The sequence below is a fragment of the Panthera tigris genome, chromosome B4 (assembly GCF_018350195.1).
Source record: "Panthera tigris isolate Pti1 chromosome B4, P.tigris_Pti1_mat1.1, whole genome shotgun sequence".
Lineage (NCBI taxonomy): Eukaryota > Metazoa > Chordata > Mammalia > Carnivora > Felidae > Panthera > Panthera tigris.
The window spans coordinates 67,958,398-68,535,113 of NC_056666.1; the positions used below are offsets into that span (position 1 = coordinate 67,958,398).

Sequence of the window (576,716 nt, forward strand, 5' to 3'; positions counted from 1 at the left end):
TATTACTTGTTAAGTAACAGTTAAATGTTTGAACGGTTCTACAAAAAATATACACACAAATGTAAAGACACACACAAACACACACACAAGCTTGCATGTACACACACAGGCATTATTACATTGAAATAAGATCATCTAGTAAAAAACTTCAATTTTGTGGATTCCCATGAATCTAATGCTAGACACTAAAGCAAACTGCTAAAAGCTAAAAAAAGAAAAAAAAGGCTATTCAACCCTGAATGAACAGAAATTCTAATAGAGGAATTTGCATAAAAGCATGTCTCTAAAGACAGGAGTCTGGTACAGGTAAAGTTTCTCTGAATCCTGATTTAGACTAAGCCCAAAGTTCTGAATCCCAGGGCTCCCTGTGTTCTGCCTGACAATCTTCTGTGTTCTGATTGTGATTTCTCATTGGCATTCCGACCTCCCTTCCTGTTTCATGAAACTTGCTTCCACACTGGATCCTGGTTTCCCTTTCGGACCCCTGCCTCTGTTTCTTGACCCTAAGTATTAGATTACTTCCCTTCTAATATTTTGCTTTTGGTATTTGACCTTGGATTGACCCTAGCTCTAATTCCCCAGACTTTGGGAGATGAAAGCTTTTTTCCATGAGAGTGTTTCCCATGTTAGTGGTTCTCAGACCTGGTTGCCCCTTAGGATCAGCTGGAGAATTTGAAAAAAATAAAATAGTCTCTGGGCCCCAGTCCAGACTTACCAAATCAGAATTTGGAAAGTGAGGGATACGAAGCTATATCTTTTTAGGTTGTTCAAGAGTGTCTTCATAGGGAGCCAGATTTGAGAATCAAAGCTTTTTATGATTACTACAAACTAGATTAACTGATATTTTTGACTGTATATGTAATTTAAGTACCTCTTAAGGAAAAAATCCATTTTCTTGGCTTGTCTAAAATGCTAAAATACTGATGACCGTTCTTACATTTTAGTTACATATCTTAAGTGTCAAAATGCTTGTTGTCTAATTAAAATATCCCAACTTGTTTGTTTCTAAAATCCAAGCAGCAGACACAAATGTACTTCAGAAGATTTTTTCTCTAAAGGAATGTGGATTTCTTTTACCCTTTTCTTTCTTTTTTTATGTGACTTAGTAACTTAATTAAACTTTAATACTTAATTTCCTGAGTCTATAATCTTCTGAAGGTTGTTAATAAAAAGATTGATGAAAGGTGTCCGCTCCTTAACTTGAACTTTTTTTTTTTTTCCAGAATAGAAACACAGTGGTTTTGGATGAGTTGACTTTAAAATTAGTTGATGGGAGGCCAGGATTAGGTTTCTAACATTTCTATAATAACTTAAAAACAGGTTTCACTTTTTAGTTTCTAGTAATAAATTTGATAGTTGGGGTAATATATAACAGTGCATATGATGCTATTACTAATTTGGCTGTAAAATTCAATCAAGCTCAGCCTAAGGCAAATTGTGAGGTGAAGGAACTTGGTCTTCGCCTATCATATGTCCTCAGGCCACTTTGCTTTGGTTGAAAATAGTGCTGAATACCTCATTAGTTCAGTTATTTTAGTTTCCTAGGGCTATCATAACAAATGACCGCGAACTGAACGGCATCAAACAATAGAAATCTATTTTCTCACAGTTCTGGAAGCTATAACTCTGAAATCAAGGTGCCAGCAAGGTTAGTTCTGAGGGAGAATCTGTTCCGTGACTCTCTCCTAGTTTCTTGTGGCTGTGGGCAATCCTTGGCATTCCGTGGCTTCCAGCTGTATCCCTCCATCTCTGCTTCCATTTTCAACTGACATTCTCCTTGTGGGTCTTTGCATCCAGATTTCTCTCTTCTTATAAAGATGCCAACCATTGGATTAGGGCCCACCCTAATCCAGTATGGCCTTGATGACCTCTGCAAAGTCCCTATTTCCAAATAAGATCAGAGTCACAGATTCCAGGTAGATAGAAATCTTAGGAGAACATTCAACCCCGTGTTCTTCCCCTTTCCTCATTTTAAAACGTGCATATGCTCCACTCACACTAATGAAGATGTGATTGAAACACTGCTGTAAGCATGCTTTCAGAAATTTATGTTGATAACATACAACAATGTAGATGAATATCAAATGCATTGTGTTCAGTGAAAAGAAGCCAGATTCAAAAGGCTGTGTGATTCCATTTATATGACATTCTGGAAAAAGTGAAACTCTGGAGGCAGGGAACAGGTCAATAGTGACCAGGCATTAAGGATAGAGAGTCTGACTACATAGGAACAGCATGAGTAACCCTTAGAGATGTTGGAACTAATAGCAGTGACCCAAATCTAGCCATTTGTCAAAACTCAGAGAACCGTACAGCAAATGAGTAGGTTTTACTGCGTGGACATTTTTTAAACTGGGCATTGGATCATGGATGTTGGATAGACCTGCGATCATATTCTAACTTGATCTGTTATTACTTGTGAGGCCTTGGACAAGCAATGCAGCATTTTGAGGACAAATTTCCTCCTCCATAAAATGAGGAAAACACTCCTCAGGATTCTTTCAAGTGTAAGTGATAGACACTCAACTCAAACTGAAGGGGGAAAAAAGGAATTTATTGGCTCAGATAATGGGATCTACAAGATGGACTTGATATAAGGCCATAAATAATGTTCTCAGGGAACACTCTCTCTCCATCTGTTGATTCTGCTTCTGTCTGTGCATAGGCTTCATTCTCAGGCAGTCTAATCTCCTTGTGGCAGGAATCATAGGTGCTGACAGTTTACGTCCTCCAGGTCAGTGGTCCAAAAGGCATAGAGACTCTTTCTGATGCATACCAAATCTCATTAACGATTCAGATTATCCCCAGGAGTTTGGTGTATTTTATTCAGCCATCTTGGGCCTCCTGTCTACCCTCTGGATAACTAGAAGGTGGCAAATACACTCTGATAAAAATGGAGGACAAGGACCACATGCAGTCACAAAGGACTATCAAATGCTACTAGCAGGAGAGCGTTGGACTGGCAAAAAGCATTCTCCACTCCACTTCTTCCTGGAGTTCTATACAATTTACACAAATTTAAGAAGATGATAGAGTTATAAATCCCAAACCAATCTTAAGTCTCCCTTCCTACCATTAATTTTCAATAGATAAGTGCAGTTTTGCATTTAGGGCTCCTAAAACTCCTAGTTCAGGGGATGGCACAGCTCTCTGTTGATACTTAGCGCAGAGCTTAGCATCCACAGTCAACCCAAAGTCAGTTCCTCCTTGATCAGGTAGAGCTGACTTAGCTAACTGAAAGCAATATCAGAACGTAAAAGAAGAGGAGAAAAATCCTGTCATCACTGAAATCTTCCTTTTACTACACTTTGAATGTACACCCTTCCCAGTGATGAGTGAAGGGACACCATTGTCAAGCAGTCTCACCTGCACTTTTTTTCATTATTTCTAAGAAACAATGATGTGTGTATCTAGGGGTGGTACAAATTTCCAAGGGATTTCAGAACTTAGTTGGACAAGTTTATCTACTAGGCAATTCCAATTAATCAATGGAAAGGAGCATGCCATAATAAAGTATTAAAGACTCACACAGCCTTTTAAGTGAACCATATTAGTGATTTATTGCCATAATAGTGCTGCAGAAATACAACCACAACACTTCAGTGGCAGATGGCAATAAATATTAATTGCTCACACATCTGGGTCAGCAGTGGGTCAGGTATGGGGCTTTGCTAATATGAACTGGGCTTTCTCATGTGCCTGAGAGCCAGCTATCAGCTGTTACACACTGTCAGTGTGCCCTTTAGGACAACTTGGCTCTGCCCTACTTTTCCCTCATCCTTCAGTAGTCTGGCGTGAGGGTGACTAGTCAGCAAGGGAACAGTAGAAAAAATCCAGGGGAGGAAGGGTGGTGGCCTGAAATCCTCTTGTGGTGGAGAAAAATGAAGAAAGTGAACAGACTTTAAGGGTATTTAATAGACCAAATTAAGAGAACTCATGATTTGACTGGGTATGGTGAATAGACGAAATGAAAACAAGCATCATTTGCTGGTTTTAAGTCTAGCTATTTTTCTTAGAAATTAACCAAAGCTTTCAAATGGCTTCACAAATGGTTTTGAGTGATTTTAGATATTTGGACTGTTTTTCATAACAACAGCATTTATACTGTGCTTAAATTGTTCATACCTATGACTAGAAAGAGTAATAAAATATCTCGAGGAGGGCAGCCAAATGCATGATAGTCTGTTGAAGGTAAAAGTCTGAGATATCTTCATAAGACTACAATGATTTGCTAAAGAAAACAGAAATACATAAGATTGTTAAAAAGTTTCTCTAGTTTTTTTGTGGTTTATAAATGAGGAGACTTCAGACCCCTTTTGAGAACATGGTAATATATTTTTTTGATAAGATAAATTAACATTCCCCTCCTCACTTAATCCGCTGTGCTCAAAAATACTGACAAATTTAACTGCTTATAAGTTTGCCATTTCCAGAGTCAAATACTGGGAAGACAACTGCTTGTACCAAGTGAGCTGAGAGTTGCCAGAAGGACCATCTGTCAGACAGATTTTAGATTTTTATATTATTATCTCTCTTGGCCTTGTGTCCCTTAAACTCGAGGAAAGCACAGCTGAAACCAAATAAATCAACCAAAAAATCACAGGCAATCCAGGTTGACTATAATATTATTATTAAAATGTTACCTAAATATTTTCCAACATAAAATTAATTATAAATTTCTTGTCCTTATAACTCATACCAAAGCAAGCTTAAAAATTAGACAAAGCTACAAACCTAGCACTGTTGAAATTAATTGATTTCATGTGATCATGGATGTTGTTTTGCTGAAATTAACTTGCTGCTTGCAGCCCTGTACCAGATGACTGAACTCTCCTATCGTTTCCCAATCCTAATTACTATGAAACCTTTTGGTAAATGGTGCTGACATCTGGACATCACTTAGTGCATACTCATCATTTACCATTAAGTGCATGTCTGTTTGTTTCTTCTTAGCCAGAGACAAGAAAATAGGGCTATTTGGCACCAATGCAATTGCACATACAAACTCCAGGACTAAAATGATAGGAAATATGAAGGTCTTCAGTGGTCACTCAGAAGATCAGAATGTGCTTACATTATTTTTTAAAGACATCATCCAAAGATAATCATCAAATGATCAAAAATTTTAAATTGTCCTTGAGAATTCTCAGAATATGTAAAATGCAGGTTCTTTGAACAGACTCGGATTGAGAAATAGTGGATTAAGAGTGGAGAGGCAAGGGGCACCTGGGTGGCTCTGTCAGCTGAGTGTCTGACTCTTGATCTCAGGTCTTGATCTCAGGGTCATGAGTTCAAGCCCTGCATTGTGCTCTGCACTGGGGATGAAACCTACAAAAAAAAAAAAAAAAAGTCTTGAGAGAGTTAAACACAAATATTATGCTATACACTACATGTTTTTACACCCTAATTTAAAGTAATTTGAGAAGTTAACAGCTTTGAAGAAATGTAAAAACCATCCTTTTTGGCTGGAGTTAAGAGGTTAGTTAGGAAATGGTCATACTTAAAGCATTTGTAGTGATAGGAAGTCTTTGAAAGGTAGTAGAAGGCACTAGGTAACAGTCCAAACTCCGTCATACAGAAGAAATAATAAAATGATTAAAAGAGATTTAATGAAGCATGTAAAGCACAACTTGAATACTTCAAAATTTTGTTTGTGACATTCATAAATATTATAGAGGTAGTTATATTCTATTCAATTCAGCTATACTACTGTGGAATTAAAGTCCTAAGGACAGGAAAGAGGCATATTTCTAATATAAACAGTTTCAGTTTCCAGAGAGATTGTTTACACTGCTAACTGAGGCAAACCAGCTCTCAAAAAAGATTTACTGATTGGCATTTTTGGCATATGAGGCACTATCGATCCTGCATATACATGACTTTCTCTGATTTCAGTGGAAATGCCTATTTTTTCTTTAAATAATTCTATTATGGAATGTATATTTTAGAAATGGCTAATCTGGTATGTAATGGAATATTCTAAGCAATCCAGTTTGGGGAAGATTTTACTATTTGAAAAGCCTTGGGAAATACAGTAGCTCTTTGAAAAAAACAATTTACTAGGAGTCTTAAACCATAAATTTGAGTGTCAGATCTAGTGATGTTGAGTTAGCTACATGATTCCTATGGGTTTAAGTTTTGTTCACTGTAATAGAAACACATATCATGTAAAGAGTATTTCCATCTCACCCTAAATATGTTTTTGGTTCTAACAGTTGTGTGCTAAGTCCTAATTGACAAACAAGCTAATTCTGTGCTTCAACTGCAGCGTGGAAGAAAAATACACCATATTTTTATAATACTGTTTTTATTATCCCAGTCTTCGGAAAAAAAAAAAATCATTCTGGTCTTTCTTATTGCCACCCCCAGGAAAAGAACTATCCCCAGGACTTTACAATGAATTTATTGTTCTGTTTGTTTAGCATAATCAAGCACTCCCTAGCCAGGGAAATGGTCCCTCAAGGCTCCTGCAGAACTGTACCAAAATCTTAGTTGGTTAATGATCAAATAAAGAATGTGACCTTTCCAAGTCCCTTAAATATTTTCTTACTAAGAACCTGTGTGCTTTTCTTGTTTTGCATTTTTTATTCCTTTCTCTTTTTTTACTTCCTTTTTTTAAAAACTTCTAATTAATCTAACAATATTTGTACCAGGGATGACTCTTCAAGACAAGCAAAACCAGCTCGGTTTGATCTCCTTTTCTTCCCATGACATGGTCTGCTGTCTGGCATTCAGAAAAGCTCAGTTTGTGTGGCCATGCTAAAGAGGCATATAATGCCATGTGGGTGAACAAATCCAAACTCAAAGAGTTGCTTCAGACTTCTCTCCCCAGGATAGCAACAAGAAGCTCTCACATCTCCAGCCTGTCCCATCTGCTTCTACATCAGATTCTCAGATTGGGGTCCTGAGCAGCTAATCCTTTTTTGCTCATTCTTTAGAATCCACTATGGAATATGTCATCTTGTCAATCATTCCTCAGATTGCTTTCACTTATTCACCAGAGTCTCCTGATAATACTTCTAAAGAATTTAGGGTTCTGGAAAGTTCCTACAGGGGATGTCTATAATTGCAAATATGTTATTTAAGTATACAGCCACTTAAAAAAAAAAAAAACTAAACTGCAGAAAATCCTTCAATTGCTATTTATGCAGGAAATTTTAAAAGATGTAAGATTCAACTATTCTGACTTATGAAGAAGGAGACCCATAAAATCAGAGGAAGGTAGGGAGGTAAGTAATGAAAACCATATACTGTACTTTTTTTTTTAATTTATTTATTTAAATTCAAGTTAGTTAACAATGTGGCACTGGTTTCAGGAGTAGAACCCAGTGATTCAGCACTTACACATAACACCTAGTGCTCATTTCAACAAGAGCCCTCCTTAATGCCGTATCATCCATTTAGCCCATCCCTCCACCCATCTCCCCTCCAGCAACCCTCAGTTTGTTACCTGTATTTGAGAGTCTCTTACAGTTTGCCTCCCTTTCTGTTTTCATCTTATTTTTCCTTCCCTTCTCCTATGTCCATCTGTTGTGTTTCTCAAATTCCACATATGAGTGAAATTATATACTTGTCTTTCTCTGACTTATTTCACTTAGCATATTATACTCTAGTTCCATCCACATTGTTACAAATGGCAAGATTTCATTTTTGATCACTGAATAGTATTCCACTGTGTATATATATATATATATATGGCCACATCTTCTTTATCCATTCATCAGTCAGTGGCCATTTGGGCTGTTTCCATAATTTGGCTATTGTTGATAGCACTGCTATAAACATTGGGGTGTATGTTCCCCTCTGAACCAGCATTTTTGTATCCTTTGGATAAATACATAGTAGTGCAATTGCTGGGTAGTTCTAGTTTTAATTTTTTTAGGAACCTCCATACTGATTCCCAGAGTGGCTGTACCAGTTTTCTTTCCCACCAATAGTGTAAAATGTTCCCCTTTCTCCACATCCATGCCAATATCTGTTGGAAAACCATATACTTCTCATGAGCTAAAGGCACCTGGTGATATACTTGAATATTGTAATTTAGACCCTTTTAAAATCATTAAATTATATATTTTTTCATTAATTGTTTAAAGAGTCTACCAGATTTGGTTTGATAGGATTGGAATTTTAGTCATTATCTCTGAGAAGTTGATTTAAAAGCTTTAGAACAGATATTGAAAGCTATAGACCTCTTTGGGCTTACAGGGTGAATTTCTGTTTATCTTCTTCCACAACTAGTAGTATGCAGGAAATGAACATATACTACAGTAGACCCCATATACTACAGTAGCTCATTAGATAACTTCCAATGCATCATCTCTTAGGTGGTAAAATCGATATTGCTTGAGAGAATAATGTCATTCCCTTTGATAACTATATTGGCTTCCTGTGTCTGCTATAACAAATTACCACAAGCCTAGGGGCTTAAAAGACTAGAAATTTATTCTCTCACAGTTCTGGAGGCCAGAAGTTTAGTATCACTGACCTGAAACCATGGTGCTGCCGGGGCTATCCACTCTCTGGCAGCTCTAAGAAACTTGTTCCTTGCCTTTCTGGTTTTTGGTAGCTGATAGCGTCCCTTGGCTTTTAAGCATGCTTTTATCTTTACTTTTTATTGCCTTACCCAAGCCCAAGGTTGGCCTGCATGTAATGTTTGTTTGGCCTGCATTGTTTCATTTTAACTAATTGTCAATTAATTTCGTGTAAAATATTGGATGTAAGCCGTTTCTTGAAGATGTGATCGATCTGGAAACAAGGGTCATATGGCTGCATGGAAACAGTCAGCTGGAATTGAAAACAGCCTCCCTTTCTGAAGGAGATGAGCACTGTGCAGGTAATAGGGTTGCTATCACCGCATATTCTTAACTACTAATCAGTTTTCTGCCCCTGGAAGCATTTGTTGATACTGCCCCTGTCATACACACGTCCCCCAGGCTACCCATTACTTTATACCTATACTAAGGAAAGCCACTACGTAAAGATCTTGACTTACTATAAGCAACCTTAAACACTAAAGCTGGTTATAATTTAGTCTTAATATATCAAAAATTGCTTAATCTTTTACTTTTACTAAAACGTATTCAGATTGTTTCCAAATTTTTATTATATATAATCTTGTATGTGCTTTTATATAATATATATATTCTATACTTTATATATCCTGTTATATAACACACACACGTGCACACACATGCAAGCACACACATGCAGAATAGTTACGTCATATGGTGTGTCAATAAATTCAATTAGATAACCCAAGTAGGGCACTTAGAAGAGTGCCTGAGTGTATAGTAAATGCTAAATAAAAGAAAACCTGAATGATAGGGTTTCATAGTATAGAAACTATGACATCGCTAGATATCTATAGAGGAATAATCATATTTAATCATTTCTAAGTTGTACATTTTTCATAACGTAACATCTCTAAAATGGAGTATCACAATCCTGGTTGGACAGAGGTATTGTTAAAGTAGATGACCTTGTCTGAGCATGTGAGAATTTGGCTGTGATGTTAATATTATCCTCACTACGGTTAAATAATGAGCAAGGTTAGCACCACATATGTTTGGTTTAATCACATTTAAAATATCTTGATTATACATTAACTGGTGTATTTAAAATTTATTGTGTATGCAAAAAGACATAAAAGCAGCAGTGCATAAATTTTATATTAGTGCAGTTAATATTCATTGTTGAAGAACTCATGGTAAGCACCAAAATTTGCTGAATGGGTATCAGCAGCATGGAAGAAAATATCTGAGACTAAAAAGTGCTCCATCAGTTACCCTCTTTATAGCCTGAGACTCAAGAACACTGAGAACTCGGAATCAAAGTGATTTACAAGAGGATTCTGAGTCAAAGAGGTTCATAAAATACAGATGATTTAAGCCCATTTGTTCCACTTTCTTTTTCTTTTTAAGTGCAAGAGTGAAATAAGACAACAAATATATTTGTAAGTACATGTAAAGGAGCTCATTTACTAAATGTAAGTAGAAAGAAAGTGATAGCTGTGTAAATGGTGCCTTTTAAAAAGTGATACATTTAGTAATGTTGTATCTTGCATGTATGGCATTTTAGAAAGATGAAATCTAGAAATGGACAATTTAGTTAGTTTTTAGGTCCTGAGATTCAGATTCCAAGAAGAGCACTGAGTAGCCTTATTTAAGTCACATGCTAATTCTTTGCCTTTGAAGAGAATGAGTACTTTGGTAGTTTCAACAAGATTTATTCCAATAAAGATGGGGTAGATTCCCAAAGGAATATCAGCAATTTATTTATATTACTTATTATTTATATTTAATAATATGCATTACTAATATTTATAACTAAGATACTGACAAGATGTTTAAGAGAACTGAAGCAATATAAATTAACCAACAGTTCCTAGACTCGTCATCAACCCTTGATGTTACCAAACTTTTCTCGATCTGATGAAATCAAAAAGATATTTAACACTTGTTTTAATTTGCATTCTCCTGCTTCACAGTTAAGGTAAGCGTCCTTTACATGTTGTTGGTTATTTGTACGTTCTCTTTGCAGATGGCCTACTAAAATTTTTCTGTTGTGTTTTTGTCATTTTGTTATAGACATGATGGAATAGTCTGGTTATTTGTTTTCTGTTTTCTGTTGTCACATATATATTTTAGTGTATTATTTTATTTTTAACTTGGTTTATATGGTGCTTTTTCATACAGATAATTGCAATTTTGTTATTAACCAGCATATAGATCTCCCAACCTGTAAAGGAAAGGCAGTTAAGCGCAGCAGAATAAGTTCTTCTGAAAGCAGCCAGTATAATTAGGTTTAGTGCATCTAGAGAAATGGAGGCAGATACTGCAATATGCGGAGGAGATAATTAGCTGGGCTAAGGGTCAGAGATCTCACCTAAGACTTCAACAGAGGAGCAGTTCCCTTCTAAGACTCTCCGTCTTCAGCTCCTTCCTCCCTTATTCCTTTTTGGAGGTAACAATTCACAGAAGGCATCCTCCACCAGGTCACTCTTGTTCCTTGGGGACCCCAAAATTTCAAAAACATGTGAATCCCATCAAGCCTCCAGTATTAGGTTAAACAATCCATATGTATTTGCAAACACCCTTGTCTAACACTGACTTCATTCAAGAGTTCCATGACATCTTTGGAAAAAGAGGATCTTGAATATGTAAGATATTGGCTTTTAAGAAATCTCATTTTTTTTCTTTCTGTACTAAATTTCTACCTTAGCAATAAACTGATAATTATATAAATGTAATATGTATCCCAAGTACTATTTATTAAATATTCAAAAATACTAACAGAGATCGAAAATGTGTACATAAAACTGCAATTTAGAAAATAAGAACAATAATCATCCAATCAAATATTTTGACCCAATAATTGAAAATGTTAATTTTTAATTATACCCTGGTTTTATTTTTTGTATTTTTTAATTGGTTTGTTTAATCTATAAACAACATTAAGATAGAGAAAAAACTTCTTAACTTCAGAAATATGACTTAGCTTTATTCCCATTTATGCAACATGAAACTTTGTCTTTATCCTTCATGCCTCAAGACGAGGGTCTGTTTGCAAGCACGTATTCTAAAACTTGGAAAAGTTATGGAACCAAATACTTGATATGATGCAGAAGACAGGGAATCACTCTGAACCAAAATTTATACAGCAGAGCCACTTGCAATATCAGTCCCGTCACAAGGTCATGGAATGTTTGCAGCAAACAATTCAAGTTCACACAGTAATCCATTTTAAGGGCTGTTGAATACGATTTGTGTGTGGTACTGGAAACCACAAATAGTATTATTCTTGAAAAGCAATTAATATAAATCAGTGGTATTAAATGGGTGTCAACAGAGTAACTCATTAATATAAATGCTTTTCCCCACTGATGGAGAGAGGTGTTGATTATTCTTAGGCAGGGGAAATCAAGTTAAGTAAACTCTAATATCTAGAGCCTTGACATTTTGCTTAGTAAGCAAGAGATATTTTAAACTAATCCACAAGGTTGGTTGGCTCAATTCCATTATTAGCTCAGATCCTAGGTTGCTGAAGGGAAAAGTTTGTCCTAAGAAAACTTGGTACTATAGATGCAGTTGATGAAGGTACCATTTAAATTCCCAGAAATAGAAACATTAAGCCAATATATCTAAGAATGAATTTCCCAGATGTCCAATACGTATTTTTGAAAGTTTCATAAACTGTCTCATAAACAAATCTAAGTAATAAAAACGGTTTTGCATTTATGCCGAATTGGAACTTACATGATTCTTTGTTGTTAGACTATAAATTAAATCTATGGCCAATACTTGTTTATTCAAAGATGAAGATTTTGAAGATTACTCCACTCTTGTTAGATAGAGTCCAGAGCTCTGTCTACAATGACATCATTATTTGCAAATTGACTTTAACTCCTACTCAGAATAAGTTATTTTTTATATTTGTTCTACATTCTTAAATTAGCTAAATCACTGGATAATGCATAATTCATCTTGCTTTTTTCGAAATGGTGATTTTAAAAAGTGACCTAAAGACTTAAAGATAGATAATAAAACTGTTTTGTAGAAGCAACTAAAAAAAAACTTTCTTCATGGAATACCATTAGCTTTAGACTAGCACTGTCCTCTAGAACACTCTGAGGCAATGGAAATGTTCTACATCTGCACTGTACAAGAGGGTACCCACCAGTCATTGAGTCATTTAAGACTTGAAATGTGACCAGCGCAAGGAGAAACTGAATTTTAAGTTGTTTTAATTTCTTTCCTTTCCTTTCTTTTTCTTTTTTCTTTTTCTTTTTCTTTTCTTTTCTTTTTTTTTTTTTTTTTTTTTTTTTTTGAGAGATGGAGAAAAAGCGCAAGCTGGGGAGAAGGGCAAAGGGAGGGAGAAGGAGAACCTTAAGCAGGCTCCAAGCTCAGCATGGAGACTGACATGGAGCTCGATCCCATGACTCTGGGCTCAAGACCATGACTATGGGATCATGACCTGAGCCAAAATCAAGACTGGTGCTCAACTAACTGAGCCACTCAAGTGCCCCAAGTTTTATTTAACTTTAATAAATTTATATTTAATTAGCCTTATGTGACTAAGGGCTACTGTGTTAGACACCATTGCCCTAAGCTGTAGACCACATATTAAAATAGTCAAAGGGCCACTAATTATTTGGTAATTATAAAAAAGGGGAAACAATGAAACTAACTGAAGCAACTCCACTCCTCTAAGTCAGAATGAATAAAGACACTGCATTAAATTATCCCAAAATGGACTAGCTGGTCATTTTATGTCCGAGCTGTGAATGTTTTTTGGTGTCAAACATTCTGCTTATGAATAATCCAGTCTCATTATTTAACTAGATAAACTACTAGTCTATAAAACTGATTATATTTACTTCTTATATTCTCAAACAAAATAATATGTTAATCATCTTAGAGGTGTTTATAGCATTACCACCATTGACCATGGTGAGTATAGGCATGCCTAGTCATGAGTCAGCTTGGGAAAGGAGTTTCCCAGAGGTACTTTCAGACATTTGCTTACTATTATGCAATTTTTTGTTAATGTAAAATAAATAGAAAACACTTACAAAATTTGTATTTTGTTACCCTTAAATATAGTAACTGACATATATTTATTTGATCATAAAATTTGCATGTTTAAGAATATCCAAGCCATTCAGCATTAGAAAACCTTTAGGGGCTCCTGGGTGGCTCAGTTGGTTAAGTGCCCAACTTCAGCTCAGGTCACGATCTCACAGCTCATGAGTTTGAGCCCTGCATCAGGCTCTGTGCTGACAGCATGGAGCCTGGAACCTACTTGGGATTCTGGGTCTCCCTCTCTCTCTGCCTCTCCCCTGTTCTCTCTCTCTCTCTCTCTCTCTCTCTCTCTCTCAAAAATAACTAAATATTAAAAAAAATAAGTTTAAAAGAACTGTTTCATTACGTAGAAATAATTATTATTAAATTTCGGTGACCTTAATTCCAGACATTTCTTGATTCATACATAAGCATGGCAGTATAGACATCTCAGTTGAGACCAAAATAATAATATTAATATGGAGCTGTACTTGCTTCTATTTTTTTCAGAATTATTACATGCTGTTTTATTTGAACTTTTTTAAAAGCTGTATTGAAAAAAACAAAATAAAAGAGAGAAACTAAATGGATTGTTGAAGCTTTGGTAATTGTTTCTTCGTCAAAAGAGATACCATGACCTAAAATATCTTTCTAAACAAGATTTTAAATGGTCATGAAAACTTAACAGGTATTCTATCATTTTTATTTGTTTATATTTTTTAATGTTTATTTATTTATTTTTGAAAGAAGGAGAGAGAGAGAGAGGATGCTTAACTGACTGAACCACCCAGACCTCAAGTGAGTGCTTATTTAATGAGGAAATGGGGCACCCGGGTGGCTCATTTGGTTAAAGGTCTGACTCTCGATTTCGGCTTAGGTCATGATCTCACAGTTCGTCGGTTGGAGCCACAAATTGGGCTCTGCACTGATGGTGGGGAGCCTGCTTGGGTTCTCCCTCTCCCTCTCTCTCTGCCTCTCCCCTGCTCACTCTCTCTCTCTCTCAAAAATAAACTTAAAAAAATTTTTTTAAAAGATGAGGAAGTGAAATTTCTTCTACCACCGACCCCCTGTTTTTCCACATACTAAACATGTTATATATTTGTGTGTTTTGTTTGTTTTTGTTTTTATCATGTTATGAAGATTTATATCATTTATGCTCTATTCTGCATTTCAATTCCTAATAACGTCCCAAACTCCATACTCACAACACCCAATTCTCCAGAAACTGAAAACCTGCTCCTCCCACTGTCTTGTGCATCTTGGTTGAGGGCAACTCTAGAATTACAGTTGCTCAGCCCATGAAACTTGGGTGCTTTCTGAGCCCTCTCTTTCTCCCTCAGCCCACATCCAGGCTACAAACAAATCGTGTGGGCTCTACCTTCTGAACGTATCCACAACCTGCCCACCTTCACCACCATCACTCTCAAGCAATGTCATCATCAGCCTCAACTCACCTGGACTCTTGCAATAATGGCCTCTCAACGGTCTCCCAGTTTTTCCCCTGTGCCCCTCAGGTACCTCTCAACCCAGCAGCAGGAATGATCCTTTTATAGAAACAACACAGTCCTGTCAACTCTTTGAAGGAAACTCTTAAAAGTTTTAACAGTGGCCTTCAAGGTCCTGCACAGTCTCACCCTGTCACTCACTTCACCTCCTTTCTTACTTCACTGCAGCCAAAGTGGCCTCCTCCCATTGGCCGGACACCCACATCATGGCTCTTCTCAGATGTTTCCTCCGTCTACCATCACTTTGCTTAAGATCCCTGCATGGCTCATGCCCTCTCATTATGCAGGCTTTCCTTCAATGCCACATTCTCAAGGCAGCCTTTCCTGCCACCCTATCCCAACTTTAACCCTCCCTCCAAACATTCTCTCTAACATCTCTGGGTTATTCTCCACAGCACTTATCACCAATAACATATTACAGGTTTCCTTTATTTTGTTTATGGTCGTCTTTCCCCTTCCTCAGAAGAATGTAAACTCCTCAAGGAGAGGGAAATTTGCCTGCTTTTTTACTGTTGTTATTAATACATACCTAGAACAGTACCTGTCACATAGGTGCTTGATATTTGTTTAAAGAAAAAAAAATCAGTGAATAATTGCTATTAATTTCTTTGTGTTTTTGTCAATGGCCATTTACACAATTTCTCTTTATACAAATCCATTGCTCAACCCCAACACTCTTGCTTCTACTTTCATGAGCTCTTTATTGTGAATTGTTTAATGTCTGGTTAGATTTTGTATTTGTTTTCTATCACTGTGTAACAAATTACCTCAAACTTAGCTGCTTAGCACAAGCAACTCATTTCTTGAGTCTGGCACAAAAGCCTGGGTTCTGTGCCCAGGGTGTCACAAGGCTGAAATAAAGATGTCAGACAGGTTGAGGCCTCATCTGAAGGCTCTGAACCTTTCTCCGAGCCATTCTGATTGTCGACTGGATTCATATACGTATAGTTGTTGGACGTAGGTCCCTGTTTACTTGCTCAACACCAGCTGGACACCGCTACAGCAACTAGAGGCCGCTTTCTTTCCTTGCCACATGGCCCCTCCCTCTTCAAGCCAGCAACGTGGCACCAAATTCTTTTCTGCTACAAATCTCTGGCTTTTTTATTCTGCAATCTGTTTGAGAAAATACTCTGTTTTTAGAGGTTCATGTGATTAGGTATGGCCTACTTGGATAACTTCCCCATTTTAAGATCAACTGATTTGGAAACTTAATTATGTCTGCCAAAGCTCTTCACAGCAGTACCCACTCTGCTGTTTAATTGAATAACCAGGAGCAGGTGTGTGCATAGCACAGGCTGGGGGCCTTGGGAGCCATCTTAGAACCCTGCCTACTGCAGGTTTCAATAATAAGTAAGATTCTTTTCTTCTCACAAGAAGGATTTGGAAGACGTGTATTCCGGAACTGCTGCAAGCTTGAGAAGCTTGTCTCATACCTGGGTAAACAATTACTGATTTACAATATTTTTTTACCAGAAAGCTGTAGACATCTCCCTTCTGTTTCCTGTTTTTAGGTATAACACTGCTTTTTGCTACCAGTTCCCCAATCATCTTCTCATCTGCTAGATTTAATCTTTCAGTATTGTGTTTTCTTTCAAGAAGGAATGGATCATGAATGCTGGATTCCTTGAGGTTTTAAATTGTTTTTAAGTTTATTTATTGATTTTGAGAGAGAGAGAGAGAGAGCACAAGTGGTAGAGAGGCAGAAGGAGAGAGAGAGGGAGAATCCCTGATATGGGGCTTGAATTCATGAAACCATGAGATCATGACCTGAGCAGAAAACAAGAGTTAGAAGGTTAAAGCACTGAGACACCCAAGCACCCCATCCTTGAGATTTTAAAACCTCCTTCCTCATTGAATGGAAAAATTGCTGGATATATTATTCTTTCCTTCAAGACTTGGTAAACATTGTTATCTTCTGATATGACTACCACTGGAGAGCAGCTTGGTCTCTCCTTTTTGATGGTGACTTGGTTTTTCCACTTTCAAGCCAGAAAAATTATTTATCTTTGAGGTTCAAACTTAGACACATCTTGATATTTCCATCTTTTGTATAAAATTTTAATAAAAGAATTCAGCTCTTACATCAAATAATTTTTTATATCTTCAACTATATTTTATTTTAGAGATTTTCTACTTAAAAAAAAAAAACAACCACAATTACCATTCAGAAGCCTATTTGTCTACTTTTGTTTTCAAGATCTTAAGTTTTTCCTTAGGTCATTAATTGGATTTTTTCCGTTTTCCTTTTCTCAAATACAGAATGAAGCCCTAGGAATGCTGAGCCCAGGTGACATTTCTGTTTCTTCTAGTACATGGCAACGGTAAGTATGAGTTTCTGCACCTCAGTGTTTTTCATTGGTTTTCCTCTAGGCTGCCTACTTTCCTCCTGACTCCACTTCTCTTCAAATTGTAGAGTATAAAGAAAAATTCTCAATTTTCTGAGACTTCTGACAGAACACTTGAGGGGTGGTGATGTAAGTTGAGAAACTGTACTAAGTCATGGGAGAGCATTTTGTTTCTTTTTATTACACTTTGAAAAGTGATAGTAAATTGTATCCTTCTACTGGGGAGGAATTTTTCTAATTTTTATGTTTTGTTTGTTGATTTGTTTGCATTTTTTTGCTTTTTGTTTTTTTATCTTTATTATAACGTATAAGGCATGAAGAACAATTGAAATAGCATTGTTTAAGTCATTAATTCATTACCATGTGAATAATTCCCCCCAAAACAGATGATTTTCAGTAACCAGAAGTACCCTTCCTCCTTGTTTTGATTACTACTCCTTGCTCCTGGGAAAGGATGACCAGTATCTTGACTCCTAACATAATAGTTCATCCTGGCCTGCTTTCAAACATTAGATGAATAAAATAATAGTGTATGTACTTCTCTGATTTCTTTCAGACAACGTAACATTTCATAGCAACATAAAGCAACATAACATTTGTGAAATTCACCTTCTTGCTGTAGGTATGTTTTATTTTACTATATAGAGCATTCTATAGTATGTGTTTGAGGGGACCATCATTTAGCCATGCTACTATTTGTAAAGAATGAAATAGTTTCCAGTTTTGGTACACTATAAATACACTTGTAGATATTATTGGATATGGCCCTTTGTACATGTTTTCACATTTTTTGTGTGTGAAAACTCATTCCGCTTAGGAGTAGAGCAAGTCATATGATATGCATATGCTCAACTTCATAAACAATGCCAAATGGTTTTCCAAAGTGGTTATACCAACTTACACTTCCGCCTACAATGTATGGAAATTGCTGTTATTCCACATACTTGCCAACACATAGAATTGCAAGTCTTTTCATATCTAGCCATCTGGTGTGTCGTGAACCTATTTGCAGATTTAATTTTTATTTTCCTGATTTGGAGGGAATGATGTTGGACATTGTTCTAAATTATCTGTTGTCAATGAGGCATCACTAGCAAGATATTATTATCTGCATCCCAGAGAAGCCAGAGGTTACATTTCCAAGAATTTTCTGTCTGTTTGGTTCTGGATTTAAGTCTGACACTGAGAGGCAGTTCTAAGAAGGGAAGGAGAGGACATATTCTCTAGAGGAGGTTGTAGCCAACCTGACAGACAGATATGTATTGTCAGCAGTCTCTTCCTTGGTTCTCAGGAACCACTTGCTTTACCAATGCAGCCCAAGAGAAACATGGTGGGAGCTTCTCTGAGCTTTACTCCCCAGATGTTTACATGTTTGTAGAAGTTTCTTATTCTCTATACTAAAGCCCTTCATACCTAAAATACATAATGTGACTTCTGTTTTCTTATGCAGAGACTTGATGGTTGCCAATGACCTTTCACATGTTTATTGATCTTTGAGATTCTTTTGTGAAGTATTTGTTCAAACCCCTTGAACATGCTGGGCTGTGTCTCTTCTTATTATTAATTGACAGGAGACATATATATATATATATATATGTTTATATATATATATATATATATATATATATATATATACATATGTTTATTTATTTTGAGAGCGAGAGAGAAATCACGTGTTGGTAAGGGGCAGAGAGAGAGGGAGAGAGAGAGAATCCCAAGCAGGCTCCGCACTGTCAGCACTAAGCCCAATGCAGGGCTTGAACCCATGAATCATGAGATCATGACATGAGCCAAAGTCAGGTGCTTAACCAACTCAGCCACCCAGGTGTGCTTTATTATTTTTAGATGATGTTATAGTTGGTGTAAATACTTCTCCTACTCCATAGCTTACTTTTTCACTCTCTCACATGGTGTTTTTTGATAAAAAGTACTGAACTTAATTTTGGAGTAGTTTAACAAATTTAGGATTAATGCTATTAAGTTTTATTTAAAAAAATTTTTTTCTATCAAATTATGAAGATATTCTCCTATGTTATCTTTTCCTTTGTTTTTCCTTTCGCATTTATGTCTAAACTCTAAAAAAAAAATCTACCTGGAAATAATTGGTTTTAATAAGGCATGATGAAGAAGTCACTACCCACCCACCCCCATCCCTGCCATACAGCTATGCAGCTGATTCAAAACTCTTCATCAAAAAGACCATTCTTGGGGCCTTAGGTGGCTCAATTGGTTAAGCTTCTGACTTATGACTTCAGCTCAGGTCACGATCTCGCAGTTTGTGGGATCGAGTCCTGCATTGGACTCTGAGCTAATAGCTGGGCTTAGGATTCTCCCTCTCCCTCTCTCTCTCTGCCCTCCTCTGCTCTCTCTCTCTCTCTCTCTCTCTCTCTCAAAAACAAATAAAACATTTTTTAAAAGAACATTCTTTCTCTAAAGTGCTAACTTTTGCATAAATCAAGTGTCTATATTATGTGGGTCTCTTTCTGAATTGTCTTATTCTACTGTTTGATCTATTTGTCTATTCTCCAGTCATGTTTTTCTGGAAGCCTTTCCTGAGTCCCTCAAGCAGGGCTAAGGACTCTTTCCTTTGGGCTATAAATATTGTGTGAAACTTCTATAATTACTTACTCTATGGCCTTAAAATTATTTAGACATTATTCCTATCTCCCTAATAAGAGGACAGAGATCCATATCAATCACCATAAATAACAAACACTTGGGGCAAATGCCTCTTTTGTATGCTTATTTTTAGAAAGAGGAAGTTGACATTTTACTCTGGTATAATATTAGTTTGCACTATTTTTCTCTAAGTCATTTCTATAGACTTCTTTTGATTATTATAAAGAACTCAAGGACACATTTTAGGGCAGCATTAAAAATAGATTGGGGATTCTATAGAGAAACAGCTCTTCCCTGATGACCTGGTGATCTTATGTGACTTCACATATGCTCTGTGGCCAACCTTGACCGTAGTCTAATCCACGTCTTGCTAGAGGGTCCTGTGGCTCCTTTTGGAGCAAGGAGAGGTAAGTTTTGTTAGAAGCTGGCGTGAGGCAGTTTCTTATCCCAATCTTGTGGAAGACTACCAGAAATCTGATTCCCATCCATCATCCTAGTTTCAGTTGAGCACAGGACTTTCCAACTCCCCTCATCCCTTGGAGTACAACTTCAGGCTTCCATGTAAGTAATTGTGGTTTAGAGGCTGCTCCCTAATAGCAAGGTGACCCTTTACCTACGTCATCTGTCATATGACACTTCTGGTTTAGGCATGTAATATGGGGAGGTAGCACCATGCTGATCTTACTTTGCTTTTGCATAACTTGTAAACTGAATCTGTTTGAGATCGTTGACTCCTTACTGGTCAAATCTATGGAAAGGTGGCAGGACAACCTAGCGACTGCAGTACTCATACTTGTGGTCCTGTTACCACCGTGCTGCTGTTTGGGGATTGTTTGACCACTTGACAGATTCTTAAAATGTCAGCTGGTTAGCAAACTCTGCTGCAAACTCTGTCTACTGCCAACAAAAATACTTAAAAATATGTGGTTACAGATTGAAAATTCATCAATAACATTAAAAAGAAAAAAAAAACCCTACAATCTGTCAGTTGAAATAGAAGCCACAAAATTAAACAATAGAAAGGATGGGCACCAATGTGCATCAGGTTCACTTAGAGGGAAAGCCATGGTTCATATCTCCTTCACTGCACAGTTTCTGTTCCACACACATGAGATCTGTGCCAGGTTCTTTTCTATCAGGACATTGGCAGGCTGTGTTTCCTCTTTCTGCTCACCAACTTGCCTTCCCCTGGCAATCACGTATATATTCGTCACACGTTTAATTCCCTTTCACTCTTCCGTCCTCAGTTTAAATGTTATTTACCCAGAGAATAATCCTCTGAACTACTATCTATGTAATACTCAATTTCCTGAAGGTACTTCATATCTTCCCTTCATCATATTTACCACAACTTATCTTTAACGAGAAAGCCAGAGAAATAGAAAAATGAATGTTGATTATTCACGTTTATCTCCCTAGACTGTGAGGTTCATGAATACAAAGATCATAGATTTATTTATTTGTTTGTTTGGTCTTTGTTACCACTATATATCCACTCTCTAGCTCTATCTCTGGCATATAGAGGAACTTAATAAATATCTGTTGAAAAAAAAAATGATGGAGTGATAAACCAGAAAATGAGCCACAACCTTTGTTTTCTTGAGCACTATTATTAAGTGCTGTATTTCTCCCTTCCTTTCAACTTTCCCTTTTCTTCCTATATCTAGTCAGGGATTTAACATCCCAAAAGTATTTGACAAAAAAGCATGTGGTGGGGTGGAATGGTGGAGTGCAGTGGTGGGGTCCGAGTTGAAGGTTTGGTGGAGAAAAGTGATGTCACTGAAGGGAGACAGGTTGAAGGAAGGATATTGGTGATGTCACATGCAACTTTGGAAATGGAATCCTCAAAAGTAAATTATGCAGGTTAGAGTACACATCAGAAAAATGTGAAATATTTGAAATGATTGGGTGTTTTTTTTAAATGTATTTTTCTTTAGTTTCAAGTCAAGGTAATAGGATAAGGAATTACAAGATGTTCGTATGTCAGTCTCTCAGATCTGAATTAGATACTGGTTTTGGGGGTTGGAACTGTATGCATCAAGTAGCAATACATCTGAGAAGTTGTGATCATCACCTAAGGGGTAAAAGAGTCCACATCGACCGAACGAACGAGCAAATCGCCAACTGTAGTTGTTTGCCTGTATTATGTTCTTTATTTTTTCTTTATTTTTTTATTTTTTGCTTTTGAATTTCAAGTTCTTATTTGTTTGTTTGTTTGTTTGTTTGTAATTTATCTTTTTAATTTACATCGAAGTTAGTTAGCATATAGTGCAACAATGATTTCAGGAGTAGATTCCTTCATGCCCCTTACCCATTTAGCCCATTCCTCCCTCTCACAACCCCTCCAGTAACCATCAGTTTGTTCTCCATATTTATTAATCTCTTCTGTTTTGTCCCCCTCCATGTTTTTATATTATTTTTGTTTCCCTTCCCTTATGTTCATCTGTTTTGTCTCTTAAAGTCTTCATATGAGTGAAGTCATATGAATTTTGTCTTTCTCGGACTGCTAATTTCACTTAGCATAATATCCTCCAATTCCATCCATGTAGTTGCAAATGGCAAGATTTCATTCTTTTTGATTGCTGAGTAATACTCCATTGTATGTATATATACCACATCTTCTTTATCCATTCATCCATCAATGGACATTTGGGCTCTTTCCATACTTTGGTATTGTTGATAGTGCTGCTATAAACATTGGGGTGCATGTGTCCCTTCAAAACAACACACCTGTATCCCTTGGATAAATATCTGGTAGTGCAATTACAGACCATACTTTGAATAGCAAGATTCTAAGGAGTCTTAAAGGTTGTATAATCAAACACATACTCCCAAGGGAAACTGAATCCCAGGAAGAGCAGCTGTCTTTGACTAGGTCAGAGTGAGGTACTTAGTAGGGCTAAGACCAGAAGTCAAATCTGACTTGAATAGTGGGTAGTCTCCACTGCCCAATGTGGACATACATTAGTGAGACAACATGCTGGGGGAGGAAGATAGAGAAATCAAGGGGGACAGCACCCTGGATCTTCTCCAGGTAGCCCAGTCCCTCCCTACTCCTATTTTTAAGTTGGGGGTGGGGTGGCCTTCTTTTCTCCATCCTTTTTTTGTCTCCTCCTCTAAAAGCTTGGTGTAGATGGGAATGCAAACTGGTGCAGCCACCCTGGAAAGCAGTATGGAGGTTCCTCAAAAAATTAAAATGAACTATATCATGTTCTTTAATGATCTCTATGAAGTCAAACAGGAGTTAAAAAAAAAAAAAAAGAGCAGACACATAATGACCTTGCAATATTGGAGCACAAGTAAAAAGGACCAGTATCCTAAAGAATCAGAGTAATACCAGTGCTGTTTTTAAAGTTTTTTTTTTAAATATTTATTTATTTTTGAGAAGAAAGAGTGATAGAGCATGAGCAGGGGAGGGGCAGAGAGAGAGGGAGACACAGAATCTGAAGCAATCTCCAGGCTCTGAGCTGTCAGCACAGAGCCCGAAGCAGAACTCGAACTGGTAAACCACAAAATCATGACCTGAGCAAAGTCTGGATGCTTAACCGACTGATCCATCCAGGTGCTCTCAGAGTAATACCCAGTGTTTTTAAGCCAGATGAAAATTTTAGGAAGTTGATATCCGAATCTGAGAAAAAAAGACCCTGACCAAGGAGAAGAAACTATTATAAAAGTGGGTATAGGTGTAAAGGTTACCAATAAAAGAATATAGATTGATAGATGTAACTGGGGTGAAGGAAAATTTATAAACAAAACAATTAACTAGAAAACTAAGTAATAATGAAAATAAGTGGCTCTCGGGTGGCAGAAGAAAAACATAGATGAAAGTACTAAGATACTGTAGAAAGGAGAGATAATGGTGAGTGAACTCAAGTACTATAGTTATTCCTGAGGAAGCTACAAGAACTATTAGAAAAGAATCCAAAATCTACCTTGTAACATTTCTAAAGGCAACCTGCCTTCAGAAAAGGTAATATAAGTCATTCAAAGGAAAAAAGTTATCTTGAGATACACGGTTGGAAGGAAAAGAATTTGTGGCATATATGCTTCACCATAAAAAATTACTATTATTTTTGGGGTGCCTGGGTGGCTCACTCAGTTAAGCAACCGATTCTTGATTTCAACTCAGGTCATGATCTCACAGTTCATGGGTTCAAGCCCCTTGTCAGTCTCTGGGCTGACAGCATGGAGCCTGCTTGGGATTCTCTCTTTCCCCATCTCTCTGCCCCTCCCCCTCTCATACATGTGCTTTCTCTCTCTCTCCCTCTCAAAATAAATAAATAAACAAACATTTTATTTATTATTTTTTAAGACTGCATTGTATTGTACTTTATTTATTTTTTTTCAATATATGAAATTTATTGTCAGAATGGTTTCCATACAACACCCAGTGCTCATCCCAAAAGGTGCCCTCCTCAATACCCATCACCCACCCTCCCCTCCCTCCCACCCCCCATCAACCCTCAGAACAAACAAACATTTTAAAAATAAATTATTTTTATTAAGGCACGAAGACAGAGAAGAATAGACTCATGTAGGGGATACCAGAGGGTCCAAAGGAAAAAAAAATAATAATAACATTGTGGACCTAACTCAGGTGGCAACATCTCACACCAGGAGAATTTACTAATATGTGGGTTTCAAACATGCCTTTTTGGAAAACACACTCTACTTTTGATCATCTACCTATAAAACTTATATTGACGTTCTCTCCCCTTACCTATAAAAAAGCCATTTTGTGAACATGCTAAAAAATGTGTTTTAAATACTCCAGATGTGATTTGGCATAATTAAGGAAATCAGTCCAGAGTAAGAAAAATAGAGTTAAGGACAGAAAATGGGAAAATCATCTTATAAGAAGTTATAGAAACATTGTGGATCGTCTGTGTGTATCTTTAAAGAAACATAATTTTAAACTGCATTCTGAACGCTTTCAAAGGAGATTTTCTAAGAATTAATTTGATAAACCTCTCTTTAATTTAAGAAATGAATTATTGGCATTTTGCATAAGAGTTTAAGTAAATAAATCATAGAAAACAATTAAAGGATAAAGGGATAAAGACAGCTGTTCTGCAACTTAACCCACCAAATTGCAATAATGTGCCCAACTTAATCTATTTAATAACATAGATTCATTTTATTATGTTTTAAAGGTAAGTCATGTCAGTTCATTGACCATAAATCTTGAGATAGTTTTCCTGGACACAAAAGTTGGAAATTAGAGAATGACATGATCTCACCACCCATGGAACAACTACAATTATTTAGTTATAATCCCATCTAAGAATTTTTCATACATTACTTCACTTGTTTGCAATCATTGTGCACATGTAATTTTATGTTTTGACATTTTATATTGAACATCATATACTGAGCTTCATGTTGTAACATAGTCTTCCTAATTATTTTGTTACATAATATCCCATTGAATAGATGTGTCATAATTTTCTCATCCATTTTTCTTCATTTTAACATTCCAGTTGCTTCCTACATAGAACACAAATCATGTACGTCATTTTTATTTTGTGTATTATCTCTTAAAATGGTTTTCATGCACATTATCATCATATCAAAATATATTAAATATCAGTCCTGATCTATATTGCCCAATAAAGCTAAAGCATGGTTTTGCCCCTATGGTTGTAGAACAGTACAGGCTTTACACTTATTACCAAATTTTTAAGATGTTTCTAATTTAAAAGATAATATTTCATGGTTTTAAGAAATATGTTTGATAACTAAAAAAATGAAAATTTGCCATATATGTATTTATTGCTTTTATTACATGATAACATTTGCTTATATTTATTTAAAATTTGATAGCTAGGAGTTAGAATGCAACCAATTATACTACCTAAAGGTAGCACTGACTTAACAGAGGGGGCAAGGACCTAGATATTGGAGTTTGGAAACCTGGTTTCTCTTGTTAAGAAATGGCAAAGTATTTGGTCAGAGTCTTGCCTACTGTACTCTGGAAGGTGTATCAAGTGCCAGCCAAGACTATAGCTTTAGGTAAATAAGTTGGGAAAAAAATCAGAATGTGGCTGTGTGCTGGCTACTCCCTGACACTTGCAGTAAACAATTTTGTCAAAAAAATTTCTATAGTCAACTCACATTGAAGTACACTAGTTTGGAAGCAGAAAGAAAAGGTAACACAGCTTGGTTGAGAAAGGTATTGCCTGGGGCATGCAATTGACTGAGAATCCGGGAATCTGAAATCTTGTTGCATAAAAAAGTCAATTACATCTCTGCCCACAGCGAAGCCTTTAGGCACCAGAACCCCACCTTCCAAATTGTGAGACTGCTGCTAAAGACAGGATTCAGGGCTTACCTAGTACTTCCATGAATTATATCAGAGTTGGTGGAGTATGGGGAAGAGAAGAGGGCTCAGTAACCAAAATACTATGGTCTTTGTCTAAATAAGAAGTTTGGCATGGTTACCCCCATTTTAGTTCAGACTCCTATAGCAAGTGCTATAAACTGGGAGGGTTATAAACAACAGAAACCTATTTGTCACCGTTCTGGAAGCTGGCAATCCAAGATCAGGACGGCCCACCCTCTTCCGGGTTGCAGACTGCCGGCTTCTCATTGTATCCTCCTATGGCGAGAGCAGAAAAAGGATACAAGGTCTTGCAAGACCCTTACAAGGCACTAATCCCACTCATGAGGGCTCTACCTTTCTCCTCCAATTCTAAATTCCTACTTCTCCAAGGCCATGCCCTGTAATACCACCACATTGGAAGGTAAGGTTTCCACATATGATTCTTGGGGAGACACAGACATTTAGTCTATAACATTCTGCCCCAGGATCCCAAACTCAAGTACTTCTCACATGCAAATACATTCCATCCCACCAACCCCAAAAGTTTTAAGTCATTCCAGCAACAACTCTAAAGTCTGAAGTTCAAAATCTCATGTAAATTAGACAAAGATGAAACTCAAGGCACATTCATCCTGACGCAAAATTCCCCTCCAGCTGTGAACCGTTGAAACAAACCGGTTGTTTTTCCAAAAACAATGGTGAAACGGGCATAGGAGAAATATTCTTATTCCAAAGAGAAGAAACAGGAAAGCAGGAAGGGGTGACAGTTCCCAAGCAAGCACAAAACATACCAAGGCAAACTACATTAGATTGTTAGTCTCACCTTGGGCTCAATGCTGTGCCTTCCACACCCACTGGAGTGGCTGTCCAGTCCTGGGAGCTCTGCGCCCCCAGGGCTCTGTAAGGTGGCCCTGCCCCCAAGGCTTATTGACAGCAAAGCAATAGTTTCCCTATTTTGAAACCAAGGAGGCAGCCCTGATGGTCTCTGAATTGCCTTCAGAGTCATTCTTTCATTGTTTTGAGGAATAGGGCAAGTTCTGAGGCAGATAGCTCTATGAACTTGTCCTGTGAAATCCAAGAAGTCCTTCATACACTCCTGTCTCCTCCTTCTTTAGTTGAAACCAACAGTTTCCTGCTAGAGTGGCTGATGAAGTCCGTTGTCCCCATACATACTCATCTCTTATCAAATAGATGCTTGGCCACTCCTTTAGTGTTCTTTTCTGAACATGCTTTCTCATTTTTGGCAATTTGCGTAGGCTGAGAATTACCCAGATCTTTTAGTTCTGCTTTCTGTTTGCTTAACAATCCCATCTGTAAGCCATATCTCTCTTCTCACATTTTATGATAAGTAGTCAGAAGCCAAACTGCACCTGCAACAGTTTTAGAAATTTCTTCATCCAAATATCATCGCGCGCAAGTGCTACCCTCCAGAAAACACTGGAACGTGACCACAAATTCAGCCAGGTTATTCACCACTTTATGAAAAGGATCATCCTTCCTCCAGTTTCCAATAACATATTCCTCATGTCTGTCTAAGACCTCATGATCATGGCCTTAACTGTCCATATATCTGCCAATATTCTGTTCAGATTACTTGGAGATTCTCTAAGAAGGATGTGTTCTCTTCAGCTCTCTTCTCTTTCTGAGTCTTCTACAGAATCTCCCTTACAGCTTTGTTCATGGCAATGTAGGCTTTTTCTAGCACACACCTCAAAAACCTTCCAAACTCTGCCCATCAGTCAGTTCCAAAGCCGCTCCCGTATATTTAGGTATTTATTACAACATCATCCCCACTTGTCGGTACTGATTTCTGTCTTAGTTCAGGCTGCTATAACAAAGCGCCATAGACTGAATGGCTCTAAGCAACAGACATGTACTTCTGACAGTTCAGGAGGCTGGGAGTCTCAGCTCAGGGTGCCCATATGCTCACGTCCTGGTGAGCACTAAGGCCCTACCTCTTAATACCATCACAAGAGGGGTGGAACTTCAACATGAATTTTGGGGGACACATTCTTCCTGTAATACCCTCCCACACGCAACTGATCAGAATGTGTTCTAAATTTCTTTCAATAGCATACACTATGCTACCTTGTCCATGCCTACCTTATCCCTGGCATCAGTCCCTGCTCTTTCTCCATTCTCCACTCCTCCGCAGAAGCATGAGATACCTATTTCTCAGTGTGTGTAGCTTTTATGACAGTCCATTTGGTTTTAGAGAGAGTTCACTGGGACTGTTGCTCCCCTTCTCCTCTGCCCTGATTGAATTTCTACTCATCTCAGTGTCCATAGGAGCATCTCCCACAGTGTCATAAAGAGAGAAATAAAAGTGTTATAAGATTGAATTCAGACAAACCGTCAGAGAAACATGCCTCCTTCTGATGGTTCATGATGATAGAGAGGGCACTTTTGTCTAACTGGGACTGGTTCATGATATTTTCCCTACTCAGTTAGGACCGAATACATATTTTTATTTGGGTGTTGTATATCCAGCCATGGAAATAGTAAGAACAAAGGAAAAGCCTCCCTCTCTCTGTGTCTCTCTCTGTCTCTCTCTGTCTCTTTCTGTCTCTCTCTGTCTCTTTCTGTATCTCTCTGTCTCTGTATCTCTCTGTCTCTGTCTCTGTCTCTCTCTCTCTCTCTCTCTCACACACACACACACACACACAGTGCTTTATACCCATTATTACATGAAATGTGTTAGCTGAATGTAAACATGCCCCAAATTCCACTACCAAAAAATTATTGAAAAATCACTTGAACTAAAACCTGGCTAATAACTAGCTTATTGTTCTGCTTGCCCGTGCATCCAATGTTTCTTTTTTTTCCCATATTTTTGCTATTCAAGGTGTTGCCAAAACAGCATGTGTGAACCTTAGAAAGGCCCCTTGCCTCAGAGTAACCCCACAGCCATCAGGAAATGTTCTTGTAAGCAAATGAATAACACAGCATAAAAGGCTCAGAATTACAGATTTTATATCATTGCAGGTATAGATCCATTCTGTCTTAAAATGACATTGTGCCTTTCACAGAACGGCCAGCCAAATGTGGTCATATTCACGAAGCAAACTACTGAAGAGCATGTGGAATGCTGAACAAATAATAAACAAAAATGTAAATGAAACTGGGCATTCTGCCTAGAAAACAAAATCTGTGTGCAAACAACACAGATTCAGGCCAAATTTTAGACCCTTTGAGAGGCCATTCCACTGTGTTTCTCTCTAAGCATAGAGCCAATGAGGAAATAGGTGAATTTTCTATCAGTACACAGAGGGAAGGTATAAGGTGTAAAGATCATAAATCTGCTTTAGGAAAGACTGAACAAAAGGAAGAAGATCCAACCAAGCTTCCCTGCTTTGACAGGTTGACATGTCAACATAGGAATAACTACCAACCTCTCACAGCAAGTCTGAGGAATCATTTCCTGGTTGAGCTCCATATTTTATAGTTTCTTTTGGTTCACCAAAGGTCACTTTTTTTTATCATTGTGAGACCTCAAAGGCTCAAATTGGTATTAAATGACTTGTATCTTATTTCAGAGCATGTAATTGGACAAATCACATTTTTCTGGTCCCATCTGTATTTATTTTTATTTTTTAAATTTAAGTCTAGTCCCATGTTTAAACCAAAATCAACCATTTCACAAAGTCACAAGTATGAAATACTCTGTCAATATCGGGTGCTGTTGTTATACCTACCAAGGAAGAGGAAATGCATTTCAGACAGCTTAAGTCTCCATCAGGCTGCAGACCTAAAGTGTAGCAGTAGGGAGTAGCCAGGTCAGAGATGAGAAACAAGTAATACATTTCTCTGGCTGGTCCAATAAACTTTGCAGGTCTTTTTAATGTTTCCACTAGTCTGTAACTATTATTTCAGAATAACCATCACTTCCTTTGATGGCTTCTCAAACTGGATTTATCCACAGGCAGCTAATCCCTTGCTATAATTAGTATCTGAAAATTAGGGGAAACAATCTTCTGCATGATTTAAGGTCCCATGGCCTCACTTTCTCTCCATTCTGATCCCCCATGTCAAAATCTGTCAGTTTCCATGTATCGGCTGAAAATTCTACAAAAATTCATTACGAGAAGAATGTCCATATCCTTTATTATTTAGCCCCACTCAAACAATCTAAACTTATGTTCCATTAAATTCTAGTCTGGGCAATCTCTTCCATTTCTGGAGAACATACTCAACCAGGTCTACCTCTCCTCCAAGCTCAGTCTCTCTCTTCATGAAATTTCTTTCTTCTCTTCTTCCTCTTTATCCTTTTTGCCCTCTCATTAAGAGCATGACTTCTTAAAGTCTCTGCCAACTTTTGCAGCCTGTTGAACCCTGTGAATCCATTTAGCTCTTTCCAATTGTATCATGCCACTTAACTCTCAATTATATTTTGTCACGTATGTTTTATATTTCAAGATGGCCCAATTAGATTATAATTGGGCACAGGGACTTTTGTTTTCCCCAAGCATCATGGATGCCTCAGAATGTGACCTGACTGAAGTATTAACTGATTGGAAGTGAATGTGCAAAGTGATCCAGAGTCTGAAAACACAACAGAGCCACTTCTATTGAATATTCAAAGTCACAGACGTTCCCAGTATCTCCCTTGACAAAAGCCTATGAGACCTAGGATCATACCTCCAAAACTACAATGACTATCAATGGAAATAAAGAAACTTTACTTGAGTCAAATTTGTAGGCTTAAGCCACCACAGTAAAGGAAATAATGCTTATTTAGCGTAACAAATTGTCCTTTCTGAATTTTATGGTGAGGCTCAATAAGTTTCTTTTGAGGGTTAAGATATGATTTAAATATTTTAGTGATCCATAGATCAAGTATATTAGTGATCCATGGCTCTAAACTCAGAAGTGTGGCTTCCTGAAATTCAAACCATCCATCTGTTTCAGTAAACTATATGGTATGTGCACAGTATGCATTATTTATATTTAGGATTTAGATTTTTCAGAACTGAAAACAAGTCATACCATACGTGGAAAGGGTGTGAACATACAACACAACACCTCTGGAAAGGTCTGTGTCTCAACAATATTTTTGATCAAAAGTTGTTTCTATAGTTACAATACTATTACCCTTATCATGCACAGTGGAATAGGCCACTATAGTTTTGGTTACTTGGTTACTGAAATATGAAATTCATATAAAGCCAGATGATACCTTTAAGAAGAAAGCAGCCATATCGACTCTGCTGTTTCTGTTAATGAGAAAGACTTGTTGCTTTAAAGTTTCACATAATCTATTCTTTTGGAAAGGGTATGGCTGGATCTATACTCAGAAATTATCCCTTGTAAAGAGCTTGATTTGAGGGATTGTGTTTATTGTTCATATTTTATTTTGCCTGTTAAGTAAAATAATAATGTGTTTCCAAAAAATGAATTCATTCTGCAATTATACGGAATACTATTTGTGACACTGTCTGCCATCTCTTTCAAAAACAAATGTAGGCCTGGTTTCTATGGGAAGATCTAGACAGGAGATGAAGAATAGGGGCACTGACAGGAGTGTCACATGGTTCCTTCTGACAGTTTCCAGTTTTACAACCCTAATTTGATCTATTTTTAAAGGGCCATGGCATGAAGTCAGATGAAAAAGATTTAGAAGGAAACTGAAATGTTGCATGCCTTGTGTCTTTAAACTGGGGGAATTATTTTCTCAGATAAAATTATCTGAGCAGCAGTCTGGACCGGCACATCAGCATGGACTTCAGCACAGGACTTCAGCACAGCACAAAGGTTTGCAAAAACTAGGCTTCGGGGCACCTGGGTGACTCAGTCAGTTAAGCGTCTGACTCTTGATTTCGGCTCAGGTCATCTCACAGTTGGTGAGTTTGAATGCTACATTGGGCTCTGCACTGACAGCATGGAGACTGCTTGGGATTCTCTGTCTTTCTCTGCCCATCCCCTGCTCATGCTCTCTCTCTCTCTCTCTCTCTCTCTCTCTCTCAAAAAAAAAAAAAAAAAAAAAGCTAAGTTCAAAGTATTGGGTGAAGGAAAAGACAAGATGGCGAAGGAGAGGGAGGAGGACATCAGAGGGTGCGGTCTCCCTGCAGCACCCCATTTCCTGGCAAGAAGCTCCACTAGGGAAGCCGGAAGCTTAATCAAGAGCTGAAGTAAATGGAAGAGTGAACAGTCTACAGGATTGGAGTTTCCTCAGTTGTTGCCTCCTACAAAGAACTTTTCTCACCATTTGAGAAACAGAAGCACATTTATATCCATCAACTTCCATTACTCAAACCTCCCTGCATTGTATCTATTAACTACACACGTACAGATTGAACATGATGGGTGTGAATATGAGCAAGCGGCTGCAAAGCTTAATTAACAGCACTGGAATAACATAAGTTAACACTAACTTGATCTGATCCACCTGTCCGTGCCAAGAACTCCAAAATAAGTACCATTTTACAGTCCCTGCACCTGGATTCTGTATTAAATTTCAGGTGGACGTTTAAACAAATTTCACTTTAATCAAATACCAGAACTGTGAAATGAAGACTTCCTGAATGCACTGTGTGGACTCAGGCAAGTTAGAGGCTTTGATATCATAGTTACAGTTATATATTATCACAAGAAGCTTAGAGCTATTATCTTCCCATGTTTACTCTCCAGTTAGTCATTATAAAATTTAGTGTTCACATAACTTTCCCAAAGGAATCAATTTCTCTGCGTGGCATTGTGATAGTCATGGCACCATTAAAAAAGTAATGGTAGTTGTAGCTGTGATTTATGGATCTGGGTGAGCCATATGATATATATGGCATTAATTGAGCTGGAAGGAATCCAGAATAGTCAAATTCTCATCTTTCCATCTCTACTCAAAAGTTCTGAATTTGGACCTGCCAGAAACATTATTTATTAGCACATTAGATACTTCATGTTCTGAAATGCTCAAAAGTCTGTCAGCACTTTCTGCTGAAACCATTGAATGTTCCTATCAATTTTTCTTCTGTCCTTTTATGCTGTTTCTCTGTGTCTCTCTTTCGGTCCCTCTCACACACAGCACACAGGGCTGATATTTCTTGTCTCGGCTTGCAATACCTTTGTTTTTATAAATTTGAATGTTCAAGAAAGTTCGGGACCTGTGATCATGTTTACTTTTTGTTGTTAAAAAAAAAAGTTGGAAGAAAGTTTTCTTCAACAGTTTATCTTCCCTACTGGACTCAATTTCCCTTTCTCAGTTTCTTTTAACTTGAAGGGGATTTAGCCTTCCCTAGGCTTAGCCAGTCCCTACTATGTGGTGGGCACCGTCCCTACTTAGCCAGTCCCTACTATGTGGTGGGCACCGTCTTCGGTACTTTTATATACCTGTCTCATGCAATCCACATAACAGCTCAGAAAGTGTACTCACTTTAGTCCTTTCAAACATCACCCTGTCAAGTAAACCTTCTAGATCAAGTCCTTCTTTACATAAACCAGTCTAAATAGGAATTGCTCCTGTCATCCCAGTCCCCTTTTTCTATTTTTCTTCTTGGCACTTATTATCACCAATGATATCATATTGATTTTTATTATTTTGTGTCCCCCTGCTATCACACAAGCATCATGAGAATAATCATTTTCTTGTTTTTTGTTTTTTTTTTCCTAGCTATGTCTTATTTCTTAGGAGAGTAGCTGACACATAATAGATGCAAATAAATATCTATAAAATGGATGATTAGATAACTGATTAACCTCGGAGTAAAGAGTAGAGACTGTAGTCTTAATGTCTGGGCTCACATCCCAGGAAGACAATGTAAGGTAGGTGTCACGTGTGTGGCCTGGGAATCAGGCAGTTTGGGTTGGACCCCAGCTTTCCCATTCATTGGTTATGTGACCTTGGTCACATTGCCAGGGCCTCCAGATTTCTCATCTGAAAGCTGGGAATAATAACAACCAACTCATACAGTTGTGTGAGAGTTGAACTAATAAGTGCTACATGCTTAGGAAAGTACCTAGCATTCCATGTTAAAGATTATCGTCAACCTCAGTTCACAGATGAAGAAACTGAGGTTCAGAGAAGTCATACAGCATATTGATGGGAAGATAAGACTTCCAACAGAGCTTCCTTTGATGCCACAGATGATTTTTTAGTAGATAATTCTTTTCCCTCAACCGCACTTCTTATCCTCTTGTTCATTTTCTTTATAATTTTAATAACAGGATTATTAAAAATAATAATTGGATGTGGAGTATTGCTTAGGTGTGAACATTATAGGTTGTAAATAAAGTGTACTTCTCTCTTTAAAGAAACCATCATGGGAAAAGATAGGGTGTAGAAAAATACACTTGGATATATAAAAGGAATAATAGTTTGTAATCCCATTTTCCCCTAAAATCATTGAATACTGAATTTTCTACCTACAGAGATAGCTTTGAATTGCTTATTTAAAAAAATGCTTGACCATGAAATGTTATGCTCTAAGAGTATCACCAGTATAGATTCTTTGATTGCTAGTTTTACAAATTTCATCTTCATCCTGCTTTTAGCTTTGTAGGTTGTTTCAATGTGTGGTAGGATCTACCTTTTAATCGAATCTGTCATTTCTCTGACTCCTAGAGCAGTTTTTTTACCCACGTTTTCTTTTTCCCTCTCTTTTGTTCAGACAATGTCCTTTCTTCAGAAATGTACTGGAAAGTTCAATATAGAAAATACCTAAGTGGCATTACTCTGGCTGAAGTAAGATTGAGAATTGCAGAGTCCTGCTTCCCCAGCCTGCCTCTACCCCTCCGCCCGCCCCCACCAACAAGCCTCTCAAACTCGGCGAAGACTCTGGGTAAGATTTTCATTTCAAAAGAAATATAGTGAAGGCTAGTTTCTTATATAGTAACTTCTACTTAAAGGGGATTTTATTTTTTTTTATTTTTTATTTTTTTTTAATTTTGTTTTTTAACGTTTATTTATTTTTGAGACAGAGAGAGAGCACGAACGGGAGAGGGGCAGAGAGAGAGGGGGAGACACAGAATCGGAAGCAGGCTCCAGGCTCTGAGCCATCAGCCCAGAGCCCAACGTGGGGCTCAAACTCACGACTGTGAGATCGTGACCTGAGCCGAAGTCGGACGCTTAACCGACTGAGCCACCCAGGCGCCCCTTAAAGGGGATTTTAAAAAGCGAAGCAGCATTTAAACTGACGGCTTTAGACACTTCAGATGCACTTCATATCAGAATTAATTTTCTTTTCGTGCCTCCACTCAAAGCTTGATTTATTACCATCATTTGCCTTTTAAAAGAAATACTCAGTGATTTGTAATTTATTCCAATTATTACAGCCATATCTCAAAACTCATTGCTGTCTTCTCACTTACCTTTAAAATGTGACCAGCCTTCAGGTGGATGTGGTAATGTGGGTTGATTCTCACTGTACTGTCCATCCATCTCTTTCCTCCCACACTTTGGTGTCCCCTGTCCCTGTCCAAATTTCAAGCACAAGCATGTGGCCAGGCTTTGTAAGATGCCCTGGGAGGAAGATGCGGGAGCTGAGAGCAGATGCACTCTGAAGCTATTCTGGTCTCAGGGCACCAAAGAAGTTAGGACAGGAGATCTGCCAACCCCAGTCACACACACACACACACACAAACACACACACACACACGAGAGAGACAGTCTGGGAGCAGCTTCCATGGACAAGGAGAGAGGAGGTCTTGGGGCAAAGTGATTTCCAGAGCCTTAGGGTACCAAGTGATGCACTAAGGGCCCCCAGCCAGGCCAGTCCTCAGCATTGACTACTGAATGACAGAGTCACCTCGGATTGGGAATTCTGCCCCCTTGGAAAATGACTACATGTGAGAGTGTATGTAGTGAAAAATTCATTCCCTGACAGAAAAGGCACAAAAACCTTAGCCGTTGCCTCTAATCATGAGTCAACATCCATTTTGCAGGGTCAATGACATGGAAGTTTATTTCAAGCAGGTCAGAAAATTGAATTTTGTTTCTTTCTCTCTTTTCTTCTCTCTCTCTTTCTTTTTCCACACCATTTGCCCTCTAAGATGTATCTCTGCTACAAATATTTGAAAAGTACTTCTGGTAAGCATAGGAAAATGTATAAAGTTGTGGAATCACTATGCTGTACACCCAAAACTAATGTAACATCGGGTGCCAAATATACTTCAGTAAAAATAAATAACTAAATAAAAATAAAAGTATTTCTTTTCATTTGGGTTTTTTCTGATAATCTTTAAATGTACAAATATTATTTCGTGTGTTTTGGGTGTACAATGGTGTGTTTTGTTTTGTTTTCTAAAAGTCGGATATTAACTTGATGTGTTTGTCTAATAGTATTTTCAAGTATAACAGAGAGTCCTCAAAGACTGATATTGATGATGGTGATGGGGTTGATTGGCCCTGACTACACACCATATATAAGCAAATATTTTAAATTTCCTTTGGTGAATAGAGTCTCTGAAATTTGTCCAATTTCCAACCTGACATTTGATTTATAGTATTAATTTGTTAGCAAATACTTTTTTTAAAAGTAAAATGCTGGGGCACCTGGGTGACTCAGTTGGTTGAGCATCCAACTTTGGCTGGGGCCATGATCTCACAGTTCGTGAGTTCGAGCCCCGCATCGGGCTCCATGCTGACAGCTCAGAGCCTGGAACCTGCTTCAGATTCTGTGTCTTCCTCTTTCTCTGCCCCATCCCCACTCATACTGTCTCTCTCTGTCTTAGAAATAAATAAAACATTAAAATTCTTTTTAATTAAAACATCAAAAAATGTTTTTTTAACTAAAAAAAATTAAAAAAAGAGTAAAATGCTGAGGTTTGTTACAAACCAGTCCAGCTACAATCATAAGATAAATTGCTACAAATTATATGGAAGTTTTGTTTTATTTACATTGCTGAGATTTGAACACTACAAAAGGCATTGTTTAGCAGTGATAGCAACAATTTTAATTTTATAAAACAGAAATGAGAAAAGACATACACAATGGAATGTCTCCATATCTTTTTGGAGGTGTTTAATTTTTTTTCCATAATATCTTATGCTTTAATAAAGGACACAATCCTCTCCATAGCCTCCAGATAGAGGCTTAATGACTGGTTTTTGTGGATGAGGGGGTGATAATACAGAATTGGGGGAACATAACTTAATAAATAATTTGTATACTTTGTGCTTAAAAGAATTAAGCCAACTGTGATCACTAGCTCTGTGGGAAGTTGTACTACAAAGCTCATTAGGTGACCAGTAGCGACAATGCTCTCCCGTACAGATCTCCCTTAGATTTGGATTAGAGCTGATTAATAGCTTTTTACTCTTTTTAACAAAACCAGTTTCATTTGCTGCTTGGTTTCACTTCGGGTCCTTTGGCGGCCGCCTCATCCATCATAAAGCCTGGGTTTCTTGTGGGATAGCAGTTTCCCAAAGCGTTGTAATATGGTACACCATGTGAAGCTTCCTTCTCTATGTTCTTAAGGAACGTCTTTGGTCCATTTCCCTTATTTAGAGTTGCTGTATACCAACTGTACCCTATTGACTATTTTCTTAATACATACAATGTTTTTAAAATTAAAACAGTGCCTGGCAGATGTTGGATGCTTAATATACCCAACATAGTGCTCAGCATCTTAGGCTCCCTAACTTATTCCTATTTTACAGATGTTGAAACAGAGAGAGATAAGGTCATTTTTCCATAGTTAATATTAGCTAATCCATGTCAAAAGTGGGATTCAAATATAGACCTGGTTCTTTTTAAAAAATTATTTATTTGCTTTGAGAGAGAGAGAGAGAGAGAGAGAGAGAGAGAGAGAGAGAGCACGAGCAGGGTAGGGACAGAGAGAGAGGGAGAGAGAGACTCTCAAGCAGACTCTGCTGTCAATGCAGAGCCCAATGCAGGGCTCAATCCCAGGAAACGTGAGTAGATCTGGTCCTAAAGCCTATTCTTCTATGTCTTGACAATATGTTGCCTCTGTATACCCAGGCTGCATCATTGTATTAAGTTCATTTATTCCTTGGTTTAACAAAATTATGAAGTATCTAAAGTAAAGGGTTGGAATACAAAATTGCACAGAACAGAGTGCCTAGCCCTCTTGGGCCTTTCCATATAGTGAGAGAGAGAGGGAAAATATGTTAAATGGGTAGGGAGGAAAACACAATTCAATTCTTTTGAAATACCCAAAGATAAATTTCTCAAACGAAGGTGATGTTGGAATTGATTCCTGAAGGATGAAGAGGTATTGGGATAAAAAAAAAAAAAGCATATTGGCTTTGAAGAAGAACATCAAAGTTAGACCACAAAGGTGGCAAAGCTTGAGAGGTAGGCAAAGTCATACCTCACTTAGCATTCTAGTAAGAATGAATTATATTCCAGATGTAGATATAGGGTAAGCATAGGAATATTTTAAGCAGAGAATTTCCATAAGCTTGAATTTTTATAAAGGTTACTATAAAGTATGTCAGAGAATACTTCTCCTTGAAGCCTAGCCAAATTCTGGATCTCAATTTTGGTAATCCCCTTTGCTTTTAGAAAAGAAATAACAATTAAAAAATAATTCTCATTAAAAAAATACTCTGGCATTTGTGTTTCCTTTGATCATATTTTTTCTTGTAGAGTTGGGTAGAAAGTTAAAGGAGACTGAAAAAGCAGCAAGCCTCTGAATGGAAAGGCATTAGTAGAATATTCATAAGTGAGTTCTAAGAAGTACTGGGACTGCAATTAGAAAAACTAGGTTTAGATTCTGCTTCTACTCATGAAGAGAGTTCTTTATGCTTTGTAAAAATTGGGATATTTTTCTTTACATATCCCACAGGAATAACATAAGCTTTAAATGATAATATCTGTGAAAGCACTTTGTGAATTATGAAAGAGTGTGCAGGCTCAGGTGTGAGCCTGAGTCTCCAGTGTGTGCAGAAATTTGAGGTGGAGGTCTCCTATTTGCCCCAATGGGAGAGCCTTGAGGTTTTAGTGTGGTTCAAAGTATGGCGATTGTCATGCTTCACCCTGACCAGAAACTAGGGCAGGTAAGAATCACTACTCTTGTGAGTGTCACGATCAGGGAAATATCTTCCTTAGTGATGGTGAAAAAAGTTACTGAGATAAGATAGAACTCACAAAGTAGTGTGGCAAGGGACATTCTACCAGCTTTCCTCCACCCCCGTTATATATGGCTGTAAGTCTTCTGACAGTTGGCCAAGGGCCTCCAGTTGATATTGGGATATCGATATGCTCCAAAAGATTTTCCAATATAAAGCTTTACCTTTGAAATGTCCTTCCCTTTTGAATATGGCAGAGTACAGCCATATTTATAATTAATAGGTAATTTCTATACTACATCATTTCAATTTATATGGAGCTATGAATTTCATCCTCTGTGTTAATGACTGAATTGTGTAGCCACAATTTACATATTGAAGCCCTAAGCCCCAACGTGACTATACTTGGAAAAAAGGTCTTTAAAGGAGTAATTGAAGTTAAATTGGGTCATAAAGATGTAGCCCTAATCTGGGTGAACTTTTATTTTTATAACAACAGGAAGAGATACCAGAGTTCTTTCTCTCTTTGTCTGCATGTGCCTAGAGAAAGACTATGTGACGACACAAGAAGCCAGCTGTTTTTGTACCCAGAATCTCATATCCCATTTCCCATCCCTCCCTGCAGAGACTATTTTTTCCTCAGATTTATTAATCAATCTACTTGTATATCTTTCAAGGGTTTTACACTCTTTGCATTTACTTGTCATTTCCTAGAATACCTTTACCATCATATTTGTTTAGCCAAATGCTAGCCATCCTTCAAACCTTAATGTGTATATCTGTGTCTTCAGGAGTCTTCTCTTCATCTACCTATCTAATTGAGTCAACTCTCCACTGTGCATCTATTACACCTAAAATATACTCTATCGAAGCCTGATTATGTTTTGCTATCGTTGAGAATAATCTTACTCATTTCTAGTAAGCTCTGTACAAGGAGTAAAGGGTAAGCTCTCCAAGAATTCTCATTTCAGCAGTTAGCACCTAGCCTTTTACTAGGTGCTCAGTAAATGTTTTTTGATCCACAAAGTGGGTTACAAGAAAGAGATATAAGGAATTAAAGTTAAAAAGAAATGAAAGAAAAGCATATGAAAAGGAAAAATGATAGCCTCAGTTGAGAATAGCTTAAGCACAAAAGCACTAATTATGGAAAATTAGAAGAGTGGAAATTTGAAAGTGTGAATATGGTGAACCCTTTGCAGCGATTAAGTAATCACACATAAAACTTTTTATGGGCACAAAATATACAAAAGGATATACCACTTGGCACCCAGAAAGAGCTCAATATGTATTGATGTAAAAAAAAAGAATGAATAAATATTTACCAGGTAATTAGATAAAAAGTGACAGGATAGGCAGCAGAGTACAGGGTACAGGTTAGAAAATACTGAGGATAAATTAAAGAGCAAATAGATAAAGCAATAATGATAGAATGTTGCTGATACTCCATACGATGAATTTTCAAATGACAACTCCCAATGATGGATTTCTTAGACATTATAAGATTAGCATTCGATCCTCTGAGTAATCATCTATTTCACTCATCTTTAATAATAATGATAAATTTTGAGTAGATTTCTAATTTGAAAACGGCATTCATATGCATAATTCTATTTAATTGTACAATAATTATGTGAGACCCTTAAGGCGGTTAATGCTTCCATTTTACAAATGAGGAAGCAGGGGATAGACTAAATCGTTTGCTCACTAGTACTTTCCAGTCCACATTGGAGCTAGAGTAGATACCCAGATCATGACAGCTAAATAAAACAGCTTCAGGTATATACCTTGACTAGTTCTAAGTTAAAGGCGTGCTAGCTAGATTTACCCAGCTCATATCTTCCAGCCAAGTGCATTTCTAACTAACCCAAACTGTTTCTTTAATATTGACTCTATCATGTGCATTTATTTTTTATATCATGTGCTTTTAAAATGTCAGAATTTTTAATTTATCTTTGTGTTGCATTTTTAGATTGGTAATATTGCATTTCATAACCTTGTCCCAGGGAAGTTTTATTTGCAAAAACTCTGACTGACAAGGTTTTGTGAAGATTGCTTATTTAAGAAAGTGAGGCGATCCTGTCTTTTCCTAGTTCCCTAGTTGAATCAAGACAATGGGGAAGAATTTGTAAATAAAATAAAATACGTCATGTGTTATTCACAGGTTCGATCCCTGCACTGGGCTCTGAGCTGACAGCTGGGAGCTGGAGCCCACTTCAGATTCTGTGTGTCCCTTGCTCTCTGCCCCTCCTCCACCTGTGCTTGTGTGCGCGCACGCTCTCTCTTTCTCTCTCTCTGTCTCTCTCTCTCTCAAATACATAGGTAAACAAAAAATATATCATATGTCATTTCTCACTGGCATAGCTTCAATTTTGAGGCTCTTTCATGTGGCTACCAGTATCTTTTTAAGGAGGAGATTCAGGGAAAGAAATCAATATGCTCACCTGGTCACATACCACACATTTGTGCCTCCACCAATTCCAATCCCATCCAGGTACCCACATAAATCTCAGATTAAGATTTCTTCTGCTCATTAGCTGCCACTATTTTCTCTTTAAATATCAGAAGAAACTCCTTGCTGATTATTCAAAATGCCCCAAACCTGCCTACATGTAACAGAGGAGATAATTCTACATCTCACATCTTATTTTATTAAAAGTTTTATCTTATGGATATTTCATTCAAAAAAAATCACTATAGAAAATGGAAGCAGTGTTCTTCAAGTTTGGGAGAAAATGTAGACTTTCTTGATGGTGGAGAAACAAGAAAGAAATTTGAAAACATACCTCAAAGGGCTTTTATGAAAGTTAACGAGCTAGTGTTTATAAAACATAATGGGAATCAGTCTTGAAAGGAACATTGCAAGCAAAATGTTTTAATATTATCACATATTCTCATATTACAAAGATTTAAAATTACAGGTTGAAAGGTGTGCAGTGGAAAGTCTACTGCTCAGCTTAAAGAGTTCTCAATTAATACTCCACCACCACTTGGGGGACTACACTCAAGGTGCCTAGCATAATTCAGACAGCACGCTGTTAGACCAGTAAGAGAGAACAAGTTTCCACTTCTACTTTGCTTATTTTTGTCTTTTGGACCAAATAATCTCTAAATATTTTAGAGGAAACAAACTATTTTAATGTTTGGCCACCTACCTGCGTCATCAAAGCAGAAATATTTGTAAATGTTGACACCATGACTCCCGTGAGAAGAAATTGCATTTATTAAACTTGACTCCTTTGGCTCCTACAACTTAATTTCTGTTTGCCCGATGCTAGATGATAATGCACCACAGAAATTTATCATGCTGTATAACTTTCTAACTGTAATCACTGTAAAGTTTCAGCTAGGATTGCACTTAGCAAAGCTTTGCCAAAGACAGATGAAGAATTAAAATGATCTCTAATTAAAATGCAGTTTGACTCAAATAATCAAGAGAAAATTTGGAAAGTAGATAGAGGGAAGAAAGGAGGGGGGAGAGAGAAGAATGGTTGACATTTTCTTCCTGCTTAATATACATTTTCCTTTCCAAGTCCTTTTCTCACAGACAAGGCAATTTATTAAGTGGCGGATGCTATGCTTTTGTCTACCTTTATCCCCTTCTTCAGGGAACTGTCTTTTCTGTCTCCCATGTGTTCCTGGTGGGACTGTCAATCATGATGGTCCACCCATTCCTAGAGATGTATATAAGACTACCATTCACCTGCAGTTTGCTGCTCTGTAGGATATAGTGATGAGTATAAGGGCAGGCATGTGACTTAGAGTCTTTCTAAAAACTAAGAGGGAAGATCTCAACTCCCTTTGGGTTATGAGATATAAGAATACAAGTTGGAGGCTACAGCATGCCTCTTTCTGTCCACATAGAAAAAGCCTGCCTGAGATTTAAGCCCACAGAAAAACCTATGCAAAATTGCTTGAGTCTGTTTCTAACACTGCTTGGACCTCCAAGTTACATGAGTCACAATGTTTTCTTTTTCTTTTTAATTGGGCTGATTTTTGTTGAGTTTCTTGCAACCCAAAAGATTTGGCTAATACAATCTTTAGATGAATTTTTCTCCATCCTCTCAAAAACCTCATTTTACCGAGGAAAGGCTTAGGGAGGTTGAGCAAATTACCCCAATTCACATCTAGGAAGTGTCACAGCCAGATTCAAGACCACATAGTCTGTCTAGGGTTCCCATAAAACACAGTGTCAAAACCATTAAAAGACTGGACCATGTGCACCTGGTGTTCATGAAGATCACCCGCTTTTTCCTTTTTCTTTGATTTTTCTTTTTTATATGTTCAATTATTCAATTCACATATCATTCTTTTTATTCTAATATATCTTTCATTAAAGTTCAAATGGTTCAGTTTGTCCTTTGTCAGTAGCAAAAACTCACCCTAAGCAGCTGTTGCATATATAGCACTGTTACGTGTATAATTTGATAATTTAGAACTATTTCCACTGAAAAGAATACATAAAACAATGACTAATAATTTCCAATTCATATTACTGATTTCATGTACTTTTTATAAACTGATCACATTTCTGTTTTTTGGGGTTTTTTTTTGCTCAGATGTTTTGGGGAGATGTTAAAAGAAGATTGCTAGGCAGCAAGATTGTCATGTCCCCAGTATGCCCCTTTCTTCCTTCAATAAAGCTAGCTTATTCTTTCTCTCTTCAGCTCATGTAGTCTCTGTTCCAATGTCATGCTCCCCAAATCTTTCATCCCTAAATCAAAAACTTCCTTTTTCTCACCCTCTTTTATATTTCCTCTTCGGCTCTACTGTTCCTTTCACTGCTACCAAACTTGTGTGGAATTTAATTTTCTGCCTGCATACTTGTTCTGCCACATGTGAAGAAATGGTACTAACTAGTACCTTCCACACTGCACAGCCATGGATATGCAAAAATTATGACATGACCTATAGCCTTAAAGAGCAATATGTTTAGTTGGAAAGACAGGCATGTTAACAAAATTCTGTAGTGAAGCCATTAGTCTTATGATATAGGTATAGACAACTTACAAAGGGGGGGGCAGATATATGAGCAAATAACACGAATAAGATCCAGTGAGAATGTTAGAAATCAGCCATCAAGGATAGACAAGGGCTGTAGAGACATAGCTGAAGAGGAAGCAGTGGTGTCAAACAGAGACAAGCCAGACAGATAAAACAATAGGCACAGGGGCACCTGGGTGGCTCAGTTGGTTAAGCTTTCAACTTTTGATTTTGGCTAAGGTCATGATCTCATAGTCTGATCATGGGATCAAGCCCTGTGAAGGGCTCCAAGCTGAGTATGGAGCCTGCTTAAGATTCTCTTTCCTTTTCTCTCCTTCTCTCTCTGACCTTCCCCCTCTTTTGCTCACGTGCTCTGTCTCTAATAAAACAAAAGCAAAAACAAACAAAAAATAGGCACAAAGACATGAGGCATGAAGGAATTTAGCTTGGGTCACAAAGATAATTTTGAAGTGCCTACCCAGTTCATAATGAGCCCTTTAATACTATCTCCCTCCCTTGATAGTTCTATACATAGGAGCTGGTCCCCCAGAAGCCATATTTTTGCAATATGTCTACAAGTGCACTTCTAATTACAGGTCACTAGACCGGAGTGCTTACCTGATTCATGTTGAATGAATAAACATCCCATCTCCTAATCTAGAATTTGACTTAAAAGAGAAAGAGAGAAATAGAACAAGAGACTTCTTGCCATTGAATCTATACCTGGGAGTTTCTCTAGTGCACCTGCTATGAGGAAGAAAGAAGTAAAGAAAGCCATGAAGGGAACAATGGATCAGACTGAACAGAGGGAGTCCTGATCCATTCATTGAAATATCAAACTGCATCACAGAATTACAACATGGGAGGCATTGTGAAGGTTCAGAGAGCTCAAGGGTAAGAAATAAAACTGCAGGCTGATTTCAGGAAACCAACATCCTAATGCAAAGGATAGATAACAAAAACAAGAAGCCATCAAATAGTGATTAGGCTATAGTACAATAAATCAAAAGGATGTAGTAAAGAATGTCTTGGGGACTAATTTGGATTGGCGGTTTAGAGAAGGCCTCTATAAAGAAATAATAGCTAAGCTAAGATCTTAGTGACAAGAAAAACTGGTGAAGATATAGGGAGGAAACTTTCAAGCTGAACTTGAAGGAAGAAATAAATTTAGCACGTCAAAGACACAGAAAGGTCAAAGTGATTGGAGCTTAATGAGAGAAGGAAAGAATATTAAGAGGCGACATAGAGAAGGATGCAGGGGCCAGGTGAAGTAGGGCCTTTATGCCAGGTTATTTCATTTTAAATTAACTCATAAGCCACTAAAGTTTATTAAATTATCCAGTGATATTCTCTGATTTAAGTATTGAAGAATCAGTTTCACTTGCCAAATAGATTGTAGTGAGAAAACAGAGAAGCAAGGAAACTAGGTCATAGATAACCTGAAATAGCTCAAAGTAGAGAAGACAGAAACTTTTCCTGCCAGGATGGTAATAATGTTGATGCAAGAAATGAAACATTTGGAGATAGAGAAAAGCCTTGCTAGTAGATTGGAGAGAGATGAGGGAGAAAAAAGAGAAGGCAAGAATGATTTCTAGGTTTCAGGCTTAAGCAATTGAGTAGATGAGTAGATGAGTAGATTGAGTAGATGAAGATACATTCTTCTGAGATGAGACTGTTAGAAGAACAAGTGTGGGGCTCAGTGGGGAGAATTCAGGGTTCTGTTTTGACTGTTCTGAGCTTGAGATGCCTATTGGACATCCAGGTGGGTATGTCAAGTGGGTAGTTAAATATTTGAGTCTGCAGTCCAGGAGAGCAATGTGGAGTGAAGATATAAATCATTGTGTCGATAGTACTAAGTCCTGAGCTGCAAGATATTACCTAGACAGAAACATAGATAGAAATACATGTCCTGAGCCGTGCCCTGAGCCATTGGAGATTAGGACAAGGAGAAAAAAAAGTCAGAAAAAAAAAACTGAGAAAGAGTGACAGTATGGTAGAAGGAAAACACTAGAATGTGACATTTCAGAAGCCAAGAGAAGAAAAGGTTTCAAGATGGAGGGATTGTTTAACAGAGTTGAATAGTTTGGGAAGTTGAGCCAGATAAGGACACATGTATAAACACTGGTTTGGAAATGAGGGAGACTTTTATACATTGGTGATAGAAACAGAAACCCTATTGTAGCAAGTTCAGACAAAAATAAGACATGATTTGGTGGAGGAATTAGATTGGTGCAGCCTTTTCAAGATTCTGTTGTTAAGAAGACCAACAATAAGCTGGAAGAGCTTCACGAGCAAATTCCTACAATGCATGCACCGATGAGAATGAAAAAGTGAACCAGTAGAGACAGTGAAAGGGACAATGCAGGAGAGAGGGGAGACAGTCGTAGGAGTGACGTTCTTGAGACAGTGCTAGACAGCAGTGGGGACGGGAGGAGGGAAGGAGTGACCCTGCATTGACTGGGGGCGCTTCACGTATGGTAGCAGGACAAATAGCACAGAGCGTTGCTATGGATGCCAGGAGAGTGGTAGGTTTGGGGGTATGAAGTTGTGGGAGTTACTGCCTAATTCTATTTTCTCCTTGGGGATTTAAGCCAAGAATAAGGAAGGAAGGTAGATTGTTGGAGCTCTAGGAAAGGGAGGTAGTTTGAAATCATTGTTGCAGAGAATAGGAGAGCAAACATTATAGGGTAGTATATAGGGTTCCTGGCCAAAGCGGAGTCCTTGCTTGAGTATTGCAGTAATGAATATAAGGTGAGACCAGTTAGTATTGTTGTGTTTATTCCAGCAACATTTATTTGCTCAAGTATCGGTAGGGAAAGAGCTGGGATTTACCAGAATTGGAGCCTTCCTGAGCAGGAATTGAAGGAAGGAGGAAGATGCCTAATAGTTAAGGCATTTTTCTTTTTAGAAAGTGATTTTAGTTACAGGCTGTGAAATCTAAGCTATGTAACCATAGCAATGACAATGAGAGGGATACGTAGTTGTACAAAAAAGAAAACAGTAAAGAGTTAGAGGTCTCAATGAGGGCAAAGAATTGCTAGAGTAGGACACCTAGAATAAATAAGCTAACTGGGTGGGAAGTGGTAGTTAGAGTCTGAAGATTGATATAGAGATCCTGGCAGCATATGAATTTTTGATGGTTATAAATGTCAAAGGTCAGACCAGGGGTGTCAGTAAACAAGAAGAGAAAGAAAAAAAATGTGAGGCCAAAGAATTAAGAAGCCAAGGTATTAGAGAGCACAACCCAATAGATATTGAGCCAGCAAGAACTGTCCCAGAATCAATGCGGTGATGAAAAAGGGAGCAGCTACTAAAGTCATAAATGGAAGGGGAGTGGCCAGGTTGGCACAGGACACCAGGAGGAAGGGTAGCAATTGATAAGGTTGGTTGGCATAAACTCTGAAAGGGCCTGGCATATTTAAATGAGAAGTAGGGAGACAGTCTGGAAGCAGCACTAGAGGGCAAGAAAGACATGCTCCTTCCCCTTTGCTGATCCCTGAGGTCAGTGGAGGGAAGACAAACACTTTCCACTCCTGAGCTTTGCCTGGTGTTCAGCGGCAGCACGAAATGGCCAGCTTTCCTTTAGGACAAAAAAGGAGACGGAATCATGAGGAGAAAAGTTAGTGAACAAGAGGTGTTGGCTACTGACCTACTACCTGTTCCAAAGGGCACACTGGAAGAGATTTAGAGGGTGGAGATGAGTGACAGATCAAGGATCACAGCCTCTGCAGCATTAGACTGTGGGTCGTGTAAGGAATGTATTTTCCATCAAAGACCCAGCACACACACAGAGCATGCACATATGTAAATGAGAGGCAGGGTGTCTCAGAACAATGCTCTCTCACTTAGTACCTGGGATGTACTCTGACCAGTCGTAATCTACTTAGATACAAAGAAAATGCTATTTTGGATCCACTAAATCAGTTTCACAAGTGTTTGGATTGGATTCTTGTAAACGACCCAGTGTTTGAACAAACTGGATTGGCTCCCACTTTTTCTCTGGGTGTCTCAGAGGTTTCCCTGTTGTCTTCTAAAGTGGCTCAGTTATTCTCTTCTTTCCTTATTCATTTGCTTTGTGATACTTATAACCTGTTATTCTCCTACTCTCTGTCCAGTTATTATTGTCCACCACCTCTCAAAAATGTAAGCTTTGTGGATGCAGTGGCCTGTGTGTATTGTCTGTCTTTTTACCACCGGTATTATACCTAGTGCCTAATACTCTCTATGTAAATAGTGAATGGGTGGATTATTGAGAATACCGGTTTACTTTTTTTTTCTTTTAAAAAAAAAATGTTTATTTATTTATTTATTTATTTATTTTTGAGAGAGAGAAAGAGAGAGAGGCAGAGAGAGATGAAGAGACAGAATCCCAAGCAGGCTCCATACTGACAGCACAGAGCCCAATGTGGGGCTTGAACTCACAAACCGTGAGATCATGACCTAAGCCAAAACCAGGAGTTGGACACTTAACCGACTGAGCCACCCAAGTGTCTCAAGAATACCAATTTTAGATGTTATAGGCCTGAAAATATCTGAGTTGTCTCTGGCACTGAGTTGTAGACCTTTACTATATTCACTAAATAAATGCCCTCTAGCTGGTGCCCAGCCAAGTATTTCTTTATCTTTTGCTTCATCAATATGTCAAACAATAAAATGAAGAATAAAACCCTGCTAGAAATTTGCCATTTGCCCCTCCAGATTCACTTTCCTCCCCTTTCCAACCTGTTATGTGACCCTTTGTTGATCATCCTCTGACTTCCACTTGGGTCTGGCCCAGAAAGGCACCCACAGGAGATCCAGAACTAGGAAGAATAGGAGGCCAGGTGTTTATTCACCTGACTTTCTGACTCTGTTTCTCCACAGGCACTAGTTGAAGTGGCCGTGCTCCTCCCTGGAAAGCTTCCTGGAGTTTCTGTGATTGTTCCTTCCCTTTGTACCTTGAGTTCTAGAGGTGGAACCAATCCTGTCCCCACCTCCAGCCACAATACCTTGTTTCATTCTCCAAATGCTATCCACAAGTCTCTAAATACTGTCTTCAGGAAACTCTCCCAATCACCTCATGCAAGCGTACCATTGGTCTCCTGCCTGGACCCTGACTGTAATAGCAATGTTTCTTATTTAAGTATTACAGTACCTAGGCGCCTCTGGGTTTAAAAGTCATGCCAAGGGCATTTCTGAACAAGTCTATAGATGCCTTAAAAGATAGATTCTCCACTCCCCACCTCTACTCTAAACCCACAGAATGAAGAGGGTGTTTTGTGGCTGCAGGCAAACATTCCATTATCACCATGTCAGGGTCATTCCCTCCACTGAAAAACATTCGCCAACCACCTACTATGTGCCAGACTGTGTTCAGCACTAGGACACAGTCAAATAGGTCACAGTGTCTGCTGTCAAGACATTCTCGTAAAAATCCTTACCCATACATGGCATTTAAAGCAAACTAAGGGTTGAGGACCATATTTTTAAATTCAAAGATATCCAGTGTGAAAGTTCTGGAAAGAGCAACCAAATATATCAATGTTAAAATGTCTCAATTTGATATGTAGAAGATATTTAGTGTTTTGACAGATAAGAAGCAAAAATGCTAGTTGTTTTTGACTCATACACTTTGCAGTCATTTGATACAAAATTAAAAAATCAGAAAGAATATATGCACAAATATATATGTTTTTTCCTTTGAGGTTCCAAAGAGTAAAATACAGATATGAAGCTGAAAGCAATTACTTAGGCAATCTGGGACAAAATATTCTTGGATTAGTTAAGAGACTATCTTCAGTGTAACATTGTCTCCAGTGTAAAAGTGTAATATCAGCTATGGGCACTCCCACTTCTAATTTAAGATCTTTCGTATAGTGTAAATGGTTGGTATGTGTTGTGGGTGAATTGCATAGCCTCAAAAGATATATTGAAATCCTGACGTGAGGCCCCTGTGAATGAGACCTTATTTGGAAATAGAGGGTGTTTACAGATGTAATCAAGTTAAGATTGGGTCATCCTGTGTCAGGCTGACTCCTAAATCCAATGACTGGTTACTTTGTAAGGAAAGAGAAATTAAGGGATACCTGGGTGGCACAGTCAGTTAAGCATCCAACTCTTGATTTCAGCTCAGGTCATGATCTCACAGTTTGTGAGCTTAAGCCCAGTGTTGGGCTCTGCACTGAGATCATGGAACCTGCTTGGGATTCTCTCTGTCCCTCTCTCTCTCTCTGCCCCTCCCCTGCTCACCCTCTCTTTCTCTCATTCTCAAAAATGAGAGGGCGCCTGGGTAGCTTAGTCAGTTAAGTGTCTCACTTTGGCTCAGATCATGACCTCATGGTTAGTGAGTTTGGGCCCCACGCGGGGTTCTGTGCTAACAGCTTGGAGCCTGGAGCCTTCTTCAGATTCTGTGTCTCCCTCTCTCTCTCTGCCCCTCCCCTGCTTGCACTCTGTCTGTCTCAGAAAATAAACATCAAAAAAATTATTTTTAAATAATTTTTAAAAAAAAGAAAAAAAAAAAGAGAAATTTGGACACAGACACACAGATACATGGTGAAAAGGTCATGTATTGACTGTGGAGGGAGAAAACAGAGTGACAGCTACAAGCCACAGCACTCCAAGGGTGGCCCCAGCTACCAAAAGCTAGGAAGGAGTGAGGCAGAATTCTTTGCTAGAGCCTTCAGTGGGTGCACAGTCCTGATGACAGAACCTCTGGCCTCCAAATCTCAGAGAATAAATTTCAGTGTTTAAAGCCATACACTTTGTGGTACTTTGTTATAGCAGCTGTAGGAAACTCATACAGTATATAAGGTTTTCACAGATGACCAGATCTTTCTCATTCATGGATAAAGAAGGCCAAATGCATGAATTCAGTTAAAAGAGACAAAGAAAAGACATTTAATTATAAGCAAAGCATAAATGGTATCATGAGACCCTCCACAGAAGCATCTAGAGTAGCTACACTAAAGGCTTCTACAAATTCCAGGACAAAACATTGATTTTACATTCAGCAGTGATTTCATGCTAGCTCTGAAATCATAAGAAACATTTATATCTTAAAATTGTCTTATTTTGATTTATGTTAAAAAGAGAGGAACTAACATTTATAGTTTCTATGGAATGCAGGCCTAATGAAAGTCACTTTATTTTTAGCGTGTAATCGAACCCTTGCAATGACTCTGAAACAGAGATGTAGCATGTTCATTTTCCAAATAAGAAGATTATAAAGAAGTTGCCTAAGTTATAAACTGAGCTACCTGAGATCACATAGTAGCAAGTAGCAGGGCAGAATTTGAACCTATATCTAAGGGCAGATCTAAGTTTGGTGGGGCCTATGGTCTATACGACGTGTACGGATAGGTGTTATTTAAGCAACGGGAAACAAAATTATCAAACAAAATGTCTGCTTCAGGCAAGTAAGGGGCCCTAAAACTTAAGCAATGTTTGGTCAGTTTCTGTCTGGGTGCCTCCGATTTCCGGGCATTTTCTTCCAGGCATTTGATAAGTAATAAAAGTTCGTTATAAAAAATTAGAAAATACAATTAATTATTTTTTAAACGACTCAAAATTCCACCACCCAGAGTTGGCTACTGTTAGCTGCATAGTTTTATATATCCTCGCAGAGATCTTTCTGTACATATGCTTTTATGGTCTGATTTTTTTCTGCTTAATATATTACTGACGTTTAAAATGTAAACCAGACATAAAATCACAATGCGCCCCCCCCCAGTTCATAACCATCTAATGGTTTCCATATTCATTGGTATTACATTCATTTGTATCAAAATAACATAAGTTCTTCATTAAAAAATGAAATACAGCTAGAAAACTTATAATTAATAACAGGAACCCCCTGTCACAGCATTATCAAATCCCATACCCTAAATAGAATACCCTATTTAGCTTTTAAATTCTTTAGATCTTTCTTCTTGCATTTCCTCTGAAGTTTAAATAAGATATTTATATAAACTCCCTCTCAGTTATTATCTACTGACCTTATAAGGAATAGATGAGTTTTGTATTTTTATATTCCCCTTCCCCAATTTTCTCTCCTTTCCCTCTCCTAACTTTTTACATCACTGGATATACAGGATTTAACTTACTAAAATCATGTTCATGTTATTTACTGTGGAGCCAGGAGACACATGTTTCCTCTTTTGTGCACCAGCACCTTTTCTTCCAGAGTTAATAATTGTCTTAGGTTATTTTTGTTATTCTCTTCTTATCAATTCAGAAATTCTCAAAAGAACTCTCAACCCTCTAAACACTATATTCTACATGGTCGCACATTACATAACCTTCCAACCCCAGTATGTTGTTATTGTTGTTGTTGTTGTTGTTGTTTTGAATAAAGATATTCCTTCTAGAGTTCCACATACACCACTGCCCTGTCGGCCTGCAGCCCAGCGGCTGCCCTGGGACCTCCCTGGTCTTCTCTCCCAGGCCCATGGCTCTGGCTCCTTTATCAACCTGCCACATCCAAGTGGTTCTCTGTTCACTCCCTGACCTTGGTGGGACACATCCCATAGCAGCTTCTGAAGAATGTGTACATGGAAGACAAATTGTCTGAGAACATCAATAGTCCAAAAATTCTTCATCCTACCTCCATATTCATGTATAGAATTCCAGCTGAGAAATCATTTTCCCCCAGAATTTTGAAAGCATTATTCTATGATCTTTAAGCTCCTAGTATTGTGGGGAGTCCAATGGTATGCTAATTCACAAGCCAGTCTAGGTTACCAGTTTTTACTCCCTCTCTGGAAGCTTTTAGAGTCACTGTTTTTTTTTTTCCCCTAGTTTTGTGAACTTCCTAATAGGTATGCCTGATGTCATTGTTCAGTGTTTTACATTGTTTTTCACTCATTGTACTTTCATAGATGTCTCCTGGCTCACATTTGCCCATCCTAGGAAATTTTCTTATATTCTTTCTTTCATAGAAATTTCTCTTCTCTGTTTCCTCTTTCTGGAGCTTATATTATTTTATTTTATTTTATTTTATTTTATTTTATTTTTTATTTTTATTTTTTAAATTTCCTTTAATGTTTTTATTTATTTTTGAGACAGAGAGAGACAGAGCATGAGCAGGGGAGGGGCAGAGAGAGAGAGGGAGACACAGAATCCAAATCAGGCTCCAGGCTCTGAGCTGTCAGCACAGAGCCCAACACGGGGCTCAAACTCATGGACTGTGAGATCATGACCTGAGCTGAAGTCAGATGCCTAACCGACTGAGCCATCCAGGCACCCCTATTTTATTTTATTTATTATTTTGTGTTTGTTTATTTGAGAAAAACAGAGAGAGAGTGAAAGAGAGAGAGAGAGAGTACATGCACATGAGAGCAGGAAAGTGGGAGAGGCAATCCCAAGCAGGCTCCACACCCAGCACTGGGTTGTGGGCGTCAGATCATGACTGTGAGATCATGACCTTAGCGCATTGAGCCACCCAGATGCCCCTTTTTTTAATTTTTATTAAAGCTGTGCAACTTCCTGATTTAATATCTGATTGTCTTCTTCTTTCCAACCATTTTTCCACATCTGTCTTTCCATGTCTGTCCCATTTTTTGTTCTTTCTGATTTTATCTGCTTTATTTTCTAACACTTTTACTGACATTTTATTTCTGATATCCTATTTTTAACAAAGACCTTGCTTGTTTCTGCATGTTCCCTTCTCCCTTCAACATCCCTTTTTAGGCATTATGCTATTGTTTCAAGTATACAAATTATTCTCTTATTTTCCTGGAGATATTATCTAGAGTAGGTGGGTTTTTTTTTTTTTCTGCTACCTAATTGTTTTGTTTCCTCTAACATTCTCTTTTTCTCCTTGTTTTGTTTCCTACATTTAATATGAAAATATCTTCACAAATGTCTAGAAATCCTTCTCTATTCAACATTTAAGTGGTGGGCACTAAAAAGTTAGTTGAAGATTCTGTGTGTATGGAAATAAAACCAACCAATGGATAGATTTTTCGGGAAGTGACTGGGTTGTGAGCTGGCTCTTACCACCATGTTGGGAGAGTCAGGAGGTAAACAGGTATAGTGGTGTGTGTGTTGAACTGCACACTCCTCAAAACTTCACCATTGTTGTTCAACTTTTACTCAATTCGTTTCAGTACAAGATTTGAACTTCCCAAATAAATACTGTATATGGATGTCATATGTGCCATGAGATAATGATTTTCTAGGCCCTTGAAATGGCCAGATGAAGCCTGAGTAGAGCCATGGTGGAATAACCATAATTTCCAGTAGGCCCAACAGTCTTGGTTTACGCCAGCTGCTCCAGTGTAATTAAGCAGTACCCCTTTTTTCTTTTAAATGTGTCCTGATTTGGATGATAAATTATATGATCACCAGCCTGTCACTTATAAGAGGGGCAAGGAACCTTGCTCAGGGCCTCGCAAGGGTGGGCTGTGTTCCCTACAATATCCAGTGGCAGGCATGATGAGCAAATCCAGTATTAGCAGATTTATTGGGTTGCATCTCATACCTCTGAGGTATCCTCCAGCAGCCAGCTTCAGGATATCCCCCTGACCATCAGAGACAAGAATCCCATGGAGCTGATAAAGGAGTTTGTATTCTGGTAAAGACTAGGGAATAGGGATGCTAGGCAAGAGCCCAGAATGTAGCCTGACATTTTATTTCCATTTATTGAATTCTTTATTTGCCATTTACTTACTTGTATATATGTAATCATGTACTATGCTTTTGTAGTTCTTTCAAACTAGCTACGGAGAGACTGCTCTAGCAACGTATACATGTTCTAGAAGTTAGAGCTTCATCATTTTCTGGAAACAATTTGCATGACAAAGCTAAGTTAGAAGTCAACTTTGTTCAAAATATTATATGTAACTTTCAACATTTCATTTTAGAACAAATTTAGCAAGAGGAATGAGTGATGCTTGGCTGCTTGCAGCAGTATTATGGCCAAACAAACCCATGATATCCTAAGCTCTTTTCAACTTTGAAGAGCTGCTCTATTCTGACAAATCAGTTTAGTCTTCCCTCACACTATCTCATGGTATGAAAGACCACTATCAGAACCTGCACTGTTAGCTTACGTGATGCTAAACAGCCACTTTACTGTTATTCACATTTAGCATTCAACTTTACTTTTTAATAGAAGAAAAAATAATTCTAATTTTTTTGAATTTTTTCTCTGTTATGATACATCAAAATAATCAGCAAAGCAGTATTTGCGAATGTCATTTTTTAAGAGAATATGATTGCTATGGGTGCTTTCAGAATGTTCTAGATAACATGCAAACTCTCGCTTTTTTTTCACTATCTAAATTTTCCAAAGATTGATGATGCTTTCCATCCAACAGATATCTTTGTTTCCTTTTCTCAAATGGTACCAATGACTTACTTCTTGCTAACCCAATGTCATTTCCTATCCGACTCAGGCTGTCCTGATATGGGATTCACTACTACTTAGTGTCTACTATTCTTAGTGTCTAAGATGAATAATTTGCTTGCATTTCTCAATCATTTTACTTTACACATGACTCCATCTTTGGTTCTTTGTTTCTGCCTCTAAATCCAGTTCAAGTTTCCACATGTCCATCATTTCAGCTGCCATTTGAGTGCTAATGTCTGCAAAATGCATGACATTCTATATCACATTTCAATGCATTAAACTTCTGAGTTCTTAACAATTGGCTGGATATACAGTTGCCTTTTTATGTGCCTTTTCAGCTACACGTATATGTAAATCAGTTTGTGCAGACAAGAGGGGTCACTGAAAGGCCTTCCATTTGCACATCCTCTGAACGTTTACCTTCTTGGCAATATTCTTTTCTTTTTTTTTAATGTTTATTTTTGAGAGAGAGAGAGAGAGAGAGAGAGTGAGAGAAAGAGAAGGAGGGAAGAGCAGAGAGAGAGGGAGACACAGAATGTGGAGTAGGCTCCAGGCTGTGGGCTGTCAGCACAGAGCCCGACACAGGGCTCAAACTCATCAACCATGAGATCATGACCTGAGCTGAAGTCGGATGCTTAACCGACTGAGCCACCCAGGCACCCCATATTTTCTGATCATTCCAAATCACGTAGTTATTATCCTCAGATTTCCTATAGCATTTCATTGTTAGCCATTAAGTCTCTGCTTTTTTGTGTTAAATCTGCTCATTTTCTTTACCCAATCATATTGTAAATTCAAGGGTAGCAAAAATGGTATCCTCTACCATTATATCCCCTCAAGTGCCCTTCACTGGGCACTGGGTAGGTACTCATTAAATACTCATTGAAAACTTTTTAATCATATTGGTGGGATTTTCCCCATACTTTGGATTCAATTCAAACATCATTTAATACATATCCTTTCTTAGAAAAAAAAATTACAAAGTAAGACTTTTTAATCTGGTTACAGGCCTTTAATTATGCTAACTGCCACTATTAAGTTGCATGACTGAGCCAAGGAAAATACTGACTGTTGGTTATTTTCTGACTTTTGATTGATGAAATGTTATTAAGTAATGTTAGGTCATATTCTTTGTCAGAATGTGACTTGGTCTTTGGCAGCTACACCATCAATTAGCAATACTGCTGATAATCTCTATTTTATATAGCAAGCAATTTGTTTTTCCATACAAGCTGGGAGAAGGAGAGAAGGAAATGATAGTCACTCATTGCCACAAGTCATCTGTAGTAAGGATACTAGATTTAAAGAAATTCTTTAAAGCTTTTAAAAAGAAATCTTTAAAATATCTATGTGGCTAGCTACATTTTTAGACATGCGCACGTGGCCATCTTGGTAGGGTTTCTGATCTATCATTAACTACTAATTTATTCTTATTGCCAACTTTTAATCTAGCTATTGGATGCTTCATTTCTTCCCTAAAACTTCTGGATTGGAGTCAGATATCCATGTCTCCATACCAGGGTTCCAGGAGCATTCACATTGCCAAACCAGAGTTGCTAACTTAGCTTCTTTACCCCCTTTTCTGAAATACACTCTACTGAAGTAAATTCAGACCTCAATGCTTTTATCCCAAGTCCTAAAAAAGGGAAATAAGTATTTATTTAATGTCTACTATGTGCCAAGTAATGTGGTGGGCACTTCTCATAAGTTAATAAATGAAAAACATAGGCCCTGAACAACTCAAACCAAAATAGTGTGCAACTCATCAGATGCCAATCTGGCTTTTAATCTTCAGTCTTTTTCCTTCTCAGCTTTAATTTCCAACTGTTGCCCTACTGCTAATACATAGTTTTCCCTCTATACATGATTAGAATCAAAATTGATGTCACTGGGGCATATGTTCAATAATAACTTTTATGAGCATGCATTAGTAAAAGGCCATACTCTTTAATGTTGATTAATACTACACTGGCATAGAGAAACTCAAAAAGTCTAAGAGGGAAAACTATTTGGAGTGTTCCAAGTAACTTATAATTACCATGCAATCAAGAAGAAGAATCATCAAGTTTGAAATTAGACTGTCAAAATCATCTGCATTAGTGGCAAAAGTTCAGTTCTGTTTTTCCTCTAAAAATAAGAATTTTAGAGATTTCCCATTTACCCAACATCTTTTTAAATATTTTCCCAAACTGTCAGTTTGTGTGGGGAAATATAAATGCAATATGGATTTCTGGAGTAGAAAGAACATATCCCAAGTTTTAAAAATAAACATACATATAGAAATATGCAGGAAGAGGAAAGAGCTTTTTTTGATGGAAACTGAAGCATATTGGATAAATAGTAAATCCCAAAAATTCTTATCTAAAGAGTTACTGTTATTAAAATTCCAAAACTAACTGATAAGAAAATAGAGGATTAAGGCTTAAAGTCAGATTTATTACATCTGAGATGCTGCTATCATTGATTTAATGCTTTCTATATGCGTTAACACATTTTACAGATACATTATTATCATTAACCTTTACCTCTTAATACACAAATGGCCAAGTAATAAATATTAACCAATAATTCTAAGACTCACCTCTATCAGTAGCCCCCTTTTGCCATGCGTATAGGGGCATGTGCATTTTTATTGGTAATCCAGGCATAGATCCGGTGCATAGTCATACTATTTACAAAATATAATGCTGCCCATAAGAAGTAAAGAGTATAAAGTGCAACAAAAACCAAGGCGTTCCATGTAATTTGTTTTAAAAAGTGCATTTTTTGCCAAAGCATAAGAGACTGTTAAAAACTGAGAACAAACTGAGGGTTGATGGGGGTGGGAGGGAGGGGAGGGTGGGTGATGGGTATTGAGGAGGGCACCTTTTGGGATGAGCACTGGGTGTTGTATGGAAACCAATTTGACAATAAATTTCATATATTGAAAAAAAATAAATAGTGCATTTTTCTCAATTACATCTATATTCAAATTCTAAATTAAAGTTGAACTACTTTAAACAACTATTTGAGAGCTACAGTGGAAAAAACAGATCCAGGCAGTAACATTTAAGAATGATATGGACACATTGTTATGCATTTATTTCCAAATAAGTCCTTTATACAAGAACACCTATCCTTGCTTAATAGTTTTAATTTGTTCCTGAAAATTTTTCTGCTAGGTGAAAATTTATTAAATGAAAAAACATCCTTGTTAATTCTAATGGGAAACATGAGCAGATATCCCATCCCACACAAGATACCCAAGCAGTTTTTATACACAGTATAATGTATCAAGTGAATGAAAACAAATTTACGTAAGTTATAAAAATTTTGAAGGTAAATAATACACTTGGTGCATAAAAGTTAAGGTAGTTGAGGTTTATTTTATTCACCAAAGAATTCTTGGCAGTGGTTTAAGGTTGGTGGAATTCATGGAAGAAGATTGCAAAGGAGTTATTCTTCGGAAGATGATAGAAACTCAAGTAGCTGACTTCTAGGCAGGTCTTCAATGTCAGTCCCATGTACTTGATGATAACCTCAGGCTAAGCATGAGGGCTTTCTGAAATATATGGAAATAGGATGCAAACAGACTAACAAGTTGTAGAAGATGGTGTTTCTTCATCTCTCTTGCTGGTGTACATCTGCAAAGCAAAACATTTTAGGTTCATCCAAATATGACATACAATCCAAATTTGCTCCAAATGACAGTCGTTGTTTCATATTAAATGGTGACCATAATACATTGCAACATATTTAGTATATGTTTGAGAGAAAAAGAAAAGTATATAAGGAATCATTATCCAAAAGGTGTTAGAACTTTTCAAGAGCCATCAAGTGGGAAAAAAAATGATGAACTTAACAGCCCTTATGTGAAATAAGTTTATATAATTTTACTATAATCCGAAGAAGCATGCTGCAATTCAGATGAGAGGTTATGGGGCTCAAATCACACTGTAACTATGGCAATAATGAGAAATGGCTGATTTTAAAAATGTTTTATGTTATATACAGCAGGATGTCTGGAGAATTTTACATGGAAAGAGAGAGAGAGAGAGAGAGAGAGAGAGATCAAGACTATATGGTTTTTAGGGATGCCTGGGTGGCTCCGTTGATTAAGTGTCTGACTCTTGAGTTCAGCTCAGGTCAAGATATCATGGTTCATGACTTCAAGCCTTGTATCAGGCTCCATGCTGACAGTGCAGATTCTCTCTCTCTCTCCCTCTCTCTCTGCCCATCTTCAACTTGCTCCCTCTCTCTCTCTCAAAAATAAGTGAATAATCTTTAAAAAAAAAAAGACTGTATGGTTTTAGCCTGAACAACTTGAAAGAGGACATTGAAGGTTGTGAGTAGAGCAGATTTAGGAGAGAAAACAAGGAACTCAGTTCTGATATGAGTTTGAAATATCCATTAGATATCCAACTGGAGATGTTGGAGATTGAGGGAGAAACAGCTTGGAGATGTAAAGGTGGTAATCTTTGGCAGCTTCACAGACCTGGGGCACTCCACCACTGAAATCAGGAAGACAAGAAGGAACCAACATAGGAGATTGAGAGGGTGACTATCACAGAAGAAGGATTAGTGGGTTAGTATATACTCCTGGAAGCCAAGAAAGAAATAAACAAAAGGGGAAAATGATCCACTGAGTCAAATGCTGCTGATAGGCCAAAAAAGGATGAGGAATGAGAATTGATCTTTGGATTTACCAACATGGAGGTCTTTGATGACTTTTGAAAGAACAGTTCCTATGGATATTAACAAAGTCTTATTAATTTATCTTCTTGGTAATTGAGTTGTGGTAAGTTCAGTCTGTTCTTCTGGAGTATGATGAGTTAGCCTAATTATTTAAAAATAGAATAAGCAAGATTATTTAAGTAATTTGAGATTTCAAATTTTACTGCTTTAGCACCAATACTTGTTTTTAAATTTTTTTAATGTTTATTTATTTTTGGAGAGAGAGACAGAACGTGAGCAGGAGAGGAACAGAGAGAGAGGGAGACACAGAATCCTAAGCAGACTCCAGGCCCTGAGCTGTCAGCACAGAGCCCGAGGTAGGGCTCAAACTCACGAGCAGTGAGATCATGACCTGAGTCAAAGTTGGACGCTCAACCAACTGAGACACTCAGGCACCCCCTAGCACTAATACTTAAATACAAGATTGTCTCTATTTCAATTAATCATTGTGCATCTCCTGTATCCATTGTTTACTTTTTAATATATAAAATTAAAAGAGGTACATGGTATCTTACCCTCAGAAGTTTTATAACAGAATGAGATATTTCATAATAATGAACAGTATAGAAGCAGACAGGTTTTGTTTCAAATCCCAGACTCAACCCTCTTCAAGAATTCATGTTATATTGCCAATATGTGAATGTAAAATACTGGTGGTTCATGTGACCTAATTGTCAATTTTCTCATCTGGAATAAGTGAAAAAATGTATATTAAAATATTTATCACAATGCTAGCATCTAACGAATGAAAAATGTTAGTATCATAACCTCCCGACAGCCTTTTAGTAACCAGTAATGATAATAATATATTCCATTATAAGATAGTTTTTAAAATAATAAAATACCATTAAAAATAAAATTCAGATTTTTTCTTGCATTGACATTAGCATAATGAACTCTTAGCATAGTTATAGAAACATGTAATATTAGATCATTAATTTACCAAAGTATTTTACCTAGTTTTTTCTCATGATTAATACTTTACATATTCAAAGTTATCTGTATTTGCAGAGCCTGAGTGGCTCAGTCGGTTGGGCATCCGACTCTTGATTTCTGCTCAGGTTATGATCTCATGGTTCATGATATTGAGCCTCATGTCAGGCTCCACAGTGAGCATGGAGTCTGCTTGGGATTATCTCCCTCCCTCTTTCTCTGCCTCCCCCTCAAAATAAATAAATAAACATTAAAAAAAACAGTTATAGCTATTTAATTTTACTCCAAAAACATTTTTAAATTATTTATGAAATAAATGAAAACTCTTATTTATAAGGGTCGCTTTCCCATTGTGTAATTTCTTCAACTAGACTGAAACGCATATTCTTCAAAACTTTTCTTCACTCTGCTATTTTATATCTGATGGACATTCAAAATTTTATTTTCTGCCATATGACATATCATGGGCACCATGATGATTTTCTGGTTTTAAGAAACACTGTTGCCTCCTTTAACAAATTTTACAATTTTTTATCGTACCCTGTTTTTTGTTTTTTTTTTAGTAAGCTGTGCTGCTGACAGAAATAGTAAAAGTTGATCTATAAAGTATCAGCAGGTTATACAGATTTGAACATGGAAAGAATCTTCAATTCTGACAGGAGTGATGACGTATGTGGTAGTCCTATTATAATTATACAGTGCACTAGAGGATTTTCTGTAAAGGGCCTATAGATAGTAAACAGTTTAGGCCTTGTGGTCCAGACAGTCTCTGTTGTCATTGCGAAAATAGCCATAGATAACATATAAACAAATGAGCAGAGTTTTATTCCAATAAAACTTTATTTATAGAATTGGTGGCCAGTCAGAGAGGGCATTAGGTCATAATTTGCCGACTCCTCTCTAGAGAACCAGATATTTAGCTATGCTATGACCTTCACATTAGACTGGGCTACTTTAGTGCCACATACTCTTTTAACATTAATAGGTTCAGAACTGGAAGAAGAACACAGAAGTTCATTCACTCATACCCTCAAAGTTCATGCTATAGATGACCTCATGAGTGTGGAACTGTCTTATTAAAAGGTATTTTGGATTCTTTAGAAACTAATTTGGATATAATTCAAGAACTGTTTGTACATAAAAAATCTGTAGAGAGCAATATTTAAAGTTGTGCTTCGCAGATAATTTTTGGTTCACATCCTTATAAATCAGTATCTTTTATTTTCAAGTTTATTTTAAACAGAAAATACCCGTGATTTTTTTTTTATCAATTCAAGATGTATGTGGGGAAGGAAAGGTGACTTGCAAAATTTTTAAATTGCTGTGATGTGATTTATTTAAGGATGTTTGCAAGGTGATAAAAAACATAATTTTAAAATGGAATTTCAGAAATGGACAAAATAATGACTGTTTAAAAATAAATTAGTCTATTAAAACATAGGAAACAATGACTCCTTTTATTTTTTATTTTTATTTTTTTTACTTCTAAGCAAAAAAATTTATTATTTACTTATTTAATTTATTTTTTAGTATAGTTTATTGTCAAATTGGCTAACACAGAGTGTGTAAAGTTGCTCTTAGTTTTGGGGGTAGATTCTCATGGTTCATCACTTACATACAACACCCAGTGCTCATCCCGACAAGTGCCCTCTTCAATGCCCATCACCCATTTCCTCTCTCTCCCACCAATCCATCCACCCTCAGTTTGTTCTCTGTATTTAAGAGTCTCTTATGGTTTGCCTCCCTCCCTCTCTGTTTGTAACTACTTTTTCCCCTTCCCTTCTACTATGGTCTTCTGTTAAGTTTCACAAGATCCCCATATAAGTGAAAACATGATATCTGTCCTTCTCTGACTGACTGACTTCACTCAGCTTAATACCTTCCAGTCCCATCCACGTTGTTGCAAATGGCATTGACTCCTTTTAAAAAGTAAAGGGAATCAGTGTGGTCAGATATAGCAGGGGGAAAAGGTACAAAACCCATAGATCATGGGCAGAGAAAAGAAGTTTCATACTGGATATGGAGAATAAAGCAAAGGAATGTAATTTCAAATAGATAATGACATTGATATTTTGTTTTTATTATCATCAGTTATAGAAATTTAAGTGCATTTTAATGCAAACTCCTAAGGTTATTGATTAGTGTTCACATCAGAATAATCCATTTGAGAAAAAGGAGGTAGTAAGATCTCCCTTTGAAAGGTTCTTTATTGTAAATCTACTTCAGACAGTGTTTTTAGATTGGGCTCTAAACTCAGACTGAACACTGTCAACCATAATAAATGCAGAACAATTAAATTTGGGAAATTTTATGAGCCAATGGGCAAAAAAAAAAAAAAAAAGCCTATACTATTAAAACCACTCTAGTGGATTATTTTTCTAAATGCTAAGATATGTGAAATATGTTTATCCAAAAAGGCATAAAATGCATTTTTTAATTTTTTTTTTAATTTTGAAACAGAGACAGAGAGAGTGAGCAGGGGATGAACAGAGAGAATGGGAGAGAGAAAATCCCAAGCAAGCCCCATGCTATCAGCATGGAGCCCCAAAAGGGGCTTGAACCCACAAACCATGAGATCATGACCTGAGCCAAAAACTAAGAGTAGGACACTTAACCAACTGAGCCACACAGGGAATGAAGCCATGAACTGTGAGATCATGATTTGAGCCAAAACCATGAGTCGGACATAACCAACTGAGCCACCCAGGTACCCCAAAAATACATATTTTCATGTGACTATTTAGCCAATTTCTTTCTTTGATAAGTTTCCATAATCCATTTATATATTGAAAAAACTATGGAAACATTTGGGGAAGTGCATATATACAATTTATCAGTTGAATAAGACCTATGGAGACTTAGACATCAAAGTTCATCAGAGAGCAGGCTTTACATATAAACGAGAACAGAATTTTTCAGAAAACCAAGAGTTAATTGTCCTTTGATAATTTGCTGCATATAATTAAATAAAGTGGGATTACTCCTAGGTAGCAAGGAATGTTGACATCAAGTTTAGTCATAAATATTTTGTAGTAATTGTTGTTTTATTACACATTATTTTTCATTTTCAAATTATATGGCAGTTTAAAATTTAGATAATGTCCTTGCAACTTTCTCAAGACTGCTGCTAACTTTATTAGCATCTGTTCTAGAGATATGTGCCTATCAGGGATACAACTGGCTATCTGAGGTAATACAGTAAGTGTGGAGTCAAAGACGTACCAATGGTAGCATTTATTGGGTTAATGGAGGACAATTAAAACTGGAGGTGGAGAAAGACATAAATGGAAGTTAAATAAAAGATGAAAGACTATGGAAAAGATAGGATTCCATCCAAGACTGCTTCATTGTCTTTAACCCTTTGTTCCTATTTGCCTACATCAGTGAGTATGCAGACAGTAGGATTACACCAAATAAGTACAGGCATTAGAGTTGAAGGTTAAGGTCAAGAAGAAAAGAAGGAATCAATTTTATAAGCTATACTGGAGACCCAAATCCTACCTACATAACCCTGGTATTTAAAAGTAGATGGAAAACGAATCCCTCTACTAAAATGTTGCTTATGAATTTCTTTTATTCATTCAACAAATATTTGTAGAGCATCTACCACATGCCAGATATTTTGGGCATCAGAGTTACAATAGTGAACAAAACTAGACAGAAATCTCCACTTTCATGCAGGCTCTTGTAAAGTGAGTTAAATTAAGAAAATGTACACTTTGTGTAACAAAAGATTTTTTGAAGGTCAAGATTCTCATAGACCAAAACACAAATATTTTATTCAATAGAAATCTATGCCCTTTATTTACTTTCTAAATGAAGCTGAATTTCTACAGGAAGAGTAAGAATGGCTGGCAGGAGAATTGCAGGCAACTTGTTTCAGAGTTCCTCAATCTTGGAGGTCCAGTTTGTTTCCTCACTGAAATTTTCTGTCATATTGAAATGGCAATTTTTCTACAAGCACTGATATTAGAGAGAGATCTGGCTGTTTCTGTTCAAACATGCCTGAGGTTTTTAAAAAATATTTATGGTGGAGTAAAAAAAAAAGTTTTAATCATCCAGTTGACATTTATGTAGGGTCCACGAGTGTTATAAAGTTGATTGAAAATATAGTTATTTTGTGTTTAATCTCAAATTTGAAAAGATATTTAAGAAGCAAAAGGCAATGATTCTTAGGCTAACCTTTTCAAAACTAAGAAGAAAAGCTGGATAGTTTAAATGTAGAAAAAAAAAAACAGTAATCCTCAAATTAGTTACCAAGGTTCATATTCTAGCCTGCAACTTGAGACAATGTCTGAGACTCAGTTTTTTCATCTGTACAGTGGTGATAAAAATGCCTGTTCTTCCCCCAGGAGTTGATGTGAGAGGAGATCAAAGGCATAAAGGATGTGAATGTGTTTTATAAACACTGAAGTCCCAGAGAAATAAGAGGTATCATTGTTTTCAATGTATAAAATACTATTGAGTATAATGTAATGAGAGCAATTTATTCATTTCGAGTCAGGTATTAAATGTATTTCTTTTCTAAGCTTTTTTCACTTGCTCATTTCTTATTTCTTTTTTTTTCTTTTTATTTAAAAAGATGTTTTTTACATTTATTTATTTTTTGAGAGACATAGAGAAACAGAGCACAAGTTGGGGAGGGTCAGAGAGAGGAGACACAGAATCTGAAGCAGGTTCCAGGCTCCGAGCTGTCAGCACAGAGCCCGACATGGGGCTCAAACTCACAAACCGTGAGATCATGACCTGAGACGAAGTCGGAGCTTAACCGAATGAGCCACCCAGGCACCCCAACTCATTTCTTATTTCTAATGTGACCCCTGTGTGGACAGAAGGAAAAAAAAATAATAGCAAAATGATGTCAAATTAATGTTTGTTGTTCAGGCATATTTATTTATTTTTAACTGCCTTTTCTAATTGACTTTTAAGAAGACCTGGGGGACCATTTTCCCTGACTTTCAGGAAGACATCTTGTGCCAATGTCAAGCAGTAACACTTATCAAAATTCTCTTCACAGATCCTTTAGGATGTTTGGCTTAGCTTTGGGGTGAGCCAACTGCATTTTAATGGAATGATATTTAAACTTCATTTCAAAGTCCTAGTTCTGAGAATTAAAGTAAATACTCTGGAAATCCTCTCATGTACTTTCTTCTTTTTTTTTCTCCCTCATTTTTCTTTCTTTGTGTTTATAGCTGGTTTCCCCTTAATACTTCACACTTCACTTTTCCCTCCTGTGAATGACATTAGATGAACAGTAAGGACCTTTCTTTTATTCTTACAGATAAAATTTTTCACAATTAATTACAATTAAATAGATTCCCTGGAATGTATGAAAACCAATAGTTTACAACAGAAAGCTACTAAACAAAAATCCTCTTGTGGTTGAATAGTTTTCTGTGGACACTTGAGGAATCTCTGACAATCCACAGCTTAAACAAATTGACCATTTACATTGAAATTTCACTTTAAGAAAATGTACTTTACTGGTTAACAATAATGGTGGCTTCAGTATGTAATTGCTCAAAACTTTGTTTTTGTTAGCAATTTAATGTCTTGGAAACAGTATGCGATCCATAAGTTAGTTGAGGAAAATCCTTAAGTCTTGCTTCATTTTCTATTTTCTGTACCTTTTTTTTTTTAATGACAAGCTTTTATTTTTCTGAAATGTGTTGTTAGCTCAACAAAATTATGAGGTAAAGTTACTCTTCAGCGAAGCCCAAAGGAACTCTCCAAAAGGAACCTCAGCCCCTCCTTGTGGTGTCTGTTCCATTTTGTTCAGAGAATCTGATTTGGTTAAGCCAACTCCCTGAGTATGAATCCCACTCTGTGCCAGTGAAGTAATCTTATCCATCTGTAATATGGAATTGATAATAAAACCTACCTGTTACAATTGCCATAAAGATTAAATGATTTGATAAGTGTAAAGCACTTAGGAAAAGCCTGGCACAGGGTAAGTGTCACCATCCATTATCATAAGTAAGTGTTGGTACCAGGGCCTTCAAACTGAGGCAACCAGAACTCCCTCTTCATGGCTTTCCAGCTGGCCTGTGCTACCCAGAGGCACCCACTCTCCACTCTTCTAAGGTCCCTGCCCTCTGTTTTATTCTGCCAGAGACCTGATAGGCAATGACTAACATGATAAAGTGATTGCCCAGTGATAAAAATGATTGATGAAAGCCAGCTGGGAAAGAGTGAGCGCTCTGGAGCCTAAGAACCCTGGGTTCAAATCCCAGGTTGCCACTTAAGAGCGGTATGATTTGAGGTCAGTTATCCTCTTTTAAGTATAATTCCTTCAACTGAAAAATTAAGATAAGAAAAGGATTGTTATCACATACTGGGCATCCTATGGATTCCATCACAGAAGCTGAACCATCTTAAGGAACATAACACATTTATTATGGTGATTAGACCTTGTATGATTGGTCGGGCAGTCTGTTCAAGTGTGTTGCTCCTATATCTGGAGTTGTGCCTAAAGTGGGCAAGGCCAGCAGCAAAGTGAAGATGGATGTGAAGTGTGGGGACCAAGGACAAATTGCAGCCTACAGAGATGAGCTGGAATCCATGAGGCCACACTGGGCCCTACTTCTGTCTTTCTCTAGCACTTGTATCCATGTATCAGGATCTCTAAGCCTCCAACTTTGAAGATGCTGAGCAGTCGCTGTCATGCAGCTGTACATGAAACCAGCCCAGAACTGGAGATGCCAGTGGAGGCTCCAGTGAGAGCTGCCGGAGCTGTTGACCTTGAGCTGTTGTTGTGAACAAGCTGAGCCGGCAGAATTAGGACACCATGTGATCAGCATCTGAGCCTACATGAAACTTCCCAGCGTAAATATGGCTGCCTTCCAAAGTTTGCACAAGTTACACTCGTGATCTGTCCTAATCCAAACCCATGCAGGGAAAAGAATTCTCAAAACATTAATCCAGCTTAGCTAAACTGACACCCTATAAAGCTACCACACTGGTGTGACAGTGTCAAAGTCATATACACTCCATCTTAGAGGTGCATAAGATTATAGCTCCTCCATGTTCTACATCAGACCTCTTCTTGCTCCTGAGCCTGGATCCCACCATGCTAAAAGGAGGAAGGACATAAGCTTATCAATTAAAAGTACTTTCCTTTGGTTTAGACTGCTTTGTTTTGGGTTTTTTTTTTTTTTTTTTTTTTTGGAGGTGGGGGGTTCATAAAATCAATGTCTTTTACGTAAATGCTTAGCATTTAAGAGCTTCTTCATCACCCCATCCCCACCTAGAACTTGTTCCCTTCACTCTTCCTTTTAAGATGGCACCTCCATATATAGAGGTCAAGTTTATAAGGCCAAGTGAAAATAGAGCAGGGTGTAGGCCTCAGATTCATAGGTATCCACTGGGTACCTGCTGGTACCTGTCACTGAAATATGAGTCTGTAGAACTTATGGCCAAATTTTAGCACAGTTAAGGCCTTGTAGGGAAAGTAACTCATTCTGTTTTGTTGTTGTTGTTGTTGTTGTTTTGTTTTGTTTTGTTCTGTTTTGTTTTCCCTGGGTTGTCCCAGTTTTAAAACTGAAAGCACTCAGTCCCCGTCTGATTGGTCACCCTCAGCTTGATGTTCCTCCCTCTTGTTCAGCTCTTTTAAGTACTACAAATAGTCAGAACTATTCCTTCTTGGTCCCACTCACCCCATGTTTGGGCTGCCTGCCCTATAGTCTCTGTTTCAGGGTCACCTATCCCTCCTCCATGGCAACCGTTATTATCTCTCTGCTCATCTAACTTTCTGTAACCTCCTACTCAGAGCACCTGACAACTTCTAAATCTATTTCATATACAGCATAGGTGCAGAGGAAAAATAGGGAGGCGATGTTGCTGTTTTAAGCCCTGAGCATTTCCAAGGAAGTTTGAAATTTTTCCCACTCAGTTTTTTCCTTAGATGACAAGTTTTCCTCAGATGATAAACCACGTGGTAGGGCTTACATGATGAAAGTCATATTTAGATTGGGACAAAATTACTTAATGTTTGTAAATATGCTTCTTTAGAAATATGACTTCTTGCTCCTCTTTTTCTCTCCTTTGGACATTTACTGGAGAGTTCTGTTGTTGCTCTGATAACAACAAAAACAACAAAGATAAATATATAGTAATCCTTGGAGTACCTGTTTGATAAGGAACACTTTTTGATAAGGGAGGCCTTTATAATAGTTCTTTTTAAATTACAATACATGCAAAACTGCACACTTTGCTAATGTATGACCACACCTCTTTGAGAATGATTTACTGTGGTCAAGCCCAGAGTTGGAGTGTCAGCAGAGATAATGTAAAAGGGCCACATAAACTATTGTAAAAGAGAGGAAATTATATTTTAGTAATAGCTTGCCTTTCTATGTGATTTTTCCCATTGTAAATGTGTCCACATTTCTTATCACGACTTAGTAATAACTAATATTTACATAAAAAGAACAATTAACCAAACACTTTGCATATATACTACCTCATCTGATATCCCTCTCATAAACCTCTTTGTTACATATGAACAAACTAAGGCATGTGGAAGTGAAATGACATGCTGAAGGACACACTTAAGGAGATGGCTGAACCGTGATTTAAAAATAGATGGCATAGGGGCTGAATGGTGGCTTGCAAAAAATACATAGCCACATCCTAACACTCAGAACTTATGAATATAACCTTGCTTGAAAAAAGAGTTTTTGTAGAGGTACTGAAGTTAAAGATCTTGAGATGAGGGGAGGTAGATGGGGGAATAGGCCAAATGGATGATGGGTATTAAGGAGGGCACTTGTGATGAGGACTGGGTGATGTATGTAAGTGATTAATCACTGGATTTTACTCCTGAAATTAATATTACATTATATGTTAACTAACTAGAATTTAAATAAAAACTTTATTTTTTTTAATGTTTAATGTTTATTTATTTTTGAGACAGCAAGAGCGAGAGACAGAGTGTGAGCGAGGGAGGGGCAGAGAGAGAGAGAGAGGGAGACACAGAATCTGAATCAGGCTCTAGGCTCCGAGCTGTCAGCACAGAGCCCGATGCGGGGCTTGAACTCACAAACCATGAGATCATGACCTGAGCCAAAGTCGGATGCTTAACCAACTGAGCCACCCAGGAGCCCCTAAATAAAAACTTTAAACATAAAAAATACATTAAAATAAAGAACCAACTCTGATAGACAACATAACATTGAAAAAATAATACAAATAATAACACAACCCATATAAATGATATTGATCAATGCTTTGAAAACCGTAATTATGTTCTGTACTACAATATTTGAGTTTGTTCAATTTTTTATTATTAAAAAATGAAAAATTCTCTAGAAGTTAGGTCCAAAGTTATTTACTCCATAGAGAACTAAGTATTTGAAATATGTCCACCATTCTGATCATTTCTAAATGTTCCACTTTACTTTGCTCATGTATTTCAAATAAATGATTTTCATAACACCACAAAAAAAACAAACGATCTTGAGATGAGATTATGTGGATTATCCAGGAGGACCCTAACTCCAATGACAAGTGTTCATATATGAGGCACACAGAGCAGAGAAAGATAAGAGGAAGAGGCAATATGACCACGGAGACAGAGGTTGGAGTGATGCAGGCATAGCCCAGGATTGGCTGTAGTCACCTGATGCAGGAAGAGACAAAGAAGAAATCTTCCTTAGAGGTTTCAGGGGGAGATGGTCCTGCCCACACTTCGATTTGAACTTCTGGGCTCCAGAACTGTGAGAGAATAAAATTATTTTGTAAATCATCCAGTTTATGGTAATTTCCTGGGACAGTCCTAGGACACCAATGTAGGTGGTCTGGCTCTACAGTCTGTGTTCTCACTCCCTGAGCTATACTTAATTTGAACACCCACCACACTTGCCCAGGATATTTGCTTCTCCATTGTCCACAATACTATTGCAAACATTCTCCTTTCTCCTCAAACTGGTATATACCTGCACCCTTCCTTGTCCTTACTCTCATTAGATTACATTGCTGAATATTTTATTTAGAAAACATGCAATTAGAGGCAACTGGGTGGCTCAGTATGTTAAGCATCGAACTGTTGATTTTGGCTCAGGTCAATCTCAAGATTTAGTTGGTGAGATCAAGCCCTGAATAGTATGGAGCTTATTTGGAATTTTCTCTCTTCTCTCTCTCTGCCCCTTCCCTGCTTGCACACAGTGTCTCTCTCCCAAAATAAATAAATAAGTTTTTTTTTTAAAGAAAACAAACAATGAAATAGGAGCCCCTTTATTGTTCCATTTCCAAATTTACCAATTTGTGTAGTATCACATTTTCGAAAATTTTCCTTTGTTATTCTAATAGCTCTCTGCTTCTATCCAAGCACTTGCACTCTTGATGTTCTCTTGAAGGTCCTCACTTACCTTCCCAAATTCTTTACTATTGTATTAGTTATCTATTGCTATGTAACAAATCACTCCCAAACCTGACAGCTTAACAGCATACATTTATTATCTCACAGTTTCTATGCATTGGATATCCAGGCATGTGCCAACTGGGTCTCTGCTTCAGGGTTTTTCCCAAAGCTGTAATCTAGGTGTTACCCAGAATTGAGGGCTCATCTGAAGACTCAAATGGGAAAGGATGTGTTTCCAAGGTCACTTTTTCCAAGATCCTGCTATAGGCAGAAATGAGTTCCTTTAGGGCTGTCAGACTACAAGACTCAGTTCCTTGCTGACTCTTGGACAGAATCCATCTTCAGACCCCCGCCACGTGGATCTCCCCAATATGGCAATTGCTCTATCAAAGCCAGAGAGAGAGAGAGAGTCTGCTAGCAAAACAGAAGTCACGATGTTATGTAACATAATCATGTAAATGACAACCCATCACCTTGATCTCATTCTGTTGCTTAGAAGCAACTCTCTAGGACAGCCAGCAGTCAAGGGCATGAATACACACTCCTTTGGTGCTTTCTCTTTCCTACGTTATCACATTCTCTGTCTCTAAAGGATCATACTAATTGATATGCAAACATGCTTTAGATTTTATAATGTTTGAGGGGCACCTGGGTGGCTCAGTTGGTTAAGCTCCCAACTCTTGATTTCAGCTCTGGGCATGATCTCATGAACTGTGTGATCAAGCCCTGCATTGGGCTTTGTGTTGAGCATGGAGCCTGCTTGGGATTCTGTCTCTCCCTCTCTCTGCCCCTCCACCATTCACTCACACTCTCTTTCTCCCTCTCTTTCTTTCAAAATAAATAAACAAACATTAAAAAAAAAAAGGTTATCTAATTTTGAAGCCAAACCTATGAATCCACATACCCTTCCAGTGACCACCCAATTTATCATTTAAAAATTTTATACTTATCACTTTTTATATCTTGTTTAACAAATTTTAGCCTATTCCAATATAATGAGATGTTCTGTTTTTTCCTAAGATCTTTATTGTTTTATCTTTTATATGTAAAATACCTATTTTTTTTACCTTTTGAACACTTTCACACTTGAAACATTGTGTATTGTATGAGATACGGATCATGATATTGTTCCATATTCCTAACAAACAGACCCAGAATGATCTAATAAGAAAGACACTCTTTCACATTGTACGGTAGTGTAAACTTTGTGATAAATCATGTGACTATATATGTCTAGGTTGATTAGATTCTTTCTTATTGTATAAGATAAATACATAAAATTTTGAATAAAAAATAAACTTATAAAATAATTCTTACATTCTCAAAGGTAATGTTTTTCCACAATAGGGAATATGAAATCCACTAATGAACACACCGACGTAGTAGAGAGAGAGACCTTCACACATACAAATACACACAGGTATCTAGACATCTATACTCTCGATCACAAATTAACCTTTGTTAATTATTAGGTAAATACTGTTCCTTGTTGCTCATTTATTTAGCATGTCTTTGACTCAATGAAATTAACCTGTTGTTTGTTTATTCCTTAATTGTTTCTTGTCTCTCCTGTAAATGCTCTTTGCTCATTTCTTTGTTGGGATTTTAATATTTGTCCTACAGATATAAACTGCACACTTAATACTTACTTTTGCTTTTATTTTATCATTAATATACAAAAGTCTTAAAAGTAACGTAGCCAAACCTACTGTAATTTTCCTCTAGTTTCTTCAGATTGGTTTCCAGAAATTTCAATATTTAATCATTTAATATATGTGGGACTTAACCAAGCAAAAGGAGATTGGTCAAAATTGAGATGGATTTTGCTCCAAATATGTAAGTGATTTTCCTAACATCACTTCCTGAACACACACATACCTTGGAGCTATTGAGGATTTGGTTCCAGACCACTACAATCAAGTGAATATCACAATAAAGCCAGTCAAATAATTTTTTTGGTTTTCCGGTGCATATAAAAGTTATGTTTACAACATTCTGCAGTCTATTAAGTGTGCAATAGCATTGTGCCTAAAAAATGTGCATTCTTTAATTAAAATACTTCATTGCAAAAAATATTAATCATCATCTGAGCTTTCAGTGAGTCATAATCGCTGATCACAGATCACCATAACAAATATAATAATAATTAAAAAGTTTGAAATATGGGAGAATTATCAAAATGTGACACAGAGTCATGAAGTGAGTACATGCCGTTGGAAAAAGGCACCAATAAACTTTCTCAATGCAGGATTGCCACAAACCTGCAATTAATAGAAAACATACTATCTGTGAAGCACAATTAAATCAGGTATGACAATAATCTACTTCTTTCCCAATATCTGTACTGGACACTAGGGCTAGATAACTTAGGAAGCCTTGGGGCAGGGTGAACTCTTACAGTATTTGTGTGGAAGCCAATTCTCCACCTTGTCTATCCTCTCTCCTTTTACTCTTCCCCCCCACCCCAAATTCCCCAGGTTCTGCCCTGGAGCTTGGAAGCTTAGGGCATCTCCACAGCCCACAGTGATGTTCTGTATATCTGTGTTCTGTCTTTCTCTCTCAGCTTCTCTTAACGTTTTATGTATGCCTTTTATTTAGCTATACTACCCATAGTAGAAAAGTCAACAGAGAGAAATGATTTATATAATTTTTGTGCACCACTGCAAGTATGCACACATGAACACACTCTACTTTTATTATTTAGGAACTCTCTCTGGCTATGAAAAATAGGACTGATAGATAGCTGTAGAAACTATCCTCTTATAGCAAATGTTCAGCTGACTTAATAGAGGACAAAGCCAGGTAAAGAGCTTTGCTTTTCTTGGTTTTAATTTAAGTATGGATTAAATCAATCAATTTAATACCTAAATGTCTCTACAGTCATTGTATGAATCTACTGGAAGTAGGTATAATTAATGCAGTCATCTTTGGGAAATATGCTTTGGTGATATGTAGGCATGCAAATTGAATTAGAACTACTATGAAAAGATTAAAAGAGAAGTTGTTAAATGGATACGCATGAAGTAAGGCCTCCCTGTGTTTTTATCTTTTCTTTTTCCTCCCGTCCCATCTCCCCTCCCCTCCCTTCCCTTCTATTCCCCTTCCTTTAATTACTTCTCTCTCATACTTCTGTTTTCATTGGAAACAGAGATTTGAATTAATCATAAACCTGGATTCATGATACACCATCATCATTAATCTATGCAATTTTGGGTTTTTTTTTTCTCCTCCTCCTTGTTTTTGTTTCTGTTGTTTTCATTCCCATTCCCCACTATCATTTCTTTCCTTCCTTAGTCACCTGCTCTAATGCATTTAATACGTGTTTTTGGATATATAGGTATCCTTGAAAAATGTGCGTAGTTATTTTATGAATGTATCTGGTTTTAATTTATAAAAAATGGTATTCTGCTATAGTTTTTTTTTTAGCATTTATTTATTTTTGAGAGACAGAGTGCAAGTGGAGGAGGGGCAGAGAGAGAGGGAAACAGAATCAGAGGCAGGCTCCAGCCTCTGAGCTGTCAGCACAGAGCCTGATGTGGGACTCCAACCCAGGAACTGTGAGGCCATGACCTGAGCTGAAGTCAGAAGCTTAACCCACTGAGACACCCAGGTGCCCCTCTTATGGTTAGTTTTTTAACTCAATATGTGACTTTGCACTCAGCTGTATGCTATAGGTATATGTAGATAATTGCTTTTGGTCACTGCATAGCCCATAGGCTATTTCTTCTTCTTCTTTTTTTTTTTTCTTAATGTTTATTTATTTATTTAGAGAGAACAGGGGGCAGGGAGAGAGAGAGAGAGAGAGAGAGAGTCCCAAGCAGATTCTGAACTCTCAGAGTGGAACCCAACGTGGGGCTCGAACCCAGGAACCACGAAATCATGCCCTGAGCTGAAACCAAGAGTCAGAGGCTTAAGTGCCTGAGCTACCCAGGCGCCCCAGCCCATAAGCTATTTCTACCCCACTTTTTCATCTCTCTCCTAGAGATGATTACCTATGTTTCCCATAACTCCCTGGTCCCCAGACAAAGCTGCACTATACCCACAGTATCAACTCGTGGAAGAGGCTCCCAGGAGAGGTTTGCCAGGGCATAAGCGCTGCCAGATTGTTCTCCAGATTTGTTGGCTTGTATTTCTTAGTATTTTGGCAAGATGCACATTAATTTGAAAATCTTATAATGTGCCAAAATTCAGGGGCAGGTTAAATTATATAAGTGAGAAAAGTCAAAAAGAAATCTAATGTTTAAGTCACTTCTAAAAACAACACTCTTTTAGGCTAACTGAAAAACATCATTTTTGAGAAATGGTGCATGAAGCATATAGTTTTATCCACATCTATTGATTTGGGTCAGATTTTGGGAAAAACATTTTGCATGAATTATATTTCATAGCGTTTTAACAGGGATTATAAATGATATAATATGATTTATAGAATAACCAAAAATTTATGACTGTTACATTTTACATTTACAAATGTCCCAACATAAATTAAGTTTCCCCAGAGAAAATTACAAGAGCTGCCATTTATTAAATACCTCCTCTGTGTCAGAGGAGTAAGCACTATTTTATTACTCTTCACATAATCATTGTGTAATAGTCAGTATTTTGCTCATTTTAGAGGTACAGAAATTAATATTCAGAAAGGTTAAGTCATTTCCCACAAGACTGCATAGCTGGTATATATAAAGGAGCTAGGATTCAGGTCAAGGACTACATTAACTACAAAGTCTTAATCCTCACCAGGGACTTAAAAAAAAAGTGGTGTAGTGAAGACCATAAAGACAGTTTGGTTTAGTGGTTTAGAACAGAGTCTGTAAGGGACACCTGGGTGGCTCGTTTGGTTAAGCATCTGACTCTTGGTTTTGGCTCAGGTTATGATCTCCTGGTTCCTGGGTTAGAGCCCTCTGTTGGGCTCCGCACTGACAGTGAGGAGTCTGCTTGGGATTGTTTCTTCCCCTCTCTCTCTGCCCCTCCCCTGCTTGCACTTGCACAGTCTCTCTCACCCTCTCTCTCTCTCTCTCTCTCTCAAAATAAATAAAAGTTTTCTCTCAAAAACTAAAAAAAAAAAAAAAAAAAAAAAAAAGAACAGAGTCTCTAAAGCCTGATGTCCAAGTATAAGTCCCAGTGTTTCCACTTAAGAACTCCATAACCTAGAGAAGTCACTCAAACTCTCTAGGTCTCAGTTTCCTTATCCGTAAAACAAAGAGGATGAGAATAACAATACCTACCCCCTAGAGTTGTTCTGACTTGTAAATGACTAAGATACCTTTAAAGCTTAGGACAGCTTCTGGAACATAGTAAACAGTCAGTTAATTATAATCTGTTCTTTTTCCAAAGAGGACTGTACTTTTGTTCAGATATTTATGTCAGAACCCTCTTCACCCAGGGGAGGCTGACACATCCCCTGCTCCAGGTATGGGTCCTCGCTAGTCTGAGTCAACCAGCGTAATGATATGACCTTTTCTGGTGACTGGTTCTGTAATGCTCAATCGGGCAATTATGGACAACGAGAGTCAAGAATTTGCGGGGGACGGTGGGGAGATGGATTCTGGAGAAGTTCTATGCTTGCTTTTCTGGGAAAAACTACCTCCTTGACCACTCAGCATGTATGAGGAAGCACAGAATACTGAAAGTTACTGGCAACCATCCTTCAGCCATGAGGAGAACCAGCCCTAAAGGCCAGCGAGGGTCATAAAAGGGCACAACCTGAGTCACTGAGGGCATCCTGAAGCCACTGGATGAACCAAAACCTAACCCAGCTCTAAACTCCAACTTACTTCTTATAAAATTTTTAAAATATTTATTTATTTATTTTTGAGAGAATGAGAAACGCAGTGGTAGAAGGGCAGAGAGATAGAGAGAGAGAAGGACAGAGAATCCCAAGCAGTCTCTGCAGCTGTCAGTGCAGAGCCTGACGTGGGGCTAGAACTCACCAACTGTGAGATCATGACCTATAGATTCCAACCTATTGTTTAGATCAGCATGAGTTGAATTTTTGGTGAGGTGGGCTGTTGATAATTATAGTCATGTGTCTGTAAGCAGACCATGAATAAATGTCATCCCTTTTTCTAGCTCTGAGATTTTAATGAATGGGTGAATGAACTACTTTGTTTTTTTCTGAGTTTCTTGAGGGAGAATTTAGTTGCCACAGGAAAATCAGGTTTAGTTGGAATGATAGACGCTAAAATGTTTTCCTAGGAAAGTTTGAATGTATGAGAAAGATTCCTGGAAACAGAAGAGGATTACACAGGAGTGCACTGTGAGAGCAGCTGAAAACAGGGTTAAAAAGATAAGCAAGTATGATCAAAATTTTTTTAAAAAAGAAACGAACTGAGTCAGAAAAGATTGAGGGAAAATAGTGAATCCAAAGGGCTTATAACTTGGATGGTGATTATGGATCTGATGGGAGCAAGCAACATGGAGCTAGGAGGGGGGCAAGAAGTACATGAGTGGAATTAATCAACCTCTCTATTACAATCAGAAACTTGGTGTGCAGTCGTGGGACGACTCCGCAAATGAATACTTTAATTATAACCTTAACTATGAACCAAAATTGCACATAATTTAAACTATCATATTTATTTAACATTAAAGAAACATTTGCTGAATACTACATGGTGAATACAACATTGTGTAGAAAATTGTTCTTCCTAAAAAGTACGGTTTTAGCAGAACACATATCACATAAAGGCAAATGATATCACAAAACCGGTGAGCAAGATTTGCAGCATAGATAAAAGTTTGCTCTTGGGGGTTTCAATAATCCAGATAGAAAACTCCAGAAGGAAGAAAGTGGTTTCCTTAGCTCATGTTCAAAGTTGCTTTCAGTGGTACACTCTCCTCTCTAGGCACATAACAAGAAATACATATTTATTTAATAGATGTGGTAGAATATATACAAAACAAAGACTCATTTGCGCTCTTCTCAAAACAAGATAGTGACAACTGATAACCTCTTACAAAGAAAAATATATGTTCTTCTTTCCTCAGCTTTCAAAGATAGATGATCATAAACAGAACTTAACAATGTTATACAGGCTGATAAAAAATAGAATTCTTAATATATATAGACTCATATGTTACAAAAAAGCTCAAGTATTATGATAAAAATGTGAAGAATAATCCCAGGAAGAAATACATGTGGTCAATTAACATTCAATTCCACTGGCAAACAAAGAAGTGCAAATTAAAATAACATGGTGAGATCTTTTTTTTTTTTCTTTTTTTTGGAGGGAGAACATTCAGTGTGGTGGGGCATGTACTCACACGCTGCTCTCTGTGTAATTCGATAAAATAGTTCTGGAGTGCAATAATGAGGGCAAAAACATATATAATACTAACTATGCTTCAAGGTTCTATGTTACATTTATTAACCCAATCTCACAACAATCCAATGAGGTAGGAGTAATTATTATTCTCCTTATTGTTATTATTTGCTTAGAATTTAAACTTGCTTCATATATTATGCTGTAGTATATGATCATATTTATTGTACTATAATTATAAATGGTTACTAAAACATTCAAAACATACTACAGATATTTTGACCGGTAATGTGTTGGCTTTCACTAAGCCACAAGTTGATTTAATGAACTCACTGTGTTCAAAATTTTGTTTAAATCTCTGGAATTTTTGAGAAACATCCAGAAGACAGTAAAATATTCATTGAAGTAAACACAAAATAAGGTTTCAACAAAAATGCATTGTGATTGATATATTAAGCCAGGACTCAAGGAATTGAGGTAATTAGTCTATCATAGAGAAAACTCTCAGTTATTTGAGATCATTTATATAGACAAAATAATCTAAAAATACAACCCCATTGGCATTTCAAGGAACAATCTATAGGGTCAATATTCTCATTCATATCAATTATTCAAAGACTTCTAATAAATATGATGCTAGAATTTTCCTCCTTGGAGAAAGGCAGAAAAGCGGTGGTAGCCTTTAAACAATGGAAATCAAACAGATGTAATTTATAGCTTCCATTCACATATCAGTTTTGATAGTACTTTTTATCCTAAAATGATTCTGTAGTAGATAGGGGGAAAACAAATTCTTACAGTACAGTATTTAACAGTGAGAGCTCTTTAAAGAGGCAGATTTTGGTTTCATCCCAGGTTCTGTCACTTTCAATTTGTGTAAACTTGGGCAAATTGTGGGGATAATAAGAGTATCTACCCAAAATGACCACTGGAGAGTTGAATGAAATTGCACATGCGACGAGCATACTGCTGTGTCTATCACAGAGTGAAGAGTTATTACATAACAGCTATTATAGTTGTTCTTGATACCTTCCTTCTTTGTTAGTGACTGTGATCCACAAAAATATAGCACAAAATCAAGCTTAATTAGATACAGGATTTAATATGCCTTCCTGTACAAAGCATCTCTCACAACAGACCTCTCACACAGGATAATGTTACCCTCAGTAATGTCTCAGGGACTTTAGAAAACCAGTCCATAGTTGATTTGGAAGTTGCCATAATTTTTAACTTTATATCTCGCTTTAACTTGGTTTTCTTCAAAGTCTTCCTTGTGCTTTGTCTGACAATTCATTCCTACAGAGACTGTAAAATTACTGTATTTGGGGGGTACATAACAGTTTCACTCGTATTTTTCTTAAAAATGACATTTGGTACTGTCATGATAAACCTTCTAAGTCTTCATTTTGCCCAAAGATCATTAAAAAGCAAAATAATAGCAAATAACTCCTAATGGATTACATGTCAACAAACAGGGGTTATTAAGGATGGACATTGCTTTATGTTTTCTGGGTTTAACTGTGTATTTTCCCAATAGTAAAACTCATAACCAAAAGGGTTCTTCTCTGGCTTAATGTTATCAGTTTACCTTTAAAAATCTTGTTTCAATAAGCTTTCAAATATACTTGACCCTTGAATAACATGGGTTTGAATTGCATGGGTCCACTTATATGTGCAGGACTGTAAATGTATTTTCTATTCCTTATGATTTTCTTAATAACATTTTCTTTTCTCTAGCTTACTTATTACAAGAACACCATATATGAAATCTGTGTTAATTAACTGTTTATTTTACTGGTAAAGCTTCCTGTCAACAGTAGGCTATTAGTTAAGTTATTTGGAGTCAGGGGCACTTGGGTGGCTCAGTCGGTTGGGTGTCCAACTTTGGCTCAGGTCATGGATCTCACAGTTGGTGGGTTTGAGCCCCGCATAGGGCTCTGTGCTGACAGCTCAGAACCTGGAGCCTGCTTCAAATTCTGTGTCTCCTCCTCTCTCTGCCCCTCCCATGCTCATGCTCTGTCTCTGTCAGTCTCTCAATAATAAATAAACTTTAAAAAATTAAAAAAAAATTGATTTGGAGTCAAAAGTTACATATGGCTTTTCAACTGTATGGGGGTTGGAGCCCCTAACTCCTATGTTGTTTAAGGGTCACCTTAGCATCTTTTATGTTTTTTATCAATTTCAGAGATTTTAGGGGGTGCCTGAGTGGCTCAATCGGTTAAGCATCTGACTTTGGCTAAGGTCATGATTTCACAGTTCATAGGTTTGAGCTCCATGTGGGGCTCTGTGCTGACAGCTCAGAGCCTGGAGCCTGCTTCTGCTTCTGTGTCTCTCTCTCTTTCTGCCCCTCCCCTGCTCATGCTCTGTCTTGCTCTCTCTGAAAAATAAATAAAAACATTACTGCTTTTTAATTTCAGAATATTTAAATACTGGCAAGTTGATCTTATTATCTCATGCTTTATGAACACATTTATTTATGCTACTGCTTTCAGTTCTGATCCTACATTATGACACAAAAAAATATCATGATAAGAACAAAAATAAATGTTAACTTCGGTAACACAGATAAATGTATTCCACTGACACTATTTTGACCTGAATTAGCTGGGTATTTTTGCTTCTTCTACCAGAGTAATCTTATTTCACCTCAGCTTAAATTTAGGTCACTTTGGAAAAATGCATAGGATTAAGATTATCATACGAATTCATGAAAAATGACCAGGATTCAGGGAAAATGATATATAAATGATGAGATTTCAAGTTCTAATAATAGAAGATTTAAAAATTATTCTCATGTTAAAAGCCCCAATTTATGCTATATGAACATGTATGAAATAATAAATGATGCACAAATTTCTTTGGATTTCTTCAGAATTTCTCCAAATTTCTTCCTGATTTTATGATTCTTCATCAAAGACATGAGACAACATGAATAAATTATGAATGAGTTTCTATAAAGTATTATCTATGGATGGGGTGGGAAAAAATGATCTCTTTCTCCTTTTTCACCTCCCTAATTACAATTTCTGAGTCTTAGAATATAGTATTTCAATATTAGATCTGTTAGCATTTGATAGTCAGTAGCTCTAAGATTCTCTATTCATCTTGGAAGTAGGGATGACTCACAGGTAGGTTGGAACCTTGCCTCCTCTCACTGGAAACACCCAGAGGTATATTCTAGTTTCCTTATTGCTAGGAATTGGCCCAAGGAATATAGCAAGTTAATTTTTTATCTGTTTTCATGAATACATAACAGTGGATTGAAGCAAAAACTTGTTCCTACATTGAAAATATCAAGTACTGACTACTTGTAGATATTTTGAGTTATGCCATGGTCGTTGGCTTGAAGATGAACTAAGATTATTAACTGTCCTTCTCTTGTCTCTTGGTTGGCATGTATTCTCAGGTCCAGTTTGAATCAAAGGTGACAGGCCTGGTCTTGGCCCCAACTTTCAGGACAGCTAGAAGTTGGCCTTGCCCAACAAGAAAGAAGACAGTGGTCTGCCTTTCAGCTCTTCCTCATGTTGCTGTTCAGCCTGCAACTTTCACTAACCAGAGATTCTTAAAAGGAGCTATCATCAGTGAAAACAAGGATATGCCCTAGTTAATGATACAAGGTGTTAATTTGTCTCATCTGCCAAAAGACATTTAAATGTTACTCGATCTGTTTTTGCTGAAATATTTGGGCATATTTCAAACTTATTCCGAATGCTTTTTTGCTTATCTAAGCTAATTACCTCAATCCATGTACCTAGCTATCACAATTTTCCAAGATACCACAGTTTTTCTAATATATAGAATACCCTTTTATAGTCTGGGAATTGAAATCATACTGTTTGGCTCAAGCGATATCATAAATTTATCATGCACATACATTTTCAGATGGGGAGAGTCCACGAGGTTCACTTGGGTGTGACAATTCCCTTAGTGTTTGACTCCTGTAATGTTTTTCCTGGTACTTCGCTATTTTGGAAGTGCTGAAGCTTGCATTTTCTCCTGTGAAAGATTTTCCTAAGCTCCCTTCTGGCCTACTTCATTACTTGGCCTCACTTCGCATGTTCTAATTTTTAAACTTGTTATTCTCTGTGGACAGGGTTTTTGACATCCATCTTCTCTTTAACAATCAAAATGTTATACATTCTGGAATTACTCATACCATACTCTGCTCATGTTCCTTACTTTTGCTACAAGAGTTGCATGGGTGGACCAAGGACATCATATAACTATTGCTTTATTTTAGTCTTTTCAAGTAACTGCAAGTGTCATTTTCCTAATACCTCAATAAAATATTTTTGGATTCCATCTTTTTACCCTCTGTAAAAAGTTCTCACTGCCATTATGTTTATTGTGAAACAATCAATGTCAAGGCCTAGCTATAAAATCATAGCTAAAAGTCATAGCTTTTACAATAACTAAAAAAAAAAAAAGATGAAACCGATTCCTCCTGCCCAGAATTATTTGAATAAATTCTGCAACATTCTGCTTTACATGGTCTCTACAATTTACAAAAATATGTTTACGGTGTTAATGTTAAATTATTTCTTTTTTCTTCAGGAATTTATTGTTTGCTTATTTACCTGGCAAAAGATTGGCCACAGGGGAGGTGGAAATTTGGAGCATTGTGGCAAATGCTATTATATCTGTATGTATAAAATGTGAAACACAGCCTCTTATTTTCTAAACACGTTTAAAAGCCTATCAAATATCTGGCAAGCCACTCCAGGATCCCCACTCATTATTGAACTGCTCTAATAAAATCTCATCTTTCAACCAGAAAGAAGGCTCAGAAGGTTCTCAGTAGCCTGTACAATTAGCCTTTTGCTAATTCTTCAGTGAGCGCCAAGGATTTAAAGCACAAAACCTGGAGCCTTTTTCATGTGTTTCAATGGATGCCTTTAGTGCTATACAAAAGTACACAGCTTTCAGGAAACAACACTCAGCTGGCAGTGAGGAATCATCAATGATTAATTTAGAAAGCCCATCCCTAGCACGTGGAAGTAGCTTCAGGATAATGGCAATAAGTGGTGTGTATCCAGGGGATGGGGTTGCTTTGCAGACCTAAGGTTCAGAAGGTGGTGAAAGAAGGTGAGTAAGGAGGGCTTGGGGGATCCCCTTACTGTACGTTTTTAGGAGGGCCTGGCATGCTACATACTTTGATCTTTTGCTGCCTAGTTTTGATCTAAACTGTGTACTCAGGATAAATAAGATATGATTTGTTATTTCACGGCTTTCCTTCATAATCCTTTCCTTTAATCCTCCTTTCCAGGTGCCCAGATGATCACATTCCCATTCCCACTGGTCAAATACCTGTGGAATTAGAAGATGGATGGCGTGGTGATTGAATCTGGAGTCAGGCTGCTTAGTAACAGAATCCTGGCCTCCTCACACGGTAGGAGGCCTTGAATGGCCCTGCAAGTTCTAGGAGGGAGGTGTCTTAGGGCGAGCACCTGGCCTTTTCCCCATCTTGGCTGTCAGTCATCATCCCGCCTCGCTACACTCACCTTATTTCTGGATCCTGATTTGAGAAGCCTGGCTCTTGTAGACACCTCAGAGTGACTTCCTAAGGTCGCAGCCACTTATCTGGTGATTTTGTAGTTGGCTGATATGAAAGAACAGAAGTGCATGTATTTGAAACACATTTATTGAAGATCCACTGGATGCGGGGCGATGAGAATTCCGCGGAAAACCGACGGACAAAAATCCCGCTCCCCCGAGAGTTCACATTCTGGTGGAATTAAAAGTTGCTTCGCAACATCTGCGCTGTGCTCATTATCAGCTCTGCCTGAGGACTGCTTGAAGTTCACTGTTCAGGCAAAGGAAACACAGCTTTCCCAAGGGCCATTGTAAGCTGGCCTCAGCTCTCTGCGGACAAAATTTGAAAGAATATAAATTGCAGAGCCGCGAACGAGGCGGGGGTGGGGGTGGGGGTGGGGGGGTCACTGAAGTGGCGTCTATTAGCGTCAATACGGCGGAGTCAGGGGACCCTGCCAGAGCCTGAAAACTTCAAGCCAAACAAACTCAGGGATCACAACCCCCCACCCTTCTCCTCTTGCCCTCCGACTAGCCGTGGCCCCTGCCGCGGGAAAGCCGTCCCAGGGGTAGGCCGGAGGAGACCGGGGGCTTGGAGAAAGTGGACTCCGATTCGTTCCCCCTTCTCCCCCTCCCGATCATGGGCTTTGCCCTGGAGCGCTTCGCCGAAGCGGTGGACCCGGATTTCGAGTGCAAGCTGTGCGGCCAGGTGCTGGAGGAGCCCCTGTGCACGCCGTGCGGACACGTCTTCTGCGCCAGCTGCCTGCTGCCCTGGGTGGCGCGGCGGCGCCGGTGCCCGCTGCAGTGCCAGCCCCTGGCGCCGGGCAAGCTGTGCCGGGTGCTGCCTCTGCGCAGCCTCATCCAGAAGCTGCGCATCCAGTGCGACTACCGCGCCCGCGGCTGCGGCCGCTCGGTCCCGCTGCACGAGCTGGCGGCGCACGTGGAGCGCTGCGACTTCAGCCCTGCCCGCCGCCGCCGGCGCGACTGCGCCTCGGGGCCCGGCGTCCGCGGCGGCGGGGACGTGCCCGCGCGGGGGGGCTGCGCCACGGCGCCTGGGCCCGGCCGGGGCGGGGGCGCGCGCGGGGGGCCGCCGGGCGTCCGCGGCGGCAGCGGGCGGGGGCCCCGGCCGCGAGTCCTCGCCTGGAGGCGGCGCGAGAAGGCGCTGCTGGCGCAGCTCTGGGCGCTGCAGGGCGAGGTGCAGCTCTCGGCCCGCAGGTACCAGGAGAAGTTCGCCCAGTACATGGCTCACGTCCGCAACTTCGCCAGAGACCTGGGCGGCGGCCACGGCCCGGTAAGCGCAGAGGGGTCGGGCACCTGGGGCACGGTTGGGGTGGAAAGAGGACCGCTTCTTTCTGGTACTTGGGGATTCCTTTAGAAGGTGACATCCGTCCTTACCATGCAGTGGGAAGCATCCACCAGCCCTGACCCTACTCCACTGTCAGCACCTTTCGGATGGGTTTGTGTTGCATTTGAGAAGGATTTCTCCCTTCCACTTCTATTAGGATTGGAACGAGTTAAACAGATTTCAATTCCAACTTTTCGATGGAGGAGGAATTAGGAAAACTCATTTTGCCACCCCGACCCCTCGCTCCCTATCTTTCACTTTCCTGCCCTATCCTCTCTGCTGTTTGGGGGGCGGGGGGGCACCTCTGGCTTGTTCCTAAAGCCAATCAGAAAAGGAAAGCCAGGAAATGAGGACTTCTCCGACCCTGCCTCCCCTCTCCCGCTGCCCCAGCATCCCTGCGGCCTTGTCAGTCGCACACCTTTAGCTCTGAATGACTTAGTTTCCCTGCCAAACTGCTCGCATCGCTTCTATTCAGTGCAGAGACTATCAGGGATGTGAGAAACCAGGATAACCTCGAGTTGGGAGAGGGAGCAATGGGATTTCTTAGACCTGCAGAGTTTTCATTAGCCCGACCTTCCCTAAAGAATCCTTCCCTTCCTAAGTATTTCATCATTGGTGGAGTGAGAGTGTGTGTGTGTGTGTGTGTGTGTGTGTGTGTGTGTGTGGCTTAGGGGGACCAAATCTGACAGCAGCCACATCCATCTGCGGTCATACTAGCCCTGTGAGCCCGTGGGCAGCGGCTGTTTCCCTTCTTTGTCGAAGCTGCTGGCCCCGAACCGTGCTGGTGGACTGCCCGCTTTCAGACTGAATAAACAAGCCTGTTTGCAGCACCCCGTGTGAAGAGGCTTGTTTATAAAGCTGTTACTTCTCTTCTGGAGGACTTCTGCACAGTGTTTGACATTGTTGGTCGCTGCCATGGTGAGCAGGGATTTAGCAGGACTTGCACTCCATTCAAGGAGCTGTTTCCATTCTTCACTGTCCCAGGGAGGAGCAATACGGGATGACTCCCATTTGGGACCGCCTTGCGCCGCCTCCAATCCAGGCATGGAGTGGAGAAGCTTCTGCCCTTGAACCTAGAAAAGATAACTGAAGTGTGAGCGGCTAAAATGTTGCTGCTCTGACAAAGGGAGGCACACTGCTTCTTAAGAGACTGGATGCTATCCCTGATTCTTTCTGTATCCTATTTATATCTAGGTAAATTTACAGAGGGAGAAGATCCAGAGAGAGGCCCAGGAATGGGCTGTGTTACCAGGCCATGTTTCAAGGTTGTAGGGAAGCAATGGCCGATGGAACAACAGCTAGAATCATATGACAGAAAAGTCCAAGCAACAAGTCGAGCTGTGATTCTGAGAAGTGAGGAAAAACTGCCCATGATTTGCAGACTATCAGAAGGCTTCTCTAGGAGCCTCAGAGATGTTTTCCCACTGCCAGTAGGGGCTGCTGTGTGCACTCCCTGGGAACCGCTCCTGGGACTAGGTGATGATGGTGCTTATGGAATTTTACCATTCGGAAGTAATTACCAAATATGTAATTTCGCAGGACAGTTAATAATACCCATAGCTATGAATAAACCTTACCTAATCTGGCACTATCTCACCTTGTATTTAAATTGGTCTGTATTAATGAACAGGTTGTAGATATAATTCCTATTCGTTTTACTATTATTTGGCTGCCAGGAAAAGAAATACATACTGTTTTACCTAATACAAATTCTCTCTTTTTAAAGTTCTGCAGGAGTTATGCAAAACCAAGTAAGAATGCTATTTAAAATTAGGATTACTGTAATTAGATCCTGCATTACAGTAACAATCCAAATATCGCTATTGAAAGAATTTTATCAATAGCTCACTACTACTTAAATCCCTCAAGACTTTCCAATGTGAGATTTTTACATGAAATAATTCTGAGGTTCTTTATTATACTCTAACAAAATGAGGATACTTGTAGGGTCACCAGAAATCTGTTTTAAATTACAATGAAGTCAGAATTAGATGCTGCATTTGGATAAAAGATAGATTGATGTGTGAAAAGACAAAGTCTTCAGACATTTTTGAAAATAGCGACTTTTCTCACAAGCACGTTTCTTTTAAATACATAGTTTCAAAGTACATTTAGGAAGAAATGTCCCAAATTCAACCATCCTTAATTTTAAGATTTTCTTCTTCTCAAATGTTCACTTATTTACATTTTTTTCAAAAGGCTTGTTGTAGCATTTATTTAATTATTTATTTATTTACCTAGTTATTTTATCCCTTTTCTTCTAGGATGAAGAACATAAACCACTCACCATTGTGTTAGAAAGAGAAAATGACACGTTGGGGTTCAATATTATAGGAGGTCGACCAAATCAGGTAACCTACCTTGTTAATGCATAACTCACTCTTTGATTATAAAATAATAGAAGACAGCTTTCACTTGTGGATTTTGAATGAGGAAAACAAGTGATTTAATCTTTAAAATCATTGTGATCAAATATCAGATTCCTTAATGCAAATATTCCAGTACATAATTACATTTTTTGAGAGTACAAAACAAACCAAAAAACCCAACAGCTAACAAACTTGTCCCTCTTTGCTACTTTTAATAAAACCACAGTAGGTTTCTCATTTTATTTACATTGTATAGCCCCATTGGTAAACTTCTTAAGCCTATTTCATAATAATGTGTATAGGCAATTTATATTTGAAAATACTAGGCAACTGGATAGCCTGATTATACCTTCTATTTATTAAGTCAGTTTGCTCAATTTTCACATGCTAACACAGACCAGGCAGTTTATTATGCATGTTGAATGAATAAACAGTTAAAATAAGTTGAAATAAGGGATCATTGTTTTCATAGGTATATAAGCAATACCATGCTAAAGAAAGATGGTTGATTAGAGATATTTTTGGCTCCCCAGATTCAAATCCTTTATTTAATTGAACGAATAATATTTTCTACATTGATGCCAATTGTTTTCAAAGTACATGACTTACAAACTTAAACCAGACACTGTAGATGCAGAGTTCTTTTATATCCTCCAAATACATCAACTCAATTTTCACTGTAACTAGAAAAAGGTGGTGAACTTTAAAAAGATGCATGTTCTTTAATTTTCTTAATAAAATGCCATGAAATTTTTGAATCTTGCATTACAGATGTTGTCTAAGGAAACTATCTTTTAGTTGTTGGCCATATGCTATGTTTAGGTCAGGATGGCAATGACATTTTTTTTTCTTATTGTTTAGTATTTCAAAAACCTAGTAACAAATGACTGCTGTGCTTCTGTTTCTAGAACAGTCCCCATTTATTATGAAAAGAAGTCTTTCATCATAGCATTTTTGTTTTCTTTGCCCCTAAGGAATATTTTTTATAAAATGCAAGTTAGGTGTTTGACATTTAAATGACATTGGCCTTTTTTAAGAGGCTCTTCAAATTCATGTTAAGGAAGGCTAAGTAAGGAGAAATAATTTTATTTAACCTGCCATGAAGTAAATTGACATTTAAAATGATTATTACAGTATGTCAGGCATCTTACCTAGATAAGTTCTGCAATATAATTGTTTTTCCATGACTGGCTAAAATGTCCTGTTTGTATTATACTGGTTATATGGTTGAGATTTAACTAATCATTAGGCTCATTGCACCTGGAAATGTGTAACGATTAGCCTTGAATGGGTTCTCTTGCAGTTAGAGTTGATCTTTTGGGATTTTACACTTGAGCGAGCTCCTAGTCTGCCCTGTGAATAGATACAGTGCGAGCTGTATTTCCAAATCTGTCACATCATGAGGCTAAATTATATTTTCAAAGCTGTGACCACATCTCAAACCAGTTATACAGTGAGACTGGATATGCTTTTTGTTTTCCTGTAGCCCTTTTTAATTGCTATATCTGTCTAGAAGAAAGATGTTTTATAAATAATACTTAGGAGCCAGTCAATATCACCTTGTACATACCCTTTCCTCATGGCTTTTTATGTATACCCCAAAACATGAAGTAAATGGATAATCTTGTCAGAGATGCTGGACTCATTCATTAAAGCTGCCATCTTGATTAATGACTATTTGGTATTAAGTAAGTTAAAATTCAGTGCCAAATCCCCAGCTAAGGGAGAGAGTTGAATGTTTAGTGAGGATTGCCAATGTTACATTTACTAAATTGACTTTATCCAACTTAAGATTGTATTGGTATCTTTCTCACTGCTAACAGTTATATTTTTTATAGAATAATAAGGAAGAAACATCAAAGGAAGGAATTTACGTTTCAAAAATTTTGGAAAATGGACCTGCCGACAGAGCAGATGGCCTGGAGATTCATGACAAAATCATTGAGGTAAGACAATAATAAAATACCAATAAGAGACATGGAAGAAATATTTAGACGTTTTAAATTTCCAAACTTACTGTTTTACCTTGATGTGGTACTTATTAGAGTATATATCTATCTAGAGTTTATATCTAATCTATATCAATTGTTAGATATTGAGATAAAAGAATAAATCACCTGAAGTTTCCAAATGTGTTAATGCGTGTCTCTGCTTTAATAAGTTGCTGTTCCTGTGAACTGTGAAGAAAGTTGTGTGATTATTAAGGGATTAATTTTGTATGACCTTTCAAAAAATGATAAATCTCTACTCAAGAACATTTTTGATGAGGAAATATTAACTGTCTTTGAGCTTATGATTAGTATGTTACAGGGAGAGTTTGGAATTGTTTATACAATACCTTTTACCATTTCTTAGTTTCACATAGTTATCTTGTTCATGTAGTTTTCAATGGGGAAATTTTTTTTTTTCCTGTTGCAAAAACCTGGTGGGAACTCTTTACTTTCTCAAATGTGTGTTGTAGCGCTATTGTAATATTTGGGGTTGAGAAAGTAAATTATAGAAGTTAGTAAAATTTGGGCTGGGATAGTGGAATTTTAGGTCCTTGCCATTTACCACCAAAGTGCTTTTGAAGTTTTAACTGATTGAGATAGTAATATTTGGTATTACCCAAAATGGTTAGCTTACCTTTTATCAGTGGAATCATTTCCAAGGTATTAGTAAAGGCATACATAGAAATTTGGAAGGTTTATTTAACTCCACTACTTTGGAAATATTCTGTTTATTCTAGGTTATATCATCACTAGTGCTGTCTTTCTGAATGTCTATATAAACTCTCTGGATGGAGTTGGTTCTTTTTCTCTATTAAACTTTGGATAAACTTTTAGATATTCACTCATCCTTGGTGCATTAAAAAGATTGAATTTTGAGTAATTTGACTTTGGATAAGAGTAAAGAATGAAGAAGATCCAATAATTTTTCTGTGTCAGGAAAGAACTCACAACATCTAGAAATGAGCTGGCTAGGTATTTTGGGGAAGAGAAAGGCGATGTCTTTGGCTGAAAAGCTGGGTTTTATCTGAAGAGCTCTTTTGTATTAAAATTCTCGTCTTCCAGTTTTGTAGCCAAGATAGTACAGACCTGCTTTCACTGATGGCTGTCCAGTTTGTCTTGAAAATTTGCCTAGTGGAAATATTTACATGCTGCAATTTGTAACGTTAGAAACTTTTTATTTCTATTCAGGTTTGTGCAATATGATTTAAAGGGCAACATAATTTAAACAACAAAAAAATTGCCCTTGTTACTTTCTGCCTTATCTATAAAGCATTTTGATTTTTCCAATTAGATGGAAATGAATGCCTATTTGATACTCTTAGAAGGGCTAATGGAGCTGAATACATATATTCAATTAGCACACATACTCACATATATACACAGCAGAAACGTAATGGGGATTTAAAAAACATTTTTTTCCAGCTAGGTAACAATGTTAGGTGTGCTTCATTAACGTTGCATTAAAAAGGAGAAGAATTTCTTTTTTAAATTGTGATATAGCACTTCTGTTAAAAATACATTTGTTTAAACATGAAGAAGTAATTTTATAAAAACTGTGGTTGATAAATCAAGTGCATGTAGATATCTAATACTGCTAATGTATCTCAAAATAACCTTATTCAAATCATATAAAGAGCAAAGAGATCAACCATGTTAGTCTAAATTATAATTTATAACTAGCTGCAGTATTATTATTATTTCACCTTGATGAGCTTAAAATTTGCCTCAATGACAGAAATTTATCAGTGCCTCTTTTATGCCAGGGTACATTGTAATAGTCTTATTTTTGTTATAGTTCTATAATTGATTCATATGAACACATTGACAGTTAAAAAATGAGTTGGATGATATACATATATTTGGAATGTTGTCTATTAAATAGTGTGAAATATTTTAAAAGGAATACTATTGGAAATATATCTCATATTTAGTTTTTTAGTGATGCCATTGGCTTTTAAAGTGAATAGATATTTGTGACTTTATTTTGTGTGTGTGTATGCACACACACAAGTAGCACGCTTTTACACATTTATGTGTAAAAGATCTTATAACAATTAAGTTTAGACACATTTGATTCCTGTCAATTATTTTAGCTCATCTTCCGTTATGGTATCAGTCAAGTTTACACATTTTATAGTAACAGGAAACTAATATGAAATATAGGATTAATTTAAAGAGTACAGAGACAGAAAACATTTTAAAATCGAGTAATTTATTTTCCATTTTTTGTGCTCAGTGATTTATGTATTGAACTAATCTGATGCAATGGTTTTTTTCAGTTTTTGAATTTGAAATGGTTATGCTGGTTGATACCTGGTGCAACAAATAAATTTGTTAGCAGTAGAATACACAGTAGTTCAGATATTATGAAGCTACTCATATGAGCTAACTTCCACAATCACATGACTAAATGTTTTGAATTTAGTGATGTGACTGAAATAAATAGAAACCGTTAGACTTTTTTTTTTTTTTTTTTTTTTTTTACTTATAGTCATGCTATACTAAAAATGTTTTGTCTAGCTAATTGGTTAAAGCACACATTACAATAGGTTTATGTACTCTTACAAAATAACAAAAATTTTCTTAAAATTGTTTATTTGGAGGAAAAAGTAGATATGTTAAAGGTCTGGTTGTATTGATGCATAAAGAGATTTTAGAAATTCTAATAAAAATATTAGGTATAACAATTTACCAAAGTTTCTCAAAAGCCAACAACTCTAAAAGTATTATTTTTAAATATTCTCCATTCCACTGAAGCTGATCAAATTCAAGGATCATAAAAGAAAAAAAAATAGTCATAAAGTAAATCCATGTCATAGCTTTCACATAGTGCAAGGAAAATTCTTTTGGAGTCAGTCTCCTTGAACAATTATGTTTAGTAGTTTCTAGATGTTTACACATCCATATTTGTTAAAATATGTATGGTGTAGATTCAAAATAGAAATCTGTTGTGATGTTGGAGTTACAGTATTGGGTGTCAGAGTATCCCCGGAGACTGAAAAGGAAGACCTTGTTAAAGGCATTTTGAAACATGGCGGAAGTTCACATAGACCAGGAATTCACCAGAGGATACTTCCAATAAAAGCATCATTTGCATGCTGTTTTACACCCTTTCGAGACTCAAAGGAGCCACAGAAAACTCTTGATACTATCAGAGGCTTGGGCACAATTCTGTAAGAGGACAGTACTGTTACCATGATTATCATCATGTTAGGATGCCTGCAGGGTGTGTGGGAGTTGAGAATCAAAGTTCACTGCTGCTGTCAGCAATTATTCCTCTGTTATTATTTCTGTGTCACTGATAGCAGGCAGTACAACCTTAACCCCAGAGTGGGAAAGTGAATAGAAGGGTGGAGGGTCATTCATGGCTCTTTGTTCCCACTTTCTTCTCCCCACCCCTCCCCCCCCCAGCTCCTAGCCAATGCTGGGTGACTGGAAAGTCCACCCTTCTCTTAGCTTCTGGAGACCAGAGAGTAGGGGCGGAGTAGACTGTGAAGTCTATGGGAAGAACAGTGTGGAGCAGAAAGAGTTTTCTGTAGTGTATAAAGTCTTCTATTTATTTAGTCTGAAATAAATAGTGAAATGCAGCACCCAAGGCATTTTCATATACTTTAGAAACAGTTCTCACATTGAACAGTGTCATTATAGCACTTTCTAGAAAGTGATGAGTGTAGTACTGGCAGAAAGAACTTTACAAATGCAATGTCTCCACAAGGACTTAACTATTCCAGACTGCCAACTCCACCGTCTTTTATTTCTGTAACGGTGTATCTTTTGCATTCTCCAGCACCGTGCTGCTAGAGTAAAAATCTTTGATGATTATTGTGTTTGTGTAAGTCTCTGCACAGTTCACTTATAGGTGCTAACACAGGAGATGTAAATGCAGATGAGAGCTAAACATTCAGGAATGCTGTTGTCTCAGACTTGCAGGGTGCTCCCTCTGTGGGTGCCTGATGGCACAGTGCACCTTCCTGCCTTATAAGGCAGCCATGCTAATTTGTGTATGCTTCGGAAGCATTTACAAGTTTTGTAGGTCACTTGTAAATCTGGTGGGCAATTAGTTTTTTTTGATAAATTATTATTTAATTTGAACACATCACTGAACTCTTTCATAACCTATCATCCCACATTTTTTAAACTGTTTTTTAATTGTTCAAATAACATTGTCTGAAAGAAGAAAGAACTGAAAGCAATCGTGTTAGTGCAGGTAAAGAATTCCATTGTATGAGATTTGTAATCCTGATTGAATGCTACTTAAATTGACTGCTGTTTTACCATGATATAGTTATCATTATATAATTGTATATTTTAACATATGGTGAAAAGTACTGTGTTGCAGTGGGAAAAGCATGAATCCTGGAGTCAAGGAGTTCTGGCTGGAATTCCTGTCCTGCCTCTTTAAACGTGTATGACCTCGAGCAAGCCAGTTGTACTCAGTTTCTATGCCATTCATGGTTACCATGTATACAAATTGCCCAGCACAAGGCAGGTTCTTAGAACCCACTATTATGAGCCTGATGTGTCCCTAGCTTATGCAAGTAGTTTGTTCCACAGAACACAGAGACAGTGGGTGCGGAGATATTTTCCTTTCTTGGAGAATCCAGGGCACTGTCTCCCCAATTTTTCGTCATCCCCATTTCTGTAGACACCACGGTTTGGATGAGTAAGTGTAGGAAGTTGTAACTCATACATTTTCATATATTCGTATGGACACTCAGATACAAGAGGGGCTGTGGGGAAAACTTTGTAACTATGCACTTATAATTTAATTCAGCCGTTCAACAAGTATTAATTGCCTATATGTTCCAGGCAGCATCTCTGTACTATGGAAATAAAGAGCAATAAGAACCGTTCTCTGTCCTCAAGAAGCTTGTGGTAAGGCGGTCCCATTTGCTGCCTGTACAAGGCAAAGCAGGCCTTCATGGGAAGTTGCTCCTTCAATCATTATGACCTTAAATGGACATCACCATGTGATCTTAGCAGAATGACACTGAAACGAGGATAAGCCTTGTTTTCCTGTTCTCCCAGGAGTAGTTCAATTCATTTTAAGAAAGCACAACATAGGGTTAGTAAAGTAATAGAATCTGAGAATGTAAGACAGCATTGTAGTTTCAGGAAGGGGCATGGACTTTGAACTGGGGTCTTGGCCTTGAATTTATACTGGATTGCCTTGCAGAGATTTTCAATCTTTCTTATTCTCCATTTCTTTCCCATAACTATGAGGGTAAAAATAACTAGTAACTCATATCTTCTATCTATATAATTACAGTGTTTTGCCATTCTACTGAATTTCCATTATTAATTAAGTATTGTTTTGGGGTGACTGGCTGGCTCAGTCAATGAAGCATCCAACTCGATTTTGGCTCGGGTCATGATCTCACAGTTCTTGAAATTGAGCCCCGCATCAAGCTTTGTGCTGACAGTCCAGGCCTGCTGGGGATTCTCTCTCTCCCTCTCTCCTGCTTACCCTCTCTTTCTCAAAATAAATAAACTTAAAAAAATAAGTATAGTTTTATTTTAACTTACAAGGAAAAGGCTGGAAATGTCTTTTTTACTCTGTCAAGCTTTAGTGTGTTAAGCACTATTTATTTTAAATTTATAGGGTATGAACTAGAGTTTGATTCTTTTTAAATGCTAAACTTCTGTGTATGGAAACAGGCCCACCACACATGACTGTGCTGTTTGCACACTGTGTATTTGCACACGGTGAAAAGAAAGTCAAAAGGTCTGTGGTTCCCATTCTCCTCATCGTTCTGCACTACAAAAAACTCATCAGAGCACCTATGACCTGATTTTCTTTACGGAGGTATAATCACATACATACAATGTTGTATTAGTTTCAGGTGTGCAACATGATTCAGTATTTGTGTATATTGCAAAAATCAACCCAACAAGTCTTGTTGACATTGTCACCATACATGGTTAGTTACAAAATTTTCTTTCTCTTATGATGAGAACTTCTATTCTCTTAACAACTTTCAAGTATATAATATAGTAGTATTATCTATAGTCACCATGCAGTTCATTACATCCCCACTTCTTATTTATTTTATAGTTGGAATTTTGTACCTTTTGACTCCTTTCAACCATTTTGCCCACCCCTTACCCCCCACCTCTGGCAAACACAAATCTGTTCCCTGTATCTATGAGCTTGTTTTATTTGTTTTTGAGAATTACACAGTATTTGTCTTGTTCTGTCTCACTCATTTCACTTGGCATAATGCCCTCAAAGTCAATCCATATCCTTGTGAATGGCAGTATTTCATTTTTCATGGATGAATAATATTCTATTGTTGGTGTGCATGTGATATATATGCAATGTCTTTATCCGTTCATCCACTGAGGGACTTGGGTTATTTCTATATCTTGGCTATTGTAAAATAATGGTGCAGTGAACTTGGAGATGCAGATATGTTATTGAGTTAGTGTTTTCATTTTCTTCAGATAAATACCCAGAAGTGGAATTGATGGATCATATAGTAGTTCTATTTTTAATTTTTTGAGGAACCTCTGTATGGTTTTCTACAGTAGCTGCAGCAGCAATTTACATTCCCATCAACAGTGCACAAAGTCTCCCCTTTCTCTACCATGTCGCCACCATGTGGTATCTCTTGTCTTTTTGATAATAGCCATTCTGAGGGGTGTGAGGTGAGATCTCATTGTGGTTTTAATTTGCACTTCCCTGATGATGAGTGATATCGAGCATCTTTTCATGTACTTTTTGGCCATTTGTATGCCTTCTTTGGAAAATCTGAAAGGTCTAATTCAGATCTCCTGCTCATTTTTAGTCAGATTGTTTGTTTTGTTGTTATTGAGTTCTAGGAGTTCTTAGCGTATTTTGGATATTAAGTCCTTACAGATGTACGATTTGCAAATATTTTCTCCCATTCCTTGGGTTGCCTTTCCGTTTTGCTGATGGGTTCCTCTGCCATGCAGAAGCTTTTTGGTTTGCTTTAGTCCCACTTCCTCATTTTGCTTTTGTTGTTATTTTGCTGTCATGTCCAAAAAATTATTGTCAAGACTAATGTCATGGAAATTACCACCTATGTTTTCTTCTAGGAGTATTATGGTTTCAGGTCTTATGTTCCAGCTTTTAATGCACTCTCAGTTTGCCAGGTCTCATGGGCACAAACCCCATTTGTCTTCAAAGCCAAATGTTTGCAGAGTTGTCTCTCAGTGTTAAAAATTGGAGTGTCCAGTATAGGGTGCAAACGTCTCACTCCTCAGGAAGAAGCTTTGGGTTTTGCGTTTTCTCCTGATTCTAGGTCAGTGCACCAGCATGGGAGGTAAAGATTATGGAGAGACTGTTTGTCAGCATTTCCTATTTGCTTCCATGTCATTTTCCTCTCCTTTGTTCAATGTGAAGGGGTCACTGCCAATTTTAGTTTTTTTCACAGGAAATTATTCCATATGTATCTGTAGATTCAGTGTGTCCATGAGTTCAGGATCTTTCTACATTGCCATCCTGAATCAGAACTTCCCTATAACATTAAAATAAGATCTATACTTGATGTGAAGTAAAATTTCAAAGTAGGCCATATCTCACTGACTTTTGCCCTACTTTTTCCCTCCATCATCCTGGTCCTCTGGCATCTTCTTTCTCATGGTCTTATTTCTTTGCAGCATTTGTCTTTTGCAAAGAAAATATGTTTTTGTTGTTGTTTGTTTTTTGTTTTTGTTTTGTTTTTTTAGAGAGTAAGAGAGAGTAAGTGCGCTTGTGGGGAAGAGATAAGAGAGAGAAGGGGGAGGGAGGGAGAGAGACAGAAAGAGAGAGAGAGAGAGAAAGAGAGAGAGAGAAAATATCTTAAGCAGGCTCCACACTGAGCATGGCCTGATGCCACAACTGTGGGATCATGACCTGAGCTGAAATCAAGAGTTGACTTCCAACCGACTCTGCAACCCAGGCACCCCTCGAAAGAATGACTGTAAATTCATTTATACCAATAGAAATTTGAATGATAAAAATTGGCCCCACTCAGGGTATGTGAACTTTACCTGGAAGTAATGCCTTAATGATTCTCATAATTTTTCCATTTTCACCTTAATGATTCTCATGCTTTTTCCATTTTCACCTTGAGCACAGTAGCTTCTTGAGTGAACTTCCCCTGGCCCAGTCTCTACCATTTGCAGTCAGTTTGCCTACTCCTGTCAGGATGGCCATTGTTTTACTCCTTTGTTTAAGGTCCTTGATTAATATTCTGTTGATAGTAGGATAAAATCCACATTTATTAGTGAAGCAAAATGGACTTTGAAAACCTTTACTTTTTAGTTTTTGCTTTTAGACCATCTACTGTTGTAGTCATATGAAACTCCTCCTCTTTCTTATTCCTTCCTTTGACCTGGTGTTCTTGCTCCTCTCCTACATCTTCTGTAGCTGGCAAGTTTCTGATATCCTCCCCTTCCTAAAGCCCTTCATAGTCCACCTGTGGACTTCCCTGTTACCAGTATGTTTCTATACCTCTTAGTTTCATAACATTTTTCATGTGCTCTCTATGTATTCATTCTTTCTCGTTCTCTTCTGACAAATGTATGGGTTTCTTTAAAAAGCTGTTTAGGATTTGGGGGAACCTGGGTGGCTCAGTCAGTTGAGCCTGAGTCCGACTTCGGCTCAGGTCATGAACTTATGTTAGTGGGTTCAAGCCCCACATCCGGCTTTGCATTGAAAATGTGGAGCCTGCTTCAGATTTTCTTTCTCCCTCGCTCTCTGCCCCTCCCCACACATACTCGCTGGCTCGCTCTCTCTCTCTCTCAAGAAGAAGCATTAAAAAATAATAAATAAAATTTAAAAAAGGAAAAAGCAGTTTAGGATTTTATTGAACTTAATAACTCCAGCATCTTTCCTGCTCTCAGCATTGTGCCTGGAAGACTGTGGGAATTCTGTTAATTTTCTTTGAATAGTAGAAGAAATGAATGGATGGATCTTGAGCTCAAAATTTCAGGCTTTATGGTCTACATGCAAAGGTTTTTCAGATGCCAGGTGGGCAGACCCTGGAGGCTATCCCTGTTACATCCTATTCCTTCTCTTTGTGTCTGTATCATAAGGTCAATCAGAAGTTGAAAGACCTACTGTTTAGGTTTAAAAATTTCTAAGAACCAGTGATAACGGACTGAAACAATTATCTTTCTCTAGACTCTTCTATCCTATAAATAAGAAAGAACCCAAGTCTCCAACAAAATGTTTCCAATTCAGTTTATATAAATGCTTGAATTGGATCTGAGGATGTATGTTTGCCTTCACCCTAACACAGATTTTTCGTTATTGAACTTGAAGAACACAGTAAAGCTGACCGTATTCACATGCTTGCCTGCAAAGCAGATTTGCAGAAAATGGCACTGGACTAAACATGGAATTACACAAAAACATGACTAACCACAGAGGAACTGAAAAGATGAAAGATGTTTTCAATGTTTCCAAGCCTTGTAAATGGTTTGGTGAAAAGATAGAAGCTTCCTAGAGCACTGGAGAGTGGCTGGGGAGACTCTTTGAAGTTCTCATGGTGAGAGCTGCTTGGAATAATTAACAGTGACCCCAGCTGTGAGGCATTCTGTGGAAGCTTAAGGAACCACTCGCTAAGCTTGTGCTTGGAACTTTTAGAGGCAAGTTTTGAAAGGTTGTGCTTTCATAGAATACATGCTGTTAGGTTTCTAGTAGATTCTTTTTTTTTATTTTTTACAGACATGAATAAAAATTTCTCCATTCTTTTCTAAAATGTTGTTCTTTCCACTGCCTTGAGAAAGGATCACCACCTGGGTGGCTGTCTGTATAAGTGGCCGACTCTTGATTTGGGCTCAGGTCATGATATCACTGTTGTGAGATGGAGCCCTGCTTTGGGCTCTGCACTGGGTGTGGAGCCTGCTTGAGTCTCTCTTTCTCTCTCCCCCTCTCCCCCTCTTTCCCTCTCCCTCTTTCCCTTTCCCTCTTTCCCTCTCCCTCTCCCTCTCCCTCCCTCCCTCTCCCTCCCTCCCTCCCTCCCTCTCCCTCTCCCTCCCTCCCTCTCCCTCTCCCTCCCTCCCTCTCCCTCTCCCTCCCTCTCCCTTTCCCTCCCTCTCCCTTTCCCTCTCTCTCCCTTTCCCTCTCTCTCCCTTTCCCTCTCCCTTCCTTTCCCTCTCCCTTTCCCTCTCCCTTTCCCTCTCCCTCTCCCTCTGCCCTGTCCGTGTTTGCACTCAGTCTTTTTCTAAAAAAGATAAAAAGCATCACAAAGAAGAAAAGTGCAACTGACATGTGTTGGATGGATGTGGTACCTGGTCCTTTTAATCCTGTGAATTATTGTGGCCACGTCCCACTCCAAAGGCTTTATGGATAGTATGTTTAATCTTCTTCCCTATTCTTAAGCAGTTAACAGTGTTATTAAGAAAAAGCTTATCACTCTTTTGATAATCAGCATCTCATAGGCAATATATTGTTATCTTCAAATAAAAAAAATGACCCAAGAATAGATATCATTCAATATATGTTTAAAACAATTTTAATGTTTATTTATTTTTCAGAGGGAGGGGGAAGGACAGAGAGAGGAAGACAGAGAATCCCAAATGTGTTCCACACTGTCAGTGCAGAGCCTAATGCAGGGCTTGAACCCCCGAACCTAAGATCATGACCTGAGCCAAAAATCAAGAGCCCAAAGCTCAACCAACTGAGCCAACCATGCGCCGCCCCTATGTTAAAAATATCATAAAGAATTCTTTTGCTTAAAAGGTATAGGAATAAAACTTTAACTCCTAAAATTAGATGAGCACCTGGCCATGCTGCTCACTCTAGGGAAACTATTTTTTCATAATATAGACTAGGATAAAATTTAGCACCGAGTAAGCTGGAAAAATATGTAATGTTAAACTATATTTTTAAAGTATTTTTATATAAAATTAGGTAATTTGATGTTTTGCTCACATAATCCATCACAACAAAGTAAAAGAAACAATAAATATACCTTATGAAATCACATGTAGAAATTACTTGCTAATAAAAATGTGTTCCTCATATCAAAAATAATCCATTTTCTACTCTGTCTCTGTGTGCTGTTTCTTTTTTTTTAAGATTCCATATATAAGTGACACCATGCTATATTTGTCTCAGTCTATTTCACTTAGCATAATGTCTGTGAGGTTCATCCACGTTCTGGCAAATGGCAGGATTTCTTACTTTCTCATGGCTGAATAAGTATTCCATTGTATTATATGCCACATCTTCTTATCCAGTCATCTGTCGGTGGACACATAAATTGTTTCTGTATCTTAGCTATTGTGAACAATGCTGCCGTGAACATGGAGTGTAGATATCGCTTCAATATCCTGCTTTAGTCTGTTGGAGGGTGCATATATACCCAGAAGCGACATTGTTGGATCATATGGTAACTTTTTAGGAACTTCCGTGTTGTTTTCAGTGGCTACGCCAGTTAGCATTCCCACCAGCAGTACACAGGAATCCACACCAGCACTTGCTATCTTCACCTTAGGAGTACACAGCTATTCTGACACGTAGTAGGTGATATCTCACTGTGGTTTTGATTTCTCTTTTCCTGATGATTAGTGATATTGAACACATGTACCTATTGGCCATTTGGATATTTTCTTTGAAAAAAATGTCTATTTAGTCCCTGTGTCCATTTTTATGTCAGATTGTTTGTTTATTTATTTATTGCTATTGAGTTGTCTAAGTTCTTTCTATATTTTGGATATTAATCTTTTCCATATATATGATACGTCAATATTTTCTACCATGCCATAGGTTGCCTTTCATTTTGTTGATGATTTTCTTTGTGCAGAAGCTCTTCAGTTCAATAGAATCCTACTTACTGATTTTTGCTTTTGTTTTCTTTGCTTTCGATATCAAATAAAAAAAAATCACTGCCAAGACTGATGTCAAGGAGCTTATCCCCCATGTTTTCTTTCTAGGAGTTTTAGGATTCCAGGTATTACATTCAAGTCTTTGATTCATTTTAAGTTGATCTTTGTGAGTGGTTTAAGATAGAAGTCCGGTTTCACTCTCTTGAATGTGGGTGCCCAGTTTTCCCAGCATTATTTTGAAAAGACTGTCATTTTTCCATCATGCACCCCTGGGTCCTTTGTCATAAGTCAATTGATCATATGTACATGGGTTTATCTCTGGGGTCTTCTTTTATTGATCTGTGTATCTGTTTTTATGCCAATATCATACTGTTTTATTACTATAGCTTTGTAATGTAATAGTTTGAAATCAGGAAGTGTGATGCCTCTAGATTGGTTCTTCTTTCTCAGGATTGTTTTGGCTATTCAGAGATCTTTTATGGCTCTATACAAATTTTAGAATTGATTTTTGAATTTCTGTGAAGAATGCCATTAGAATTTAGATAGGGATTGCATTCAAGCTGTACGTTTCTTTGGGTAGTATGGCCATTTTAACAATATTTATTATTCTAAGCCATAAAAGCACAAATTACCTTTCCATTTGTTTATGTCTTCTTCAATTTCTTTTATCAGTGTCTTACAGTTTTCGTTGTACATATCTTTCACCTGCTTTAAATTTATTCCTAAGGATTTTATAATCTTTTTATTATTTTATTATTTTTGATGCAATTATAAATAGGATTGTTTTATTTTAATGTTTATTTATTTTTGAGACAGAGACAGAGACAGAGCATGAGTGGAGGAGGGACAGAGAGAGAGGAAGTCACAGAATTTGAAGCAGTCTCCAGGCCCTGAGCTGTCAGCCCAGAGCCTGACATGGGGCTTGAACCCACAAACCATGAGATCATGACTTGAGCCTAAGTCAGATGCTCAACCAACTAAGCCACCCAGGGACCTCAGTAGGATTGTTTTATCTTTCTGATAGTTCACTGTGTGTAGATATGAAACTTATATTTGTATAGTGATTTGAGGTGGTGGAAATTGGGAGAGGTTCATAAAAGGATACAAACTTCCATCTATAAGATGATTAAGGTATGATTAAGTGAGGTGATGGATGTGGTAAGTGAGTAGGTGATAGGACTTCTTTCACAATGTATATGTATGTGATGTCACCACAGCGTATACTTGAAATATCTTACAATTTTATTTGTGACTTATACTTCAGTAAAGCTGGAAAAAAAAGAGTGTCAGTTTACCACCCACACAATTTACTTGAGTAAACAAATACACAGTTGAATGACAATAGGCTTTTGTTGCTGGAGGTAGAAAGACCTTTTAGTGATTATATATGCCTCAGCTAATTGAATAATCAAGACAGGCGATAGGTGTGCATTAAACAAAACAAAATAAAACCCATGATGCATGACTGGTGCAGGGGTTTCACCAAAAAGACTTCCCTGTATTATGATGGCCTTTGGCTTTAAGAATGAAATGATACTCAAAAGGGCCTTTAAAGGAAAGATGAGAGATAGATTCAAAGAGAAGTGTGGATGGAATAAGGGCTTTCCATGTTTAGGAGGAATGCCATGAGCCAAGTGGCAAGGCAGGACTGACTGTGTCTTGCCTGGCAGCCATTTTTGCTAATTATGTAATGACAAATTAATAGCCAATACATATCAGGTTAAATACTGTTTAGATGCCTACAGGTATTAACTCAATGCATCCCCACAAACCTCTCGTGAGTTTGGTAATATAGGTACTAGTAGTATCCCCATTTTACTGATTAGAAAACTGAGGCACAGGGATATCTAGTAATTTGCCCATGTCGCAGAATGAGAGTTCCTGGTCTGTGCTCTTGAACATCTCCTGATACTACCTACCGTTAAGAGTTACATAGGTGATTCAAGGTAGATAACATGTAAGTCAGTTGAAGTCAGATGTTGATCCTGTTAACTGAAGGCATTGTATGTTTGGCTAAGGGGTTTAATTTTTATAGTAGAAGGGAGTGAGTAGTCAGTGATCATGTCTGAGCAAGGGAATGACATAGGTAAAGCAATGATTAAAAGATTAATCAAGAAAATAGATTTCACTGGAATGTGCAAATAAATTAAAAAGTCAAGGTACTTGAGACAGGAACACTAGCAGGTGATTACCACAATTCTTCGTACATCAGGTAATGAAGGCCTGTAGCAAATAAAGTAGAAAACTGCCAGAAGGTGGTGACAACCTAGTTACTTTTCCCTTTGTCTTCACTTGCCCACAATATGTTCATCTTAAATCAAGAATGGTGCTCAGTGCTTAATTTTAAATAAATTTTTATAGGAGAGTCACAAATCACAGGTGCCTAGAGTAACGAATGATCAGAGTGAAGTCATCTATGCAGCCAACAACCACATGGAGAAACAGATCATTACAAGCACCCCAGGAGTCTCCAGTATTCTCCTGTTCCACCATTACTTCCCTCCAAGTTTTGCCTAGTTTTGAATTTTGTATAAATATAATCATGCAGTAGGTCTTCTTTAGAATATGGCTTCTTTTATGTAACATTGTGTTGGTATAACTCACTGATACTGTTGCAACTACTTGTACTTTGTTCATTCTCACAGCTGTGCGGATTTCACCTTTTGAAAGTACCATAATTTAGTTGTCACTTTTACTATCAGTGGAACTGCTAATTCTGGGTTATTACAATAACAGTCCTCTGAACATTATTGTATGCATCTTTTGGTGAACATATGCATGCATTTCTGATGCACACACACACACACACACCAGGAGTACATTTTGTACATTGCAGAATCATAGGATATGCACATGTTCAACTTTAGTAATTACTGCCAAACAGATCTGTTAAGATGGTTGCAGCAATTTACATTCTTACCAATGTAAGAATGACTCCACATACTTGCATGTTTCCAGTGACTCCACATACTTGCAAAGTATTGTGCATTGTCTTAAATTTAAGGTGTATAGTGAAGTGGTGTATGCACAATTCCTTGATGTCTAATGAAGTTACACAACTTTGTGTTTGTTGTCCATTTCAGTATCCTTTTCTGTTCACACCATGGTGAATGCAAAGATGCTACCTTTCTCTGTATCATCAACACCTAGCATGCCGCCTGATACACAGTGGGCATTCAGTTTGTTGAATGAATACACACATACAAGGCTAAAGGATAAAGAAAATCTGGCATCATATTAAAACCCTATGCTTCACATAGATGAAGTGTGCAATAAATATGTACTAAATGGATGTGAAAAGTTTCCCTAAATTTCCTTTACACATGTAGCTGTCACAAAGCAATTACACTTTTCCTGTCTTACCCAATTTTCTCTAGAGGAAACAGTAAGTAGTTTTCTGTTTCTTTTGACATTAACACACTTGATTATTTTGGCATACTCAAATTTAATGTTACTCTTGTTGTAGGGCCAGTGTCACCCGTGTACCTCTCTTCACAATGCTCTGCTATAGTGTTACAGAGATTAATAAGAGCCCTAACCAGGTACTCATGGCCTAGATACACTGTGTTACAAAGCCTTTCACCTTTCTGAATGTGTGGGTGATATTTTTTTAGAGGCATAATTCTTTCCAACAGATAAGAGTGATCAAAGAAAAAGTCTGCTTTTCTTCTTACTGAACTTTCAGTTACAGATTTCTTTTTATAACCCAGAACTTTTTAATGTGTTATCTCCTCTTCAAGAGATATAATTTTCCTTTGGATCCAAATTAGAAGTCTAGCAATATCAGATCCTACTGATTCAGAACTAGGTCACTGAAGCGTACTAAGGCAGCCCTAAGATGAAAGTAGATTCCCAGGCTATGCATGGTAAGAAAGAATCTTAGAGCTGAAAGAATTGGTTGGCTGAAAATTCTTATGCAAGTAAACAGTTGAAAAATGATTTTCATATAAAAGTAAAAACATTCTGAATAGTCTAGCAGTATTTTACATGATTAAATACTTCATAATGTGGAATCATGAGCTATCAAATAAATTATCGGACTGTAACTAATACATAACATGTCTGATACAGAGAGAAGTCATAAAATATATTTTAACACATCTATAAATCAGGTACCAAATGGCTGTTTATATTCATCTTAATAATGAGGGCAACAATGGTTATAAAGACCAATAATGGCTCTTATATTTATGGAGTCTACTGTATGCCAAACATTCTTCTAGGAGTTATTTATAATAAATATACTACTACAATTAAAGGATGTCAGTGAATAACAACCACTTAAACTTGATAAGGTTCAGCTTCATCATAATCAACTTTATCATGTCCAGTGAGAACATATGGGTCAATTTATTTGGAGTAATAGTAACCACGAACCAACATATAATGGAGACCTATGTAGTTAATGGTTGCAACAACTCTTTAAGCCAGAAAGTCAAGTTCAAATTAATTATAGTATTAATCAAGTTTCCTACTTAATAAAAAAAAAATAAGGAAATAAGGTGATCATTATGTCTTTTCTTGCAGCATGTAGAGTTTATAATAAATTCCATTGTTAAAAGATTCTGAAATGCTTAGTGGAACAGGTTACAGGTAGTTTTGCCTTTAGCTCTGAACTTCCTGTCTTTTGTCAGTTTTAAGCTTTCTGGGTCCACTTTCTCCTTTATTCTCAGGATGTAACTGGTAAATCCTAGGATTCATAATGTACCGGAAATGTCTAACCTGCTTAAACAAGGTCTTTAAGTGTAAGCTTTACTATAGAGACTCAAGGGAGAATTTTAAATCCCATTCCAGGAATAACTTGAAGAAGAAAGCTTTCTGCTTTGAGAGTATGATTACCAAAATTTTAATATTCCTGATGTCTTTCTGTATGCAACTTTTTCACTAAAGAAGTCTCCATCCCAGTTTATATAGTCTCCACCATTTTTTTCCCCTAAGACATTTGTACTATACATGTCAATAATATTTGTGTCATTTTAGGGATTTAGCTTTGATCTTTGTCACGTATTTAACCAGAAGCAGCTGATGGAACCTGATCTCTTAGGAAGATCACAACTTAATGTACTTGAATATCATCTTTACCATATTAAGATTAATTCTTGACATGGGGGTGGCTTTGTAATATAAAAAAACCAAAAAGGATATATATATATACATATATATATATATATATATACATATATATATATATATATATATGTGTATATATATATATATATATATATAATTTTTTGTTTCATAAAGTCTGAACCTCAGATCTGTAGGAAGCATGCTCTGTAGTCCTTTTTCCTCCTTGAAAAGAATTTGATAGTAATATGCTTATTCTTTATTCACTGGAGAAGAGGCCATATAGGAAAGAAAGTGAAGATGTTAATTTTTACAAATACTTTTTATTGTTCTTTATGGAGGTTATTTTTCTTTTGTTTTTTGTTTTTGTTTTAAGGATATTAGGGTGGGGGCACCTGGGTGGTTCAGTGGATTGAGCATCTGACTCTTGATTTGGGCTCAGGTCATGATCCCGGGGTTGTGGGTTCAAGCCCCACATCAGGCTCCATGCTGAGCATGTAGCCTGCTTGAGATTCTCTCCCTCTCCCTCCCTTCCTGTCTCTCTCTCTCTCTCTCTCTCTCACTCTTCCTCTCTCCACTGCCCTGATATCCCCCTCCCCCACTCTCATTCTCTCTTTCTCTCTCTCTCTCCTTCTTCACCTCTCCCTCTCTCTCTCTCTCTCTCTCTCTCTCTCTCTCTCTCTCAAATAAACTTAAAAAATAAAAGAATATTCAGGCAAAAAAAATATTTTCCATAAGGTTTATATGTACAAGATAATGAATTCTTCGCCTTCATTTATTCACATTCTAGGTGTCTGGGGGAGTGTGCAGGTTAAGTTATATGAGGTTAAGAAGGTGCATACAGGGGAGCCTGGATGGCTCAGTGGGTTAAGCATCTGACTTTGGCCCAGGTCATGATCTCATGGTCCGTGGGTTCAAGACCCGCTTCGGGCTCTCTGGTGACAGTTCAGAGCCTGGAGCCTGCTTGGGATTCTGTGTTTCCCTCTCTCTCTGCCCCTCCCCTGTTCATGCTCTGTCACTCTCTGTCTCAAAAATAAATGAACATTAAAAAAAATTTAAGAAGGTGCATACATCTTGTGAATTTCTCTAAGTATGAGCATGTATATTTGTGCATGCGTGTGTGTGTGTGTGTTTCCTCTCTTTGCCAAGTCTGAAAGTAATGTGTCAACATGTTGATATAAGGATCATTTTTTTTTAATATATGAAATTTATTGTCAAATTGGTTTCCATACAACACCCAGTGCTCATCCCAAAAGGTGCCCTCCTCAATACCCATCACCCACCCTCCCCTCCCTCCCACCCCCCATCAACCCTCAGTTTGTTCTCAGTTTTTAAGAGTCTCTTATGCTTTGGCTCTCTCCCAATCTAACCTCATTTTTTTATAAGGATAATTTTATCCTTATTTTGGAAAGAGCTCCTGGGATACAAATGAGTGGCTAGAGTTCATGAACCATAAAGAGTGGTTTATTTTTAATGGAAATGAACTAAAAAATAAAAATCAACATTTACTCTACTAGGCTTCTAAAGATTCATTTGGGTACAGAAGAAATCTTAAAATTAGATATCACTTTATCAACAAGCACAATATTACTAGTAAATTTTCTATTGAAGTATTTAGGAAACGATATGAGTATTGTACACAGTATTGTATATTTTAGAAGGGAAGTGTTAAAATATACTTAAAACTTTACAACATTCTTAAAAATGCAATGAAAGCATCATACTTGCTATCTATTTCTCATTTCCAGCAACTGGTGGATGTTTTTATAATATAAAAATATAAGAAATGTTTTAAATGATTTTGTGTACAGATGTTATCAAATGAAACTATTGTATAAAAATTGTCATTTAAAGTTGTTTTTTTCTTTTGAGAGATTATTCTTGGAAATTCTGAAAGCCAAGGATAGAGGTGAACTTGCACAGTGCTCAGAATGTAAGCTGTGGCTTACCTTGTTCTTTGTGTAGTTCCTGGTATTGATTGGTGCGTATGGATTTTGCCGGAGGTTTAAAGTCTCAGGATTGCTTAAATCGTTTCTAAGGCTTCTAATGCTTTTTTCAAAAGGAACTAAAGTCCAAAAATAGTTAACTCATTTTCATTCCAAAATGTTCAAACAGATTTCTATTTATTTATAGCTCTTTTTTCTGGGTCAAGCACTATTCAGATATAATCTCTAAAACGTTGTTAGTTTTATAGATAAATTACGTCTACATATTGTATGGGAATCTGTCCAGGAATACAAATAATTCATACACTTAAAAAGATCAAAATCTAATATCTTGTTCCCTCAGCAAAAACATGTAATTGGAGATATTACGTCATCGTTATTAGTCCCAGCTGCCAGAGTTATCATGCCAGGGCACTTTGCAATTGTCAGGGGGCACCTGGTGGTTCAGTTGGTTGAACACTTTGGCTCAGGTCCTGATGTCACAGTTTGTGAGTTCAAGTCCTGCTTCAGACTTGCTGCTATCAGCGTGGAACCCTCTCTGGATCCTCTGTCCCCACTTTGTGACCCTCCCCTGCTCAAACTCTCTGTCTTCCTCAAAAACAAACATAAAGAAAAAAAAAGGAGAGAATTGTCAAGTATCCCTTTTCTCCTTGAGGGGGGAAAAAAAACATAGAGTGTGGAAAGATTCCTGGATTCCAGATTAGGATTTTAGTCTTCAGAGCCAACCAGGTCCTGGGATCTTTCTTAGAAGATAATTTCAGATTCCATTGTTTAGGAGAAAATCTGCTATAAAATATAGGGGAAAGTTCTTCTCTCTTTTGTTTTGGCCTATTTCTATTTCTTTTTCTTACAAACCCTTTTGGATAGCTCTGTTTTCTCTAGTCTTGCCTACATTGTTGAATAACTTTTCTCAAAGGTGCTAATGTAATACTATTAGCATGAGAAGTGCTAATCACTTAAACAGAAAGATATAATCTTAATCAGAAAACCATTATCCTGGAACTGCAACCCTAACAAAATTAAGAGAGATGCAGGAGGACGGCCACCTGTAGACACTCTGTGCTGATTTGATAATTGGTGGCATAGGCAGCAGGCACAAAGGCCTGGATGTGCAAAAATACAGTTGAATTCAGTGAGCTGTCTGAAGATCAATTTAGGCAGAGTAAAAGCCACTTATGTCAGCCCAAATCAAAATAAAAACCTAGTTTCAGGGTTATAGTTTTTAATAAGATCAGAAACCCGTAACAATGACATTAGATATTCATTTACTTTGAGATGTTTTTCTGTCAGGTTTTTCTTTAAAAAAATTTTTTTAATGTTTAATTATTTATGAGACAGAGCAAACAGGGGAGGGACAGAGAGAGAGGGACAGAGGATCTGAAGTGGGCTCTGTGACGACAGCAGTGAGACTGAAGGGACTCAAACTCATGAACCGTGAGATCATCACCTGAGCCGAAGTCAGACACTTAACCCACTAAGCCACTCAGGTGCCCCAAGGTTTCTCTTTTTATTGGTACTTTTATATACCAGGTTCCTTCATATATGACTCCTAAATTGCATATATGTGTTTAAGCTAAAGAAACTTGATTTGTATTTTTTTCTATTTTCTGGCATATTTGCACTCTAGACTAGAATAAACCTTTAACTGGGCACTGTGCCAGTCAGCCTAATGGTGAGAGAAGCCCAATCTGGTGTTAATTCAGTCTTGCTTTATACTAGTACATGTTCCAAAATCTTTGTGGGCTATAACTAGATTATACAGTTGTTATGGAACATAAACTCCCGTAGAGATTTTTAAGCATGTGTTTTGCCCAGACTAAAATATTGTTATCATATAGACATTATTATATCGATACAGTATTTTTCTTCTACCTATTTTTAGTGATTTTGCTTTTTTTGTTTTGTTTTTGGTGACCTAGTAATTTCTTACTTACCTAGAAAGTTCTTGTCTAGGTGGGTAGATTTTTTTTCCTGGAATTCTTATTTATTTTATGTCATTCTAAGTATAGTATCTTTAAATATGGAAATATTGACATTTTTATTTTTGATGTATTTTATAAGAATAATTGTCTGAAATCAAAGCAATGCTTTATGCAACAGAGTACATATCCTCTAATCCTCTTTTTAAGAAATATTCATTTTCTCATTTATTCAATAACCATGAACTCCTGTAAGCCAGAACTGTGCTAGGTGCTAATTATACTACACCTAAGGAACTGTAATTATGGCAGAATGAGAGAGACAGAAATTAAGCAGAAAGAAAATTACAAATTGTGGCGAATGTATGAAAGAAAAGTTGTAGGTATTGTTTGAGGAAATGATGGGGGTGAGGTGAAGGTGGTTTTTATTTGGAAGATCTGGGAAGTCTTCTTTGAAGAGTGTGATTTATAGTATAACTTGAAACACGAATAGTCATTAGTTAGGCAAAGATGTGGGGACAGAGTTTGTTAAACAGATGGATATGTGCAAGAGCTCTCAGGTGGAAAAGGCTCCGTGTATTCTAGGCATTGAAGGAAAGCTGGATTGAAGAATCGTTCTCAGCAAGGTTTGGAATCTTTTGAAGGGACAATCTCACAAGCAGGGTGACCATATATCTGGGTTGCTGTGGGCAGCCTTGTTGATCTGACAAAATGATGAATAATGTCCCTACTATCAAAAGCGCTTCAGGCTGATATTCAATTATATAGTCACTCTGCTGATAAATTAAGAGTTTTTTTTTTCTTAGTAAAAATAGGAACGTATTAAAGTATTGAAGCAGTGAAGTGACAGGATCAAAGCATTTTGAGAAAATTATTTTGGCTGCAAAGTTGTGAGGTAGAGTTGAGGAATCGAGGTGCAGATAGGAGGCCAAGTAGTCAGCGGTGCGGTAGGTCAGATGCCAGGTGCCAGTGGTTTGAGTTAGCGATTTACTAGTGGAGACAAAATTCATCTACCCAACATATATTTCATGGGCACAGTCAGGAGGCCCATAAGCAATAGGTCTAGCCATACCACTACCTTTCTTCATTTCAGTAGAAATATAAAAAGGCATGCAATGCCCACATTAAAATTACATTGTAATTGACATCTTGATGACATTTAAAGGGTTCTCTTTTATCACTGTCCTGTCTCCTGATTAACCTGTAGCAAGCTTTTGGAAAGCATTTTTGCCAATAGTTGGCAAAATAGTTTGCCAATAGTTGATATAGGAAAATAGTACAGGGCATTGATTTGGAGCTGGCTGTGGAGTCAATTGGCCTGGGTTGGAATTTTAGCTCTGCCATCTACTGGTAGTAGTATGGGAGTGTCACTGACCATCTCTGGATTCTCGTTTCTCATATGATGAGCATAACAGTGCCCACCTCATAGAGTTGTTATCAAGATTAAATGAGCTAATATTTATAAAAAAGCTTGAAGAGTTTCCAGGCACATAGTTATCCTTGTATAAATTTTGTTAAATATTTAAAAATGGGTTGCTGTGTGATTGATAGTGCAGTTTGATCAGAGGGCTAGTGAGATAATTTTTGGTCTAAATATCTAATATGGCCTGATTTTGTTGTTGTATGTTTATAACTAATAAGTCCCTTAAATATAAATAATAAATGATTATCTAGATCTGAACTTGACTAAAATCATGGCAGGAATAAATAAGGAAAGATTAAAGAAACGGTTACATTTTCAAAAGAAAAATGTAGGGTTAATTTCTTCAGGCTATTTAGAGCATGGTTTTCCATCTTAGCCTAAAATTAGATCTATATTTACAGAATGTTCGAGTCGAAAGCTATTATAGATGACTTTAAAAACACATTCTTTTGTGGTAGAGATGTAGAAATTAGGGCTTAGAAAAATTAAGTTACTTGGCTTTTAAAAAAAATACTTTCAACTGTTTATTTTTTGAAAGAGAGTACACAAGCAAGCAGGGGAGGGGCAGAGAGGGAGATAGAGAATCCCAAGCAGGCTCTGCACTGTCAGTGCAGAACCTGATGCAAGGTTCAAATTCACAAACTATGAGATCATGACCTGAGCCGAAACCAAGAGTCAGACACTTAACCGACTGAGCCACCCAGGCACCCCAAGTTGGCTTTTGAGAGGGAAAAAAAAATATCTGAAAAGCTTTAAATGTTAAAGGCAGAGTTTTATAGCTAGTAAAACCTAACTCTCACTTTCTAGATGGTTCTGAGTACTTTAAAAAGCTGTGAGATGATTTGTGAAATTAAAGAGACTCATGGGAGATATATGTGCTCCTCCAGAATGGAAAAACATCCTTCAAATACAGCTAGTTAGAAACACAGTAGACTATCTTCTGTAATATGGGGAATTATGTCCCTGCTTCCCTGACCAAAATGTTTCCCTTCTTACCTATTACATGGCTTGAATTTCTACCATTAATGGTGCATTTCAAATCTTGAGGATTTCTTTTTGCTAAGTAATCTCTTAGTAAAATGAAAATTGTTTACCCTGCCATCTGAATCTTAGAGTATATTATCTAAGGATTTCTAGAAAGTGTTTCTTTATTTTTAATGTTAATTCACTTATTTTTGAGAGAGAGAGAGAGAGCGAGCGAGCTTGCACCTGCCTGATGTGGGGGGGGAGGGGGAGGGAGAGAGAATCCCAAACACGCTCTGTGCCACCAGCACGGAGCCCCACACAGGGCTCAAACTCGCAAATGGTGAGGCTATGACCTGAGCTGAAATCCAGAGTCGGACACCTAACTGACTGAGCCACCCAGGAGCCCCTCTAGGAAGGGTTTCTAAAATTATGGCATAGAAATCACTATGTTGGGTTCTTGAGGAACCCAATAAAAATGCAGATTCCAGAGCCCAGCCCCAGATCCACTGAAATCATCTCTGAGCTATAGACTTCTCAAATCTTTTCTTTTTCTCTATTTACCTATCTTTAGAAGCCCTAGATCTGTGTCATAAGCTCCTTAAGTTAGACTTCAGTATGCTAAAGTTTGAGAACCACTCATGCCAGTGGTCAATTCATGGAAATGAGTGATAGGATACCATTGAAAGAGCAAAGGATTACCCTTGCCTCCTTGATTATGCTGTTTGAATGCCATTTGAATATCACGTTTATTATCACCAGTGCTGTTTAGAAAGCTTGTAATAAACCACAACTGTACAATCCCATTTCTACTCTTGGAATATTACAGCAGGTTAAATCAATTCAGTTTTATTTGCACTCTGGCTGATAGTTCAAAGACTGTGTGTCTTTGAAGTCTCAACTGATTTATCTGCCATGATGGTAATATAAATACATTAGGGAATTGCTTTTGCAGATGCTTTCCTTAATCTGAAGTATAACTTGCAGATTTTTCACCTGAGGCAAAGACTATCTAGAGTTATCATTATGCCTCTCAGCCTAATTTCATTTTTTTCCTACCATTCTCCCATAATACAGTGCTTAGAGTCTGCAACTTACCTTCTTTGAGCCATCCTTGATTTTGAACAAACTTCGTAAACAGCCTCTTTTTTTTTTTTTTAAATCTCTCACTGAATTTAACACCCTGCTCTCTGAAATCTCATGCTGCTATGAGGATTTAGATAATTTACATGAAAACCTCTGTCAACTATAAAGTATTATATAAATGTAAACTACTGTTACTGGTTAGGGATCTGAAAATTCCTGTTACTCCTCCTGGTCCTATTGTAGTCCTCCTTCCCATCATTTCTCTCTCAGAACCGTGGTCTCAATTATCCTAGGTAACAAGAGTATCAGGGTGATGCTGGTCTCATGAAATGAGTTTGGAAGTGTTGCCGCTTTTTTTTTTTTTTTTTTTTTGGAAAAGTCTGAAAAGGATTGGTGTTAAAATTTCTTTGAGTGTTTGGTAGAATTCACCAGTGAAACCCTCCTGGACTTTTGTTTCTTGGGAGGTTTTGATTGTTGATTCAGTGTCTCTACAAGTAATAAGTCTGTTCATGTTCTATTTCTTCATAATTCGGTCTTGGAAGGTTGTATGTTTCTAGGAATTAACCCATATCTTCTAGGTTGTCAAATTGGCGCAACAAATTCAATTATTTTAAATGAAATTTTATCTCTGGTACTAATCAGTAAGATCCATTTCCATAAGGGCTAAATCCAGATTAATTAGGTACAACCAATAATTTTTAATCATCTAGATATATAAAGTTTTGTTCTGGATATTATAAGAGAAGCAATGAAACATTAAAATGTAGTTCATAAAATTGTTGTAGGGGTGCCTGGGTGCCTCAGTCCGTTAAGCATCTGACTTCGGCTCAGGTCATGATCTCGCGGTTTGTGAGTTCAAGCCCCATGTCGGGCTCTGTGCTGACAGCACAGAGCCTGGAGCCTGCTTTGGATTCTGTGTTTTCCTCTCTCTCTGCCCCTCCCCTGCTTGCACTCTTGTCTCTCTCTCTCAATAAAATAAATATTAAAAAAAAATTGTTGTAGTGATGGTCTAAGCGGAAACAAGAAGAAATACAAACAACCATAATGCAAGTTACTATATAATCAGTGCTAGTATTGAAATAGAAAGTGCTGGGTTGGGAAATTTCATGAAAAAAAGTAAAAGACATAGTTTAAAGGACTCACAGATGACTTCATAAGGACCTTGAAAGATGGCTGGGACTTCAGAAGCTTGTCTAAAAAAAGTTTGACTCGAATACAAGGGAGAAATCATTTCTTAAGTATAGTTTAGCTGCAAAATTTTGGGATTTGAAACCAGGAAAAACTTTGAGTATATTTTTCATTTGTCATTTTTTATTTAAAAAAATGCACGTCACTAGATCTAAAAGCTTGCTTATTCAGAATATTATATTTATGCTCTACCTTCCATTGGATTTTTCTATAGTAGGCAGTGATTGAGTAATTGTTCAGGACCTGTTCCTGTTGATCCCTTCTGCTCTATTTATAATTTATCTCACAGCACAGAACCAGGTATCTGTCATGTGTTCTTTTCTTTAGGAAATATGGCATCATCAAGCATTAATTTTTTACAAACATCACTGAGTCAACATGTTAAGTTTAATGCGCTTTTATTTTTAAAAATATTTTTATTTATTTATTTAGAGCGGTGGGAGAGACACAGAGAGAGAGGGGGAGAGAGACAGAATGCCAAGCAGGCTCCACACTGTCAGCTTGATGTGGGGTTCAATCCCATGAACCTCAGATCATGACCTGAGCTGAAGTCAGGTGCTTAACCAACTGAGCCACCCAGGCACCCCAATGCCCTTTTATTTTTAAAGGGAGTCACCTGCCTTACTAACATTCATAGTAAATGCTTTGCATAGAAGAGCCCTATTCGTATGGAAATCTATATTTGGCTCATTTGAGCTGAGGTCATGATCTCACAGTTCATGAGTTTGAGCCCCATGTCAGGCTTTGTGCTGACAGCTTGGAGCCCGGAGTCTGCTTTGGATTTTGTGTTTTCCTCTCTCTCTGGCCCTCCCCTGCTCTCACCCTGTCTCTCCGTCTCTCTCTCTCTCTCTCTCTCTCTCTCTCTCTCTCTCTCTCTCAAAAATAAACATATATTTTTAAAATGTTTCATTAAAAAAAATAAAGTCCACATAGAGGTCCAAAGCCTATCAGATGCGGCAGGCTTCATGAGGGTGAACCTGTGCACACAGGTCCTGGGCATAGAGGATCCTGTGCTTCTTTCGATGCTCTGCCATCACCATCTTGGGATTCTTGATAATTTTGGAACAAGGAGTGTCCTCTCGGCCCCATGTCATGTTGTGGATCCAGCAGATTATGTAGCTAGTCCTACTCTAAGACTTTCATCCCTTATTGTGGTGGCATCTCAAAATAGGAGGAAAGTACCAAACAATTGCTGTTATTTTCTTAAGTTTATTTATTTATTTTGAAAGAGGGAGAGAATCCCAAACAGGCTCCATGCTGTCAGCATCGAACACAACGTGGGGCTCGAACTCACGAGCCATGAGATCATGACCTAAGCCAAAATCAGGAGACAGACACTTAACTGGCTGAGCCACCCAGGCAGGTACCCCAGTGGTATCTTTTTTAACGTGAGGTGAAAAAAAAAAATAGCAGATTTTTGGAGATCTAATTAGTTGGAAAACCAAATTTCCCCTCGAATGTTGTAATTCAAATATAAGTTTACATTTGAAATAAGGAAGATACAGGTAGGTTTGGCTTTTAAAAATCAGTTCAGCAAGTACTTCTGGCAGCCTGAAGGAAAACTATTCTCTGTATAAAACAGACCGTTTTCTCAGCTTTACTCCAGGGTCCTTCCTCTCCTGTCAGCTTGCTTCTCTTCAATGGCACGCGCAAATGCCCCCATTCTTAGCCTGTGCTGCCAGTGATGTAGACAATGCTGTGTATTGAGACTGTTCCCCATTTGCTGAGTTCCTCTCCATGCCCCCAGGACCCTTCTAAATCCCATCCATAACTTCAGGGAAGAAATAATGAAGGGAGACCCCAAGTTTCTCATAAAAACTGCCCACAGACCACCTCATTCCCAGCCCAGATGGAAAAGGACTTGGAACAGTCAGATAGCAAAAGAGCTGAAACACTGTGAAGATGAATTCCTTCCCCAGATCAAAATGTTGGATAGAGGCAGTTTTGAGAAACTGCTATATCTTCCCACAATTTAGTTTGCCTCCCTCTGTCATAATGAACCTAATGAAAAGATTGTCAATTTTTGAAAAAAAATTCAGGGGGCGCCTGGGTGGCTCAGTCGGTTAAGCATCCGACTTTGACTCAGGTCATGATCTCGCAGTCCGTGAGTTCGAGCCCCGCATCGGGCTCTGGGCTGACAGCTTGGAGCCTGGAGCCTGCTTCAGATTCTGTGTCTCCCTCTCTCTCTCTGCGCCTCCCCCGTTCATGCTCTGTTTCTCTCTGTCTCAAAAATAAATAAACGTTAAAAAATAATTTAAAAAAAATTCAGAAAAAACTTTGTTGTGTCTGAATTGTAGGGATAATTAAAATGTGTTTTCTTTTTGTGTCTTTTGAGAGTGTGTGCCACTCTCCTCCCTCAATGCTTCATTTGATTTGCTGTTCAATGGACACTTTTCCCCTTAGCCTGGGGAGGGTAGGATAAAGTAGACAGGACACTTAGGGAAATATATTCTAAGACAATAACATGTCAGAGGCTGAAGAACAGGAGTATTATTTCAGAGCAGACCTTATCACTGATTTTGGAAATGTTAAGGGTGAAAACGTTTGTTCTGTATTCTAAATCTGCTACAGTTACAGGTGTGGCACCCACCGCTGATTCATGTTTGCATTCTGGCACATTTGTTTCGGCATATTTTTAAAGGGCTAGAAAACTGCTTACAGTATAAAATGTGATAATCTGTATGGAGCGTTATGTCCTTTCAGTAAGAGCAGTTGGAAGCAGGAAGTGACCCCTCAAGGGAGACTCTCAAATAATTTGGTTGCATCTGCTGAAATAAAATAACATAAAATAAATTCACTTTTATCGTGAACCAGGGCTCATTTCCAGCCAATATCTATCACTTATAAAGGTTGAATTATGTTCAAATATTTTCCATCCACTGCTTCCACATTTTAATTTAATTTCTACTCCTCTGTGGTGAGTTCAAATATTTGGCTAAAAGTAAATAAACATTAACTTAACTGTAGGAATATTTCTGAAACCTTCAGCAGGTATCTAGGAATGATAATATTCTGATGGGTAGACATAAGGGCTTCAGCATACATTTACAGAGGCTGCTGTGTGCAGAGACATAGCCCTTGTCTCTCAGGAGTTGAGGCTGAGTTGCAGCACTAGGTCCTAAATGCTGTGCTGGAACCTGAGAAAGGATGTAAACATGCCCTAGTTCTAGCTGGAGATGGTGGAAAGGAACTAGGAGAAGACTGAGGACAGTCACTGGAGCATGTGACCTCCAGCCTATATTTTGATGACTGAATAGGAGTTTGGTGACGAATAGAGATGGGGAGTGGCGAGGAGAAGAAAACCAGGCAGATCAAATTTAGTACACATATTATCTTTTTATAGATGTTTTACTATTCAAGTAGAGATCAAGGAGAAGAAGTAATGAAGTGATGAGCTCTGAAAGTTGAAAGTGGGCATTCTTAGCAGTGGGAGTAAGCACAACTTCTTCACCAACGAATTGTAGCTTTGACAATGTCCTTGATAATCTGAATTTTAAATGGTGAACATTCTTAAAAGAAATTGGGTTATACTTTAGGTGAGGTATTAAAGCTGCTAACTAACAAACCTGAACTTGCCTTGAGGAGCGACAAAGTTTACTGTTTATAAGGCTTACAGTAATTTTTCATGAGTATACTAGTCAAGAAGTGACCTTGACATGATAAGAAATTACCTCTAGATGTGTGCCTATTTTGCAGAAAATGGAATCTTTTTCTAAATGTTTTTTAATATGTATGTATTTTTGAGAGACACAGCATAAGCAGGGGAGGGGCAGAGAGAGAGGAGGAGACACAGAATCTGAAGCAGGCCCCAGGCTCTGAGCTGTCAACACGGAACCTGACGCGGGGCTGGAACTCACGGACTGCGAGATCATGACTTGAGCTGAAGTCAGACACTTAACCTACTGAGCCACCCAGGCACCCCTGGAATCTTTTTCTTTAAATGAATATTTTAGAACTGTGTCAGGCTTTCCAAAAATTGTAGTAGAAATTCCATATATTTCAGCACATTTTTAGTTACTGTGGCTTGCTACTAATATAACCTACAATATTGGCTGGGAAAATTTTAGAGATTCTGTGTCCATTTGGCTTAGACACCTATCTGGATTTGATCTCAAAGGGAGGATGAACTAGTGTGCTTGCTTTCCGTAAAGGCTGCAAATGCACAGTCGTCTCCTAGGGGTCAGTGGCAGAATGGTAATAAAGGAGAGTCAAGAGACCAAGCTCCAATAGTGCATGAGGGTGTTTATCTGTTGGCTTGTTTGCTTTGTTTTCCTATGTGAAATCTGTATTAGTTTGCTACGGCTGCCATAACAAAGTACCACAGACTGAGTGGCTTAAACAACAGATTTTCTTTTCTCACAGTTCTGGAGACTAGAGGTCCTTATCAAGATGTGGGCAAGGTTGGTTTTTTCTGAGGGTCTCTCCTTTTGGCTTGTAAATCGCCATCATCTTTCTGTGTCTTCATGTTGTCTTTCTTCTGGGTGTGTTTGTGTGCTGATCTCCCTAGAGGGACACCAATCATATTGAATAAGAGCCCACCTAATAACCTCATTTATCTATTTAAAGTCTCTATCTCTAAATACATTCATATTCTGAGATGCCGTGGCTCAGGATTTCAGCATATGAATTTGATGGGAACACATCAGCAAATAAAGAACCCTTAATGCTTAGAGCAAGTATGTGACCTATAGCAGCATTCAGTAAATGGATAAATGCTTGGAAGAACAAATAAATAGAATCTAATGTCAGAAACTGACTTGGATCGTGTGTACAACTATGGCCAGGAAGTACATGGTACCTTGGCAGTCAGTTCTGTAGTCCCCAGAGGTAAGAGAATGGAATATGGAGGAGGTCATTGAAGAGGTTTGGCTGTTCAGAAAGAAGTTGGGCATAAGTCAAGCAGGTCTATTCGTAGTAGTGATGTTTCAGTCTTACATTAAATGTGAGTATTTTCAACTACTAAAACCATAATGTGGAAGGAAACCAAACACTGTAGAGAAAAGCATCTACTTACCCAGAGGGCCCATCTTCCTACATACTCTGCCTGCAACCTAATTATAGCTGAGGTGATGTTGTGCATTTCCACATTGTTTTCTTTGTGGGCATACTGGAAGACCACATTTCTCCATTGCCCTGGCATATAGGTGGACTACACGGCTGAGTTCTAGCCAAGGAATTATAAATGGAAGTAATGCTACTTTGAGACCTGGCCATAAAACATCCATGCAGTTGTCCTTGTGTGCATGCTCACTGCCTGTCTGTCTATCTCTTCCTCTCACCTGCTTAAATTCCAGAATAGCAAAGTGGTGAGCCCCATACTGGAAGGAGATCAGATTCCAGAGTCACTGCTTAGAGAAGAGCAGGTGGGATTTGGGCCTAGTACACCACTTCAGACTTCACATGATCAAGAAACAAACCTTTATAACGTTACACCACTGAGATTTGAAGGTTGTTTCTTACAGCATTTATTCATCCTAATACAGAATTTTGTACTCTGAAATGATGTTCCCCTATAACATAAATATATTGCATTACTTTTGTGTTAAGGAGACATAGTATAAGGAAGCTGATCACCAAAGGTGAGAAATGGTCATTCCTAGTATTCAGAGGCAAAACACTGGGTGATACATTCATTTGGGAGGCAGAAAATATATCAGCCGTTCTAAGGAAAGAGGTTGAAAATCATAACTTTGATTAGTCTGTGTTGGTTCTTATTAGCTGTGTTTAGCAAAAATACCACAAGAAATATATGAGCTAGGGAAAGGATTTCTGGTTTGAGGCAAAAATGAAAAGGAATAAAGAAACTGTAGAAATTCAGGGCTGTACAGGTTTGGAAAGTCAGCTGATTCTAGATCTCAAGCAGTTAGAGATCAAATTAGTGTAACTTGGAGAAAAATCAGATTAAGAGTTTGTGTGCAGCTTTCCCACACACGTGTGATAGCCTTTCGTTGACTTCAAGTGAGATAAATTGTGAGAAAGTGGCACAGGGACAGAATGGAGAGAGAGTTGGGCCCCTAACTTTCCTTATATAACTGACTACACAGTCCCCAAAAGGGGATACTTATAAAGACCTACTTACCCTTTGGCAAAGGAAATACTGGACCAGGAGAGTCTCTCAGAGTTTGAAAGTAGGGTTGTGGAGAACAGAGAGGAAGAGAGTTTCTTCCAAAGAACAGAATCAACATCCTAAAACTAACCAACCAACCAAACAAACAAAAAACTTTCTGGATTTAGAGTGTACAACTGTAGAGAAAACATTATTTAACAAAATGAACTCTATCATTTATATCACTAAACACTAGTGGTGATGATGGAATTATGATTTTGATAGGAATGGGATAGCACTTCTAAGAGAAATGTGGTAAAAGGCAGTGGAGGCATCAGAGGCTCCCAAATGCCCCTTTAAATACCGATAGCTGTGATGGTGGGTTGACATCTCTGTGTGTGACTGAAGCTCAGTGAGTGCCGTGCTGCCCTTTCCCATGGAGCATGCAGTCTACCGTGTAGTCAGCCATAAGCCTCATGCATCCTGCATCATGGGCCACATGGTACTTTGTGCTAGAAATAGTCATTTCACCTGCCGGTCATTGCCTGCTAGTATTTTGTTCTTGTGCTTGTGCAAATATTAGGATGTCCTTTGGGCATTCTTCCTCCTCCACCTTGCTTACCTAGAATGCTTATGGCAGCCATGATGTGCAGTTTTAGAAAGAATGGGTTGCTTCTGTATTGTAGATCACACAGGGATGAGTCTTTATATTTGTTTATATTAAATTCCATCAGGTTTCGCTGATAGAATTTATCTGAAAAGTAATGGAATGTTTATAACTCTTACAGAAATATTGTGAACTGGATTTTTATAGTAAGTGGCTTCTTAGGTTATTTTTTTTTTAATTTTATTTTTTGAGAGAGAGAAAAAGAGAGCAGGCAAGCATGCACACAGGGGCTGGGGCAGGGATGGGCAGAGAGACAAGGAGACTGAGGATCTGAAGCAGGCTTTGTCCTGACAGCAGAAAGCATGGTGCAATGTGTGACTCAAACTCACTGAATTCTGATATCAAGACCTGACCATGACCTCAGCCAACTGAGCCACCCAGGCGCCTCTCTTGGATTGATTATAATATACCTCTACTGTATGTCTTTAGGTGTTTTTGCTTGTTTGTTTCTTAGTTTTGTTTTTATAGATTCCTAGCTTGGCTATAACTACTCAGCTTTCAGTAGCTTATTTTTTGTAACCAAGTTACAGTTTTGAGATTTCAGTTTTTCTCTATTATAAAGAATGGATAAGGCTTTCGCAATAAGTAGGTATTACAATGTTTATTCATATCTTCTCAAAGTCTTTACTAACCAATACCACGAAGAAACCTGTAGTACAGACTTGATGGGTTCATTTGTATCCGGGCTATTAGCATCAATATTTACACTGTAATAACAAAATTACTTATGTGATAGCTTATGTACATGTATGTGAAAGAAAAAAAATAGTGTTAAGAGTCAGGTTGTTTTTAATATTCCCAAAATAACTCCCTTCCCTTTCTTTTTCTATGTCTTTCTCTGCCTCTGTCTTAGTCTGTCTCTTTGCATGTGTGTGTTTAATACAACCAGTCATACAGGCAGGAGACACTGAGATGAATAACATTTACCTCTTCTTCTCTAAAAGCTCATCCTCTAGTCATAGAATATGGTACATTGACAGTACTTCCACTTATTTTTTTAAAAGTATAATTATTTTTTATTTCACATAGCAAGTTCCAAATCTAAGTCCTTTTTTGTTGCTAAAGTAAATGTTAAAAATAAAATAATATTGATGGTGCAAGTTGTTGAGCTATTAGATGTAGAGATGCTCAGTTAAGACAATGAGCAAAAATAATATTTAAGCCTTTATTCATTCACTGCAACAGGGCAAGCAAGAGGCAAAAAAGAGCTGCTTGCTCCCCAGTGTCCCATTTGTCCCCATGGAATGGCACCAGGAGTCAGATGGGCGCAGATGAGGAGAATTGCTCACTGTTTAGAAGCCCACATAAGATTCCTGTGTCTTATGAACATGTGGGTCCAGGGCCGGGAGAGGGGGAAGGCTACGAGTGGAAAGGTACTGAGTCAAAATGGAAAAAGTACCTCAGCCGAGCCTCTGAATGGAAGTTCCTGGGCTGAGAATGCAGATTTCCACACGAACTTGGCTGGCCCAGGAGGTGGTGAGAGGAAGATTGAGACCTTCAGAGCAACTCTCTCCAGAAAACTAGTAGTTCTGACATGGTTTCCCCCCAGGAGGCCTGACACGCAAAGCTTTGCAATTGCCTGTGGTTATAAGTGAAAGATGTGAAAGATGACACATAGGATTTTGGCTTAGAGCTGAGTCCTCAGGAGCTCACTATGTGCCCGACATTATGGCATTAAATTCCTAAAATAGCTAATTATTTACCCATTTTACAGATGGGTGACCTGATTTTCAGAAAAATTATGTTACTCACCCAGTACTCTACTATTCAATCTGTCACCTAGAACGTGCCAGGCCAGGTCAGGTCGGACTTCACCTACTTACATATTAATAATGTTAGTTTTTGTTACAGTCTTCAGGGTTCCTTGTATTAAATATCAATGTCAAGACTAACGGGTCACTTGTTTGCTGGTGTGTGGTGATGGGTGAACTCTTCCTGTGCATGGACACTTGATAAAATGACAGGTTCAAATGGTTTTAGGGAGGAAGTGGCCAAGTGAGCTAAGGAATAAAGGAAAGGAAATGTCAAGAGAAATTTCTGTTCCTAGAAGCACAGAAGTGTAGAATTTGTATGGTCATGGAGATCGTCCTAATTTTATACTGTGGGTGAAGAGAATTTAAGTTGGTTTCTGAGAGCGGTACATCTAATTAATAGCAGAGATGGGACAAGAAGGTAGAATTCCTATCTCGTTGGGTTCACATTTTATCGTCGAAAAACTGCGATTACAGTGGTTATTGTTGTTACTCCACTTGTACAGATGTGAGGAGTTAACTGACACTTGGAGACCAGAAACTTGATCAGAATTTGAACCTGGACAGACCATCTCTAGATCTCATGATTTCAACCACTCCACAGTAATACCCTAATGCTACTCCTACAGTATTGGAATAATGCAAACTGTGTTTTCTTAGCATAATTCAGGAGACTTGGTCTGAAAAACAACACTATAATACTGAAAGAAAACAAGAGGGACAGTGCTTGCTTATCTATGCAATCATTGTGACTGTTGATTGCTCCCTTTTCCAGTGTGTAAAAATGTTGTTACTGTTTTGAGGGAAAAATAATATAAATTGTGTGTATTCATTTTTTTATCGAGAAATAGTATCTTAATCTTTGACCTTACACAGTCAATCTGATGGATTTTCACTACCATAATTTGCAGAGGTATTTACCATCTAATGTTGGAAAGCTAAATAGGGATGGTTGTGATTTCAGTCTATAAACAGGAAGAATAACATCTTAGTGCTTTAAGCTCTGGGTCGTTGTGCAATAATTTAAGAGGAAGAAAGCTAAAAAATAAAAAAAATAAATAAAAAACCCTGAAAACAATGATGTGTATAGTATTTTGGGGTTCAGATTTGGAGCTATATAATTCATTTTGTATTGTGATTACTTTTCTGGCACTGTATACATTATGTTTAAGTAAAACATTTTTAATTAGGGAAAGTTATATTAAGTACTTTATATTCAAATGCTTTTGCAATACTTTTGCAGCTCAGCTAAAAGAACTGCAAATTTATAATTGTTTTTACTTTTATTTATTTATTTTGAGAGAGTGAAAGGGGGGGGGGTGGCGCAGAGAGGGAGGGAGCAAGCGAGAGAATCCCAAGCAGGCTCTGTACTGTCAGCACAGAACCTGATGCGGGGCTTGAACTCAAGAACTGTGAGACTATGACTTGAGCCAAAACCAAGAGTTGGACACTTAACTGAGCCACCCACGTGTCCCAAACCACAAATTTAAAAAATAACTGATTTCCCTGTCTCTTCTTTCTGGATCAACATGGATGATTCCTTGCTGTATGGTGTTGAGAGAAAACTGAGTATGGTGGCAAGAGAGACCTAGAAACTTCACCCCTTACCTCCCAGTCACAAGTCAGCACAAACCCTTGCCATTCCTCTCATCTTGTCAGCTTGTTATGTATATTAAGTAAAAGAGAAAGGTGTCCTAGGATTTGGCATCTCAGAATTTCACTTGCCTCATGCTTTCTCCTACCCTTCTGGGCTATAGCAGAGCCAGGCACCTATGGAGCAGATAACCCTTGTCAACAGCACACTCTTGCCTCCACTTGGGTTCTTTTCCTACTGCTTTAATTTCTCTGGGCATTCCTGTTGGTTCTCAGTTTACCTGTTCTGGGTCTCTTTCTTTTAGGACCAGGTTAAATGTGACCTTAAAATGCTTGAGCTGATCATTTGACATAATGGTTCTTAACATGAAGACTTTGAAATTTTTTGAAAAATGCTGTATGTTGTAAGCTGTTATATATGCATTATAACACAAATACCTTTCAGTGGCCCACTCACTCACCAACCTCATGGCTTTTCTCAAGGTCCTTGGTGAGCATGTGCCTGACTACCTCTTTGATTACATGTGTCTGCCCCAGGCACTCCCTGCCCCTTCTACCTACTGTTTCTCTCCATAGCTCTAGAACCTCCTATGGCACTGTATAGTGTTCTTAGCTGTTTCTTTTCCATTTTCTCCCTACAAGATCAAAAGTTCCTTGAGTGCATGTTTTTTGTTTGATTATTTTATTTTATTTTATTTTATTTTATTTGTCCACTGCTAAGAACTCTAGAACGTGGAATAGAGCCTGATACCTAGTAGCTGTTTGATAAATTTTATTGATTTATTGAAGTAGCTGTGAATTATGGGAGCACATGGCTTTCATTGTATCCCAAAAAGAACATTTTGTTCAGTTAAGTGGTAGTCAGAAGTAATTCTGATTTAGTCCAAGGTGTGTTCCGTTTGTCTCAGGTCAGAGCTAGGATCCCAAGTGATTCTGAATAACTCCATTGCTTTTTCTTGTTTTTCCAGGGCCAGTATGTAATTTGCAAATAACCTAGCCAGCTTCAGACTGGGATATCCAAGTCATCAGGATCTATAGTGTGAAAAAAAAATATATATATATATGATAGTTCTCTTATGTGCAAAGTATGATGATGAGAAAAAAGGTCCAGAAATAGAGATAGAAAGGAAAATCAAAAATCATGTCCTAAACAAACAAATTATGTCTTAAAACAAGCAAACAATCTGTACACACATACATATACATACAACATATCACAGTTGGTTCTATGATATACATTAAAAATAAAGATGCTTTCAGAGAAGATATTTACTAGTACTATTTTTTTACTAGTGTTATTTTGATGACTGATTAAACTATAGGAGAAAAGGTCTTTGATATTATCCATGATATAAATAAAATGAGGAAAGACAGTCCTCTAGATTGAACTAATTTGGAGCTAAAAAGACTGAACTCTATATCTACTTATTATCCAAAGCTATGAACAACCCTCTTCAGAATCTGCCAGACACCAATGAAGATATTTTCAAGTGTTTCTTTAATCAGATTAACAGGGGTAGCCATTCATCAGTACATCACCATTATGTCACCATAATTATCTTAAAGCACAGAAGGGAAGTACATAAGGGTTTCTTTAGGCTAAAGGTTAATGTTAATTAAGTATTGGGGCATAAGTCAGACTTACTGACTACAGAGTAATTTTTGTACTACTCTGAGAATTTGTGAGTATTCAGGAAAGTTCATAACAGCATTAGTGTTAGATGAATAGTCTGTTTAACTAGGATATAATAGGTCAAAAAAAAAAAAAAAAGCCAAAGACAACGTGACTCTAGTCTTGGATTTTGAAAGGCCTTTTGCCAGAAAAAGAGAATGTTCAATGGGTTAGAGTGTTAATTGGGGGGAAATCCCAGGAGAATTTTATCATCTTCCTAAATAAAAAGTCTACTTTTGTTCAGGATCTGTCACACTTGAGGGGCTATGACGCTCTGATTTTTATGAATCAGGTAACTGTAATGTCATTGACACTTATAAGCATGGGTTTTCTTAAAGAGAAAACAAAGCTGGTTGAGCTTTTTGTGAGAAGCATAGGGAAATGATGTCCCTAACATTTCATTGAACTATTTCTGTGAAAGCCAATATATAAAATGAGACAAGGTGATTTTTCTTAATATCTTTGTGTTTACATGTAGAGCAAATGAATATTTCCATGGAGATAGTTTCACAGAGTTTAAAAGTTAGAAGGAGCATTATGCTGGAATATCAGCCAGGGTGGGATTTAATACTCCAAACCTTAAAGAATTGTGAACAATTCAGTATGACATTCTTCTCTTCAGCAATAATATAAATTTCTCCCCTGAATTGGAAGTAAACCTGTTGCTTCAGCCAAATCCAACATCATGCAGTGCTTTCTAATTCCCCCCACGTGATCTCATCTAATGTTTATCCCAATAAACTGAGACAGATAATGTGCGGTACTGTGCCTGTTCAGTTCACTGAAGTGGAAATCTGAAGATTATCACTATAGTAGACACCCAGAAATTTACTCAAGGAAAGAATGAAAAGTTCATGATCACAACAGAAACAGAGTACCAAATAGGATTCTTCAAAAGTCATATAACCAAAAATGTTAGATTCAAGATCAGGGCCGGAATCCCTGATGCTTTATTATGTCTATTATATCTGCTTTCTTATTTCAGGGCGGATATTCTTTTCAAGTAAGTGTGAAGAACCTGTTCCAATTGTACACTACGTTGAAATTGCCAGAACTAGGATGCACTTAGACAGTGACCTTTTCCTTGTCTTATTCTCTATCTGCTCTATCAAAGCTCAGGAATAGATGCAGTTCTGGTATCCATTTTCATCTAGTTTCTCATTATTCTTTAAAAGAACCCATGTCCAGGGTGCCTGGGTGGCTCAGTTGGTTAAGTGTAGGACTTCAGCTCAGGTCATGATCTTGCGGTTCGTGGGTTTGTGCCCCGATTCGGGCTTTGTGCTGATAGCTCAGAGCCTGGAACCTGCTTTGGATTCTGTGTCTCCCTCTCTCTTTCTGCTCCTCCCCCACTCATTGATGTGAACGCTCTCACTCTCTTTCTGCCTCAAAAATAAATAAACATTAATTTTTTTTTTAAAAGAATCTATGTCCAGGAGCACCACTGTTGTCATGGGATTTTCATTTGTAAACCTCTTGTGCTGGGCTTCACAAGCTTTGGCAACAATCAGAGCTTGAGTCCTGACAGATTTCCCATGTTTTTTTAAGTTTGTTTATTTTGAGAGAGTGAGAGAGTGTGTGAGCATGTGAACAGGAGAAGGGCAGACAGAGATGAGGAGAGAGAGAATCTCAAGCAGGCTCCACACTGGCAGTGTAGAGCCTGATGTGGGACATGATCTCATGAACTGTGATATCATGACCTGAGCCAAATTCAAGAGTCAGATGCTTAATGGACTGAGCCACCCAGGTGCCCCCAGACTTCCCATTTTATTAATGACTTTTCCTCAGGGTCCTAGGTGAATGCAATGACATTCTCTGCATTTCTCACTAGGAAGATAACCTCTTTTCTCAGGCTAGAAGCTTGGGCATGATCCAACTTTACATATTTTAAAAGTATAATAATTTTGGTTATGCATAAAACTCGTGCACTTCATGATTTTAAACAAGTTCCCACAAGTGGTTTTTGGCAGAAATGGTTTGTGACCTGGTTTTTATTGCTGTGTCAGAGGTCCCCTACAGCTCTACAGTAATTGATTTTCAAAATCATCGCTGTGCCTCTAGGAGGCCAGAAACCACACACCTGATAATATTTTTGAACAGAGGAGACACTGCTGCCAGCAAGAGCACTGTGTCAGCACAGCTAAAGTGAGGACCCCTCTGCTTTAAGCTGACCAAGTGAAGTACACACTCTCTTCCAGTTCTGGGTAAGGGATAGCACACCCGATGTACAGGGCAGGAGCATTATGCCATGTTGTATTAGAGGATGCGTGCACCTATGATTTTACCTGTTGCAAACGTTTTATCTCTGCTTTCCATCTCAAAACCTCTCCTCGTCATTGCAATGTGTCCAGGCAATAGAACTATAATGAATATTAGTTAGCCTGAAGAGCACATATTGGGAAAGTACACCTTCTGCTAATCTAAAATTAAAATCATATAGTGTATTGCCAAGGTTTTTTTTTTTTTTTGCGATTTCTAGGTTAATACTTTACTAGATTATTTTTATTTGTGTTTTTATCCATTGGCATATAGCCAAAAAATTGACTGTATCATTGCTGATAAGTTATAAATGCAAGTAGCTGTTAAAAAAAAAGAAAAAGAAAAAGGATGGGGCGCCTGCGGGCTCAGTCAGTTAAGCATCCAACTTCAGCTCAGGTCATGATCTCATGGTTCGTGAGCTTGAGCCCTGCATCAGGCTCTGTGCTGACATCTCAGAGCCTAGAGCCTTCAGATTCTGTCTCCCTCTCTCTCTGCCCCTCCCCTGCTTACACTGTCTGTCTGTCTGTCTCTCTAAAATAAACATTAAAAACAACTTAAAAAAAGAAAGACACATTGTTATAACAGAGTGGAACAATGTCCTATTCCGCCACCCTTGGAAATGGTAGATTCCAAGTAAAAGGTATTTCATCTGTACCAGTGGGGTTGAAAATGCTTCATCTTTTTCAAATTTATTTAAATTGTTCTTATTATTTTAGACATTTTCAGAAAAGAAGATTTTTGCCTTTCATTTCCAACTTTTGTACCTGGTTTTATTCATCATAGTCAGTTGTGGTAGTTCTGTTATTTTCATACATAGCTAATCTTTTACCCAGGAGACAGGAAACTCTGTATTTCAGCCACATTAAAAAATAACAATATACTCTTTGTTTTGTCTTTGAGCTGTCTAATTCCTCCAGTGTAAGATTAATTTAAAGCAATTCCTGCCACCTCCCTTGTGGTTTAATGGAGTGTGTAGGTGCTTATGTATCGTATGTGTGTTTTCAAGAAGAAATATTGAGGAGACATAGAACAGAAATCCATTCATGGGCTCACATTGCTTCCATTAGTTGCACATTCATCTTAAATGAAAAAACACTGATTAGGGCTGAACAGATACAGAGTTAGGAGCTGATTTGGGTATGATAAGCCCTTGAGAAACCAGACTGCTGTATTATCATTAATGGGTTCTGTAAATTTCTCAATTGCTTTTTTCAGGGTTTTTATTAGGGAGAAATATATGGATGTTGAAATTGCTTTTGTGTTGTCAGCTTAAAAACTCATTTGTTGGCACTGACATTGCCTAATTTCCCAGTGACACTATTTGTTGCAGAAAGGATTGGACTTGCTCTGTTCTGACCTGAATATAACAGCCAAAAAAACTGCCAGATAAGATAGCTAACTTGCTGATCTATTTAATTTGACTCCCCTGATGCCAGAGTGATGGTAGCATGCAAATAGGTTTCCCTAGAGGTATAATTATTCCAGGGTGATGGTTTTTCCTGATCACGTACTGCAAGGTATGACATCTTTTTTTAGACTTTATAGGAATTTACTTAGTCACTTCTGTTCAAAAATTGTATTAATCTGGGTTTTTGGTTTGTTTATTTCTTTTTTTTTCTAAATAATATATGACAGAAAAGCCCGAAGCTATAATTGTAGGATCCCCAAGGCCAACTGTAGCTTTGTTGAGCAATTCTCGTACTTTCTGAGCTGTGATTTCCTTGTTTGTCAGTTGTAGCTGCTAGATAAGATCTTGAATTATGGTCAGTTCTGGTACCAAAAATTTATGATTCCGTGGAAAGCAAACCGAAAAGTCATAATGTTGTAGTGATGCTGAGAATTGCATAGACACGTTTTCAAAATATTGCTTATAATGAAGTTACAGAAGCTTACTACATTTAAAAATCAATGAATTACATTTGTTTTTAGTAGAGGATGTATTTGTATTATTTCTTTGTTTCTTAACATGGACATGAACATTCTATTTCTAAAAGGCTGTTTTTAAAACAATACAGAGGCGTGTTACGGAATGCCATCTGCGGCAACAAACCTGCTTGGATTACCAATCTGCCAGGGAACTCCGTGATAAGAAGCATGTGTTCAAATTGCATTCCTGGGTTTTGATGAAGTGCTATCTTCATATACTATTTCTGAATATTTACTTTCCAAAGAAAACAGATAGGAATTGGTGCCCATGTCACCTTACCTGCCCCCCTGCATAGGATGATGAAGAAGGGGAGTACGTTACTACACACCCCTTGATTTACTCTGCCCTGAATGTACAGTGTGAAAAAGACCCCCTTGTTATTTTCCTAGATATCATTTTTGAATAGGTAAGGGGATGTTCCTTAGCTGTGCTATCAAGGCCTAGAATTAAACAGGTCACCGTGCAGTTTATTTAGCTCCTATCCTTACATGTTTGGCACATGAGGGAGACGCATAGCAAAGAAATATGTTTCAAGATCAAGCAGAGAACCGTTCTCTGATTGGACTCCATTATACAGCAGTGTTGCTTCTTGGCTGATAGAAACCTCAAGAAGCCAAATGTTGAGCACCTTGGAAAAGTGTTTGCTTGATAATATATGTTGACATTTTCCTTTTAAAACTCTAGTTATAGGGATTTCTATAACTTCATAATAAAACAAATATTTTAAAGTATTTAAAACATTTAATATACTAATATGTAATATAATTGTTATATTGATGTAATAATTGTATGATTAGGGTGACTAATACCATCACCATATTTTACAAAATTATTTTGGCAATTATTGACACTTGTCATTTTCTTTGCTTTTCAAAGGTGTAGAAAGAGAGAGTAACTTCTCTGAATATGTACAGTTGATATTCTCAAGTAAATTATGAATATGAGAAGCCAGGATTAAGATAGAAATTCAAAATCTTTGGTCAGTAAGACCAACTTAGGAAAACTTAAGTATACCTTTCAGAGCTTGAAGACAGATAATTCCAGATCCTAGTCATAGGGTATGGGCAGATACCATTTATGAAGTAGAACTTTTGTAACCACAGTGTGGAAGAACTCTCATGGAAAATATTAAATTTCCTTTTTATTTGAAAAATGTAGATATCTTACAAGAACGAGAATTAAATGGTGGTTTCTGGATTTCTGGGATGAGGAATTTGTAGTCACATGTGAATACATAGGAAGCCTTTGAGGCTTACCTGCACATGTATCCATGTCTTGTATGAGATGGAATAATAACAGCCACAAAAATCTTAATGGACAGTGTTTTCTTTTGGGTTGCTCTTTAGTTGTTATATAAATGTGCCCTTTAAAAGTTGATTGGATCAGAGCTGTATTTTCTAGCTCACTGAGTCTCCTGAAATTGGAGATGGTTATTTAACCCTATGACAGATGGAGACAGCCTGTCTCAGCCTTCAAAGATGAAATGTGAATGAGCACAAGTGAGTAAATATGAGACCAATTGAAGTGGACCGACAGAGAGACTGAGGAAGGATGCATTCCTGGCAGTGTTCAGACTCCAGCTTTGAAGCCAGCCACCAGTCTGTGTAAGTGACCTCACTAACCTCTACCAGAAGGGGTTAGAAGGTTACCTAAACACACAGCCCTTTATAGGTCTATTAGAAACACCTTTAGGCATTACTATCCCTACATATGCCTGGTCTGTCTTATCAATTATAAAGTAAGAATTTAGGCATAGTCCTCTTTTAACATGTTCACTACAATTTTATATTGTTCAGAGATAAGCTTTTAGTGTAGTACAACCAAATATGAACACTTTGACTTGACAACAATTATGATAGTTCAAGCCCTACCACCTTCTGACCTTAAATATTAATATGCCATTTTGTTCCTTTTTCAACAATATTCACCTCCCGGGAAAATAAGTAAAGGCCAAATAATGAAATGAAGTTGAAAACCATGTAGGTTCAAGGTCCAGCTTTATAAATTAGAAAATTTCATAAAAGTATTAAGCCAATGAAGAAAAGAAACAATTGTGCTAACAAGGGCCACAAATTCAAACTGCCTAGAGGGGCCAGAAAGATTCCACACAGGGATTAAGTTCATTTGCATGAAGTTCACACTGTGCAAATGAATGGTGAGGGCTGTGGGAGACACATATGTTACTTTTGTTAAAAATAAAACTCAATTATTTCACCGGCAAAAATGAGTTTATTTGGAAATAACAGAATTATAATTCAGGACATGCAACCTACAGCAAAACCATAGGCAAGTCCAACAAAGGAGAGGCACATTATTTTATGGAGAAGAAGAGATTGTTTTGGATAAAAGTCCATTGGAGAAAAAGCGAGAGTTCCAGGTGATGACAGCTTCTCATTGGCAAAGTTGCAGGGACAGTCCATTTTTTTTGTAAGAGATACGGCTTACATCTTTTCCCTGTTGCCTGTAATTCACCGTTCTTTCCTGTTGGTGACTCTTCTGTTGGGGTCTGTAGTTGATAGTTCTTCCTGTAAGTGAGGTTGACTGGTATGCTCCCTCACCTAGCCTCCTGACCCCAATTTAATGAGGTTTCCTTTTACTGATTTCCACATTTTAGAAGTAGGTGGGCCCAGAAATGCCAGACTTTTGTTTTTGTTTTTCAATAAAGATAGAACTCTAAATTTGTATGTAAGACATATAACTTTTTAAGTGTTGGTTCAAAATTTTTGAAAACACTCTATGGGCCAAAACACACTGATCTATGGTTTCAAGGGCTATTTGGCCCTCCAGGCCGCCGGACTGTAAGTTCTGATCAAATGTGTAAATACACACAGACGTAAAGTTTTGTGTAGAGTAGGCACTCCAAAAAGTATTTACTTAACCAAGTTGAACGTAGTCAGGCATCAGTTTTGGGATTTCATTTTCAAGTGCATAACACTCATTTTTTCATTATTGAACTTTTAAAAGTCAAATTAAACTACATTAGAGGTGTATTCAGCTGCTTAGCCAAATTTCAGGAATGACATTAATCCTAATGAAAATAAACTATAAATTAATTTGAAACGTTTTTTTTTTTTTTCCACAGTCCAATCAACCCACATTTATTGAGTCTCCAGATAAAAAGACATTGAGGAGGTGATTAAAATACGGTTCCTAACCAAAGTAGTTTGCAATCCAGTAGATGAGAAAGACCAGCTTTAATGTAAGGCAGATAAAAGCAAATGTACAAATGTCATGAGAGAGAAAAAAATGATTTCCTTTGTGCCTTCATAGTACAAAGGAAGGGAAGATCGATTCTTTCAGAGATCAAAGATCAAGGAAAGCATCCTAAGGAAGTGGCATTTCAGATATGTTTGAGAGAGTGAGACATCGCAGAATTGGGGAGACGGGAGATGGTATCCAAATACTTGGCTGAGCAGTGGTAGATGGTCTGGCATTACTGGAGGACAGAGGGACCAGAGTGGAGGTGAGGTGGCAGGGCTAACATGGGACAGGGTTACAGAGAGCTTTGGGCATGATTTTGGCATGTTTTGTGATATTATTATGTAGACAGAAGAGATTGATGTAAGGAGTTTTAATAGGTACAGCCTCTGTTTTACAAGCTAATGCTGATGCATAGTGAAACATGCATTAGAGATGAAGGAAAAGTGAGAGCAAAAAGATCAGTTAGGAGGTGATTTCAATGGTGTAGACAACAGAAAATGAGGGCTTGAGCGGTGGGAACAGCGGGGCTTGAGAGATGATGGATTTGGGTTCATACTAGATGACAGTCCAGGGAGTGTTTTTTCTTTCTTACCAACACTGAGTGGAATAATTTGACCTAGATCTTAGTTTTTTTTATTCTCCATCAGCTAGTCATTCTCTCTGAATTCCAGCATAACCAACAGAATGGGAAGGAATAAGACGACAGTCAGTATTTGGATTTTCCTACATAGTCAAGAACAACTTTTATTTTCAGCTTCTGGGTTTGTTTTCTTTTATAAAGGGGATTAGTTGAGGAAGGGGGACAGAAAAGATAGAAAATGTTTTTTCTACTTTTATGATATGCTCTAAACGCAGAGAACTGATAGGATTTCAGATGTGTACACAGGTAAAAGTTACAATAAATGAGAACATAGATTATAAAAGCAGAGGTTAGGAGGATTAGAATTCCCAAACAAACTTGCATCATTGGAAAAATGAAACATGAAAATTAAAACGCAATTAGGCACCATCATCTTTTACTTATCATACCTTCTTGGTGGCAGTGCCCCCTTGTAGGCACTTAGGAAAATAGAAATCAAAAACTTTCAACTGAACAGAGTGTGCAATCCTGAGACAACTGATTAAAGAGTTATTCATGAAGCTTTCAAAAGAAATCTACTTCCTGTTGTTTCCTTATGAAATGGAAGTATAAAACATCTGGTAAAATTAAGATTACTAAAGATAGCCTATTTAGAGCAGATATCTTTATGGATCATATTCTCATTTGTTAATTACTATGGATGTTCAAATAAATGTCCCAACTAAAATGTTTCATAACTTTATTGCTAGTGTGTGTTGCTTTCTAACATGTGGCAAGATAATTTAATTTAATGCTTCAGGACACAAACCTGTCACCTGTTTTCTTTCTCAGTTTTGAAATAGTGTAATAGAGAAATTAGATACTTTATCTACTGTGTTCAATTCATGCATGAACAATTACTTGGACACCTTACTTTCTAGGTAAAAGGTGTCATATGCTAATGGGGTCAAAGAGATGACAAGAGAAACACAGAATAAGCCATTTATTTTTCAAGAATTTTGATTTTTTTAAGCGTTGGAGGGCCAGTTTATCTTCTTCTACAACTTTCTCTTTTCTGCTGATTCACTGGGCAGCATGTTTTCTGGGGGAGCTGGAGAAGTGAAAACAAAAGTTGCATAATTAGGATTTTGAAGACTACGAAGACATTTTTTTAAAAGTCTTAACAAAAACCATAAGGAAGGTTGAGCCTAAAAGTATCCAGAGGAAAAGATATCCAGTAGTGTTTTAAACCCCAATATATCCCATATTAGAGGAATCTTTTTTATTCCTTTTAAGGAATTCTAGTGTGTATATTTAGGAAAAGGCACATTCTGCACACTTGGGCAAAATGAACTAAATAACAGCTGGAAGTCCACAGCATTTCATACTGCTGAAAATGTGGCGAACTCTGTTACGCATTTCACATTATGGCTTTGCTCATTGCTTTGAAAATTTAACTCTGTAAGTATTGCTATTATAGTTGATTAATTGTAAGCATCTGACAAATTTCTAGCTTATAGTTGCCAGAAGTATTTTTGTGGGTGATCATTCCCAAGCATTTGTTTCTCATTTGCCCCATCAACAGCACATAAGAAACGCCATTCTCAAGTGTGCATCCAAAGACCACACAAGTCCTGTCGCAGAATGTAAGGGATATAATAACTGCAGTTGGTCAGTACCATACCAAAAAGTAAAAAGCTAATATCTAAATTTTGAAATGGGTTACCTGGAAGTAGTTGCAAAGCCAGCTTATTCACATGTTGATGGTATTTGCTTGGGCTGCCTGGTGGATATAGTTATAAAAGACAGTGAAAATACCAACAAAATGACTCAAACTTGCTGCCAAGTCAACAAATTGTTTGCTGATCTACTGACTCTGTATAGATTACGCAGTCCTAAAATGGACAAAATTCAGTGTCTAGACCATACTCTTTCTCCTCAGGGCTTCTTGCTTTCTTTTCTATTCCAGAGATGATATCAAGGATAGAGATTTAGAGTGGTCATAGACTCTGCTTGGCTCTCATGATCTGTTTTTATTCATACCACACCTGACACTAAATGTGTGGGTTTTTTCTCACACCAACCAATTCTCCAATTTTCTGGACACAAACTGGGCGTCCTACAATTCAGAACAGTTCTGACACTAACTACCTGGAGCTAGCCCAGAACTCACAGGTTAAAAGCTCAGTCGGACAACACTGCCTCCTTTTGAGATGCCAGTCAGAAGTCCAGGCCACCAGTATTTCTGACCAACTGTAAAGTCTTGGGGCACTCCCACAGTCCCTTCCTCAGATTCAGTAATTTGCTAGAGTTGCTCATAGCACTCAGAAGTGTTTTATTTACTACTACTGGTTCATTATACAAGATACAACTCAGTAACAGTCAAATAGAAGAGATATATTGGGCAAGGTATGAGGTTGGAGGGCAGGAGCAGTTTCCATCCCTTTTCTGGTCATGCCACTCTCCCAGTACCTTGATGTGTTTATCAGCCTTGAAATTGCCCATCATTTTCAGTGTATTACGATTCCGTTATGTAGGTATAGTTGATTAAACCATCAGCCTTTGGTGATTAACTCCATCTCTTGCCCCTTTCTCCTCCACAGATATCCTGGAGGGTGGGACTGAAAATTCCTTTGGCAACGAACTCCCATTCTAGTGCTGTCCCTCTCAAGAATCACCTTATTAGCATAAAGTCAGATGATTGAAAGGAGCTTACATGAATAACAAAATATGCTCCTTATTGTTCTCATCACTCAGGAAATTCCAAGAGTTCTAGAAACTCTGTCAGGAACCAGGAACAAAGAACAAATATATAAATTTCTTATTATTCTAGTTGTTGATTTTATTGTGCGTCTAGATTTTGGATTTATTTAAAGAGGTTAAACAAACTACTCCTAAAAATCATTAAAATTAAATCAATGCTCAATGGAAAGAATGGGCTTTTGTTAGCAGATAGGCTTGAATTAACACTTGATTCTACCACATACTAGTCCAGTAGTTATGGGTAAATTACTTATCTTCTCTGGGTTTCAGTTTCTTCCACAATAAAATGGGAATAATAACAACTACATTGCAATCTTGTTGTAAAGATTAAATGATATAGTAATAAAGCACTTAATATAGCTCGGGACATATAATAGGGGTTCCAGAAATTTTTTCTACTCTTCCCTTATAAAACATTGGTGATATGTCTTTATGTTTCTTAAGACAGGTGAAAAATGTGTTTATTAGCATTCATTCTTTGATTGTGGTCACTGTGAGCACTTAGTGGGACCATCCCGAGTTGATGGTAGTCTCAGCCACTCTTAAGATTTGGCAGTCCTCACTGCTTAGCTAAGCTAAGCTAAGCTGAAACTATGTCTCTCAGAACTCTTTACCTGTAGAGTTCTGGGCTACAATGAGCAACAAGAGAAAGTTCTGTAAAGCTTGGAAGACAGAAGTGAAGTAGCAGCCATGTTTTACTCTTGGAATTTCGGGGTATGGTCAGTTGCTGTTGCAGCACATGTACACAGTCACAGATGTGCTGGCGCATCTTGGTGTGAAGCAACACCTGGGCCCGGAGTTCTGGCAGCTCCAGACAGTAGCTCACCACAGCTCCTCTGGCTCCTGCCAGATCTTTTAGTATCTCCGACTTTCTGGTCAGGAGTGTGTTTAGCTCTGTGATTAAGATGCCAGATTCTTCCACAGATCACCTGCAGCATCAAAGTTGGAAGCTTGGAGGAAATCAGAAAACAATGCAGATTTAGTTCGTCCTTATGTGTTCCAGCTGGTCTTGGCAGGTTCCAGGCTGCCTTTCCCTTCCTCCTTCCGAGTCCATGTTGCCCTCCCTGACGCTTACCCTGTTGATGTTAGGTCCATCATCAGATAAAAGGGCCATACATAAATTGTTTAACCAGTGCCCACAAATGGCCTAAGGCCTAATCTCTATAATACACTCCAAATTCTTCATTATCCCCATTGTTAATGCTTTTTTGCCTAAATACCTATCAAATATGAACTCTCCATTTCTCAATATAAATACATGTATCTGTATCCTACAAACAGCGTGCATACACCAACCCCCCACACATGCACACACATATTATGTATTCATTAGACAGTAACAGACCATTATTCCTCAGAACCATCCAGACCTGGTCTCAAGCAAAGCATTTGGAGATTTGTCCAGTAAGCTATCTTGTTTTCTTATATTTCTCTCAAACTAACATAAAAGAAAACCTCAGCCCTCTTTTAGAAAGGGTTATAGATTCTTATTCTTTTCATCTCATTCATTCATTCAGTAAATATTTGTGGATGGTACTAACATCTCTCAATAAGTTTGAATTTTGCCATTGGAAGTGTGGTTGCTGCTTTGTCTACTGGCAGTGCCCATCCTTTGAACAGATCCAGGTTGACTGGGACCACAGAGACTGCTATTGGGATCACTCTCTGTCCTCAGAGCCAGCATAACCTCACACTTACTATGTATTTACTCATTTAGCAAGTGCTAATTAAGGGCTGGTTGAGTTAGACGGTAATATTTGGTCACTGCCATCTTGGAATTTGAAATCTCTAAGAAGATATATCTGTAGTGTCCTAAATATATCCACTCTCACAACACCACAGACAGGAATAAAAAAAAAAAAAACACAGATTTATCAGTGTCAGGTAATAGTATGTTTAATAGTATGTTTTAACACTCTTAAGAGTAACACTTAAACATAGGATAAAAATCACGTTAGGCATTCCCTCACTTTAACTTTTGTGTGGTAGTATAAAAATCATATATTTTTATCAAGATAAAAAAATAAAAACATGCACATGCTTTGTCCAAATATAAATGATCGCCTCCTAAATTTTAGTAAGACCATATAAAAATTATATGTACATAGACATAATTCTACATGTATGTAATGATTAAATATATATTTGTATCTTTTTCACCCACAGCAACACAGTATAAAGGAAAAAATAACACACACACACACACACACACACACACACACACAGAGTGTGTGAATGCAGTCTTTCCTCTCCCAAAGTAATATTCAGAAAGATCAATCATACCTGATGACATCCTAGAGTCAAGTAAATATGAGAGTACATTGCTCTTCCTAGGATGGGTAAGTCAGGACAGCAATCTGAAGCTTTGAACTTGGGGAAACTGAACTTCTGGGCAACTGGAAATGTTCTCCAAGGTGCAGGGATGAAAAACAATTTGTTTTGACAGCTCCAATTAGGAAAAGAAATGAAATTTACACAGATTGTAAATTACTACTTTAGTAGAATCTTATAAACTAAAGGAATTAGCCAGTTTCCCAAAGTCAGATTTTGCTAGTGTTTGCTCTGAAATGGGAATGTTGGTGTCAAAAGGTCAGTTTGTGAGTTCTGTTCAATTTTGTAATAGAGTTGAAAAGGTGGACTTATCAGTGTATGCAAAATCTGTCTTTATTGAAATCCAAATCAGTCGTGTGTGTGTATGTCTATCAGAACAGAAATAAAAGAGTCCCTGTTCTGAAAAGTTCTTATTAATTTTGCACTACAGTTTGGAATAACAAGATAGCTTCATGTTGATAATGAATAATTTCAGAGCTAGTCTGTCAGATATTTCCATCATGGATCATATAGTGATGAACAACTGTGGACAGTTGTGTAATTAGTGAAGTATTCTTAGCATCAAATCCAATATTTAACATAGAAGGATATACACATTAACTGGAAGTACTGAAATTCATTCTTTAGATGTTCAGATCATGAAATGATTAATTGGATAATCCTCTCTTTGTTCTAGGTATCACATTTGAAATTCCTTTCCCCTCCTTAAGAAGTTTCCTTTAGTTTCAGCCTGTCAGTCAACTGTTATGGAAAAAGAACTAGAAACTAGAAATCCATATGACATTTGTTTAAGTTTATTTATTTTGAGAGACAGAGAGAGTATGAGCAGAGGAGGGGCAGAGAGAAAGAAGGAGAGAGAGAATTCCAAGCAGGCTTCGCACTTTCAGCATGGAACCCAATGATGAAGGGCTCCATCTCACAAACTGTGAGATCATGACAGCCAAAATCAAGAGTCCAAGGCTTAACTGCCTAAGCCACACACATGCCCCCATATGACAGTTTTTCGGGGGAATCCTTAAAATCTTTATTTTTTTCTTAATGTTTGCTTATTTTTGAGAAAGAGGGAGAGAGTGCCAGTGGGGGAGGAGCAGAGAGAGAGAGGGAGACACAGAATCTGAAGCAGGCTCCAGGTTCTGAGCTGTCAGCACAGAGCCCAAGATGAGGCTTGAACTCATGAACCCTGGGCTCATAACCTGAGCCGAGGTCAGACGCTTAACTGACTAAGCCACCCAGGCGCCTCAAGATCTTTGTTATTTTTAAAGTTTCTTTTTATATGGTATCTTACAAAACCTTATATGAATCCTTAACATTGTTATTTAAAAATATTCTTTACTGAGTCTTTAATATTTTTTGTACTTTTCTTGCCTCGTCTAGAAAGTCTGTTAGATAAAATCTCTGCTGGAAAGCATGACTTTTCCCAAAATATCCTTGAGGACAGAGAGCATCTGTCACCTGGTCTCCACACCTAACTGATGTGGAGCAAATCCACTTGGCAAAGGAGTGCCCTGCCTTGCTGTGTCACACTCAATGTAGCCCTTGTCTGCAGGTAAATAGGATTGTCAACGTGTCTTCTTAATAGATTCCTGGCTCCTCATTTTCACCTAACTGCAGTGATTGCTCTAAATGTTATTTTGGTGGGGCGCCTGATGGCTCAGTGGGTTGGGCATCCAACTCTTAATCTCAGTTCAGGACTTGATCTCACGGTCGTGAGTTCAAGCCCCATTTTGGGCTCCATGCTGGGTATGGAGCCTACTTAGAGAGAGAGAGATTTAAATGTTTTTTTTGTCATATCTTATTCTATACAAGATTCTTTTCAGTATTTTCCTTTGGGTCTGTTCCTCCTGTTCCTTCTGCCTCATATATTTTTTAGTCAAAAGCTTTTTGAATGTGGAGGGAAGAGTCTTCCCTTACATCCTTTCATGTCTTTACCCTGCCTACAGAATGTTCTTCTTACCTTCAGCAGATTATACATGGAGTAAAAACCACAGTGAGAAATAGAGACATAGTTAAAGTCAGATTTTTATATGTAGAAATTTTAATTAAAAAATTAATTCCAACTTTAACCATTTGAACAGGTATTACTTCTTAGATTTGTTTTAATATGGTTTGGCTTGGCTTATTGTTATGGTACTATACTGAATAATAATGGTTTTAAAAATTAGTACAGTTTTTGGTAAAGCAAGGGAAAGATACAGATCTTATGATGTTTTAAGTTTATCACCATGTCTCATAAGTGTTGATAAAATAATTACAAAGCAACGAGTTGAAAAGTAAAAAAAAAAAAATCAAGTTATCTGACAATAGATGGGCAAATTAAAAATGTTTTGACTTAGTTCACTAAATAGATTTATTGAAGCTGCTGTGTATTTATAACTGCAATCAAAGTAAAATTGTCTCTCAGATTTTAATTTGGGGGGATTTTTCTTACTATGTCTTGTGAATGTAGTACTTTTAATTTTCTTTATGGGATAGCATTGCCTTATTTGGTTCAAAACAGTAGAATATATTTCTATTTATAATACAGTAAATAAAGGATTTATATATAGCCCTATAACTAAAAAAAAAAACAATGTATCTGAAGTTCCTATTTTTTAACCTTACCTAAAACATTACCCGTTCTCTTTTATTTTGTCTGTAAATGCACCCTGAGGCTCAATAATCTGACCTTTTGTATTTAATACCTAGTCTTACATCATCTCAGCCAGACTTAAGGCTGGAGGAGACTGAATGGCTCCTAACATTTTATGTGTGATTCTGACCTCTAACCTGACTCCATCTGCTTTCCCAGCATTTCCAGTTGGACATCTAATAGGCAAAAAAAAAAAAAAAAAAAAAAAATGTACCATGTCTCAAAACAAACTTTTGGTTTCCAACTCCTGGTCTCCAAAAATCCCAGTAAATGACAATTTTGTTCTTCTAGTTGCTGGGGTCAAACCCTTGGAGTCACCTTTGTCTTCTTTTTCCACATGTTACATGAAGTTCTGTCTCACTATCTGCACTAAGCCTCTGTATCTCTCTCCTAGAATATTGCAGTAGCCTTCTTACTGGTCTCTCTCCTTCCTCTTCTGTCTCACTATAGTGTGTTCTCTGTACTGCAGCCAGAGTGATCCTCCTGATGCCAGAGGACCATGATACTCCTCTGCTCCAAGTTCTTCAACAGTCCCATCTAATTCAGTAAATCTAATGTTCTTTCCATGGCCCTATGTAATCCTCACTCCATCGCCTCTCCAACCTACCCTTCTCTCCTCTGCTTACACTGCCCTTGCCAAACCTGCACCCTTCCTGTTCTGTCAGCATGTCAAACCAACTCTCATCTCAGAGGTTTGCTGTTTCCTCCCTTGAAAGACCTTTCCCCCAGATGTGTCTTTGACTTGACCCTCACTTCATACTGGCCTCTGGTCCAATGCCCTTTAACAAAGAAGTCTTCCTGGATCATCCTCTATAAAATCATATCCTTAGTTTCCACTTTGGGCACTTTCTAGCCTTATGGCAATATGTTACTATATTTCCTAGCATTCCCTAACACCTCACATGTTCTAAATTTATCAGACTATTACACCCCCACCAAACATTAGAGGAGATTTCTGAACACAGGAATTTTGCTTGCTTGTTCACTACTATCTCCAGGACCCAGAACAGGGCTGTCCCCTTAAGCATTTAATAAAACTTTGTGGAATCAATGAATGAACACATTGCATTATTTTGTCAACAAACACACATTGACCACATGCCCGGCACTATTTAAATTACTGGGGACTCAGATATGAGTAAATATAGGCTATGCCTTCATGTGGGAGCAATGGACATGTAAAAAATTACTTAGAATATGATGTAATGAGTGTTTGCTTTGACAGCACATATACTAAACATAGAATATGATGTGATGACAGCTGTGGTAGAACCTTAATAAAAATTCTGTGCACATTGAAATATGTATATGAAATATACATATGAAGTATGTATACCCTATAATGTATCTAGGATTCGCTTCAAAATAGCATGGGGGAAGGGTTTGATTTATATATGGAGCAATAGGTTAATAATTGATAAAGCTGGATGATGGATACATAGGGATTCATTTTACTCTCCTCCCTGTATTTAATAATGTTTTACATTTTCCATACAAATGTTTTATTATTAAAAATCTATTAAAGTTTTTTTTATATTTAATTTTTTTGAGAAAGAATGGTGCAGAGAGAGAATCCCAAGCAGGCTCCTTGCTGTCAGCACAAAGCCCAACGCAGGGCTCAATGTCATGAACCATGAGATCCTGACTTGAGCCAAGATCAAGAGTCAGACCCTTAACTGACTAAGTCACCCAGGTGCCCCAACAAAACATGTTTTAAAAATCTCTAGTAATACGTCGGTGAAGTAGTAACTTTTTGTGGACACAGAGGGTCTTTAAAGAGAAAATGAGATTTAGGTTGGCTCTAAAGTACATGAGGCAACAACTCATTGAAGTGGTGAACAATTTAGAGGGAGATGGGCCCCTGTGACGATCTGCCCGGCAGAATAATAGAATGCAAGGACTTGGTATCTCTAGATATGGCTCAAATCAAACCAGATGATAAAATGGATAAGGAAAATAGTCAATGACCTTGGAGAAAATAGTTACTGACCTTGTTTGCAATATGAAGGGGTATGAAGTTATTTTATGGGGAGTCAAAAGCCAGCTGAGATTTTAAAATGTCAAAATTTAGGTTGATAACTCTAGTAGTATGCACACTGTGCAGCGATTGGTAGCCAGAAGACTGCAGAGAGATTTCTCTAACCCATAGAATGTCTCCTTGACAATTTGCTTTGAGTGTTATTTGTGTGTTTCATCACAATACTTGATATGAGCTCTGTCTACAGATTTTTTTAATAGTAAATGTTTTGTCATCCTGTCCATGTTCCATGTCAAAGTTTTAAAAGAATTGTACAATTGATAGTGTATTTTTTTAAATATACTTTTAAAATATTTTTTAATGTTTATTTATTTTTGAGAGAGACAGAGCACAAGTGGGGGAGGAGCAGAGAGAGAGAGGGAGACACAGAATCTGAAGCAGGCTCCAGGCTCTGAGCTGTCAGCATAGAGCCCGATGAGGGACTTGAACCCTGGAACGACGAGATCATGACCTGAGCTGAAGTTGGATGCTTAACCTACTGAGCCACCCAGGCACCCCACAATTGATAGTGTATTTAAAAATTTACCCTAGATTGAAAAGCTGTGGTCACATGACAAATTACTGAAAAGAGGTTACATTGTATGGATAGATATAGTTGGATATTGATCTAAATCTGATACTCTTGAGGAAGTTGTTTCTATTCTTCGTGTTGTTGGGTTCTTTCATTTTTAAAGGAAGTTTTCATCCATGTGTTTGGGGCATGTTACCTTGCTACATTTTGTGATGTCATGACTCTATCTAAGCTTTTCAGTTGGCTTGTGTGTGGTTGTTTGGAGGGGCAGGTCAGGTAACAAGACGCAGGCATTTGATATACTCAGTGTCAAAGGCTTAGAATCACAAACAGTTCCACTCTAGCACTTTTTTCCATCCTCATTTTATTTAACTCTAAACCTTCTCATTTAGTGGGAGCTGTAAAGCAGCAAGTTGGACTTCAACCCTATTATTCTTAGTGCTTTGGTATCTTGGCATAATTGGTCCTTTTATGCCATTGAATGTGAAATATAGTGAAGATAGTGACCTCTAAGTTGCTTAAGAAGTTAAAAGCATTGCTCTATATAGAGATTCCACACAATTTTTTTTTCATTTTCACTCTGAAACCTAAGTTGAAAATTCTATATTGAGTCTTCAGCTAGATGTTTTGCCTCACTTTGTTTTTAGTCTTTCAGGAATTAATATGTTCTTCATCTATTCATTCCTAATGTTTTTAATTCAACAAACATATTATCCAATATATCTAATGTTCCGTGCAAAGTGCTATGAGGAATATAATGCTGATGAAACCCTAGCCTCAGAGAATTTAAAATTTAGTAAAAGGGTTAACATGTACCCAAATAATTATGGCCCAAGGTACGGTATGATAAGTAACAATGTTTTCAGAGTACAGAGAGATGATGTGTCAGGTCTGGTTGAGAGCTGCAGAAAGAAGATGCTAATCATGGCCTAGTACCTCATCTTCCAAGTGTAATATATGGGCTGGCAGAATCAGCATTCTATGAGAACTTGCTAGATGTACAGATTCCCAGGCCCCAACCAGATGCACTGAGTCAATCACAATCTTTGGAAGGTGCAGCCTCATGATCTGTTTTAACAAGCTGATTTTTACACATGCAAATTCATGCCGCTGACCATTGCAGTTACTCAATATCAGTAGATTGACTGTTGATATTTTGGGGGAAAGGGGTGAGCAAATGTCCTTCCTATGCAGTAGAGTTCACTGAGCACTGCCTTTTGCTTCACTGCTGCCTTGAACTTGGCTTTGATTATGACTAGCTTGGAAAATGATAAATCTCTAACCTACTGATAGTTAACATGTTTCTTGGTATCATAGGCTTGGATACAAGAAAGTAAATTGATGTAATAGAATTTTTTTAAAGTGTCAACTCATTTATCCTTTTAAAAACATCATATATTAAAAATATAAAATATTATATGCATATAAAGTGTTTTAAACGATTTTTTGATAATCTTTGTGCTCAACATAGGCAAGGTAGAATACTGGTATTTGTAAATTGTTTTTAAAAGATTTAGACTCAAACTAAGATTTTAGAAGATTCAAGTTTATATTAAAATGATGAGGACATTTGCACGGTCATCAGGCATTTCAGCTACAGAAAGCACTGGCAATAGGCCATGTGCTGGGAGAGTTTATAGATGTGAAATTTACTGGACTGTTGTTTTTGGCAGTCAGAGTGAAACAGGAAATGACCTGCACCCAGCAGGCTACAATGAAGTGAAATGATGCTAGTTCTTGTAGGTTTACTTCACTAACTCGTTATGATACTTTTAAAGCGATATTGCCCAGAGGGTTAGCAACTGTATTGGTGTTTGTTTCTTTTGCTTCAGCAAGTAATGGTTTGTGAAAATTATGGAAAGGCTTTGGAAGACATTTTGCTAAATACTTATAGAGTCAGCTGAGGCAGAATCCAAAGTGCTTGATAAATTTACAAGCCTAAATTATGCATTATCAAAGCTTTTTATAAGAGAATCAGAAAGTTTTGGCTAACTGAGATTTTGTCACCATGCAGATGTATCCTGGATTTTATCAATTGCATGTGATATGCTGAAAATAGGGACTTAATGCAAATGACAGAAAAAATAACATTTTAATTGCTTAGAAAGAAAAAATTTACTTAACATTCAATAGCTAAATCCAGTAAGTTAGTGTATAATAATAATAGCTGAGATTTTATCCTCCTGCTCAGGAAATCCAGTGTGAAATTGTGAGTTTAGAATGGCAGTGATTAATCATTATGGTTAACTGTCAAAAAAGAGTTCAGGTCATTTGTGTTAATGATTGCAGTATGCAGTTTTTGACACTTACTGTGAGCCCTAACGTATTTCATATATAACAATTAACCAAAAAATGCAAAACATCTGGAAAAGAGTCTGCCTAAAATCTTGGAAGAAGTGATATAAATTTAAATATATTTATATGTACACAACATCATTGGAAGTACCTTGGAATAAATAGTTTGATTATAAAACAGCATTTTAAAAATAAACAAACATAGATAATTTACTTAGTGTCATTAATTTCCCCCAGAGCAACGTATGTAAGGTCACTAGTAACCACAACCCAGATTACATTACATAGCAATATTTGTTTGGTGATAATCAGAAAACATTTAGATGCCATGGTTAGGATATGAATTATGTATGTATTGCACTTAGATTTGTGGGCATTACCAATTCTCCAAATACTTGTTTTAAATTGCTTTCAAGTAAAATTTCTTGGTTATTATGCAATAAAAATGACTGTGTAATCTAGGTTACACACACACACACAGAACACACACACACAGAACACACACACACATACACACACACACACAATCAATTCCAAAATAAGGGTAATTATTCCATAAGATTCAGTGCCTGAATATGCAGATTGGTCTGACAAAAGGTGTTGTATTACAAAAAGTACAATTACATTGTTAGTGTGGTAGATGCTAGACAGGCTTCATGAGGCAGTATTTTGTGACCCAGTAAAGAAACATTTCTGTGTTGAGGGCGACTTGTGAAGATTGTATATAACATGTCAAAATAAGTTTTTTGGGGGAAAATAAATTTGTACATGGGAACTTTCAGACCCCTTGAATGCCCCTGGCATAGGGCAGTATTCTTAAAGAATTGTGGGGATTTGGGATAAGAAGGGAGCTGAATGAATAGCTTTTAGGCTAGGGAGGTCAGTAGTAGGGTGACAGAAAAATAATTATGATACCCTGAACACATCCTTCCAAATTCAGGTTGCTTTCAGCCTTAATTATTTAGGGAGCATACCAATAGACTCATCATCATCCAAGAGGGCTTTGCAGTTAACTGGCCTAAGGTACTATGCAGCCTCCCTTGGCTTTTAATATTTCTCACTTTTTGACATGTTCTGTAGAGTTTGCCCAAAGCTAGGAATAGCATAAGAGTAGTGGGAGGTGAAGAAGAAGCAGAGATCATTCATAGGTACAGTGTTTGGATTTGGTAACTGAAGCCTTTTCTTTCTTATAAGAAAAGTGTGTGTGTGTGTGTGTGTGTGTGTGTGTGTGTGTGTGCGTTTAAATTTCCCTATCAAGTTTTAGGAGCCATTGATAAAATTTCCCTACAGTTTACCCCAGCAAGTAGAGTTGTAAGATGTGAATTTCACTTAAGGAGAATTTTATTTAGGCTGATTTCTTATAAAATTCATCCAGATGGTAGACATGACAGTAGAGAAACTGGGTAAGGTAACTTGTGTACTTCATTTATTTGATTATGACTTAGGTATTCAGGCAGATTATTATATGTACATTACAAAACAGCCTCTAACCATCCCAGACCCACAAAGCATTGTTTTGTTGTTGTTGTTGTTGTTGTTGTTGTTGTTTTTTAAGTAACTAGCCTCTACCTCTGGTTCATTTGATGTTCCAGCAAAGATGAATAGCTGGTGTTTAGAGAAACAGTTGTAGGGGATAGGAAAGACAATTGTTACTCAGATAGCCTTGGTCATTTGCTCACCTCCAAAAAAAATTTTTCAGGAAAACTGGAAGCCTTTATTTGAAATCCTGTGTTTAGAATATATAAGAAATTTCTTGATTGTTCTATTATCACCATGTTTTCTTTTTATATAAATGCTCTATAACAAATCACTTGGGGCCCCATCCCCCCTTTACCTGAGATGTTCATACCTACCTTCTGTAGTCAAATTACAATATAAACAAATCCTTAACCATAACGATAAAATTTAGGAAACTGTTATATTTAAAATAAGCCTTGAAGTTCAACTACTTTGGAAACTTACACAATGTCTTACAAAGTTATACATACTTGGGGCACCTGGGTGGCTCAGTTGGTTAAGCATCTGACGTCAGCTCAGGTCATGATCTCACAGTCCATGGGTATGATCCCCATGTCAGGCTCTGTACTGATAGCTCAGAGCCTGGAGCCTGCTTCAGATTCTGTGTCTCCCTCTCTCTGCTCATCCCCTGCTCACACTCTGTCTCTCTCTCAAAAATAAATAAACATTAAACAATTTAATAAAAATACACACTTATACATATTTATGACCAGTAATTCCACCCCTAGGTATTTACTAGAAAGAAATGAAAACACAAATATAGGAGCTCTTTTTATAATAGCAAAAATCTTGAGGTAACCCAAATTCCCCACCAGTAGGTGAATGGATGAACAAATTTTGATATATCCAAACAATGAACCTTTGACAATGAGCACTTAAACAAGCAAAACAAATGTATAATAATAGAAAGCAGCTTAGTGATTTCCTGTGGTTGGGTAAGGGGTAGGAGGGATTTACTGTGAAAGAATCTGAGAGAACTTTTTGGTCTGCTGGAAATGTTTTAGATCTTGATAATGGGAGTGGTTGCAGGAGTGTGTATACATTTAACAGACTCATCAAACTATATACTTAAAATGGGTGTATTTATTGTATGTAAATTTTATTTCAATAAAGTTGATTTTGAAAGAACAGAATATTCAGTGTGTAAGAACAAAGCAATGTTTGGTGAAAGTCATGCTGCCATTTTAAATGGTAGGAAGTAACACCCCCAGAAGAGCAAGACTTGAAAGTGTTTTGAATCAAGAGTATTGAGATAAAAACTGTAGCAGTCAGTATTTTCTTCTATACTGCCAGAAAGATCAGAAACAGAAAAAGTTTATTATTTAGTACAGTATAGACACTATGCTAAACACTTTATAAGCCTAGTATTATTTACTCCTCTCTAAACCTCCATGAGATAAGTTAGTTAAAAAAAAAAAAAGCTTAAGAAGACTAAATACATTATTGAAGATCACATGGCTAATGAGAGGCAGGGCTAGGATTGAATCAGACTGACTGAAAAATATAAATGCTTACTCATTGTACTAGAATAAGTCTTTCTGAATCATAATTTCTTGCATGATTCTGGAGATAATATTATTTAGGATTATTCAAATAAGGTATTAAAATACATGTTGCAACCTAGAGAGTAAACCATTGCACCCATGCGCATTAGTCCATAAATATTTGTCCACTCTGTGCCAGAAATTGTACCATGCACTGGGAATATGACTGATCATTTGCCCTCATGAGTTTCAAAATGTAGGTAAAAAACAAAGAAGTTGAAATGCAGTACAAGGAAGGGAATCACAGTGCTCAAAGACCACATTGCTTAGGCAACCACCCCATTGGAAGTGGTGATACCTGAGTGAGAGCTGATGTATTCATGAGTTTGCTCTCTGAGTGTGGGAAGGGGGGTGGAGTAATGCCCTAGAAGAGATTTATGGGAAAGTCCAGAGGAGAGAAAAGTTCAGTAAAGTTTAATGGGGCTGGTGTGCAGAATGAGGAAATGGCGAGGGATAGGTTGAAGGGATTAGCAGGGGCCGGATCAAGTGACCAACAGAGTGTCCATAATTTGTCATCAAAACCAGAATACTTGCGAGAGAAAGGAGCACTATTAATAATTATTCCAACAACAGATCTTAATTCATGCTGGCCATGACCAGCTGGTTGCTCCATAAGCCTTGAAAGGAAATTTGGAGTTTTTAGGGATGGTAGGCATAATTGGAGGGTTTTGAGTAGAGAAGTAAAATGACTAAATTCTACCTTGCATCATGTCTATCATTATGCTTTCAGGAGGGGGCTGAAGAGACCTTTAGTACACTTTAACTTCCTCAGGTATATGTGTGATGCCTTTTAAATCTTTACATTCTCAATGGAAATTAAGGCCACTCAAGGAATAGTTAAGGAAAAAAAACCACTGAATATTTAATATATCAACAGCCGAAAGTATAAAGATAATTTGAAAACTAAACTTATTTATGACTTAATTTTATTCCTAGTCAATTTTTATTAGCAAATATTCCAAATAAAGGTGCCTGGAAAATGAAATAGGAAATAATTTTTCCAAAATAACATTTTAAAATGGATAAAGATTTATTTCTTAAGCAATATCTAAGGCCCTGCTATCACAGAGCCAAATTTTGATAATGTTGTATAATATAAAGGAAAATGTTGAAGATTTGTTTCTTGATTTAAAAGATTTCTAAGAGAGGTGGTAAAAGAGAATACTTCAATACTTTTTATACTTTGTTTTCATTCATTTGAATATTCAACAAATAGGTATGCAATGCCTAAAATGGGTAATGAGAACCTATAGTGACATTGATCTCCTACGCATAAGGTGGATAAGAGCTGAATCTCACAGGGCTTTGTTGGCAATTCTAAGTTGTTATGCTTTTAGGAGCAAAGAGAAGTCTCAAAGGGTTTTAAGGAATCTATTATATCTACATTTTAAAAACATCACTTTGGCTGCAATTTGGAGAATGTTTTGTTTGGGATGCGGGGAAGAAGTGAATATAATTAGACTATAAGTGAATATATAAGTAGTCAAGTGAGTACCCTAGGCTGATTTGAGGTTGTGAAGAAAAGTGAGTAGTTTCCAGAAATATTTAGGAGGCAAAAGCTATGAAATATAGTAATAGAATAGGATAGGGAGGGGAATTGATTATAGATGACTGTATGGTTTATTTAACTGGCTGAATGGTTATGCCATTCCCTGACTTAGGCAGATGATAGAGTTTGTAGAAAACTTCAGAAGATTGTTATGGACTGTCAGGAAAGCCTTGAGACACCTAAGGAAATAATCAAGTAGAGAGTTGATACAAAAGTCTGGAGACAGTTACGGTCTAGCGATATAAATGTAAGTCAGATGCATACAGGAGAGGAGGTTACTAAAGCTTTGGGTGTGAATGACCTATGAGGGAATAGAACTAAGAATTCCTTGGAATAGACTTTAGAGGGAGGAGAGGCCTCAGGAAATGCAATATTTAATGACCAAGTGAGAGAGAAAGAATCTTTGGAGACAAAGAAGAACTGTCCAGAGAAGAAGGAGTAAAACCACAGAAGTGTAGTAATAGGTAATTTAGCTAGTGCTATGCCAAGAGATTGTTTTTCAATTATATTACATTTATATTTATTTTTAACTAATTTCACTATAATTGAAGTTGGAGACAGTATACTCAAATGGAAAGCAATTGTGATTCATTTGCCCCTTTCTCTTTCTCATTTTGTCTTCCTGTGAGTGGGACCAGGCTAGTACAAAAACTATAAATAGCTTAGTTTATAAGCATTGGTTTGTAAATTTAACAGTAATTTTAGAAGCTAACATTTATTTAGCACTTATTATGTGCCCATGCTAAGTATTTTAAATGCATGATGATATTTAATCCTTTCAACAAACTATGGGATAGATAATATTATTATCCTTTTTATAAATGCAGAGTAACAGAAGTTGAATAACTTGGGCATCACCATACGGCAAGTGACAGAGCCTGGATTCAGGCACAATGAGCTATATTCCCTAAGCAATAATTGCCAATGGAGGGTTATTCCAGCATTATGTGTCCTAATGTGAAACTGGCAGAGATTATACTAAACAGTTGGTATTTTCTAAAACCCAAGTTATTTATGTTGTAAATTATACTTGTCATCTTGCTATTCTTCCGATGGGAAACAGCTATTACCTGTTTAATTTTGGATAATAATATCTATAGTCTCACAGTTTTTATTCTGGTAAATAGAGTGAGGGAAGGAGAGAAAAAGAAAAAGTCAGTGTTTGAGGAGTAGGGAAGCCATATACTAGAAACGAAATGCCTTAATTTACACATAATTTAGAGTAGAGGTCGGGGACAATAGAAATCCTCTATGTATGCATAAGGAAGAAAAAAGATTCCTTTTATACAATCAGAAGATCACAACCCAAGATGGGGGAAAAAGGAGAAATTTTGCAATAAATATAATCTTTAAAACATAAAATGTTTGACAAATATACAAATTCTATTAAATAAGTAATAGCATTAATTAATATGAAACTACTTCATTCTGCATTTATTGAGTGTATACTATTTGCTTGGCCATTTTTCTATTACTAGGAATGTAACCAAATTATAGCCTTTAACATACAGCCACTGAACATTATAATTCCCCATTTTAATACAGGACAAGCATATCAAGAAATATTGGTACTGGAAATTATTAGTGTTGGATGACATCAGGCTGAGAGTTGCATCTGATAACAGAATTAAAGCAGGAAGTTAAACCTGGGCCAGACTCCTGTTTTGGTTCTCTGTTGGTCTTTTAAGTAGACATTAATTATACATGTAGACAAAAAACTCAAGTCATAACAGAGACAACTCTTAAAGTATTAGAATACAAATTAAAATAAAACCTTAAAAAATTAAATATATTGGCCCAATTGATTATTTTATGCTGTTTAATTATTTCACAAATGAATTAAGTCTAGAGGACTACGGCTTTGAGCTAATCAGCTTACTTTTAGCTCTTTTTTGATAGCTTTATCAGTAAGTAGTTCACTTACTAGGATTATACATTCTATTTATTTTCCAAGTAAATCTACAGAAATCGAAGTGTCAGTTATATATGTCTTTTTCATCTTTATTTCTGATAAGATTCGGAGAAAACTGACCTTGACGGAACAGCTTAACTTGTATTAGGTCACTTTCTACTTTATTTCAGAATACTGCCAGTGAACTGGTTTGTTCAGAATATCTGAAAATAATCTTTGAAATTTTTCTGTGTTTGATTAATGCATCAAATACATTTTCTATCAACAGTACTGAGAGCAATTTACATTTTAAATGTGAGATCCTCCAGAAAGCCTTTTTTTTTTTTTTTTTGCCAACTCTTTGGATAATGTTTGCAGAAAGATATGCTTATGGTGTTTTGTTTTGACTTATGTTTTAGAGGAGGAACAGTAGTATTGAACATATCAAGTTTTCTAGTAGAACTTTGGTATAACTTCCAGCATGACAACAGAGACAAGGAGTATGTGTTCATTTCAGTACAATTTATATGAAAAATCCAGTCTTGATTCCCTTTAAACAAAAACTGTAAGAAGTGTCATATTCTGGGTGGTCTCTAATTAAACAAGCGAGTGCTATTGAGTACAAGTGTGATAGTTTATTTTATTTTGAAAATAAAATAAATTCAAGTCTTAAGGAAATTCAAGATGTAGCAGATCAAAGTTATGACTCCAGTTATACACAAATTGATGTAAGATGGTGTTTTTTATATAAAAGCATTATGTAGCCAATGTTATCTTATGTAATTATTAGTAAACACGTTCCTTGACACTAAAAATTACTATCATACATTATCAACGTGTAGAAAGGAACAAATACATTAATTCCATCAGAATTTGAGAATGTGTTATATACACTATGAAGCTAGGCAAGATGATGCCATTATATTTTTTAAAAGTAAGCACAAAGAGTCTTACATGAAACTCTGTACAGTGGCCATAACTTGGTCTTCTGAGGTCTGCATTTCCTTTGTTTTGCCCACAGAAAAACATTAGTGTTTCTCACACTATTCCAGTGGAAATGCCTCTAATGACAAAAAATAATGAGCTTCTAACCCCGGGGTTCTGCCAATTTACTACAAAGTAACCACCTGCAATCAAGATATTTTTTTTAATCTTGTGGGTTTTTTTTTAATTAAACTCTTATGTATCTTTCCTTTTTAATTATAAAAGCAACATGTCTTTATTAATTAGGTAAAACTGATGATCCAGAAAGATACACAGTTTATTTTGTTGCTTCATGAATTCCATGGCATATTCCAGTTTGAAAAGACAAAGAATTCTCTCTCCTGTAAACTCATTAGAGATGTACCAAATGTGTAGGAGTTCAAGAAGTCCTTAGAATTCCTCATATGCATTTATGTCGATTTTTATCACCAATTTTTATTTTGAGAAGATGCCTTATGAGGACCGTAAAAGGCAGTACCAGTGAGGAACAGTTACAGCTTTCTTTAGAAAACACCTAAGGGCAAATGGGCAAATTTCATCCCATATGCTTTGTTAGAAATCTAATAACTTGCGCTAAATAAATTACGCCACATCAAAAGTCACAGGCTTAATCAAGATTTAGGAATTAAAGGAATCAGAGCCCATTTTTCTACAAAAGCAAAGTAGTGATATTTCCTTTGTTATTATTTTGGAATCTTCTCTATTTGACCAAACTCAACAATTTACAGTGAAGTATAATACGAGAAAGAGAAGAAAAGAAACACACTCTTGCATCGGCAGGTCTACAGCAGCAAATGTGAGAACGGGGAGTGGTGAGCAAGGGTAACAGGGCAGAGTGGTAGGGAAGGGGCAGACTTCGTTGCTGAAGATGGACCTAACGGCTGCTCATTGAACTCTGGGTATTAATCCTGTGATTTCAGTTTCTTCTTCCATCTTCATCTTCCCATCGTCTCATCCCATGATTCCACCTGCACTCCTTCAAACCTCCTAGAGGTTTGTCCAGTTCCCTAGATTTATGTCTTCTCCAACATCAGGACTTCTGTATTTCTTTTTCTACTTCCCAATGACTCTGATGACAATACTGTCAGATGTGACGATTATTACTGCTCTGCCAGCAGAAGGACCGTTGCCACACTCCATCCTGTGGCAGAGGCTTGAGATCACACTCACCTATGTGTGCACAACGCCAACTTGGGGGTTGCTTCCCTGGCATGTGCTAGATAATTTTAGTAATTAAAGTTCATCTTAGATTGATCCTAAGTGAACCTGTTAGGAGGTAAATGTAGGTCACTAAAGTAAGGTGTCTTTCGTTTTAGAATTAAATTAAGGCAAGTCTTAAAGATTAATAAAATCAAAATCAATGGAGTTGCTATTTTTAGCCTGATTTTTGAAGCAGGGATAAAAAAATGCAATGTATTTATTAAAATTATTAGCCACCCAGTGTATACCATTTAGGTAGAACATGTACAATATAGAAGATTAACTCATGCTACCAACAATAAATTACAAGAGACTATGGTTGGTTCTTTGTGGTAAAGAAAATCATGGAAGGGGCTAATCATTCAGTTTAATTACTCAAAATTATTGATTCCTATAGTGACTCCCCAAAGCAAAAGGAACATGTGTATGTTTTTATACGTGTGTGTTTACACACTATGTATATCAATGAGACATATAAAGTGAATTACACAGTCGTGCTATTAATTTTTTTTTACTTTTTTGGAATGTACTATATTGTCTTTATTGAATTATATTTTGTATTCATTTAACGAAAATGAAAATAGAGTACATCAGCTAGGTAAAAGAATGATGATGGGGAAGGAAAATTAGCAATCATATAAAGTTTTGTACTTATATTAAATTTAAACATTATTCAAATTATGCAAAAAAAATATTTACCATATATAAATCCAAACTTAAAATACACGGAGGAGACCCCTCCCCTCCTCCTGTATTGATAATAGGTTGAGTCAATCCATAAACATGCTATTACATGTATGACCAAGGTCTACCCCTGATGGCAGATTAAGCTGTGGCCAAAGAAACTAGCATCCCCATACATCCCACACCCTTGACCTAGTATCCTTTAAATTCTTTAAATTCTTTAAATCCTTTGAATTCTCAGAACTATTTAAAAATATATAATAATAGTTAAGAATATGTACATACTTATAAATATCCCCATGAAGAATAAGGGAAAATCTTATTTAAATTCTGTCAGTTTTCTGCTATATAACTACTCAAGGCTACAGGTACAATGAATACAGTAAGTTTTTTTGCATGAAAATAAAATAAGGATTTTATTGGCAAGACTGGTAATGATATCTAAGGGCAAAGAAGATCAAGTGACTGTGGCCTTTATAAAAATAAATCTCAAACTGAGTGTATACAGTATACAAGATGACTATATTAATTGGTTTTATAAGTATCAAAAGTAAAGTAGCATACCAACAGGAATTAAGACCAATCTTATATTAGTGATAGGTCTTGGAAATTTACTTACCACCACTAAAATACATTCTTTTTGCCATTTTCTTATGATCTATATAGTGGTTTGTAGTGGTTCAAAAAATCCATTAGAGGGCAATATAATATTGCTCTGCAGCTCAGAAAGGATGTGCAGAAGTACCCTGCCTCTGTGTGTGTGTGTGTGTTTTGAAAATGGGCTTCTAAATAACAAAATAAATTATTATCATTTTAGTCTTCCTTTGTTAGTGTTTTATTTTTCTGAAACACAAACCTTCAGCTGAATTTTAAGCCTTTTCAAAAGAATTTAGAGTTAGATCATATTCCAAATTTGGATTTCTGTCTGTATGTGTGTTTTTAATTTGATAGATACAAACAGGTAGTACAGAAAATGTCCTCAAGTTCTAAAAGATCTTTTTTCCTACAATATAATGTAAAAAAACTCCTTAGAAATGAGTAGAATATGTGTTTGTAATTTATGAATACACATATAGGAATATATATATATATATATATATATATATATATATCCCTATATCTCTCCCTGTATATGATATTCTGTGCTTCTTTTTAAAGAACCTTGATTATTTACATTAAACATTAAAGGACACATATTTTACATGTATAGTTTATAAAGAAACCTAAAACTTGTACTCAGTTATCAACCCAAGTTATATTTGTAAGTTTGAGAATACAGTCTTAACTCATGTAATGCACTACTTACCTAATTTAATGTATTTTTTAGTTTTACTGAGTTGAAATATACTGAGAATGAATATGGTTTTACTTTAAAAAAAAAAAACTGTTGTGTGATACCAGCGCACTGAAGGGACCTAGTTCAAATCTCATCTTAAATCCCAAGGATAAAAGTATGCCACAACAACAAAATTTAATGAAAACACTAAACACTAAACTGCATTAAGACTTCTGTTTTCTTCTGAAACTGTAATGAGTCAGTTCTGGATTGTTTCTCAGCACAGGGATAACTACTGACTGGGCCAAGGATGAGCTTCTGAATGACACAGTGAGACCTTTCACGAAAAGGCAGATGAGGGCCTGAACTTGGGTGAAGGGGAATGGTGATGAACTAATCACTTAGACTGACTCTTTTTGGAACTGGGACTAGACCCGTGCCCCCTCAAATTTTTAGCCATATCCATATACTGCTTATACTGTTGTTCACTTCACTGGATCACTTTTTAAACTTAAATCAAGTAAGTTACCATAAATTACCAGGAAAGAATAAAAATAGATACAAAGAAAATATGTTAATTAAAAAATGAAATTAAATAATAAAAATAAATCACAATGGATCTAATATAGAAATGCATAGCTGAAAAGAAATTATTCAATGCAAAACTTTTTTTATTATCAGTCTGTAATAAAGGGATTTGTTTGGGCCCAGTGCTACTTAGTTTGTGAAGTAAGATTAGATTTTTAAATCAATACGATAATTCCATTTTGTGTGTGTGTTGATGTTTACTGGAAGTGAGAATCCCATTTCACATGTGCACCTAGTTAGATATTGTGAGCCGGTTTGCAATTATGGATAGTGAGTGGTTCTTTGAGCAGTAGGAAGCAGATATGAAGCAGGAAGCTAGATCTCAGGCTACTGTTTGATCTAGGTGAGGTGCCTACCTCAGGAGAAGGTATTTTGGGAAGACTCTGAAATTGTACAGCTTCCCTTACACTCTCCCTATTGTCAGTACTCATTCTTGCCCAAAGTGGAAAAGCCCGTGAATTGGAAAGTGCCTGTGGCTTACCTAGAACCCCTTTGTTCTCTGCATGGTCCAATACACAAATCATAAAAATCTGCATGCTCCCATCACCTTGCTGTATGTGAATCCACCACAATTAAGGTCTAAGCTCCAAAGAGAGAAACGTTCCCTCCAGCCTCCTTAGCAATTTCAGCAGAAGGACAAATACTCATGTTTGCACCTTCAAAAGTTATTTTACTGGCGTACACATTCACATTTAGAAAACAGAACCAGAGGAGGGCACCTTTTGGGATGAGCACTGGGTGTTGTATGGAAACCAATTTGACAGTAAATTTCATATATTAAAAAAAAAAAAAAAAAAAAAAAAAAAAAAAAAGAAAACAGAACCAGAGACTATGGGGAGCATTAGAAAGTTGTGAGAGAAGAGTGCAAAGATCAGTACTGGTGAGAATAGAAGTATAAGTGGTCCATGGTCCCTGTGACATGTCCACTTTCTGTATCCAGTCCACTCACAGCCTTACCACTGGCCAGATCTTGTCATTAGCATTAGCTGGGTAAATATCCAGACGTTTGTTTGTCTATTGGCTGGAAAAGAGAAGCTTCTTGTTCAAAAACAGAAAAATCCTTTTTGGGAATATATCCAAATCTTGTTTCATTAATAAATGATGCTATCTTTCAATAATAATACATCGGTTAGTAGTTTAAGAGGAGTTTTTAACGTAATGCCACAAAGCAAAATTTCCTTTCCAATTTATTCACAACTTTTGTGTTAATATTTTTCCAGAATTCTATTAGTCTGTCCTTCCATACAGTGAGACAATCAGCCTGTCATTTCTGTGCATCAAAGCATTGTTTGTTCATAGAACTCTTCAGCTCAGGTGCCAGACAAGCTGTTAATTAAAAATAATTCAGTGCCAGCCTATGAACTCTCTGAGACAAGCCTATCCAGCCTTTGACTGTCACCTTATGTGGGTAATGTAAAAACTACTTATGACTTTCAGTGTATAATGAAGCAGAAATATAGCTGTAGTGGGGTTTGAATGGAGATGGCAAATACTTGGCACACATAATTTATTTGCCCCCTCCTGTGCCTATAGCAGACATTGCTAATTGATATTCCTACTGAACCTGATCAGCATCCATCTCTAGGCAGCCATTACCAACCAGTTGGAGCAGGCATGTTACTTGAAACCTCGATGCCATTCCTGTATTTGGAGGAAGGAAAAACAAAAAGGCAGAAGCAAGGATATGGAACAGAAGAAACAGAAGGGAGAATCAAGGTTTCCCCGTGAATCAGAAGTTAGAAATGTTCTTTCTTTGTGCTGGTAATAAAAATTAGAGTTGAAGCAAGGGGAAGGAAAAGGAATGAATGAGAAAGTTAATTCTGAAAATCCCTTTCACCATAGAAAAAGAATCCTCCACAAAGTGGCCAGTTTCCAGGGCTACTCTGGCTACCATGGTGACCCAGGGGAAAGATGAAAAGCTCTACTTTTGATCAACTTTATTAAATTAATTTCAACAGATATTTGTTAAGTGCCATTATCCATACTACATATAGGTTCCTACTATTCTAGGGTCTATGGTAGATTCAAAAGAAAAGTTTTTAAAAATTTACCTCCTATTGATGTGCAAGGCACCATGCCAAGTCATTAACATTTGTTATTTTATTTAAATCCCAGACGCCCTTGGGCCCAAACAGTGTCCTGTCAACTTCACAGATAGGTGACTTGAAAGACATTAAGCCAGTTGCCAAAAGTCAAAGAGTTACCAAGTGAGGCCAGATCTTGCACAAATATTCTTTTCACATTGTGTTGTCTCAGATGGCCAATAACTGGACTTGGTTTTTTTACATATCTCTGGATTCACTGAAACAGGAAAAGAGGAAGATGTCATGGTCTTGCCTTCTGTTCATACACGTCATTTCCTTGCCAAACCATACAAATTTCCAAAGGCTAAAGGTAAAGGAAAAAAAAAAATCACTTATCAGTGCTTGACTATCTCTTCTGGTCTCATTACTTGTAGTCTTTAATTATTTCCAGGTTCGAAACTTTTAACAGTATTGAAATGTTAATATTAGTTGTTAAAAAATACAATGTTAAAATGTTAATATTAATCATTAATATTAAAATATTTTAATGCTGTTAATATTATTTTAATGGAGCCACCTTCACTTGAAGAGATTGAGGTATTTTTAAAAATTCAAATTAAATTGGAGGAATGAACAAAAGAGCATTATAAATGAATCACTGAAGGATAAAATCATGGGAAACTGCATGATTCAAACCTAGGCATTCCACTTTGCACCCTGCCTTATAAATTATCAACTGGATAATACGATTCTGTATAGTCACCCTCAGTCATTAATTTTTCACTTAAAATGTATTGTCTGCTTCACCTAGCTGCTTGCCTTGAGCTTGGGGAGTGCAAACAAGGATATTTGGGTTTAGCCTAGAGCAACGGAAAAAGAAATGGAATAAAACCTTCTCCAGATCTCTTTGTAGTTAGGGACCTTCAGCAGAGTTGGGTTATAATGGTTCTAAAGCTAAGAACAGTATTGCTAGTGTCCATGAAAATGGAAAGCAACTATAAAAATGATTGACACATTCTATAAAGTGGACTTTCATTGTCAATCATCTAAATATGATTCATTAATCATACTCTAAGCATTTGACAGCTGACTGACAGTAACAAATTCTCCCCAGAGAAAGCTATAAAGAAACTTAAGAGCAGCTTATTAATGTTGATACTACTTAAGCTGGATGTTATGCATCCTACAGGAAGCAGATAGTTTCTTGCAGCCCAACATAATTGATTCCAGCAGAACTTTTATTACCAGAGAGTGCATTACACAGCTTCTGATGCATTTCCAATCACAGAAGACTGATTGGTTTTATGAGAATCTTTTTTACAAGAGAAGAAAACAAAAGAAGATAGAAAATACCTCGGATCTAAATTTTTCTAAAAAAATGTGTTTTCTATTTATTTCAACAATCAACAATTCAAGAGCCTTAATATTACAAAACAAATAATGTCAGGCTGGTGTCAGTCCCTCCATGTTGCATGACAGTATGCCAGAGTTCAGGGCTTCATTTGCTCCTGAATCAGTGACCCTCTGCATCAGACTGTTGTTTCCAGAGGATTCCAAAGAAAGATGTAAAGTCAAACTTTAAGGCACAAGGTAGAAAAAGTAAGTGTATAATAATAAAGAATTGTTATGCAAAAGCCCACGGGTTGTCTTTAAGGAAGACATCAGTCAACATTAAGTTATGAACTACAGTAGGCATTCTTTTTTTTAATATATGAAATTTATTGTGAAATTGGTTTACATACAACACCCAGTGCTCATCCCAAAAGATGCCCTCTTCAATACCCATCACCCACCCCTCCCACCCCTCATCAACCCTCAGTTTGTTCTCAGTTTTTAAGAGTCTCTTATGCTTTGGCTCTCTTCCACTCTAACCTCTTTTTTTTTTTTTTCCTTCCAGTAAGCATTCTGATACACACACACACACACACACACACACACACACACACACAAATGCACATACTCATACTACATTGCTATAGAATTTCTAGAAATTTAATTAAATGCCCAAAGAGGCATTTTTTTTCCTCCTCACTCTCCCTGTCATCCCAATTGTCTCTCTGATTTTTTGAATAACTTCAAATGGGGCATTGTTGCAGAATGGAAAGAGTTAGGGATTACAGAGATCTGGATTTGAATTCAGGTTTCACCCATTTAATAGCTATAGGTGAGTCAGTTGTTTATCTCTAAGTGGTGATATTTATTGCCCAATCCCCAAGATTGTCATAAATTAAAAGAGCTCATGGATGTAATGGTGCCTACTGCTCAATTACCGTTGCTATCACCCAGGTTAATTTTTGGATTGTAACTATTGTTTGTGCAAGCGTGTGCACGTTTAGAATTAGGTCTTCAACTCCTATAACCTGGCCATAATTTAAGAAGTTTATAAAATTTAGACTCAATAGATTTTGCAAACAGAAGGAGTTGTTAGAGATAATCCAATTCTAAAATAATTGTAAGGATAAATATGTCACAAAAGCAGGTAAATGACTTGCCTAACTAAAAGTTTGCAGCTTTATTTTTTTAAAGGAATTGTGTCCTAGAATTTTTACTTTCTTAAGATTGTTGCATGTTTTTAATGATGATACAAGAGTAGAAACTTTTCATTTGATCCCATCTTGTTATCCCTGCAGGTGAATAATTCATCATTTCAAACTAATTGATTAACCTTATAATTAATTTATTCATTCTTGTAGTAACTATTTCTTGATATTTTATACCCTAACGGGATAGAATAGAGATACATCCAGTTGGAAGGAGTGATACGGACCCCCAGAAAAACTCATTAATTCTGTCATTCATTTGTTCAGTGAGTCAGAAATCTGACAATATCATACTGAGAGTATAAAAACTCCATATATGCAGTGGGGAAGTAATATGTTGATTGAGACAGGCTCTTTTCTTAAGTATGTCTCATATCTATTTTTAGATTTAAGGGAATTTATATTTAAAAATAAGACAATATAGTAAAATTGATCATTAAAAGGTGAAAACCTTATTCATTATAGGTTAAGATTATCACTTTAGACATCTGAAATATAAAGTTTTATAGCATCACATGTTTTTGGGGATTATAAATAATTCTCAGAGACTTATCGAATTTGTTTTTATATTATTTTCCTCTTGTATTTTATATATAACTGATTTAACAAATTCACCTCCCTCCACCCCCCACCAACAAGCAGAAGGTAGACACAAGATACATCAAATATCTTCCAGTTTATTGTTTTTTTTTTCTTGAATAGCTGATTCTCATTATACTTAGCTTTTCTCCCTTAGGTACAAAAAAAATGGGTCAAGTCCTATTTTCATGGCCTTATTAAGTCACAACCACAGGTAGCATCTTTAGGTATCCATGGCATTGTTGTAAAGATAATTTTCACATAAATGTGTTTTTTTTAAATCACTCTTCTTTGTAGTTTTCATAATTGTTTTCTTCCCAAAGTCAGATTTTTTAGCCTATTCTGTTTTAAACATTTTGCATCTTGCCAATTAAAATGCTAGCCTCTTGGCCCTACCTTCCTTTCCCTTATTCCTAGCAAGCATCTGTTTTTGCACATTCTTCTATAGTTTAACCCAAAATGCCAATCAATGATGATTGATCACATTTTCAGACAACAGCCTGGACCCTGATTCTACACTCCACATGCATTTGCCATTTTGATTAATGAACATAAATCAGGGGTGACAATTCACATTTGCAAATGGATGGAAAGAATTATTAGAAATGCAGTATGTTAGTAAGCTAAAGCTTCCCTTCATTCTACAACAATTGCATTGAAAACAAATGTGTGCCCCTCAGAGAGCCTCGTGGTTATCATTAGGGAATATCTGAAATATAGAAATAAAACACATGCTGCCCAGGCCTGCTTTCATTATTTTGATCTCATAAAAGATCTTTCTATTTCAATACAGCCTAAGCACCAAATGATCTTGAAACATCATTTCAACGTCTATATAAGCCTCTGGTATACAGAAAGTCTCAACAAGGCAGCTTCTTTCTCTACCAAATAATGAGTGGGCATAATTATTTTGCTATGAAAGAGTGTTAAGCAGACATTTAAACTTGTTTTCTTAATTCACATGAACAATAAAAGTCAAAGATTTTTAAATGTTCACGCAATGAATTATGTGCTTCTTTTTTCCCCTACAGAGATAAACTTTAGAAACACAAAATTCAAAATAGATAACCTTTCTTAAAGCCAAAGTGCCAATGATATATGATGAATAAACATGAAGTTGTCTGTGGAAAGTAGTTTGTTTTCTTTGGCTATGACAATTTCTGACCTAATTGAAACTTGCATATCTGGATCCTCACATAAAATACTCCTAAGTGGCTTACATATAAAGTATAATTCACAGACCATATGTATTGATTCCAAGAGTGATCTGCTTGACGTATTAATTTTAAAGCATCATAATTATAATGGTCCATTCATTGTATTAAATGAGTATTAAATCTTTGCAACTACTTAAAACTGTTTTAAAGGGTCATAGTTCTAATCACCTCACAAGATATATGCCTACACTAACAGTTGTTCCCATCTTCTTGAAAGGCGAAAGTTGTATAATCTTAAGCAAGTGTAACCTACTCTTCTGGTAAAAACTGGATCTGTTTAAAGCACACGTAGCAGTTCTACCAGAAAAATTTTTACAAAGTTCATCACCCTTTGGAAAGTTATAAAAATATGTGCCATACTTGGATTAGGTTTCTATCTTAACATATTTACTTAGGAAATACTTTGTTTTCATTCTTCTCTGTGACAACCAAATTGTCCCTTGAAGGCATCTAGTGTGAACATGGGAATGAGAGAATAGCAAAATAAGGTACTGTTGAGTGTTAATCTGAATTTCCAGAAGTTACATTCAAGTCCTAATCAAAACATGTAGGAGGAAATTAACTTCTGCATCCAATGAGAATTATTGTCTTGGGAGTTCCTGAGAGCCTCCCTCTCTTGGATCTTGCTTAAACTTGTCTGGGCCTCATCCAGGAGTCTTTTCATGTTAAATTTGTAATAATTGGCATGGAAACTAACAAAGTGCTGAGTGTCCATTGGATTAATTTTATTCATGCAAAAACATTTTATGAGGCAATGTGCTAGGTACTGCAGATAGAAATATCAGAGAGACTGAATTTCTGCTTTCCAAGTATTCTTAATCTAGGGGGGAAATATTCATAGCAGGAAAATGAGTTATTAATCCAGTCGGTTAGTACAACAATGGAGATATGCGTAAGACAGGGTGCTAATGTGAGAAAGGAGGATCAAGCCTGATGGCAAGGTGTCATGAAACACATCACTAAACCCCGAAAATGCTGTTCCCTGACATGTAGAGAAGGAAGGGGTCTTATGAGAAGAAGGAATAATTGAATTTAGGATGGAAAAGAATGAAATAGTGTGGCATGATGGAAAACTGCAAGTAGTCTTAACTGCATGTTAAACCTAAGACATAAAGCAGAGATGGAGGTAATGACAAGGCATGAAGTTAATAAGGAGCTTTAGAGTTTAGATATTATTCTAAAAGTAATGCCGCAATGAATAAATGAAGTATTTCACTGAAGAAAACGTGTATTTAATGAGAAGTAGTAATTTTAGGAATTTTTGGGATACCAACAAAAAAGCAATATAAAACATAGTTTTGATAAAATATTTAGTCATTTCCATCAGCAAAAAGTATGGTTGATTTTAAGATGTGCCTTGTAGGAGAAAACCACCAAATACATGCAATTTATCATTAAATTTACCTTCACTGCAGCAGATGCAAAAGAACTAGTTCAGCAATTATGCCTTAATGTCATCCCATTATCATTTATCATTTTTCTTAATGCATCAAGACCTAAAGTGTAAGTCCGTGAAGGCAAGCTTGGTCAGCAACCATAGAAATATGGGGTTCATTTGCTTTCCTTCCTTTTGTCATAAAAGGGGTCTTGCCTTCTTATACGTGGGATGTGGCATTTAAGTTAAGTTCATATAACCTTTTAAGGGAGTACATTATTTCTTTTTTTCATTTTGAACTGGGATAACTACATCACTAGTAAGTGGTAGAATAAATTGTAACCACATGTCAAAAAGTAGGTCATCCTAATGAGTGTGGGTAAAGCTGGTATTTTCCTTCAGGAAATATCTGTTTTGTTTCTTCATAGAAAAGTAATATATTTTATTAATAACCGCTCTGTGTACTGTGTCATTAAAATTATTGACTTTATAACTTCTTCAATGCCAAATATTGTTTAAAATAATCAAGCTTTTAAAAATTAATTTGACATGGCATCAAGGTACAGTTGAAACTGAAATATGTAGATTTGATATTTGTGAATGGAATACTTTTAAGTGCTGAGTATTTAACGTTGTTTCTGTATTAGTGAGTACTTTCTAGTTGAAAATAGAAAGATTGCCCCGAGTTAGCAAAAGGTCTAGATTAGAGAATACAGCAGTCTCTCCTTTATCCGAGAGCATACATTCCAAGACCCAGTGGATGCCTGAAACAAGATAGTACCTAATCCTACACATGCTATGTTTTTTCCTATTCCTATATACCTATAATAAAATTTAATTTATAATTTAGGCACAGTAAGGTATTAACAATAAGACTGCTATTAAAATATAATAATTTTGACATGCTGTAATAAAAGTTATGTGAGTGGTCTCTCTCTCTCAAAATATTTTATTGTACTGTAATCCTCTTGTGATAATGTGAAATGATAAAATTCCCACATGATGAGATGAAGTGAGGTGAGTGAGATAGGAATTTTGATATAGTGTTAGGCCCCTATTGACCTAATAGTATGTCAGAAGGAGGATCATCTACTTCTAGACCCTGGTTGACAGGGGGTAGCTGCAACCATGGAAAACAAAACTATGGATAAGTGGAGACAACTGTACTTTGGAAGCAAGTAGGATACCATAGACTCTCAGGGGTATTAGAGGTCATATTCTAAACACCACCCCAAGTCTATGTGACATATATCATCTCTGTGACATATGTTTCACAGAAAACCGTTGGCTCCCTAGACCTCATTGAAGTACCTGAGTCAGTGGTGGAGTGCAGACCTCTCAAGGTACATTGCTTCTTCAGATGGCATCTTCTTCAGATTAGAAAATTCTTCCTTATATTATTCTAAATCTGTCTCCCTATAACCAGGATTCTCTGCTACAGTTCTGCCTACTGGGGCCATACAGTGTGAGCCCTTTAAATATCTGCAGACAGCTAAAGATGAGTCTCTTTCCCTTTTTACTAGATCATTGGAGACTGACTGGCAACCAGGGAAATGTGGTAGACAAAAATAATCTGAATTCAGTAAATATGAGCAAAGTCTCTCACTGAATTATCATAGAAAAGTGTTGGCTGACAGCACAGTTAATTCATAACTAGAGACTAATTAATGGGTGGCCAATGCCAGCCTAGAGAGTTTAAGTATCCATGTAGCTGGCATGCTGTCTGGTTCTGTCTTTAGACTACGATGCTCAACATCTGAATTCATGGCTTAGCTGAGGACATTGATAGACATAGCATCAAATTGTCTGTAGAGGCAGCTCTGAGAGGGGGAGTGGATGTGCTTAATGACACTTATACCAGAGAACTGTGTGGCTTATGTTCTCATTTTAAGACTTTCATAAAAAGTCCATATTTCAGATAAGCTCTAATAACTAGACAAATTAGCATTCTCCCCAGTCATAAGTATCTACCTGTTTATTTTCTCCATAATATTTATCATCACTCGGTATGTTGTATATTCATGTTTGCTGGAACTATTTCTCTCCTAGATTGTAAGTCCCAACTTTTTTTTAAGTTTAAATTGCCAAAAATTCAAACATTCAGTTCTTTTCCATTAAATGGTTGAATGGCCAAGTCATTGGCACAAGCTTTGCAGTAGATTGCATAGTAGGGTCTATGCTAAGTGGTTGGTATTATTTTATTTATCTCCTCTAAAATTTAATGAGGGTGTGTTCTAGACATTTAAACAAACAAAATCCGAGGGATTATTGTATTTTATATAAGGTGATAGATGTATAGTAGGTGAAGGAGATAGGATTCAAACTCAGGTATGGCTGGCTACAGGACTAGAAGAGAGATTTTTAATATCTGACTGTAAAGGTCACAGTGATATGTGTAAAGGGAATTTGTTGAAAGAAAAAATGGAGCACAACTGAGCCTAAGAAAATCATTTATGGAAAAGGTAAGACTTGATATGAAGAATGAAGGTGATTCGAGGGATGTGAGAATAGTGAAGATGCGAGAGAGCTTGTGAATTTCAGAGTTGGGTAAAGGTCACAGACACAGGGGAAGCTCCAGATTTATATATTTCTATCTTAGTAGATGTGGTTGACTAGCAGCAGTTTCATGTTATTAAGAAGAAGGATGAATGGTTTGATAAACCTAGAGTATTCTCAATGGGGATGAAGATGATTATCAGCCCCAAAGGGGAAAAATTGGTTCTTGGAAGACAATACCTTCTCTCAGATATTACAATGGTTCATGGCCCTCCAAAGGACCACAGTATATAAAAAGATGTGCATTATATCTATGGTGCTAAAATTTCATAGGGGATTGCAAAAGGGGGGGATTTTAATGAAAAAAAAAAACAAGCAGACTTTATTCAAGATTTTAATGAAAAAACAAACAAACACAGACTTTATTCAAGAGAGTAAGAGAGTAGAAACCCTAAGAGAAAATAATCCATACTAAGGAAAAGCCAACTGCCTGTTCTACAGTGTTTTAAGAACTCTCCTGTGTATATTATTGTGGCTTAAAGGAGTAGACTCTGTCCTTAGATAGATCCGGAGATTATTTTATGCTTACTGTATGCCATAGACACTTCTAAATGCTTCCTATGCATTCATCGATTAAAGCCTTACAGTAAATTTATGAGAGGGTCTTTGAATAAAATTTACCCGAGGTCAAATGTTACAGTGTCTGGGCCAGCATCATTATGAGCTTTATTTTCCTAATTGGTAAAATGGGGATAACAAGATAGTAATACCTATTTAGTAGGCTGCTGTGAGAATTACATGGGATAACTTGTGTAAAGCAGTTAGCACAGTGTCAAGCAGAAATGTTAGCTACTTGGATTACTCAAGTAACCAATTACGACGGATTGTGATCCATACCATACATTTGCTTGGATAACCAGAGGCAGCAGGATTTGCTGTTTTCAAAGATCCATTTCTACTTTAGTTTATAACAATGCATCAATATTGTTAGTGTGGCAAATGTACCACACTAATGTAAGATGTAAACAGTGGGGAAAACTGGACGTGGGTATATGGGAACTCTTCGTACTATGTCCACAACTTTTTTTTCTATTTCTGTTCTAAAACAAAACTTATTTTTAAAAAACTTCCTTTCTATCAATGAATTGAGTAAATTCTTTTTAAGTTCCAATTAAAAAAAATTCAACTTCATAAATCCCGCTGAACAATGGAAATGTCAACCCCTCCCTCCCAAAACGAAAAACCAATAACAAGAGTGCACAGGAATTTTAAACGTTCCATACATAAGCCAGCAGATGGCAGAGTACCCAAGCGTCTGAATTTGTACCTAAAACCCTGCTTCCCATCAAATGAAGTCTTTTCGTTTTTCATGGAGTTTTAGCTAATTCATAATGCTAAAAATATAAAATCCTGTTGCCTCTAAACACAGGGCTAGGGCTGAAAATTAAGTGGGCGTTGAATGTGGGGTGGGTGCTTCAGCTCAGAGACACTGCAGTGGTAAATCCCAGTTGAGGGTAAAGATAGCTTTGATTCTGAGTGTTGTGAACTCAAGTGCTTATTCACAGTCCAGGTATGGTGCCCACAAACAGATGGTGAGCCTTCTTGTCCCAGTCTCTTCTTCGCCTTCTGCTCACTATGGCGATTTCTCACCTGGTGCAGGTGGGTGGATAATCGACTCAGTAGACTAGAATAGCTGGGCTAATCAGTGATGTCCAGCTGTGCCAACACTAATCCAGAGTTACTGCTGGAACCCAAGTGTAGCCTCCAACTGAAATGGGGTGGGGGAATGGCTCTAGTTGCAATGACTGAGGAGACTGCTCTTTGGTGTATAGGAAAAGCAACGTTAGAGGAAATCAATTTCTCTTTGGTAGATTAGCAGCCCCGGATAGAATTCACACGGAGGTTTCGTATGGATAAAGATGATTTTTTTTTTCTGTATGTCTGGGAGAAAGGAAGATAATTTATGTGAGCAAACAAAGGTAATGTGGAATAAAAGGGATAGACATTTTAGTCCTCGGCAAAGAATTTAAGGCTAATGGCCTCCATCTGATCCAAAAGCCAATTATGCTAATGGCTGTCTTAGATGTAAAAGCTGTGGCCATAAGTCAGCACAGACCTTTGGCACTTAGTATGTTTGCATGGACACTTGGATGATTCTTTTCCTCTCTTTCCCTGGCTGTACTCAAAGTTAAAATCATTTTTACCCTTTGATATATGCATGACCTGTCAGGTAACAGGACTGAATGGAGTGGAGGCTTTTTATAAGGCCATGATTGGATATGTTCTCCAAGCTGAGTCTTATGGTACATTCAAAAGCCATAGAAGAAAAAAAAACAGACACAAGATGCAGTGAAAAGAAAAGTTGTTTTCCAGGATGATGTTTTTCACCAAATGCAAGAGGACTTTTTAATTTCTTTTGTGCAGAAGGTTAATCGTTGAGATGGGTTAATGTACAGGCATTAGTTAATCTTAGCAGTCTGTTAAATGAGCAGGTTTATTGACTTTACAAAAGGTTACTTTGTATAATGATTACATTGAAAGAGCAGAACTCAATAGACTGCAGTATAAAGCAGTATTTTTCCTTGTGCTGTCCCTAAAACCCTAAGGTGGGCCAGTTACATCCATGACTCTGACGAAATGTCAAAGCCATCTGTATCTTTAGTCACTTCTAATTACAAAACAGTCTTTTGATAATCAAAATTCCTCCCTTCGCTCAGAGTTAACCCTTCTCCAGTAGTTTCCTACGGCTGCTCTTACTCAGCTGGAAGTGAGGCGATGGTAAGAAGACACTGAACATCCTGCAGCTCCCACCAAAGAGATTCTGTCCCAAACCATCCCATTCCCTTACTCCTCTGATTTCTGAAGATCTTCAAAGTACAGACTGAATTAAGGCTCTCAGTATCTGTTTCCGGACATCATCTTTCCAAGTCCTGCCTGGTGATCTAGCAATCACTGAGGTTGTGGGGGTAATGACTCTTATCTCAGCCTTCAGGCCTTTAGCCAGAAATGGAGGAAGAGAAAACAAGTCCTATTTAAACATCCTGTCATATTGGTAACTCTGGAGGATTTCTACGACATTAAAAATAAGGCTGTGTAATGTGAAAATAGCAACGTGCTAGGATTCTCATTTAGTGAATCTCAAAGGGCAGTGGGAAGTCAGGGTCATAGGCAGGGCTTGGGTACACACTGTTTCTCAAGTGTTTAGGCTGATTAAGTCTGAGAACCACTTCTCTTGTCACACACTTTACGCAAGTCAGACATGTTGACATACATCATCTTATTTATAAAATAAGAATGATGAGCTAAGTGGGACTTTTAGGGTTCCCTGCAGCTCCACATTATTTAAGAGTGACAAATCAAACAATAAAAAAAATAAAATTGGCAAAATATTATGTCTAGTTATCATAGCTTTGATTGTATTCACACAAAGTAGGCAGCCATTAAAACCTGAAAAGCTAAAACACCTTTGCACAACTGATGAACCTAAATGAGAAGCAGCAAATCTTCTTTGTATAAAAAATGATGGCTGTGGTGGTTAAAGATAAGGGCTAATTCCCCAGTAAAAGGTAGGAGCAACTATTATTGAATTAATTAATTTCAATTTGGGTTTCTCTAGAGAAAGCTATATATATATATGTTTTTTTACTTAAATTTCTAGGTCCTCAGGTGAGCATATTAACTCAACCTGGGTCCAATCTGTGTGAAGTGTGGATTTTTAAAACAGAAAATGTGAAAATCACACATATTACCATTTACATGTGAACACTAATGCTTTTAATGGAGGAAAATAAGATTTGTTGAGACAAAGAAATAGAGTTGAAGATAATTATAATAGCATTCAGGATGGAATATAAAGAGACTATAGTGATTAATATTATAATGGTTAATAAAAGGGCACCTGCTAGGCACATACAAAGATTTTTTTTTTTAAATTTAAAGACTTCCTTCCTCCATCACTCTGCAGAGCTATTCTATTTTGTAGAAAACAGCAGTGTAAAATCTGACTTGGGTTGTAAGGTAGATACTAAATAAGCATGTTGAGACCTCAGAAAGTTCCCTTGCTCCTTCACAGGTAATGTTTTGTTTGGTGGGAGCTCTCTGCAGACTTCAGCAGTCATCAGAGAGTGTCCCCTCCACCACCTTACCCCCTACAGGGACTTCTCTCTCTCTCTCTCTCTCTCTCCCTCTCTCTCTCTCTCTCTCTCTCTCTCTCTCTCTCTCTCTCTCTCTCTCCCCCTCCCCCTCTCTCTCTCCCTCCCTCCCTCCCTCCCGCCCTCCCTCCCTCCCTCTGAAACTGGCCCAGCCCTGCCCAGGTGTGCATGATGAACGGGGCACAAATCAAAGGTCTGTGAAGTAGTGAATGTACAGTATCTGTTCCATAATCCCATTTCATTAAATGAAAGCAGGGTCTATTTAAATAAAGTTTCTGGTTCTCTCACTGCTCTGGGAGGCACAAGTGGCTGGATGTGTACATGGATGTGTCAACCCTAGGAAGAGTAAATACTCGGGTGTTCACTGCAAGTCTTTGTTCCGGGTGTTGCTGTTAGCAGAAGACCCACGGGGCAGTGAGGGGGTACTGTGGGAGCAGGGCTGTCTTAGCCCCAGTTGAAGAGTTCACGGTGGAGTACGAGCCCGAGAACATGCGAAGAGATCACCTGTACACACAATATGATGACCATTTATGTTTTAAATGTATGGCATCTTGTTCCATATTAATCATTTAGTGTCTTATACCTTCTTTTTGTAGTCTTTATGTTATTTAGGTTTGGAAGTGATGTCTTTTTTTTTTTTTTCGATCAGTAAATTTTCCTTACTTAGACATAAAAACACATCCCAGGTAACTGCCGTAGCCTTCCCATTGTAGCTGGCCTTTGCAGCATCTGCTGATGTTGTGATAGGCAGAAGTAGATAATTCTGTTCAAATATTATGTAAATAATTTTATACGTATAAAATAGTAGTTTAAACTCCAGGAAGGCCCCTTGGAATAATAGAAAAACTAAATTAGACAAACCTGCATTCTAACCATGGCTCTGCTAGAGGCATAACCCAGAGCAGTCACTTGACTTAAGAGCTCAGATTTCTGATTTGCAAAACGACATAGTTAAAACTGGTCAGCTCTAAGAGATTTTTCAGCTCAAAATTGTCTTAGCTCAAAATTGAATTCTTGACGCCTAAAAGAAACTTGCCATTATTAAAAGTATCGATTACACCAAATTAGCTTTTATTTATTACGTTTAAACTATTCCTTCATACATGGAATAAAAAAGGAAGTTACTAAATTTATTCACAAAGATCCAAATACCATTTGGCTATGCAGCCTGACTAATGGTGAAAATAACTTGAAAAATTGAAAACTGCCAAGGAAGTCTGAGTTAATGGAAAATCTCTAGTCTTCTTCAAGGACCTTCTTCTCAGAATGTTTTAGAATTAAGCACTTCACAATCTAAGGCAAGAAAATAAAGAGAAGGAAACCAAATAAAATAAACTCTAACAGGAACTGTCCTTCATAAATTAGACTTCCTGTTCTTTACTTGAGGACCTACATTTCCTACAGAAGCCTTACTATTTAGCATAGAACCCCCCCCCGCCCCCCCCACTGCACCCGGGGAGTGAATCTGGGCAAGAAAATTACAAATATCACTTGAGGTTTTCACCAAAGTTTCTCCCTTATGTAGCACTGACATTTCTGCAAATCCCTTCTAAATATTATGAGAGAAAGAAGTGGCTTTTTATTTGGAATGCTAGTTGTGACTTAGGATTATTGGTGAAGCCCCTTTGTTTGGGTTTTATTGAAGCATGTCAACAGCTGTCAGCAATAATACTTGCTCCGCCTGCTGTAGTGTGATATACTGATATGTATACAACAATATGTTATAAATTGAAATAAAATATGCATTTTTTCATAATTTATCAGGATTATGATGGCACAAAAAAGGCAGTCTTATGAATAATACAGAGCTCTTCAGCGGGCATTATGTACTGTAGGTAATAAACGAAGCCTCTCCCCTGGACTGCCAGGAGAGTTGTAAAGCAGAATGCATTAGTTCAGCCCTGCGATAATAAATCATTTTAGTATGTCAGTAGGCTCTGGCTAACTTTTACTCCTGAGGTCTGAAAGAATAGTGTGCCATACGGCTCTGGATGGTTTCTGAAGTGTTTAGACTGGCTCTGATTCTCCTGGGTAATGTTTTGAGTGAGCGATATGGTTAGATAACAAGTGGCAGTATTTCTCAGGTATCGATATCATGATGCCTCCTGTTGTTTTATTGCCTGGAGTGGCTGATTTTGTCCTAATTGGAACTGTAGTTCTTCTTTGTGTCTCTATTTGCAATATGGTGCTGTGCGTCTTTAAAAAATAAAAGTTGTTCTGCAAAACTATGCAGCTGCTCTAAGTGATATCACCCTGCCTCTCAGTTACCTTTGCATGGATAAGAAATCAATAAGTTCTTTCTGTTCTTATTTTTCCTCTTAAAAAATGTAGCTAGCCTTATAGGAACTGTTTTTCTTAGTGCTACAATGGCCGTTAGTTCATCATTACTTCGTGTGTTTCACAAGATGACAACACAGCTTGGTTGGTAGGTAGCTAGCAAACCTTAACTGATTGATTTAAAAAATCATCTTTATATAAACTTTGTTGGCACCTCAAGCCCTCTGTATGTATTGATTTTTCCTAGAGTAACAATGGGGGTAGTGGTTGTTGTATATGTAGAAAAGGTATAATTACAAATCATTCTTTTTGGTCTAGAATATGTATTTTTTTTTAAAAAAAGCATGTTACAGGTTTCTTATGTGGTAACAAATGTCTGAAATAATATGAGAAATACTAGATGGAAATCAACAGCTGTTTTGAAGGAGGTGAAATGTATATTGGATTTCATCATTGTTTTCTTATAACTGTGTAAACTCATTCTGAAAACTATGTTAGCTCTTTTTGATGTGTAAGATTGCTTACCAAGCCTCTGCTGCCTTGATTTAAGCATCCATACATTAAGTCCATGCTGCTCTGTGAACAATTAAGAAAACAGTGATTTGAAGCATCCACACAGTACCATTTACTACAGTGTAATAGCATGGTTTATAACTTAAGCCCATTTTGAACATTCAAACTAATTAGAGTCGTGAAACTCTAATACTCGTGTGTTTTAATCCTCTGGTATATTAACCACTGTGAGAAAGTCCATGCTTTTCATAGAAAAGATCCTGAACTAGTCCTGAAGAATATTTGGATTGAAACAGGTATGAAATAACAGTTCGGCCCCACTGCTCCTTCAAGTCCCTGAAATATAAATGCAGCGACTTTTAGCATCAGCACACCAGCTGAGCTGCATAAAGATGGCCAATTTCTAAAGAAACCAGAATTTATGTAATACAGGGCCTTTTAGAACACATCAACTCAATTTCATTTGAAAGCAAATATGTAACTGGTACAGCTCGCAAAGCACGGCATGGCTCTTTCGCATTTTAGATGGCTTGTGTGGCCTCTGTTCTGCACCAGCGGGTTCCCAAAGCTGGCTCCCACAGAAGATTGCTGCAGTCCAATATAGGGATTAGGAAAGCATGGAACACTGCGGTGACAGCAATTTTGAAGACAGATGTCTTCTATCTGTAACCAGATTGGAGATAGTGAAGAAAATGGCTGTGCAAGTTGTTTCCATGAACTTACCCCTTCCTTTTGCTTTGTGAGTATACCCTAGAGAAGAGGAATTCTGACTGCCTTGTGGAAGCTGGGTTTCCAGTGATTGTTATTAAATAGTTGGAAATTTTGACACCAAATAGGGCTGTGCCTTCAAATATTAAACCTGGAGTATCTACTTATTTGTGAAAAGCCACTGTGATGCATAAGTGCTGATGATGGGCCTTTCCTTTGGATCATGTATAGCTGGAGATTTATTTGATGTTTGAGATCCATTGTGCTTTGGAATAGAATCCTCTTAGCATCCCTACTGTAAGCTCAGATGAAAGATGATTTAAGTGCTGTGGTTGGCTAACATGTACTGCTTCTACTTAGGATGGACTTTTTTTTTAAATAAAAGATTTTCAAAGAAAAATCTTAAATATGCTTTAATAGGGTATTTAATATACCACTGAGTGGAGGCTTTTCTTAAAATGCTTTCATTCCAAGACATCTTTTGTTTGGAAAATAGAAATTCTGAAGTTGGTTGCTCTGTTTCATGATACTTTAGAATAAAAGTTAAAAGGTCACTGATTTATAACATTTTCTATGTAATTTCCTTTTTGCCATTTTATTTAGGAGAATGTAAAATAAACAGAAAATTCCTTCACATACATGTGAAAAAAATCACCCTTAGGAGAAAAAGCATACACTTCATACACATGTGTTCTGGAGTGTACACACATTTTGGCTTATATATGCAAGCATTTTAACTTAGGGAAAGATCTAGAAAAATACAAAAATCCAGTATTGGGATTCCTTAGTGAACTTTCATGGAATAATAATTCTGAAATAGATCATGACTAAGTCTATGTGGGATAATTTCATATATTTACCCTAATCCCAGGAAAATAGGCATTCATAATCTTTCAAATAAAAAATAACCAGTCATTCTTCATAGTCTTACCAGCAGTTCATTACTTTTCCTGGGTCTAGCAAGTATACTTCTGCTTATGCTTTCAGACTTTTCTCCTTCATTTCTAAAAAATTTTTAATTTTCTAATTCTAAATAATTTGATTCACTTCTTTAAGTATTTTTTGAATTCTGTGTTTCATTTTAAATGAGATAAAGCATAAATTTAAATGAGACAAGAAGACTTTTTTGTTTACAAATGGGTTATATCATGCTTGTTTACAAAGTTGCTTTTTTTAAACTTTGAGTGATGGAAATTCTGAGATCGAATTTACAAAATATTTCTAAGATACCCAAGGATGGTTAACATGGCATAGTAGTAGCAGTATGCTTGCCTCATCCCTCGATCACAGCTAGATAAATACCAAATCATTCTGAATAGCCAAGAAATCAATCTGAGGACTTCCAGAACAAACTATACATCTTAAGGGAGAGAAGGGGCCACATCATGGAAGGTAAGAGGGGCAGAGATGTAATTTGGGGCAAAAAAGAATTGTGCGTGCTGCAGAGAGGAGAGAACCCTGATCACAGAGGAGGGAGAGGGAGAGAGAGAGTGGTACACAGGGGATTGCAGAAGAAAACAACTTCCTCAAAATCATTGACTGGGAAAATAAGAGGGGCCGATTATGGTGAATTTTTACAACCAGCAGAGCTCAAAGACAGAAGTCCTTACCATGGCCAGTATGAAGCCTGGAAGGCACAGCAGTGCTCCTGTGGAGAGGGAAGGCAGAGACCCAGGAGGAGACAACATGATCTGAGGATTCCCTGGGATGCAGTGGGGAAGAAGTTTCCTCCTCCTTGGAGTGCATCTGGCAGAGATGGCATTGCCTCTTTGGGGACAAAAGAGCTGGAGGGCACCGTTGAGCTGCCCCATTCCTTAGCATAGGGGCAGACATACCTGCTGAAGGCAGACAACCTGGATGCCAGCTTTTTGCTGCACTTTACTCTAAACTCCAAGCTCCTACACATTGATGTGACTGCCTTCTGGGCCAAACTTGCAACAGCCCCAGTGCAGTGAGACCCTTCCCCAGAGGACCAGTAGGAATCCACACTGTGCCAGGTTACTAAAGTTTGGAGTTTTGAAACTCAGCCAGGGTGCCTGAGATAAAACACAGGGGCACTGCACTGCTGGGAAGGCACATATCCTGGACACAGGGTGAAGACAGGAATTTGAGGGACTCCTGGGACACATGAGAGGAGACTGTTCACTCTTCTGTGAGGGCCTCCCAGACAGTGGCAGGCATGAACTCTCCTCTCTCAGAGGAGGAAGAGGGCTTGTGCCATTTTTCTGTCTCACCCATCAGCTCCAACTGACTTCAGTGAGCAGCACAGCACCCACAATGGAGGCATGAGCCACTTACACCAAGCCCTGCCTCCTTGCACTCTGTGGGCACTTCTGTACTAGGGCAGGTGTGCCTAAGAACTAGAGCAGCAGGTGCCTTCCCCAGAACACCAACACAAACCCCCTACACATACCAAGTCTACTGACCACAGAGTGCAGCAAAGCTTCAGCTCTAAAATCAGACTTCTTTTAACAAGCAGAACAGAGCACACCTAGTTAAAACTTTCCACACTCCGGACAAGATCCAAACACTCCCCTTGAAGGCAAGGAGAAACTGTGCAGAGGACTGATCTGAGGGAATGTGCAGCCACAACACAGCAGCAGAGTGCACACAGCATACACCGTAATCACTTTCAGAAGCACCAAGCCCTGGACAGTATACTACCTCTTCTTAATAAAGGCATTACTCTCAGGAGCAGGAAACATAACAGACTTTCCTAACACACAGAAGAAGACAGAGACCTATACAGAATGCCAAGATTCATTGCAAGAGAAACAACAAGAAAAGGTCATGGTCAGGGATTTAATTGAAACAGAAGTAAGTAATATACCAGAACCAGAATTTAAAACAACAATCATAAGGATACTAGCTGGGCTTGAGAAAAGAATAGGAGACACCAGTGAGTCCCTTACTGCAGAGATTAAAGACCTAAAAAATAGACCAAAATAAAAAGTGCTATAACTGAGATGCAAAACCAACTGGATGTAATGACCACAAGGATGAAAGAAGCAGAAGAGTGAATAAGTGATATAGAAGATAAGTATGAAAAATAATGAAGCTGAAGAGAAGACGGGAAAAATATTGGATCACGAATGTAAGCATTGGAAACTCAGCGACTCCATAAACTGCAATAATATTTGTATCATAGGAGTCCCAGAAGAAGAGAGGGAAAAAGGGGCAGAAGGTTAATTTGAGCAAATTATAGCTGAACACTTCCATAATCTGAGAAAGAAAATAGACATCCAGATCCGGGGGGGGTGGGGGGGTGGGGACAGAGAACTCATCAAAATCAAGAAAAGCAGACCAACACCAACACATATTGTAGTAAAATGTTCAAAATACAGAGATAAAGGGAGAATCCTAAAAGCAACAAGAGAAAAGAAATCCCTAGCTTACAAGTGAAGACAAATAAGGGTAGTAGCAGACCTATCCACAGAAACTCTGTAAAGTGTTTCCCAGACCAACAAAACCTAAAGGATTTTGTGATCACTAACCCAGCTCTGCAAGAAGTGTTAATTGGGACTCTTTGGGTAAGAAAAACCAAAAGTGACAAAGACTAAAAAGGAACAGAGAAAATCTCCAGAAACAATGACTTGACAGAAAATACAATGGCACTAAATTCATATCTATCAGTAAATGCCCTCAATGTAAATGGACTAAATGCTCCAATCAAAAGACATAGGGTATCAGAATGGATAAAGAAAACAAGACCCATTTATATGCTATCTACAAGATAGTCATTTTAGACCTCAAGACCCCTGCAGATTCAAAGTGAGGGGATGGATAATCATCTATCATACTAATGGACATCAAAGGAAAGCCAGAGTAGCCATACTTATATCAGACAAACTAGATTTTAACCAAAGACTGTATAACATAGAGATGAAGAAGGGTACTATATCATAATAAAGGGGTCTATCCAACAAGAAGATTTAACAATTGTAAATATTTATGCCCCTAACTTGAAAATACCCAAATACATAAAACAATTAATAGCAAATATAAAGAAACTCATTGTTAATATACAGTAATAGTAGGGGACTTTAGCACTCCACTTACACCAATGGAAAGATCATCCAAACAGAAGATCCAACAAGGAAATGATGGATTTGAATGACACACTGGACCAGATGGACTTAACAGATCTATTCAGAACATTTCATCTTAAAACAGCAAGATACACATTCTTTTTGAGTGCACATGTACATTTTCCTGAAGAGATCACATACTGGGTCACAAATCAGGCCTGAACAAGTACAAAAAGATTGAGATCATACCATGCATATTTTCCAACCATAATACTATGAAACTTGAAATCAACCCTAAGAAAAAATTTGGAAAGACCACAAATACATGGAGGTTAAAGAACATCCTACTAAAGAATGAATGGGTTAACCAGGAAATTAAAGAAGAAATAAAAAAGTATACATGGAAACAAATGAAAATGAAAGCATGACAGTCCAAAACCTTTGGCTGGCAGCAAAAGTGATCATAACAGGGAAGTATATAGCAAGACAAGCTTACCTCAGATGGCCAACAGACACTGGAAAAGATTTTCAATATCACTCATCATCAAGCAAATACAAATCAAAACCACAGTGAGATAACACCTCATACCTGTCAGAATAGCTATAATTAACAACAAAGGAAACAACAGATGTTGGTGAGGATGTAGAGAAAGGGGAACCCACTTGTACTGTTGGTGGGAATACAAACTGGTGCAGCCACTGTGGAAAACAGTAAGAAGGTTCCTCAAAAAGTTATAAATAGAGCTACCCTGGGGCACCTGGATGGCCCAGTTGGTTAAGTGTCCAGCTGTCGGTTTTGGCTCAGGCCATGATCTCACTGTTCCATGAGTCTGATCCTCACATCTGGCTCTGTGCTGATAGTGCAGAGCCTGTTTGGTATTCTCTCTCTCTCTCTCTCTCTCTCTCTCTCTCTCTCTCTCTCTCTCCACCACCTGCACTCACACTGTCTCTGTATCTCTCAAATAAATAAACTTTAAAAAAGAAAAAAGAAAGAAATAGAACTACCCTAAGACCCAGCAATTGCACTACTAGGTATTTACCCAAAGGATACAAAAATACTGATTCATAGGGGCACATGCACCCCAGTGTTTATAGCAGTATTATGAAAAAATTATGGAAAGAGCCCAAATGTCCAATGGATAACACACACACACACACACACACACACACACACACACACATATACACAATGGAATATTACTCAACCATCAGAAAGAATGAAATCTTGCCATTTGCAACAATGTAGATGGAGCTAGAGTGTACTAAGCTAAGCGAAATAAGTCAGAGAAAGACAAATACCATATGACTTCACACATATGTGGAATTTAAGGAACAAAACATATTAACATAGGGGAAAGAAAAAAGAGAGGGAGGCAAAAGATAAGAAAGACTCTTAACTATAGAGAATAAATAGGGTTGCTGGAGGGGAAGTGGGCAGAGGGATGGGCAAAATGGGTAATGGGTTTTGAGGAGGGTACTTGTGATGAGCACTGGGTGTTATATGTAAGTGATGAATCCCTGAATTCTACTTCTGAAACTAATATTACACTGTATGTTCACTAATCAAAATTTAAATAAAAACTTAAAACATAAAAAAATATGTATTTCTAAGATACCCAAATAGTGATATTTATTGGATTATAAATGTTTTTTATACAGATCTAGTACAAAGACATTAAAGTTACATCTTATTTGGTTACTAGGAACATTATGCACATTAGAAGTGTTGAATAATTTCTGAGATATTGGTGATCAGCACCACCATAGCTTGTTCTAATAGAAAATACTTTTTATAATTTAAATATTTATTTATTTTTGAGAGAGCATGTGCAGAAGTGAAGGGGACAAAGAGAGAGGGAGAGAGAGAATCCCAAGCAGGCTCCATGCTGTAGAGTGGAGCCCGATGTGGAGCTTGATCCCACAGTTTGTGGGATCATGACCTGAACCAAAATCAAGAGTCAGATGCTAAACCCACTGAGCCATCCAGGTGCCCGTAATAGAAAATTCTTTAAAGCATAAGGTTTAAGTGGAAGAAACCCAAAAAAGAAAAAAAAAGCCATAGCCTTGCCTTATCTTTGCATATGTGAAGGATTTTGTGAATATTATATCATTTCTCAGATATAGGTACAACCAAGTTTAATCCTCATTTTTTTTAGTAGCTATGTAAACTTGGATGTATTACTTAAACACACTAAATCTCCACTCCATCATTTGGGAAATTGGGAAAATGGAAATTGGGAGAAATGATTCTCAGTGTTTCTGCAAGATTTGAAAGTGCTCAGTAAATATTATTTTTTGAACTTCAATAAAATAAAATATACATCAATCTGATCCTGCCAAAGCCAAGAGTAAGCCCTTGCATACAATATGTATTCAATATACTGTAGTTAGATAATGTTTAGTTATTGAGTGAGACCAGAAGCATATGAATCTTGGTGTGCATGAACAGGGGTTGTGAGGTGAATAAGGACATAGACAATTTTGTGTACACCATGAGGAAGGTCTGTTGCAGAGGAGGCAAATATTGCAATTACTCCTTCTCCATGGAGATACCCAATTATTGCAAACCTGGTCCATTAAATGCAACATCTTCAAGAGTCTCATCATGGGAACCCTGAGTGCCAAACATGACAGAAAGACAGGATTGGGACAGTCAGAAATCTGCTGGCCTTGAGGAAGCAGAACAAAGAGGATCTAAATCTACCTAGCTGGAATTTGGCACTGTTCAGCATGTGTAAAGCAATTAATCAGCAGGCAGACAAGCAGAAATCAAAAGATGATTATTGAGGGTGAGAGAAAAAAGTAGGTCAGGTGTAATGGTTCCTAAACAAGGAGATGCCATCCATGGTTTCACCTATTAAATTATGAATCACAGTGAATAGAGGAACAGAGAAAAATGGGCAAAACAACAGGTTTATGGAACCAGCTCTAGAGAGTTGTTAACTCACTAACTAGTGTCCATGTTGCAGGACAGCATGTGTGGGCAGCAAATAGAGACAATGAGAATAGTAAATGCACAAGGATCCAAGAAGGAAGCAATAAGTAGCCTAGTAAGAGATATTCACTTACAACTTCTCACTATATTTCTGAAGCTATCATCTGGGATTTTTTTTCCTGATTTGATTGTTACATCTCAGGGTGCCCTCTGACTGGATTTGTGCTTCCTTATGCTACTACTTGGTATAGAATTAGTGCTTCAAGCCCCAAATGGCCCAGAAACTGCTTTGAAATCTATACGATAACATCTTGGACATCACTGGAAACATGAGCCCCATTTTCAATTGTTAAGATGACTTTCTAAGTATGCTGAAGTATGATGCCAACTTGTCACCTTTATACTTCAGGACTTTGGAGAATAATGTGTCATATTAAGTGTGCATTTTAATAGGGTTCGTGGCAACCATGGAAAATACATCCCAGAGAGTGGTACGTTAGACCAGTGTGAGAAATGTTTTAGGCTCTGTATTTGACAAAATCAGCTAAGGGTTGAAAGAAACAACCTCATTTCTCTGTGACTTCACCCAGCAAATGCATATTTCTTGCTCATGAAAAGTCCCATGGGAATGTTCCTAGTCAGACAGCTCTCCTGGCTGGCTCTTTTCTGAGATATGGGTCAGGACTCTGGAATCCTTGCATTCTGTGGCTCCACTGCCATCTTGGAATCCCTTGTTTCCAGCCGCTCAGCCTGGGTGGGGTGGAGGTGAGTGGGACATGGGAAAGGCAGTGGAGAATGGAAGTCTACTCCATCTTATGGCCAGGCCTGAAAAAAAGCATCCATGGCTTTCATCCACATTCCACGGCCAGAAGTTAGTTATGAGGTCCCACCTGGATGCAAACTATCCTGGGAAATGTATTCTTCTTGGTGCTGTCAAAGAAAATAAATTGGTTGGGGCATCCGTGTTGCTGTATTTGTAAAGTTTAACCACCTTTGCTCAAGTGCATTGGCTATTGTTCTTTCCCCATTCCCGTCTGCAATGTCTCCGTGTCTATCTGTGCTGCCACTTTAAGGAAGTCAGGAGCTATCACCCTAGATGTCTATAAAGCCAGGGGCCGTTCCCCTCTCTCTCAACTTGTGTTTAGAATAAAGTCATGGCGAGGAGCCACCATTTGGGGGGATTTCTTTAGAATCTTAACTATTCCCCTCCTGTTTGAAAAAGTAAACTCACCATTAATGCATATCCCTTGTATGCCGTACTCCAAATAGTGGCAGAAATAACTCATTCTGGCAAAAGGAAATCACCCTGGAAATTACCAGAGGATGTGACATGGATTATTTAGTGTAATGGCTGAAGGTGTTTTCAGTAAAATGCAGTGTATGCTGTGTTCCCTGATCCCATTTGTCCTCTTAAAATTAATTTCTGTAGTGTTTCACAGTTACCTGTTTAATTATTCATTATGCATGTCATGGAGAATGATACAGTACTGCAAAATAAAGCCAATAAAACAAGTTTCTAATGCTAAATATCGAAGCTGGAAAATATGACCATTACAAATAAGCAAGGATCTGTCTTCGCTTTTCATAAGTATTCTACAAAGACGTGCCATGCAATAAACAATGGCGTTGCTTGGATTAATTTGAAGATGTTTGCATAAATATGCTGAGTTTTATAGCACTCTTTCCCACTACAGTTTGTTTGTCTTACAAGAATGTGTGTTTCCCAGGCAAAATATTCACCTTAATCTTTCATGCCATCGAAACTCCTGTTTCTCTTTGCAGTGCAGTCTTGCGGTTTAGGCGTCAGCTTTCAGAATCAGACAAACCTGAGCACAAGTCCTGACTTTGTCACACTTGATGTGCAGATTACTTGCCATCTCTCAGGCTGCTTCCCATTTGTAAAACATTCCTCACAGAATCATTGTGTATATTAAACTAAAGGGTGTCACTCAAAACCTTAATTTAGCATGCTGGCTTGCTGCTCTCTTGAACAATGATTAATTTCTACTAATAATTTTATATAAATTATAAATAACAAGATAGTGTTCAAAGGATAAAAATATAAATAAGAACAGTTTGAGAAGTGTTATTACTTTATGAAGATGACTAATTGACTTGAAGGAATTAATTCCTGTTAAATATTGAACATTTAAAATTATTTAAAATATTAAATAGGGTGATTTTGCAACTAAATTTCTTTATTAAAATTAAGGTGCTCCAAACTCGATAAGCTTAAACATTATCTCCTTTAAACATTATCTCCTATTCCTGAACTCAAGGAATCACACTTCAAGAGGAGGAAAATTCACAGGTGCCTGCATGGCTCAGTTGGTTAAGTCTCTGACTCTTGATTTCAGCTCAGACCATGATCTTATGGTTTGTGGCTTTGAGCCCTGTGTCAGGTTCGGCATTGACAGTGTGGAGCTTGCTTGGGATTCTCTCTACCCCCTCTCTCTCTGCCCACCTCCAAAAATAAATACACTTAAAGTAGAGAAAAACTCAAGAAATTGAGACAGAGTCCTTGTGTATTAAAAACAGGATAATAAAAACATTTTTTAAAAAGTCTCCTGGAAGATCAATCCATTATCAAATTATCAAAGAAGAGATGTAAGAAAATTCCCTACCACAGTATGGAGACATGAATCTTCTTCAGAGACTCTGAAGTTTTTCAGAACGGAAAAGGTGACCATCACACAGGTGTAAGAATCACAGTAGTGTCTGATTTCTCAGTAGTAGCACTGCAAAGACAATGGAGCAGTCCTTTCGAGTTTGAAAAGTAATGACTTTCAAAGTAGAATTCCACACCCAAACTTCCGGTAAACTATGAAGTAAAAATAAAGATAATTGGAGAAATACAAGAACTTGAAAGCTTATCTTCCACTCACCCTTCCTGAGGAAGTTACTTCAAGGTATACTCCAGCCAAACAGTCAGGAAAACCAAGAAGGAGTGAAATTTTAAATATAAGAAACATTGGAACCTATCTATCGAGTTCAATGACAAAAAAATTCCCTTACTTTTCATTCCCATAAATCAAAACTAGCCCTCAAGCCAAACAGAAAGCATAGAATAGAGGAGGACAGAGTAGAAATTGATTCAATTCAAAGATGAAATGACTAACAAGCTAGAAGCTGTTAGCTGTGAAAACATAACGTTTGTTTTTGTGTTTTTTTCAACAGAAGAGAGAAAAAGCAAGCAAATAAATAAACAGAAATATGCGACCCCTATAACCCCCCAAAATAAAACCTAAAACTCTATAACAAAAGCATGGCTCAAAATATATTAAAAACAACAACAAAATAGAACACGCTTTTGAATAGTCACTGGGCTATAAGAGAAACAAATTTTATAATGTTAGAATATTTGAATTTTAAATAGCCCAGAGGTAGTAACATTCAACTATAAGAAAAAAAAAAATCAGAATGGAAGAATAAAGTCCTTAACTTAGGAGATAACATATCCTAGTGACTCTGTTCTGGCTGTGCCCTTCACTCTGCTTCACTGTTGCGAGGCCCATAATGATGCTTTGGTTTTTGTGACTTTTTCCCAGGTGATGTACAAGGTAATGCCTGTTCTCTGAAGCTTACTTTCATTTTTTTAATTTAAATTCAAGCTAGTTAACATACGGTGTAGTCTTGGCTTCAGGGGTAGAACCCAGTGGTTGATCCCTTACATATGACACCCAGTGCTCATGCCAACAAGTGGCCTTTGTAATGCTGTCACCCATTTAACCCATCCCCCCACCCACTTCCCCTCCAGCAACCCTCAGTTTGTTCTTTGTATTTAAGAGTCTCTTATGGTTTGCCTCTTATTTTCAGCTAGTTCTCTCACCGTTAAAATTTGGGGAGGACAGTAAACTAGTGCTGGCTGGCCTGAAAGATGGTGCGACATTGAAAAAATGGTGTGTGGAAATGTAGAGTGTTTACCTAGCATCACTGGGCGGGGGTGGGGGGGTGGGGGAGACACAAAATACTCCTCTTCAGTGGGGAGGAGAGAATTCTTCCTTCCCCTCTTTCTCAGGTCAACCTCAGTGAAAAACTGTGTCCCTATAACTTGTGCCATATGCCGTGTTCATATGTTACCCCAACACTTAGTCATTCTGTGGGAACAAAATAACATAAAAGTTTTGCTCAAAGGCTAAAAAGGGAAATCGATATTTTGACAGGTTAAAAAGGAAAATGTGATTGACAGATTAAAAAGGAAAATGTGATATTTAATTATAGTCAACTTTTAAGGGACAAGAATCCAGATGGGGAGGAAAATCCATGAAGTGATTTCTAAGCAGCCTGGAGAATTGTCCACTTTAGATTTAGTGCCATAATGAGGCAGTGACATCTCTGCAATCCTCTAAAGTAGATTTGTCACTGTTTTTCACTATCCCTTTCAGACCCATTCCTAGTGTGCCCTATAGATTAGAGAAATCAATACCTATTTTCTGGTTCAAATATATTTTTTAAACTTTAATGGTAACTTTTATATTATAGAACTAATGGGGGAACTTAAAATTCCCAATAATCCCACCCTAGAGAAAAATATTAACAGATGTGAGTATTCGAATATAATTTTAAGAGTCGAATTGCAGGATTGTTCCCTGTGACAATTTAAAGCTTGAAGACTTTTTTTGTGTCTTCACAAACTTTACTATCTGCATATTACATATTCTTTTCTTGTTTTCCTGGCTAAGAATATGCTATTTCGGTTGAATATCCTGAGTTAATAATTTGAAGGCTTAATAATATCATAGCTGCATTCCCATTTAAGTTTACTTTATGTTTTAGTTTGGTATTTGCATGGACTCCATATCCTATAATACTATTGTAAACATTTTAATCTAAATTTTTTGTTACCTTATGAGTTTTATTAATGATGATAAGCTTTTTGTTATACATTTCTTTATAAATTACCTGATAAAAATTGGATGAGAAATTGTATCTAATCGAGCTGGAATGTAAGTTAGAATGAGCATAAAAGCATTGAAATGAGCCAAACGGGTGAAATAAACTAGCACGGTGTCTTTCAGAAAGGACATAATGTGTCAGATTACGATTCACGTTTGAATTTCTATTATTTATCAATTAAAAAGATAAGATTTGGGGGAAAGTATTTCTTTTTCTTTGAGAAGACAATCAATACTCCTCTGTCCTTTGAACTGGTTTAGTGGAACTCTGTTCTCATATTACCCATTCCTCATTCCTGTTGGAGGGCTACCAGTCCGTTGTATGATTGTGAAGCAGCCACACACACACCTCCCCCCACCCCCCCCCCCCCCCCCCGCCACCCCTTCAGCCTTGTTTTCTAATTCCTAGTGTTTGGCAACAGTTTGTTGTTGTTGTTGTTGTTGTTGTTGTTGTTGTTGTTGTTGTTGTCGTCATCGTCGTCGTTTTCCCCTGCCAACATCCAAGTAGATTCTGTTAGAGGCTAGTGCCAGATGCTTCATGCATCCCTCAGTAGGAGCAAAAAGCAGGGAGTGGCCCTGGGTTCTTGGAGGAGTTCTTCATTTTATATAGCATTCTAGGGTAAATGACTATTAAAAATGGATCAACAGAGCTAGCCATATTTAGCTATTTTAACTTCTAAATATAATCTAAAAGTGTAATGTTCTTACACTTGGTTTCACAGTGGAAAGTTAAAAAAAAAAAGGGACGTCAAAATTTTCTGCAGTTAAAAATCTTTGATGTGGATGCCCATTTCTCAAGTTTTTGCTTGGGAGTCATATTTTTTCTATATTTTTTGTCATCTCTTTTGTAATCTATTAAATCATTAAGATTTGTTGAATCTCGGAATACTCCAATTGGATACATATTTAATTTGTGAAGTTATTTTAATTATTGGTTCTGACTTCAGATCCAAATTGATTCTAGATATTTTCTTTCCCAGAATTAATTTATTTCATAATCCTCGGGTTTCTGAGGCTTAGATGGCAGCCTTATAATCTTTCCTAATAGCAAATTATGCTTTATTATTCAGTAACGGAATTGCTATACTCTTTTACATGTTGGTTCTTCAAGAGTAGAACTTTCAGAGTATACTTCCAAGTAATAAAATTATTTAATTTAATCTTATGGGAAACAACTATAAATAATCCTACTGTGCTTTTGCATTTTTTGTTTTCAAAGCATATTTCACTATATATTTGTGTTTCATGATAACAGACTCAGAAAATTTAGCCACTGAAAGCCATTTAAATATACATACATATTGAGATCTTGCACAGTTTATATTTTCAAGTCTATAAACAAGAATTATATTTTATAGATAATACTATTTTATGATGGTCTCATAACCAAAAGTATCTTTCAAAAATAGATGCATGTCACCATAAGCTATTAAAAATGGACTTAATGCATATATTTTTATTTAATTGTTTTATCTATTTTGACCTGTCAGTAACCTCTGCCAGTATTATTCCAAGAGAAAGCATTTGTTATTTACTAATTTATATGTTCACTTAATTGTATCATGTTTTATATATTATTTAGGTATACATTACTAATAAATATATTCTAAAAAGTCAAATACTATATCATAATAAAAGCAATGCTACATTGGTTTTGCATGGTTCTTTTAACTACTGTTTTGATATATGTTTTCTTTTATCTTAAAACCTTTTGATAGAAGTAGATTCATAATCATGCATATTTGTTTTAAAAAACTGAAATACTGTAGCTATAAATGATATGCTGAAGTCACAAAGCCTGATAAATTCAGTGCTAGAATTAACATATAGTTTTCCTGAATCACAATTCAATAATGTTTCAAGTGCAGATAGTCAAAAGTAAGGATTAAAATAACTTTAACAATTCCATTTTAAGATGTGTGTGTGTGTGTGTGTGTGTGTGTGTGTGTGTGTGTCTATGATATTTTTATGTGAAATGGTTCAATAAGCTGCCTGGCACACCCAGAAATGCCCCCAATTAAAATCGAACATATATTAGAAATATTTCATAATATGTAGGTTTTATTTTTTCCCTTGTGATCATTATCTCTTCTTTGAGAAATGGCCTCTAATAAAGATATTCATTTGGCCCCAGGATATGTGTACATTAAGGAAATAAAAACCTCAAGAGTTCTCCCTTCCCTATTATATCCATAAGATATTTGTCAAATATCCCTAGGGCCTTTCACATACTGGTCAGCTGTGCACAGAGATCATTACGAAAACTTCATGTAGTTTTGCAGTATAACTTTGTGATCCTTCAGAGCTATTATATCTTCTAAGACTTCCTTGTGCTTTATTGAAAGCTTCAGGGAAAATAAATATGTCTTTCTAGACCCAGAACTTGAAATGACAGTGGACTCAAGAGATCAAGGTTATCAAAACACGAGTTGTGTGTTATGGCTTCTGTTTATCTGCAGGAAAGCTGCCAAGGTGAAAGGGGTTGTTGTTATTTTTAAAGTATTGAATTATCTGGAAGAGGAATTTCTTATCAGTATAGATTATTTTTGTTTCCAATTCTAAATGTTGACCTTATTTTTGATATCATCTCTGTCCTTTGACAGTTATTAGCTTATAGATGATTGTGGGAAAATAACTCCCAAACTTGTACACCCAGGAGGTTATTGGGGATGTTTGACTCTGTGTCTGCTAAGAGGGGAAAAGAGAGAGACTGAAATGGTGAGAAAGATACTATTAAAATAATACCTCACCACATTTTAAAGTAAAATTGTTTATTCCAAAGGATACTCAATATTTTTTTGTGGTTTCTTGTGCCTTTTGTTCACTAATGTATATCCAAGGGAAGGGGTATATGCCCAAGTTTTCAAAGTACAACGTTAATGATATTTTGAGGATGATTTGTGTGCAGTTTTAAAATAAAAGATGTAAGAATTAAGGTGTAAGGATGCTATTGAGAACTATGTGATCTCTACATACCTCTTATAGACACTTACATTATCCTGTAGGTAGTTCTTCTAGGATGAGATTCATAATCCCAAAAGGAAGTTAAACCTATTTCACTCCTGCTGACTTTTGCACAATGAGTTTTGGAAAAAGTTCCTCTATGAAGTTCAAAGTTGTTTATGAATTCAGTGAGATAATGCGGCCTTACAGAAATATTTTGTCCACAATTTTTTATGACTCTTAGTTTACCAAATGTTCACTTTACCCTCTTACCTCTATCCATAATGGATGAGATCAGGTGCAGCTGACCCAAGGGAACCTTCGTGTGTATCCTAAAGGATAAGTCACATGTTTAGAATATCTTATAAGTTGTCTTCTCAAGAGAGAAAATTTTAGTTCTGGACTGATTTAATTATGGGCCTTGGCTTATTTATGTGGATTAGTATGATATGTTGATAATTTTGTTTTGTTGAAAATTTAAAAGCTACAAGCATTTAATCCATGACATTGGCCTTCGCACTGAAAGTCAGTGAGCCGTGATACATACAATCTGAGGAATTATCCACTGGCGGCACATGAACTCATGGCAGGATAAAGATGGTCTTCAGGGAGACCGTCATGGCAGGTACAATTATTGCTCCAAGACTTCTATTTTCATAATGCTGTCAAAGTTGGCCAGTAAATCAGTAAAACCACCCAGTCAGACCATGCCCTTGGCAAAAATGATGCAGTATAATTACAAAGGAGATTTTTAGAGGAAATTCCCCAGAGTCCTTTGTGCTAAGTGCCTAAGGATTTTTGTTGTTTTGTTTTTTGTTTTGTTTTGTTTTGTTTTGTTTTGTTTTGTTTTGTTTTTGCTGGCCTTTGATTTGAGATACACGCATCTCACGCCTCTGGGCTTCCTTTATCTACGGGCTGTATTTTGAAATTTTCACATCTTTACATAAGGCAATGACTACCTATATCCAATTATAAAAATACTGCTTATAAATAAAAATAGTGAAGAACCCACTTGTTTACTCTGGAGACCTCACATTAAGTTAGGTTTCAGTATGATTTGATTTGGCTGGTCACTCAATACGTTAGTATTTATTTAAATGTTAGAGAAGCCATGTCTAATTTGTCATCATCCTGCTTACCTGAAAATAATGCTAGCACGGACAGTATTTAAGCATTCGATTTAAAAGATTATTTCAGAGCTGTGACATGCATCTAGGGTCTTGCAAACATATTAGGGGAAGATTTTGTTAGAGGATGTGCTTTTGCTTTTCCAGATTAGGAAGTTCGGAGTTCTGGATATGTTAGGTGACAGATTCTTTATTGTCACTCTGTACAAAAGTGACAGAGGACTCAGGTGGCTGTATTATCACAGACATGCAAGTTCCTGGCTTTACATTCTCTCATCAGCTTTTAAATCCATTAGGTTCTCATTTTGGTACCTGTTATGAATAAGATTGAAACTCGGGACTCAGAATTCTTATGCTGCAGGTAAGGACCACAGACATATAAATACATTAGAGATACTTAGAGAAGAGCAGTTTTCCTTTAAAAGAGCAGAACATAGTTCACCAAAAGGGAAAAGTTCTGTTTTAAGGACTTTCTGAGTCAAGAAGATAAGGAAAGGAATTCTGATGGCTTAGTCCTGAAGCATGAGAGAGAGGATGCTATTTACGTGATTTTTGAGTTTATAAAATGTTTTCCAATACATTATATGTTTTACTATTTTACCAGCCTTGCATGATAAGTATTACATCATAAGTGTCAGAACTAGAACTTGAATTAATTCATTCCTTCTTATGCTCAAAAACATTTATTAGATATCAAAAGAAAGAAAAAAATAAGCATTAGAAGCTTACTTCAAAGCAGTACTCCTCAAAGTTTTTTCATGATCACTCCACCTAAGGATCCTTTTTAGATTTTTTTTCTTTTAACCTAGTTGCCCTCTCCCTAGGAAATTCTAATACTTCAGATATACTATATGTCTATTTTATACTGCGGCTCTTTGGAGGGCCACAAACCATTGTAGTAGCTAAGATTTTTTTCACCCCCTTCCCAAGGACCAAGTTTTGCCCCCTTGAAGGTGATATCTACCCTACCAGGAATGCATGCTTTAGAGATATTCTGTTAACTGCTCAAGATATAAAAATGAATAGGATATGGTCCTTTCTCTGAGTCATCTCAATAACTAATGGGTAGGGGAGGTATAAGCAAAAAAATAATCTCAGTAGAGGGTAGTGAGTGTAACAACAGAAGAATGCACAGGCACAGTGACAGCACAAAAGAGGCTGTGTTCAGCTTTGGCAGGGAGCAGGTACAAGAGGCTTCGTGAACCCCCATCATGGTGAAGGCTGGCAGTATGAGAATGTGACTATGGGTGGAAAAATGGAGAAGGACATTGCAGACCAGCAAAAGCCACATATTGAAAGACAAAAGGGCAGTTAAACCACATGGCCGGTTGTGGGGTCTGCATAAGACTTAAGAGGGGAGGGCTTGAGATGGTTGGGACCATGTTATAACCTGTGAGCCTAAACTTGGTTGCAGAAGCAGTGGAGGGAGGACATGATCAGTTTTGTGCCTTGAAAAGATCTCTTGGGTGTTTCACTTTTTCAAGGCGGCTGAGGAGAGCCAGCAAGTTCTCTCTTCTCCCTCCTACCAAAGCCCTGTTGAAATCACATGCATACCCCAACCTTACCACATCATTGGAAGACTGGAAAGATGCCGTTAGTAAACCACAAATGGTGAGAAAATTTTGGAAGATTTGGGAAGATACGTGAATTAAAGCACTAGAAAAGTTCCTGACATACAAGAAGCATGATTGTTTGCTGTTGATAAGAACAGCTAAGAGGCTGTACTTAAAGCAAAACATGATGAGATTCTTACCTGAGGCAGGAACGTGGGTAGGCTAAAGGTGGGAGGTAGCTTGAAAAACAACTATATTGTATCAGAGCAGCCTCACTCAGTCTGGGAACTCACCCAGATTGTCTTTTATGTCTTTCACAACAGCCTTTCCATAATGCTTACAGATCCACTCTGGTTACATATGACAATACGTTTGGTCAGTTTGTAGTCATACTAATAAAATAAAAATAAAATATTAATCATGACCTAATTGCCTCCAAAAGGTCTCACTTGTAATACTATCACCTTGGGAGTTAGAATTTCAACATATGAACATTGAGGGGATGCAAACACTCTGACTATAGCAATTCTTATGACGTTTCTTAAAAAGAATTTTCTACTTAAAAATTGACAGGCCACCTGGGAAGCTCAGTTAAGTGTCTGACTCCTGATTTTCGCTCAGGTCATGATCTCACAGTCTGTGAATTCAAACCCCCCTATTGGGCTCTGTGCCACATTGGACACAGAGCCTGCTTGGGATTCTCTCTCTCTCTCTCTCTCTCTCTCTCTCTCTCTCTCTGTCTCTCTCTCTCTCTCTCTTTAAAGTTTATTTATTTATTTTGAGAGAGACAGAGACAGCACGAGTTGGGGAAGGGCAGAGAGAGGGAGACAGAGAATCCTAAGCAGGCTCCATGCTGTCAACATGGAGCCCAACATGGGGCTTGAACTCATGAAACCAGGAGATCATGACCTGAGCCAAACCAAAATTCAGATGCTTAATGGACTGAGCCACCCAGGCGCCCTCTCCCACTCCGTCTGCCCCTCCCTTGCTTGTGCCCTCACTCTCTCTCAAAATAAATAAATAAATTTTAAAATGTTTTTAAAAATTGATAATATTCCTACATTTTTTTAATATTAAGATCATGAATATTAAGTTCACCTTTCTTTAATCTAGAATTAAAGAATATTCCTGGCCCATGTGTAATGTATGTGCTTTCAAAGAACAGAAATAGCAAGGCATTAATATTTATTGTCTGACTGCTATGTTCCAAACCAATGCCGGGTCCCTTCCTGTGAACTTTTATTTCAGTCTCTCTCTTTGACATGTGAGATAGCATTAAGATATCAAATATCAGATGAAGAAACTGAGATTTGAAGATTTGTAATTCTCATTTCTTGTGTATCATATTTATACGTGTAAGAGAAAAATGCTGCCTTTACCACTAACGGTTCAAAACAATGAATCATTTGTGAATTAGATTATAATGTCAGAAACAAGAAATCTCAGGAAGCAATATCAAAGATGAAATCCTGAGGCAATCTTAAATTCCAACTCAAGAACAAGAAATGAATCCCATATTGTCAATTTGTCTTTATAAATGGGGGACAGCAGAGGCTTAGACAATGTCAGATTGCAAATAATCCAAGAATATGTTCATATGTGATTTTTAAAAGCTTTAGGGTGGATGTTTGTGTTGTAAGAAGAACATGTGCTTGTATTTGAATATTTAAGCGGTAAATATTCTAGAAATTATTTTCAAAAAGAATTTACCTAGTGAAATTAGATCCATATACTCTCCCTTTTTATACTTTTCACAATATGCTGGAGATAAAGAGCACTATTCATTATTTTCTTCCTAAAAATGCTGTCATACAGAATGTGACCTATCACACCATGGGTATGGTTATAATGAAGTATTTCAAGGTATTTTATGTTCACATTTCAATCTGGAAAAAAAAAGAATTTTTTATTTTAAACTATACATAAAAATAAATTCCGGATGGATTAAACATCTAAATTCAAAGTGACATCTTCTTAATAACAGTACTACCCATGGGATGCCTGGGTGGCTCAGTCAGTTAAGTGTCCAACTTTGGCTTAGGTCATGATCTCATGGTTCATGGGTTCAAGCCCCGCATCAGGCTCTGTGCTGACAGCTCAGCGCCTGAAGCCTGCTTCGGATTCTGTGTGTCTCTCTCTCTGTCTCTGCCCCTCCCCCACTTGTGCTCCATCTCTCTTTGTCTCTCAAAAATAAATAAATGTTCAAAAAAAATTTTTGAAAAAATAACAGTACTACCCAAGTACTAGAAGAAAATATAGGTATGATGTTTTATTTCTTTGAGTGGAGAAGGCCTCCTTAAGCACCATAAGAAACCCAATTTAAAATTTATAAATAAAGAAAAGTAACTGTAAGCAAAATTAAAGTTAAAAATATAATTGAAAGGAAATATTTGCATCATGAGTAACATATAAAATTAATGTCCCTAATATGCAAAGAGTTGATACAAATAAATAGTGAAAAGTTAAACAATCCCATTGAAAAATGAGCCAAGGCTAGACCAGGTAACAGTGAATGATGGTAAGCAGATTTTTTTTTTAAATAATCTCATACTAATGATCAAGTAAATGCAAATTATTAGTTATCAAGCTGACAAAAATGAAAAAGAATGACAATATTCAACATTGTTGAAGATGAAAAGACAAAGTAAGCTTCCTCTTCTCACTCTTTGAGAGACCATGAGGAATTGTCATATAAATGTGTATGTGTGGTATACTTGATGTGTTATTAATATTTGAATATCATAAGTGTCTACCTATGGATTAAAACTAATAAAGTGATGGGCTGTACATGTTAACAGTATATAGAATTTTTTAAAGATCATGTCATACTCTTAACCCTATCCTCCTTTTCCTCACCTTGTGACTTGCTGTATTAAAGAGCTCCATTCAGTCGCCCTTAACCCTTCCCGACTTGCAAAGAGGATTTAGCCTGGATCATAGTTACATTTGCAACCAGCATCCTCAGGACCTAAGTACATTATAACTGCATTGATGGTTCCATTATCACAGCTTGACCATGCCAGCCTTTATACGGTTGCTAAGTAATCAGTGTCAATTGTTGCTCTCGAGGATGAAGGACAAAATATTTCTTAAGATAAAAAGGAAAGCTTTATGAAAAAAGCAGAGGCTACCTTTTTTCCACAGTATCCTATTTCTAAAACACGATCATGTTTTAATATTTTATTCATGAGACAAATTCTTACAAATATGCTGTCATTTTCTCTAGTAACTTTACCTTGGAAGCCATTTTCATTTAGGGCAAAGCGATTCTAACAAACATAAAAGGGTTTTCTGCATGTTCATAAAGTTCATATAGGTTTAGGGGAAATCTACAGATCTAATGTTGAATCTCATGAGCATATGACTGTTCTGCTACCAACTTCCTCTGATCTGGAATGTAAATTAGGCCTCCTGCTAATAATATGTTTACTTCAGCACACATAACAACTATTAAAAAATCTTTTTCATAAATCTGCAAAATTTCTTATTGCATTGAATCATCAAAAATAGATGAAAACATCGAACAATTTAAATATAAATATTTAAATATTTGGGATGCTATATGATTTTACTCAAAAACTAACACTCCAGTACCCCATCATCGAATAGCTTAATTTGGTTGCAGTGAATCTTTAAAAAAATCACACCGGTCAACACATGTGTATACTCTCTGATGTTCTATGCTACAGGCAAGGAGGGACTTAAAAAACAACATAAAAAAGCAAGACCCTTGTTATGTGGGGAAATTATATCCTTGCCTGTGAAAGGTAAATTAGCAATACCCGGGACATTATGCCTATTCAGAATGGGGGACAGGGCAGTATTATGTGCTGGAATTTTCAGGATATAAGGAAACCTGTCTGGCTTCAAGGTCAGGTGGGCCTGTAATTTTGAAGGTCCACAGGTGATTCTGATGTATACCTTGGATTGAGAACTACTTCCTTCAAGCATATTAAGACTGAAATATCAGGTATCACTATGAAGTAATTTGATACATTAAGCCGTTAGTACTTTAGGGACTGACTTTCCAATTTACTGCCTAGGTAAATTTGTGTGGCTGTGAAGCTGTGTTTCATAAAGGTCTTGCTAGTTGATCCTTATTTTAGTTACTTTTTTTTTTTTACTGCTTAGTCTTATAAAAAACAAGATATCCTCATAAAATGTCAGAATTCAGTGTTTCTCAGAAATTGTAAACAACCACAATTAGAATATGGATGAATCATTCCCTGATTTGTTTTATTTATGTAAGTGGGATATTGATGTCCTATAGAAATAAATAAATTTGAACTAAGTATGCAAGTCTGTTCATTTGACATAGACCCAAAAGGTAAAGAGTGAAATTTAAAATAAAATCTATTAGAAAATGATTATGTTTATTACAAAGGAATATTTCACTTTATAAAAAGTTACTACAATTTCTTTTACACATAATACATACAGAAATATTTGATTTGAAATGAAAATCAGTTTTTATTTTAATTTTTTAATGTTTTTATATTTTTGAGACAGAGAGAGACAGAGCCTGAGCAGGGGAGGGGCAGGGAGGTGGGGGGACACAGAACCCGAAGTGGGCTCCAGGCTCTGATCTGTCAGCACAGAGTCCGACGCGGGGCTTGAACTCACGGAGTGTGAGATCATGACCTGAGTTGAAGTCGGACGCTTAATCTACTGAGCCACCCAGGCACCCCAAAAGCAGTTTTTATTTTAAAGGAAACATTCACTGCCACTGGTTTGGCATCATGCTCTTTATGGCCACCAGTTAGCTAAGTGACAAGAAAAAAGTGTGGGCTGCTCCTGATGCTGAAATCAGATTTTCCTCAGTCAGTATTAGGGTTTTTTTTTTCCTACCATGTCCAGATAATAAAAATGTAAATAGTATTACCTTAAATTCATTTGTATAATGCATTCTCTTGGTTCAAAGTGCATTTGTATAATGCATTGTATTTGTTCATGAATATATTTCATTTTCTTTTTAAATTTTTTCTGAGTATTTTCATATCACTTTTAAAAAATATTTTTTGAGAGAGGGTGCAAGTAGGAGAGGGGCAGAGACAGAGGGAGAGAGAGAATCCCAAGCAGGGTCTGCACTGTCAGAGCCTGACACAGGACTCGATTTCACGAACCGTAAGATCATGACCTCAGTCAAAATCAAGAATGGGACCCTCAACCCACTGAGCCACTCAGGCACTCCAAGTATTTCCATATCTGTAGGTAGTCTTCCCCTTATGCCCAATGCTTTTATGGGGGGAAGGGGGAATGCCCATTTTGCATTTCTCTGTAGCAAATATAGAACTTCCAAAATCATTCCACTGAACCTGGCAAAGGTTGGGTTTATTCTTTTAACAAATCCAGGTCTTGTAGCATCTGCTTCTGCCTGCCTGTAAATATATTGCCCACCTATGCATACTCTACCCCTCAGGCCAGGCATGTGGCTTCCTTCTTTTCTTCTTCCTCTGTATTCCATTCTTGACAGTCTTACTCTGACAGCCTCTAGAGACTGGTGACTCCAGTGTCCATTATTGCCAAATCACACTGCTTTCCTTAGTGTTAGACCCAGAAATCCTGACTGTCCATCCAGCATCTCCAAGTGGATGTCCCATAGGCAAAATAAATTCAGCATATTAAAAGTGAAACTTACATTCCAGATTTTGTCTTCCTCCTGTGTTATCCATTTCCATGGACCATCCAAACTCACCTCCAAATCAGAAACATGAAAATCATCCTATTGGTTAGGGATCCCAATCCTTAAATTCTTGTTGTATCTCCCATTGCATATTCAATACTGACTCCTTCATCATTTCCACTGTGCTGCTGTATTAATTCACCCCATCAGCAACCTTCGTCTATTACAGAAGATTCAAAATTCTCCTTCTTAACTGCAGTGTTCCACCCCTATGGCCCCGCAGAATGATCGTTATAAAATACAAATGTGCTTCAGTGATAGCCTTGCTTTATTGAAAGAGTCCTTGCTGCCTTAGGCAATGTTCCAACTCATGAGTCGGTCTTGCTCATAAGTCCTTCTTATCTCCCGGGGAGTTTTATTATTGGCAAGACCAATGTGGGTTTTTCATTCTGCCTATTCCTTTGCTCATTCTGTTCCTTGTGCTGAAAAGGCTCCTTCTCTTTTACTCTCTATTTGTCCTTCTTTATTAGAAAAATAATACTTGGAGGCCACTTGTTACTTCTTGTCCCAGAAATCACCTTCTGTTTTCCTTAATTTGGAGGCCTCAGAATTAGGAAAATCAGAATACAATCACCATGTAACATAAATAGTACAATTTAATGATGTAGACCATGCTATGGTAACATAGTAAAGGAAGTGATTATTTGTTGAGCAGTGAGGGGCTTTCTTTCACCAAAGAAGTGACATTTTAACCAAGTCTTAAATGGTGAATGGGAATATTCCAAGAAGGAAGAGGGCATTCCATATGTGGACAAAGATTTAGACTTCTGAAAGAAGGTGGAACATTTTGGGAAGACCAGAAAGTTTGGCTGTGAAGCTGTGTTTCCTATAGGTCTTGTTAGTTGATCCTTAGTTACCTTTTTCCTGAATAAGATCATTTTTGTTTGTTTTCTCCATTTACACTATTCCAATATTGAGACATCCAGACTCCTTAGTGTGTGTGTGTGTGTGTGTGTGTGTGTGTGTGTGTGTGTATGTTTGTGTTTTCTTTCACATTTATCTAAGTTTCCCATGGTACTGGTCCAGCCTAAGTCTTCTGGAAAGGAAGAAGGTACTTCTCAGGAGATTTTAGAGTTTAGATAGTGCATGAAAAAATAATTGAAGACTAACTTTAAGTCATGAAGAATGATAACTCATGCAGGCAGAGGTCACATGATAGATATCATGATCAGTGATCTCAGTGATCTCATCGGCTTGGTGCACAGTTCTGTACACCAAACCAAGGCTGTATTCCTGAGCATTCAGGAGAGTTCATCTGCACGCGGTGTCTCGCTCCTTTCTGAATGCCACTCTGTTATATTATCCATATTTTCAATCTGAAAGCATATGAAGCCAAACCTACAGGAAGCGAGTGAGCATATATTTCATTGTGAACTTGACATTTTATGAACTCTACGTGTCCTTGTTCTCATGCATGCCTACTTCGTAACAGTGAAAACCTCTTCTGCCGACCAGTATATAAAATTCAGTTTAGTTTATTCTTTCTACTGCCACTATCATGATAGTGAAAAGCCAAATGACATTTGATTTTTTCCCACTCTTGTTTATTATATTTGATCCATACCACTGGCTTCTGACCTTTGAATTAAATGAAGATGTATATGAAAGGTAGGAGAACAAATGAATATTATAATTCCTTTGTTTGAAGTAAAATATGAACAATGACATAAACATAAAGATTTCAATGTCATTTATTGTTGTAATTTGATTTTTAATCTTAGTTGATAAGGAACTATAATGCTTATGCTATTCTTCACTTAATAAATTGTAAATGAAGTTTTGATGTGGATGAAGTTTGTAATGCTGGGAAAATTAGGGATCATCTGATGATAGGATTTATTACGGTACCGTGTAAGAGTTGTAAAACACCGTAGTTATTCTGTAATCATATAAAGTACATTTAGGTAGCCTGCCCTCATAGTAAGGCATTCTGCTCATTTATATTGCATTGCAAGTTGTTTTTCTTTTGTTGTCATTCTTGCTTTTTGGATTGGAAAAGTAAAAAAGTCCTGGTCAGAACTCACATTTGCAACCCAACATAAATCAAAGCTCCATTCTCCGGTCTGAAAGCTCCCACCCCCACCTTCACTCCCAGTGACCCTGTGAATGTAATCTTTTCACAGTGAACCTTGAATCTGGTCTAGACAGCATGTGACTTATGAAGTGAGGTAGGGTGAGGTGTCCAGGGAGAGAGGCAAATCCTTCAGAAATGAGTCTCAAAATAATGTATTTTCTTCCTTGGAGCCCTAAAATAGGTAGAACTATAACCCATTTCCTTTCTCAAAGGCTGTTTCCTTAGGTTTGGATGTTTTCTCTTTCTTCCAGTATACATGCCTAGTGTTTGTAATCCATTATTAGATTGTTTCTGTTTTTCATTTATTGACCCCTCTGGTGTAGAGGACAAGTCAATATAAATAAGTAGTCTGAGGTAAGACTGAAATGTGCATTAAAATTAAGAGAAGGTAGCAACAAGTAAGAGAGTCTGCCTGTTCCTGTTTAATAGTTTGAGTGGTGCTTTTATTGTATACATAGTATCACCATGAGGAAATAATCTAGGAAACATTTCTCATGAGAAGTTCTGGAAGCTAGTATGATTACTGGAGGAAAAAGGCAAAAAATAGAAACTGTAGCTCAGGACAGTAACTTCCCTAGAAGGAGAGACTATACCTAAATAATATTTATTTTAATTTATGAAAGTCATTCTAATGTCAGTTTCAAGAGTGACCCAACTATAGGTCATCACTGAAAGTGATTCAGTCATATATGTATGGCTTATAAGATTTCTAATACTCTATTTTAGTTGTTAGTACCTTTTTTTAAGTTTATTTTTATTTATTTTGAGAGAGAGTTAGAAAGTGAGTGGGGGAGAGGCAGAGAGAGAGGGAGACAGAATCCCAAGCACTCTGCACTTGACAGAGCAGAGCCCTGTAAGGGGCTTGAACTCACGAACTGTGAAATCATGACCTGAGCTGAAATCAAGAGTCAGATGCTTAACCAACTGAGCCACCCAGGTGCCCCCTAAGTTGTTAGTACTTTTAAACAATTTAATCTGGTTGGTTCTTATCAAATAGATTGGAATCTTATTCCTCATGGTATTCAGGGATCCAAGTTTGGTAGTGCCATTTTAAATTGTGGTACCTTCAGTCATTTGCCAAAAGTACTGGGTTCCATCTCACTAGCTCCTTAGAGTCTTTCTCAACTGTGTGCTCTCCTCCTCCAGCATAAAAGAGCTAAAGCAGAAGCAATGGCCATCTTACTATGGTGGGAAATTTTAATCATCCATTACCCAATATCATTTCTTCATTTTTTATTGAGGGGCTGGAGAGTGGGAGTGTAGGGAGTGGAGATTTTCCTTTGAGAAGCAAAAGCAAACCTGTGAGATTTACCCATATTGTCCCTAATTGGGCAGTAAAATGTTTCTCTAGTGTTTTCAGTGTGACACTTTTAAACAGCTATATCTAGAGTCTGGGCCAATGCTTCGACACTCTTCTCCAGTTCCACCTACTGAGAGGATCAAACACATTAACATTAGGAACTGTGGCTCACTATCAAATTTTCAACCATGTTCACCATTTTCAACCACTTATTTCTGTGAATCTGGGAAATTCTAGAGGCATGTGGGTGCAAGATGTTCATGTAGGTTTGTGGGCTGAAAAATTCTACAGGTAATTTGGATGTTCCCCATGGAGGCGGGTATAACCCTTCACCCTTCTCTTTGCCCTGTACAACAATAAGTGGTGTATTCACTTATGTATTTTTCATGAAATTGCTTATGTAAAGAAATATATTTTAGACAAAGCATTAAAAAACAATAAAAAAAGTAAATAGAGCTGTAGGAAAACTGTTATTTAGGTGGCTTACTATTATCTAGATTCGGGTATTGGGGGTAGTTTGCAAAGGACAATCAAAATGTGCTGGAGTTCAGTGTATTTTTCTTCATTATTTTTCCTATAGACTTGTTTATGTAGTAACCTATGAGTACTTCTCTTTAGTATGTTTTCACCATGATTACTCAATCACGAATCATTTCCATATTATAGTAAACATTAAATTTAAAAATTGAATCAACATTTAAAAGCTATTTTTTAAATCTTTTTGTTTTTGAGAGAGACAGACAGAGAGAGAGAGCAAATGGGGGGAGGGGTGGAGAGAGAGGAGGATAGAGGATCACAGGCGGGCTCTGCTCTGACAGCAGTGAGCCCGATGTGGGTCTGGAACTCACCACCAATGAGACCGTGACCTGGGCTGAAGTCGGACGCTTAACTGACTGAGCCACCCAGGTGCCCCCTTAATAGCTATTTTCATGATTAGGAAGGATAAAGATTATTATGGAGAAATGGGAAAATGGCAAGGAAAATAAAACTTGGCCATAATCCCAGCACCCAAAGAGAAATCAGTATTAACATTTTGATGTTCTCATTGAGCTGCTGGATGTGCCAGGTCCCACAGTAAGTCTGTGGTGTGAGGCAGGGATTCAGTAGACACATAGCTCCACGGCGTTCTCAATCTCTCATACCAGCCAAGAGCATTGGTATCAAGCTTTGCTCTCTATACTTTGTGTAACAAAAACAGCAGACTTATTGGTTATGCTTTCTCAACTGTGCACACCCAGATTCTGATAATTTCCTCCATTCACTTCCTCTCCTGCTTCCATTTGAGAATTAGAGGTATTGATGCGAAGAAACACATCAGAAAAAACAGGGAAACCCCTGATTGGGAAGTCTCCTATTGTTCTGATTCCATCTGACTCCATCACATAAAACTTTGTGATGCTGGGTAGATTATTACCTCCCTGAAGTTTATGTCCACATCCATTATTTAATAATTTATAAAATGGCTTGTGAGGATTGACATGGAAATGTGTGTAAAGCTCTTTGCACGGTGCTTCTTGGAAAGTATTAAGTAACTTTCATGCCAGGACCTGGTTTAGGCCCTATCACTTTTGTTGTGTGAATAATTTCTGAGAACAGCAATGGCTGAGAATAAGCACATGTATTTTTACATGTAACTTGAATGCCCCAGGCTTCACCATTCTATGAATGCATATGAGACCAGTCACATGAATGCCTTCATCCAGAAGCCTCCATTCACAGAGGACCTCATCTGGCCTTCAAAATTGTCCTGGTTCTTGTACAAGTCTGCACAGGGATATTGGACGTTTTATTCATGTACTGCTGCTTCAGATGTCTTTGATGCCTTCTGTGGAAAGCTATGTACCCCTCCGTGGAGGCTGTAATAATGAACACCCAGGGTGCTCCCACTGCCGGGCAGAGGGGCGTTTGCAGAGTGAAGGGAGGGAAGGAGGGCCTGCCTGTGACCAGCACTCACTCTGCGATGAGCTAGGTCTCCTGGGCCTAGGTTCTTGGTGTCAGTGGCCACAGTCTGACAGTCCCACATGAATACAGTCACTCCCCCTTGTTCTGCACAAACCGCTTGCTCCAGAGCCACTCACAACCAGCCACTGCCCCTCCTCATTGCCCACATCTGCTGTCTTTCCCCAGTGCTGCAGCACAAATCTCTTTCCTCCTCCTTCTGCCCAGAGGCAAAAGCCCACAAGCATGCAGACCCTCCCATGAAAGACCAGCCCATCAGTTCCAGGCAGTTAGAGGATACATTGCTGTTCTTTTTTCTCAGGACACATGTGTTCATTCAGACACAGAAACTGAGGCTGACCTTAATTATCAAATATGTGTAAAGGTAGAAACAACCCATTCATCTCACCTGCAGACCTGTGGTTCATTTGCAGAAATGGATAGTCTGGACCCAGCTTTTTTTTTTTTTTTTTTTTTTAATTTATTTATTTATTTATTTTTTTTAATATATGAAATTTACTGTCAAATTGGTTTCCATACAACACCCAGTGCTCATCCCAAAAGGTGCCCTCCTCAATACCCATCACCCACCCTGCCCTCCCTCCCACCCCCCATCAACCCTCAGTTTGTTCTCAGTTTTTAACAGTCTCTTATGCTTTGGCTGTCTCCCACTCTAACCTCTTTTTTTTTTTCTTTCCTTCCTTCCCCTCCCCCATGGGTTTCTGTTATGTTTCTCAGGATCCACATAAGAGTGAAACCATATGGTATCTGTCTTTCTCTGTATGGCTTATTTCACTTAGCATCACACTCTCCAGTTCCATCCATGTTGCTACAAAAGGCCATATTTCATTTTTTCTCATTGCCACGTAGTATTCCATTGTGTATATAAACCACAATTTCTTTATCCATTCATCAGTTGATGGACATTTAGGCTCTTTCCATAATTTGGCTATTGTTGAGAGTGCCGCTATAAACATTGGGGTACAGGTGCCCCTATGCATCAGTACTCCTGTATCCCTTGGATAAATTCCTAGCAGTGCTATTGCTGGGTCATAGGGTAGGTCTATTTTTAATTTTCTGAGGAACCTCCACACTGCTTTCCGCTCTGGACCCAGCTTTTTAATCTCAGGGTTGCCCTGCCCTTCCCTGCAAAAAGAGCCTCTCCACCTCTAAAGCCTGTCTCAGGTTGGCCCCTCCTGTTGCTTCCCGCAGCCAGCAGCTGTGCAGCATGGCTTTAGACTGTGCTCCTGCTCGTCCTTAGGCATTTGTTCTGCCTCCTGGGCTCTTGCTCTCGCCTGTTGGACAGCTGCCATCCAGGTTCCTGCTGTTCGCCATCTTCAGCAGCAGCCCACCTGGGGGCTGAGGTAGAGAGAACATAATTTCAGCGCTAGGGCCTTGGCTGAGTTCCAGGTACTAACTGGTGGTCTTGCCATACACCTCACACTTCCTCTGGCTCAAAGGAAATTCAGAGGCTGCAGGACCCCCAGACCTGTGGCATGCTACCAGTTTCCTTAAGTGTGTCAACAGTGCAAAAATCAAATTCAGTACCGACACCACGCTGTCCTTTCATCTCCCATAATGTGTGCTGACTAAATAGATTCAGTTTTCTTATTCCATCTGTCCATAAATATTTGAATTTCTTGTTGCTGAGAACTCAGGTATGGTTATCAGTTTTATATCTTATATATTAAAGAAATGTTCTGTTGTCTAGGATGTTGTGGGGATGGAGGGTGCCAGGTAGGCAAAAATGCCATTTGTGTCACCTTGAGGGATCCCCTTATCACTCGTCGCTTTCTCCTTATAGTGACCAATAACTGGGAACAGGGTCAGAAGGGAACAATGCTTATTTCCAGCAGACCTCAGGCTGTCCTACAATCAGAGACAAGCAGATGTCAACAGTGAGATAGTTGACTCAGAATAGTTTTTAAACATTGAACATGTGAAAATTTCATTAAGTAGGAAGTGAAAACACAAAGGAGAAATCTCCTCTCTTCCTTTGAATGACAATCTGTGAATAAAAATTCATTAGACTATATAAGTAGAGTTCATTAGAACAAATAATCGTATAACCACAGAAGTGTTAAGATCTTACATAAAAAATTAGTAATGATTATCTCTAGGTGATGCAATTATATGTAATTCTTTATTTCCTTGTTTGTATTTTCTAGCATTTCTAAAATAAATATATATCACTTCTATAATAAAAATAAATATGTATTAAAACTCTTGCAAGTGTAAATAATCATACCCCCATAACGTTTAAGTCTAAAAAAAAGTTTCTTCATTTTTTGGTATGTGTTTCTAGAATTTTTCTTACATACTAGAAAATCCAATTTGAACGAAAAAAAAAAAAGTGAAAAACCTGCATATGCACTTTTAAAAAAAGGAGTGTTTGCTGTTTATGTCACAAGTGCTAGACTATGCAGATAAACAGTAAATTGCCCTCCAGTGTTTGAGTTTTCCATCTGCTTTCTTAGTAAATTAGGTCAGTCATCAGAAAGCCTTGTGTCTGGACTGCCTCACGTCGGTAGCACAGAGACGTCGTCACTGAGTAATGATTTAGTGGTGTATTTTCTGCTACTAACGATAGAATCATAGAATCATTATAACACTACAGTTAAAATTATAATTTAAAATATTGTCCAGACTCATTGTTCTTTACACACAGGCTTACATAGAAATCTCACTTGTGACATTATTTCTCCAGGAAATGGTTTGTTTCTACAGATAGATTTTGTGTATGTTCTTATGGCAAAATGAAAACTACCTAATCCAAACCTCCTATGCTGTAACTCCTGGAAATTCATGTCAAATTCACTGCTCATTTAGTGATCTGTATGTTCACCTAATAGCATCTACTCCTTTACCTGGTTTGCCCATTTGCTTGTTTGGGTTTTGGTTCTTTGGATGGAATCTAATCTGTCTTGATCACTGTATTTTATTTTTATTGTTTTAATGTTTGTTTATTTTTGAGAGAGAGAGAGAGAGCGCGCACATGTGAGTGGGGAAGGGACAAAGAGGGAGAGAGAGAGAATCCCAAGCAGAACCTGATGCAGGGCTCAGACTCACAAACCATGAGATTATGACCTGGGCCGAGATCAAGAGTCAGACACTTGACCGATGAAGCCACCCAGGTATCCCTTGATCATAGTATTTTAAATAGACTGTCACATTTTTTTAGAAGACAAATATATAACCAGACAGTTATCACATGTATAAATGTGACATTAATCTTCAATTTAACAGAGATGATCTTATCACCAAGAATATTTTAGTATTACTGTAATTTGCTAACTTGAATAATTATATTGGGATTTCTGGTTGGAAAGCTTGCAGTCTTACCTTCATGTGGGTGGATATGGTTGTAAACCAATGGAACTGACTCTTCATCCTTCAAGAATATCTGAATTTATAGATTTAAAATTAGTTCTTCATAGCATGCCTCAGGGACTAGTTCACCAATGCTGCCATTAACCAAAAGTTTTTATACCTAGACTTTGAGGACTGAATATTGGACAGTTTTAGACTCATACTAAAATGTACTCCAAAATGTATAGTTGAAGCTTATTCTGTACAATAAAGGCATTTATGAAATGTTGCGTTAAAATTGATTTCGAAAACTTTGACTCTATTAAAATCATTAGAAGCATCCTTATTTAAAGGAATCCCAAGTCTTGTCACTTTCTTTTTTTGTTTTTGTGAATTTTAAAAATAATTCTCTATTGCGTTGCTGGCACATTGAAAACCATGGCACAGGGCAAATAAGGCCAATCTGGTAAAGAAATGTGTTTCCCCATTCTGCTCCATTTGACTGGTGATGAAGGTGTCTAGATTAGTGGCTGCACTGCTTTTGTTTCAGATTTTCTGGATCTTATCAAAATATTGCATTTCTTTTACGCCCAGAAGGATAAAGCACTCTACCCCCGAGGTTTGCAGCTCTGTTGCAGCTTCAAATTGATAGCACCACTATGTTGAAACAATCTTCTGTGGACAGACTATGCCTTAAAGGAAACATCTAAATAAAATAATTCCTCATTGTTATTGGAATGAAAGATCAAAGTCAATTTTGAAAATAAAAATATTTTAGCTTCTTAGTATTATATGAAAATATTGAGCCCATTCTTGAAATTTACATAAGACCTTTAGTTGAGTTTGATAGGCATTTTAAAATGCATGTGATAAAGGAACAATAAAATAGAATAAAGTCTAAAAGTAATGAAGCTATTGAAATTGAATGCTCCTAAGGTAAACAGAAGATGAAAAAGTAATATTTTTTGCCAGATGAAGAGATAGGCTTTCTTATTGTATTGTTCAGACAAATAAAAGCAAGAAATAATCATAGCCAAGCTGTAGAATAATAAAAGTAAGATGAATTTTCATATAAATTGAAATGATAATATATTTTAAATAAGTCATAAAATTATTATCTAAAAAGTTTGTCACTAATATAGTAACAAATGCTATAGCTTAAACATTAACATTTCTGTTTTCTAGTGATGAGTTATAGGCTATCTAAACATTATCTTCACATTTTTGTAATGATATAAATTAGTTTCATTTTATTAATGAATTTGGCTACAAAAATGTCTCATAAAGATATAATTCATATTTTCTATAATTTTAAAGTTAATGCACGAAGTGATGAGTTAACCTGAGTTAGTATATTGTAACACTAATCCTAAGCAGAAAGTATGTTATAAAGACATTGTCCAAAAATTTAGCTATATCACTCTTTGAAAAAAAAGACAGAGGAAAAGAAAAACTAAGGTTTCTTTCTTTTGAATTTTATGTATTTAACTATTTTAGACATTCATATCCTTGTAATTGAACTTTCATGAAGCATTTATTCATAAAACTACACTTTCAGTAATATATGAAAAGAGGACTTTTTTTCGTTATGGTTGATGTTTTTAATACAATGTCATAATAAACCATAACATAGAAAGATTGTTTGAATAAAAGTTGTGTCTAAATAAAAACGATCTGGCTTTTCCTCCTTTCTTTCCTCTGTGTGGTACTTTGCTAGTGTCAGGAAGTTCTTAAATATTTATTTATTTGTTTAATTATTATACTATTTACATCTCACTTTATAGATATATTTTATTTAAAAAAATTCCATGCAAATTTATATGCAAGACAATTTTTCAAAAATTAGGCTGTATTTTAAATTAGAAAAGAGGTTCCTATTTTAATCAGTGGTTCAGCCTACTGAGTTATTGAAGTAACTGGATAGTCTAATGTTTTTTGTGAAACATTATGAAAGAGTAGAAATTTTACAAATTACATGACGAACACATTTTAATTGGAAAACATTGCATCCATTAACTCCATTTTTAATCTTCTGGATCGGGAAAGATACTGTTATTTTTCCATCGTAGACACAGATTTACTATAACACAGTCACCAGTTTTCATAGCCGCATCTCTCTACTGGTTTAAAGGAACTTTATGGTAAATATGCCTATCAATACAGAGTTACCTTCCTGATCTGTGCTTTCCAACAGTAGCCACTAGCTAAATAGAGCTATTTACAGCTCTTATATAATGGTACAATTCTGAATTGAGATTTGCTAGATCTCAAATACGGTATAAATATACCTTCTTAATTTTTATATTTATTTCATGTTGATATGAGACTATTTGGGGTTAAATATATTATTAGCATCAAATCCACTTGTTCTTTACTGTTTTTAATGTGGAAACTAGAATATTTAGCATTTGAAATTGTATATGTGGCTCTCATCTGTGATCATATTATTTCTGTGGAACAGCACTGGTCTAGATACTCACTTTGAGTGTATCTATTTTATAAGCTGGCATAGTAGAGCAAATCTTCCTTTAAAGTAAGGACCAGCTATAGAGATATTTAAATGTACTTTATTAATATTTGCAAAATAATATTTCAAATATTGTACCATGATCATTGCCTCAGTTTCTCTGCTAGGTAGTAGTTTCAAAAGTATTACAATGCTTGGGGCTTTATTTATATGCCGTGTCATTATGTGATAATTCAGTGGCATTTGAATCCTTACTTAAAAAAATTAGAAAAACCTTGTTTGAAATTAACATTTCTATAAGAATTGTTTGTACCAATGTGTTTAACATGGCATAGTTTGAAGATTTTTCTGAAAGTAGAATGGACCAAAGTTAGTTTGTATGCATCAATGATTGCAACTACAATATTTCCATTCATATTATTTTATTTATCTGAATCCTTAGAACAGTATAATCATAAAGTATGATTTTAAAAACACATAACAGTGAATTTCTGAGGAAGTAAGATGAGAAGGACTGTAGGGAGGAGGGGACCAGGACTTGGTAACTCAGCTCAACAAAGTCCTGTCAACAGGAAAGAGATTGACCTGCCATAGCAAGCAAGAGAGAATGGAGGCCCCTTCTAGAGAAATCAGCTAAACTTAGCAGTAAGGCAATATCTCAGACCCAGAAGTTGGAGTTTTTGTGAGAGATCATTTGCAAGAGAGTCTAATCATTGATCTGTCTCAGTTAAGATATTATGAATACAAAAAGTCAAAGTGATCCAGAAAAAAAAAAAAAGACATGCCAATGTTATCATTCCTAATATGGAACATAGCTTATGATATGAAACAAGCAGGTTTAAAGTGCATAGATCTTAGAGAAATTGAGTATCATAAATATATTATCAAATATATTTAAAAAAGCTCTCTAAGATAATTCCATTTTGCATATTTTTGACTTTGTATTTTCATGGATAAGTGTTGTATGGTGGTGACTTTCGAAGATTTTTGACCATGACCAGCAGTGATGCATTTACATCACAGCATATAAACACACGGTTTACCTCAGCGTATTTACCGTCACTACAGCTGATGGACTTCGGGATTTGATATCTAGTCTGTCCAATTTCATGTTCTGGTTGCGACCTGCTAAATTTCCCTTACAACCACAACTCACAGCCATTAATTTAAAACATCCCTCAACTTGAGAAAAGAAATACTGTGCTATATAGGTTATTACCCTCATTTTAGGGGAAAAACCAGACCAGGGCACTCTCGCCCCACCACCGCCCACTTTGTGTATCGGTAATTCACATGTGGCTTATTCATCCAGTGATTTCAGTGAACACCAGGTAAGTTTGAGTAATGTTGAGAAAAGTGACCAATGAGTATGAAATTTAGATTTTGGCAATTCATCAGCAGGTGTTATTCTTATATATGTGCTCACAGAGCACATACTCCCTCATGCCTCGTAATTCCCAGTTCTCAGTTGATGAGCTGATTCAGGGTCACGTTGTGGGAAAAACGTGGGCAAATTTGGCCATTCTTTTGATGAAATGTCATTCCATGTGTAATTCTGTAATGTTGTACTAGGTTTCCTTCACCTGGACACGTACTGCGCTGTGTTGCCAGTCTTTTAGTTTGGCGGTGGAATGCCTATGTCTAGACAGATTTTTTTTTCATTTTGGTCCATTGAATCTTGATTTAAATTCCTATCGTAGGAATACAATGCAAGTGTCTGAGAGGAGTAATTTTGTGTGGTATTGGTGATCAAATCTCTTTTCAGCCAGTCTTTTGGAAACAAAACATAACAAAACAAATATACATCCCTCAACTTGAAAAAAAATTACTTTCCTATGTAGATGCCAGGCAGTAAGCAGCCCCAGGTCAAGCTTGAAGATTTAAACGACAAGGGATAAAAAGCAAGGAAAAGGTTTGGGATCAACACACCCTATCCACAGCAAGAACCAGGGGATCAGAAGGCTCCCTGAGCACCAAATACCTGTGATTAGGGTCAAGTGTAATTGTGATATAGTTACCTTCTACACAGTACATTTTCCTCCATGAAACCAAAACAGCCCTGACTAGATGCACCAGATTGCAGTGCATTTCCCTGTTTAAAGTTGTAAAATGACAAAGTAAAGAATTCCTCGCAAAAGCAGACTCTATTTGAAATTTTTAAAGAACGATAAAATAATTAGCTAAAATGAATGGCATTATGTAATATACAACTTAGGATATTCAGGTACTAATCAAGTACATGAACAAATAGCTTCAATTAAATTCTGAGTATAAGCAGGAAAATGAAAGCAACAAAGACTGAATGATGTATTATTTGGTCCTGAGTTCTGAACTGAATTATTTCTTTCCCCATCTTTGCAATCAGTTCCTCTCCAAGGGAATGTGGTCCTTTATAATTTCTGTTTCTCTTGGAGGTACAATCCCACTTTATTTGTATTTTCCCTGCTTTTCTTTCCAATTTTAGTACATATTCTACTTTGCTAAATGTAGGTGCAGCATTGCTGTTGCATCATTCTGGCCATTTTTAAATTTCTATCCCTAACATCCCTTTCTTTTCTTCAGCTGGTAATGATTGGCAGAAAGCTTGCACATAACCTCCTGCAAGCTTGTACCTTAAGGGACTTGCCTTTCACAGTTAATCCGTGATGCTAAAGCACAGGCCCCTCCCTGCACTTTTGATGTTACTTCTTTGCTAAGTCTTCTCCCTCTGTTCCTGAGACACCTGAACTGTAGCACGTTTGTTGAAATTTAAAGGGCAGCTCTAATCACTGTTCGAGCGTGCTACTTCATTTCTTCTGCTTTAATTTTGGGGAAGTGATTGTAGCTGTGGACATCAATCAAATGGAGAGGCCTGTTCAATTTGAATAAAACCTTTGTGCAATTTGTGAAGGAGAAGGGTAAACAGTGAAAAGCCTGTGAGTTCTCAGCACATCCCTGAACCAGTGGATAAGGCCAGGGGCTTAAAGTTGAAATGGCTACTATCTCTTTTAGCTCCCTGTGGGAACAGAGCTCTGAATCACTTTAGCAACCACTACCTCTCAATGGTGTCATCTTTGAAAATGAAAATCATATGGTATGCAGCTAGGGTATAAAAGAAGGTTAAACTGTTCTGTGTTGGTATATGTGTGCATGCGCATGTATAGTATAAATATACATATACTCCTGTGTCTGTAGGAGATACCTTACATATCCATTTCTCCATAGATGGTTTTGAATTCAGATATGTTTAAGTTTACTGAAGTCATATGTGTTCTCTTTTCTGTCTATGCTAGGGCATGGTTGATATCAACAAAACTATACTAAACCGGTCAAATATGAAAAGAATCTGATAAATATGATTATGAATCCAAACTGCATTTAATCTGATTCAGAGGACAGGAAGAAGGTTTATCCAAGTGTATTAAGTATGCATTTAAAAAGAACAGTGGAAAATAAATCTAAAAGCAAAATTTAATTTCCAATGATAAATATTATTGTTTTAAATATTTCATCAGAACCATTAGTGTTGTACAAAATGCAGAGTAAGGTTGTTTTGTGTTCCTTGAAATTTGATGCCTGTATACTGGCTAAAATGTGTACAGAAAAAACATATATATACAAATATATATAAATGTATATATTTAATATAGAATTGAAGATTTGGGGAGTTTATCATAAAGCATCTCAACTCTGCCTCAAAAGTGAATTGTCAAAATTCTACATATACATGTCTGGATCTTCTCTAAAAGGGTGTGCCCAAGTTGTTTGTGAGACTTTACCAGCATAGAGAATGGTGCTGCTTTCACTGACAGACTGACTATTTACATATAATAGTATCCTCTCCAGGGTAGGGTAGAATATATCTGGGGACTCAAAGACAAATCTGATGAATCTTTTGAGACCCAGCAAGACAGGAAACCATCATGGGGAGCATTTAGGCTGCGCCAAGTGGATTTTATTTTGTGACTGGAAGTAAGGCTTTTCTGATGTGTTACCTCATTTTTTGCCAGAAGGTGAAGACTTAGAATATTATCAACAGTTCTCTAGGGAACAGCTTTCACAGAGAATGCGCTGACAAGTTTGTAACTTGACTAAATTTGGACTCAGTTAAAAAAAAAAATAGAACCAACTTGATAAAGATTATTTTCCTTTTTGATATCAGACTCCCTCCTTACCTTCATTTCAGCTTCAAAGCTCTACATCTCTATGTAAATTTATGTAATCATATTGCATATTCTTGACAGCAGCCCTTGCCAGTTATTTGGTAGTTTGGGTTGATCATACATTTGGGAGACATCAGAGATAGAACCTCCCTTAAAACAATCCTAGTGCCTCTATTTTGCCTATATACTTATTCTCTCAAAGTAAGCGGGACTGTATTTGACAGAGGAATGTGTTTTCAGTGTGCTCTTCCATTGAACACCAACTTTCATACCTATACATTCTATGCTAATACTTTATGTATGTTAATACACCAAGAAGTTTTTCCACCTTATGCTTTTAAAAAAAACTTCATGGGGTGCCTGGTTTGCCCGGTCGGTTAAGCCTCCGACTTTGGCTCATGTCATCATCTCATGGTTTGTGAGTTCCAGCCCTGGGTCAGACTCTGTGCTGACGGGTCAGAACCAGGAGCCTACTTCCGATTCTGTGTCCCTCTCTGAGCCCCTCCCTGGCTTGCTCTCTGTCTCTCTCAAAAATAAACATTTAAAAAAATTTAAAAAAAGAAACTCCATCAAAGAGCATATATTTGTCAGAGCATGTGTTTACAAATCCCATGGTGCTAGTAAATTTTTCTTCTGCTTAGTTAATTAATTCAGCCATCTTAGTCACTTTTAATCATTCCCCTAACCGTGTTTTAAAAGTCAGTTCAGCATGCTGTTCACAGCAATAAATATATGTATTGTCATTTTTGGTGTGAGTGTAGTAATGTAGTGTTAATGTCCTTTTTTTTTTTCCTTTAAGATAATTGTAGAATAATGCTAAAATAATGACTATTAAGAACAGGCAAAATGAGATTCTTAATTGTTGATTAAATTCCTTTTTTTTGTTACTTTAAGTAAATGCTATTTCATCTGGCAGTGCTTATACAAATCCAACCCCCATTAAACTTATCAGAAAAATAAAGCATATAAAACCATCATGCAAAGAAAATACATTAGTAGATTAAACTATCACTCAAGTCAAACAGTGTTTTTAGTCAAGTTGTTCAGACCTGGCTCCTAAAGATGAACCCGAAATCCCCCTGAGGGGCGCCTGGGTGGCTCAGGCAGTTGAGCGTCCGACTTCGGCTCAGGTCATGATCTCTCATTCTGTGAGTTCAAACCCCGTGTCGGGCTCTGTGAAGACAGCTTGGAGCCTGGAGCCCGCTTCTGATTCTGTGTCTCCCTCTCTCTCTGCCCCTCCCCTGCTCATGCTCTGTCTCTCTCACTCTGAAAAATGAATAAATGTTAAAAAATATTTTTTTTAAATCCTCCCCAGTAATCTCTTCTACATACCTGATTTTCTCCTGATAGCAATGGGCCAGTCTTTCTTTGCCTAGAGGCCAGAACTTTGATTAATCTTAGAATTATGGTTTACAGAGATATAATGTGATTTTTCAGGTTTTCTCAAGAGATAAGCTAGACCATTTAAAAATCCTTTGTTATGTGATCTTCAGTAACAATGAATAATTTAGGATTATTATGTATTGTTTAAAGAACCATTTTCCCTTCATGCTTCTAAGTTAGCATAATGAGTGTTACTCAGGATGACAAAGTACAGAGAATTATCTGATAAAATCTGAATGAATTGAACCATTGATAACCCAATGTTGCAGAACTCTAGAGTTACCATTGATCAAACTTTCGCATTATAAGAAAAAAAGTTATCTTGACGTTTTAAGTGTTGCTAAAATACCATTTTGAGTTTTTAGTTTTTCAGTTCTTGAGCCATGCAGAACTGGGTTATGACCTTGCAAAATCAGCTTCACTGTTCTGGACCTTAGTACATTCATCTGCAGAATGGGGATATTAAAAGTAGGTTAAATCATATAAAATTAGGTTAATTCATGGAAAACCATATTTGCCTATAGGTCAAATATGGTTTCTTAAAAAAGACAATTTTCAATTGTTTGCCCTAATACCTATTTTATAAGTTCAATAAGGGAATTATTATATTGTCATCAAATTATAATTTGATGAAAAGGGCTAATGCATATAAACTCATAGTGCAATGCTAAATATGCTGGAGTGAGCTTTCATTAATTTTAGTCATTATTCTTATTATTAGAATAAGGAAAGCCAAGACGTATTTTGTCAATTTGAGAATGAGAGAAATATATTCAAGGTGGTACCATCCAGCAGCACAGAGTAGTTTATAATAAATTCTTTTCTTTGCATTTATCAAAGTCAGAATAATTAAAGTCTTTATTTGCATATCTGAGAAGGACGTGGTTTGTTTTCTTGTTCATCCCCCGACTTGCTATGCATTCATTGCAAAGATCTTTTAAGAAATCAGCCCCCAAAATATTTTGGATACTGCATTTTGCTTATATCATCAAAAGGTTTTCAATATCCAGCTTTAAATTATATTGTGCTGCTTTAATGTAGCTATCTTCTTCCATTCCAGCAGAGACAAAACAAAAGCAAAAACAAAAACTGAGGGAATTACTAAGGTAAATTTAAGCTCAACACACCTGAAAAATGAATAGTATTTGGGAAAGACCAATTAGCATCATAAATTGCAAATTACCCCAACTCATTTGAGAAATATAATCAGTACACTGAACCAATCACATTGAATATAGGGGATATTTAGATTCAGAGAACTTGAATCTGATGATTGTGAGAAGCAGAGAAGCAGCAGGTATGATTTGGGCCCTATTTCACTTATTTTGCTTTATGAAGTCCTGTCTCATGGTTTTAGAAATGTTACATGTTCTTAATCATTTTCTGTACTTCAGTAGTACTATCAGGCCATTTACAAATGAACACACCTATATACAAATATGTCCAAGACTGCTTAAACCGAGAAACAATTACACACACCCCCAAATACTTGTGGACTTGAAGTGCTAAAACTGTTGGATCCAAATTAGAAATGGGAGAAAAGAACTTGAAAGACAAGCTGAAATTGACTCCAAGCACTTGTGAAGTTATTGATATTTACATTTCTTAAATATAAAAGGAAGGAAAAAGAGATCTGCGGATATGTAAGTTAAGTTTGTAGATTAGGGTATGAGGAACTTGACATCTGGTGATGTCTATTTTCACAGTAAAATGTGAGATGAGACCATTAGCTCCAAGTGAGTCAAAGAGTTTGGGTAGGTCAGAAGAGAGAATAGTATATGAAATAGTCATCTCAGGTATTGGGAATGGAATTTAATTGAGAAACATGGAAGAATAGCTGAATTGTGTTAAGAGCCCATTTGAGATGTAAGGTCATTAAGTTGAAGTAAAATCAGTATGCCTGGTTGTATAATTTTCTCCAGCTACATTCAGCTACTCAGGAATGCACAGTAAGAAAACAAATGGTTGTGCTCATCTGGAATTTGAGTTTTGCAAAGAGAATACAATGGAGGAGGAGAGAAACAATGTAGTTGAGGCTATGATTATAATAATGGACTTATGCTTGTATGTTGTGGAAGAAGTGAAGACAGGAGAAAGATGAGGGAAGATGAAAATTTATCAGGTCCAATGCCCTGAGGACCTAATGTTCTTTTGTTTTAAGTTTATTTATTTATTTTGAGAGAGAGAGAGAGAGAGAGAGAGTGAGGAAGGGGCAAAGAGAAAGGAAGAGAATCTCAAGCAGCCTCTGAGCTGTCAGCACAGAGCCCGACGCGGGGCTCAATCTCACAAACTGAGATCATGACCTGAGCTGAAATCAAGAGTTGGACACTAAACCGACTGAGCCACCCAGGTGCCCCTGTGGACCTAATGTTCTAAGAAAAGTACTATTTGAATAAGTAAGAGAGAAGGATGGGAAACTGAGATCCTAGAGTGGAACATTCACATTTCAGATTTGGACATGGTGCAGATTCTGATGAGGATGAAGTCTTGGCTGTGATCAGGAAAAAGGACACTTGAGGTGTTGAGAAGGACAGGATTGTCTAAGAAAGTCAAGAATCTGAAGGTCTGGTAAATTGGAAGGATTATCCCAGTTGATGATGAAGTTGTCAAGACTGGCTAGAGTTTGTATGGCAAGGAAGACGGGGTCTAGAGCTAAAATCATTTGTGAATCCAGGGAAATGACCAAGAAATAAGGAAGAGTAGCTCCAAAGTAGTGAAGGCAGAATAGCAAGTTTTGCAGGGGGTAGATAAAGAAGTGGTTGGAAAGTGGAAATTGGGGTGGGCAGAACCAAGAATGTCAGGTTTCTCTAACTGCTTGATCTGAAGTACATGAAATAACAACAACAACCATCACTACCACAATAGTGAAATAAAATTATTGAGAACTTACTGTGGGCCAAGTTACTATTTCAAATGCTTTACATTGATTCACCCATTTAATCATTATAATAACCCTTCGAGAAGTAAGTACTACTAACCATATCCCCATTTTAGTAAACCAAGGCAACAATAATGTCAATAACTTTGCCAAAGTCACATAGCTAGAAAATGGTGTCCAAATCCTGACAAATGGACTTCAAAGCCTATGCCTCTAAACCACTACATGGTTCGCTTAGTCCTCAACCCAAAATTCAGAGGGTCAGCACTTCATAGGAGGATGTGTTCATTTGATTTCAGATTGCTCTGGAACCATTAAGAATCAGTGGGCTAAGGCCCTGAGATACGAAAGCATGGGTCTCGGGGACTCATGCTGCAGGTGTGGAGAGGCAGGACAGGTCTTCCTGTAAACCCTTCTTTCTGGGAAGCCACATGTGCCAGCACAGCAGCTTCTTGCTGCCCCTCACTAACTACCCTCCCAACCTTGAACCTGGGTAGGGCCCCATCTGGATCTCTGCTTTGCCAGATGATGGAGCACACTGCTGTTTTGTGACTAGAGAGAGCCCTGGTCTCTGTAGTTCTCATTAACAATGGATCTTTCGTTGTTTCCAAGTCTTACTAAATAGTACATATTTATGAAGAGATATGAGAAGAAAAGCATATCATAATTTCTGTGGTTTACCATAGTTCGCTTGGCTTTTGTCTACATATCAAGGTTCCCAAAGAATCTTGGTTGGCTCTGCCAAGATACACCTTTCATACCTAGTTATCTTTGCATGAGGCACAATCAGACTGAAAATTTGGACAAGTAAACATTCCACAACCCTTGTTGGAGGTGAAACATCCCTATCTTTCTATTTCCACTGGGTTTTCAGGTTGCTGATAGGACTGCTATTACCATGATTGCCAGCTGCATATCTACCGCTCTATTGGTAGTTTTTTTGTTACGGTTTTCACTTATGCACACATCTTGGGCAAAGGCCATCCTTTTCTCTGGAAGACCCCATCAAAACTTTGCCTCCTAATTCGCATTTGAATCTCAGTGAGCTACAACACAGACTTTGCCAGCATCTCACCAATCAGAGTCAGTCAGAATAGAATCTTCCGTGGGCTCCTTGCTGCTGCCTTTTCATTATTCTCAGATTTTTTTGGTGTTTTTGTTTTGTGTGGCTTTGTTTGCTCCTGAATACCAAGAGACTGTCTTTGGTAGCACACTAAATGTATTGAAGTGTTGGAAGCATTTGGTGAAAAGTTTTAAAAAGGAAAGAAAGGGAGGAAGAAAGGAAGGAGCCAAATTAATGACTGTTGTTCTAAATGCAGATGGCACTGATTAGTTTGCCGAGATCTTTCTGTGAAATAAGCTCAGCACCATCACCTTCTTATCTCGGAATCAGCCTTGCTGCCAGAAGTGATGTCTGGGACAATGCAGATGGCGTTCAAGTAGGAGCTTCTCTCAGAACCCAGTCCTTATCACCGCTTTGACTGGCAAAGGCTGTCATTCATGCTGTCACTCACAGTGGGTACACAATGGATCATGTCTGCCTTGCACATCATAGATAACTAGACTAACTGGGCTGGATTTAATTCTTTGGTTAAAGAAGAGGAGAAAAGATAAATCATTGATTATAGAATATCTGATTTTCCTTTAATTCACCTGTCACTGAAACTGTAACCTTGTGTTCTAGATCAGTTAAATTTGTCAGCATCCCTAAGAGAAACTACCATTTTAATAAGATTTTTTTTTCAAACTACATATATTTATAAGTCCATATATGTGACTCTTTCAATCCTGTGTCTGTGTGACAATCTTTTCTTTGAAAAACAGCAATGTGGTTTTGATGTGCTTTGGAATTTTTATCCTAACATTTTAAAATAAAATGAGCATTAATGATCTTGATAGAGCATTCTTAGAAAAAAAAACTGCTTAGGTGAAAATGAAAATATGAAGGTATTAAAAAGGTATTTTATGTGAAAGTCTACTGTTTATACAGTACTCTGAATGGTGACAGCAGAAGGTTCATTTACACATCTAAAGCAGCTTTGTATATTGACAAAGAAGGTGTTAGAGACAGAACCGTCGTCATAATAATAACTATGCCTATTCACCACCATTTTATGTTATCGTATGTCACAAATTTTGTACTCCATATAATATATTAAAATAATCTGATAAAAGGAGCAATAATTCTTAGCTAGGTTAATTATTGAGTTTTTGAAAAGCTAATTAACGATGTCTGACCTGATTTGTTTTGCTGCTGAAGGAAGGTATTGAAGATTTTAAGATATGCAAACACTCCTTAGTATACAATAAAACATATTTATAATGTTTGCTGAGGATATTAGTTTTTTTTTTTTCAGTGGATTGCAGCACTGAGAATACAGAGGATAATATTACTTTATGCATCTCTCTTGGCTCAGTGGTGGGAAAGTAGTCACAATGTTCAGGAAAACACATGGAATTAATGTGTCCAATACATATACTTGTGAATTTTACTAGAGGAGTAAATTATGAACATGACTCTTGGTATCCTAACCAAACCAATGTGGTAGTTTTACCTAGGTATTGAATTTCTAGTTATATTTTTATATTTTTACTCTTATATTCACTATGTAGATAATTTTAGCTAAAAAAGGACAATGCATAGTTTATTAAAATGTTAATAAGAGAGTTCCTTTCAGAAATAGCATTTTAATCTATACAACAACTTCATTTAGGATAAGGCATATGGAATGTGTTCTTTTAGAAAGAATCGTAGCTACTTCTAAGGTTCATATATCATATGCAAATTAAGGAGTAAGGAAGTATTCTTTTAACAATTATCATTGAGAAGTATTTATAACATGCCTATGCAAAGATACAATCCAATGCCCTTAAATTCAAATATGGCCAGTAATATCCCAAATTCTACAAATTATCCCCTCAAATAATGTATGTGTCAACTAAGGCTTGGTTCGTTTTGACATGTGAGATAAAGGAAGGAGGATGAAAGAAAAGCTGATAAATTGGAGCTTTGGGAAAGGAAAATAATGCACTGTTCATGTAGTGACCATTATAGGTCACTGTCCAGCTCAGGGATTGGTTATCCTTGAATCAGATACTGCCCCGTTCACCCCAGTCCAGTCCAGTCCATGGCTAACTTGGTGCAAAGACCAACCTGGGACTCTTTCCCAGAAAACAGGCAATGTGCACGGAAGTGTCAGCTAGAGGAGAATTGAACATGATAGTCTTGTGACGGATATGTCCAGAACATCATCTCTCCTTACATATGCAAATCTGACTCTGGGAGTATTTGAGAATTTAAAGGTTTGTGCTCATTCTTTTCCGTTTCTTTAACACTACCCACACAGAGGCTGTCCAGGTCAGATCTGTGTCCCTGTCTCAGCTCTCAACAGTGACTTGTGGATTTAGGGATGGCTTATAACATTCAGAACTCCAAGGATGAATAAGCTGGAGGGGCAATGGAGACTTGCCTCTGGGTTTTGACTTTATGAGTATGGGGTGCTACAGAGGAAGCTCAGAGCAGTTTCATAGCCTGTCCAGTTGTCATACAGCAATTACTAGCTCATCTCAGTTTTTACAGTCTCTGTGCTTTGTCTGAGCCATGCCTTTGTTCTCATGAAGACTTATCAGATGACTGTTATCCCAGGCTTCAGTTTCCTTTAGTTAAGTTCCAGAATAAGAATGAAGTCATTCCTTGGAATCCAAGAGCTAAACCCATCTTTGCCCCACTCCTCTCCTGACCATACCAAGACTATGAAGGATGCTGGGCTACCAACATGGATGACTTCATAGAGGCCTCAAGATTAATTCTCTTCCTATGCTAGGTTTTTATAGTTTCCTGATGATGTGACATATATGACTATGTATAATTAGAAAATAAATGGAGAGAAGATTTTTATAACCTTGTTCTCTTGCAGAATATATCACATCTAGATATGTGGCTATAGTGTGTATGTGTGTGTGTGTGTGTGTGTGTGTGTGTATGAGAGAGAGAGAGAGAGAGAGAGAGACAGAGATTTGGTTATTTAGAAAGGATTAATTGATATCTGTTCCGATCTTTTGTTTTAATATTCCATATAAATAGTAAAATATAACCTGATAGTAAAGTGAATTCCTTAATTTGTTCCTTTATCTAGTATTATTCAGTTCAACTATTTGAATTCTTATGAATCTAGAAATTAGTGAATTCTCCAAGCAATGTATGAAGATGAGCATTATGAACTTAAGCAGAATGTAAATGCTAATGTAAAACTCTTATGGCCTTGATTTTCCATTTTGCATAGTAGTTAAATGATGTTTTATAAAGTATATGCAGTAAAAATGCGTGGGTCACAATAGATCAGTCATTTTTGTTTGGTTGGTTTTGATTATATAGCATACGTAGGCATAGTTTTGCATTGGGAAAAGGAAAAAAAAAATCATCCATACTCATAGTTAGATAATGACTATATTAGCCAGATTGGATCAGTTCCAGTCCCCAAGACAAGTAACATGTCTATTGGTGATGGAAATGTATCTCTGTCCTTAGTACTATACCAAGTCTTTTTGGTTACACAATGCTAGCAGGAAGAGTGTTAGCTACCAATGGCTGCATATCTTAGCAACTAAAACAGCAAACACATTATCTCACACAATTTCCTAGGGTGAGGAATCTGGGGGCAGTTTAGATGGGTAATTCATGTCTGTTATGAGGTTGTATTCAAGATGTAGTCTAAGGCTGCAGTCATCTGAAAGCTTGATTGGGGCTAGAGAATCTGCTTTCTACCTCATTCACATGGCTCTAGGCAGGAAGCTTTAGTTTGTTGCTGATTGTTAGCTGGAGACCTCAGTTTCTTGCCACATGTATTTCTCCATAAGGCTGCTCTCACCAGTAGAAGTGGACTTCTCTCAGAGTAAATGGTCTGAGAGAGAAAGCAAGTGAACTAAGACAAAGCTACAATGTCTTCATAAACTTATCTCAGAAATAATATACCATCACTTCTGCCATATTCTGTTATTAACACAGACAACCCTGGTCCAATGTGGGAAGGGATTACACACGAGCACAAAGGCCAAGAGGCAGGATCATTGGGAGCCATATTGAAGGCTGGGATCAAAAGCTTCTGATTCAATTTCTAGCTGTTTTTTGGAGAAGTCTGACCAAATAACCCTCTTGAAAGCGATGATTTTTAAAAGAGGATGAAGAGGTATAGATTTGGAGAAGCATGTTCAATATTATAGTGAATTTTATATTTTGAAGAAAACCCACTGTTTTTTGAACATGGGCTATAGAAAGCTAAATTTAACCATTGTTTCTTTGCTTGTGGGGATACAAGTGCATGCATATTAGTGATTCTTTAAGGGAAGAATAGACTCACAATTTTGGTGTGTGTGTTGGGGGGGTATTTTTTTGTGAGAAGTATGATATTTTTTGTTACTGAAACTACTTTAAAACAAAATGAGAAACCTGTCATGAAAATATAAACCAATTATTAGACCCATTAGCAATTACTTCTGCTCATCTCAAGGAGATCAGCCCATGTGTTTCATAATTCTTTGATTAGCAAAAATTTGTTTTGGATTTAAGAAAAAGAAATAGCCAAAATATTTGTGTCAATTCATGTAAGCATATTAAGGATTTCTGGCAGCCTTAAGGTATATAGATCTAAAACTGAATAATAAATTATATTAGTGTAGATTTTAATGATTGTAGTCCTAAAACAATAAAACAAATAGTATAAAATAATGGGCTTCTACTCATTATAAACACAGGCATGTTATACTTAATTTCTTCATGCTAAAGCAGCAGCTTCCTTGAGTTAGAATCTGTACCAGATATCAAGGAAGCTGATCATATCATTCAGTTATAGTTGAACAGCAGGCAGAGTTCAATGAGGCTTTTTATCTTAAATTATATTTTCAACTTGACCTCATTAAATTCTTTTCCTTCTGTTTGTCATTGTTAGGCTTACTATATTTCATATTTCCTCTCGGCCTTTTTACCATTTTAAAATTGTCCTTTAGAAATAACTCTGGCATGGAGAGTTCATTATTTCTAATAGTGACAACACATTGAATGCCCTAATACACTGATTTCATTGTGCCTCATGACCTACATTTAGAAAAATTCAGGTAGATTTCCTAGTTGCTGATTATTTTTTAGAAAATCATTAAATGTCAAAAGCTATTTTCATGTTTATTTTCAAATTTATTTTTAAACTGTCTTTAGGAGAGGAGTTGCTATAGTCTAACAAATGAAAACATTTCCACTTTTTTGCCTAGATTTTGGTTTTGAATGGAAAAATAAATAGTAAATGGGGAATTTTTTTTCTCTAACGCATGACCTAAATTTCTCTTGCAATGAAGCTGATCTGTTTTTAAATATAACACCCGCTTTGTAAATTTTTGTAGTAATTTATTTTTCAGTCATTGTGCATGCAATGTGGATATAAATATATACTTTAAATATTTCACGTATCAATGTGGGTATAATTTTGATTTGAAAATAAAGTAAGTTATTCTGAATAAAGTGAAGCTTTCCAAGCATGCTTTAAAAAGGGGGGGACATACAAAAGGAGGAAAACCTGACTGAAATATAATCAGATGAGCCAACATTTATTAGACACAACCACTAGAAAGACTAAAGCAACTCATAATGAATTAAAAGAAAAGGGCCATTAAACTGGAGAATCCCAACAATCAAGTGGAGATGTATCAGGCTCTTTAGGCATTACTGCTGGAGTAAATACGTTACCACACTAAGCTTTTATGAAAGGCTGTTATATTTTTACCAACTTTAATCTGTTTCATTTTTGTGTTTAAAGGATGGGAGTTGCATTAAAATAAAAATTCCATTTGGGTTATTATCTCCCCAGCTGTCTGTACAGACCATAGAGCTGGCCAGAGAATATTCTCATTATGTGTGTCGAGCAGTTACTCAGTGATTGATGCTGCATTAATGCACGACACAGAAGCGTTCCTTTTGTTACTGAATATTAGACAAATTAGTTCTTATGAATTCATGACCCACCCTCCCCCTCCTAGTCTGTGTGTCTTTCTCCTTCCTCTCTGAGCTCCCTACCTGCCCCTGTGCCTTCTGCTGGGCACCGACTTGACTACCAGGATAGTTAATATCGTTAATAACCTTTGCTGGAAATGAACCGAAGCATTAGGAAGAAGGGTTTGACAAAGGAAGGGGCCGAAAATGGGCAGTGGTCCTTCTAGTCACACAATATATAATGAGGTTCTGGTCATTTTCCAGGATACCCCAATGTAATAATGACAAATGAATGTTTCCTTGTCACGATCCCAAATTAGTTTTCCCTCCCCCACTGTATGTGGGGAACCATTTATCTTCTCAATTCCTTTAAACTTACTTTTGTCCGGATAGGGAAAGATGAGTCATATTTTTTTTTTAATTTGGACAGTTTCTTTATCATGAAGCAAGGAAGTAGGGGAGTGGATATACCTCTCTTTCTTTTGCTCAAAATGTTTGTATTGGAATTCTTCCTGGAATTAAAAAAAAAAGGCAGTACTGATATTAAAATGGAAAAGTGGGTTCTGAGTTGGATTATGTGTCATAGATTTTTGTTTCATTGTGAAAGATATGCCAGTGATTACCACATGTTTGTAGTTATCAAAATATATCATTACATGTATATTTTTGGAAGAAAATATTCTGTGTTCTTACTGTTTGCACATTGAATCCTGAAAATGATAAACTTCCAGTTGTACAAATGAGGAAACTGAAGCACAGGGAGGTTAACTAACTTGCCCGGTGTTATATAAAGTAGATCTTGAACCTGTCTCCTGACATTATACATGTGGTTTATATTTGGTTTATAAATGAAAATGAATTAAAATTTACTTCTTTTTTAGTTCTCCATTATTAGCTATTCCTTAAAATTCCTTTGTGTATTTTTTAATGTTCTAAATTTTAGTTTCTAATACAGTAAATACTGATATATATATATATATATATATATATATATATATATAGTTATAGTTACAGTTAATAATTATTGTATAGTCCATCTAACCAAAAGCTTGGTTAGTAGTGAATAATATTTTTAAATATACAATTTAGTGGTGGTTTTGGGGTTTTTTTGGTCTTATCACAGGATTGTGCAGCAATCATGGTAATGTAATTATGAGACATTTTTGTTTCTCTAAAAGCAACCCCACACCATTTGCAATCACTCCCCATTTCCCTCCAGTATCCTCCTACTAACTTACTTTCTATCTCTAGAGATTGGATTATTCTGAATATTTCAGATAAATGGAATCCTAAAACTCATGTAGTATATGGTTGTTTGCATGTGGTTTCCTTCACTTAGCATCATGCTTTCAAGGTTCATTCATTTTCTTGCACCTTAGTGCTTCATTTTTTAAATTGTCAAATAGTATTCCATTGTACAGATATATGGCATGTTGTTTATCCATTTATTAGTTGGTGAACATTTGGATTGTTCCTACTTTGGGCTGTTATGAATTGTGCAACAGTGAATATCTGTGCACAGGTTTTTGTGTGGACATCTGATTCATTTCTCTAGGTAGTGTATACCTAGGAGTGGAATTTCTGGGTTGTATGGTAACTATATGTAACCTTTTGAGCAACCACTAACCTGTTTTCCATAGCGACTGCACCATTTTACAGTGTACAAGGGTTTCAATTTCTCTATATATTTGCCAACATGTAGTATAGTGTGTGTGTGTGCACGTGCGTGTGTGTGTGTATTATAGGCATCCTAGTGGGTATGAAGTGATAGCTCTTTGTAGCCTAATTTTCATTTTCTTAAAGACGTTGAACATTTTTTTCATGTGCTTCTTTACAATTTGTATATCTTTTTTGGAGAAATGTTTATTAAAATCCTTAGCTTGTTTTTTAAATTAGGTTGTCTTTCTCTTGTTGAGATGTAGAAGTTCTTTACCTATTTTAGACGTATAAGTACCTTATCAGATATATGCTATACAAATATTTCTTCCATTCTATGGATTCATTTTCTTGATGATATGGTCTAAAGTCCAAATATTTATAATTTGGATATAGCCCATTATATTATCTTTTGCTGCTTGTGCTTTAAGTTTTTTCTAGGAAACTGTGACCTAACTCAAGGTCACAAGGACATATTCTTGTTTTCTTCAAAGTGGTTTTAGCTTTTATGTACATTGTTAAATTGTATTTGAAACACCGTATAAAGAGCTAATGGTGGTATAGACCTAATTCATTTTGGTTTTGCCAATTATATAAGTCAATTCAAAACCATTCACAAAAGTTATTTGTGAATGATTTTTCTATTCAAGATTCATAGTCAAGGTGTTTTCCTAGAATCTGGTAAGTCTGCACTGAAGGAACTTGGCCTAAAAGAAGTAACAGAGTAGCACGAGTAACTAACATGTGAGGGAAAACGTGACAGGGACTCCATGAAAGGAACGGAATACATATCTTGGGAATTCAGAAAAAAAGATTATCTGTGGTTGTGGGAAGTGATATTATTCATTTGAATCTCTAAATAAAAATCAAGGTAAAGTTTTGGCAGACTTTCCCTGCTTTACTAAAGATGATGGCCATCACTGATTGCACTGTGATTTCTGGAGTGGTCACTATGGCTGGCTTTCAGGGTTCTGTGCCAGAGAGCGGCAGTTCTAAAAAGGCTGTTGGCAGAGCACTGAAAGTCCCTGCGACCGTTTCAGGTGGTCTTCTAGGTCAAGACAATTTTCCTAATAATATTCAGACATTATCTGCCTTTTTCATTGTATTGACACTGTGCTGGTTATGCAGAAGCATTGGTGAGTAAAACCGCTGTGCGTTAGCACGAATCAAGACAGTGGCACCAAACTGTGCTAATAATCATCACATAGTAAACCTGTAATCGCTCCGATTTTGGTGCCTAGACAAGATAGCACAGAATATAAGAATGGCTTGTAATGAATCTTGATGAATGTTAATAGGCAAACCAGGTAAAAAGTCCTTAATGTGCTCAAAATAGATTTAAAAAGATATTCTCAAGGGTTTAATATAACCTTATTACCTATAAAATCTTACAAACTCGATACATTTAAGTTGAAAAAATGATACACAGTGACAAAAATAATAGGATTCTGGAACAAATACGAACACATGTAAGTTTAAATTGAGTGCAAGTGCCTGGTTTCTGCCTTAATAACTATCCCCCAAAAGGAGATGCAGGTAAAATATAACTTCCTGCAAAACATGAAGGAAATAGTAGCAACTTTTAAAAATATAGTAATAGCAGCTTGGTGCACTATATGCATTTTTGGACTATAACCCCGTGTCATGGTAGATATATTATATCTCCCTTATGAATGTTATATGTACTTTATTTATGAATGTGATAACTGAAGAATTGAGCCAACCCAAAACTAGGTCTGAATTGGTCCCAGAAGCAGGCTTCCCGCCAGGGTGGGAACAGTAGTGCCACTTCCTGCTCTCATCTGCAACATGCCTGGGGGGGCCCGGGCACCACAACTGTTATTTGACTGGGGAGTGTCAGGGCTCTTTCCTAACTCTAGGCAGGATTCACTATTTGGCAAGAGTCTGATCTGAAGGAAGTGAAGTAGGTGCATTTATTCTGGAGTTTTGGGTCATGAAGAAGAATCTGGTTGTCAGAAGCACACTAAATGGTTTTTTAAAATTAATTAATTTATTATTAGAGAGGGAGAGAGAGAATCCCAAGTAGGCTCTGTGCTGACAAGCACAGATGGACACAGGGCTCCATCTCACATATCATGAGATCGTAACATGAGCCGCAATCAAGAGTCAGGCGCTTAACCAACTGAGCCACCCAAGCACCCCTAGTTTTTCACAAAACAAAAAAACACATCAGTTGAATATATGACCTGGGCTTTAGAGACAAATCTCGGATGGAAATATAGATTTGAGTTATTACCTTATAGGTGATAGTCACTCTAAGACATGACATTTTATCAGAAATTCTGGAGGAAGGTTGTTATCAGTTTCATTATAACAAAACAGGTCAGGAGCATTCTGTGTTAGGTAGCAGTAGACCTTGTAGGTGAAACTGCTTCTCCTATAAACTGAAAGTGAGTGGAGGATTTGAATATATAAATAGATGGAAAAGTAAGCGAATAGGGCAAAGGTCAATCATTTGGGGAACATCCGATTATTTTATTTTTTCCGGCTTTATTGAAATATAATTGGCATGTAATGTTGTGTAAGTTTAAGGGGTACAACATATTGATTTGATACATTTGTCAGGGTGTCAATTGCCAGTGTACAGGATGGAGAATATCCAATATTAAACAGGTGGAATAAAGTAGAGGAAGCCTTTTAAAATCTTTTCAAAGGAATAGAGATGAAGAAAGAAAGCTGGGAAAGAAATGATATGAAAACTAAGGAGGAGACTTACTTTTGAAACGTGGGTGTGGCCATTGTTTGTGATTATACCTGGTAGTTCCATTAAGGTAAGTTCTCAAAGGTGCTCTGGATTCAGCAAACGAAATCTACCCGTGAAGTCAGTATTGGCAGGCTAAATGGAGCAGTGACACTGGCTTGTATGTAGGTTCGAGGATACAAAGACAGTGAACATGGGCTCCACTTTTAAGAATCATGGCTATGAAAGGAAGGAGAGCAAGGGAGAGTGTCATCCTGCAAAAGGACGGAGTGTCAAGAAAGTGCTGTTGTTGATTTAGATGGGACAGACTTAAGCGTGTCAGAAGCTAACAGTAAGAGGCAGTGGCAAGGGAGTGGTGGGTGATTTATTTGGGTGACTGGCAGCTCCTATTCTACTCAGGATAAGAGACCTTGAGTTCTTTTAATTTATCATGGCGTTTTTGGCCCTGATAAACTTATTGTCAATTCTTTCACTTTATGTCTTATAGCACTTCTGTTACATGGCTTAAACGAAAACAAAAAAACATATTTGAGAATGAGATTAATTACTCTAGAAGCTTATTATAATGCCTCAATTAACAAGAAATCCACAAACTTAGTAACCCCAATTTTTTTTCTGCCCTTTTCCTTTTATGTGAATGAAGAAGTATGTGGACATGAGTGATTAAGAATTTAATTTAAAGCCTACTTCAGGGGCAGAACAGACGATCAGTAACCATTTATTATGTGCTTACTCTCCCAAAGATAGGGTGGTATTGCTAGAGTTGATACGGAGAATTATAGCACATGGTCTTTATTGCATGAAGGTTGAAATCTCAGGATATAAAACTACCTGAAAAGATAGCTAAGAGTGTGACATTATAAATAATGAACAGAAAAATTAATGATATGGATTAAATGCAAAGAAATTTAGAAAAGATGGCTAACACTGAGTTGGAGTGTTCAGAGATAACTCCTTGAGCAAAGTGGAATTCAACAAATCCTTAGGTTGGATGTGGAGATGGAGAGAGAGGTAAAGATGTGGATCCTTAGAATTGGAGCTAGAAAAGCATTTTAACTGGAATGGAAGTAATACTTAGGAGTTAGAGAATAGTATTTGTTGGTGATAAACTAGGTGTTTTAATATGCATAATCATAATTAATGATTTGTGAAGGTGAGGAGGAATAGGATTCATCTCAGGTAATTGAATGCACCATAGATTAATGGGTTAATGGTTTGGTTAGGACATTAGTTAGCCCAAATGCTGTGTTGTGCGTGATGTGTGCACACTCACACTCTCTCTCACACTGTGTATGTGTGTGTGTGTGTGTGTGTGTGTGTGTGTTTATTTTCTGTTCTCCCTGGCATCTGAATTTTCTTCCCATGTTTGGGAAATCCCCCCATATGAGTACTGACAGGGGGCAGACCTTACTTTTCTCTATAAAACTTGGGAAGTCCAGATACTTACTTCCCCTTGCAACAAAACATAGGGCACAGTTTTGACCAAGCAGAAGATGACTGAGACTTGGAATCAGGAGCTAATTGCCTTGTCATGAAGCATCCATTCTGACAGTGGAGGCAGTCACACCCACTCTCCTTGGTGGCAATGGCAGTGCACCCAGTGTTGACTTCTAGCAGAGTTGGTGACGGGGTAGCATGTTGTTGCATGAAGTGGTCAGTGGCGGAAGCAGCAATGTCCTCTGCAGATAGTTCAGCAGCATGATTTGGCTACAGTTTGGACTGCCTGGCCTGTCTTTCATGCTTATCTTCTGAGTCAGGGTCTCTTGCCTCTCCAACAATTCTATGAGCAATTTCTTTCCAACAAATTCCCTTTCTGCGTTAACTGGTTAGAATTGTTTTCTATTGCTTGAAGCTAAGAATGACAAGTGAAAGAATTTAGGGTGAAGTGATAAGAGAGCTTTTCATGTCAGCATAAGGAGTTTGAACTTTAATCTATGGGAAGTTCTCAATATTAAAGGGTTTTGAGCGGTAGGATAACATTACCTAAGTGATGCTTTATGAAAACAAATGTCAGTATTATGTAGGATGAATAATTTCAGGACTATCAGTGAAAAGATAACAGTGGAGAGATGGGTCATATTAAGAAGAGAGCTTGTTTATAGAAGAGGTTAGACTGATTGAGTTTGAGTAGATGCAACCTAATATATAATTAGGTAATAGCAGTATGAGACTAGGCATAGATCGGAGAAGAGAGAGTCAAAACTTTAATAATAAGGTGTGTATGTGGGGGGGGGCATAGGGATTATTCTAGGCAAAGGGATTATTGCTCTGATAAAGAATTATAGAGCATTGGGCCTCTATCTAATCTGCCCTTACATGCCTGAGGGCTAACACATGGACCACACATAGGCCCAGTGGTTCCTTTCAATGGTGATTCTATGTTTTCAGCCTTGACAATATGTATTTGCATCTGGGGGAAGGAAGCAAATGTCCACTGAGAAGCATCCAAAGATTATTGAATAAGCTCCCCCCTCTCCAGTGCCCTACCTCACTCCAAATGCATTTACCCAGGAGTCTCTTGCTTAGAAAGGAAAAAAACAAAACAAGATGGACAGAAGCAAACACTGGTTACACTTATATTAGGGGTTAGAGAAATAAAATGAATTCATAAAAGAAGAACAAGATTCATACATGAAGTATCAGGATTGCCAGAACTCTTGGCAGCTGAATTCCACTTTTTTATTTTAATATCTATAGGCCTACTCAGAAAGTGAGGCCGGGTATCATAAATAGCACGAGTTACTAGGCGTAAATAAAGTGATTCCTGTATTTTACATCTAAAATCATTGTACTACTGAATAAGAGCTTTAACCACATTCAATAAGATATGAAAGAATGACATTGTTCATAAAGGACACTCTTCCAATAACACTCTTGTAAAAAAAAAAAAAAAGCTTATAAAAGCAACTTTCTGTATCTTCTAGAACAAAGGGCAAGTCATACCATACTGTTAAAAAGATAAATATTTCAGGATGTATTCTCCCATTTTGTTGATGGAGTAAATTGAAAGCAAGATAAATTGCTTGTCAGTAGATGCAAAGCACAGAGAATTGTGGGGAAAAGCACCGTATCATTTAGTCAAGAGTCTTGTTTTGCCACTAATTATTTCCCTTGAGGATTTCTTGTTCTGTCTCTGCCTCAGTTTCCTTATCTCATAAGTGAAGAGATCATTGAGGGCCTTTGGGGAAAGAATTGAGAAATCGAAGCTATGGTTTAGGAAACTAAAATTGGCTACCAGAGGGAATGAACAGATGATGCCGCAAGAGGAAATTGCAGCCTTCACAGCAGAAGTTGAGAACAGTTGCTACTTTCCTTAAAGGTCATTGCTCATATTCCAATAGGAATGGGGTGGCGATGGCACATTGAGAACCTGTTGTCTTTGTCTAGGGTGGGCCCTACCCTTTTCTAAAAGTTATCTGTTTACCTTTTAATATAATTAGGCAGACCAGATTGGTATTTAGTCTTGTTCTGACAACAGCAAATTAGGCTTAACTCTTTAATTACAATGAGAAGGAAATCACCTTTCTGATATCCTTCAATTAGCTCAAGCAGCTGTTAAGTTATAATTAAAATTTCACATGGATCATTTGAGTTCCTGGAATGTTTCCATTTAATAACAAAACATTTGCATATATGCATTCAGTTTTCAGCAACCTTTTCAAATCTGTCAATGGTAAACCAAGAACATTGATACTGTATTAAGCAAAATCTTTGTAGTCTTGGAAGCCGACAGCTGGGTCCCACAAAATGAAAAATGGAAATGGAAGACGGTGATCAAAAAGTATTAGTGCTTCCAAGTTTTCTGGAGCTTGTTCAGAGAATTAAACTTTTGCTTCTTTCATACTTATCCAACAGGGAAGAAAAAACTAACCAGGGGAGAGTGGTTACTTGGTGTTTGACAAATGAATGCCTGCATTACACGCATCCCATTATTCAATACAGCAACAGTCACCCTGCTGTGTCCTTATAAATGGATTCTTGACTCCATAGACTCTCAAAAATATAAATGTGAGAGGAAAAATTACATGTGAAAATTCAAATATTCCCTTTTGTTTTGTTTTTATTTGATTCTGAGAACTGAATTGACTAAAAAAAAAAAAATACTATCTTTGAAGTTTCTTTGGCCAATATCTTTCTGATACATCTATGGTTTCAATTATACATGCATGACCAACATGGAAGAATAAATATATATTAAGCACACTTACAATTTAGATATTAAAGGACTTTGAAATATTAAATGCTGGCTAACAAACTGAATCCAATTGAAGGATCATAGGAATATTTTTTAGATTATGTTTAGAAATTTGAATTTATGGCAGTTGAGTGGCAGAAAACTGATTAAAACAGGAAGATTTATTTTTCTCCATTTTAAAGATAGAGTTTATATTTTATATTCGTTAACATTGGTAGGAGGAAGTGAGGAAAAAATGTTGGAGGTTAGGAACAATGTGGGGAGGTGATGGGCTTCAGAATCTATGCCCAAGGCCCTCAGCTATTTTTAACCAGACAGGATTCTATTCATGCTTACTCATCAATAGCCTATATTGACAAGTAGAATTCTATACTGGCTAAGAACCTCATGTCCTCCCGACTGTCAATCTGTAATGTATATTATTGAATTTCAACCACCAAGATAATTGTATCCCTGGAAATTAAAGAATGCATACAGAGAAGGAAGAAAGATGAAAGAGCAATGTCTGCTAGCACAATTACACCAATGTGCACACTTTGGGGGGCTACCAGCTGTTATCAGCACATATCCCATCTGCCTTTACTAATTTTATTATGGCCTTTTGGAACTGATTTCATCTGGCAGAGAGCTGGCTCTGACACCTTCACTGAGTCAGCTTTATCTTTGAACAACTAGAGGGAACGGTGAGTAACAAGTGTCATTCTATTCAGAAGAAAAGTCTTTTGTGAGGAAACCTTGTTGTTGAGTAATTTTGAGATTCATTTCAAGTACCTAGGTTTACCATTCTGCAAAGTCACAGGATACCTTAGGGAATCATGGTTAGATCTAAACTCTCAAGGAGTTTTCCATTCAGGATTCTTTGGGAAATTTTTGTTCAAAGGGTTTTTATATTTTATACAGTTGAAAATGAGAACCTGCAAGAAAGGTAGTTTTCTTTATTCTGATTCTCAGATCTAGAAAGATAACATTCATATTCTTTCTCCCCACCTGCATTCTCTTTCTCTCCCTCTCTCCCCACTTCTCCACTCCCCCCCCCCACACACAACATGGAGACTATGCTCTAAAATAATATCAAGATGTTTAGAGCACTTACTGTGTGCTGTAGTTCACTTACTGTGAATAAACATATTATTCATCCCCAAACCCGACAATCCAGTATTTATTCCTACATACATTGAATATAAGAGAAAACCAAAGCCATAGCAGGTTGAATAAATAGTGCTTATAGGTAGCAGGAGCAGAACTTAAACCTATGTGTGTCTTTTTCTAAAGCCCATCTCTTAACCACTATCGTGTTATATTCATTTATTCATTAATTTGACAACATGGCATCTTTTCTAGGAGCTAGGAATACAAAGGTGACCAAAATGGACAGAGTCCCTCTCGTCATGGAGTTGACAATATGTGAAGTTTTCTCCTTATAGATTGATCATATCTCAATGAGTAGGCTTCATTCATAGGCTTAGCCCTAAGCATATGCTGCATGTGGTTGTCAGTGCTGCTGCTGAGACCTGCAACAATGCTGGGAACATTCTGAAATCTGTAAGACAGTTTTCTGAGTTGTCTCTAGTGGCCGTATTAGCCTTGGCTGGCTGTTTGGGAAGTAGCAACAACGATGCAGCCATAGAATATTTCAGAACCCAGCCATTAGACACAGGATCAGTTTCTGAGTTGCTCTTGGGATTTCCTTGTTTTCTAAGAATCTGTATCCCACCTAGCCACCCACAATGGGAGGAATACCCTCTGCAGTTCCTCCTTGTAAGTAAAGGAGCAAGCTACATGAAATCTAAGAGGAAAGTTTTCATGTCTTTCATTCCCATCAAGACAAAGGGTAACATTCTACTCTGACTCTTGTCCTGGGGGAAAATCAGGAGTGAGGCAGGGAAGATGTGAAACACAGAGACAACTAGCAGATCTGAGAAAGTTCCATTGTGAACAATGTGAACGTGCCAATTTGTCATAATGCCTCAGGAGAGCTTGTTACCTTAATAGGATTTGATATTGGAGATATGAATGTGGGAAATAGCAAAATAGGCAAAAAAGCACAGCCTCAAAATCATAGCCATTTGTGTACCAGGCACTTATATACCAGCAGCACCCCCGTCTCGTTTTATATGCTGAATAGAAGGATTATATTCAGGATTGGTGGAACTCATATACAATTTTCTGGCATAGAAGAAAGGGAGTATTCTGATTAAACTTTATATTCTAGTGTTTAACCAAAAATTTTCCCAATTCTTTCTCTTATTAATATCACCATTATTATTATTTTGTCTCTTAATGAGATTTTGCAACATGCCAGATAACGGTCCTGTGTAATTCCCTTACACTTCATCTTCACATTGAATTTTCTCCATTGTACAGATGAGGAAACTGTGCTGAAAAGGGCCGATTAACTTGTCAGAGACCAGCAGAATTTAGGTCCATCTCATTTCAGAGCTGCTTACCTTGAACTAATCTGAGTCACAGGAAGATTGTCCTGCTCCAGCTGCTGTAGGTCCATCCATATGTGGAACTTTCATGGATTTAAGGACCTTCCATGTGTCTTAAGTTTTTTCATTCTAAAGCAAAGATCCACAGATCAGCCTGTGGTATGTAGATATTTTCATCTGGTTTGAAGGATTCACATGCTAATTTACAGATTTTGAGCCCATGTCAAAGGTAGGTTATACTTTTGTCTGTTAGGAATAGTTATTTGGTAGAGAATTTTGTTTTCTTTTGAGTTTCATTACTTACCATTCCTGAAATAACTAAGACTTTATTTATTTAAATTATTTAACTTAATGATTGAAGCTCTGTGATAGATCAGTCTAAAAAAGGTTACATTAGGGGTGGCTCAGTCGGTTGGGCATCCAACTCTTGATTTCAGCTCAGGTCTTGATCCCAGGGTTGTGGGATCGAGCCCTGTGTCAGGCTCTGTGCTGAGCATGGAACCATCTTGAGATTCTGTCTCTCTTCCCTCTCTGCCCCTCCCCCTGGCTCACACACACACATACTCTCTCTCTCAAATAAAAAAAAAAAATCTTTTAAAGGTTAGGTTAATGACCTAAATGGTGGTGGCCTGATATGGTGGTGACCTAAATGGTGGTGACAAGGGTTCTATTTAAGACCTCTTGTATTCCTATAATTCTTATATATATTTATTGCTAATTGGGCAACTTACTGTATGTCCTTCCATCTCTCTGTGCTTTACATTTTTCATACAAAATAATGTTCCTGCTACTTACTTCAAAAGCATTTAATCTCTAAATCTCTAAAATATTTTTTAAAAATTCTTTGAAGGAAGAGCCTGGTTAGTTGTATTATGGTTGAGTTTGGAAATGAAGTCGAAAGACTAGAAATCTAGTAAATAGCTACTTTTGGTTAGAAATAAGACACTTTTTTTTAAGCTTACTTATTTATTTTTGAGAGAGACATAGACAGCATGACCAGGGAAGTGGCAGAGAGGAAGGAGGAGAGAGAATCCCAAGCAGGCTCCACACTGTCAGCTCTATGTGGAGATCGAACGCACCAAGAGTGAGATCATGACCTGAGCCAAAACCAAAAATCAGACAATCAGCTGAGCCACTCAGGTACCCAGAAATCAGACACTTCTATATTTAGATTTCTACATTAATATATGTGCTGATCTGCTCACCTAATAACTTTCTAGTTTTCTCTTGCAAAGGCCATCTGAAATAGGCAATTCTCATTTGAGGTTAATAAACCAAACCCTTGTCAGGCTGGGACCCACTATAAGTTAAGACTAACAGTTAAAGTACAGTGGACAAGGTACCTTGCTGTGTGCAGTGTGTTTCTCCTTACAAGTTTTGAGTGACGGTTGCCTGCCTTTTTTCATCCTTTCTAAGAAACAGCAGTGGATTCTGCTATTCAAAGGAATACTTGATGAAAGTTTCCATAGGAGACAGTCAACATACGCCCTCACACTGGTACTTTCTAATTCTGCTACCTTTGCCATTTATTGTAAGCATCATTCAACATAGCAATTCTAATAACAATATTTGGTTAATATTTATTATTGTGTATGGTTTTTTTCCTACTGAAATGATTAACTCCATGAACTTAAAAAGCTAAGTCTGCCGTCTTTTATATTTCTCCACAATACCTAACATGGAGCTGAACATCTGTAACATTATAGTAAGTATTGACAGGATTGCATAAACTTACGGCAGAAATTTTTATTTATTTTTCTTAAAGCAAGAAATATTTGTAACTAATACAGTCATTATAATGGCACTGTATATTTCATATATGTGCTAAATCATATTTTTTAAAATACTTGTTATGAAATGCTTAGATACAGACCTTTGTCCTTCATAACACATTAACTACTATCTGGGGAACTTTTACAAAACCTGGTCTGGAAGTCTGGGCCTCACGCACGCAGATTCAGTTCTGGCATATTGGGGGAGTTACAGACATCTTTAACCTTAAAAACACCACAGGTGTGGGGTGCCTGGGTGGCTCAGTTTGTTGAGCGGCCGACTCTTGGTTTCAGCCCAGGTCATGATCTCATAGTTCATGGGTACAAGCCCTGGGTCGGCCTCTGTGCTGACAGCACGGAGCCTGCTTGGGATTCTCTTTCTCTCCCTTTCTCTGCCCCTCCCCTGCTCGCTCGCGCTCTCTCTCTCTCTCTCTCTCTCTCTCTCTCTCAAAATAAGTAAATAAATAAACTTTAAAAAATACAAGTGATATTATGGTGCAAAGTTGAAAACCACTAGTTTAGGATGACCACAACTAATTCCAAAGAAATTGTCACAGGACATTGCATAGGGTAGTATTGTCTATTTGGTTAAAAAAAAAAAAGTAATGAGTAACACTTGTTTTTCATGTTTTTTTCATAAATTAAATAGACTAGAAACATAATTGTCACATTAGTAGACTACTTTAAAAGGCTTGATTAAAAATTACCCTTGTGCATGTAATAGACCATAAGGCATAGGGAGAGCATGCAAAAGTTGGTATCTGAAATATTTAATGTCCATTGACAATTATCTGCTTTATGTTGCACGAGGTCTTCTGCCTAACTGCAAAGTTAGGAAATTAAAAACAGCAAAACAGAAAAAAAAAAAAAAAAAAATATATATATATATATATATATATATTTAAACATATATACTTTTTAACATATATATATATATGGTTCCAAAGAGTTATTTATATATATATATATATCGATATATATATATATGGATATATATATATATATGGATATATATATGTGGATATATATCATTTATATCTATACATACATATATAATACATACAAACATGCATATGTATATATTAAGTACTTTAAAAATACTTGATACAGGTTCTTCTTTAAAGCATAAGATATTTGGTGCAGACACTTTCCTCTTCCAGTTGCATGAGAAATTTGCATGCTAGTTTAATTACTCCGTAGGGAAAAAAAAGTATGTAACAAAAGTTTGTGAATCATGAACTTAATATAAATTTAATTTTCAGTAACGTCTTTTTGAGATTTAGATGCCATTCCATTTGATTTTAATGGAAAGTCATTGGAAATGCTAATGAAATACATTCGGGATGTCTCCTTAGACTATAACATGTCAAAAGAACAAAACCCCTGCGCAAACCCCTCTTCATATTTTTACTCGAAACATGCAGAAGGGGCTTGTCTCTGCAGTTGGTATTGAGCTTGCTTGTTATGAGTTATGGATGTTTTAGCAATAAAATTTGGCTTTCTGGAACAAATGGATGTTCAAACCTGATTTTATTAGTGTGGTTGAACATTGTGGAACTAAAACAAGGAAATTTCTGCATATTGCCACAATTTGAGGCCATACGGATCATAAACTTCTCTATTTATATTTCACTGGTGGACATAAATGGCATTATCTCATCAGGAAAAACGGGGGAAGCAAGGCATACACAACTTAAGTTTAGAAAGGCTACATCTTGTTACTGAATGTCACATAAAGGTGAGGCTTTTAAATAGGAGGCCTCTTGATTTAGTGCCTTTAATGCGTAGAGGAAGGGATATGCAGGGTGCATCATTAGTGTGACAGGGTGATAGGGGTGGCACGTGTCTTCTGTTAGTCTGGGAAGAGGATGAATCTGGTACAGCTCTGATGTCAGAACCCCCATCACCTTTCTCACAGATGATGTAGATTTTAATTGTAGTCGGGGCTGACTCGCATCTCACCAGCCCCTACGTGACATTGAGACAGATGAAGCCATTTGTTGGCATTATCAGAGCCAGCTGTGTGCTTGGCCGGAGCTACAGTAGGCATTTTATCTCCTGCATAATCCTCTCATTGAGAGGAGATCACAAGCATCTGAACCATATGGCAAATAATTTTATTATGATCAAAAAAGGACTCTTGAAGCTAGTTAAACAGAAGAGTCCTTGAAATTCAATCAAAAGAAGTTTTATTTTCATGTGCACCATCATCCTAAATTAATTGTTAGTACTGCACAATCAAAGAGAACCCGGATTCCCCCACCCCCACAAAATGGGAATAAGCTTAAAATTATTTTGCCTGCCACCTTTTTTAGTCTTCCCAATTTTGGTGAATTTGCTTGGATCTGTATCGGAGTAGAAAATCTGGATTTTTAAGACTGAAGCCGGCTTCTGATTTTAGTAATGCTACTAATAATAATATCCACAATACCTCTGCAAATACAAGAACCCTATACCAAATGAGCAAGCTTGAATTTACGTCCTCAGTACTCTCCTCCTAAAAGCCATGTAGATAGAGGCTATTTTTTTTTTCTTAAGGGGAACTAAAGTCTTAAAAGGAAGAAAGAAAATGTATTCTTTCACAGGGTAGCCTAATGCTCTCATAAGTTTAGCGCACATCTTCAAAGGGAAGATGCAAACTTGTCTTTTCCACATGGTGGCATTTCCTGCACATTGTCAAAGAGATGCATGGGTCTCCAAAGCAAAGGCATGTAATCCGCTGCCTTCTGTCCAGGGAAGTGATGGGAAGCAGATGGTATAGGACAAGCAGGGTTCCGGTTAGGAGGAATCGTGTGAGGCTGTGGCAAGAGACAAGGGACGTAGCCTCTAACCAGCATTGCATCTAGCTCTCACATTCCTATGTTAATTGTGACTTTTATTAATCACAAAGGATGTTTCAAAACTCCAGTTCAAGTGTTACAAGACCATAAAACAATAACTTGCTTAATCTTACCTTGTGTATGATGTGTGTGTTCTGTTCTTTTATTATGATTTTTCTTTCCAGAGGAAAGTATATAGATTTGGGCCTTAGGGCACCTGTTAGTGATGTAAAAGCATTATCAGCAACTTCCACACCACAGTTTGAGAACATAAAGTATCTCAGGGTCCAAATGGCAACAGCTGCCTTATCTGGAGACTAGTCTTTTATTTGGTATTTTATTGACAAATAATAAAGCTAGTAATTGGACTGGGAGAGGAATATAGCCACCTAATTTACAGGAACCTTAATTTTCTGCTACTAAATGCCTGAAGCAGCTTTTTGTTCTTATCACCCCCTCATGACTAAATCAGAGTATCTGGCTGAACTGTTAAAATGCTTTAAAATGTGTATTTTTCTTTCCATCATTTAAGAGCATGTTTGGAGGAAAAAATGCTTACAATGAAATATGATACTGATTCCTTAAGAAAAACAAAAACAAAAAAAAGCACCATGTGATCTTCATTGTAAAGCCAGGATGCATTTGAGCTCTCCTCCGTCCCTGTCCCCAAGCTGAGGGGTGTGGAGCAGGGCTGTGGCCCTGACAGAAGACGGGCAGAAAGCCCAGACCACCTTCCAGGAACTGCCAGACGCAGGCTTCCCACATCAGCAGAGCAGCAAATGTGTACATCTCCTCATCCTTCCAACTTCATCAACTTAGCAATTTAAGAAAAGAAAAAAGAAAATGATTATGCCAGTAGTATGTTTGCCAATTGTTGAAGTAGATGTTGTTGTAAGTTCAGTATTGCGTGTCTTTATCGTCTCTCCCACCCCTGTCATGATAGAGGAAGACCACAGAGATTTGATCGATCTCTGACAAAGAAAAGGCATTTCAGGCCTTAGAGCTTCGTGCAAGGGAGCTGTGTTAGTGTGGCACCTTCAGGAGTTTGCCCAGTTAAGTGAAATATGGGGTTTTGTCTGGGATAATCCTGGTACTTTTTAAATGTTTAGGGTTTTTGCCCCCGGAAACAATTTACACAGTGCTGAGTGATTATTATCCACTATATGCTCTCTGGAAGTTTTTGCTAAGTGGCAGAACCACAGTCTTTGATGTCATACTACATACTTCATAGGGATTTCACTGGCAATGAAGGTTGTACATAAATAATGGATGAAGAGGGGTGACAGGGCCTGAGCACTTGGGGCCTGACAGATTATCTTGTGATGTATTACAATTAGATATGCGTCGGTGTCACCTCATTTATTCAACTAGTAAGAGTGCATAACTCTTTGAAGGTAGATTTATTAAGAGCTTTACTCATGTCTTTTCAAAATTTAGAATTGAGTTTTGAGCATCTCTAGCAGCTTTCTAAATCACCTACCTTTACGTGTTTTGTTTAAGTTGGAATTTGGGGGGAAATCTTTACTGAACACATTAAATATTTGTATATTTTATTTGTGCTCAAGGCAGTTGCTGGATGACAGATCACCTTGTCACCAGCTGGTCACCAGACCGAATGGGCCTTTGGGAAGAGAGAACATAGGACTGTAGTACAGGAGCCATAAGTGCTGGTCAATGGCAAATGATAGACATCGTAATAAAGAGCAGTTGTTTCCGTTAGAAATCTTATGTATATGCATTCCAAGTTGGCATTGGCTTTTTCGTTTTGCAAAAGCGTTGCCAGTGGGGAGAAAAATACAAATCCTGGATGTTAGGAAGCATTTTAAAATAGGAACCTGTTTCTAAATTATACAGATAAAGCTTTTTCCAGACCGCTAGGAAAAAGTACATCAATTAGCGATGACCCATGTATCCGGGCCCTAAAATTGCGAGGGCAATTAAACCTGGTTAGAATTTTACAAATTCTCTGGTGCACCTATTTTTTTACTTGAAAACTTAGATGTGTGTCAGAGGTGTATGTTCTCTTTAGAGCTCAGTGACAGGAGGAATAATAGAAGATATTGGGGAATGGCTAACAAAAGAAAAACTGCCCTCTGTAAATGTAAGTGAAGACCGTGCTGATTTACTGTTATGGGCCCAAAGTTTCTAGCAAACTGTTTTTCCAGCTTATCCTAGATCATGTTAAATCAGGTCGCTGAGAACTTATTGTGCACATGAGCACATACCTCGTTTCTAGTATGACAATGCATTTTTTTATTTAATGCAGGTTTACTTAAATAGATACTTCTAAAATAATCTACATGATTGCAAAAGACTCCAAATCTCTCTAGCCAGAGTTAAACTCCCCTTATAGAGGAATCAATTCTTAATTTGGTAAGACCTTCTTGAATCATCCATCATTTTGAAATAAATCATTTTGATTCCCTCTGAATGTGTATATTTTTGGCAAAGGGAAGCGTATTGTGTGACAGCGAGTGGCTACAAAAAGGGAAGGAACTCAGAAATTCTGGAGATTAAAATTTTCCCTTCCCCCTTTTGAGCCCAAAGCAGTCTCTCCAGGGGTCTGAATAAACACACATGCTTGTCACTGTAGGACAACTTTTACATTCTTCAGATAAGGACCCAGCTCAGTTTGGGGTCGAATTATACTAGTAGCAAAGCTGATCAGAGCAAACAAGGTTTCGAGGATTCACTCACTCTTGTAAAAGCTGATTATAATTGATGAACGACCAGCTTGCTAGACCCTGACAGGCTGGTTGCCTGGCCTTTGCTCTCTGCCAGTTCAAGCCTTACAAGTGTGAAATAGCCAATTACTGGAATACCTATTGAAAGTAATAGGCCAATGAGCAAATTGCTACTGTGGGACACCGTGGCAGTGTAGATGGAAGGAGGCCAAGATAAAGTTCTGCTTTGAGCAGCTGCTCCCACCACAGATTGCTAATACTATTGGATGACCAAGAGATGAGAGAAAGGTATTTTCCCATTCAAACTGCAAGTGTCCTGCCTTGTATTGACTTAAAGTTTATGATGCATGATACCATCTTGTTACCCAGGTCCTAATTTGCAGAAATAAATCCTCCTTTTAAAAGGTAGTTAAATAGGTAATAAGGATAGTCACGGCCATAGATTTTGTGCAAAAGCATTAAATACAATTTTTGCAGGGAATGAAAAGTCATATAGTGTGCAGAGTGTTAATACTTGCCAGCCATTTGCTATTGACAGAACAATTTATCTTGATAAAGGACAGTGAAAAATTCCAATCTATTCACTGACATCACATTATCAGCAGTAATATATGACTGCATCTAAATATAAGGTTGAGATCTGATACAGCTGAGAAGTTCCTGGTAATTTTCCTGTAAATATATTGTGTACTGGACAATGAACAAATGACACATTTACCATGTAATTGGATAACCTATTTTTATGTGAAATTCTAAGTTTTGCTGTGTTTAATGGAATATACCATAATGTTTCCTTTTGGAGGTAACCTGTTTCCTTAGTAAGACTTTTAGCAGTAAAATGGGTATTACTGGGTTTGACAGAAAAGAAAAGATAAACAAAGAAAGGCAAATCCTAAAAATCTGCACCAGACAAAAAGTCCTCTTAGTATTTACTACCATAAGAAAGTTACCTTAATATTTACTATAAAATTTTAATTATATTGCAGTTATTAGAATAATAGGTCTTTTGTGATAATTGGAAAATTGTGAATTGCCTTTGAAATGGATGCTCTTTGCGAATTGCTCTAGCACAAGTCTGAATTATCTGAAATATGACTGAGTGGGTCGGAATGCTGTAAGCTCAAGGTAGGGTGATGTGGAGCTTGAATGGTGCTAAGATGATTTAGACCTACAGAGAACTTTTTGAACATCATCTCTGCCCAGGTTAGAGGGCATGCAAATTCAGTTCAGTGAGATTATGGGAGGCAGAGTGTAGGCACATACAAATCATCTCTATGTTTCTATGTACACTTTTGCCCTCTATCCCCGAGTACATATACTTATATGAGTCTCAAGGAAGATTCAAGTCCATCATTGCTTAAAATATGAATCTTGGAGATATATGGATATATGTATATCTCATTATATGGAGATATAATGATATAATACATATCACACACACACACACACACACACACACACACACACACACACACACATAATGTTTATTGGCAAACCTGCATAAATGCCCACAGCGTCTCATAAGTGCATTTTCCTTCTTTCTGTTTGTCTTCCATGAACAATTTCACAAAAGAAATGAGAACTTGCTCTTGGCATAAAATAGTTTGGGAGTAATATATGTGTTCCATTTTAAATTGTAGCTATGGAAAAATAGAAATAGTTCACTATTTTCAATATATGTCCTGCTTATTTTCAAGAGGATTTGGGGAACCTACAATTTAAATTAAATCATAATATGAAATCTCTTATTTAGTCGTTAAAAACTAATGAAAACAAGAAAATAATTTTCAGAACTATGTCCAAGAGGCAGAAGGAGTGACTACTACCAGGTTCTTGAGAGAAATGTTTTACCGTAATTGGCATTGAGCTTGATAATCTGGTTTGCTGCTTACAAAGACAACAGAAGAAACCTATATGCACCATAGTGTAAGGAAAACATAAGTTGTCCTCTGTTTCTAATATTCTAATATTCACTGTAAGCACCTAAATGACCTCTAGACTTAATAAGCTGGATTCTTGGTTTCCCTTTTTTCTCTCTTTTGGAAAAAAAAAAGAGTCAAAGGGCGCCTGGGTGTCTCAGTCAGGTAGGCATCCAACTTCACCTCAGGTCATGATCTCACAGCTCGTGAGTTCGAAGTCTGAGTCAGACTCTGTGCTGACAGCTCAGAGCCTGGAGCCTGCTTCAGAATCTGTGTCTCCCTCTCTCTGTCCCTCTCCAACTCATGCTCTTTCTCTCTCAAAAATAAACATTAAAACATTTTTAAAAAAAAGTCAAAAAACCCAATCCTGCTTTCAAAAATCAAGGTGAAGAGAAAAATCCAATCCATCCTTACCATTTGACTGCCTTTACTTCAACCTGCCACAAGGTGTCGCTGTTGAAAACATGATCTGCACAGTTTGTTGCCTCCCAGTCCACAGCTAGGATTAAGTTCCTCCTGGTCCATATCTCTGTGCAGGACACAGTGGTTTTTTTCCTGGAGAAAACAGTTCCACTCTATTCAACTGTTCCAATATTTTCCACTCAGGTTTATGTTTCTGTCTCAACCATTCCCCCTTGAAGGACACCAGTAGTGCTGGGAGGGGCTTCAGACTCATGCTGTATGAGAGAACCAGATTATTAGACCTTCCTCATTGTTTGTGTGAAGATGAGTATTTGGTGAGGTTTAATAAATTATACACACATACTTTGAACAGAGATGTTAGCAGTCCTGACTTCTCTCTTTCCTTACCTTTAAGGTTTCCTTTGGAGGCCTTTGGCATCTTGTCAGCAGATTTCAGTTGGTATTCTCTTAACCCATTCAAAAGATTCTAATGCTATTAGTCTTTACAAGGGAAGTAGGGATACTTATCTTTTCCATCCAGGTGCTTCTGTATTTTCTCATCTTCTTCCTAGTGACTTGCAGTATAGGTGGGAGTTGGGGGCTACTCTGGTCACAAATGTAAAGCTCCAACTTCACTTTTCTCATGTGTCTTACTGAGACATGAAAGCCTACTATGTTATATTTATATCAAGCTGACAGTTTACTCAGGATTCAATGAAGAACCAATCTTTAAGGTAACTTCCCATTTTCACTTTAAAGAAAACCAGCCAACCACTTTTAAGTGTCAACTTCTCTTTTTTTTAATTTATCTATTTATTTATTTTTCTCAAATTTTTATTTAAATTCCATTTAGTTAAGATACGGTGTGATATTAGTTTCAGGCATAGAATTTAGTGATTCAAAACTTCCCTACAACACCAGGTGCTCATCACATAAGTGCACTCCTTAATTCCCACCATCCATTTAACACATCCATCTGCCCACCTCCCCTTTAGTAGCCATTAGTTTGTTCCCTATAGTTAAGAATCTGTTTCTTAGTTTTCCTCTCTTTAACTGTCAACTTCTCTTGCTAAATGTGTTGTACACATTGTATTCACTTCCTATAATGAGAAGGTTTTCTAGGAAGATAATTTTATTTTCTTATAGTTAAACTTTAATTTATGGGGTGCCTGGGTGGCTCAATTGGTTGTATGTCTGACTCTTGGTTTCGGTTCAGGCCATGTCACAGTTTGTAAGATCAAGTCTCCATCCCATCAGGCTCTGAACTGACAGTGTGGACCTATTTGGGATTTTTTTTCCCATTCTCTCTGCCCTTCCCCCCCTCAAAATAAATAAATAAACATTAAAAAAAAACTTAAAAATCTTTATAACTAGTCTGTATTATAACAAGGGTATTGAGTAATCTGATAATTCTGTCGTGGCCATGAAATGAACTTTGCAGGGAGGGAAAATAATGTTTTTAGGTACTGTAAAGAGTACCATGTTTTATCTGCATGACCCACAAGGGAAATAGTAGTATCCTGGTGTTTCAGGTTAGGAAACCATATTAAAAAAGTTTGTTACATGATTAGAAGTCACGTGGCTTTCACATATGTAAAGGAACTCAAACACAGATCATTAAGTAATTTTAAGATTTGGATTTCCAATGCAGTGGATTTGCTGAAATCTTTTAATAATCTATAAATCTGTAGATTCTCCTGGATTTTTCACTTATACAATTATACCATCTACAAATAAGATTTTCATTTCTCCCTTTCCAATTATTTTAGCTTTTTAAAAATATGTTTTATTTTATATATTTTGTTATATATATAAAATATATGGCTGTACACACATATTACATATATATATATATATATATACACACATACATACATATATACATATACAAATAATACATATGACACTGATCGGGGCTTCTAGTGCAGTGTTAAATACATTGCAATTACAGAAAGTAAAGAATAAGACAAAAATTCCTGTCTTATTCTTAACTTAAAAGAAAAAGCTTTCACCTTTCAACATTTAATTCTAAGAATTGTATGTGCTACATATTTTCATAGATGAGGAACTTACATTTTCTTTCCGTTTTTAAAATATTTTTAATATAAATGAATGTAGATTTAAAGAATTTTTAATATTCATTGAAATCAGCATATAGTTATACAATATTAATTTGCTAATAGGGTATATTATGTTCAAAGATTGTCTAATGCTAAAATAACTTTGCATTCCTAGGATAAACACTCTTGTTCATAATATATAATTTTTTATATATTTCCGGGCTTGCTTTTGGTGTCAGGTTATACTAGACTTTTTTTTTTTTTTTCTATTTTCTACACTAACTTGTTAAAGATAGAAATTACAAAAATGACTTTTAAAAAAAAATGGTCCTGTGAAATGGTGGCTAGTGATTTTTTTAAATAATTTTTTAAATGTTTATTTATTTATTTTGAAAGAGAGCACAAGCAGGGAAGGGGTAGAGAGAGAGGAAGAAAGAGAATCCCAAGCAGGCTCTGTGCTATCAGTGCAGAGCTTAATGCAGGGCTCAATCCCACAAACTGTGAGGTCATAACTTGAGTTGAAATCAAAAGTCAGACACTTAACCAACTGAGTCACCCTTGCACCCCTGCTGGCTAGTGATTTTTGAGTGGGTTGTTTTTGCGTTTTTTCCGTTAGTGATTCAATTTTGTTTATAGTCTTAGTTAAGACTTGTTTTTGCTATTAAGTCAATCTAAGTTACTAATATTTTCATTTCATTAAGAATATATTTACTATGTCTATGCTGATCTGATACTTGTAAAATACCTACTTTATCAATTGCATATAGATATGTACCCATCTTCCTTTCTACCATTCTATGTTTTTTTTCCTTTTTATGTAGTCCAATATTGCCAACAATTTGTCTACTCTGATAATTTTTTCGTATTGTTTTTATTGAATACTTCTTTGTTTTCTATTTCAATAATGTCTACTCTTACCTTTATTTTTCCCTAATTCTGCTTCTTTTGGGTTTACTATATTGGCATTTGCCTTAATTCATAAGTCAATTGTTCTTTGTTTTTTTTTCCCTATTCTCCATACATGCGTTTAAGGCTATACATTTCCTTTCATATACTGAGTTAGTTACATCCCATAAGTTTTAATAGGGAGAATTTTCATTGCTGTGACACCTAAATACTTTTGTTTTTTAATACTCATTCCTTCATCATAAATGGTTTGGAAGTTTGTTTTCCTGTCTCAAACTTATAGATTGTGCCCTCACCCATTCACATATTATATTTTTGTCAAAAAATACAGTCTGTGCTGTATTGATTCTTTTATATTTATTGATAGTTTATTAGTAATGTAATATGCTTACAACCATCTTTAGTTTTTTTAGTGTGTTTAAAAAATAGTTCTATAATTTGGAGGCACAAGTTTCTTCTTTTGTCTAATTCCTGTACATGTGAGCATAAATGTGTATGTATATGTATGTACTGTGTATATATGTATATATATATATATTCATATATATGCACTTGTAGATATACCCACACTCATGTATACACTGACATACACAAACATATGATAGATCAAGCTTGTTAGTTGTGTAACTCTTCTTTGTAACATCCACAGTACTTTTTGTATATCATAAGCTTCTTAAAATGGTACAATAGAAGTTTACAGTATGTAGATTTATCAATTCCTTATAATTATCTTAAATTTTCCCTTTATGCCTTGTGAGAAGATGTGGTGAAGTGCATATATAATTAATACAGTTGGCTACCTTTTCCTCTCGCACTGTTCATTTCATTTATAAGTAAAATTGCTGGGTTTTTGTTTATAACATTTTACTTTAAAGTCTATTTTGTTTGCCATCGCTATTACTATATCAGTTCTTATCTCAGGTTTTATTAGGCTGATATCCCTTTATCATTTCCTTTTCAGACTTTCTTATGTCATTAAGTGTTTAGGTGTGTATCTTTTAAACAACACGTAGCTGGATTCTTATTTATTTTACATCTAATGCCAGGTTCTCTCTTTAATTATTTATACCATTTTAAAGAAAAGCATACATGTAAACCAAGTGTTCAAACCACCATTCTCAATGTCCTGCATGTACTAACTCATTAAATATAACAATCCTATGAGTTAGCTAGTATGTCCATCTTTTACAGATGAGGTGTTGGGGCGCCTGAGTGGCTCAGTTGGTTAAGCATCTGACTCTTGATTTTGACTCAGGTCATGATCTCCTGGTTCATGAGTTCTAGCTCTCCATTGGGCTCCGCTATGACAGTGTGGAGCCTGCTTGGGATTCTCTCTCTGCCTCTCCCCCAGCCTGCGCGTGCGCTCTCTCTCTCTCTGTCTCTCTCAAAATAAATAAGTAAAAACTTAAAAAAAAATTCAATGAGGTGTTAAGACCCAGAGAAGTTAAGAATTTGATCATGATCAGTAACATAGCTAATTAGTAGCAGAGGCTCCTGAGCCCACATTCTTATCTACGATGCATTGAACTAAGGAATGGCTCAAGCAAAGGAACAACCAGGGTAAGGAATTGCAAATTCAGGGAATAAAACCACATTGCAGTTTTGCTGCAACAGAAGGTTCTTTCATTCATGCTTTTATTCATTAATTTGTCAAATATTTATTAAAGGCCAGCCCATATTCTCACCACAATCTTGATTCTTCTTAGAGGCCTACCTTGCAATGTAGTAGCCTTTATGCAGAAGAGGATGGAAGGACTCTAAATTATGTGGCAAAGTTCATCAAGTTCACAAAGGTAGTATCAGTAGTCTCTCTGCTTCTCAAAGGTACACTTTTTCCATTATACCCTTTGGTATCTTTGTAGAAAGCTGGGTCAAAAGATGAACGAGCTTAGTGTAAACACACTGTTCTTTTTTATATACATGTGAAGTTTTTCTATAACTATTCTTTTCGTTTATATCTCTACCTGTAGCTTTATGCACAAAAGCATGTTCACAAAAGGTCCACAGTAAATTTAAGAAAGTACCCAGTTCATTTGCTAACAAACACGATTATGCTGACACAGAATGAAGCCCATCTTGTTTTGTCCGTTGTGATTTTGTAAACAAACAGTATGAGTGATTCATAGCCTTTTCCTTATATTTCTCCCTACTGAGGTTTCCACCCAGAAAGAAAGTGAATGAACACAACATATTCATTTAAGGGCAGCCTAAATGAATTCCATTTTAATGTTGTAATTTTATAATGCATTGGATGTAATGTGTTGAATCTCAAATATGACTATCTGAGCACCTGATTAAGCCTTTAGGTCATCAAATATGTGAGGCCAGTGAAAGAGGACCTTCTGTGCCTTTCTATCTACTCTTCAAAGGACCAAATGTGGACTTCTGGCATATAATTTGGAAATGCATAGCACATCGTTTCTTCAGTTTTTGCCATGTAGATGCTCCAGAAATTTGCCTCCTTTCTGCCAAGGAAATGACTCCAGCAAAGCTGTTCTGTGGAAACACTGTGAAGGAAAAGGACAGGAAAATGGAATCTGAAAAGCATTGTGATATGCTGAGCATTTTAAAGTAGTTAGTTGGTAGAAATAAACACTTTTGTATATTTATGCTTAAAGCACCAACATACATAAATATTTATGGCTATTCAGATTACATTTATAAGTACCAAGTCATTAGCAAAGGTACATATTTCAGAGAACTTTGGAATGCAGAAGAATCTGGATAAACTCCTCCTTCAAAATAAACTCAAATACCCCTGCTTTGTAAAGCTTTCTCTCTTCACATGGATTGATTACTCTTTTACCAATGTCATTGCAAAGTACATAATACATGTTTATGTTATAATATTTTTTGCATCATATCATAGATAAATATCTCCTTATAGATGTTAACTTTGCCTGGAATATAGTGAGATCCTTTGAGATGATTTATGCTAGCCCAACTCAAAAAATGGATGCATACACCAAGATGTCACTTTATTTTCTGAAGGGTATTGGAGATATGTGGATAAATGTTTTCATGGGAGGGAATGCTCAATTTCTGGTCATCCAAGTAGCTCCTGGAAGAGTCTTGTAATGAACAGTGTTTCATGATGATAAAGGAACCCAGAATTTCAAGTGGTTAATAGCAGCCTCAATGTGGGAACTATTTTAAGGAATATCTCTTCCAGGATATGGGAAGACATGGTGAGCATTTCTTGTGGTACTCACACCAAAATAAACAGCATTATCAACCTCTTGACACTGTTTTTATCCCATTGACAAGGCTAGATTTAACACTGCCAAAAAGCTTCCTTTGGAGACTTCCTATTTTTTGACTCAACATAAGTGGAATTAGTACTGTCTTCAGAAAAAATTCAATAGGACTGGATAATTTTAAGTTGTTAAAATCAATTACTTTGTTTTAAGTCTACTATTTATTTACTTAATTAATTAATTTATTTACCTATTTATATGTTTATTTATTTTTGAGAGAGAGAGGCAGAGTGCAAGCAAGGGAGGGGCCGAGGGAGAGGGAGACACAGAATCCGAAGCAGACTCCAGGCTCTGAGCTGTCAGCACAGAGCACAACGTGGGGCTCGAACTCATGAGCCATGAAATCATGACCTGAGCCAAAGTCAGATGCTTACCTGACCAAGCCACACAGGTGCCCCAAACCAACTACTTTTCTAACTATATAAGATTGGTCTTGCAGGGGTCCATATGTCCTATGCTTATGGAGTGGACATCCTACCTACTGTGGCTTTATTAGAACCGTTGTCTCTTATGTCTTGGTGTGAGGGGTTTTTGCTTAGTACTTAAACAATTGTACAGTATAAGGCAAAGAGGACAGGGACTCCTAAAGTTGTCAAATCATGCATCTCCTGTTTAATCATCAGTGTGCTATGAGTGAAATTCCAATTTCCTCATCTGGAAAAGCAAAATGATGATACTAGAAGAAATAGCAACACTCAACTTCAATGGGGTTTATGAAAATTAAAGGTGATACATGCTAAGCACCTAAAATCCTACCTGGCACCTGGCAGGAGCTCAGGAAATAGAGGCCTTTCTATTATGAAACATATACCTGATTGCATTACAGAACATTATTATGCATCCTGCATTCATTGATTCATTCGTTCATTCACTCATTCATTCAATAAATTGCCTGTGTGCTGCCAGACAAGACTTATAACACTGATCCTATGGGTGATGGGCATTGAGGAGGGACTTGTTGGGATGAGCACTGGGTGCTGTATGGAAGCCAATTTGACAATAAGTTATATTTTAAAAAAGAAAATTAAAAAAAGAAAGAAAAGTACATTCTACCAGGGGTAGACAGGCTATGAACAAAATAATATTCTATAGTAGAAAATGAAAAATGTTGTCAAGAAAAACAAAACAAACGTAAAAAGATACGGAATTTTGGAGAGGGTTTATGCATTTTATTTTATTTTTATTTTTATTTATTATGAAATTTATTGTCAAATTGGTTTCCATACCACACACAGTGCTCATCCCAACAGGTGCTCTCCTCATTACCCATCACCCACCCACCCCCCACCCCCCACTCCCCATAAACCCTCAGTTCTCAGTTTTTAGGAGTCTCTTATGTTTTGGCTCCCTCCCTCTCTAACCATTTTTTTTTCTTCCCCTCCCCCATGGTCTTCTGTTAAGTTTCTCAGGATCCACATAAGAGTGAAAACATGGTATTTGTCTTTCTCTGTATGGCTTATTTCACTTAGCATAACACTCTCCAGTTCCATCCATGTTGCCACAAAAGGCCATATGTCATTCTTTCTCATTGCCAAGTAGTATCCCATTGTGTATATAAACCACAATTTCCTTATCCATTCATCAGTTGATGGACATTTAGGCTCTTTCCATAATCTGGCTATTGTTGAGAGCACTGCTATAAACATTGGGGTACAAGTGCCCCAATGCATCAGCACTCCTGTATCCCTTGGGTAAATTCCTAGCAGTGCTACTGCTGGGTCATGGGGTAGGTCTATTTTTAATTTTTTGAGGAACCTCCACACTGCTTTCCAGAGCAGCTGCACCAGTTTGCATTCCCACCAACAGTGCAAGAGGGTTCCTGTTTCTTCACATCCTCTCCAGCATCTGTAGTCTCCTGATTTGTTCATTTTGGCCACTCTGACTGGCGTGAGGTGATATCTGAGTGTGGTTTTGATTTGTATTTCCCTGATGAGGAGCGACGTTGAGCATCTTTTCACGTGCCTGTTGGCCATCCAGATGTCTTCTTTAGAGAAGTGTCTATTCATGTTTTCTGCCCATTTCTTCACTGGGTTATTTGTTTTTCGGGTGTGGAGTTTGGTGAGCTCTTCATAGATTTTGGATACTAGCCCTTTGTCCGATATGTCATTTACAAATATCTTTTCCCATTCTGTTGGTTGCCTTTTAGTTTTGTTGATTGTTTCTTTTGCAGTACATAAGTTTTTTATCTTCATGAGGTCCCAATAGTTCATTTTTGCTATTATTTCCCTTGCCTTTGGGGATATGTCAAGTAAGAAATTGCTATGGCTGAGGTCAGAGAGGTCTTTTCCTGCTTTCTCCTCTAGGGTTTTGATGGTTTCCTGTCTCACATTCAGGTCCTTTATCCATTTTGAGTTTATTTTTGTGAATGGTTTGAGAAAGTCATCTAGTTTCAATCTTCTGCATGTTGCTGTCCAGTTCTCCCAGCACCATTTGTTAAAGAGACTGTCTTTTTTCCATTGGATATTCTTTCCTGCTTTGTCAAAGATTAGTTGGCCATACTTTTGTGGGTCTAGTTCTGGGGTTTCTATTCTATTCCATTGGTCTATGTGTCTGTTTTTGTGCCAATACCATGCTGTCTTGATGATGACAGCTTTGTAGTAGAGGCTAAAGTCTGGGATTGTGATGCCTCCTGCTTTGGTCTTCTTCTTCAAAATTACTTTGGCTATTCGGGGCTTTTGTGGTTCCATATGAATTTTAGGATTGCTTATTCTAGTTTTGAGAAGAATGCTGGTGCAATTTTGATTGGGATTGCATTGAATGTGTAGATAGCTTTGGGTAGTATTGACATTTTGACAATATTTATTCTTCCAATCCATGAGCATGGAATATTTTTCCATTTCTTTATATCTTCTTCAATTTCCTTCATAAGTTTTCTCTAGTTTTCAGCATACAGATCTTTTACATCTTTGGTCAGGTTTATTCCTAGGTATTTTATGCTTCTTGGTGCAATTGTGAATGGGATCAGTTTCTTTACTTGTCTTTCTATTGCTTCATTATTAGTGTATAAGAATGCAACTGATTTCTGTACATTGATCTTGTATCCTGCGACTTTGCTGAATTCATGTATCAGTTCTATCAGACTTTTGGTGGAGTCTATTGGGTTTTCCATGTATAATATCATGTCATCTGCAAAAAGTGAAAGCTTAACTTCATCTTTGCCAATTTTGATGCCTTTGATTTCCTTTTGTTGTCTGATTCCTGATGCTAGAACTTCCAACACTATGTTAAACAACAGCGGTGAGAGTGGACATCCCTGTCCTGTTCCTGAACTCATGGGGAAAGCTCTCAGTTTTTCCCCACTGAGGATGATATTAGCTGTGGGCTTTTCATAAATGGCTTTTATGATGATTAAGTATGTTCCTTCTATCCTGACTTTCTCAAGGGTTTTTATTAAGAAAGGATGCTGAATTTTGTCAAATGCTTTTTCTTCATCGATTGACGGGATCATATGGTTCTTATCTTTTCTTTTATTAATGTGATGTATAACATTGATTAATTTGCGAATGTTGAACCAGCCCTGCATCCCAGGAATGAATCCCACTTGATCATGGTGTATAATTCTTTTTATATGCTGTTGAATTCGATTTGTTAGTATCTTATTGAGAATTTTTGCATCCATATTCATCAGGAATATTGGCCTGTAGTTCTCTTTTTTTACTGGGTCTCTGTCTGGTTTAGGAATCAAAGTAATGCTGGCTTCATAGAATGAGTCTAGAAGTTTTCTTTCCCTTTCTATTTTTTGGAATAGCTTGAGAAGGATAGGTATTATCTCTGCTTTAAATGTCTGGTAGATTTCCCCTGGGAAGCCATCTAGTCCTGGACTCTTATTTGTTGGGAGAGTTTTGATAACTGATTCAATTTCTTCGCTGGTTATGGGTCTGTTCAAGCTTTCTATTTCTTCCTGTTTGAGTTTTGGAAGTGTGTAGGTGTTTAGGAATTTGTCCATTTCTTCCAGGTTGTCCAGTTTGCTGGCATATCATTTTTCATAGTATTCCCTGATAATTGCTTGTGTTTCTGAGGGATTGGTTGTAATAATTCCATTTTCATTCATGATTTTATCTATTTGGGTCCTCTCTCTTCTTTTTGAGAAGCCTGGCTAAAGGTTTATCAATTTTGTTTATTTTTTCAAAAAACCAACTGTTGGTTTCATTGATCTGCTCTACAGATTTTTTTTAGATTCTGTATTTTTTATTTCTTCTCTGATCTTTATTATTTCTCTTCTTCTGCTGGATTTGGGGTGTCTTTGCTGTTCTGCTTCTATTTCCTTTAGGTGTGCTGTTAGATTTTGTATTTGGGATTTTTCTTGTTTCTTGAGATAGGCCTGGATTGCAATGTATTTTCCTCTCAGGACTGCCTTCACTGCATCCCCAAGTGTTTGGATTGTTGTATTTTCATTTTCGTTTGTTTCCATATATTTTTTAATTTCTTCTCTAATTGCCTGGTTGACCCATTCATTCTTTAGTAGGGTGTTCTTCACATGCTTTTGGAGGTTTTCCAGACTTTTTCCTGTGGTTGATTTCAAGCTTTATTGCATTGTGGTCTGAAAGTATGCATGGTATGATCTCAATCTTGTATACGTATGAGGGGCTGTTTTGTGACCCAGTATGTGATCTATCTTGGAGAAGGTTCCATGTGCACTCGAGAGGAAAGTATATTCTGTTGTGTTGGGATGCAGAGTTCTAAATATATCTATCAAGTCCATCTGATCCAATGTATCATTCAAGGTCCTTTTTTCTTTATTGATCCTGTGTCTAGATGATCTATCCATTGTTGTAAGTGGAATATTAAAGTCCCCTGCAATTACCACATTCTTATCAATAAGGTTGCTTATGTTTGTGATTCATTGTTTTATATATTTGGGGGCTCCCGAATTCGGAGCATAGACATTCATAATTGTTAGCTCTTCCTGATGGATAGACCCTGTAATTATTATATAATGCCCTTCTTCATCTCTTGTTACAGCCTTTAATTTGAAGTCAAGTTTGTCTGATATAAGTATGGCTACTCCAGCTTTCTTTTGACTTCCAGGAGAATGATAGGTGGTTTTCCATCCCCTAACTTTCAATCTGAAGGTGTCCTCAGGTCTAAAATGAGTCTCTTGTAGACAGCAAATAGATGGGTCTTGTTTTTTTTTTTTATCCATTCTGATACCCTATGTCTTTGGTTGGCACATTTAGTCCATTTACATTCAGTGTTATTATAGAAAGATATGGGTTTAGAGTCATTGTGATGTCTGTAGGTTTCATGCTTGCAGTGATGTCTCTGGTACTTTGTCTCACAGGATCCCCCTTAGGATCTCTTGTAGGGCTGGTTTAGTGGTGATTAATTCCTTCAGTTTTTGTTTGTTTGGGAAGACCTTTATCTCTCCTTCTATTCTAAATGACAGACTTGCTGGATAAAGGATTCTCAGCTGCATATTTTTCTGTTCATCACATTGAAGATTTCCTGCCATTCCTTTCTGGCCTGCCAAGTTTCAGAAGACAGATCCGTCACGAGTCTTATCAGTCTCCCTTTATATGTTAGGGCACGTTTATCCCTAGCTGCTTTCAGAATTTTCTCTTTATCCTTGTATTTTGCTAGCTTCACTATGATATGTCGTGCAGAAGATCGATTCAAGTTACGTCTGAAGGGAGTTCTCTGTGCCTCTTGGATTTCAGTGCCTTTTTCCTTCACCAGATCAGGGAAGTTCTCAGCTATGATTTCTTCCAGTACACCTTCAGCACCTTTCCCTCTCTCTTCCTCCTCTGGAATCCCAATTATGCATACATTATTTCATTTAATTATGTCACTTAGTTCTCTAAGTCTCCCCTCATATTCCTGGATTTTTTTATCTCTGTTTTTCTCAGCTTCTTGTTTTTCCATAACTTTATCTTGTAGTTCACCTATTCTCTCCTCTGCCTCTTCAATCCGAGCTGTGGTCGCCTCCATTTTATTTTGCAGCTCATTTATAGCATTTTTTAGCTCCTCCTGACTATTCCTTAGTCCCTTGATCTCTGTAGTAATAGATTCTGTGCTGTCCTGTATACTTTTTTCAAGCCCAGTGATTAATTTTATGACTATTATTTTAATTTCATTTTCTGCTATATTGCTTAAATCATTTTTGATCAGTTCGTTAGCTGTTGCTACTTCCTGGAGTTTCTTTTGAGGAGAATTCCTCCTTTGCCTCATTTTGGATAGTCCCTGGAGTGGCAGGGAACTACAGGGCTCTTCCTCTGTGCTGTCTGGAGTAACTTTCGTTGGTGGGTGGGGCCACAGTCAGACCTGATGTCTGCCCCCAGCCCACCGCTGGGGCCACAGTCAGACTGGTGTGTACCTTATCTTCCCCTATCCCAGGGACAGGACTCACTGTGGAGTGGTATGGCCTCTGTCTGGGCTGCTTGCACACTGCCAGGCTTGTGGTGCTGCTTCGATGGGATCTGGCATATTAGCCGGGGTGGATCCACAAGGTGCACAGGGACGGGAGGGGCAGACTTAGCTGGTTTTGCCTTAGGTGGTCTGCTTTGGGAGGGGCCTTGTGGCACCAGGAGGGAGGCAGGGATGGATCCGCAGGAGCACAGCATTGGGTGTTTGTGCGGTGCAAGCAAGTTCCATGAGAGGAACTGGTTCCCTTTGGGATTTTGGCTGGGGGATGGGCGAGGGAGACGGTGCTTCCCAGCGCCTTTGTTCCCTGCCAAGCTGAGCTCTGTCCTCCGGGGCTCAACAACTCTCCCTCCCGCTCTCTGAGCAGAGCTGTTGACTTATAACATTCCAGATGTTAAGTCCCATTAGCTGTCAGAACACATTCTGTCCAGACTCTCTGCTTTTGCAAGTCAGACTCGGGGTCTCTGCCTTGCCGGGCGGGCTGCCCCTCCACTGCCTCGGCTCCCTCCCGCCAGTCCATGTAGCATGCACTGCCTCTCCACCCTTCCTACCCTCTTCCGTGGGCCTCTCATCTACACTTGGCTCCGGAAAGTCCATTCTGCTAGTCTTCTGGTGGTTATCGGGGTAAATTAGGCAGATGTGGGTGGAATCTAAGCGATCAGCAGGACGTGGTGAGCCCAGCGTCCTCCTATGCCGCCATCTTCCCCAGGGTTATGCATTTTAAAAGGGAGATCAGGTAAACAAGAGATGACATTTAAGCGAGGGAATGGGGGAGGCAAGGCACCCAGCCATGCAGCTGTGTAGGGAAAGGATATTCCATGTGGAGGGAACAGCCAATGCAAAATGAAGTGGGGATAGATTGGTATATCTGGAGGGTATGTTTTAGAACACAATGAACAGGGAAAATGAAATAGTAAATGAGGTCAGAGAAATCACAGGGACCAAACTGTGAGGAGCTTTTTTTTTTAAGTTTGTTTATTTTGAGAGAGAGAGAGAGAGAGAACATACTCGTGAGAGGGGCAGAGAGAGAGGGTGCAAGAGAATTCCAAGCAGGCACCACACTGTCAGTGCAGAGCCGGACATGGGGCTTGAACTCACAAACTGTGAGGTCATGACCTGAGCCAAAATCTAGAGTCAGACAGTTAACCCACTAAGCCACCCAGGCTCCCCTGTGAGGAGCTTTGCAGGCCATTGTTAAGAGTTTGGCTTTTACTTTAATTCATATAAAAGACATTGGAGGTTTGTACAATCCTGCTGTGTATCTGTTCTACCTTTTATCTCTCTGATTGCTCTTTTGAGAAGCGGATTCTAGGGAAACAAAAGTGGAAGCAGGAGAACATTTAGGAAACTATTACAGCAATGTAGGTGAGAAATTACCAAGTGGCCATGAATGGAGGTAGCGGGAAATGTTCAGATGCTGTGAGAGCCAACAGGATCCAGATGGATTGCATGTTTGTATGTGAGATAGGAAAAGTCAGGGATATCTATAGAGGTTTTGACCTGAGCAGCTGAACAGATGGATTTTCTGTGTAAAAAGCAAGAATAGTGTATTATTTCTTCTTTGTGTGTTCTAGGTAATCTGCAAATATTGATGACCGATTGACTGATTTTGTATGGCCTATTGGTAATGCTGACTCACCTCATCATAAGTTGGGTGTGATGGCTGAGATAATTCCATATATCATAGCAATAGATGGTTATGGTTGGGTTGTTAAATATCTCTGCAGATACTTAAAAAGTATATGAAAAATTAGGGTAGCAATAAATGTTTTTTTCATCAAATTTTTATTTAAATTCAGGGCACCTGGGTGGCTCAGTCAGTTGAGCGTCCATCTTTGGCTCAGGTCATGATCTCATGGTCTGTGAGTTCGAGCCCCACATCGGGCTCTGTGCTGACAGCTCAGAGCCTGGAGCCTATTTTGGATTCTGTGTCTCCCTCTCTCTGACCCTTCCCCGTTCATGCTCTGTCTCTCTCTGTCAAAAAAATAAATAAAGGTTAAAAATTTTAAATGAATAAATAAATAAATAAATAAATAAATAAATAAATAAATAAATCCATCCATCCATCCATCCATCCATCCATCCATCCATCCATCCTAGTTAGGGGTGCCTGGGTGGGTTGTTCGGTTAAGTATCCAACTCTTGGTTTTGGCTCAGGTCATGATCTCATGGTTCATGAGATCGAGCCCCACATCAGGCTCTGTACTGTCAGAATCCCTGCTTGGGATTCTCTTGCTCCCTCTCTGCCCCTCCCCAGTTTGTGGTCTCTCTTTCTGTCCCTCAAAATAAATTAATTAATTAAAAACTAAATAAATTCTAGTTAGTTAACATATAGTATAGTACAGTATTGGTTTCAGGAGCGGAATTTAGTGATTCATCATTTACATATAATACCCAGGGGCCAACACAAGTGCCTTCCTTAGTACCCATCACCCATTTATCCCATCCCCTGCCTACCTCCCTTCCATAAACCCTAAGTTTGTTCTCTATAGTTAAGAATCTATTATTATTTGCTTCCTTCTCTCTTTTTTGTCCTTCCCCTGTGTTCATCTGTTTTGTGAAATCGTATGATATTTGAGTGAAATCAAATATCAGTCTTTTTCTGACTGACTTATTTTGCTCAACATAACACAGTCTAGCTCCATCCATCCATGTCATTGTAAATGGCAAGACTTCATTGTTTTTGATGGCTGAGTAATATTCCATTGTGTGTGTGTGTGTGTGTGTGTGTGTGTGTGTGTATAAATAAATATTTATATATAAATATCGCCTCTTCTTTATCCACTCATCAGTCAATGGACACTTGGGCTTTTTCCATAATTTGGCTATTGTTGATAATGCTGCTGCAAACATTGGGGTGCATGTGCCCCTACTAATTAGTTTTTTGTATCCTTTGGGTAAATACCTAGTAGTGCAATTGCTGGGCCATAGGGTAGTTCTATTTTAACTCTTTGAGGAACCTCCATACTGTTTTCCAGAATGGCTGCACCAGTTTGCATTCCCACCAACAGTGTAGGAGAGCTCCCCTTTCTCTGCATCCTTGCCAACATCTGTTGTTTCCTGTATTGTTAATTTTAGCCATTCTGAGAGGTGTGAGGTGGTATCTTATTGTGGTTTTGATTTGTATTTCCCTGATGATGAGTGATATTGAGCATCTTTTCATGTGTTGCTTGGCCATCTGGATGTCTTCTTTGGGAAAATGTCCATTCATGTCTTCTGCCAATTTTTTAACTGGATTATCTGTTTTTTGGGTGTTGCATTTGGTAAGTTCTTTATAGATTTTGGGTACTAACCCTTTATCTGATAACATCATTTGCAAATATCTTCTCCCATTCCATTGGTTGCCTTTTAGTTTTGCTGATTGTTTCCTTCACTGTGCAGAAGCTTTTTATCTTGATGAAGTCCCAGTAGTTCATTTTGGCTTTTGTTTCCCTTACCTCAGGAGATGTGTCTAGTAAGAAGTTGCTATAACTGAGGTCAAAGTGGTTGTTGCCTGTTGTTCTCCACTAGGATTTTGATGGTTTCCTGTCTCACATTTAGACCTTTCATGAATTTTGAATTTATTACTGTGTATGGTGTAAGAAAGTGATCCAGTTTAATTCTTTTCCATATAGCTGTCCAGTTTTACCAGCACTATTTATTGAAGACACTGTCTTTTTTCCACTGGGTGTTCTTTCCTGTTTTGTTGAAGATTAGTTGACTCAATAGTTGTGGACCCATTTCTGGGTTTTCTGTTCTGTACCATTGATCTGTGTCTGTTTTTGTGTCAGTACCATACTGTCTTTATGACCCCAGCTTTGTAATATAGCTTGAGGTCCAGAATTGCAATGCCTCCAGCTTTGCTTTTCTTTTTCAAGGTTGCTTTGGCTATTCGGAACAAATGTTTGTTCATATCTCTGTAATAAAACAAGAAGTGTTTTTCATCTTTTAAACATTCATTTAGATTCACTGGTTGTAATTGGGTGTTGCTTCACTTAGGAGGGTATTAATTATCTCATTTATTGTATTATTTCTATCAAATCACAGGCCTTTCGAGTATAATACATTTAGACCTTAGAATTTTAAAGGCAGTCTAAAAGGTAGTAACTTGAAGGGCCTGTGATTTGATAGAAATAATACAATAAATGAGAAAATTAATACCCTCCTAAGTGAAGCAACACCCAATTACAGCCAGTGAATCTAAATGAATGTTTAAAAGATGAAAAACACTTCTTGTTTTATTATAGAAATCTTTTAAAGACTTTCTCTTGGCTTTTAAATGAAACTGAATGAAGCCCTAATTTATAACAAAAAATAGTGTTTAAATGTAAACAGTTATACCTATACCTCTCTGACAATCCAGAATTAACAAACAAACGGACCTGTAGAATGTATCTAGTTTCACCTCTTAATTTTCCTTCTGAGACACTAACATAAAGAATCAAAGTGAATTGGCTAAGCTCCCATGACTAATTAATGGCTAAGGAAGATTTTAACCCACATCTACTTGTTCCTGGCTCAGTGGTCTATACCTTGTTTTTGTTTTGATTTTAATTAGTCTTTTGTAACTTTCAGGGAAATCGGAGATTATGAAATACAGTTATCTCAATTTCCCAACAGTGTAGACATAATTTTAGAGATAAAGTGATTTGACTAAGTCTGATACTTAACTAACTCTACTATGTTACATGGCCACAAGTTTCAATATACTATTCCCTAGTGATGAACTATGACCTGTACATTCTTAACTATCCAGCCCTCTTTTGATACTGCCTTGTGTGCTGGCTGCACAGAGGTCATGTAAAAGCTGACATCCACCTGGAGGTGTGATTAGACATTTTCGTTTCTGGATTCTTCTGGTTTTTGTCAGTTTTACAAATCGCTGAATGTAATCACGCATTTGCCATTACACTCAGAGTACAAATAATCCAGTCTTGAGCATGTGGATTTCCGTAGCATCTTATGTTAGGCAATGTTGAAAATGATAGATTATTCTTCAAAAAAGATAAATAAATGACTAGAAGCCAATAATTCAACAGTTGCATGTTAACTGTAAAGAAAGGGTGGTAAATCTTGGTTAGATGTCTAAGATTAAAACCCTTTCCATAGTTGAGGACAGTGATATTTTTAATAACACTAATTTACAGTGGACAAACAGTAGATGTTTAACACTGATAATCTCACCATTCATTAGACCTTAAAAGTAGGGATAATTATTGCTGCCCGGAAGAGTTGCTATAGTGTTATTTATAGCCATGATGAGTATAAAAAACTTAACTTTTTATGTTCAATTGAATATTAATTCTTGCTTCATTAAACGCAGACTAGAATATTTGCATTGATGCTTTCCCTATACCTTTTAATTTTCCAAGTTGTTTAGGCTGCTTATTTGTCATTATTATATTTTGCTTTGTTCCCCACCCCTAAACAACCCATATAACCTCTCAAGTGGTAAGAAGGAGCCAGAGGGTATTTTCTGAAGGAATTGTGCCCTACGCTTCCTAAGAAGAATTTTTGCTTGGTAGCCTGGTGATTAGGAAGAAGTTCTGAGCAAAAAAAGGAAAAGCTTTTTGATATCTCCAAACTGATGATTCACGGGACTCGGATCATACATATCCTTCTAATTGGGCTGAGTAACACATCATTATCATGTCGATATTTGACGTACTCATATCCCAGTAAGTTATTTGATAAGAATAATGTAACAGTGGTCTGCAGGAGGTGAAGTTTTACAAGCCCCTGTGGTGCAAACAATTTCAGAAGCGAGTAAAACCAAGTAACTAATGCAAACAGCATAGCAAGAGTATTTATTGTCATTTATTTTAAAACAAAAAAAGAAGATGCCATGAACAGTCCTATTTTTTCTAATTCTTAGCCTAAGTTGCAGATGCAGTGAGGAAATATGATTCCATCACTAACAATAAAACAAATGTTGCAAATTCTGTGCTCTAGCTACAGTTATGGTCTCTCTCCACTATTAGCCCATAAGTGGATGTGCAATTTCAAATGTCTTGAGACTATTGCAACTTCCATCCCTTCAAAAAGTCCAAAGACTCAGTTTCTTATTAAAATTCCATGCCTTTATGCTTCATATTTCTAATGCCTCCACCTGTTATGTCACCCTCACTCCTGATAGAAACTTATTTGGATAATGTCTGGAAGCAAAGCGTTCCCCCCTCCAAAAAGGTTAGGGATGGAGGCACTCTGTCAATACCTGACAGGTGTAAATTTTTTAATGTATGAGCAGTATATGAAAATACAAATCACCTCGGAGAGCCAGCCTAAAGCAGACTGAAAAGCTGTCATAAGCAATTTTCAAAAGGCATGAGTTATTTGGTTCCCTTCCAAGGGGAACAACTCCACAGGCATAAATTTGTGAATGGTACTTGACAATCTTAACAAGTCCTGCTCTCTCCTAGCTTACTGTATGGCCAACAATTGTTGTGGACTTTCCGTTTGCCTGTATTCCAAGACCAACAGAATATCAACATGATAACTGAGAAGAACTTGAACCACCTTCCTGACTGAGGCACATGCCAAGGAACAGATTAAATAGCCTCACAATCTGGGGCTCTTTGAAGCAACTTATTTGCCAACAGATTATTTATGGGCTCTTCTAATACACACCAACTCACTGAGTGTCATAATATTAGGGGAAATGGTAAAGTTCAATGGCCCCTCCCCCAATCTCTAGTTAATGTGCTGTACCATTGTAAGATTTTTTTTCTCTTTGGCCCTGGGTTCATTGAAAAATCTTTACTAACTCAATATCCTTCTCTCTGGTGTGAGAAGGCTGACTTTAGCAAAGGAGTGCATGATTGGCAAGTCGGTTCTAATTGAATGAGTGTCAAGGTCAAAAACCAACAAGTGAAGAAGATGAGGAAGCCCTGGAGTGATGTTTGTTTCAAATTATATTACATATATATATATATATATATATATATATATATATATATATATATATATTTAGTAGCATAGGGCTCTAGGGAGAATATGTAAAATTGAAAAAGCAAGAAAATTACAGTATAGCTTTATGTTATATCCATTGAAATAAAGAAACCTGTATTTTGCAGGTCTTATGAAAATTAGACCACACAAAAGAATTATGATATCACAACTCTTGAGAATTCAACATTTGGGGATGAGTTATATCAGGAATGTCTCCCGAAGGATTTGCTTTGATGGAAGAATAAAATAAAGGCTTTGGTTCTTGTAATTCAGGATCCCCCAGTAGCTTCTGCTGATGTTCCCCTAGGATAGTCATTTTCAAACTACTTTGATCATGACACAGAGAAAGGAAAATTATTTACTGGGACTAAATATACACAAAGATACCTATAACCACAACTTAAGTATTATTCAAAGGAGACCTACTCCTGTCTTCCATGATACACTTTGATACTCCCATTCTATCTCAGTATTTCATTTAAGAGACTGATTATACTGCACTAATTTGATGACACAGCTTAACAGTGATTCACACACACACACACACAACTGGTTCAAATGCATTTCACTGTAAACATTCTTGTTCCAAGAATATGCTGTGTTCCTCCCATTGGACCTATGTTCATGCCAGTGTTCCTTCCAGAATGCCCTCCCTTTACCTAAATTTTAATCATCTTAGAAGTGTCCAAGAAGGTGGGCTGCCTGGGTGGCTCAGTCTGTTGAGCATCTGACTTTGGCTCAGGTCATGATCTCATGGTTCGTGAGTTTGAGCCCCGCATCGGGCTCTGTGCTGACAGCTCAGAGCATGGAGCCTGCTCTGGATTCTGTGTCTCTATCCCTCTCTGCTCTCCCCTACTCATACTCTGTCTCTCTCAAAATAAATTATTATCATTAAAAAGCATTAAAAAAGCATTAAAAAAGTGTCAAGGAGGAGAACTCTCACCCATGGAATCCTGGAAACTTATCCTTCACCAGCTATTTCTTTCAGCAAGATTCCTACTGGAGCCACGTGCACAATAGAGCTACAAAGGAACATTTTATTATTAGCTGTGGCTTTAACACCAACCCACAAGGTGTGGTAGCCCAGACTGTGGAGAAAATTTGCTTTAGAGCATCTCTAAAAGTTTAGAGTTAGCCTGGAAACAAAAATCAAAGCAATGCTCTTAGTCACTGCATTCTACAACCATATGCTATATTCATTCATTGAAAATTCATTCAAAATTCATTCATTCATTCAGAAACGTTTATTGTGTGCCTGCAATGTCCCAGGCATTATGTGTTTACTGTGATAACACTATGATGGTGGTCTATCACCAGTATCTGTGGAGTGAAAAAAACTCTCTGTTTCGTTAAATCCTTCAGCTCCTCTCTTTAGATCCTTAATTGAATGCTTATCCCTATTTATAGTATTTACCATGTAGTGAGTATTTAGAGGTAGTAGTTTCCCCTCTTTTAAAATCATTTTAGATTCTTGTATATGATAGCTAGCACAAGAAGTTGTTCTGTAACAATGATTTTTTTCTCAATGCTGTATACTTGGTGTGAGACTAATAATTATCACTTGGGTAAATGCATGAACATACTGGATTTATTTAAAAGGATTACTTTGTTATCCTGGCTATTTGTAACTACTGTATAATTTAGTTACTTGTAGCAAATACATATTTGGAAAACTGGTAGGATGCCTACGCCTAATTAAAAAAAAAAGAAAAGAAAAAAGTAGGCTCTTAAGGGTCTTATGAATTCAGGAAAGAGTCTGAAACTCTTCAAATAAGTATGGAGGTGGTAGCTTTTCTGGTTATGTTTTGCTGTAATAGAATGCTTATCCTAGAATATAAATGGTAATTATTCTGGTTATCTATCACTGCATAGCAACGTCTCTAAATTTAGTGGCTTGACACAGTAACCACTTTATCATACCTTGTGACTTTTATGGAGCAAAAATTCAGGCAATGCCTTAAGAGTAAATATTCTCTCTATATTTTGCTGGAAGTTGGGCTGATCTGAAGGACCCAAGAACACCTCACTACTGTGTCTGGGGTACTGGCAGGGATGGTTGTGTGACTGGGTTCATCTAGGACTGATAACCAGCCACTTACATGTGACATCTTCACAGTGACAGTTTTAGGGTAGCCAGATTTCTTGTGTGGCATATGAGGACATTCCCAAGGACAGTGTTCCCCAAGTGAGTCTAAGACAATTAAATGGAAGCTGTGAGACTTTGTATGATCTTGACTCAGAAGTCCCAGAGTACATTGTCTCCACCTTCTAAGAACAGTACATTAGCTTTCTATTATTGCATAATAAATTGCTCCCAAAGACAGCTTACAGTTGCAAACGTTATTATCTCACTATTTCTGTATGTCAGGAATTTGGCAGCATTTTAGCTGGTGGATGCTGGCTCAGAGTCTCTCCTGAGACTTCAGTCAAGCTATTGGCCAAGGCTGCAGTCTCACTTGAGGACTCAGTTGAGGAGATTTTGCTTCCAACTTACATAGTTTTTAGCAGGCCTTAGTTTCTCAGTGACTCGTGTCCAGGGATTTTCACTCCTCATCAAATGGACTTCACCATAGGTTCCCTGAGGAACTTTATGACATGGCAGCTGACTTCTTCCAGAGAAAATGACGAGAGAGAGAGAGAGAGAAAGGGAGAGAGAAAGAAGGAGAGGGGAAGGGAGTATGATTGTTTAGTTTGAAGATTAGAAGCACTTCTGATCTCCTTAGAAGCCTTTGGTTTCACTAAAAAGTACACTGAGACACCACCTTGGATCAAAAGATATGCATCTCACACGTAGACTCTTTGCTTCATGTTTCAACTAGGTTTTCTTGCCAGTACCTTGGATTTCACCTTTTTTTCAGGAGGCATTTCCTCATTTTAGTGTCATATGCCATATGAAAATGGCAAGAATTTTCAAAACTATCAGTTTTCACCTCCCTTTTACCAGTCCTTGAGTTCATCTTTATTCTATTGTACTCCACTATAAGCAGCAAGAAGAAACCAGAAAGCAACTTTAACACATTGTTTGGAAACGCCCTTAATTGAGTCACTCAGTTTAAAAAGGCAATTTGCTTATTTCCAAGTTACCTCAGGTAACAAGATTGCTAAATTTTACTTCTGTTCCGTAAGAAGGACCTCGTTCCCTCCAGTTTTCAATAACATTTACCACACTTTCCTGCAAATCCTCTGCTACTATCCTATCAGAGATCATGAGACAGTTTCTCTGGGTACTTTAGGCTTTTAACATCCGTATCCTAAAATCCCACTGCCTGGTTTCAATGCTATTCCCATATTTGAGAGTTTTTGTTTTTGTTTTTGTTTTTGTTTTTTTATGTTTGTTTGTTTGTTTTGTTTTGTGGTATTAGTTTTCTATTGTTGTGTAAGAAATTACCCAAAATTTTAGCAGTTAAAAACAACACACATTTATTATCTCACAAGCTTTGTGGGTTAGGAATTAAGAAGCAGCCTAGCTAGCTGTCTTCTGTCCAGGGTCTGTTTCAAGGTTATGCTGATGGAGACAGAGGGCTACAGTCTCATCAGAAAGATGTCCCGAAGATCACTTCCTAGCTCACATTTGTAGGTAAACTACATAGCTCTTCATGTCGATGGCATTTTCCATTGTCTACTTAGATGCTGTCTTTTAGCTAGATCTATGACATATTTTAAGAAAATTACAAAACATATGAGTGCACAGTGAGAAAGTCAGGTATTTGACAGCAAATTTTAGTGTGATTCTTACCAACTATTATTTCATGATGGAACATACTAACTAGAAATCATTACAATGTAATATAAATAAAAACTTTCCAAGTACGGTTTTTTATAGTAATTAGTTTTTGTTCTTTTGCACATGTGATACAGTTTTTAAGTGGCATGTGTGATTTCATGGGTATATACATTCTCCTAAGCAATAAATACTTGTTTTAAAGTATCTCTTTTTGCAAGTTCTACCTTTATTTTTTTGATGTTTATTAATTTTAATGTAATTTATTGTCAAATTGGCTTAGTGTTTATTTATTTTTGAGAGAGCCAGAACGTGATTTGGAGAGGGGCAGAGAGAGGGAGACACAGAATCTGAAGCAGGCTCCAGGCTCTGAGCTGTCAGCACAGAGACCATCTCAGGGCTCGAACCCATGAATTGTGAGATCATGACCTGAGCCAAAGTCGGATGCTCAACTGACTGAGCCACCCAGATGCCCCTGCAAGTTCTACTTTTAGATCACTCTCATATTAGATTTTTTGTTAATTAAAGACTTTGTGTTAAAATAAAACACTAATGAAATATTGGAATTACTTTATTAACTTCCTTTTTCCTTCACTTTCGATAGAGTTGTGATTTCTAAGGGCATGTTTAGTTCTGTGATCTGTTATACCTCCATTCTATTTTCAGTCCAAAAATAGGTTCAACAAAGGATTCTTTCTTTGTCCTGTGCTTATAAATGCTGGCAAAATGAGTATATCTTTTGAAAGCAATTTCTACTGTTATAACAAGCCGGAGTCAAAATGGCCAATCTGTAATAAGCCAACCCTTATTAACTTGCACTAAATTATTTTCATTTGGCAGATAGAATAACCACTTTTCCACTCTTAATTAGAGTTTGGTCTAATAGGATTGACAAGTCAAACTGGAGGAAAAATGCTGTATTTAATTGCTTTTAGAATTCAGTATTTTTCAAAAATAGATTCAATGTTGAGAAAGCTATAGAGAAACTTGGAGAACCCACATTTTGTTTTTCAGGTTACTCCTACTCCTAAAAATCAAAACAACTCTAACCAATGGATATTTGTAAATTGTGCTGTTGCATATTAGTATCTATGCCCTTAGAGAACTTAGACTGTAATTAGACAGTGGTAGTTTATCTTATAAGCCACTTATTTCTCTTTTTACTCTTGTTGCATGAAAGTAATTTATTTTGCCCTTTGGGACTATATCTTCTGGTAGAATGTACACAAGTTTGGCACTCATAGAAAAGAGAGGAATGTAGTTTAAAAACAACAACAACAGCAACAACAACAGCAACAACAAGTTTAGAACCATAAGTATGCAAGTTCCAATCCTGACTCAGTTGCCTACTAGCTGGGCAACCTTGGGCAAGTTACTAACCTTGCAAGTGTCTCTGAGATGATGTGAAGAGTGGAGGTATAAATATATAATGCTTCTAGTAAAGCACCTAGTACCTAAGATATGCTCTGTAAATCTTGGTTGCTATTACCATGGCTACTATGTTCTCAACATCACTCTACGTTTTAAAGTACACCCACATTTACAGACCTTATCTCTTCCCAGTCCAGGTCCTCAGGTGGCAATGAGAGTGAATAGGTTAAGTAGTCATGAAATTGGAGTTGTAAGTTAGCTTAAATAGAATCTTTAATAACAAAGGTGACTGGGAAACTATGGGGTTTGCAGAGGATGTCATTGAAGCATGTGGCACTGGGACAAAAGTTGTATGAAGTCAGTGATTAGAGAAATATAACTAGTTCCAATTTGGGAAGGAAGTGAAGGGAGAGAAACAGGAAGGAGAGGACCTTAATGTGTTATCCCTTTCCTTAGAAAAATCATAGGCCATCCCTTGAAGAAATGGACATATCAAATCGTAAGCAAAAGATACATGATGATATCTTTAGCCGTTCTCACTTGAATCATAAATTGTAATGACTTACAAATGCCCAAGCTTATAACTACTGTGTAACTTCCACTCAGTAAACTTTTGGGGATTTTGTCAAATATTGAATGTTATGCAATTTTAATTTATGTTGAAATTGAAGTCTAGTCAATTTCCCAGGGGGCATAAATCAAAGATATAGATTTTCCTCCCCATTTCATCCATACCTAGTATAAATAAATTATATTATGAAAGTATTTATTCAAGAAATTATAGCAGTGCTAACATAGTAGGCGCTCAGTATTTTTGCTTGCATGAAAATTGACTTAATTAATTTGAGAATCTTCCCCTAGTGTACTAATTCTAAGGTGATTTTATTAGATTAAATTCAGAGAAACTATTTTCATCTCATCTGCACAAATTTATCCATAAAACACGCTCTTACAAAGACAACACCTTTCAGTACTTTTATTTATTTACATTATTTTCAAGGATTTGAGTCATTGGGTCTTAGCAAAAAGTGGAAAACTAGGAAGGCCTAAAAATAAGGTGTTTATTTTACGTACCAGAATATGCAGTTGGGGAATACTGATATTTTATTTGATCCACCAAAATTCAATAATTTTTTATCGTACAAATAAGAAATGTCAAAAATAAAAGTGGCCAAAGTATATAAGAAGAGGTAGGAAAAAAAATCTAGTCATTCAAAAAAAATCACCATTAACAGATGTTATACACAGAAATAACCATGTAGGCTCAATATAAAAAACATCCAAGAATATAAAAATTCAAATGGCAATTTGTGTCCCTTTAGCCTGTTTCTTATTTCTTAGGCCTACTTTGCCAACCTGCAACAGTTTTAATTCCTGTTTTGTTTTCTCCCCTACATACTTCAAGTTTTATAGAACTATCAGCTTTAAAATTATTTCAACCATAATGATCTATGACATTGGAGTCAACAGAAGAGAAAGAAAAAGCAATCATTTACTCTTGTGTCTTTTTCTTCATTGTTTCATGGATCTTGCATTTTAGGGGAAAATCCTATTATTCCCTATTGGGGAGCTGCTTCTGCTCCCTGCACTTAATAAGGAAGATTCCATACATCCTGCAAAGGGCACTGGAGAAAAGAGTAGGCTGGGCAGAGGAAGAGAAGGCGCTGGCCCTCTGTGCCAGCTTCGTATGTAAAATGGTGTTCTCTTTGAAACTGGGGGATTGTACAACTTTTCTAAAGGGATATTGGAGCAGCCTTCATCAGATAACTCAGTTCTGGTTGCGAGACTATGAGAGCAATACACAAATACATTCTCTTTGTTTCTGTATCTACTGAATCTGCAGTTTTTGAGAAGCATTTCTCTCCCTATTGTGCATTTAACTTAAATCTGACATAAACCATGGATGAATTTTGTAATAGTCCCTACTGGTGCGTAAGTCCCAGAAAGGCATTTTGGATAGGCTAATATCAGCAAAATTTTAGTGGGTAGTCAGGGAATGATACAGAAAACATGTAAATTGGCCTCCATGTGTGATAGTCAACTAACACTCTACTGAGGGGCTTCAGGTTCATCTAAATGTGAATAATCTATGTTAAGTGATTTACAACACATTTGGGGCACCATCCAGGGTGTATTTTGAGCAGAAGGCATAGTTCAGAAATTAGGACCTCATGGGTTTTTTTGTTGTTGTTGTTGTTGCTGTTTTATTTTCTGTTTGAAATTATACTACATATGTTCTCTTTTGTTTGGGGATTGTCACACAGCCCTAAAATTGTTTATAGCTTTCAACCAAGAGGAGAAAGAGGGGGTGGGTGAGGGGAGGAGCCAGGGGAAGACAGCTCCATAAAAGTGCCCCCACGCCTCATTTTACCCTTTCCTGCAGTGAGATCTCCCCTATCTCTCACTGAAGAATACTTTCATTAAGACCTATCCTATAAAGTGCCTTTGCAAATAGTATAAAATGATCTTTTCATGAACAGGTCCAAGAAGCTAAAACTGTTCTAATAGCCTCCTTGAGCAATTAGGCCTCTCTTTACCAGCATCTATCTCCTTTGTGTTTTTGAGGTACATCTGAACCTAACTGTAGGTAGGCTTTTTTTTTTATTATTATTATTATTATGATTCTGGATTGTATAATAGAGTTGTCTTTCACATGTATTTAGGATTTTAGTATTCTAAAAATTCCCCCTAATGATTAAAATGTGTACATTTGAAATAGGTAGCTCACCATAATGTGCTTTGGTTGTAGGAAAAAACAAACAGCAACAACAACAAAAAAACCCCCACTTACTCGCAATTCAAATGTTCTGTATAAATAGTAAAAGTTTGTCCTTATAATTCCTTTGATCTGCTTGCTAGATAAGTTTAAAATATTCACGAAGCCACAAATTATCACCAACTTAACACTTTGCATGACTCTAGCCAAACAAATAAATATGCCATTTACCTCATTCAGGAAACATTTAATGAATGTCTACTGAGAACTGACAGAAGCTACTTGAAATCAAAAGTTTCTCTCCAGTAGCTCACGGTAATAACATCAGTTTCTCTAACATCTATAATAAGCATGTTTCAGTTATTTTAACTTGTTCTTATATTGTGCTGTGTGCTAGATTTAATAGTTTTATTATGAATATATGATTTATAAAATGTTCTTTTCACATGTATTCACCATCCAATTTTTATGTAGTCAGAAATTCCAGAATCTCCCTCAGTTTCTCTCTCTTTGGCCTCAGCCTTCTCAACACCTTCTTGAATCCATCCACTCTTTGCTGTTTCCACTTCCTACTGTGTCTAGTTTGTTATAATAGCTTTTTTAGGGGTTATTCAGTCCAGTCTCTTCAGTATTGCCAGAATTTCTCCTTTCCAGAATAAACCCAAACATACTACTTTCCTTGATACTAACTATGTTATCTGCTAGATGAAGTTCAAAGTCCAGAGAATATCACAAAAAGATTTTACAGTTTGTGTCTGATCTGCATCCTAAATCTAATCTCCTACAGTCCTTCCCAAACTCTTCTTCAGCCAGAAACAGTTCATTCTCTTCATTTTGTGAACCCTTAAATTCCTCAGGGCCCTTGCACATTCAGTGCTTTTCATCTATAGGGCCTCTTCCCCTTTTCTCTGTGTGTAAAACTGTATCTATCCCTTGAGACCAGCACACAAGTTTTGTGCCCAGTCTGTGTATCCCTCCCTTACTACAGTCCTAACTTCTGTCCACCATTCCCACCCATAGGGCAAGTTTTGAAATTCTTGAACAATAAGACTTTATCAAAAATCAGAATCAACAATGATTTTTGGTCAGCAATGTTTGATAGAGATTAAGAGATCATTTTCTATTTTGTAAAAGGCAAACGTCAAAAGAAGTTACTAAGCCCATTGAGGGCAGGGTCAGTGTCCTATGTATTATTTCTTGGCCCACACAGTACCTTGTGTAGTGTTTTGCATATAATATGAACTTCACTGAAAATAGAAGTTACTATTATGTCATCAGAGGGACTTGATGTCTTCCATGTCCACTTGGGTCTTGTTGAGTGACACTTCTCATTGAATAACTCAAGTCATAATTGTTCCTGTATCAAAAAGTCTAAACAGGAAAGCCACAAGAAGTTTTAAAAAATTTATAAAATTTTTTTCCAGTGTTTGTTTATTTTTGAGAGACAGAGACCGAACACGAGCAGGGGAGGGGCAGACAGGGAGGCAGACACAGAATCCCAGGCAGGCTCCAGGCTCTGAGCTGTCAGCACAGAGCCCGATGTGGGGCTAGAATTCACAAACCATGAGATCATGACCTGAGCTCAAGTCGGACGCTTAACCAACTGAACCACTCAGGTGCCCCTTAAAATTTTTTTTAATTGATGGCAAGCTCCTCATTTTGCTCATTCATTTAGACTAAGCCCAGCTCGATAGTGACGGGCACCATATAGCCATCTAGCTGTGTGATGAGAACTTGTGATCCCAGCACATTTAATGCTGAGATGCAGCAGCTAGTAAGCCTCTGGATGAATGTTTGGGATAATATCTGATCTTTTTATCTTTTTTTTTTTTGGTTGGCTTTTCACTACGCGTATTTTCATTTTATTTCTACCATCTCATTGTATCATGATTTCATTTTTAAAGATTACTTGTGAACTGGGAAGGCCATTTTTAGCAGCAGAATTAAATCAGTAGATTTTGAATAATATTCTGTTTTCTTAAATACTTGTCAGATATAAGATAGTTCCATCAGGAACGTGAGGGAAAGGGGAGGGAATATTTTGATTGTTTTGAAAAAATGTAAATAAATTGTAATTTCAAAAGTCACACGTGTCCCTAGATTCAAGGTTTAAAACCATTGAAAAAAGATATAGTCCAATTTTATGAAAAAAGTTATTTCAGATTCTGAGTTTCTCTTGATATGATAAGTAGATATATGTACTAGAAATATAAGGGTGATTATGGTGCGGAGTATGGTAACAGAGGGTAGAGAATAACTCAATATATTGACAGATGTCAATGAAAATTTCCACTTAAAATTTCAATCAGAACAGTCATGATGTTGTTTTTTCTCATCATAACTGAGAGAGAAAGAGTCTTTACTAAAGTGTCCTGAAATGTTAGGTAAATTTTACTTTAATACTGGCATACAATTCATTAACTCAAGCATTAACTCAAGCATTAACTCAAGCATTAACTGCTTTTTATGTGTCAGGCATAGTGACAGTCACCAAAAATGCAACACTGAATAAAATATGGGCCCTAGAAATGGACAAGTAGAAAGATAATCTGCAATAAGCCATGCTTGAAAAGAAGGGAGTAATAATCATGGGTGCAAAGATGTGGGTAGCATGGCCTGTCTGTGAGGGCATAAGATAAATTCCAAATCCCTGTCTTAATGTATAAAGCATTAAATTGCATAAGTGGACTAGTCCAATAATTTTCAACTCTGGCTGCCAGTTCATACCACTTGAGGAGCTTTAAAACAAGTCAGGTGCCTGGGCCCCACCCATGAAACTCTCGTTACATAAGTCTTTGATATTGCTGACTTTTTTTCCATTTATTGTTTTTTTTTAAGTTTCCCAAACTATGAGTTGATGATTATTATAGATGAGTGCTAAGTATAGAGGGATTATTGTGCTTTTCTTTATTGTTATGCATGCTTGAAGTGTTCCAAAATAAATAAGATTTAGAGAAGAAGAAGAAAAAAAAAACTCTCCCAGTCACTCAGATGCACTGTAAATTTGGGGACTCACTGAAAAAGACAGAGAGGGGATTTAAAGGGAAGACAATCTAGATACCTGACAGGTACAAACATCAGAACACAAACTCATGGGTTAAGGTAACTTTTTCTTGCCTTTAAGGCCAACTAATTTCTATTTACCATTTCTCTTATATTGTGTGCTAGAAACTTAATCTGAGTTGGTTGAGGGCCCTGATCTACTTTTCAAGATTTTGGTCTATGTTGGAGCTCCTATGAATACAGAGTATCAGAAATGAGTATCTGAAGGAAGTGAAAGATCTTCTATGAAAACTGTAAGACTTAGACGAAAAAAAAATCATGAAGGCAGACAAAAAAAAAAAGGAAATGGATTGGAAAAATTAATGTTGAAATGTCCATATTACACAAAACTATGTACAGATTTAGTGTAATCTCTATCAAAATCTCAGTGGTTTTTCTGACAGAAATATAGAAAAAAATTCTAAAATTTGTATGAAACCATAAAAGACCATGGGTAGCCCAAACAACTTTGAGAATGAAAAACACTTCCTGACTGCAAACTATATTGCAAAGCTACAGTAATCAAAACAGTATGGTACTGGCATAAAAACAGACATATCAATCAATGGGACAGATTCAAGAACCCAGAAATAAACTCACACATTCATGCTCACTTGACAACAGAGCCAAGAACATACAATGGGGAAACAGTACCCTTCAATAAATGGTATGTTTGGAAAACCGAATTGCCACATGCCAAAAAATAAAACAGTCCTTATTTTCTACCATATATAAAAATTAACTAAACATGGATTAAAGACTTGAATGTAAGACCCGAAATCATAGAACTCCCAGAAGAAAGCAGGGTGTAATCTCCTTGACCTTAGTCTTGGCAGTGATTTTTTGGATTTGGCACAAAATGCAAAGGCATCAAAAGCAAAAATAAAGAAGTGAGACTATTCAAAATAAAAACCTTCTGGACAGCAAAGGAAACCATCAACAGAATGAAAAGGTGACCTATGGGTTGGAAAAAATATTTGAAAGCCATATATCTCTTAAGGGGTTAATGTCTAAAATATACAAAGAATTCAATACATATAATTCAACAGCAAAAAAAGCACAAATAACCCACTTAAAATGGGCATGTGGTTAAATAGACATTTTCTTAAAGAAGATTTACAAATGGGCAGCAGGCACATGGGAAGGTGTCAACATGACTAATCATCAGAAAACCCAAATCAAAACCACAATGAGATATCACTTCACACTTGTTAGAGTAGCTTTTATCAAAATGATACATGCCAACAAATGCTGGTGAGAATATGGAAAAAAGGAAACTCTTGCACACTGTCACTGGGGATGTATATTTGCACAGCCACCATGGAAAACAGTATGGAGTTTCCCCAAAAAATTAAAACTAGAGCTACCATATGATCCAGTAATCCCCTCATAAGTGTGTCCAAGGGAAATAAAATCATTATCTCAAAGAGTTATCTGCACTCCCATGTTCATTACAGTATTATTCACATTAGCTAAGGTAATGAAATACCTAAGTATCCATCAGTGGATGAATGAATCAAGAAAATATGGTGTATATACACAGTAGAATATTATTCAGCCTTAAAAATGAAGTAAATCCTGTCATTTGTAATAACATAAATGAACCTGGAGGGCATCATGCTAATTGAAATAAGCCAGACAGAGAAAGAGACATACTGCATGGTATCACTTATATGTGGAATCTAAAAACAAAAGTCAAAGTTATAGAAACAGAGAGTAGAAAAGTGGTTGCCAGGAGAGAGGTTGGTAAAATGGTATCATATAAGCTATAAGATGAATAAGGTCTGAGAATCCTGTGTATAACGTGGTGACTATAGTTGTTAACACTGTATAGACAATTGAAATTTGTTGAAAGAGTCGAAATTAAATGTTCCTACCAAAAAAAAAAATTTTTAAGTTTATTTATTTTGACAAAGAGAGAGAGAGAGAGGGAGGGAGTGCGAGCACAGGAAGGGCTGTGCTGTCAGCCCAGAGCCCAGTGTGGGGTTCAAACTCATGAACCATGAGAACATGACTTGAGCCAAAATCAAGAGTTGGACAGTTACCTGACTGAGCCACCCAGGCACCCCAGAAAAAAAAAATTAGGGTGAATACGTGAGGTGATGGATATATTAGTTAACTTGATTGAGGGGGGCAGAGAGAGTCCTTTCACAATGGATACACATACCAAATCATCATCTTGTACAATTTAAATATCTTACAATTTTATTTGTCAATTATACTTCAATGAAGCTGAAAAAAGAAAAGACATGGGCGTCTTATCTACCATGTTTATTCCTATATACCCTGTCACCTACTGAAAAATCCTCATTCTGACCTGGTTTTCGGGTCACAATTCCAGTAAGTCATTGCTGAGAATATCCTTATTCAACATGATAGGCCATTTCAGATGTAGCTCTGTTTCATTTACTTCCCTGAGGCTCTTCATTGAATTCTCTTAAAATATATTTTCTAGTTTCTGAGTTTTCTGTCCTCTGTTTACTGTCCACCACATCCCCAGGATGAAGCTTTTGAAATTCAAATGGCAAGAATTTACTCTTTAAAATCTTTTTTCAACTTCCTGATCTACTGTTGCGTTCCTTCTTAAGAGTAGAAAAGGGAGGATTACTACATTAAGTAAAAGGTGGGGGAAACAAAGAGGTACAAGGGGTTGGGGTAGATAGAGACTCAACATTAATATTTTAAAATATCCTGTGCCATAGAGAAAACAGTGTATGAAAAGATCTAGAAACAAAAGAATTCATGTGCTGATCAGGAATCCAAAAAATAATTCAATCTGGCCAGAATTTAGAGGAATTAAGTGGCCAAGAATGAGAGTATAAACAGTGAAGTTTGAATTATATGCATGCCAAATAAGACGATTTAAGTATATCTTGATGGCAATGAAGAAGTATTAGAAGATTAAAAGCAGGAAAGTGGTCTACCCAGATTTATATTTTATAAAGATTAATTTGGTTGCCTTATATGTCTGGCTAGGACAATGAGACTGCAAGAACAATAAGTCTTCTGCTATAATCTAGGTAAGTTCATGATGGCCTTGGACTACTATAGAAAAGTGGAGCAATATGAAAGATTTTAATTACATAAGATTGATAGCACTTGGTGACTGGATGTAGAGAGTGAAGCAGGGTAAAGTAATACAGATGACGCCCCAGTTTCTAGCATGAGCAAATGGTGTTACTATTTTTTAATATAGAAGATAGTAGTTGGCTTGAGCAAATGGTATTTACACAGAGAAGGAATTCAATGAATTCAGTGAGTTTAAGATTGAACATGCTACGTTTGAAGTGTCATTTGGTCATCCCAACAGGTATATAGAAACGCCCAGTAGACCTTTGGCTATATAGGTCTGTAGCTCTTGCTAGAAATCAGCAGAGGTATAGACTTGTCTGTATTAGGCATGTACAAAGGTAACATTGAATTTCCCATGATTCAGGTTAATTGAAATTTGGGAGAGCAAAAACTTTGCCAAAGTTTGTTTTACTTAAACTTCCATTTTATTTTAAAACTTTACCCTAAAGTGATCCTAATAGTTAAATTGGGTTAAAACTAATTAGTCCAAAATGATTGGAATCATGACATACTATTATTTGCCTGAGTTTACTTGATACATCTCCGTCCTCTACATAAGAAGAAATGTTGAATGGCATATGGTTTTTTGGCTTAAGATGAATTAAAATCCATTTTGGATCCCTCTCCTTAGGATAATAGGACTGTCATAAAACTAGACTCGATAATAGGACTGTCATAAAACTAGAGCTGGGCATTTCTGGCCTATCATAGTCACTGGAGAATTTGGATAGGAACCTGCAGATGAGTTGCTACTATAAATGAAGAATGTGATTTTTAGTATCTATTCCTAGGGGATTTCTTCTTTTTTTTTATTTTTTTATTTTTTTTTTACATTTATTTATTTTTGAGAAACAGAGTGAGACAAAGCGTGAGCGGGGGAGGGGCAGAGAAAGAAGGAGACACAGAATTGGAAGCAAGCTCCAGGCTCAGGACAAGTGGTCAGCACAGAGCCTGATGTGGGGCTCGAACCCACGAATTGTGAGATCATGACCTGAGCCAAAGTGGGAAGCTCAACCGACTGAGCCACCCAGGCGCCCCCTAGGGGATTTCTTCTATAAAGCATTGAATGGATGCAAAATTCAATCCACCTTCTTTGATGATACAGTCTGCAGAAAGACTAAAATATAAGTATTAGATAAGTGTAACAAAGTATTCTTAGTAAGAAAATGAAATACTAAATACCTAGTAAGAATGCAAAGTATTTTTTAGTAGAAATACTAAAGCTCTTGATTTCCAGAATGTTTTTTTAAGAGTAAAGTTTTATTTAGAAAGAAAAGAAAATGGAGCAGTCGAATAAGGAAACGAAGGGAAAAAAATCAAAGCCTACTTGTGGGCAGAAAGATGGCTCCCTTCATTTTGACCAGGTTATTTTGATGTTCTCAATTCGATTTGATATATTATTGTTCTACACTCATCCAGGACAATTCATTTTAACCATACTAGTTTATAAACCTCTGCTGAGTGTGAAATCAAAGTTAGGAAGAGAACCATCCACTAAAAAAAATTACCTTTAAAAATATGTTATTTAGAAAGATAATTTTAATTTGAAAACATCACATATATATGTGTTCACACATACACACAGTATGTGTGGCAGCAAAAAGAAAAATTCAACCCCAACTCCATCCTCACAGTGTGAATATTGCATTGACTAATGCTACAACCTTTAGTCTTTCAAGAAATGCCTGATTTGTGAGCATCGTCCCTCCTAATGAGTTGTGTGTTGTGAGGCAGAACTTATATTCCCCATGGACCCTGCACTCTCAGAACTATTAATTTATCTTTTGTGAATTAACACTGCCTTTGTTAATAGTACAAGGTCCAGCCCTTGGCAAAGTCCTCATCCACTTGGGGAACATACTGAGCTAATACATCTCAATGTCATTTTAGGTGAGAACTTTGAGTACCAGACTGGACTCACTCTGAATACCCTTTTCTTTATAAGAAAGCTGCTAAGTTCTGTGATTTAACATGAGCTTGCAGTAAGCAGAGAGCAATTTGATGCTGAATTCTGAGCAAAGGGTTCTTTGTGGGAAGGTCTGTCAAACAGCGTAGTTACCATGGCAACCCTGGCTAGCTAACCCATTTGGGAAAATACTTGTAGAACCTAACACTCTATCATCTGTCATTCAATAATTTCATGTTCATAATAACTAGGAAATCAATGGCTATCCTCTGAGACAGTTTGTGGAAAGGGCAGGCATGCTGTTGGCAGTGCACAGCTTACATTTGCGTCTCTGTGTTGTGATTCTCGTGCCAGGTTAGGAGTGTGAGAAAGAACTTGTTTGGACTGGCACAAAGATTAAAGGCAGGTTCAGTTTTGCAGTCTAATTACAACAGTAGTGTTTACACGTACAAAGGAGAAAGAACCAAATGGCATATTAATAAAGCATTTGCTAGACTGTTAGAAAGGAAGGTTCACCTAATAGTAACATTTCACATTTTCAAATTCTGCAAGAAAAGACCAGTCCACATTATCACGTGACTAGCATGTACGAATTTGGTAACATAAAAGGCATTTTTCTTATCTTAGCTTTCTAATTAAACCGCTTATCATTGTAGAAGCTGTGTTACCTGGATGTTATGTATAGAATATAAAGTGATCATAGAAAAGTAATTAAAATTCTTAAACATGCAGCCCATTGACTTTACATACAATTAGTTTTTAGAGTCTGGAGTTTAATAATAAGGCAAGTTAGCTGAGTAGAGAAATATACCCTTAATAATTACCTTGACAGTATTTATCAACTGGAAAAAATGCCAGGAATAATTTCCATCAATGGATATTATAAATAAGAAGGCATGATGAACTGACACTGTGAAGTAAATAGAAGAGAAAAAATTAAGCATTTTGTATTCTATAAAGAAAGGGATATTTCACCTTCATGGAAACATTTAAAAGATACTAATTCATACATTATGGAGAGCTTGTTTTCAATTTAGAACTGTTTTCAAACATAAAGATGTTTGTAAATTACCTTTCTTTCAACACAACAGGATTTTATTTTTAGCTGCTCCTGGTGATATACTATCATATAGGGGAGTTGTATTTCTATAAGTTTATAGAGTTCAGGTTTTATCAAAGTGGAAATGTGAGAGTTGGTTAAAACATCACCTTTCTCAATACAAGAGATGAAGTCTTCTAAAGTGAAAATGGTATTTTATCCAAAGGGAGGAATGGTTCTCTAAAGAGCTATGCTGAATGTGAGCATATCAAATGGGAAGATTCTTTGGCCCCTCTTAGTCTAAAACCTGACATTAACTGAAGACTTTGAAATTCGGAATTATACGCATTTTGTTTTTAATAAACACTATGGCATTCTTGTTGAATTTTTAAAGATCTGGTTGGGCAAAGTTACTGTTAGTTTCTCTTTTTCTTCTTTCTCTCTTCTGAACTTTCTCCTGCCTTCATCTCTTACTACTTTTGGGACTAAAGGATATTCATTTCAATTATTAATGCTTGCTTGAATGAAAAGTGTAGACTTCTGGTAGCTTTTAGTTTTAAAATTTTCCACAAATGTTCCAAACTAAGCGGCTGTATAAGTGGAATCTAAATGGTATCAAAGGCAAACTGTTTCTGTTATGGAATGAATTTTGGCTCCATGTAGTTTGACTTTGAAAAGAGAGCATTGGTTACATTTTTAACAACAGAGATGTAAGAGGCAAAATTGAAAAGGTAAAAATGATAAAAAAAAAAAATTTAATCGTCTATAGTTTTGAAATAGAGGGATTTACCATACTTTTGGGAAACAAATTTTAAATACCTTTTTTTTATGAATACTTCTTATTTTTTTTAAAGGTTAAGATCTGGGGTTCCTGGGTGGCTTACTCAGTTGAGCGTCCGATTTCAGTTCAGGTCATGATCTCACAATTCTTGAGTTCGAGCCCCACATTGGGCTCTGTGCTAATAGTTCAGAGCCTGGAGCCTGCTTCAGATGCTGTGTCTCCCTCTCTCTGCCCCTCCCCTGCTTACATTCTGTCTGTCTCTCTCAAAAATAAGTAAACATTAAACATTTTTTAAATAAATAAATGGTTAAAAATATATACTATTTTGTTACTCCTTTATGCATTGACTATATATATGTGTATTGAGTCTTTATCAGAGCCCCAGGCTGTCTGCTGAGTGTAGAAGTTACAAAAAGACAAGATTTCTATCCTCAAGCACTTGTCAGGCTATTGGGAGAAAAGACACGTAGACAGAGGCATTCACTGTGTGCTATGGGAGGATGGAGGAGAAGTATTTCATCTGTCATTCTTAGATGCATTTATTCCCCTTACAATAGAATTTACTGATATGAGGTCGTTTCTGACAATATTCTTTTAGCATTTCAGTTATTTACCATCTTGTAAATGAGGATTCAGAAATACCAGTATGTGAAAAGTTTCTCTGTATTCTCGATAAAATTCAGATATTTAAAAAAGTTATTTTTCAGTATTGTCCATGAAAGAGACAAGCGGGTATTACTTTTGTAAGCTGTCTTAACAAAATACCACAAATTGGGTGGTTTAAAACAACAGGAATCTGTCACTTCACAGCTTGCAAGGCCAGATGTCCAAAATCAGGGTATCAGCCCCGCCATGTTCTCATGGGGGCCTCCAGGGAAGGAAATTCCTTGCCTCTTCTAGCTTCTGGGAGCCACAGGTGTTCCCGTGCTTGTGGCTACATCACCCCAGACTCTACCTCTGTCGTCTTATAAGGACACTAGGATTCCTAGCACTCTTTTCATGTTTCGTTGAACATGGTAAAGTATAGCCTTTGTTAGAATTTTGTTTTAAAAACACAGACATGAAGACTTCCTAAAAACCCTCTATATTCTCGTGCTGGAAACACACACACACACACACACACACATTTACACATACCCACAAAGATAAAAATGGGTATTCTGAAATTTTTGCATGATAATTCAGCCTTTAAATCCAAGCTGCTGTTTGGGATTCTTTATCATGGGCCGTTGAATAGTTAACCTATCTCCTGTTACACCATTTTACCATTAAGCCTTCCTTCAGATACATCTTGGCCTAGCCTGAAGTGAAATGCTAAAATATTGTCAGATTTGTAATTTAAATGATGCGGTCTTTCCTTTAGCATTTAGCATGTAAGAAAGTATATTGTGTTTGTTGGACTAGGCATGGGGGGCGGGGGCGGGTAAATGCTGCCATGAGACGGAAAGGAAGACAGAGTTAATTTGGAATCCTACTCTGGCTTCATGGTTCTGACTGTGGAGTCTGTCTTGGCCTTAATTTCCTCATCTTTATAAATGAAAAGGGTATCGTCGGGATTTATTAACATAGCATGAGAAAGGGCTTCTCTCACTGCTGCTGGCATATAGGAGCTACCTGGGAAAGGATTGGTCATATCCACCTGGGAATTTGCAGCAAGTGGAGCTTAAGCTTGCAAGACCTAATGTCCTAGAATGTGAGCATAAGTGAAACCAGTGTGACCTGCAGATGTAAGTCCAGCTATTCTATTTGCAGTGTCCTCCTTTCTAGCGCCACTTCCTTCATCTCCTCCTTTAAGGTAGGAAACACGAACAGGAAGTAGAAGATGGAAGTCCCGTCGTGCCACATTAGAGTTCCACGACCTTCCCTGGTGTTTCTCTATGCTTAGTCATGGGTCAGAGCAGTAAAACTTGTACCTGTGAGTGAGAAATAACATTGATCAGACTGACCTCACTCCCTGGGTGAAAGACAAAAAAATCAATTGTTATGGGATTCCTTGTTTATTGGGCACTCATCAATGAAAGCACAGATATTTCATCTTGGATTTGACTTTTTAGCATGTTTAAGAGCTTCGAGAATAAGCAGATTCTGACATATTGTGTCCTACTGGGTTATTGCTTCACTGGGTACTACTTAACTGAAGTAAGAATGCTATTTCAAGTAAAACATATCAAAAGACATTTCATTTAAACCTAGTTAATTTTTTACAAGGCCCTATAGGTGAACAAAATAAAACAGCTATGTCCTTCTCTTTTCACTTTCTTCCCCTATTAATTTCAGTTCTTAATGTGATCAGTAGCTTTTTCTCCCAAGTTATAATATCTAAGAAGAGTTTTGCTTGTTAACACGAGACCAGGAAGTTGAGAAGAAAGGTTAGAAAAGAAGGCAAAGAGCCTACGATCTCACGGTGGTTGGATCTCTCCAATTCATTTATATATGATCTTAGGTAAGACAAGCTATCTCTCTGGGGCAGTTTTCTTAGCTGTAAAATAAAGAGATTGAACTACACCAATTTTAATTAATATCTTTAGGATCTGGGTCCCTTTGCTAAAAATCTGACACTTCCTATAGACGTTTCTCACCATATCTGGGTATACAAAATACAATTTATGTGTAATGTAGCAGTCACAGACCCTCTTAGAACATATATATGGGCATACCCGGCCTCTATTCCCAAGGTCACTTCATTGTTCAGATGACTGCTTTACCTCCAGTCATCATGTTCGCTTTATTTCTGCTGGGGAGATAGCAGAAAGGAGAAAGGGATGGTGAAGAAAATGAGCAGATCAGCAATGATTTAAGGAAGATTCCTGGGAATTACCATATGGCATTTCACTTACATCCTATTGATCCAAAACACGACTGCATTGAGAAATGGACTTTGGATAATCATGTACCAAGTTAAAGATTGGGAATTGTTTTAGTTTGGAAGGTAGAATATATGCTATTAGAGGACAACCTGCAGTCTCTGCCATAGAGATACATAGACTTACAAGTAGGCATATATGAGACAATGAAAAGCGTTCTTTATTCAAAAGAACAGTCAAAGCCAAAGGTCCCGAGGTAGTAAGGAACATGGCAGAGTACTTTTATAGAACTAACTGGAGGCCAGTGATGGAAGGAATTGCACCAAGAACTGAGACTGGAAAAGGACAGATCAAATCATTGCTAGGTCTTGGGAACAGTATTGTGGATTTAGATATTTAGCTTTCAGATACTAGGAATTCACTGAAGCCTTAAAGTAAGGATGCAGTATGATTCAGTATGTATTTGAAAATATACCTCTAGTCTAGGTAAAGGATAGAAAGTACATGGGAGTCCTATCAACAGGACATATGTGATGAGACCAGTTTTGTACAGTTCACATAAGACATGATGATAGGGGTACCTGGATGGCTCAGTTGGTTAAGCATCTGACTCTTGATTTCGGCTCAGGTTATGATCTCATGAAGCATGAGATTGAGCCCCCTGTCAGGCTCTATGCTGACAGAGCAGAGCCTGCTTGGGATTCTGTCTCCCTCTCTCTGCCCCTCCCCAGCTCACATGCATATTTTCTTTCTCTCTCTCTCTCTCTCTCTCTCTCTCTCTCTCAAAGAAATAAACAAACATTTAAAAAATATGATAGTTTCACCTTGATTGGTTGCAATAAAAAATGTAAACGTGTGAACAGAGCTGAGAAATATCTAGAAGGAAAATTTAATGGGACTTTCATATATATATATACATATATATGAATATGAATATATTTCATCTATTATTATATATATATATATATATATATATATATATATATATATATATATATATATAACTGCAAAATTCAGTTACTGGTTTAGAACTTTGCGTTTCCTTCCTAGGGTCTAGATGAATAAATATCTTAGTCTACAAATAGGAAGCTATTGATACCATCATATTTATAAAGCTAACAGCCTTTGTTGTAAGGGATCCACCATTTTGGGGAAATTTCAACTTTGGAAAAGTATTGTAGTTAAATACAGAAACATTTTTCTTCTGTATTTAAAGGAAGGAATTGGTTACCTTATGGTAGATAAAACATAATTATTTGGAAACAAGGAATTGTGTCCAGAAGGCATGCTTTACCATAGCAACCTTAACATTGAGTTACAGTATGTCTTTCAGTTTTACAAAGGGTAATTTATCATGGGAAGAATGTGCTGAATATGTCACATTTTACTATCTGCTTATTTAGTTAGATAATCAAGATCTTGACTCTCAAAACAGAATTATTCTCAGTTTTGTCTATTTTCCTGCTTGCAAGTATAATATGTGTATACTTGATACTCATTTTAAATTTTAAACAGATTGAAAGCAACTAAGTCTAGCTAGCACACATAGGACCTAGAAGCAAAGCCATATTTCAGTTTTCTTCCATGACTTCACAACTGTGTGATTGATGGAGACCCAAACATTTTCTCTGAGATTTACACATATTTTTCCCCTAAATTGAGCCATTAAAATTTGAGAATTTAAACATAGTGTAAATTGAAAAGAGGATTTGAATTAAAATGTGAGCAAATATATTAAATTTATTTTCATAATTGTTCCTATTTTCCCCATATACTTATATATCTACTATAGTTTAAAGTTTAGTAACTAAATTTTTAGTTTAGAGATCTCATTTTTCATCTGTTGTAAGTAAAAAATTTTTTTTTCTTCTTCCTGAAGAGCAAGAATGGCAGAAGATGGACTTTTTTTCTGATTAAAAACATTTTGGCTTTACTTTTCTCAACATGTATTTTTATATACAGCTAGAAATTTGAACAGATTTAGCCACAGGAGATGGCTTACAAGGCCTGGAATGAATTGATATTTTCCCCTGAGTAGATGTTCTAGTTTTGTGTAAGTTGATCTGAAAGTGTGTGTCAGATTAGGCCTGTTCTTTTGTATTGCAACAGGGTGCTCTAGCAGAGTCCAAATATATGTAAACTTTTCCCAACACATTATCATAATACTCTTACTTAAAAGTATCATGTGCCTTGATGTTTAAACTCAGTGATAAAAGCATCTGTCTTAGTCTGTTCTGACTGCCATAACAGGAGACCATAGACTCGGTGGCCTGTGTACAACAGGAATTTATTTCTCGTAGTTCTGGAGATGGGGAAGTTCAAGATTAAGGCACTGGCAGAAATAGTGTCTCCAGAGGGCCACTTCCTGGTTCATAGATGGCTGTCTTCTCACTGTTTCCTCCCTTGGCAGAAGGGTGAGGGAGCTCTCTGGGATCTCTTTTATAAAAGTACTAATCCCTTTCATGAGAATTTGACTCTCATGATTTAATCACCTCCCAAAGGTCCTATCACCAAATACCAACACACTGGGCTTGGTTTCAACATGGATTTGAGGGGAGGACACAAGAGTCTATAGAAACAACTAAAGAGTATGTTCTTAAATCAGAATTGTACTTTCTGTATGATAGCCTTATTTTGGTGTTTAACACCGAACAAAGATATAACTTACGTTTATCACTTTCAGAGATGGAATATTGAAATTGAGTGCTGTAGACTAACCAGGAATGATTTCCAGATATTCTTACTTGAAAAGGAAATTGCCATCATTCACCAATTCTAAAGAAACACTTTAAAAAAAATGGTTTAACATTTTTGGAAAAGTAAAAAAAACAAAAAACTTTATAATCATACACGCCTTTAATATTATTTTCTTTTCTCCTCCCTCCACAAAAGCTGATAATAAATTTATAGTCATTTATAGGCAATGTATCTTTGGCCAGAGGAAATTTGGTATGCGCCATTGTCAACACAAGCCAAATAACATTAGCTACTTTCAGGGTGGGAGAATTGGCACGACCATTGACAAGGCTAATGGTTGAAAAGATTTATGTATGATGTTCCTCCTTAATTTGGCCACTATTTTAATTTCACATATCTCACTCAATCATCCATTAGTACTTATTGAGTATCTGTTTTGTGCCAGGCAGTATTCAAGATACCAGAAAGGCAGAGAAGGCGTTTGTCCTCCATAATGTGACAGCCAGCAGGCAATGAGGATATGATGTCAGAATTCCTAGAACAGCAATAACCACAAAGGTGTATGAAGGCACAGGACAGGAGATACTGGATTTTCTTCAGAAAGAAGGGAAAAGCTCACAGAAGGAGTAAAATTTGAATTCTGAGATGGATAATGATATTCAAGAGGAAATAACATCATCAAAAGTATACAGGGTTAAAGGAGCACAAGGGCATGAGAATGTTGTAGAAAGCCAAGACCATCCAGTGTTTGTTGGGGGGAGCAGAGGATGTTTAAGTTTGAAGCTGTGGAGCACATTGTGTGGGTCTTAATAGCCACACCTTCATATTATATGTATACAAAATGTGTATATTATATACAGGTAAAAGTGTATGCATATATGCATACATACATATACATGTATTATGACATTTACATATTATGACATATATACACACACATGCACACATATAAAAGATGACAGTCTTAGTCCAACATGTTAACTCCCTTGATGGACATGTAACACAAGCCCAATCCATTAACTTCCTAATGGAAATGTCCTTGCTTCAGATAATAAGCAGTCTTTACCTTACATTTGTGTAGCATATAACTTGTGTCATTACAAGTTTGTATATTTTTATTTAAAAAAATTGAGCATTGAATGACAAAGTAAAATTTATGCAGTTCTAATAGGGTTACTTTTTTTTCCTGCTTCTGTGAGCATTCTTCTGCAGCGGGTTATCATTTATTTGAATTTATAAGTGACATTGACAAACAACAAAACTACATTGATGCTCGTGTGTATTCACTTTTTTTTTTAATAGAAACATGCTTTAAAATCTAAATTGAAAAACTTGGAAACATTGCTTTCATTCTATGGAACATTAATTGAAAGTAAAATGTCATCCTAAATGAATCATTGGTATCATTTCTGCTGGTACATTATCTGGAAAGAGTAACTGGAAGAAAAGATACTATGATACGCATTTTCAAACACTGACAAAAGCATTCTAGCTTAGATCAAAACAAGGAAGTCATCGTACTCGCTGCATAGAGAGATACCAACTTTTAAAACTGCCCTCAAGGAATTTTATTCCTAGTAAAAAATCCCTGACTTGTTAAAAATTGTGAGATCATGTTTCATGCAAATCCAATAGCGAGCTGCCTCTCTATAAATAGTCATGACTTTGTCCTATTTTAAATGGTTAAACCAGAGATTCTGTGAGATTCGCTGAATTTTGCCTATGGCTACTTTTCTACCATGAAATTCCTGACTTGGATGTTATGTAAAACAAAGCAATTTCACTGTAGTCCTGCTCGGAGGACAGCTCTGATGTATGAAGGAAGCATTGCGCTGTTGCTGCTTCCCTGAGTGAATACAGCAGCAGCCCAGGGAGAAGGGCTTGGCCGGAGAATACCTGGGTGACCAGTGTAGGGTGTAGGTGTCTGTGGTGGGGTGACTGCTGTCTCAGATCGGCATCCAGCTGACGACCCACAGTCTGAGAACCAGTCAGATGTGACAAATCTCCCCTTGCAATTTGACGGGATGCCCTGCTTGACTTCTTGTAGCCAGAAGAAAAGCAGATTTCAGATTAAGGCCATGTAACTCCATTCAGAGATAAAGCAGGATTTTCTATGCTAATTTGTATTATTTTCCATAGGAAATGAGAATAAAGGAGAAATCCTTTGTTAAATGGGATTTAGCCATAACCCTGTGTTAGGAGCCTTCCTTTTCTCCTTGCCTTCTTGTCTTGAATGCAGGTTTTATATCTGTTGTTTTGGTTTTATGCTTTTTTTAAAAAAAGCATGGCTTCTGTGAGAATTGCCATAAAGCTGTGGCTGGACTACAAAGTGCTGGCTGCCAAGTTAGTGGTTCCGTGCGCTGTAATCCTGTTAAGTACCTGTACAATAGTAGAACAGCTGGTGTAGGCTGCAGTCGGTGTGTTAGTGTGCTATGTTGGGACCCGAGATCCATGCAGACAATGAGTCGGGTCAGCTTAGAACAGACCTAAGACCCCTCAGACAGCTGGCCCAGTAACTATACACTAGCCAATCTTGGGAGAGAGACCCGTGGAATAACATTAATTTTCTCCTCTAGCAGACGGTAAGGTAACCGAAGCCAGGTTGATGGTGCTGCCTTGGGAGTTTTACCTAACGATCTTCTGGAAAGCAGGTGCATTGGCAGGGATTTTAAGCTTATGAAAACCCAACTAGTATTACAGAGTAAACCTTTGCTGCTGTGGGGGTTTTATAGGAGTGGGGTGCATTAGTGTTAGATCATTACAAAGCATTTTGCTGACTACTGCAGAATTAATGGCACTTTTATGGCTCGCGGTTAATGACTGTCAAGAAATAAGAGTTTATATCTGTTCAAATTGTAATTTTAAATTAAACCAGCCAGCTGTCAGATGCATCCAGCACAAGAAGACTCCTTCTTGGTAATATCTGGTGTTTCTCTTACATCTATCATATTATTAGATCATTGCTTGCAACCATAATTGTTTTGCGTATACTTGATGTGAGTTCTATCATGACAAAAGCAAAGCAAGTTGTCACTTCTAAGGGGCAATTTCCATGTCCCTGGGGAAACTTAGTTTCCTTTAGCATTGAAGTACTTGAATGCATTTTTTTGAGTACCTGATTTTTTAAAATTTAACCTCAAGAAAACCATAACTTTACTTCTTATATGCAAGGACATCTGATGTGAGCCCTGTCAACACTTCTTCCTTCCCACACTTCTAATTTGCCCATATCTTTACTCATCTTTGTCTTCTGAGAGAAAAACAAATCTTCCTTCAATCAATGCCTGTTGCCTTTATGTGTCTCTGGTCGCGTTCACTCTTAGCTCCTCTACATTTGTGTCTCTCTCTCTTCAGCTGCTTCAATCTCTTCTTTTCTGGATTCACTATTTTAAAACAAGCAAATCCTTGCATCATCCTGCTATCTTCCTACAATGTCATTTTAGCCCCCTCTTCTTTTCTTTTTAGCTTCTGGAAGGAATAGTCTTCATATGCTATCAGCACTTCATCACTTGCCTCATCCTTGTTCCCTCCCTGTACAGCCTGCTCTGCCTCATTCTAAGCAGCTCTGTCAAAACTACTGATGGATTCTAGTCAATAAATTCAGTGCTCCCTACACCGCACCCCTGCCTGGAATTCTCAGCCACACATGAACCTGATGAGCCCATTTTTGAAACTGTATTTCTGTGGCTTCTCCGCTCTCTTGACTCCTCTCTTTCTTCTCTGCTCCTTCCTCTTCCGATTTCTTTCTGAAGGAACATGCAGAGGGTCAGGATTTTTGTTACTGTTGTTTTTCCATATCTTCTTTAAATGCCCAGCTCACTACCTCTGTTTCAAATACATATTGGTGACTTACATATCCATATCAGTATCTTTGTTGTGTCTAATAAGTGTTTCAACTTCATGAAGGATGCCTTCATTCTTAAAGTACCTTAGTGTTGTCATACCCAACTCCAGTCTGTTTACATGGGTATCTCTTCCTCCCGACTTCCTTATTTCTATTAATGACACAGCCTTTAGCCCAGACATCCAGTCTTACAAATGTACTCTCTCTTGATTTCTTCCTACCCCTTTCCAGTCACTTAGCAGGACAGCTTTTTTCCCATGTCTGTAGCATTTCTCTCATTTCCTGTGTACACCCCACCTTTCCATTTCTCTTTTCCAAAACAAGACCACTCCCACACTATTGTAAAGGGTTTTATTATTACTATTATCACTGTTGTTAGATTCCCATTTGTTTCTTTCAGTTCAAAACTCCTGAGAAACTAAAATAATGACCTAGATATTGGCACTCCCTTAGAAGTCTTCAGTAGCTCTTTATTACCCACTGCTGAAAAAGCAAATACAGATCCTCCAGACTCTTCACCTGATAAAGTCAAGTTCATTTCTCCTGAGAGGGTTCCACCATTTCACCCTGCAGACTGAATACTATGCTGTTCCTTTAATGTCCCCATGCTTTTTTTTTTTTAATTTTTTTTAACGTTTATTTATTTTTGAGACAGAGAGAGACAGAGCATGAACGGGGGAGGGTCAGAGAGAGGGAGACGCAGAATCTGAAACAGGCTTCAGGCTCTGAGCTGTCAGCACAGAGCCCGACACGGGGCTCGAACTCACGGACCGCGAGATCATGACCTGAGCCGAAGTCGGCCACTTAACCGACTGAGCCACCCAGATGCCCCACCCATGCTTTCTTAAGTACTCCTCTTTCCTTCACTGTTCCTTCCACTGACCTTTTTCTTCAACTCCTCCATCTCTGCCTGCTAAATATATTCTACCTCATGATATTTTTCTGAAAAATAGTCAAAAATTACCAACAATAAAATACATATACATTTATCACATTCTTATAAGTAAATGATATATAGAATAGATCTCTCAACTAGCTGATATCCCACAGTGAAAGTATAGTATATCCCTAGTGAGGATTCTGTTTGAATGATTTACTTATTTAATTATTTAAGGTTAGCAGAGTACCCATGTGTATCAATAAATACTTGTTGAATGAATAGATGAATTTAACTGATTGTTTTTAATTAGAATCTCTTGGCTCATTACCTTGGTATTTCTTGGGCCTGATGGAGTTATCAATTTTGTTTTTCTTTGTAATTTTATTCTCACTAATTTGTATGCCATTTTATATGTTATACCTATGAAAATAGTGAAGCAGGTTTATGATTAAAGCAAAAACTGAAGAGTCAACACAAACATAACTCATGTTCATACTTGTTATTATTAGAAGAGATATTTGTGTATCTACCATTATGTGACAGAAATTGTAAGATACATTCTCAGTCAAATGAGCTGTATGTCATAGGTACCTCACAGGTTATCTGGCATTTTAATGAACTTTTGTTGATTTTCATTATTACAATAAATTTCCAGTAATAAACCCCATTAGAAATCATTACTAGTGTCCAAATTTTTATAAATGTATGCATATACATAAATATATACATACATACAAAATATGCATGTATCTTATTGTGTGGGCCTATGTACACACACACATAACTTCAGAAGTTTCTTTTATCAATATGACATTTATCCAAGACATTTACAATATGGTTAGTCAGGCTTCTATCTTCCAGTATCTTACTCCTTTTCATGGATGTTTACTCTGGTTTTCCTAAACTCTTATATCCCAAATTCATTTGCTCAACAATTCCTCTTTGCTGGTTAAAAGTTGGCAAAATAGGCTCAACTCTGTCTTTAAATGTTTTGTTGTTGTTGTTGTTGTTGTTTTTGCACTTATTAGCAGCAATCTAAATTAGATCAGTCTTTTTAAAAAAAAATTTCTAATGTTTATTTTTGAGAGAGAAAGAAATTGCAGTGGGGGGGGGTGGTGGGCAGAGGGAGAGGGAGACAAAGGATCTGAAGCAGGCTCTGTGCTGACAGCAGAGAGCCCAGTGTGGGGCTGGAACCCACGAATCATGAGATCATGATGTGAGCCAAAGTCAGATGCTTAACCAACTGAGACACTCAGGCGCCCCAAGCTAGATAAATCTCTAAGCTTTATTCTAGTAGGACAAGTTTCCCCCCAATTTTGCTGAATGTATGTAATACTATCCCTCTGAAGTTTTGCATATAATATTGTATACTTAACAGCATACTGCCATGGAGATTTGCCCAATTTCTAGTATTAATTCTATATTCACAAATCCCTGATCAGTTTTTACTTTACCTTGCTATTGGAGTCCCACCTCTGCTATTAACATTCTTAGCTGTTAAGATTTTGAAAGTTAGTAATTGTGAACTGGTCAAATCATTCAGAATGTGGTATGACTCCTTGGGAGCTAAGATCGGAAAAGGTGGTTTTTTATGAGGAGCAACTTTTTCACGTAATCCTATCAACAATGCCATGAGGCAGAAGCTATTAACTCCATTTCATAAATGAGAATCAAAGCCTAAGAAAGTTCAGCATGGTTTTATAACTCAAATTGTAGAGCTGGGACTTAACCACGTGACTTCTTGATTTTGAAGTCCATGCTATTCCATTACTCTTTCTGTGTTGAAAAGTTCCTTATGCTCTGGAAATTTCGATTCTCTAAACCACATGAAAACTGTTCCATCCTGTGATTGGTTTCCTTCAGGCCCCACTTTCCTTTATTTAAAAATAATTCATCACATGAGTAGGAATTGCCTTAATCTACTTATGCTATTTTTGTTTGCTAGAGAGTTGATATCTTAACCCAATTAAGATGTGAAACCCCTCTGAGCATCAGAATTTCTGAAATGGACAAGGAGTTTGCTCCAAGGTATCATTAGCTCTCTCTATATGGTCATATCATGCATATATACTTAGATTGCTTGTGTAAAACTGTCCTAATGTTGGATTTATTCTCCCTTCACTCAAAAAAAAAAAATACTGTTTATCTCATGGTTAAGCAAATGATCTGATGAAAATCTGAATGGCTTCTAGGAAAACTTGACAGTTCTTATAGTGATATTTCTTAATATCCATTTAATTATCCTAGGTAATGTCATTATGTTTCTTTGCACAGAATTGCTTAAGAGGTCCCTGGAAGCCATCATGACCTGTTATTAAGTCATGATGAGTTGAGCTCTTTCATGCTAACTCTGTTTGTTTAAATACATGAACTTACAAGTGTTGTCTTTGAATCTTAGTCATGCTGAGCTATTCTTAGATAGCAAACAGTTTTCAAATTCTTAGTGGTTTCCAAAGTAAAGGTGCATTTCTCCTTTATACAGAGTTGAGTGCAGGTCTGAAAACTTATCTGAATGACTCGCTCCAAGTAGTGAGTAAGGGATCTAGCCTATTTTTACCATGTAACTCCACTGTATTGGTGTCTTTTGCTTATAGACAGGTGGTGGATACATGTGATCCATTCCCACTGGATTTAATCACTAGACTTATGGGTCAACCTCAGCCTAAGAAGCAGGTTTACACATAGCTGGACTAAAAATAATAATTTTAAGAATTCCAACCTGAAACCATAATTCCTTAGGTTCACCCTTTATTACCACTCCTTTGATACCATAAGCTTTATGAACTTCAATTCCCCTAAGTGCTTTATCATCATTACTTATGGCTTCTTGTGAAATAGATTTCAAATGGCAAAGCAACTAGACTCCAGACAGGTTGAACTTGGGGTCTAGAGATACTGAAAATCAAAGAAAAATAGTATATTTTGGAAGAGTTGATGGAGGGTTCCTGGGTGACTCAGGTAGTTGAGCATCCAGCTTTGGCTTACTTCATGATCTCACCGTTTTTGGGTTCAAGCACTGACAGCTGAGAGCCTGCTCTGTCTCCCTCTATCTCTGCCCCTCACCCACTCGTGTGTGCACGCGCTCTCTCTCTGTCTCTCTCTCTGTCTCTCTCTCTCTGTCTCTCTCTCTCTGTCTCTCTCTCTGTCTCTCTCTCTCTCTCCCCCCTCCCCCACCCACACACAAATAAATAAACCTTAAAATTTTTTTAATTAAAAAAGTAAGAGTAGATGGATTTTTACTTGTATTCAGATCAATTATGATGCATTACAGAAAATCATCTCATTAACATAGAATCCAATAAGCAGTCCCTTAACTGTCTTTCCCTGGCACCAATACCTTGAAATTGGGCCACTCCAAGTTCCCAGAAGCTAAAACCCACCCTTCCTACAGGTCTAGTAAAAATTTACTCATCGGTGCAACCTATAGGTAGGACATGTCTGGTGAATTGCAAAAGGAGGCAATGACTCTGATCCAAGCCTGACCCTACCACAGATTTCATTCGTGGTTCACAGGACTAAAGACACTGTACTATGTGAAGTGGGTCCTGCTGCCTTACTTCCAGAAAGAAGTAGTATATCTTCTTAGAAAGGGCAGAATCTTAGAGTTAAGCCCATTTTGATTTAAATCTCAACTTTGCCACTTAGCTATCTGACTTTGATCAAATTACATAATATTCTGAGCCCGAGTTTTTATGTGTGTGAAAAAAAGCCACATAGATCTCATAAAATTGTGTGAGACTTACAGCACCCTTGATATAGAAGGTGCTTTGCAAATGTTAGTTCCCTTTTAAAATTAGTAACAAAGACCTAGTGATCTTCATAATCATATAAGCAGCCATAACAGAAATTTTAGTGATGGGAGTCATTCAAAAGTGCCTGGTTTAACATATTACATCTAGATTTGGGGGAGGAAAAGTGATGCACACATCTGAATTTTCTGTGGATTATTTGAAAATGCATGGTCTCAGGCCTCATCCCCAGTTTGCTGACTCAGAAGCCCTGGGAATAGGGCCTGTGCATGTGTAATTGAAAACAGGCTTCATGAATGATTCAGATGCACACCCCTAGTGAAGTACCACTATAGAGGCTGGCACAGGGCCTGGTAAATAGGAGGTGCTCAGCAAACATTTGTGGAACTCTGGGGGTCCGTTTCTTAGCCCAGTTCCAACCTGCTATAACCATAAAGCTTCTTTCTGCTCTTCCTGCCTTCCAGTCACTATGATATCACCCGTTGATTCTCTTAGAGGAATCTGACCCTTCCCAGAGAAAAAGTGGTGTTTCAAAGTATCCATCCAGCCATTTGCAGAAATGTAGACAAAACAGTAATACAACTGTCTACTTTTAAAAATAGCTTCACGACAATGGATTTAGCCACTTCAGCAACACTATAGTGTAAGCTGTGATAATAAGCTAATATTTGTTGAGCATCTACATGGAGTGGACTCTAGGTAAAGTGCGTGTTCTCATAATCCCTCTGTGGTAGGTACTGTGAATATCCCAATTTCACAGTGAGGAAATTGAGGCTCCAAAAGGATGTGTACCTTGTTCAAGTTCATACCGAAAAATTTTTACAGTGAGGTTCAAAAACATTCCTAGGTGACTTCAAAGTCAAAAAGAACTCAGGTGCTCATTCTGATGATTATGGTGTCCTGGGCCAGAATTTGTTTATAGTCTGGCATTCTATATTACTAGCTCACAGAAACTATTGTGATATTAACATATTGATTTGTAGTGCCAATGTTTTAGGTCACCATATAAACACCATTTTCATGATAGAAAAAGGTGTCAATGAAATGGGGTAGGTCTGAAGACACTAGGGCCACAATAGTAAAGTGATTTTCTAGGACCCTGAAGGTGGCAAAAACTTCAGACCTTGAATAGTGTATTAAAATAGCTCATCTCTTTGCTTACTATCCACTTACCTGCCTTCCTTATCCATATATTTACTTGGTTATATATGCACATAAATAAACATGCAAGGAAAGAATAGATAACCTAGGTTTTAGAATATCCAAGAAGGATGAGCCAGTTACTACTTCCTGTTATACCACCCTGTGTTAATTCCCTGCATAACTGCTATTATTGCCTGGAAAGTTTATGCAATAATTATCTGTTTATTTATTTCTTGCCTTTTCTCATCAGCGTTTTCTCCATGAGATCTGGGACTTTGTGTATCTTGACTATCATGATAAACTGAATAGGTAAGCACAGTCCAAGGATAAGGGAGGCATGATCATGTATCCACAATATCAGATAGGAAAGTAGAGACTGGAGACTGTTAAGGTCAAAAAAAGAGAGAAATGGGGTGCATGACTGACATGCGACTCTTGATCTTGGGGTTGTGAATTTGAGCCCCATGTTGGATGGAGAGATTACTTAAAAAAAATCTTAAAGATAAATATACCAAAAGACATAAAGTGGTACTAGAACACTTGTGATCTCTGCACCTAGAGCAGGAATATTCTGTTTTATACTCTCTTTTGCTTATGTGTGTGTCCATGTGTCTGTGTGTCAGAGAGAGAGGGAGAGAGGGACGGAGAGACAGGTAATAGATTAGGGGCCAGAAAATGGGGTAAGAAGGACTTATAAATGTGTGTTTGTAGACAGAGGAAAGCAAAAGCCAAACAGTTGGCTCCTTCTACTATTATAAAATTCAATGTCATGAGTCATGACATGAGAATAAACAGTAACCTAAGCTAGGAGAGTGGTCTGGGAAAGAAGAAAGGAGAGATTAAGCAGTTCAGAATAACAGTGCGTGGCCACTGGATGATAGAGAAGAGCCAAGGCAGACTTGAGTACCTGCTGATAGTCAGCCCATTCTTTGATGTGGACCACATGTAGACTAATCTTCGTGGAAGAGCATTATGACTTATGTTTTGGTAAATTGAATTTAATGTGCTATGGCCACCCCAAATGTTAATGTAGGAGTCAAGGAATAAGTAGGTCTGAAGCTTAGGAGAGAAATTAAAACTGGAGATTTAAGTTTGGGAGTCATTTGGTGCGCCTGGGTGACTCAGTCAGTTAAGCCTCCAACTTCGGCTCAGGTCATGATCTCATGGTTCATGAGTTCAAGCCCCATGTTGGGCTCTGTGCTGACAGCTCAGAGCCTGGATCCTGCTTCAGATTCTGTGTCTCCCTTTCTCCCTGTTCCTCTCCTCCTCACAGTCTGTCTCACTGTCTCTCTCTCTCAAAAAGAAAGAGAGAGAGAGAGAGAAAGGAAGGAAGGAAGGAAGGAAGGAAGGAAGGAAGGAAGGAAGGAAGGAAGGAAGGAAGGAAGGAAGGTAGGTAGGAAGGTAGGAAGGTAGGTAGGAAGAGTAAGTAAATAAATTTGGGAGTCATCAGCAAATCTATACCTTCACTTTTCTCAAAATCACCAAATTTACCTGTCTTATGTAACTCTCAATGATTATTCTTTAGTATGGAGATATGGCTGCCCTACTATCAATGCATATATTCCCTACTATAATAAATATTAAGACGGAAAAATATTCTACAGTTATCAGTACATATTCAGTGCAGCAGTACCCCATCACCAGTGGAGTGGAGTAAGGTTTTGAAATTGCTTAGATTTATTCAATCTATTTTAGGCAGCCATGCTTGAGGACGCAACTTAGAACCTGGGAGTTAATTTTAGACTCCACTTCTGGTCCTCAGGGAAACTCTTACATCTCAGTATGCTACAGGCATCACCAGAATGCCTTTTTCTAGCCATCTGGGAATTTGTCATAATGATGACTATCTCCGAGTGACAGGCAATAAAAAATACTACTTAAACAGTAGATCTAGACTGCTTGGTTTGAGTCCTGGATCCTCAATTTACTACTCATGTAACCCATCTACAACCCATGTTAAGAGGAGATATTAATAATACCTGCCTCAGAGAGTTGATATGAAGACTAAATGAAATGAATAACATATGGTGCTAGAACAATGCCTGGTGTAGAAAAAAAAAAAACAAGTGTTAGTTCATGTTTTCAAAAATATTTCAGAATTATCACCATACTCTACTCATAGTACTGTTTAATAAGTGCTGGCTAAATGGAAGTATTCAATAAGCATTTACTAGACTACTTCTGTAAAACTAAAGGTGGTGTCGGTAGTATTCTAAGGAAACCCTAAATCAAGAAAATAAAAGAAATACCAAATAAAGAAAGCCAGTATTATCCTGGGTTAGATTAATAGCCTTTAAAATTCCTCAAATAAATAATATTATACTACCTATTTCATAATTGTATAAATCTTGCTTCAGTTGCTATCACTGGGTTCTTGTACACTTATGTCCACATTATTTATACATTATCCATCAAAATAAATAAATAGAACATCAGGGTTATTACTCTAATTATATGACATTACATTCTATACACAGAAAAGAAATGGGTATGTGTGTATCACATTTACAAAATGGGTTCTTCCTGTGCCAATTTCTTTTATATAAAGAATGGGGAAATAGCCTTGGGGAAGTTGTTGAATGACCAACATGAAGTGAACACTAGCAAATGATGTGGACAGAATATGACTATAAAATTTTAATTGAATTTCAAATAATGTAATAGAGATTTATTTTGACTGGAAAACTATGAAGAGATAACCTAGAAATCTGAAATAGGGATTATTATCATTATCATATTACTTGTATGATGACTAGTGGCCAGTATGTCATTGGGCACATAGTAGGTGCCGGGTGTCCTTGATACATATGATCATCACAAAAACTGCATCCCTTGTGAAAATTGTTTGGTAAGTACTATTACTATCCTCGTTCTGAAGATGGGTAACCAAGAAACAGGCAAGATAGGCAGAAACAAATCATTAATTATCCGACATCACATAGATAGAAATTAGGGCAACTAGAACTTGCAGGGCAGAATGACCCTAGATCCCGTGCTGAGCCAGCACATCAGTATGGACAAAATGCCTCACAGTTTATGAATCCCTTCTCCTGTATTTTGTCACATTTCATCTTTGCAGTCAGCCTGTGGGGTGAGCATTATGTCACAGTAAGTTGCACAAAGCCATCCAGTTAATCGTGACAAGGCTCAAATGGGAAGCCTAGTCCTCTTCCTCACAATCCATACCTTTACTTTCCACTGGAGTCTCATCTCATAACTTGACAGTTCCTAGGAGTTCATGCGTTGGTAAAGCACTCTTAGTTCTGGAAGCCACAATTGTAGATGCAAAATGAACATGATCAACTAGCAAATACAATGTGGAACAGATGCTGGGTTATACACTGATGTGGTGAGCTATAACGAAGCAAGTGGATAGATACTATCAGTGGGAGCATTTTTGTAAACTCATGATAGTAAGTAGTTGATATTGCACAGTGTTGTGAATAAACACTGGGTTAAATCAAAGGGCAAAGGCCCTAGGTCTCCTGGCATTGGAAAGTTCAACATCTAATGACTTCTTCACTAATAAATAAGGGATAATATCTGACATATTTACTTCAGAAACACTGTGAAAATCATATAAAGGGATGTATAATTCCAGACACCTGGCATTCATATGCCATCAGCATATGAACAGTGCCTAATAAATAGTGTGTGTGTTCAGTAAATGAATACATGACTTGTATGTGGAGCAGCATATAACTTTAAATATGTATATAATATATACATAAAAATACACAAATAATTGGTAAAACACATATAATTATACCTCATTTATTTGTATACCTGTCACAGACATTTTTATTTCACAGACTCTCAGTTTTATGTTTATAAAATTGAACCAATTTAAATACAGCTTATGCTTATGGTTCTTCAGCCCTTCAACTTAATCTTCTTGAATTAGGGGAAGAAATGTTACCTACCAATTAGGTATAGACACAAATACAAAATTATGTCACTTTGCCAGAACCAGGTCTGTTTTAATCTACCGGTCACATTCATTCATTCAGTATTCCTTTATTGAAAACCTGCAATGTGAGAGACGTCGTGCTAGGAGTTTCAGGAGGTCAAAGGTCAAGTGACCACTTTGTCCCAGTTTGCCTGGGACTTATGTTACTGCTCCCTCCACATGTTTTATAGTCTAACCAGAGGTGTAAAGCATGTATATAAAACTGATGTAGAGTAGAAATGATGTGTATCTTGGGATGGGTATGGTTAAAATCCACTGAGCTTTCAGAAGTTGAAGAGATCACTACTTCAACTTTGTGAGGCCAGAGAGGAGAGGACATTTAAACTGGATCAGAAAGTGTCACCAGATTGATTTATGGAGTCTCTGAAGTATACACAACCTGAGGTACAATCTGTAGCAAAGGTAAGAAGATGGGGACCTGTACATAGCAGTTCAGCTTTCCTGGAGCTTAAAAAGAGAAGTGTGCACCCAAGTGACCATTTGGCCCAGGACTGAGGGGTTCTGGGATATGGAATTTTGAGTGGTAAATCCAGAAAAATCCTGGGCAAGCCAGGATGAGTTGCTCATCCTATTGTGCGCTCAAGTATAGTGCTAATGATGGATTCTCAAGGGGTATTAGTAAGTGAACATATTTAGCTCTCACCTATTTTTAAAAAGTCAGTACTTCGATAAAGTTTTGTTTTAGTTTATTTATTTATCTAAATCATAATAAAGTGATTTTTCAACCAGAAATAATCACTTGCCTTATTTTTGGCTAGATCCAGTTTTTTAGAAGTCTCTCTCTTCGCTACTTTGTTTTTTTTTTTGTTTTGTTTTGTTTTTTCAACGTTTATTTATTTTTGGGACAGAGAGAGACAGAGCATGAACGGGGAAGGGGCAGAGAGAGAGGAAGACACAGAATCGGAAACAGGCTCCAGGCTCTGAGCCATCAGCCCAGAGCCTGACGCGGGGCTCGAACTCACGGACCGCGAGATCGTGACCTGGCTGAAGTTGGACGCTTAACCGACTGCGCCACCCAGGCGCCCCTCTCTTTGCTACTTTGAAATGCTGCGCCCCATGTCCTCAGTCATCAGGGTCACGTAAAGGCATATTGATGTAGTTTTAGCTTCCTCTGCAAGAGAGGTAGCTCAGCAAATTAGCTGTTGAATTCAGCCACAGGGTTTGTAATTGGAGAACTGAGTTCAGATCTCCTTACTCAGTTTGACCTTGGGTAAGTCGCTGTCTCTCTGAGCCTCAGGTTCTTCATCTTTGTGATTGCATATGAGATATTAAACCTTAGAAAATGTTAGGCGGCTAAGTGTCTACTCAAAAGTGCCCAAGCATTCCCTAAAATGAATGCAGGGTTTTTGTCACCCAAAATGATGCGCATACCTAAAAATACAGTTTAGTAATGCCTTTTTAAAAATGTCATTAAAGGCTCTTTTAATCTGTAGACTTTCTCTCCATCCTATCTCCCCTCCCTCTGCCTCTCCCTCTCAAAAATTGGAATATGTACCCATGTCAAGTTGCTCACCCTATGAATTTGGCTGATTGCATCTCCGTGGTATAGTTTAATATACTTCTCTATTCTCTGCATTCCCTGTAATTTACTCACGTTTGGAAAGGCTCTTTCAAGAGCGGTGTCGTTTTCTTCTATCAGGTTGTGTGTGTGTGTGTGTGTGTGTGTGTGTGTGTGTGTGTGAGTGAGATGTTAGCAGCCATTAATTCTCAGTATCCAGTTTAAGGATTTCTGGCATGGGTATGTTCTATCATTCCTTCTTCATTTATTCACTGGAATAATTCTGTAAGAGAAGCTCTCATCTACTCTTTAATTACTCAGTGTTGCCATCTATATAGGAAAAGCAAGAAAAATGCTAGATTCCTTCCTTACATTTACCTCTGATTTAGCCCTCTTATATGCCCGTCTAGATCCTGAGGAACATGTGTCCAATTTTGTATGCCACCACACATTGGGGGAATAAACTAACACAAATTAAAGGCAATAATAAGAAGTATATTTTGCAATATATACGCAACAAATGTTTTTGATGAATTTTTTTTGCACAGATACTTGGAAAGGTGATCGTCTATTCTCTGCGTATTTTTAAGCTATAACATCCCATATTATTACCACCCAAGAAGATAGTATTTAATCCATTTGTATTTTTAAAACATTGTTCGGATTAACTCATTTGCCCCTATGTACTTCTGACTTTATATTCTAACACAAAATTTTGCGGTGCAGTCATTGGAAAACCTAAAGCTTCACATGCTAATGAAATTCAGGGAACTTTGGAATTATGAATTCCCTTTTTCTTCAATTCTGTGGAATGATCCCATTAATAGCAGAAGATGGAATCCTTCCAGAGTCTATGGGCCACGGGCAGCACGTGATAAATGATTAAAGAAGCTACCTCTGCTTCCTGAAATAGAAACAATAGAACAGGGGCACCAGTAATGAATAAAGCAAATGGCCAGGAGAAATGGCTGAATGAATAACTTCAATTTGAAATGACTGACTTCACTGGAATGCTCATTCTTTACTTTCTGGTGACTGAGAAAATATTTTTTAGACTTATAATTGTTTCTCTTTTCTTTGAAAGTGAACTACAAAGTATTGTGAGAAGAAAGCTGCAACAAGCAACGGTAGCTTTAATAATTAGCTTTCCTACTTAGCTTTCAAAACCTGTCTCATGAAGAAGTTTTATAAGTAGAAAAAGCAAACACTTTCACTGATGAATAGGTGAACCATCCTTGCCTTACTGCATTCTAATTCCTTTTAAAGCACAGAATTTAAGCATCTGAATATCATTTAACTCTTTCACAGTTGAGCAATACAGAATCCTCCAAAGAAATAGGCAGTGCTCACTTTAAGGATGTGAACTGCAGCGGAAGAACACTTCCTTGGAAGTAGTGATAGAGGCTCAGAGAAAAGTAGCATTTTTTAAAGCATCAAATATATATTTTTTACCGCTGCACCTAAGGAAGATGGCTTCTGCTTGTTGCCCCCCAGTGATGCCCGTAACGGTCCTTTGAGATACCTCCTTGAAAACATTCTTTCTGTAATGGGATCAACATAATTAATATCTGCTACAAGTGGTTTCTAATTTTCAGGAAGTCCTGGTCAACTTTGTTCGTATGCAGTGTTCCCAATTATGACACCACGTTCATGTAGGTCTCTCAGCTTGGCTTCCATCCAGGCTGTTAGGTGAAATTAGGCCCAGAAAATCGGATTATTACATCCCAAGGGAAAGGACTGATAAGCAGCAGATGATTGCTCATCTCCTTGCTACTTGCTGGTGTTGAGGTGTTACTAGTTGCAAAGCCAATTTGTTAACAATTAGTACTCATTAGAATCATTTCCTGTTATCGATTCTAAACATTTGACAAAGCGCTTTTAGGAAATTGGACCCCAAAAAGTAGCTACACATAAGTGACGAGCAATTAAAAATCTTCAGGATCCAATGTAATTCCAAACCAGAGTCATCAGTTTCCAAGTAATTATTTTTGCTTTGGAACCCACCTGCTATCCTGTCCAGTTTAAAGATGTGCTGGAACAAGGACATACTTCTTAATTAGCAGAGGTTGTGGGTGAGTCAGAATAGGAACAAAAGGAATTTTCTTTTATTATCCGCTTTAGCTGTTTCTAGTATATCTTTAAGGGACAAAAATTGCCAGCTTGCAATGCAATCTATGTATTTGTGAGAGTGTGAAATTAAATGCATTACTTCTATTATCTAAACATCCAAGCTTAGTTTTTAAAAGTCTGTGTTCACCTTTGTACATTATGAACTCTAAATATAGAATCATAAATGGAGTCATTGTGCATTACATTACAATTTAAATATTGCCAGTGTCAGCTTTCTGAAATATTATATATGACTTTAATAAAATTAGCATAAATACCATATGCATTTGAATTTTTTTTCTTAGAAAAGGCATTGTATTCATCTGATTTTTAAATATAGACTCACATGCTTTATAGTGCTACAAATTCATATTCAATAGATATGCCTTTATTACCTAATTAAAATATTTATTATCTGTACAAGTATTATCTCTTAATACTTGCTTAAATGTTCTTTACTTAGACTAAGAAAATATGCCATATTTCCTCTGTGGTAGGTAATGGTCTTTACACTTTTTTTTTTTTTTTGGTAGGATCAGAATTAAAACTGAATGTTAGCCCCCATCTTCTGTTCCTTTGCCACATCACTCCCTAAATTTTCCTTTGCTTCTGTGTTTATTTTGTAAATGTAAATAATTGCTCCTCTTCATCCTCCCCTAGACTTACTAAGTGCTGAAAATATTTCTCCTCATTGTTGCAAAACGTAGAGATGTGAACTAAGTGTATTTCTGTTTCTGAATTTCTTATTCCCATATTAAAACCTTACATCAACAGAGAAATTAAGTGTATGTTCTTTTTTGAAATGCCCTATGCTCATCCCTGTATCCTTAATAAACAGAGATGGTATTGACACAAGTGAATTTTGTTTAACCACACTACATTTGCTTCTTAATTAGTGAATATTCATCTGTCATCAGCAGCAGCTATGACACCCCTCCCTGCTAACATGTTCTGTCATAAATAATCAATGAGGCACTATTAATATTCATGAGCTGGAATCTGTGTAGTCATGTGCACTGATGCAGAGACAGGGGGAGTGTTGCCATGAACTGACTGGAAACTCTGTGTGTGTATCCGCGAGTGCGAGATACTTAGGGAAAGCGAAGAGCATGCTGCTGCGCACCACCCTGGCTTGTGCTTCCTGCTAACAGCGGTTTGTCTGTGTTTCTGGGCTGAAGTGACTGATGAAAAACAGTAGTCAAGTCTGGAGGGTGATTCCCTTTCAGTTCACTTGCCTTTCAGTTCTGGGGAAATTAGAAGATTTGCTCTCTGTCTCTGCTTCTTAGAATGGGCTGCAATTTGTGCACTTTTCAGAAAAGAGAGGAACACTACAAACTGCTGTATGAAGTTTCCCAGGTGAGTGCAGGGTCTGAGACCAGCAACTAAACAAGCCAGGCTTTGTGTTTGTCTGAAAGATGGTAAATGAATTGTGGCTAGCTTTATTTTTTCCTTTCAGTAGATTTCAGGATTGAGGGCAGACTTGCTCGTTGGGGGCTTTTTATTTTGGTTTTGGGTAGCAGTTTTCAGCTTCCTTGCCACTCCCCCTTCAGATGACTTCCTGTGGGATTCTTTTTAACATTTTTTTTTTGTGTCTACTGCCAAGATGTCAGTCAAGTAAAAGGAGTAACACTGAGATCCAAGATGTCAGTCAAGTATAAGGAGTAACACTGTAATATTTTGAGACACTTCTTTCATTTTGAAATAGTGTTGACATTTGAAAATCAAATGTATCATTGGTACATTAATATTGGGATTTAATAGGTCTATGATCTCAGTTATTTTGAATAGACAGGAAAAGTTTCTTGCAAAATCTTGTTAGCCAGAGGAATTATTTGGTAATTAGGAATTTTTGCTTTGGTTTAAGAGGAAGACCTGGTGTTATATGAGAAAAAAAAAAAATATATATATATATATATATGCGCCTTGGCTTAAAAAAGAGATAAAGGGATTTTCTTATCACCTGTTCTTAGATCCTTTTTGTGTGTTTTTGTATGTTTTGTACTAGAAATTAATTTCTAGAGCTTATTACAGTATCTGTTTGTGGTCTTAGGGAAAGTGTGTAAATTCAATTGTCCTTTAGTGTATATCTGAGGGCTTTTCAGAATAAAATAAAAACTACATCCCTAGCCTTCATAGTTTTCACAGAATTCCATTAATTCACCATTTTATCTAAACAGGTTTCCCTGGGGTGTCTGCTCAAGTCCAAATTTGTTGTTTGGCAAAATAAAGTTTATTCCTTCCTTCTCCCGGTTTGTCCCAGATGTGACACAACACTACTTTTGTTTTTAGACAGTATTGCTGATGAAAGACAACGTTTGGGATGTTGGTGGTCTGTGGGCACAGCAGTAGCCCAGTGCCCACTGCCTACTCGTTCCCTCAGATTTCCCCCTGACGTGATTCATTTCACAGTGGGCTAATTACAAAGTGGATTTGCTACACATGAAACAGCCTGCTCAGTTGCAATGTTAATGCACATTTTCATGGTAATGTGATCAGAGGCTCATTAGCCAGTTTCCAAAATGATCCTCTGCATTAATTAAATATAAAAATGACTCCTTTATCACCATAGAGAGGAAAAAGAAGATTAACATTGTTAATTACACTAGGGGCAATACCTTTTGCTTAATTTTTTTTTTTTTTTACTACAAACTTGCAAGGATGGGCTAAAATAATGTTCATTTCCTAGATAAGCTCTCATCCACTTTGCCTCATGAAAACAGTCTCTAGGTGGAACACTTTCCTTTAGTTTGGTTTGTTGGAGTTTGAGTTCTAGTGTTGATTTTCTTTGGGTGGTGGGAGAGCAGGGGAGTGGATTAATCAATCTGTTTTTTTCTCTGAATTACTAAATTGATATAAAAGTATAATATGGAGGAAGTGGTAGGTGTCATCCTCCCTGATTATAGCTAGGTTAAGCTGTTTGCATTCTGCTAAGAAATCAAGCAGGATTGCTGCATCCAGGAAGGGACTACTGTGTTTGTTGAGGAGCAAGAGTCTTTGTTGTGGATTTTTAAAATGCTTGTCTGTGAGTTTTGTCTTTAAGTGCTTCCTCAATCTTGAGAAAAATGGATAAGCCATACTCTTTAATGCCTCCACCTATACTTCGCTATATATTTATTTTATTTCTCTACCCGAGTTGTAGTACTTACGATCTTTAATAAAGGAGGTGAAAAATGAAGTATTAGCTTCCATTTAACTGGCTTTTATTAGATAAGTTAAAACCCCAGCTTAAAGGTCTTGCATGCGTTTTCCAAGGGGAGCCCTCCTACAGTTTGTCCCCAGCTTTGCGTTCTATTTTATTGAGTTAATGGAATAGATAAGATATCAAAGGAAACCAGTGATAGGCTCATATAATACACTGGAGCCCGTGTGGTGCTGCAAACTAGTTTCTATTTTTATTTGGAGGAGAGGCAGCTCAGAGCACACATCAAAGTGAGCGTGTTCTTAACCAGGTGTTCAGGGGGGCACATAGCTGCCCGCATAAGAGAGGGTACTATTTACAAGAGTGACTTGAGATTGGAAGCCAGAGTATTTCTTACTGGTATATTAAAATGAATGAACTCACACAAACATTAACACCGGATTCTCCAAATCATATGTATTTATAGACTTTGTAATTCTCAGATCGCATACCTTTTTGTTTCTTTTGTTACTATCTCTTAAAAGCTAAGACAAATTAAGGTTGCCAGGAGATGCGGAAATTTAAGATTAGTGGTAAATACTAAACACATGGCCATGAGCAAAATATTTATGTCTCTGTAATGGAATCATTATGATATTGGACTTTTCACATTTTCCTTCTGTATTTAGCGATCTGATAAGATGGGCCAGTTTTCAGGTGTATAACTTCAGTAAACAAAAGCAAATGTGCCCACTGAAGAGTCTAGGGAAACAGAATGATGTGCTTAGGTGTGAAATGAGGTCAAGTTTAGATTTCGTTGATATTTTTTGTTCTTATAGAGAAGCTAAGACTTTCAATTGGCAGAAGAGAGGGAGTGTCATTTCAAGAAAATTATTTTCAGCTGGGGCTGGGCCAATCAGGCTCTAGTATGAACACAGATGGGAAGAATCTAGGATTTGGGTAGATCCAGTAATCACACGCAGCAATTTCCATGCATCTTTATACATCTATTAACTTTTATATGTGCCTGGGACATCGTTGTTATCTGCAGTGACTTATTTTTTTTCAAAATAGGTTATTTATTAACCTCTTAAGAATTAATAAATGAGTAATTTGAACAGTGCCCTTCTAGGGACATGAACCAAATTGCCTCTTCCATATTAATCTGATCAAATAGCCCTCCTGGACCAAGAGAGCTTCAACAGCTTGTCAGTCATTTCTGAGCTAATGACAGATTTATCTCTGAGTGAGATTGTAGGATAATACCTAAATCTATTGACTTCTTAGTTTGATTTTTCATACATAAATCCAATGTAACTTTTTGAGTGATTAAATAATAGAAATTATCAATGGGGTGTTAATTGGCATTGAATAACATGTTCCAAATGTGGGCAAATATTTAAAAGCTCATACTGTTAACATGGAACTGTTTATAGGATTTCGTTAAGGTCTTTTAATGTGATATGCGAGATTCTTCTCTTACTCACTTGCCAAATTAGAGAAAGTAAATTGCCTTCAATCTCCGGAAAACCACAAGTAGATACTGTTGCATGACACAGACTTGATTTATTCATTTGACTGTTTTGGCGCAGCTCGAAGGTCTCCCCCACAGCCTGCATCCATGAATTAGCAACATGTGCTGAAACATAAGCTGCATTGAAAGTAACAACAATATTGACAGCCAGTGATAGTGACCGTTTACTACTAAGTACCGAGCTAAGCACTTTTTTCCTAAGCAGTGTTTTACTTAATCTTCACAAAAACCCAATAAGGAGTTTTAGGATTGCTTCTCATAATTTTAAAATATGTTAAAGTGTCCTTTACCCTATACTGAGTTTCTTAAATCTCATTTACTCTAATTACTGTCCTGTATCCCTCAGAAATGTATTTTGTCACATGTTATGTAAACACAACTCATAATGTCTTCACCTGTTTGCCCAGACTTCATCCCATCCCCACATTCCTTACCACCAGGGAAGGACTCACTGCCATTGCTATCAATAAAACACAAAAACACTAAATTAAAATGGCACTTCTGTTTTCTTCATGCACACAGTGACTCTGGTCATTTTACTTCTGCACATTCCCCAGCGTCAATTCAAGCCTTCCCATAATCACGCTTTCTTTTATTAACTCTCTCTAATATTGTGGTAAGAACTTTCCAACTTAGAATTTGTCAGGAATGCTAGTCGACCCTGATGGCTATTACTGGAATATTTCTAGGAAGCACCAATGACTCCCAGTTCCTATAAAATAAGGTAAAACTTCTCCTATTCCAATATATTCAAGGACCTCTCGAGCCCATCCCAGGTTCTTTCCCATCTTTCTCTCCTTCCCATAATTCAATTTATAAACCCTCCAGACCAGTCTTTTTGCTTTTTTCATTAAATCGTCTTTCCAGCTCAGATCCTTACAACTTAATGCTTTCTCTTCAGCTTCAGCTTCAATGGAACTCTCCCTATCTCCACTCTTTCCTTCCATCACTAGCTGTACAGACCCTGATTCTTTGACTCAAATATTTTGAGTCAAGAGTTTTTTGCAATTCGTTGTTTTTTTTTTTATTATTTTTTTAATGTTTATTTTTTACAGAGAGAGAGACGACATGAGTGGGAAAGGGGCAGAGAGAGAGGGAGACACAGAATCTGAAGCAGGCTCCAGGCTCTGAGCTGTCAGCACAGAGCCCAACACAGGGCTCAAACTCACGGACCGTGAGATCATGACCTGAGCCGAAGTCAGACGCTCAACCGACTGAGCTACCCAGGAGCCCTGCAATTCATTGATTTTTTTAAGATGTGTATCCTACCACATTGGAACTCTTGTGACATTTTACTTTTTTAGGGTTCCTTTTTCATGTTCATCCATCTAATATTATAGTCAGTAATTTGTGACTGGACTGTGAGTTCCCTGAAGGCGGCTCAGGTGCTCGTCTGTCCTTTGACCTCCACCTGCCAGCAGATGCTCACTGAGGGCTGCCTCCCTATCTTGCATATCCACAGCCTCTTTAGAGTAAACCACCCCACCCATAGCTCCTGGTGAAGGACCACATCACTCTGCCCTCCTCTCTATCCCATGCTTCACAGCTAATTAAACCAGGGCCAATCACCTGGTGCGTGAAGTGGAAAGTTCCATGAGGTCGTTTCGGTCTCAAGGATATGTACAAGACAATGTACTGGTCTCAAAAACAAGCATTAGTAATGGGATGAGGATGCAAAGCGTTGCAGAGAGAGGAGGCTGGAAGCAAGTTGGGGAGCTTGGAGGTCTGTGAGGCTCAGATCTACAAGAGAATTGGAAACAAGTGAAAATAAAGCACGTGGGTCATGGCAAAGCGAAGCATAAAGAATAAATAGGTCCTCAGAGTGGCCTCATTTTTCTAGTTCTAGTACAATCCTATAATAAATCCACATTTAATATATTTGAGTGAGGTATTTGTTCCTTACAATCAGAAGAACAAATGAGGACACATCACCATAATGTCTTGCTTTTGTCACTGACCCAGCATGTGTCTTCAACTCTAGACAGGCGGTTCAGTTCCATAAACTTCCAGTAAACTCTGATTGCCTGATATGTGCCAAGTTCTGATCTTTGTCATGGAATGCAAAGACAAATGTGACAGTCCTTGCTTTTGAGAAATGTACACTCTGTAGCAAAGACACAAGAGCAGAGAACTTTTGTATGATGCGATAAGTGAGGCCCTGAGTGAGCAGAGATATCACCAGACTGCTGTAGGAGTGCAAAGGTGCTCAACATGCTGGGGCTTGAGGAGTTGGGGAGGAAAAAGGAACCCAACACCCCAAAAGATGGAAGGGCAAAGAAGGTGATGATATGTGCGAATGGACTTGGAGTAGGAGACCTGCATTCTGTGTTACTCATGTCTAAAGCCAAAGGCAGGCTCCCAGGACAAGACCAAACCGTAGGGAGTATCCCGTATCCTGATTTTGTGTGTGTGTGTTTGTCTTTGTTTTTAAAGGAGAGATCCCTCTGATGATAGGTAAGCGTGTGGACCTGGTTGTGGTGTGTGTCTGGGGGCAGCTGAGCTGGAGTTCAGGATGGTGTTCTCCAGCAAGACTCCAAGGGATGCCAAGGTGGGGGGCTGTTGCAGAGGTGGGTTAGTGGTAGAAAGAATGTAAAAGGGAGAGAGGAATTGAGGCCAATGAGGAGGTAAGTTCAGTAAGTTTCTGCCTTGTGAGACTGGGTAGACGTAGCAAAATTTACCAAGAGAAGAGAGTCATGGGGAAGAGAGAGAAGGGAAGGCTGTTACATTCGTTTATGGGCTATCTGACAATGTCAGGCAGGCAGTGAATGTGCAGAATGAAAATTTGCCACATGTATATGTGTTGGATAAGATCACCCAGAAAGATGTAAACAAACGAGGAGAAAAACTAAAAAGTGAGGACGGTTGTGAGCCAAGGACATCATATTAAGACACAGGAAAGAAGAGAAGGAGAACAAGTGAAATTGTCACAGAGGGAGAAGGAGGCAGGTCAGAAAGCTGTGGGAGAAGCCAAGAGGGGAGAGTTTTAAAAAGGAGTGGCTGCTGTGCTCACACACACTAGAGTGTGCGAGAACCTCAGTGTCTTTGAATTTGAAAATTCATCGTGAGCTACCCAGGTCCCTCTTCAGGAAGGACTTGTCACCCCAGCTACTGAGAGTGCTGTCAGTGAAGCACACCAGCCGTCAGCCCCTCCAGGGACTGTCTTCGCTGCAGAGGTTCCTCACCCAAGGTTATTACCCTCCCAGGCGGCCCCCATCCCCTTACAGGCTGGTGCAAGTGTATAGCACCTGACCATTTCATCCTAGGCTGGGTTGGTCCCAGAGACAATTCCTGCTCTGGAGCTCCCTGGAGCTGTGGCTGAGTCTGCATCCCGGTTCAGTTCTTCTGAACCCTTCTTCAGTTCAGCCCAGTCCTGCTGCCTGCTTTAGCAAACTCCTTAGCAAACATCTGGCACACTAACTCTATCTCAGAATCGGCTTACTGGAGAACCTAACCTGGACAGACGCCAGTGATGATGGTTACAGAGCATTGCAGGACAGAAATATGGACAAAACCCAGTAAGCAGTGGGTTCAAACAAGGGTTGCACTGTACCCTCAAGAAGTTGCTCTGAGATTAGGCAGATGATCGAAAATGGAGTTACCGCTAACATTAGCGCACAGATTTTCTTAGCCTTTTTAGAAATGTATAAAATTACTTAAAATTGTGAATGTTAAAAGTGAAAGTCATCTTTACTTTTCCTTTTAAAAGTATGGTCAATTGATTTCACATATTGAGCCATGTTATTCAGATAGTGGTGATAATATAGTGATTAGGAAATAAAACATGTACAGTGAGCTAGAATCTCCCTTTTCCAAGACTTTTGAAGAAAACCTTAGATTGTTTTTGATATGCAAAAGGCCCAATATAAAAGTAAATATTTTTAATGATTAAAATTAATTTAGGTAGTTTTGATAAGGAAGTGCCTTTCCCTACTTGAAGGATCAGAATATCATATGTTGTATTGAAATATCAACACCTAATTTCTTTATATTCTCACTACTTATTGAACTGATCTAGACCTAGGGAAAGGTCAACCATCTCTAATTGCATCTTTCTATTTAGATGAAATGCTGTAGGAAAACATTTTCACTGATTCTGTATTACATGCAAGGGCACATGTTGCTGAAAACTTAGCTAATAGACATGCTGAAATGTTTAACTCTTCAACGCAATTTTCTGGTTAAGTAGGATAATCGGATGAGCAAATCCTTTAATTTCAATTTTTGTTGAAAATATTTCTAAAATATGTGATCTTATTTACATAATTACTTAACATATGCACATTTGTTACTCATTTCCAATGATGGTAGACAGTAACAAACGAGCCACATATCTTTAGCAAACAGTGGTTCCTGAACTTTACTAGAGGAACTGTTCCTGAAGATTGATAGTGAAAAATCCTTCTACAACAACCAATCACTGTCCAGTACATTCATTTTGTATAAGTGGATTTTTATATATTGAATTTTTACAAGTCATTTTTAGTAGGTATTCAATTAATCTGATTAAGTTATTAAGAAAAGCCCAAAAATTAAATCACTAGGTAGTTGAGAAGAGGCTCTGAATTATGGTTCTGTGCAGGATCCCTATCTTGGAAACATTGATGATTCTTGGAGAAAAATTCCTGGAGCAGGATGCCCAGAACAGGATCTGCCTCAAATACCTAGTCTTTCGTAGACACTGTTTCCTCCATCATTCGTTCTAGGGCTTGCGCTGTAAGAATTTTAGGTGTTACTCTTAATAAATGTCTTCCAGTGGTTCATGAGGATTTAGGTACCACTGGGTGGTAATTTTGTCTTCAGATTTAGAATCCTAGATAATTCAAGTGCAGCTGTGATTTTCATATTTAAATGCAACATTTTCAGAGTCATCGATATAACCTGCCCCGTCTCCGTCTCCCTTCCAGCTGTATTCATATCTTCTTTCTTACTTCGATCAATCTCAATGTGGAATAACAGCTTTAAAAGGGTTATTATGAAAAGTTCATTGTTTCCTTCAACAAAAAGCTTGAAAGGTAGCAGCCCCATATTCTCCTGTGTTTCAGCATATAACATCTAATTGCTAATTTGTGCCATTCTGTAACAAGCTGTAAATCTTGCTTTATGGTTGTTTGGGTCCTAGTGAAGCGTTCCCCCCAACACACTCTTCTGCTTTATGTAGCTTTTTAGAAATACCATAGAATTTTTTTTTTTAAGAAACTTTCTCTCATCTCAGTGGAAATTAGATTTTTCTGAACTAACCTCTCACTTCCAAGCCTCTTAAGCATCTGTTTCAGGTAACTTTATTAAACAAAACAACTCTTTCAAGGGTAGTATGTGAACAAAGAGAATTTCTAAAATACTTAGTGTGGTTTTAAAAATAATAAGTCTACAGATGAAAGACCACTGTTGTAATCAGTGATAGTAATTTTTCCTATAATTGAATCATGGTAGGATTCAGATACTAATATTTTTTTAAAGTAAAGGAAAGTTTGGGAAAGAATATCTCTCATTGAATAACCACAAATAATTACTCTGTACCTACTTTGTGCTCAAAGCACGAATATTAGAAAACAAATGCGGAAATGCATGACCTTAACACAGTGGACATTGCAGAAGAAGGATGGTTCTGTAAGGTACTTACCCCTAGGTAAGGATAACCTACGTGTCTTCACGAAACAGCTTAACAAAGGTTCTTATTTCAAATGACCTAGGCTAGCAAAGTTCATTTTTCAATTCAGCATAATTATCATATATCCATTCAGTCAAAGTTAGTGTGTTAAGGATGTACTGTAAAAGCAAAGTCATAGAATATGACTAATAGGACATATTGGTGGGGGCCATGGCGGGGGGGAGGGGAAGAGTAGCCTGACTAACCAGGATATGGGATGAGGATAATTGAGTGTCTTGATCTCCAAGCAAAAATGAGTGAACTTGGTGCCATCATCACTGCAGGGCATTACACACCCTAAAGATACAAGCCAATAGAGTCTCTGAATCAACTTAAATAATAGAATATGTGTAAATACTGTTTGCTTGGCACTTTATTTAAAAGAACACAGCCACGATTTTACTTGGAGTATGGAATTCACCTCCCCCCCAAAAACAAACAAACAAACAAACAAAAAACGAAGAGCAGAAACAGACCCACAAATACAGAGAACAAACTGCTGGTTGCCAGAGAGGAGGGGTGGGGGATGGGCAGAATGGGTGAAAGGGAGAGGGAGATACAGGCTTCCAGTTGTGGAATGAATAAGGCGCCATGATAAAAGGTATGGTATAGGGAGTATAGTCAAAAGTATTGTAATAGTGTTGCATGGTCTCTACACTTGCAGTGAGTATAGCATGAAGTGGAGACTTGTGAAATCACTGTGCTGTCTACTTGAAATGAATGGAACACTGCATGTGTCAACTATACCTGAATAAAAACAAGTTCATATATAACATCACAGTTGTTTGCAGATATCTAGAAATATTGTTGACCCTCAATGTGACTTAGAAATTTGAGTAATTCTTAAGACTTGCTATTTAAGCTATTAATTTAAAAGCTCACATGTAATTTTTAAATATTTTAAAAAACATCTCATTGTAATCAGAAAAAGCACAGCCATGTTGAGTTGATGCACAGTGGACAGATGTTGCCACTCATTCCCTAAGTATGTTTCCTTAGTGACTCATACTTATAATGTTTGAAGTTGGTTTTGCCTTTGCAATTGAATCTTAGTGTTAAGACAACATGAAAAATAGCGAAAATGTTTTACTCTGTTGGCACATGGGGTGTTATTGTTCGATGGGTGTATGCTAAATACCAAGCACAATGGGGTAAATAGGAGAGGCGCTGTGCATAGACACAAGAACATAGGCTTTGGAATCAAGGAATAACAGCACTTACTTCCTCTCTGAGTTAGTAGTTACATAACCTCCTTGAACCTTTGTTAAATTGATTAGTGTCAACCTCGAAGTGTGCTGTTGAGGATTAAATGAGATCATATATTCAAAGGGCATAACCTGTTACATGGAGGCCATAAATGGTAACTTTTGAGATTATGATCTCATTTCAGTCCAACAATAACCTTGTGAAATATATAACATCGTCCCCATTTTACAAATGAGAAAACTGAAGCACAAAGTAATGAAGTGACAAATTCATACTGTCAGCAAGTGGAATACATGGAATTCAAATCAGGATCTGCCTAATGCCAAAGTCCATGTTCATTTTATTATAAGTATCAAAGATCTCTCCCTTTGAGCTTTCTATATTTATCCACTAAACTGATCCATAACTACCAAGCACCTCACACAGAGTAGTCTCACAATAAATATCTGATAAAAGAAGAAGGAAGAAGTGGAAGAGAGAGAAGAAAGGAAGAAGAAAGAAAGGGAAATAATAGATACTATTTATATTTCACTTTGTAAGGGTCTCCAGAGATGGTCTTTTTATTATAAGGAGGAGAAACAAGCCCTCTTTACTTCTTCTTTCCCCACTTAAATCTAATTATCTCACCTAGGAGAGCCCATCAGTATGGGAAAGTGGCTTTTCACTCCACTTTTGAGAGCTTGAAAGTCTTGCCCCATTTTTCCGTAAATCTGTGCCTGTCATGAAAGATCTTTGTCAATCCGCTTTCTCTTCATACTCGCCTAACAGTCCAAATTTTAGCCAAATGAAAGTATAATTTCTAATATGAAAACAATGTGGTTTTTTCCCATCTCTTTGCCTTTCCACACAATGTCCTTTTTGCCTAGAGCACTTTTCACATCCCCATACACATGTAAAAACCTTAATCCCTTGTGACTCCAGTCAAGGTTTGCTCTCTGGGATGTCCTCTATGAACCCAAGATAAAGTAAGTCAGTCTTCATAATGCTCTCATTTAATGGTGCTTCACAATTTGAAATACGGTCAAATGCTTCTGGGTGTATATTTAGTTTTTCTGCATCTCCATATTCTACCATATCCTGCAGTGCCTGGTTCAGAGCAGGTATTTAATGCAAATTGAGTCAAGGAAGAAGAAAATAAGCTGGGAGTGAGGGGACTTGGGAGGGGGACATAGCTACAACTGCATTCACAAAACAAATCTCAATTTATTGTTGCCTCCATTATTCATTGAGTTCTCTTTGAAAACAAGATAATTCAAGAGACTACATGTTCCTTATTTTGATTTTGAAGATGTCATCTATTTTAAGGTATTGTTAATTGCAAGGCTCATCATCAAATTTATGAACAGCTGGGGGCAAGGCAGGTTGACAAGCTACCACCCTTAATATGCATATGCAAGCTGCATCCCAGATTCAGAAATAAGATATTGGAGAAAACTTTGTACCTGGTTATTGCTTTTCTCAAAGCAAGCACTCTTGGCCCTTCCTATACCCCTACTGTGCTCCCATTCCGTGATTCCTCCTCCCAACTGAAGATTTTATCACCCAAGTAGACCCAGTATATGAGGTTCTTATCTCGAAGTCTCCAGTCATGATGGATAATGACAGAATTTTCATTTCTCAACTGTCAAGCCAGCCTATAAACCTAACTGTTGTTGCTTCCTAGAATTTCCCCATCATTCTTTAGCTCACTAAGTTGTAGCCCTCCTCAAAGCTGTCTGGGAAGTTGGTTCCCATCTTCCCAGAATCCCTGAACTTGATTGAGTAGGCCCCCCCTCTTTTGTCTTCCCAAGGTACCCAGTGCTTACCTCTGTCAGAACATGTACTGAATAATATTATTTTTTAGTTTACTTGCTTATGATTTTCACTGGTCTCTGAATCTCTCTGGTATGCAAAAACCCCATCTTCAATCTAACCCAGAGCCTATATAGGTGTTTCTTGAATAAAAGTTGAATCGCTAAATGCTAAGTGAATTCTGTGTCCAGGGAAATATTCGGAAGGCTACATAAAAGCTGAGTAAGGTGGACTCTCTGCCCTCAGGATGTTTACTGTCCAACAGGCTTCAGTAATACACTTATTTGCAAATAGCTATACTGTGAGGAGCAGTGTTAGTGGAGAGAGTGGCATGAAATATCACGAGATGTCATAGTGATAATGATCTTCTGCAACAGAGGAAAATTAAAGTATTTAAAATAGAGTGTTTTATATACATTATAGAAAGCAAAACAGTGTTATGTGTGTGATCAAATGAATTGGTTATTGATTGAGTAACTGTCATGTTTTCTTAATTTTCTGCCTTCTATGTTGTAAAACTGAATTAGCTATTTTATGTAAAAATGGCTGAACACATACTTACTTTTATTTTACATGATTTATATCCATCATCGAAATAGTAAAGTATGGCAAAATTGTTAAATTATGCATTTTACATATGTTCCTTCTTAGTATAAAAAGGATTCAAGGTGATGATTATAAGATATACTGGAAAATGCCTGAATTTCCCCTGATGATGATGTCTTTGGGTTTCATAACTACTGTAACACTAAAATGAAAATTTCTCGAAGTGCAGATAATCCCAATTAACGTCATATAAAGCAAAGAGTAGTCTAAGAAAAACATAAAAATAAAAACATAAAAAGCATTTTTACAACTTTCATCTCTAAATAAAACCTAGTCCATTCAATAATATACTAAAAATATTTTTCAAATAATTCATAAAACATATTTATACTCATTATTTGTCATTACTTACAAAAAGTATGATGTTCTTTGAGCCATGAGGAATATAATGAGAGTAAAGATACCCCCCACCACCATATACCCAGTATCAGTGAAGCTTTCCAAGGAACTATCTAACTCAGTGACCCACAGAAAATTTGAGACAGAAAACTCAGAGAGGGTAGAAGTTAAGTTTTTGAATATCAAAAAGTTCTTTTTAAACAAAGAGTGATTTCTTATTCCCATAAAAATTAGTTTTGAACCATGAAAGAAATGCCCAGGCATATTCTGTGTCAGACTAGAAACTTATCCAGGTTCTAGGGTAATCTGAAGAGGGAGGCAGGAAGTGAGGATATTTTTACCATCTTGCTTATGATGGCCATTTAAAACTTATCTATAAGCTGGTGTCTCTCTACCTGAGGGTCAATTATTCAACCTTCAAGAATTTGTAAAAATTAAGTAAAAAATTTGAAAGCTTTTCAGAATTGCACCCTATTGTATTTAGTGCAGTTAGTAGAATTGAGAGAAAGGGAGACAGTGACAGTTTCCATTCAATATAGTCCTCTTTTGCAGGATGTGAAATTTAGACTAAAATGTCTTAGAAAGATCTCCTGAATTGGTGTAGACTAGATGGCTTAAATTAGTCTTTTCCATTTCCACCTTTTGAAATATAATGTCACCGGTAAGTACCAGTAACCTCGTCAAATGTATAAAAATTCCAGATTCATTTGTATAATGTTGAGATACACAGTAGATGATTCACAGATATATTTAAGTGGAGTCTGTGGCTATCAATTCACTTTCAGGTTTGTGGGATCCATTTGGATGTGAACCATTCTAAAAAGTTTTAAAACTACATTAAATATTAATATAAAGAAGTGGCCTTACACATATTTTATATTGTCACTCCAGGCTCTTGAAAGCAAAGTAACGAGGTTCTAGACTTCAGGAAGATGAAATTGTGGTTTCATAACTGATTAAAAACAATAGTGATAAAAGCATTTAAAGCAAAGGCTATAGATAAATAGCCTCACCAGCAATTTCCACGTAAGATCACGTTCATGAAATGATCTTCTTGATGGATTATCATTTTCTGACTGAGTCATTGACACCTTGTCTGTGACTGATGGACATGGCCTGTTGGTGTCATTGAATGCATCCGACAACAATATTATCAATGTGCTAATGATGGGTCCCTAGGGCTCTCCTCTTCCTCCCACCGTAAATACCTGGTTCTCACCTTGCACAACAACCAGAAAATCATTTGAAAACTAGCCTCTCACTTTGAAGTTTGCTTTGATGGCTTTGAAGTATTCACAGCTTTCCAGCCAGTATTATCTGTGTTTCATAGATCACAGAAAATCCTGAGAGGAAAAAAAAACACTTATTAATTTGAGATGTCCAATCTTCTGTTGATATTTTTCAAATAGGTTTAGTTTCCTTTTTTAATATCCTGTTATAAATTATTGCTTTTAGGAGGTGCATAAGAAACAAACAGCCAACAGGACCTTAGGGGGCTATCTACTTACATTTTATTAATAATATCATAGTATTCATAAGTGGGGACCAATGGGTGGTCATATGATGCCAAAGGTTGCCTTGAATTCCACCAAAAGGAAACCGGCAAGACAAACAAATGGTACCTCAGCCCCTGAATCTGTTAATACAGTTTGACTAGTTGCTGGATTACATGAGGATATAGAGGCCCACTGGAAGCAAACTACATTTAAATTATTAAGTGTAATATGTTCTAAATTTTAAGTTATCCAAAAAAACCCATCTTTTTATGCCAGTCTAACAAAGTAATAGTATGTGACTTACCGTTTGTGGACCTGAATATCCATAGTCCTCTCCTTCAGCCCAGTGTTTAAATTATCTTAATTCTCTGCAAAGAAAAACAGCTCTTTGGTCATATATATTGTCTTAGGTTATGTGGCCTGGGAAAGTGGTTCTGAGAGAGAGATTTGCATGTGAGATTCTGGGAGTTAGTTGTCTTGGGATCAACACCTGTGTGGAAGTGAAGGCAGAGGAAAAGTAGGCTGTGATAGTTTCAACGGAGATCAGAGCTGATCACAGGGAGAGCCGGGAGGCTGGGATGGCCCTTCGGAGTTGTGCTGGAGTGAGGCAAAACAGTCATGCCTTCTTTGTACTCCTGCGGTGGTCTCTGTCTTTGGACATGGGGGGCAAATGTAGTTTTTGCACAAGATGAACTGCCTTTGGCTGAGGGCAGTTCCCAGAGCAGGACAAAACTGCGAGCATGGCTGCAGACCTGGTGTCACCAAGGGGCTGGGAGAGTGAGTGCCCCGGTCTTGAAGGGGTGTTACAGCAAGCCTCCACTGCATACACCAATTCATCTTGTGATATGTGGACATAATTTCTAGGCTACACTAAAACTCTGTCTTCAAAGGAATTTTAATCACTTTTAAGACAAGGTCAGGTTCCTTAAGCTTAGATTGTTCTCTTTATGCACTTTGTTGCTAGATTAAATCATTTTCTGGAATTAAGAGTGTCATTGAAACATATTTTGAGGATGTGACTTTGAAAGTCTGACCTATAGAAATGTGATAAATTGTGTCTGGAGATTGATTTTGCTGAGTGCTAATATCAAATCATGTAGCAACATAGTTTCACTTACTAAATATTGCCCAGGCCATATTGTTGAACTCTGTGCTGCCACGGTCACCTCATCAGGATGTTTTCTGTCCTGTGACTAGTGGCTTCAAATGTACTCATCCATCTTCTTGTCCCATTACATTTCGTGTGACTGATGTTCTGTACCCATTAAAATTGATGGAAAAGAACAAAGAGAAGAAAAATGTGCCCTTCAATTGATTACTTCTCTGAAAGAGCAAATGAGAATTCTCTAGTACCAACAAGAGATTTAGAGTAGTGGGTTTCCCCCATTTATTAAGTGTTTTAATTAGCTAGGTTTACTAAACAGAGTCTCCTATTTATAAGAGCCCATTATTCAGCATGCTTTAAAATGCGACCTCCTTCCGAAATGTTTGATCTTTATAAGATGAACTTAATAGTCAAAAAATCATTTATAGTCAGGAGTTATTTTGGTGAATTCTCAGTACTAGAATCAATTAGGTCAGATGCCTTCCATGTCAGATTTTTTTTTCCTTCTAATAAGCTATCATAATGGCTTATTTTGTGTTCTGTGATAGCCAATAATTAAATTGATCATTTTTGTAAACTGAAGCCAAAACCATAGTGATTTTGGAAGGCCCAATCTTTTTAGGTTTTTCTTGGATCTATTGAATGTTATCTTGGTGTTCAACAAATTGCAGAACAGCAAAATATTTCTGCAGTGCTCACAAAACATTTGTTTAATTACAATATTTAATGTGCAGAGATGGGGAAACCTGCCCATTAGCAGCTACCAGGCTTTGGCCTCTATACCTCATTCCCCATCATGTTCCTATGTTTGAGTTGGAGGAAATGGTGTAGACTTACTTCTTAAGAGGCAGCAGACTTTCACATTCTTTAAATAAAATTACAAGTGAAATAAATTTGTTGACCAAATAATATGAAACAAATTATGCCAGAAGTCCCTTGAGAGACTCTTACTGCCCACAGATCTAGGGAGTAATTTGGGAGCGATGGTCCTATTAGAGATAGTAAAGTGGAAAAACATTCTTCCATATTGACCTTGGTCACAAGACTGGCAGGAGCAATTCCAGGACTTTGACCATAGGATATATCTGTGAACAGCTGTCACGTTGGATGTGGCCTCGCTGATCTACATCTTTAACAATGTTAATTATCATGTGCTATGCAGATAGTTGGACCAACTGTGGAGCAAATGGAGCTAATCAGGACTGCAGTCACATCCTTCCATTTATGTAAACAATGCTCTTGACAAACAATAGAAATTTCTATGTTGATGGAAGTGTTCTATATCTGTGTTGTTGAGAACAGTAGCCACTAGTCACGTGGGTATTAAGTGGTTAAAATGTGGCTAGTGCAACTGAGGAAATGAATTTCTGATTTTACTAATTTTACCTAATTTAAGTTTCAGTAGTCCCCTGTAGCTAGTGGTTACTGTGTTAGACAGTACAGGTCTAGAAATTCCTAAAGAATCATACCCATTTTTATTCTATGCTAGCATTTGTTATATCCTTCTGTGGATTTCTCTTGAAGGAGGTATTTTGTTAAAATATGAAATACTTCTTTAAGAACTGAAATAAAATGTAAGTTCAGAAAACAAGCTTGAAAAAATATCAATTGCATGGAATCATTTACAAAGAGGAGTCTTAGAAACTAGAACATGCAAGGAACCCCTTTACATAAAAGTATTCTGTAAATACTCTTGACAGTAAATTTCACAGAAAAAACAACAACAACAACAACAACGGTTCTGCCATTTTGTAACTTACAGATCTTGAAAGCCTGAAATCTGGGTCACTATACTGTAGCAGTGGGAATAAAGAATGAATTCATTTTCATCCAAATACAAAAGAATTGCATTTCTAGACCTCAAAAAAACTGTAATCAGTTGGGGCATTCCAAGAGAAACAGTTCCTTTTCAAATGTAACAGCAAAAATAAATAAAATAATAAAATGATGTTAATAACAGTATAATTAGGGAAGCGGTTTTTACTGAACTGCCTTTCACATTCTTCTCCAATCTTAGGATTCTGCCCATAAATAACAAATATTAATCTGAGAAATACTTATGAAGTGCTATTTCTTCAAAGCCCTTATTACTCCATTTAGGTTCTAATAATATTTCATTATTTTTCTATTTTTTTTTTTGTTTATTTTTATTTTTACTTTTTTGAGATAGAGACAGAGCATGAGCAGGGGAGGGGCAGAGATAGAGGGAGACACAGAATCTGAAGCAGGCTCCAGGCTCTAAGCTGCCAGCACAGAGCCCGACACAGGGCTCAGACTCAGGAACTACAAGATCATGACCTGAGCCAAAGTCGGAACGTTTAAACAACTGAGTCACCCGGATGTCCCTCTAATAATATTTTCTATTGTGTGATTATTAATTTGTGTATATTCAGTATTTATCCCAATATATATGCAACTCAGACTCACCATTCAACAGTAAACCCATCTCCTTTGGATATAAACTGTGCTCTTTTTCACTGGTAAAGGGATCATAAGCCATTCATTCCCTTCCAATCCTAACTTGTGAGTCATCATCTTTTCATCTGTGCCCTTCATCCTGTTCTCCCAGCCATTACCTCCAAACTGTCAAATTCCGGATTTTTCCTCTGCAATATTTCTTTTACTTCCATCCCTTCTTTCCTTTGCTACCAATCTTCTGGATTCATTGAACCCATGTTTTCTTTCCACTCGTAGCCTACTCCTTGCTTCTGGTCACTCTACTTGAAGCCATCTTCCACCCTGCTGCCAGTACGTTGTCCTTCTGGCTCCTTTGCTACAAAGTCTCTAGTGACAGATTTCCCACTGTCTGCAGGACAAGGTCCACCACCTATCTTAGAAAATACTGAATCCTGGGGCGCCTGGGTGGCTCAGTTGGTTGAGCGTCCGACTTCAGCTCAGGTCACGATCTCGTGGTTCATGAGTTGGAGCCCCGCGTCAGGCTCTGGGCTGATGGCTCAGAGCCTGGAGCCTGCTTCCGATTCTGTGTCTCCCTCTCTCTCTGCCCCCCCCCCCCGTTCATGCTCTGTCTCTCTCTGTCTCAAAAATAAATAAATGTTAAAAAAAAAAAAAAAGAAAATACCGAATCCTTAAAGCTCTGCACATTCACCTCAGTTGGAACAAGTCTCTTTCTTCCCTATGTTAGTTGACTGTATTCTTTTCAGGATTTTAGAGACTGCAAAACATTTTCAAAACCCCAACCCCCATGGTTTTTACTTTCCAAGAAATTCTGTGATATAAATAGGACAGGCAAAATTGGGTCCCCATTTTGTAAAAAAGGAAACCAGCTGAGGTTAGAGAGGTGAGAGAGAATAACCTGAGATTACATAGCCAGTAAGTGGCCAGTAAGCCAATTTCTGGATTCATTCCATATTAATAAAACAAATGTTTCAGTAAATATAATACCCCCAGTGCCTAGAAGAGTGCCTGGCATAAGTGTAAAAAAACAAATGTTGATTGAGTGAATGAATGAGCGAATGAATGAATGAAGATACCTGGCTGAAGGCCTTTGAATATGATGACTCGTGTTTGGACTGGATTAACTAGACAGTGAGCAGACACTGGATCAGGTGAGCAGGAAGGGTGCAGATAAATTTGAGAGGACAATTAGGAAGGTGTACAGAAGGGAGGAGGTACGTGCTTCAGATAGTAGGACAGTGGGACCCAAGGGAAAAGAAGAAAATGAGAAAAATTTTGGAGGTAAGAATTATTACTGGAAGGTATTATGCTGAGTGAAATAAGCCAGTCAGAGAGGGACAGATATCATGTTTTCACTCATATGTGGATTTTGAGAAACTTAACAGAAGACCATAGGGGAAGGAAAGGGAAGGGAGAAAAAATAGTTACAGAGAGAGAAAGAGGCAAACCACAAGAGACTTTTAAGTACAGAGAACAAACTGAGGGTGGATGGAGGAGTGGGTGAAAGGGGAAAATGGGTGATGGACATTTAGAAGGCACTTGTTGGGATGAGCACTGGGCGTTGTATGTAAGCCAACTTGATAATAAATTATGTTAAAAACACAAAGAATTATTACTTCTTGACACTAATTGACACTTCTTGAAGACCAAAGTTGAAGGCAGGATTGAACCTCCAGTCATGGTGTGTGGCCGAGGCTGGTGCCCATTCCAGAAAGTGATAAACCTGTAGGAGGAGTTGTTTCCCTTGAATACAGATGAGCCTTTATCTGTGCTGAGCCCTTTGACATTTGATTATACGATACATGGTCTCATTCTCTTTATTGGATCCGTGTCTAATTATTCACATGCAAGAATGTTGTTTTCCTTTATCTTTTAATTATCTGTTGTTCCCATGGCACCTAGTCCACTGCCAGGCAAAAGGTAGACCCTCCAAGTAGGGTGGAAATTGATTAATTTGAATATAATATAGACAGTATGTAATTGAATTATACTGCATCCTTTATGAAAAGTTTAACTTAGGCACAAGTTGTACAACTGCAGTTACTCTATTTTTCAGAAAAACAGCTCATCTCAAAAGTACTGGCTGCATTTTTCCCCAAATGCATTTTGCTACTAATGCTCTTAAAAGTAGAATAGAGGGGTGCCTGGGTGTCTCAGTCAGTTAAGCATCTGATTCTTGGTATAGGCTCAGGTCATGATCTCACAGTTATGTGAGACTGAGCTCATGACAGGCTCTGTGCTATGAGCACAGATCCTGCTTGGGATTCTCTCTCTTCCTCTGTCTCTGCCCCTCCCCCACTCAGTCTGTCTCTGTCTCTCTCAAAAATAAGTAAACTTTAAAAAAAAAAAGTAGAAGTTTAATAAGCACCACACACTAACTTCTGCATAGAGGAAAAGTTGCTTGAATTTTGAAGACTTTTTTTTCCCAAATTTCGAGGGAATACTAAGTTAAATATTGAAACTTTCTCTAGCTTTATAACAAAAAAAACCTTTCAAGTCATGGGGCAATGGATAATCTCTTTCTCCCCCTGTTTTAAGTTACAATAAAATAAAATGGCTGGACTACTGTATATATTTGAATCATGTGATTATAACTACAACCCCTGGGGAACTAAGACTGTATCCTTCAATGCTTTTTTTCCTTGTACCAATATCAAAAGCATGGCCTATGGTCAAATGGAGGTCTTCTAAATAATTGGATGCATTAGTGACTTAATGGTAATGAGTAGGAAATTAACCTGGTGGTTGACAGTGACCACCCAATTAAATTCAACCCAGATTTTGAGTGCATTCTAGGTGCAAGACTGTTAATATAGTGGGCTCCAGAGGTAAATAAGACAGGAGGACCTGGACCCTCTGGGGGCTTCACATTCTTAAGATAAGTCCTTATAGTGAGACAAAATGCAACTGATGGCCAGGAAAAGGAGGGAAATTATAACTCTGGGTTCCACACCAAAACACAAAAACAAAACCTCATGTAGAACATGCCATTCATGCTGAACATTAAGCAACCAGATGGGGGTGCAGCATTCTGGCCATAAAGACAGTGAAAGGAAGGGTCAGAATTTGGGGAATCTAAAGTGTGTGAGTCTGGTATAGGACTTTGGGGAGGGCAAGAGGAGTAAGTCACCAAAAAGTAAGACAGAAGCAGATTGTGGGAGATTATGGTGGCAGCCAGAAGAGAGTAAGTTTTCTTTTATATGTAGTTAGAAATGTTCATGGGGCACCTGGGTGTCTCAGTAAGTGAAGCGTGTGACTTCAGTTCAGGTCATGATCTCACTGCACATCTCACTGCGAGTTCAAGCCTCGTATCAAGCTCTGTACTAACAGCTAATAACCTGGAGCCTGCTTCAGATTCTGCGTCTCCCTCTCTCTCTCTCTCTGCCCCTCCCCTGCTCATGCTCTCACTCTCTCAAATAAACATTAAAAACAAACAAACCAAAAAAATCCACTTTCACATGAGTTTGGTTTTTTGAGAAAGGGGTGGCAAGATCAGATCTATGGCTGGTTAAATGAGTGAAAGTTACTATTAGCAAGGTAGTTGTGATATTTGCATTATTTTTAAGGAACAGAACCATTTTTTTCCCAAATATGAAATAGGAGCTTTAACACATTAGACAGAGTTGCCTGGCTGAGTCTGGGATGTTGAGGAGAGTGGACTGAGCTGGTGTTCAGGTGGCCCCTGAGGCTCCTATGGGGGGCAATGAGTAGGACACCAGAAGGTAACAGAAAAATCAAGAGAACTGAGAATAAGGGAGAGGACTGCCTTGGAACAGGTGGCTATGAGAGGGAGTCAGGCCAGAGCGTCATGATTTGGTAACTGATTCCAATGGAGGAAATTAGGGAGAGAAAGGAGACGGAGAAGTTTCTGATGGAAAACGACTGTGGAGAGGGCAATGGCACTAAGATTGGAAATACAGGACACAGAAGAGCAAGTGTTGAGGAATAAGGAAGAATTGGGCACAGTGACTGAGGTTTAAGGGTTTGTAGAACACTGGGTGTCAAAAATTCAGACAAAGATTGGCAGCTTAGCTCACTGATTTGAAGGTGCTGAATATCTGATTGCCCAAAATCATGTCAGCACAGTCCAGGTTTAAGTAAGGTGATTTGTTTGTATGTATTACTTTTTTTTTTTGGTATATATTGGAGCTTTGTTAATCTGCTTTTTTATACCAACATTTCAAAACAACTTGAGAAGGTATAGAGGAGAGGCTTGACACCTGGCATATGATCCAGGCTGATGTAACAAATGTTAAAATGTGTTTTCATGGGCAAGTTAAAAATGTGCAGCTTAGAGAGTAGTTGAAACTCCATATGCCTCTTTTGGCCAACACCATAATGCAGCTTGCAGAAATATAAAAGAACATTCAGAAATTGGAAGCATGCCTTTGTCTAAAATCTGGCCATATTTAAGCCTTTCTTCATACCACAACCTTTCAATTAGCCATTACCAGACTTAAGTACAGAGGCATTTAGCTGGTGGTGGATTATTCATCCTGTCTATAGCTAAATCAGTTTCCAGAGCCAAAGAGATGCAATGTTTCTAATAGCCTTTATAAGCAGACTCATACACCCCAAGATTCTGTTATTTCAGAAGCTCTTATGAACAATAAGGCTGTAAATTGTGAATGCTTATTAGGCACTATAAATCATTTTGCATTGCAATAAACATCAATTAAGTGTACTTCACATGCCATAATGCAGGGACCAGATTGATTCTGTAGATAGAACAGCTCAGCATTACCTACATTCAGGGGTGTAGAAAACGAATAGCCATTAAATTAACATTAGCTTCAGAAAAATGAAAACTTCTGGGACAATTGCAGTTTCACTGTTTTGACTGAAGGGGGAAAAATGACCTTTGTTCCAAGAGATGTGACTTGAACAATGCTATTTTGCATGAAATTGAGAAATTGCATACATTCCCAACCTGACGGATAATATGTGTGAGATCTTAGTTCTGCTTCATTAGGCTCTTGTGAATGACTGGTGGATTTTCCCTATTTATACATTTTTCTGTCAGGATATCATAAACATAGCCTGCCTAGCGCATGTTTTTACTGTTGCCTTTTAATTTATATATTGGTTGTAGCTTTGACAAAGAGTTTATTCTTCAATTGAATAAGTATGCTTCTTTCTAAATATTTAGGTAGGTATTAGGACTAGATAAAAGTAGACACTCACTACTTTTTATAATGTTACATGTTAAATATATAGTCTTTAAAAGTTCTGAGGCACCTGGGTGGCTCAGTCAGTTTAGCGTCCAACTTTGGCTCAGGTCGTGATCTCGCAGTTCATGGGTTTGAGCCCCATGTCGGGCTCCGTACTGACAGCTCAGAACCTGGAGCCCGCTTCAGATTCTGTGTCTCCCTCTTGTCTCTATCCCTCCCCTGCTCGCACTCAGTGTCTCTCTCTCTCTCTCTCAAAAATAAATAAAAACATTAAAAACTTGAATAAATAAAAAGTTGTAAGATTTCAGTGAGTGAAAATAAACATATTTAATTGGTTTCAAACTTTCTAATGCATAAATTTTAATATGCTGGAAATAAAGCTTAACAGAGAGGCATTTCCTAAACAAAACTTTCTTCTTGTTCAGTTTGACCAAAGCCATCTGGAGAAGGTGAATTATTCACAAATGAATTCACCTGGATTTTATTTAGAGAAAAATAATTGAAACAAGTTGTCTGCACTAGTCTTCTTAAAGTGTACTTGAATACATTTTTTAAATATCCAAATGTGTCTTAGAAATTGTGTAGTATTTTGAAGTAACTTGTTACTAATACTTGTATAAATGTGTGTTGGGGTGGGTGTGGGGAAGAGGAAGGAAGAGAGGGATTCTGTAACTGTACTGTTGCTCCCTTGTATTCTGCTGTGCTTTCTTGAGTAGGCAAAACAAGTGTAGGGGCGTCTGAGTGGCTCAGTCAGTTAAACGTTCAACTTCGGCTCAGGTCATGATCCCATGGTTCGTGGGTCCGAGCCCCACATCAGGCTCTGTGCTGACATCTCAGAGCCTGAAGCTGCTTCAGATTCTGTCTCCGTCTCTCTCTGCCCCTCCCCTGCTCATGCTCTGTCTCTCTCTCTCTCTCTCTCTCTCTCTCTCTCTCTCAAAAATAAATAAATGTTAAAAATTAAAAAAAAAAAAGCAAAGACAAGAGTAGAGTTATGCCTTGCTGTAAAATGCACATATAACCTAGATGCATGGGTTCATGGAGATGTGCCTGTCTGTTATTACTAGACACCTCCATGTTGCTGGCCTGAGGAACAACAAAGTGGATCTGGTGGGTTCATTGGAGCTTCAGATTGTTCAGCTCGATTCCTTCCTCTACGGGGGACTCTACTCCTTCTGTGACTGTCCTTCTCAGCCACAACTGTGTAACATCTCCTGTGTTAACATTGGACAGCGTTCTGCAGTTCGCTGAGCCTTGGCCTTTGGAGAGACCCAAAGGCTGCAGGAAGTCAGTTTATGTCATTTGAGGCTGCAGGAAGACAGTTTATGTCAGCCAGGCAAATGACAAGTACAAAAGCAGTCATTGAACTATCTGGGCACAACTTCCCTAAAGAGATAAGAGAGGAGGCTCTTGATAACCTCACCTCTACACGCTGTTTCCGAGTAATAGCTTATCCTGCCAAACAGTTCATATAGATATATATTAACCAGATTTTACCCATATAAAACCAGGTGATGAGATTTAAATGGTCCTTCCCTTATTTCCTTACCTTTAAAAATCTTGTCTCGCCTTCAAGACCCAACTTAAATGTCACCTGCTTCATGATGTCTTCTCAGAGTGCTAAATAGAATATAATGGATTCTCCTTCAAAAATCCATAGTCTTGGCCTCTGTTACTGAGCTTTTAACAGGTGCTAAGTATTTTAACTGAGTACATGTCATCTTGGTCCTCTAGAGCAGGACCTGTCCCTTTGATATTTGCTTCACTTCCTCACCCCACCCCAAATCCCACTTTGGATATAGTACTTTGGATGTAGCAGATGTTCAGTAAAATGTCATTCATGTTGACATTCAACATTAACCTCATATTGTGCTTCCAAAGGTTAGCCTTTGATAATAGCATTGATTGCATTCAGTCTTATATGCCTATGCCATGTGCATCTTTTCTGCTAACCCGCAGTTGAGGTAGCCTTCTAAACTTGGTTTTCACATCTATTTGGGATTAAATACAAGTAAATTAACGTCTATTCCAAAAGGTCCTTGAGGGAAATATCCACTTCATGTATCATTTTTCTATCCCACAGAGTTGCTTAATACAGGGCTTTTAATAAAATAGATATTCAGTGTTTGTGGAACTAAATTAAGTCAGGAATACCTATAAAACTCACATGGAGCCTCTCAACTGCTGAGCATGCATTTCTTATGTATATTCCTCATAGAAAGTTAATGTACCAGGAAGACTTCATTAAGTTTTCATTATGCGTTAACTCTAAAAAGGTATTGACATGGTTTAGAAGTCATTGATCATTAGTCACAAGATGTTGCTAATCTCTCTACCTGAGTAAAACAAATGAAACTATCCACGTAAAAAATTGGTCATCACTTAGTCATTCCTTCAGATTAATTCCTAGTCTATTTAAGGATATGCGTATAATGACCCCTGTCTAGATTCCAATTTTTCCTAGCCAATCTGTAAAAAAAAAAAAAAAAAAAGAAAGAAAGAAAGAAAGAAAAAAAGCAGCAGATATATTGTCCAATTTTGCCAAATCAAGTAAAAAAAAAAATCAATGAAAATTTTTGCAATAGATGGAATATGTCACAAAAAAGTTGATGAATACAATTATGTGTTAGTAATTCTGTCATTTTTTAAAAGAAAATATTCTTTTAAGAAAATACAAGAAATACAGTAATTCAACAGTTATATTAGCAAGTGCAATTGGCTGAGTATAAAAGGATTTGGAGTCAGTTTACTGCCATATCTTGGGCACATCCCAGTTTCCTCACAGCCAAGATGAGGTCATGTACCTTGCGATCACTTCTAGTTAATAGGCAGAGCCCATGGCTCCTTGCCACCCTACTGCCAAATGCATATTCCTAAAGAATAGCTAACTGTCATTCCATGCTCAAAAATATTTATTAGGTATCAATTGTAAAATTACAAAAACAGGTATGATTAGCAAGTGTTTTAAGATTCAGTGCTTTGATCAAACCCACCTTCACCTTAAGCCATGTTTCCCACTTCTCTCAAATATACAAATGCCAAACTGGGCAACTGACTTCTGACTTTATTTTGCATGTTGCCCATGCCATGGTCTCTGCCGAAGACATTTTTCCACCTCAGGTATGTCTCCTCAGCCCTGAAGCCTTATCTGAGTTCCTCAACTAAACTTTCTCAGAATCCACACTACTCCTAGTTGATAATGAAATTCTTCACACTCTTGACTTATATTAGAGTTATTCAGACTGGAGGTGGGGGATGGGGGGTGGCTCATCCTTATCCTGTAATCTCTTTGAAAGGCGTTATGTCTTGAATTTTTGTCTTCACACAATGTCTAGTACAATGTCTTATTTATCGTAGATACAAAACACAAGATCTTTAAAAAACAAGAACCCACAGCACCTTGGAGGACACAATATATGTAACAGATGTATAGAACCATGGGATGAGAATATTATATGGTGATCATCACATTTATATCCCACACGTGACTCCCTTGATTAATCACATAGTAGGGTACACTGTTATATATTTAATTTTAAACAGAAATTGTAGGTTACTTACACTCTTTTGGCATTAAAACAAGTTTTTGTTTCCTACTCCTGTTGAATTGGTCTTCAGAAAGCACCTGGACTGAGACACATCTCTGATAAGATGGAAGACAATAGTCTTTCCTTCCAGTATTTAAAGATCTTGAATTAGTGAGATGTGGATTAGCCATTTCTATCTAACAGGAGGCTTCAATCTGTCCAAACATAAAAGGGATCCTGGGACCTCCACTACCCCAGAGAAGGCACAGGGGACAGCCAGGGCTTCCATGACTTCTACAGTGAATCTGTTGTGAAGGTTGGATTTACATTTCCAAGGACACCATGGGAATAGAATTCAATTACTTCCAGAAGTGGCTTCTTTGTCCTCTACACTCCACAGCACCAGCCATGTTCAACTAGAATAGTCAAGAACTCATGTGCCAGCATAGTCTTGAAGGAACAGAGGAGCAAAACATGCTCAACAGATGATACAACTGGCTCTCTTCAGAAACCCAGCTGAATGCCAAGAGAAGTAGCCCAGTTCTGGGTTTTCACTGCACGAGCTTTCAGAAAACATAGAATGTGGCTCTCATATGTTGGTCAGCTCTATAAAATAGAAGAATTCAGATGCAAGTGAACACAATGGCCACCTGTGCCTACTCAACATTCCCATCATGATGCCGTTCAGTGGAGTCATTCATTTAACAGTGGCTGGGGAAGCACCACTAGACTTGGGATCAGAATACTTAGAAGATTATAAGCACAATTGATATGCATTCTGATATAGTCATTGTTGTGGGTCTTTTCCTTAAACTTTTTTTTGGTATGTATTGTTACTTTTTCTCTTCTGAGATGAAAGATGTATTTTGCTGTACAGTTACTTATAAGAATTTGTAGGGGTGCCTGGGTGGCTTAGTCAGTTAAGCGTCTGACTCTTGGTTTCCGCTCAGGTCATGATCTCATGGTTTGTGAGTTTGAGGCCTACGTCAGGCTCTGTGCTGACAGCACAGAGCCTGCTTGGGATTTTCTCTCTCTCTCTGCTCCTCCCCTGCTCATGTGCGCTCACTCTCTCTCAAAATAATAAATAAACATTTCTTTTTAATTTGTAAAAACAATCCAGTACTAACATATATTTTTCTCTTAAATTCACTCATCTGATGAATTCACTCATCGCTGTTAGCAAGAGTAAAGACAGCATGTAATAATGAAGATCTTATGTGATAACTAGAGCCTGTTGAGTGCCATTTGGGTTGAATTTCATTGTTAAATGAATGAATGAATGTTACGGTATCTCTTTTACTTTTTGTCTGCTAAGATAGTGTGAATGGACAATTGTCTTATTCTCAAATTATACTTCTATGTCTCTAAAGGCATGAGAGTGACCTTAAGTATCTACTCATATCATTTATTCTCTGTGTTGTAGGGAGAGGAAGGACCATATATTGGGTCAGTGCAGAAGAGGCGATATGTTTAAATGATGACATCCAAATACATTAATAAACAATCATAGAGATTTCACTTCTAACTCACTACCCATCTAATAACTGAAGTTATTTTTCTTTTTTCTTAAATCTTTGTTTCTTAAACCAAGAAACAAAAATGTGCATATTTCTGAAAACTTTGGTAACCAAAGAAAAGCTATGAAGAGATATTATGTGAACAAAATTAGGAATGGAAAGCTGTGTTGAAAAATATGCTCATTTGCTTACAGTTAGATCAAGGTAATAATATCATTATCTTTTTGTGTTTGAGCAGTTCCTCTTAACACAACACCAGTTCTCCCCTATCTTTATCGCACTGCCATAGTCTTGCTTTATGTCTGGACATTTATAGTGCTAACTAGTCTGTCTCCCTGCCTCCAGTTCACTGGAATGGGTGATGAAAGAGAGAAGGATGTGCGAAATGTTTATTTAAGACAATTTCAATTCCCTGCCAACTGTTAATTTATAGAATCTCACCCAGTGAGTGATACTTAAATATAGCTTAAGTTACAATGCCACAGTCTTTTCATTAAATACATGTGTGAATGTTTTTAGTGTTCCTTTAAGAGTAGCCTCGGTTTCAATGCCATTATCAGTTCATTATCAGAGTATTGTTTGTTTCATTGTCCGGCACAACTGTCTGATAAAATCCTTAATAATTAAGTATCTGATAATACTATCCAAACTGCTTTAATTACAGCACATTTTGTGCCTTGTTTTATTACATTTCATGCCAGAATGAACCTGGCCAGGATCTTTAATAAGGCCATATTAAATCCAGGCTAGAGGTTAAAACTCATGAGGCAGCCTTGATTCTCTGCCTATTGTGTAGAGAATCTCATCAGAAAAGCCCCAAACTTCATTAAAGACCGCTGGATGTGGGCCCTCCTATATTACCATTTACTTTAAGGGCTATCACTCAGGGGCAATTATTGGTGTGCTCCTCATGATCCCTGTTATATTAAGGCAATTTCTACACCTAGGTTAGGCATTAATACCGCCATTATCTCCAACGCAAATCCCCTGACAGTTAGAAAAGCAGGAGAAATTACAGACGGATTAATCTCTAGTGCCCGTCCAAAAAGAAAACCTTCCCCTAGAGGATAGAGGAGGCTATGTTGAACTCAGTTAAGCTGTGTTAGATGTAATGAAAAAGAGCCCCCTGTGCCTGCCTCTGTCGGAGACGTTAGATGACCCTTTCTCAACTTGTCAATATCCCTTTTGGGCTTTCCTTCTCTCCATTCCTACTAGGCTACTCTGAGTCTCATGGCATCTTTAAATAATTATGTTTGTTCTTTAAAAAGAGAGAGAGAAAACAACTAAGCTTATCCATGTGGGAAGGCTGGACAAGTAATCCATTTCATACAAAAAGAAGAAGAAGAAAAGAGCCCAGTGTTTTCACAAATCCTTTATATTTCCAGTGTGTTTTTCCAGATGTGTTTGTGGGTCTCACACCATGAACCATGCTTAGAAAAGCAGATCATAGAATAAGGACAAAGAAGCCCACCATGCACAAAGGAGTAGGAAGACAAGAGGATGCAGCAACTTGGCAGGTCATTCCCAGTGCACCCTGCTTCTCCTGATAAGGATACCTTTGACAGTGGCTGATGCTGCTGTTGACGCACCTCTGTGGCTGCTGCAGAATCACTGGGGTTTGGGAAAGGAATGATAAGGAACACAATGAATAACTAACAAAGCTCATTTGATGAATGCAGTCATTTGCATTACAGCGAAAAATAGCTTTGCTCCTGATGGGAGAGTGGCACACCTAGCCACAGATATTATGTGTATCCTTCAATGACATATAAGGGCAATAGTAGACAGGGTGAGAGTTTGGTGGGTGGGAAGTTTTAATTTATCACATTGTAATAATGTGGAAAACATTGACCCAGAAAAGGATTTTTTTTTTTTTTGATGCTGTTGGACTCCAAAACGGATGACTTTTCTGGGTTTGAGGAAAATATTTGTAATCGTAATACCTTCTTTCAAACACCATTATAGTTGAAATTAACACCCCCTGTGTCCTTGATATGGAGGTGCTAAGGGATGACTCACAGCTGAGCTACTTGCCTCCATGCTGCAGAAATGCTGTTTCACCGCCCTGCCCTTCATCTCTATCTTAGCCAATAGGGCAAAAGGAAAGGACGTTTTGAGTTTATGAGGTTGAATCTGAGGGACTTTGGGGACTCTAAACTCTTTCAGAGGAAACAGTTGGATATAATTATCACTGTGATGTGGTTTAGCCATTTGCCCAGAACACCTAGTGATTTGCAAGTTGACTTGTCCACTCTTATCTTACCGCAAACCAGGAAATATTACACTGTGACCCTCAGCCAACCACGACCTGCAGCTTCACCCCAGTTTTGATCTACTGCCTGCTGATAACTGCTGGCTCCTACGTGATAATGCAGAAAGTCCCAGGGGGGCGCAGCACTTTGGGGCCAAGTAAAAGTGAATATAAAGTGAGAAATCATTTATTCCACAAATCATTCCTAAAGCATCAAGCGTTCCCTTTTTTGTTGGTGAATTAGTTGCTATTCTGACTGAAAGGTCTTTTCCCTTTTCAATTACTTAAGCAGAGTATACTGTCTATAACTTTTGATGATCTAACATTCAATCTACACACACATGTGAACACCTGCCAAGTACAAGGTATTGTATTTTACTGATGGAAAAATTGAGATAACATTCCTCCTCTAATGGAGGAGAAAAGCATATAAAGAGTTACAACTCTTTTGAGTTTACAACTCTAACGTGAGTCATGCTGTAATTGAAGTATGGGCAAAGTACCATGAGACTACAGAGAAGAAAGAGACAATTTTAGAGACTATCCCCAGAGCAGCTGATCCCCAGAAATGTGGAATCTAAAAATCAGTCAGTGAATATTTACAAAGACCTCCCAACTTAAGTACCTTTCCCTTGGATAGAGTGATTGGATCAGAAGATATTTGGGAAATCTTTTCATGGACTTACACAGGCTTTAGAAGGAAACTCTTTTTCACCCATAGAAATAAGAGAGTGTTTTCCCTTTAAAAGACTCCAGAGTATTGTTGTCCTCTTATACCAGGCCAAAAACATTGAGTTGAATATGAACTAACTTAACATCAAAGACAGATATTCTTGACCGAACTTTAGCTAGAAAGGTAACCACCAGAAAGACTCAAGTGTCCATTTCCTTTGCTGAAATGTTCCTTTCTTTGCTTGTTCTCATTTAACCCCTACAAATATATAGTAGTAGCCACACTTCCCTAAATAAATTATTAAGTGCCTTCCTTTTGAGGTTTGGGAACTATGATTCTCATAGTTTAAACTTTTTGGGTCTTTTCTCCCCACAAGTGTAAAATACACTTAATATAATGTAACCTTTGCCTAAATGCATCACATACAGGGGCGCCTGGGTGGCTCAGTGGGTTAAGTATCTGACTCTTGGTTCAGGCTCAGGTCATGATCTCACAGTTCATGAGTTCGCATGCCATGTCAGACTCCATGCTGACGCTACCGATTCAGTGTTCCTTGCTTCCTGCCCGCAGAAAGGGAAAAATATGAGAAAAGAGAAAACCTACCCATTTCTTAAAAGCCCTGACCAGCAATGGTAGATATGGCTTCTGCCTCTTACTCAGTCTGTTGGCAATAACAAGCTGCATGACCACACTTAGATACAGGGGAGGAATCAGGAAATAGAGTCTCTCTGGCTTAACAGCACCCGGCCACAGTGCCACTCGAGGATAGGGTGACTCTGTGGTGGTAGATAGACATCTTAGCCATAGGTAATAAACAACCTAGGAGCTGGGAAAATGCACAAATAGATAAGACTATGTACACAGAATACAGTCATCTAGCTCTACCAGTATGTAAATTACCTACTTCGCAACCCTCCTGATGGAATTAATCATGCACTCTGAGTATTGTTTTCAGGAAGGGCGGTGGTTTGCAGCAACCCCTCTCCCCATAAGAAGCTCCTTGTGCAGAGCTGTGGTGACAGAAACTTTCTTACTGACAGGATGCACCATGTGTCAGACTGCATTAAACAACTCAGATATTAAAATATGCAAATAGCCAAAGAATAAGAGTATTTTTTCTTCTCACTCTTGATAAGGTTATTTAAATACATATAATTTAAATATATTGGTTTATTTGGTTTAGCTACTTATTGTCACATCGAACAGGTGATTTGTGTGAAACTCAATTTCTAGAATGAATTATTTCTGTTGCCACATCTGAAAATATACTAGGGTAGCTGAATTCAGCTTTCAAAGAAAGGATTTTTTTCAACTTTGGCAGATAGGAAGATTTGTGTATTGGTTTGTTTTTTGAATCATTGCTCTATAGATAGTGGGCATTTAATAAGTATTTGATGAATTTAAATAGGCCTTTTGATGATGCTGATGATGGTGATTATGATGATTTCTATACAGAAACTCAGAGATAGTTGTATAGATTAATGAATACAGGTTGAAATTGGTTTAGCTCTTATGATGAACTATATCATCATACTAATAATCATTATTGTGAGTATTATAGAGTGATGATTATAAACATAAATCATTGTTAAAAATATGCCAAGAATATACTTCATTTAAAATAGAATGTGCTGCTTTTATAAAAATTTCTTTACAGAAGTCAATTTGCTTTTTTAAGAATACATCTTAATACTTAGGATCCCTTTGTGCATAATTAATAATATATATTTCTAATAAACCTGAGCATAATTGATAGGTGACAAGTGATGTCATCAGTCAGTTCAAAAAGTAAAAAGTATATCCATTTAATAACTGCTATTCTGTAATACTTATTTAAAAGACCCAATTCTATTTGAAATATTTCATATCACACAGTGCTATTTGTTGACCAATGTGACAAAAGACAATAGATAGACTTTCATGGATATGTATTATTTTGCTAGGGCACAATTAACCTCCTCAGCAATGTATTTTCATTTCTTTAAGTTTATTTATTTATTTTGAGAGGGAGAAAGCACAAATGGGGGAGGAACAGAGAGAGAGAGAATCCCAAGCAGGATCCATGCTGTTGCCACAGCCCAATGTGGGGCTCAAGCTCACAAATCATGAGATCAAAACCTGAGCCAAAATCAAGAATCTGATAGTCAAACAACTGAGCCATCCAGGTGCCCCACCTCCTCAGCACTATTAAAAAGTAATTCACTTCCTTTGAAATTATCCTAAAAAGAAGTAATCCAGGATTATCACCTCTCTTTTTAACCATGATTTACGCTAAGATAACATTAGCTAACATTCATTGAGTTTTTACAAAGAACCAGGTGTCACTCTAAGAGTTTATTTTATTTTATTTTATTTTATTTTATTTTATTTTATATTTTATTTTTTTTTGAAAGAGAGAGCACACACAGGGAAGGGGCAGAGAGAGAGGAGGGCAGAGGATACAAAGCAGGCTCCGCACTCACAACAGCAAGCCTGATATGGGTCTCGAACTCACAAACCAGGAGATGAAGACCTGAGCCCAAGTTGCATGCTCAACAGACTAAGCCACACAGGCACCCCTAAGAGTTTTAAGCATATTAACTCAGTTGGTCTTCCCAACAGATACATCAGAATATGAGATGGTAGTAATATCACTTCTATCTTAACGACGAGGAAATTGAGGAATAGAACGGTTAAATAGCTTTGCCCATAGTCATCGCACTGCTAACTAGTGGAGTAGGACTTGAACCCAGGAAGTTAAACACCAGAGACCTTGCACTGTGTCACACTAAAGCTGCCTCTCAGAACAACCAACATGTTGATTTTAATGTATTTTTTACATAATAATTTTTGCAGTGTAGCTAAGGAAGCATACTATCACTGAACAATCAATAATCACATGGGATGTGTATTTATTTCATTACTACATATAAAAGACTGAAATGATAGTACCCATTACTTCTCTTTATTTGAAAAATGTTTGATTTTTTTATTTGAGAGAGAGTGAGAGCAAGCAAGGGAGGGAGGGGCAGAGAGAGAGAGAGGGAATCCCAAGCAGGATCCGTGCTATCCCCCACGCGGGCTAGCCCTGCGCGGGGCTCAATCCCATGACCTCTGGGATCATCCTGAGCCAAAATCAAGAGTCAGACACTCAACTGATGGGGCCACCCCAGTGCCCATAAAATGTTTTTTGATTTTAGAAGATTCTTACTTGAGGTAAGGGGGGGAAAGTTGTGTTATTTTAATCAGTCTTGTATGTTAACTAAAATACAGGTGTTTTTTTTATTAATGCATTCTAGATGCTACTAAAAATACATTCCGTTGAACCATATGAAGTTATCATATTTATGAGTCAAAAAATGGTCACATATTGGCAATTCCACATGGCTCAACTATTGCCAACTGAGTACCCCAAGTATTTATTAAATAATGGGTCAGAAATATTGATGACGACATACTAAGATTCAAAAGGAGTAATACATGATCCTAGTCATGAGGCTTAGCATGTGAGTATGAAAACAAGATATACTTACCTGTAAATGTAAATGATATCACTCAGGAAATCTTACAGAGTGAAATCATATCCAGATATCCACCCTAGAAAGCTTTCCCTATAAAACCAATAGAGGTGCAAGGCAAGAAAAAGCTTCCACCCTTTCAGAAAGGACCCTGCAATTTCACTGCCCCTCTCCAAAACACTTGTGCTCCTGCATTATTTCAGTAACCTCTGCTGATGGGCCCCATGGAAGCTGCACACATTCTGACTTTTTCACCCTGATTCAGGCTTGCACTGCTGCTAACAACTGCAGTTATGACTTATCCCCTCCAGGTCAGGCACTGGTGACGTGCCCCAGTCCCCAACCTCTGTATCTCCTCCAGCATCTGACCTTTGTCTCTATCTCCTGTACTCAGTGGAGCTACCCCAGGACCCATGCAGATGCCTTGATAGGATTCATCCTACTAAGTGGCCAGGTTATAAATATTATATAATAAAATCTTTCCAAGTAACCAAAACACTTAATGCTGTAATTTGAAGGAGAGAGGGTCTTTGAGAAATGAGAGTGTTTGGAGAAAACTTCAGTGGGTAAGCTTTGAATGAAGTTTGGAGCAACTGGTAGTCAGAATTGGGATGACTGGAAAAGTAAAAGGATATTCAGGCTGTGGAAACAGTGGAGTGAAAAGAACAGCACAGAGGGGTCCATTATCTGCCCAGGGGATAAGAAATCATCCAGCTGGGACAAAGATTTCACATAGTCAGAGGTAGAAGAGAAAGATGAATTTGGGTCAAGTCTTCAATGTTGAGCTGAGGGCAAGTCGCAGCCACTAATGAGCACCACATTCTGAGCACGTGCTCTGTGCCGGGTATTTGGCATATGACCTCCAATTTTGGCGAATTGGAGAAATGGATTGTCAGTTCTATGGATAAACTGAGATCAGGATGGGTAAGGATGTTACCAAAGGCTAAATGTTAAAATTATTTTCGGTTAGTCACTCTTAAAGCATTTACTATGTAACAGGTTTAGCTGTAAGTGCTTAATAAAAATTAACTCATTTAAACTACACAACCCAGTGAGGCAAGTACTTGTATTATTGTTGTTTTCATCTTCTCTTGGCATTAAATGAAGTACCTAGGGGTTACCTAATTTGCTCAAAGTCTCACAGTTGACAAATGGTGGAGCCAGGATTCAAATTCAGGGTCTGTATTCTTACCTGCTCTGCTAATAGTTGTAAAACTAAGGGATAAAGGGACACCAAAGGTTGTGAGCGAGACAATTACATAAGCGAAGTGGCAGACGTATTATTAAATACTTAAGCGGGAGGTCAGATGGAAGATTACATCCATAATTTTAATCTGAGTTGATTGGGGCCTAGGTTAGAACAGTATTGCTAAGGACAAAAAGAGAAAAAAATTTAAAAAATATTCTGAAGGAAGGATAAAGCCCATGTGAGAACTAATTGGATATGAAAGTTAAGTGGGAAGGAGTGACCTAGGATTCTAAAATATGCACCTGGCTAGCTAGAATTATGATACAACTATGTGAAATAGGAAACAAATTACAGGAAACATTTTGTATCAGATTTTGTGCCCAGGCTGGAAAATCCAAGCAGAAATATCCAGTAAACCACTGGAGATAGATACCTTGAGTGCCCATTTTATATTTAACGTACTTCTGTTGTATTCAGTAGTGTGTTTGTGAATTTGTTTCTCCTCCCTAATGCCTGGCACTGGGCCTGGTAGCATAGTAGAAGGTCAATGAATATGAAAGAATGAATAAAAAAATATGCAGATAATAAAGATAGCTATGGCCTTGAGTCTGTAAAGAAAATATCAGAACAATGAGGACCAAATGCCCAATTTCTTTCTTCTGGAGATTATGGTCTCAGCTCCACCTTTTCCTAATAGAATCTAAAACTTGCAACCTATGATATTGTAGAGTAAAATAAATTACTAGATGTTTAACAAAATATTACCTTAGAATTCTCTTAATGGTTTAGTAGTTGAAATCGATACATGCCTATTACTTTCGTGTCTTTAATTATGTTTATCTAGAGTCCTTGATTGCGAGGCTGTAAGTGGTGTGGAGAAACAAATTCTTTGCAGCTGCAAACGGTACCATAGGAAACTCTCATAGGAACATTCCCATATTGAAAATGACTCTTCTCTCTTGATTATTAATAGCAATGCGTTTTGACCTCTTGTGGTCTTCTGAATCTAAACCACCCTGAGAGGTAGATTTGATGGCATAGTATAAGTGGTTCAAATTTTACTGATTTTTTTTTTATTTCATACATAATGTCATGAGAAGTATGGTTCCTCTTCTATGCTTATAATGTTTGAGATATGTTAGAAGCCTGGAACTTTTGAGTCTTGAACAGAATACTTACAGAGCCTTTTCTACTTAATTCCCTTTGCTCTCTTCTCCCTCTGTTTTCATCTTTTGGCCTCCAGGGGTATATGTTGTCTGTACCATTCATTTGATGTGTACCACTTGGTATTTCAGGCTTTCCTTTCATGCATAGAGAATTTCAGCTCCTTGAGGAAACTGTGTCTCAAGCCTCTAAAGAATCTAAAGATTCTCCTCCGTACCTACAACACCCCTGCACGCACGCAGGGCATGTCTGAACGCCATTAATGGTTGACAGCCTTTTGAGACCTCAAAGTGTCTTGAAAACAGTCTTTTAGTATCCCCTATTAGTTGATCATTATGATTGTAATAACTTGTATGTAAAGAAACTAGACACTGACATGAAAATGACCTGTAGAAATGTGGTTGGAAAACACAGACCCTCAAGGGTTGCTGCAACACAATCTAATTTGTTTCTCTTTACTAGGTTGACTTTAAATTCGTACTGGATGCTGTTCTTTGCAAAATTGACTGAAACAGTTCATTTTCACAGTGTGTGTGTGTGTGTGTGTGTGTGTGTGTGTATATATATATATATATATATATATATATATATATATATGCACTGCTAAAGAGTCAGCTTAGCAAACCAGGGGTAGAATCATAATTAGAAATTAAAATCGGGGTTTTGTATCTCACGCTAAGTCATTGGATGAGACCTAAAATGAACTACATTTAAGTGTCATCCCTTATAAAACTGACTTAGGGGACCACTCAGAGGACCTTGTTACTTAGCAATGCTTCACCCATTTGGTCCTCTTCCGATGTTTGTTTTTGCCAGGTGGGACCAGCTACACTGTCTCCCCTTCAGACTGTTTCTCTCCCAAGAACAATTGAAAGCTCTGGTCTATTCTGAGAGTTCTGTTTGTTTTATTTATAAAAGGCTCCTCTTATCCAGGTGTTTCACTCTTACAGGAAGGTGGCACCTTGTCAACAGCTCCGATAGTGAAGGAAAATCGACAAGTCTGAACACCTAATGTCCTCAAACTACCTGTTAATGATTGTGGTACCCATGCCTGCCTGGCGACCTCAATCTCCAATTAAGCATCTGTGGAAGCTGAAAAGCAGCCCTCTTAATTGGGAAGCTGAAGATGCAAGGCAGGTTGCAATTTCTGCCAAGACATGTATCAGTCTGGCCAAGCTTCCTTCCCTGGCCCTTACACTTGCATTACTGTTTTGTTATCCTGCAGTTCCCCAATTCTGCAAGCTAGGGAGGTTATTTGGCGAACATCTGAATATGCAGAAATTATTTTTCACGAGGAACTTTCAGCTCATAAATAACCTCCTACTGAACCAGGATCCGTGACGAATTTAGTCCTAATTGCACCTTATTCTTACCCTTCCCCCACAGCTCCCATTAAGATATATTGTCTAGGACACATGCAGGAGATCTGTTTGCAGCTATCTTTTACATAGAACTGATTGTTTAATTGCAGATTAAAGATTAATGCAAGTATAATGATTCCATGAGGACACTTCAGACAAAAGCATCCTGCATCAGGCTGCCTGCCTCCATTTTTCAATTTGACCATAAATTTGGCTGGGAATTAAATAGTAAGTAACCGTGATTGCAACTCTGGTCTCTGAAGGCACTCACGGGAATGAAAATAAATGAACAGGCTCTCACACAAAGCATGTTTCATTATGGTCATTAGTGGGCAGATTCTCAGCAGTATTGAAGGTGAAATTGTCTAGAAGAGATGTTGGCACATGTCTGTTAAGAGGAGCTAAAAAGTATGGTGGAAAGTATGGAAGCGGTCTTGGTTAGGGAAGGATTGCAGCATACTTTTTGGAGCTTAATTCTTTTTGTTTATTAGCGCTGTTTAAAAGGTTTGGGGCATTAGCAGTTGATTACTTGTGCTACAGAACCACATAAATGTAAGGTTATTTTCTATAGGTTCAGAATTGGTATGGCGTAGAATACACACATACATATAAATGATGGTTATTTGCCTAATACACCAACCCTGCATAAAACAGCCGAATAAAAATATTGGAAGTAAATGTCATATGGTATGAAAAGCCTACAGGGGTTTTTACCATATATGTGGCAACGATTTTAACTGAGAAATGCTTGTCTTTAAAATTCTCTTATGTTTCTCAAGTAAGAGACCACTTTTTCTTCAACCTTTGGCTTTGTGACATGTTCACCTATTGTGAGAGAATGAGATTAAATTTATTTCATCACTTTATTCTCTTGCTTATCAGTAAGCAAATTAACCTGCATGAATGTAAATAAGAGGACAGATCTGGCTGCTCTAGTCTTTTTTTCTTGACCACTGGCTTTATGCCTCAAAATAACATATTTCATCCCATAGGTACTTTGAATGATATTACTCTAGAAAATATGTTAAATAAAGATCCCTGCACATAGACTAGTTTGTTTGAATTATGATGTTATTTGGGAAGCAGGGTTTTACAAAAATTCCTTATAAAAGAATTCACATTTAATGGAAAAGTTACTTTCTGTTCCTATTACATGTTGATATGTTCTAAAACCTTCTTATCTATTGATAATTTACATGGATCCAAGACACAAACTAAAGTCTGACAAGACACAAACTTCCCTTTGTGTTCTTCAGTCTTAAAGTCCCCTTACATGAAGGAACAAATACAACTGTGCTAACAACAAATACCAAATAATGATTGGGTCCAAAAAGCTAAAATGTTGTATAATCCCAATGAGTTTGGTCCCTTAAGCACACCACACACACACACACACACACACACACACACACACACACACGCACACACCTGCTGTTCATGATATCTAGGGAGCTCACCTGAGAAAACTGATGGAGCTATGATAAATCTTGATAAACTTTTTGTTACCATATTGCCTCAGAAACATACATCCAATGCCAAGGCTTAACAGTTTGTAGAGATGTTCCAAGTTAGAATTCTAAGGGGAAATGAGAGTTTTTAGTTTCTAATGAGTCAAGAAAATAAGAACCAAAGCAATCCCAATTTTGTTTCCCAAAATAAAAGCAAGCAATTCTGAAAACACAAAATATTTTTTGTTTCTGTTTTAAAACTCATTCGACTATTCAACATCATAATTGACATGAAGATTTCAGAATAAAAAGTAGCGACTTTTACCAATGGCATATTAATGAGATACAGTTGAGGACAACGGCAGATAAAAAGGATATGATCATATCCTGACTTGGATTCAATTGATGCACAGAAGTAAAGGTTGACTTCTTCTTGAGATTGGGGCAGTATTGGTTTGTCAAGAAACTATGGTAGATGACGTGGTATTTTTTTCATTTCTTTTACAGTCTAATAGATCAGTGAATATAATTATGATAGTTCTTATGATGATATATCTATCCATTTTTACTTGGTTCCATAATTGCTTCAAAATTCTACAGCTGAGAAAATGATTGAGTAACTTCTCATGTGCATGGGATTATTTTATGAAAGAGGTTAACCAGATGCTCACCATTTTCACTGAAGAGTGAGCAAGAAGAAATAGTTTAAATTGAAGTCACCAGTCTCTAAGTTGTGTGGGAATCATAATCATTGACATCATCATGTGTTGAAAACCTCCCTATACATGAGTTCCTGCTGTCCACAGAGAAAAGCCCCTCCTCTCTGCAAAGGTGGTTAGATACCACAAAGGCTAGACACAAGAAACTCCAAAATGCACATTTGTATAGATCTCTTTATAGAAACATAAATATAGACATGTCCCTTTGTTGAGGATTTCAATAAATATTTTACATTAAAGGAAATGAGAGTCTTAAAAATGTGAGAAATGTGAGAATTCACATTGCACGTATTAAAATGCATTTTCCATCCTTAAAGCCAGTCGTTTGATCCACCTGACTGTTTTATCCACTGAGGAACTTTCCTATTACATGTGAATGAACATCAGTGATCCATAACTTTCTAAAACTAAATCAAATGACATAGCGTCATTTCCGTGAACCAAGATAGTTCATCTCCTGTGACCATCTAATTGTTTGCATATTTTAAGTCTATATGTTTCATACTTGTGATACATTAGCACAGAAGTTTTCTTCTCTAAATTATTATGAATAGAAGTTCAAGGGTATAATTTTGGATGTGTCAGCAATTCTTCTCTCAGTCACAATAGCCATCTCTTTTACCAGGCACCTGTTGAGAGATCAGCTGACCTATTTATGGCCTCAGTGGCCTTGGTGTCCTGAAACGAGGCCAGTTTATCAATGCCATTTTAGTTTTGATCCTGTTCACGAGACATGAATCTGACATTAGCTGGGTGCTACGTCATCCGATGCCTGGGATATTATAGATGGTTAAGCTATATTGGAATTGAGATTTGGAAATCTTGGGTAAAATTTACTCCTTCCCCTTTGCTGTATATCTACCTATTATACTAAGAACTTATATTTTTAGTAGAGTAACAGATCTTGCTGGTATTTTGGTCTTTTTGAGAGTGATCTAGCTGAATGTCAAAACATGACATATTGGAAAGGTATAAAGTTGTTAGTAAGTAGGTTTTATTTCATAGCCCAGATGCTCCTTGGGAGGTTTCCATGTTTGCACCTGTGCCCAGTGTATCTTTAATGAAGATAATAAAAACAAACTAACAAAACCAAGATTTGCTATTTGGTTGTTTCTCAACATCAGACTCAGTTACCAAAAAGAAAACTTCTGCGTAAATGTTACATAATTTCTTAACTCCTCCCCTGGAAGATAATCTTTCCAGATAGTCAACATAAAGCAAAATAGAGAAGGAAAAGTAGAAAGAGACACTTTGTTCAACTCAAATGGGAGCTCTAGGTTGGTAATGCTGGTACTCTGGCATAGAGAACAGATAAAATTTCAAGCAGGAGTAAATGGAGATGATAAAAGATTTCAAAACATGACTTGATAATTATTTTGTAGGATAGACACAATTCTCATGATGTCAGGCAAAGAAAATGTAAAAGCCAAAATGGAATCTTAAATTACAAATAAAGATTTTTTTTCCAGTACGTCCTATTTCAAAATTATCTTCATTTCGTTCCCCTCTGTATAGAGGAAGGTGAGCTGCACACGACGACAGACGTAGTGGTGAAAGGAAGCACGTGTACCCCAAAAGATGTTTATTCTTCAGCTTTGACCAGTGCCTCATATTTCCACCATGGCAGTTGCTCCCCTGTCAGCCAAGTCCGAATCTTTGTTTCTGCCAGTGTGTCACCCATCAAAGCAGGAGCACCTCCTAGACATGCCTTCTTTACTCTTTCACTCCAACCACACTTATTTAGACACTCAGCTCAGCAGCTTATTTCTCTAACCTTCAGATGCTCTTCTTTCCAACATAGCCTGTAGAGTATGACAAAATTAATCTAAAGCATGAAGCAACTTATGCTTCTCTGTCAAAACCATATTGCCTATGAGACCTACCCCAACTCACTAACCTAGCATTTAAATCCTCAACTTACTTCTTACTACCTGTCCCTGTTGCCTCCACGTTAAATTAAAACTCAAGTCTGGCAAATGGTCTTGTCATCTCAAGTCTTCCTTCCTGTGTGTCATTGATCCAGCCGTCTTTCCCAGACTTTTCCTTTATTTACCATTGAAAAGCATTCTCTTTAAACCCTCCTTAAAAACAAGCTCAAACCCAAGGCTTCCATAGAGTTTTCCTTGATCATCAGTAACCTTGAGAGTTTTTGAAATTCCTATAGCACTGATTGTTTGCACTACTAATTTAGCATTTAGAACATGCTACATTATATTATTGTTTCTCTTTTTTGTGTACATGCACTATCTCTCCAAGTAAATTAAAAGGTTCCCAAGACAAAATGCATATTTTATACCTATTCACCCTTCTAGTATCAGTTACATTGCCCTACTAAGATTGGCCATTTTCTGCATGTTTGTGGATGAGAAGGATCAATTTACCAGGTTAACAAGAAAGAGTTGATTATAGGGGCACCTGGGTGGCTCAGTTGGTTAAGTGTCTGACTTCGGCCCAGGTCATGATCTTGTGGTTACTGGGTTTGAGCCCCACATCGGGCTCTGTCCTGACAGCTTGGAACCTGGAGCCTACTTCAAATTCTGTGTCTCCCTCTCTCTCTGTCCTTCCCCTGCTTGCTCTCTCTCTCTCTCTCTCTCTCTCTCTCTCTCTCTCTCAAAGATAAATAAACATTAAAAAATTAAAAATAAAGAGTTGATAATAATACCTTTTATCTATAGAGGGTGTCTGAGTTTTATCAGTTTTTATGCTTTTTGACTGCATGTAACAAAATACCCCACCAAAGGTAGATTAAATAAAGGAGTTCAAGTTCATTTTGATCACATCAAAACATTCCAAGAATAGTTTTCCTCAGCTTGGATCAGTGAATCAATGATGTCTAGGCTTTGGGTTAGCTTCCCTGTCTTTATCTCAACCATCTCTTCATTGTCACAAATGGCTGCCACGGCACCAAGCATCATGTCCTCATGTATCCAAACCTAATATGGAAAGACAAAGAAGGTGTTTTTCTTTGTCATTTCTCTCTCTTTTATCAAGATGAAAAAACCTAGAAGTACCTCCATAGTTTCCCCCCAGGAATAGTTTAATCCAGTGTAGGATTAAGTGTCTGTCTCTTTGCTATTAAGGAAGGTGGAAAGGAAGTACCTAAAATAGTCTGCCTCTATCAGGACAGCTGGGGTTCTACAGAAAGGAGGAAGGGAATGGATTCTGGGTTGGCAACCAAAAGTATCTGTCACCAGGTAAGATTCAAAGTCAAGTAACAATCATGAAGAACCTACCGTGCCATGATCCATACTAGCTGTTTTCACATACAGTAAAATTTTGGTTTATGAGCATAACGTATTCTGGAAACAGGCTTGTAATCCAAAGTACTTGTATATCAAAGTGAATGTCCCCATAAGGAATAATGGAAACTCAGATGATTCGTTCCACAACCCAAAAATATCCATATAAAAATGATTACAATACTGTAATATGATACAAAATAATAAAATACAAAATATAAAGAAAAATTAATTAACCTTTGAAACCTTCATGGCTGGTGTGAGGGAGACAAGAGGAGGAGGGTTATTGTGTAGGATGACTTTCACTATCACTGATGGATGTTGACTACAGTGCAGTATTAATAAACTCTTGTCATATACTGTATTTGATGTAACTGGCAACAAGACAGCAGAGGAAAGGGTCTATATCTGTAGGCATTCTGACCTAGAATGAAGCAAAACATTCCTGAGCTCACTCTTGTGTGGAAAAGCAAAGGACTGTCCATAGGTGCTTTGAAGTGACAAAAAATACACTAGTGCCAGTTGTGGGCACCTTTCAACATTCTGAAAAATCACTGATTTCTGCCAACCATCATGGCTTGAGACTGAGCATCCGAGCATGGGAGACGATTCTCCATAATGCTACAGTGAACAAGCAAGAGAGAGAGAGAGTGAGAGAGAGAGAGAGAGAGAGCCATTGGCTCAGTTGTGATCATGTGGCGTTCAGTGTCATATTTCAAGACATCACTCATTTATCAATTTATTTGAAATTTATATCAATTTCTATCAAATTGATTAGAAATGTTTGCTTGTCTTGTGGAACTTGCAGAATAATTTACTTGCAATCAAAGGTTTTACTGTATGTGGAGTTATTTATTTCTATTAGCAATCCTGCGGGATTGGTAGTATTCTCCATTAGCAGTTAAAGACGCAGAGGCTCAGAGGGGTTAGAGAGTTACCAAAATCAGGTAAGAGAGAGGAGATTTAACTCCACCTTATACAGCCAAGGCCGGGATGTTTCCTACTGTACCTCAGCTGAGTCTCAAAGCAGAAAATTTTAATGATAGGTAGAGAAGAAAATCCCTAACCAGAATAAGACGAGGAGTATATCTGATATCTAGTGTATCTGGTATCTAGTAGGAAGGGAACAAGGGACAGAAGAAGTGAATTGGCTTCCTGACAGTCAGGCTTCTTAGCAGGGAGTGGGAAGTGGTGGCATGCATCGGAGTTTAGGCAAGGGTCAACTCTATATTGATAGGAATGTTGAAGAGTTTTTAAAACTTTTCAAAATTATATAATTATTTCTACTTAAATGAGCATAAAAACAACTTCCTGAGAAACTTTATCCTGACATCAAATATATAGTATTTGAGAAGCAGCCATGAAATAGAATTTTTCAGGAGATATAATTTATGTAGAATCTGAAGAATAGCCTGTGGTTTGGCTGTGCTTTCTTTTAACTATTCTAAACATTTTATATTTTGTCCTCTTTGTCGAAGTGTAGATAGTAGATGTCCACTATAACCACGGTTTATGATTTTTTCTTTACTTTAAAATTTTGCCTTTTAAGGTTATCCAAAAAGCAGCAATTTATTTTCATTCTCTCAATAAGCTTCCATGAGACTTCAAAGAGAGGTATCTCAAAAAGAATGAAAAATAGTATGTGTCTCTTTTGAGATTTCTTTGGATTCTTATGGTGCCTTAGGACTTCTGTAGAAGAGCAGCATCCTAAACATCTTTTTTTCTCTTTCTTTTTCTTTTTTTTTTTTGAAGCAGTTGGGGAGGAGAGAGGAGAGGGTGGCTGAGATTCCTCCCACCCCCCATCTAGAGAGCTTCAGAGCAGTGTGTAGAATTGATGTATGACATGCTGTTCCTTTGTAAAAGCATCAAGAATATTAAAATACTACTATTATCTGTGCTTAGCCTCAAGCTTTCTTTAATGATCCTCCCAGATCTTGCAGGAACTCAGACTAAATCGAATGTATGAGTTCAAATGGTAGCAACACAGTGACAATTAATGGTTCTTGTCAGGATCCCTCCATTATGGCGTATAACTGCTAGTCTTTTTTCTCTCTCTTAAAGGTTCTGGGGCAGCTTATTAAAGCATCTAATCTTTGCTCTGGTATGCCCTCTCAAAAGAAAAAAATAAACAACTAATCAAGTAGGCATTCTTTGTGGCTTAATTCTGAGTCCAGTAGACACACATTGCATTTATCTGAAGAAAGCCCTCTTTATCTGGCGTTTGAACTTATATCCTTTTCATTTATATTTTTTGTGCTCATTTTTTATCTTTGTTAAATTTTATTCTCTCTCCCAGTCTGAAAAACTGCATTTTTAAAGTATCTAAATAGATGAAAATAGCTCAAGAGTTTTCTGTGTAAGATCCTGCTCTTTTTGTTAGGCCCATCAAAAAAGTTCAACAACTTATTTTCAAAAGAAAGACAATAATGATCCATATTATATAGAAAACTTGTGAATGTCCTATAGCAAAATTGAAGGAGTGTTAGTCCTGATAACTAGATTCTCTTGCCCTGCTATAATGTGAAAGAGAAGAGATTCTTGGAAATACTCCAATAATCCTAAGAGATCAAAGCAAATCCATGTGAATTTTTGAACTTGAATTGACCTTAATCAAAATGGCAGGATGGAAGAGATCATTTACATTTGCTGGCTTCTTCTACTATAGTCAACTATGTAACCTGATATTGTCAACCTCAGTGTCTTTTCTCATTTTAGTAATTAGGGGTTTGGGGTCAAATCCTGACTGTTCATGAATTAGCTATATGACTTGAGATAAATCACTTTAAATTGCTGTATCTGTTTCTCACCCACCCAAAAAGTACATACTAGAGGGATCATCCCACCACAAGGAGCTTTCTTACCAATTACACAGTGCCTGCATACAAGAAAAATTTAACACTTGATAACTAGTAAATGCCTAATTAGTAGGAACTGTTAGAATTATTTTTTTCCATATTTTCATCTCACTTAATATAACCTTGATATATATATATATATATATATATATATATATATATATATATATAACCTTGATATCCTTAATATAATCCAAGGAGCAGGTAGATTTCTATCACCCAAATTTGCTACAAGCTTCCTGTGTGACTTTGGACCACCCCTGTAATCCTGTTTCCTTAACTCTAACACGAAGTTTTTTGGTCCAAATATTCTTTGCAGGCACATTGGCATTTTACTCTGAAAATCATCATAAGACAATAAACACCAGAGAAAAGAATGTGGTGGATCAGGAGTGCCTACACACCAGTCCACCAGCGACTTTTTGTGTTCTTTCGGATTATATCCTCCCTCCAGCCATCCAAGACTGGTCCCTACCATGTTCCTCAAGTCTCACTGTCTAAGCATGTATCTCATGCCTCAAAACTGACCCCTTTTCTCCAAACCCAACCTCCTCCTGGAAGAATATACTTATCCAGGATCCAAGTTTCTTAACATTTTAGTATTGGCACTACTTGACCTGATTAACTCACCCACAGTAAAATACAGTGAATGTTTATTAATATGTTTCTATTCCCAGACAAGATATATGCTTTTTTTAAACGAAGGTGGAGGTAGGAGGAGGAGAAGGGAGGAGTTTTGGGTAATAGCTTCCATGGCAGAGGAAGCTATTGAGGGAACAGGAAGAAGCCTGTCTCTGGGTAGGCAAAACTACATCATCCTGTATTTGGTGTAAGCCAAATCTGACAGCCTATACCCCTTACTTGTCCCAGGATGACTAGATGCTAGAGATTGACCCTGTGGGGTAATTCTGGTACGGAAATGACACGTCAGGAAATTCTTGGCAAGCCAGGACTCACTAGATGTGTTACTATTCTTACTGCCACCTGTTTCCTAAGCTTCTATGTGTGTTTGCTTTGAAATAGTATTAAAGGCAAGGCAGTTTAACAATTCCTGTATCTGCCATTGCTATGACTTAATCTCAAAAATAACACTTAACCAGAAATATATGTAAAGGTTTGCTATTAAAATATTGTTAAAACTTAACTCTTGATGAGATAAACTAAGATAAAATACCATTTAAAAGAGAGAAGAGAAAACCAAAAGGTGACTGCAACTTTTAATATTATGTGGCGAATCACAACCATTAGTGACCAGCTGGTTCTCCCCCCGCTGTCCACATGGGCCTATGTTTTAACATAATACTATTTTTAAAAAAGCACACATTATTTCAACTCTGTTGTTGAAAGTGTCCATGTACAGCCCAGATGACCCCTTGGCATGATGCTGTAAATGTTACACAGAATGACTTCCAAGGTCCATTCTTACACTGGCAAATAACTTCGATAAGACTCCTATTCTGATAATTCCACTGTTTGAAATGCTTCTTGAATTGGGTTAGGGATAGAAAAACTAGGAAAAATATAACTTGTTGCATATAAATCTTAGATTTGGAGTCGATCCAACTGGGGTTCAAATCCCATTGCTTACAAATTTTCATTGTGCAACATAAACAGAAATATACAACATTTATCTCTTTTCTCATTTGGAAAACAGGTGTAGTAATTAGTGTCCAATCTAAGAGAATTATTGCAAAAATTGAATGAAACAAGATTGTACCTGATGCATCATGCTCAGCGCAGAGTAAGAGCTCAATGAATGAGGCTTTATTATTTGGGTGGACAGTCTATCTAGAGATTGCAAGAGAAATGGCAATAGCATGGAAAGGCAGTAGCTGGGAGAATATGGGGGATGGCAGAGAAAGAAGGAGGCAGGTTAACCAATATGGGAAAGTGGAGAATAAAAATGGGGAAAAGAAACCAAAGTAAGAGAGGTGGGGAAAACTTCCTGGGAAAGACAACTCAGGATCAAAGCCTGGTCCATATAGTGGCCTAGTATGTGTCCAGTTACTGTGAGTCTATCCGTCACTCCTCTCCCCCCTGCTCACTGCTCCCATCCTTCTCCCCCTGCTGTCCACAGGTGCACAGAACACTTAACCTGTGAGCCTTTGCGATGACTATTTCTCTCCTTGAGTTCCTCCAGAAAGATATATTACCATTCCTTTAGCTCTTAATTAAATCTTTGCACAAATTTCTGGCACCTTCTCACTGAGACCTACACAGACCACAAAAAGAAAAATTACAACTCCCCTCCCTGACTCTCAGCCCTCCTGTGCTTCTCTGTTTGCTCCATAACACTTAGCAAATAATTACCTTTCTATAGCACTTAACCATCTACTGGTTAGTAGATGAAGTATTTATTATATTTATTGTCTGTTTGTCTCACTAAAATGTAAACTCCATGAGGTCAGGGGTTTTGTCTGACTTGTTCATCTGTATCACCTCAGTGCCTAAAACTGTCTGGCACCTACCTGGCTGGTGCTCATTGATTTTTCTCTCTGTCTCTCTCTCTGTCTCTCTTTAATTCATAAATGAAAATGGAGGGGGATAAAAGGAAGAGGAAACTAATCTCAGACTCCGGAAAATTATTTTCTAATTGTTTTTGTTTTAATTAATATTCCCAGTGCTTTGACAGGAGCATAACATTACACACTAGAAAGAGCTCAACATCTAATTATATTTTAAATTATAATTGTTAGCTTTGAGTTTTAATAACATCATTTGCCTTCTCTTCTGTAACCAACTCTAACTATACCTAGAACTTGAAATCGTATAAGCGGGGAACCTCAACTATATGTGGGACGCTTGAGTGACCCAGTTGGTTAAGCCTCCAGCTCTTGATTTCAGCTCAGGTCTTGACCTCACAGTTCATGGCATCAAGCCCCACATTGGCCTCTGCACTGACAGCAAGGAGCTTGCTAAGGATTCTCTCTCTCCCTCTCTCTCTGATCCTCCTCTGCTCATGTGCTCTCTCTCTCAAAATAAACTTAAAAAATGTTTAATGTTGTGATCTCTAAAATGTGCTGGTTTCCAGAAATTTGCTGATTATACAAAATACCTATTTATTTATTGGGGTATACACCAATAATATAATTCATAAGGCTTGTCTCTTGACATCCAGTAGAAATATCTGAAGTCCTGGTGTCTAGCAAATAAACTGGTGGTGGGAACAACTGGTGTAGACAAAGCACAGGTTTTGTAACATTTCATCCCCCTTTCCTGTATCATGTTCAACCACCTTATGAAATAGGATGAAGAATGCCTACTAACTAAGAGGTGAGCCTTTTCTCAAATAGGGGTTCTAAAGCTGAGAAAGTAGTTCCTTGTTGGATGAACATAGTAATTGACTTTTATAGCCTTTTAGAAAATACATGTGTTTGTATCCTTTTTAAACACATTAAGAAATACATTATATATGAATGAATGAATGAATGAATGAGAAATGAGTCTGCTGTGTTTCTTTCTGTATGCAGTCACATCAAAAGCTCCAAGTGGTTAAGTACTGTTTCCAGAACAAATGTTACAAGGTATTATTGTTAATCTGGTGATGTTTCACAGCCGTTTAGTCCTGCGAAAGTATATTGTCATCCCTTCTCCATTCCTTTATCTAGCATTCTAAATCCTGCCCCAAGTCAGCAACGCAGTGAAGTGTTCAGATAATCTGCCTGGAGCAGAGCATTTTGAGAAAAACAATATGGAATTTCAAGCAATTTTTAAATTCATATCAACATTATTTTGGCTGTTCTTTATCAAGGTGCCTATTATAGCCATAAATAGGCCTCATTTCTTGAGGAAGATACGGAAAATTTAAATTTAGAGGAAACTATAACTTGAATAAGAATAGAAAATAAATCCATATAGAAAAATTAGTCAAACACAATATTTATTAGAATAACCAAGAAGCAGTTCTTCTGGAATCCAGGGATCTTTGTCTTCCCTGTCTTTGCCATATGGCCATTAACAACAGTGCATGATTTTACCACTTTAATGACAGCTTTAAAAATCCAACATAGAGTAGCTGTTGGGCAAGTGACAGCTTCTGAGTCTCCACATCAGAACGATGCCATAGTGAAGAACCCCAATGATCACACTTACCTTTCTTGACCAGCAGGAAAAAAAAGAACATAATTAGAGCCCTGTTAAAGAATATTGCTTGCTATTTTATTCAAATCTATTCAAGGTCCATTTTTTTTCCCTCTTAAAATATGCCCATATATATATATTACAAAATGAAAAAAAATATCCATGATGCAGAGGTTAATCTCTGTCCTTCAGCTTCTCTGTCATGCAGTGTTTCAGCTCTCTTATAATAAACCCAGGTCTCTGTAACACCCAGCATTCTTCAACATTAATGAAGAAAAATGCCACTAAAATTAAGCCTAAAACAATCCTTCTCAACTGAGCGTGACTTCCCCCTTTATACATTTGGCAATGTCTGAAGACACTGTGACATTGTCCCAAGTGGTGGTGGTGTAAGGGGGGGATGTTCCTGGCATCTAGGGGGTAGAATCCAGGGAGGCTGTTAAACATCACCAACACACAAGATGGTCCACCACAACCAAGATGTGTCCTGCCCCAGTGCTGGTAGTGCCACCATTGAGAAAGCCCAGCCTATAGGATGTTGTGCTATTCAGCAGTGCAGTCACATAGGAGATCATTTCTGGCAGCTGCTTCTCTCTGAGCATCTTTTACTAGAGTAATTGAGGGGGTAATGGATCATTAGATGTGAATAGAATTTACCTCCATGTCTGGAATCTCAATAATTTACACACAGTGTCCAGCTCAAGCAATGAGAGGAAGTCAACTCACCATTGTCTAAATGTATTATTTTATTTTATTTTGAAAGACTTAGACTTCCTAAGTTTTGGATACTTTACTGAACTTCTTCCTCTTTCAACATAGAGCTCTTACTTTGTGAAGCTGTCATTTGATAAGTCTAGGACATTAGTGAACATTTCATAGTGACATCAATTACCCATAATCCTCATCTTTTTAAAATTACCAAATCGAATATTTCACAAAGGCAAGTTCAGCCAATAGTTCTATACTCTGATTTAACAATATTTATCAGAACTTGAGAATCAATAATGGCTTGTCTTGTTATTATTTCCTTCTTTGATGAGTAGTTTTCCCAAGAACATAATATTTAGATTTAAATTAAGAACTATATTCTATATCCTGTATAGTGATTAATTAATTCCAGACAACAAGTTGAAAACAAAGCAGACATGTCTCATGGTGGTATAACAAGAATGCTGAGAAACAGTCAAGGTTTTTGTTTTTTTTTTTTTAATGTTTTTGTTGTTTTGGTTTTGACAGAGAGTAAACAGAGGAGGGGTAGAGAGAAAAGGGAACAGAGGATCTGAAGTGGGTTCTGCACTGACAGCAGACAGCCTGATGTAAGGCTTCAACTCATGAACTGAGAGATAATGAACTGAGCCAAAGTCAGACACTTAACCAACTGAGCCACTCAGCACCCGACTAGTTAGGGCTTTTAATCCCAGATTTAACACTTGTTGTATAACCTTGGTAAAAATCAATTAAACAAATGCTTACCTCTTATTTAAGATGTGACTAATGCTTAAATCTCCTGTGAGCAGTGAAATAAATGTTGGTAAGGCAACTGATTTATAAATTGCTAAATAGATTGTGAATATCAAGCACTAACTCCCCTCATCTGTAATGACTTCACATGTGTTTGAAACTTATTATGAACTATGGTCTGTTTCTAGAGCTTAAGTGACTTTCCAAGTCTACATTGGTAACAAATGGTGTAGAATGGGGACTTAAGTTCTCTGACTACTAATTCAATGCTCTTTTTGTGTATAGATTTTACTTTTTCAAATTTGTTCCATCCCCAAATCTCAAAAGCATCCTATCTCAATATGTTTAAATATGTCATAATCATATGTGACTGATAAACATTGGATAGAGAACCCTTTGGAATGCCATGTAGGTAATAAGGTATTATATATAATTTCCATATTTTTGTTGAACTCCTACTCTATGTCAGTATTGATTATTTTTTATGTATTGTCACATCACTTTGTCATAACAACTTTTAGAATTGTTTTAGAGCATCATTGTCACTAATGTATAGATGAAGAAATCAAAGTTCAGAAAAGGCAAGCGATTAGTCTGAAGTCACACAGCTGCTAAGGGGCAGAGCTCAGAATCGAGCCCGGGCTGAACATTCATACTTTTCCCCTTATGCTTTACTCTGCCTTTGTGTATTCTAGTAGTACGTCAATCACTATCTTTTCATATGCTGTTTATGCAACCTAGACTTTCAGAATAGTGCTTTCTCTGTTTCCACAGGTATAGGCCACACGTTCTGGCCCCACAGACACATCATCTCATGAGGTCACCTGAGTTGCTAGATTCGCCTTTCTATAGCAATGTCCCATGTCTAAGATCCTGTACTTAACCCTGCTGTGCAAATCTCCCCCACACATTTCAAGAAATTCCTACAAATGGTGGGATCTAGCTATTGGTGAAATCACAACTCTTAGAATCCATCTTCTCAGCTCCACCAGGACATACCCTCAGGTCTGAGTTATTAGAAGAACCCTCTGAGGGTCCCTGCAGGACAGAGCAGAGTTGGCTTTTGTACTGTGAGTACCCACAGAATGTTTCAGGGCGAGCATGGGCAGTGCCAGGGTCTTTGAGATTTTCCTACAGAGGGAATAGCATATCTGCCACTTTACTCTTCTGAGAAAAGAGTCACCAGTGGGTGACTGTTAAAGCAGACACACATTGCCGCCCCTCATGCCCATGTTGTCCCAGTACCATATGAATCATCAGATAAAGTTGTCTAAATAGTTTGCGTCTAGCAGAAAGTGCTTGAATTTTCAATTCTGTGAAAATTGGGGCAAACAAGAGCTGTGGATGCTCCTTTGCATGGTCTGGGTCCATTTTTCTTGCCTGTGTCTTCATAGGTCATTTTAGTAGGACATAGAGAGGGCCTGTATCAGGAGTTACTAACGAGTCATAATTCTAAGAAGAAAAAAAACTATCTTGTCTTTTTTTTAATTGTCTTTAACACTTTTGTTCTTATTGGAATTTGCATGTTATATTTTAAACTGATTAAGCCCTGAAGATGTCATTATATATTTAATAAGAACTGCTTTTGATCATATAATATCAATGGTGACAAATTTTTATCTGTGTATTATTCTCTTCTTTATCTGGCTCCCAGACCTTTATTAATGCCCAGTAGTGTCTGAATAAAAATATTTTCACTTGATATAATTTTAATAACCTAATTCATATGTCTTTCATACATATTCATATGAAGACCACATAACCCCCAGAAAAATGAAACGTATGCTATGAATTGATTAGTGCATCAAGCAATTGTATCAGATGCATACAAAAATGTGTGTTCTCCATGATCTTACTTATAAAATGCTTTTTGAGTTAAAGATTTATGTATTCAGCAACCTGTAACTCCTACATGCTACTGTAAAAATCTTCAAAATATAAAACAGCAGTGGCAAACTGAGAGTTAATTTCCATATATGCAAACATCTTTAAAAGATAGGCAAAGGCTAGCTAAGTTACCTTAATGTTATCTGTTAATTTATTATGGTATCTCCTTTATATGCAAAACTTTGGAATCTAAATCATGATTATAAGAAGAAGGAAATCTTAGATGAAAAACAGATGACTACCTCTTGTGACAGAGTTTCCTCTCAAAAAATTATGAAAGGGTCGTAAGAACAAAAATATACTATGTAATATTGAAGTATTGAAGAGCCGAGAGGGCGTGTGTGTGTGTGTGTGTGTGTGTTGGTACTCCTAAAGCACTATCATAGCACTATCATAAGGAAGAGGGTGTTTCAACTTGGCTCTGGTTGCAAGTGGTGGAAATCTGAGTCTGCCATTTAAAAGGAAATGAAGAAAGGGACTGTTTAAAGCCAAGACTTACCGTCCTAGCGTTCATATTAAGATAGAGCTACCTGAAGCATGAGATCTTTGTGGTGTAAAAAAAATCAAATTTCATTTAGCATTCTACTAGTCACTCTTCTTGAATTATTCTTTACCCCCTTGAAATGTCCAAGTCACCCTGGGATAGCTATTTGTAAGCTGCCGCTGTGAGATGACATTTAAAACAAATGAAAGAGATATAGACAACATCCTCTTTAAATAAACAAAATCAACCTCGGCTTGAAAGCTGGTGTGGAAATGCTCGCTTTCTGTCCTACTCTTCTGTGCATATGGCGTTCTGGAAATTATAAATTCTGTTTTACAGAACTACAATATTTATTACCAGAGGAAAATAGATTATTAATTACAGCCAAAGGCTGCTTTGATTAAATATACAATTAATTAGCTATGCTAAGCTCATCCATCCCAGAGCTCCTAATATTTTCAGCCCGATGATTCTTCTAGTACTTTTAATTAAAATTGTTTTAAAAAGCCACAAGTTAGCCGCATGTGCACTTAAACTGAAGTTATCTCTTCAGTGTTTCACTGATTTCCGTATGCCATGTAATTAATCTTTAGTGATTAAATGTACATAAAATCATCGGAGATGCAAGGTAATTTGTGCAGACATGGAACAATGGAGAGCTTTTACTAGGACTTTGCAGGATTGTTTTATCTGCTGAAATTTAATTCAAAAGCCTACAGATGTTAATTGTTTGAAGGAATTAAATTTATAAAAATTTGCCCCTCTCCCCCACTCTTCTAAACAAAGTGAAATAAAGTCAACAGTATTGTGGAGAAAAATGTTTGTGGCAATTTAAATTTAAAAATTTGATGACTCTATCTGCAGAGTTACATTCACTCTATTACTCTGCCTTATTTTCTTCCAGAAGGAGACATAGAGCCATGTGGAACAGCTTTCAAAAGGTGTCCCCAAATACTGTTGTCTGACTTTTCATGCATGCACTCAGCCCAAAAGCCTGGAGTTGGTCACCGCTGTCCATACAGCCCAGATGTTATTTTGCAGTTCTTTCTTTCTCTTTGAATCACTTGTGATTGTGCCCACTAAAGGAAAAACCTGGGAGAACCCAGGTGGTCTTTTCCCCCAGGGGCCTCATCCATCTCATCTCAGGGGGCTGGTGAACTGTTGTGAGGCATTAACAACATTCTGTTACACGTGGCAAAGCTAGGCCTTGAACTGGGGATCTTAAGGTAAAGGTTCAGTCACAGGTTGACGGGCTCTTGAGTTACCTCTTTGAGCGTTATCTGATTCACTTACAGAAGCAGATAGGGGATTCTCTTCCCTAAAGTTTTAAGTAATGTCAGAGGTTGTGTAAGGAGCAGTGCTTATTCATGCTTATGCATGCTGTTCATAGATTTTTTAGAACTGAGGAGGTCGTTGGATCGCATCTTTTCTAGCCTTTTCATTTTGCGGAAGCATTTTTTCACTTTTCACCTGGAGTTTTCTTGTCCAGGAGACACAAGTTAAGACAATTATCCATATTTATTAATGCCTGCAGTTCATTCACTACTTAAATTTGAATTTTATGAACTGTCTGCTAAAAGAAAATAGAAGAATAAACTTCCCACCAATCCTCTTGTCCGATTTTTAGAGCTTCTATGCTAAAACTCCTATTGATGTTTAAAAATAATTAATAGGAATTTGTAGAAAAATCTTGGTGTTTTTTTTAACTTAGTAGCTAGTGTGATCTTGAACAGGTTGCTTAACCTGTTAAGGTTTAGCCTCTTTATCTGTAGGATGAGTGGGATATTTCTCTACCTCTAATAGCAGATAGTCCTGAGTAGAGTATGTGGTAAATAGGAAACACTCAACAGATATTTATTACTATTATAGTCTTTTTTATTCATTTCAGGGTGCACTTGAGACAACCATGTCAATGATATTATTGGTGCCAATTCCATTTCTTTGATATAAGATAGCATCAGTTTTTTGCATATACATCATCTTTTGCCTTACACAGCAATCTTTTTTGCTGTTAATATGGAACAAAATATTTCTTTTCAAAGCCTATGAGTTTGAGGAAGTTGGAAGCATGGTGTTAGGAAGGTTATGGGCATGAGTTCTGGTGGTTTTATTTGCGGATGTAGAAACTTGCAAATTTCCCTGGGGACTTGGCCTTTTTTCTGTAGTTTCATGTCATCGACTGAGCTCAACAAGTGTCAGAATGAATTCAAATGGCAGAATTGATTGTTGAAAATGATTTAAACCTCCTGTTTTTCCTAGGTTGCTGGCTTTGTTCAGATTTTGTCCTGTCCTCTCAAACTGGCATAAAATAGCTTTCATCTTCCAGGCACTAAGTTAAAGATGCTGATATTGAAAGATACAGTTATATATCATGCAAGTTCTACTTTCTTGTGTTAATCCCTATGTTCTAAAACTCCTATGTATTCACTTGGGTAAAATATATTTCTAAGTTTATATTCCACACAGAGCTATAAATGATTCAGGTAGAAGACCCTAGAAAGTATAAATGTGTTTGTGTAGGAGTTTGTGAGTATGTGTGTGTATGTGGGAATGAGACAGAGAGAGAGACAGAGAGAGAGAGAGAGAGAGAGAGAGAGAGAGAGAATTGTGTGCATCTGTGTATGTGTATGTGTGTTTATGGTGAAACAGTTAACCTACCTGGCTAGGTGGGTACTAACCAGAAAGAGTTTCAGAACATTGGTTGAGGTAGGTTTTGATCTCTAAGATAATCACAGAAAATATAGGGAAAATATAGGTCTATAGAGGATGGGCAATAGCTACTTAGAATGCCTTTATGCCTTTCTACTTAAAATTCAATTTCTACAGCTTGCATTTCCTTACAGTGTGGATTTGATTAATTGAAGTAGAAACCAAGGCTAGACTGTTGCAGACAATCTGCTAAACTGATAGGTATTAGAATAGGTATGAATGGAAGGATCAGAATATTGTTTTACAACCCTACCCATCTTCTCCTGGTTGGACCATCCATGCTTTACCTGTCTTGATCCAGGCACAGATCATTTTTCCCAGTAACTTCCTAAATGGTTTCCTGATTTCCATTCAGTTACTTCTCACCACAGTCTTTGGAGTTATCTTCCCCAAACCTAAATGAGACTGTACTACTTTTCTGATGAAAGGTGTTGTTTAAAACAAGTATTTTAGGGGTGCCTGGGGGCTCCGTTGGTTACATGTCCAACTCTTGATTTCAGCTCAGGTCATGATCTCATAGTTCATGAGTTTGAGTCCTATATCAGGCTCTGCACTGACAGTGCTTGGGACTCTTTCTATCTTCCTCTCTCTCTGTTCCTTCCCCCTTGTCCTCGCTCGCTCTCATTAAATAAATAAATTTTAAAAAATTAAAAATATCAAAAAATACATTACTGTGGCCTATTAAGGACACAGGGATCTGTGTCAGACCCTTCTTTTCCACCTCTTTGCCAGACGTTTACCAAATCCCCCATACTCCATCACACCAGATCTCTCTTTGGTTCCCAGAAGACTGGCTTTTTCATGCCTTTACTCTAAGGTTCCTTTCTTTTTTCCCATCTTTGCAACTTATGAAACTCTTCATCTTTTGAGACCTAACTCAAATGTCAAATCCCTATACTCCTGGGCACACTTAGCTCTTTGTGCTCCCACAGAACACAGTTCATACCTTCAGCTCTTGACAAGTCTGCTTACAATAATAGATGTATATGTTGTTTTCCCAAACAGGTTGTGAAGGGCAGGTGCCTTCCTTGCTCAGCCTCTTATACCTTCTGACCTCAGCGTCCACAACTTTCAAAGGGGGATAAAATACTTGCCTCACATGATCATTTCTGGGTGTGATTGAGAACACATAAGCCAAGTGCTTCGCTCAGCTCCTGGCACGTTGTGAATGCTCACTCAGTGCTAACTGATATTATGGTCGTTGTCACGGCCAGGACTGTGAGTGCAGGTATTAGCTTGTATCCCCAGAGAACCGCCTAGTTTCCGTCACTCAAGAGTTAGGAAGGAAGGAGGGAAGGAAGGAAGCATCCCTCAGCAGCATAGCAATCTGTTTGCTGCCTTAGCTGTATTATTTATTTGATCCTACCCACAACTCTGAGGGGTATTAGCATCTTCTATTCCAGATGAAGAAACTGAGGCTCAGTGAGTTTAAATAACTTACTCAGTGTGACACAGCTAATACTGAAACTCTTTAGATCCCAGTTCTGAATGCTTCCTGCATCTACAACTTTGAAGGATTAGTGGGGCTTCTGAGCGGAGCTTCTGAGTGGGGCTTGCCCTTGTGTGCCACTCAAATAATTTACATATTTCAGTAAATGGAATAATCTGGGTAACTGGGCTACCTAATGGAGCTGGGCAGTGAAAGGAAAGCAGTTTGCATGTAAACACAGGCAACGTTCATGACAAATCCAATCACATTTGTTTTAACATGGATTTTGCTAGGGAAATGAAAAGTTAGCACATGTTTATTGAGTATCAAGTATGTACCAAGCATGGCTCTGGGACTTTAAACTACAGCACTGAACAGAACTGTTAGTTTCTTGTCATTGAATGTTTTTTTTTTTTTTTTTTTTTTTTGTTTTTGTTTTTGCACGGAAGCATTTAAGTAGGGATTGCTTTTGGAGATAGGGTACAGCGAAATTTTGGTGAAGATGTTATTGGCATCTTTGATGTTCTTATGACAGATGCCATGTTATGAATAATTCACTATCTCCTGATTCCTTATTAGTAGCTACGTGGAACACTTTTATTCCTTTCATTTAACAGATGGTTATTTTTGGCACTTCTTTGGCACTATGCTACTGTGGCTGATGGCTGAGACCCAAGGTTATGTTCTTGATATCCATATATGCCCTAAGAACAAAAAATGAGACCAAGAGATCTTGTCCAGGGGCTAAGAGCACATTTCCTCTTTTTCAGTGAATATGAAAACAAATTGCTCTAAATCCTCAGTTATTGATGCTGTTTATAGTAATTTTTAAAAAGAAACTCTGGGTCATTTAATTACAATGAAGATTTTGCCCAGTGAAATAATGTGAGTTCATTTTAAAAGAATTTGCCCTATATATGCCTTATGTCTTTACACCCTTAGGCCCAGTCCAGAAAATGTTAGGTCTGCCTGAGAATTTCTCATTAAGTTTAACATACTTGGATCTGATATGTCAAAACTCAATGGATAGGTTTATTAATAATCAGTTACATCAGCTTAGTATTATCTTAGGAAGTAAAAGGTCAGTAAGTAGTTGTTATCCTACCATTTTATCAGTGGACTCTTCTCCAAAGACTTCAAGTCATTATTCACTGCTTATAGAGTCACTTGAGATATAAAAAGTCTTTTTATAGTAATGAAAGAGCTCCCACAATTAGCCAGAAGGCAGCCATCTATCTTTTTAAATAGCTCAGCTTGGAGGAGAACAGGATTTCAGGTGATATTCAGTAGATGAATTGTTATGACAAGATAAAGTTGGTGATACCAATCTGTGTTTTTTGCTGTAGGGATGTGTGTGTGTGTGTGTGTGTGTGCGCGCGCACACACACACACACATGTCCACAAGAAAAAAAAAAGACATTCAGTGCAGAGTAGGAATTTGTTTCTCTAAAGATATGCAAATACAGAAGTAAACTCTGAAGAAGCTGTGTCCAACAATTCCTTACAATTATTATTAACTCTAAGTGATTACAACACGAATCTGTTTTTAGCTAATAACTGATACAATAGGATTTTGAAACATTTTATTTCAACATAATTTCAGGCTTCCCGAAAAGTTTTAGTAAGAGTAGTACAAAGAATTCTCAAATACCATTCATCTAGATTCCCCAGATTTTAACATTACATTACATTTGCTTTAGATTCATCCTCTACCTTCCCCCACCTCTCACCCTCTCTTTTTCATGAAGTTCTAAGGGTTAAGATCACCAGTAACAGACAAATCCATACTACTTGCCTCCTGATAGGATAGATGGAGAAAGACACAACACCACTTCTAGGCATTCTTGCCAAAAACACAAAACCTGTACCTAATCAAGGAAACACACTAGACAAAGACACACTGAGGGATATTCTGTGAAATAACTATGCATATCAAATATATGAATACTTTAGATTTGCTATGTGATCTCAATAAAAGTTGTACTTTCTTTCTCCCTTAAAAATGCGACTTTTGCTAAATCCGAGAAACTGGTAATTGTATTTTTGATGCAACTAATTTTGCTAGTGAACTTAATTTGCAAAGATGGTAAGTTTCAACTTTTACCATACGTTTTTGTTATTGTTTGAATCAGAGAAGTTTATGTCTCGTTCTATCAGGCAGGGCCCCAGAAGGAAACGGAAGTCACAAAGGATTTAATTGAAGCGAATTTAATGATGGAGCAACTTATAGGGGGTGTGAGCAGAGTTAAAAAGAACATAGGAAATCGCAATATAAAGAAGTCCTTACTGCCCATACCCTTGAAGAGGGACATTGAATGAGAGATGTGAACAGAACCTAGCAAGATCTGGTGTCCTGAAAGCCAGGTGGAGAGGGAGCTGGATAAAGACATATCGTACTAGCTCTCTTACCATTAACTGAACCAAACAAAATACATAAAGCAGGGAGCACAGTGACGCAGTATACAGTGGTCAGTGTCCCAGAGCACCGAGCTGGGTAGACTAGACAGTACATCTGATGGACAAACTAAGAACCGCCAGCTCATGTGCCAAAAAACAGATACCTCCATTTCTTTCATTAACATAATTGAAATAAATCCATTTATATGAAAGTTAAAAAAAAAACTATGTTGCATATATTTCAATTTATTTCCCTCAGTAAGAATCAAAACATACCATGACCTGTTCTTTAGTAACAGGGATAATTTATATAAATAATCACTTCCAAATGGGAAAGCTTAGAAGAGAAGAATGTCGCAGTGGGAATCAGGAAAGAAACAGAAAATACAGAGGAAGGGCTACAAAAAATAAAACAAAAGATAATCAAGGGAAAAAGCAATTAGGAAAGGTGCATCCCCAAGATTGCCTATAACCAAAATGATCAATTTGTTCAAGAATAGTTCTGATAAATTCACAAAGAATGGGTCTACAATATCTTGATAAGAAAGGTTGAAGATGAGTCGAGCTTGCATTTGGGAATACCTCACTATCAAAGTGTACGGTGAAAGGGATCAGGAAGTAGCACACTGTCCTACAACAGTGACCTCAGTGTCACAATCAATTAGTTAAATGTAACAATAGACTTTCGAAATATCTCCTTGGGTTACCGGGGGTCTGCAATTCATTACTATTATATGTATGAGCCTTTTTAACATATTCAGTTTTTTAGGTTGTGAATGTATATCATGTCACGCAGAGGTTATTAAGGACAAATCCCGCAATGTCACAAATTACGAAGGTTAGGCAATAGTCTTTACTGGTAAAACATACAAGTCAGGAGTGAGTAGCATGGGGAGTTGTGCAGGGGCCACAAACTGATGGACATGCATTGTTTCTGTAGTCCAGTGAAGGGATCCCCACCCACTGTTGCTCTCTTCTTTCGGAAACATTATCAGTAAGGAAACAGACTACAAGAATTTCAGAATATCCGGGTTAGAAGTTAGTGACTTCCATTTGGCTGGGAAAGCCAGTTGCCTTGCGCAGGGGGACTTTGGAGCTCAAAGCTGTAGCACCCCCACACACCAGGAAAATGAAGCTACCAGTCCCTCATAGTCCAAGCTTGCCAGAAGGAACCCCAGGATCACTTTTGGGTAAGTCTGCCTATTATATCAATGTGATCATTACATATTCGCGTCTAAAAATCCAGTAACCATGCTTTCAAAGCAGATCACTGCAGATCACACAGACTTTTGGCTTAATGCAATTTAACATTTCTTGTATTCTTCTAAAATTACATCATTTTCACAAACCCACCAGTGGTTATTTTGTTCATTGATAACAGTAAAGCAGGTCAAAATTAATTTTGTCAATCTTTCACTAGGTTTTCTTCATATAATTTTGCACAATTCTTATTCTGTGTGTTCTTTTTACTATAAATATTTTTTCTCCTGTGCTATGCTTAATTGATATGACAGATGTCTACATAGAAGCAAACATACCAAAGTTGAGAAAAAAATTATATGCTTAAATTCCCTAAAATGCATTTAAAGATTATATATGACAAGTGTTTTAATGACAATAGGGTTTGGATTATTTTACATTTCTTCCATACCAAACATTTTAGCACCAATTTAAATATCATTTCTTCCTTTTATAAAATGTTACCAGGCCATGTTTTTACAACACCTCCATAACTATCAGAGAAGTTGATCAGCGTTCACATAGAGCCTTTCATCAAAATTAATTCCACATTTACTTGTGAAGGGGGAGATCTTATAAACTGGCATTGCCCAACTAGAATTATACTACTTGGCTCTGAGGATCTATATGTAAACCATAGTAGATGATAGCACTGTATTATATAATTGAAATTTGCTAAGAGAGTAGAACTTAAATGTTCTCACCAAAAAAATTAATTAATCAATATGTGAAATGATGGATGTGTTAAGTAACTAGATGGTTGGAATCCTTTAATGGTATATACATATACCAAATCAACACAGTGTACACATTAAATGTCTTACCATTTTCCATGTCATCTATACCTCAGTAAAGTGAAATGAATGAATGAGTGAATGAATGAGTGAGTGAGTGAATAAAAATTTTGTAAACATAAAAACTAATAATATTCAAGTTGAAGATTGGTTGATGTCACTTGCACGTAATCTACAGTATTCTATGCTTCTTCTCTTGAGTTTTCTTATATGCATTCTCCTATGAAAGGCACAGATGCATAAAAGGCCTTATTTTTCATAAGAGGAAACAGAGGTTTGGAAACCCTCATCATTCCCAAACAGCTGACTCTGGAAATGACAACTCACCAGGGTGACTTGGTTATTCACGCACTTGTTTGCACTTCAAAAGGAAAAAAAAGAAAAGCCTGTTTGTTTTCTGATACTCAAGAAAATTTTGCATGTGGCTGGATTTGGAGGAATAATCAAAGTAGCACAGCTCATATCCAAGCTGAGGCCACCAGTCACTCTGGGGAGGTTGCTGACAAGTGGCCCAGATTTTGCAGTTTATCCAAAAGGGTAGATTGTTCGTTAAACAGAAGCCTCATCAAACATTGCCGTGATATGGTTTACATATGAAAAGCTATATTCTTTACTTAACATTCACAAGTTGCTTATGGATTAATTAGCCCATCTGCCACAACAAATGTATTCACACTTCTTTTGCATTGGTTGCTGAAAAGTGACTGCCTTTCTCCACTTAGCCCTATCAGTATAATGGAAAATAACTTTTTAGAAACAAGACACTTAATTTTTCAACTTACAAGTTCAGGGGTAAGAGAAAAACCTTCCCAGAGGATTGTTTCCCACGATTGGTTTTTCTTTTAGTCACCAAGTATTCGTTTATTTGTTGGTTCATCTGACTGTCTTACAACTGCTCCAAGTTTGATATGATTAAGACTGCTCCTGGGGCACCTGGGTGGCTTAGTCAGTTGAGCGTCCGACTTTGGCTCAGGTCATGATCTCATGGCTCGTGAGTTCGAGCCCCGCATCAGGCTCTGTGCTGACAGCTCAGAGCCTGGAGCCTGGTTCAGATTCTGTGTCTCCCTCTCTCTTGCCCCTCCCCCGCTCATGCTCTGTCTGTCTGTCTCTCTCTCTCTCTCAAAAATAAATAAGCATTAAAAAAAAAGAATTTTTTTAAATAAAAAAAAAGACTGCTCCTTCCATGTGCTTCCAGTCCCAAATTTACAAGGGCAACCACATATCTCTATTGTAGAACTTCTTCAATTGACATCTTCTCCTTTCTTATGCTGTGGCCAGTTCTGATCACCTCTTTAGATGCACAGTGTGCTGGTTTCTCCTCTATCTCAAATCAGGTGGCTTAATCATCATTTGAGAGTCCATTTGTCCCACTCTGGCACCTATAGCCCTTTGTCAAATAGCAATCACACAAGTCTTTTCAGTTATACTCCAATTGCTATACTCTCGTTCAGTAGTGGTAGAACCAAATCTGTTTTGGCCACAATTATCAAAATGCCAGATGTGATAGTAATAGAGGGAATTATCTCGTAGACTCCTCATGTTTATTATGACTCTAACCTCTCACCTGTGCCATTCAACAACGACTTCACAAAAAAGTCTCTTTCTCAATGCCATGTTTCAATCAAATCTCCAGCCTTTTTGAAACCCTTCTGGATGTAAACTTCAAACTCAAACCCCATGACAGATGGGTGTTTCTCCCTAATTTTCAAATTACCTTTCTTCTCTTCCCATCAGTTTTGCTCCCAACCCTTTTTATCTAGTTTTTTTTTTCTCCTGAAAATCAACTTCTCTCTTACTCTCCTAGGATTTTTGTTTCCCTCCATTTATTTAGCATCTAGAACATTTTGGCTACTTATATTAAATGGGACACTGTTAACAGAGGGCTTCTCCATCTCCTGTCTCATTTTCACAAAACAAATAAAAATTGTATGTTGTTTGTACCAAAGCAAGATTGAGACAAGAAAGAAAGAAGGGGGAGGGGGAGAGGAAGCACAGGAAGGAGAGAGGTAGAGAAAATGATAGAAATGGAATAGAATGATAAGGATGTGGCACCATGAAATGTTAGATACCTTGCTGTTGGTTTAGGATCTAGCCACTTGGGAAAAATGAAGTGTGGCTACTGATTTATTTGTTAATTTACTACAAAATTTTTTCTACGGTATTAAAACCTCAGGTATTCTTCCATGTTCTTCTTCCCCGGTGTAATTGATGATAACTGAGCAAAGCAACTGCCAGAAACTCCCAATTAAGCTATTGTTTTCTGTTGTTGTGAAAGGCATAATTTATAAAATGGTGACCTTTTGGTAGGCTAACAGTATGTTGATGAACTTCAAGTGAAGTGAAAAAAAAAGTGTTTTGTTATCATCAGTGCTTACATTTTCTAAGAGATCATGTGAGACAGAGCCTTTAAAGGTCATAGACTTCTTTACTTTGAGAGATATTAAATAGCTTATGAAAATAGAGGTCAGCTGCATGATAACTGGAAGAAAAGAGCATTCCCAATGGGGAAGTAAGATATTTGAGATTATATTGACTGTCCTTTTTGAAGATTGTATTTGATTGTCCTTAAAGCAGAAAATGAAATTTGCATATAAATGCTATAATTGTAAATGAATGAATGTACAGGTCTTAAAATCAATACCTATTGATCTTGCTGTAAGAACGCTAATATGGTCTGCATATACTAAGTGTTATAATAAGAACTAATTATTTCACAGTCTAAAATAGTCTTTAGTAATTTTTATGTTTCTGCTTAAATTGTTATACTTTTCTGGATTTTGCAAGAAATAATCATGAATCAGTAAGGAGCCCACTTTTTAAAATTATTCTTGCTTCGAAAATCACTAAAACAAGTAAGAAACAACAGAATACCAAGACTTGATTATAGGCAACGTGCTGAGACACCTTGAGGAAGAAATAGAATAATGGCATTAGTCTGTCCACTACTTAATGGCACACAATTTATGTGTTAGAAGGATTTAATGTGTGACTGGAAGACACCCTGGCCACAAATTATTTTTCCCTTTACCCTCAGATACTGCTTGAAGTCCTTCAAAAAGGGCACTGTCTTCTTTCATTCTACCACTGTTGGAGGTCACTTTAAATGAAAAGCTTTAACATATTGACATGTTCCAGTAGGTTTTAAGTAGTCGATAATAGATTATGACCAAGAATTCTTTTCAGAGTAGGAAGGGTGTAAGACTTTCCCAAAATGGATATTCACTAATCTGAAGGGACACCATAAAGTGGGAAGCCTGGAGACAAATGGCAATTTCTCCCTACCACATAGATCCTGGTAGAACAATCTTACTTACCATTGGATCATCTTCTACAACCCTGAAACTTAGAAATACTGACCACGGTATGAAACATAAAGATGATACCAGCCAACATGAGAGGCTAGATTTTAGGCTGTGTTTTTCCATTCTTGGACTTCACTTATCATCTGTTGATGACACATCCTCAGGGGAGACAGTGGTGGGCCTAGCCCAAAGTGTCATTGTCCAGTAGTTCAAAGAATGAATGCCTGTGTCCATACCTGTCCCTTCTTCACATATTCCCATATGCCCAAAGTCATCAAGACATCTCAAGGGTGTACCAATAAAAATTTAGTAGTCACGTTCAAGTTTAGTCCTTGGAGAAAAGAATCAGAGTGAGAATTTACAGAATAGAGAATGTGGGCACACTGGTAGGTAACCATTCACATCTTTTACTGAAGTTTCTTACTAGTGATCCAAGAACTGTACTGGGACATATTTTGCTGGTGAGGAAACTTAATTGCTCAATTTTTGAAGGCACATTAACTCTTTCAGGGTCCATTGAGTAAATTAGCTCCTCCAGGTCATTAAACCTGTCTCTACATGACATGACGATTTCTACCTGGCATTGTATCATTTACCCCCAAACACCCCATACTTGCTCTGAGCACATACATATTCTTTGTCTACTCAGGGAGAGAGAATGTGCTCATTTGGATGTCAGCAACTGTTCTAATACTGCAACTCAGCGACTCCCTTTGCTTCTTTTTAAGGCACCCAGGGATCTCTAAGGATTTGCTGGTGCATAGCAGTTATCAGAGCCTCCCCACCAGGCGGGTGGCTTAGTTGTCTAGAAATGGTATAATTTCAGGGGTTTTAAGCACAGTATTGTGCCCCCAAGTATCTCTTCCTATCTGCAAAAGCCAACATTATTGATTCATTTAGGGTGGGAATTGTGCTGTAGTCCTTGATGCTGTAGTCCTTTATTAAAACACAACTTCCACTAAGGGACTCTGCTCTCAGGACCCATTTTAGAGAAATAAATGGACAGCTATTTGAGAGCAATCTGTACTGCCATTGGGGAGGATGTTTAGAAGAGTGTGTGACTGTTTGGAATGCCACAAAGTCTAGGGAACGGCATTGGCTCTTGATGATTAGGCATGGGAGAGTCTCACAAAAACAATGATTTTTTCTCTTCCACATGCCAATGGTTGGCCCTGCTGAGAAGCACTGGTGGAGGGCAAAGGTAAATGTTCCCTATTTCTCTGTTCTGTCCAGGGCTACCTTGGAGAGTCATAAATGGGTATAAATAAACACAGGTGAGGATCCAACTGCACATAGTATACTCAGACATGTTTTAGAGCAGTGTTCCTTTCAAGTGCATCTAAATCAGCTGGGATTTGTTAATATGCCAATTCTGATTCAGCGGGTCTGGGATAGGGCCAGGGATTCTGCATTTCTAATAATCTCTTATGTGATGCTTAGCTGTGGGTCCACAGACCACACAGAATAGCAACGATTTAAGATAAAACGTACATGACAATGACATGGTCTTGGATTCAAAAGTGATGAAAATGAAAGAAATTTGACAACACCAAAAAATTGGATTTCAGGCCAGTAAGACTTGGATTAAATATTGAAAATCCCATCAAGAGATTGATAGAACATTAAAAAAAAAAAAAAGATATACTTAACATTTCTATCTATCTGAAGATTTGGGTAAATGTTTTCTGAGGCTGATGTGTTATTTAAATTTTTAAGTCTAGGCACGCCTGGGAGGCTCAGTCAGTTAAGCGTCCAACTTTGGCTCAGGTCATGATCTCACCATTCCCGAGTTCGAGCCCCATGTCGGGCTGTGTGCTGACTGCTCAGCGCCTGGAGCCTGCTTTAGATCGGTGTCTCTGTCTCTTTCTGCCCCTCCCCCACTCATGCTGTCTCTGTCTCTCAAAAATAAATAAATGTTAAAAAAAAATTATAAAAAAAAAAATTTAAGTCTTTAACTGAGGATCCTCACGATGTACTTCCTAAAGAAACAAGAAGCAGTTGTTTTCCTAATCTTCACCTCCGCATGTTGGTGAAGAGTTCAATAAATGTCAGTGTCTGATTAAATATTGCGTTACAAAACTCGTATCAGAGCTGGTTTAAACTCACCCTCCCTACCCTTTATTAATCTACGATGACAGCCTCTCTGTTCTTTCCTCTGAGATGAGAAATGTGCTTTTATCTTCACAGGTCAATGGGAAGGATCTCTCAAAGGCCACCCATGAAGAGGCAGTGGAAGCTTTTCGAAATGCCAAGGAACCCATTGTGGTCCAGGTGCTAAGACGGACGCCTCTCAGTAAACCCGCGTATGGAACGGCCCCGGAAGTGCAGCTCATGGACGCCAGCACTCAGACAGACATCACCTTTGAACACATCATGGCTCTGGCCAAACTTAGACCACCTACCCCTCCAGTGCCAGACATCTGTCCATTTCTGCTCTCAGACAGGTATCTTTCCTGTCATTTTTCCCACAGCCCTATTTGTTGTCATTCAGCCGTGTCAAGTAGGGGTTGGAGAGAATCAGTCACGCTAGCAAGTTGACAATTAGAGAGACAGGATCTCAGTTCTGTTTGGAAAATGTCTCTGCCGTGTCTGTATCCAATTAGTTCTCAGCTGCCCCTGCTAGCTACTTTCCCTGACCCACAGAGTTGCTTCACTTTGGGAATCGTGCTTGCTGAGGAGCGATGAAAAATTCTGGCTCTGATTAGTTCATCTTCATATTTCCAGCCATCAAAAGCCTTATGCCACTCATGAGCATTGGTCAGGGAAATAGCTTCTCTCACCAAAGCTGCCAAAAACCTTATTAAGACTGACACAGAAGTGACATGTTGGCAGTATATTCTCCTCTGTGAGTTGCCGCTCTCCCTTTCACTCTTTTGCTTTTCTCTTCTTTAAAGGAAAAGCTAGGAAATTAATTTAATTAAAGTGTAATTCTCCAAAGAAAGCAATTACCCAATATATTGAGATGTAAGCAAAAAATCCTGGCTGTCAGTGAGTAAGTACAGAGCACCGTGAAATAAGGATCTATTAAATGAATAGTTCTTCCCAATTTTTACCTAATTTCAAGGGAGTTAGAGATATTCTATTCAAATAATCTTACTTGTACAGTTTTGTTTTATGAGAAAGTGTGTTTTGCCCCATACATTTTGTTCTATGAGCTTTTAAGCAAATGTTCAAACATTATAGACAGTTTGATTTATAAGAACAATAGTCTCTTTGGACTGCATTTTCATTGCCTACTGCAATCCATTTGACACATTATAAAACATGGATCTGATCATGCCAGTTCCCTGCCCTTTAGCGGCTTTTGTTAGGTTCATTCCAGTGGCTCACAGGTGTACATTCGAATCACCTGGTGATTTTGAAAGGCAGTATCAATGCGATGGCTGAATCCCACTTCAGGCCAATTAAAAAGGAGTTTTTAGCATGAGGCCCGAGCTCCAACATTTTTCAGAAACCACCCTAGGCATTTTTAACGTGCAGCCATGTTTTTGGAAACTGCTCCTTGAAACTTCAAGTCCTGGGAGGGTAGGAGCCCTGTTTATCTTGCTTATGACTCCATTCATGCGTGTATTCCTTATTAAATAGCCCCCTTCATCAGGCACTGGAACTAGGTGCCGGGCTTAAAACCAGTAACAAAACTAAAGTCACTCCCTCCTGGAGCTTGTATTCTAGAGGAGGAGATGAAGAACACACAAGCAAACAAATATATAATATCTTTTAGTACAGCCTGATACAGGGTAGCCTTCCAATAAATACTTTAATGAATGAATAATAGTTAATTTTATTAGCTAATCTGACACTTGTCAGGTAATATTAGTTTTCATTCATTGACACATTTAGTCCTCATAACAACCTTTTGAGGGAATGCACCGTATTATTATCATCATGGACATGGGTAGATGTTAGGTAATTTGGCCAAGGTCACATAGCAAGGAAGTGATAGGGCCAGGCTCCTGAGCCTAAGAGGTCAGACCCCAGCACCCACTCTCTTAACCAGTATCCTATGTCGCTCTTCATTAAGTCCTGCAGATCTTAGCTTAGAGGCAGCCTCTTCTAGCAAACTTCCTAGGGCTGCAGAAGGGACATCCCCCCATCTGCTCTCATAGCCTCCGTATCTCCCCTTAAGTACCAATCACATCATATTAGCAGTCCCGCTTACTGCTCTACCCAATTCATAGGGCAAGAACTGGATTTTGTGCACCAACAGATTTCTAGCACTTGGCGTTGGGCCTAGCATCTGATAGGCAATAAATGTTTATTGAATGAATAAGGTGCCCCTCCTGGCAGGGCTCCCTTCTTACCAACTGAAAGATAAGGAAAACACATCAGATGCCCAAAGCAGCAAGCTTAACAGTTTACCAGCTCAAAAGGGTTTTCAGAGCCAGCCCAAATTTAAGCAAGGAGGACTTACCTATTAGAACCAGTAAGCAAGATGCTGCTTATATGGCTTTTGCTATTTGGGGTTCAACTTGATTAACCCTCTGTGGGGACGACAGCCATAGATAGCACTGAGAAGGGGCTGGTAGGGTATTTATGTTGCCTGTGTGAGGGCACCAGGATGCATCTCTCTTGCCTTTCAGTTACAGATAAGGAAACTAATTTATACCACTAACTCCAGTTTTTCAACAATGTCTACACTGGCAGGACTTAGAGGTTTCACTTGCCACCAGCTTGGTTAAACGCACTGAGGCTTTTTCACTGATTTTTTAAACATAGAGATGCCCTCATGCCCTTTACTGTTAAACTGTGCTTAGCATTCATATGGTCTAATGTATAGGATCCATATCATGCCATACAGTAATTTTAAAGCACTTCTATGAATTATTTAAGATGTTTGTCCAAAATCAGATATATAAAAGTCAAATACAAGCCCTGGGTCCCCCTCATTTCCTTTAATCTTCTCTCCATCCCCAAGAATTTTCTGAAGGGATTATGAAGCCCAATGGCTTCTAGGAATTTCCAGTGAGGTATCACCATGAATACTGATTAATATTTGTGCACGGACCCTCCATCAAAAAGGGGGAAATGTGGTTATGAAGGAGAACAAGGTCTTAAGGAATGAGGGTAATGGGAGTATGTTTTACAATCTGAAAAATAGGTGCTTTTGAAAACAGATTCAGAAAACAGTTTGGGGCTGTGTATTATGAAATTGGTAGTACTTTGTTACCAAATCCACCTCTTTGGGTAGAGTGCGGTCTCAAAGGCCACACACCCATGTATGGAGCAAGTCACATTTGGTGGAATGAACACAGGCCAGGTGGTATCAGTCAAGCACCATGGCCTGATGGGGGTTCACATCAGACCCTTCAGAGTACCGTTCTGGCCACGGGCCCCTACTCTTGGTATTCTCTCAGAAAATCAAACTGATGGACCAGTTGTCGAGGAAAAAGAAAACTATTGCTCTTTCTGAGCTTTTAGTTCACTTATAGGCTGGATCACTCCAGGTCTTATTGCAAAGCAGAGAAGACTCAAGTGAAATTTTAAAATCAGTTTTAATCTTTAAACCAACCTTTGTGATCCGCTTCTACCATATTGCTATATTCCCCATAGCTGCCATTCTCTTCATCCGATGGAGCATGAATTTTATGAGGACAATGAGTATCTTTCCAGCTTGCCTGCTGATGCAGACAGAGCAGAGGACTTTGAATATGAGGTAAGATTGTTTTCACACCACTTCACGTTTCTTCACGAAGTTATGGTGGAGGGGGTGCGCCTAACAAGGAAAAAATTAATTTATTGCTGCAAGAAATATTTTGTCTATTACATATCTAGAGTGAGTTCTTTTAAGAACTATTTGTTTTAGTGTTTGGTTCTAGTATTTACAATATATTGGAAAACATGTTTATCATATAAGCTTGAAAGTAATTTGCTCACATTTATGTTGCTTTTTATAAATATTATATCAGCTACCTTTTCCTTCTTTCTATAATGTAAGGTATTTTCCAAGTAGAGTTTGAAAAAAATTATATTTAAAACCAAGATTGTGCTTAGTGTTTTCATTTATTGCATAGTACTTTTATTTTAGCTGATAAACTAGATTGTATTATATTAGTAATATTTTCCTTCACTTATTCAATATTCTCTTTATTTGTGACTCAAGTATATACTCTAAACTGTAGTTTCACTGACTTTCTAGAAAGAGAGATGGCCTAATGCCCTTTGTGGTTTAGCTTTCATACAGTATACGTTACAGTATCTGTACTGTGATATATAACAATTGCAAAAGCCCATTGATTAATTATTTAAAAGCTTTCACAAAAGTTAAAGGATTTATCCTAATATTTCCTCTGCTGCTGCAGTCTATAAATCTTTGAAAGGTTTCAAACCACTCTGACATTTGGAAATAAAGTAGATTGAGGAGGTAAAGAAGCTTTGGTAAACAGGCAGAGAACCCATGATTATCTGCCCTTTTAATGCTTTAGATGATGTCATACAAGTTCAGCAAAATGTTCTTTTCCATTTTACAACCAGGAAATCCTGAAATCTCTTCCCTTAGGAGAATCTGAAGTCAAATAAGGCCGATTCAGTGAAGCTCACCTAAAGCAAATAGACATTTATTTGAAATCTTCCCCCCCACAAAAGTCATTGCTGGGGATTACAGAAACCATTATTTCTTTTCAGCCAGAATTTGGAAGGATGTGCAGTGATACCTAGTATCTGAGTAGATGGTTGTGGCATTGTTTTGATCCTGCTAATTTTTTATCCCCTATCCATTAAGTTGATTGAAAAGTTTTATTTTATAAATCCACTCAAGGACTGCTGTGCCCCGAAATATCCATTAAGTTTTGTCTTCTCATGAAAAATAAAATACAAAATTGAGTCTCTTATCCAAATAATTCAAGATTAAATGATGTCTTTCTTTCTGTTAATGAATACTTTGGGCTTAGGGACTGGAATTCCCTAGATCACTTCAGCTTTTTATTTAGTTTGTGGCTTCAAGCTTTATCAAAATAAATCTGTGTTTGGAGGGAGAGTGTGGAAGAGAGACTTGCTTAGGCTAAGCAGGTTAACAGTAAAAATTACTTTAATTGATTACCATATCGTTGACTATATTACAATACAGACCAATTTTCGTAGCCTTGTATAGGGCTCACTGTAGCTGAACCACATCCTCTTTTTTGAACAATATAAATCTCTGATAGATGCCAGTGTTAGTGTCATGACAGTGGTAAATGCTTAGACAGGTCCTCTGTAGCCTGTAATCTCAACTAATCACAGCATCATAGTCATTAATTTGCTGTCAGCTGTGATTCTCTTGCCGAAGGCATCTTTGTAAGTGATTGGAAAGAAAGAATGTTCCTGAAATTTAAATAAGGAAGAAGTTACTGTGACAGGCTTCAGTCATGAGAAAGGATGCATTTGAAAGCATTCTACATGATTAAAGATAGAGGTGGGGGCATAGGGGAATATCCTAAGAATAATTTACCAGATTTAAGAGAGGACAATGGTTCTAACTAGTATCCCTCAGTCTGTTACAGTTATGTGACAGAGTGGCACACACCAACCTTCATGACCATGCCAGATTAGACTGTAAAATCTAGTCTGCTGCTATCACCAAAACTGATTGTGGATGCCACATTAAGTGGGAATCTGGATTTAGAAATGACAGTCCCGTCTTATGCACTATTGTACTTAGAAGCAGACTGGTCAAGTGCTTCTGTGAGCAGCTAAGATGACCCCAGTTCCTCCAGAAGCTCTGTCATAACCCAGGAGCTCTGAGTATGCAATGGATGAGTACCTTCATCCAGCACTTTTGTGCCACCTAGAGATTACCAGAAACAAGTCTAATGGCCAAAGAAAGGACTTCATCTCAAAAAAAGATACTCATTTCTCCTCAACCTAAACATGAACACACATCAGCAGGCAATCAGGGAAGTGGAAGGAAGATTCATTTTCCCTCTGCTTTCATTCGTTTCTATCATCAAAATTTAATGAGCACTTAAGATATGGCAGGCTCTTACCTAAGTATGGGATTGATGAAGGTCCTGCCCTAGTGTAGCTTAACCTCTAGGGGAAAAAGGTGGACCACAAACAAATAAGTAAAGACATTATACGTTAGATGGTGATAAGTGCTCCTGGAGAACAACAGCATAGATAATGGAGAAAGGAAATACGTGGTGTTGGGAGGGGGTGTTGCTGTCTTACACAGGGTGGTCAGGGAAGACCTCTCTCATAGGAACCTTAAAGAAAGTAAGAGAGCTAGCCATGTAGCTATATGAGTGGGGAACACTCCAGATGAAGGGAAGGCCAAGTACAAGGGACCTGGAGCAGAAGCATGCCTGGCATGTTTAAGGAACAGCAGAAGCCAGTGTGTGATCACAGCAGGGGCGAGGCCCAGAGTGGCAAGAGGTGAAGTCAGAATGAGGAGGGGCTTATGTCAAGGAACTTTATCTTTGATTATGAGGATGGGATGCTGCTGGAGAAGAGCTGAAGCCCGGCAAGATCCTCCTGGCTGCTGGAATGAGTTTGACAGTGGGGAAGCACAGGCTGGCGAGCAGAGAGGTGGATGCACCTGGATGGTGATCCAGGAAGGGCAGAGACATGGTCTGGAAGGACAGCATCGACGCCTGCGCACAGGGCTTTGCCTACATGCCCATGTTTCCATCATTTGCCTCGGAGCTGTGATATAGTGTGTGCTATAGTGGTTTTTCTTCTGACTTTTTAAAAGCAAAATATCATGGACCAGAGTGAAACACAGCTTTTTGGCATCCGCTGAAACTAGCATAATAAATCTACTCTCTATAAGTCAGGAAGTGTACAGAACTGCATTTCTAAATTTGCTAAAATGCCAGGTATGCAACTTATATAGGCCCTTTTTTAAAGGCCTACTTGCTATTGACTCATTGAACCAAAGCTGATCTGTCTATCTTGTGCATACATATTTAGGGACTTTTAGTGCATGGATTATTGACCCAATAGACCAAAACAGATCTGACTATCTTGTAAATACATATTTAGGGACTTTTTAACATGCAGATTATTGCATTGATAGACTGAAACAGCTCCCTTCAGAGCCGTGATAGGCAGCAAATGCTTCTCTGGAGATATTATAGTCAGTGTGCGAATGTTATGGTGACTCTGGTGTGTTAGGGACCTCTATGAAATTTTAGTGACACCCATATCTCACCATGGCCTATCACCACTTTGCCTAAGAAAATTATTTGACTGGCTCTAAAATTTCCCCACAGTGCTTCAGAAAAACCTCAGAGAACCAGCCTGCATTAAAAGGCTCACAGCCTTAAATTTGTTCTCTTTAAAAAATGATGGCACTTGTTCTCTAATTAAAAATGATAAAGGATTTTAATTTTATTTTTGAGAGAAAGAATATAAAATATCAGAAATTAATGCACCCATCATAAGAGTCGAGGTGCTCCACGCCACTGAAATACCACTGAGGATTAAGCGTCTTCTTTTCTTTATTTTCAACTTTGTGTATTTCTTTGTCCCAGAGCCAGCTAAAGGTTGAAATAAATCATAAATAGCCCTTAGCAAGTCAGAAGCAGATCTCAAATCCAACCTCTACCAGAAATAATTTAAAGGGAAAGGCTTCAAGAAATATAGAGCCCTTTCATCCAACCCCTAAGAAAGATATGTTTGCCAGTACCAGAGTGCAAGGAAGATGCTGAATTTTCTGCAGCATTTGCCATTAACTCTCAAAAGTCAGTGCTGATAGAGAAGAGTTAGAGAAGCGATATTGAACTAATATTAAAGTACAACATTTCGCTAGTATAAAACATTAGGTCAGCCAAGACAAGCCAACAATTTAAACAACACTTAGAAGTCTGGTGGTTTCCATCACCTAGAAATGCTACTCACGATAATGCTACTCTACTCCCTCCTCCTGTTAAGCTGAACGCTCAACAGCCTGAATTAAGTGCATGTCAAGTTCCCCTTATGGATACATGGTCATCAAAATGAGAAGGAATTTAGAAGTTGGCTCAAAGAGGTTTTTAAGGTAGACAGGAGAGAAGGACACGTATATGTCATAGTTCTGTATACATGTCAACTGAAAACCCAATTTGGGCCAGTATCTATAAATAGGAAAGAGTATTTAGTATATTAATTAGCTTCCTCTTGGCAATTCTTATGCAAAACATAAGTAAACCCTGGTGCTATGCTGAGAAGTATCATTTTGCAAAATTTATTTCCCAGAGCTGGATCCTTATGAATATGTGGAGAATACTTGTGACAATTTAAGTAGATAATCTCTCTCTTACATAGTTCAAGAAAAGAGAATTATGAATCAAGGAGATGTTCATTCAAAAAAAAAATAAGAGGATAGGCATTCATGAGATTTCAGTCATATCTTTTTGAGCAGCTTCGTGACTTGTGAAACAAACTTAGAGAAAAATCTAGTGTATGTGTGCAGAGCTTTGTGGCTCCTTTCCAGGCTGTGAGGACAGAGGCCTTAGCTGCCTGTTGATCACTACATGACATCACCCTAATCATAATGGGTGCTCGTATTTATGAATGAATGAAGGAGGATGCCCACTGTTGTCCACATGGATCAAATTCTGAGCAGTGTAGTCTCTTTGTGCCTTTTTGATTTTGTTTTTTTATTTAAAAATTTTTTTAATGTTTATTTTCGAGGTGGACAGAGTGTAAGAGTGGGGGAGGGGCAGAGAGAGAGGGAGACACAGAATCCAAAGCAGGCTTCAGGTTCTGAGTTGTCAGCACAGAGCCTGATGGGCTGGAACTGATCATGACCAGAGCCAAAGCTGGAGGCTTTACCTACTGAGCCACATAGGGTGCCCCTCTTTGTGCCTTTTTGAACAAGGGAATTAGAAAGGAACCTGGGACTACCATGCAGACAACAGATGTCTTTGCCTTTTTCCTTTTTTTTTTAAGTATATTTATTTATTTTGAAAGAGAGATAGAGAGAATGCAAGTGAGGGAGGGGCAGAGAGAGAGGGAGAGAGAAAATCCCAAGTAGGCTTCATCCGGACAGATGTGGGGCTCGATCTCACAAACTGCAAGATCATGACCTGAACCGAAAATCAAGAGTCAGATGCTTAACCACTGAGCCACCCAGGAGCCCCAGTATTTGTTCCTTTTTAATAAGGCTTATACCCTTCTGTAATGTCTCCCTAGTTGCTGCACCCTCCAGTCCCTGGTAACCATTTTTGACTCTGCCTATAAATTTGACTTGTTTTTTAGTGTTTTTAGACTCCACGTATAATAATACTATGCAAATTTCTTTCTGCGACTTATTTCACTTAGCATAATGCTTTCAAGGTCCATCTAGGTTGTAGCAAATGGCGGGATATCCTTCTTTCTCATGGCTGAATAATATTCCATTACACACACACATACATTCACATGCATAAGCCACATCTGCTTTATCGATTCATGCACTGACAGACACTTTAGTTGTTTCCATTCTTTGGCTGTTGTGAGTAGAGGTATTTGTTCTTTACATCAGGGTTTTTTTTTATTAAAAACACTTTTTTAATGTTTATTTATTTATTGAGTGAGAAAGAGAGAGAGCAAGTGGGGAGGGGCAGAGAGAGAATCGCACACAGGCTCCACACTGTCAGCACAGAGCCTGATGAGGGCCTTGAACTCACAAACCACAAGATCATGACCTGAGCCGAAATCATGAGTCAGATGCTTAACTGACAGGCCACCCAGGTGCCCCTCTTTATGTCAGGGGTTCTAATCCAAGTGTCATTTTCATTTCACTTAAACACTTCTAAGGAAAAAGCCAAAATGTGGGAAACGAGGAGAGATAAGGAATGAAATAGAATTTTAATGGTCTCTGCAAAATTCATCCCTGCTGATTATCATCTATAAGAATCTCATACTTGATATGAATTTGATATATCCCGAAATTCACCCCTGTACTTTCTTTATAACTTCCTTACCAAGGGATCATCCAACAAATTTGTGAAACAACAATGGACAGAGAAGTGAGAGCCTCCCCAAGTAGCCAATTCTGCCTCTGACAGTCTCTGGGAAACGTGTCAAGGAGTTTGAAAACCACTGATGGAAGGGATATATTTGAGTATGAAATATAACTTATAAAGAGATGATATATTATCTATATGTGTGCTGGATATTAGGGAAAGAGAAAATAGCGTAGAGTGTGAAAGTGTACAGTTTTCAGAATTATTTTGATTCACTGGATGCTTTATATTTCAGCAGTCCCTTTTATTCCACTTGTTAGTCACATTTTAGAATTATTAATGAAATATCTAAAATAATTTCATACCACTTACCACCGGGGCAATAAAATCATCCATTTAAAAAAAATCACCTTAATAAGTTTCATTCTTGTGGGAAATGTATTGAATTGAAAACTGATCTAGATGAAGTGTGAAAATATTTTTATTACTTCAGCATTTAAGATAAGATGGTATTCTGTCAGAATTGGTTCATTGAAGTATCTATTCATGACACCAACATTTTCTCAATTAGATTAAAATCTTAATCATGGAGGCCAACCCACAAGTTGTCATGTGGTGGGACTTATATTTCCAGACACTCTGTGGCATGTTTCTCCTTCATATCACCACTGCTTCCTCCCTTTTATAGGGCACTTCTCTGTCTCTAGGCTCTTTCTTGGTCTGCTGGGGCCAGTCCCTAGACTCTATAGTCCATCTATAGACCAGTCCTTCTCAAATGTAGTTCCCACTGGATCTCTTCCCCATTCATCATCTTGTATGACTCTATTCCTCTGCTTAGCTCTAAAATTCTCTGCCTGGCATTGAAGGTCCTTTGTACTCTGTCACAACCCTACTTTTTTAGGCATCTTGAGGTCAAACTGCAGCACAGCAGTACTCAGAGAAAGCTGTGTGCTTTCCTTTCTCTGCACCTTTACTTGGGAGAATTTCTACCCCTAAAATGCCTTCCTCACACTTTCCCACCATTGAATTCCTGTATTACATCCTATAAATATTTTTTGCATTATGCCTTGGGTGATAGTTATTTATGTACTGTTCTTTTTTTCTTCTAAATAGTTTGTTTTTGTTTTTTTAGAGAAGTGACCACTTCTAGCTATTTTTATGTCATGAAATAAATCACCTTTGTATCACCTAGCACATGCCTAGCACACAGCGGGCATTCAGCAGCATTTGCTTGAGGAGTGAATAAATTATTCACCATTACTGCTGCTGTCCTTATTTTGTAAGTGTCCTGAACACAAATACAAAGGGTTAAATGGGAGGTGGGGGGAGCGCGGAGAAGAGAGCTGATAGACAATAGAAATTTGAAATAAAGTGTGAAAGTCTTTTTTTCCTCCTAATAATTCAATTAACAGTCTAGTAATTAGAGTAAAGAAATTTAAGCATACACTTGTGCCTGATTGTAAAAGAAGAAAATTTGGATTTGTTTGTCATTGCTGTTGTTGCCATTCTAACAAGATGTGCCTGTTTTATCTTACACTTAGAAGCTGGAGAGCCCTAGTAAACAGACAGGCTAATCTACATAGGTAAAGAATGACCATAATTCAGCCCCTGTTAGGATAACCATACGTCCTGGTGTGCCCTAAATTGTGCCCCCCCGTATGGCTAAGGTGCCACTTTAATTATGAATAGCGCCTTCTTTCACTTTCAAAAATGTTGTAGATGCAGACTACATTATATGGTTGACCTAGTTTCTATACTTGAATCTCAGTCAAGGCTGAGACTTTGTAACCACATTTTTTTAATGTATGTCTATTTATTTATTTATTTATTTATTTATTTATTTATTTATTTATTCATTCATTCATTCATTCATTTATTTATTTATTTTTTCAATATATGAAATTTATTGTCAAATTGGTTTCCATACAACACCCAGTGCTCATCCCAAAAGGTGCCCTCCTCAATACCCATCACCCAGCCTCCCCTCCCTCCCACCCCCCATCAACCCTCAGTTTGTTCTCAATTTTTAAGAGTCTCTTATGCTTTGGCTATCTCCCACTCTAACGTCTTTTGTTTTTTTTTTTTCCTTCCCCTCCCCCATGGGTTTCTGTTAAGTTTCTCAGGATCCACATAACAGTGAAAACATATGGTATCTGTCTTTCTCTGTATGGCTTATTTCACTTAGCATCACACTCTCCAGGTCCATCCACGTTGCTAAAAGGGCCATATTTCATTCTTTCTCATTGCCACATAGTACTCCATTGTGTATATAAACCACAATTTCTTTGTCCATTCATCAGTTGATGTACATTTAGGCTCTTTCCATAATTTGGCTATTGTTGAGAGTGCTGCTATAAACACTGGGGTACAAGTGCCTGTAATCACATTTTATACAATCCTAATATTCCAGATTTATGAAATTAATGCTTTTCCTACGTTGTTAACCACTATTTAAGAAAAAAGTCCCTCCTTAAGGAGTGACTAGAAAGAAATGCCATAAAGTTGGAAATAGCCATCAAAGTTACTGTAATTCTTTTAGATTTCTTACTGGAAGAAATGAGATTAGTATTACTGTTAATTTGGTCATGTAATTTCATAAAATAAATATGAGGCCCATCTGATTGTGACAACAGTAACTTTAATTCCTAAGAAAACAATGAAGAGCAAATATAACCTTCAAAGTTGGTTTACATTTAACAAGGTAACCAAAGGCACGTTTATTTTTCTAGGAGACCAGATACAAATGAAGACTCCTTATACTACATATATGAATTTTATCAAAATCCTGACATCCAATTTTGGTTCAAAGATACTCATGAGACACATTCAGATGACTGCCTTGCATTACTGAAAGGTGTCAGAGGTTGTGTTTAAGGTGAATATGTGCATATCAAATCTCATTCTCCAATGTCTCCTATGCTGCTTTCAGAGAACGGTTTTCATAGGGGCAAAGAAAGGAAGAGCTGTCTTTTCACTCTAAAGCAAACTCCAGATAAGGATTCCAATCTTCATTCCAGGGGCAATATAGTCTAGTTGTCCAATAAGGAGTCTGGTCCCAGTTCTCGCTCTTAGAGGGACCACTTACCTCCTGAGTCATAGCATCCTTGCACGTGAGCTCCGTGGGGGATACCAACGTTCGTTGGAATGATGTGTCTCATCTGGATTTCCCATGTAACTCACTTGAGCAAAGTGAGAAAAATGCCTCATCAGATCCTTAAAATTTTACAAATATTTTAACATTTCAAACATATCAACTCCCATTTTACAGGATTTTATAAAAAGCATACACACTCATATGACCACACTTTGGTCTGTGTCTAGTACTGTACTTTTTTTTTAAGTTTATTTTAATAGAGAGAGAGGGAGAGGGAGAGAATTCCAAGCAGCCTCCATATTTTATTTATTTTATTTTATTTATTTATGATTTAGTTTATTTATTTATTCTGAGAGAGGGAAAGCATGAGTTGGGGAGGGACAGAGAGAGAGGAAGAGAGAGAATTCCAAGCAGGCTCCATACTGTCAGCACAGAGCCTGACGCAGGGCTCAAACTCATGAACCATGAGATCATGATCTGAGTCCAAGACAGACACTTAACCAACTGAGCCATCCAGATGCTCCTCTACCACCATACTTTACCGATGGTTAGAAAGTAGCCCGCCTCTCCATATTATCTGACTTTAGCTATAGTGTAGAACAAGGTAACTCGTAAATATTTGTCCAGTAGAAATGGCAGATGCAGCCTGTAGACACTATAAATTATTTTATTTAAATACAGTGTTTATTTTTTCAATTAGGAAAATACAGAAAATAATCCCAATTTGGATTTTTCTCACCAAATTATTGTCTTTGAAAAAAAATATTGCAATCTTTCAAGATTATGTGTTTTTCATTGACATCACAGTTCTCCCTTTTCTGCCTTAGACTGAAGATACCAGTAATGCTGTAGTTCTGGTTCGTGATTATATAGTGAGTTCACTGGTATTCACTATGTATTAAATAATCAAATTTAATGTAAATAAGAGAATGTTGCATGATCAATATGGATAGTTTGTGGTGAGACAAAGATTATGGTAAATCCAATATATGTACTTCAAGTCCAAGATAAAAATTTTAAGTACCGTTATCTGCAATTGTACCATTTGAGATAACCACAGTTAACATTTTGTGTGTTTCTCTTGTCTATGTATATTGTTTTTCCTATAACTAAAATTTTATCTTTTGGGGGGGTGGGTATTTACCTTTTATCCAGGGTATTTTAGCTATAAGAAGCTGCCTTATGCATGAACCTTCATCTGCATTTTATTTTTTCCAGCTTTATTGAGATATAGTTGACGTACAACATCGTATAAGTTTAAGATATACAACATGGTGATTTAATATGTGTATATATTGTGAAATTATTACCTGAGTAAGATTAGTTAACATCTCTACCTCTCATATAATTACCTTTTCTATGTGTATGGTGAGAACATTTAAGATCTATCCCCTTAGCAACTTTCAAGCATATACTACAGTGTTGTTAACTAAAGTCATCATACTCTATATTCATCTTCTAGCTGGAAATTTTTTTTTCAAATTCTTTTTTTTAATTTAATTATTTTTAAAATTTTACATTCAAGTTAGCATATAGTGCAACAATGATTTCAGGAGTAGATTCCTTACCCTTACCCATTTAGCCCATCCCACCTCCCACAACCCCTCCAGTGACCCTCTGTTTGTTCTCCATATTTGAGTCTCTTATGTTTTGTCCCCTCCCTGTTTTTTTTTTTTATTTATTATTTTTGCTTCCCTTCCCTTCTGTTCATCTGTTCTGTATCATAAAGTCCTCATGTGAGTGAAGTCATATGATATTTGTCTTTCTCTGACTAATTTAGCTTAGCATAATACCCTCTAGTTTCATCCACGTAGTTGCAAATGGCAAGATTTCATTCTTTTTGATTGCGTATATATACCACATCTTCATCCATTCATCCATCAATGGACATTTGAGCTCTTTCCGTATTTTGGCTGCTATAAACATTGGGGTGCTCGTGTCCTTTCTAAACATTCTAGCTGTAAATTTTTACTCTTTGACCAACACCTCCCCTTTTTCCCTACTCTTTAGTCACTGGCAATCATGGTTCCACTCTGTTTTTGAGTTCAATTTTTTTAGATTACACCTATGAATGAGAACACAATATTTGTCTTGCTTAATCTGGTTTATTTCACTTGGCATAATGCCCTAAGGGTCCACCCATGTTGTTGCAAATGGAAGGATTTCCTTCGTTTTTATGGCAGAATAATATCCCATTATGTGTATCTACTGCTTTTTCTTTATTCATTCATCCATCAGTGCATGCTCAGGCTCCTTCTGTGTCTTGGCTATTATGAATAATATGGCAATGAATATGGGGGTGCTGATACCTCTTCAATATCTTGTATTCATTTCCTTTGGATATATATACCTGGAATGGAAATATATAGTTCTTTAAGTTTTTTGAGGAAACTCCATACTATTTTTCACAGAGGCTATACCAGTTTATATTCCCACCAACAGTGTACTAGGGCGTCCTTTTCTCCACTGCCTCACTAAAACACTTGGTATCTTTTGTCTTTTTGATAATAGTCATCCTAACAGGTTTGAGGTAATATCTCATTGTGGTTCTAATTTCTGTTGTCCTGATGGTTAGTGAAGCTGAGCATCTCTTTGTATACCTGTTCATCACTTGGAAAAAAATTCTGTTCAGGTCTTCTACCCATTTTTTTACTGGATTATTTGGTTTTTTGAGTCGTGTAATGTCCTTATGTAGTTTGAAAACTATATATAATATATTGTTTGAAAATATTTCCTCCCATTATGTAGTTTGCCTCTTCATTCTGTTGATTTTTTTTTTTGCTTTTGTTGCTTGTCCTTGTGTTATGATATCCAAAAAATCATTCCCAAGACCAATGTCAAGGAGTTTTTCCTTGTGTGTTCTTCCAGGAGTTTTGTAGTTTTAGGTCTGACATTTAAGTCTTTATTTCAAGTTAATTTTTGTGAGTGGTGTAAGAGAGGGATCAGTTTCATTCTTTTGCATGTGACTATCCAGTTTTTAGAGCACCACTTTTTTTTAAGTTTATTTATTTTTCTGAGAGAGAGAAAGCATGAGTTGGGGAGGGACAGAGAGAGAGGAAGAAAGAGAATTCCAAGAAGGCTCCGTACTATCAGCACAGAGCACACATGGGGTTTGAACTCATGAACCATGAGATCATGACCTAAGCTGAAACCAAGAATTGGACGCTTAACCAACTAAGCCACCCAGGCCCCCCTTCCCAGCACCAATTATTAAAGAGACTTTTCCTTTTCCTATTGATTATTCTTGGGTCCCTTGTCAAATAATAGTTGATGATATATGTTTGGGTTTATTTCCAAGCTTCCTGTTCCATTGGTCTGTGTCTGTTTTTGTGATGTAAGTATGTATGTATGTGTGTTTACTGGACAGTATGGACATTGTAACAATATTAATTCTTCTGATCCATGAACACATGTATCTTTCCATTTCTTTGTGTCTTTTTTAGTTCATTTCATCATCTTTATAATTTTCAGTGCACTTTATAATTTTCAGCTCACCTCCTTGGTTAAATTTATTATAAGTATTTGTTAATGCTATTGTGAATGGAATTGTTTTCTTTATTTCTTTTTTCAGCTATTTTGTTGTTAGTGTGTAGAAATGCAACAGCTTTCTGTATGTTGATTGTATCCTACACTTTTACTGATTTTTTTTATTAAATCTAACAGTTTTTTGTGGGATCATTAGAATTTTCTATATAAACAATCATATCCTCTGCAAACAGACAAATTTACTTCTTCCTTTCTGACTGGAATGCCATTTATTTCTTCTTTTTGGTGAGGATTTCCTAGTACTGTTGAGTGGAATGTTGAGAGGGAGCATTCTTGTCCTGTTCCTAATCTTGGAGGAAAAGCTTTCAACCTTCCACCATTAAGTATATTAGCTGTAGCCCTGTCATATTTGGCATGTATTATGTTAAGGTGCTTTCCTTTTATACTCAATTTATTGAGCGTTTTTAATCATGAAAGGATATTAAACTTTGTCTAATGCTTTTTCTGTACCATTAATATAATTTTTGTTTTCCTTCTATTAATGAGGTCTCTCACATATATTTATTTGTGTATGTTGAACTATACTTGCATCACAGGGAAAATTCTCCCTTGGTCATGGTGTGTGATCATTTTACTGTACTGTGAATTCAGTCATAGTACTTTTTTGAGAATTTTGTACCTGTATTAATAATAGAGATTGGCCTGTAGTTTTCTTATTTTGCAATATCTTTATATGGTTTTGGCATCAGGGTAATGCTGACCTCATAAAATGAGTTTGGAAGTGTTCTTTCCCATTTTTTGGAAGCATTTGAGAAGAATTGGTGTTACTTCTTTAAACGTTTGATAGGTTGTACCAATGGGGAGAAGATATTTGCAAAAGATATATCTAATAAGTGGTTAATATCCAAAATACATAGAGAACTTATACAACACAACACCAAAAATAATCTGACTAAAAATGGTCAAAAGACCTAGATAGACATTTTTCCAAAGACATATACATCAAAGGAGGCTCAATATCACTAATCATCAGGGAAATGCAAATCCCAGAGATTTCACCAGGTGAGATATCACCTCAAACCTGTTAGATTGGCTAAAATCAAGAAGACAAGAAACCACAAGCATTGACAAGGATGTGGGAAAAAAGGAACCCTTGTGCACTGTTGATGGGAATGTAAATTGGTACAGCCACTGTGGAAAACAGTATTGATGTTCCTCAAAAAATCAAAACAGAACTACCCTATAGTCCACTAATTACGCTATTGGGTATTTCCCCAGGGAAATCAAAAACACTAACTTGAAAAGATATATGCACCCTATGTTTATTGCAGCATTATTTACAATAGCCAAAACATGGAAGCAACCTAAGTGTCCATCAACAGAGGAATGGATAAGGAAGATGTGGGGTGTGTGTGTGTTCACACACTGGAGTATTATTAAAAAGATGAGATCTTGCCATTTGAGACAACATGGATGGACCTAGAGAGTATTATGCCAAGCGAAATAAGTCAGACTGGAGAAAGACAAATAGCATTTAATTCCATTCATATGGAATCTTAAAAAAAAATGCATAAACAAACAGAAAGCAGAATCAGAACTGTAAGTACAGGAAACAAACTAATGACTGCCAGAAGGGTGGGAGATATGGGGTGGGAAAAATGGAAGAAGGCAAGAGGTCTCCAGTTATGGAATGAGTAAGTCACGGGAATAAAAAGCAGAGCATAAGGAATATAGCCAATGACATCATAATAGCAATGTGATGGTATAAATGGTAGCTATACTTGCAGTGAACATAGCACAATGTATAAACTTGTCAAATCATTAAGTTGTACACCTGAAACCAATGTAACATTGTGCCTCAAATATACTCAAATCAGAAAAATAAATGAATAAAAATAAATAAATGTTCAGTAGGATTCACCAGTAGAATCATCTGGTCATGGGCATTTCCTTGTTGGGAGGTTTTTGATTATTGATTCACTCTCCTACTCATTATGGTCTGTTCAAATTTTTACATATTCATGATTCAATCTTGACAGGTTGTATGTTTCTAGAAAGTTATTCATGTGTGTTCTATGTTATCCAGTTTATGGTGTATAAGTGTTCATAGCAGTCTCTTTTGATCCTTTGTATATCTTTGTTCTCAGTTATAGTGTTTCCTCTTTCATTTCTGATTTTATTTTTTGGAGTCTTCTCTCTTTTACTTAGTCTAGCTAAAGGTTTACCAATTTTCTCTATTTTAAAAAATCAGCTCTTACTTTCATACATTATTTCAATTGTTTCTTATCTCTATTTCTGCTCTGATATTTATTATTGTTAACTGCGCTTAGTTTTTTATTCTTTTTCTAGTTCCTTGAGGTGTAAGATTAGATTGTTTATTTGAGTTCTTTCTTATTGTAGGTATTCATCACCTTAACTTCATTCTTAAGACTGCCTTTGCTACATCCCATAAGTTTCGGCATGTTGTGTTTTCATTTTCTTTTTTTTTTCTTTTTTTTTCTAATAATTTATTATCAAGTTAGATAACATACAGTGTAGTCTTGGCCTCAGTAATAGATTCCTATGATTTATCACTTACATACAACACCTAGTGTTCATCCCAACAAGTGCCCTCCTTAATGCCCATCACCCATTCTCCCCATTCCCACCAAACCCCCACCCCCACCAACCCTCAGTTTGTTCTCTGTATTTATTAGTTTCTTATAGTTTGGCTCCCTTTCGGTTTGTAACTTATTTTTCCTTCCCTTCCCCTATGGTCTTCTGTTAAGTTTCTCAGATTCCACATATGAGTGAAAACATATGATATTTGTCTTTCTGTGACTTTTTCACTTAGCATAATACCCTCCAGTTCCATCCATATTGTTGCAAATGTCAAGGTTTCATTCTTTTTAATCACAGAATAATATTCCATTGTGTGTATATACCACATCTTCTTTATCCATTCATCAGTTGATGAACATTTGGACTCTTTCCGTAATTTAGCTATTGTTGATAGTGCTGCTATGAACTTTGGGGTACATGTGCCCCTTTGAATCAGCACTCTTGTATCCTTTGGATAAATTCCTAGTAGTGCTATTGCTGGGTCATACGGTAGTTCTATTTTTAATTTTTTTGAGGGATCTCCACACTGTTTTCCAGAGTGGCTGCACCAGTTTTTCTTCGTTTTTTAATGTTTATTTATTTATTTTGAGAGAAAAAGAGAGAGTGGGGAACGGGCAGAGAGAGGGAGAGAAAAAATCCCAAGCAGGCTCCATGCTGATAGGAAGGCTCAATCTCATGAATTGTGGTGGGTGTTCATTCTCATGAACTGTGAAATCACAGCCTGAGCCCAAATCAAGAGCCCAATGCTTAACAGACTGAACCACCCAGGAACCCCCATTTTCTTTTTTTTTTTTTCAATAAATGTTTTATTTTCCTTTTGATTTCATCTTTACTGATTATTCAGCAGTGTGTTGTTTAAATTTCCACATATGTGTGAATTTTCCAGCTTCCCTCTGTTATTAATTTCTAGTTTCATACAGTTGTGGTCATAAAAGATACTTGATATGATGTCAGTCTTCTAAATTTGCTAAACTTATTTTTTAAACTAATATATGATCTATCCTGGAGAATGTTCTGTGTGTGCTTGAGAAGAAAGTGTATTCTGTTGCTGTTTGGATCCAATGTTCTGTGTATGTGTCTTATGTCCATTTGGTCTTAAGTATATTTCAAATCCAAAGTTTCTTTACTGGTTGCCAATATTTCAATATTTCCTTACTGATTTTCAGTACTTCCTTATTGGTTTCCTATTAATGATCTATCCATTGTTGAATGTGGGGTATTGAAGTCTTCTATTAGTATTATTGTTTATTTCTCCCTTCCAATGTGTAAGTATTTGTTTAATATATTTAGGTGCTCTAATGCTAAGTAGATATTAATTTTACAGTTGTCATATCCTGTTGATGAATTGACCACTATATCATGATATAATGACCTTATTTGTATATTGTTATAGAGTTTGACTTCATGACTTTATGAAATATAAGTATAGATACCCCTGATCTCTTTTAGTTTCTAATTGCAGAGAGTATCTTTTTCCATCCTTTAATCTATGCCTATCTGTGTCCTTAAAGTTGAAGTAAGTCTCCTGTAAGCAACATATAGTTGGGTCTTTTGTTTTTTAATCTAGCCAGCCATTCCATGCCTTTTGATAGGAGAATTTAAGCCAGTTACATTTGGAGTAATTATGGCTAGGTAAGGATTTACTACTGCCATTCTATTAAGCGTATTCTGTTTTGTAGTTCTCTTGTTCCTTGTTCCTCTCTTGCTGTATTCCTTTGTGAATTGATGAATTGACTGTGTGGTGGAGGTAGAAATAAGAACAAGAGACAAAACTATTTCTTAGTTAAATATTTGACAAGTGTAAGATATGACAGTTATTCACTTCAGTAAGCACTCGGTCTCAGTTTCTAGCCTCTGCAGCCTTCTCCACTTGCCTTTTATATGATTACTGCTTGTTCCCACTTTGGGCTCCCCCATAAATCTCTGAGGTCTTCAGTGTGGAGAACCTTGTCTTATGCATCTTTTTTCTTCCAAGTACCAAGCACATAGTGGAATTATTGAAACAATAACTAAATCTTAAATATACCTCCAGGCTAGCAAATCTAAGGCTTACATCACTAAGGAGGTTTAGAGCTTCAGCTCTTTAGATGATGTTCTTCTCATTTTTTGATACAGTTGTTTCATTCCTCAAATGAAACATTGAGAAAAATACATTTTTTCTAGTTAGAATTGGAAGTTAGTATTTACTGTTCTAATAAGCATACCTAAACATACCACAACACACACACACACACACACACACACACACACACACACACACACACTGTCACAAAGCCTCTGACTCTGCCTCTTCATTTGCTAGTTGGGTGTTTAGAATGTGGCTCATTTTAAATCCAGAGAAAAATGTCCACTGTAAAAATGATGTTTACAAGACACATAGACCAATGGAATAGAATAGAAACCCCAGAACTAGACCCACAAACGTATGGCCAACTAATCTTTGACAAAGCAGGAAAGAACATCCAATGGAAAAAAGACAGTCTCTTTAACAAATGTGCTGGGAGAACTGGACAGCAACATGCAGAAGATTGAAACTAGACCACTTTCTCACACCATTCACAAAAATAAATTCAAAATGGGTAAAGGAGCTGAATGTGAGACAGGAGACCATCAAAACCCTAGAGGAGAAAGCAGGAAAAGACCTCTCTGACCTCAGCCGTAGCAATTTCTTACTCGACACATCCCCAAAGGTAAGGGAATTAAAAGCAAAAATGAACTACCGGGACCTTATGAAGATAAAAAGCTTCTGCACAGCAAAGGAAACAACCAACAAAATTAAAAGGCAACCAACAGAATGGAAAAAGATATTTGCAAATGACATATCGGACAAAGGGCTAGTATCCAAAATCTATAAAGAGCTCACCAAACTCCACACCCGAAAAACAAATAACCCAGTGAAGAAATGGGCAGAGAACATGAATAGACACTTCTCTAAAGAAGACATCCGGATGGCCAACAGGCACATGAAAAGATGCTCAACGTCGCTCCTCATCAGGGAAATACAAATCAAAACCACACTCAGATATCACCTCACGCCAGTTACAGTGGCCAAAATGAACAAATCAGGAGACTATAGATGCTGGAGAGGATGTGGAGAAACAGGAACCCTCTTGCACTGTTGGTGGGAATGCAAACTGGTGCAGCCACTCTGGAAAACAGTGTGGAAGTTCCTCAAAAAATTAAAAATAGACCTACCTTATGACCCAGCAATAGCACTGCTAGGAATTTACCCAAGGGATACAGGAGTACTGATGCATAGGGGCACTTGTACCTCAATGTTTATAGCAGCATCTACCCTATGAGCCAGCAATAGCACTGCTAGGAATTTATCCAAGGGATACAGGAGTGCTGATGCACAGGGGCACTTGAACCCAATGTTTATAGCAGCGCTTTCAACAATAGCCAAATTTTGGAAAGAGCCTAAATGTCCATCAACTGATGAATGGATAAAGAAATTGTGGTTTATATACACAATGGGGTACTACGTGGCAATGAGAAAGAATGAAATATGGCCCTTTGTAGCAACGTGGATGGACCTGGAGAGTGTGATGCTAAGTGAAATAAGCCATACAGAGAAAGACAGATACCATATGTTTTCACTCTTATGTGGATCCTGAGAAACTTAACAGAAACCCATGGGGGAGGGGAAGGAAAAAAAAAAAGGGGTTAGAGTGGGAGATAGCCAAAGCATAAGAGACTCTTAAAAACTGAGAACAAACTGAGGGCTGATGGGAGGTGGGAGGGAGGGGTGGGTGGGTGATGGGCACTGAGGAGGGCACCTGTTGGGATGAGCACTGGGTGTTGTATGGGAACCAATTTGACAATAAATTTTATATATTGAAAAACAAAACAAAACAAAACAAATGATGTTTACAGATGAAGCGCTGGACAGCAGTTCTTTCAAATACAACAAAAACAAAAAATATCTACACCCATAGTCATCATAAACAGAATAGATTGAGAGAATGCAAAAATGAATGACACAAAGTTGCTAATCATGTTGATTGAACTGAGATATGACACTTAACTATATCATCATATTTTAAATAAGCAGATATCATCTCTTAGGACAGGACATTTAAGGTGGTATGTGTTTGTACTTGCTTGAGGCAAGTTATAGAATACATTGTTTCGAACCCAAGCCAAATTGTAAGTTGGAGTTGCATAGCAAAAATTATTCAGCAGCCAAGCTAAACTTTGACCAGTCCCACAAATACTCTTACCTGTGCTTTTATTTCATTGTTCGTGCCCTCTTGTAGATATTCCCTTTTCATATTTCTATTTGTTTTTCAGTAGCAGAACCTTGAAAATTAAATCTGTATGTTTTCTTCCTTTGTTCTGTAAAACACATTGAAGTCATTTGCTCTTTCACTTTCCCGAGACCAGGTTTTAAAGTCACAGATTCAGATTCCACCCAGAATGAAGTGAAGGATTCTATAGGAAGCAGTAAAATAAAATTAAAAAAAAAAAATAGGGATTGCTATAAATAGCTTATTTTTTAAAAGTGTATACTTTAAAAAGGAAAATTGTAAGAGCTTACCTTTCAAATGTAAAAGGATATTAGTATTCAGGTCACAATAAAAGATATTAGAGGCAAAACAATTCAATGGTATTTGGACAGAAGAGAATTAAAATTAAGAGAACTTTGACATGGTGGAAGTTGAACCACAGGAAGACCATAGTAGCACATCTGATTACTTGACAAAGGAGACTGAGCCCATGAAGGTTAAAGACTCACCTATCAGAGCTAGTTAAGCAGATACTGGCCAAGAATTTCTTCTTTTTCGTAAAAGAAAAGAAAAGTTTTTATGATTATAAAATTAATAGATGTTCATCATTTTATCTCCTTATGCAAATTCCCCTTTGACATGTAATTGAGTGTGTGTTCTCTTCTAGAGTGTATAATTGTCAAGAGTATATAATATTTCACCTTCTTTTATAAACAAAGTAAAGCTAATGCATCCTACAAAGTGTGATGACCTGTGATTTATCTTATGAGAGAAGTTGAAACTCCTAAATAACCATTGGAGGATGGTGTGTTTTCCAGAGGATGTTTATGAGTAACTAAAGGATCCATGGACAGCTGTTGAGCCTTTCTGCAGCCAGGAAGTTCATAATCCTTAAAGAATTTTCCCTTCCTTTGCCTTATACATGAATACCTGCCAAATAAAGATAGTTGAGAATCCTTTTAAACAAAACTTTTAAACACACTTTAAGAACATGTGAGTAATTTAGTTGGGAAATTTATAAGAAAACCAGGATTCCCTGACTGGAGATACCACTGTTTCTAGTTAGGAAAGATTTAATGGCTTCCTGTCTGATATGCACAGAAATTAGTAAAACCTCTTTCTCCAAATTGAAAGTAAACGGGACTCCAAACTTTGGCTTCTCTCTGTCACATAACCCAGAAGACCATCAGAGTTCCTATTATTTTCTTCTGTGTTAACTTGAAGGCCTAAATTTTCCAAATGCTGTGTTTCAGAGTTGTTCCACCTTAAATATTTTTAGTAATGAAATCTCATGCAATAAAACCTGATGTTGGATAGGTTAGCAAGTTCAAGGACCTAGAGTAATTCATAGAAGTGGCAGCACATGTGAATTTTCAATTAGTTTTACTCTCTGACTCTCAGAGGAGGAAATCCATTAATGTCCCTATTTCAAAACCAGACTGCCCATTCCAGATTCTGGTTCTATTCTTTATGTGTGTCAAAAACAGAGAAAGCCATATGTTCTCTCAAGGACTTCTCTCCGGTACAGAGACATTACTTTTAGGGTCATTTCCTGCCATTTTTCTTAATGATCTTGAACACATGCATAACTGTATAGCAGCCATATAACAAAGTGTAGACTTCTCTAATATAATAGTGCAGAGTGACCCATACCTGATGGATATCAGATTAATCACCTGAAAAAGATTCTAGAACATTTCCTGACACCCAAATTATTTTGCATATATTCCAACTACCTAAAATAAATTACCTTCATTAAGTTGTCATTTATTCTCCCCTATAAATAACCTACCATTAATTTGCAAGAAAAGCCCTCAAAAATTTTATTCCCACAAATTAAAGGTCTGGTTGTCTCACTCGGATTGGAGTGAAATTATTTAGGTATCTTTGGAACCAACCTGAAGTGGGTTCGAGTCAAACTCCACGCATAGTACCTGTGTAACATCTCTGAGCCTCAGGTTCCTCTTTGAGGCAAAGAAGGTATCATTAATAGTAAGTAATTTTATTTTTAAGTGGGCTCTCTGGCCAATGTGGGGCTTGAACTCAAGACCTCAAGATCAAGAGTCTCATGCCCTACCAACTGAGCCAGCCAAGTGCACCAGTAATAAATATTTCTTAATTTTTAGTGAGATAATATATGAGAAGATGTGGTACAATGGTTTAGATGGAGATTAGCTATAGATATACATATAAATAGATATTCCACCATTTAACCATTGTTAAATCTTAACTTCCTCAGTGTGAGTGGAGAATATTTAAGGAGAAAGGAGAAAATGAACCTTCAGAGGAGAAATTATATGTCTTATGGATGACAGAGTCTAAGTACAAGCACTTAGAAGATGAATCCTGAGCTACATACAAGGAATAATATTCTGAGTGCCACAGCAGGCCCAAAGATACTCAAGTACCCTTTATTTAAAAAAAAAAAAAAAAAAAAAAAAGCCCTCGAACGATGCTTGTTATGATCTCTGACTTATATCTTCTCTATTCTTTTCCTGAACATCTTTTAAAAAATAGTTTCTTTTCCACTTTTTGAGAATTGCATTCATTTCTAACCCCATTAAAGTGTAATTTGAGGATGACAAGTACCAGTGAAATGACCAAGTCTAGCTATACCTTCTGCTTCCTTAACTTTCAGCACCATTTGATGCTATTGGCCATCTGCATCTTCTTGAAATGCTCTTCTTCCTTTGCCTCCATAACACCACCCTGCCTTACCTTCTAATCCCATGACAGCACTCCCCAGACTGAATTCAATTTCTCATCTCTAAGTCTGGGGCTACTGCAAGCTTCTCTCTAAGAAATATGGGGAGGGTTAAGCAGGCTGTTGGTGTTCTGAGCTGGCAGGAAGAATGGGGCTGGGGGAATCCTCAGTGTGTAACATACCAACACCCCCTTGTGCATCCAGAGGCTCCAATATCAGAGCTTTGCCGGTTCAGTGTTGCTTTAGAATCAACTCCTTGGTTCTCATTCTCTCTTGTTTGAACTGCAGGCTTTGATATGGATCTCTTCTGCTTTTCATCTTCCAGAGATTTCTCAGTTTCCAATCCACTAAGGGTTCCTTTTCATTTAAAGCATGATTGTGATTTTTTTAATGTATACTTTTCTTACACATTCCTGGGTTTTGGAGCAGGAGAGGAAATGATAGTCTACGTTAGCATCAATGTATGTTAGTTTCTCTCATTCAGCTTTTGGCTCCTTTTTTCCAACTTTGCATATCTTTCATGTTAGTTATGTGTTCAGTGTTTGAATGATTTTTGTTATATTAGTTTCAGGTGTTATATTAGTTTCAGGTTTTTTTTTAAGGAAGATGAATTAAGTATGAGTTTTCTTTCTGGACTTAAGTAAGGCCAACATTAGTAGTAGCAGTAGAAGTGGCAAATGAAAAACAGAGATGGATCCGAAGCATAGATTTCAGAAGCATATTTGAAGACTTGGTAATTGTTGGAATGTGGAGAATTAAGGAAAGGCCTGGCTTTAGATGTTCTTTTTAAATTAGATGTTCTTATTAAATATAAATTACTGCAAATTAAAGAAATTTTTGCTAGTGTTTACTAGTTACTTAAGTGTTTCATTACTTAAGTTTAGTATATACTCTATATCAGAAACTCATCTCAGACTTTAATTTTACAACTTCATGCCCAGTGTAGTCAATGGTTTAAAATTGCACCGTAGGGGTGCCTGGGTGGCTCAGTTGGTTAAGCATCTGACTTCGGCTCAGGTCATGATCTCATGGTCCATGAGTTCGAGCCCTGCGTCGGGCTCTGTGCTGACAGCTCAGGGCCTGGAACCTGTTTCAGATTCTGTATCTCCCTCTCTCTCTGACCCTCTCCCATTCATGCTCTGTCTCTCTCTGTCTCAAAAACAAATAAACGTTAAACAAATTTTTTTAAAAATTGCTCCCTAATAACTGTGGGTGAGAATATAAATTGGTGCAGCCACTATGGAAAACAATATGGAGGTTTCTCCAGAATTTAAAATCACTATAGGAAATCACTATCTCAAAGAGATTATCTTGGAAACAGTCTAAGCATCCGTCACTGGATGAATGGATAAAGGAAATGTGGTATATACATATGATGGAATATTTTTCAGTCATAAAAAATAAGGAAATATACTAGAGGGCATTATACTAAGTGAGATAAGTCAAAGACAAATACTGTGTGTGCTAACTTATATGTGGAACCTAAAAAAAGGCCATACTCAAAGAATAGAGAGTAGAATGGTTGCTACGAAGGACTGAGGGTTTGGGGAGATGAGATGTTGGTCAAAGGGTACAAACTTCCAAATAGAGGATGAATAAATTCTGGAGATCTAATAGTGATAACAATTGACAGTACTTGAAAATGCCCTTGAGGGGTGCCTGGGTGGCTCAGTCGGTTAAGCGCCCGACTTCAGCTCAGGTCACGATCTGGCGGTCCGTGAGTTCAAGCCCCGCGTCGGGCTCTGGGCTGATGGCCCAGAGCCTGGAGCCTGCTTCCGGTTCTGTGTCTCCCTCTCTCTCTGCCCCTCCCCCGTTCATGCTCTGTCTCTCTCTGTCTCAAAAATAAATAAACGTTAAAAAAAAATTAAAAAAAAAAAAAGAAAATGCCCTTGAAAATTGTTACAGGAGTAGATCTAAAATGTTCTCCCCACCAAAAAATAAGTAATTATGTGAGTGAATGGAGGTGTTATGTAACCTTATGGTGGTAATCATTTCACAATATACACATATCGTCACACCTTAAACTTACATATGTTGTGTGTCGATAATATCTCAATAAAGCTGGAAAAGAAAGATAAGAAAAAACATAAAATTGCACTCTAAGTTCTCAATCCTCCTGCATGCAAACACAGATCATGATATTCCATAATATATGATTAAACATGCAGGATTTTTACATCTCATTTTACAGATTCCATTAAGTTTTGCTTTTAGACCCAAAGATTTTGGAATGACTTCCACTTCTGTGAAATGAAGATGTTTCCCATTCATCTCTCTGATAGCCAGAGTGAACCAGTTAAGTTCAGAAATACTTTTAAGCAATATGATTTTTCAGATTCTGTGCAAGCATTGGTGAGCCAGAAGTAAAGAAGACACTGCCTTCCATCAAGGAGCTCACAATCAGATGTGGAAACAGAAAGTCATATATAATTATGCCACTGTGAGACATGTGCACTAATTTGCAAAAGTGGTACAGAGAAGCCAGTGACAAACTCTTTGAGGAATGGCCAGAATGGAAATGGCACCTGAGAAGAATTTTGAACAAGCAGACATTTAAGGCAAGAGCAAGTACAAACTTGGGAAGTCATCAACAAACACAGCAGGTTCAAGGAACCACAAATAGTTCAGTCTAACAGGAGAGTAAGTTTTGAGAAATAAAGTAAGTAAGGCTAAACAAGTGTGCAAGGGCCAGATAAGGAAATGCCTTTTATATCATAAGAAGTAACTTAGACTTTATATTACAGGCAGTGGAAGACGATTCATGTTAGAAGAGGTGTGGTAGAGTCAGACTGGTGTTCCCAATAAACCCAGTTTTGTAGGAGTGTGTAGGACAGATTTGGAGGAACAAAGTCCTTTGAGACACAAATTAGGGGTCCATTTTTTGGACCAGATATGAAATGAGAAAGACTGGAGCTGCAACGGTAGAGTATAGAATCCAATAAATAAATACTTTGCTTTTTTAAATAAGCAAAAGTCATTTAGGTGGACCGTTACCTTTCCCCTTCATGACAAGTGGTTATGAGCCCTATTTTCTTTATAGTCAGCTACTAACCAAAGTCATTCTGGGAAACTTGACATCCTGCACGATCTGTCCTCTTTGATAAATGTTCCAGGGAGTCAAGACAGTCACCTGTCAAAATTGATAAGTGAGGCAGCAGCAGGGATTGCAGTCTTATTTGTAAGGGCACAGCTGCCAGCACTTGCAGCCTGTTTACCTCTAGACAGGTCTGTCTCGCTCTGAGACTTTTCTATTTCCCCCCCAAATAGCCCCAAAACACATTGAGGCTATGCCTACCTGTGCGAGATATTCATTCCAGAGTAGTCTGCAAATGCCGGAGGAGGATAAAGAGGCTACTTTCATTAGACTGTTTCACAACTGAAGAGTTTCAATATCTTTAAAAGGGAAAGCATGAACCTGACCGATTCTCTGTAGGCATTTAGCAAAATAGGTAGTAAATGCTGTGAAATAGAAAAGCCCAAGGGATTACTGGGCAGTGTACTTCTAAAATCTTAAAATGCTCATTACCGCATGCATGGAAGGTATCTGAGGAATAAGGAGCCATTTTTTGATTAAAAGGACTTAGTTCTGAACAATAGAGTGACTGGTGTTTTTAAATTAAATACACAGGAAGGCACTTAAACTTCATCCTCTGCTTTTGTGAAGGAAAGAAATGAGAGTCTCAGAGGACCACCCCAGCCCTGATGAGAAGTCCACAGCACAGTTCTGTACAATGAACTTGTTCTTTGTTTCTTTTCTCTTTACCAATGGGATTGTGGTTATCTGTGTACATGAACACATTGCTTGCAGAATCTAAGACGAAAAGAGCCAAAATCTAAATAGAGCAACAGCAGGATTTTGGTCTACCCATGGTGTGGTCATTAACAAAACTTCCATTCACACTGGAGACTCAAAAGTTCTTAACATGAACATTTGCTTTAAATGAGATGCTTGCAGCAGTTAGGGAAACTAATTCTGGCAGACATCCAGTAGTTCTTGTTGCCAGACCATTCTGCCTCACACTGTTTAGGACACTGTATTTTAAAAATTAAACTGATCTTTTTTTCTCTCTCTCTAGAAAGCAAATAATGATTCTTTGAAACTACAGTGATCTTCGCCTTCTAGCACACGGCGGTGAATGGGCAGGTTTTCTCTGCCACACGTGTTCTACAATTGTTATAACCCTGGCAGTGTTCTAAAGGTTTTGCCTTTCCTTTACTGCAGATTTCCTCTACTGCCCAATTGACAGTTGAAGTTCAATTTTTCACTGAGATTTGTTTAAGTCCTTCCTGTGATACAGCCTTCACATTCTCCTGCTGAGATTTTTCCAAGACCTAATAGACCCCATCATTAGAAAACATTTTACAGTACTCAAATTGGCTTTCCTTATGTTGAATTACATCCAGTGTTTCCTCTACATTGCCCATTATAGAAGTAATTTGCAGAATTTCTGCATTTTAGCCAGAAACATTCAGAGGGAGTGACTGCCTGGGGTGCTGGATACCAGTGGCATTGCCAAGCTGGAAAGGACAGAGCCCCAGGGCTGGTGTATGTTCCAGAGGAGGGGTGTGCATTTCTGAATTTCCATGTGTACCCAAATTACTATCTCTGTAATTACACATGTTTCTTGTCCCCCTTATAAATTCATGGATACACATGCTTGCACAGGCCATTTCCCACACTCTTACTTCTCCTAGATTAGATATGGAGTTAAATTTGGATACTCCTAGTGGTTACAGAATGGCACTTTTGTGCTATAGTAAACCATGTGCCTTCTTTTGTTTGTAAAACCAGTATCCTTAATATCTAGTATCAGACACACTTAAAAGTGTTTTATAGGAGTTGTATTGGATTTTTGCATTCATTCATGGAATTTTTATTTTTTACATCATGTGCAATAGTATAAAAGAATTATACAATCTCTTCCCTCGGTAAACTAGCATCTATTACCCATTTTAAGTGCACAGATAACAGTTACCAGTTTCCTTACAAAATGCCTATATTTAGGTGAAACACAGACAGTAAGAAAACAAGACTTTTTTCTGGCTGTACTCTCTCTCCCAGTCGTTTGGGTTCTTCAAGTCCCCTCTCAAAATCCTTCCAGAAACTTCTGAGAATCCTCAGGGTAGGTCACATATGTGTTTTCAAACTGCCTTGTTGCTACTCAATAAAATCTGACGGTTTCTTTCCTTCTGGCTTCAACTGTGATGACCATATCCTCTGCTGGACCTAATGTTCTTGATGTGCACTTTCTTTCCCTCTCTCCATTTTGGATTGTCCCAGATGGCTTGCTCAGATCACTGCATACACGCCATTGTGTTCCAAGGGTTACCTCAAGGAGAAGTGGCAGTTGCCTATCTTTATGCCTTGGGGGTCATAAAGAGCTAAAATATGTCTTCTATATTCACTTGTTTTCTTTTGTACTTTTAGGACCAAGGCCTCAATCTGTAATGGCAGGTCTAAAAATAGTCTCTGTAATGCTATGTTACATTGTCAACTTGCCTGCAAACAAGATGCAATAAATACCTGCCTAGTCAACACCCAAGTGTAGAAAAAGAACATTACCATGACATTGCAGCCCTGTGGTGGCTTCTCCCTAATGTGTCTCCTTACCTTCTCCCTTAGGAGTAACCAGTATCCTGAATTTTATGCCTGTCGTTATCTTGCTTACCTGTATAATTTTGAGACATAAGTTTGTAGTTCTAAACAATATGTTCTTTAATTTTACGTCTTTAAACTTTTTTTTACAACATACTGAATGTATTCTCCTTAAACCTGTATTTTTTATTCAGAATTACGAGCCTTGTTCCTAGTTGATCCAAGATGTTATATATAGCTGCAATTCACTAATGTTCACTACTAGGTAGGATTAACATTTATGAAAATGGCATAGTTTATGTGCTCGGTGGGCATTTGAGTTGTTTCCAGCTTCATAATATTACAATACTGCTATGAATTGTTTTGCATGTACAAACTAGTGAGTATTAGCACTTTCTAGGGAAACTCCTGGGTATAGGATATACACGTTTACTAAGCAGTGAGTGCCTGGGCTGATTCTAACTCCTACCAACAGCGTGAAGGTGCTCCTAGGTGCCACATTCCCAAAAACACTTTAGACTTATGATTTTCTCTAAAGATAATTTTCTTCAGTTATCATATTGTGATATTCAGTTTTCTCCAGGTATCATATTGTGGTTTCAAATCTCCTTTCTCCTAAAAAATTTTTAAAATAAAATCTCCTTTTTCCTGATGATTAATAACGCTGAGCATCTTCTCATATGTTTATTGGACTTCTCAGTTTTCTTCTTCTGTATAATACCATTTCAATATTTGCTCATTTCTATACTGATTTTTTACTGATCAATTTTTTTAAGAGTTCTTTGTGCCCTAAACTGTGAAATCAATCTTTTATTTAATACAAATATTTGTGTATAATACAAATATTATTTCCCAGTTTGTGACTTGTCTTTTCACTTTTTTATGGTACCTTATGATAAGTAAAAGTTTCTAATTTTAATATCATAAAATACGGTAATATGTTGCTTCATGGTTAAGGCTTCTTCTATCTAGTTTAAAAAAAATACTTCCTGGGGTACCTGGCTGGCTCAGTTGGTTAAGCTTCCCACTCTTGATTCCAGCTCAGGTCATGATCTCACAGTTCGTGAGATCCAGCCCCCATGTTGGGCTCTGTGCTGACTGTACAGAGCCTGCTTGGGATTCTCTTTCTCCTTCTCTCTGCCCCTCCCCTGCTCATGCATTCTCTCTCTCGCTCTCTCTCTCTCTCTCTCTCTCTCTCAAAATAAGTAAACATTTTTAAAAATCCTTCCTTCCCAAATGAGTGGTTTTTATTTTGTATTCTAAATTTTTAAAAATAATTTTGCTTTCACTTTAATCTTAGATTCACAGAAGTTATTTTTTCACATTTTTGTTATTTTTATTGTTGATATGACATGAATGAATGAATAAATGAATCTCAAAAAGATGAATGGGTGAGGAGAAATATGGAGAGAAGGGAAGTTAATTATTTGGGGGTTTTTAAGTTTTTATTTTAATTCCAGTTAACATACAGTGTGATATTAGTTTCAGTTGTATAATACAGTGATTCAACACTCCATACATCACCTGGTGCTCATCATGAGAAGTGTGCTCCTTGATCTCCTTAACACCCGCCCCCATCCCTCACACACAGATTATTTTTTATTATGGTTGGAGTTTGGGGCCCAGATTTTTTTTTTCAATATGGATTACATGTTCTCTTAGTACTGCTAATTAAAAGTTCACATTTTGGGGGCACTTGGGTGGCTCATTCGGTTGAGCATCTGACTTCGGCTCAGGTCATGATTTCAGGTTTTGTGGGTTCGAGCTCTGTATCAGGCTCAGCGCTGACAGCTCAGAGCCTGGAGCCTGCCTCAGATTCTGTGTCTTCTTCTCTCTCTGCCCCTCCCCCGCTCACACTCTGTCTCTGTCTCTCAAAAATCAATAAAAACGTTAAAAAATGTTTTTTAAGTTAAAAAATTTTTAAAATTAACATTTTGGGTGTGCCTGGGTGGCTCAGTGGGTTCAGCATCCAATTCTTGATTTTGGCTCAGGTCATGATCTCACCATTCGCGGCATTGAGCCCACCTCTGGGCTGACAGTGCAGAGCCTGCTTGGGATTTTCTCTCTCCCTCTCTCTCTGCCCCTCCCCTGCTTGTGCTGTCTCGCTCTCTCTCTCTCTCTCTCTCTCTCTCTCAGAAATAAGTAAATAAACATTAAAAAACGTTTTTCTTGATATGTAATTACAACTCCATCATAAGTCAAGTTTCTGTGTAGGTGTGAGTTTGTTTCCGATTTCTCGTGTCTGTTCCATTGGTCAGTTTGTCAAGCTGTATGCCATACTATACTGTCTTAAATTGTATTGTAACTTTATTAGAAGTGCTGGTAGCTGGCTGGATAATTCTCTTCCCCTATTCTTCACAAGTGTCTTCAGTATGCCTTGTTATTTGCAGTTCATATAAATTTTTTAATTATCTGTGCAAGCCTATGGCAATGTTATAGGGAATTTGAATTTCTTCATCAATTTGCAAAGAATGAACTCTTTGTAGTATTGATTCTTCCAATTCATGAACATGTGGTCTCTTTTTCTCTAGGTCTTTAATATCTTCCAATAGATTTTATAATTTTCTCCATAAGGTGCTTACACATCTTTTTATTAGCTTTATTCCTAACAATTGCTATTTTTTCTGCAATATTACATAATAGATAAGAGCACAGACTCTCTAATCCAATTCTTCCCTTTTCTAGTTGTGCTTTGAGAAAATCACTTAACCTCTTTGTGTCTCAATTTTCTCATATATAAAATGGGGATGTTTATATACCAAACCTTTGGAATCATGAGAATTAAATGCACTGTAAAGTGCTTAAAACATTGCCTAGCACAAATTAAACTTAATGTGTTTGCTATTATTGTTAAGAAGAATCTTTTCATAATTGATTAATTCACACTTGAAAGTAATATATTTATTCTTCATTTATTGGGAATAATATTCTGTAGCTCTACATTAGATCAAGATTGTTAATCATATGGTTCAAATATTCTATATCCTTAAACTTATATTGCCTGATCTACCTATGAATCACCATTATAGTGATAGATTTGTCAAACTCTATCTCTAATTCTATCATTTTTTTTTTCTGCAACTTGAAGTCATAGTTTGAGATGCATCTGAGTGCAGAATGTTTATTTCTTCCTGGTCAATTTAACTTTTTCTAAAAAAATAAAAAATGTAGTGACTATTTCTTCGATGACCTTTTCTCTACAATATATTTTATTATATTGTAACATAGCCACACCAGCTTTCTCTTGGTGTTTCATGACATACCTTTCCCACTTTTACTTTCAGCTTTTCTGAACTTTTATGTTTCACATGTGTTTCTAAGCATCTCTTGCTACAAGTGTTTTTGTACAGTTTTTGTGTAGCTGGGTTGTTGTTGCATTAGCGGTGGCAGTGGTTTGTTTGCATTTGTATCTTGTCATTTTATGTTGTATAACTACACCATTTGGTCTATTTATATTTGTTGTAATTATTTATAAATTTGGACTTAATTCCATTATCTTGTACTGTACTTCATTTGTTTTCTCTCTTCTGTTTCTTTTTCTCCCCTTTTTAATCTTTTATGTGAATTGATCATGTTTTTCTCATTCCATGTTTTCCCTTCCACTTAATTTTTATAATTAAGTAATATTTTTACCCTCCTCCTAAACAAGAATACAGGGAATCAAGGACACTTAAACTCTAACCACATCCCTCCTGATTTATATGTTAACTTGATAAACATTTTAATTTGTTCTGGCCTTATTTCAACCCTTGAAGCCATTGTACATAATATAACTTGTTATATACACTCCATTTTTGTTTAGCTTATCTTTTCATTTGTTTTTTCATCTCAGACCTTACACCAGAATTTGCCTTCTGAACTTGAAATATTCTTCCTGTAGGAAGAGTGTGCTATTGGCAAAATATTTTGGTTTTTTGTTTATATGAAAATATCTTTATTTTAATTTTGTTCTAAAAAAAGATATTTCCCCTGGATATAGAACTCTAGATCAGCAGATGTTTGCCTCAGCACAACAAAGATACGATCCCACTGTATCTTTTCTCATACATGAGACAGGTACAATTCACAATAAAGACACTGATTCCTGGATTGACAGATTAATGGTTTTCATCAGTTCTGGAATATTCTCCGCCTTTATCTCTGTGTTTCTTAACTTCTATTTCTTATTTTTCATTTCTTTGTCTCTGTGTGCGTGGTAGGTAATTTTGTCAAATCTATCTACTAGCTCACTAATTTCTGAGTAATTCTCTCCTCAGAGATATCTATAACTTATTTTTTATATTGGTTATTTTTATACCCACTCTTTTCTCATATTTGCAATATTTTTCTATTTTTTCATTATATTAAACCCCCTTATATATATTTGTAATGTCTTTGCAAACACGATGCCTGTTAATTTTTTTCTCCTGTGAAATCTCACTCTTAGTGCATTGTTTCTTGTGTGCTTTATGAAATTAGGCTGCAAGCTTATTTTTATTCTAACTTTATCTCTGGTCTCTTTGAGCCTGGGTTTCTCCAGCCAGAAAGTACACGTTTGTTTCTGCCAGTATTTATCATGATCATTCCCATGTTATAAAAGTTATTTGGAGTCACTATTCCATTGTTTAGATATTCTCTTATTTAAGAATTACCAAATTGAGGACATTTATGATATTTTGCTATTATGAATTATACAGTAGTGAACAGATGCTGATATACGTCAGATGCTGATGTTTTTGTATGTAGTTACCAAACCAGACTACAGAATACATAATGGCATGATTGAAGTTAATTTTCAAGTGGCCAAAATGATCACACTAATCTCATTGACAACAAATAGAGAAACATGCTTACTCTTCAAAGGCCCAAGGAAAAAGCAGTTCATAAAGCAGTTGGGCAAATAACCATAAAATAATTTTTAATAAATAAGTATGTTAAATATAAATAAAACATTTAAAATTAACTTGATTATTTCATCTACCCAATGTCATAAAATACTATTTAGATTCTTTTAGAATGACATAAATTGGCATCATGATTATGCAAACATATAATTATATACCTATGCATCCAGCACCAGGGAAAGTAAACCATCTAGAATAAAGACCAATATGTATGTGTGGGAATACATACATTCTTATGAAAATTTGCCAACTCGCCATGTCTAAAACAGCATTCATTTGCCATTTTTAAAAAGAGATGGTAAGATAATATCAGTGCTAACTATTTGCAATCCACTGTTTATGACTCCTGTGGGTACAGAGGAGTTGTGAGGAAATTTAGAAAATTTGTGTGTATATGAAATTTGTGTGTATGAAATTATGCCATTAAGTAATGTTATATGAATTTTGTGGGAACTCCTCCAGTGTTTAAGAAGGTGCATACCTCCCCAAAATGAGCTTTCTCCTTTCTAAGGATGAGTGTTAAAATTCATACCTTGCTTCTTGATTTAAAAAAAAAAAAATCAAATATCTTTTGGAGAAAAGGTAAAATGTTGAGTAAAGCTTTAATTTCAACATTCTATGACCTGTTGTTATATTTTGGAATAGATCTATTTTAGGGTTTAAGTTCCGTGGTTAGATGGGCTATATCAGTAGAGATAAGAGGACGCATTTAATTATATAAAAGTGCTACTTTACTAAACAAGTACAAAAACACAAAAAACTGGGGAACAATCATTGTGACATTTATGGGATCTTGAGAGGTTTAAAAGTCTTGTACCTTTTCCTGTTATGATGACCACAGGCAAATCTCCCTAGCCCCCACTATAAAATAGCTTAGAAAAGGCTTACAATAATAGCCCAGTGCCTCATTAGAAAAGCCTGTATTTCCTGCTTCAGTAACCAGCTGATGGAAATAAAGTTCATCTTGTCAACAGGTTTATTTATTTCCCATTCTTCTTCTTCTTTGCTAATCTTCCTTTTATGTTTCCTTAATAATACATACTGGAAAAGTTCCTGAATGCTTTTCAAATAAAAAGAAGTTCTGGGGAGGATTGACAAATTTCTGTTGTGTCAACATAGACACGGGCGTCTCCCAGTCTGGAATCCAATGTATAATATCTGAAAAAGATGAATGTAGACCCTCCTCTTCTCATTCATCAGATCAGGAGATATTCAGGTCTACTAATTGGTTTTAATGCATGTTATTAGGATTTTATTGCCGGTACAATAAAGACACAATGCATTTCATGTATCATAATAGACTGGCATTAAAAAATAACTAGTAGGGCTGGCTCCAAAAGAAGGAATAGAAAAGGAAAAGTCTAGAATTGGTGCTAACAAATGAGTTCTTTGGACACTTTGGGATCGTGACCAGTAGCCAAATGTAGAACCTATGAAGTACAAAATAATGCATGAATTCAGGATCAGCTGTCACCTACAATTAGTATGTATTTACCAGAAAAAAAAACTATTATTGTTATACACGTGGTACTAATCTGGAGATGTGGAACTCCAAGCATCTTTTAATAATTAATCTTGTGGGTCAGATTTCTTACTGATCATCAAATGCTACAATAAAGTACCATATTTTTGTGTGTGGTCATAATAGGACAGATAGTAGTTTGGATTTTCATAATAAGAAATTTTAATTCACTATTTGATTGTGTTTTCAACCAATGTCTTAAACATTTATTATAAAAATATAATAATGTGAAAAGATTACTTATCTTCATCTACTTCCAGGAACAAATTTACTCCATAATATGTTTCATAATGTAAAATCTTTGTAGTTTCTGTGCAATTTTTCAATTAATCTTCCCTATCTCTGAAGAAAGCAGTGGTTTGCATTATTTTTCATCAAAAAATGTCATTGCATACCAACATATTGACCCAACATGAAACATACATGGAATGTCAGCTGACACATTTAGATTAATATCTCCATGCAAGTTCAGAAAGTAGTTTTTGTTAACATGTCTCAGATGCTTTCCTTACATTAACCTTTAGCCCAAGTTTACAGTAAATCTGCCATCTGTACTAAACTCTGTGCCCTTGGGAGCAGTCTTTCAGTCCCACCAAACCAAAATATGCTCATTCATGGGTTTATCTTAGATTACACCTCCGTACCTCTGCATTCTGCATTTTTCACCAGTTTGTCCGTACTCATATGTCTTGTCTCTCAAGGGGCAGGCAGTGTCTCACCCTCTTTGCCAAACGCTTAACAGGGCTTCCAGTGTTCCAAAAGGTTGACTGCTGATGACATTGTTTCCCATTAAAATAAAGCAGTGATAACCACCATAATTTGTCATCCAAAGTTGCTATTTATAACCTATTTCAGTCCTAGTTTACTAATTTCCCTGGAAGATGCTCCTGAAGATCATTTTGTGCATGTTTAGATTTAGCTTTTACTCCTTTCTAATGCTTACTGTGCCACCTCAAGTAGCTATAGATCATCTGTACAGACCCTTCTATTTAGGTAAAACATATTTTGCCTTTCTCAGGTAAATGTCTGCCCCTTCAAAACAACTATTTTTACTTTAAAACAGCATCCCAAACAATAGGTGGCATCTCTTTAGCTGATCTCCTTTACTGAAAACATGGCCAGCTCAAAAGCATGACAGGAAGCACAGTCATTGAATCAGGGACCTACCAGGGCACAAAGGGTCACCCTGTCCTTTTTGACTATTTACTTTGCAGAAAGCACATTGCTAATATCAAAGAAATGCTGTTAATGCTTTCTTTTGAAAAGGTGGCTTTTCAGTAATTCAAAGGAAAGATAGCTTACAAATGCCAGGAGTGGCAATACAATAAGGACAGCCGGACAATACAAGCAGTATTATTATCTCGGTGATAACAGGTGTTTGAGCCTCTCAGAGAATGCACAGTACTTTTGTATGCAAGTTAGTGCACTGTTCCTTCTTTTTAAATTTACTGTACAAATGCAGGGTTGAGAGAATATTTAAAAATTTTTCAACTCAAGCCCTTCCCTCCTAGAGTCCTCTATTCATCACCCTGATTCAGTGTATGGTGCAGCTCACGTCAGCTGTTCAACCTGGTTCCTGCCTCCACACATCCCACCTGTATCACAGGCTTCTGTCAACTTCTCTCATCCCCCAGGATGATTTTGGCACTCACAACACACTCTCCTCCCTGCATGCCCCATACCTTCCATCTCAGGAGATAATGACTTAAAGAGTAATAGAAGAACCAGAGAGACAAGAGTAGAAAAAAGCAACTATATGAAAGTCGGGAGGCCTGGTTTCCACTCCCACCTCTGCCACTAAATTACCCATTGAACGTGAGAAAGTCATTTATGTCGATAAAAGGTGGAGGGCAAGTTAACCAGTGTCTAAAATCCCTTCCAAATAGTTCTATGAAATAAATTATGCTTATATTACTTTCCTTAAAATTCAATCAATATTAAAAATAAAATAGGGGGAATTTATGCTTCTGCCTCAGTTGAGTATCAGGAAAACAAGTCTTTGCTTTCTCTCAGTTGTCCTAATTTCTGTTCATGGTTTATGGATGAGAGAAAGCTCATATATTTTCATACTGACCTCCCTCCCCTGTATCTGGCCAGGACTTCCATTACAAGACATTGTAGAATTGGTCTACCTAGCCTATGTCTCTAACATTGTCTCAGTAACCCCCTGAGCACCTTTTGCTGTAGTCACACTGAACTCATCCTCCATAGAAAGGGTACCTTGTCTCTGGAACTTTCCGTGTCTTGACTCATCTCTTGATTCTTGGCTCATCTCATTTATGGTGGGAGTTGGGGCGGGGCGGGGGGGGGGCGGGGATATGTGTTTTACCACTGTGGTTAAGGGCCATGAGTCTGGAGACAAACTACCTGGGCATGAATATTGGCTCTGCCACTTGTATGGTATAAGGTCCTTGGATAAGTCACTTATGCTCACTAATCTGTTTCCTTACTTGTAAAGTAGAGACAGTAATATCTACTGCTTAAACTTGTAGCAGTCAACAGGGAGTAATCAATGTACAGTGATTGACAGCTTACCCAACACAGCAAATGTTAGCCATTCTTGTTACAATTTTCAGAGTTAAAAATAAAGGAAGTGTGGTTTCAGATAAGATATGAAATTTAACAAAAAAGTAGCTATCCCACATCTGATGAATGCCAAGACACATTAGTGAAGCCAGATCAGTCACTCCTCTGGAGAAACACTTCCAAAACTTTCAACATCACTTGGAGTAAAGCCAAAGTCCTTATAAGACCTTCCAGGCCCTGTATAGTCTGGAGGCCCTTCACCTCTGTGATCTGATCTCCTACCCACCCCCAAAGGCCTCAGCTCTCGAGTGATTACCATCTGGCTTCTTCCCCCAACCTGCCAGGCACATTCCTGGCATTTCCTTTGAATGCACCTACTGCCTGGGTTGCTTACCCCAAGTGACCACATGGCTAAATTCCTCATCTCCTTCCTGATTCTGTTGCAATACCTTCTCCTTGATGAAGCTCACCCTGACATCCTGTTTAAAGTTACAACCCTTCGGCTTACCACATACCACATTGAGCTATCATGAATTCTTTTTTGCTCGTGTCTCAATGAGTCTAGACAATGAGCTCTTAACTGACCACTAGACTAGAAAAGTGTATTGATAAAAAAAAAAAAACTTTTCAAGTAAAACAAAACAAAACAAAAACCTGTGTTCAGTTTCTGATTTAGAAAAATAGTTGCTAAGTGACCTTAGGGAAATTACTTAATGCTGGCCCTGAATTTCCTTATCTATAAAATGAAATTATAATATTTACTAAAAATTAACTGGAGCTCTCATCCAAGAGACAGAAGACACAAAACAAATGCTTAAAGAAAGAAAGGAGATATGGTGGCATACCAAACTGAAAATTCCAAGAGTTTGCTCTTTCAGGCATAACTTGATTCAAGGGCTCAAATGATGCCACTAAATTTCAGTCTTTCTCCATCTTTTGGCTTTTATCTTTTCTCTGCTGAATCCATCCTCAGGCTCTGTATATTGTGGTCAGATAAAGCTTTGAGATGCTCTTGATCTACATTCTTGCAGGTTTAAGTACAACAGAAAAGACAAGTGTTCTTTTCCCAATAGTTTCAACAAAAGTCTTGGGCCTGATTTTGATAGGCTTGAATTGGATCAAATACCCATCCTTAAAATAATCACTAAGGAAATAAAATACACTAATTTGCTAACATCTAGGTCGCATGCCTGCCCCTGCAGCTGGAATCAGTCCTAAAAACATATAGAATGAGAAGGATGTAATTCTGCACAAGAAATTTAGGGTCATGTTTCCAAAGAGAGAAAAAAAACGAGTGCCAGGTGGGCCAGAAATTCTTATACAATGTATCACCCTCTCATATTTTTATAAAACTGAATTAAATATAATTTGTAAACACTCATGAATAATGTTGATACATAAACACAATGGTCGATACATAAAAGTTTCTAATGCTGACTATAGTTCTTGGCACATAGCAGGTGCTAAGAAAATGTCAAGTGAATGAAGTGAATCAGTAAAAACTGATCTGGTAGAGTGATTCTTAGGATGAGTAATTTACAGATAATTTTCATTTATTTTCAGTTAACTCCCTGGTTAGCTTTCTTGTTGGCAGAGATTGTAAGAGACTAAGTGACATCTATTGTTTTTACAGCTTTCCGAATGTATCCTACTGAATCTAATACTATTATACTCAGGCACAAATATAGAAAAAGCAATTTCAGCCTACATCTCAACCCACTATAGCAGTTAACTCATCCATCGAATGCATATGGGGCTTCAGTTAAGTTTCCAGACTATGCTGGTACTGAGAATGTAAACAAAATGACATGGCACCATCATCAAGAGCTGGATTTCTTTGTTTCATATGTAAGGATTATAGGACATAACAATAAAGATAGCAAAGAACTGCTTATAGAATAGAAAAAGAAGGGGCGCCTGGGTGGCTCAGTCGGTTAAGCGGCCGACTTTGGCTCAGGTCATGATCTCACGGTCTGTGAGTTAGAGCCCCGCGTCGGGCTCTGTGCTGACAGCTCAGAGCCTGGTGCCTATTTCAGATTCTGTGTCTCCCTCTCTCTGACCCTCCCCCGTTCATGCTCTGTCTCTCTCTGTCTCAAAAATAAATAAACGTTAAAAAAAATTTTTTTTAAATAAAAAAAAAGAATAGAAAAAGAAACAGGCAATTTAAAAGAGTAAGCAACTTAGCTAAATACATATTTGCTAATAGAAAAGAAAAATATAAGTGATAGTACTTTTCAAGAAGTTAGTAAGCATCTGTAAAATTCTGAGAGAATTTTAGGGGCTTTACTTAAGAAAGGGGGATGGGGAGGGATAGCATCCAGAAAGTATCATTTAAGCTAAGAGCTGAAAATGAGAAAGAACTTTATATGGAACTAGAAGGAGGAGCTGTTGAGAATTCAGGCTTGGCGTTTGTGCTAGAAAGTGAATCCCATCTCTGCCTCTGATTTCCTGTGTGACTTTGGGAACATTACTTAACTTCTCTCTTTGCCTCATTCTCTTCATCAGTAAAATGAAAATAATAGTAACTGTGTTAAATATCGATAAGATACTACTTTCCTCTAAGCCCTTATCTTCTCTTGCATAAACTGATAACATTCCCCCCCAGCCTTCCTGTCTCTTATCCCCTGCAACTCACCCATGATACTACTGCCGAAGCCATTTTTCCACACTGCAAATCAGACTGTGTTACTTCTTTTACAATGATTCATCTTTACTTTTTGCAAATTATTTAGTACGGTGTGGCCATCCTTCCATGATATGGTCCTTGTCTACCTCTCCAGTTTTATTTTTCACCATGGCCCCTCACCACCCCAGTCTTAACCCTTAGATTTACACACATTAACTAAAGGTTCTTATAACTTGGCATGTTGGCTGCTTCCTATCTCTGTAACCTTTGTGTAGTCAGTGTTCTCTGCTTGGAAATTTGTTCTTGGTGAATGCCAGAGTCAATTCTATTATCTCTTCCAACACACTCTTATTAGATTCTTCCAGCAGGCCCCAACCTAGAGCTGACCACCATACCAGATACATTGGATTTCCTCTTGCTCCACCCCAAGTGAATGATAGTAATGCTTTGTAGATATGTATATGGCAATGGGAATGATCTAATGAGGAAAGAGAAACTGATAATATAAGAGAAAGGGAATAACTGAAAGAGAAATACTCATGAAAAAAAAAATGTTAAAGGAGTGGCTTATAGAGCATGGGTGGAGACATTGGCCTTTGAGACATTTGGGCCTCCCTTTTTCATTGTAATAGAAGGACAGCCCACAACACAGATTGAGGTGAATTTGGATTGATACACTGAGTGGAAGGAAGAAGGAGCAGTTCCTATTTCATAGTTTCTTTTTTCTCCATGAAGCATGGGACGGGGTACTGGCTAAAAGTGAAGACAGAGAAGACACCATAGCAGATTTGCAGAGAAGGGGGGTATAAAATACCAGTCTGGGAGACTGGAAAGTTGAGGTAGTAATAATCTAGTGTCCAAAGGGCTGTGAGGCAAGGTCATCGATTGAAAGTGAGGAGGTCCCATTGGAGATTTGAGAAAAGAGGAGTAACTTGACAAGGGAAGTATCAAGTGATTGTCGGGCAGCATTGATGGTCAATTTGAGCTTTGTGTTAATGAATTTATGGTGAAAGAGTCAGTGTGGTCAGCATCGATGTGCGTTTCCCTGCAGGACCATACAGCTGCTCAGGTGAGAACATGGGGAAGTAATATCTGGGTTCACTCATGATTGACTTTTTGCTGGATGATATGGTAGAAGCAGAGAATGACAAGGGAGTTGTAGATTTTTTGGAAAGATTGTCATGGGTAAGTGTGGTTCTAAGGCATGCAAAAAGAGATAGGAGGGCATGAAGGAATTATTGAATGTGAAAAGTGGAAGAGTCAGTAGGTTCATGGTCTAGTGAAAGAGAAAACATGCTAAAGTGGGAATTCAAGAGTACCTGTGCTGATCAGACAGTGGAGTGCTGAAAATAGATATTTTAAAAGAAAAGCAACTATGGCAATGACCTTTTATGAATAGTCTTTTCTACACATTGTGTATGGCATGTTGAACAATTTTATGAGGACCTCCTCCCCCCAAAACTAACATATAAATCAGAAAGTCCAGCCACAAATGACTGTAGGTATTTAGCAATGCCGTTAGTAAGCTAATCAATGGTCATTTCCGTGTTTGTCCAAAACTCAAGAGTCAGCTGTGAATAATCCTGGACTTCAGGATTTTTATAAAGGTAAACCACATGATCCTAGCACCTAAAAGCAACTGTTTTCTCTAAAGATACAACAAAAAAATAACTGACATAAACAGAGATTTTCCCTAGTTTCCTCACATGCCATTGTTCTTTGTTTTAGATGGAGCAGGACTGGGTGAGAGGCCATTGGAAAACATTGTTCATACAGTTAGAATGATTTTCTAGTTGCCACGGCAGAGGTAACACTACATAATTGGAGTATCACTTCTCACATACCTTGAATTTGTTCCCTATTTCTATTCCTGGTCCAGAATTACTGATTACTGGCATCATGAATCTACCCGCTCCTGATTAACAATATAAACAAAATTATTTTTTTTGTGAAGGTATAAAATTCATTCAAAATGGTAAGTTTATCACTTCCTAAGGTGGCTCAAAACACACGATGAGAAGCAGACAACCTGGACCCAGAAAAATGTGATTTCTCTTATTTCCCAAAGGATCTAGGAAGCTCCTAAGAGGAGAAAATTGGAGTATTAAAATCTGCCTACGTTTCACAGCAATATCATTGATAAGGAAAAAGTAGTTGATGAAGGACTTGAGTTAGGGATGTTAGTGGAAAGATGTTACCATATGACCTTACTTTTACCCTACTGTCTCTATAGAAACATGATTTACTTACTAGTTGTAGCAACTTGTTTTAGATGTTTGGAGATGGGTGTGTGAGCCTGTTGTTGCCATAGTGATGTGGGTATTCCAGGATTTTGTTATTTATTTCTTGCTAAGTATTATACCTGGCTTCCACTATCAAGATAATGATATTGAAGCCATATTTTCACAGTAGATTATCTAGCTTCCATTAGCTGTGGGAGTTAAAGTTTTTATACTTCCCATTATTTCTTTGTTTTAAATAAGTGTTTTGTTGGAACAACTCAGCATGGTATTCCAATAGTTACTAATCAACATTACAAAATGTAAGACAATGATATATGATTAATACTAAGCTTGTATAGTAGTGCATCTGTTGTCGTATAAATATAAACCAGGAATATAAAATAAAATAATAAAATAAAATAAAATAATAAAAGGAAGATATGGATACAATAGGCCCCTGTATCCCCTGTTTCCTGTGATTATCAGTTGACATCAATGACCATCCTGTCTGGCCCTGGTTCATCTTCAGACTTACATAGTACTGATTGCCTCTGAAATTTTCTCTTCATGGCTTGGGCCTCAGAGCTCTTTAGGGTTTGAAAACAGTTTGCCTTAAAAGCCTTTGAAGGTACTTTCAAGCCGCATTCTTCCTCCAACAACACAGTCATATCTAGAAAGCAAAAGTATGGATTGTTTTTTTCTTTTTAAGTTCCTGGTTTCTCGTTAGACCCAAAAATAAAATATGTAAAAGTTTCACAGTACTGTAGGGCAACTGATTTATGTATAAATCCCATTCTTTCTATGATTGGAAGGATGTTTCACGGCAAGCTTTACTAACTTTAACCTTCTACTCCACCCTCAGTTTCCATGCAATTAGTTTCTCACAGGATTAGAAACTGCTTTTATTTTTTAAAGGGACTTTATACATGTTCCCAAAACATAGCATCTTAAAGCACATTTGAGCCAGATGAATGTAGTTTTACCAGGTATGTGAAGTGACTCTTCTACTCCAGTCACAAATGACTTCAGGATGGTTAGCAGCACCATCGTGCATGTCTGGCTTTGATTCGTATACACCTGTGAATTGTCTCTGTGGAGAAAATGTACAGAGGTAGCATTTCACTTTTATGTTTTTCATCAAACAGCTTGCTAGTGACAGAGGGAAAGGTATGAAAGTTGTTAGGGAAAACATTCTCTATTACCAGGAGGTTGTTCCTTCAGAAGTCAGAGGCTTGTGTGCTTTGTGAAAGGAATACTAAATTAAACCTGTACTAGAGAATTTCTTTCAGGTAATCAGGATTTACAAAGCCACCTTTGCCTCATACAGACAAAATGCTCCACAGGTAGCTGCTTAGAAGTTATTTCATCATAGAATTAAAGTTACTTTGATTCCAAAATGTATGCTTCTGTTGTACTAATAGGAAATAGGCAGTGTCTGAAACATTCTCAACCAAAGAACTACTGGCAAGTCCACATTTGTTACTGGTGTCGGATGGTTTGTGGGATCCAGGAAATCTCACTTGAGCCTCCTTCAGAGCCTGGAATCCTACCACCACAAGTTTAGTTCTTTGAATTAAGGCTTTGTATTTCCAGTCTATATTAGTATAAGCCAAACCCTAAGTGGGCAACATTTAAAATCATTATTGCAAGAATCAGACTCTTAACTATAGAGAACAAATACATGGTTGCCCTAGGGTGGGGGGATGGGTGAAACAGGTGATGGGGATTAAGAGTATTTTATTACAATGACCACAGAGTAATGTATAGAATTGTTGGATCACTATATTGTACCCCTGAAATTAATATAACACCGTATGTTGAACATACTAGAATTAAAGTTAAAAATCTAATGAAAAATAATTATTAGTGATGATCTCTTTAAGAAATAATTTGTCAATTTTCTTTATATCCCAAGAGCTACTTGTGAGAGAATAGAAGATAACATTATATGCCCAATTTTTCTAGGGGATCGGTAAGATGGCAAACCTGAAATTCCAATGACTGCCTGGATAGGCATATCTCTAGGAACTCCACGCAGTTAGAAAGAAGTAGGAGGGTGCTGAGTGTCTTTAAAATGGGATGTCAAAAATAATATCAGAACAGGGAGGGGGACAAAACAGAAGAGACTCATAAATATGGAGATCAAACTGAGGGTTACAGGAGGGGCTGTGGGAGGGGGGATGGGCTAACTGGGTCAGGGGCATTAAGGAATCTACTCCTGAAATCATTGTTGCACTATATGCTAACTCATTTGGATCTTAATTTTTAAAAATAAAAAATAAAATTGAAAAAAAATGGGATGTCAGAATGAAAGATGAGACCTATTCTACACTTTTGCTTAGGTCCAATACGATGACCATATTGAAAAATTATGTTGGCCCAGGATCTTAGTCTTCTTTCCCTTGTGATTCTTGAGTAGATTCTTTGATCTGTGGCACTGAAATCTTATGGGTGGATTCTGCCTTTCTTATCTAAATAGATTGGTTCCATTTTATTGCAAAACATTTCATCGTGCCTCTTCTAAGCAAACACCAAAGCCGTGGCATGGCATTGAGAATGTAGAGAAAACACTCACAAAAGCAAAGCTCCTTCTACTAGTGTCTTCCCACAGCACAGGGAATTTCTCCCCTGCTATTGGAAGGACACTGAAAGTCAATGCATTTTAGTTTTGACTACAGCTCCTCATTTGCTTTAATTTAAAGGTCCCAATCTCAGTTCTTTATGGAGTGTTTAGGTTTCCTTGTAGGTCTCTTAGGAATCATAAGCTTCTTTACTCTTTAACTGTATACTGCACTGCTGTAATTGAAGCTCTTTTGTTGTTGTAATTTCTTCCTAATGTTACAGTTTCAGTCAAGTGTTATTTCCCTGTGGAGGCATTAATTATGCCCAGTTTTGAAAATACCCTTGCTTAGTATATACTTTTTACTTCCAGTGCCAAATCATACCACTGGTTCCTATTCTTCCCCAAGGTGAAAGGGTTTACCACCTTTTTTCTTTACTGTTTAGCACTCACCATGCCCTTTTTCACCAGTTAGAAAGTCATTCTTCATAGTTTTCTGAAGTTCACCAATTTATGGTACATATCTCAGGACAGAGGATCTAAATTTTGTTTTGTTTGCTATCAGCTATGAAATTATTGGTCAGTAGAGCTTATGAGAGTCTCCCCTGGCTAAGGATTTACCTATGGTTTATAGCATGTCATTAAAATCAAATGGTTATTTTCCAATGGCAAAGCCTTCACTGAGATATCAAATTGAAAGGGAGGATCCTTCTTCAAATGTAGCAGAGAATAGTGGAAAATATCCTCTTGTTTGAAGTTAGGTGATTTTTCTTTTATTTAGTCCTGGTAACTGTTTCAGATAAAACACAGTTAAATGGATTCTTACTATAATCAAACTTAATAACCTTCTTTTCATTCACATACACACATGCATACACACATACACACACAATCCATCTCCCACTAAAGAGGAAAGCCTACTTAATTATTTTTTTACAAAAAGTTATATACTCTTCATCCAATTAGGAACAAGTTCCCCATGATGAGAACATCAATTTGTCTTTTAGTGCTTGGAATTAAGCGATTTATCCTAAAGTCATCTGTTTCTGAGAGTAGTACAAGTCTATTTCATTATATAAAAATGAAGTACACTGAAATTTATTATTATTTTACTGAACATAAATCAGGAAATAGATTCAATATACATTACCTAAGGACTGACATTTCAAGCCCCTTAGCCATGTGTTTCAGTAAATGTGTTTCCATGTTCATTTACTGCTACATTTTGAATCATTGCCTCTGCCCATATGACTGCTGATGTCTCTCCCTTCAGCCTGAATGAACCCATTTCATTCCAAGGGTGAGAGCATCTACAAAATAATAGAAAACCTTGGCCTGAGCTACACAAAACACTTTCTTATTATCATACTGTACAAAACTCAAAAGAAGAATTGATAGAGTCCAATGTAGTATTTTTGTATTTGGACTTTGTTTTATTAAAATATAAATAAAATCACAGTAGCTCCCAATATTTTTGTGAACATTTCTCTGCCTACTTTGACAGTCTCCAATATTTTATTGATTCCATTTTATTGATTTGTGCATATTTTATATTTTATTGTATAATTTTAGGGGGTTTTCAGTTTATGATTTGATACAAAAGAATTGCACTTATCTCTCCAATTGTACAATGAAAATTTGAAACATTGACTTGAATATACATACAGAAAAACACATTGAAGGTAAATTTGGGTGATCCTGGTAACATAAGTTAATTTCAAATGCTGGGCAATAATTACGAAAAGCTCCTAACATGACCCGGAGAGTATCAGTGAGTTCTCCATTCTGCTGTGGGATTTCTCTCTGAGATAAATGTCGTTCTGTGTGTGTTTTTCTCTCAGGAGGTCGAGCTGTGTCGTGTTAGCAGTCAAGAGAAGCTGGGCCTGACAGTCTGTTACCGAACAGATGATGAAGAAGACACGGGCATTTATGTCAGCGAGGTAAGAAATGCCGAGGAGGGTAAGGAGGGGGAGGGAGACTCTGAGGAATGGAGTCAAATGACTGGCAATGAGAAAATCCTTGGGAGGCTTGAATGTGAAGAATTGGCCATGTTCCAGTACTTGTCACTTTCAATTAGGAAAGTAAATTATGTTGCCCAGGTAATGTAATTATTATCAGCTTGTTTAATGTGGACAGTTTCACCACAGAATCCCAGTAAGGAGAAGTGCAAAAATGGGAACATTGCCTGAATTTGAATAAATTCCCCTAAGGATGCAGAAATTCAAGCAAAGTTTTCGATGAGAAAACGTTTGTCCTTCCATTCCCTTTATCAGTGCTGTTAACAAGAGCACTGACTAATTGCGTGTTAAATCTAATATCACCGATGTCACATATTTTACTCTGCTGGCAGGATTGATAAACTTGAATATCCAAGGAGTGTATCTATAAGTTTGTTTTATTCAACCCCATAATCACTGTCAGAAAGTGAGATACTTAAATGTGAAACACTCTGAGTGTTAATTACCTTGGAAAAACCGTGAAGCAAAATTTATTATTATAGGTGACTTTTTAAGACTCCCAAAAGAATCATTTTGAGAGTAGTAGGGTGTAATTTATTTTAATGATATGTACACATGACTAAAAATTATATACATGCAAACACACATATAGATGCATGTGTATTGTCTAATTCCTCCATATATATGTATACACACACATATATATGGGTGAAACTGTCTATGTATGTATGTATATGTGTGAAAAAGAAGTTAGAGAAACTAGATACTAATTGATGTCCCATGCTGTTTCAAGTGTTCTTGGCCATGATCTTAAAATCATTACCTAACTTATTCAGCTTCAGCTTCCTCAACTAGAAACTTGGTACAATGCCTATCTCATTGCTTTTATAGAGGTGTTTAGAATATGGGAAAGATAACGTATTTAATGCACTTTGAAAACTACACAGCTCTATAAATGTAAATGTTACTCTTTATCACTTTACTGACTGGCTCCTGCAATGGAAAAATCTCTAGAGAATATTTGACTGATATACCTCTTTTAAGTGGACAGCTATGATAAGTCTTCTAATTATGGTGAGGAAATAGAAATACCTGCAGAATTGTCCTTTGTAATATGTAACGAGGTACAGATGTTGACGTTAAGCACTAGGTTGATTACAGTTCTGCAGGTAAAGTTTTAGATTGTGAATGGCTTCTCAATAGGATACAGTTAATTAATCATGCCTCACTTCCCTCTAGTGAGTCTCTTATTTACTATTTAAATATGTCAGCTTTGGAGCTTAACTTTCCAGGGATAATAAAGAAGCCACAGGAATTGAACATATGTACTTGGAAGGAATATTTTCCTTATACATCTTACATGTAATTATAGTGTCTTTGTTCTTAATTTATCACTTAAAATTCACTTATTAGGTGGATAAGAAAGTAGTATCTAACATCTGGACAGGATGGATCAACCTCATGGCTATACTTGAAATACTTTGCTTGAAATAAAAGCTTTGATGTAATAAGTTCAAATAAATGGCTTAGAGCCATCATGTAAAATGTGATAGATGGTATTACCCCCAATGAACTGTGTTTGGCCCATTAAAATGTTGGTAAACTCTAAATAGAGTCTTAAATATCTATTTATTCTAAAATAACTTATAGTTAATAACTTTACCCTATAATGTAAGGTAGAGCCTAGTAATAATCTACATGGATAGGATTTTTTTTTCATTTTTTGAGCAACATCAATTATAAATCTCTATAAATTAATGTGCTCATAAGACAGAAATTTCTTTAATAAGTATGGACTTATTGTATAGCTGTCAGCTTTTCTAAGACCGCTAAACCAGGATTTAAAGATTACTCTAGTAGAAAGCAAATTTCCTGAGTCCAGAGAATTCTAGTATTAACATCTGCTAGAGATCATGTCCGCTGAAGACCATACCTGACGGTCTGGATACAGAAATGAGTGAATGGATGTAAAAAAAAAAAAAAAAAAAAAAAAAGAAGGAGAAGGGAGAGGAGAGGAGGGGAGAAGAAGGGAGAGAGGAAAGAAAGAAAGAAAGAAAAGAAAGAAAGAAAGAAAGAAAGAAAGAAAGAAAGAAAGAAAGAAAAGAATAGAAAAGAATAGAAAAGAAAGAGGAGGGAGGGAAGATGGAAGGAAGGAGAGAAGAGAGAAAGAATGGAGGGAGGAGGGAGGGGTGGAAGGAGAAAGGGAGGAAAGAGAAAAAGGGAGGGAGAGAGAGAAGAATGGTCTTCAAATTAAGTTCTGCTCTAGTTCTCTTTAATTGTATTATTATTAATCCTAAAGTAGTCGATTTATATTTTTAGAATCAGTGATATTTGACAGAAAAATTTGACATGCATTGTGTAAATCAGTAGAGAATTTTGAACCAGGTTACTAAACATATTTTTAACCATATTTTTAAGTTTCTGGGGAAATATTGCATATCCAGTTGAAGATGTGTGTTTTCTCCATTACAGGTAGATCCAAATAGCATTGCTGCCAAAGATGGCCGAATTCGAGAAGGGGATCGTATTTTGCAAGTATGTGGCATAGTCATTTCCTCTAGTTTCCTACTATTTGTTCAGTAGTTTCAATTCTATTTAGTTTTTTATAAAAAAACTAGGAAAAGAATTTGTCTTTTCTAGATATTAACATTCACAAAACACGAAGCTATCATGTAAAAGTGTTTTTAAAATGAGGATGGTATCATTCATTAAGAATTATTAGCTAATAATTAGTGATTGAGGCATCATCTCTGGACTTGGATAACTCCTCTTCAACTTCCAGCACCACCACTTACCCGAGCACATTACTTAACCTCTCATCGTAAGCCTGTTTCCTCATCTTCAAATATGATAATAATAAAACGTATTGTTGCAAAGGTTAAATGTGATTATGCATGTGATATGCTTCGCACACGGCGTGGTGAGTAATAAACATTAACTTGTATTACTACCAGCAGCAGCAGCATCAGTTACTGCTGCCTTTTCCAGAATAAATTAGGTAAACATGGATTCCTGTGTTCCATTGCTATGTGAAAGTCTGGAAGTCTGAAGAATTTTATTTGTTGCTGGGGACGGGTGGAGGGGAACACCTTCTTTTCCTCATGGAAATGTGAAAACATAGAGACTATTTAAATTTCAGTTTAAAGATGATGAGCAGCTCATAAGAGGGGAGGTGGAGCTGGTAAGAATTCCAGGCCAAATTAGGAATAACCCTGAATGCCAGTTTCCGCCCTAAACCCACCTTGACCCCCTCTGTCTCCTCTGAGTCCTTTCCCATGCAGAATGGCTACAGAAAGACACACAACTCCCCAGCTTTTGTGTCCAGATTAATCCAAGATAATAACAGAGGCCTGTCAGGGTTGAGTTTCACTGCAGATCACAACTACGAAGTGGGGAAGATGACTTAAAAGCCGAAGTGAGGGAGCTATAAACTGTTAAAACATTCCGCATAGCTTTTAGTCTTTGTGATAGACCTACAGTTCCCATTTCTCCTTCCTAAATGCAAACCCCTGAAGAATGTTTCTTTGCATTTGACGCGAATGGATTCAACACTGTGCCTAGAATGAAGGCTTCAAAAATAGACAAGATGCCATCCCAGCATTTGGGGCATTCCAGGGGTAGTTAGGAAGACAGCTGCATACACAGATGATTACGATGCCGTGTGTGGCATTGTCATGATAGAAGTGTGCTCACGCTGCCCTGGGCACATACCAGAAGGTTATTCTGCCCAGCCTTCTGTTAGTCTTTCCTTTCTTCGGGGTACAACTCACTGATTCACAGCACTTCTTCATACCCTTTCTCTTCTCTAGCTAGATGCTGCGGAACTCCTTTTCCATCAAGGACCCTCTGCTAAGGCTCCAATTAGGAAAGAATAAAAGTATGAAATAGTGGTCATTCATGGTCCTGCTAATTTTTCAGAAACTTCAAGAATATGTAACTTCTATTTCTATTGCTCCCTAAGTGGCGACCTGTAGTTTAACAAAATGGAATGTGTCATAGGCTATATCAGGGGAAGGGAAATCAGATAACCAAGGCACAGTCTTGTTTGCTACCATATTTTCGATGTCTTTCTCAATCACACATGAATAAATGAATGAATGAAACATAGGTATTTAGTGGAAAAGGTAATAGGATAGATGAATCAAATATGTAGTAAAGCTTTACTGATACAGCCTCATTAAAAAATAAGGGCACATTTTTTTGTGTGAATCACCCAGATAATGAAACCTCCAAACATATTTTATTATTATTTTGATTTGGAAGTAATTATAAATGTATTGTTCACCTTGTTGACATCTACAGTTGAAAATACTCAGTTGAAAAGAATGTAACCTTTTTTTTTAAATGTTTGTTTAATTTTGAGAGAGAGCACAAGCGGGGGAGGGGCAGAGAGGGAGGGGAACAGAGGATCCAAGGCGGACTCTGTGGTTATAGCAGAGAGCCCAATGCAGAGCTTGAAGTCAGGAACCAAACTGTGAAATCATAACCCTGAGCCAAAGTCAGATGCTCAACTGACTGAGCCACCCAGCTGCTCCAAAAAGAATGTAACCTTCTTTTGATGCTCAAGGGTCTGTTGTGCCCAGCAGTCATTGCACAATGCAAGAATACAACAAAAGACTCAGTGGCTAAAAGGTCTGGAAGATTTTGTGCACCAATATAAAATCACCATAGTTGGCTACGTTTTCCGATGTGTTGGGTCTATTTTTTGTCATGTTTCTCTTTGTTTCCAGTCATCACTCCTTTCTCTGACCATCTACTCTCCACATTTGACACCTTGTACTGCACCCTCACTGGCTCCCTTCCTAATCCAGCTAACCACTGCCCCATAAGGTAGATATACAAATGCAGTTATTAAAATTGCATCTATTAGTTCTCAGAGTAGAGGTAGATCAAAATAAAGTACATGTGTTTTCATATGTGCATACTATATATTTTGACACTTCCTTATTCGTGGCTATATTAGAGGCAGATAAAGTTTTCCAATACAATATTTGCAGGATAATAAGGCATTCCTTAATGGAGTGGGTTCATTGAAGAAATAACAGCAGGATTGACAAAATTCTGTTGTCTGCCTGATTACTTTATATTCAGTGACAAATATGTCACACTTAATGAACAAATACATGTCACATTAAAAAGCCTAGAATTCAAGTCTATTTGCACACACAGAAAACAAAGAGTCTTAAGGGTAATGCTGAAATTATATTAAATAAAACTGTGACAAAATTGTACCCATAGACAAATAGCTCCCATATGGTTGATGAGGAGATTATGGGATACCCTGTAATGAGCAATTAATGACTCCTGTCTCAGGGAGATGAGAGGGAGAGAACGAGAGGATTTACTTCTTATCCTTGGAGTTTCCTGGCTGGCTTTTATTTAAATGAATCTCTTTAGGGCAATTGTGGTTTTAATTTCCTGTTCATGATGACCTAAGTAGAGTATTTCTATGGTCTGGTCCTCATTGTGAAACTAAAATTTTCTAAATGTACTGTATCATGGGACCTCACCCAGTGGTACCACCCACATAGATACATCGGATTGGCCCAAGGTAAGGATTATACAGAAGAAAAACCATCAGCCACTTTCATGAGAGCATGTTCTAGATCTCATGTGTTTTTCTTCTTCAAGCCATCAAGTGTTCTGTCTTCCATGCCATTGCCACACACTTGTGGTATCAGATGTGTCCTCAGGAATTAATATGGGGAAGTCCTCTCACAAAATTGCAATGCTGAGTGAAGACAAGCATTTCTGAGCCCCAGAGAGGAAAGATTAAAGACAACATACGTGATCAGAGTGCTGTATTCTCATTTTCTCCTTGGGATAGTGAGTGTAGCAATATTGCATGTCGCAGCCTGATCTCATGTTGGCCAAAAACGTCAGCCATGTTCCTGAGGATTACTCTGACAAAATCCTGCAAAAGACTCAAGCAGTGGAACAATAAGACTTCAAATGAGCTTTCTCTCTCTTTCTCTGCCCTACACCTAAACTTATTTCCAGCATTTGTTCCTACTTTTTTACTTTCTTCCCCTTAGATAACTGTTCCCCCCCGACTTCTGTTCTTTCCACTTCTATATCTCTGTACATTATTCACCTTCTTTCCATACTAAAATATAAGCTCACTTGAAATACATCGTTCCTCTTTTGCCTTAGATCCTGGGTTTTCAAATACATTCCATAGGTGGTGCCAAGAATTTTAGTTGCCCACCCACCTCTGGTACTTGCTAATATAGGTAACGTAAAATTTGGCACATTCAAGCAAAAAAGCTATATTAAACCATCTCTAGGCTTTTAGGGTTTTGCACACATGTGCACACACACACACACACACACGCACACACACATACACACACACACTCACGCACATACAGCAGATTGGGCCCAATGTGAGATTTTGGCTGATTTGTAATACCATGAAACTCTTCTAAGCCAAGGCAATATCTGCTTTGAAGTCAATGTTTACATATGCCCAGACACAGATAATAAGACAAGACCTATTTTCTAGCACAAATTTTCCTCCTTGTAACAAAAGGTACATGTTGCCTTTCTCCTGGTTCTCTTTCCCTCTCTTTTCTTAAAATTAAAGTCTTCCATTAAACTGTGTGTCACACTGACACATCTATCTCATCTCCTCCCTGTGATTCTCGGTCCTTCACCTTTATGTCTGCCTGGTGTTGTCATGCACAGCAAACTGCCTTCCCACGAGCAGCCCTGTAGCCACAAGCCATCCTTCAGGAACAAAAGCAAATGAAGGTTGAAAGCTCTATCTGATTCCGTTCCTCAAATCTTTTCATTCTTTGCTGAAACCCATGGCTGCATTTCTTGCCCCAATATCAGTCTGGGTGTCAAACTCATGTCCTGAGTTCAATAGGATCTACCAACCGGTGGGCTAAAGACACAGTTTTGAAAGAGGAACGATAAATTACATTTTAACACCATATTTCTATGGTGAATTCATTTCATTCCACCCATGATTCTGGGTGTAAATGTGTTTCTACAACATGGGATCTGTCCTTTCAGGACAAGGCATAGTGTGAGGACTGAAGACCATAGCTCTGGTCATGCTGAGTTCACAGAGGAGACAGATGAGTACCAACTGTAATGGGGCTGAAAATCTAAAACAACCACATTGTTTCTTGATGGTTCTCGAAGAGTTAAAAATACATATGAGATAGATGCATAGAGTACCAAACCACCTTTACTACTATGGACTTAATTATTGTGCATGAATTTTAATATATTTGCTCTATTTAGAAGAAAACAATCTTTCCTGTATGGAGGATTGAAATATAGACATCAATGATGTTATAGTAGTAATAATAATACTAGCAAGAACAGTAACATCAAAAGCACTACGTGGCAACCTAGAGCACTTCCTGTTTACCAGGCACTTGTTTCAACCCTAGACATGTATTGACTCATTTAATCCTTACAAGAACACTCTGAGGAAGGCACTAGTATCTGCACTTTCATATAGGGACCATCATAGTAACATCAAATAAACATGAATGAAGAGTATTTAGGATAGTGGTAAATGAACTTCAGACGCAGAATTTAGATGTATATACTTGAGCAAATAAAAGTAATGAGAATTAGATTTCACACAGAAAAGGTGAAGAGAAGCTGTGGGAGAACATCCACCTCCATCTTCCTAGGAGCAAACATGCCAACAGTGGAGGGAAGATGAATGATTAGGTCCGTGATTAATACACAAATAGGTGCATTGCAGACACAGTGTTAAGAATTACTATGAAATGGACGTAAACTCCCAAAGCTCAAAGAAAGTAAACATTTCCAAGTCCTTATTTTCAGACTACACCGAATTGGGGAGGGGGGAGGTGTAGTGGAATCCATCACTGCCAATTTATCTTCATTTGAGAAAAAGCCTTGGATTCAGTACAAAAATAGCTTTTCAGATGTATATTTATGAAAAACCACAAAACACCCTTTCCTATCATTAGTTACCATTTTGGAATCCTAGCTTCTGTTTTCTAATTTGATGAGTTTTATTGTGAGTTGCCAAAAAAAAAGGAAATGCGCTTGAAACTTGTAAAAGCTGAATTTCCTATCCACATTTACAAGTGAAAAACAAAGGTGATATGCATTTGATCAGAGTAGGAAAATACAACATATGGTTGTATGATTCCCCCCCCCCAGACTCTTACTTATTTTCTGCTTTCTTTGTGTTCAGTATGTATGATAAGAGTCTAGGAATAAGAATAATTTACTGTGGTCCAAAGTTGAGATTCCTGGGCTTCGATAATTATATGTCCTTGTGTATCAGCCAGAATCCCAGAATCATCCAGAATCCCAGAATCCCAGAAACAAGGAGAAAATTCTCACTAGTCTACTTCATGCTTTTCAGCAGAAATCCGTAGTGAAATATGTTAATTATTGAAAAATTAGTCAGTACAGCCCATTTTCTATTTAATTTACTGAAATAATTAATACTTATTTTAGATAGAATTACTTGACCTCTTCAACTAAAATTTCTTTCTGCATATTTTGATTATGTGCTATGGATCAAAAAATCTCATTGTCTCCATGGATTTGAACAATCAATAAAATAAAATAAATATAAAATATCCGAAGAAAGTCCAGTTAACTTGGAGCTAAATACATTTGAACGTGAAAATGTAGCTTACCATACAAACTTCAGGAATCTTATTTGCTGTGTCTGTAGAACTTAGAAAAAGGAAAAATATATGTGTGTGTGTATCTATATATATCTATATATATCTATATATAGATATATTGAATTCCACTGGAGTCTTTTTAATCCAAAGTTTACTCAAGCTTGGTTTCTTTCAAAAAGCCATTTTTACTCTGTATTAATTTTTAAAAAGTTAAGTATACCTAAGAGATGAGCCTTAAGAGATTTCATTAGTTTTGTTGTTTGAGGAAATGGATGAATCTTAGAAAGAGCTGGAGTGTTGATGAGGATGTTACCGATGCACTGTTCCTTGTTTTGATTATTTAAGCAATTGAAAGAGATCCTGAGAATGATTTGGGGCAACTGAGTCAGACCCACACAAATATGAGATGATTAAATGAAAATGCAATCAGCAGTGGCCTGGGAGCATTGCCTGGTGAGAGATAATACTGTAGCTCTCTAATTGGCTCATAGCAGGCATGCAGGATGACGGATTTCAGTTGTGGTATTGCCAGTCCTGCTTCCCCCAGCACTATTATCTCAGAGTGACACTTCCATTACTCTGAGCGGAGAAAGATGAACGTCACCTGTCAGGGGCTGGTTAATTGTGTTGCTAGATGTATGTTGCCAGGGCGCAGGTTGGACATTTATGAACATAACTGCTTCCTCTGATGTCCGCCATCCTTCAGGGATCGATATGGCTCTTACAGTAAGCGCGTAATTGAGTGAAGGCACTTACCACTGAGGGGCTGGAGATGAGCCCATTGTGTGAGCTTCATTGTCCATACGTTCACCATAAATGAGCTGATATTTGCCATTTATTGTGTGCAGCATTGTGGAAATGGAAACTAATGTGCCACTTTCATTTGTTTTCTAGATAAATGGGGAAGACGTCCAGAATCGAGAAGAAGCAGTGGCGTTGCTGTCGAGCGAGGAGTGTAAGAGAATCGTGTTGCTCGTCGCAAGGCCGGAGACTCAGGTCAGAACACAGATCCAAAATCTGGAGACTGAACTTCACATCCATTGTTTGCTCATCTATATCAAATCAGTACTGTGTTTATTTGTAAAGCTGAGTACACAAGACATAATTAAGAGTCACCTTACCTAAACTACCAACCTGATCAACCTTATCTTTTTGAAAAAAGAAGGGAAAAAACACACAAAATGGAATCATTATTCTCTCCTTCCACTTGCCAGTTATTCGAATGAATTCATAAATGAAAAATGGTTGACGGTATGATTTTTAATTCTGTATGGATCCTTGCTCTAGGTTTCTATCTAAAAATATTTAATTGGCATATTAAGGTATCTTGAAAGAATCTTTAATGAGAGAATCATTAGCGTATCTAGCTATCAACTTAAATCTGTTTAGGACAACTTTATCAAATAAAGTGGCCAACATAGCATGGTGTCGTTCCATGTATAGTAAATGAATTTTTTCCAAGTTTAGGGTGACAAAAACATCTGTCCAGCCAAAACCAAGATGATAGCTTCTAGGGAAATTGCTTTTTATATCTTTACAGAGGACGATGTCATGACAGTCAAGGAGAGGTAATATGGTGAAAGAAAAGTGCTGTTGGTCCTTCTTTTTATATTCTTTTTATACCCTGCCACAATGCAGAAAAGGATAGCACATCGTCGCCCTTCTGTCCATCTGTCAGTAGTTTGAGTGAAGTTGGTTGTATCACCATTTGTCTCCCAGGCTATTGATCTGATATTTCTCAAACTCAGTAACTACATACTATCTATAAATTACATTGAGTAAGTGTATTTCAGTGTCAGACCAAATCCTGACTTGAATATAGTGGTTATAAAAGATCACCCTTTTGGCATATATTTCCTTTATGCCCTTGACCATTCTAAATGGTTCCCATAAAGCCTGCTATTGCCCAAGGCAGAGTAAAGTTACACACCTGAGGTGTCAGGAGTGGGGAAGGGAGCCTACACGACTGTGACACGACTGGCTGGACTGCCTATTTGGGAGTAAATTGAAAACTACGTATGAAATGTCACTAATTACCTGGAAATTTGGCAACCCAGTTAGTCTCACTGATCCCGTTTTCTTGAAAAAGAACAGAATAAAGGGATTAAACACATGTTAGTTAAATTCATGGTAAATTGAAGAGAACGGAGTAGTTATCCCTGTTATAGAAAAGATATTTTAATGTTTTAATGTGGGTTCCCTGCCCTTTCCATGTAACTGCTAGAGCACCTCATTAATTTAGAATTGAAGCATTTCCTTAAACCATGCCACAGAATGGCTATAATGGACTGTGGAAAGAATAGAAATTAATGACATAAGACTAGATCTATCGTTGATAGAATACATATGCTTGCTAGAACTGGTGGTATTTTCAAATATCTGGCTACACTCCTGATCCAGCAGGATCAATGTTGGAGGACGAATTTTCAAAGGAGACTTCCTTTCCACTGTTGAGGGGAAGATAACCGTCCTGCCAAAATCGGGATCTGCTTTAGCCCCTCGATCCTAAAGAAACCTCATGCCACTGGAAGAAACCTGATTGCCTTTAGAAAATCAGATTTCTATAAAAATAAGGAAAGAAAATGCATTTTAACACCAAATTTTTTAAAATGCAATTTAGGCAGTACATGCTATAAAGTGCAAGAAAAAAGAAGACCAAAAAAAAAAAAACCATAAACTTGCCTTTATATCATCTATATTTTTTAATCAATTTCAGTATATCTTATTATTGCATTTTGGCATATGAATTTTATCCCAAGAGAATGTGGAAGTTTTTTGTGTGCTTTCTGTAGGATTTTTCTTTTTTTAATGTTTCAAATACTCTCTGCATTCTTGGAAATGATCTACAGATTTGCTGGGGGCAATATGGTACATCTGTGCAATATTTTTAAATAACTCATTTCTTTCATTCCCTGTCAACTTTCTTTCATTTTCTGCCCATTTTCCTCCTCAGACCATTAAAGATATTGCTATTCTGTCCTATTCCCCTTGGGACATTGGGACAGAGAGGGCTCCATAGGAACTTGTAAACACTACTTTTGAGACAATACAGGTTGTTCTTTTCCCTGAAATGCCATGTGTGTTCCATACTGTGCAGACAGATCCCCCTGTTTCATAATAAGAGCCCTCCTTTCTCGCAGCTCGGCTCAAGGGAAAGGTCTGTGGCATAGCCTGAAACTCAGACTGTCATGAATGCACATCTAGGTAGAAAGGGAGATACAACAGGGAAAGGAAGTGAGCAAGAAGGATCTCTCCTTACTTACTCTGCTGTGTATACCTCCAGCCTAGAGGAAAGACTTATCAGAGCAGACATACACTGACTACGGATGACAACTCAAGGATCTGTGGGATTAGTTAATAAGAAAAGAGTTATAGGGAATCATTAATTTCTACTGTTTGTTCTTCTTATCTTTCCCACCCCTTCATTTAAATTTCAGAAGACTCTATTCCATCATTCACTACTTCAGAGTAAGCAAATATTTTGTTTTGACCTGATTAAAGAAAAATCCCTTGGTGTGCTTATGAAAAGGAAACATTTGTAGCTTTACGTCATTTCTTTTGGAGTCTAGAGTTTGCAGCTTCGTGAAACTTAAAAGGGATTAGAGAATGTAAAGCTTGGACAATTATAAATTGAAATGGAATTGTTAGTCAGCTTAATTTTCACAGTTCATCTGCATATCAAAGCCAGTGGGGTAGAACTTGCTCAAGTTATTCAGGCTACATGAAGATAAATGAGGATGAATAAATGTGTCAACACTTTTCGCCCCAGTCAAATCTGAGGTAATTTAAGTTCTAGGTAGCCTTTAATACATATCAAGAAACCTATAACTGCCTTCATATTGGTGAATATGACACATATATGCTAATGCCTCTCCGGGTGCAACCGGATGTCCTTCTTTCAGAATTTGTTTTGTCTCGAAGTTTTATCATCTCAGTTATCTTTAAGAGCTTACTTTGCCATTTTTCAGGGATGAAAACACCTCAAACTAGAGCTGACCCTTGAGTAATGCAGGGATCAGGAGAGCCAACACTCCCCACCCAGTCGAAATTCGCATGTAGCTTCTGACTCCCCAAGACTAATACACTGATAGCCTAATGTTGATTGGAAGCCTTAAAATAACATAAACAGTCAATTGACACTTATTTTATATGTTACGTGTATTATATACTATTCTTACAATCAAGTAAGCTAGAGAAAAGAAAATATTACTAAGAAAAGGATAAGGAAGAGAAGATAGATTTAGATTACTATAGTGTATTTATCAAAAAATGAATGCACATATAAGTGGACCTATGAAGTTCAAACCCCTACTGTTCAAGGGTCAACTGTATTGTCAGTTTTGGCTCATTAGAAAGCTGCTGTTTCTTTTAACACAGAGTAAAACAGAGCATGGACAATAATTCAGGTAATTTAATCATCATAGACAGCTAATTTATGTAATCCAGCTCCAGAAATCTACTTTGAGGCAAATTATCTGTATTGACTGTCAACACTCATCATATTAGCAAGGATTTTCACTTCACTTGTTATTGAGAAGCCAACAGGATTTATTCAGTTTAATTTGTGTAAGACTCCCACCAGAATACCTGCGTCCTGGACCCACAAACAAAACCCTGTGTGCTCCACACTGCTCCATTCCCATTAAATGCACAATTTCATATACATATACACACACACACATATATATATATATTTTGCAATTGGGTGTGAAAAATGAATCAAAATAGACATGGATAGCATCACCTTTTTTTATGAGAAGAATAACTTAGAATTTTTCTCGTCTTCCCCCTAGATAAAATAAATGTCTGTATTTGTGGCAAGCAGCCATCTTGTTGACTTGGAAGCCATCTGCCTAAAAATAAAAAGGCAGGATGAGGGTAGGAGCATCAGTGTGTATGGGGGGTGGGGAACACTGTGTGTGTCGTCTCATTGAAGGTTGTTGTTAAGGAAAAAAGCCCAATTGTCTCATGGCCCTATTAGTACCATTGCACTTCTTTAACACAGGGACTGTTGGAGGTAATGAGCGTGACAGCTGTGGATTATGCAATATGCTTTTCATACATTTTGAAAGATGGTAATGTTCTATTCTGTGAGATCTACTTGGCTATGAGAGAAACTCTGTAGCTCTGTTTCAGGAAAGGATAAAAGGCATATGAGTCCAATTTTTTTTAAATCACTTTTTCCTCCTTCTGAGAGGTGAACTATCAGAGGCTGGTATTCTGAAGAGAATCATTATGATAAAAGGAACTGGTCAGGCATTGCCATTTAAGTTTACCCTATTTTAGCATGAGTTCCCACTAACCTAATATAATGTACTAATGTGTTCTTTTGCAGCTGGATGAAGGCTGGCTGGAAGATGAAAGGAATGAATTCTTAGAAGAGTTAAACTTGGAGATGCTGGAAGAACAGCATAATGAAGCAATGCAGCGCACGGCCAATGAGGTGGAGCAGGTAGGGCCAAAATTTGAACGACGTCATTTGAAATGTTGTTAAGTGGGGGTTTTTTTAATGGATAATCATAAATGGAGTAAAAAACTAAATCAAAGAGTTTGATCAAACACCTCTGTAATGGTAATTTTTTAGATGGGCATCTCAAATGAAGCAGAGGGAATAAATACATTTTTTTTTTCTGTTGAGATCTTTCTAGCTTGGAAAGCTTTGGGACCATTGTTGACAGAGTCTGGTAGTACTGAAACGTTGACCCAGGTACTATTCAACCCAATTCTGAAATTTAATAGCAAAAATATACCTTGTTTTTCGATATGCCAGCCGGAGACAAGCTTTATCTCATGCGATAACCTCTCCCCCCAAAGTTAACTTTACAATTTAAAATATAAATGTGTCTCTTTGAATATTTAGGCAACTATAGCATGATGGTGACATGATGTAAGCCATCAATCTGATTTATGGTTTTGGTATCACGGTTCCACCTATATACTCCTGAAGAGGAGTAGCCTTATTTGAGACCATTGACATCATCTTGCCTTAGGGTCACATAATCATTCAACCAAAAATGCTGAGCTCCTAATATGTTCCAAGTACCACACTTGATTCTGAGAATACAAGGAAAATGAACAAAGTTTCTGCTCTTAATTAATTCATTGCTGGTGAAAGGTTACAGAGGGGCTTGTGGCAAACCGAGTTTGGGGATTCTTTTGTGATCGTTGTTGTTCCTATTGGATAAAGACAAGATCAGTATATCCTAGATCTTTTAAAATATATCCTAGATTTTTTGTGTGTTCAATTCGTGTCATTCATCTGCCTGATACAGCTTTATTAACACTTCTGACGTCAGTTTATTGATTTAATTATCGTCCTATTCTCTATGTTAATTCTTAACACATTCTAAGAGATAGTTTTTTGAAAAATCCTGGACAGTTAGGCTTAGGGACATGAAACACAAACATCCTATTGCTTTACTAAGTGAATGATGGAATTTATTGACGTGCTAGCATTTCATAACAGAGACGTATGTGCACGTGTCTGTGTGCACATGCCCATATATTAAATAAATCGTTATATTGCAAACTACGGTGTCAACATAGCTGCGTGTGCGATGCTCATTGGCCACTTCACAAACAGTAGCTCGTGCTCAAAAGCGATGCGGCTACTGCGGTGATTGCTTTTCAATATAGGCAGGACAGATTGAAATTTTTATGTATGACTTCAACGCCGGCCACAGATAAAGATATTTTTTGGTGGCAGCTTCTGGTTGCAAGCAAGAAAGTCCTTGCTCCAGGCTTTTTCTGTCTTAGATACAAAATGTGACCGGATACAGAATTGACAGGAGGATGTTGGAATAAAGAAAGAAGGGACAAATCCTGTCCAGGTGAAGCGATAGGGTGTGAAATGCTGCCTACTCATCAGACGTGATACAAATGCTAGGTCGTTTGAGGTAACACTAGACGTCCCTGAGCTTAGATTCTCATTGTGTGGAAATTTTTCTTCACCGTGAGACTGAAAAATGATAAGAAGTACAGAAACCTTTAAAAGTCCTTTGCCCTTATAAACAATAATACTACATGAGAAATGTCTTGGTAGAAGCATTGCCTGTCACCATAATGATTCTATAGGGAAATGATAAATGATAGAGTGGCATTACATTAGAAACTAGGAATTCTAGGTTTGAGAATGGAAAACCCTTTTTATTTTCACATTTTCTCATAAACCAGTGACTAAAGAAAGGCAAATTCAATAAAAAAATAAGTATGTGTATTCATACTACAAACTTAAATACACATACGCATTAAAACTTTCATTTGACACACTATCCTTGGTCTTACGGCTGCTGTTGACACGTTGCGGAACATCGCTCTTGGCATAATTTGTCTATATCCTTTGCACTCCATATAAAAATAAGATAAAGAGGGGCACCTGGGTGGCTGGGTCAAGTAAGCGTCAGACTCTTGGTTTTGGCTCAGGTCGTGATCTCACGGTTCTTGAGATAGAGCCCCACATCTGGCTCTGTGCTGACAGAGTGGACGGAGACTGCTTGGGATTCTCTGTCTCCGTCTCTCTCTGCTCCTCCCCTGCTCTCACTCCTCCAAAACAAATAAACAAAAAAATAAGATAAAGAAATACTACCTTCTTGTATTTTTAAGCCCATCAAAGATATGAAAAGATAAATGTAAATACTATAGTACATAACCTAAAATGTCCAATATCCATAACATCCACTGGGGGCTTTATGGCACAGCCTGTTGATGTCACCACATTGGATGCTATTGTCAGCTTGATTCGAGGAACATACGGATGTACCAAGCTCAATTACTTCTTTATAACATTGTGTTTTGTTTGTTTTTTTATCGATCAGGCATTTAAAATCTCAGTATGTTTTCAACAACTGAGGAAAAATATTTTAGGGAAGGCTGAGAATCCTAGAATAACATGATGCATGGTCATGTGCTCTCCTTTACGGCTGATGTTACGTTTTGCTCTGCCATAACTTCTGTGGAAGAAAAATATAACAATTTTCTTGAGGGACCTTTCAAACCTGTGTTAGAATACCTTTTCTCATGCATTCTGTCCTTCTTTAACACTAACAGGCTTAATTATATTGAACTGTATAATTATACCTCCTAGACGAAATATACATATAAGATAGTGAGTGGACTTACACATAAAGAAAATGCAATGTAGAAACTGTCATGTAGACGCGTATGTGATGAGTGACGGAGAGAACAATAACTTTACCCTGTTCACAGAGAAAGAACTACATATGCATCCTCTTAGGGTAGTAACAGTTAATTGTTCTGCATGAAAGCCAAAAACTACCAAGGAATAAAGTTTACCTACAAGTGTGTATTCACATTTATGTCAAAAATACACTTTTTGACATTAAGTCTACATCTGGCAATCAGTGCTGCTCTGAGTTTCATGAGAACTGTCACTCTCAGCAGAATAAAATTCACCTTTAAGGGATATTAGTGGCTGAGAGTAGAAAAATATTTTTTACGTAACCCAAATGAGTCTTAAGATGACATTGTTGCTCTTGAGCAGTGTGATTTGGAGATGCACTAAGGTCTGGGCACATGTATTGGAAAATATGACATCCTAGACGTAGAAGAAATCCTGACTCCGGGGGATAGCACTGGCCTTTTCCACCTCTCTGTGTCACTAATAAGCTGAATACATTTGGGATTAAAGTTCCTCATCGATGGAAGATCCAAGGCTCTAGTACTAACCTATTCCTGAAGTACTGTGCTGTTTAGCTTACTATTACCAGTGTATTAACTACATCAGTGAAGTTTCTTCTGAACTTAAAGTTCAGGAAAAAATCATCATAATAAGATGATGCAGCTTCAGAACTCCAGGCCTCCATTCTGCAGAAGACCATTTAGACTACCTGTCTCGCTCATCCTTTTGTGTGTTACCGTCTCAGAGACTCCTAAAGGCACCTCATTTACACACGTGCATGCCATTTTCTCAAGTAAGAGAAATCCTTAAGATAAGGATCAAGTATTTAAATGTGTCCTGTTTTATTTATCGCCAAGTCAGGTATGACAGGCATATCCAAGCAGCTTTGGTTTTCTTTATTTCAATTCATAAAAAGCTGCCTTGAGCTAATGGCCTTTGTTCTAAAATTGTTATGGATGCTAAAATTAGAACAGCTTTCTAGGAACCACACTTTTGCCAAGAAGCATCATTCTTTTTTTTTTTTAACTTGTTTTATTTTTTATTGTTTAAATTTACATCCAAATTAACATACAGTGCAACAATGATTTCAGGAGTAGATTCCTTAGTGCCCCTTACCCATTTAGCCCATCCCCCCTCCCCCAACCCCTCCTGTAACCCTCAGTTTGTTCTCCATATTTATGAGTCTCTTCTGTTTTGTCCCTTCCCTGTTTTTATATTATTTTTGTTTCCCTTCCCTTATGTTCATCTGTTTTGTCTCTTAAAGTCCTCATATGAGTGCAGTCATATGATTTTTGTCTTTCTCTGATTAATTTCACCTAGCATAATACCTCCAGTTCCATCCATGTAGTTGCAAATGGCAAGACCTCATTCTTTTTGATTGCCAAGTAATACTCCATTGTGTATGTGTTTATCCATTCTTTATCCATTCATCCATCGATGGACATTTGGGCTCTTGCCATACTTTGGCTATTGCTGATAGTGCTGCTATAAACATGGGGGTGCATGTGTCCCTTCGAAACAGCACACCTGTATCCCTTGGATAAATGCCCAGTAGTGCAATTGCTGGGTCGTAGGGTAGTTCTATTTTTAGTTTTTTGAGGAGCCTCCATACTGTTTTCCAGAGTGGCTGCACCAGCTTGCATTCCCACCAACAATGCAAAAGAGATCCTCTTTCTCTGCATCCTCGCCAACCTCTGTTGTTACCGGAGTTGTTCATGTTAGCCATTCGGAGAGGTGTAAGGTGGCATCTCATTGTGGTTTTGATTTGTATTTCCCTGATGATGAGTGAAGTTCAGCATTTTTTCATGTGTCAGTTGGCCATCTGGATGTCTTCTTTGGAGAAGTGTCTATTCATGTCTTTTGCCTATTTCAAGAAGCATCATTCTTTCGAGTTTGTCAACAATCAGTGTTTCTCAAGATAATTAATTTTCTTTGTTCTCTCAACTTGGTTTTCTTAGCCAAAAAAACAAGAAGAAGAAGAGGGCACAACAGATACAGCAACGTCCTCCTCTAACAACCACGAGAAAGACAGTGGGGTGGGGCGCACAGATGAAAGCTTGCGGAACGATGAGAGCTCAGAGCAGGAGAACGCAGCAGAGGATCCCAACAGCACATCCCTGAAGAGCAGGAGAGAGCTGGGAAAGAGCCAAGACACTCTAGGAAGCGTTGAACTTCAGTGCAATGAGAGCTTCGCATCTGGTGAATACATAGACTCAGACTGCATTGGCAACCCAGATGAGGAGTGTGAAAGGTTCCGACAGCTCTTGGAGCTCAAATGCAAGATTCGGAACCATGGAGAATATGACCTGTATTACTCGAGCAGCACAATAGAATGCCATCAAGGGGAACAAGAGGGAGTGGAGCACGAACTACAGTTGCTTAACGAAGAACTGAGAAACATTGAACTGGAGTGCCAGAATATCATGCAGGCTCACAGGCTCCAGAAAGTGACAGACCAGTATGGAGACATCTGGGCTTTGCACGATGGAGGATTCCGGAATTACAACACCAGCGTAGACATGCAAAGGGGAAAGCTAGATGACATCATCGAACACCCAGAAAAGTCAGACAAGGACAGTTCTAGCGCTTACAACACAGCTGAAAGCTGCAGAAGCACTCCACTCACTGTGGACCGTTCCCCTGACAGTTCCCTTCCAAGAATGATCAACCTCACCAATAAGAAGAACCTGAGAAGCACAATGGCCGCCAATCAGTCTTCTTCCGGGCTGAGCAGTAAAGAGTCGACCTCCCCCAAAGCCAAAACCACTGAACCAGGTTGCAGCATTGAAGGCAAGGAGAAGATTTCAGAGAGCGGCAAGCTTTCTGATCAGGAGCAAAGCAGCAGCGAACACATCCCTTACCTCTCCCCTTACCACAGCTCCTCCTACAGATATGCAAACATCCCGGCCCATGCCCGCCATTATCAAAGCTACATGCAGTTGATTCAACAGAAATCTGCAGTGGAGTATGCGCAGAGTCAGCTGAGTTTAGTGAGCATGTGCAAGGAGTCTCAGAAGTGTTCAGAGCCCAAGATGGAATGGAAGGTGAAAATTAGGAGCGACGGGACGCGGTACATAACAAAGAGACCGGTACGAGACCGGATTCTGAGGGAACGTGCCTTAAAGATCAAGGAGGAGCGCAGTGGCATGACAACGGATGATGACACCATGAGCGAGATGAAAATGGGCCGCTACTGGAGCAAAGAGGAAAGAAAGCAACACCTGGTTCGGGCCAAGGAGCAGCGTCGGCGCCGGGAGTTCATGATGCGGAGCCGGTTGGAGTGTCTCAAGGAGAGCCCCCAGAGCGGCAGTGAGGGCAGAAAGGAGATCAACATCATTGAACTGAGCCACAAAAAGATGATGAAAAAAAGAAACAAGAAAATTTTGGACAACTGGATGACAATCCAAGAACTGATGACCCACGGGGCCAAGTCTCCTGATGGCACACGAGTTCATAATGCCTTTTTGTCAGTCACCACCGTATGACCGAATGAACAGCGATGCAACTGGTGTTAGGAGGGCGCTACCAGTTTGGGTAGAGTATGATTGCCTCGTTCAATGCGGCGTTTTTATATAGATTTTGCGACTCTTTATAGTTTAAAGTTTTTGTAAGCAAAAATACCTGGTAATTTTTCATTTGTTTTTCATATACTAGTACCTTCTTTTTTGGCTGAGATCTTTCTTTAACTTGTGATATATTCATATTACTCATTTATATGTATTTAAAAAAAAAACAAACACAAGGAAAGAAAACAAAAAACTTGAACAAAAATACTGAGGAGCCAATTAATTTCCTACTTTAATGTATCTATTGTAAGTTAAGATCTGGATTTATTTCTCTAGTTTACTTATTTTCTACTTTAATAACAACTCAATGCCAAAACATTTCTATGCTTGCTTCTTGGCATAATACGTATGAAATCAAACCTGTTAATAAATCATGTGCCACATCTTGTCTTACGCATAAAAACCACCTCTTTTTAACACCCCGTTGTACATTAACACATCAATGGCCGTTGTCTTTGTCTCAGTAAAGTGTAAGTGGACAATCTTCCTGTGGTATGTAGTGACATTGGTCATGTAGCTAGATAATTGTGGTAATTGTGACAATAAAAAATAAATTATTGATTATCCTTAAGAAAAGCTATCAAGGGGTGTTTTCATTGTTCACTGTGGTTACCAGATTTAAATTAGTCATATATGTATACTATTTAGAAGAGTCCTAATTGTGGATTATAAAATGTGTACATTTTCTATCACTTTCTTTTCCAATAAAATTGTCTCGAAATACTTCCCATAGATCATTGTGTCACATATTCTTACCAGGATTAAATTAGATAATATATGTCAACCGTCTAACAGACGCTAACTAAACATCCAGTAAATATGAGGTTATCTCCTTTTGTCTGCTACCCAGGTAAGGTAAAGCCAGGAAAAATTCAGGGAAGGACCTGGAGAGAGGATCGATGAAGTGTCTGAAAATGTTTATAATGACACTAAATGTATTAGTCAGCTTGGGATAATAAATAGTAATTAATAATAATAAATAAAAATAGTCAGCTTCGGCCATAACGAAATGCCATAGACTGGGTAGCCTAAACAACAGGAATGTATTTCTCACAGCTCTGGAGGATGTGAAGTCCAAGTGCTGGCAGATTCAGCAACTAGGTGAGGGCCCTGTTCCAGCTCGTAGATGGCCACCCTCTCCCTCTGTCTTCAGGTGGTGGAGAGAAAGGAAGGAAAGCTGTCTGCTGTCTGTTCTGATAAGGGCACTGGATCCCTCACAGGAGCTCTACCCTCATGACTTCATCTAAACCAAAGGTCCCATCTCCAAATACCATCACCTTGGAGGTTAGAACTTCAAAATATGGATTTAAGGGTGACACAACTCACTCCATAGCACTATGTGCATTTACTTAGCCTATCATTTGGGAATAAATTGGGGGGAATCATCTTTTTAATAATCGTGAGCATAGTCAACTATAAATGCCTTATATGCCAGTTTAAAATGAGATTGCCAAATTATGAGATAGGTTATTTAAATCTAGATTTTCATCATAAAAACCATCTATGTGTCACTCACGACACCTCCAGGGTAAAGGCCAGATTGACCATGTAGATGCACACTGAGTTTGATCAAATTTCCATTCAACCCAAGAGATTGTTGGAGACACAGTAGAGACACAACATCTGAAAAATTCTGAAGTTACTTTCCTGTTTAAAAACTGACAGTTTCAGCTCTTGAATCAGACTCTGATGCCCTGCTTTATATTCCGGGCCCTCATTCACTTGCCCACTTTGCCTGTTGCTCCTTTTTAGATCTCTGAGTTGATTACCTGGCTTCCCATTTCCACTCCAGTTATCTTATACTGTTCTCCTGTCTGGAGTTTCTGTGCCCAATTCTACACCTCCCTGAGAGTGTAATCACATATACATTTTCTCTTTGGAACCCGTTTTGATGACACCAGACTCTCAGCATTTTGGCATACACTATGATGCACCTGCAGCATTGTTTTACCTTCCTTTTTTCTTCTTCTGTTATTTGAATCACACACATAGTATTTATTGTCTCCCTGCATAGATTTTAAGGAGTTTGGTCCTCGCATCCCCCTCTGTCTTTGCAAATCTCTGTAGAGTGCCGTTTGAATAACAATGAATGCTAGTTGAGTTAAATTATTGTATTTATCTCTCTCCTCCACGTATTGGTCCTTTTGTTACTGTTTTCCTTACTCTTCTACCTTTCCAAGTTCTCATCTCCTGAAAAGCTATTACATAGATGGGGAAAAAATGAATCTTAATTACATATAATGAAAAGCTAGACTCAAAAATTTTAAGGTAGTGATAGTAATAGCAACCTAAGGCAACTGAGAATTTCATCACTTCCAGCTTTAGCCATTGTTAATACAATCAACAAGATTACTCCGAATGTACCTAGAGCTTTTAAAATAAGAATGTTGATCTTAAGAGCTCAGCTTTTTCCTGACCTAATGCCTGTCGTTATTGTTTATCTTCTTGACATAACTGGGCTTTAATATTCACTGCATTCAGATTACTCCTATAGATAAATGTGACTTGGAACCAACATGTAGATTTTTCCAGAAGAAACATGGACACATCTCATAACGCAGTATTTCCAAAGTTACCAGCTTACTTTTATTTTTATTAAAGCCAAATGTTCTTGCCAATTTTTAAAAAATGTGATGTTGGTATTTTTCATGTCTGTATTTATACATTCTACAAGTTGAGAAATGTCTTTTTCAAAAATCAGTGAAAATCTGAAAGTGTTATGTTTTTATCTTTCTACGTAACATATCTTTGTGCTAAACATGTTTTTTAGTCAATGAATAATAAATCTGTTGCTCAGCAAAGAAAAATAATTTGTTATATGTGGGATATTTTATTTCAGGTCCAAAGAAATATGTGAATATGAAGAAGGAAAATATTTTACTTAGGCTTAGCTTTGAAATTGCATAGTTTCATTGCTTTTTTTTTATTCAAGATGTGACAGAAATTGGTGCTATGATTCGCATGTGAATGACCTAGGAGGTGGAAAACAATGTATATTCGCTGGGCATTTCTTCACCGCATGCCAGGAAGAAGTCTATTGTTACCATTTTATCTTGTGCCGACTGTCCTTCTATGAAGACATGTGAGCTATGGGAGGACTCCTCTAACATATCCTTCCCATAGCTACATGCCGATTTAATCCTTATCTTATTGGTGTGTCTAAACTTTCCACCTGAACCAATCTTTTTATCCCTCCAATGAGCTTCTGCTTTCTGCTTCAAATTCTTTGTTTTGTGATGGGTGCCATTGTTCAGCTGCTCCTTCCTACTTACCACCTATGTCTTCTTGAATTTCCCTTTTATCTGGTCAGTCACAAAGCAGTGTTATTTTTTTCTTTAAAATGTGTCAAGTGATCTTCAGTACCCTAAATCACCTTTTGGCTAGACTGTCACTATTTCGTGCCTAATTACTTCAACAGGTCTTTTCCTGAGCATGGGATAAAATCTGAGTGCCTGAGCCTGTTATCTAAGGACTTCCATAATTTAACCTCAACCTGCTACACACCTGATCTTACATGTCTTTCCAAGAAAGACTTCTAACTCAGACCTCAGGAAACCTGTGTCTTGGGCAGATGAATAATTTGATATTCCTTCAAACTAATATTCTTTCCATTTTAATTAATTCATTTTCTATTAATGTATTATACTCTACCATTAGTTAATATCCATTATTTTTCTATTTCTATTAATAATCATTAATACAAGGGGCACCTGGGTGGCCTCAGTCAGTTGAGTGTCTGACTTTGGCCCGGGTCATGATCTCGTGATTCATGAGTTCAAGTCCTACATTGGGCTCTGTGCTGACAGCTCAGAGCCTGGGGCCTACTTCAGATTCTGTGTCTCCCTCTCTCTCTGCCCCTCCCTAGCTCATGCTCTTTCTCTCTCTCTCTCTCTCTCTGTGCCTCAAAAATAAATAAAAACATTAAAAAAATTTAAATCATTAATATAATTGATGGAATATAATTAATATAACAGCATAATTATTAAATAACTTTATTAATTTTCAGTTACTAAAGTTGAACACTGCAACAGGTTCACCAACTAATTCACTTATACAAAAAAAAAAAAACAGTAAAAAAAAATTTTTCCCCAAGCAAATTATTTCTTACTTATTTGAAGTTTTGTTCTTTCTTCAGTTTTCTGTCACTATTTTTCAAAATGTATGTCTTTGGAAGTACATTAAAGGACTTAAACTTTAGATAGAACAAACCATTTCCTCCTATAAATATGCATGATATAGCTTCAGAGTTTCAGTGAATACTGATTACTAGAGGGCACTGACAAAAATTATTGACCATGATAGTCACCTATTAAGGAGCGCTTTGAGATTTGTTTGTTCTTTTGTTTTTTGCTGTTTCCACCCAAGTGTGCTGCCCTTTTTAGCCAATGTACTGGCCTTTTCTGGGTCAGTGTACAAGGCAGCCCCACTTGATGCCGTTCCCATTTCCAACTCCACTCTTTGCTTGTGGTGCTTTGCATATTAGACAAAACCTTTTCTTTTCTCCTTGTTCAGCCCTCCGGTGTTTATTTCGCATCTTCCCATCTCTCGGGAGATTTTTCCCTAGCCATTGCCAGCAGCCACTCTTATTTCTAAACACTCAGAGATGGTATTGCCTTAACACTCACTTGGCTTTCTACCCAGTAGTGTCTAATATTTTTTTTTCCTATAATGTGTCCGTCATGAGTATAGTGTGTTGCACAACCATTGCCACATATGTCCTTCTGGCATTTCTTCCGTTTTACCAAATAACAGCTGCTCAGAATTTTGGGTGCCATGCATTCTTTACACATCCTCCTCGATGGTGTTGTACTGCAAAAAAAGCATTGCTTCTGGGTTCATGGGCCATCGATAAGCTAGCGCCCGGCCTGTTATTCAGTATCCCACTACATGCTTTTAACTTATTAATATTCACTACGGGTTTACTGCCTCCTGGCTCTGCCACTTACTAGGTTTGTATTCTTCAGCAAGTTACTTAAGCTTGCTGCTGCTTGGTACAGGGGAGATAATTATAGCTTTTTTCATACGTTGAGAATTAAACGGGTTGACACATACAAAGAAGCTAGATGAGTGCTGGCACAGAGTGGGGACTCAATAGATATTAGCTATTATTTTAACTTACAGGTGAGCAAACTGGCTAATATGCAGTGAATCCCATAGCTACTAAGCAATAGATTCCAGATGCAAGCTTGTGATAGTCTGCCCGTGAAGTTTCTCTTCCTTCCACTATTTCCAGCCTCCATGTTAATTAAAAATGGACATTAGAAGTAATAGCAATTTGTTCACTAAAATCTACAAGTTCTGCCTCAAACAGGAGTCCAGACACCTGCCACCATTTTCTTTGTGTCATCAAATGTGCTGGCTTTCTCATTTGGTTCCACTTTATTGATCAGCCTATTTTTTTAATTGCCTGTTGTCTGTGGTGGGGAATTATGATGGTAGATTTTGTTTTTGTCCTGGCTAGCCAGTACATAACTACATTCTGCTTCAAATTTATTATCACCCCTTTCTACTGTGCTGCTTGCCACGTCCATGATCAGAAAGTGCCACTGTTGTAAAAAACCTCTTGGATATCCATTTTTGGGCCTGTCATTAGTCTTTACAGCCTGGTGTTTTAATAGGAAGCATAGTCAATGCTAGCTATTCAAACCCAAAATGTGTTTGAACCAGAAATTTAATAAACCAAGACACTTATTTAACTTCACCTCTTTGGTTCTGGTAAGAATAGATTCAATGGGATGCAACTGGCCAGCATATCTTGGAATGTTTGTGAGGCACTCTAGGAAACAAAGCCTACTCAAATGTTTCCATACGCCAGCCCTATCCTGATGTTCTCATTATGGTAGGGTCAGCGAATATAGCATAGCTTTCTTTTTGCATCCATTTAATTTAGCCTGATTTCTTTTTTTGAAACAGGACCCTAATCAGAAAATCAATCAGATGGAGGGCACAAAAAAAAATAGAAATGGTATAAAACACTTAAGAGAAGGAAATGTGTTTGAGAGACTACGATGTTCAGTGTGTTACCTGCTTTACATGAATCATTAATAAACGTCTTGGGGAGATGAAGTATGAATTCATGAAATCTGACTATATCAAGAAATCAGCACAAAGTGATGGAGCCGGTGAGGAACACAGGAGGGTTAAGAGGGGTAAAGGTTCCTATGGGCTGCCACCACCTTAGGGAAGCCCTCCCTGCCCTCATAACCCTGAATGATGACTCATCCACGGGACAGTTCTCATCATTTCTGTGATCTTGAGCAAGTTAGGTCCCTTATTTTGAGTCCCCATGTTCCCATCTGTAAAATGATAATATTGGAATAAATGACCTCTGAGGCCCATTTTATTCCTAACATTCTAAAAATTGGCAATAAATAATAAAATGTTTTATTCCAAATTTCCTTTTGTTGCACCCATACCACAGTTGTTTTGGAGTGATCTTAGGTAAACCTCATCATCTGCCTGTGAAGCAAATAAGGACATTTTCAACAGGGAAAATAAGAAAGTAATTCATTGGTGTAAAATAATGCCTACCCATTCTTTCCATTATTCACCAAAAAAAAAGCCATTTTTCATGATGGTTATCACCCTCTGAAAGACTGCATTTGCATTATACATTCTAGAACATTAAGGAGTTGTGATTTAGAATGGCTTAGATCTGCAGAACCTTGTATATTTATAGAGAAGATGGGAAGGCGACAGGTTTGTGCACCATTTGGGTAACACTCAGTTTTGCAGGTGAGGGTACAGGCCTGCTGGCACGAGAAAACTTGTGGTGGGGCTACTTGGGGTGAAGTCAGTGTGGGTCATCCAGCAGACATACTGGCTCGCTTCTCACACGAAGTATGACTGGAATTCAAGTCATAAAGGGTGGGAGAGTTAGGCAGGAGCCAGATCATGAGAGTTTCATATTGAAAGAAATGGGGGGAGTTAATCAATTTTATGTCTTAAAAAGATCCATCTATTAGAAATTTAGCCCTTATATTGGATGGAGAAACATTTGGAGGAAGGACAACCAGTCAGAAGACTGTTCCACTGACATGGAAGAGAAAAGAACTTGAACAAAGGGCCAAAAAGGGGATTTGACAGATGATAGGAACTAGAGATACAGATTAGAGATGCAAGTAAAATACAGAACCCCAGTTAAATTTGAATTTCAGAAAATCAGTGAATAACTTTTTAAATATAACTATTCATTGGAGACATACTTACATTAAAAAATCTAGTTCATCTGAAATTTTCATTTAATTAAGCACCCTGTAATTTATCTGGCAATCCTATTAGGAAAGTAGAATAGCCAGGTCTTGGGAAATGACAAGATACAGAATAGGAGATAAGCAGAGAGAGGAAGAAGTTGAGGATGTTGTCCCTGTTTCTGGTTGTGTTACTGAGTAAATGATGGTCCCACTCAGAACATGCTTAACATGAGAAACATGTTCTGGAAGAAAAGGTGAACAATTCAGTCTTGGGTATGTTGATTTTAAGGTGCCAGTAGGACAACCCAAAAAGAAATGTCTAGTTGGCAATTTAAAAAGCAGGGATGGAATTCAGAATAGAAGACAGTGACTGGATGAATCTATGTTGGGGGCACCAATGGTACCATCCTCTGGGTTTCTTTCCTTTACCTAGACCCACGAAGGTCTGGTTACCAGGAGAGGAGCAGTGAATAGGAACCTAGTAAGTGTCACGGAGGTGAGGGATATATCAAAATTTTGTCTTTCTTCCTCCTGTGCCCTGGGGCCAGGCGCTGGGGGTGGGGGGAAGAATATGGTTTGCAAATGTCACATCTCTGCTCCATGAAAAGTGAAAGGCAACAGTATCCCATGCACACGTGTCCCCAGAACTTCTGGAGCCACTTCCAAGCCTAGAGAATGGATTTTAGAAACATTCCCACTAGAATCTGGGAAAACACCCCATAACCAAATGCTTAAATATTTCTTGAGCAAACCATATGATTATTTAAACTATAAATAGCCCCACTGCAACTACAAGTCAGGTTTGCAACCCAATTATTTCTGGAAAAAAATGTTTGGTGGTCAGAGTTTTATGAATTTCAGAACTTCAGTTGAAGGATTATGAACTTTATTTACATCAATGATAGCATAACTGGACAAATCCTTTCTACTTAATATAATTCCATATTAGTCTAAAGAGTTTCCACTTTCTTTTGTCTTTTCTCCTCCATTTTTTTAAGAGAGAGAGCGAGAGCAAGTCGGGGAACGGCAGAGAGATGGGGAGAAAGAATCCCAAGCAGACTCCATGCTCAGCATGGAGGACTCGTTGCAGGGCTTGATCTCGCAAACCATGAGATCATGACCTGAGCCGAAACCAAGAGTCAGACGTTTAACTAGCTGAGCCTCCCAGGTGCCCCTGTTCTCCTCCTTTTTAAAGGGAATACTATTGGGGTGCCTGGGTGGCTCAGTCAGTTAAGCAACCAACTCTTGGTTTTGGCTCATGTCCTGATATCACGATCTGTGAGACCGAGCCCTGTGTCAGGCTCTGCACTGACAATGGATTCTCTCTCTTCTCTCTCTCTCTCTGCCCCTCCCCTGCTTCCTCCCCCCTCTCTCTTTCAAAAGAAATAAATAAACCTAAAAAAGGGAATAGTATTAACATTGTATTGATATACCATAAATGTATTCATCTCTCCCCCATTTATTTTGATTGTCCCTAATCTTTAACTATTGCAATCAGTGCCTTAATAACCATATAAATATATAATTTCCTGCATGGATGAGTATATCTCAGATAAGTTTCTAGAAGTGCAGTTGCAGGGTCGAAGGGTAGGTACATTTGTGATTTTGATGGTTACTCGTAAATACTACCCTCCACAACGGTGGCCCAATTTCAACTCCTACCAACAGAATATAAAAGAACATATTTTCCTTCCTTCCTTGCTGTGACATTTTGGGCCTCTTTGCCTCCTAGTGCATTTCCCTTCCCCTACTCTGGAGAATCCCTTGGACTATATGTCCAAGCTCTCATGTCAGCTGGACTCGGTCAATGTCAGCAGTGACAGGAGAGGAAGACAGGAAGAAGGGAAGGGAAAGCCATGGCAATTTCCTCCTTCCAGGGAAATAGCCAGGTTTTGTGGGGCTTCAACATTCAGAGGTTCTACTTTAAAAAGTCAATTAAAAATTATGAGCTCAAAATTAGGCACAAAATTAAGTATTAGACTATAAAAAGAAAATACAAACAACCACAAATTTTGAGCTTACAAATATCACAAAATTTTTCATTATTTTATTATCTGCCAAACATGTATGTTTAATACCTATTTCTCCTGTGTTTTTGGCTGCCTACTCTTAGATCCCTCTTTTCATGAGAAATATCTTTTGATTATTTGTATAGAGAGACTAGAAATATAATTCAATCTTTGCTTATCATAGTTGATCAAAATTTGATTTCTGATAGTTTAAAACATTTCATCTTCTCAACCTATATTGGTAATTTAGGCTTATTGTGAAATTTGGGAAAGGTTTTTTCAAGCTTCTTCCATAAATGAGCTGAAAAACTGAAAAATTTACCCTAGATTTGCTTCGAACTCCACTTGCTTGTTTCTCCTCCACTCTTCATATACTTTACCTGCTAAGAAGTGTAGGACAAATTCCCAACCCAATATGAGCTCTAGCCCTTCTCTTTTGCATAATATGTCATGAAGAGTTAGGATAGAGGGTATTTCTACTAATGATTCCTATGCCAGGACAGCTAGAAATAACATGATATATATTAATGTGTACTTAATATAAAGTAATTATATGTTAATATATTTTTCATATACTAAGTAACATCTATTTAATAAATAATATACATATTATGTACATTACATAAGTAATAGTGTAATTCACCTGTGAGCCCCAGATGTCAATTTAGTCTGAGCTCCAAAATGTCCATGGTAAGTCTATCACCATGTCAGGGACATGAGGGGAAATGGAAAAGAAAGTTGAGTGAATAAAAAGCAGTAGTCTGAACTGATGACAGTTCTTAAATTTACAAATTTTACAAAAACATGTGACCATGTGAACCCATCCTCCGAGCCCCAACTCAGGGTCTTGGAAAACAAACAGGAGGCACTGAACCTCTACCTTGATTGACCTCTGGCTCCTTTCTCTCTGCCTCAGAAGCTCACCTCCTCATGGCTACAGCTCCCTCAGACAAGCCAACCAAGGCTCCAGATTCCAAGGACACCAACCACTGAACACCTGGAACACTTGCCCAGGAATGTTTGTGGCTTCCCACTGTTTCTAATTTGTAGATTATCTCATTCTTGACTTTTACCTCTCCCTTGATGGTTTCCCTGTATTAAACTCTCTGTCTTATTTAAAGCAATTTATATTCTGCTTTGACTCTAACCGATACTGTCCTTGGTACTAGATATGGTCTCAGTTAACAGACCCCCAAATAAGATTCTAAAGTTACTTTCCTGTTTATGTATGAACATATTCATGCCCTCCTTGAAGGTGTAAAATGAGACCTTAGTAATGTGGGCATACAGTATATCATCTGTAGGTGCTTAGGATTAAGTACGTGTCAAAATCATTATTTTTAAAAAACAGTGGCTAAGTTGTTCCACTTGTCCACTAAGGGAACATTGATGATTGCAAAGAATATGGGGTAAGGTAACCACTTTTTACAGCATTAGGGAGTCTATAAGGGGAGAAACATTTGGAATAAAGGACTGCTTTTAATAGAAACTCATCTATGGCCATCAAAAGTAACCACTGACAGTCTTATAGTGGACCTATACAGAACAAACTAAGCTTCAGAATGTCTATGGCATCAATATTTCCCTTCCAAGTAGTTTTTTAAAATTATTTCCTAATGATTTATATTTAAACTTTTTGTGCCAAAGTAGAACACACATAGAAAAGTCATAGAGAAAATAATTTATAATTATTTCAAAATAGACCCACCTGTATACCGCCATCAGATAGAACATGGCCAGCACTCAAGAATCCACTTCCCAAATATTACTCCTGCCTTCTTTCCAACTGTTAACACCATGTAGGCTTCTAACACTACAGATTAATTTTGCCTATCATTGAAGTTTGTATAATGGGAGTATATATTCTTCAGGTCTGGCTTCTTTTATTCAACATTTGGTCAGTGAGATTGATCTGTGGTGTTATGTGTATTTGCAGTTCATTTTCATCACTGTGTAGTATTCTGTTGTGAGATTACCACAATTTATATCTACTCTATAGTTGAGAAACACTTGGTTTGTTTCCAATTCCTGAATATTACAAATAATACTATGAACATTCTTGTATACATGATACAAACATTTCTACTGCGCATATACCTAGAAGTTGAATTACTGGGTCTTAGATTATATATGTGTTCAGTTTTACAGATGTGAAACAAGTAATTATAAAAATTTATATTCCAACTAGCACTGTATAAGAATTCTCAATGTTCCACATAATTACCAGTGCTTGATATTTTTCTAAAAATTGTTAGAATTTATTTCATTACAGTACTAATTGTTCATGCCAGTTCAGAGAATCCTAGGATTATAAGAAATACTTATTTTTAGTAAGTACACAACTCAGTTTGGTACCCAACAATTTAGAAAAATGTCCCTGATTGTTCTTTCCCTATTTAAATTGTTTTAGCTTCATTGAGATATGCCAATTGACATATAACATTGTATGAGTTTAAGGTATACATTTATGATAATTTTATACATGTATATATTGCCAAATGATCACCACAGTAAGGTTAATTAACATATCCAACACCTCACATAATTACCATTTTTTTTGTGCTAAGAACATTAAAATCTACTCTTTTAGCAACTTTCAAATATACAATACAGTACTGTTAATTATAGTCATCATGCTACACATTAGATCCAAAGAACTTATTCATCTTATAGCTTTAAGTTTGTACCCTTTGACCAACATCTCCCCATTTTCCCCTACCCTGAACCTCTGGCAACCCCCATTCTATTCTGTTTCTAGGAGCTTGGCTTTTTTAAATTCCACATATAAGTGAAATCATACAGTATTCGTCTTTCTCTGGCTGGCTTATTTCATTTGGCATAATGCCCTCAAGCTCTAACCATGTTGTCACAAATGGCAGGACTTCTTTCATTTTGTGGCTGAAAAAATATTTCATTGTATACATATACCACATTTTCTTTATCCATTCATCCATCAATGGATTTACGTTGTTTCCATATCTTAGCTATTGCAAATTATGTTGCAATGAACATAAGGGTGAAAATATCTTTTCAAGATAGTGGTTTTATTTTCTTTGCATATACACTTGGCCTTGAACAATGTCAGAGTTAGAGGCACCAACTCCCACATAATCAAAATTCTGCATATAACTTTTGACTCCTCAAAACTTAACTACTAATAGCCTACTCTTGACCAGAAGCCTTACCAATAACATGAACAATCAATTAACATATATTTTGTATGTTATATGAATTATATACAGTAGTCTTAGAATAAAGTAAGCTAGCAAAAGGAAAATGGTATTAAGAAAATCATAAGAAAAAAATATTTATAGTTCTCTACTGTACTTATCAGAAAACAATCCACATATAAGTGAATCTGTGCAATTCGAACCCGTGTTGTTCAAGGGTCAACTGTATACCCAAAAGTGGGATTGCTGGATTGTGTGGCAGTTGTATTTTTAATGTTGGTGGGGACCTCCATACTGTTTTCCATGGCGGCGTACTGATTTACATTCCCACCAACAATGCACAAGTGTTCCCTTTTCTCCACGTCCTTACCAACACTTATCTCTTGTCTTTTTGATGATAGCCATTCTAATAGGTGTGAGATGGTATCTAATTATGGTTTTGATTTGCATTTCCCTGATGATTAGGGATGTTGAGCACCTTTTCATGTACTTGTTGGCCATCTGTATATCTCTTTTGGGAAAATGCTTATTCAAGTCCTTTGCCTATTTTTAACTGAAGTATTTGATTTTTTGCTATTGAATTGTCGTTTTTTTCTCCCCATAGGTCACCTCCTGGTACCATGAAAACCCACACCCCTAACCATAGCTAATTGGATCAGAGGGTGGACATCTAACGCAAGGGTATCCAAACTTGAGACCGGACATATGCCTAAGAAGTGATCTGGTACGTAAGCATTGTCCAAACAAGAATAGTGATCAAGCAGGTCAAATTTTGCTAAAAATTTGAACTGGAACATTGAGGAGATCATCAGTTACTAGCCGATGTTGAAGCCAATAGATACGCAGAGAGAAAGAGAAATAGTCTTTATAATGGTAAAGAACTAAAGTAGGGATTTATGCATTCTCAAAATAGGAAAATCTTGTGACTATCTAGTTTCTGTCTCCATAAAGCTTGACTATTGCAGTTCATGCTTTTTTTTTAGTGGACTGGCAATAAAATTTCTTCAGTTTAACATGAGGACTGGCTGTATGATTAAATCTCCTATATCCCTTATATTCATATGTATGTTCATGATGAATCATAATTATTATACCAACCTAAGAAAGCTTCCATTTACTGCAACAGAAGAACCCACCTAAAACAATCTCTTTCTAAACCTCTTTCTACACATATGTATGACTTTTTAAAATAAGATCTTATGATACAAACTGTTTATGTCCTGTTTGATTTAATGATACACTTTAAATATCTATCTACACCAAGAAGTGTGTATATGTAGCACTTACAGTGTTTAGAGTATCTATTACATGGATAAACCATAACTTATTTAACAATTGCCTTTTTCCCTTTCTCTTATTGTTTGCTGCTGGTATAATGAAAAATGATGCAGTAAACACACTTGTTCATATTCCTATGGATACTACTTTCATTATTTCCTTTGAATAAATAACCAGGAGTAAGCCTGCTAAAGAATGATGTCACTTATAAGACTTTTGAATTGTATTCTTAAAATGTCCTCCAGAAGGTTACTAACAATTGCATTCTCAACAACAAATGAGAGTGTACAATTACATGAAAAATAAATAATGATTTGCCTTAGGAGCTTTCTCTGAAAAGAATCTCCAGTTGTAATGACTACATATGCCAAGGGAGACCTATTACTGAGGGAACAATTTGAAGGTGAATGGGTCTTTTGAACACGAACATGCTAAGTCGCTGGCCAAATTTTCAATAACTTGATGGATGAAAACTTGCTAGAGACACTGCTTTCTACACACTTCTTAGCAAAAATAGGATACACTTCCAGAAGGATAATCAGAGTTTCTTTAATTTGTGGGTTTTGCTTTCATATATAGTTTGAAAGTTCTAACAAATGTTTATTTTCCTTCCAAAATATATTTCTAAGTAAAGGAAGATAAAATGAGGTATTGTTAATATAAGGATATTTCAATTGTGTGAGTGTATATATATCTATATGTCTATGTGTATATATAGATATACACACACATATACAATTGTGTGTGTATATACAAGTACATGTACAGAGAGAGAGAGAGAAAGAGAAATATGTGTTTGCGTGAATAGCATATGTGTGTGAAAGAAAGAGCATATATTTGATCTAAGAGGCAGTGTGAAATGATGGAAAATATGCTAAATTAGTAATCAAAATACTAGGCTCAGCTCTCTACAAACTTTGTGAACTTGAGCAAATTACTTTACCTTAAAGAGTCAATAAAATAAAAGAATGAAGCAATAGAGTCATAAGAAATGAATCAGGCATATTAAAAGAAGATTAGAGCTATGAATTTCTTGAGAGCACTTAAAAAAGTTTTAATGATTTAACCTGTGACTGTGAAACTTATGACTTAAGTTGTCTTCTAGGTTATCTGACTAAAGCCATATGTGATAGCTGACAATCAGCAAGAAGACTGAGGTTCAGCTCTGTGGTCCCATCATTGCACTGGCATTACTCAAGCATTGCTGAGAACCGATGACTTTCTCAGTGAGAATCCTGTCAAAAAGGCTAGGTGAGTCTCCAAGTCTACCATTTGAATTTAGTCCTGAAAATGTTAAAAAGCATGTAAATAGAAGATCCATTCATCTTCTCCTTCTAAATGAGGAGTCGTACGCTGGGAATTAAATTTTTATGCTGGAAGACAAAAAGGTTGACACCATATTTATGATGGCTGGACCTTCTTTGGCAGGAACTGTAGAAAAAAAAATATTTAAGTAGGAATTTGAGCAGTCAACGAGCTCATGAAATTCACCAGAGATCAAAACAGTCCCTTTGGCACTTTAAAGTCTCCCCCCTTATTTTCTGAGGTTATTTAACCTTGCTGCCAGTCTCAACTGTGCATAAATATTTTTGTGGCTTTGAAATCACCATCTTAATGGCATATAGATGCTATACAGTGAGCAATAAGAAGTGTATAAATATTCATTATCAGTCAAGATGCTGTCACACCTTAGGATGGAATCTCCAAAATTAAAATATAAAAAGGATAATTCAATTTTCCCTCCCCTTTTGTCTTTGACTTCATAGTTAAATGAATGGTGAGAATAAAGAACTGGACCCTGAAATTCATACCGAGTTTCAGGTGTAAGAAATTAAAACTAAGGACCAGTTCAACCCCGACAGTTTAATTTACTTCTCTTAAGATCTTTAATACCAAACTTATCAGTTCTCTCTGTTAGGCATTAACTTGTTAAATGAGTCTTAATTATACATAAGCAGATGGAGATTTGAATTAAAATTACCTTACACTCGAGTGGCTTTAGTTCATTATAACATATCTTCCTCTTAATCATTTAGGCAGTCTCATCATCTTTCATATAGAAAGTTATTAAAATATTCCAATTTCCATATTTCTTCAGATACAGCCACCATTAAATGGCAAGTAATGCACATTAGTAGGTGACTTATACCATCCAAGAATTAGTGAATTATTCATGTCAGGGACAATTTTTGTGCTTTTCTGTCATCTGTAGCATTTTCTTTTAAATACTTTATATTTACTTGATACGTGGAACCTCACCTCATTTAATTTTAAGTACCAATTTTAATTCCACTCCATTTTCAAAGGGATGATGAAAAGGGACACCATCAGCTTTATTTCGTACTTTGGTTCATCATAGTCCAGAAAGTGGGGGTACAAGAGTTCCTTGAAAACTTTCATAAAAGGATCAAGACTAAGTAGTTAATCACAGCAGCCTTCAAAAAGACCACTACATTCCAATACAATGTACCCAGGGGAAAAAAAAACACAATGCTTAAAATTAGCTCCCATATTGCTAAATATTAAGAGACATAACTCAGTAGTAATTTTATTCCTGGAAAGTCATATTTCTAGACTTTACAACCAATCTTAAGATTTGTAACTTCTTCGAAGTTGCTAAAAATGTTGAGACAAGGCTCCACCCAGATATTGTTCAAAGGTCAATGACTCCAGTGTACCATAAGGCTAACTTAGGCCAAGTAGTAGTAACTTAGGCCATTTTAGTATTCCTGAAAGTGAGAAATTTACAGCTATTCCCTTAGGAACCCTCTTGAGAAAATTTCAAAGCCAGACACTGCCATGCCTTTCTTCAGAAGTCAAATTCCCCTTAGGCTGTTATTTTACCCAAGTAGTCAATCAGTATCCAATAATGTTCTGTTCCAGAGGCATCATTGGATTTACAGGCAGCAGTGACAGTGGCAGCAGAATCAAACCAGACAGCTGACAAGAGTGGAAGATCCTGAGTCTTGGCTGAGTCATCAAGACAAAAGTTCAGTCAGTCTTGTCAAGCATTGTCATATTTTATTTATAAAATGAAGCAGAATATCATCCTTTATGTCTGACAAAACTCAATATTCAACACAACTCCTTCTGCACCTCTTAGACTGTGTGAGTGAAGACAAATGAGGAGTCTCAAACCCACATGTAATTTGAAAAGTAGAGTAAACTGGCCCTGAGTTGCACGGTGAGTTGTAGTAGCCTCCAGTAGGATCTAAGACTGTACAAAACAACAAGAGACTACTTCTTGTAATGAAATTAAACCTTTCTCCAACTAGCAGGCAAGAGTTATACTAATTTTTAATTGCATCTTAGCAATTTGACATCACAGCTTGCTGATGATGCATGTTTCTATGGGAATGTAAAGTAAAAAATATAATCAAATTTATACCTTGAAAGCAAATATTGAACTTGTAAGATGTGATAGAGGCATTAATTTCATTCTGCTCTGTTGTCTTCTAGAACAGAGGCCTCCACTTATAGATACATACACACACACACACACACACACACACACACACACACTCCAGTCCTCATGGAGATAGTTGTTTTCTAAACAAGCCTGTTTTCTTTTTCTTTTTCTTTTTCTCTTTGTATTTGTTTATTTTACCTATTATCATATACCACTGATTTACTTGAAAAACAAATATGTAAGTGTAATATATATCTCAAAATCAATTTAAATTGATCAATAATTTTTAGAGGCTTTGAATACTATCCAGCCAGGACTGCTCCCCGCCAAGGGTGGGGATTTAAACATGGTCACTTCTCCACCGAGAGCCTGTATACTGCTTGGGAATCCTCCAGTCGGCTCATAGTCTAGACTCCAACTAATTAAGTTTTCTGCTGCTGCTGCCATTGAAAGCTTCAGTCAGGTATAATTAAAACTGAGCCAATGACAGCAGTGGCATTTGTCAGAATCATCCAGTGGTTCAAATACCAGTTCTGACAGAAATGTCAAACTGATAGCACTCCCATCTTCCCAGTGCATGCAAGGGAAAGGCAGGGAATACTTTTATTATAAATGCTGGGCTGATAACCTTTTTGAATCCCAGAACACCCAGCCTCACATGAAATTTCATTATCCTGGAAGAGAATTCAGTTCATAGATGCTCCCTTCCCATGGAGTAAAGCTCAGTCTAATACAATGGTCTTTGCTTCTGTTAAGTCTTTTAAGGAATTCTGAAATATACAAACAACCTAACAACAGATAGTCATGTGGGAAGGAATATTTTGCCCATAGAGGCATCAATCTCCTAAGTAATAATTTTCTCAGTTAAAGCTATTATCAATCAAGTGTCTAGATACATTGTTCTATTTGAGCTTTGTCATTTGTTTCAGTGATAAAAGATCATCCAAAATTTGTGAAGTCACCATTCCGAAAGGGGAGAAGCCACAAACCCCCAAAATAAACCATCATTGACTAATTTCATGATCTGTTACCCAGCATAGTTCCTGGTAGGAGTCAGTGTATGTTTGGTGAGTTAAAGAATGAATGAATAAATCCATGAATGAATATCACACACATTCTCAAGAATACAATTTCTAACTCACAAAATGAAAGTGGTTATAGAAATATAACTTTGTGCTTATTTACTTCTAGGGGGTGAGAAAGACAAAATGGAAAGAAGTGATTTGTCTTCCTTCTCTATGTGAGTACATGGTATTGATAATCGGATAAAGTAACAAATATAAAACACTTTCAACAGTCTTATGGTTAAGAAAGCAATCATTACGTTCACATGCCAAACAATAGCAAATATAAAATGGTGAGGTTGAAACACTTGAGCTATTACACCTTAAAGGAGGATTAAATATTGTACACAGGGAATGTGATGACTACACATTTTTCTCCACCTTGTGATATATTTCTTAGTTATATCCCAAGAAAAGGTGTTGTGTTCAATGAAAAAGATTTTTAAATGATGGCCTTTGCATGTGCATATAAAACTATTAGAGATAAGAAGGAGAGATGAGAGAAAGTTGTAATTGTATAGAGCTACAACCCAGATAAAAAGTCAAATTGATACCAATATGCCTGGTACATGGGAAATACTCAACTAATACTTGTTGACTAGTGGAAAGAAAAAAGATAAAAAAAAAAAAAGAAAAAAGGAATTTGTTTAGAATGGAGCTTAGTAAGTCCTTGAAGACTAGAACGTGAGATCCTAGGTCAGAGATGAAAAGTGGTTATAACTAAACCACTCTCCATAGGATAAAAGCAGGAAATGTGGTATGGAGAGAGAGAGAAACTCTGAAAAGAAGGGAGGGAGAGAATAATCAGAGCCATATGCAAGGAAGTAGGAACCTTTGACAAGAGGTGGCCAGGGAAAAAATTTTTAGTGATCAAGGGGCTGAGGGGCTTTTGAGAGCAAGGATCTCAACAAGTTTTAAGATGTTTGCTTTTCCATTTCTTAAAATCCTGTCAAACTCAACATCAGTAAGGTCTATCACATGCATTGACTAGGGGAGATTAAAGCAGGGGAACACATTCAGTTTTACATGCTACAGAGGGAAGAGAACACTCTTGGCAGGTGAAATGTCAGTTAGATCAAGAGTTCAGTGGAAGCAGAAGTCCAGATCCAGAAATGAACAATGAGAATGCAAACTTCTGTGAACTAATGAATATTAGGGCAGGAAATGGATTTCTTAAAAACAGGAGAGGACTGAGTCAATTGCGTATAAACATAGGCAGAGTGATTTCAGCTAATACCTGGGTTTTGTACTCAGTAGTTTTAATTGAGTCATCTGAATTCTTATGTATTTTTCATATAATCATTCATTTAATGACCCCACACCCAAAATTGTTATACGTCAATGTTTCCCAAATATTTTTCAAGGAAGACCAGTCCTTTAGAATATCAGGTATCTTTAAAAACAAAAACAAACAAAAATCAAAAACAGTTGGAGGAAGGTGACTTCAATTCCTTTGTTAAACTACTTTGTGGATGCTAAAATGACCAAAATAACACTTGATTCTGCACATTAGGGGTGCTATGAAAGTCTTAAGTATGCTTATCTTCAAAAGACCGGTTATATTTAGCAGTGTTACCTAAATATATTTGGAATGAGATTTTTCCATAGAACATCTTAAAAGACCCATCAGTGCTCTTTGAAAAATACCAGCCACTATTCATTGAATCAACCCATGAAAAGAGATTAGCCCATCTGGGGCCATGAATGCCTTTCAGAACACCTTGAAACTTTCGACTCTCCCTCCAAAAACATCCCATTGATACACAAAAAAATACACATAGGACTTTGAAACAGAAATAGGAAGTAGAAGATTCTGAAAGTCGGAGGATTTTTAGATATTCAGAGGATATTTATTATACAAGTCTGCCACAATTTATTTGTCCATTCTATTTTGAAGAACACTTAGGTTGTTTACATCTTTTGTTGCTATGAACATACTTGGATACATGTTTAGGTGCGCAAATATATATATTTCTGTTGCAAAAATGAAGTATAGAGTAACTGGATTACAGAAGCACCTGGGTGGCTCATTCGGTTAAGTGTCCAACTTTGGCTCAGGTCATGATCTCACGGTTCGTGGATTCAAGCCCAGGCTCAGGCTCTGTGCTGACAGCTCAGAACCTGGAGTTTGCTTCAGATTCTGTGTCTCCCTCTCTCTCTGCCCCTCCTCCACTCACGCTCTGGATCTCTCTGAAAAATAAACAAACATTAAAAAAAAAATTTTTAAAAGAATGACCGGATCACAGAGTGTACATATATGTTCAACTTTAGTAGATACCGCTAAGTGCTTTTTCAAAGTTGTTAAGCCAATTTGTACTTCCACTGTCAGTGATAAGCATTTCATATACTTTTCTTGTCATTATCTTCAGCAAAACTCCATATCACACTTGACACTGTCATTTTTATTTTTGCCATTCTGATGGGTATATAAAAATGTGTCACTATGGATTTTTTATTTCACCAATAAATAATGAAATTGAGCACTATTTATATGTTTATCAGCCAGTTGGATATCCTCTTAAGTGAAGGGCCTGTTCATTAGTTTTGCCTATGTTTTCTTGGATTGTCTATAGTTCTCTTATTAATTTGCAGAAGTATCTTTATATAGTATGATATATAAACCTTTTGTTGATACATGTATTGCAAATATCTTCCAGTTATGGCTTCTCTTCTTTGCTCTTTAAGTGTCTTTTAAAAGTGCAAATGTGATCAACGAGCGCCTCAAGTGTTCTAGGCTTACCTCCCTTCAGTGGCTCCCAATTCACTTTCAAAGATCTCCTTGGCTGCAGTGTAGGGAAGAGGTCAGAGGGGCTACAATGAGTTGGGGAAGCAGATGTGGAGTCCATTGGCTGATGCCAACCTGACAGTCACGTGGACAAGGCCCAACATTTGAACTGAAAACCTCTGTGGTCCTGGCTGGAAGATCATCTTGCATGGAGAGGAATCATTTTTTATCTGTAGTGCTCAAGTGAGCCAGTGGGCAAGCAAAATCATTTGGGAAGGTCTAATCCATCTGCACCATTTCAAGTAGGGAAAGAAATTTGTTGCTCTAGTTTGTTGAGGACATTCCTATTTTCCACATTTAAAGTCCCACACCTGGAAAACTCCTCAGCCAGGGTGAACAGGGGCGGTAAGTCACTCTAATTTCAGGACTAGGTCTGTTGTGTTAATCAGGGTACATATATATATCTTGCTCTGTTTTACATTTCATTAGAATGTACCAGGCAACAACAAAAACATAGTGTCTTTTGATAAATATAAGTTCTAGTTGTATGTAATGTAATTTATCAATCCTTTTCTTTGTGATTAGTGCTCTACCAGTACTTGAAATCAAGTCATACTCTATGTTATCTTTCAGAATCTAATTTTGGTTTAACTTTTACACTTAGATCTGCAGTGTACCTGGTGTTGTCTACTTAGCGTGAGGTAAGGATCAAGTTTTGTTTTGTTTTTTTTTTTTCCATAAAGTTATCTGATCATTATTTATTGAGAAGAATATGGTTTTCTTACTCTGAAATAACACTTTTTATATGTGGGTCAGTTTCTGGACTTCATTCTTTTTTTTTTTTTTTGGACTCTTTTGTTCTATTATCTAATTGTCTATCCTTATACCAAGAATACACCATCTTGATAATGTAGCTTTGTACATTTTTATACCTAGTAAATCTATGCTAACTTGGCTTTCATTCTTCAGGGTATTCTTGGCTTAATTTTCCCATCTGCATTTTCACAAAAAATGTTACCATTAGCTTATTCTCCACCAAAAGAAAAAAAAGTCATGATTTAATTGGGGGTGTATTGAATCTATCACTTTGTAATGATTTGACCTCTTTATAATATCTGACTTTCCATTTCATGAACTTTCCAGTTTATAGTTCTTTTTCAAAAACTTTAATTGTATATATCCTAGGTATTTCATATTTTCAGAACCTTTGTATATCCTTCTTTCATTTTTTTCAATGGCATTTTGCTTGTAATGGCAAAATGAATTTATTTTTGTACATTAATCTTATATCCAGTGAATTGCTAATTTATAATGGTTTAATTATAGATTCTTTTGGATTTTATATGTATATAATTATGCTTACAAATAATGTCAGTTTTATATCTTACTTTCTACCTCTTAGACCTTTTATTCTTACTTTTTGCACCAAATAAAACCTCTAGTATAATACTGAACAGAAATAATTGTGGTCATCCCTTCTTTGTTCCCAACCTGCAGGGAAAGCTTTTAATATCTCAGTATTAACTAATGTGTTTGCTATAGATTTGGTGGGGTTTTTTTTTTTGGGGGGGGGGTAATCTTTATCAGACAAGAAAGTTTACTTTTATTCCTGTTTTAATATTAGGTCTTAATTATAAATAGATGTTTAGTTTTATCAAATGTTTTTATTGCATAGAGATAATTATGATTTTTCACATTCTGTTAATACGTTATATCAAGTGACTTTTTTTTTCAATATATGAAATTTATTGTCAAATTGGTTTCCATACAACACCCAGTGCTCATCCCAAAAGGTGCCCTCCTCAATACCCATCACCCCCCCTCCCCTCCCTCCCACCCCCCATCAACCCTCAGTTTGTTCTCAGTTTTTAAGAGTCTCTTATGCTCTGGCTCTCTCCCACTCTAACCTCTTTTATTTTTCCTTCCTCTCCCCCATGGGTTTCTGTTAAATTTCTCAGGATCCACATAAGAGTGAAAACACATGGTATCTGTCTTTCTCTCTATGGCTTATTTCACTTAGCATCACACACTCCAGTTCCATCCACGTTGCTACAAAGGGCCATATTTCGTTCTTTCTCATTGCCAAGTAATATTTGTGTATATAAACCACAATTTATCCATTCATCAGTTGATGGACATTTAGGCTCTTTCCATAATTTGGCTATTGTTGAGAGTGCTGCTATAAACATTGGGGTACAAGTGCCCCAATGCATCAGTACTCCTGTATCCCTTGGGTAAATTCCTAGCAGTGCTATTGCTGGGTCATAGGGTAGGTCTATTTTTAATTTTCTGAGGAACCTCCACACTGTTTTCCAGAGTGGCTGCACCAGTTTGCATTCCCACCAACAGTGCAAGAGGGTTCCTGTTTCTCCACATCCTCTCCAGCATCTATAGTCTCCTGATTTGTTCATTTTGGCCACTCTGACTGGCCTGAGGTGATATCTGAGTGTGGTTTTGATTTGTATTTCCCTGATAAGGAGCGACATTGAACATCTTTTCATGTGCCTGTTGGCCATCCGGATGTCTTCTTTAGAGAAGTGTCTATTCATGTTTTCTGCCCATTTCTTCACTGTATCAAGTGACTTTCAAATGTCAAAGGAAACTTGTGTTCGTTCCTGAAATAATCTCAGTGTAGTCTTGAGTATTTTCCCCTCTGGACCTGGTTTTGTACTATTTTATGAGAAGTTTTGCATCTACATTCATTAAAAATGTTAGTCTGGGGGCGCCTGGGTGGCTCAGTCAGTTAAGCGTCTGACTTCAGCTCAGGTCACAATCTCGCGGTCTGTGAGTTCAAGCCCCGCGTCGGGCTCTGGGCTGATGGCTCGGAGCCTGGAGCCTGCTTCCGATTCTGTGTCTCCGTCTCTCTCTGTCTCAAAAAAATTTAAAAAAAAAATGTTAGTCTGTAATCATCCTTTCTTATGATGTTATTTACAGGATTTGGTATGAAAGTTATGCTGCCTTCATAAAACGAGTTGAGAAGTGTTAACATTTTTTCTGTTCTCTGGAATATTTTTGTCTAAAACTGACACTATTTCTTTCTTGTTTACTAGAATTCAACAGTGAACACATTTGGACTTGGAGTTCGCACTGTGGTAAAGCCTTTATATATAGACTTAATTTCTTTAATAGATGTAGGATTATTTCTTCTTCAGTGTGTGTAAAATGCTTTTCTCAGAATTTGTCTACTTAATTTAAATTTTTTAATATATTTGTTTAAAGAGCATCAAAACATCTTATTATCTTTTTTAGTGTCGGTAAGATCTATAGCAATATTCCCTTTCATGTTTCTCATTCTGATAGTTTGGGCTTTAATTTTGTTTTTTTCTTCATTAGTCTTGCTGGGAATTTAGCAATTTTATTATTCAAGAAACCAAGTTTGTCATTGTTGATCATCTCTGTTATACATTATATCAGTCCTTTTACCTCTTTTTTTCTTTTTGTGCAGCATACAAAAACCATTTTCTTATGATCACTGATTATATGGGTCACGAATTCACACAGGGCACAGTGGGGATGGCTTCTCTGTTGCCAAGTCTGGAGCGTCACTGGGAAGACTCAAAGGCTGAGGCTGAACAATTTGAAGGTGATGTAGCCACAAGTCTGAAAATTGATGCATGCTGTCATTTGGGACCTCAAATAAGGCTGTTGTCACACCTACATGTGGCCTTTCCGTGTGGCTAGTTGGGCTTTTTTGCAACATGACAGTTGGGTTCCAAGAGGAAGTGTCCTAAGAGAACCAAGTGGAAACTCTGTTGTCTTTTTAAAAGATAATAATCTTATTGAGATAAAATTCACAATTAATTTAAGGTATACAACTCAATGATTTTTAGTATATAACCACAATTAATCACTAAATTAATTTTAGAAGATTTTCTTCTCTGGAGAAAATGATTCCCCATTCCCTCCAATCTTCCCATCCCTAGGCAACAACTAATTTACTTGCTGTCTCTATAGATGTACCAATTTTGGACATTTCATATAAACTGAATCCTACAATATGCAGTTTTTGGGTCTGGCTTCTTTCACTTAATTTTCTTTAGGATTCATCCATGCTATAAAATGTATTAGAACTTCATCCCTTTTTATGGTCCAATAACTCGTTATATTGATATACCACATTTTATATAGTCATTCATCAGATGACAGACATTTGAGCTTCTGTTTTTGGCCATTGTGAATAATATTGCTATCAACAATCACATAGTCCATTGTGTTATATTTTTGTGTCTCTTGGTTATCTACCTAAAAATGCATTGCTGAGACGCATGGTAATTTATGTATAAGCTTTTGAGGAACTGAGGATTGCTTTTAAAGTGTTTTCATAATTTTACATCCCTATGAGCAGTGCATAAAAGTTACATTTTGTCCACATTCTTGCTACTACTTGTTTTCATTAATCATTTTGCTGCTTGTTTGAGCAATTACTGAGAGAAGGAGAAGTGTGTTAGAATGTCCTTCTCTGATTGTTTCTGCAATGTTTTCTACGTGTAGCTCTACCAATTTTTGTTTCATTTTGAGGCTATATTAGACCCATACAAATTTAAAATTGTTATAATTTTGTGTACAATGACACTTTATGGTCCTCTTTATCTCTAGTATTTCTCTACTTTGATGTGATTACAATAATACCAGGCTTCTCTGCTTAGGATATGCAAAGTCATCTTTTTTCATTCCTTTACTTCCAACCTTTCCATAATCTACACTGAACAGCATATAGCTATGTTTTGTTGTTTCATCCAGTCTATTATATCAAATGTTATTTTAGCCCTATTACTTCAAATGTAATTACTGATATATCTAGTATTAAATCTGCCATCTTATTGCTTGTTTTGTTTGTCCCACTTGTACTATGTCCTATTTTCTCTCTTTTCTTGCCGTCACTGGAAAAATGTATTACTGTTGTTCTTGTTATTTTCTTCTATATGTTATATTATTCTATTACTCCTTTATTTTATATTATCCTAGAAGATACAATACACGTCATGGACTTATTAGAGTCTAATATAACTTACTACTTCCCTAAACAATAGAAGGACTTAGAACATTTTAGCTCTATGCATCTTCCATCTATATGCTATAGTTTAATATGTATTCTTACACATATTTTAATAATTTTGATCATTATTCACTGTGTTTACCCTTTTTATTGTTCTTCCTTTTTTACACCTCTCTGTTCTGTGTTGGATAGTTTTCCTTTCAGCTGAAAAAAATCTCAAATCTCTTTTGTGTTTTCTTTGGTTCAGGTATACTGATAAAGAATCCTCTCATTATGTTTCCATTTTGCCTTTATTTTTTTTTAACAACTTCACTGAGGTATAATTGGCCAAAATAAAAACAAAAAAACTGAAGGTGTTCAGTTAAGTGTGCATTTTGATAAGTTTTGACCCATCTATATACACATGAAACCACACTAAAATCAAGAGCGCGAACATATCCATAAATCCCAAAAGTTTCCTTATTCTCTTTTATATTTTATTCCTCCTGCCCCTAACTCCCTTCCCATCTGATTCAAGGCTGAGTCCCTTCCTTCTTATTCCCATTCTATGCACTAGGAATTTAAATGAAGTCCTTTCATTAATACCATGGATTTTTTAAATCTAAGAGAGTTTAGATTCTAGGTAGCCAAAAAGAATAACAAATGCCCACCTAGTATGTTATCTAAAAAGTGTAAAGTCTAGGAAAGTATTTATTCTATCAAATTTTGAATATATGACTAGTTAAATGTATAAAAACTAATTTGTTCAGAAATAACTTACCAATGATTGAAATGTGTGACTCTAGATTTTGTGCTAAAGGAATAATAGATCTCCTTGCCATTTTTATTTTCCTAACTGTGAACCCCCAGTGATACAGTTGAAACAGAGAAAATGCACTTTTTTCTGGAGTACAAGTAGGTAAAGATTATAAATAGGATCTAGAGCAGTAAATACTAATATTTCAGGAGGAGATATGGACTCCATTTTGGAACTAATGAAAGCTATGGACTCTCCCTCCAAAAAGAGAAGTATACAACCCACATTTACATTCAACATTATGGGTACCATTTCAAAAAGCTTAGAGCCCAACTGAAGCTCATGAGTGAATCCAGTATTAGGAATTCCTGTTCAAAAAAAAATAGAATTCCTGCTCCAGAGGAGAGTTGGGGGCAGGAATGGGCAAAATTGATGGAGGTCATTAAGAAGCACAAATTTCCCAGGCACCTGGGTGTCTCAGTCTGTTAAGCATCCAACTTCAGCTCAGGTCATGATCTCGTGGTTCATGAGTTCAAGCCCTGAGTCAGGCTCTGTGCTGACAGCTCAGAGCCTGGAGCCTGTTTCAAATTCTGTGTGTGTGTGTGTGTCTCTCTCTCTCTCTGCCCCTCTCCCACTCATACTCTGTCTCTCTCAAAAACAAACATTTTTTTTAAAAAATTAAGAAGCACAAACTTCTAGTTATAAAATAAGTCACAGAGATGAAAATACAGCATAGGGAATACAGTCAATATTATAATAACATTATATGGTGATAGATGGTGACCACACTTACCATGGTAAGCACTGAGTAATGTATGGAATTGTCTAATCATTATGTCATATACCTGAAACTAAGAAACACTGTATGTCAATCATGCTTCAATAACAAATAAAAGCAAAAAGAGAATTCCTAATCCAGATCAAAGAACATTTAATCTTTAAGAATGAACAAAAAGATACAATGTTGGAGTTTCATTAAATGCTTTCTTATTCAACACTTTTCAATTATGTGTGTCACAGAAGCCATATTCTATATTTGCCCTTTTTAATTAAATTATTTATTTTAATTTGAGAGAGAGAGAGATTGAGTAGGGTGGAAAGGCAGGGGGAGAGAGAAAAAAATCTCAAGCAGGCTCCACACTGAGCAGGGAGTCAAACATGGGACTTGATCTCACAACCCTGAGATCTTGACTTGAGCTAAAATCAAGTTGGACATTCAACTGACTGAGCCACCCAGGCAACCCCATATTTGCCTTTTATTTTACCAAGAATTGACAGTTGAGAGTCACTGATCGAAAAGAGGGGAAGAAACTCATTTAAACTTTAGATTTAAAAATATAATGGTATATAACAATAAGAAACACCAATTCTGCAAACACATGCACTGAAAAAGGAACACCTTCTAGTAAACAGATTTCCAAGAATGGGAAGGTTAGGGATTTTGCCCATGACCCAGAGGAGCAGACTATGAACATAAGTCTGTATCATGCTCACAGATAGTTCTTGTTAGGTGTACACGGTAACCTCAAACATTCGAATTTGTTGTATACTCAGGAATTGGGAAGTTTCACATAATTTTTTTTTCTGTCCCCTCTTTAAAAATCAAAAGATACAGACACAGTTGGCCCATACTTTTATGCAGCAGCAGTCAATAGGGGCTGAGTGGCCACTACTTTGTTCTCCCAGTTCACTACAGTCCTCAGAAGTACCTGCTTCCCTGTTTCATCATGTCTAGTACATGGCTGGGCTTAGTAGGCATTGAAGCATGCGACCCATGATGGTCAGCCCTTGAATAAATGAATGTTGACCTAGTGTCACAGAACACTCTCTTCTGGGCAAGCCTGTCTTGCCCATTTCCTTCCTGCCTCTAAAATTACACCTAGCTCCTTGACAGGAGTTTCCAAACTCATCCCGCTCTGTCTGAATTCATCTCCACTCAATTTTTTCCAGATAACTTCCAGCTGACCTCCCACCATGCTGTTCCAAGGAACAAAGCTTCCTGAAAGGATGCAGGATGAAGGATTGTGCCTGGACTGCTAACCCCATAGTTGACAACCTCTGTGGTGTTCCCGTTTCTTGAAACCGCTTTTTCTTTCCTTTAGTTTTTGTTTGTTAATTTTGACCTTCATTAGAAAGGTTAATACGCTTCATCGGGATACTTCGTGCTGAAAGTTATGTCCAAAGGACTATATTTCTTAGTGAAAATGTCTTAAGAGATCACGGTTAGTATTTGTAGCAGAGCTGGGTCAAAATTAACATATTACAACAGCTTGTGTCAGCCTGGGTTGCAAACTTTCCACAAGAAAGGGTAGGCCGAAAGGTCATACTCATCAGCTCATACCACAGAGAATTGCAGAATCCTAAAGGATGATTTCTTCCCTTTGCACATAAAAGTCACTGACTCCTCTCGCTCCAGCCACCATCCCCCCACCTCCTGCCCATGCACAGGACTTTCATACACACCACTTGCCCCACAGTCCCCAGCTAGTTTCTATCCCCTCTGTCTCTGTGAATCTGATTTCCTTGGGTCACTTTCTAGCTTGATTAAATACGTGTTACATTGTTCTACCTTTTTTGTTGTCTGTATGATGGAAATGCATATTTAAACCATTAGGGAGCCACTAGCCCAGACCTCAGCAATGACCGCAGTTAATAACAGAGTTCTCACTCACAATGTCATGTGGGATCTTTGCCTGTGGCACGATTTGCTAGCCATGAAAACCTCTTTAGCACCTCCCTCCATTATGCAAATACCCCCGAAAAAACACTTCCCTATTTCAGCCACTGAATTGCAGGCTGCGGTCCCAGGCTGCACACCCCAGCCTGCCGCGCATGGGTGGGATTGCCAGAGTGTAACGGGACACAGGTTTCTGCACAGGTAGATGCTCAGTGGATTCTGTACTCAGCTAGAAGAAGGCTGAGCCTGACTTGGCTGCCCAGTCAGTATGATGTCCAAATGACAGGTTATTTTCTGTTACTTGTCTGCCAGTGTTGGCTTTATCAAGCCTGAGGCTGGTAAATGAAAGATGCCCTCACTTTACCACTAGTGCTGCTGCACTAATTCTTCCAGGTCACAATCCAGAGCCTCTGAGAGCCAAGCTGTGTCCTCAGAGAACAAAAGATGAGGAGAAATTGAAGCCTCCAGTCCCGGGCCTGGGCTTTTTCCTTTCTCTACAGGCTCCAGCATCTGCACCAGAGAGCACAGCAGTGTCTTCAGTTCTACGAGACCGCTAACAGGTGCAGCAACTGGGAAACATTCCAATCTCCAGGGATCTCAGGGGGTCTCAGAGTTTCAGGTCACCAAACTTAACGTTTGCTTAGCCTACCCCCCTGACTTTGCAAGAGGCTATCTTTTTCATTGGGGTCCCATCCTTTCTATACCCTTTGTCCCAAACCACCACCAATTCATATTACATCCTGAACCTCTAAATCAATCCATCTCTCTCTGTCTCCTTCTCTCTCTCCTTCTCTTTCTCTCTCCCTCTTTATAAAGCATGCTGTCTTTCAATTAACATAGTGATGACCTATTGTCACCCGTTACCATGCTAATCCAGAGCTGGTGTGAAATTACTTTATAATAAACACTATGGAGTTCTGACTTCCAATTAATTTTTCACATGCTGCGCTAAATCAGATTAACTCTCTCCCTGTACCATCACTTTTGACCACAGACGTAATTCTTTCCTTATAATGAAATAGAGGATTAATTTATATGAAGCATATCTGTACACATTTGCAAATAAATGTAAAGATAGATTTTATGCCATATTTGCATTGTGCACAGTGCTGCAGTAGTGCAGACTCTCTGAGATTACTTTCTTGTGTTCCCTGGGTGGGCAGAGATCTTTCCAGTTGTTGTCGTTCCTCTGTTAAATTCTAACTAAATGCCTCTATGAAGAATAAGCAAAGAAATGCTCACATGTGCCATGGTGCTGAGAGAGTGGTGACTTCTCCCGTAAATCGTACAATACCGCATTAGGAGTAGCTGAAGGAAAATGTAAACACTCTGAAATGGAAACAATAATCATTAACTACTAAATTGATTGGTACTCTCCCTGGATGTGCACATTCACATTCATCCTGAGTGAGTGGAGGGAGGGTAGCTTTTTAAATGACCATTAAACTGAAGGAATTTGATGACAATTTCAAGCAAATGATAGCTTATGCCTTTTTAAAACTAATATAGCCCCTGCACTAAATTATATTTTTGGTGAAATAATTATTTTCATCCTTGAAACTCATTATTAGAATGGAGTATTGGAAGATGAATGTAGGCGCACACTAAATGAACAAATTTGTGTTAAAAAAATTAATCATACTACCCAGATGCTGGACTGTATTTTTTTTCTTCTGTCAGTCTCCAGTGCATTTCATTCAGCTTCTTCTATTACTACAAAATATTGATAGAAAAATTTCCCCAACACATATTTTCTTTTTGACACCAAATGAGAAAAACTGCCAGAAGAACTAAAGGTATGGCCCATATAAAAGATAAATGTGTGCTTATCAAATCCTCTTAAACCAATCTTTTATTAACAGTAGAGGAAATAAAATCTTGTTTAGTGTTGCAATGATGAAAATACTTACAGCTGAGTTATTTTAAAACAGACCTAGCAAATTATGCTTGGCAAACACTGGAAACGTATTCATTCATTCAACAGGTATTGATTTGATCCCGGCTATGTGATAACCACTACTTGAAGTACAACTGATAAAACAATGAACAAGCCAAATTCCCTGCCTTCATGGAGATCCCCATCTGAGGGTATGCAAACTTGAAATTATAAAAACAGTCAATCATCATCTCGTGATCATTGACTGAGCTCTTACTATATGCTCTCCACTGTGCCAAATGCCTTCCTATTATATATTTCAATTATCATGATTAATACTTTCCTCTAGATTATTATTGAACACATTTTATAGATGAATAACTAAAGCTTAGAAGTAGTTCATCCTAACTTTACAGATATATAGTGGTAAAACTAGAATTCCAAACAAAGGTTTTGAACTAAAATCCCTGTGCTATACTGCTTCTGACATCCATTGTCCCCAAAACATGTATCGTTATCTCGTGTTTGTTGAAAGTTTATTTTTTGTTCTATGGTGGGTAAAAAAAATAGAGGCAATAGGCACAATTCCCCACCTAAGGAGATTTCCAGTCTATTGGAAGAAAATTATACATTCATGAAACAACTATTCTTAACATAGTTAAGTCAAACATTCTTTGAGGTAGGTAAGTTTATAGTCCATATACATGAAGTGTGCATGTCGATGGGGGAGAGGGGCATGATTATTTGCTGACATTTATCTCTATTTGAATAGCATATTCAACTTCTATGATTTTACTCATTGTACAATGCATTATTAATTTAACCAATGATTTTAAAGAAAAAATGAAACAGTACAACATTAAATGTGGCCATTATATGCTATACAACGTGTCCTCACTTGTTTTTTTAAGGCTGAACCTATTTTATGGGTGACATGCTGGCTAGGCAGGCTTTGGGGCAGAACAAAGAGTTGGACTTAACTCTTCAAGGGACTGAAGGCTTGGGGTCCTGGCTGGTGCCCCAGGCCTCCCACAGTGTCAACTGGGGTCAACTCTACTGGAACTGAGAGGCAACAGGGAGATGAGATAGGAAAGAGGGGTGAGAGGAAAGGCAGGTGGTGGGAAAGGAAGTGGAAGGAAGGGGTGAGGAGAGAGGGAAGGGAAGTAGGGCCAGGCTGGAGCCAAAGCCAAAGTCACAGGTGGTCAGGTCAGCATCAGGAGACACTCAAAAGGGAGCCTCCTGGGAAGTGCAGGCATCCATGAGGGCCCTTTTGAGCTACTCAGAGGTGACAAACATCCCCTCATTCCAGAAACCCAAACAGAGAAAGGAGGGCATGAACCCTTTGCAGAAGGCACAGGGACCCTACTTATGGAAAGGGCACAGGGGCCAGCACTGCTGTACTGGCCCAGGGCAGAGTTCACATATCTCATCTTGACCACATCATAGTGCAGAAGCCTGCCCTAAAGATGGAAGTGAATTGTTAGGGGTGGTGGTCTGTCGTGAGGTTGGCCTTCAGGAGGGCGTACTTTTTTTTAATTTTTTAAATGCTTTATTTTTGAGAGACAGAGCATGAGGAAGGGAGGGGCAGAGAGAAAGAGAGAGGGAGACACAGAAACCAAAGCAGGCTCCAGGATCTAAGCTGTCAGGACAGAGCCCGATGCGAGGCTCAAACCCACAAACCGTGAGATCATGACCTGAGCTGAGTCAGATGCTTAACCAACTGAGTCACCCAGGTGCCCCCTTCAGGAGGGCATCCTTGATGAGATCATAGGTCACCAGCTCAGCACCGTTGACAATGGCATTATGAGCAACATTGTAAAAGGACCCTTTCCACAGTCTCCAGAACCCTTCCTCTCCAGCAGTGGTCTTGTAAGCATCAACAAGCCAGACCAACAAAGATGGTGGCAAGCCCTGTGGTGGGAGAGATCTGGGCAACAGATGCAGCAACAGTAGTGGTTAAACTGAAGCTTGGCCCTAGGGGGTTTGGGGGTGAACTGCACGGGTGTAGTAAGGGGTGACCCTGAGCTGGGGCTTGGCCTAGCCCGAGGTCCCCTGCTACCTCACCAGAGGACAGGTCCAGCCTGTGTTGTCCATGGTGTCCCCATGCCGCAGCCCTCTAACACCACCTGGGCCAGGCCTAAGAGCGATATTTTGATGTCCAGAATGGGATCAAAGCTACCATTTGCCCCATGGGCCAGAAGCAAGAAGAGCAGAAACCAGCCCCTGGGCCGAACCCCATGTTAAGACCTTTGCCTCCCCTGCCAGGTCCCTCTGAGGAAAGGCTCCAGAAACTGGAACTGGGATGTTCAGTGACAGATGTCAGGCCCTCATCCTAGAAGACCCCTTCCAGCAGATCATGGAGTTCTGCTGCCTGACTCACCACTCCCTGACTGTGGCTCTGCCTCTCCCTTCCAGAACCAAACTAGGTCATTCCAAGTCTGTGAGCAGTGGGGACTTGCGACCTGTGGAGATTGCCTTGGGAGGGTGCATGGCTGCACTGAGCCACTTGGGGCTCCGACCTGAGCCTCCCACTTTGAGACTTATCTCTCCACCACCTCAAGGGCTTTCCTGCCCCCCCCCCACCTTACTCAGCATACAGATGGAGACCCTTACTCCCCACGGCTCCTTCCACGTCCTATCTGCCCGGCCCTCTGAGTCTTTCTACTCCAGTGACAAAATGGCTTATCACACACTGCTTCTGGGCTCTGGTCATGTGGACCTCTGAAATCTGGGGAACGCGTGCTTCCTGAATGCAGTGCTACCATGTCTGAGCTGTCCTCACCCTTTCAGACTTCTAACTGCTATGGGACTTCCAGCAAGAGATGCCTGGAGTGGGTGGAGCCCAAGACCTCTCTGAAGCCTTTGCAGATGTGATTGGTGCCCTGTGAAACTCTGATTCCTTGTGAAGCTGTGAATCCTACTACCTTCTGAGCCGTCTTCTACAAATATGTTCCATCCTTCTCTGGACACAGCCAGCAGGATGCCCGAGAGTTCCTGAAGCTCCTTATGGAGCGGCTCTACCTGGAAATCAACCAACGAGGCTGCCGGGCAATCCTGGCCAACAGTCCAGCTCACTCCCAACCCCACTGTGGAGGGGCTCTGCTAGAAGAACCTGAGTTAAATGGTGATGACCAGGCCAACTTAACGTGGAAGTGTTACATAGAGGGAGAGGACAGCAATACTGTGGACCTGATTCTAGGCCAGTTGAAAAGTTGTTTCAAGTGCCAGACCTGTGGGCATCACTTCATGACCTATGAGGATTTTTGTGACCTGTCCTGCCCATCCCAGAAAGGATTTGTGGGTGCAAAGTGTCTCTGCGGGAATCGTTTCAGGCTTGTCACCAAGGATGAAGAGCTGGAGTCAGAGAATGCTCCAGTGTGTGACAGATGTTGGCAGAAAACACGAAGTACCAAAACGTTGATGGTACAAAGATGCCTCTGAATCCTTGTGCTGCATCTTAATCGATTTTCCACCTCCCAAGACTCCATCAGGAAAAGTTCAGCAGGTGTAGACTTCCTGCTGCAGCAGGACAAAGCCCGAAGCCCTGTATGCCCTTTGTATCTACTTGGGGCAGTGTCCACTATGAGCACTATGCAGCGCTCTGCTGGTGCCACCCCGGCTGGCACGTCTGCAATGACTCTCATGTCTCCCCTGTCAGTGAAAATCAGGTGGCATCCAGTGGGGGCTATGTGCTGTTCTACCAACTGATGCAGGAGCCACCCTGGTGTCTGTGACACTCCCTGTGAAACCCTTTCAACACTCTTAAGCCCCAGGCTCTCCATTTACCTCAGAGACATCTATTTTTATGTCTTTATAATTGGGGAGGTATTGGTTGCAGCTTCCATTATCTTTTTGTTTTTTTAAATATAATTTATTGTCCAATTGGCTTACATACAATACCCAGTACTCATCCCAACAAGTGTCCTCCTCAATGCCCATGACCCATTTTCCCCTCTCCCACATCCCCCCCAGCCACCCTTAGTTTGTTCTCTGTATTTTTTGTTTATGTTTTATTTTATTTTATTTTCAAGAGAGAGCGTGAACAGGGGAGGGCAGAGAGAGAGAAAGACACAGAATCAGAAGCAGGCTCCAGACACCGAGCGTGTCTGCACAGAGCCAGATGTGGGGCTCGAACCCACGAACCGTGAGATCATGACCTGAGCTGAAGTCAGACGCTTAACCAACTGAGCCACCCAGGAGCCCCTGTTCTCTGTATTTAAAAGGCTCTTGTGGTTTGCCTCCCTCCTTCTCTGTTTGTAACTATTTTCCCCCTTCCCTCCCCATTATGTTTTTGTATTAAAAAGTACCCTTCCTTTGTCTATCAGACAGAGCTCCCCAGGTCCCTGCCAGCGTACAACCCAAAGACCCTCAATTCTTAGAGTGGAGGATATACAGCACCATACGAATAATCTATTCCTTGCGGTTTAAAAAACTTTACCAACAGCATTTTTCACAGAACTAGAGCAAACAATCCTAAAACTTGTATGGAACCACAAAAGACCTCAAATAGCCAAAGCGATCTTGAAAAAGCAAAGCAAAACTGGAGACATCACAATTCCAGATTTCAAGTTAGATTACAAAGTGGTAGTAATTTAAACAGTAATGTACTGGCATAAAAGTAAACACATGGATTAAAGACCTAAATGTGAGGCCTGAGACCATAAAAATCCTTGAAGAGAGCACAGGCAGTAATGTCTCTAACATTGGCCATAGCAACTTTTTTCTAGATATGTCTCCTAAGGCAAGAGAAATAAAAGCAAAAATAAACTACTGGGATTGTATCAAAATAAAAAGCTTCTGCACAGCCAAAGAAACAACAAAACTAAAAGGCAATCTACTAAATGGAAGAAGATATTTATCTGCAAATGACATATCTGATAAAGGGTTAGTATCCAAAACATATGAAGAACTGATTCAATTCAATACCCAAAAAATAAATAATCCAATTAAAAAATGGGCAGAAGACATGAAGAGTCATTTGCCTCAAAGACATCCAGATGGCCAACAGACACATGAAAAGATGCTCAACATCTCTTATCATCAGGAAAATGCCTATCAAACTACAATGAGATATCACCTCACATCTGTCAGAATAGCTAAAGTCAAAAACACAAGAAACAAGTGTTAGTGAGGATATGGAGAAAAAGGAATGCTTTTTTTTTACTGTTGGTGGCAATGCAAACTGGTGAAGCCACTGTGGAAAACAGTATGGAGGTCCCTCCGTAATAGCACTACTGTGTATTTACCCCCAAAATACAAAACACTAATTCAAAGGGATATATGCACCCCTATGTTTACTGCAACGTTATTTACAATACCTAAACTATGGAAGCAGCCCAAGTATCTATCAATAGACAAATGGATAAAGATGAGGTGGAATGAAAAATACACACACACACACACACACACACACTCATTCCACAGAATATTATTCAGCCATAAAAAGAACAAAATCTTGTCATTTGCAACAACATGGATAGAGCTAGACAGTATAATGCTAAACAAAATAAGTCAATCAGAGAAAGACAAATACCATATGATTTCATTCATTTGTGAAATTTAAGAAAAAAATGAGCAAAGGAAAAAAAGAGAGAAAAAACAAGAAATAGACTCTTAGTTAGAGAACAAACATGGTTACCAGAGGGGTCATGGGTGGGGGAATGGGGGACATAGGGGGTGCGGATTAAAGAGTACACTCTTCATGATTAAAAAAAGCAAATAAAAAGAAAAAGGGAAAAGAATGTAGAAATACAGAATAGAGAGACAAGGGGAAATGAAATGTTATTTGAAACAGCTCACGTAAGCCAACAACAAAGTATAACTGTTAAAAAAAAAAAACCCTTCACTTTGAAACTATATATATGGACTAGCACATTTTAAAAAAAGATCTTCTGGATGACTCATTACCAATACTCATCTCTTTAACGGTATTATTAAATCCTGTTATTTATATTTTCTTAGATATTTCATCCTAGCTTGCAAATATATTACCATAAATAAAATTAAAACATATCTTTATAATTTATTTAATCCTACATCTACAGTTATTTCTAATTTCTAATGCTTATTTTACTCTTCTATTTTCTTTTTTCATCTGATTGATTTCACTAGTATCTCATCTCTCTTATTCTTTTTTACCTTTTTTACAGTTCTTCAAAGAGCCATTTTATTCAAACGGCCAATTCTTACATTTGCTTTTCATTGCTTATGTTCTTTATTTATTAATTCATTCATTTCTGCTTTTATGTTCATTAATTATTCTACTTGCTCTAAATAGAGATATTTTTCTTCTTTTTATAATTTCTTGAGTTGAATAGTAATTTTTAATTTTTCTTCTTTATTTTTTTTTTAAATGTTTATTTATTTTTGAGACAGAGAGAGACAGAGCCTGAACGGGGGAGGGTCAGAGAGAGGGAGACACAGAATCTGAAACAGGCTCCAGGCTCTGAGCTGTCAGCACAGAGCCTGACGCGGGGCTCGAACTCACGGACTGCAAGATCGTGACCTGAGCTGAAGTCGGCCGCTTAACCGACTGAGCCACCCAGGCGCCCCTAATTTTTCTTCTTTAAATACCATGCATTTTCCTCCTTGGTTGTATCTCATAATTATTTTCCTAGATATTCTGTTTTTTAAGCAGTTTTGAGTTCCCCCTTTAAGAATTTATGAGGACAATGTTTTCTCATGTTTTTCTCTGTTTATACTTCTGGTATTTATTTTCAGTTTTAATAGAATACAGTTCAGAGTGTTGTATAATATTTGGCCAATAAGATACTTGTAATAAAATATATTTGCTGTTTGTATAATATAAAGTTTGATGAGTATCAATTTAAACAAGTTTGGCTATTATTCAGATTATCTCTCTCTAGTTATTTTGTAAGCATTTTATGTGAAAATAACTCAAATACTGTGTAAGATCTTCTAATGCTATCATATTTCTGTGGATTCTTTTTCTTATAATTAAGTAGCTTTTGCTTTTAAATTTCAGTACTAGGTTATTTAGAATGTAAATATACAGGGTAGTTGTGTCTTCAGCCATAAAACTGACTCTCTGGCCAAATATCTTGATGTATTTTAAAAAGTTTGTCTCTAATATTTATTTTTTAACAATTGGCTTGAGTTTCACAATTACAAGGAATTGAGTATCACAATTACTACATGGAATAGTAAGATGAACACTGAATTACTCAGAGGATAAAATATTGTCTTTTTCATCAAAGAATAGTGATAGAACAATGAATTGAATGAATAACCATTAAAACTATCTTAAAGTCTATTACAGTTTCTAGAATATTTCTTTTTGTAATCTATAGGTTTTTTTCAGCTTTCTTTTCAGTTTTACTGAGATAAAATTGTCAAAGTTGTAATATATCAAAAGTGTGTAACATGATGATTTGATGTATATCTACATTATGAGAGGATTCCAAAATCGAATAACACCTAAATCATCACTTACTTACTTTTTTCCCCTTGGTGAGAGCACTTAAGTTCTACTCTCTTAGCAAATTTCAATCATGCAATACAATATTACCAACTGTAGCCACCATGTGATACATTAGATCCTCAGACTTTATTCATCTTATAACTGAAAGTTTATACCCTTTTGCCAACCTCTCCCTGCCGACCAGCCCCTAGCGACCACCATTCTACTCTTTGTTTCTATGAATTCAACGCATCATATACATATTATAACTTGTGAGCAAAAATACCACTTAACTGAAAACTAATGGATAAGAAATAATAAAAGAAATCACAGACTATCTAAGGGTTAGTATTAGCTATCACATTATGTAACATTAAATATGGCCATTGTCAATAAATACTGACTGAGCTTCTTCTAAAGTTAATGAACGGTATTTCAAAAATATGATATGATCCCTCTCCTTAAAGAAATTAGGAATCAGACATTACTATTGAATAGCCTTTTTAGCATTTTCTATGTGCAAGATGAATGATACACACCCTAACAGGTATAAATGCTAAGAAGAAAGGGCATTTGCTCAGTGTGAGGGAAAGAGAAGGGCTGGGTGCAGAAAAGTGGAATAATATTACACATGTACAGAGATTAGTGTGGGGTATTACAGGCTGAAGGGACAATGTGAACTACAGGCCTCATGTAGGAGAGTGCATGTGTATGTGTGTGTCTGCACATGCTCATGTGTGTGCATGTTATGAAAATGCACACATATGATGTGTGCATCCATGCTGCTTAAATGCATACGTGCATGTAAATATATTGATACGTACTCCATTTACGTGTTCATTTAATTCACCCATCAGTCCACTGGGCTGAACTCCCTGATACCTGAAACCCCCATACTTGTCAGCAACTGGCCTGATGGCTGGTACACATTGGGTTCTCAATAAATATTTGTTGAAGGAAGGAATGATTGAATGAATGAACTCTGTAGAACAGATATGAAAAACCTAAAGCTAAAGGTGTGACTTTCCCAAAGAAGGAATTAGTACAATGTATTTGTGACAGTGTTTTCTCCTCTATTTCCTTTTTACTCAGTCATGTATGGACCAGCAATAGCAGCAGCACCTAGGAGCTTATTCAAGGTTCACAATCTCAGGCCCCACCCCAGACCTACTGATTCCAAATCTGCACTGTAATCAGATCTTCAGGTGATTTGTGCACACATTAAATTGGAGAAGCCCAGCACTGTTTTGCACTGTATCCTCTAAGAGTAAGAAGATGAATCAAATAATTCTGGAGGTTCATGAAAGAGAGAAATGAAGAATAAACATAGAGACATGGTGGGAAGCACTTTGAGGAAGACCATAAATTCTAAGCTTAGGAATTTATCGTCTAAACCAAGGTTTCCAAAATAGAGTGTCTTGACCTCAAGGGATACACTGAGCAATCAATCCACTAAGATGCGGGAAGAAAAGCCTTAGAACTCATTTATATTTAATTTTTACCTAGAAATAAGAAAAGGATTTGACTAATATTTAATATTCCACTAGACAGCTGCTCTCTCACCTAGTCCACTTGTCAAGTAACAACTCTGATATTTTGCTGAGAAAACCACAATTCAAGTGGCCAAGTTCATACACTGGGTATTGAAATATAGGATGGCTTTACTTAAGAAAACACCTGCATTAATTAGTTACTTTAATTAAAATAATCTTCCCCAAGTGGATGAGTGGTTTTAAGTGATTCCTGAGCAAGAACGTATGCTGGTACACATGAGCACGTACGCATGTACGCGCGCACACACGCACACACGCACACACGCACACCGGAGAAAAGATTTAAAATGCAGCCCAAGTGAACAAAAAGATGGCAGAGCTATTCCTTCTCTTAACATCTGATAAGAGCTCATAGCCACATTAAAAGGGGGCAAACAATGACAACCTCACCAAATCTGACAAGAAGGCAGCCAACAAATGAAAAATATAGCTGCCTTTCAAAAGAGAGTTATGTTATGAAGTAGGCATGTTGAGAATGGATGTCTGGAAATATCTCTATAGATGGCGTTTTTGTTGACAATAATAATACAAGTATGCCTTCTCTAAAAACTTGCGTGTCTGCATATTTAAAACTCTTGGAAACAAATTTCTCACACCAAAAAAAAAAAAAAAAAAAAAAAAAAAAAAAAAAAAAAAAAAAAAAAACCACAACAACACTTCTAAATAGAATTGCATTGAATTTAAAGCAATGTAAAACTTCAACATCTTTTTTGTGAGGTATCTTTCTTGCATATGACATAAATACCAAGTATTTAAATAAACTGAACTTAAATTTTAAATAAGTTATAAATCAAAAAATTTTAAAATAATTAAACACAACCATCTTGTTCTCTCCAAATATATTAGGAGTGCTAGGATGTTTATGCCACTAATACTTTTTAAGTAAACATAGTTAAATATTTGCTTTCTCTACACCAAAATTTATTTTTACCTTTGTGTCTATTTTTGTGTCTACCTATGTGTCTGTTACAATGTTTGGTATTATAAGTTACAGCGTGTCACCCTATTTCATCAAATGGAAGTTGTCCTCAATTAAAATAACTTACATAATTATATGTTCCACTAAGAAAGATAAGAACACTATAATTAAAATTGTAAGATGCCATTAATTGTAAGAGGCATCCAAACTTTAGAGATGTCAAAACCTGGGAGCTGGATAGGGGGAGTGCATTCAGAGTAATTAGGATTAAGTTTGGTAGTTAACAACGACAACAAAACAAAAGCCAGTGGTGATCTTAATAAAAAAAGTCTTCCTTTCATAGAAAAGCTGGAGATACGTAGTGCCTGCCCCTTCTTGAATGCACCAATCTCTTTATTGTTTGGGAGCCTCCACCCATGCATCCCTATTCCTTTTGTTCATGGAGCCCTCCTCCTTCTTACTCTGGACTGATTTCTTCTCAGCCATCAGCACAGATACCTTTCTTCAACCACACCTGCCCTGCCTCATAATCCAGCAAAGTCTTCTTTCTGTTACCTCCTGTGTTCTTCCTTCCTGGCATGCAACACAATTTGTCACTATGATGATGTGTGTGTGTTTGTTTAATGTCTATGCCCTTCACTACCCTTGGAAGGCAAGGATCTTGCACGTGTCACTCTCATATGAGTCCCCATTGTCCTTGTCCTCCATGACGCCTGGCAGGTGCACAATGAACGGTTGTTGAAGAGTCGCCATAGCTCACAGTTACGGAGCCCTTCCTTTGTGCAAGACACTCTTCTAACCTTTACATCCTCATTTAATGCTCCACCTCTACTAGGTAGTTGCTAGTATTAGCCTTACTTTACAGATGAGGAAATAGAGAAAGAGAAGTGAGGTTGCAACCCAAGTTCAGTTCATCCATCAAATAGTCTTTGCACATTTATTGAGCACCTACCGTTTCAAGCACTTAGACTGTATCAGTGAACAAAACAGACAAAAATCCCTACCCTCAGGAATCCTACCATTTTGTGGGTAGTAAATGAGGAGCCGGAACTTGGATGCAGGAGTGACTCCGGGGTCTGAGGGCTTTATCCCTACTCTCCTCTCCTCCCCTCACACCTTCTGAATAAGTGTTGTGGACAGACCACAATGGACATTTCACTTTGAGAAGAACCACACTAACCTAACTTTAGGTTATCCATTCATTCCACTTTCGATCTGTTTATTCTTAAGTTTTTACTGACTTCCCAAAGAAAAATGAACTATAAAGCTCATTGTAATCTTCCACTGAATCATATTTCTCTTTATATCCCCACTACATTCCATCTGCTAAACACACAGCACCACCAAAATACACATTTATTGAGTAAAATAAATGAATTAGTGAATAAATGGATGAGGAGCAATAAACTGTTTTCTCCCGTGCACATTACCACCCATCTATTAATGTGAAAAGCTTCTCTTGTTTTTCAGTTTGATTTTTTAGGCAATAGACTCCGTATACAGCTCACTAAAACCATGACTTATCAAATACATGAATATTTAGAGTGATAATCGGTGCAGTTTTCACCCCCGCAGGGAAGACAAGAGCATTGTGGAAAGTCTCAGGAGAGGACAGAGGCATTTATCTGCAGCTGTATTTGACAACAAGAACCAGACGCTGGGGAGTGGGAGGAGGGAAAACCAGAAAGGAGGGGTGAGAAAGGAGGAGCACAGAGAATAAAGGCACCAGTGAGAGTCAATACAGGTAACACTACATCATGATCCTTTTTATACAAGAAAAAAAAAAATGGTTACAGAATATATTCCTCATCTCTCTCCTTTCCTTGATTTTTTTTGTTTATTTGAGAGAGAGAGAACAAGTTGGAGAGGGGCAGAGACAGAGGGAGGGAGAGAATCCAAAGCAGGCTCCTCACTATCAGCTCAGAGCCGGACATGGGGCTCAAACCCACAAACCGTGAGATCATGACCTGAGTCAAAATTAAGACTGAGACGCTTAACTGAGCCACCCAGGCACCCGTCCTTATTTTTTTCATTAATAGATGTAATGGCTTACTTTTAATTTCTTGTCAGTTCAATGTTTAATTTTTATGCCTAATGAAGTATTACCACTTGAATAAATATATTTAATATTTATTAATAAGGATTCAAAAAGCATAAACCATTCACTTGCTTGATACAATGTCTATGTTTTCTGTAATATGAAGAAGAAAAACTACCTAAATGAAGCTTCACACCTTGACCCTATTCCCATCATACTTAATAAACTGATCATCACTGTATTCTAAAAAATGTCCTGGAATATTTTTCAGATGGCTTGAAAGGTAGGGGAAGGGGTAGGTGAGGAAAAGTCATCTTGCATCCCCAGAATTCCTTCAAACCACAGCATTTCACCACTCTCTGACCCAGAATTTGACCTATGTGTGTAGAGTTGCAGAACATATAACAAGGTGAAACTGAATCAGCTGTTAAACATTTTCTCATTGGTGTTAACTGTAAAATGGGCTAATCTGCTGTCAAATTCTAGAAAAAAATGGACTAACTTAATGCACAGATAAAATGCGATCCTTTTATTATATATTTTAATGCCTAATTTAAAACCCTAATTAATATAGAGCATGCATGTCATAACAATATACGACGTGACTGTTGGTTTAAAAAACAAGGTTCTGGAATACTGTTTATATTTGCATCATTCCAAGGCAGAGGTTTAGAACACTAGTTCTATTCACTGGTGTAGAATAGTTTCCATTCTTAGTTACATATTCAGTCATGAGCACTTCTACCCTTAGATACTAAAAAGCATTGTAGCACCAAATTCCAATCTGGACTGTAAACCTTGAAAACAAAAAGGTGAAATTCACTCTTTCATACTGCACACCATTCCTCACTCTTAGGGGAAAGGGGAACTTTCTCAGGGAGAAAGTTAAAGACAGAAAAATCTTGCACTCTGGCAATATCGATGACTTAGCAGCCATCAGAACCCACAAAGCTCATTCTTCTCTACACCCTTTCTTGAATACGGAAAATTTACCAAACAAAAACAGCCAGGCTAATCCTAGCTTTTCCATGTTCCCGTACTTTCTAGGGTGCCACAGCAGAATGTATGTAGCTTTGATAAAATGGCAAGTCAACGCATGTAATAATCTTCTTTAAAGAGAGGTCAAGTTCTTTTTCCTGAACAAGCAGCCTTCAAATAATAGGAAGAAAACTGCAGTCTTAAATATTTCAGAATAAAGCCTGTAACCTTCACAGAGACTTTTATTCCAGCTGTGTTCACATTCATTATAATGACTCTGGAGAACAGCACTGACTCATTTTAGATGATGACTACATAACTATTCATTTATACTTAATGAGTTTATTCCACCAGGTATATGATGAACTCTAAACAAATAGTGTCATTGAATCACACATGTCAATAAATTTGAGTACGAAACTGATTCCACCTAGCAAAGGTAATGATAAAGGAGGAGGAAAGAGAGCTGTGTCTAATTAATGAAAATGCCCTTTGTATTTTCTAATGGTAGAAACATTAACTTGAAAATGGCTTTCCCTACAATAATTTACAGACAAGCACTCCTTAATGGGAAAACAATTCAAATTTATGTGCAATTGAACTACAATTATTTGATTAACTTTATTAAATTCTTGTTGATTCTACAATCTGGATGAAGTCTATCATTTTTTATAAGTTTCATCTATTGCAATTTTAGGTTTTCTTAACCTCAGGATTCAATTGATCCTGAAAATGTCGTTAGGAACCTGCTCTTGTGGACAGAACTGAGGTGTCTGGGATTCAATTCTCTTGTCTCTTTCCAAAGTGATCATCTTATTTTCATATTCAAGAAGCACTTGAATTAATTTTCCAGCAGAATTCACATGATTCTTTGCTGCTTTTGTGTAATTGAAACTATGGGAAACACTTGACTGAAGGAAACGCCATTCAGATTCAGTGAAATCCATAACTATATGCTTAGGTTTAACTGGGTAGTATTGGCAAGTCAAATATTTTATGCTGTATTTTCATGTAGCGTGAAAGGCTACTATTGAAAAAGAGAGAGGAAGTTCCCAAATCGAAACATAAATTTACACATTACCAAGCGAGAAGAAGAAAAGCAAATTAAACCCAAAACCAGCAAGAGAAAGGAAATAATAAATGTAAGAGAGGGGAGAAAATGCAAACTAAAAAGAGGACTATAGAGAAATAAGGGAAACAAAAATGTAGTCCTTTGGAAAGAGCAATAAAATTTATTAATCTCTGCTTGAAGTGACCAAAAAGAGAGTCAATACAGAAATTACAATATCAAAAATTAAATAAGATATATCTTCACAAATATTATAAAAGGATAATAAAAGAATATTATTAATAACTCTATGCCCATCAGTTCAACAACTTAGATGAAATGAATAAGCCCCTTGAAAGACACAAACTATCAAAACTCAACCAAGAAGAAATAGGTAACTTAAATGGTCCTGAATTGATTAAAGCAATTGGTTTTGCAGCTAAAAGCCTTCTAATAAAAAAAAATTCCATGCCCAGATGATTTTACTGGAAGATGTTATTGAATATTTAAAGGAGAATTAATATGAATTGTACACAATTTTTTTCCAGAGAATAGGAGGACGTAATTACCAACTCATCCTGTGAGGCCAGCATTACCTTGATACCAAAGCCAGACAAAAATATTACAAGAAAATAATACTACTGATCAGTATTACTCATGAAAACAGGCACAGATCTTGAACAAAATGCTATAAAAATTGAATCCACCAATTTGTAAAAAAAGATAATACATTACAACAGAATGGGCTTTATGCTGAGAATGCAAGCTGGTGCAACATTCAAAAATCAATGTAATTCAGGATATTAACAGTTTAAAGAAGAAAAGCCATGTGGTTATCTAAATATATTCAATAAAAACATTTGATAAAAAAGCAACATTCATTCATGACAAAAGAAAAAAATATTCTCAGGGAACTCAGAATAATAGGAAGCTTCCTTTTCCTGATCAAGAGTATCTACATAAATCTACATCTGACATTATATATAATGGTGAAAACTTAAATGCTTTCTCTCTGAGATTGGGACAAGGAAAGATGTCCCAAAGATATCACTTCTATTCAATATGTATTGAAAGTGCTATTTAGTGCAATAAGGCAATAAAAAGAAATAAAAAGCACACATATGAAAAAGAAAAAAATAAAACCATCTCATTTGCAGATGGCATGATTGTCTATGTAGAAAATTCCAAAGAATCTACAAAAACTCCTCTTGAATTAATGAGTATAGCAAGATTACATAATATAAAAAATAAATTGTAGTTCTATAAGCTAATATATAGTATGAATTGGAAATCAAAATTATAAAATATTGTTCTTTAAAATAGCACCAAAAAGAGGCACCTGGGGCTGGCTCAGCCAATAGAGCATGCAACTCTTGATCTCAAGGCCATGAGTTCAAGCCCCACACTGGGCATGGAGCCTACTTTAAAAAATGAAAAATAAATAAGTAATCAAACCAAACCAAAAACTGAAATATATAGATATGAATGTAACAAAATATATTCAGACTCTGTGGGCTCAAAACTGCAAAACATTGATTAAACAAATAAAGGGATATATAGATATATAGATATAGTGTTTATGGACTGAAACACTTAATATTAAGATGTCAATTCTCCAAAAACTATCCAATGCATTCCCATTCAAACTCCCACCAGAATATTTTATTTTTACAGATCAACTAATCTAAAATTTTTATCAAAATGCAAAGAACCTTAAAATAGGCAGGTCTATTTGGAAAGTTGGAGTGTTTATACCACCTGACATCAAGAATTATTTTAAAGCGACAGTATTCAAGGAAGCATGGTATTGATGAAAGGATACACACCGAGATCAATGGAACAGAATCGAGTCTAGCAATAGATCCATACAAGTATGGCCAATTGATTTTTGACAAATGTGCAAAGGCAATTAAAGTGGAAAAGAGGATAGTTTCTTAAACAAAGTGATGCCAGAACAATGAGAGTTAACTATTACTCTAAAATCATCACCCATAAAAGAAAAGCACTGATAGACTTGTGGTCACCAGCAAAATTTAAAACTTTGGCTCTAAGAGAGACACTGTTGTGGAAATGAAAAGACAAGCCACACAATGGAAGAAAGCATTTATAATTCACACATCTGACAAAGGGATTATTAGAAGAGTATATAAAGAATTCTCAAAACCCTGCAGTAAGAATACCCCATAAAAAAAAGTGGAAATGATTTGAAAAGACACTTTACCAAAGAAGATATAAGGATGATAATTGAGCACATGAAAGATACTCAACATAACTCATCATTAGAGACATACAAATCAAAACCACAATTAAGTAGATACTACTACACATGTATTCGAACGACTAACAGAAACAAAACACACAATTCCAAATGCTGATGAAGATGCACAGCAATTTGGAGCACACCCACATTGCTGGAGGAAATGCAAAATGGCGTAGCCACTTTGCAGTTTGATTTGATGGTTTTGTATAAAGTTAAATATTTACTGTTTGACCCAGAAACTCTGCTTCTAGATATTTACCCAAGAAAAACGAAAATGATGGCCACACAAAAACCTATATGCAGATGTTTGTAACAACCTTAGAGTACTTTAAAACTGGAAACCACCTCCAAAACCCTTCAGCAGGTGCATGGATAAACTATTCAGCAACAGTAAGGAATGGACTGATGATACAATATGGACAGAACTCACATGCCTCACACATGATGAAAAAAGACACTCAAAAGGCTACCTTCTGCATGTTTCCATCTTGAAAAGACTCAAATGCATGAAGAGAAAAACAATAAGTTGTTGCCAGAGGTTAGGTTGGGCAGAGGGGATGATTGATAAAAGTCAGGATGAGGGGATTTGGGGAGGTGAGACTGCAGTGGTAGCTAAAGGACTGAATTTTTCAAAAGATATAGAAGTTTAGAGCAGAAAGAATGAACTGTACTGTACACAAATGAAAAATAGACTAAATCCATAGAGACCTAGTTCAAAAGAATTTCACCTTATCTTATATTTCATCTTGTATTTCCATTTACCTTATTTTGCCCCTAAATAAAAACTCTTCTCTAGTTAATCCATCACAATCAGTGGAACCACCTGGCTTCTGATTCTTAATGATCACACCTCTCTCTCTGTGACTTACCTTTTTCTTACATTCTCCGTCATCACCATCATGTTTGCAATCCATTACTGAGTCCTGCCAATTTTTCCCGTAATATCTTCAACATTCACTTTTCCTTTCTCATTCCTTTAGCCATGCTTTCTCCTTTTCACCATTCTATCCTACTAGCTAGTTTCCTTTCCTAATGTAAGCCTGTGTCTTTTTGTAATATTATCCTTAAATATTCTTTCCTCTGATTAGAAATCTTCAGTGGTTTCTCATTTTCCTATTATGTTTGTTCCCAACACCTCAAAATTACTGACCCTCCTACATACCCTTTTCCATCCTCATGCTTTAAAACTCTCCTTTCATTCCAAACTAATGCTAATAAAAACAATACCTGCTGTTTATTGTTTATTATATTTTAGGCACTGTGCTAACTTATCTCTTATTATTTCTACTTAATCATAACAGCAATCCTGTGGCATTGATCTACTCCCACTTTACAAATGAGAAAACTGAGGCCAAAGAAGCAAGTAAGTTTCCTATGATCAGCCATCAAGTAAATGGCTAAGATGGAATTCAAACCCAGTCTCCCTGACTCCAGGTTCTGTACTTATAATTTCAAAATTCTTCGAAGTTCTTTAAATTTTACTCCATTTGATCCTCTATCATGTATCTCCTCAAATCGCTTCTTCTCCTTAAGGATTCTCTTCTTCCCAGCTCACCTCTGCCGAATCCTTCAAGGAGAGTTCCTACTACCCCACACCACCACCTAACTGCCCTCAGTAGATGTTTTAAAGATACATTTTCTTGCCACAATCATACATTATTTCATGATTACTCTCTATTTCACATGTATATATTTTCTTTTCTCCCACCCCACAATCTTATTCATTCATTCACAAGAGAAAACAACACAGATTTAATGAGCATCTATTACATGCCTACCAATCATCAGGATTGGTCACTGCTTCAAGCTCACAGCAGATTCCTTAAAAGGCAGGAATTATGTTTTTTCCCTTTAATTGCCCCTTTCCCCAGCCTCCCGAAGAACCTATTGTGCTGCTTTCCATGTGCTTTCAAGATGGATGGGTGAATGCACTGGTTTGCCTTGGTCGCAAATACACAACATCTGAGAGCCAGCAAGGGTTATCACAGCCTTGTGAAATTTTATGTTGAAAAACTGCTAATGATGCCATCAGGCCCAGTGTCCTTCAGGGGAGAAAATGAGCTCTTGAGGCAAATATGTAGAAGCTGCAAACCATTTGTAATCAGAAAGTGAAGTATGCAACAAGGGATGCTTGCCAAGCTCAAGGACTCAGTGGCTTTAATGAAGGGATGGTATTACCAGTGGAAATCAAACTTGCCTACCAGCTGGACTATCTCATCTTCACAATGAGCTTTACTGGCTGATAACCACAGGGTCCTGAGAAATTAAGCAGACCCACAAATTACCTGCATAACATTCTGGCTAGACGTTAGAAAGTTGAATTAATTGCCTGAAAATAAACGAATGGGGTAGGGCCAAGAATTGCCTCATTAGTATTCAGCAACACCGCTGTTTTAGGAAGAAAAGGAGAGCAGGAGGAAGGCGAAACAATGGGAAGTAGGGAGGGGAGGGCAACTGAGAAGAATAATGAGGGAAATCGTTATTTTACAAGTGCATTATGGGCACCGGGTTTTTTCAGATTAGTTACAGAATTTCCTAGCCTAGCCAGCTCACAATGTGAAGGTAGACTCCACCTGTGATTTCCAATGGAGCAGACACTCTGGAGAGCAAGCAATTAATACATGTGCAAAATACAAATTGATTAAACACATGGACACTTTCCCTTCATTTCCCAAATGACAGCAGTATTCAGGTGTTGTTTTTTTGTTTTTTGGGTTTTTTTTTTTTTTTGGTGGGTTTTTTTTGGCAAGAAAGAGGAAAATGGAGAGAAACAGTGCCCAACAGGTGCACCACTCAAACATTTTCATCAATGGCTTTATTCCAGCAAACACTACACAGCTAAAGCCTAAATCCTCCAGGCATGATTACACTTTTTCTTATAGTATCTTTAATACCTTCAGTTAATAATTCTGTTCAGTCTTAAAAACTACAGTTGCAAAGCCATGTCTTATGATGCTCATGTGCATAGACTTACTGTTAATATATTGTTTAAAGGATGCTGTCCCTCAGCAGCCCCTGGAAAAAAAGCCATGCAAAGATCATGGCACGAAGGGGATGTTGAGGCTACCTTGGTGGCCAGACACGAGATTGGCAAGCAGCTCCCTGAAAGAGGAACTTTTGCCAATAACTCATCAACTAGTTCTTCCTGAAAACCAGTGTAAACTTGTTTGAATTACAATCACTTCCTAAAGTCAGGTTTTTTTTTCAGGATCACTGACTTTTCAAAGCCCCTCTGTACTGATTTTATCTAAAGCCTTCAAGATATACCCAGAAACCTGCTTTCTTTTGTTGTCAAGAGTGGTATCTCTTTTTATGATGCGCGTGCCTTGAGTAACTTCCAGCTAAAATACTTTCTTCATTTTGAGGACTGAGAATATGTTTGTCTGGGAGATTTACATCTACACTTCTCTTTACGTTTTAAGGAGATTTATGTAATTCACTGCAGCTTTTAGACCATGCGGCATCTTAAGATTATGATAAAAAAAAATCCCAGTATTTTTAAGTTCCCTGTAAGTTCCTTTGTCTTTCAAACATCAAATTGGCTCATATTTTGCTTACACTTTTCTTTTACACTCCTAAAATACAGCAATATGCTGGCAGTGATCTTAAAAGAAAAAATATTCTCTCTGACCAACAATTTATCTTGGGTGAGGATGTCTGCTTTACTTTCTTTGTATCCAGTGACATAAAAGTGAATATCGCTTCTTATCATATGTAGTAAAAATATTTTTAACCTCACTTCGAAAAACAAAGGAGATTTTGAAGAAATCAATCACTACCAAGTCTACATTGAGAATCTGTTTTGGGCACCGACCTATCCACTCTGGGGTATGTGATTATATGGAAAAACTGGTACTCAACGTGTGTTATGGATGTTGTCTTCTTTTGTTTATTTCAAAGAAGTTGGACCCAAATGATTAGGCCAGAGACTCACATGTTGTCACATATTTTTTCCCCCAACTAACAACCTCTCTGACTCTGCATATTTCAGTCTGTCTCAGGTTCAACCTGAAAATTCTCATTTTAGGAAGAATATGTCAGCCCCAAGATTCAAGCTTATGCTTTCATGTTTGCCCTTGATTTTTTTGTTTGTTATTTTGGACTTGCTGAATTCCTTTGTCGGTTAGAGTGCTCTGGGTTGCAAATACAAGAAAATCCATTCCAAACCAGCTTAAACAATAAAGAGCATTTATTGACTAAAGTAACTGAAAAACTCCAGAGTTAAGAGTTGTAATCGGGTTTGGTCTGAGTGAGTACAGCTTCTCTGTTTTCTTTAGCCCTGTCTTCCTCTGGATGTCAGTTTCAATGTTGGAATAGAAGAAAGGACATTTTTTCACACTCTAGTTTAGGGGGTGGCAAACTAATCCAACCTGTCACTATTTTTATAAAGAAAGTTGTATTGACTCCCACTCTCATTTATTTACATGTTGTCCATGACTACTTTCACACTACAGGAGCAGAGTGGGATAATTATCCATGGTCCACAAAGCCTAAATATTTTCTGTCTGGCCCTTTACAGAAAAAGGTTTGCCTTTTAGTTCTTCTTATGGCTCTTTCTTGAGAGCTGGGAAACTTCTTTCCCACAAATGTCAGTAAATCTCTTACCAAGTCATTAGGTGACATGGTCCTAATTAAACCAATCTGTGGCCAAACTAATGCCAAACTCTGCTTGCCTTAAGAACATGGAATTTCCTATAATCAGATTAATGATCTGTATGGGAGATCCATACACGAAGATAAAGGCAAAGACTGGGGTGATGCTTCTAGGAGCCAAGGAACACCAAAGATTGTCAGCAAACCACCTAAAGCATGGGGAGAGGCATGGAACAGATTCAGTCTCCTGGCCCTCAGAAGGAACCACCCCTGCTGATACCTAGATCTCATATTTCTAGCCTATGAGATAATAGACTTGTTTTTTAAGTAATTCAGTTTGTACTACTGTGTTATAATAGCCCTAGTACATGAATACACCTGGGAAGATAATAATGTCCACTACCATGCTATAGACTTCCCCATCTGGAAAGTGATCTGAAAAACCACAAAAAAAAAAGCAAAAACAAAAACAAAAACTTGAATTACATGTAAATGACTTCCATGGTTACCGCAGCCTACTGATACCATGATAGCAAAGAGTACATGTCAGGAGAAAAAGGATGTAGCTTGGGACAGACCAACACATAGACAAAGAACACATCTTCCAGATAAAATTAAATGGTCTGAGAAGACTCACTGCTCAACAGATTCCCTCCAACTGCTTTCTCCTTAACCTTTGGACATTGTCTGATATTTTTTAACTCTCCTTTATTACACTGTCTTAATCCACCGTTCAGAGACCTGTGTGTATTTCAAAGCATTCTGTTTTTAAAAATAAATATCCCGAAAGGGCTTCTATCCATTACTGTTCATACTGTTGCCACTAAAAAGAGATTTGAGGTTTACGAATGGGAAGTTAAACAGGAGTGAGAAGTTCAACAGGAAAACCAAATATTATTTCTGTATTGCAACCCTGAGTAAGAGGAGTTAAAAACACCAAGCCACTGATGCTATAGTCCTAAGATGTATTTATTCAATCACTCAGTCAACAAGTATTTATGGTATTCCTGTATCCTTATTAAATGTTATAAATACAAGAACAAAATAAACCTGGTGTCTGTCCTGACAGAGTTTATTAAAGAGTGTATTAAAAGATACAGTAAATAAACAGAGTACTATAGCATAGTGTGGTAAGTGCTAGTATAGGGGAAGTTTAGGATTCTATGGATACATATGAGAGACACCTAATGTGATTGAGAATCAGGGGAGGTTTCCTAGAATAAGCACCGTATAGGCTAAGACTTGACAAGTAGTTCGGAAATATTCAAGCCAAAAAGAAGGATATGGGGGAGGATAGGGGAGGTCATGGGTAGTGGCAAAGACCATCTTAAAAGTTATGGCTTTATCCAGAAGAAATGAGGAGCCATAACAATCAATATAATCAGATATACAACTTAGAAAGATGATTAGCTGGGGAGGAGCCAAGATGGCAGAACAGCATGGAAGTTTTTTTTGTGTCTCACGTCCATGAAATACAGCCAGACCAACACTAAACCATCCTACACACCTAGAAAACTGAAATCTGCCAACCTGAACCACAGAATTCAGCAGGTACACAGTGTGGAGAAAGAAGTCAGCGGTGGGCAGGGAGCAGCCTTTGCAAACAGAGACTAGGGCAGGGGAGAATACGGGATAAGCACCCCTCCCCAAAAGCAGCTGGAGAGAAAGTGGAAAATTTGAAACAGCCGCAGGGTCTAAACTAAAAAGGGAGAAAGGAGAAAGGAGAGAGTTTAAATTCCATTAAGACAGTAAACAAGGAGAGCTCAAAGGCTGCAACTCTGCAGCTCGATACCTGGTGGTGCTCTGGTGAGAAGGGCGAATCCTCAGGAGCAGAGCGGCATCCGGGACCTTCTCGGGCCACACGGGGAAAAGCCGTTCCACTGCTGGAAGGACATTTGGTAGAGACTGTTGAAGCCAACTGGTCCCAACAGACCCCAGAAAACGGCCACATTCGCTGGTGCTGGAACAAGGTCGTTAAGGGTGAAGCCTGGTGCCAGATGTGTGTTGTGATTTTCCGTAATCCCTGAAACGCTGCTGCTACACTGTCTCGCGAACTTTTTCTGGGGTCGGCTGGCACCTGGCTGCAGTCTCGGGGCACCAGCAGCAGCAGGGTCCAGCAAGCGCTCCTGGGTGCAGCCAGCATTCAGCCATTGCTCGGTGAGACCCTCCCACAGAGGGGCGGAGCGGGACAAAGCCGCAGTCCTTCAGAAGTAAGGGGCGGGGAAAACAGCCGCATCTCACACAAAACTTGGGAAAGAGGTACTGCCTAGGGGTTGGTCACAGACAGTGAAGAAGTGGGGAGTGGATGAAAGCTGAAGACAGAGGACAGGTATGCGATTGCTGATCAGAGAGAACACAGTTCCCATACTACAGACTGAGCACCTGGGTGACGCTATTTTCACTGGTCCCACGCATGCGCTCACACGCCTATGAGCTCCCACACATGCGCATAGGCGCCTGGGAGCAGCGCAACAATCCACCCCAGTAGGCTAGTACGCCATCTAGTGGAGACCGGAGCTGTTACACTGAACCCTGCCCAACTGGGCCAACCTCCCTTTTCAAGAACGCAAGTCTCACCACCTACTTAGTTTATGGACTATAAAGCGCTTCATACTCTGACTTCTAGGAGAAAATGAAGTAATTTCAGTCCTATTTCAATCTGTTGGCAGGTCCATCTATTCAATTTTCTTTCCTTCTTTTTTTTCTCTTTTACACTACTTTTCTTTTTCTTGAATACAGAAAGAATAAAAATTCATTTTATTTTCAATTTTTATTAAAAATAGTTTTAATTTTTTTTACATATTTTTTACTTTTGTGTAAATTTTTTTCAAATTCTATCTTACTTCCATCATTTTATTTTAGTCTACTTCAGTGTATTCACCTTTCAAATTTTCAAACGATTTCATTTTTTCTCTTTTCTCTTTCTTTTTTCTCTTTTTAATTTCTTTTATTTTTCTTGAATGCAGAAAGAGAAAAACCTCATTTTTACTTTCAATTTCTATTAAAAGTATTTTCCTTAATTTTTTACTATATTTTTGCTTTAATGTAAATTTTTTCAAATTCCATTTACTTCCATCATTTTATTTTAGTCTACTACAGTGTATTCACTTTTTGAAATTTTCAAATGATTTCTTTTTTCTTTTTTCCTCTATTTCGTTTCTTTTCTTTTTCTTGAACACAGAAAGAGAAAAAATTCATTTTTATTTTTAATTTTATTAAACATATTTTTTGTTAACTTTTTCTACTATATTCTTTACTTTTGTGTAAATTTTTTCAAATTCTATTTTACTCCCATCATCTCATTTTAGTCTACTTCAGTGTATTCATTTTTTCAAATTCTCAATTTCCTTTTTTTCTGTTCCCCTTTTTTCCTCTAATTTGTCAAACCACTTTCAACACTCGACCAAAATACACCTAGGATCTAGCATCATTGTTAGATTTTTTGTGTGTGTATGTGTGTTTTTAATTTTTTAATTTTAATATTTTTTAAATTTTAATATTTTTTAAATTTTAATTTTTCTACCTCATTAATTCCTTTTCTCCCTGCAAATTGACGAAACGAAGGAATTCACCCCAAAGAAAGAGCATGAAGAAATGACAGCTAGGGACTTAACCAACATAAATACAAGCAAGATGTCTGAACCAGAATTTAGAATCATGATATCAAGAATACTAGCTGGAGTCGAAAATAGGTTAGAATCCCTTTCTGTAGAGATAAAGAAGTAAAAAATAGAATGAAATTAAAAATGCTATAACTGAGCTGCAATCATGGGTGGATGCAGCAGCAGCAAGGATGGATGAGGCAGAACAGACAATCAGAGATATAGAGGACAAACTTATAGAGAATAATGAAGCAGAAAAAAAGAGGGAGATTAAGGCAAAAGAGCATGATTTAAGAATGAGACAAAACAGTGACTCATTAAAAAGGAAGAACATCAGAACCATAGGGGTCCCAGAAGAGGAAGAGAGAGAAATAGGGGTAGAAGGATTATGTGAGCAAATCATAGAGGAAAACTTTCCTAACCTGGGGAAAGACACAGACATCAAAATCCAGGAAGCACAGAACTCCCATTAGATTCGACAAAAACCAGCCAGCAACAAGGCATATCATAGTCAAATTCACAAAATACTCAGGCAAGGAGAGAATCATGAAAGCAGCAAGGGAAAAAAAAAGTCCCTAAACTACAAGGGAAGATGGATCAGGTTTGCAGCAGACCTATCCACAGAAACTTGGCAGGCCAAAAGGAGTGGCAGTATATATTCAATGTGCTGAATCAGAAAAATAAGCAGCCAAAAATTCTTTATCCAGCAAGGCTGTCATTCAAAATAGAAGGAGAGATAAAACGTTTCCCAGCCAAACAAAAATTAAAGAAATTTGTGACCACTGAACCAGCCCTGCAAGAAATTTCAAGGGGGACTCTCTGAGGTGAGAAAAGATGAATATATATATATATATATATATATATATATATATATATATATATATATATATCTCAAAAGCAACAAAGGTTAGAAAGGACCAGAGAACACCACCAGAAACTCCAACTCTACAAGCATCATAATGGCAATAAATTCATATCTTTCAGTACTCGTTTAAACGTCAGTGGACTCAATGTTCCAATCAAAAGACATAGGGTAACAGAATGGATAAGAAAACAAGATCCATCTATATGCTGTTTACAAGAGACCCACTTTAGACCTAATGACACCTTCAGATAGAAAGTAAGGGGATGGAGAACCATCTATCATGCTAATGGTCAACAATAGAAAGCTGGAGTAGCCATACTTATATCAGACAATCTAGACTTTAAAATAGAGATGGTATCAAGACATGCAGAAGGGCATTATATCATAATCAAGGGGTCTAGCCACCAAGAAGACCTAACAACTGTAAACATTTATGCGCCAAATGTGGAACACCCAAATATATAAAGCAATTAATAACAAACATAAAGAAACTCATCGATAATAATACCATAATAAAGTAGAAGATTTCAACACCCCACTCACAGCAATGGAAAGATCATCTAATCAAAAAATCAACAAGGAAACAATGGCTTTGAATGACACACTGGACCAGATGGACTTAACAGATATATTCAGAACATTTCATCCTAAAGCAGTAGAATATACATTCTTCTCCAGTGCATGTGGAATGTTCTCCAGAATAGACCATACACTGGAACACAAATCAGCCCTAAGTAAGTACAAAGAGATCGAGATCATACCGTGCATATTTTCAGACCACAATGCTATGAAACTCGAAATCGACCACAAGAAAAAATTTGAAAAGGTAACAAATACTTGGAGACTGAAGAACATTCTACTAAAGAATGAATGGGCTAACCAAGAAGTTAAAGAGGAAATTAAAAAGTATATGGAAGTCAATGAAAATGATAACACCACAACCCAAAACCTTTGGGATGCAGCAAAGTCAGTCATAAGAGGAAAGTATATAGCAATCCAGGATTTCCTAAAGAAGGAAGAAAGATCTCAGATACACAACCTAACCGTACACCTTAAGGAGCTGGAAAAAGAACAGCAAATAAAACCCAAAACCAGCAGAAGACAGGAGATAATAAAGATTAGAGCAGAAATTAATGCTATTGAAACCAAAAAAACAACAACAACAACAACAAAAAAAAAAAACAGTACAACAGATTCATGAAACCAGAAACTGGTTCTTTGAAAGAATTAACAAAATTGATAAACCACTAGCCAGTCTGATCAAAAAGAAAAAAGGAAGGGACCCAAATGAATAAAATCCAGAATGAAAGAGGAGAGATCACAACCAACACAGCATAAATAAAAACAATAATAAGAGAATATTATGAGCAATTATAAACCAATAAAGTGGGCAATCTGGAAGAAATGAACAAATTCCTTGAAACATATACACTACCAAAACTGAAACAGGAGGAAATAGAAAATTTGAACAGACCCATAACCAGTAAGGAAATCAAATTAGTAATCAAAACTCTCCCAAAAAATGAGAGTCCAGGGCCAGATGGCTTTCCAGGGGAATTCTACCAAACATTTATGGACGAATTAACACCTATTCTCTTGAAGCTGTCCCAAAAAATACAAAAGGAAGGAAAACTTCCAAACTCTTCCTATGAAGCCAGCATTACCTTCATTCCAAAACTAGAGACCCCACTAAAAAGGAAAACTATACACCAATTTCTCTGATGAACATAGATGCAAATATACTCAAAAAGATATTAGCCAACCAGATCCAACAATACATTAAAAAAATTATTCACCATCACCAAGTGGGATTTATACCTGAGATGCAGGGCTGGTTCAATATCCACGAAACTATTAATGTGATTCATCACATCAATAAAAGAAAGGACAAGAACCATATGATCCTCTCAATAGATGCAGAAAAAGCATTTGACAAAATACAGCATCCTTTCTTGATAAAAACCCTCAAGAAAGTAGGGATAGAAGGAGCACAGCTCGAGATATAAAAGCCATATGTGAATGACCCAGCGCTAATATCATCCTCAGTGGGGAAAAACTGAGAGCTCTCCCCGTAAAGTCTGGAACAAGACAAGGATGTCCACTCTCACCACTGTTATTCAACATAGTATTGGAAGTCTTAGCCTCTGTAATCAGACAACACAAAGAAATAAAAGGCATCCAATTCGGCCAGGAGGAGGTCAAATGTTCACTCTTCACAGATGACATGATACTCTATATGGAAAACCCAAAAGATTCCACCAAAAACTGCTAGAATTGATTCATGAATTCAGCAAAGTTGCAGGATATAAAATCAACACACAGAAATTGGTTGCATTCCTATACACCAAAAATGAAGCAATAGAAAGAGAAATCAAGGAATTGATCCCATTTACAGTTGCACAAAAAAACATAAAATACCTAGGAATAAATCTAACCAAAGAGGTGAAAAATCTATACACAGAAAACTATATAAAGCTTAGGAAATAAATGGAAGAAGACACAAAAAAATGGAAAAAGATTCCATGCTCTTGGATGGGAAGAACAAATATTGTTAAAATGTTGATACTACCCAAAGCAATCTACATATTCAATGCAATCCCTATCAAAATAACACCAGCATTCTTCACAGAGCTAGTACAAATAATCTTAAAATTTGTATGGAACCAGAAAAGACCTCGAATAACCAGAGCGATCTTGAAAAAGAAAACCAAAGCAGGAGGCATCACCATCCCAGACTTCAAGCTATACTACAAAGCTGTAATCATCAAGACACTATGGTACTGGTGCAAGAACAGACACTCAGATCGATGGAACAGAATAGAGAACCCATAAATGGACCCACAAACATATGGCCAACTAATCTTTGACAAAGCAGGAAAGAATATCCAACGGAATAAGCACAATCTCTTCAGCAAGTGGTTCTGGGAAAACTGGACAGCAACATGCAGAAGAATGAACCTGGACCACTTTCTTACACCATACACAAAAGTAAACTCAAAATGGATGAAAGACCTAAATGTAAGACAGGAAGCCATCAAAATCCTAGAGGAGAAAGCAGGCAAAAACCTCTTTGATCTTGGCTGCAGCCACTTCTTACTGAACACGTCTCCAGAGGCAAGGGAAACAAAAGCAAAAATGAACTACTGGGACCTCATCAAAATAAAAAGCTTCTGCACAGCAAAGGAAACAATCAGCAAAACTAAAAGGCAACTGACAGAATGGGAGAAGATATTTGCAAATGACATAGCAAATAAAGGGTTAGTATCCAAAATCTATAAAGAACTTATCAAATTCAACACCCAAAAAACAAAGAATCCAGTGAATAAATGGGCAAAAGATATGAATAGACACTTCTCCAAAGAAGACATCCAGAGGGCCAACTGACAAATGAAAAAATGCTGAACTTCACTCATCATCGGGGAAATACAAATCAAAACCACAATGAGATATCACCTTACACCTGTCAGAATGGCTAACATGAACAACTCAGGCAACAACAGATGTTTGTGAGGATGCAGAGAAAGAGGATCTCTTTTACATTGTTGGTGGCAATGCAAGCTGGTGCAGCCACTCTGGAAAACAGTATGGAGGTTCCTCAAAAAACTAAAAATAGAACTACCCTAGGACCCAGTGTAAGGGTTAAATTGTAGTGTAGGGCTAACCTATAGCCTTAAGAAATAACAGCTTTAACACTATAGGTTAAAAGATAACAGCCTTATCCTATCAATCAAGGGATGGATTAGTGTTTGATTGGATTGGGGCAAGGGCCAATTTGAACTGTTTCCACCTGGGAACTATTCCTTTGTTCTGTTCCTAGGTGATAATAAGACCATGTGGTCGGCTATAAAAACTCTGTACCCTGGCTGTTCAAGACCGCACTCTGGTTAAGAGTGTCGGTCCCAATCGATCGGTTTGCCTTGTCTCTCATTGCAATAAACTTTGTTGTGACTGTCACTGGTGCCCGTAGCATTCTGTTTCAGGAGTCGTGTGGATGCAACACCAGTAATTGCACTACTAGGCATTTATCTGTGGGATACAGGTGTGCTGTTTCCAAGGGACACATGCACCCCCATGTTTATAGCAGCACTATCAACAATAGCCAAAGTATGGAAAGAGCCCAAATGCCCATCGATGGATGAATGGATAAAGAAGATGTGGTGTATATATATATATATATATATATATATATATATATACACACACAATGGAGTATTACTTGGCAATCAAAAAGAATGAAATCTTGCCATTTGCAACTACATGAATGGAACTGGAGGGTATTATGCTAAATGAAATTAGAGAAAGACAAAAATCATAGACTTCACTCACATGAGGACTTTAAGAGACAAAACAGATGAACATAAGGGAAAGGAAAAAAGATAATATAAAAACAGGGAGGGGGACAAAACAGAAGAGACTCATAAATACAGAGAACAAACTGAGGGTTACAGGAGGGGTTGTGGGAAGGGGGATGGGCTAAATGGGTAAGGGGCACTAAGGAATCTACTCCTGAAATCATTGTTGCACTATATGCTAACTAATTTGGATGTAAATTTTAAAAAAATAAAATAATTTAAAATTTTTAAAAAATTTAAAAAATAAAGAGCTGTAATAAAAAGAAAGAAAGGAAGGAAGGAAGGAATAAAGAAAGAAAGGAAGATGATTAGCTACTCAAAGAAGTCAAGAAGTCATGCTAGGTTTGGCTATGCTCTAACAAGGAGTTATTTCTGAGTCAAGTAAAGGATACATGTTCCTATGCATAGAGATTTGTCCTTCAGTTAAATCAAGTTATGACTGTCAGTTAAAACTTTTTCAAAGTTTTATCCATCCAAAATAGTCAAGGTACCAGCCATTTTAAGCAGGCAAAAGCAATCATACTAATGTGGGAAAGTATTGAAAAGGAGTTCTCTTCATGAATGAAAGCACCATGACACAACCTCTAGGCACAATAATTTAACTTTGTCACTGTTGATCATTTTTTAAAAAAATCCAGCTTTTCAAACCATGATTTTAGAAATAGCAGTACATGTAGAAGGTGTAGGTATTAAACAAGCAGAATCTGTTCTAAATTTACTGAGGCAATCCATTATATTGTCCCTCCCCACCCCCAGTGAACCACATCCTCCATGTCCACACCCTTGTATAGTCTCCTCCCCTTCAATTTGAGAGGAAACTGTGGTTTGCTTTTAACCAAGAGAATTTAGCAAATATGTTGCTGTGCAAGTTCTGGTCCTGACAGCCTCTGTATCTGCAGTTCTGAAAGCCTTGAGTCACCTCACAAGATGTCCAACTACTCTACTAAAAGACCATGATGGATAGACCATGTGGAGAGGCCGCCTGGAGAGAATGTCCTTAGATGACAAGAAGAGAGAGTCCCAGCCATTCCACCATCCTCGCTAAGCCTAACCCCAGAGGTCCCACAACTGAATGCAGCCGCATGAGTGACCATTGGGAGAACCACCTGACAAACCATCCAGCTGAGCCCAGGATAGGTTGCAGAATGGTCGCAAATAAAATGGTTGTTGTTTGAGGCCACAAGGTTTTGTTGTACAACAATATATAACTGAAGCACTTACCATCATCCTTTTAGAGGCAGAAATAATAATTGTTATTACTATGTAGCCCAAAAATAATTATTACTTTTATCATTATTTTGTCTAGTTATTTTTGTTTCAGGGCAGAAAACTGAGAAACAGAATAAGTGACTTGTTCTGGGTTCTCACCATCTTCCCCTTCAACGTGGAGCTTCTCACAAAGCCCTCCTCTCAATTTTGTAATATAAAAGGGGATAAGAGGAAAGGAATAGAAGAGGAAAACAGAAAAGATCTGGAAGAAGAGAGAAATCATAAATCTAAAAACTGACAACACTGGACATATAGTCTATCATCTGGCCTTGGGGTGAATAATCTCTGCTCTTATGTTACATTGTATATTGTGTGTGTGTGTGTGTGTGTGTGTGTGTGTGTATACTCATAGGACCAAGAAATATGGGAAATCTATAGTACAGTAGATGACTATTAATGACTGAAAGCCATTTCTACTAACTGCACGTTACTCTCATTACCTTATTTCACACTGTGTGTTTTTGAGAAAATATTTCTCAAGTCATATAGGAGTGGATTAGCTTACAGAATCAAATGACATCAACAGGCAGCCAGTTGACTCTGAACCCAGCTACACAAAATGATAGTACTTCAAAGATTCTCAAGTGGATTAGTCTTCCCAGGTGAGGCTTTACTAGAGGCACCTAACACTAAGGCCTGTCAGGTTCTTTCACACTGGCCCAGGGCTCATGCCTTCTGAGGCATTTTATAAATAAGTAAGTTACCCTATTCTCAAAAGACTCTATATGGAAACACTTTAATAAAGCAGGCCTAATTTTTCAATCTCACCTTTTGTAACTGGGTAAGAAAGAGCTATTCTTCATGTTCTTGTAGCTTGACAGGAACAAGAAAGTGTACCAAATCATTAATTCTCTAATTTGCCCACATAACATAAAACCAGCTGGCTTTTAATATTTAATTAAATTAGTGTGCTCCCCAACTGAGTTCTAATATTCCAATTTCAATTTTCAGCACAAAGCTAATATAAAACCAAAAAAGCACTGAGTGATGTGGAAAGGGAAAATGTGACCTTGATAGGATAATGTGAAGGCATCTACAGATGAAAAGAAACCTTTTATTTTTCCTTAAGCAATATAAAATGTCCAAAGTTAGCATCCTGACTAAAAGTATCTCATTCTCTTTTAAGCAGTAGCATCATGTGGTAGAAATGTGTGCACGTTTGGGAACAGTTTCTTTTTTCCTTAACTAATTCCTTTGTCCACTTAGTCTTTTCTCAAAAACGAGTCCCAGGTATTTTACTGGGAATCCAAGCGTGAGGATGAAATGCATTGTCTCTACCCCTGGAGGAGCTCACAGTCTCTACTTCTTGCTAGGGACCTTGTAGCTAGGTGTGCGTGAGGTCTTGGACAAGCTTAACCTTTGAGCTTCAGGCTGGTGTCTCGAGAATGACTCCATCAACAACACTTAGTTGATGCAGTCCCTGTGAGGATTACATGAGATCATGTCTTGCGAAAAAGCTTAGTATGTTGTAGAGTGGCAACAGCATGATGGGCTGAAGTCATGAGGTATTTTGTGTAGGTTTTTGTTGCTGTTTGTGTGCAGTTGTATTTGTGGAAGGCTAGACAGGATCCTGCTATGCCTATTTTCTAATGAGTAACTTCTCACTCACATGCAGTAAAATGTGCTTACATCTGGCCTCAAGAAATTCAATTTGGGGTGGAGCACCTGGGTGGCTCAGTCGGTTAAGCGTCCCATTCTTGTTTGAGACTCAGGTCATGATCTTACAGCTTCGTGAGTTCAAGCCCCACGTCGGGCTCTGTGCTGGCAGTGCCGAGCCTGCTTGAGATTCTCTCTCTCACTTTCTCTCTCTCTCCTCTCCCCTACTTGTGCTGTCTCTGTCTCTCTCAAAATAAATAAATAAACTTAACTTCTACTTCTTCCCTGCCTTTTCCCTTTGGCTTATGATATGGCTATTCACACAATTGTCCAGATGAGATTTCAGAAGCATCCTTGATTCCTCCATTTTGTCACGTGTCTCACTCCATGGATAAACTCCTAGTGTTGCATTGGAAACCCCTTGGCTTCGGTTCCCTCCTTTTCCTTCCACCTTCAGTAACTCAGGGCTGGCCTTACATCACAAGTGCAGTATTTCAACACTATTCTACACACCTGCCTACCTGCAGTATAATGTCTATTGGATAACATACAACCCCTTAGAATGAGATTCATCTCTTCTTATTGAATCTCCAGGCTCTGTGCCTCTTTTGCCAACTACAACCTCCCACCCCCTAGGTACTAAATTGTATAGCTGAACCAGGTACCTTCCTATTGAACAAACACACCTTGGTGCCTTTGCTCGTGTGGTGGTCTCTGCCTGGAATGTCAGTGTCACTCCCATTCCCTAGAATCTCATTTATTCCACCAAGCAAACCTCCACTTATTCTTGGAGGATAATTCAAACGCTGCTGCTTCTCTAGAGTTCCATGACCTTCCAAGACAGAATCCATTGTTCCTGACTCTGCCTCTGTGCCCACATACATGTATTTTTTTTATTCATTTAGGGATCAGTTTCTTTTCAACCAAATAATGAGGTGCCACAGAATGAGAATATTCTCCTGAAAATCTCTCTATCCCCCAATTCTAGAAAAGTGGCTGATAGCCTAACACTTGTACATGTTGAATTGTTGAATTATCTATTTTGAAATCACAAGTAGCCACAATCATGACTTGAATCTGCCTTTCCTAAACTATAGTGTATTATGATTCATTTTTTAAAAAGACACTTGTTCGTTTTCTGATTATAAAGGTATATGGAATCACTGTAAATATTTAGAAAATACAGAAAAAGCATAAGAAAGAAAATAAAAATCACATAATAAACCCCCATAAAAGATAGTTAACATTAATAAGTTGATTCATTCCCTTTCAGAATACCTATGATACATACCAATGTTATGTTAATTTTGTAACACCTTTATCATCATTTAGGATAGCAAATTTACTCTCTTTGAAATGACAATGTATGTGTCACTGTCAACTGTCGATTTATTTCTGCTCCACAGGTCTTAGAATTTTTGTGAATCCTTAGTTTCTGTATATTGAGATAGAATCACAGATGCTAACTGAAGGTAAGCTTGTTTCCACATACCTTTTATATATTTGAAGTTATACTGTATAAATGAGTTTTCACCTTTTTTTTTTTCACTTCATGTTATACCATCAACCTTTCCTCTCTGCTATTAAGTATTCTTCCCAACATGACCCTTAATGTTGTGTGTCATGGGCTAAATTGTGTGTTCTTCTCCCCCTCAAAATCATATGTGAAGCTCCTAACCCCCAGCACCTCAAAATGTCACTGTGTTTGAAGATAAGGCCTTTAAAGGAATAATTTAGTTAAAATGAGACAAATCAAGTGGATTCTAATCCTATCTGATTGGTGTCTTTAGAAGAAGTGGATTTTGAACACACAAAGAGACACAGGGGAGCACATGCACAGAAAGACGACCATGTAAAGAGCCAGCAAGAGGGTGACCATCGATAAGTCAAGGAGAGAGGCCTCAAAAGAAACCAAACTTTCTGACACCTTGATCTTAGACTTCCAGCCTCCAAAAGTTAAGCCAACCAGTTAGTGGTATTTAGTTATGGTAGCTCTACCAAACTAATAAACTGTACATTGTAAAATTTCATTATGTTGCTTCATATAATATATTTAACTCACCTACTATCAGATGCCAATTTCTCTTTGATAGAAAGTGTTGTTGTGATGTACATCTTCATAAAGAAGTCCTTATCAGATTGACTATTTCCTTAGAAATGCTTTAAAAACAATGTTTTGTTTTCACAAAAACAACATAAATTTATTTAGAAAAATTTAGAAAATACAGCAAAAGAGAAAAGTAACATAATGCCATTATTCAAATGTAAATATGGTTATATGCACTGTATTTCCTTCCAGTTCTCCCCCCCCCTCATTTGGGTGGTTCAAAATATGATTATAATATTTATCATTTAGGGTTTTTTTTTAATTTAACATAAGCATTATTGCATAATGTTTCATACTCTTGGTAAGTATTTTAATGGCTCCAAAATAGGTGAGCTCATTAAGAAAAGAAAAACTGAGCCTTCCCCGATGACTCTTTTCCTTGTACCTGGTATTTGGACTTAGTAATAGTTACAGTACAGCCTAAGTGGAAAGAATGAAAGAACAAAAGAAAGAAGAAGGAAGGAAAGAAAGAAAGAAAGAAAGAAAGAATAAAGAAAGGAAGTGAGAGAAGGAGGGAGGAAGGGAGAGAAGGAGGGAGAGAGGGAGGGGGAGAGGGAGTAGGTGAGGGAGGGAGAAAAAATAAAAAGAAAGACAAGACAAGACAATTTAGTGGCTCTATCACACAACAGTCCATAAGCTGACAGGGATCCAAGACTGCTAGTATGGCTCTGTCTTCTTCAGCTTCTGTTTGTATGCCCCAAGTTGTTAGTTTAGCCCTCATTATCTCCTAGCCAGCAAGAAGTGGGGAAAGGAATCAGGGGGATGCCCTCACACCCTTTTAATGCCAGGACCCAAGAGTGGCACACTTATCTTCTATCATGTACTATTGGCCTTAACTTAGCCTCGAGGCCACATGAACAACAATAGAGGCTCTACACTATATTCTTTTAAATATAAAAATATATATTGAATCAAATGACATGTATACAATGCATGTTGTGTGCTCAGGACTTTCATCAGTTACTTCATTTAATATTCTTTTACTAGATATTATCATCAACATGGTAGCTGGGGGTCACTGAGACTCCAGATAGATTAAACAACCTGACTAAGGTCACAGCCCCTTTGTCATGCAGCAGAATCTAAATCCAAGTCTGTGTGATTCCAGAACTACTGCTCTTCTGGCTGCATTATTATTACACTTGCTTATTGACCAGAAAATTAAAATTTAAAAACAGGTACAGAGTTTCCTTCTAAGACTTCTGATTGTTTTTTAAAATAATTCTTGTTGGAATTCATAGTCTGTACTATGCCTCCAAATACAGATGTAGTAGAAAATATTGTTAGGTGGTTTTAGAATAAGTTCAGCCTCTGGATTTCTGAGGCTAATTAAAGTAAATAACTGCCATTTACAATCCTTCAATTTGTTCCCATGTAAATCATGACAGTGACAGTTATTGTTTTTCAAATGTTTCCAGATCTCAGAAAATAGACCTTCTTATAATAAAATAGACTGGAAAAAAAAAAAAAAACTCCAATATACTATTAGTACAATAATGGTGATATTATTGTTTTGCTAGGGGCAAGGTCAAAGTCATAATCACAGGAATTCTACCCTTTCTTCATATAATGAGAAAATAAATAGAAACATGGCAAAATGCACTTGCTTTTTAGTAAAACTAAAGAAGCAATCAGCGGCACTGCTTTCCGGTGGGGAGACTGCACTGGAATAGGAGCGCCTACTCTTACAGAATTGACGCCTTCACATCTGAAAGTCAGTTTTGCAAGACACAAGATGGGGCCAAGAGGGAGATCTTCCTGCCTGCCACCGAAAGAGGTGGGGTGTCCCAACTAGGAGACACGAAAGAGGCCACATAAGAGGGCACATGAATATTCTCTTTGTAGAAGACCTAAGCCACACACAAACACAAGTATGACTAAATTGGATTAGGTTATAACCTCTGCCCTCCCCACACACTGTTGCTTTTTTGAGAGCTGCAACCCCTTAAGAAAACAGCTTTGTATGCCTCATTACAGGAAGTTTGGTCTGGGGAAGGTGGTCAGAGAACAAGTACTCAAGAAAGGCAGCTGTTCTCCAACCATCTCTCCAGGACCACAGTAGATGAGGAGACAGGAGATCAGTTCTCTGGTTGCGACCCCACCAGACTCCCCTCTCTCCAACCTCTCTGGCACCACCAGATCTGGGAAGCTGGGAACTTCTGTCAGGTTGGGAAAGAAGGAACCTTTTCACACCAGACTGCATATGTGTGTGGTAAACTCAACTAAAAGTAACAGACACATGAGCAAAATGTTGAGGCCTTATAATTCCTGTTGCCTCTCTCAGTAAGAGTGGCAACAGTTAATTAAATAGAATACACAATCATTAAATAATATGAGTCATTTTTTTGTAAGATTCAACATTAGCTTCTAAAAGGCTTCTACTGATTATGTTTTATTACCTGGTTTGTTAAGCATCTATTGTAAAGTGCTGTTGAATTATCATGAATTAGCTTTCGTTCCACAGAAGTGTCACCTGAATGTACTTAGCTGCCTCATCAGTGCCACAAATGTGGAATTATTTATTTTATTAAGCAGTGTTGTTGCCTTTTACACATTACAAAGTGCTTTTTCATTAGTCTTACTTGAAAAAAAAAAGTTAAACTATTGTATGGTGTGGCATTCTTGGATAAGGCATTTTACTCACAAAACTCCAAAATTCGTTAACAGTTTCTTGGCCCTCTGATACTACTTAGAATTTGATATACAGATCAAAGACCATAGTGAGAATCTTATTAAAGCTATGAAACTTCTCTCAATAAAATAAACATAAACAAGAGAATGTTACATAAAACGCCAGGACATTAATGGATCCCCAGAAAGCTATTCTGTGGATACCCAGGTTAAGAAATTCTGTGGTAAAGGATTTTGAAAATTCTCGTTAAATTATGTAAAACAATTTTCTGATACTGTACACTTGACTTTTTCAGGTATTGATGCAGTAAAGAAGGAGAAGACAAACATCTATCACTGTAATGGCAGGGAAGACAAAGGTTATTTCAGTTTGGGTGTTCTTGGTTAAAAAAATAATGCTCCAATCCCTAATCTTCCTATATTAACCAAGGATACGTTATCCAGCACCTTCTCCTGGTTGGATTTTATATGAAAATAAAATTAATTCAGTCACTTCAGCTATCCAAGTCTTAAAGAATTGAGAAAGCAAGTTCTGGTGTAAGGTTATTGAGTGTTTACTCTGTGGTAGACATTGTGCCAAGTGCCTTCCATGCATTATTGCATTTCTGCCTTACCACAAGCGTATGAGAAAGCTACTGTGTCTATTGCCATCTTACTTATAAGGAGATTCAGAGAAGCATAGTAACTTGGCTGAGTCTACACCGTTGGTAAATGACGGGGCTTGGACTCAATTTTTCTTTTCCAATTTGGCCGCCAGGCAAAAGCCATCAGAAACAGGTGTCTTTTATCTGAAGTTCTGGGAAGGAGGAGCAGTTTTATTTGATTTCAAAGAAACAACGATCTAAATCAATTTGCACCTGCCCTTGGTTTTGTGCACATTTATTTATAATGAATTGTGAAGGAAGGGGGGATAGTCCTAAATTCAGAAAAATTTAAATAGTCTTAAATCAAGCATGTAGCATGCAATCCCATTTGTCCAGAAAAAAGGGCAAAAGGCAGAACAATAAATCTTTTCCATAGCAAAATTATCACAAGGCTACACGGAGTCTTCCAAGCTCGACTTTTCCCCTTTGAATGGAAACTGCAAATCATTGGGTTATCATGTGGTATAAGTAGTGAGTCCATTAATCTCTTTCACTCTTCATTTGCCTCGGATCTGATTTGACTTTGTGATAATGCAGCGCTCTGATCACCCTGTGCTCTCCTTGATATGAAGCCTCCAGAGAAAGCTACAAACAGACAAAGAAGGCTGGTGGCCTGATCCTAACGGGGTCTCAGATGAGGAATGACAATGTTTGGAAGCATCTTCAACATAATTGTGGTACCCAAGAGAACTTTCAAGATACAAGCCAGCAGTAAAATACTTGTAGAACTGAATAGTAAGGCAGAAACTGAAAATGAATTCTTATAATCACTGCAATTTGGTGTAAAGTTTTGCCTCTAAGGGCATAATACTCAGATACCTACTGAGCACATAAATATGCATCTAACTATGCACCACAGTGGTTAATCAAGTTAAAATTCAAAATTGCATTGTTGTGTTTTGTTTTGTTTTGTTTTAACATGAGAAGCTGAGATGCACAACAGTAGAATTACTTAAAGTCTCTCTGAGAATTGCTGGTGATAGGGCTCAGTCCAATGTCTACTATACTTTATTCCTACTCTATCTAGACTAGGGGTAGGCAAACATTTTCTTAGAAGGTCAGATGGTAAATATTTTAGGTTTTGTAAGCCATACTGTCTCTGTAACAACTACTCCACTACGCCACTGTAGCGTGGAACCAGCCAGACAATAATAACAATTCGGCGTGTGTTCCAATAAGACTTTATTTACAAAACAGACGGCTGGCTGGATTTGGCCAGCAGATGGTAATTTACCAACCCCTGCTCTAACTACAAATTGCATCATGGCCATTTCTTAATTATAGGCTTTGATTTAGTTGTTTAGTCTCTCTCAACCTCAGTTTCTTCCCCCAGTGAAACACACTCTTTTTCTAACAGTGAAAACAACTTTTCTCAGATAAATTTACCAAAAGTGGTATAAATAAAATAGGGCTTGGGGAATTCCACTTTTTAGGTTTATAAAAACATATATAAATATTCATGCATAGGTGTATAATTTCTTGAATACCTATTATGTGCTAAACACTATATTAAATATTTTACATATATTGTCAAAATTTAAACCTCATAACTGTCTTTCAATGTAGACCCCAGGTGATTCAGAGACATTAGGGAGCTTGCCAATGTTGCACAGCTCCTGAGGTATAGAACTGCAGTCGACTGCTTGTAGAAGCTTCACTCATGCCTCTACAACATGCTGTCTTTCCATGGTCTCTTAATTTTATTATTTTACTTCATTTTAGCTTAGTTATTTTAGCTCATTTCATTTGATGTGGAAAGAGCACGTACATAAGATCTACCCTCTTAACAAATTTTTAAGGGTACAACACATTATTGTTGACTATACCTACAATGCTGTCCAGCAGATCTCTAGGGTTTATCTTGTTTGACTGAAACTTTATGCCTGTTGATTAGCAACTTTCCATTTCTATCTTCTCCCAGCCCTCAGAAACCACCATTCCATTCTTTGCTTCTATGAATTTAAGTATTTTAGATACCTCCTGTAGGTGAGATTCTGCAACATTTGTTTTTGTGTGACTGGCTTATCTCATTGAGCATAATGTCTCTTGATAAGGACATACCGGGGATTTTCTTGAAGAGTCATGAGGGGAAGGGAGTGTCATGTACATAGAATACAAGTCATTTTTTATGGGGGACAACCTCCCGCTGAGATCTAAGTATTCACTGGGCTATGTTTTACTAGCAGGTGAAGAGACAGTGCTAAAGTTTAGGATGAGGATTCTTTCTCATTCTCTGACTGCTTCCTTTTTCCACTTGTAGATCCAATGACTGGTAAGGGGACACTAGTCTTTTTTCCCCTTAAGGGAACTATATGGGTTATCTCCTCTCTGATCTCTCAAAAGTAGCCAAGCACAGGCTATTTGCCAAATATAGCCTAAGAAGCCTAGGACCTCTCAATTCCAGGTACTGGGGCAAATTTATACTATTTTATTCCTTTTACTCTTGATGTAGCAGATAAAATTCACATTCACGTTTTCTAGCAATGCAATGGTGAGATCTCATCCTCCAGTTTGAGATGTACAATAGGCATAGATACAAAGAACGGTAAGTAGAAAGCTCAAATGTGGCATTAGACCTAAACTGTATTCTATAATATAGTTTTTATCAAAATTCAGCATTAAAGGCAGAGAAGCTGTCTCAGATTGATAAAAACAGTACATCTTTTGGCATTTGACCACAATGTCTGTACATGAGATCCCTTGTCAGGGAATGCCAGGAAGGAACATAGAAGAGGACCAGATCTTTTACATTTAAAACAAAGAGACAGACAAATCAATTACATAAAATAAAACAAAAAACGACCCTACGTTAAGCAGTTTGAATGGGACTAGTTCCTCCATATCATTTTCATATTCCTCATCAATCACTGGCTTCCACCCTAGTATCCCACTGAAACTTCTACCATTAAATTTACCAACGGCATCTATTCAGGTCCAATGGTCATTTTTCAGTTCTTAACCCACTTGATCTTTCTGGATGATCTTTTTTTTTTTTTTTGGAAACCCTCTCCTCTTTTTAACTTCTGTGTTCTCTCATGAGTCAAAACTCAAATGCCCCTAGGGTCCAAGCCATGACATAAATTATTGGAGTGGTCTCTTATGTTATATTCACCGCAGATATATTTTGTAGCTATATCAAACAGGTAAGAATATTCTTGTCTTTCACAACTAACACGGTCTTGCCCATTGTTCTTGAAATGTGTGGCCCAAATGTCCCCTTGTCTGTTTTTCCATATTTGATGGAAACACGGATCTGAGAAATGTTTCACTTTCCTCTTACCTATGCTGTAAGAAAAGCAGCTGTCATCCATTTAAGTAGATGAGAAGTAGCACCAGACGCTTAGTCCAGGGACAATGGATTATGGTGGAGACTGTGGCAAACTATAGCCCACATACCTTTTCTAAAGAAGTTTCTATCCAGCTCTAGGTTATGGTTCCCAAGTCTTGTTATTTGCAACAGATGCTGGGACTCCAAATTCTTTGCTACACTCTGTATTTTTAAATGTTGGCAACGCTGTGTAGGTCAAACTTAATTACCTCTGAGTGTGAGATTTGGTTCACTAGTTTGCCACGTTTGTGGTCAGAACCAGATTGTTTTTTACTGATTCTTTTTCCACCAGTGTATCTCCTGGCTCCTCCCTGAGTCTTATTCTCATTCCAAATGCTTCTCTTGAGAAAGTCCATCTCCTCTGTCACATCTTCACTGCATAACACTTTGTTGTAAACTTATTCTCCCACAGCATATTCTTCCTTGTATGATAGTTGTTTACAAAGTTGTCTTATCTGCCTCAAATGCTGGTAACAATATTATGGGTAGTGACTGACTCTTACTCGTATGTGCATTCCACACAGCACCTAGATCCATTGCTTTGCACCTGAAAATTTTGTCATAAATATATCTTTTTAAAAAATTTTTAATTGTTTAAAATTTTTTAAATGTTTATTTATTTTTGATACAGAGAGAGACAGAGAATGAACGGGGCGGGGGGCAGAGAGAGAGGGAGACACAGAATCTGAAACAGACTCCCGGCTCTGAGCTGTCAGCACAGAGCCCGATGTGGGGCTCGAACTCACGGACCGTGAGATCATGACCTGAGCCGAAGTTGGACGCTTAACCGACTGAGCCACCCAGGCGCCCCTGTCATAAATATATCTTGATTCATTAATATTTAGATTCTGAATTTCTGTAAAGAAAATACTTTTAAAGGATGGGTGCTCAGTCAGATGGTCCCAGGAGCATGCAGGGATCCCTCTCTGTGGATCTCCATTTGTATAAGGCAATAGTTCTTTCCTCAAATTCCTGCCAAACCCAGGTAGTGCCCAAAACAGCTTTATTCCCTAGGATGGTAGCTTTGCTAAAAGTATTTTGTGAAAAAAATAAAAGTGGGACCTATGGAAGTAAGTCGGAGAAATTCTGGGTTAAACAATGTTTAGCAGAGTTCTTTATTGCAGCACTTCTCAGAGTTTTCACTGTGCTAAAATGAACTGTGAGTATATCTCTGGTGTTGTTTTCTACCAAACAAACCCTCCACCCACTCCAGAACTCATGTTTTTCTTCGCTTCCAAACTTGTGCCTTCCCACTTCAGCGCATTTTCTCTCAAAATCCCCATGGTCTAAAATACCATTCGATCTTCACAAAAACCTAGTTAAGAGTTCCCTATCCTTTAAAGCCCAGTTAAATACATACTTTTCTAAGAACTCATCAGAAACCACTCCTGCCCCTGTTAACCTATCTTTCCTCTAAGCAGCAGCTACATTAATTGTCTTCATCAAGGCTCTGATACATAAGATAGACTATGCTTTGTTTTTTTCTGTTTGGCAGCATGTATCTCCTCTACTTAAGAGCTCTGCCTTTTAACTCAGTGCCTTCTTCATAAAGAAAACTCATATCAGTGATTTTCATGATAAAAAAGTTGGAAACCTAAATGTGTATGACCAAAGATTCTGAGAGGTGAATGGTCAGAAGTGACCACTGGTGTACGTGAGGTTTTAGAATAGCACAATTTTCCCAGCAAGCAGGTGTACAAGAGAGTTTTTGTCGCTCTGGAAATTAAGACTTTCAAAATAAGAAAGAGGACAAAACCTTCGAGAAGGGGAAAGAAAACCCTACCTGCAGGGTAGAAAGCACCCTCTCAGGAAGAAAATGTATGCCAAGACATCTTAATCACACCTTAGCAGTTTTTAAGTCAAAGACTATAACACAGAGTAGAGTCACATAACCAACTCTTGCTGCGGTCCAGTCTGCTTCTCCTGGGGATTTAGTATATGTTGTTTTAAACAGAGTCAAAAGCTGAAAAAGTACCTTCTGGAGTCTTGCAAAGGCCATACAGTCAAAGAATGTTTGCCAGAGCTCTCGCAAAATCAGGAAAAAAATCTCCTTTTACCTGCAAGATTTCAGGGATCTAGGCAAAACAAAACATCTGGGGGCTATGAGTGACGAATAAGAATGGAGGACTACTGCCAAAGTGTGTCTCTTCAAGATCCATGTAAAGGACAGCCAGGGAGAGAACAGGGGGGCATGGATGGGGAGGGCTCCGGGAGAGCTGGTACCCTAGGAACAACCTGAAGACCATCTGGACCAAGCGTTGTAAGTGAAGCCCTTATTGTTTTTTCTCAGCGCTGGTATATCCTGGGGAAAGCAGCTTACACTAGAAAGCAGAACTTCATTTCCCAATGAAGTAAATGTGGGAGAGGCAAGAAATTTATTTTGCTTACAGTTTGATTTCCTGGCCTGCTAATTTCTCAGAAAGTAGAAAAGGAATTTGAAAGTGAGAAATATTTACTTATGTGGGAATAAATATGCATGAAAATGCTAAACAAAAGTGCAAAACCAGTATTTATGCCCATTTGCATGAATTTAAAAGCAATATGAATCAAGAAAGCTCTAACATCATCATTCTGACTCTCCGTAATGGGACAGAGAGTAAAGTAATATATACATTTAAAATTTATTCTATGTATGAATAGATGCACATTATGTGGATGAATTTCTTTATGAAATAATTGACTATTTTTTTCTTGTAAACCTAATAAAAACAGTTTGAGATCATCAAAATTAAGAGATCGAGCTAGTGCATAACAAAGTGAAACATTCTAATCTGTATATGTAAATGAGGTAACTGCAACACATTTAGCATCTGTTAAACTCACAGTATATAATATTCATTCCATGAGGCTTGAAATATAGGCAGGAGTGTTACGAAGGAGAATACCTGCCTGAGAGAACCCTATTTGACATTTTTCATCTCATATTTACACTCAGCTATATGTGCAAATAAGCAGGTATTTTAATATCTGTACCAAATGAAAAAATATATTGCACTAGTTTGAGTTTTGATGCACATGGTTTAGATACATGGTTTAATTTTGAAGAAGAAAATGATGGAGAGCCTGGAGATTTTCAGTTATACCTAGAAAAATGAGAAATTATCACCTTAGCCACCTTCCCCATTGAATAGAAGCCCATCTGGAAATGCATCCATTTTTTATATCAACAGAAGACATTCCATTGCCTGGTAAATAGTTACATATTGTAAAATGTGGATTCTTTCTAATTAACAAAAAGAAAGACATTGCTTTTCAAAGTCTGGGAATGTTATTTTGTGATTTTGCCATAAATGATCTTTATTTAATTGTTCCATTCTGAGGATTATTTGTCTTGCTTTCACCTCTTTGATCGCCTCCTTCCAGTGCCATGTAAATCGGAATCACTATTAGCAACATCACTAATTTCCCCTAAAGATCATGTGAGCTTTCAAGCCGAAACATTGCACTCCATTTTATTTTTCATAAAATTGAAATGGTTTTAGATGGCTAATATTATCATCTTTAATTCAAGCCTCAAAGGTAGCCAATTTTTTTTTTACGAATAAGTAATTGCTTGGACTGAAAATCTTAACAGCAATATTTCAAAGGGAAGATAGTGTTGAGATGGTGTTGGTTATAATAATTAAACCCTTTGTTCAATCAAAAATAGACTCTTTAGCTAAAGGGCAGTAAACTTCATGAGGTATATAACAAATCATGTTTCAATTTATTGAACACAGATTTTTTTTCCTTCCCCGTGTTTAGTATTTGTCGTTTAGATACATAAATAGAGAATTAGATTCTGAATAAATTAAGCATAGCGATAATTTGTAACAGCTCTGATAAATCACACATATATGCACTGTGATTACATGAAATGAGAGGGGCCATCACATATAAAGCTGATAGATTGCTCTCAGTCCACAAAGGGTTTGATCTGCAGACCAGCTCTCTCTTCTTTCTCACTCAGGCAACAACATTAACTGTTGAACTAGAAAAGCTTTACCTAATATTTCAAATGAATTTTATAGTATCACCTGAGTTAGGTGATGTTCAATTACTAGCATTAAACCACAGCAAGATAACAAATATTATTCAAAAAACAGAAGTGAGAACTGAAGGTATCTGACACATTTCACTGAGAAGCAGGAGAGAGACTTACCTGGCTGCAGTGGACGGGAAATGATAGGTATAAAGGTTGATAAAATCAGAACAGAAAGCTGTGGCCATGGTGTGAAGGGGGAGGATGAAGTATCTAATCCATAAGCAGTGGGGGGGCTGCCTTAGTCAGTTTGGACTGCTATAATAAAGCACCATAGATGGGTGGCTTATAAATAACAAAAATTTGTTTCTCAGTCCTAGAGGCTGGAAGTCTGAGATCAGGATGCCAGAGTGATAAGATTCTGGTGAGAACCCTCTTCTGGACTGCAGACTGCCAACTTATTATATCCTCCTGTGGCACAGAGCAGAGAGAGGAAGCAAGAACTCTCCTGACTTTTTTTTTAAGTTTATTTATTTATTTTGAGAGAGACAGCGCGAGAAGGGGAAGGGCAGAGAGAGGGAGAGAGAGAACATCTCAAGGAGGCTCCATGCCACCAGTGCAGAGCCCCAACTCACAAAACCCAAGAACATGGCCTGATCTGATATCGGGCGCTTAACCGACCGAGGCACCAGGTGCCCCAGCTCTCCCTTGACTCTTGTAAGGATCCTAATGCCATTCAGGAGGTTCTCACCCTCACGCCCTTGTCTAATCCTAATTGTCTTCCAAAGTCTCCACCTCCTAAAACCATCACATTTGAAGGGCAGAGGAGTAGGGTTTCAACATATGAATTTTGGCAGAGGGGGGTGGGGAGACACAAATGTTCAGGCCATAGCATACCACATTGGATTCTGTGTAGGGCAGCATTTTCTGAAGAGTGATCTAGCACCTGTTGGCAGGGGAAACTGTACAGAGAAGGGTCTGAGTGTAGCAGCACACTTCAAGAATAAATGTAGTAGCTCAAGAGTAAAATGAGAAGTTGCTGAACATAGATGTTGGCCGTGGTAATGGCTAGGAAAGGATATTTTGAGAAATATTGTGAAGGAAACACGAGCAGGCCTTTCTACCTAGTATATAAGAATGCTTGAGATGATTCTAGCATTAACCAGGGAGGTGGATTTGAGGACAAGAAAGTCTATTTCTGTATATTGATCCTCTAAATTGTGCTACAGTAATGGAGTCACCAAATCTCCTATGCTTGAAATACCGAAGTTGTTTTTGTTGTTACCACCATTGGTACAGTTGTTTTTGTCATTACTGTTTGCTTGTATTTCCTACTCACACTACGTGCCCATCGTGGTGAGCTGGGTCCCTGATCCTCGTTGTCAGCCTCCCTCAGGGACACGCAATGCTGCTGACAACTGACTGCTGCCAAAGGAAAAGAGAATTTGTCTCCTAAGACATGTTGTCTCTTAAAGCTTCCACTGGAAAGGGCACACGGGACCTCCTGTCACATTTCATTTGTCAAAGTAAGTCACATGGCTCTGCCTGAGTTCAAGGGGATGGATATTGGAGATTAGTGGTACAATCTACCACTTTCTCTTTTTGTAACCAACTGGGCATTTGATGTGTAAGAATATTTTATTCAGACTACGTTCTATAAAACATGAAATGCAAAGCTATTTTCTTCTCTTTGATGACAAATAAATAATTTCACATGGACCAGTGTGGAAGGAAATAAAAATGTAATTAAATACTAAAAAATGTCCCTAGCTACATACAGTTGGTTTCATAAATACCCAATCTCCAAAATATGTGGTTTGCCATGTAATAGGGCTTTCTACAAATCAGTTTCTTATGGGTGCTACAACAAATTTCCACAAACCTGGTGGCTTAAAATAACAACATCTCTTCTCTTACAGTTCTGGATGTCGGAAGTTCAAAATAAGTTTTAATGGGCCAAATTCAAGGGGTCAACAGAGCCATACTCCCTTGGGGAAGGCTCTAGGGGAGAACAGGTTACTTGCCTCTACCAGCTTCCAGTGGCGGCCAGCATCCCTTGGATCTTGGTTGCATCACCCCAGGCCCTATTTGTATGGTCACATTGCCTTTTCTTCCTGTAAATTCTCCCTCTGCTTCCCTCTTACAAGAATTCTTCTGATATACTGGATTACACCACCCAGATAATCTAAGTCCCCACCTCAGGATCTTTAACCTAATACCTCTGCAAAGTCCCCTTTACCACGTCAGGTAGTATTCGCAGGTTCCAGGGATTAAGACTTCCATATCTTTGGTGGCTATTATTCAGCCTGCCATGCTTATCATGGCACAGTGCATTAGTACCTCTTGTGGCCCCCATTGTGTTTAGATGAGCACATGAAAGAAAATCGACCGAAGCACTATTACCATAAACCTGTATTCAAAAATGTCAGGCATGAAAATACTCTGAAGGAAGGAGGGTGTAACTTTGTGTAGGACTTATGGAGGAAACAATCAGTCAACTGAAGTTCACTTGGCTTTGGGAATTTGTTGGTCAAAATGGTTCTTCAAAGAGAGAGGATTGCTCCTACAGATTAGCAGCGATTATTTGCATAGTACGGCCTCTACCTGAATGGATGGAAACACAGTCAGGAACTAAACTCTTGTGCAAGATCAACTCGCAGATGAAAGAAAGCTGCAGGTCAATAGGCCAGGTGTGAGGGCCACAGTGAAAAATTCTCAGGTTTTCTTTCTTTTACAAATAGAGCAGGGATAAAAAATTAATCTGTATTTGTTCATAGACTTTCCAATTGCAGAAGAACCATTGTCTAGGGAATGGAGTGGCTTCCTCTACTATCCAGGAAGTTTCTGTGTAAGCTTGACTCTTTGCTTTCTGAGTCTTTTATCATATTGATCTGAGGAGAAATAAAGAACCCAGAAAAGCCAGGCATCCACATGTTAGAAAACATAAAGGGCTTTCCATGTAAGAAAATAATAAAGCAGAAAGTAAAAGGAAGAGTTAGGACAGGTTAAAGAATAAGTGGGAGAAATGGGCACAGATAAATTTAAATAATCTTTCTTTCTGTTAAGGATGTAATTTTTATTTACTCCTCTTCTAAAGACTTCAAAAAATATATAAATTGCCAAGACTAGATGCAAACTCTCTGCAGAGAAACTTTCCTCTGATTATCTGCACTTAACACACTAAAATCTGTGGAATGATATATGTTCCAAACTCTAGCAACTCTTCTCTTGAATATTTTTACGTGACATATTGGAGGTTATATTCTTCCTCACTGGGCAAGTGTTTTCCAACTATAATCTTACCTTTCTTCACATGTAGAAACCCGTTAATGTTTGTGTATGAAACCATGTGAGGCATTTAGACATATCTGAATGACCTAGTCAGAATAATCAAGCAAGGATCTTAATGATTACTCAGCAAGTAGCCATCATGAAGCAAAAACTCAAATCATAAATTTGTTCATTTAAATAGACAAAATGTATGATTTCATTTGTTCTTGGACATCATATCGGTCCTGAATTCAAAGGATGCTAATGAATAGTACATTCCAATTATATTCTTAAACAATCTCTCAGTCCCCCTAATTCATCAAATAAAATACTGTGTGTGGAGTAAAGGTGATAAGACTCTGCCTAGGTTTGGAGGGAAAGTTTACTCTGGAAAGTAACCAGATCACGGAGATCCTCGGTGATATATGATAACATATATTATATTTTTGGGTTTTTCTGGAAATTTGTTTACAGCCCTTGATATTTGTTATCTTATTTGGAGCTCGCTAAATCCCCAGGAGTTAGTCTGATATTTGTTATCTTATTTGGAGCTCACTAAATCCCCAGGAGTTAGTCTGAGTAGCCAATGCACTCTGTTTGGTAAAGGCACAGTATCAGAAAAGTGATGTCACTTTTGCAGAGCAAGTTCAAGAACCCAGGTGTCCTACTGTTCCAACACTGACTCATAACTAACTCTCCAAAAAATAAGCATTGTCTTTTCTGACTGGCAAATAGCTCATTCTTACAAGTCCCAAGGGTGTACCTCAATTTCACAGTCCACACAACCCCAAAAATTCAGCTGAAAATTGGTCTCAGAATACAAAGGCAGTGCTGGTCAGAAGTAAATTCTAGGCTGGTAGGCCACAGAAATCCAGGCTCATTTCCTATGCATAAGACCCTTATGCTGTATGATTTTCTGTACAACTCAAGTGCATATTCTTACCACTCAGATTCTGAATATGAACAAAACCCAAGAAAAATGCACAGTCTTTCCCAATGGCTAGTTATGGGAGCCTGTTCATAAGTCACAGAAACCCTTTAACAGATAATTCTAAATTTATTACGTATTTTTAAGAAAATGGCAACTTAAAATTTACTTATTTTTTCCTTATTTAAGAAAATCTCTATTTGATGTAAGTTTGCATTGGGGCATGTCGTATTCTCAAGAACTTCCTTTTTTTATTTTTGGTCACTTTTTTACATTAAAGTCTTGAACTCTCCTGGTTGAACTGTGGGTATGAAAATAGCTATACATGTAAATAGTAAACAGCTGCAACTGGGTGACAACTTTAACATGAGGTGGACATTCATAATTACTTATTGACCTCCCGCTTACATACACACACACACCACACACATAATCTCCGCCTCATTCACTACTCTATTTATTGTGCAATATATTTTCTGCATCGATTATTATATACTAATGGGCTGTGTAATATCCTTTCCAGATTTCATTGTAGGTATTTTATAAAAATGAATAGATTCAATTATAGAAAAAAATCAAGTCCTTGCCTACTGCTGTTTATTTTAATTGTAAGTAGTTAAAAATTTACAATTTGTACTCTTTGGTTTGGATCTAAGCTATGTATGGGCTCTGACTCCCATTGTCGACTCTTTGTGCGTTACTTTTGTTTTTTAGGTAGGCTAGGATGTGAATTTCTGAGGTTATGTTGCACACATTCCATTCATAGCCCATTAATAAGCATCTGTCATCTTCAGATGTTGCGGTTGGAGAAAGGAAGTTTCATTTATTCATTCATCCATTCCACAAACATTTATTGCTTGCCTGCTACATGCTAGGCATTGTTTTAGGCACTGATGATAGATCAGTGGGGGAACAGCAACAACAAAAAAAAGAAAAATATCCCTGCTGTGATGAAGCATCCATTCTAATTGGGGAAGACAGACAATAAATAAACAAGTAAAACATATAATATGTCAGATGATGATATATACTAAAGAGGAAACAAAGGTCTAGAAAGAGCTGGGAGTTCCAAGGGTGGATAAGCTGTTAAAACTGGTAGTAAGTTGGTGGTATCATTTCTGAATAGACCCAAGGAAGATGACGGAGCAGCCATACAAATACCTGCGGCACACTGAAGGCAGAGGAAATGATAAGAACAAAGGTCCTGAAGAAAAAATGTACATGGTGTACTAAGGCTAGCCAGAGGCAGTATTCCAGTAAAGTGAGCAAAAAGAAAAATAATAAGAGTTAAGGATAGAGAGGAAACAGTGAAAATAATATAGGGTCTTTCAGGCTACTCTAAGAACTTTGAGTTTTACTGAGTAAATCACAAACACATGATTTGACTTACCTTCATTCAAAATTTGGTATAAGTCCAGTGATGCTCCAGGTGGCTATCTTCTGCATGGTGATTCAGTGATCCAGGCTGCCTCTGCTTGTCACTTTATTATTTCAACACTCAGCTAACATCTTCACTGACAAGGGGAAAGTGAACTGGAAGGTCCACAGGGGACTTTTGCTTCTACTCACACTCCGTTCCCAAGAACTAGCCAGAAGCCCCAGAAAATATAGTCCTCCCAGGAGGGAAAGAAACCTAATTTCAGCGAGCAGTCATAATGTTTACTACTGGATGCAAATGCAAAAACAGCAAAGCCAGGTAAGAGAACACTGCAATTATCCAGAAAAAGAAATGACAGCTGCTTGAACCATGCTGGTAGCAGGAGTCAGATTCTGAGTGTATTTTGAAGGTAGGAATAATAAGATATATTGATGGGTTGAATGGGGATTTTAGAGAGGAGGTAAATTGGAAGAATGGAGTTGCCATTTACTGATCAGAGAAGACTTCAGAAGTAATATGTTCAAGGCACACTAGCAAGAGTTTGGTTGTGAAACACTAAATTTTTCATCTAACTTGAGATGTTGAATAGATAGTTGAGTATATGTGTCTGGAGTTAAGAGGGAGATAAATTTAGGAATCATCAACATCGTGATAGAGCTACCCGACACAAGAAAGATAGATACCTGAAGGGCTGGTGTAGTTAGAGAAGAGAAAAAGTCCAAGGGCTGAGGTAGGGGGTTCCAAGGGGCACTAGAGCTCTGGGGCACCCGTCTTTGTAAGTTTGGTAAATTCCCAAGCTTCCCAAAGGAGCTTGGGAAGTAGCAGCTATGAATTAAGAGAAAAAACAGCAGTGTGTAGTGTTCCAGAAACTATGTGGAAAAGGTGTTGCAAGGAAAGAGTTGTCAGCACTGTCAAATTTTGCTGATAGACCAAACTAAATAAGGGCTAATAATTGGCCTTTGGTTAGCAACATGGAGGACATTACTAACCTTGAACGGAGCCATTTTGTGGAATGGTGAGGTCAAAAGGCAATTGGAGTTCGTTAGGAGTAGAAAAATGGGGTGGGAGTTGGGGTAGGATGTGGGAGAAACTCAGCACAGCTCTATGCTGATGAGAATGATCTAGCAGCGTGAGAACGAAGGAACACACAGGAGAGGCAAGGGGGATCCCTGGGGTATTGTCTCAATCAGTGTAGAAGGAATAGGATCTGATATATTGGAGAGGGTGTTTGTCTCTGAGAGGCGTGTAGTGACTTCATCTATTGAAGTAGAAAGATGTCAGAGTGTGTGGGTACAAATGCAGGTAGGCGGGAAGGTATGCTGGTGTGGAATGTGCGGGACATGCTTCTGATTGGCTCTACTTTCTCAGTGAAATAGGGATGAAAAGCAACAACTGGAAGGAGAATGAAGGAGGTTTGAAGACAGAAAAGGTGATGACTTATCATCTAGAGTTGTAGATGAGTAAACATGATTTCCAGGCTGCTCTGAGGGACCCCTTAAAGTTGGAGCAGTCAGTGAACTTGCTTCACCCATGCCATCATGAACTGAGCAGGTACAGGGGCAAATATGACATAGAAAGAATTCGGATTTTAAGGAGTCTTATTTTCATTGACCATGATCTTGCCATTAATATTCTTGATTGTTCTAATTGTCTCCTTTCTCACAGATGCTGTTGAGATTGGTCAATCACTAAATTTTTGCCTTTCACATTCTAGTCTAAATTCACTTGCTCTTACTCCTTTGGTCCCAAACCTATTGTCAACACCTGGTTCTCCCTTAGCACCCACCTCCTTCACCAAGGCTTTTTGTTTTTCCCTTCTTGACCTGTGAAAGGCATGGTTCCAATTTTTCTCAAGGGCAAGCTCAGCGGCCTCTGCCCACTTCTCTGCCTCTCCCACTCTTCTCATGTTAAACCCCATCTGTAGCTCCCAGTCTGGGTCGTACTCTGATTCAGAATACAGACTTGAGCAAAGAGCCCTACCACAGACAGCTAGCCTCTGATAAAGTAGGAATGAACTGAACCACTGAAGGAAGAAGCAGGGGTTTCCAGGACCGCATCTCCCCCCTCCACTTTCTGAGCTTCGGCTGTTTTTCCAGAAGCCAGTTCAGAGGCAGTGAGGACCGTGAGTGCCATGGGAGGCCAGACCGCATCACAGAGTCTGTGCTTCTTACCTCAAATCGGACCAGTTCTTTCACAGTCCAGATGGTTAACACTGCTGCGAAGGCCTAGTCAACATGTTGAGTTTACCATCCCGGGTAACTTATTCCTGGGGAAATGGGAGAAATTGTTATCCAAACAAATAGGGGGTCAGCTTATTTGGTTTAAAAGAGAGAGAGAGAGAGAAAGAGACTCTCTACAGAAACATTTGGGCAGGTTTCAATTTAAGCAAAAAGCATTTCATTCATTTCATGTTAACGGTTTCTGTTGAATAAGCATGAAAAATGGTTTTCATTAGTCCTTCCTCCACATTAGGCCTGACAAGCAGGAGGAAAACATGAATTTTTCCTGTACTTAACAAATATTCTAGAGTAATATGGAGCAGCAGGAGAGATGCAAAAGGAATAGTAATTTTGCAAAATGAAAAGGCTTGGGCCAAAACAGATCATTTATTCCCAGGAAGGAACAAGAATATGCTAGCACATGATAAAAATAAACTGATGAAATTTCTAATACTGGAGATTATGATTAAAGACAATGTATAATCGGTCTGGAAATGAAGTGGGGAGGAATGCTTCGTTTTCATTATTTGCTTCAACCTTATTTATTTTCTCACGCCCCATCCATTCAGCAGGGGACCTCCAACAGTCTCTCCATAGGTAGAACTTTTTGCTTCATGCCCTGGCTGATGCTTGCTACCACATAAATAGCTTATTTCCACAAGCTACGCTTCTTGCTGGGTCTAGGATTTTAACACTAATATGATTTTCCTTTCTTTTTAATGCTCTGAGATTAATTGTACTTGTGGAATATCTAGTTTTGAAATGTAAATGCCTTTGACATTTTACTTTAATTCCAATTTGGATGGTAATTTAAGGGTTTAATTAACAATAAAGATGAATCAACCTATAAAATGAATACATAAACAGGGAGCAGCGATTGACAAAACTGAAAGAAAATTTTTCTAACGCATTCTCCACAGACTCTTACTGGTGTGGGCGAGTGTAGTGTGTGTTTCTGCGTCTCGCCACACAACTAAGAGTAGAAAACACCCAGTGTGGAATGTTGCCTATTTGCCAAACAGGTTAGGCCAGTTTAGCGGTTGTGAACACCAGTAGTAATAAATGGGAAGAAGAGGCCTATTTTGAAGAAAGAGTGACTACAGTAAATAAGCAGTCAGAGTCTAAAAGGAAAGCCGGTCAAGTGTGCATAAACAAAAACAAGTAACTCAGTAAAGAATTTTTACAGTACGGAATTTGTTCTGTATTCTAACCGTAAGCCCAGGCATGTGCTAAATACTTTACTTGTCTTGCTCAGTAATCCTCATCCAATTCAATGAGATAGATCTTATTATTATTCCCAATTTGCAGATGAAGAGGCAGAAGCTCAGAGAGATCAAGCAACGTGCGCTAGATCACACAGCTGATAAGTTGCCCGGCCAGGATTTAAACTCAAGGTGGGTCTGACTCCAGATTTATTTTATACCAATAGATCATTTCTTAAAATCAATGTTTTTCTTGATTAAAAAAATCCTCTTAAAATGTATAGAATAGTTATTAAGTCTAGTATAAAATAGTATTAAGTCTGATCATGAAACTGCATGCATGCCCATTCAACGTCACATATATATTGGCACAATTTGTGCACAATTTGAAAAAAAATATTTCCCTGAGGTCACACTGCCCCTCCTAAACTTACTTGTACCACTTAACTTGTGCCTCTTAGAAGCTCACAGGAAAGCGTCAGCAGTGGGTACTAGCCTGCTTCGAAGACTGCAGTTTTCTCCCCAGAAAGTTGGAGTATTCACTCTGGGACTGAATCTCACCATGTGCACCACGGAAGCTGGCCTCATCGGTTCAGTGTGGGGCATGCACTCTCCAACTCCGCGGGAATGATCTGGTACAGTGTAGTCCACAGAGTTGTTCTGGTGAAGGGGAATTAGAGTAGCCGTTTCAGCTAACACAGGCAAAATTGCGTTTTTCTTTGCATCAACTGACATGTCAAGAAACGATTCAAGTCTTTTTCCTTCGGAACGCAGGAGACAGAGGGTTTTTTTTTTTTAAAGAAATATAGAACATAAATAGGGAAAACCAAGCAGATAGCAAGTTATAAAGTATTCATAAGCTCTTACATTACTATAGCACTTGATAGTGTATACAGTGCTTTCAGATAAAATTCATGCATTTTGCTAATGATCCCTTGAGTTAGGCCAGGGCAGATGTAATCACGCTCATTAGCGGAAGAGACAGAGGCTCTCGAAGGTTAAGCTGTTTGTCCAAGGTTATGTGGATTTGACATGATAATATTGGGCTCCAACTCAGGTCTTATGGCTCTGTTAAGACTTCATATTGATAAGATGTTTATTTTCTGAAGGCTTCCATGGACAATTATTTCATTAAACAGAAAGCTCTCGGGGTTTTTCTTGAAGATCAATGCCTCTGCCTGCATAACTACTCATGTAGGCATTCGCAGTATGAAATTCTAATGATAGGACATCATCATCACCCTCATCTCCAGCTCACAACAAGTATTGATCAATGCCAATAATGGGGGTTCCTCTTTGTCAGACACTTTCAAATATTAACTTTTTCAGTCATCACAAAAACTCTAATGAGGTAGGTATCATTGTTATCCCATTTCCTACAGGAGAGGCTGGGGGAAGGAATTATCTTAAAAATGCTATTAGGCAGTATCAGTCAGGCAATGCTGTGGTTAAAATAAAAAAAATAATAAGTAATAATAAAAACAAACGATGAACCCTCTGTGGTTTTTAACTACATGGGTGCATTACTTGCAGGGTCTGCTTCCTGCCCCACTTATTCCAGGATCCAACTTGTCAATACATCCCTCTCTAGATCATTGCTGGTCTCATGCCAGAGACTGTAATGGACCACAGGGTTCTGCTCAGAAACTCATATCTGTTCCTCTCACAGCCCAAAGCAAGCCACCTGAGCAAGTGTGACATCAGTAGAAGGGAGATGTATTCTAGATATTTTCTAGTAGAATGTGGGTCCCATACAGAAGGACCCAGAGAGAGGCAGCACATAGTTCGGACACTATTACATTTCATCAAAGTCTATAATGGGGTTACAGATATTAGGTTCTTTCTTTATTGGAGTCAACCCCAAAGTTTTATCTTAACATAAGACCAGACTGAAAGTCTAGGATTTTGTGATAGTCTCTATATCAGGTCTGGGTATGGCTCCCGTAGTTTTGAGACTCACGAGCAATCAATCAATCACAAATAAAAATATGTCAGTCTGCTTCAGGCACATACCAATGGTGTGCGGGAGCTGGCTTGGGTCTCCTTAAGAGAGTTTATTGTTACATTTTCAGGAATTTTGCAAATGTCACATTAGTAGCTTAAAGTTGCCCATGGTTGGAATTATCTAACACAGAAATGGGCAAATGCTATAAATTGGGGCTTTTCCCCCAGATAGAGAGCTATTACATTTACCAACATATCACTGCACATCTGGCATATTTTGGTGGCACAGGAGCAGGTTAATAGCAACAAATTCTCCTGTTTGTAAAGAATAAAGATGGAAACCACACAGCAGTCATTGACCAATAAGAACTCTGGAATATCACTGGGTACTTGTTGCAAAGAAGCCTCCTACCCCAGAGGTGGGGAACAGTCCTTTGTTAACTGCTTTTCTTCCCTAGAAGTAGTTCCCCAGACTCCTGTTCTCAGTGACCTTGCCTCTGCCCTCTGGATGATCCTTCATTTTCCTATTTCTCCTTGGCTACACCTAAAATAAACATTGGACACTGCCCTCCTTAGAAGCCCTGTGACTATTGCAACATGCTTCTTGCGTACAGAAGACTCACTCTATATCTGTTTAAACAAATTCCACTCGGTTCCATATGCTGAAAGAGCGGACCTACGCCGGCCCACTCCATCTTGTTCTGTGTCCTCCACCTTGAGTGACTATGTCCCCGACCTGGCCCCTTTCCGGGAAAATCGCAGAAACCTCAGACCACGCCTCCTCCCCTTGAGTAACCTCCCACTCACCTGTTCAAACTTCCCAATCAAAACACGCCCAGCGACCTGCCTAATGGGACTCCGACCCTTCCCCAGCCAATCGGCTGAGGCCACAACCCTTCCCCAGCCAATCGGCTGAGGCCACAACCCTTCCCCAGCCAATCGCCAGAGGCCACAGCCATTACCTCACCAACTGCCCCTAGACCCCTATAAAACCTTTGTGCTTTTGAAACTCGCTCTCTCTCCCCGGCATCTCACCACTGCATTGGTGCAGGTGGGGGATTGAGCTCGAGCTAGCTCCAATAAAGGCTCTTTTGCTTTTGCATTGGACTCGGCTCCCTGGTGGTCTTTGGGGATCATGAATTCCGGGCATAACAATGCCAGTAGCCACACCTCCAGTTCTTTTCCAGATATGCCCCTCTTTAATTGCTAATAATTCTAGCCTATCAGGCTTCTGAGGGAGAGCCTGGAAGTCTCTTGCCCTGAGCAGTGTTTTCCATTTGAAAAGATTTTCTGGACACCAGTTGAATTGATTCAGATTTCAACAAAGAACATGGCAGCCATACCTCTGCATTGGTTTTTACCAAAAATCTGGGTTTAATCAGTCTTTGTAGTTCAAAGATTTTCTCGGTTTTATCATTTTTTTTAACACTAATACTAACTGGACTCTCTCCATCGCTTTTTACATCTTGCAAATCAATCGATTCTTTCCTAAGCGCATCTCAGTAGCTTGTCAAATACAACTTACAGTGAACAATTTATGCTACAAACATTCTATTTTCCAATTCCTTCACCTAAAGCCACAAGTTAATTAAGTACATTACCTGCTTTCCAAGCTACTGTGGGCAACAGTGTTGCTAAATGTTTCACTACTGCATACAATGGCTTCCTGCCCACAATAACAGCATCTTTACCACCTTCTGGCCAGCCCCAAAACATTTTACTTATTTCAGGCTTTTTTTTTTTAACAGCAGGGTACTCTACTTTTGGCACGATATCTATAACACTCTGAATAGGCTAGTTTGATGGTGAGTATATCCCAAAATTTCAGTGGATTATACTTACAAAATTTATTTAAGTTTATTTCACTTACGTTAATATTGGCTACAGGGAGGTTGTTTCCCTGCTCCAAATTGCATTCACTCAGGGATTTGAGTTAAGGAGTGGCCTTTATCTGGGATATTGTTGGCCTCACAATAGAGGAAAAAGAGTCTGTGCAGCTGACCATAAAATGGATCTTAAAGTTCTGTCACGTTCACTCACCTTCCATTGATGAAGAAAGTAACATGGGTGATGGGCTTTGGATAGCCCCCATAGGGAGGGCCCATAAGGAAGAATCTGTAAGGAAACAGATATTTTGGAACAATATGCAGTGTTTCATGGTAATAGAGTCTATCTGACTCCAAAGCCTGTGTTCTTAACCACTATATGATACTATCGCCTCTCCGAAATATGGCTTGGCTTCATTTTGGTGTTAGACTAATGACAACGGTTCCAAGAATACTTTGTGACACAGAGCAAATACTGCTGGGCTTTAATTGCTACAGTTCTCCACATGACCCAAGGGCAGTAACAGTCAAGGCTACCAGTCATGACTGAATTTTTCTGAAACTAGCCTGAGACAAAATTCATTTTGACCAAAGAGATTTAAGCGAAGGCTATTTTCCCACAGTGATATAAGATGTCTTTTTGCACCTTCTTTAGAGCAATGAAAAATTTAAGTCATAAAAATTATGTTCTTAAATGATGTTTTTCATCTTGAGAGATTACTTGTAATTACTTATCATTAGCTATGATTTAAAGCAGTTAGAGAAATAAATACTTTATCCCTCCTATTTTATAAGTTGGAAAATGTAAACCAGGTCTGTCATTTATATTGGTACAATAAAGTAGGAGTTTAAAACAATTTTACAGATATGTTTCTTTGTACGCGTGTGTGTATGGATATGGTTATGGATATGGATATGGATATGGATATGGATATAGATAGATTATAGATAGACATAGATGATAGATATAGATATAGATATAGATATAGATATAGATGATATAGATATAGATAGATATTTTTTTTCCTCCTCTTCATTTAGCAGGGACAAATCCAGGCCAAAGATCCGGAGTCTCAAAAGTACCTTTTAAAAGAAAGAAGTTTAGACTGTATGTTTGGAGCATTGGTTTTACTGAAACCTCGGTTTGGAAGCCAGAGCATCTCAAATTCTCTCCCTATTTTCAATACACCTTGGGTCTATAGAGTAATGTGTGACTTAACAGGGGCAACAGGTATGTAGGAGTCTGCATTGTGTGAATAGAGGTCTGAACTCTTGGATTCCTGAAGAAAGACACGAGGATCTGCGCATGAATAAAGACAGCCAGAAGGAAAGTAGCAAGCACAAAGCCATTTTTTTAATGTTTTATTTACTTTTGAGAGATAGGGCAAGTGGAGAAGGGGTAGAGAGAGGGGAAGACAGAGGACCTGAATTAGGCTCTGTGCTGACAGCAGCGTGAGCCAGACATGGGTCTTGAACTCATGAACTGCAAGATCATGACCTGAGCCGAGTTTATTAAGGACAGTACACACTCAAGGTGGGAGAGTGGGCAGGCCCAAGGGTGGCAAGTGCACCAGATCAGCGGTACTGTCTTTCTATGTCTGCAGAGGTTATGGGTAGCAGCCGGGGCGGGCTCCCACTGAGTTGTTTCCAATCACCTAACGGACTCCTCCTACCAGTTGGAAGTGAGGGATCAAAACCAGGTAAATACATTATAAGGGAGCTACAGGCTACCGTGTGGCAGAGGTTGAAGACAAGAGGGTATGTGCTCCGCAGGTGTCACTCTGTCTGTCAGCCCAGGAGTGTTGGAAGCCTGAAGCCAGGAGGTTAAAACCCACAGTCAGGATGTTGTGCACTCAGGCTTCTAATGTGTCACCCGTTTATCACCACCTTTGCCTCCAATTCCTGTCTAACTGCCTGTTCCATCAGGAGTTTCAGTGTCAACATTAGAGCTAATTACATGGGCAACAGGTTTAGTTCATAATTTTTATCATAATGAGAATGCACTTTTACACTTTTCTATAGCTACCAGGAGTTTGTCCAGGAAGTAAAGTCATATTTGGGCATTAGAGGCTTAGTATCTCTCAAAAGGGTCTTCGACCATTTTTTTAAGCCTGTAAAATAAAGTCTGGGAAGGAAGTTGGTTTTGGCTTGGTGGGAGTACTGATGACCTAGAAACAAAATCAGCCTATCTGACCAACTAAGATCACTGGTTTGTTGGTCCCACTGTGCTCTCCTGAGTCCCACATTGGAGATAGTATTGACTTCCGATATTTCCTGCCACTTTCCTGGTACTGATCCGCCTGCAAAAACAGCTTGTCCTACAGGCAATTATGCAGCTATTTTGTTTAGTGATCTTTAATAATGGCTTCATTCTTATCTAAAACAGTTTCTAAACCATAATTAACTAACTCTAAATATATTTTCTACAAATGGAAAATAGATACTTGGAATTTGATATTCTCAATAGGCTATTTAAACCCCATACTAAGTACATTTACATCATAGATTGTACTAGTTTATTAGACACAAACAAGAGATATGTGAAAATAAATAAAAAATTACTACTTGGAAAATATCTCCTCCCTCTTAAAAGTCCTCCCTTAATATCATTCTAAATGGTCTAGCCTGGATCTAACTGGTCATTTAGGTGAATTCTGGCACCATGTTTTAGAGTCTTCCTAGATTAGTAATTCCCATGAATTAATACTTGTCTTTTGCTTTTTGTTTTCTGTCTTTTGTCTTTTCTTGTGTGAGTTTTTGTTTGTTGGTTTGTTTTTTGGCTTCTATGTAGGCTCATTATAAAGTAGAGATCTGAAGTAATTATCCAGAAATTTAAAACCCTCAGATATATTTTGATGAAAATATTTTCTTGTAGTGAAAGCATTAGCATAAAATGTAACTGAAATTTTTAATCAACAATAAGTTCATTATGTGGAAGCATTAAACACTGGCCTCACAAACCATTGGCCTCATGTTTTCCAAATATGTTCCAAATAAATTTCCAAGTATTTTTTTTTAATTCTATTTATTTTGAGAGAGAGAGAGTGAGAAAGCAGGGGAGGGGTAGAGAGGGAGAGAGAATCGCAAGCAGGCTCCGTGCTGTCAGCACAGAGATCATGACCTGAGCCAAAACCAAGAATTCGAGGCTTAACCAACTGAGTGACCCAGGTGCCCCACTAAAGTATTTTTTTTACATAATCTCTACACCCAACATGGGGCTTGAACCCACTTCCCCGAGATCAAGAGTCTCATGCTCCACTGACTGAGCTAGCCAGGCACCCCGGCTGTTTGGTGCTTTAAAGGTCACTCTGAACCTGAAAATATCCATCATGGCCATTTACAGCTTTGAGTAATGTCAATCATCAGACCACTCCTCTCTTACTATTGGCTGCTGAGCATTACAGGAAAAGTCACACAATCATGCCAGCTGCCATTAAAACTAAGCCATATTCTCCAACATCCACTGACCTATCACGACTGCTGGGCAATTATTTATCTCTAGTTGACTGTAACTACATGCAAGTTTTGCCATACTACTTTCCTGGTCTCCCTACTCTCATAAAGTTCCCAAATCCATGTGCATCTCCTTCACTCTGCAAATGGGAGTCTTGCCTCCTCCTTGAGGAAATAGACTGTATGAATATGAATTGTCTCCTCAATTCAACCACCATTTCTATCACCCTTCCTTCTCTCTTACTTATCTCTTGCCCCTGGGTTTTCCTCTTTCTCTCCCTCCCTGGTGATCTCATTCATTTCTACAAGACATAGTCTCACTTCTACATTTTCCTCCTATGCTGTCATTTGACCACTGGGTGTCCTCAACTAGATTATTTGCTTAAGCTTTAAACTCGGCACCTTTAAATGTTTTAAATTTCCTTCCAGTACTATAAAATGTTGTGGGTCCATAAAATTATCTGAGTGGTTGTCTTTATTCTCCAATTCATTTATTCTGGTCAAGACAGATAAAAAGTTCTTTTTTCCTATATCTGGCACAACAATTCCATAATCCTTTTATTGTGTAGAGCCTGATACCCTATGAAATTCTTCCTGCAGGACTTAGTCCCAGAATGCATTCACTCTGGCCATCTCAATTATGAGCTTATTCCTACTCTAAAGTGAAGTTGAATTTTTCTGCTTCTCCAAATGACAAGCTAAATGAAAAATCCTTGCCAATAGATTTCTTAAATGATAACCTCAAGTTGCCAAAATACTCTCCTGAGAGATTGTCCCTTCACTCGGACAGGATCTAAGTCCAATAGGCATGAGCTCCCTGAAGGCCGTACCTGCCAGCTGTCACTGAATGCTTCCAGGTGGGCATCTCAGCTAATCGACAGTGCTGTTGGAGAAATTGGAATCCAATTACGGTGACTCACAGCAAAGGCAATTTACCTTTCTTTCAGGAATGGAAGGACAAAGTGCCAAACGCAGCAGGTTGCATATTTTTGCTCATAAAATACATAATTTGTCAAAATCATTTTTCTCTCAACACTTTAATGGAAATCCTTGGCAGGACTGCGTGCTAATGATTTCCATATTAATTTGGTACTCAGTTCCTCCATTTTATCCCAAACTCTCAGCATCTCTAAGGTAGGGCTATTATTCTTTTATTATAAATCACATAAGTAGACCATTTTCCAAGAAAGTCGGTATCTCTGTTGCATTTGAAAGTGCTATGTGACTCTCCTTGGATGGCCTGTGCTGAAATTAGTAATAACAGACCAGACTGACTATGGAACAATTTTGAATGGCTTCTTGCATGTTGAATTATGTAGAGGCAGAATAATCGAAGAGAAGCATTACAAAGCAAAGGGAGTGGGGAAAGGGAGTTTTCAAAGTTATGAAATCTCTTTTGTCACATTTACTTTATTACAAGTGAGTTGTACACTTTAAAAATATTGGAATTTCATTTTACAGATTTTCTCTAGATATTTAAAAAAAATTTTTTTTAATTAAAATGTTTACCTCGCCCTGTAATGGCAGGGGCAATTTTGTTGCCAAATTGATAAAATAATAGAGAGGAAGGGGAGATGTGCTTTAAGAGAAAAAAACAGTCATCTCCCATTATAGTAATAGACAAGGAAAGCAGGCTTGCGGGCTCCAAAGTCTATGTGAGCTACATTAACGGTCATATTAAAATTCATATCACATCATGGGTTTGTTTCTACTGAAAACTGCTCGGCTTGAACTAATATGTTATCAGTCAGATTTTAAGTAGCTCTCCTCTTACTTTTAAGAACGTGATAATGAGTCCTACTGAGCCATCAAACTAATTTTGTGTTTTGGTAAACCCTTCAAAATGTTCTTGCCAGAAGGGTAGGGATTCCGGGTGAAACGTGCTGGCCACCCCCTCTTCAGGTATGCAGACTCTTCTAAATTTTCCTTGTCAAACACAAGCTATTCAAATTTCCCAGCCACAACAGCTTTCCTGCTCCTTTTCCCTCTTTGCCCTCAAGATAGTCTCAGAGGGGTTTTACTCAATGCCATAGGATGCTGGAGTTGTACAGGAGCGATATGGTAATTGCATGCGAACTACAGTTAAGGCCTAATGAACATTATGTTTATGAAGAATGTAGCTCTGATTTCTAAAAGCACTTTGGTAAATTATACAAATTAAATATTCATTACTTCGTACTTCATTAGTTCACATTTGGAACACTTTTTCTTCATTATAATAGCCTGGAGTAAAAGCTTTTTGTGATTTTTTAAAACATTTTATTCTGTTATTTTTCAGAAACTCCTTACTTACAATATTAGTGCAAAGTCGTATTTTTTTTCCATGGGGACCATAATATTCAATTTTCTTTTAAAAAAAACTATGTATTTATTTCACACAAAGAAAGTGAAGATGTGTTTGTTTGCAGTTTTTATTTCAATCGTCAGCATGAAAATACGTAAACTTTTAACTCTGATTTTCACTCAAAGTTTACTAACTGCTCTTATTCCTATAAAAAAAATTGCTATTTCATTAAAGGAAAACCTTGGTGTTGAGTTAAAAGTGTTGCAGAGTTATAAAGAATGTTTATTTTCCATGTTGGAATAACTTTACAGTGATTTATTGGTCATCAGGTTCTGAGAAGTTAAACATCCTTTAAGTAGTAAGGTTGTTTGTCTGAGATAGGTGATAAATAGACAACCTTCCTCAGCACGTGGATATTAAAATAGAAAAAAGAATTATGATTGGAGCTACTCTTTTCCACTGCTAAATACCTAGTCAGCTAAAATGTATACTTTCCTCAATGCATTCAGCAAATGAGAGTGTGTACGAAATACTGAAATTAAGTAACTCCCAAGATTCTATCAATTGATAGTCTGTGGTAGGCAGTCAGTTAAACAATTGGAAGCAGGTGACTTAAAAATGTGATTTTAATCAAATTAAGTGTCTCTACATTTAGAGATCTTCAGATTTTTTTTAAGATTTCCATAAATGGCAATTAACAAGGGGTTTTTATTAAAAGATGCTGGTGAGAGAAATAAATTCTAAGAACACATTTCAAAAGATTACAGAGAAAATGGTCTGCATGAACTGGAATGAAATGATATTTAAATGTTAAGGAGCAGTGGGCCAGAAGACAGAAGACATGAATTTGAGTTCTGGATGCATCAGATAGTCTTGCAATTCTTCATAAAATCCCTTAATCTTTTTAAACACCAATGATTTAACCTGGTAAATGGGAATAATAACACTTGTTTTACCCACTCCTTTGGTTCACGGTGAATATACCATGAGGTTATGAAGCATTAAAAAAAGAAAAATCATGGGCACCTGGGTGGCTCAGTCGGTTAAGCATTCGGCCCAGGTCATGATCTCGCGTTTATGCTGACAGCTCAGAGCCCAGAGCCTGCTTTGGATTCTAGGTCTTCCTCTCTCTCTGCCCCTCCCCCACTTGCACTCTGTCTCTGTCTCTCTCTCTCTCTCAAAAGTAAATAAACATTAAAAAATAAATAATAAGGGGCGCCTGGGTGGCGCAGTCGGTTAAGCGTCCGACTTCAGCCAGGTCACGATCTCGCGGTCCGTGAGTTCGAGCCCCGCGTCAGGCTCTGGGCTGACGGCTCGGAGCCTGGAGCCTGTTTCCGATTCTGTGTCTCCCTCTCTCTCTGCCCCTCCCCCGTTCATGCTCTGTCTCTCTCTGTCCCAAAAATAAAATAAACGTTGAAAAAAAAAAAAATTAAAAAAAAAATAAATAAATAATAAATAAATAAATAAGTTAAAAAATAAAATATTCTACAGGTTTATGACATTAAAAATCCAAGTCACAAACTCTGTAATTTCTACACACTAAGATATCAATAATAAAATCTCAACTCCATTTTTTTCATGTTTATTTAATTTTGAGAGAAAGAGAGAGATACGGAACATGAGTGGGGAAGGGGCAGAGTGAGAGGGAGACACAGAATCTGAAACAGGTTCCAAGCTCTGAGCTGTCAGCACAGAGCCCGATGTGGGCCTGGAACCCACAAACCATGAGATCATGACCTGAGCTGAATTCAGATGCTTAACCAACTGAGCCACCCAGGAGCCCCATCTCAACTCCGTTTTAAAGCATGCAGGGTGAAGAGAAAATCGTGGTCCAGGCAATTAATGATATGTTACCTTCTCTTGAGCACTAACCATATCACGTGCTCTCAGCAAGTTTCAGCAGGATGGTTGTTACATCTCTCACGTGAGAGCTCATTCATTATTCTATTTGCTTCTAGTATTTATTTTAACTGACTTTTCTTCCTTAGGGAATTTAAAGAAAATAATAGAATCATAAGAATGAGATTTCAGCAAGAATCTGAAAAAAAAAAAGACAACAGGTGGCTTTGTAGGTATTCAGTCTGCCTATTTCAAAGTGAAAGAATCCTGAGAATGTCATGGATTGAGGAAAGGAAGGGTGTGATGACCCAAGAAGCTTGGAGAAGAAAACAAAATAGAACCTAGACTGGGAAAAAATGTTGACAATTTTTTTGTTGTTGTTTTTTCATGACGAGTCGGAAAAGAAGGTCTTGAAAGCAACTGAGAAAGAAAAACAAGTAAAAGTAAAGATTCTACATCAGAAAACTCGGAAAAATTTTGATTGGGATCGCTATATTTTGCATATATCAAAGAGAAGATTACTGAGTCTCAGAAGCCAGAAAAGCAATCTACAAATCGATTCTGACATGTTATAAAGAAACAACATCTGAATTTGTCAGCCGGATTCATTTGAGGAGAGAATGGTAATTGTAAAGAGTCAGAGATAATGGGGAAATTGGCCGTTAAAGTAATGGGATGGATAGGGAGTTTCCAAGAGGTAAGAATGACAGGCAAGGATAAATATTAGGACTAGCACAGAGTTCTACAATAATGCCTGTTCCTGTTCTTTATTGATCTATATTCATTCCTGACATTAAAACTTATTTAAAATTCCCATTATTCAATGACCCTCTTCAGAAAAATCACAGAACTATGATAGCAAGATATTATAAGTAGTTCTTCCAGCCATCCACTCCTCAAATTCTTTCAACAGCTTTCCAGCCAATGGGAATTACATGTAAACACCTCCTGGGATGAGATAGTCACTATTTCCTGAAACAACATATGCCACATTTGGTGAACTTTGTATGCTAAAGAAGTCTTCCTTATGTTAAGCTGAAATCGGCATCTCCCCACTGGGCCCTATTCTTCCTTTTTAGGGTCACACAGCCCAACCACTATCTGTTCTGCCCAGTTCTGTATTTCTTTCTTTCTCAGACTAATATATTGAACAAATATTTACACCAATATTATATACTATGCTATTAGTTTTAAAAAAATTTTTAATGTTTATTTATTTTTGGGAGAGAGAGCATGAGTGGGGGAAGAGCAGAAAGAGAGGCAGACACAGATTATGAAGCAGGCTCCAGGCTCTGAGATGTCAGCACAGAGCCCAGCGTGGGACTCAAACTCACAAGCTGTGAGATCATGACACAAGCTGAAGTCGGAAGCTTAACCTACTGAGCCACCTAGGCACCCTATACTCTCCCCTTTTATCCTTATAGTGGGAGCAGAACTCCCCTTCCCCCCTCCCCACCAAGGCCCATGTTTTAACATCACCACAAATCCAAGGTTCTGTGACAAATCCACATCTCAATTTCCCAAGAGGAAGGCAACTTACACGTGATGAACCCTGTGATGTGCCAGGGAAAGGATATAGACCACATCATTCAATCTCCTCATCAACCCTACAAAACAGGTACTATTATCAGCCTCTTTAAACAGATACAGTAGTCAGTTTTATCCTTTTACACTTAGAGATTGACTATACTGTAGTTCTCTCTTTTCCATGGTTTCAATTCCTGCAGTTTCATTTACCTGTGGTCATTCATAGTCCAGAAGAAAATCATCCTCCTTCTACCAAATTGTCGGAAGGTCAACAGTGGCCTAACACTACATCTCAATGCTACACCAGTCATCTCACTTCATCTCATCATGGGGGATTTTTATCTGCTCACATCATCACAAAAAGAAGGGTCAGTATACAGTACAGTAAGATATTTTGAGAGCCCACACACATAAGTTTTATTAAAGTGTATTGTTATAATTGCTCTATTTTATTATTTGTTATTGTTGTTAACATTTAACATGTCTAATTTATAGATTAAACTTTATCAGAGGTATGTATGTGTAGGAAAAATATATTATTATATAGGGTTCTGTATCTGTGCTTTCAGGCACCCACTGGGGGTCTTAGAATGTATCCCCTGTCGATAAGGGGGAGTCTACGGTATTATTACTTTCCTAGGAACTGATTTCTCTATGTGTGCTCTGAATTCTCTAATATATATTTTCTTTTAGTGTTTATATTTTTTATTGTTTTTAATATTTGCTCTTCTAGAAGTGTTTTTCAATTCTTTCTCGAATGAGGCAAGATATAAATAAAATAGATGGTATTTTAAATTGACATTTCACAGATGGGGTGCTGAAACTCAAAGAGGTTGAATAACTTGACCAAGAGGTGATCAGACTCTGGAAAATGGATTCTCAGAAACTGAACTCTTGAGAATCTGATTTATAAACCCAAAATCTCGTTTACTACTTTTAATGGAAGGTCTCTGTGGAAGGATAACTGATGCCCATCGCTGCACAAAGCACTCAAAGACCAAGTCACAAATCAAATCACATATCAGAAGACTGCTTAGTTAGAGTCACTGGAAAAAGAGTCTATGATATCAAAATGATATTTACATAAATATAAAAGAGCTCAACTGTTAATCTTCTTTGTCCAGAGATATTTCAAACTAAAGGTTTTAATAAAAATACTCCTTAAAATTATAGCACCAGGTCTCTTAGACCTTTTTGAAGTGAGGCTACCTAGGTTTTATTTCTCAATTTTTTTTCTCAATGTTACCAACTAGTTACCTACATTTGCAGGCACAAGACTTCTTAATGATGTCATTCCAAAACCCATATTAAATTTAAAAAAACTTACATTAAATTGAATATACTTTAAATATGTGTTTTTACTTAGGGAGAAAATGCTGCTAATATTTAAAAATACCACAGATGCCTGACTAGCTCAGTCGGTTAAGCATCTGACTCTTGATTTTGGCTCAGGTTATGATCTCACAGTTCATGGGTTTGAGCCCCACGTTGGGCTCTGCACTGACAGTGCAGAGCCTGCTTGTGATTCTCTCTCTGCCCCTCCCCAGCTTGCTCACGCGCACTCTCTCTCTCTCTCAAAAACAAATAAACTTAAAAATAATCTTTAATATACCATAAAGATACCACATCTATTTAGGTAGAACTTTTTGGGTTCCATTTCACGGAGCAACATTTTATGCCCTTATTCCTAAACAGTAGGGATAGGCTTTGTCAGAAACAAAGGCCTGGTAAGATCCTGTGAAAGGAGCAAAATAGCTTCCTCTGAAGAAAATGGATGTCACTATAAGATGGAAAAAGATCTGGAACCAGGGGCCACAGGACCGTGGAGTCCAGGGTTGGAGGAAGTGTTCAAAGAGGCCAGATTCCAGGGAATTAAAGAGACCACGCTCATACACCAACATACCCTGGGACTGTGGCAACTCTCACAGTAGAAGGGTCAGGGTAGATGAACTCAGGGAGTGCTGATTTCTCTCATCGAACTCTGAATTTTCATATTCTATTGTGTGACCATGTTACGGAATCCTCAAGTCTTCAGGGAAATTTTCTGAAAGGGTCTTTGCTTAAGTATTGTGTTTGGTGAATTTATGGGAAATACAAAGTTGGAGCTCCTTAGGAAGAAAGAAGGCAGTAATGAAAATGCATAAGCAACTAACAGTATTTGCCTCGGAAGCTGAACCACAAGAACTACTGGGGGTGGGGGGGAAGCAGTGTTTCTCCTGATGGTATCTATAAATATTGTTTTGCATCTGAAGTTTTGACAGTCTCCATTGAATTTTTCAAATTATGATCATAATAAGCCAAGCTCCCAAATGGATATCTTATCAGCTGTGTAAAATCGGGAACACATCGTTTCAGAAAAAGAGATAAGTACTGCAATTTGTTATACTTACATTGATAAAACAATACAACTAATAGAAAGTATACTCCTGTTCTTGTTTTATAATTGTGAAAATGAATAATAAGAGAGCATAAAAGGGAACTTATAGCCATTTTAAATTCATTATAAAATGAGTTGTTGCATATTTTGAGATTTCTATTAAACTAAAGCATCTTTTATATTTGCAAATCAGGTTTTTAGTCTCTCAAAAATCAATAAAAATTCACATTTCCAAAATGTGCAAATTATGAAACTGATTTGGAATTTTTACATACTCTTCTGCTATTATACCACAGAAACACATAATAACATATTAACTTATGTTATCCTTTAACCTGTAGGAATTAGAAAATTAAAATTTTAAGTAGACTGAGTTCAATAGCATTTCAAAAGCTAATCACTGCTTTCAACTCTTTTATCTTTCTTAGTCCTGTCGTACAAATATATGTTATCAAGAATATTAAGGTCTCAGAGTTAAAATTCTGAGATGAATACAGATTTATCGGGCTATGAACTCAAATGTGCAAATCATGTCGATTTAATTTTCTATAATTGCACTTACTTTTTATCTTGAATCTCCATTCTACCTGCCGATAGCAACTTAATTTTGGTCAATTCAGAGTAAAAAAATAATAATTCAGAGTTTTCTCAGTCAATTTATCCTTTTTCTCAGTCAACTTTTATTTCCCTTGCAGCTCCTATGGTGGTGTACAAGTTGTGAGAAGAGTTCACATGGTCGAGTCTTACTTACTCATGCCAGCTCCTCCAGCTGCCCTTGAGCCTGGATGGTCTCCAGGTTTTGGAATCTGCAGGACATCTAATTTCTTATCCACTCTCCAATCGCAGACTGCAGGCATACTTGCTGCTGCATTATTCTCCTTAAAAAAAAAAATGCAATGCTACTCAATCTACAAGATCTTTCTCAATTGCTGCTATATCTCTCTCTGAAGCATGGGATATATTCAGATGCTCTCCCAAAGTCCTCTGGGTCCAAGAGAGCACACTGAGATATCTCCATCCTTCTTTGACCTGATACATGAAGATTCGCCATTTGACCTAGGTAAGGGCTCTTAGTGTGACTCCCTAGGAAGTCTGGGTAACTGACTCTGATCTTCTTCCACCAACACTGGTTCAGGAATGTGCTCACAGCAGGCTGCATTAGTGTGGGGAGTCTAAGTGATGGCTGAGAAGTATCAGCCCCCAGGACACTGTGTACCATTCTTTAATAACCATAAGTCCATTGTATACTCAAGATTCCCATAACACAAGTCCAGGTGGATGGTTCATTTTCTTGTACCTAGGAAAACGCTGAGTTCTTCCTAGGTGTTCACTAGCATCTAAGCTCCCTCTTGCTCAAGATTTGCCCCCCATAGTTTCTCTCTGGAATTTCCATCATCTTGAGGACAGGAGACATTGTATGACAACATGAACTTCTCTTAAAACAATGTTTATGGAAAAAACTCTTAGCCATAGGTGCTCCAGGGCCATGGATTTTGAGATCAAAAAGGAAAGACAGTGTAATCATTTCATAATGTATATGAATATCAAATTATCACATCGTAGACTTTAAATGTACACAATTATAAGTGTCAATTATTCCTCAATAAAATTGGGAGATGGGAAAGATGAAAGACATTGAGACTCAAAAACATCCTGTCAAACTTTTGTCTCTGCCAGAATTTCAAAAATCATTAGTTGATTCAAGGATTTATAATTATATTAAATTATATTAAATTATAATTTATATAATTGAGCATTTAAATTCAACCAATTTTGATATCCAATACTCTTAGCTTAGTAACCAGCAATTGTATAGATAATTTCCTCTGAATTATAAATAGTTTCAACTTACATATTAATTGTGCTTACTTGATGGAGAAAGAAAAAAATTGTGAAGTCTGTTTTCAAATTCTCTCAACATAACCTGTTTGCCAGCATTTAGAAGAAATTTCCTTTTTTTTTCATGGTAGAGAGTTTTAATTATAGAAATCAGTTTTATAACACAGCTTGGAAAATACTCTATGGAATCTAACTTTTAGACAATTTTCTTGCAATTTTCAGTTTCTCACATAGTTACATTTGCACCCTCACTGGTAGTGGGTTATTTCTAGTATTTTTGTATCACCCATGCTTGTATTTCTTCAAAGGTTTGGCTTTATTTTATGTCAGCCAACTACCCTACATAGAGAAGAACTGAGCCTAGCTTTTCCTACTTATTAAGACTGTGGATAAGATTTCTGTCCCATAATATAAAAACTACTTTCCTAGCCACTTTCTAGAATGTTAATCTTAGGTCGTTCCTTAATAAATCAGCAGTAATTGCGGATTTACATTTCTCAAAGCGCTCTTCGCACAAATACTGCCCTCCCTGCAGAAAACAAAAACATGCAATTCTGATATATGTCAAAAAAGAGATTAAATGATTATGGACTATCAATACTTTCTGGGTGAAAATCACTGCTGTTGGGAATATCAAATGGTATGATTACTGGAATAAATAATTCAGCAGCATCTAGGAAAGTGAAAATGATTTTACCCAAAGACCCAGAAAACCCACGTGTAGGCAAATACCTTGAAGGGACTCACATATGTGCATGGGAGACACTTAAAAGGATGACATCCCAGCATTATCCCAATGGTGACACCAGCTAGAGGGTGGTGTCAATAGAGGGATGAATAAATAAAAGATATCAATACTTAAGGCAGCTAAAAATGAACTTGATCTCTATAGACCTCAAAGACATAATGCTGAGTGGAAAAAGCGAATTGTAGCTTGGGATTAATACACAGAGTGATACAAATTGCATGCATTTAAAAGTACACAGAAATAGAGGGGCCCTGGGTGGCTCAGTCAGTTAAGCTGTCCAACTCTTGATTTTGTCTCAGGTCCCAATCTCAGTTTGTGGGTTTGAGCCCTGCATTGGGCTCCATGCCGACAGCGCAGAGCCTGCTTGGGATTCTCTCTCCCTCTCTCTCTGTCCCTCCCCCACTCACACACAGGTTCTCTCTCTCTCTCTCAAAATAAATACATAAACTTAAAAAATACACAGAAAGAGGGGCGCCTGGGTGGCTCAGTCGGTTAAGCATCTGACTTCGGCTCAGGTCATGATCTCACGGTCCATGAGTTCGAGCCCCGCGTCGGGCTTTGTGCTGACAGCTCAGAGCCTGGAGCCCGTTTCAGATTCTGTGTCTCCCTCTCTCTCTGCCCCTCCCCTGTTCATGCTCTTTCTCTCTCTGTCTCAAAAATAAATAAACATTATGGGGCCCCCCGGGTGGCTCAGTCGGTTAAGCGGCCAACTTCGACTCAGGTCATGATCTTGCGGTCTGTGAGTTCGAGCCCCGCGTCGGGCTCTGTGCTGACCGCTCAGAGCCTAGAGCCTGTTTCCAATTCTGTGTCTCCCTCTCTCTGACCCTCTCCTGTTCATGCTCTGTCTCTCCCTGTCTCAAAAGTAAATAAAACGTTAAAAAAAAATTTAAAAATAAATAAATAAATAAATAAATAAATATTAAAAAAAATACACAGAAAAATAACATATTATTTGTGTGCACAAATACTTATATACTTACATAAAAAGATATAGTTATATAAAATTGGATACACATTGGGGCACATGGGTGGCGTAGTTGGTTAAGCTCCGACTTCAACTCAGGTCATGATCTCACACTTAGTGGGTTCAGGCCCCATGTCGGCCTCTGTGCTGACAGCTCAGAGCCTGGAGCCTGCCTCAGATTCTGTGTCTCTCTCTCTCACTCTGCTCCTCCCCTGCTCATACTCTGTCTCTCAAAAATAAGTAAACATTAAAAAAATTTTTTTAACAAAAAAAGATAAAATTGGATATACGTAAAATTCTTCCTCTAAAATGTAAAATATTCTTGGTCAGAAATGTTTCTTAAAAAAAAAAACTGATGTATTTCAAGCATCTAGAACTCTGCCTGACACATAGTAGGAGCTCACTAGATACTTACTGAAAAATGCATTCATGATAGTGGTTGCCTGGGAGTGTGAAATTGAGAAACAATTTTATCTGTAATATAATATTCCTCTTATTTAGAAAGAAGGAACAAAACAAAGAGGGGGTGGAGGAAAAAGTTAGGGAAGAAAAGACTCCCCCAAATTAAAAAAGTTACCAAGTTTCAGTAGTTAATCAGTTCATGCATGTCTTTTATAACCATCCCTATGCTTCTCTGTATTTAAAAAAAAAAAAAAAACAAAAAAACAATTTCACGAACTGCAAACTGTATTTTAGAAGCCGTATGCCTTAAAAATTAATGAGAAATTTTAAAAGAAATTCCATGGGAACATTCTCACCCTTAATCCTAAACCCTTGCCACTTTTGTAATGATATTCTTGCTTTGTGTATATTTATTTTGCTTTCTTCTTTAAATTGTGAGCAACTCATGGAGAACCTCTCAATTTTTAATTTGTCATGTTTCTCCTAATCTCCTGATTCAAAAGTCAGAATAGTTGGCTTCTAGCCGTCGTTCTACCTAAAACAATCTGTGTGACCTTCATCAAGTTGCTCAATCACTGTGGACTTTGCTTCCTCATTTGATAATTAGAGACATTACGAATGATCTCTCTTATTTAGGATTTAAGGACTTTATCATCTACATTTCCTTTTAGTTCTCAAATTTGATGCTGATTTTCTCACTAAATTCCTATTACACATGTTTTGTACTTTTACTATTGGATCAAGCACACTCTCTCCTACAATGACTACGCAGTACCTGGTAGGACACAATAATATTTGCTGTTTTAAGATGAGTAAGTTCTGGAATGCTAATTTAAATTTTTGAAAGAATCAAATCCAATGTCAGTTTTGTATATTCAAAAATGCTGCATTAATTCAAGCCACAAAGTTACAAAAGAATAGGCTATTCGTTGGATTGTTTGCTTATAGCAAATCAGCAGTGGGATGCACACTGTTTTCTTAATGTTGCAACATATTGATAGGAACATGCATATTGCCTACGTCTTTCCCTGTGCCTTTCAGTAATCATAGATCAAATGGCATGTAGTCCACGAACCTCTGCGTCTCTCCAACAGGATCCTTTTGAAGCCAGTGCAAGTTAGACCTGTTTCGGTGTGACTTTTAAGTTCCATTTCGACAGCCCTGCTTGAAAATCCAGTTACTATGGTGATATGTACCACTGCAAATAATCTCCTTCTCAACAACTAAAGTTATACCCTACTCAGTAAAAGCAGTATCTATGGCTTAGTGGTTCGGCAAAAGGCCGACAGATCTACAGTCTTATTTCCAACTGAGAGGTTTTTAATAAGTAGTTTGAGCTCCTGGAATCTGAGAAAATTGAACAAGCTCTGTCTAAATTTAGCAGGGTCAGTCTGTTGACACTTCCTCAACAGACCAAGTACTGTATAAATTGGAGTATGTTGCATTGGCATACCAATATTTGACTCTTTTTCGAGGTAATGGAAAGAGAAACAGACTACCCCTTCTCTTTTCTTTTTTTAAATGTTTATTTTGGGAGAGAGAGCATGCGATTGCATGCAAGCGAGGAGCAGAGAGAGAGGAAAAGAAAGAATCCCAAGCAGGCTCCATGCTGTTGGTACAGAGCCTGACATGGGACTTGATCCCATGAACCATAAGATCATGACCTGAGCAGAAATCAAGAGTGGGGCACTTCACTGACTGAGCCACCCAGGTGACCCCCTCTACCTTCTTTTCAAAAGATAAGACAACTGATCTTAGTTGTCACTCCCTCCTTAGTGTCACTCCTTAGTGTCACAGGTCACTCCCTCTGTCAGGAGCCCTAACTCAGGCCAGTGCTCACCCAGCTGGACTCCCAGCAGCCTCTTGGAGCTATGCTTCTCCCTCTCTCCCGCTCTCAAAAGATGAGGGGAGTGGACAAAGGGCAAATTTTCTATTACCACAGAGAAATGATCTTCTTGGCATTCTGAGTGGCGTCTCTTGAGTGCATTTTCCTTAAATACATGTCATTTCACATAAGAATTAGATTCAGTAACAGCACATTTCATGCATTACATAGGATTGTGGCTGGCTTGTTGCATTAGCAACCTCTAGGTCTTACTTATATGGCAAACTACATCCTTAGTTCCGAACAACTGCCTCAGGTGGAATTTTGAAAAAATATGTATTAGATAACTTTGTAAACTGCTACCCTAGGAATATCTCAGAGGTCAGAAACTGCCTTCTTCATCTTCATACACATCCGGCAATCAGCATATGTCTGATGAGCATAATGACAGGCACATGGTGCTCAACAGTGTTTTGGGGTGAATAAGGTGAGTGGCTAAGTCGTGAGTAAATTTAATCCAAAGTCTTCTGATATGGGAACCATCTTCAGAAATGTTCCATATGTTTATCACAGTTCATCTTTAGCTGTTCTCAGGACAGATTTTTCTAAAGCTCAGGTAAAACTACTGGTCAAATCCTAGAAACTACCAGTCAAATCCTCCTGTAAAGGGACCAGCAAATAAAGGAAGCAAACAAGCTATGTGTTCATAAAATGAACCAATAAAAATTACGAGTATAATCACGGACTGCAAATTAACAGGGTCGCAGTCTGTAAATAAGAACATCTGATGACATAAGCATTAACATCTTAAATTAATATCTGCTCTGAGAGAACTACACAGCTTGAGGCAAAATGCAGGCTGCTGGCAATCCTCTAGCGTGCACTGTTGGCAATAAGGTCTGAATCAGCAGATATTTTTGTCATTAGATGATACCTCTACCTTGGAGACTATGGTGTTAATTGTTATCTCTGTTTATAATTACTAGTCAAAATGCTGTGGACTAAAAAAAAAAAAAATCTCTTAATCATGTGGCATTGTTATTTTACTTTGATAAAAGACTTAGGTCTTCTCTTTGTGTGTGTTTTTTCCAAGATTAGCTACACAGTTTCAGGAAGCCATGACTCCCTGTTTATTTGAAACCCTTCCTATGTTGGTAAATTGTAAATAAGTCCAGATCACAGTGCTGAGAAACTTGTTACCTAAACTCAGTGGCCGTTTTCCCAGATCACCTCCCGATAATCACAGTTTCTTGGAATTGAACTTAAAACAAAACAAAAAAAGCTTCCTGAACACAAAACTCATGAATTGTATGATTTTGCATCAAATCATGTCACAAAACATGTTTAAAACAGGTTTCTAAAGCATTCGGTTGATTTAGTTTCTCTCCTTCCTTAGCTTCCCAAGGAACCGATAATCCTAATTTTTTTTCTCTCTTGCTGTGGTCCCTCTTCTTCCAGTTTCATTTATATAAGATTCATTTACTGTACTGTCCGGAACTCAATAATCCACATTTTTTTCCCTCTGCCATCTCATCAATTTCCCCACGTCTTCAATTATGCTATAGATGCCACTCCCTAAATTTTCATTCTAATCCCACATTTTCTTCAAACTCCAAATCTGCCATCTAGAAACCTTTATGAAAAAAAGGTATCTGAACGATATATATCTTTCCCCCAAATTATCTCTTCTTGACATCTCTTGCATTATAAATGCCTTTTCTAGGGATGCCTGGGTGGCTCAATCAATTAAGCAACAACTCTCGGTTTCAGCTCAGGTCATGATCTCACAGTTTACGAGTTCGAGATCTGTACTGACAGCACGGAGCCTGCTTGGGATCCTCTTTCTCCCTCTCTGCTCCTCCCTGCTTGTACTCTCTCTCTCTCAAAATAAATAAATAAGCTTTAAAAAATGAATAAATAAATAAGCTTTAAAAAATGAATAAATAAATACCTTTTCTATGTACTACAGCCCCAAATCTCAGAATCACTGTTCATTCTTTCCCTTCCCTGACCCTCACATCAAATTAGTTCATCCTGAGGCTATGAATGCAGTCTCCTCTTTCTTTCTTCTTGATCATTTCTGGCCCAGCTGTCTTAGTTCAAATTCTCATTACCTTCCACAGATGCTGTTGCTGGTCATCTAACTGGTCCCTGGATTCTGTGCTCCAATTAGCTAAGCCAACGGTGCCTAAGGTAACTCAGGTACATAATATATAACATTATATAAAAAGTTGAATTTGGGGGTGCCTGGGTGGCTCAGTTGCTTAAGCATCAAACTTCGGCTCAGGTCATGATCTCATCGCTTGTGAGTTCGAGTCCCACATCAGGCAGGCTCTGTGCCGACAGCTCAGAGCCTGGAGCCTCTCTCTCTGCCCCTTCTCTGCTCATGCTCTTTCTCTCTCTCAAAAATAAATAAAAACATTAAAAATTTTTTAAGTTGAATTTTTAAATCATTCCCCCTGTTGTGGGTGTACCTCTACTTATAACATTTGGTTGCTCAAAGCTTTCATGTCATTTGCTCTAACAACTGGAAGTGTTGAACACTGCTGGTGGAAATGTAAATTGGTACAATCACTCTGGAAAGCTGGAAGTTTCTTATAAAGTTAGATGTACACCTACCTACCCTATGTCTCAGCCATTCCCTTCTCAGGTATTCACCCAAGAGATATGATTTCAGTCATTTTGAAAATCACCCTAATGTATCAGATTAACCAGTTTTTAAAACAGTATTTTTCAACCTATAACAATGATGCACAAGTGCACTTTTGGAATGTTTCACAGCTTTTTAAATCAAGCATTTTAAAGTGCTTGCAAGAAACAGAACCCAAAGAACGGTATAATTGGGGGGGGGGAATGTCGTATCCTCTTTAGTTACATTTTATAAAGCAGGCAAGGGGCGCCTGGGTGGCTCAGTCAGTTAAACGTCCTACTCTTGATTTCAGCTCGGGTCATGATCTTGCAGTTTGTCAGTTCCAGCCCCACGTCAGGCTCTGCACTGACAGAACAGAGCCTGCTTGGAATCCTCTCCCTCCCTCTCTCTCTATTCTCCCACACACACTCATTCTCTCTCTCCCTCCCTCCCTCTCTCTCTCTCAAAATAAATAAATTTTAAAAAAACACATAAATAAAAAACAGGCAGGAATATGGTGCTAACTTTATTATTTCTCCCCAAAGAAATTGAACCTGTCTTCAGTTTAATTGGCAGATTTGCTATATGTGAGTTTACTCACTAGCTCATTGATGTGACTGGCTGCCTTTACAGTACACAAAACTAATGAACACAGGGAAGGGGTGATAGTCGGGAAGTAGCAGACAGGACTTTTCAGTCATTAAACCTGTGTAAACTGTACCAAGCTCCTTTCTCTGAACACCTCAGAGTGTTTTACAACCACCATCTATTAAATCCATCCAAAGTCAATGCAAATCAGAAATAACGGCCGCACACTTCTTTTTTTAGAGTTAGGGGAAAAATACCTCTGGCCGAGAAAAAAGGAAGATACCTATCACTTATTACTGAATGAGCTAAGAACAGGGAACGCCCCAGAGCCTGTGCCAAGACCATGGCCTCCAAACCTCAGATGTCTAACGGTGACTTCAGTTAGGCCAGTTACATGGGACACAGGGAAGGGAGTTAGCTAACATTTGACCCAACCTTTTAGTTTTTCAATTATCATAGCTTTCTTCATATCTCCCAATATGTGGCACATGGTGGATACTCCTTTCTAAGGCGGCGGGGGTGGGGATTAACAGTTTTATTGAGGCATATGTGACATATCATAAAACTCACCCATTTAAAATACACAGAATGATTTTTAGTCAATCTACACAGAGACAAAACTATCATTGGATTCCAGAATTAGAACATTTGTATCATACCCCCAAATTCCACCATGTACATTTGTAATCAATTCCATTATCTCCCCTGGGCCCAGGCAAACACCGATCTGCTTTCTGCTCTTATAGTTCTGCATTTTCTAGAATTTTGTATAAATTGATTGATGCAATACATAATACTGTGTCTGCATTTTTTTCACTTAGTATGATTTTTAGGTTTATCCATGTTTTTGCATGTAAAAGTTTTCCTTCATTTTTATTAAGTAGTGTTTGATTGTACAAATATACCACATTTTGTTTATCCCTTTGCCAGTTGATGAACATTGAATTGTTTTCATTTTTTGTCTGTTTGGAATGCAATTCCTACGAACATTTGCATTACAAGTCTCTTGGGTATGTGTTTTTATTTCTCCAGAATGAAATCACTAGGTTGAACGTTAATTATATTTTTAACACTTCATGAAACTGCCAAACTGTTTTCCAAAGCAACCATTTTGCACTACCACAAGCAACATATGAGGGTTCCAATTCCTACACGTTTTCTCCAACACTTAGTATTTTCATTCTTTTTGATTATAGTCTTTCTAGTGGGTATGTAATTGGATCTTATTGTGTGTACTTTACTAGTAGCTTTATAGAGATCTAATTAAGATACAATAAATTGAACATGTTTAAAGTATTATAATCAGTTAAGTTTTGACATATGTATACAACCCTAAAATAATCACCACAATCAAGATACTGAAGATATTCATCTCTAACAAAAGTTTCATTTTCCCTTATAATTCCTCCCTCCTGTGTTGCCATCCCTACTCCTTGCCCAGGAAAGCACTGACCTATTACTATTTCTATTACTATGAATTGGTGCTTTTTCTAGAATCTTATATAAAAAATTAAACCATACAATGTACTCTTTTTTGTCTGGCTTATTTCACTCAGCATAATTATTTTGAAATTTATCTTTGTTGTTGATTCTGTCATAGTTCAATCTTCTTTGTTGCTGAATGTTATTCCATTGTATGACTATCCCATGGCTTACCCGTTGACCTGTTGAGCACTTGGGGTTTTTCCCCCAATTTTTGGCTGTTGCAAATAAAGCTTCTATGGGGTGCCTGCCTGGCTCAGTCAGTAGAGCTTACGACTCCTGATCTCATGGTCATGAGTTTAAGCCCCACACTGGGCACAGAGCTACTTTAAAATAATAATAATAAAAATAAAGCTTCTATGACTATTAATGTATAAGGCTTTGTATGGACCTATGTTATCATTTCTCATGAGTAGATACCTAGCTGTGGAATGGCTGGGTCATGTGGTCTGTGTATGTTTAACTCTTTAAGAAACTAACAAGCTGCTTGCCAAAATGGCTACATCATTTTATGTTCTCACAAAAGGTATTAGATTTCCAGTTACATCATTCTTGCCAACACTTGGTACAGTCAATCTTTTTAATTTTAGGAGTCCCAATAAATGTGTAGTGGTATATCATCTGTGGTTTCATTCACATTTCTCTAATGACTAATGATGTTGGCCATATTTTCATATCCACTTAAAAAAACATTTGCAAATCAATATCTGAAGAATGTGAACTTTCAAAACCCAGTAATAAGAATACAATCCAATAAAAAATAAGCAAAATATTTGAAAGATGAAATACAGAGGACAAATAAGCCCAAGAAAAGACCTAGGCTCACTCATATAATCTCCTCACCTCAAGATCTTTAAGTTAATCACATCTACAAAGTCTTTTTTGCTGTGTGAGGTTCTGGGGATTAGGACATGGACATACCTGAGGAGGTGGCTATCTATACAATGAGAATCTTATAAATTATGATCTGTTATGTTTTCATGTTCATTCTATTCTAAATACTTTCTCATTTCCTTTTTGAGGTATTCTTTGGTCCAAGAATTACTTAGAACTTAGGTTACTTAGAAGTATGCAGTTATGCTCCAAATATTTGTGGACTACACAATATATATGTGTTATTGATTTATTTAATTCCCTGTTGTTAGAGAACATTCTTTGTATGATCTGAATCCTCTTAAAATTTTTTAGAGTTTATTTATTTATTTATTTATTTATTTATTTATTTATTTATTTATTTATTTTGAGATAGAGAGAGAGAGAGAGCAGGGGAGGGGCAGAGAAAGAGGGAGAGAGAGAGAGAATCCCAAGCAAGCTAGGCATAATTAGTGTGGAGCTTAACCAGGGCCTGAACCCATGAACCATGAGATCATGACCTGGGCTGAAATTAAGAGTCGGTCACTCAACCAACAGCCACCCAGGCTCCCCTCCTCTTCAATTTTTTGAGACTTGTTTTATGGTTTAGAATTCGTTCCAACTTTGTAAGCGTTATATGTGTGCTTGAAAAGTTCAGTATCTTATAAATGTCAATTAGATCAAGTTGGTTGATAGTATTGTTTAATTCTTCAATATTCTTACTGATTTCCTGTCTACGTGCTTGGTCATCTATTGATATTGGCTGTTGAAATCTCTAGCTATAAATGTAAACTTACCTATTTGTCCTTGCAGTTTTCACATCATATATTTTGAAGCTCTATTATTAGCTGCATAATATTTAGGATTGTTACATGGTCTTAATGAACTGGCCCTTTTATAATCTTCCAGAGACTCTCTTTATCTCTTATAACATATTTTTCTTGAGGGGTGCCTGGGTGGCTCAGTCAGTTAAGTGTTTAACTTCAGCTCAGGTTATGATCTCGCGGTTCATGAGTTCGAGACCTGCATTGGGCTCTGTGCTGACAACTCAGAGCCTGGAGCCTGCTTGATTCTGTGTCTCCCTCTCTCTCTCTGCCCCTCCCTCTCTCTCTCTCTCTTTCTCTCAAAAATAAATAAACAATAAAAATTTTTTTTAAATTTTTTTCTTGAAACTTATTTTGACTGATAGTAATCCATATTACCCTAGCTTTCTTTTGCTTCATGTTACCATGGCATACCTATTTGTGTCTTTGTACTAAAGCATATTTCTTATAAGTATCACAAAGTTGGATATTCTGTTTTACTCACCTGACATTTTCTGCCTTTTTATTGGAATATTTACACATTTACATTCACTTTTGTTGTTCTGTAGCTTTATTTAAATCTGTCATCTTGATATTTTTCATTTGTCTCATGTTTTCTTCATTTTCTTTTTGCTATTTGCCTTTCTTTTGAATAAAGTATTTTTTATGGTTTCATTTTATCTCTCTTTTTGCCTTATTATCTAGAACTCTTGTGTTGTTTTAATGGTGGCTTCAGGATTTATAATACATTTTTAACTTATTAAAATCTACTGTCAGGTGATGTTATATTACTTCACATTTGGTGTAAAAACACTAAAACAATATTCTTACATTTTTATCTCCTGATTTTTGTGTTATTATTGTCATACATTTTATTTTTACACATGCTATAAATACTGTAGTATTATTGCTATTTTGGCTTTAAACGGTCCTCTCCTTTGTGTAGATCCATGTTTCTGACTGCTTACATTTTTCTTGTGCTTAAAGGACTCCATTAACATATCTTGAAGCATATGTCTGCTCTCAACCAATTCTTTTAGTTTCTGTGTGTCTAAAAAGATCTTTATTTCACCTTCATTTTTAAAAAAATTAATGTTTATTTATATTTGAGAGAGAGTGTGTGCAGGGGAGGGGCAGAGAAAGAGGGAGAGAGAGAGAATCCCAAGCAGGCTCCACACTCTCAGCGCAGAGCCCAACATGGGACTGAAACCCTGAGATCATGAGCTGAGCCTAAATCAAGAGTCAGATGCTTAACTAACTGAGGCACCCAGTCATTCCTCACCTTCATGTTTTAAACAGCTTTACTGAGGTATAAATTACATACCAAAAAAGTCACCCATCCTAGATATTCAGTACATTAATAAAATGGTGCCTTTGTTCTAAAATCCAGTTTTGAACTTTTCCATCATCCCCAAACTTCGATCACCCCCCTTTAAGCCCTGCTCTACTGTTCAGGCCCAGACAAACACCAATCTGCTTTATGGCTATAAGTTTGCCCCTTGTAGATATTTCATATAAATGGGATGCTACAATAAAGTATTTTATATCTGCCTACTTTCTTGTGGTGTAACGTTTTTTTTGGTTCATCATTTGTGATATGTATAAGTAGTCCATGCCTTTTCATTGCTTAGTATTATTTCCTTATATGGATTTCACTTTCCATTCACCAGCTGATGAACATTTGGATTGTCTGCAGTTTCTGGTAATTATGAAGAACGTTCCTATGAACATTTGTATACCTGTCTTTGTGTTGACATATGTATTATTTCCCATAGGAGTGCTACCTTTCAAAATATGAAAGGTATTTTTACTGGGTAAAGATTCTAGTTTGATGGGTTGTTGGTGTTTGTTTTCATTAATTTCATGACATTGCACCATTGTCTTCTAGCTTGTCCTCTTTCCCATGAAAAATCTGCTCTCCTGATCTTTGTTTCTGTCTAGATAAAGTGTCCCTTTTTCCCCACTCTGGCTGCTTCTGTGATTTTCTACATATCACCAGTTTTAAGCAATTTGATTTTGAAGTATCAGTGTAACTTTTTCATGTTTCTTGTGCTTCAGGTTTGGTGAGCTTCCTTTATCTGTTGGTTTATACTTTTCATCAAATTTGGAAATTTTTTGCCATTATTTCTTCAAATGTTTGAACAATAATCTCTCACTCTTTTCCTTCAGGTTCTCCAAATACATGGGTGTGTGGCTGCTGGGAAGTTCTCCCACAGTTCACTGATGCTCTGTTAATTCTGCTCCTTCCCTTTTCTTTATTTGTGTTTCATTTTGGATAGTTTCTATTGCCATTTCCTCGAGTTCACTAATCTTTTCCTATTGAATGTCTAATCTGCCATTCACCCCACTTGGTATGCATTTCATGTCAGATATTATTGGTTTCAGCCCTAAAATTTTGACCTATGTTCTCTCTGTCCTGTATCTCTACTGAACATATTCCATCTTTATGCTCAACCTTTCCTCTAGCTTCCCGAATGTATGAGGTTAGAACTCTTTTTAATAGTCTTGTGTACAGATTCTCATCGCTTTCATTTATTTTTAGATAAGTTTGATTGATTTTTCTCTTTACTATAGGTTATATTTTTTCTGCTTCTTTGCAAGCCTGATAACATTTTATTGGATTCCAGAAATAGTGAATTCTGTCTTTTTGGGATGTTCTGTAATGTCAAGGAATAAGTGCTTCCCATAACCCATTTACCTAGCACCCTTGGTAACTGATCATAAGGGCTAAAGTGTTTGTCTAAATAAAGATCATAAAAGAAAAGAATAAGGCTCGGTTACATAGCTATCATTTCATTCATTCTGGGGCAAAAATGCCAGGGTCATAATTCCCCTTAGGGATGGACCTATCTTCATTAACATTGATGATAAATGATGAGACTAACAAAGCATAAGTTAACAGGAAACAATGCAATAATAGAAACAGTGAAACTGCTTTCTATTATAAATGACCATGGAATTCAAGGGTGGATTTTGAAAGGAGAAAGATTAGAATAGGAGAGAATGGAGAGATGGGGTAACTAGGAGCGTAATAGTGTTTAAATAGTATTCAAGGTCAAGAATGACTGGCATTTAAGTTCTTTGCATTAATGAAAAGCAAATCTGCTGTTTCCCTAATCCTCAGTAAAGTCTGCTGCTTACCTGTCTCTTGAAAGTGTTTTGTTTGTTTCTTTTTCCAATGAAATGAATTAAAGACTAAGTCCTATATTTGACATAATGCCAAAACAGGGAGAAAGAAATAACCAGAAGGCATAGAAGAAAACAAGGATTCAGTGGAGGCAGATAACCAAAGCCAAATTGATCATGAGAATATCCTTTTTCCTCCTTCAGTAATTTTCAGTAATCTTGGGGAAAGAATGGAAATTTCTAAACAAAGGACTGAAGCAACCAAGTGGAAATATGAACGGAACATAGATCTCTCTACTAGGCTTCCTTACTTTCACCAAATAGAAATGTTCACTTCTACTACGAGTTGAAAGCAACCACAATCATTAATTTATCCACAGTACTAATTCTCAACAGTCCCAATGTACACTATTCCATTCCTCCTCATTTTCAGACACTGCCTTCTACTAACTAACCTCTCATCACAGACATTTATACCTACCAGATGGTGGTTTGTTCCTTTCCTTCTTTGCATTCATACTCCCTCCACTGTGCACTGCAGAAACATTGAGTGCAATAAACATTTCAGCTGTTCAAAAATTGTTCTAAAATGTATGGCAGAGTTAGCTCAATTTAGGAAAGGCAGCACAGACAAATCCATGTAATAAAAGAAATATTAAAATAAAAATACCAATTAACAGGGCTAAAGTTAGCAACATCACTTCATGTTTTATTTTCTGTACCTCCTCCCACCTTCATGTTAGTAGAAAAGACAAGAATGTTGGAAATATTATAAGATTATTAACCATGCTGGTTGTCATGAAAGATTGAGTTTTGGTTCACCCCAATGACTTCTTCAATGATAATAAGTGATACATTTTAAGAAAGAAAGTGAAATACTTTAACAGAGTACTTAACATACCAGAATGAGTAACTCCAGGCATGGACTTGTGTAAGATTTTCTTAAGGAAACTTCATGGGGGAGGTAACACTTGAATTGCATCATGAAGGAAGAATAAGAGTTTATCAGACAAGAAAGGGAATGACATTCTAGGCAGAGCAAACACTGCATTCAAGACTCAAGATTCAACAAAGAAAAGGACGAAGTGTCTTTTGTGAACAGTGAAAAGTTCAAAAATTCTGTAATACATGGAGAGATTATAAGGGCAAGTTGTTGAAGGACCTATTCCAAAAATGGCTGTCTTCTTAAATCCCTTTTAGAAAGTTTGTTCAGTCTATGGTGTGCTAAAAATATTAAAACAAACAAAAATTAACACTGCAAGATTTGCATTCTGGGTCTGAAGTTTGTGCAAACTGACAGAAACTAATTGCCCACCACAGATCACTGTTCCAGGACTCAGGAAAGCCCAGACATTTACTACCACCTTCTTTCAGACTACCCTTTGTAGAGTGGGCAACCTGCTTGATCTGATGACTCGGCCTCATGCTGATCTCTCCTCAGAACTCGACTTCAGGTATATCCCTTCTGGTTCTTTATGCCCTCCTTTTACCACCTCACTCATCACACACACGCACACGCACACACACACATACACACACCACCTTGCCTGGGATTATGTAGTGGTTACTTACTGACTCTCCACCTCATCCAGTCTTCCTCATCAGAGAATGGAGTCAGGCAATTAGCAATAAAAAATCAAAGCATTTTCAAGGAAAGAAAAAGATGCGTTTGAATTATCAAGAGTATTAACACTCACTGGACATTTTTTCTTATTAAAAACAAAAGCAATAGCCATTAAATAGCTGGACTTCAAAGAAAGCCAGATAATGAAACTTTAGCATATTTTCTCAAGTGATAGGCCTATGAGTGGGAAGTTTTTACAAATTAATTGAAGGTATAAGAACACACTCAATAAAAATAGTAACCTGTTCTGATTTTTCCAGAATTAAATACGTGCCTAATATCCATCTTCTCCACCACCCCCTCCACCATCCATCTGTATGGATTTTATCAACCAAAATACAAGGAGAAGCTGAGGGAAAGAGCCAGAGAAGGAAGAGTGTGGTGGAAGATAACAGACATGAGTATTCATTATTAGAATGCAATGCAAAATAATATTAAAATTTAAATCCCCCTAGCATGAACTTAAAGAGATTTGCATGATATCAAGAAGTCATTTATTATTAGTTTTCTGCACTTACAGATAAATGAAGCCAAGAAAATCTCCATTTCCCAGCTGTGAGTTTTCTGACTATGGTGTAATATTAAGCTACTGAGTCGAAGAGTGTTGTCCGCTTTAACGACTAGTTTTGAATATAACATGAGTAATCAGCATGGAATAGTATTCTTAGACCCCTCATTGTAATCAGCATGTCATTGTTACAATATTATGGTACCCAAATAAAGTATTCTCCTCATTCTTAATTTTGGAATAAGTGTTTAAGGAATAAATTATAATAATTTCCAAACACATGAAGGACAGCATTGTAAGATTGCATCTTTCTCCTAAAAATGATAAGAAATTCACTAATGAGTCCATTAGACAGAGTCCATTAAAGGTGACAGGACAAAGATCTCTTGGAGACCTCGTCAAGCGGAGACAATATGCAGGATTAATGCAGTGTCCATCCAGCTTCCCTGTGCTCAGATGGAAAATGAGGTTTGAGTGACAATTTTATTTAGCGAGTCAAAGACTGCTGAAAATTTTATGAAATGATGCAACTCACATGCAAAACAGAGCAGAGCTTTATTAGGAGAGTTTGATGTGATACTGTGAAAAATGGGAGTAATTCTCATTAGATATCAGTTAATAAAATGCATGAAATATAAATTAGCTGCAAGCTTGATCTGAATGAAGTTGACTTTGTGTTTGCAATAGTAGTCTTATCACTGTATGCTTATTAATAGAGATATCATTTATTGTCCTGTCTCCTTTTATATTCAACTCATTTGAAATCATAATGGTTCCTATTAGTTAGGCTTCATTTAAAAGTATCATTGATTGTTCAAACATCCATCCTTAGAAATTTATTTATAACTTCAATTTTTGGTACTCGGAGATTTTGCTTCACTCAAGAACAAAATTTTTAAATTAACAAAATAAGCCTTATATATATAAATGTACAAAGGAAAGGTTACTGATACTTGGGCAAGTCAGAAGATTGAATTTTAAATTTTTAAAGGGTTAGTCCCATATAAAAGTTCATGAACCTGTAGGACCTAAAATATATTGGGGATAATAATGCACATGTGTAAAATTTTATGATAAAAATACAAATCTTATTATATTATATATTCTTTTATTATATTATATATTATTATAGAAGAAAGTAAATTTTTAAGAAAGAATATAGAGACAAAACAAAACATTCACAGAATTATAAACATAAAACATAAAAAACATTTTACATTTTTAATGTCTCACCAACATGTAAGTTCAACAGATATTTTTATGTTTAAACATGTTTTGACAAAGTAATTGCTCTCCTATAACCATTTCTTAGCTTTCATTATGTTAACCAAAATAGCACTATTCAAAGAAGAAGAAGAAGAAGAAGAAGAAGAAGAAGAAGAAGAAGAAGAAGAAGAAGAAGAAGGAGGAGGAGGAGGAGGAGGAGGAAGAGGAGGAGGAGGAGAAGAGGAAGAAGAGGAAGAGGAAGAAGGAGAAGGAGGAGGAGGAGGAAACAATGATGTGGTTGGAGGATTCAGCATATGCTGTTTTTAAAAAAGGAAAGGCTTAATGTTAGGTCCATTTTGGAGTATTTTAGGTTCTTTGACCATTGGCAACCTATGCATTTTATATTCCAGTGTGTCCCAGAACATAAGTCCAAGATACGTAGACCTAGGAATTCAAATGAGATCATGTTCACACAGGTATTCCTATCCCTAACGCTCTGACCTCACACCTGTTTAGCCATCAGGAAGTTGACATCAGGCCAGTTGTTTGATGAATGTCCCATGGTCTAGATGCGATCAGTTGTTTGCTGTGATATCATTAACTAATTCATCTGGCCTCTATATCTTCCGTAAATAGTAGTGAACTTGAGTTAACTATGTTTGGCAAGAGTATTTCCTAAGGGATGTTGTGTACTTCATACTACGTGACACCAGGAGGGCCATGTTCGCTTTTCCCCAGCAATGCTGTAAGTTAGATCACTGGTGGGAACACGTGGATCTCTCCATTACCAAGGTAAGTTTTTCCTTTTGGTATTAGAAAGCCATCTAATAGTGTGATGCTTGGCATCATATGAAATCTTTTGCCTAATGGTTTAGCAACAAGTAATAATGCTTGTTTGAATCAAGTATTTTATTAGGGGTTAAAAATGATTTTTTTAATTGCATCATTACTTCTGCATCTTGGTTGGTGTTACTCTGTAATCTTCCTAAGAAAACTTCAGCTGAAGCTATTTGCTTACCATGAACTATAGCCCTAGCAAAATGGTAAGATAAATGCTTAATTCTTTCCTTTTAATTACCAACTTCCAAGCTAAGGAGTTAATTTAATCATACTTGCCAATGAGGACAAATGAGGGTTTAGTTTTCCGATATGTTGTTGTTTGTTAGTATCAATATGGACTCATGAAATTTTTTATATTCAATAACTTTCAGTTAATGATATTATTCACGATGATCAAATTTGATCAGCTGGAGTACTTTCAAATTGGTTCCCTTATCCTTTTTTAGTTGTTGTTATTCTCATATCCTTTTGATATAATTTATTTGCTTGCTTTCTTACTTCCTGCCATAAAATATCCTAAACCTGGAAACAGCTATTTTTCTAAGAATTTTTTAATACAAAAGGTGTTTAGAATCCGCCATTAAGATACCAAGAGTTTCATTGCTCCTGTGTTAGCAATGATTCTAGGCTTTCTCAGTGGATGGAGCTAGAAAATGTATACATTTTAACATCGCAAGTTCATACTGATGTTTCCCATTCAAACTGAACATGTCAGAGTTTTTCTTCATTTCTTTAATCCTACACTTATATCTCGTTTCATTATACTAAAAATTTTGTTTCCCGTTAACCTTAATATTTTATGCTTGCTTTATCCTACATCAACAAAAATAGTTTCAAGATAACAATACCAATATTATTAATAGTAATAATAAAGTTGATGTCTAATATTTTTCACAGGTTTTAATGTCCTCAGAATATGAAGCAGGGCTCTAAAGTCATTTGAAATCTTTCCTTGGGGTTCAGTTATGTTTCCAGTGTGTCTCAGAGGAAGGTACATTCGTGTCACTTTGCATTCACTCTGAAGGCTTGTATTAGTTATGGCTACGAGCACCCCATATTGCGACCCATCTTTTGTTGTTGCAAACACTTTGCCTTTAATTCAAATGTCACAACACACCTAGGATATAATTACATCTATTTTAATGCTATAAAACTGAGGTTCACAGAAATTGAGCATTTTACCCCCGTCCATTGAGCTGCCAGAAGCCTGAATTTTACTGTTAATTTCTAAGTACAGTGTCTCCTCGGCATCCCCATCACCACCTTCATTGACCGTTTTCTGTACTCTATTGCTTCCAACCATCTTTGTGAACACGAACAAACAAATGAACAAAAGAAGAAAGAGCAAGTCTCCACTTGCATGTTGGGATCCAAACAGATGTGTGAAGAGGGCCTCAGTGAACTTACAGCCAGAACTACCCGCTGAACCTCCGCTCCTACCTAGCCACATCCTAACGCAGGAGATCGTTCATTACACACCCACGCATTTGCTTAACCAAAATGCCTATCTAGCTGCCAGAGAAGTGGAGTGTAATGTACGAATCTTTTGTGAGAAGGGATAACGATCATATTTGCTTTGGGATCAGTGCACAGAGTTGCACTGAAATACTACAGTTTTATCAAAATCTCCCTCTTTGATAGTGATATCAATAAAATACCTGATTTGAGTGTCAGTATAATATATGAAAAGACCGTGTATGATTAAGAATTGCTTTGTAAGTCCTAATGAATTTCCTGGCCATGGACTATTTTACACACGACAGGAATTAGACAGAACTTTGAAATGGCCACTAAGATGTTATTGTTTCAGAAACAGCAACAAAACCCCTCCCCGCTGTATGGCAGTGGCTTGCTTTCTTGTAGGCACACCCCTCATACAGGGTGAGGGAAGCATTCTGCAGAACCCTTTCCACTGATGCTTTTAGAATAGAGGCAGGGAGCTGATTGTTCCTCTGCATATAGAAATAAAATAGAAACTCCTCTTAGCTTGAATTTATATTTAATTTTCATCAAGCTCACTTTGTCCTAGAAGACGTGTGTATCACAAAGTTTCACCTCTGGGACCCATGATGGGAATCCGTCTCCTTGTCACATCTAACGCTACACTTGGCAGAATTCTCCTGATTCCATGAACTACTTTTAAATGACATGCAGGAGAAGAAAGACACTGTAGTTAAATATATAAAAATAAATTTTCTTGGCTTACTGGGGTAGCAAACAAATATCTGTGAGTAATGCCCCTATATCGCCAGCTAGCAGGGCACTTAATAAAACCCAAACAACTGTCACACACAGGTTATAAGGTCATTTCTCACATATAAGATAAACTAGAAATCTATCCAAAGGATAGAACCAAGGAGACTGTTATGAAGTTTGCTGGAAAATAAAAAATGAGTTTCACATGTTATTTCATTTCCTAAGGGCACTTTGATAAGCATACACACATATTGTCAATGCATACTAGGACCCGAGTGTGTGTGGAGGACACAGAAACCAGCAAGTTCAAGACCATAAATGTCATTTAGTAACGAATTAAATATTTGCCACAGGTGACAGGAAAACAAATAAGTAAAATAAAGCTGTATTTTTTTTTGGCTGCCAACAATGTGGAAAAAGACAGAAATGTAAAATATGAAGACACTGTCCTTCAGGAAGGTAATGATAAGGTTTATATTTATAACACTTCCATTTAAAGTAGTCACAGAGGCTTGTCCCTGTCAATGTTTGTTGAATGAATGAATGAATGAATGAACAAAAACAAACCTTGTAGCAAAGTGAGTTTATATGGCTTATGAAGAAGAAATGGGAATTCATGGTTGTGGTTTCAGAATGGTTTAAGAAGCAATAACCATATTTCCAAATGAAGTCTAAAGTTAATGAAACCAAAAAAATAAATAAATAAAATCAATAAAACCGTTAGTCTTTAACACTTTCCAATACTGGGAATACTCACACAACTGAAAAATTCTAGCCTAGTTGTGTTTAAACTTTTGTGTGCATTAACATTCACCGGGGGGGTGCGGGGGTTGCTAAAAAAGTAGGTTCAGATCCAGGCCCAGGAATCAACACCTACATATTGCACATGATTCTGAAACAAAGTGGTCCAGAGATCGTATTTTGAGAAACACTTCTCTATACCAAGTGGCAGGACTGAGGAGAGGTTTGGTTTTCCCCTCTTCTTTTCTTTGTGGGTTTTCTCTGATAGCAGGTGTCTTTCTTTTGTTTTGTGTTGTTTTTTTAAGTCTGCACCACACCTCCATGCCCCATTACCATAGCTGAATTCAGCCTTCTTACATGGAAATACTATTTAGTAAGCTCAGAATTCATATTTGGAATAAATATTCAATTAAAATAATTCCCACAAAACCAATATGTAAATAGGGAAAATCAGTAGATCAAGAGTTTAAGTTCTATGGTAATTAAATGCAACGTGTAAGGTAAGGAAGGCAGAAGGAGGGAAGACTAGAAAGATACATTAAGGATTTTTGTTAAAGAAAGACACTGTAAAGAGACTAGAAAAACCTTAATACACAAAAAATATTCTTCTTTGTGTTAAAAGCAAATTAAAAGTAACTAAAATGCATATTAGGGTTGCCAGATACAATTCATGTGGCCAGTTATTTTGAATTTCAGGTAAACAATGAATAATTTTTTCATATAAATATCAAATTTCCCTGGGTGTCTTGTCTTTTTATTTGTTAAATCTGGTAACTCTAATATCATGTAAAACTAATGTTAAGAGTTACTTTTCTGAGTACCATAGAGTGAAGAGCATGGATTATGTATCTTTGAGTGGATCATTGACATAATTGAGGTTTGACTTCTTGAAGGAAATCTTGCAAGATGTTTCCCATGGCCTATGAACTGCCATTTGTATCAAACATCTGAGAAATTTCCCCAAAGACTATTTTACTCAATCAATGTGACAATTCTCTACCAGAGAGATCCTTTTAATACCCCACAGACTCTTTAATGAGAGATTGTAGAAGGCAGCTCAGTGCACATAACCATGTTCATTTTCTAAACATTTAAAATTACCTAATAACAATGTTGTATGTATTTTTCTTTTCTTTCCCATAGAAAACCCATTGGTGCCTTCCTGCTTGAAACAGTCTCAAATTCTGAGTAGTTTTGGTATGTCTCTGGTTTTCTCAAGGCATTCTATTTACTTCTTTACAATAAGAATTTTTTTTTTTTTCAGTTCAACCTGATTGACATTTTGGGCCACATAATCCTTTGTTATAGGGACTGTCCTATGTACTATAGAATGTTTAGATAGTACTAGGCATCTCTGCCTCTACCTACTCAGCAGCAGAAGCACTCCCTAGTAAGACAACCAAAAATACCCCCAGACTGCAAAATGTCTCCTGGAGGACAGAATCACCCCTAGTTGGTCACTGCTCTACATAGGTTGTAATCCATTGCAGCTTTTTCTTTCTTCTTCTTTGCTATTTTCTTCCTTCCTTCAATCTCTCTTGCTTGCTTGCTTTCAATGGGAAAGCATAGTATTCTACCTGGCTTCTTATAGGAAAATGAAAAAAATTCTTTTTAGAATTTCAACTTGTAAAGATACCACAGTTGAGGGAGGAACCAAGACGGTGGAATAGCATGGAAGTTTTTTGTGTGTCTTGCGTCCATGAAATACAGCCAGACCAACACTAAACCATCCTACACATCTAGAAAACTGACTGGAGGATTAACACAACAATCTGCACAACCTGAACTACAGAATTCAGCAGGTACTCAGTGTGAAGTGAACTTGGGGAGCGAGAGGCGCAGGAAGGCAGGTGCCTCTGCGAGTGGAGAGAGGATAGAGACTGGGGAGAGGGGAGAATACGGGAAAAGCACCCCTCCCCAAAAGCAGCTGGAGAGAAAGTGGAAAACTGGAAACAGCTGCAGGGTCTAAACTAAAAAGGGAGAAAGGAGAAAGGAGGGGGGTTAAATTCCATTAACTATAAACAGGGGGAGCGCAGTCTGCAACTCCACAGCTCCATACCTGAATGTGCTCTGGTGGGAAGGGCGAATCCTCAGGAGCAGAGTGGGGTCCAGGAGGGTTTCGGGCCACATGGGGAAAAGCAGTTCCACTGCTGGGAGGACATTTGGTGGAGATGGTTGAAGCCATCTGGTCCCAGCAGACCCCAGAGAATGGCCACATTCGCTGATGCTGGAACAAGGTCATTGAGGGTGAAGCCTGGTGCCAGATGTGTGTTGTGATTTTCCATAATTCCTGAAACTCTGCTGCTACACTATCTTGCGAACTTCTTCGGGGGCGGGCTGGCACCTGGCCGTAGTCTTGGGGCACCGGCAGCATCAGGGTCCAGCAAGCGTTCCTGGTTGCAGCCGGCATTCGGCCACTGTTTGTCCATTGCTTGGTGAGACCCTCCTGCAGAGGGGCTGAATGGGTCAAAGCCACAGTCCTTCAGAAGTAAGGGGCCAGGGAAAATAGCCGCATCTGAGACAAAACTCAGGAGAGAGGTACTGCCTGGGACCTGGTCACGTACAGTGAAAAAGCAGGGAGTGGACAAAAGCTGAAGACAGAGGACGGATACCCGATTGCTGTTCCAGGAGAATAGACTGGGTAGCTGGGTGGCACCATTTTGACCACTCCCGCACATGCACATATGCACCTACGAGCACAGCAACAATCCACCCCAGTAAGCTAGCAGTGCCCTCTAGTAGAGAGTGGAGCTGTTACACTGAGCCCCGCCCAACTGGGCCAACTTCGCTCTTCAAGAACACAAGTCTCACTGCCAGCTTAGTTTATGGACTATAAAGCGCTACATAGACTGACTTCTAGGGGAAAATGAAATAATTTCAGTCCTACTTCAATCTGTTAGCAGGTCCATCTATTCAATTTTATTTCCTTCTTTTTTTTCCCCTCTTTTACATTTCTTTTTCTTGAATACAGAAAAAGAAAAAACTCAATTTTTATTTTCAATTTTTATTAAAAATATTTTTCTTTAAATTTTATTACTATATTTTTTACTTTTGTGTAAATTTTTTCAAATGCTATTTTACTTCCATCATTTTATATTAGTCTACTTCAGTGTATTCATCTTTTCAAATTTTTAAACAATTGCTTTTTCTTTCTTCTTCCTTTTTCTTTTTTTTCTCTTTTTCATTTCTTTTCTTTTTCTTGAATGAAGAGAAAAACTCCATTTTACCTTCAATTTCTATTAAAAATATTTTTCTTTAAATTTTAACGATTTTTTTGCTTTTATGTAAATTTTTTCAAATTCTATTTTACTCCCATCATTTTAGTTTAGTCTACTACAGTGTATTCACTTTTTCAAATTTTCAAACGATTTCCTTTTTTCCTTTCTTTTCTTTTTCTTTTTTCTCTTTTTTGTTTCTTTTCTTTTTCTTGAATATAGAAAAGGAAAAATTCATTTTTATATTTAATTTTTAATAAAAATATTTTCTTTAATATTTTTCTACTATATTCTTTATTTCTGTGTATATTTTTTCAAATTCTATTTTACCCCATCATATCATTTTAGTCTACTTCAGTGTTTTCATTTTTTCAAATTCTCAAATTATTTCCTTTTTTTTCTTTTCCCCTGCCCTTTTTTTCTCTAATCTGTCAAATCACTTTCAACACCCAGACAAAACACACCTAGAATCTAGCACCATTTATTTGATCTGTGTGTGTGTTTTTAATTTTTTAATTTTAATTTTTTAATTTTAATTTTTCAACCTCATTAATTCCTTTTCTCCCTTCAAAATGACAAAAAGAAGGAATTCACCCCAAAAGAAAGAGCACAAAGAAACGACACCCAGGGATTTAACCAACACAGATACAAGCAAGATTTTTGAACCAGAATTTAGAATCACGATAATAAGAATACTAGCTGGAGTTGAAAATAGATTAGAATCCCTTTCTGAAGGGATAAAAGAAGTAAAAGATAGCCAGAATGAAATTAAAAATGCTATAACTGAGCTGCAATCATGGATGGATGCAGCGGTGGCAAGGGTGGATAGAGAATAACGAAACAGAAAAAAAGACGAAAATTAAGGCAAAAGAGCATGATTTAAGAATGAGACATATCAGTGACTCATTAAAAAGGAACAACATCAGAATCATAGGGTCCCAGAAGAGGAAGAGAGAGAAATAGGGGTAGAAGGGTTATGTGAGCTAATCATAGCAGAAGACTTTACTAACCTGGGGAAAAACACAGACATCAAAATACAGGAAGCCAGAGGGCTCCCATTAGATTCAATAAAAACTGACCATCAATAAGGCATAGCATAGTCAAATTCACAAAATACTCAGGCAAGGAGGGAATCATGAAAGCAACAAGGGAAAAAAGTCCCTAAGCTACATGGGAAGACAGATCAGGTTTACACAGACCTATTCACAGAAACTTGGCAGACCAAAAGGAGTGGCAGGATATATTCAATGTGCTGAATCAGAAAAATATGCAGCCAAGAATTCTTTATCCACCAAGGCTGTCATTCAAAATAGAAGGAGACAGAAAATGTTTCCCAGACAAACAAAAATTAAAGGAGTTTGTGACTGCTGAACCAGCCCTACAAGAAATTTTAAGGGGGACTCTCTGAGATGAGAAAGATGGAAAAAAAAAATTATATATATATATATATATATATATATATATATATATATATAGCAAAAGCAACAAAGATTAGAAAGGACCAGAGAACACCACCAGAAACTCCAGCTCTACAAGCATCATAATGGCAATAAATTCAAATCTTTCAGTACTCACTCTAAACGTCAATGGACTCAATGCTCCATTCAAAAGACATAGGGTAACAGAATGGATGAGAAAACAAGATCCATCTATATACTGTTTACAAGAGACCCAATTTAGACCTAATGACACCATCAGATTGAAAATAAGGGGATGGAGAACCATCTGTCATGCTAATGGTCAACAAAAGAAAGCCAGAGTAGCCATATTTATATCAGACAATCTAGATTTTAAAATAAAGACTGTAACAAGAGATGCAGAAGGGCATTATATCATAATCAAGGGGCCTATCCACCAAGAAGACCTAACAATTGTAAACATTTATGCGCTAAATGTGAAACACTCAAATATATAAATCCATTAATCACAAACATAATGAAACTCACTGATAGTAATACCATAATAGTAGGAGACTTCAACACCCCACTAACAGCAATGGACAGATCATCTAATCAAAAAATGAAGGAAACAATGGCTTTGAATGACACACTGGACCAGATGGACTTAACAGATATATTCAGAACATTTCATCCTAAAGCAGTGGAATATACATTCTTATCCAGTGCACATAGAACGTTCTCCAGAATAGACAACATACTGGGACACAAATCAGCCCTAAGTAAGTAAAAAAGATCGAGATCATACCATGCATATTTTCAGACCACAAGGCTATGAAACTCGAAATCAACCTCAAGAAAAAATTTGGAAAGGTAACAAACAAATACTTGGAGACTGAATAAAATCCTACTAAAGAATGAATGGGCTAACCAAGCAGTTGAAGAGAAAATTAAAAAGTATATGGAAGCCAATGAAAATGATAACAGCACAACCCAAAACCTCTGGGATGCAGCAAAGGTGGTCATAAGAGGAAAGTATATAGCAATCCAGGATTTCCTAAAGAAGGAAGAAAGATCTCAGATACACAATCTAACCGTACACCTTAAGGAGCTGGAAAAAGAACAGCAAATAAAACCCACAACCAGCAGAAGACAGGAAATAATGAAGATTAGAGCAGAAATTAATGCTATCGAAAACCAAAAAAAACCCAGAACAGATCAATGAAACCAGAAGTTGGTTCTTTGAAAGAATTAACAAAATTGATAAGCCACTAGCCAGTCTGATCAAAAAGAAAAAGGAAAGGACCCAAATAAATAAAATCAGGAATGAAAGAGGAGAGATCACAACCAACACAACAGAAATAAAAACAATAAAGAGACTATTATGAGCAATTATAAACCAATAAAGTGGGCAATCTGGAAGAAATGGACAAATTCCTTGAAACATATACACTACCAAAACTGAAACAGGAGGAAATAGAAAATTTGAACAGACCCATAACCAGGAAGGAAATCAAATTAGTAATCAAAAATCTGCCAAAAAACAAGAGTCCAGGGCCAGATGGCTTTCCAGGGGAATTCTACCAAACATTTAAGGAAGAGTTAACGCCCATTCTCTTGAAGCTGTTCCAAAAAATAGAAACGGGAGGAAAAGTTCCAAACTCTTTCTATGAAGCCAGCATTACCTTCATTCCAAATCCAGAGACCCCACTAAAAAGGACAAGTATAGACCAATTTCCCTGATGAACATGGATTCAAAAATCCTCAACAAGATATTAGCCAACCAGATCCAACAATACATTAAAAATATTATTCACCATCACCAAGTGGGATTTATCCCTGGGATGCAGGGCTGGTTCAATATCCATAAAACAATTAACATGATTCATCACATCAATAAAAGAAAGGACAAGAATCATATGATCCTCTCAATAGATGCAGAGAAAGCATTTGACAAAATACAACATCCTTTCTTGATAAAAGCCCTCAAAAAGTAGGGATAGAAGGAGCATACCTCGAGATCATAAAAGCCATATATGAACAACCCAATGCTAATATCATCCTCAGTGGGGAAAAACTGAGAGCTTTCCCCCTAAGGTCAGGAATGAAACAGGGATGTCCACTCTCACCACTGTTATCCAACATAATATTGGAAGTCTTAGCCTCTGCAATCAGACAACACAAAGAAACAAAAGGCATCCAAGTTGGCCAGGAGGAGGTCAAACGTTCACTCTTCACAGATGCCATGATAATCTAAATGGAAAACCCAAAATATTCCACAAAAAAACTGCTAGAATTGATTCATGAATTCAGCAAAGTTGCAGGATATAAAATCAATGCACAGATATTGGTTGCATTCCTATACACAACAATGAAGCAACAGAAAGAGAAATCAAGGAATCAATCCCATCTA

The 576,716-nt window shown here is 37.5% G+C and overlaps 1 protein-coding gene, 1 long non-coding RNA gene and 1 pseudogene across 2 annotated transcripts; all 3 read left to right on the forward strand.

Moving 5' to 3' along the window:
- Positions 1-77,623: 77,623 nt before the first annotated feature.
- LOC122240090 lies at positions 77,624-84,707 on the forward strand. Its single transcript, XR_006219416.1, has 3 exons — positions 77,624-77,923; positions 82,298-82,508; positions 84,158-84,707. It is a non-coding gene; the product is annotated as an uncharacterized LOC122240090 (long non-coding RNA).
- A 353-nt stretch (positions 84,708-85,060) lies between these two features.
- PDZRN4 (PDZ domain containing ring finger 4) lies at positions 85,061-447,385 on the forward strand. Its single transcript, XM_042992110.1, has 10 exons — positions 85,061-85,711; positions 88,030-88,116; positions 89,973-90,080; positions 376,770-377,026; positions 380,133-380,235; positions 426,319-426,417; positions 428,908-428,970; positions 435,966-436,067; positions 440,407-440,523; positions 445,167-447,385. The coding sequence occupies exons 1-10, from the start codon at positions 85,061-85,063 to the stop codon at positions 446,691-446,693; spliced, it is 3,114 nt and encodes a 1,037-aa protein (XP_042848044.1). The 3' UTR covers positions 446,694-447,385.
- A 32,625-nt stretch (positions 447,386-480,010) lies between these two features.
- Positions 480,011-481,641, forward strand: LOC102960850 (annotated as a pseudogene).
- The last annotated feature ends 95,075 nt before the right edge of the window (positions 481,642-576,716 follow it).

Excerpts from the sequence above, each read along its gene's own strand:
- PDZRN4 (XM_042992110.1), top strand. The coding sequence starts at position 85,061 with ATGGGCTTTGCCCTGGAGCGCTTCGCCGAAGCGGTGGACCCGGATTTC. Across the intron at positions 88,117-89,972 it reads TAGGAGGTCGACCAAATCAG|AATAATAAGGAAGAAACATC; the intron begins GTAACCTACCTT and ends TATTTTTTATAG. Across the intron at positions 426,418-428,907 it reads CGGGCATTTATGTCAGCGAG|GTAGATCCAAATAGCATTGC; the intron begins GTAAGAAATGCC and ends TCTCCATTACAG.